Source organism: Oncorhynchus keta, chromosome 1, assembly GCF_023373465.1.
Source record: "Oncorhynchus keta strain PuntledgeMale-10-30-2019 chromosome 1, Oket_V2, whole genome shotgun sequence".
NCBI classification, from domain to species: domain Eukaryota; kingdom Metazoa; phylum Chordata; class Actinopteri; order Salmoniformes; family Salmonidae; genus Oncorhynchus; species Oncorhynchus keta.
In genome coordinates, this window is record NC_068421.1 from 49413607 (window position 1) to 49990322 (window position 576716).

The window sequence follows — 576716 nt, forward strand, 5'->3', positions numbered from 1 at the left end:
CTCACGTCCAACTAGGAGAGGTAGGCTACTGAATTCTGTTTGAATAATGCAAAAAAAGATGTACTTTTAATACAAATAGGTAGGTCAAAGTATACAAAGAAGAAAGGAGTGTTCCCAAATGATCTGTAATAACCAAATAAGCTGCCTGCATGCCCGACCCCCACCAGTCTAGTCAATAAGTCAACTCTCCCAATACAATTTACTTCCCAATTCACACCTTTCATTTTTTTTAACTCCCCCACACCCCCTGCCAGGTTATGTCCCCCCACTTCTAAAGACAAAGTGGCGCCTCCACTATCTAGTATGTTTAATCTGTATGTGAGAAGTTCAATAGCATTAAAAGCATTCACTTATGGTAATGTATTTCAACATAACAACCTCTAAAACAGTGTCTCCAAAAGCAATTATATAATGCCCTAAAAAAATGTGGCTAAAAGCAAATAGAGTCAGCTGCATCGAGTCTTAATAGCTCATGAATTCAAATAATTAACTTCAATGGTTATGAATGGATCAAAAAGACTAGTGATTCACAAGACTGCAGAGGCAGTCAAAATGTCAGTTGGTGACTTTTGTCTTTCGACCACAGGATATTTACAGCCACACTGGACTGTGGCCAGTGACCACCGCCCATTGCTCTCCCTTCCCCCACTTCCTGTGGAGACAGCAACTGCAGCACCAAATGGTCATGATACACTTTTTCTTCTGACCCATAGCAATTCACAGTACTTGCTATTTCACCCTAATTTCTCAACTTTGCAATCCCTTGAGAGCTTTCCTATAGCCTAATACAGGAAGTCCATCTGTCTCCTTATAAAAATGCTGGGATATTTTACAAAAACTAGCTATGACTCAAACAGACAGTGAAAAGGTTTTCGTGACAGGCCAGCTCATATGACTGTATTTAGGAACCATCTCCCCAGCCAGCATATAACGTTCTGAGAACCATATGTTTCTTACAGCTTGGTGAGAGTGTGGTTGTCTTGTGGTTATTTTACATACAACCTTCCCAACTTTCTGGAAATGGTGCAGGATAGTTGCTTGGCTTTGGATCATTCTCAGCATATTTAAGGACTTGACATTTGACACTGACTTGACATTTAATTGTTTTATTGGAAATGTTCTAGGATCGTTCTCCAAATAGCTTCACCTTGGGAATGTTCTCAAATGGTTCCCAGAATGTTAAGGAAAAACATTCTTCGGTTATCCAAATGGCTACACCTTGGGAATGTTCTCAAAGTAGCCACCATTTGCCTTGATGACAGCTTTGCCCAGTCTTGGCATTTTCTCAACCAGATTCATGAGGTAGTCACCTAGAATGCTTTTCCAACAGTCTTGAAGGAGTTCTAACATATGCTGAGCACTTGTTGGCTGCTTTTCCTTCACTCTGCAGTCCAACTCATCCCAAACCATCTCAATTGGGTTGAGGTCAGGTGATTGTCGAGACCAGGTCATATGATGCAGCACTTCATCACTCTTATTCTTGGTCAAATAGCCCTTACACAGCCTGGAGGTGGGTTTTGGGTTGTTGTCCTGTTGAAAAAGAAATGATAGTGGGACTAAGCGTAAACCAGATGGGATGGCGTATCGCTGCAGAATGCTGTGTTAGCCATGCTGGTTAACAGTGCCTTGAATTCAAAACAAATCAAATACAGTGTCACCAGCAAAGCACCCCCACACCATCACACCTCCTTCATGCTTCACGGTGGGAACCACACATGCGGAGATCATTCGTTCACCTACTCTGCGTCTCACAAAGACATGGTGGTTGGAACCAAAAATCTCAAATTTGGACTCATCAGACCAAGGACAGATTTCCACGGTCAGTCTAATGTCCATTGCTCGTGTTTCTTCTTATTAAAAAAAAGAAAGTCTCTTCTTATTATTGGTGTCCTTTATTAGTGTTTTCTTTGCAGCAATTCAACTATGAAGGCCTGATTCACGCAGTCTCCTTTGAACAGTTGATGTTGAAATGTGTCTGTTACTTGAAACTTTTTTGGGCTGCAATCTGAGGTGCAATTAATGAATTACCTCTGCAGCAGAGGTAACTCTGGATCTAATTTGCAATCTTTCCAGCTTCAGTTTGAAATGATTGTGTTCCTCTTGCTGTGGTTAGTTACTCTGAACAACAGTGTCCTGACGATTGAGTGCATTTTCTATGCCAGGTGAATAAGCTCATTGTTATGGATGTATCCAAATAAATAACTTTCACTTGAAAACAACTTAAACAAATGCAAATGCAGCTACTTTGCTGTTATTCTTGCTGCACTTTTTTTTGTTTGAATGTGACTAAGTTAGCCGTGGTTGGCTTGATAGCAAGCGAGGGATAAGAGCGTTGCCAGCCAGTATGGCAGTGGAACATTTAGAATGAACGACTGGGTTGCGTCCATAGATACAGAACAAAAATACTGAACGACTGGGCCGCGTCTCTAGCAACCCTAGATTTGTGTCGGTCGGTACTATATATTTTGGAAGGATGAAATGGTATGAATAAATTAATCAAAATAAAGTTGAATGAAAATACATCAATCCTTATTTGAATGTGTTGGTAACCCGTTGTATAGTGATAATGCCCTCTAAGCCGTGTTTGGAGGATACATTGGCACGGTTTGCCTGCCCTCGATGAACAACACGTGCCAATATATCCTCCAAACACCGGCTTCTCTGGCATTATCACTTAATTTTTGTATATGCATGCAGCCTCCTCAGTCTTACAGAGACTGGACTCTGTTTATCACGTTGATTATGCATCCTTGTGCTTTATTACAAATGCCAAGTCACTCACCCACTATTGCACCTTGTAACAAATGGTGGGTTGGACCTCACTTTATATGCACAGAAAGCTACATTTGTATGTGTTCTACAAAGACTACAAAGACCTTTTGGGTAAACTCCCTCTTTACCCCTGTAGTCTAGTCTCCTTCACCACCAGCAATTACCATACCCGGTCTGCTAGGTGGTTGCTACTTAAAGTCCCCAGGACATTTACAGTATTAGGCAAGACTGCTTTCTCATCTTGTGCACCAGAGGCATGCAATAGTCTACAATCCATGCTTCATCTAGATACGTTAGTATCATGGAATTAATAAAACAATTTGATAGGAGACTGTTACAGGGGAGTGTAAATGCTCTTCTTAGGCTGGATCATGTATTGTTGTTTGTTTTAATTATGTATTGTATTGATTGTTGATGCCTTCTTGGCCAGGTCTCCCTTGAAAATGAGACTATGGGTCTCAATAGGCTTTTCATGGTTAAATTTAAAATGAAAAGAGAACAGAAGATCATAGGTTTGCATCTCACTAATACAATGTCACAATAAAAACGGTTTGCATGATTAATGCCTAAGCAAATACATTTACCATGGGTCCTACGGTTTTGGTGCTTGGGGTATTTTATTTTTTACACAAAATAAAGGAAGTTATTCAAAAACTTCCAAATAACCTTTACATTTACATTAAAAAGATGAGAGATGCCTGAAAATTTCATCATAGGTACACTTCAACTATGACAGACAAAATGAGAAAAAAAAATCCAGAAAATCACATTGTAGGATTTTTTATGAATTTATTTGCAAATTATGGTGGAAAATACGTATTTGGTCAATAACAAAAGTTTATCTCAATACTTTGTTATATACCATTTGTTGGCAATGACAGAGGTCAAACGTTTTCTGTAAGTCTTCACAAGGTTTTCACACACTGTTGCTGGTATTTTGGCCCATTCCTCCCATGCAGATCTCCTCTAGAGCAGTGATGTTTTGGGGCTGTTGCTGGGCAACACAGACTTTCAACTCCCTCCAAAGAGTTTCTATGGGGTTGAGATCTGGAGACTGGCTAGGCCACTCCAGGACCTTGAAATGCTTCTTACGAAGCCACTCCGTTGCCCGGGCGGTGTGTTTGGGATCATTGTCATTCTGAAAGACTCAGCCACGTTTCATCTTCAATGCCCTTGCTGATGGAAGGAGGTTTTCACTCTAAATCTCACGATACATGGCCCCATTCATTCTTTCTTTTACACGGATCAGTCATCCTGGTCCCTTTGTAGAAAAACAGCCCCATGATGTTTCCAACCCCATGCTTCACAGTAGATATGGTGTTCTTTGGATGCAACTCAGCACTCTTTGTCCTCCAAACACGACGAGTTGAGTTTTTACCAAAAAGGTATATTTTGGATTCATCTGGCCATATGACATTCTCCCAATCTTCTTCTGGATCATCCAAATGCTATCTTGCAAACTTCTGACGGGCCTGGACATGTACTGGCTTAAGCAGGGGGATACATCTGGCACTGCAGCATTTGAGTCCCTGGCGGCGTAGTGTGTTACTGATGGTAGGCTTTGTTACTTTGGTCCCAGCTCTCTGCAGGTCATTCACTAGGTCCCCCCGTGTGGTTCTGGGATTTTTGCTCACCGTTCTTGTGATCATTTTGACCCCACGGGGTGAGATCTTGCGTGGAGCCCCAGATCGAGGGAGATTATCAGTGCTCTTGTATGTCTTTCATTTCCTAATAATTGCTCCCACAGTTGATTTCTTCAAACCAAGTTGCTTACCTATTGCAGATTCAGTCTTGCCAGCCTGGTGCAGGTCTACAATTTTGTTTCTGGTACTTTGACAGCGCTTTGTTCTTGGCCATAGTGGAGTTTGGAGTGTGACTGTTTAAGGTTGTGGACAGGTGTCTTTTATACTGATAACAAGTTCAAACAGGTGCCATTAATACAGGTAATGAGCTTCCGGCGCCGACTGAGATGGCCGCCTCGCTTCGCGTTCCTAGGAAACTATGCAGTTTTTTGGTTTTTTTACGTGTTATTTCTTACATTAGTACCCCAGGTCATCTTAGGTTTCATTACATACAGTCGAGAAGAACTACTGAATATAAGATCAGCGTCAACTCACCATCAGTACGACCAAGAATATGTTTTCCGCGACGCGGATCCTGTGTTCTGCCTTACAAACAGGACAACGGAATGGATCGCATGCAGCGACCCAAGGAAACGACTCCGAAAAAGAGGGAAATGAGGCGGTGTTCTGGTCAGACTCCGAAAAAGGGCACATCGTGCACCACTTCCCAGCATTCTTCTTGCCAATGTCCAGTCTCTTGACAACAAGGTTGACGAAATCCGAGCAAGGGTGGCATTCCAGAGGGACATCAGAGACTGCAACGTTCTCTGCTTCACGGAAACATGGCTTACTGGGAAGACGCTATCCGATGCGGTGCAGCCAACGGGTTTCTCCACGTATCGCGCCGACAGAAACAAACATCTCTCTGGTAAGAAGAGTGGCGGGGGCGTATGCCTCATGACTAACGGGACATGGTGTGATGAAGAAAACATACAGGAACTCAAATCCTTCTGTTCATCTGATTTAGAATTCCTCACAATCAAATGTAGAGCGCATTATCTTCCAAGAGAATTCTCTTCGATTATAATCACAGCCGTATATATCCCCCCCCCCAAGCAGACACATCGATGGCTCTGAACGAACTTTATTTAACTCTTTGCAAACTGGAAACCATTTATCCGGAGGCTACATTCATTGTAGCTGGGGATTTTAACAAAGCTAATCTGAAAACAAGACTCCGTAAATTTTATCAGCATATCGATTGCGCAACCAGGGGTGGTAAAACCTTGGATCATTGTCACTCTAACTTCCGCGACGCATATAAGGCCCTGCCCCGCCCCCCTTTCGGGAAAGCTGACCACGACTCCATTTTGTTGATCCCTGCCTACAGGCAGAAGCTAAAACAAGAGGCTCCCACGCTGAGGTCTGTCCAACGCTGGTCAGACCAAGCTGACTCTACACTCCAAGACTGCTTCCATCACGTGGACTGGGACATGTTTCGTATTGCGTCAGATGAAAATATTGACGAATACGCTGATTCGGTGTGCGAGTTCATTAGAACGTGCGTCGAAGATGTCGTTCCCATAGCAACGATAAAAACATTCCCTAACCAGAAACCGTGGATTGATGGCAGCATTCGCGTGAAACTGAAAGCGCGAACCACTGCTTTTAATCAGGGCAAGGTGTCTGGTAACATGTCCGAATATAAACAATGCTGCTATTCCCTCCGCAAGGCTATTAAACAAGCTAAGCGTCAGTACAGAGACAAAGTGGAATCTCAATTCAATGGCTCAGACACAAGAGGCATGTGGCAGGGTCTACAGTCAATCACGGACTACAAGAAGAAACCCAGCCCAGTCACGGACCAGGATGTCTTGCTCCCAGGCAGACTAAATAACTTTTTTTCCCTCTTTGAGGACAATACAGTGCCACTGACACGGCCTGCAACGAAAACATGCGGTCTCTCCTTCACTGCAGCCGAGGTGAGTAAGACATTTAAACGTGTTAACCCTCGCAAGGCTGCAGGCCCAGACGGCATCCCCAGCCGCGCCCTCAGAGCATGCGCAGACCAGCTGGCCGGTGTGTTTACGGACATATTCAATCAATCCCTATACCAGTCTGCTGTTCCCACATGCTTCAAGAGGGCCACCATTGTTCCTGTTCCCAAGAAAGCTAAGGTAACTGAGCTAAACGACTACCGCCCCGTAGCACTCACTACCACCCTACCTGACACCCTAGACCCACTCCAATTTGCTTACCGCCCAAATAGGTCCACAGACGATGCAATCTCAACCACACTGCACACTGCCCTAACCCACCTGGACAAGAGGAATACCTATGTGAGAATGCTGTTCATCGACTACAGCTCGGCATTCAACACCATAGTACCCTCCAAGCTCGTCATCAAGCTCGAGACCCTGGGTCTCGACCCCGCCCTGTGCAACTGGGTACTGAACTTCCTGACGGGCCGCCCCCAGGTGGTGAGGGTAGGCAACAACATCTCCTCCCCGCTGATCCTCAACACGGGGGCCCCACAAGGGTGCGTTCTGAGCCCTCTCCTGTACTCCCTGTTCACCCACGACTGCGTGGCCACGCACGCCTCCAACTCAATCATCAAGTTTGCGGACGACACAACAGTGGTAGGCTTGATTACCAACAACGACGAGACGGCCTACAGGGAGGAGGTGAGGGCCCTCGGAGTGTGGTGTCACATCGATGGAACAGTAGTGGAGAGGGTAGCAAGTTTTAAGTTCCTCGGCATACACATCACAGACAAACTGAATTGGTCCACTCACACTGACAGCGTCGTGAAGAAGGCGCAGCAGCGCCTCTTCAACCTCAGGAGGCTGAAGAAATTTGGCTTGTCAGCAAAAGCACTCACAAACTTCTACAGATGCACAATCGAGAGCATCCTGGCGGGCTGTATCACCGCCTGGTATGGCAACTGCTCCGCCCTCAACCGTAAGGCTCTCCAGAGGGTAGTGAGGACTGCACAACGCATCACCGGGGGCAAACTACCTGCCCTCCAGGACACCTACACCACCCGATGTTACAGGAAGGCCATAAAGATCATCAAGAACATCAACCACCCGAACCACTGCCTGTTCACCCCGCTATCATCCAGAAGGCGAGGTCAGTACAGGTGCATCAAAGCTGGGACCGAGAGACTGAAAAACAGCTTCTATCTCAAGGCCATCAGACTGTTAAACAGCCACCACTAACATTGAGTGGCTGCTGCCAACACACTGTCATTGACACTGACCCAACTCCAGCCACTTTAATAATGGGAATTGATGGGAAATGATGTAAATATATCACTAACCACTTTAAACAATGCTACCTTATATAATGTTACTTACCCTACATTATTCATCTCATATGCATACGTATATACTGTACTCTACATCATCGACTGCATCCTTATGTAATACATGTATCACTAGCCACTTTAACTATGTCACTTTGTTTACTTTGTCTACACACTCATCTCATATGTATATACTGTACTCGATACCATCTACTGTATGCTGCTCTGTACCATCACTCATTCATATATCCTTATGTACATATTCCTTATCCCCTTACACTGTGTATAAGACAGTAGTTTTGGAATTGTTAGTTAGATTACTTGTTGGTTATCACTGCATTGTCGGAACTAGAAGCACAAGCATTTCGCTACACTCGGATTAACATCTGCTAACCATGTGTATGTGACAAATAAAATTTGATTTGATTTGATTGAGTGGAGGACAGAGGAGCCTCTTAAAGAAGAAGTTACAGGTCTGTGAGAGCCAGAAATCTTGCTTGTTTGTAGGTGACCAAATACTTATTTTCCACCATAATTTGCAAATAAATTCATAAAAGAATGATGATTTTCTGGATGTTTTTCTTCTCATTTTGTCTGTCATAGTTGAAGTGTACCAATGATGAAAATTACAGGCCTCTCTCATACTTGTAAGTGGGAGAACTTGCACAATTGGTGGCTGACTAAATACTTTTTTGCCCCACTGTAGTTCTTAGAGTTAAGAAAACTTTCATAACATTTAATGTTATTATTTCATTATCTTCAAATAACCTAAAATATCCATTCTCAAAGTGTTAATCGCCCAGTGCAGTCGAAAACATGATTTTCCTGTTTTATATAAACTCACTAGCCAGTTTATGAAGTACACCACCCCATTCACCAAAATGGATCGCTCCTAGAGACAGTGAGTCATGTGGCCGTGGCTTGTTATATAAAGTAAGCAGGCAGGCAGGCATCCAGTTACTGTTCGATTGAACGTTAGAGCGGGCAAAACGAGTAAACTAAGTGACTCAGAGCGGGATAATCGTCGGCGTCAGGCACACCGAATGTAGTATCTCAGAAACAGCAGCCCTCCTGAGCTTTTCACACACACACACGACAGCATCTAAGGTTTACAGAGAATGGTGCGACAAACAAAACATCCAGTCAGTGGCAGTCCTGTCGGTGAAAACAGCTCATTGATGAAAGAGGTCGAAGGAGAATAGCAAGATACCTGCACGCTAACAATAATGGTGTGGTAATGGTAATAATTATGGTGTGAATAATGGCAGCTCGGAACGCACAACTTGTCGATCCTTGTCACGGATGTGCTATTGCAGCAGACGTCCCCCCCCAGGTTCCACTACTATCAGCTAAAAATAATAATAAGCGACTCCAGTGGACACACGATGACCAACACTGGACAATTGAGAAGTGGAAAAACATTGCCTGGAACATGACAGCGAGTTCAGTTTACTTAAGTGGCCTGCGCAGTCCCCAGACCTCAACCCAATAGAATATCTTTGGGCTGAGATGGAACGGGCTGTTCGCAGCATGACTGTACCGCCGTCAGATCTGCAGCAACTGCGTTATGCCGTCATTTCAGCATGGACCAACATCCCTGCGGAACGTTTCCGACACCTTGTGGAATGCCCCAAATAATTCAGGTTGTTCTGAAGGCAAAAGGGGGTCCAATCCTGTACTAGATGGGTGTACCTAATGAAATATATTTCCACACTATGAGGTTGGAATAATACTGTAAAATTGTAAAGATTATGACAATGCCCTTATAATTTGGTGTAACGTGCTGACCAGAACTTCAGGTGCATCCGCGTGCGCCATCATGCTCATGCTGATTTTGTCTTCCCACACCAGACGAGATCAGGAGACGCAGGTTGAAATATAAAAACGAACTCTGAACCAACTATATTCATTTGGGGACAGGTTGAAAAGCATTAAACATTTAAGGCAATTTAGCTAGCTAGCTTGCTGTTGCAAGTTCATTTGTCCTGGGATATAAACATTGGGTTGTTATTTTACCTGAAATGTACAAGGTCCTCTATTCTGACAATTAAACCACAGATAAAAGGGTCAACCTAGTTAGTTTCTAGTAATCTCTCCTCCTTCCGGCTTCTTCTTCTTTGGACTTTATATGGCATTTGGCAACCAACTTTAAGGTGCATTACCACCACCAACTGGACTGGAGTGTGAACCTCACTTCATCTTTCAATCACCCACGTGGGTATATGCTAAAAAAAACAATGAGGAGATGGGAGAGGCAGGAGTTGCAACGTTTCAAACGTCACAAGCATCACAAATAGAACCAAGTTCTATTTTAGCAGTGTGGGCGCAATGATTGAATAACATGTATGTGTACATTTATTTTTGCAACGCGAGTGGTGTGGCCAGCATGTAAGAGCGGTTTGAAAAGACGACCTGAAATTTCAGCCTGTTTTGATGGGATGGCATTTTGGCCTGCCTGGTGACATGACCAGGTGGTAAATTAGACAAAAAGAGTTCCAAAGCTCTCTGCCAATAACAGATTGTTTTTCAGTTTTCCCTTCCCACTCAGACCACTCCTAGACAGTTGTAACTAAATTGTTGTTTGAGAAATTGCTCTTTGCTAAAAAGCTATTTGTTTCTTTTGACAATTTTAATGAAAAACAATCACAATAAGGTACTTAAAGATACAATCTGCAACTTCTTGGATGAGCTGGCCAAATGCAGTTAGAAAGGTGAGTTATAGATCTGCCATTATCATTTAAAGCAAGTCTAAGAAGTGGTAGATTTGTTCTGTGAGCGCTATTTCTATGCTTCCCGTTCTTAAGTTTAGGTTTTGCGTATTTTACTTTTCGGTTTTGTACACCAGCTCAAAGCAGCTGAAAATACTGTATTACAGGTTATGGAAAATATATTTCATGGTTTAGATGGTAGTATAATTCTCTATTCACGATTACTGCTTGTTTTGTTACATAAACTGAAATCAGGCTAACTTTTAGCGACCAGGAAATGGTGGAGCGATTTATGCATATTGCACCTTTAATTGTTACTCAGAAATTATATAATTGAGATAAAAACAACTGCATTGGAGCTTTAAATAAAACCTCCCAGGAAAACTTAAGGAACCAGAGTAAAACATTCTCAGAACTCCCTAAAACCTAAAAATAAAGTTAGGTTGTAGGGAGACTAAATGTTCACTTCTGTTCTCATAATGTAAAACAATTTATAAAATCAGTTTTACCAGTCAGGAAACGTATCGCTTCGTTCCCACAACCAATGTGAAACCAAAAACACATGTTCCCACAACTTCCAACGAACTAAATGTGCTAGCTGTGTCTTCACATAAGGAACAGAGGAGGCACTGTAATGACACATGACAGCAAACACTCCACACTCTAGCAATCTGGATGTCCGGCTGACAGGAAAACAAAGAGGGTGCTTGCAGTAGAGGATTAGGAAACAAGGCTTATAATAGAGCTGGGAGAGGTTGATGGGGATATGTTGAGGATATTGTGAAACGGGATATAATGAAAATAAAGATTAGTTTTCATATGGGCGTAGTGGGGAGTTTTGATAATTGCTCAGTGGAGTGGGTTCTTATGAAACATGGGGATATATTGTAATTTTCATTACATTTATATTCTTGTTCAGTGTTTTGGGCCTTACACATTTGATATCTATTTTTCCTACAGCACCAGTCATATTCTAGTAACGGTCAGGGCACAGTTCATCCCAGGCATTTGATTGGATAGGAACAACTGAGGAACTGTGTTGCACCAACATGATAGAAAACAAAATACCATGGTAATAGCTCTATAAGACTTTGTTAGTATACAATAAACTGTATAGTCCATCAATATTGACCATGTGAGTCATAAAAATGAACATGCTCATATGATTTTGGCCTACGCAAATAATATTCACAATTTCAAGGAGGAAATAGCATGGGCACTCAGAGAAGGCCAATAGTTTTTTGAAAATATTTTAAACATGTACAATACATGACCAAAAGTATGTGGACACCTGCTCATCGAACATCTCATTCCAAAATTATGGGCATTAATATGGACTTGGTCCCCCCCCTTTGCTGCTATAACAGCCTCCACATTTCTGGCAAGGCTTTCCACTAGATGTTGGAACATTTCTGCGGGGGCTTCCATTCAACCACAAGAGCATTAGTGAGGTTGGGCACTGATGTTGGGTGATTAGGCCTGGCTCGCAGTTGGCGTTCCAATTCATCCCAGATGTTCGATGGGGTTGAGGTCAGGGCTCTGTGCAGGCCAGTCAAGTTCTTCCACTCCAATCTAAAGCCATTTCTGTATGCACCACACTTTGTGCTTAAACAGGAAAGGGCCTTCCGAAACTGTTGCCACAAAGTTGGAAGCACAGAATCATCTAGAATGTCATTGTATGCTTACTTTAAGACTTCCCTTCTCTGGATCTAAGAGGCCTAGCCCGAACCATGAAAGACACCACGCCATTGGGGCGGCAGGGTAGCCTAGGGGTTAGAGCATTGGGCTATTAACCGAAAGGTTGCAAGTTCAAATCCCCAAGCTGACAAGGTACAAAATCTGTCGTTCTGCCCCTGAACAGGCAGTTAACCCACTATTCCTAGGTCGTCATTGAAAATAAGAATTTGTTCTTAACTGACTTGCCTAGTTAAATAAAGGTAAAAAAAATAAAAAATAATATTGATGGTGTGGAAAGGCACCCATGCAGGTGCCCACAAAGTTGTCAAAGCCACTAGTAAGGGGTTCTAAAAGACAGCCACCATGGATGCCCACTAGGTTTCCCTCAAAAAACAAACGAAAAGAAAAACACCCAACAACTTAGGACAGGAAGTAAAAATAACATGGAGCAAAACGAACAGGGAAAACTCAGGCTTCTTTCAAACTTAAATAGGCTGCGCTTCAACTCTCAGCTCAGCTGCCGTGAAGCGTAGCTTTCCCCACATCTCTCAAGCTCAAATGGAGCACTGGGCCAGCTTCTCTTAAATATCACCTGGGCCAGCACAGGTGAAAAACCTTCAGACCAACGAGATGACAAGCCAGAACAGGTGCAACAAATACTCACCAGCGAAGTGAAACCAATCGGTGCACCTCATGTGCCACCTCGAAATACAAATAGAAAAAACAAAACCTGTTACAATATGACCCTAAAGGGTCTGGCATGTAGTAGTCAATGACATTTCAGATTTATATATGTGTCACGCCCTGACCTTAGAGAGCTTTTTATACTCTATGTTGGTTAGGTCGGGGTGTGACTAGGGTGGGACATCTAGGTGATTATATTTCTATGTTGGCCTGGTATGGTTCCTAATCAGCTCCAATCAGTTCCCAATCAGCTGTTTATCGTTGTCTCTGATTGGGGATCATATTTAGGCAGCCATTTCCCCTTTGTGGGATCTTGACTATGTATGCTATGTAGACTATGACAGCCAGAAAGCTTGCTTGTTTGTAGGTGACCAAATACTTATTTTCCACTATAATTTGCAAATAAATTCAATAAAAATCCTACAATGTGATTTTCTAGATTTTTTTTTCTCATTTTGTCTGTCATAGTTGAAGTGTACCTAAGATGAAAATTACAGGCCTCTCATCCTTTTTAAGTGGGAGAACTTGCACAATTGGTGGCTGACTAAATACTTTTTTGCCCCACTGTATAGGACAATTTTTTTGAAATTCTGAAACAACATAGTTTGACATTTGTTCACTTTGAAATATAACAGCCTCATTTCAATATTATTAAAAATAGTTTAAAACGAAATGTGTCATACTTGCTTCCGGCATAGTAAAACGGTCTGAGCCTTTGCAACGCTTTGAGGGGATTTCTCATTTCCCAAATTTCCAGAGCATGAATGCTCAAGATTCTCTGCAGTAAAATATTGGACAGCATTATGGCAATTCCTAGTACAATTAGAATACCTTTCCCGAATACATTGATCTAGAATGAGAATAAGGGGTTGGCTGACGTTGTAAAGGGTCCTCCTCACTATAATCACTTGAAGGCTTGCGTGGTGTTTTAGTTTGCCATTTCCCCTCACCACCAATACTTAGTGGATTGCAGGGCGTTTTAGCCTTTTGCTTCTTAGTGGCATTGGCACAGGTTTTCTGGCACTTCAGAGCAGATTTTAGTCGAGGCTTGGGAAGGCCAAAAAAACAGCAATATGCAAGTGTAAAATAACATCCAGCATTTTTCTACACACAAACACAATATAAACACAATATAATTTCTAACTAACTCGAAACCAAAATTTTAAATGGAGAGTTTCATACTTGCATCTGCCACAGGAAAATGTTCTGATGCAATGATTCTGTGAGGGGGAAATCGCTCAATTAAGAAGAGAGAAGGAGCCTTGAGCCCTCCTGCTCCAAGGTTAATCCATGTGAGAGACCAAGATGATTATCTGCAATAAAAGATTGGACATGTCAATTGTTTTTACAATAATTCATTTCTCAAATACAATGATCCAGAATAAGGAGATCGAAGGGTGTTCCTCACCAGCATTAGGCTACTTGGTGGCTTGTGCTGCATTTGAGCCTTTTTAGCCTAAATCATTGGGTACAGTGCAAGAAAAAAGTCTGAGTAATCTTAATAAATGGGGGCATTAATTCATGTTCACATTTATAACATAATATACATAGGCATTTTATCATTAAGACATTTAGAAAAAAGTCTGTAGGGTGAAAATCCCCCAAAATATTTTGCTCAGAGCATTATTTAAATCACCTCCCCTGTCAAATATCTTCATTTTCTCTATGCCACAAAATCTAAAAGGTAGAAATGTCATGTTTTGATCACTAAAATGTACCGCCACTGGATAATCCCTGTCATTTCACCTAATGTAACTTTTATGTTCACTAATTTCCTGCAGAGAAGGAGAGATTTTGACCTACATAACACAGCCCACATGGACATTTAATCACGTAGATAACATGGGTGGTGGAGCACGTAATAATGTCATTTATTTGGCCAGCCGGGGTTTGTCCTTGTTCCATCACGCTGTAGTGACTCCTGTGGCGGGCCAGGCGCATGCACACTGGTGTTTCCTCCGACACATTGGTGCGGCTGGCTACTGGGTTAAGCGTGCATTGTGTCAAGAAGCAGCTTGGCGGGATTGTGTTTTGGAGGACATACGGCTCTCGACCTTTGCCTCTCCCGAGGCCTTACGGGAGTTGTAGCGATGGGACAAGACAATTGAATATAACGAAAAGGGGGTAAAAAGAAAAATTGTGGATGGGTATAATTTGTATGTTTAAAATGTATAATAGTAACTTCGTGTAATTTTGTATACATTTATTGAAAATTGCCCGATGTACTTGGGCCGATTCTGGGCAGTCACTCATTTTGAACATAGGCCGAACCCGAAACCCGATTCCAGGCCGATTCAATCAGTTCTGGCTACGCTATGAAACCACACACTATCGCAGAGATACGCAAATGATATGGTGAAAACAAGGTGTGGGGAGGCAAAGGCACATCAATACCTTTTGTCAGTTAACACTGTTAATCAAAAAATGTATGCTGTTGCTAGTAAATCAAGAGGAAAATGACTGAACGACTCAGAAAACTCCCCAGCTTAAGCTCTCCAAATGGACATTAGCGGTGAGGGCCGAAATGCCCATGCATTGACTTTTGTTGCTATACATGTTGGGGGATGCTATTCACGAGGACATATTGTTGTGTTTCACGATTCCCGAGCATGAAATGTCACAGGCTATGTTCAGTGTGCTGCGTATCTATATTGACGGAAAACAGATTCCATGGGATTGAATGGTGGGCGTTTTGCACAGATGGGTCTCCATCTATGGCGGGAAAGCGGGCAGGCCTCTGCATGTGAATGTGTCTCCCTCTGCCATATGGACTCTTTGTATGATACATGAAGAGAAACTGGCGTCAAAAGAGCTCGCACAGAACTCGAAGACATACTGCAGTAGGGTAACTTTGATCGTAAACTACATCAAATCACATCCATTGTGCGCACGCCTGTTCGCAAAACTATGTGGAGATATGGGATCAGAGCATGACAATGTTCTCTTTCACACCAAGGCTTGGTGGTTATTGAGGGGGAGTGTTGTAAAGATTGTTTCTCATTGAGAGAGGAACTGTTTTCATTCAAAATGGACGTTAAAAAACAGACTTGGTTGACTTTGTGTAATGAAAAGAAAATGTTTCTCATTGCCGATGTAATAGACATATTTGTGAAACTGAACGAACGCAACACAAGCACGCAGGGGAAATACACAAACATTCTACAGATGAGTGACCGAATCAGGGGATTCAGAGGGAATTATTATTATTATTATTGGAAATAGTCTTTCAAAAGCTAACCATGCCCCCTTCCCTTGGTTGTGCATGTTTCTAACAGAAAACAGCATCAAGCATCAAGTGAGTGTCCCACACGGGTGATGATCGCTCTCCTCCAACGCTTGGAAGAGCACTTTTGGACCTACTTCCCAATCTCTTTGACTGTGATCCTGGCCCAGTTGACATGCCGGTAAGTGAAATTGAACAGCTGATCGAGCTGCCATGTGACCGAATGCATTCACGGGGCACTACGGATAAGAGATGTAATAATGTTTCCCTGAACAAAGGGGGTGGGTGGGGGGGATCAAAATCAAAAGTAAAAGTCTGTATCTGGCCTCATTAAGTACTGCAGTGCATCTCCTCCTCATGGACTGTGCCCGATTTGCCAGTTCTTGCTGTGAGATGTTACCCCACTCTTCCACCAAGGCACCAGCAAGTTCACAGATATTTCTGGGGGGGGAATGGCCCTAGCCCTCACCCTCCGATCCAACAGGTCCTAGACGTGATCAATGGGATTGAGATCCGGGGCTCTTCGCTGGCCATGGCAGAACACTGACATTCCTGTCTTACAAGAAATCACACACAGAATGAGCAGTATGGCTGGTGTCATTGTCATGCTAGAGGGTCATGTCAGGATGAGCCTGCAGGAAGGGTACCACATGAGGGAGGAGGATGTCTTCCCTGTAATGCACAGCGCTGAGATTGCCTGCAATGACAACAAGCTCAGTCCGATGATGCTGTGACACACTGCCCCAGACCATGACGTACCCTCCACCTCCAAATCGATCCCGCTCCAGAGTACAGGCCTCGGTGTAAAGTCAGTCACGTGTACTTTCTGTTTAGGGCCACATAGCATTCTAGTATGCTCACTTGTTTTGTAAATTCTTTCCAATGTGTCAAGTAATTATCTTTTTCGCTTTCTCATGATTTGGTTGGGTCTAATTATGTTGCTGTCCTGGGGCTCTGTTTTTGTGAACAGAGCCCCAGGACCTGCTTGTTATGGAAGGTTTGGAAATCACTTCCTTTTAGGTGGTTGTAGAATTTAACGTCTCTTTTCTGGATTTTGATCATTAGCGGGTATCGGCCTAATTCTAGTCTGCATTCATTATTTGGTATTTTACGTTGTACACAGAGGATATTTTTTGCAGAAAACTGCATGCAGTCTCAATTAGGTGTTTTGCCCATTATGTGAATTCTTGGTTGGTGAGCGGACCCCAGACTTCACACCCATTAAGGGCAATGGGTTCTGTAACTGATTCAAGTTTTTTTGCCAGATCCTAGTTGTTATGTCAAATTTTATGTTCCTTTTGATTGCATAGAAGGCCCTTCTTGCCTTCTCTGTCAGCACGTTCACAGCTTTGTGGAAGTTACCTGTGGCGCTGATGTTTAGGCCGAGGTATGTAAAGTTTGTGTGCTGTAGGGCAACGGTGTCTAGATGGAATTTGTATTCGTGGTCCTGGCAACTGGACCTTTTTTGGAACACCATTATTAAAAAAAATCTTACTGAGATTTACTGTCAGGGCCCAAGTCTGACAGAATCTGTGCAGAAGATCTAGGTGCTGCTGTAAGCCCTCCTTGGTTGGGGAGAGAAGCCCCAGATCATTAGCAAACAGTATACATTTGACTTCAGATTCTAGTCGGGTGAAGCCAGGTGCTGTAGACTGTTCTAGTGCCCTCGCCAATTCGTTGATATATATGTTGAACAGGGTGGGGCTTAAGCTGCATCCCTGTCTCACCTCCTGGCCCGGTGGAAAGAAATGTGTGTTTTTTGCCAATTTTAACTGCACACTTGTTGTATATTTGTCCACCAACACCACTTTCCAAAAATGTGTATAGCAGGCCCTCATTCCAAATTGAGTCAAACTTTTTTGAAATCAACAAAGAATGAGAAGACTGTCTTTGTTTTGGTTTGTTTGTTTTTCAATTAGGGCGTGCAGGGTGAATATGTGGTCTGCCGTACAGTAATTTGGTAAAAAGGCAATTTGACATTTGCTCAGAACATTGTTTTCACAGAGGAAATGTATGAGACTGCTGTTAATGATAATGCAGGGGATTTCCCCAAGGCTCCAAATATCGGGAAATATGCCAGAGCTGAGGATGATGTTAAAGAGTTTAAGTATAGCCAATTGGAATTTATGGTCTCTAAATTTTACAATTTCTTTTAGGATACCATCAACCCCACAGGCATTTTTGGGTTGGGAAGGTTGTATTTTGTCCTGTAGTTCATTCAATGTAATTGGAGAATCCAGTGTGTTCTGGTACTCTTTAATAGTTGATTCTTAGATTTGTATTTGATCATGTATATGTTTTTGTTGTTTGTTCTTTGTTATAGAGGCAAAAAGATTGGAGAAGTGGTTTATCCACATATCTCTGTTTTGGATATATAACTCTTCGTGTTGTTTGTTTAGAGTTTTCCAATTTTCCCAGAAGTGGTTAGATTCTATGGATTTTTCAATTACATTGAGCTTATTTCTGACGTGCTGTTCCTTCTTTTTCGGAAGTGTATTTTTGTATTGTTTTAGTGATTCACCATAGTATAGGCTCAGGTTTTCTGGGTCTCTATGTTTTTGGTTGGATAGGTTTCTCAATTTCTTTCTTAGGTTTTTGCATTTTTCACCAAACCATTTGTTGCTAATTTTCTTAGGTTGTCTGCTTGAATTTTTTTGATTTGATAGGGAGGCTGAGAGGTCAAATATATTGAACTCTCTGACTTCCGACATCAGTGCGTTCAAGACAACAAGGAACTTGGAAATAAACGTGCCCCGACTGGTAAAAATAGTTTTGGATGGTCATCCAACTCGGAATCTCGGGCCTCTTTCTAGAGCGCCGACTTTCCGACCTGAAGATCACTGACGTCATGATTTGACCTCGTATTTTTCTGGGTTCCCAGTTGTCTTGAAAGCACCATCAGTGCTCTTGTCTGCTTTAAAACCAAAAATCAATCCAAGTTGGATGTGACAGCAGAGATGAGGTGCGCGCTGTCGACCACGCCCCCTGGCTTTGAGAAGCTCAGAGGTGACTGTTAATTACAGAATTGTTTTCACATGGCTGGGGTTGCGAGAATTTTCAGATATCAAAAATAAGTTTGGGAACCCCCATGGTATACAGTATAATCAACAAAAGCTAGAGTCATTTGCTGGTATTTCCTGATTCACGAGGGGGATAGAAGACCATTGTGTCTTCATCCCTGGGGATCTTGGGAAAAGCCCAGACATGTCAGGGACCACTGGACATGCTGCATCATAGTCCCATTATATTTGATTCATCTTTAAATAAGGCAATTAAATGAATCAATTAGATACACCACTAATGACAAAATAAGTGCTATTCTAGTACCAGTCGGGTGTAGTGGAAACACTAACCAACCCACATGCCTCCAGGCGAGGGGGGTTCGAGCCTCGCTTGGCCACTGCCAGTGCCCTTTCTTTCTGTGGCTTTCTTGATCTGTCTCCCTCTGTCCTGACTATCCAGTCAAAATGTATCCGAAAAAAGTAGATGACTTGTTTCCTAAATTTAGGGAATATCCTGTGCTTTCGGAAGCATACATCATTTTGCAGGACTGGTTCAAAGTTTTGTGAATAAAATGGTAGGTCTTACTGTGATCTATATTTACACCATAATATACAGTGGCAATAAAAAGTATGTGAACCATTTAGAATTACCTGGATTTCTGCATAAATTGGTCATCAAATTTGATCTAATATTCATCTAAGTCACAACAATAGACAAACACAGTGTGCTCCCAAGCGCCCAAGTATAAAGTCTCAAATTAGTATGATATATTACACAAAGACGTGCTCAAGATCATGTTCAGAATTGGAAGGACTTTGATCATTTTGACTTTTGATCGAATGTTACGTACTAAAAAAGCAAGATTGAAAACAATTCATTCAACATTTCCAGAACATTCCAGGCCTGATTTCTGATGGACAGATCCTCAGTTTACTGACCTGTCTTGATAGTAACTGTGAATGAATGCTTTTAACATTGAATAACTCCAATGTGTGGATAAACTTCTAGTAATGTCATAAAAACAGCTGGAAGAACATACAAAATGTCCTTGAGAGAAATCTACTGATCTGGCCTAATGGAGAACCGTTTAGTGGGTCATGGCCGTCCACACTGCAACCTGTTGCTGTCTCAATGCCATCACAGATGACATAAAGATAGGGATTATCTAAAGGGAGGTGAGTATAATTATATAATATAGTTTTAAGAACACATTTGAACAGATACTATAATATAGAATTTTCCTTTCTTGGGCGGTACAGTTTTTTGTCTTGTAAATGTTCCTAATAATGCTGTTGTTTGTGTACAGTGGGGCAAAAAAGTATTTCGTCAGCCACCAATTGTGCAAGTTCTCCCACTTAAAAAGATGAGAGAGGCCTGTAATTTTCATCATATGTACACTTCAACTATGACAGACAAAATGAGAAAAAAAATCCTGAAAATCACATTGTAGGATTTTTAATGAACTTATTTGCAAATTATGGTGGAAAATAAGTATTTGGTCAATAACAAAAGTTTATCTCAATACTTTGTTATATACCCTTTGTTGGCAATGACAGAGGTCAAACATTTTCTGTAAGTCTTCACAAGGTTTTCACACGCTGTTGCTGGTATTTTGGCCCATTCCTCCATGCAGATCTCCTCTAGAGCAGTGATGTTTTGGGGCTGTTGCTGGGCAACACAGACTTTCAACTCCCTCCAAAGAGTTTCTATGGGGTTGAGATCTGGAGACTGGCTAGGCCACTCCAGGACCTTGAAATGCTTCTTACGAAGCCACTCCTTCGTTGCCCGGGCGGTGTGTTTGGGATCATTGTCATTCTGAAAGACTCAGCCACGTTTCATCTTCAATGCCCTTGCTGATGGAAGGAGGTTTTCACTCAAAATCTCACGATGCATGGCCCCATTCATTCTTTCCTTTACACGGACCAGTCGTCCTGGTACCTTTGCAGAAAAACAGCCCCAAAGCATGATGTTTCCACCCCCATGCTTCACAGTAGGTATGGTGTTCTTTGGATGCAACTCAGCATTCTTTGTCCTCCAAACACGACGAGTTGAGTTTTTACCAAAAAAAAATATTTTTTACCAAAAAGTTATATTTTGGTTTCATCTGACCATATGACATTCTCCCAATCTTCTTCTGGATCATCCAAATGCTCTCTAGCAAACTTCAGACGGGCCTGGACATGTACTGGCTTAAGCAGGGGGACACGTCTGGCACTGCAGGATTTGAGTCCCTGGCGGCGTAGGTGTGTTACTGATGGTAGGCTTTGTTACTTTGGTCCCAGCTCTCTGCAGGTCATTCACTAGGTCCCCCCGTGTGGTTCTGGGATTTTTGCTCACCGTTCTTGTGATCATTTTGACCCCACGGGGTGAGCTCTTGCGTGGAGCCCCAGATCGAGGGAGATTATCAGTGGTCTTGTATGTCTTCCATTTCCTAATAATTGCTCCCACAGTTGATTTCTTCAAACCAAGCTGCTTACCTATTGCAGATTCAGTCTTCCCAGCCTGGTGCAGGTCTACAATTTTGTTTCTGGTGTCCTTTGACAGCTCTTTGGTCTTGGCCATAGTGGAGTTTGGAGTGTGACTGTTTGAGGTTGTGGACAGGTGTCTTTTATACTGATAACAAGTTCAAACAGGTGCCCTCAATACAGGTAACGAGTGGAGGACAGAGGAGCCTCTTAAAGAAGAAGTTACAGGTCTGTGAGAGCCAAAAATCTTGCTTGTTTGTAGGTGACCAAATACTTATTTTCCACCATAATTTGCAAATAAATGTATGTAACAATGTAATGTAAAAATCCTACAATGTGATTTTCTGGATTTTTTTTTCTCATTTTGTCTGTCATAGTTGAAGTGTACCTATGATGAAAATTACAGGCCTCTCTCATATTTTTAAGTGGGAGAACTTGCACAATTGGTGGCTGACTAAATACTTTTTTGCCCCACTGTATGTGCTATTATAGTGTGCCGTTTGTTCACAAGTCTTATGAGCGGGAGTACCCTGAAATGTGATGCAGCCAGTCATGTATAGAACAGAACTATCAATGTGGAGTCACAGTTTCACATGGGTTTTCAAATCAAATCACACAGTTTCATGTGATATTGGTGGTATCCAGGGCAAAGCGTCAGAGGCTCGTGAAGATTAGGTCACGTCTGTCTAACTAGTATCACACTATTTAAGTCCCATCTGCTCAATCTGTTTTAATGTATGTGGTTCTAGGCATTTATGTAATTTGTCTTATTGTGGAATATTTAAGAAACTGTCTTGTGTTTCCAGATATCTAGGAAATATGACCTATAATTATTTACAATATGAGTGAATTACTTTTCCTTAAAAAAAAGAAGCCGCTTTTATGTGTTGGAATGAAGTGGGCATACCCCAACAACAGAACGATGACGGCGTATACTGGTCATTAAAAATATGAACGTGAGTAGACCACTGATTGGCCAGCTCATCCTCTTCAGGAGAATGACTTCATCTTCAGGAGAATGACTTCATCTATGAGGAAATAGCAAGCATTTTGTGAACGGTTTGTTTTGAGATACAAGTTTGAGCTGGGATTTTTGAAGTGTTTTTTTTCTCTCCAATTTATGCTTTGACCACAAATACGAGTATAGGATGTGCCAACAACATTATTAACAGAATATTAACTTTTAAAAGTGTCAGCTTGGGTGGCAGCTAGCCTAGTGGTTCAGCCAGTAACCGAAAGGTTGCGGGATTGAATCCACAAGCTGACGAGGTAAAAGTCTGTTGTTCTGCCCATGAACAAGGCAGTTAACCCATTGTTCCCCGGTAGGCCGTCATTGTAAATAACAATTTGTTCTTAAATTACTTGCCTAGTTAAATAAATACAAATCATTTCACTAGAAAGTTCATTTAATGTTGTCTTTGACTCAGTGCTCTTGAATATTTAAAAAAATCCCGGACAAATACATTTTCTGATTCTATTTCTAATTCTAGGCCTTTGGATAGCAAGCTGGCAGCATTTCACATTACAACCTGCAATAAAGTTCTAGTGTCACTTGCCAGACAGGCTTATACCTGTCCTTGAACTAGTGTCGAAGACACTAGGCTAGGCTGAGATACAAGAGTTTAAAGGTAACACATTACCTACAGGTAGCAAATTCAACATTGAGAGAGATTACAGAAGAGAGGTAATTTATTTTCCCAGAAATTGCATTAAACTAACAGTTTAACATTAAACATTTAACATCTAACATTAAACTAACTATGATTTGTTGACCACTAGCTGAATCCAGTGTTTTAGTGCTGGGCTGGAGAAAAGGATTGTCCAGTCCAGACAAGATCACAAAATGTTTTCATGAAGTGCTGTCGCTTGACTCTGTTACAACACTGCCCTCTGTTGTTGAGATTTAGATTTTTTTCTCCCTACTGAACACAATCCTGTTGTCTGTTTTGATGTTGATGACCCTACTGAAATTTCATATAGATTCATCTTTAGACTTCATTACATTTTGGGGGTCTATTCTTCAAATGTATTTGATTTTGAGGAATAGGCCTATTTACTATTTGTACAAGCCATATATCCATTAATTTGCACCACTTCATTGCGTTCCATACAGTCGTAGCTGTTTGTTTTATTGTTGAATGAGATTACATGTTTTGAACTATACTGAACTAAAATATAAACACAACATGTAAAGTGTTTGTCCCATTTTTAATGAGCTGAAATAAAAGATACCAGAAATGTTCCATGCGTACAATTTTTTTTTTCTTCTGTCGAATTTTGTACACAAATTTGTTTACATCCCTCTTAGTGAGCATTTCTCCTTTGCCAAGATAATCCATATACCTGACAGGTGTGGCATATCAAGAAGATGATTAAACATCATGATCATTACACAGGTGCACCTTGTGCTGGGGACAATTAAAGGCCACTCTAAAATGTGCAGTTGTCACACAACACAATGCCACCGATATCTCAAGTTGAGGGAGCCTGCAATTGGCATGCTGACTACAGGAATGTCCAACAGAGCTGTTGCCAGATAATTGAATGTTAATTTCTCGACCATAAGCCGCCTCCAACGTCATTTTGGCGAATTTGGCAGTACATCCAATCGGCTTCAAAACTGCAGACCGAGTGTAATCACGCCAGACCAGGACCTCCACATCCGGCTTCTTCACCTGCGTGATTGTCTGAGGAGGGTGCTGAGGAGTATTTCTGTATGAAATAACAGTCTTTTGTGGGGAAAATTGGCTGGACCTGGCTCCCAAGTGGGTGGGCCTATGCCCTCCCAGGCCCACCCATGGCTGCGCTCCTACCCAGTCATGTGAAATCCATAGATTAGGACCTAATGAATTTCTACCAATCGACTGATTTCCTTCTATGAACTGTAACTGTAACTCTGTAAAATCTTTAAAATTATTGCATGTTGCTTTTATATTTTTGTTCAGTGTACCTTCATGTATTTCCTGCTGACCATTGCTCCTCTCTCTTTTCTCTCTGTGGGCATAGATCCACTTCTGTACTCTGAACTCCCACAAGGTGGACATGCAGAAGCTGTTGGGTGGTCAGATCGGCCTGGAGGAGTTCATCTATTCCCATGTTAAGGGGGGAGGCCACCAAGACAGGACGCCCTCGGGCTGACCATCACTGGCAACGGAGCAGGATATGCTTTCATTAAAGTAAAGACGTACATTTGCAAAAATGACGAGGAAAAACAAACAATTTAATCAATTTTAGAATAAGGCTGTAACGTAACAAAATGTGGAAAAAGTCAAGGGGTCTGAATAGTTTCTGAAGGCACTGTAGATGTGAAAGCCAGAAGGAGGGACTAGAGCAGCGTTCCCCAAACTCGGTCCTCAGGACCCAAGGGGTGCACGTTTAGTTTTTTTGCCCTAACACTACACCGCTGATTCAAATGATCTTATAAAAATATAGAATTTTAAAAGTGTCAAAATTATTGGCATTCGTTTTCAATACTCCGTCACCCTCTCCTTGCGAGGGTAATGGCACTGAGCCAGCTTTTTTCTAAAATGTTTTATGAGAATGGAAAACACATTGGGAGGGATCTTAGGGCATTCCTCCATCAGTCTGCGCTTATGGACTACCCTCTTCAGTTCAAACCACATGTTTTCAATGGGGTTCAAGGACAGACTCTGAGATGGTCATTGCCACATTTTTATTTTATGGTCAATTTACGTTTTCTTTGTGGATTTTGTTGTATGGTTGGGGTTATTGTCTTGCTAGAAGATTCACTTGTGGCCAACTTTCAGCCTCCTGGCATAGGCAACCAGGTTTTTGGCTAAAACATCCTGGTACTTGGTAGAGTTCATGATGAGGTTAACCTTAACAAGGTCCCCAGGACCAGTGGAAGCAAAACAGTCCCATAACATCAAAGATCCACCACTATATTTTATAGTAGGTATGATGTTCTTTCCTGCAAAGGCAACCTTTTTGTGACGCCAAACCCGCCACTAGTTTGCGTGGCCAAATCGCTCAATTTTGTGTCATCTGACCAGCCCAAGTGCCGATGCCATTTAGCAAACTCCAGGAGTTTGCATTTGTTGGTTGCTCTCATTAAAGGATTTTTTTTCTGGCAACCCTTCCAAAGACCCTATTGGCATCAAACTGTAGATTTGGAGAGCTGGTGGGCCGAAGATGCGACCAAGTTTTGTAATTCTCCAACTTTGGCCCTTGGATTTTTATTTTCCTCCAGAACCATCTTCCTCGCTGTGCGTGGGGACAAGATACATGTAAAATCCCGTTGTCGAGTGTATTTTTTACCTCGTTTCTATACTAGAGTAAAAAAGGAAGCCATGGAAGGCCACAAACAGTTCCTTAAACTGAGATTAATAGAAAAAGGTAAAATGTTACAGCAGATTTCATTTTGGTTTTATTTCTAAGCATCTTTAAGGGTGCCAATCATTTTGACACCTATCATTTTTAGAAGAAGAAAATATTACAAAATCTAATTGTATTAGTATATAAGAATAGCATTTCCCCATTTTTATAGCTCAGTATTTGTATAATTGTATTTTTTTTTCTCATCTATATCAAGGGTGACAATAATTTGAGGGGACTGTGTTCCTTCCCTTGCATTTTAATCTTTCCTGTATTACTGGTAGTTACTGTTTCATTACATATTTTTACACTTCCTGATTAGGGAGCGATGAGTACTGTTAGGACCTCTTGATTTTACAGCATGATGATAAAAAAGCAGTTGTCTGACTCTGAAGCTATAACCTCTAATTGAACAGACCCACCCACGCACAACACATCATTTCAATGTGGATAATATTTGGTTGAAAGGTTTAGCAAAGAGATTACAACCTATATTCACCCACTCAAAAAGAGTCAAAGGTTAGTTTAACTTCCAATGTTTTATCACTATGCTTTCAACCAAGTGATCAATACTGTTTGAGAATCTTTGCAGATTATTACAGCCACAGACCTGCAACATCCTGCTATTTTGTGCATGCACGACTTGAATGATTACATGAGAATACATTTATAGTTACAGTCCCCAGCTAGCACATTTGATTCCTTGGAAGTTGTTGGAACGCATGTTTCTGGTTTCACATTGGTTGTGGGGACGTTGCCATAAGTAGCCTGACCTGTAAAACTTGAAACATTATGAGAACAGAAGTGTACTTTTTTATTTTTAGGTTGCAGAAAGGTTCTGAGAACGTTTTAGTCTGGTTCCTTGAACGTTTTCCTGGGAGGTTTTATTAACGCTCTGAGAACAAATTATAGGTTATTTGAAAGTAATAAAATAACACCCTGAGAACGTTTTCTGAATGTTAGTAAAGTTGTGGTTTTTATGGACCATTCCTTAATACTGTAACGGTTCTCTTGGGGTGAAGTAGAGGCGGACCAAAATGCAGCGTGGTGGTTATTCATGTTCTTTAATTTATAAAGAAACTACACATGAGATAACTAACAAAAACAACAAACGTGAGAAAACCTAAAACAGTCCCATCTGGTGCAAACACAAAGACAGGAACAATCACCCACAAACACAGTGAAACCCAGGCTACCTAAATATGGTTCCCAATCAGAGACAATGACTAACACCTGCCTCTGATTGAGAACCATATCAGGCCAGACATAGAAATAGACAAACAAGACATCCAACATAGAATGCACACTAAGATCACACCATGACCAACCAAAACATAGAAACATACAAAGCAAACTATGGTCAGGGTGTGACAGTACCCCCAAGGTGCGGACTCCGGCCGCAAAACCTGAACCTATTGGGAAGGGTCTGGGTGGGCATCCGTTCGCGGTGGCGGCTCTGGTGCTGGACGTGGCCCCCACTTCACCGTAGTCTTAGTCCCCCACCTTGTCCGCTTCCGTGGACTCCTAGCCACGGCGACCCTACTTAATGACACTGGACTGAGGGGCAGCTCGGGACAGAGGGGCAGCTGCTCGGGACAGAGGGGCAGTGTATGTTTTTGCCTCAGCTATTTTGGCATGCACTGCCCTGAAAAGAACACATGAACTGTAGCCGATCAATTCTGGCAAAGAGTGCAATTGCCTGGGCTCACCATCCATGCACAAGAAGGAGAGGAGCAAAACATTGATTGTGTGACTTGCGCATTCACAAGTAACCTCATAGCATTTTAGAAAGTGTTGAGCATTTACATTGTAACTGACGACATGGCTTGCCTTACAACAATATACAGTACAGTATGTCCCTATATAGTCCATGAGCCAGACCCCCAAATTTCAGGCTCACTTGCAGGGTTGCCAGGTCCAGCTAAAATTTGTAGCCCAATGACTACTCAAAAGCCCAAAAGGACTGAAAACGAACCCATTTTCTTTTTCATAGCAAGAGAGGAGTTGCCATATTTATACAATAAACCATTTTCCCATAACCTTATTGAGCCAATTAAGGAATATTGTAACGACTTTAGAAGCAAAGTTATTTTTCCTCAATTAAATTGCAAGCTACGACATGATGTAATTAAGGAATTTGAATATGTCGCAAGAGAAACGATCATTTGCCCTTATTAAAGTTTTCCATCAATGGATGTCGATTGAACTAATTTGAACGTTACGATTAAGCATTAAGGCACAAGGGGGTGTGGTATATGGCCAATATACACCACGGCTAAGGGCTGTTATTAAGTATGATGCAACACGGAGTGCTTGGATACAGCCATTAGCCATGGTATATTGGCCATATACCCCAACCCTCCGAGGTGCCTTATTGATATTATAAATTGGTTACCAACGTAATTAGAACAGTAAAAATACTTTTGTCATACCTGTTGTATATGGCCTGATATACTATGGCTTTCAGCCAATCAGCCTTCAGGACTCTAACCAGGTTTATAATTGTAAATTGTAACGTGTGCGCTGGGAGTCGGGAAGCAAGTTCAGGGAGTGAATCATATAAATACATGAAAACATAATACAAAACAAGAAACAGAACAACACATAGACATCAAACAGAAACAATGACGCCTGGGGAAGGAACCAAAGTGATATATAGAGGGAAGGTAATCAGGGAAGTGATGGAGTCCAGGTGAGTCTAATGACGGCGCAGAGGCCCCTAACGATGGTGACAGGTGTGCGCCATAACGAGCAGCCTGGTGACCTAGAGGCCGGAGAGGGAGGACACATGACATAAATAAATCCCCTTTGCACTATAGATAAATCTGACAGGAGAGTGATGAGAGTTGGACAGAGGATCTCAATCTCTGAGAAAGATATTTTCTGGCAATTGTGCTGTTATTATGTGCAAGATGTTAAGACTCCAAACCATTGTAAATGGCCCATTTGCGAGATTGACTCATTTCAATAGGCATAGGCTACAGACTAAAATCAGATTTTATGATTGCAATTCAACTTTGCCATTGCTTGCTTGGATAAAGGCAGGTAGCCTATAGACCCTGATAGGCCTACATCTCATTTCAGTCTACAGTAGCCTAGCCAAGATGTAGGTAAGATGTAAATGAACTGTATATGAACTGAATATGCTTGTCAACAGCCAGTATTTATTTTTAATCGGCAATTGCGATAGAGCTTTGATAACTTCCAATTTAATTAACTAAACATGTTCATTAATAATTGCATAATAACAACAACAATAAACTGAAGTTATAGGATAGTTATTAAATTGGTTTGCCAGTTCCAGGTAGGCTACAGTGATATATTTATTGTATCAAATGGTAGCCTACAATGGCATAAAAATGAATAGGCTACTTGATGGTCAACAAAGGTAAATGTAGGCCTATCATTCTCCACATTTAATTTCCCCATAAAAAGAAGCACGCGAGGGAGTTTCATAACTTCAATTGCAAATTCACACTCGGGCAGCCCCCGGTTACCAAATAACTGATCATGCATAAAGGGACGAAATTATTAGTGTGAGGCACTTGGGCTAATAACAACTTACTCCACAACACACACACAGTATTACTTTCTTTGCTACAGTATACATATCTCCCTGGCATATTACATCATTTATGCAGCAGCATACAATACATTTCTGGACACACAGTTGTGCTGTGCTCAACTGAACAGGAAGGTGGCGCTGCGGGCCTTGTGGGCAAATTTTGTTATGAAACTTTGTCATCGAAGTCTGGCATTCTCTGGATTTATGGGGCTTTCAAGACAACTGGGAACAAGGTTGAATTATGATGTCAGTGATCTTCTGGTTGGAGCTCTAGAAAGAGGCTTGAGATCCTGACTTGAAATTCTGAGTTGGATGACCGTTCAAAACGTATTTTCCCATCAGAGCTATTTTTTTCAGTTCCCAGTTGTCTTGAACTCACTGAAGTCTGAGATTGACAGCATGGCCAATGTATACAACCTTTTCTGGCCCATGTGTGTGAAATGTTTATCCTTTTAAACTTGGAAAAAATACCCTTAAACCCAGACTTGGACCACACACCCTCTCCACAGAATAGCAGGGGAAGCAAAATAGTGATTGCTTTGCAATCCTTGCAGTGAGCCACTTATTCCTTCCAAACCACTCATTGTTGAATTTGTGGTTTCTAACTTGTTGTGTAATGTTTATGTCCAATGACCGATGAGCACCGATAAGTTTTATCTATAATTTATCTTCAGGATTGAAAATGAATTGCCAATAGATTGTCGACATGATTCATGATGATAACTGCTTGTCTAGCTTCCTTGGCGTTCACGTCACCAACAAGCTAACATGGTCCAAGCACACCAAGACAGTTGTGAAAAGGGCACGACAAAACCTATTCCCCCTCAGGAGACAGAAAAGATTTGGCATGGGTCCTCAGATCCTCAAAAGGTTCTACAGCTGCACCATTGAGAGCATCCTGACGGGTTGCATCACTGCCTGGTGTGGCAACCGCAAGGCACTACAGAGTGTACTGAGTACGGCCCAGTACATCACCGTGGCCAAGCTTCCTGCCATCCTCTGACACCAGGCGGTGTAAAAAAATCAAATGGCTACCCATACTATTTGCATTGCCCCCCCTTCTACACTGCTGCTACTCTCTGTTATCTATGCATACTCACTTTAATAACTCTACCTACATGTACATATTACCTTGACACCGGTCCCCCTGCACATTGACTCTGTACCGATACCCCCTGTATATGGCCCCGCTATTGTTATTTACTGCTAAAACATGCAACAAATCATTTGACCAAGAAGTGAATATAAATCATTACTACATAGAATTGCAGGACATTTGTTTAAAACAGCCATACAAATCAAGCTTTTGATATGGTGTATTCATGCATCTCAATAAACAATAACCTAAATGCATTCCCATTTCCAATTGCCTACCCTGACATACCAAGCTAGAACAGGCCCTGCATCTCAACCAATAGCCGATGTAGGCTAAATATCCCAAGTAGGGCTACAGCAACTTCCGGAGAGGGTCTGGCTCCTTGGGAATCTCCTTCCTGATCAGTATGACAGCTGCGTGGTCCCATGGTGTTTATACTTGCGTACTATTGTTTGTACAGATGAACGTGGAAATTGCTCCCAAGGATGAACCAGACTTGTGGAAGTCTATAATTTTTTCTGAGTTCTTGGCTGATTTCTTTTGATTTTCCCATGATGTCAAGCAAAGAGGCACTGTATTTGAAGGTAGGCCTTGCAATACATCCACAGATACACCTCCAATTGTTTCAATTGATGTCAGTATGCACACATGACTGTAAGTCGCTTTGGATAAAAGCATCTGCTAAATGGCATATATTATTATTATTATTATTAGTTAGCCTATCAGAAGCTTTTAAAGCCATGACATCATTTTCTGGAGTTTTCCAAGCTGTTTAAAGGCACAGTGTCACGCCCTGGTCAAAGTATTTTGTGTTTTTCTTCATGTATTTGGTCAGGCCAGGGTGTGACATGGGTTTTTGTATGTGGTGTGTAGCTTAGTGGGATTGTAGCTTAGTGGGGTGTTCTAGGAGAGTCTATGGCTGTCTGAAGTGGTTCTCAATCAGAGGCAGGTGTTTATCGTTGTCTCTGATTGGGAACCATATTTAGGCAGCCATATTCTTTGGTTGTATTGTGGGTGATTGTACTGAGTGTCTTGATGTCCTTGTGCTGTGTTAGTTGACACAAGTATAGGCTGTTTTCGTTTATTGGTTTGTAGTGTTTGTGTTTATTCGTGTTTACGTTGTGTGATTAAACATGGATCGCAATATACACGCTGCAGTTTGGTCTGACTCTCCTTCACCACATGAAAACCATGACACACAGTCAACTTAGTGTCCGTAAACTTCTGACCCAATTGTGATACAGTGAGTTATAAGTGAAATAATCTCTGTAAACAATTGTTGGAAAAAATACTTGTGTCATGCACAAAGTAGATGTCCTAACCGACTTACCAAAACTATAGTTTGTTAACAAGAAATGTATGTAGTGGTTGAAAAACAAGTTTTAGTGACTCCAACCTAAGTGTATGTAAATTTATGACTTCAACTGTATGTAAAATAGAGTCCAATTTGATGATTTAAAGTGTTATATTTGTATATCTTTTGTTTGTGTGTTAATTAATTTGTATAAAATGTTCTTTGACACTTAAAGTGATACTACCACAAACAAGTTCCCCATACAACCACCAGTTAGTGCCACAATGGTGCTCATTTGGGGAAGAAATGTAATGATGTATTGGGTGAATGTTGTGCGATATTAAAGCCTTACTGCCTAGATCCACCAGCCGGACGACAGGTCCGGAACGACGACTGAAAGAAATTGTATAATATCTGTACATTATAGGAACACCTGAAATTACAAACGTACAATGATTCATGTTTTGCTTTAGTTTTGAGATTACGAATCAGTGGTAGACACCTTGCAAGTGCATAAAGAGGTCAACTGTACAAAAGTCACATGCCTGTTTGTTGAAACTATACTTTCAGTTCCTGTTGATACTATGTTCCAGTCTTACTTCTCCTGGCACATCATAACAATAAGAGGAAGAAGGATTGGGAAATGAACTGCCAATAAGGATATAGCTGAACTCCGCCTAGCAGAGACATCTTTGTATTAGCAACTGATAATTATGAACTTATGAGCTTATATTAAAGTTAAAGGACATCACCCTGGGCAGGGTAAACCTCAGTAGGGGATAAAAAGGTTAAACCCCATCTTGAGAACTGAGTGTGTTACTTGCAAATTACTGTAAGTGTATACTCTGGGTTGCATTCCGGATTGCAATCGTTATTAAACAAACTAACCTCTGATCAAATAAGTTTCCTGTGGTCTCTTGTATGGCAAAAATCCCTAGCACGATCCACAACCAGGACATCCCATGGCCATTCATGTGGTGGTCTGCAGCTTGCAGAAATCATACCAGGTTAAACCACCAGAGGAGGACTGTAATGATGATCCACAAAACAGGACACCACATGGTCACTCTTGTGGTGGATTGTAACTTGCAAAATCCTTCCAAGAATGAACCCAGCAGAGTGGGACTGACACGACGGTACTGTTGAGGAACCAGATGAGTCAGGTCAGCTTTGCAGTGGATGACTTTGGCCAGACCCCAAAGGGGTGAAACTGGTGGGGGGTTGACAGTTCACATCCTGTTGCAAATCAAACACGTTCACACAGGAACGTGCATTTGTCTACACAGACGTTTTCCCGCCGAAACTCTTACGGGTTCTAAAGCGAATCCTGGAGCAATATTTCTAACATAGAACGTGGGGAATGATCAGAGAAGATCTAAAGAATAATGATGTAATTGCGGTTGTTATTTTATTATGTCATTAAGAAGGAAATACTGTAACTTGAAAAGTATATACACTATAACTACGAAGTCTCCATCCTCTACGTTGTGTATGAAATAACGAAAAACAATGAGAGTGTTTTTGTTGAGAGGGATGTGATCTTAGGGAATTGTTTCTATAACTTTGTACAAGTGAGTAGTCACTGCCCCCTTGAGTGAGGTCTGAGAGTGTGTCAGACTGACAAACCTCCCCTTTTGAAGAACTGTATAAAATGAGGGGTTTAAGAATGAACATATCAGACCAGAGAGGCATGTAGCTGCAGCTCACGTCCAAAGTGGTTTGAACTCTGAAATCTCAACACGAGGTAGAGACGATAACGTCACCTCCCGGACAATCACTGATACGGCTGATTAGCTGTCCTAAGTAAAGCATCTAGAAAAGTGAACTTAAGTGGGAACATTCGACCTCTTTTCTCAAATCACTGTAGTACGCTACTCTCATCACCCAATGGGAACCATCAACACGGCTGGCTAGCCTATCTTCAAAGAGGCAGTTTCAGGAGCGAATGGAAGGGAAATCAACCCTGTAGTTCTGTTCAGGACTACACGACGAACCAAGACATTTACACGTAAATACATTCATGATTTCTTACACGAAACGGGCAGCGGTTCGTTTGCAAAGTATATGGTTAATGTGAGAGTAGTTTCTAAAGGTCCAAAAGTATGTCTCTGTCCCTCTCTCTCTCTCGTCCTCCCCATCTTTTTTCGTAACAAGCTGCAATATTGTGTCAGTCAGCTAGGGATCTGTTTGTAATATATTACGTGTGTATGTTTATCCTGTGTTATCATTTTGTTAGCTAGTAAATAAATAATTATACCAATTTGTGTAGTACTGAATCTTAAGTAAGGCTGAGGTTTTTGCAAATGCAGGAGGTTATGACTGTTCAGAATTATGATATGATACAAGGTTATGTATGATTAATGAGTTGACTGTTTATAGATGTAATAGGTAAAGACATTTCAAGTTTAATTCAGGAGATGTAATTCTTTAAAGAACCGCTCTCGTGGTGCCCCAAATTCCTCATGAGGTAATTGTTACATGATTAATTTAATCGGGTAACAATTACACATAATTAGTTGATTAGATAAATAACAGTCATGAGATTAATGAAAGTAATGTCATGACACTAGTGAGGACGACGAGCATGCAAATGAGCTTCCCAATCAAATCAAATTTTATTGGTCACACTGAGACATTTTCTCACAGTTTGTGCAGAAATTCTTTGGTTGTGCAAACACACAGTTTTATAAGTTGTCTGGGTGGCTGGTCTCAGACAAACCCGAAGGTGAAGAAGACGGATGAGGAGGTCCTGGGCTGGCATGGTTACACGTGTACTGCGGTCGTGAGGACGTACTGCCAAATTCTCTAAAATGATGTTGGAGGCAGCTTATGGTAGGGAAACTAGCATTCAATTCTCTGACCACAGCTCTGGTGGACATTCCTGCAGTCAGCATGCCAATTCCACGCTCCCGTGAAATCTGTGGCATTGTAATGTGAAAAAACGGCACATTTTAGAGTAGCCTTATATTCCCCTAACACAAGGTACACCTGTGTAATGACCATGCTGTTTAATCAGCTTCTTGATATACCTCACCTGTCAAGAAGATAGATTATCTTGGCAAAGGAAAAATGTTCACTAATAGGGATGTAAAAAAACATGTGCACATAATTTGAGAGAAATAAGACTTTTAATAAGAACATTTCTGGTATCTTTTATTTTAGCTCATGAAACATGGGACCAAAATCTACATGCGTTTTATATCGTTCTTCAGTATAATCTAACCAACTTTGAAAGCACCAGCTACCACTCAAAATCACCCATATTGTGGCATGTTTTTGGATTGTAACTTTGGTGATAGAAGCACCAAATTGCCACACACAGCTAGAACAGGGTTTAAACAAATGTAAAGTGCAAACACATGTAAAGTCTTGGCCCCATGTTTCATGAGCTTAAATGAAAGATCCCAGAAATGTTCCATACGCACAAACAGCTTATTTCTCTCAAATTGTTTGCACAATTTTGTTCCCATCCCATAGCCTACATTGCATATGAATTGTGACTGGATCACGACAACCGTGGATGTACGTAGAAAACACCAGATTTTCCTTTATGTCACTCCTGTTGGCTCCCCCATGTGGGGGTTCATTCTCTCTCACACTCAATTTGTGCAAATATGTACAAGTATTTCAGCAGATTTTGTGTGTTTTTGTGTGGCTTAATCCATGTGAAAATACATATATTTTTTGTGCGACTTCATTCATAGGGAAAATCATTTTTTGTAGGGCACTTCAGCACAATCTTTTAAAAGTTATTAGAGCAATGCATGATGGGCAATGGTGTTCTACACTGCCTTTTTTTTGTGTCCCATATTTATTTATATAGAAAAATGTGTTAAAAATACAATATTGTTAATCAACGAGGTTAATTATAATAGTGTAATTATAATAGCCTTACGTTGTTTTTAATTTTTTTTATTCATTCCAATACTATTTTCTATGCTTGTTTTCACTTTGTGATACTGGTGAACTCGTAGTCAGAAAGGCTCTTTTTTCATTTGGGCAACAGTAGGCCTGTAACGTGTACACTGGGAGTACAGGGAGTAAATTTAATAAATAAACGAACATGGAACAAATCAAGAAACAAGAGTAGCGTACAGGCATGAATCATAGGAAAATAATCAATAACGCCAATATATATTGAAGGTAATCAGGCAGGTGATGGAGTCCAGGTGAGTCTGATGAGACGCTGGTGCACGTAACGATGGTGACAGGTGTGAATAATAATTAGAGGGAGTATAAGTGACAAGGCCTACAAGATTTTCTTCATAACACATTTCCTATTTCATGGAGCCTACATTATACACAATTTTCTTCATAAAGAATTCAAGGCTCCACATTTTCATGTACATTACACCATTTCTTTCATAATGCAGTTCTTACAAGGATATGTTGAATTTTATGAAGGTTGCCGGATTGTCAGTTTATTTTGCGGTATCGATGAAGGTATTTGATTGGGGAACGAGGATACATTTTTATGATGTGAAATTATAATACACACAAACGCACACAAACACTTACACACATATACACACACTCACTTTGTTTGTACTCATGTTATAGCCAACTCTTGACTTTTATATGAATTATTTTTAATAAAATATTTGTATCTAGTTGTCATGTATTCACTATCTTTAACTGGTTAAATGTTTGTAGTTTGTGTGGTTGATGATGAAGGAATGATGAACATGGTTAAATAGTCGTACATTTCTGCTTGGTTTAGCTTTTGGTATATCTGGCATTTTTAAACATTCTATATTTCTATTGTAGAAAGCAATTATTAATCAACACACTATATTAAATAAATGTTTACTACCTGTCATAAAGCGGAAATTACTCTCTGTAAATAAATGGTGAGAAATGCTCAGTCGGAAGCCATTCGGCTATGGGTTTCACAGAACCCTATTTATTTCACCTTTATTTAACCGGGAAGGGCTCATTGAGATTTAAAATCTCCTTTTCAAGAGCATCCTGGCCAAGATAGGCAGCACCAAGTCATTATAAAAATTATATAATCATTTATAATAATGATACAAGTTATATCAAGTTATTATATATATTTTTTTCACAACCTATGAGGTATAACAGGTTGGGAAAAGTGCTATAGGAGAGTCTGACATATAACCCCTAACTTGAGTTCAGTCTTCGCAAATGAGAACCAAGAGGGTGCCTAGCTTCGTCCTTCTTGACTAGGAAAGGCCTCGATTCTAGGCCGCAGAAAATCCTACATCCATCTCATTAGATCAGAATTGGACGGATCAAGAGTGATTCATTATACTGGTTTGCATCCTAAAAAACAGGATAGCTGTGTTTTGCTGCATAACACACATTCTTTGTCTACCCATATGATGTGGATCATTGTCAGGTTATTAGATACAGTTGAAGTCAGAAGTTTACATACACTTAGGTTGGAGTCATTAAAACGTGTTTTTCATCCACTCCACACATTTCTTGTAAACAAATTACAGTTTTGGCAAGTCGGTTAGGACATCTACTTTGTGCATGACACAAGTCATTTTTCCAACAATTGTTTACAGACAGATTATATCACTTATATCACTTAACTCACTGTATCACAATTCCAGTGGGTCAGAAGTTTACATACACTAAGTTGACTGTGCCTTTAAACAGCTTGGAAAATTCCAGAAAATGATGTCATGACTTTAGAAGATTCTGATAGGCTAACTGACATCATTTGAGTCAATTGGAGGTGTACCTGTGGATGTATTTCAAGGCCTACCTTCAAACGAGGTGCCTCTTTGCTTGACATCATGGGAAATTAGAAGTCGAAATTAGAAGTCGACCGTTTATGGGAACGACCGATTAATTAGGGTATTTTTGGACACCGATTTGGCCGATTATTTATTTATTATATATATATTTTTTTACACCTTTATTTAACTAGGCAAGTCAGTTAAGAACACATTCTTATTTTCAATGGAACGGTGGGTTAACAGCCTTTTTCAGGGGAAGAACGACAGATTTTTACCTTGTTTTTACATTTACCTTACTAGTCCAATGCTCTAACCACCTGCCTTACATTGCACTCAACGAGGAGCTTGCATGGCAGGCTGACTACCTGTTACGCGAAGGCAGCAGGAAGCCAAGGTAAGTTGCTAGCTAGCATTAAACTTATCTTTAAAAAAAATCAATCTTAACATATTCACTAGTTAACTACACATATAGTTGCATATAATCGATGCGGTGCCTGTTAATTTCTCTTCTAATCACAGCCTACTTTGCCAAATGGGTGATGATTTAGCACTGTCGTTGCACCAAACCTAACCATAAACATCAATGCCTTTCTTTAAAATCAATACACAAGTATATATATTTAAAACCTGCATGTTTAGTTAATATTGCCTGCTAACACAAATGTCTTATAATTAGGAAATTGTGTCACTTCCGTGGAAGGAGTCAGGGTATATGCAGCAGTTTAGGCCGCCTGGCTCGTTGCGAACTGTGTGAAGTCCATTTATTCCTAACAAAGGCCATAATTAATTTGCCAGAATTGTACATAATTATGACATAACATTGAAGGTTGTACAATGTAACAGCAATATTTTAGACTTCCGGTTCCGTATTTCACTGAAAAAATAAACGTTTTGTTTTCGAAATGATAGTTTCCGGATTCGACCATATCAATGACCAAAGGCTCGTATTTCTGTGTGTTATGTTATAATTAAGTCTATGATTTGATATTTGATAGAGCAGCCTGACTGAGCGATGGTAGGCAGCAGCAGGCTCGTAAGCATTCATTCAAACAGCACTTTCGTGCATTTGCCAGCAGCTATTCACAATGCTTCAAGCATTGAGCTTTTTATGACTTCAAGCCTATCAAATCCCGAGATTAGGCTGGTGTAACCGATGTAAAATGGCTAGCTAGTTAGCGAGGTGTGCGCTGAGAGCGTTTCAATCGGTGATGTCACTCGCTCTGAGACTTGGAGTAGTTGTTCCCCTTGCTCTGCAAGGGCCTCACGTTTGTGGAGCGATGGGTAACGATGCTTCAAGGGTGGCTGTTGTCGATGTGTTCCTGGTTCGAGCCCAGGTAGGGGCGAGGAGAGGGACGGAAGCTATATTGTTACACTGGCAATACTAAAGTGCCTATAAGAACATCCAATAGTCCAAGGTTAATGAAATACAAATGGTATAAAGAGAAATAGTTCTAGAATTCCTATAATAACTACAGCCTAAAACGTTTTACCTGGGAATATTGAAGACTCATGTAAAAAAGGAACCACCAGCTTTCATATGTTCTCATGTTCTGAGCAAGGAACTTAAACGTTAGCTTTTTTTACATTTCTTCTCCAACACTTTGTTTTTGCATTATTTAAACCAAATTGAACATGTTTCATTATTTATTTGAGGCTAAATTGATTTTATTGATTTATTATATTAAGGTAAACGAAAAGTGTTCATTCAGTATTGTTGTAATTGTCATTATTACAAATACATTAAAAAAAGTTTTTTAAAAATCGTCTGATTAATCGGTATCGGCTTTTTTTGGTCCTCCAATAATCAGTATCGGCGTTGAAAAACCATAATCGGTCGACGTCTAAAAGAAATCAGCCAAGACCTCAGAAACAAAATTGTAGACCTCCACAAGTCTGGTTCATTCTTGGGAGCAATTTCCAAATGCCTGAAGGTACCACGTTCATGTGTACAAACAATAGTATGCAAGTATAAACACCATGGGACCATGCAGCCGTAATACCACTTAGGAAGGAGATGTGTTATATAATAATAATATGTGTTCTGTTTCCTAGAGATTCACGTACTTTGGAGTTAAAAGTCCAAATGAATCCCAGAACAACAGCAAATGACCTTGTGAAGATGCTGGAGGAAACAGGTACAAAAGTATCTATATCCACAGTAAAATGAGTCCTATATAGACATAACCTGAAAAGCCGCTCAGCAAGGAAGAAGCCACTGCTCCAAAACCCCCATAAAAAAGCCAGACTACGGTTTGCAACTGCACATGGGGACAAAGATTGTAGTTTTTGGAGAAATGTCCTCTGGTCTGATGAAACAAAAATAGAACTGTTTGGCCATAATGACCATTGTTATGATTGGAGGAAAAAGGGGGAGACTTGCAAGCCGAAGAACACCATCCCAACCGTGAAGCAGGGAGTGGCAGCATCATGTTGTGGGTGTGTTTTGCTGCAAGAGGGACTAGTGTACTTCACAAAATAGATGGCGTCATGAGAGAGGAAAATTATGTGGATATATTGAAGCAACATCTCAAGACATCAATCAGGAAGCTAAAGCTTGGTCGCAAATGGGTCTTCCAAATGGGCAATGACCCCAAGCATACTTCCAAAGTTGTGGCAAAATGGCTTAAGGACAACAAAGTCAAGGTATTGGAGGGGTCAGTCCTATAGAAAATTTGTGAGCAGAACTGAAAAAGCGTGTGCGAGCAAAGAGGCCTACAAACCTGACTCAGTTACACCAACTCTGTCAGGAGGAATGGGCCAAAATTCACCCAACTTATTGTGGGAAGCTTGTGGAAGGCTACCCAAAACTTTTGACCCAAGTTAAACAATTTAAAGGCAATGCTACCAAATACTAATTGAGTGTATGTAAACTTCTGACCCACTGGGAATGTGATGAAAGAAATAAAAGCTTAAATAAATCTCTCTACATTTATTCTGACATTTCACATTCTTAAAATAAAGTGGTGATCCTAACTGACCTAAGACAGGGAATTCATATTTCGATTTAATGTCAGGGATTGTGAAAAACTGAGTTTAAATGTATTTGGCTAAGGTGTATGTAAACTTCCGACTTCATCTGTATGTTCATTAACAAAAGAACACCATTGTTGTAATAACACTTCAAACAGGTAGTTTGTCAATGGGTAGAATGTGTTTGTTTTGGGTTCACACTGGTAAGTTAACTCATGTAAATGAAACAGTCACAGAGGATGTTCTACTGAATGTCAGGGCATAGGACTTCCCATTCAGCTTCAGACAACTTGGATGTAAAAAGGCTTGATCACACCTGTAGTGACTAATTCTATCCGTCACGCACATAGTTGCTTATCCATTGTTCTCTAGATATATCAATGTAATTACACCCAGCACAATGTTGAAAAACAAAATGCTTCCCTACACTAGATCACATAACTGGATGAGAGCTGGACGTGATCCCAACGCTTCCACCAATGTAGTGGAAGGGAACGCTTCAACAGGGACTCTAACCAAGGCTCATACGTAGCAAAGTGAGCTCTAACGGCCGTTGCCATGAAAGCCTAGTAGACTTTTGGGCAGAGGCAGTAGTCCTACAATGCTTGTGCATTCAGAAAGTATTCAGACCTCTTGACTTATTACATTACAGCCTTAATCTAAAATTAATCAAATAAACGTTTTTCCTCGTCAATCCACACACAATAACCCGTAATGACAAAGCGAAACCAAGTTTAGAAAGTTTTGCTCATTTATTAAAAATGAAAAACAGAAATATATAAGTATTCAGACCCTTTGCTATGAGACTCGAAATTGAGCTCAGATGTGTCCTGATGCCATGGAAACAGCTTGACTTGATCCACCTGTGGTAAGTTCACTTGATTCGACATGATTTGGAAAGGCACACACCTGTCTATATAAGGTTCCACAGTTGACACTGCATGTCAGAGCAAAAACCAAGCCATGAGGTTGAAGGAATTGTCCCTAGAGCTCTGAGACAGGATTGTGTTGAGGCACAGAACTCTGGAGAAGGGTACCAAAAAATGGCTGCAGCATTGAAGGTCCCCAAGAAAACAGTGACCTCCATCATTCTTAAATGGAAGAAGTTTGGAACGACCAAGACTCTTTCTAGAGCTGGCCACCTGACCAAATAGAACAATAGCGGGAGAATGGCCTTGGTCAGGGAGGTGGCCGAGAACCTGATGGTCACCATGACATGAGTTCCAGAGTTCCTCTGTGGAGATGAGAGAACCTTCCAGAAGGACAACCATCTCTGCAGCACTCCACCAATCAGGCCTTTATGGCCAGATGGAAGCCACTCCTCAGTAAAAGGCGCATGACAGCCCACTTGGAGTTTTCCAAAAGGCACCTAAAGAATCTCAGACCATGAGAAACACGATTCTCTGGTCTGATGAAACCAAGATTGAACTCTTCGGCCTGGTGTCACATCTGAAGGAAAACTGGCACCATACCTACGGTGAAGCATGGTGGTGACAGCATCATGCTGTTGGTTTGTTTTTCAGCGGCAGAGACTGGGAGACTAGTCAGGATCAAGGAAAAGACGAACGGAGCAAAGTACAAAGAGATCCTTTATGAAAACCTCCTCCGGAGTGTTCAGGACCTCAGACTGGAGCGAAGGTTCACCTTCCAACAGGACAACGACCCTAAGCGCAAAGCCAAGACAATGCAGGAGTGGAATTTAATGTCCTTGAGTGGCCCAGAAAAGCCTGGACTTGAACCCGATCGTACATCTCTGGAGAGACCTGAAAATAGCTGTGCAGTGACGCTCCCCATCCAACCTGACAGAGTTTGAGAGGATCTGCATAGAAGAATGGGAGAAACTCCCTAAATACAGGTGTGCCAATCTTGTAGCGTCATACCTAAGAAGACTTAGGTATGATGTGCTTCAACTGGTGCTTTGTTAACAAAGTACTGAATAAAGGGTCTGAATACTTATGTAAATGTGATATTTCAGTTTTTTTTTTTTACTTTGCAAAAAAGTCTTAGAACCAATTTTTGCTTCTTCATTATGGGATATTGTCTGTAGGTTGATGAGGGGGAAAAAACGATTTAATACATTTGAAAATAAGTCTAATGTAACAAAATTGTGGAAAAAGTGAAGGGGTCTGAATACTTTTTGAATGCACTGTATAACATGATTGACACGACTGTAATAATCATCATGAAACGGCCTTGGAAAAGCCATGTGTAAGCCATCATAATTCATTATTTTTGTCTTTTAGATCATAATGAGTATAATTACATGGACAGGGGGGACCTGATCCACGACCAGCACTCCAACTCTGAGATGCTTTATACGGCTGGGGGTCCTGGAGTGCTACAGGGTGTGACTGGGGAGCTAACCGTCATAGATGATGTATGTTTATTAGAACATTACAACACCAAATACCTGAAAACAGAAACATGCACGTCTACTGCTCCACAAGGGTTAAAAAATAATAATAAAGGGTTTATCAAGGGTTTATCATTTCTATATTTATATTTCTATATTTATATCTGGCAATTGTTTTGTTCTCTCGCACCATCGGACGCACAGATGGAAGTCCCCCACACTCCAACCAAACCCACACATAGACACAGACCCAATATCAATGTCTATGTACCCCTGGGACTTCGGAAAACACATTTAATTTCTTGACAAGTTTTACCGGTGAATGAGGACATATTTACTTTATCTCGTCCTGTCACAAGGAACGAGGAAGGAAAGGCAAATGGCTTCATCTTAACTCACGAGGGAAATGCCCTCTTCAGATGAACAAGAGACATGCAGAGATCTGGAGCCATCACCTGATTACATTAAATGGCCTCTTTATCAACTGGTTTCCACTAGCTACCACAGCCACAGAGTCAAAAAGGTTAGGCATGAGATTAGCCGTGTGGTTAAGGTTAGGATTAAGGCTAGGGTTAGGTTTAAAATCACATTTGAAGAAGATACATTTTAGGAATAGGTAGGATTTATTACTCTGTGGCATTGGTAACTCGTGACGACCTTATCAACTTCCTGTTCAGACAGGAAATAAACCCTCAAGCCATGTACTGACTTCCTGTGAGTGATCAGTATCACTCAATTACTCTGTAGGAGTAAACATTGCATATCCAAGATAACAAAAAAAGATGTGCTTTGTAGTTATGAAACATAATTACTGTGAAGGTAACTTGAACTTGTTGCAACGGGCAGCTGTTTTGGAATACATTATAGAGTGTTGCACAGTGTATGTGAGTGTTGTACAAGATCTACCAACGGCCCAGCCTGTCGTGGTACATATGGTTAGTCTGCACCACAGGATCATATGATCGAAGGATGTTCAGCTGCTCTCACTTACAAGAGTAAAACATTCTCCATCCAAAGGTTTAAGGGATCATTCAGCAATTTTATATTTCAATATTTGTTTCCTTATCTTGAAAGCAGTCTATGGACAAGGAGGGACAGCAATCCATACTTTTTCTGGTTTTATAAATGAGCCACTGTCAACAAATGCTATTATTACACTGAAAATAAATATAAACGCAACATGCAACAATTTAAAATATTTTACCTAGTTACATACAGTTCATATAAGGGAATCAGTCAATTGAAATAAATTCATTAGGTCCTAATCTATGGATTTCACATGACTGGGAATACAGATATGCATCTGTTGGTCACAGATACCCACAGAAAACCAGTCAGTATCTGGTGTGACCACCATTTGCCTCATGCAGCTCAACACATCTCCTTCGCATAGAGTTAATCAGGCTATTGATTGTGGCTTGTGGAATGTTGTCCCACTCTTATTCAATGTCTGTGCGAAGTTGCTGGATATTGGTGGGAACTGGAACGCGGTGTCGTACATTTCGATCCAGAGCATCCCAAACGTGCTCAATGGGTGAGTATGTAGGCCATGGAAGAACTGAGATATTTTCAGCTTCCAGGAATTATGTACAGATTCTTGCGATATGGGGCCGTGCATTATCATGCTGAAACATGAGGTGATGGCGGTGGATGAATGTCACAACAATGGGCCTCAGGATCTCATCACATTATCTCTATGCATTCAAATTGCCATCGCTAACATGCAATTGTGTTCGTTGTCCGTAGAATAACCACACCGGCACCGGCACCATGGGGCACTCTGTTCATGATATTGACATCAGCAAACCGACGCCATCTACACGGTACATATAAAACTGGGATTCATCTGTAAAGAGCACACTTCTCCAGCATGCAAGTGGCCCTCAAAGTCAGTTACGACGCCAAACTGCAGTTAGATCAAGACCGTGGTGAGAACGACGAGCACGCAGATGAACTTCCCTGAGATGGTTTCTCACAGTTTGTGCAGAAATTATAAAAACTGTTTTTGCTTTGTCATTATGGGGTATCATTTGTATATTGATGAGGGGAAAAAACGACTTAATACATTTTGTAATAAAAATAATAACGTTACAAAATGTGTCAAGGTGTCTGAATAATTTCTGAATGCATTGTATATGCATATATAAGTTATTGTCCTGCTGAAAGGTGAATTTGTCTCCCAGTATCTGTTGGAAAGCAGACTGAACCAGGTTTCTGTCTGAGCTTAGTTACATTTTTTTATCTTAAAAAAACTCCCTAGTCCTTGTCAATGACAAGCATACCCATAGCATGATGCAGCCACTACTATGCTTAAAAATATAAAGGGTGGTACTCAGGGATGTATTGTGCTTGATTTGCCCCAAACATAACACTTTGTATTCAGGACATTAAGTTAATTTCTTTGCCATATTTTTGCAGTTTTACTTTAGTGCCATATTGCAAACACAATGCATGTTTTGGAATATTTTTTAGTCTGTACAGGCTTCCATCTTTTCACTCTCATTTAGGTTAGTATTGTGGAGCAACCACATTGTTGTTGATCCATCCTCAGTTTTCTCCTATCACAGCCATTAAAACCCCCAAGAGTCCATGTCCAATCTAATGAGCTTAAAAGGAACCCCCCCCCCCTTTTTTTTCAATTTTTCTCAAAATGACATACTCAAATCTGACTGCCTGTAGCTCAGGACCCTCAAGCAAGGATAGGCATATTCTTGGTACCATTTGAAAGTTTGTGGAAATGTGAAATTAATTTAGGAGAACATAACACATTAGATCTGGTATAAGATAATACAAAGAAAAATAATATGTATTGTTTTTGTACCATCATCTTTGAAATGCAATAGAAAGGCCATGTATTATTCCAGCCCAGAAGCAATTTAAACTTTGGCCACTAGATGGCAGCAGTGTATGGGCAACGTTTTAGACTGATCCAATGAACCATTGCATATATGTTCAAAATGTTGTATCAAGACTGCCCAAATGTGCCTAATTGTTTTTTTCATACTTTTTAAAGTTCTTAAATTGTGCACTCCTAAAACAATAGCATGGTATTCTTTCACTGTAATAGCTACTGTAAATTGGACAGTGCAGTTAGATTAACAAGAATTTAAGTTTTCTGCCCATTTCAGATATGTAAATCCTGGGATTTTTTTGTTTTGTTTCCTACAACCTCATGCTAGTCACATTAGCCTACATTAGCTCAACCGTCCCAGACACCGATCGTGTTGAGGTTAATAAAAAATCCCCATAAAAATCTATCAGTTTAAACTCCTGATGTCGCACTTCCGCATCTGCGGTGAAAGGTGACAGAGCTAGAGTGGTGTTTGTCAGACCATGTGACATCCCGAAAAATGTCCTTTTCACATAATTGTCTGTAGCTTCAGAACAATTTGTGCTAATAACTATTATGACCCACCTATGGAAAGATGAGACTCAAAAAGTGCTATCTATCACATTTTTACATGTGTCCAAACTCAGCAAATCTAGCTAGCTAGCAAGCTAATGTTAGCACTAGCTAGATTAGTTACTATCTAGATAGCTAGCCAGCCACTTGCCATAAATCAAAGTGAAAACATTCTGATTTTAATCTCGAGGTTGGACCCCAAATAGGAATATTATTGTCTTACTAGCTAAATAAAAATAGCAAATTGTTAATACTGTAGCTGAAAGCTAAATTGGCTGACGTTAGCTAGCTAGCTACCTTACCAACTGTTCCAATTTTGAAGTAATAACTGGCTAAGTTAGCTAGCTACATTTGAAGTCGGAAGTTTACATACACTTATGTTGGAGTCATTAAAACTCTATTTTCCAACCAGTCCACAAATGTCTTGTTTGCAAACTATAGTTTTGGCATGTCGGTTAGGACATCTACTTTGTGCATGACACAAGTAATTTTTCCAACAATTGTTTACAGACAGATTATTTCACTTACAATTCACTGTATCACAATTCCAGTGGGTCGGAAGTTTACATACACTAAGTTGACTGTGCCTTTAAACTTCACTAGGGTAGAGGGCAGCATTCGGAATTTTGGATGAAAAGCACGCCCAAATTAAACTGCCTGCTACTCAGGCCCAGAACCTAGGATATGCATATAATTGGATAGAAAACACTCTAAAGTTTCCAAAACTGTTAAAACAATGTCTGTGAGTATAACAGAACTGATATGGCAGGCGGAAATACGTGGAAAATCCATCCTGGAAGTACTATTATTTTGATACAAAGACTTAGAACCCAGTTTATACAATCTCTAAGGCTTCCTCTACATGTGGCCAGTCTTTAGGCATTGTTTCAGGCTTTTACTCTGAAAAAAGCGTGTAATTGGGAGCACGCCTTTCTTGTTACTCCTTGTCTATTGACAAAGATTTTGTCTGGTTTAAATATTATTTATTATTTATGACAAAAACAACCTGAGGATTGATTTGAAACATCGTTTGACATGTTTCTACGAACTTTTATTGTACTTTTAAAAACTTTTCGTCTGAATGTTGAGAGCGTGCATTGTGCCTTTGGATTACTGAACTAAACGCACCAACAAAACTGAGGTTTTTGGACATAAAGAGGGACATTATCAAACAAAACAAACATTTATTGTCTAACATGGAGACGTGGGAGTACCACCAGATGAAGATCATCAAAGGTTAGTGATTAATTTAATCGCCATTTCTGACTTTTGTGTTACCTCTCCTTGGTTGGAAAATGGCTGTATGGTTTTCTGTGGCTTGGCGATGACCTAACATAATCGCATGGTGTGCTTTTGCCGAAAATACTTTTCGAAATCTGACACAGCAGCTGGATTAACAAGACAAAGACACATACATCACCGATGTCACACCCTGACCTAACCAAAATAACAAAGAAAACAAAGAATACTAAGGTCAGGGTGTGACATTGGCTAAGGTGTATGTAAACTTCCCACTTCAACTGTAGCTATAGCTTTCAGTGATTGAGTACAATACTAAAACATGACTTTGTAGCTATACAGCTATACATGGAAAACAGATACGTTTTCAAATGTCGGTTTCCATAGGCTGAATGGCGAGAATGTGCTGCCCTGAAGACATTATCATGTAATTTAAAGCAGAGCAAGCTTTGTAATTGTGTGGGTCAATGTTAGGTAACATTTTATTTTGGAGAAAATGTGTCAAAAGTTGTTTTGCTTTAGGATGCCCATAGGCCTCGATCACACTTCGGGAACTATCTGTTGTTCCACGTAGCGAATCTATTATTCAATGCATTTGTATGGGCTAATAGCAGTAAGGCCAAAACATTTTTTTGAATAAAATATTTTTTATCTATATTTTTTTGATACTTCAATGGGTCTTAACATTCAATATCAAGTAGAAATATGATCATTCGTATGATCTTCTTAATACCCAAATCTAACTGCCTGTATCTCAGGACCTGAAGCAAGGATATGCATATTGTTGATACCATTTGAAAGGAAACACATTTGAAAGGAAATATTAAATTAATGTAGGAGAATATTAATGTATATAGGAGAACACATTAGATCGGGTAAAATATAATGCAAACATAAAAACGTGTTTAAAAAATATATATATTTAAAATGCCTTAATGTATTATTGCAGTTTAGGCGCAATTTAGATTTTGGCAACTAGATGGAAGCAGTGTGTGTGCAAAGTTTCAGATTGATCCAGTGAAGCATTTCAACACTGGACAATATTTTGTAAGTCTGTCAAGTTTGCCCAAATGTGTCGAATTGGTCAATTTATACATTTTCAAGTACATAACTATAGAGAACATGCAAAATGATAAGCTTACACACTCCAATGAATGACATGCATGATGGATCATTAGCTTATACACTAACTTTCACACATCTAGATGTGGCGGGGTGGGTATGGAGCCAGACACACATCTGGCCAGGCGGGGTGGGTATGGAGCCAGACCCAGCAGGGGTTCAAACTGTCGAACCCAGTTCCTACATTTGAATATAAAAATGTATTTTATCAAACAAAACTATGCGACATTTTATCTCTGGGACCCTCAGGGTGACAAATCAGAGCAAGATTACTGAATTTAAGTACATTAAATATCTATATATACTGAAGAAAAATATAAACGCAACATGCAACAATTTCATTTTTTTTTACTGTGTTCGAGTTCATATTAGTAAATTGGACAGTTGAAATAAATTCATTAGGCTCTAATCAAGGGATTTCACATGACTGGACAGAGTGCAGCCATGGGTGGGCCTGGGAGGCAATAGGCCCACCCACTTGGCAGCCAGGCCCACTCACTGGGGAGTTAGGCCCAGCCAAGCAGAATGAGTTTTTCCCCACAAAAGGGCATTATTAAAGACAGAAATACTCCTCAGTTTCATCAGATGTCCTGGTGGCTGGTCTCAGATGATCCAGCAGGTAAAGAAGCCGTATGTGGAATTCCTGGGCTGGCGTGGTTACATGTGGTCTGCGGTTGTGAGGCCGTTTGGATGTACTGCCAAATTCTCTAAAACGACAATAGTCTCTATCGGCTTATGGTAGAGAAATTAACATTAAATTACCTGGCAACAGGTCTGGTGGACATTTCTGCAGTCAGCATGCCAAATGCACACTCCCTCAAAACTTGAGACATCTGTAGCATTGTGTGTGTCACAAAACAGCACATTTTAGAGAAAAAAATGCATTTTGTGCGAATGAAACATTTCTTGGATTTTTAAAAATTTCAGCTCATGAAACATGGGACCAACACTTTACATGTTGCGTTTATATTCTTTGTTCAGTGTAGAACCTTAGGAGAACCCTTATGGTTCCAGGTGGAACCCTTTCTACAGAGGGTTCTACATGGAACCCAAAAGGGTGTTACCTGGAACCACAATGGGTTCTTCTATGGGGAAGGCTGAGCCGAAGAACACTTTTGGATCCTTTTTTTCTAAGCCTGTATTGGTGGAACAACCCAAATATGGGCTGTTAATCATTTAAGAGCCTTTGCTTGTCGTTAAAACATTAGCTAATTGGATCGCTGAATATTATGTATTACGTTTCATGGTCAAATTCCCTAATTACACTCTTGAGTGCACTCAGAACATCTCAGAGAGCACCCAGGAAAAACAGATCAGAGTCACATGGCGGCTATATTTGACAGCAAGCTGGCTCACTTTCAGGACATAGTTTATGGCTAAGGTTTCTAAACGATGACTGAAAGATTATCCACAAATAGATATTTGGTCAACTTTCTCAGAACATATTCTGGTCAACTCTTCTGGCCTTCCTCTACTAGGCAGGTGTTTTGAGGATTTTCATTGGGACAATTTTGTTAGATCCCATACAAAACAAAAAAGCACCAATTTAACATGTGTGCAAACTCAGCAAAGTTAGCTAGCTAGCAAGCTAATGTTAGCGCTAGATCTTTTTTTTGCTACAAGCTTTGATAGCTATCTAGCTAGCCAGCCACTTGCCATCATCAAAGTGAAAATATTCAGATTTTCATCTCAAGGTTAGCCACCAATTAGGAGTATTGTGATCTAGCTAGGTAGGTAAAAATAGCATATTGTCAATACTGTAGCGGAAAGTTAAACTGGTTAATGTTAGCTAGCTATCTAGCTAGCTACCTTACCAACTGTTCCAATTTTGAAATAGTAGCTAGCTAAGCTAGCTAGACACTGAACCAATCACTGAAAGCTATAGCTACTAACTCTCAAACATGACTGTGTAGCTATGCCGATCAGCTAGCTAGCTAGATACTTCAATAACTCTTCAAATGTGTGTTTCCATAGGCTGAATGGAGAAAATGTGCTGCCATGAAGACATTAACATGTAAAGTAAAACAGAGCAAGCCTTGAAATTGTGTGGGTCAAGAAAATAATTGTATTCACACAAAATGTCTCAAAAGTCGTTTTGCTCTAGAATGCTCACAGACTTCAAAAGATTCATTTGAATGTCCACCGGTACCAGTTGAAACAATTAATGGAAGAATATATGGAGAATATTTACTGCCAAAAATAAGGGGTTAAATTTGTGCACAACATTTGAGAGAAATTAGCTATGTGTGGGTATGGAACATTTCTGGGATCTTTTATTTCAGCTCATGAAATATGGGACACTTTACATGTTGCGTTTTGTATTTTTCTTCAGTATAGATATCTATGATAGCTAGCTAGCTAGCCAGCCACTTGCCATCATCAAAGTGAAAATATTCAGATTTATTATGGTGTAGCTAGCTAGGTAAAAATAGCAAATTGTCAATACTGTAGCTGAAAGCTAAATTGGCTAACATTACTAGCTACCTTACCAACTGTTCCATTTAGTAGCTAGCTACTTCAATCACTCTTCAAATGTATGTTTCCATTGGCTGAGTGGAGAGAATGTGCTGCCCTGAAGACATTATTATGTAAGTTAAAGCAGAGAAAGTCTTGTAATTGTGTGGGTCAATGCAACAACACTCAAAAACAGGTTTTAACACATACACACAGAGGTATCCTGAAGAGGAGACCTTACAGTTTATCATAACATAATTTATTAAACTGTTAAAAGGTATACGGCCTTGGTTTAACCCTCTTTAGTGTCCTAAAGATAGCAGCATAATTTTTTAAGGAAAGATTGAACTTTTGCTAACAGAGGCAAGGCAACAAAATAGGAAAAATGCCAAGGGGGGGTGAATACTTTCGCAAGCCACTGTATAACTACAAACATAGTTATGCTTTTCTGTTATTACATTTTTATTCAGCTATTTCTTCTATACTACCCACAATGCACTATTTCTCAACGCCATATGGAGAATCTACTCTTTGCTACCAAGTTTGTATGCTAGCTCAGTGGCTAGCTCAAACTGGCTAACATTAGCCACTAGCCATGCTAGCATGTAATTACAATCCAGACTTCCAGGCTGTGGTGCACTACAATCCACCAATCTCGAAGAAGTGTGATGTAAACAAGAAACAGATGGGGCACGTATCCTCATGCTCTTCACAAACTTTGTGGCTGTGGTATATAGTGGGTACCCGTTAGCACGGCAGGATCTGATGCCTTCTTGCCGTGGACTCAAAGCGAAAGAGAATATCATACCTGCTTGATCTAATTGTGTATTACCTCGTCTGTTCTCTTTTTTGTTTTGTCCACTTTTCGGTATGTTCTGGTAGGCTACTGGAGTTTTGTAACTTTTTCCACCTTGGCTAAGTGCTAATGCGCTAGCTGTCTAACATCCCACTATTGGATTTATCTCACTGACTCTCCCTCGGACCGGTGAAGCACCCACCTCTCCATCGCTTTGATAGCTACCTCAGCTTGTTAATCTTTTACATAAACTTTTACCCAGTCGTCAATCTGTAAGTCTCTGCTCTGTCTTTGCTTTTAATCTGTGGTTATGTTGTGCAACAGGGCCTCCCACTCCTCTTTCTATTCAGGTTAGAGCCCGTGAAGGGAGTAGTACAGTTTCAGAAGAAAGTTCTTTGTTTCTGGACATTTTGAGCCTGTAATCGAACCCACAAATGCTGATGCGCCAGATACTCAACTAGTCTAAAGAAAGCCAGTTGTATTGCTTCCTTAATCAGGACAACAGTTTTCAGCTGTGCTAACATAATTGCAAAAGTGTTTTCTAATGATCAATTAGATTTTTAAAATGATAAACTTGAATTAGCTAACACAACGTGCCATTGGAACAGAGGAGTGATGGTTGCTGATAATGGGCCTCTGTACGCCTATGTAGATATTCCATTAAAGATCTGCCGTTTTCAGTTACAATAATCATTTACATTAACACTGTATTTCTGATTAATTTGATGTCATTTTAATGGACAAAAATGTGTTTTTCTTTCAAAAACAAGGACATTTCTAAGTGACCCCAAACTTTTGAACGGTAGTGTATAATATCAGCAGGAAAAATTGAGATGACATGACTTTTTTTCTCTACGCTGACGCCAGCCAGAACATCTGCAGAGGGCTAAAACAAAGCCTTCATGCCAAGTCATGAGTTAGAGAGTGACTCAACATCTTAATCCATACCAGAGACACAAGTTAGCTTTTTTTTCTATGAGCGCCAAGTTAAAAAGACCTATGGCCGTTGGATCCTAATTTATCTACAGTAGCAGTGCTTTTTGGTATTTTTGTACTTTTCCTTGGGACATCTTGTCGCAGTAAGCTATATCAGAGAGAATTGGAGGGCTTATAAAGGCCCAGTACAGTCAAAAACTTGGTTTGCCTGTGTTTTTTATACTATATTTCCACACCATGAGATTGGAATAATATAGTGAAATTGTTAAAATGATGAATGCCTGTTTCATGTTAGAGCTGTTTGAAAAGACTACCTACATTTTGAGCCTGTTTGATGGGATGGAGTTTTGGCCTGCCTGGTGACATCGCCGGGCGGTAAATTGGTTAAAAGGCGAATAAAAAAAGAGTTCCAAACAGCTCATTTTCAGTTTTCCCCTCCCCACTCAGACCACTCACAGATAGTCCTAGCAAAATTCTTACTTGAGAAATTGCTCATAGCTAAGAAGCTATTTTAGTTTTTTTTTTAACAATTTTAATTGAAAACAATCACACTAAGGTACTTAATTGTTACCCAGAAATGATTTGAAATTGAGAAAAAAAAATTCCCTAGGGCCAATACATTTTCCTGACCAAGTGACCTGCAAAGAGAACTCTGGGCCCTAGTTAGGCCTATATTTCGAACCTCGATTTCAGGTTTTCTTACGTTCATTCAGAAATTGACAAGTTTCAGTAGCCGAGTCAATTAGACTTGGAAGTGAAGCAACGCAAGGCGTGTATCTGATAAGTGTGAGAAACCAAAAGTAGACTCATTACTATTTTCCACTCATGAGAGAACTCTCTCTTGCAGCCTTATGAGCTTAGTCTAACTGTAGTACAGAACCCAAAATATAAGCTTTGTAAAAAATGCAATTGTCAACAAAGATTGTATAGCCTCAAAACATGCTTAAAACTATAATTTGGGACTATATTTTGGATTATGGATGGTAAATCCTTGTATTCATAGCGCTGTCTATGAATTTGAGAGTGGTTACATTTATCCAGCCTCATCCCTCAGCTGTTGACCAAATCAGTGTTGGGGTGCCCACTTTGTTGTTTGAACTGCAGATTGACCCTTTAATCAGTACAGAACCCAACCACTGTTGTGCATGCACACAAGCAAGTGATTATTCAAGTACACAGACAATAGTGGAAGTTTGAAGGTTCAATTCATATCTGAAACCAGGAAGTGATAAGAGCTTGTTTGTTTCAGACACAGAGATCACCACAGTTGACATTAATTTGATCCAAAGGGAAGAGTGCCTTCTACAGACCCACCCACAATACATCTCCAGCAACAGGTAAAATGAAAGTAAATATATTGATATTCTTGTCATCTGAGAAGGAGTATATTTCAAGTGTATGAAAAGATCTCTAAATCAGATATTGGTATGCTATAATTCCGTAAAGTCATGTTGTTTGGCCATACCAAGCATTCCAATGTCTCCTTAAATCCCTATAATTGTCAAACAGTAATTTTCCCAGTGAAGGAACTTGAGTCAAAATAATGGGGAATAGACAGGCTACTCACAACCAGTAAATTCATTGTGTATACCTAACAATACTAATGGAAAAACACATGATTTCAAGATGATTCATTGTAATTAAAGTAAATGAAAAACATGTTCGAAAGTCCCTCTTTCATTGCCTAGTATGTCCATTACTGTACCTTGTTTGCCTGAAAAAATAAGGTTATCATATTATTTGTACGTTATCATTTGCTGTCATAGGCTTTTGAATTAATTTCAAATATTCATTTTCTTCATCAAATAAGACTTTTATATTATAAATCAGTGTGGGTTGTTTTAGAAACAGAATGTAAATAACAGTTACTTGAATTGTCAAATGTGTAGAAAGTTATACCTGTTTTGAATCATAAATGTATAAACTAGTTTGTGTGTATTTGTAAAAATGACATCATATAACCTTTACTTGACCAGAACACTAGTAAAGTTGCGTGTGATAGTTTGACTTACAGTATCATTTAATGTCTCATGCATATTGTTATATCACTCTATGGAGATCTGAAAATATTAGGGTTTGTTTTTACAATTGGCAATACAAATGTTAAGTCATTATCAAGTTCTTCTGTGCTTCCTAGAGCAACGACAGCATTGATAAAAGTTGATATTATTCTATGGAAGTTCCTTCGATTCACAGCATAAGTACACATGCTCTGTTACTTAGTGTATTTTAACCTCTTCAACCTATGGGGGCGCTATGTCATTATTGGATAAAAAGACGTGCCAGTTTTAAGCGCAATATTTTGTCACGAAAAGATGCTCGACTATGCATGGAATTGACAGCCTTGGAAAGACAAAACTCTGACGTCTCAAACTGCAAAGATATTATCTGTGAGTGCCCCAGAACTAATGCTACAGGCGAAACCAAGATGACGTTTCATACAGGAAATGCCCGAGATTCTGAAGGCGCTGTGTTCCAATGTCTCCTTATATGGCTGTGAATACGCCAGGAATGAGCCTGCGCTTTCTGTCTATTCCCCGAGGTGTCTGCAGTATTGTGACGTGTTTGTAGGCATATCATTGGAAGATTGACCATAAGAGAATACATTTACCTGGTGTCCCCGCCCGGTGTCCTGTGTGCGTAATCTGTAGGTCCATGCGCGTTCCATTTCTTCAGAAGAGAAAGTAAACTGCCACGACGGATTTTATCGTCGATAGATATGTGAAAAACACCTTGAGGATTGATTCTAAACATCGGTTTGCCATGTTTCTGTCGATATTATGGAGTTAATTTGGAAAAAAGTTCGCGTTTTAATGACTTAATATATATATTTTTTCCTTACCCAAACGTGATGAACAAAACGGAGCGATTAGTCGACATAAATAATATTTTTTGTAAAAACGGAACATTTGCTATCTAACAGTCTCCTCATTGAAAACATCTGAAGATCTTCAAAGGTAAATAATTTTATTTGAATTATTTTCTGTTTTTTGTGGAAAATGTTGCATGGTGAAAGAGAGGCATAATACTATGCTAGGCTATCAATACTGTTACACAAATGCTTGTTTAGCTATGGTTCAAAAGCATATTTTGAAAATCTGAGATGACAGTGTTGTTAACAAAAGGCTAAGCTTCAGAGCAAATAGATTCATTTCATTTGCGATTTTCATGAATAGTTAACATTGTGTTATGCTAATGAGCTTGCGGATAGATTTACACAATCCTGGATACAGGTTCTTTCGTAGCTAAACGTGACGCAGAAAACAGAGCGATTTGTCCTAAACAAATAATCTTTCAGGAAAAACTGAACATTTGCTATCTGAAAGTCTCCTCATTGAAAACATCAGAAGTTCTTCAAAGGTAAATGATTTCATTTGAATGCTTTTCTGGTTGTGAAAATGTTGCCTGCTGAATGCTAACGCTAAATGCTACGCTAAATGCTACGTTAGCTATCAATACTGTTACACAAATGCTTGTTTTGCAATGGTTGAGAAGCATATTTTGAAAATTTGAGATGACAGTGTTGTTAACAAAAGGCTAATCTTGAGAGCAAATAGATTCATTTCATTTCATTTGGGATTTTCATGAATAGTTAACGTTGCGTTATGGTAATGAGCTTGATGCTGTAGTCACGATACCGGATCCGGGATGGCTCGACGCAAGAAGTTAACACCAGCTTAAAAATAAAGTCTAGACACTTTAAAATATATTTATTTAAGTGTTTGGATAAGCGCACCAGTCTCATTTTCAAAAGGGTAGTAAAAACAAAACAGACAAAGCAAACTTTTGGTCTAATCTTAATGTTTTATTTCCCCTTGGAGTAAACACATGCCAATGTTCGAGCACTGTATAAACTCTACATATGCATTGCACATGCTGTGTCATGACACAACATACTCTAAAATTTCTGAACCATATACACAGTCAGACATAAAATATTCCCATCTGTTTTCCTTCTAAAAATAAGACTTGCAAAAGCAAAGATATGCCCTGAGTGTACAAAACATTAAGGACACCGACTCTTTCCATGAGTTGCATCCCTGTGGAACGCTTTCAACACCTTGTAGAGCCCATGCTCCGACAAATCCTTAATGTTTTGAACACTTAGTGTACACATGCACAGTGAACTAACATGCAGCATGATATGTATTGTTTCTGGCATCATCTCACATAAATAATACTGTTTTCACACTTGACTGCCTGGCTTTAGGTTGATCTCACATTGAACTTTGTATTTTATCCTTCAAAGGATTTGTAACACAATGAATGAGGAGTTTATTGGAGTAATGCTCATGATTAACAAATAATGATGCATTCATGTCCATATATTGGGAATATCTCTCCCTGGAAGTGAATCCATGACATTCCACAAAATAAAACACCTCTTTGGCCCATCCCTGCTTCACTGTATGAAAGTCAGCCAGAGTTGAACCCGTGGACAGAATAGGGGGGTCAACTCTAAGAGTCATTAAGCAGATAAGGAGTGTTGAGTCAAAATATGCCCAGGTGAGGGATACTGTCTGAAGGGCAGTCAGCCAACCAACCTGTGGCACTGTTCCATCGGAGGCCAAATACCTCACCAGAGCTGATGACAGTTGTCCTTTGTTATCTTTGGTGATGAATACTGTGCTTGGTTTCTCTGTTAGAGCAGCTGCATACCATCAGGAGAAAGTTAGTACACGCACACACACAAACACACTTTCACATGAAGGTATAAATTCAAGCGCATACTCACATGCACACACATACGCCACGGCCTTGTGGTCTTTGGCATGGAAACTGACGGCTGTGTATTCTTCAGAAACATCCACACACTGCATACATTTCCTTGTTCTCAACTAAACAATGCTTAATACCACCACACACAATCACCCCACTGGCAACAGTATTTAAGTTTTTGTTTATTTATCCTTTATTTAACTAGGCAACTTACAATGACGGTCTACACCGGCCAAACCCGGGCAATGTTGGGCTAATTAAGCACCGCCCTGTGATACAGCCTGGATTCAAACCAGGGTGTCTGTAGTGACGCCTCTAGCACTGAGATGCAGTGCCTTAGACCTCTGCGCCACTCGGGAGCCCCACTATGTGCTTAAGGCACAGGAATAACCAGCTCTGAGCTCCAATGCCATGCGACAGCCCTGCCCATGTTCAGTCTACTTTCAGAACTCTATAAACAGCACATAAAAAAACCCAATATAAATCACAGTCAACACTCTTTAGGAAACAGTACAGCAGGAAGGCTGCCGGCCTAGACAAGGTCTCTCCAGACACACTTAAGCACTGCGCTGACCAGCTCTTCCGTTTTCACGGACATATTCAACCACTTACTAGAGCAATGCACTGTTCTTGCCTGTTTACATAATTGTTCCAGTTCTGAAAAAACAAAATGTGTCCTGTCTGAATGATTACAGACCTGTAGCGATCCTCAGTACTGTCCCATCTCAAAACCATCACCGATAGTTCCCTCGAGCCACTGCAGTTTGCCTACAGAGCTAATAGGTCTGTGGATGACGCTGTCAACATGGGCCTCACTATATCCTCAAACACCACGGTAACCCAAAGACATACGCAAGGATTTTGTTTGTGGACTTTAGCGCTGCGTTCAATACATCATCCCAGAAGTGCTACAAAACAAAACTCTCCCAACTGAACGTGTCCATCTGTCCGTGGGATCACTGACATCCTGACCAACAGGACGCAAAATGTGAAGCTGGGAAAGCTCAGACTCGGAGCGCCGCATGCATGTGTGCTCTCACTTCTACTCCAACACTGAACCTCCAATAAAGCATCTGTCAAACTACTCACGTTTGCAGAGGACACCAGTCTGGTTGGTCTCATCACCGACGGTGATTAGTCCATGCACAGTGGAGAGGTAGACTGGTTAGTGGCCTGGTGCAGTCGCAATAACATGGAACTCAACACAGACAAAACCGTGGAAATGGTGGTTGACTTCAGAAAACACCAAAGCCTGAAAGTTTTCATACACTGACTTTTTCCACACTTTTTTACGGTACAGCCTTAATCTAAAATGGATTAAATTGCCCCCCCCCCATCAATCTACACACAGTACCCCATAATAACAAAGCAAATACAGGTTTTTAGAAATGTTTGCTAATTTTTATAATAATAAAGAAATATTAAATTTACATAAGTATTCAGACCATTTACTCAGTACTTTGTTGAAGCACCTTTGGCAGCGATTACAGCAATTAGACTTCTTGGGTATGACGCTACATGCTTGGCACACCTATATTTGGAGAGTTTCTCTCATTCTTCTCTGTAGATCCTCTCAAGCTCTGTCAGGTCGGATGGGGAGCGTTGCTGCACAGCTATTTTCAGGTATCTCCAAAGATGTTCGTTCGGGGTCAAGTCTGGGCTCTGGCTGGGCCACTCAGAGACTTGTCCCGAAGCCACTACTGCGTTGTCTTGGCTGTCTAGACGTGGCACTAGGCATTCTGGCCAAATAGTGCAATCTTGGTTTCATCAGACCAGAGAGTCTGAGAGTCTAAGTGGCAAACTTCAAGCGGGCTGTCATGTGCCTTTTACTGAGGAGTAGCTTCCATCTGGTCACTCTACCATAAAGGCCTGATTGGTGTAGTGCTGCAGAGAAGGTTGTCCTTCTGGAAGGTTCTCCCATCTCCACAGAGGAACTCTATAGCTCTGTCAGAGTGACCATCAGGTTCTTGGTCACCTCCCTGATTAAGGTCCTTCTCCCCCGATTTCTCAGTTTGGCCGGACGGCCAGCTCCAGAAAGAGTCTTGGTAGTTCCAAACTTCTTCAATTTGTGTTCTGGGGATCTTCAATGCTGCAGACATTTTTGTATCCAACCCAGATCTGTCCCTCAACACAATCCTGTCTCAGAGCTCTACAGACAATTGCTTTGACCTCATGGCTTAGTTTTTGCTTTGACATACACTGTCAACTGTGGGATCTTATATACACAGGTGTGTGCCTTTCCAAATCATGTCCAATCAATTGAATTTCACACAGGTTAACATCAAGTTATAGATACATCATGGGTAATTCTATGGAAACAGGATGCACCTGAACTAATTTACATTTACAATAATTTCTAAAAACCTGTTTTCCCTTTGTCATTATGTGAAGATTTCTGAGGAAAATGTTTTATTTAAGCAATTTTAGAATAAGACTAACGTAACAAAATGTGGAAAAAGTCAAGGGGCATGAATACTTTCCGAATGCACTGTAGCCATACTGATACTATACATTTGTATATATGCTCATTCTCTTATAGCTCTATGCTCACACTGCCTAGTTGTATATAATGTACACTTCCGGCCCAAAGTTTTAGAACACCTCCTCATTCAAGGGTTTTTGTTTACTTTTACAATTTCCTAGATTGTAGAATAATTGTGAAGATATCAAAACAATAACACATTTGGAATCATGTAGTAACAAAAAAAAAAAGTGTTAAACAAATCAAGATATATTTTATATTTGAGATTCTTCAAATGCCACCCGTTGCCTTGATGACAGCCTTGCACATTCTTGGCATTCTCTCAACCAGCTTCATGAGGCCATCATCTGGAATGCTCTTCAATTATAGGTGTTCCTTCCTAAAAGTTCATTTGTGGAATTTCTTTCATTCTTGATGCGTTTGAGCCAATCAGTTGTGTGGTCACAAGTTATGGAGGGGTATATAGAATATAGCCCTATTTGGTAAAAGACCAAGTCTATATTATGGAAAAAACAGCTCAAATAAGCGAAAATAAATAACTAAGACATGAAGGTCAGGCAATACGGAAAATGTCATTAACTTTCAAGTTTCTTCAAGTGCAGTCACAAAAACCATCAAGCGCTATGATGAAACTGGCGCTCATGAGGACCGCCACAGGAATGGAAGACCTAGAGTTACCTCTGCTACAGCGGATAAGTTCATTAGAGTTACCAGCCTCAGAAATTGCAGCCCAAGTAAATGCTTCACATAGTTCAAATCAAATTTCATTGGTCCCATACACATGGCTAGCAGATGTTCATGCAAGTGTAGTGAAATGCTTGTGCTTCTAGTTCCCGACAGTGCAGTAATATCTAACAAGTAATCTAACAATTCCACAACAACTACCTAATACACAATCCAACGGGATGGAATAAGAATATGTACATATAAATATGTCTTGAAGTAACAGACAACATCAACTGTTCAGAGGAGACTGTGTGAATCAGGCCTTCATGGTCAAATTGCTACAAAGAAACCACTACTAAAGGACACCAATAATAAAGAAGAGACTTGCTTGGGCCAAGAAACACAAGTAATTAGACATTAGACCAGTGGAAATGTGTCTTTTGGTCTGGAGTCCAAATTTGAGATTTTTGGTTCCAACCGTCGTGTCTTTGTGAGAAGTGATGTGGGTGAACGGATGATCTCCGCATGTGTATTTCCCAGCTTAAAGCATGGAGGAGGTGGTGTGATGGTGTGGGGGTGCTTTGCTGGTGACACTGTGATTTATTTAGAATTCAAGGCACACTTAACCAGCATGGCTACCACAGCATTCTGCAGCAATATGCCATCCCATCTGGTTTGGGCTTAGTGGGACTATACTTTGTTTTTCAACAGAACACCTCCAGACTGTGTAAGGACTATTTTACCAAGAAGGAAAGTGATGGAGTGCTGCATCAGATGACCTGGTCTCCACAATCCCCCGACCTCAACCCAATTGAGAGGGTTTGGGATGAGTCGGACCGCAGAGTGAAGGAAAAGCAGCCAACAAGTGCTCAGCATATGTAGGAACTCCTTCAAGACTGTTGGAAAAGAAAGAATGCCAAGATTGTGCAAAGCTGTCAAGGCAAAGCTTGACTACTTTGAAGAATCTCAAATATAAAATATATTTTCATTTGTTTAACACTTTAGTTACTACATGATTCCATGTGTTTTTTCATAGTTTTGATGTCTTCACTATTCTACAATGTGGAAAATTGTACAAATAAAGGAAAACCCTTGAATGAGTAGGCGTTCAAAAACTTTTGACCGGTAGTGTATGTAAACTATTTTTAAACTCTGTTGTCTGTATTCTGTTTCTAAAAGTTGTCTATCACTAACAGCACTATATCACCAAGTAAAATAAAGTTGATTCTGAAATAACAACTTCACCGACGAAGATAAACACCAATGCACAACAGGAACCAGTCAAGGCGGTGAAGGTGGAGCCTTCACATTAAATGACTGGGATTTGCCTTCCTATTTGACCGACACACCCCCATCGCCTCCCCCTAGCGGGTCGCTGCCCACGGAGGCACGGGTCAGCCGGCAGACGGTACCAACAAAGGAGGGGTACAGGGTCCTGATGGAGCCCCGGGACCAGTCCCAGCGGGGGTAGAGGCGCTTGAGGACAGCGCGGCGAAACAGGATGTACACCCAGGGGTCCAGGATTTGGTTCCAGGTGGCGAAGCGAATGAAGAGCAGCAGGTAGTGGATCCGGAGTGGGCTCCCCGAAAACACAGTCTTTGTAATAAACACCTGTGGAGTGTAAGGGGAAAGAGGGAGGAATGGGTGGAGGAGAGAGAGGTAGATAGAGAGACAAAGAAAAATAAAGTTATAGGGAAAGAAATAGAAGGACAGAGAGAGAGAAAGACAGAAAAGGATGAGAGATGGATATACAGAGAGAAAAGGACAGAATAAGGAGAGACAAGGAAAGACAAACCATTTACAAACAGACAATGAGAAGGGGGAAAAAATAAAAACAACAGATAGAGGGACAGAGGAAGTGAGAGGAAGAGTGAGAGTTGTCATCAGTCATTTGAACACACAAGTGCAGCAGCTTCGGCCTTCACACAAACACACAAACATACATACACACTCAAACAGATGTCTGAGACCAGGACTCGGTCCACCCAGGGAGTACATTGCTGGGCTAATTTGGGCCAGGCCTCTGAGGCACCTAACGCAATTGTAGGATCTTAATTTGAGCCGGTTTGCTACAGCAGGAAAATAATCCTGCAGCAACAGAACATAGGAATTATGTGTACTACAAATAATGGACATTTTTTTGTATGGGTTGATACATTTTTTGCAAATCAAGTCTGTCATTTTAAAGTGGAAATCAAACTTTAGAATCCTTTTAAAACCTTGAATACACTACAAGTTGACATTTTTTAGCAACAAAAGAGTGATACAATTAAAAATCCTACATCTGTATGTCAAAAATACTAACAGACCCAAAGTGACTTCGTGTCTCAGAACTGCAGCAAACAGCCAGTGAGTCAATGCGGTCGGAGGAGTCATGCCCATACGGGGCACAAGGGCATGCGCCGTAATTTTAAATAAAATATATACACTGCGTTTCAAAATTTTGGGGTCATTCAGAAATTACCTTGTTTTTGAAAGAAAAGCACATTTTTTGCCCATAACATCAAATTGATCAGAAAGAGTGTAGACATTGTTAATGTTGTAAATTACTTTTATAGCTGGAAACGTCTGATTTATCAGCCCATTATCAGCAACCATCCCTCCTGTGTTCCAATGGCATGTGTTAGCTAATCCAAGTGTATCAGTTTAAAAAGGCTATTTGATCATTGGAAAACCTTTTTGCAATTATGTTAGCACAGCTGAAAACTGTTGTCCTGATTAAAGAAGCAATACAACTGGCCTTCTTTAGACTAGTTGAGTATCTGGAGCATCAGCATTTGTGGGTTCGATTACAGGCTCAAAAAGGCTAGAAACAAATAATTTTCTGAAATTCAGTCTATTCTTATTCTGAGAAATGAATGGTGCACAACTGAGCAAGAGTGTCTATTTTGAGAAACAGACAAGTACTCAACTGGCAGATTCATTAAATAGTACCCGTAAAACACCAACATGAATGGCAGTGTAGGGTCTGGGTGTTTCAGCAATGGGGCGGAAGTGAAATGCCCCTTCAGCAGGCGGAAGGTCTCATCAGCTGCAGGATTCCACGCCAACCTTCGAGGACCACCTCTGAGGAGAGAGGTGAGAGGAGAAGCGATGGAGCTGAAGTTCCTAAAAGTTGGCAAACCCCAAAAACCATTGTAGTCCCTTTATGGTGGTTGGGTCTGGCCATGACCTGATCACATCTACCTTTCTTTCCTCCATAACAACTCATTGCGGGCTGATCCGATATGCCAAGAAGGAGACAGCGACCTGATTGAACTGGCACTTCTCTGCTTTCACATACAAATGGTTCTCCAGGAGGCATCCCAGGACTACATGGATGTTGCCGATGTTCTACTCCAAGGTGTCCTAGTAGATCAGGATTTCGGCGATATACACGACCACCTGGCGCCCAAGCATGTCCCGAAACACCTCGTTCACAAATGCCTGAAACACCGATGGAGCATTGGTTAAACCATAAGGCATCACCAAGTACTCGTTGTGCCCAGACACTCTGCTGGTCTCGCCTTGTGCCCTTATAGTACGAACTGGCCATGGCAGACCCAGCAGACTTGGACCAGCTCCGCCACGCTGTCTCCATGCAGGGAGCCACCATTGGGAGGCATGAAGAGTTACTACAGGACCTTTTGGAAGGGCTTCGTTCCCTGACGGAATGCCACGACTAAGGGTTTAAGGATATTATGGAGCAAAATCAGGGAGTTAGTTATTAGACAGCCTGCCACCTCTGAGAACCCCCTAACACCTAGTAACCTTTTCCCTATTAGTGGTGAATGTGAAATTAAATGTGAATTTGCACAGCCTACTCCAGCTCCCCGAGAACCACGCTTACCTCCTCCGGAGCGATACTCTGGGGATCCTGGTACCTGCTGGGGTTCTGTCTCAGTGCTCTCTTATTTTTGAGCCAAAGTCATCTTTGTTTCCTTCGGACCGATAATGTCGGGAAGGGTGCTCTCCTGGGCTACGGCAGTTTGGCAGCAACAATCCAACATTTGTCATCATCTGGAGGATTTCATGGCAGAGGTGAGGAAGGTGTTCGATTATCCAGTATCCGGGAGAGAGGTGGCCCAAAAACGTATTGAATTACCTCAAGACTCCCGTAGTGTGGCAGACTACTCTGTTGACTTTCGCACGTTGGGCGCCGAGAGTGCCTGAATCCTGAGTCTCTTTTCGATACCTTTCTTCACAGATTATCCTAGATGGTAAAAGATGAGCTTGATGCTCGGGAATTACTGGTGGACCTCAATTCCCTCATCGCCCTCACCATTAGACTTGATGGACATCTAAGGGAACACAGGAGCGAGAAGAGGTCTGGCCTAGGTCACACTCATTCATCCACACAGTGGCTCGAAGGAATCCGAAGGCTGTTTTTTAGAGAGGATCCAAAGCCACCCGAGCTCCCTCGAGAATCATCGGCAACAGATGAGCTAGATACTCCCTTTCTGGGATATGTCATCATTGAGGGAAATGTCCAGATGGATCCTGGGAAGGTGAAAGCAGTGGTGGATTGGCTTCAACCTACGTCCAGGGTGCAGTTGCTACGTTTGCTGGATTTTGTTAACTTCTACCGCGGTTTCATTCGGGGTTACAGCAACCTGGCGGCCCCCCTCTCTGCACTCACCTCTCCCAATGTACCGTTCACATGGTCTCCAGCTGTCGACAGAGCCTTTGTGGACCTGAAGCATTGGTTCACCATAGCACCCATCCTCATCCATCCGGATCCGTCATGTCAATTTGTGTTGTGGTAGAGGTTGATGCTTCTGATGTTGGAGTGGGGGCCATCCTGTCCTAGTGATCTGCCTAGGACCAAAAGCTTCATTGCCTTTCCACGATCATTCTCTTGCCTACCCCGTTTGGATTGTTTAATAAATATCAAGACTCAAACCATCGGTGTCTGCATCTGGGTTTTGCCTGGTGCCCTTATACCTCTCAGATGGCGATCAAATTGTTAGCACTCCGCAGGTCCAGCTTGGTAAAACAAACTGGGCCCCGTGCAGCTGTTTAATGGCGGCCGGAACCAACTGGAGGGGGAAGAGACTTCTGTAGTCAGTACACAGAAGAAGACCCCCATCCTTGACCACGAAGATGCAGTGGTGGAAAAAGTAATGAGTAAAAGTAAAGATACCTTAATAGAAAATAACTAAAGTAAAAGTGAAGTTCACCCAGTAAAATACTATTTGAGTAAAAGTCTAAAATTATTTGGTTTTTAAGTATACTAGTAAAAGTAAATGTAAAAAATCTAAAATATACTGAAGATAAAAAGTAAAAGTATAAATTATTTCATATTCTTTATATTAAGCAAAGCAGACCACATTTTCTAGTTTTTTAACACTTCAACACTCTGATATAATTTACAAACGAAGCATGTGTTTAGTGAGTCCGCAAGATCAGAGGCTGTAGGGATGACCAGGGATGTTCTCTTAATAAGTATGTGAATTAGACCACATTTCCTAACCTGCTAAGCATTCAAAATCTAGGACTACTTTTGGGTGTCTGAAAATTTATGGAGTAAAAAGTTCATCATTTTCTTTAGAAATGTAGTGATGTAAACATTGTCAAATACCCCCAAAAACTTACTTAAGTAGTACTTTTACTTAAGGACTTCACACCACTGCGAAAAAGAAGCCAGCCAATGCAGGGGAGTCAGATGGGCGGATGAAACCTTGGAGAGCCTCCTGGATGTGCTCCTTCAAAGGCTTGGTTTCAGCCACCGACGGGGTAGATGCGGCTGCGCAGAGGCGTAGAGTCTGTAAGCAGGTCGATGGCTCAGTCCCAGGGGCAAAGAGGGAGACAGGTGGCGTGAGTCTTGGAGAAAACCTCCCAGAGATCCTGGTAAACCTCTGGGATGTCGGCCTGGAGGAAAACCACAGGATTCTCAACCTACGTGAACCACAAGGTAAGGAAAAGCAGGTCTTCCGGCATCTGGGTACCCAGGCCGTAATCTCCATCCTCGGCCAGGACATGGTGGGGTCGTGGCGTTTAGCCACGGGAGGCCGACTTTGTGTACGGGTGCCTGGATAATGAGGAAGGTGATGCTTTCTTGGTGCTGGGCTCCCACGGTGATGGTGAGTAGTGCTGTGATGTGTGTGACTGTGCCAGATCCCAGTAGTTGGTTATCCAGTGCTTGAACTGAAAACGGAGAGGAGAGCGGGTATGATGTTCAGGGAGGAGGCAAGGGCATGGTCAATAAAATTCCCCGTGGCTCCGGAGTCAAATAAAGCTGTGGAAACAACACGAGGGAGAGACAGCTATTGAAATAGGTACTAAGAAAGGTTTGTTGGAGAGTGAAGATGAATACTCACACCCTGATCTACCCCATGAGACGGATGATCATTGGACCGTCCCTCTGCTTTAGTGACTCTTGGGTTAGAACTTAGTGGACACAGTTGAAGCTGTCCCTCCTGGACACAATAGGGCCATCGCCCAGTTGTCTCCGACAGCATCACTCAGCCGTGGAGATACGCGTAGCCCCTACCTCAATTGGTTCAGGCTCTGACTCAGATCAGTCAACAAAGGAGGGATATAAGCGATGGGAGTGCTGACGCTCCCGAAGGAGGTTATCCAGACAGATGGCCGTTGCGATGAGTGCGTCCATTGAGAGTGTCATCTCGGCATGCCAGCTCTGTCTGCACCTCCTCACTCAAACCTCTTCTGAATAAGGTGCGGAGCACCAGCACATTCCATCCGCTGGATGCTGCCACAGTATGAAAGGTGAGGGCATACTCCGCAGCAGTCTGGTCCTCCTGTCGTGGTTGGAGTAGGCGCTCAGTGTTGGGAGCTCCCGTTTGATGAGCAAAATAGAGGGAGCACTGGGGGAGGAAGGCACAGCATTTGGATGGAGTCCTGTCATATTTGTCTGGAAGGGACAAACGGGCATCGCTGACCTGGGCAGACTGCTGAATGGGCTGGGGTGCTGGGTCAACTCATGGTAGAGGATCCTCCGCTCGTTGGGGGTGACTCCCTTGGGGAAGAATCTAGACGTTGAAGAACTCCGTTCCCAGGTGCGCCAGCTGATCGTGGTGTTGACGAGGTAGGTATCCCCGTTCGCCGACCATCTGGGAGACATCTTGGTTGGCTGCCGTTTCCATTCTGTGAGGCAATATTCTGTAACGTAGATGCAGATGAGTCAGGAAGCAAGTGCAGTTAATTAGTTTAATGATGAAGAACACAAAACAAGAAAATAAAGAAAAGTCCATATTTTGGTTGTGGCATGAATGATTCAGGCATTTGGATGATCAGGTTCGAGATGAGGTGAGTGAAGACAAGGGTGCTATAAAAAATTTAAAAAATCTTTGCCTCAGTCTTGACTCCTGGCACAGGATGTAAACCCAGGGGTCACATATCTGATTGAAGTTGGCTGGAGTGGCGATTTCCTATGAAAAGCCACTTGCTCAGGAGAGATCTGTCCATAACACAGCAAAAATCAGATGTCCAAACGTTTTTGGGTGAAGTTCCCATGTATTGCACATATAAAATTTAAATAGCTCCTAAACACATTCCTGTAGAAAAGGTGCAGAGAGATGCATTCTATAAGCTACGTCTGTGATACGGTAAGAACTGTATGTGCTCTCCTCTCGCCTGTGCTAACCCTTCCTGGTCACCTGTGCTACCTATACACACACACACACACCACACACACACACACAAGACAAAGCAATATAAATAATATACTCAACTAGAAAAAAATACAAATAAAAAAATAGCTTTAAAGATACCATACTTTAGACAAGTTAAACATACCAGGCAGAAGGCTACAGAGGTTAAAGGGCAATCTATAGTACAGGGACAGAGCAAACACCTCACCATTGTTCCTGTAAACAGTCAAGGGATAAGGGTGGAGAAATGCAACCACTCACAGAGAGTCATGGCCACAGACCGACCATCCACTGGACAGGTTTTTTTTTTACAATGCTTTAAAATAAAATAAAAAAATGATTATTCATGTAGGCGTGAACAAAGTGTAAAAATAACTGGGAAAAACAAGCTCACACTTCAGTCTCTGCCCGATCAAGATGAACAAGGCATCTGCGGATCACAATCAATAAGCACATGGACCTTAATGCCCCCCCCAGCAAAAACACAGAGAGAGGCTCCTCCAACCCTTAAATCACAGACTTATTTTAGTATTAATTGGAATGCCATCAGAGGATGGACAGTTTAAAGTAAGACCGGAATGGAGCCCAAGCCTCATTAAACAGTTTGGTGTTCCCACGTGAATTATATTTGATTTTTTCTAGTTTCAGAGAGCACAACAAATCCCTCACCCAATATTTATAAGATGGGGGAGCTGCCATCTTCCAGTTCTGTAGTATTAGCCGTCTAGCTAAAAGAGTTTTATAAGCAACCGTGTCCGACTGGATTCTTGATAGGGGGGTACCCATGGGCAGTACTCCAAAAAGGGCTGTAAGGGGAGACGGATCTATAACAGTGTCATATATAAATCAGAGAAACATTTAAATATTAATTCCCAGAAACCTGACAGTTTATGACAGCCCCAAAACATATGCAACAGTGTGGCTGGTTCCACTTTACATCTGACACAGGTAGGATCAAAATCAGAGAATATTCTTCCAAGTTTGGCCCCCGACCGACCAGTGGATACAGTGAACCACCTTGAATTGAATGAGGCTGTGTCTAGTGCTAAAAGAGGATGAGTGCACCCTGTGCAGCACAGATTCCCAGGCGTCTTCCCAAAGTTCCTCCCCCAAATCCTTTTCCCATCGAGTCTTTAAAGGCACCAAAGAAGGGTTCTGTAAGTCATGAATGATTGCATATACATCTGAAATTGCGCCCCTAGGAAGCTTGTTCAGCTCCAAGATGCTCTCTATAGCTGTATTCGCAGGCCTATTGGGAAATCCAGGTGTGTTAGCCCTGACAAAGTTTCTAGTCTGGAGATAACGGAAAAAGTGGGATTGGGAGAGATTGAACTTTTCCTGCAGCTGAGAAAAAGAGGCAAATGTATCATCAAAGAATAATTGGGCTAGCGAGGAGAGACCTAGTGAGTGCCAAATGCCAAAAGCCCCATCATTCAAAGATGGAGGACATAAAATGTTCTGATTGATTGGGCCTGATAGAGAAAAGCCTCGGAGGTTAAAGGCTAAACGGAACTGATTCCAAATTTTAAGAGACTACTTTACAATTGGGTTGACACACCTTTTGCCTAGGGACACTGGGAGAGATGAGCACAGCACAGAGGAAAGTGCTGCAGGTTTACACGATTCAGACTCCATCTGGACCCAGAGTGGTCTAGGGCCAGTAGGATCAGTCTGCAGCCAGTACAGAACGGCTCTGAAATTTGCAGCCCAGTAGTATGTCTGAAAATTTGGTAGAGCTCAACCCCCCAATAACATAGGCTTCTGTAAATGTTTTCTACCAATCCGTGGTACCTTGCCATCCCAATAAAATGCATGAATGTTTGATCCAGTGAAATAAAAAAAGATTTGAATAAAAATGGGTAAACATTGAAATAAATATAAACATTTGGGCAACACATTCATTTTAATGACATTAATCCTTCCGATAAGAGAAAGGGGTAGCGAATTCCAAAAAGTAAAAGATTGAAACAATCTGTCTGCTAGAGCAACAAAGTTTTCCTGAAACAAATTTGAATATTTCCTTGTCACTTTTACTCCCAAGTAAGTGAATTGATCCCGGACAATCCTAAACTGAGAACTTGCAAAAGAGCACTTTAAAGCAGCCTTGTTTACCGGAAAAAGCTCACTCTTGCCTAGATTCAGCTTGTACCCTGAGATTGATCCAAACTTTTTAAGAACAGATAGGGCACGTGGCAATGAGGTATCGGGGTTGGAGATAAACAAAAGTAGGTCGTCAGCATATAGCGAGACTTTCTGCTCCCAGCCCGCCCTGATTGTGCCTTGAATGGCATCATTAGAGCGTAGTGCAATGGCGAGAGGCTCGATTGCCAAAGCAAACAACAAGGGGGAGAGTGGGCAACTCTGTCTGGATCCGCGGTGCAAGGGAAAATAGTCAGAGGACAAGCTATTAGTCCTTACCGAAGCCATGGGGGGAAAATAAAGAATCTTTATCCACACAATGAATTTGGGGCCAAAGCCAAATCTATAAAGGGCAGCTGTTAGGTAATCCCACTCAACGCGGTCAAACGCTTTTTCGGCATCAAGTGAGACCACTACCTCCGGGTCCTCCGCGCTGGGGAGTACAGTATATTCATAAGGCGCCTAATATTGAAAAATAAATGCCTATTTCTCACTAAGCCAGTCTGGTCAGTGTATTACTTGGTGCAGCAAGCCTTCCATACGGATGGCTAAAAGCTTAGCTAGGATTTTGTAATCACAGTTTAAAAGCGAGATTGGGCGATAGGATCCACATTCCAGGGGGTCTTTGTTTTTCTTTAGTAGTAATGAAATTGAAGCCTGATAAAGACTAGGCGGTAGCTTTGAAGAATTGAGGCACTCTGCAAATAGTCGAGACAAGAATGGGCAAAGCAGACCAGAAAACGTCCTGTAAAATTCGGTTGGAAAACCGTCCGGACCCGGTGATTTACCACTTTTCATTGCGGACACTGCTGTTGCAATCTCCTCAAGTGTAAATTCTTCTTCTAGATAGTCATGGGAGTCTGTAACAATTGAAGGCATATTCAAGCCATTAAAGAAGGAGTCAATCAGCAAGGGGTCTTGAGGGGATTCAGGAGGTGTATAGCGCAGAGTAAAATGGTTTAAATTGATCATTGATCTCTTTATGTATAACTGTGGTGGCACCAGACGGGGTCCTTATTTGTGGGATTAAACGTGAGGCCTCAGATTTACAGATCTGATGCGCAAGGAGTTTACTGGCCTTGTCCATAGACTTTGTATCGAGCTCGCAAGAGTAACTGTTCAGCTTGCCTGGTAGAAAGCTCATCAAATTCAGATTGGAGTAGTTGGTGCTTTTTATGCAGATCAGAGGAAGGATCCGTAGCATACTTCTCATCCAGTGTGGCTATGGACTCGCTCAGGTCCCCAAGTCACTGGGAGCGAACTCTGTTTTGGTTGGCCGTATAAGAAATAATTTGACCACGTAGGTATGCTTTGAGACACTCCCATATGGTAGAGCAGGACATACCTGGTGTTGAATTAGTTTCTAGGAATAAGGTGATTTCACCTTCACCTTGACAAACTCCTTATCTGAGAGTAAAATGGGGTTGAGATGCCATTGATAACACATAGGAGGTCGCTGGGGAAACTCTAGTTCAAGCAATAATGGTGAATGGTCAGAGATAACAATACTCTCGTAAGTACACTGCCGAAGGTTAGGCAGAAGTTTTTTGTCCAAAAAGAAGTAATCAACCCGGGAGTATGTTTGATGAACATGAGAATAAAAGGAATATTGTCTATCTGTAGGATGTAGGAAACGCCAGGCCTCAAACATAGCATATTTCTGAAGGATTGAATAAGTAGGGCACATTTAGATGGGCCTGTATTTGTTTGTGAGGACTTGTCAAGAACTGGGGACATTTTACAGTTGAAATCCCCCCCCCCAAAATCAACAAATGAGAATCTAAATTGGGAATAGTAGACAGAAAGGAAGAAATGAAACTTGTGTCATCCCAATTGGAAGCATAAACAAGAGGGGTAGAAAACAGTTCACCGGTTACTATGACGTATCGTCCCTTAGGATCAGCAATAACCTCAGAAGCTACAAAGGGAGTAGCTTTATCAACCAGAATAGCAGCACCTCTTGATTTACTATGAAAGTTCGAGTGGAACACTTGACCAACCCAGTCCTTACGCATCCTAAAATGCTCACCAGTCCTCAAGTGAGTCTCTTGTAGAAATGCAATATTTGCATTCAAACCCTTTAAGTGTGTCAACACCCTCTTACGCTTCACCGGGTTGTTAACCCCTTTGGTATTCCAAGAAATGTACTTGATCGTATTATTTTGGCCCCTCTGGGCATTCCCGTTATTCAACCCTGTCGTTAGAGCATAGAATGGAAAAGCAATGAGCGCCCAAAACCCCCAGAATAACTTGTCTCAGAGTAATAATGTACGGTGGTAAATGTTTGGAAAAAGTACAGAAAAAAACAGATAAAAAAACTAAAAAGACAGAATGACAACATTAGAACGGAACAATTCAACCTGCCCCCCCCCACCACCTCCCCCCATCCCAGACAATACCCCCAAACGAGGTACAAGCCTAAATAGAACATGTTCTCTTCACACAGTATGTCTGTGAGAGTGCGGTCTTAAACCTAAACCCACAGTCCCGCTCTTTAAAGTTGCGTTTTGTTAGTGGATCAAGCAGCAAAAAGAAAGATTTATGTATTTAAAAAAAAAAAAAAAAAAAAAAAAAAAATAGGCGAATCCCTTGTGCAAACGGAATGACAAAAGCACCACTTGTAGATGTATATAATTGTATTCCCAGTCTTATAACAGGCATTGAGAGGGAAAATAAATTAAATGTATAAAGGCTCTCAGCCAAAAATCTAATTTGAAGTAAGGAAATCGTAGTAAGACAATCAAAAATAGTAATTATAATAGTAGTCTAGTTGAAGCTGAGACAGCTTACAACCAATACCAAAAAACTACGTGTGCGCAACTTTGAACGTTTGCTGGGCATAAAATGACGCTCAAACGTTTAAAATTAAAGTGAGGCCCCAAAAACCGTGTAGCCTCGGGAGGCATTTACTGTTAACTGGGTCAACGCAAACGGATGCAGTAAACAAATAACCAAAAATATTTTGAGTCACCGAGACAATGTGTAAACAAACTAAATAGGTGAGCGAGATAAGGCACGCACACTAGACGATCAAAACATTAGATCACCTTAAATAAGCCTGAATAGTTTCACCAACTATACAAGACTAGCCTGTTATGTCTAAGCATAATTGTACCACAAGTGGGTTACTTACTATCCACAGTACGCAAGCAACAGTTGCTGAACTGTGAGCATATTCAAGACTTCTTGATGTGACGTTGAATGTGAGCCATAGCCTCATCCGGAGATTCAAATGTGTAGTCTTTACCCTCGTGAGATATCTATAAACGGGCCGGGAATTGCAGTCCATACTTCACACTTGGATGGTCCCGAAGTACTCGTTTGGCCTGTCCGAAAGCTGCACGCTGCCTGGAAACAGTGGGGGAGTAGTCCTGGTAGATGGAAAAGCTCTGTCCTTGAAAGCTCAGAGTGGTATTGCGGGCTCGTCGGAGGATCTCCATCTTCTCATGAAAAAAGTGCACTCGAAGAATTATGTCACGGGGCCTCTCCCCATCCCGGGGCTTTGGGCGCAGCGACCGGTGGGCTCGATCAATCAGGGGCTTTTCATCTAAGGCAAGAACATCCTTCAGCAGCCCCGAAAAGAAATCCGTGGTGCGATGCATTTCGGAGGACTCTGGGACCGATACAAGTCTCAGATTATTGCGGCGAGAGAATCCCTCTAGACTCACGCTGCTATCCTTCACCTTTTTCAAATCCGCAGCCCCCGGTTATCATTTCAGCGCCGCCAGGCCAAGCCGCGCCCCCGGTTAAAAGTGTGCGTCCCCGGGCCCTCAGACTCAGGAGAGGGCGGTGATGAGAGCGGGTCTTGTAGACCGGGTTTCCTCAAAGTCATGCTTTTGGCCTTATGTTTGGTCGACATGCTGACATTCGGAAGCAAAGTAGTCTTGTTTTTTACGGAAAGGGATCACCAAATTAATATTTGAAAATAAATACGGTTCCGCTGCAGAATTCACATAAACTTTAAGAATACCACGGGAGCAAACGGAAAACACGTCAGTCGCACATGGCGTCCCCTACCATACCCCTCCATAGTAACATTTGACAAAAATATCTAAAGACACAGAAGCAGCAAACTTTGTGGAAATTAATGTGTGTGTCATAGTCAGCAGACAATGATGGTACATTGCATTCAATTTGAAATCCGCAGCAGGTGAAACAGCGGCACTATTCTCCCCAGGCCCATTTGTTACTGTTTTGTCTTGAAAATGGGGCAGAGGAGCATCCTGCATCGTGGTAAAAAAAAGATCATAGAACCGCAGGGTGTGTACTATCGCATGTGCAATCATGTGCAACGATGTCAGGGGGGTTGTTGTTTAAGTCTATGTTGTAGTAATATCAAAAACGGACATGACAGTTTTACAGCTAAGGATTCCAGCTTAGAAATGACAAACTTTCTCACAAATACTGAGTGATGATTAAAATGTGTTTGAAAGGATATCATGTTCCCCTGACCTACGTGCATTTATACTGTACAGTGCCTTCAGAAAGTATTCACACGCCTTGACATTTTCCACATTTTGTTGTGTTACAGCTTGAATTTAAAATGGATTAAATTGAGATGTATTGTCACTGGCCTACACACAATACCCCATAAAGTCAAAGTGGAATTATGATTTCAGAAATAATAAAAAAAATAAAACAGTGGAAATGTCTCGAGTCAAATAGTATTCAATGCCTTTGTTATGGCAAGCCTAAATAAGTTCAGGAGTACAAATTTGCTTAACAAGTCACATAAGTCGCATGGACTCACTCTGTGTGCAATAATAGTGTTTAACACGGTTTTGAAATGACTACCACATACAATCATCTGTAGGGTCCCTCAGTCGAGCAGTGAATGTCAAACACAGATCAACCACAAAGACCAGGGTGGTTTTCCAATGCCACACAAAGAAGGGCACGTAATGTTATTAATGACAATTTGGATTGTGTATCAATACACCCAGTCACTACAAAGATACAGGCGTCCTTCCTCACTATCACGTTTCAGGGAAGACCCAGATGTAGACAATGTCAAAGTAATACAAGTTTATTACTAGAAGAGGGGGCAGGCAAAACGGCATGTCGATGGCATGCAGAGGTCAGTAATCCATATCAGAGTTCAAAAGGTACAGAACAGCAGGCAGTCTCGGGGTCAGGGCAGGCAGAGGTCCAATAATCCAGTGTGGTGTGACAAGGTACAGAAACGGCAGGCAGGCTCAGGGCAGGCGGAATGGTGAAAACTAGAAAACTGGAACTAGAAACAGACAGGCGCAAGGGAAAACCGCTGGTAGGCTTGACAAATAAACATGAACTGGCAACAGACAAACAGAGAACACAGGTATAAATACAATGGGGAAGATGGGAAACACCTGGAGGGGGGTGGAGACGAGCACAAAGACAGGTGAAACAGATCCGGATGTGACACCAACTCAGTTGCCAGAGAGGAAAGATTCCGCTCAGGGATTAAACCATGAGCCAATGGTGACTTTAAAACAGTGAGAGAGTTTAATGGCTGTGAAAACTTAGGATGGATCAACAACATTGTAGTTACTCCACAATATTAACCTACATGACAGAGTGAAAGAAGGAAGCATGTATAGAATAAAAATATTTAAAAACATTAATCTGTTTGCAATAAGTCACTTAAGTAAAACTACAAAGCATTGTGTTTGGGGCAAATCAAACATGACACATCACTCTTCATAATTTCAAGCAAGGTGGTGGCTGCATCATGTTATGGGTATGCTTGTAGGCTAAAGGATAAGGACTAGGATAAAAATAAATGAAATAGAGCTAAGTAGAGGCAAAATCCAACAAAAAAACCCTGATTCAGTCTGTTTTCCAACAGATACTGGGTTGACAAATTCAACTTTCAGCAGGACAATAACCTAAAACAAGGCCAAATATACACTGGAGTTGTTTATCAAGACATCATTGATTGTTCCTGAGTGGCGTAGTTAGTTTTGACTTAAGTCGGCTTGAAAATCTATAGCAAAACTTGAAAATGGCTGTCTAGCAATGATCAACAACCAATTTAACAGAGCTTGAAGAATTTTTTAAAGAATAAATATTGAACAATCCAGGTCTGCAACGCTCTTAGAGCCTTACCCAGAAGTACTCACAGCAGTAATCGCTGCCAAAGGAGTGTGAATACTTGTGTAAATTAGATATCTGTATTTCATTTTCAATACATTTTCAAACATTTCTAAAAACATGTTTTCACTTTGTCATTAAGGGGTATTGTGTGTAGATGGGTGAGAAAAATCAACAATTTTATTCATTTTGAATTCAGGCTGTAACAAAACAAAATGTTAAATAAATCAAGGTATATTAATACTTTCTGAAGGCCCTGTATGTACTTTTTATTGTGTGTGCATGTGTTGACAGAGTGCCATAGGCTGCCACTTACCAGCAGGGGGCACCAGCAGATGGAAGCGATCATCATGATCCAGATAAGCTGCACCATCATCTCCACCTCGTAGTCGCGGCGCCTCTGCCTAGCGTCCTGGCTGCAGCACACCTTAACCAGGGTCACCACGCTTATTGTATTGAGCAGGAAGGACACGGCGATGGACAGCAGCCCTACCAGTGAGAAAAGCAGGCAAAAGGCCATGTCGCTTGCCTCTGAGCTAATTTTAAAGAAGCACCAGGAGCCCGGTATCTGCATGTGGTAGCTCCCAACACCAACCAGGGGCAGCAGTGAGATGCACCCTGCCCCTGCCCATACCAGCAGCACTATGGACACTGCCCGCGACTTGGTCATCATGCTGGTCGAGCGGGCGAACGGCCAATTGATGCCCACGAAACGCTCCATGGCCATGGTGGCTCCCAGCAGAAGCGGGCACAGGCCGTAGAAGACCATAGACATGCCCATGAAGTTGCAGAAGTGGCAGTGCGGGTCCAGGAGGCGCCAGTTGAACTGGGTGAAGTGGAAGGAGACCACGATGGAGCCGGTGACCAGGAGGCCCATGAAGTCGGTAAACACCAGGCCACAGAGGAAGATGAGGAAGGAGGAGCGCGACCGGCTTTGCGTGCGTAGGAAGGACTTCAGGAGGACCACGAAGGCGATGAGGTTGAAGGTGAGGCCCAGTGCACTAAACACTGATGAGAAGTAGGCGGAAGCAATGGTGTGGGTGTAGTTGAAGGGGGGACTGTTGATGGAAAAGCACAGTGGGGTCGACTCGTTAGAGTGGTTCATGGTGGCTGGAGGAGGTTTGGCTATTCCCAACGCACTTCAGAAGAGAAGGAAGAACTAGTCCATTTTGAAGATTTCCATTGTCTTTTTTCTTCACCCTGACAAATGAGAAGACAGAATTTTGGCTTAGTCAGAAATGTGTAGACAAATTTATGAAATTTCAGTTGACCTCAGAGGACAGAATCATAAACGGTGTACACTTCCATTCAGCAGAGACTATATAATATGTTGTGGCTGAATTGTTGTGGCTGAGTAATTATTCTAAAACTGGAATAATTACACTCGACTGACCTCGAAAACTACTTACAGCTTTCAAACATCTAGTTTCTGATGAAAAACATGGAAACTGTCTGGGAATTGCCAGAGACCTCACGATACGATATCATGATACTTAGGTGCCGAGACGATGTATTGTGATTCTTAAGATTCTACATGTATTTATGATACGATACTGCAATTGTATTGCAATTTGATGTTCCAAACGTATTGCTTACTATATGTCTACTGCAGAGAGACAAGAGAGAGCCTGAGAACATTTGTTTTGGCTTGGGGAGCAAGGGTGGGTAAGGATGGGAGGGAGGGACAAGCTTGGCTTGGGGGTGGGGCAAGGGGGAGTAAAGGTGGGAGGTGGGAATAAGCTTGGCTTGGGTGGGGTAAAGGGGGGAGAACAGGGAGGAGGTGGTGGAGTGGGATGGATTTGGTTCGGGAGAGAGAGAATTAAGGACTTAAATGTATAATAATATATTTTTTACATCTTGTAAACCCATTGTAAAATGAATATGAGTTCTGGACAGATTAGGAAAGGATGTTGAATCATTAGTATTCCTTGTTTGTTATTAGAACTAAGATGTATTGGTGGTTATTGGTGAGAAAGGAGAGGGGCTGTCTGGGGGATTGGGATGGGGTGACTGGGAGGGCATCAAACACTTCTCTGAGGTGTTCGTGGGGCCTACACACATCCCATTTGAGTCTCTCAGAGGATCAACTCACCCCAAGTAGACCCCCACCATCCACTATACTTTACAAAACAACCACAGTACTTAAGTGGCAGTCCTTCTTCAAACGTACAGTCAAAAGTCTGGACACACCTATTCATTCAAGGGTTTTTCTATATTTTTCTTTTTTCTACATTGCAGAATAATAGTGAAGACATCAAAACTATGAAATAACATATGGAATCATGTACTAATATATATATATATATATTAGATTCTTCAAATTAGCCACCCTTTGCCTTGATGACAGCCTTGTACATTTTTGGCATTCTTTCAACCAGCTTCACCTCGAATGCTTTTCCAACCGTCTTGAAGGAGTTCCCACATATGCTGAGCACTTTATGGCTGCTTTTACTTCACTCTGCAGTCCAACTCATCCCAAACCATCTCAATTGGGTTGAGGTCAGGTGATTGTGGAGATCACTCGCCTTCTTGGTCAAATAACCCTTAGGCTGGAGGTGTGGTGGGTCATTGTCCTGTTGAAAAACAAATGCTAGTCCCACTAAGCGCAAACCAGGTGGGATGGCGTGTCACTGCAGAATGCTGTGGTAGCCATGCTGGTTATCATTGACAGTGTTACAAGCAAAGCACATCATCACACGTCCTCTTCCATGCTTCACGGTGGGAACCACACATGTGGAGATCATCCGTTCACCTACTCTGCATCTCACAAAGACATGGTGGTTGGAACCAAAAATCGTACATTTTTACTCGTCAGACCAAAAGGACAGATTTACACCGGTTTAATGTCCATTGCTCGTGTTTCTTGGCCCAAGCAAGTTGCTGAAAATAAATGCAGTTGATAGTGAGAGGACATTTATTTTTTGCAGAGTTTATAAGTTTGTTTTGTTTTTGGAATTTAAAAAAAAGACTTATTTTTTTTTATTTAACCTTTATTTAACCAGGAAGGCCAGTTGAGAACAGGTTCTCGTTTACAACTGCGACCTGGCTAAGTTAAAGCAAAGCAGTGCGACAAAAAACAACACTGAGTTACACATAAACAAACTTAGTCAATAACACAAAAGAAAAGAAAAATCTATGTACAGTGTGTGCAAATGTAGAAGAGTAGGGAGGTAGGCAATAAATAGACCATAGAGGCAAAATAATGACAATTTAGCATTAATACTGGAGTGATAGATGTGCAGCTGATGCTTAAAGTTAGAGAGGGAGATATAAGACTCCAGCTTCCTTGATTTTTGCAATTCATTCCAGTCATTGGCATATTTATATATTATCAGAAAAGGTAAATGATTTGGTAAGAGGAAATGTAAAATAAATCAATGACAGAATTAAAAAGTAATTTTGGACTGACCAGTGTAGATAGTTTCAAATACATGCAACTTAAGTTTACATATCAGAAAATATCGATTTGAAATGTTTTGGTCATCAGAGCAACCTTGAGGGAATCTTATTTGAGTCAGAAAATGATGTTCATATGATAAGGAAGATATACAAAACCTTGTAGAGAGCATATCCAACTGAATGTCTCTTAGAAAAATATATCAACTATTGGAACCAAGATGGAGGGAAAGGTGGAGCATAACTAAAGAAATTACAGTTTAAAAAAATGTAGGCTTAATCCAGTAGAAGATCATGTACATAATGTATTATACAAGAAACAAAACTAAGTAAATTAGTTTTGATCAGTCATGGAAATAAAAGTGCTGAAAACATGTCTAAATTTAGTATTAAAAATAAGATGGAGAACAAGCTATAGGATGAAAAATAGAGGCAGGCATATAGCCGACTACCACTAGCTGACGCTATATATATTTTAAATTGAAATATGTAACTGTATCAATCCCCCCCACTACTGAAAAAAATTCCATAGCCTGGTGGAACCAGCCTGATTGCTACATTTACACTTTTATTAAACAGAGTGATCAGGCTGTTGCCACCTGGCTTATCTTAACATGCGGACACTGTTTAAACAGCAGACCCCTTACAAAAAAAGATTGCCGTTTTGAAACTGCAGTAAAAAAGCAATAACTGCAGTTGACTGTGATACTTTGAATGCAGTAATTGCAGAATAACTGGAGTGTACTGCAGTTGAACATCAGTTATACTGCACTCTATCTACAGTTACACTGCAATAAAAAAAAGGTTATTTTGGAGGCAGTATTTGCAGTCTAATGCAGTTATACTGCACTTTAACTATCATGGTTCCTCCTGGCACCAGGGGGCGGCAGAGACCGCCCTAGAGACTTTTATTGGACTCAGATGTGTCTTATTATTTCATGATTGTTTCCCTATTAAAAGAGTTGCGTTTTCTGTTTTCCTATGTAGCAGAAGCTTGAATTGTTTACCGTGTGCGGTCATTTCCTGAGTGAGTTTGAGAGACGTTTTATTTTTTCCCCAACTGTACTGTGATCCTGCGGCTACGGTTTCTCAGTAAAGTATTGTGTTTATCTTTAACCACGGATTCTACGTCTGGTCTTTTCTCTGCACCTTGGTCCAACCTTACCACGTCACACTAACTGCAGTTATATTGGATTCTGACTGCAATCTTTTTTCATATTGGGATAATCTATCCCAAACCACTAATTCATATGATTAACGGTGTTAGTGTTAAATAACACTATGTAAAAACAAATGTTTAATGTTGCAGTTATAACAAGGTTGGTAGCAACATGTGAAAATAGTTGTCTTGATTTTTATTTTTAGGGTGGATTATCCCTTTAATCAAGCCTTTCTAGACAACTATAATTTATGGTTGATCGAGACTTTAACCCCATGGATTCCATAGTGTGGGAGCTAGTGAACACAAACATAACTGTCATAGCCTATAGTTTCTCTTGGCAGGAAATGCAGCTATGTTATGTTACGTCAAAATGTACTTAATGATGTCCTTAATTAAAACGGACTTTGAGGTCAGTTTGCTAGTCATTCACTATTGCCATCAAAGAAACTGGAAATTACAAAGCCTACCGGTAAAATTAGAGACTATCATGGGGACATACTGGAGGCGCAAATAGTGAATGCTAACAGAATTTGAGGATGGTTGTTATACAACCCCAGGAAACACATATGCACTATCAAATTCTACCCTTTAAACATATTTTGGCTTGGACCTGAAATATCCAAAATGGAAAAAACAGGAAACAGATTCTCCAAATGACATCCTAGAATGCTATCACTGAGGAACATGTTCTAAATGCAATGAAGGTATGAACCCAAATCACTGCGGCCAGAACGTCATATGCTCTAGTAGATCATATATATAAGAAAACGTATCAGAGAAGTTCACCAATCAAATATTGAACACAGAGAGAGAAAGGGTTCAGCTTAATATTAGTGGCTTAGTAGATATTTGGGGTTGCTGAGATGTATAGTAAACAAAATCAATAACTACGAGACCCTTCCAGCTATGGCTTGACCCCCGGTCTTTCTGGGACCAGGATGCAAACCGGTATCAGGTATCGCCTGTATTCCTTGAAGGAATGGCATGCATTATGAGGGAGATGTTGCAACCAGGCTCCAGTCTTCCCTGTCTACCTCCATGATTTGACTACACCGTCACGAGAGTAATTACACTGAAGCACTCAGCCACTATCATAATCCTCATTTCTGTACTCATTCAATTTTGTTTTCCAACTAATGAGAGTCAATTACCACTGGATAAATGCACCAAAAAGAGAGAGGACAGGAAATTAAAGACGACAACTAGTATTACAACAATTATTCATTACAACAGGAATAACAGTGCATGTATGGATTGCATGCCTTAGTTGCAGTCCACCTCTAAATGGCCTAAATTACGAGATTATGCTTTTCCTTTTAAGATCATGAGGTCAGGAAAAGCTTAAATCATGGCGCTATCATCTAATGTAGTCAGTCTCCAATTTCCTTGCAATTTCTAGTAGTTAGGAAAGCAGCATCTTTCCATAATAACAAAAATTGGGTTTGATAATCACATTTTGAATATGAAATCTGATATTATTGTCTGCCAGATGCCCTCTCATCGGTGTTAACAATCGGTCTCTAAATCTACTAGAAAATACTATCAAATGCTCAACAGTTTTAGAGAATAGGCAGCAGGATAAGTAAGCCATCATTGTAAATAAGAATGTGGTCTTAACTGACTTGCCTAGTTAAATAATGGTTAATTTTTTTATTTTTAAGAAAACAAATAAACTGGCAACAGGTGCGCAGTCAACAGTTTTATGACATGTGAATTTAGATTTGAGTTTTATGTAAGAGCTTTCAAATTGTTTAAATGAGAACAGTTTACGGTAATGTATAGTTTTATAAGTCTGGCTGTGGTCAATTTACAGTAGCCTAACCAGTTTAAAATAGCCTATAGGGCGTACTGCATCATTGTCACATGACCTGGGGGTCTGCCCTATATTCCCTCAGCCCAATTTTCACTCAGTACCCACAGAACCAATTTCAATCAAATTGGCACAAATATGTATTGTTACAAGGTAGAAAAATCTGGATTATTTTCAGCATCCATGAATATGTAAGCGTATGGGACCTACTGAATATGTTCAATCATTATGACCATGAACTTTTGTCAATATTACAGCAGAATTGCATTTTCTGAGATTACTCAAGTAAAAACAGTTTAATGCTTTCTCTGAGCAGTTTTTATTTTCAAAGTACAAAAATGATGTTACAATAAACATACATCTGATCTGTTATTGATCATCCTTATTTATTGATTCAAGCAACAGTGAATCAAGTTACCAAAAGATCTGTGTACCTCAAGGATGTGAAAAATATTTTTTACCCCTCCTAAACAGGGTTACAATCTGTTTTTCCTCTCATTTGGCTTGCTAACGCCTGGTTTAGAAGATAGAACTGAGGGAACACAAGGCTGAGTAAAGATGGGGCTGAGGGAACATAGCGTGAGGGAAATACAGAGGAAACGTAGAGCTGAAGGAACATGGGGCTGAGGAAACATACATGCCAGCTAGCATAACGTTCTGAGATCCATACGTTTCTTAGAGCTTGGTGAGAGCGTGGTTGTCCTATGGTTATTTTGCATACTATACTATACTTCCCACAATGTTCTGGGAATTGCTTGCCATGGAACATTCTCAACACATTTAAGAAACTTGACAAAATAATGTTATTTTCTTCGCATTTCATTACTTTAACAGAACGTTTCCTAAAAGTATATTTTTTTCTGTATTTTTCCTCCTGTATTGTATCCAAATATTCAGAATAACCATATCAAAGTAAATTTGGAGTCACGCAATGATATGGCGTGTGTTACAAATGTGCTAGCTGGGATGGTCCCATGGCCAGTTCTACCCTTATTGTTTTAGGCTAAGCTTGGGATTGCTAGACAGTTTGACACAATTAATTCGAAAATACAATTCCATCACGAGGCTGTAAGAACAGCAATACGCAAACAAAACACATCTATAGTACACTCAATTTAAAAAAAGACATAATTTCTTAGTGAAATTGTTTACAATACCATTTCATGTAGACTAGGCACAAGCAGAACAACTTACAGTATTGTCCACTGGAAGAAGATACAGCCCATAGGCTCCGTAAATATGTTAAAGAGACATAACTTTGTGAATATTTGAATAGTCTAGAACTAGAATAGCCTACAATGACCTGTTAATTTCGGTTTAAAAAAAACTAACACGTAACCTACCTTTCCACAGCAGAGCGTCGCTGTCAAACACAAGTCATCAGGCGAAGTTGACGGCACCTCATCTAATCGATTCCTCGAGTCCTTGCCCGCCGACTCGCATTTCTGGGTGTCAAAGATTCGGAATTGACTCCTCGACTCCTAAGATTCAGTATTTTTTGCAACGGAGGAAACTATTTACCTTGTATATTTCAAAAACAAAACTCACAGCAAAGAAAGAGCGAGCTTAGCGATAGATAGAGATGCAGACAGTCGGAACCGTGCATCGGTAATCATAAAATGTAGGCTATAGGAATTTCTTGTCTTGTAATGTAGGGACAATCAATGAGTGGGCTGAGCTATTCTACACACAACAGACCGAAGACCAAACACTAGCGAAGAGGAGCAGGCGAGGGAGAGAGAGGATCAGGGCAGGCAGACAGGCAGTCAGTGCCGTTCGCATAGGCTATATCTTGGTCATCTGTATCTAACAAAGCCTAAAATATACTTTTGGTCAATTTACAAGGCAATCACTATGGTGTACGGTTAAGGTATTATTCGTTGTACCAGTGAATTTAAGTTGAACATCGCCAAATGTACCAGTTTAATTAGGCCTACATTTGCAATAAAATGTGTGTTCTATAGTTTAGGCTATTTAATTCAACCCTAAAGGTTTTGCTCCAACCCCACTTTTAACTAACCTGATTCAGTTTATCATCCAGCTAATTAATTAATCAGATGCCCTAGATTAGGGTTGGAGAACCTAACGAATGGTAGCTCTGCCATGGATGGATCACTAAAATAATCAGTATGATCACACTTCAATTTAAATGCACTGAACAAAAAGATAGTTTGGAAAAACGAACTCATCTTGTGTGAATCGTCCTCTGGAATAACGCATATCCTTGGATAATAATTACCAATCCAACGTCTCTAGTAACACCCATCCAAATAGGGCTATAACCAGTGGTGTAAAGTACTTAAAAATACTTTCAAGCACTACTTATTAAGTCGTTTTTTGGGGTATCTGTACTTTACGTTACTATTTATATTTTTGACAACTTTTACTTCACTACATTCCTTAAAAGTATGTACAGATACCCCCCAAAACTACTTGTGGTCGTTTACACCACTGCACTTGCCTTAATCACGGTGTGTCTCGTATCAATTCCACAGTGTCCCCAAGATAGTGCGTGTGGTTATGATGTCATAATAGTCGTAGGCCTACGTTAGGTAACGGACCTCACGAGAGACACCTGTATATGAAAACATACATAATTGATAGAACCATGCAAAATGCCTCTAAAGTTCCCGGAAGAAAATGGGATTGGCTCTGGCAAACATCCAAATATTCTCAGAGCAACATTTTAAAGTAGGCAGCAGTGAGAGACGCAAAATCGATGATTGAATCGTTGAAAGGTCTTGGAGATAAAGTGAGAATAGAACTATGTGTTTACAGCTGTGAAATGTGACTCACGGAAAGTGATTTTCAGAAAAAAAAGTCCTAAGTGCTTTTTGCTTTACACTCCATTAGACCATAGCTCCATAGAGGCCCAAGTCAAAACAACTTCCCACATATTGGTCACTGATGACCATGAGTATCACAACAAGTGTGAAATATTTTGGTTATAAAACAGATGCACACACTCACAAACACAGTTACGAAACCAATAACTAGCCTACTGATTTTGAAGTGGTAGTGAGATATAGTGTGCTCTCTAAACTACCTAACACCTCCCCAACAAAAAAAAAAAACTTCACAGTCACCAATATCTATTTTTCTGAATGTTCCTTTTCCCCCTCCATAAAACACTGAGCTGCGAAACTATGAAACTTGGCTACAAAAACATCAACTCTGAGATAAAGCCCGTCTAAAAAACAGAAACCAGTCAAAACCCCAACCATCAACTTCATTGCTCTGCATTCAGGTAATTTATTAATGTGAAAATTACAACCTGGCTTCGTAACCACTAGGCTAGTGTGAGATTCAGCTGATGTTTTCTTGGTCAACAGAAATGTTTGGTGTATCCACACCCACAAAGGTAGTCAATTGTCAATTAATTGATTGCAGCTGGTAGTCATTAGATACTGCAGGACAATCACCTTAATTGGCAGCACCTGTCCCTTTATCAACCAGGCTTAGCACCTGTCTCGTTATCAACCAGGCTTAGCACTTGGACAAGGTTGCTGCTGCCCCCTGGGAAAGTTGAGTGTGGGATTGGTAGTGAGCTGAAGTGCATCGTCTTAACTACCTAACCTATTCCACACACTCACTGTACATATTTAGCAGCCACTCTTGTCTAGAGTGGCTTACAGGAGAAATTAGGGTTAAGTACCTTGCTCAAGAGCACATCAAAAGATTTTTCACCTAGTCAGCTCATATGCAAATGAGGTTTTTGGTTACTGTGTGTTAACAACATTGAAATGTTTTACCTATAAAAACCAAGTTACATCATTTTAAATGAACTTGCTTCTCACAGAGAAAGCTAAACATACTAAATATCCTAAACATGTATTCAATGTATTGACAACATTAACATGAGAGAAATGTGAACACTATGGGGATGTTGACCTTAGGATGATAAAAGGGGCAACTACAGAATGAACATGAGCCAAGTGATAACTGAGCAATAGCTTTCAACCAATGGAAGATTAAAACAACATTTTTTAAAAACTAAATCAACCCATTGCATAACTATTGCCTTTTTGAGTGGACTTTGGAAATGGTGCCCTGTGGAAGTCCTTTGTTCAAAACATGTTGAATGCATGCACTGAAACAATCAGAAAACACAAAAACAACATTACGGTACTGAAAATAATCGCTGAATTTTGTATTATTATTTTGGCATCATCAAAGGTAGACTCAGCAGCTAATGGGCAGGTTTGGCTTTGGAAAAATGGGGTCAGTTGTTACAAAGTTGCCTTGATGTTGCTATGCTTCTCACTGAAGCTGGCATTCTACATTTTTCAGCTAGGTAGTAATATTTCTGCCTTGCATAAATGCTATATAAACAAACAATGTAGCTAGCAGAAACTGGGACTTAGGCCTACTAAATGTACCTTTAAATGTGTGGCCAACTGTTCCAATAGAGCCATAGTATGCAAGATTCTTCTTCAGCCAAGTCTTAACACAATTGATTCAAGCTAATCAAATAAATATGATATTCAATCTAGACTGGGGACTTCATCATTAAGAGACAGTTGTCTGCTTCCTGACATAGGTGTATAAGGCTTGGGTGGAAGAAAAGCAACATACAATTGGGTTATGCCTAATATGGCAATTCATATTATTTTTCCAAAATGAGTTATTGTTAACTTAAATCTAAAATCTATGCATGCAAGAAGCCTTGACCTGTTGCACATATATGTCTCTGTCCTCAGTTTGATTGAAGGCCTCAATCTGTACTTTTGCCTTGTAACTGATTGCTTCTGGAAAGAAAAAGAAACAACACATGATCAAGATGAGCTAGCTACCAGTTTAAAGCATTGAAATATCTAATTGTTACAAATAATGAATGTATGGGCTACATTTATGAGAATAATACATGCATTTGCTGACCTTATCAAGCTTGAAGACGATACACTAATTTTTCACTCAAAAAAAGTGTTATTAGTGCACCACAAACATCTTTCCAGGGTGTTGATGCAGCCTCTTCCAACACCACGGGTAGGAGAAGGGTATCCATCTGCAAAAGGGAACTGTTTGCCACTAGGGGCAATAAATATTATTGTTGCCAAAGGTTTGCTGCAGATTCATCACTAGTGGTAAACAATTTGCCACAAACTTGCGGGGACGTTTGGCGCAATAAATTCATTTTTGTAAGGGCAATGAGGGAGGCCCATTAATCTGCAGGAAATACACCAGACTATACAACAGAGAACCATATTGAAAACATTATGTCACTAGTATAAGACATTTTAATGCTGGCAGTTACAGTAATGCTCAACTTCAGTAGTGTTCAGCTGCAACAGTGTTCAGCTCTGCTGTTCCAGTCCGGGAGCGAGAGAATGTGCACAATTAATCTGAACACCATCCATTAGTAGTGACTGTCAGTGGATTAAAACACTCTCTCATGATAAGAGGATGGTGATGCCTTTGAACAAGACAGGGATGGCCTGAGGTACCAGACATTTCATGAAAGAATCTTGATTAACAGGTCGGATTAATTTCTAGGTTGAAGATGAAAAAGTTTCCAAGGCCATATATATCTACTGTACTGTACTTCCTCGGTCTTACTTTGAAGATCACATTGAACTGCCATTTTGTATAGCCATCCTCCAGGGTCAAACATCATACCAAAAATCTAACATTGAGTAATGGATCAGGGCTGCAGGCAATTAGCAAATACACTTGAAACCGTCAAGCTCATTGACATCTTTATGTTGTTTGCACGACACACCTAAAAAGTCTGGTTTCACAACATTGTGTCCAGATATGTCCTCTTAAATGGGCATTACCCAAAGAGGTGTTACACCTAATATCTTCAAAGGGAGAGACTCACGCTACGATTTAAGGCTTTATTGTTTTATCCCGTAAAGAGCAACAGAAACCTTCATCATTGTGATCTGCCTGCCTGCTACTACTAGACCGTGACTGAATGTGGTCACATTATACACATCTAAATGACCTGATGCATACTTTATAGTAGTAAACATTACATCACGAAAACTAGTACAGCCAAAAATGTCTGTTAGAGCAGTAAGCTAAGATGTAAATGGAGTGTAAGATGTTACAACTAAACCGTGGACACATATTGGTCTAACATAGGGGTCTCACCACTGTCCAATCTACCTAGTACTGAGCTGAGTGAGCACAGCACCCATCTTTTATCACTTAAAGTATTTCCTGTTCCCACAACAGGAACGTGCGTATAATGTACAGAAGGTTCTAGCGGCATACACTGCCATTTTGATTTTAATATGGAAATTATGATTTTGACACGTCACAGTAGATTACTCAAAGTGGTTCCAGTGGTTGTAGATGAATCTCCCATTTAGTGGATGATGACAGGCACAAGATCTTGGTGTACCAATACAAAAATTGTTAAATTGTCAGCCACCCAAGTCATAGACTGTTCTCTCTGCTACTGCACGGTAAGCGATACTGGAGCGCCAAGTCTAGGACCAAAAGGCTTCTTAACAGCCTTTAGCCCCAGCCATAAGACTGCTGAACAGTTAATGAATTGGCTATCCGGACTATTGCCATTCAACCGCTTATTTAATTTGTATCTATATTATAGTTTTTTGCACTGACTCTCTTGCACAGGCTTGATGTACAATCACTGGACTCTAACCACACATACAGTGCCTAGCAAAATAATTCATCCCCCTTGGCGTTTCTCCTATTTTGTTGCATTACAACCTGCAATTTCTATTTGGATTTCATTTCATACACAAAATGGTCCAAATTGGTGAAGTGAAATTCAAAACAGAAAAGTGGTGAGTGCATATGTATTCACCCACTTTGCTATGAAGCCCCTAAATAAGATCTGGTGCAACCAATTACCTTCAGAAGTCACATAATTAGTTAAATAAAGTCCACCTGTGTGCAATCTAAGTGTCACATGATCTCAGTATATATATATATATATACCTGTTCTGAAAGGCCCCAGAGTTTGCAACACCATTAAGCAAGAGGCACCACCAAGCAAGTGGCATAATGAAGACCAAGGAGCTCTCCAAACAGGTCAGGGACAAAGTTGTGGAGAAGTACAGATCAGGGTTGGGTTATAAAAAAATATCAGAAACTTTGAATGTCCCACTGAGCACCATTAATTCCATAATAAGGAAATTGAAAGAATATGGCACCATAACAAACCTGCCAAGAGAGGGCAGGCCACCAAAACCAAAACTCACAGACCAGGCAAGGATGGCATTAATCAAAGAGGCAACAAACAGACCAAAGATTACCCTGAAGGAGCTGCAAAGCTCCACAGCGGAGATTGGAGTATCTGTCCATAGGACCACTTTAAGTGGTACACTCCACAGAGCTGGGCTTTACAGAAGAGTGACCAGAAAAAAGCCATTGCTGGGATATGTGAGACGCTAGCTTCCCATCTCACCAACAGCCAGTGAAGTTGCAGGGTGCCAAATTCAAACAACAAATCTGATAATTACAATTCCTCAAACATACAAGTATTACACATCATTTTAAAGATAAAGATCTTGTTAATCCAGCCACAGTGTCTGATTTCAAAAAGTCTTTACGGCGAAAACACACCTTGCGATTATGTTAGGTCAGCGCCTAGCCACAGAAAACCATACAGCCATTTTTCAAAGGAGAGGTGTCACAAAAGACAGAAATATTATTAAAATTAATCACTAACCATTGATGATCTTCACTGGATGGCACTCCCAGGACTCCATGTTAGACAATAAATGTGTGTTTTGTTCGATAAAGTTAATCTTTATGTCCAAAAACCTCATTTGAAATTGGTGCCTTATGTTCAGAAATGCATTGTCTCAAACAAACATCCGGTGAAAGTGCAGAGAGCCACGTCAAATTACAGAAATACTCACCATAAACATTGATCTAAGACACAAGTGTTATACATACGATTATAGATAAACTTCTCCTTAATGCAACCACTGTGTCAGATTTAAAAAAAGTTTAACGGTGAAAGCACCCTATGCAATTATCTTAGGTCAGCGCCTAGCCACAGAAAAGCATACAGCCATTTTCCAACCAAGGAGAGGTTTCACAAAAGACAGAAATAGCGTTAAAATTAATCACTTACCTTTGATGATCTTCATCTGGTGGCACTCCCAGGTCTCCATGTTAGACAAATGTTTGTTTTGTTCGATAAAGTTTATATTTATGTCCAAATACCTCCTTTTTTGTTCGCGCATTTAGTCCAGTAATCCAAAATGAACAAGGCGTGGGCACTAAGTCCAGACGAAAAGTAAAAAAAGTTCAATTACAGTTCGTAGAAACATGTCAAACGATGTATATAATCAATCTTTAGGACGTTTTTGTCATAAATCTTCAATAATGTTTCAACCGGACAATTCCTTTGTCTTTAGAAATTAAAAGGAACGGAGCTCGTGCTCATGGCCGAGCGCGTGACTTAGCTCTTTCTGCCAGACCCCTGATTCAAACAGCTCTTATTCACTCCCCCTTCATAGTAGAAGCCTTAAACAACGTTCTAAAGACTGTTGACATCTAGTGGATATGCAATCACTTGAAAAACCACAAACCTCAGATTTCCCACTTCCTGGTTGGATTTCTTCTCAGGTTTTTGCCTGCCATATGAGTTCTGTTATACTCACAGACATCATTCAAACAGTTTTAGAAACTTCAGGGTGTTTTCTATCCAATACTACTAACAATATGTATATATTAGCATCTGGGACAGAGTAGGATGCAGTTCACTATGGGCACCTTATTCATCCAAGCTACTCAATACTGCCCCCCAGTCCCAAAGAAGTTAAAGAAAAAAATAAGCAAACACATTTGGTGTTTGCCAAAAGGCATGTCCATCAAGGAAAACACAATGTCTGGAACAAACCCAACACCTCTCATCACCCCGAGAACGCCATCCCCACAGTGAAGTATGGTGGTGGCAGCATCATGCTGTGGGAATGTTTTTCATCTGCAGGGACTGGGAAACTGGTCAGAATTGATGGAATGATGGATGGCGCTAAATACAGGGAAATTCTTGAGGGAAACCTGTTTCAGTCTTTCAGAGATTTGAGACTGGGACAGAGGTTCACCATCCAGCAGGACAATGACCCTAAGCATACTGCTAAAGCAACACTCGAGTGGTTTAAGGGGAAACATTTAAATGTCTTGGAATGGCCAAGTCAAATCCCAGACCTCAATCAAATTGAGAATTTGTGGTATGACTTAAAGATTGCTATACACCAGCAGAACCCATCCGAGTTGAAGGAGCTGGAGCAGTTTTGCCTTGATGAATGGGCAAAAATCCCAGTGGCTAGGTGTGCCAAGCTTACATACTCCAAGAGACTTGCAGCTGTAATTGCTGCAAAAGGTGACTCTACAAAGTATTGACTTTTGGGGTGGAAAAGTTATGCATACTCAAGTTCAGTTTTTTTGTGCTCTTTCTTGTTGGTTTCACAATAAAAAAATATTTAGCATCTTCAAAGTGGTAGGCACAAAATCTCTTTTAGTTCCAGGTTGTAAGTCAACAAAATAGGAAAAATGCCAAGGGGGATGAATACTTTCGCAAGCCACTGTACTACACTGACACTCCAGTACACACACACACACACACACACACACACACACACACACACACACACACACACACACACACACACACACACACACACACACACACACACACACACGGGGACACACAAAGTCCACAAATAGTTATTGTTATTGTGTTACTATTTTTCCTTTAGTTCATTTCGCAAATTTTTCTTACTTAATTTTTTAAAACTGCATTGTTGGTTAAGGGCTCATACTGTAAGTAAGCATTTCACAGTACAACCTGTTGTATTTGGCGCATGTGACTAATAACATTTGATTTGATTTGTAAGTGGGCACAGTGGGTCGTTCATGCATGAGATTTGGATTCTGGATAGATACCTCATAGAAGGTCTCCTGGTACTCACCACACAGTTCTGGAGAACACAACACCATGTGATTACGATACATGATGAACTAGTAGGAAAACCTCCCAATGACCACTCTCGTCAATCTCACTGCGTGATTAACAGTCTCTCCCAGTGGGAGCGAAACAGCTGCAGTCAGCGTTGGACTGGCAATTGGGCAAATGCCAGATGGGCTGGTCCATTTTTGGTCCAGTGGGACTGTCAAAAAAAAATTGCCCCCAAAATCAGACAACCACATATCACAGTCAAATATGCAGGATTTTCATACACATCTAAAAGCTAGGAATTAAAAATGGGAGAACAGTAATATTTTACACACACATAAGTCATTTCTGATGAAAACAACAAGTGCTGTTCCACCCTCCTTATGAAATCATGGCGTTTGAGGGAAAACAAACAAAGGGCAGTATCTCTTCCGCCAGTTCCACAGACTGCTGTTTAAAATGTACTATGTTTTAAAGACGTCAAAAACTCCCTGTAGCATTTCCTAATCGCATGCTGTCTTTCACATCTGTACAATTCAGCATTGACATGACAGTTACACTATTTGCAACAAAAGCAACAATAATAGTCACATGACCTGTTCTAAAATGCCAGTCTTATGCCAGATCCAGATCAGACATCAATATCAGGCTCTTAATAAAAACAAGGCCATCTCTCCAAAGCACTGGGTTGAGTGGCACCTGGAACTCCACCCTCCTGTCCCTCAAGCAGGTCTGCCGGTCGATATGAACAAACAGACAGGTTCCGCTTGGTTTCCCTCCAAATCGGCCCATTTCCCAGCTAATTGCATCAAGGTTCTGGTGCCAAAGCCCACAAGCTGGTATGCCAACCCCTCACCCCCTTCCTTGGGAGCCGGCTGGATACTTGAGGCACAAAAACAATATCTGGTAGGAGGCATAGGTTAGAGGTGAGGGGTCAAAGTTTAAGTGAGATGTGTCCAGACATGAGTGGAGGAATAATAGAGTACGCTTTGTTAGAGGATCTCATTATTAGATCATACCGCACACATTTTTTTCTTTAACCTTTATTCAACCAAAAAAAGCCCATTGAAACCCAGAGTCTATTTTTCAAGGGAGACCTGGCCAAGAAGGCAGCAACAATCAATACAATACATAATTAAAACAAACAACAATACATGATCCAGCCTAAGAAAAGCATTTACACTCCCCTGTAACAGAGTCTCCCATCAATATTTTAAATTCATTCAGTGGCACTAACATATCTAGATGAAGCATGGATTGTAAAACACACGTACCTGCACACACGCACACAAGCAGGCACGCGCACGCACGCACACACACACACACACACACACACACACACACACACACACACACACACACACACACACACACACACACACACACACACACACACACACACACACACACACACACGTTATGTTCTTCTATCCTCATGGGGACCTAAAATGTATTTCCATTCATAATACTATTTTCCCTAACCCATAACCATAACCTTAACCCTAACCCTAATTTTAACCCACAAGCCTAAGCCAAATCCAAACTCCTAACCACTAACCCCTTATCCTAACCTTTGTTGTAACCCTAACCCTAAACCTAACCCATAAACTGAAAATAGCCTTTGGCCTCATGCGGATGTGGGAAATGTCCCCACGAGGGAGATGCAACCAGTCAGGGTGCTCTCAATGGTGCAGCTGTATAACTTTTTGAGGATCTGAGAACCCATGCCAAGTCTTTTCAGTCTCCTGAGGAAGAATAGGCGTTGTCGTGCCCTCTTCATGATTGTCTTGGTGTTGTTGGACGATGTCGGTGATGTGGACACAAAGGAACTTGAAGCTCTCGACATGCTCCACTACATCCTTGTCGATGAGAATGGGGGCATGGCTCAGCCCTCCTTTTCCACGATCATCTCTTGATCACGTTGAGTAAGAGGTTGTTGTCCCTTGGCACCACACTGCCAGGTCTCTGACCTCCTCCCAATAGACTGTCTCATCGTTGTCGGTGATCAGGCCTATAGTACCATCGTTGTGACGTCGGTAAACTTAATGATGGTGTTGGAGTCGTGCTTGGCCACGCAGCCGTGGGTGAACAGGGAGTGCAGGAAGGGACTAATCACGCACTCAGTCCATTACCTGAATCATTTGGAGTTAATGCCTAACCTTAAGATTTCAGAGTTAATCCCCAAACTTAACCCTAACCTTAAAAATTCGGAGTTAATGCTCAAACTGAACCTTTAAGCACTTCTAAATGTGACTTTTGCAACACCATCAAAAATTTGACGTTAGAGAAACTTGTATGACGTGACACTGTGAGAACTAGTTTTAACCAACAGAACCAGCTCGCTGGGCGCCGATGTCATGGATGTCGATTACGGCAGCCCCAGCCACACCGTTCTGATTCAGAGGGGTTGGGTTACATGCAGAAGACACATTTCAGTTGAATGTATTCAGTTGTGCAACTGACTAGGTATCCCCGTTCCCTCCCTTCCCATTGAGAAGCTTTGACGCCACCGGTCAGCCATATTTCCACTCCCCAGAAAGAGAAGTTCTCCATAGGAAATAATGGAATTCTACAGTATTTCAATTAAATGTTTCAAGGACAAATAGTATTTTTGGGTTGTAGTTGGGACAGTAATATTAGTTATCTCCAAATGTATGTACTTTAAGGAAATTATACTTTTAGGGAAATGTTTTTATAAATTTTGTTCCAAAATATTTTTTACAATGGTGGGGAAGTGGTAAGATGGAGGCACAGTGGCTTCAACACAGCGTCCACTAGCAGGCATCTAGTGTATATATAAACTATTGGACTAATTACTCTCGGTCTCCTTGAGACAGCAATGTGCAGCATTCCTCTCTTGAAAAATGCATGAAAGAGGAGTTACCAAAATGTCTGCACAGGCTCACTACATTTGAACCCATCTATGGGAGACATGTTCAAATAGAACCGAAGAGGGCAATTATTCAAGGTGAGAGGCACGAGTCATCATCTGTCACACCGTGACGAGTGTGCATTTCAATTTGGAGCCCACTAGAAACACATGGCTTACCAATATCGTTTTCAGACCAAGACGACCCATATGTCTGAGACCCTTCAAAGACACCACTGAACCTTTATTTTTCTAATGGGCGTACAGCTACAAATCCTTTTAATCTCTCTGCAGTTCTAACAATGGAAAGGCAATAAACTATAAACAAATCTCTTTAATGTAGGAAATAATGTATCAAGTTCGGGCTTGAGATGGATCCAGAAGTACAGTTAAAGCGATAAGCATGTCCCCATGGGGTTGTGTGAACGCATCGACAGAAGAGGTTGTTAGCCCCTTATTGTCGTGGAGAAAATACTTGACGAGTTTCATTCCAAAATGCTATATATCCATTTTCAGAAATGTTGGTAAATTAGTTCAATTGTTTAAAGAAATTATGAAAGTGTTTTATGGTGTGTTTTTTCACTATCTAATCAAGCATGGGGTTGTTCAATGAGAAACGGTTTCATGTCAGAGAGACAACTAATCATGTTTTTTTTTGTAAAATGCTATATATGTTTAATAAAGAAATCTACAAATGATATATTTGTGACATAAATATTTAATAATAATTTTAAAAATCAATGCAGTAATATGATTTTTGACATCTTAGTTATTTAGCAGATGCTCTTATCCAGAAAGGAAAGGGAAGAGGAGCGACTTACAGTAAGTACATTAATCTTAAGATAGCAAGCTAGGTGAGGTATCCACATATCACAGTCAAATATACAGGATACAAACATTACAGCGAAACAATTTCATACACATCTAAAATCAAGTAATAAAAAATCTGAAAACAGTAGTATTTTACACACACGTAAAGCAATCCCATAAGCAATCTTTTCTGATGAAAAAAAGCCGGGCCAAAGAAAACAAACAAACAAAAACAGTAAGACCGGACCCATTGGTAGAATCTGCATATATGTTTTATGAGAGGCTGGAGGATTGCGTGAGCAGTTGAAGCTTCTCAACTAGGCTATTTTTGTATCTGGTGGATGGAGTCTTTAATGCATAATGCAGCTGTTCCTGCTGCTCGATTTGAGTTCCTGCACTAGTATTAAAGTATACCCTTCGATAGGACTACTTCTACAGTGCCTTGCGAAAGTATTCGGCCCCCTTGAACTTTGCGACCTTTTGCCACATTTCAGGCTTCAAACATAAAGATTTAAAACTGTATTTTTTTGTGAAGAATCAACAACACGTGGGACACAATCATTAAGTGGAACGACATTTATTGGATATTTCAAACTTTTTTAACAAATCAAAAACTGAAAAATTGGGCGTGCAAAATTATTCAGCCCCCTTAAGTTAATACTTTGTAGCGCCACCTTTTGCTGCGATTAAGTCGCTTGGGGTATGTCTCTATCAGCTTTGCACATCGAGAGACTGAACATTTTTCCCATTCCTCCTTGCAAAACAGCTCGAGCTCAGTGAGGTTGGATGGAGAGCATTTGTGAACAGCAGTTTTCAGTTCTTTCCACAGATTCTCGATTGGATTCAGGTCTGGACTTTGACTTGGCCATTCTAACACCTGGATATGTTTATTTTTGAACCATTCCATTGTAGATTTTGCTTTATGTTTTGGATCATTGTCTTGTTGGAAGACAAATCTCCGTCACAGTCTCAGGTCTTTTGCAGACTCCATCAGGTTTTCTTCCAGAATGGTCCTGTATTTGGCTCCATCCATCTTCCCATCAATTTTAACCATCTTCCCTGTCCCTGCTGAAGAAAAGCAGGCCCAAACCATGATGCTGCCACCACCATGTTTGACAGTGGGGATGGTGTGTTTAGGGTGATGAGCTGTGTTGCTTTTACGCCAAACATAACGTTTTGCATTGTTGCCAAAAAGTTCAATTTTGGTTTCATCTGACCAGAGCACCTTCTTCCACATGTTTGGTGTGTCTCCCAGGTGGCTTGTGGCAAACTTTATACAACACTTTTTATGGATATCTTTAAGAAATGGCTTTCTTCTTGGCACTCTTCCATAAAGGCCAGATTTGTGCAATATACGACTGATTGTTGTCCTATGGACAGAGTCTCCCACCTCAGCTGTAGATCTCTGCAGTTCATCCAGAGTGATCATGGGCCTCTTGGCTGCATCTCTGATCAGTCTTCTCCTTGTATGAGCTGAAAGTTTAGAGGGACGGCCAGGTCTTGGTAGATTTTCAGTGGTCTGATACTCCTTCCATTTCAATATTATCGCTTGCACAGTGCTCCTTGGGATGTTTAAAGCTTGGGAAATATTTTTGTATCCAAATCCGGCTTTAAACTTCTTCACAACAGTATCTCGGACCTGCCTGGTGTGTTCCTTGTTCTTCATGATGCTCTCTGCGCTTTTAACGGACCTCTGAGACTATCATAGTGCAGGTGCATTTATACGGAGACTTGATTACACACAGGTGGATTGTATTTATCATCATTAGTCATTTAGGTCAACATTGGATCATTCAGAGATCCTCACTGAACTTCTGGAGAGAGTTTGCTGCACTGAAAGTAAAGGGGCTGAATAATTTTACACGCCCAATTTTTCAGTTTTTGATTTGTTAAAAAAGTTTGAAATATCCAATAAATGTCATTCCACTTCTTGATTGTGTCCCACTTGTTGTTGATTCTTCACAAAAAAATACAGTTTTAAATCTTTATGTTTGAAGCCTGAAATGTGGCAAAAGGTCGCAAAGTTCAAGGGGGCCGAATACTTTCGCAAGGCACTGTATATGCTTTCACTTAATAATGTTTCTGCTTTAGAAATGAGATTCACTTTCTGCCCCAGAATTATCCTGGTTGAGATTGAATTGTGTTCAAATGGTATTGCTCATATTTATGTGGTGGACGGTGATGACATGTCATACTATCCAGGTCTGTTCCCAGACAATTTGAGCTTCTACTTTTAAAAATGCTCAAGTCTCTCACCGTTACCACTTGTTATAGACCCCCTGGAGCCCCCAGCTGTGCCCTGGACACCATATGTGAACTGATCACCCCCCATCTATCTACAGAGTTCGTACTGTTAGGTGACCTAAACTGGGACTTGCTTAACACCCTGGCCATCCTACAATCTAATATAGATGCCCTCAATCTCACACAAATGATCAAGGAACCTACCAGGTACATCCCAAAATCTGTAACCACGGGCACCCTCTTAGATATCATCCTGACCAACTTGCCCTCTAAATACACCTCTGTTGTCTTCAACCAGGATCTCAGCGATCACTGCCTCATTGCCTGCGTGCGTAATGGGTCCGCGGTCAAACGACCACCCCTCATCACTGTCAAACGCTCCCTAAAACACTTCAGCGAGCAGGCCTTTCTAACCAACCTTGCCTGGGTATCCTGGAAGGATATTGACCTCATCCGGTCAGTAGATGCCTGGTTGCTCTTCAAAAGTACTTTCCTCTCCATCTTAGATAAGCATGCCCCATTCAAAACATGTAGAACTAAGAACAGATATAGCCCTTGGTTCACCCCAGACTTGACTGCCCTTGACCAGCACAAAAACATCCTGTGGCGTTCTGCATTAGCATGGAATAGCCCCCGCAATATGCAACTCTTCAGGGAAGTCAGAAACCAATATACTCAGTCAGTTTGGAAAGCTAAGACTAGCTTTTTAAAACAGAAATGTGCTTCTTGTAGCACTAATTCCCAAAGGTTTTGGGACACTGTAAAGTCCATGTAGAGTAAGAGCACCTTCTCCCAGCTGCCCACTGCACTGAGGATAGGAAACACTGTCATCACCAATAAATCTACGATAATCGATCATTTCAATTATCAGCTGAAATTGTTGCAACCCCTATTACTAGCCTATTCAACCTCCCTTTTGTATCGTCTGAGATCCCCAAAGATTGGAAAGCTGCCGTGGTCATCCCCCTTTTCACAGGGAGAGACACCTTAGACCCAAACTGTTATAGACCTATATCCATCCTGCCCTGCCTTTCTAAATGCTACGAAAGCCATGTTCATAAACAGATCACCGACCATTTCGATTCCCACCTTCTCCACTATGCAATCTGGTTTCCGAGCTGGTCATGGGTGCACCTCAGCCACGCTCAAGGTCCTAAACGATTTCATAACCACCATCAATAAAAGACAGTACTGTGCAGCTGTCTTCATCAACCTGGCCAAGGCTTTCGACTCTGTCAATCACTGCATTCTCATTGGCAGACTCAATAGCCTTGGCTTCTCAAATGACTGGTTCACCAACTACTTCTCTGATAGAGTTCAGTGTGTCATATCTGAGGGCCTGTTGTCCGGACTTCGGGCAGTCGCTATGGGGGTGCCACAGGGCTCAATTCTCAGGCCGACTCTTTTCTCTGTATATATCAATGATGTCGCTCTTGTTGCTGGTGATTCTCTGATCCACCTCTACGCAGACAACACCATTCTGTATACATCTAGCCCTTCTTTGGACACTGTGCTAACAAACCTACAAACAAGCTTCAACTCCATACAACACTCGTTCTGTGGCCTCCAACTGCTTTTAAATGCTAGTAAAACTAAGTGCATGCTCTTCAACCGATTGCTGCCCGCACCCTCCCGCCCGACTAGCATCACTACCCTGGACGGTTCTGACCTAGAATATGTGGACAACTACAAGTACCTAGGTGTCTGATTAGACTGTAAGCTCTCCTTCCAGACTCACATTAAGCATCTCCAGTCCAAAATTAAATCTAGAATCGGCTTCCTATCTCTCAACAGAGCCTCCTTCCCTCATGCTGCCAAACATACCCTCGTAAAACTCACTAACCTACCGATCCTTGACTTCGGCGATGTCATTTACAAAATAGCCCCCAACACTCTACTCAGCAAACTGGATGTAGTCTATCACAGTGCCATCCGTTTTATCACCAAAGCCCCATATACTACCCACCACTGCGACCTTGTTTGGTGTAAGTGTGCCACAAAGAAAAGCACAAAGCAGTCAAAGGACACTTGCATGGCCGTTTACATAGTTAGAAACAGTGCAGCCTAGCAAGAAGGACGGAGAACGCTGGTCAGTAGTAATAGTGGAATGACACAATGTGTACAGTATGTGTTGTACTTAAACCACATGAAATGTAATCTGATGAGAACCAGTCCAATCAAGTGGCTTCAGTAAGAAGGTCTGAAATGGAGATACTCTTGTAATGATACATGCACCATTTATACTTCTTCATATTTGGATCATGTGGAACCATTCAAGCAAACAGGGTAGTGTTTTTTTACTGCTCAATGGTGATTCAGGTACTTCATTTAAAAAAAGGTTTGGCTTTACTTGTCTCATCGCGCTCTAGCAACTCCTTGTGGCGGGCCGGGTACCTGCAGGCTGAGCCCGGTCGCCTGTTCAACAGGGTTTCCTCCGACATATTGGTGCGGCTGGCTTGCGGGCTAAGCTGGCGGGTGTTAAGGAGCGCAGTTAGGCGGATAATGTTTCGGAGGACGCATGACTCCACCTTTGCCTCTCCCATGCCCGTTGTGAAGTTGCAGCGATGAGACAAGATCGAGAATAAAGGGGTCAAATATGATTTATTTTTAAATCATCCCAGCAGGAATTCCTCTCACAAACGTCTTCTTCTCCCCACACATAATCAAAGCCTAAACAACATGATTAAATAGAACACAACTATTTTTGCTTAACGACAAATTAACGGACAAATACTTTCTATCTGATTACACATGACGATTTTGAAACAACCTTTAAAAAATGGCTAAATGTGTAGAATAGCATTAGATTAGATATACAACTGCAAATGTTTCTCTCTGCCCCATGGCAAAATGTGTAGAATTGCAGGAAGATAGCTGTTTTCTTAAAAAATATATGTTTCCCCAGGGGGGCCACTGGAGGTAGGTGCCCCGAGGCCCAAGATGTGGTGATCCTTCCCTGCCCTGCCCTGTAAGCCTGATAATGCAAACAGTGCACTGTATGGCAGTCAGACTTAACCACTTTAACAATCAAATACAGTTACTATTAATCTGACACAGCAAGAGCAGGAGAGGGAAAGAGAGGTGGAAGCAGGGGGAGAAATCGGAAAGGAGAGAGTGTACACCAAAGGCCCTATTGGACTTAGAAATTGTACTCCTGTCATACGCACGCCTTCCCTACGCAATTCTCCGTGGATGGTTTTCAGAATTAACCTTATGCAAGTGCATAAAGGGCTTTGCAGGCGTGGGTCCCTTGCGCTCATTGAATCAATTTTATTAAGCCGCTGAAAACACTCCCACTTGCTGGCCAACAGATTTCCTCGAGGAGTTTTCATTCAATAGGGTCTAAAGCCATCCCTTTAAGTTTGGTGTACATTTAAATAGAATTTTCTAGACAGACTGGGGTCACTTTGAAATGTCCTTGTTTTTGAAAGAAATGCAAAAAATGTGTCCATTAAAATAACATACAATTGATCAGTAATACAGTGTAGACATTGTTAATGTTTACATTTACATTTACATTTAAGTCATTTAGCAGACGCTCTTATCCAGAGAGACTTACAAATTGGTGCATTCACCTTATGACATCCAGTGGAACAGCCACTTTACAATAGTGCATCTAAATCTTTTAAGGGGGTGAGAAGGATTACTTTATGCTATCCTAGGTATTCCTTAAAGAGGTGGGGTTTCAGGTGTCTCCGGAAGGTGGTGATTGACTCCGCTGTCCTGGCGTCGTGAGGGAGTTTGTTCCACCATTGGGGAGCCAGAGCAGCGAACAGTTTTGACTGGGCTGAGCGGGAACTGTACTTCCTCAGTGGTAGGGAGGCGAGCAGGCCAGAGGTGGATGAACGCAGTGCCCTTGTTTGGGTGTAGGGCCTGATCAGAGCCTGGAGGTACTGAGGTGCCGTTCCCCTCACAGCTCCGTAGGCAAGCACCATGGTCTTGTAGCGGATGTGAGCTTCAACTGGAAGCCAGTGGAGAGAGCGGAGGAGCGGGGTGACGTGAGAGAACTTGGGAAGGTTGAACACCAGACGGGCTGCGGCGTTCTGGATGAGTTGTAGGGGTTTAATGGCACAGGCAGGGAGCCCAGCCAACAGCGAGTTGCAGTAATCCAGACGGGAGATGACAAGTGCCTGGATTAGGACCTGCGCCGCTTCCTGTGTGAGGCAGGGTCGTACTCTGCGGATTAATGTTGTAAATGACTATTGTAGCTGGAAACGGCAGATTTTTTAATGGAAAAATCTGCATAGGCGTACAGAGGTCCATTATCAGCAACGATCACCCCTGTGTTCCAATGAAACGTTGTGTTAGCTATTTCAAGTTTATCATTTTAAAAGGCTAATTGATCTTTAGAAAACCCTTTTGCAATTATGTCAGCACAGCTGAAAACAGTTGTTCTGATTAAAGAAGCAATAAAACTGGCCTTCTTTAGACTAGTTGAGTATCTGGAGCATAAGCATTTGTGCGTTCGATTGCAGGCTCAAAATGGCCAGGAACAAAGAACTTTCTTCTGAAACTCCTCAGTCTATTCTTGTTCTGAGAAATGTAGGCTATTTATTCCATGCCAGAAATTGCCAAAAAACTGAAGATCTTGTACAAGGCTGTGTACTACTCCCTTCACTGTCTCTAACCAGAATAGAAAGAAGAGTGGGGGGCCCTGGTGCACAACTGTGCAGGAGGTTAAGTACATTAGAGTGTCTACTTTGAGAAACAGATGCCCCACAAGTCCTCAACTGGCAGCTTCAATAAATAGTACCCGCAAAACACCCGTCTCAACGTCACCAGTGAAGAGGAGACTCTGGGATGCTGGCCTTCTAGGCAGAGTTGCAAAGAAAAAGTCAGACTGGCCAATAAAAAACAAAGATTAAGATGGGCAAAAGAACACAGACACTGGATAGAGGAACTCGGCCTAGAAAGCCAGCATTCTGGAGTCGCCTCTTCACTGTTGGTGTTGAGACAATAGTCATTTGCAACAGTAACAATGTCTACGCTGTATTTCTGATCAATTTGATGTTATTTTAATGGACACATTTTTTTTTCTTCATTTCATTTCTAAGTGACCCAAAAGATTTTAATGGTAGTGTACGTGAGAGCGGTTCAGAATAGTATGAATCAATGCTAGAAAGCCATGCAAATACACGCACATTCGTCTACTTCAGCACTGGTAGATAAAAAAACCAACTCTGATCTTGTATATTATTTAGGGTTCGGAAAGTATTCATGAATAGTACTAACAACAACTTTTGAAGGGCTTTCTTTTTGCACTAAACTTACGGGTTTATCAGAAATGCAGTGGTTTGATTCATCCTGAAAGTTGCGATATTAAATTGTTCAATCCAGGTGACAAAAAAGGGGTTGAACAGTAGCCCTATAAATATACCCTAATAATCCTCACTGGTCATGGGATTATGATGACAACGGTCCAGTCTTTGTGAACTGTGCTGCGTTCCATAATGATTCAAATAGGCTTGTGAAACATTAGACTAATGTGATCCACTATTGCTAGCAATCCTCAGGAGCAACCACATAAACTTGACAGAGGAAAGCAACTGGGCACACGCTGGTTCAATCAATGTGGTTTCCGCTTAATTTCAATGAAATGACGTTGAACAATGTGGAATAGACGTTGAATTGATGTCTGTGTCCAGTAAGAAGAAAGATAAACTAACGATGTAACGGAATGACGCAAATTTTAAGGCAACTAAAACTAAAGTGGCAGTAATAAATGTATGTGGGTATGACTGACGGTGGCTACCAATACTGTCCGATATTGAACATGATACAAATTGCTACAAAAGAATACAGTGAATAATCCAGGCATATAATGAAAACATTCTAGAAATCATAAATCAACTCTGTTGATTTGGTGTTGCGCATGGCTACAGAAGTATAGCTTGTGTCTCCAAATGTCATCCCTGTTACAAGGCCAGAATTTCATGAACTTCACTGTGGAAAGGTGATATGTTGATATGCTTCAGTTTGCTGCCATGTGTCTGGTTTCACATTTGTCTCCAGCGATCATGAGGTAAAATAGATCTGAAACCATTGCCATTTTGATTGACAATCCCCTTATCCAAACGGCTTACTAATTAACCTAGTTATTATCAATTGCCCCACTTGGCACAGAAGTAATTTCCATGCCTAGTTTTGATTTATATTTGGAGTTGTCGTTCAATGTGAAATCAACAAAAAATGTCACTATGTCATCAGATTTAGGTTAAAAGTTAGGCAAAAAAAGGACAAAATCCCCTTACTTTGATGACTTTTTCAAATCTAATCAGTTTTCCACATTTGATTCAACATCATCCTGTATATTATTTGGGCTGAAATTATATGGAAACAACGTTTGATTCAAACCACTTTTTGGCCAGTCTGTCTTATCAATTGGTAAATTGCAGTGCATGTGGGGGAATGGTGTTCGGAATTTAAAAAAAAAAAGTTTTTCCACTTAGAACCTAAGTAAACTCACCCCATTCTGTACAAATGTGCGTTACCGCGACATTCAAACGAGGCTACAAAGAAAACTAATGGGACTGTAGTGACTGTGGTGACTTCAAAATCGGGGGTGTGAGCAAGATTTCTATTCAAGCGTTGATCGACATGGTAATGGCTCTATAGTATTGGAGAAAAGTTTTTTAAAACGGTTACATCACGCATAAAGCAACTATTTCTGTCTTACAATCTCTCTCCGCCAGGTGTAGCACTATTCTCATCCTTTAAAAACAAGAAATGGACAGTGACGGGGGTAAGGGGAGGATACCTCGTCATTTTTTTGCGTCATCATTGCATACGATCATCATTCTCAAAGCCACTGTTTACTTCTTAGATCACTTTAGCACCGCCCTAAAAAGCCGATTCAAATTCGACACAAACCTTCAAATAGGTATGTAATGACACATTATATAAACTCTTTATAGTGTTTTATTTACATTTAGAGGCGGTAAGGTGATAAGTTGGACAGATCAAGTGAAAAAAAGCAATTTTTCCACACATCTCTCCATCTCACTATCCCGCATTAGTTCCGCTTCCCCACCCGCCATTTTTAAAAAGACCGACAGGGCTCATTGCCTGCTTGAATTATGCAGAAACGGGCAGAGTTTAGGTCATGTAATTGATTATGTTGGAAAGGAGAGAAATTGTGCTTTACAATGGTATTGACATTACAGTTTATCTGGAAGTATTACGTTTGGGGGGCGCTAAAATAAGGGCAATTGTCACGGACCAAGGCGATGTACGAGTTTACGTTACAGGTTGCTCAACCTTCATAGTTTCACCGCGCGTAAAGGTGGTGTAATTATGAAGGAAATAATGTTGAAAATAAGGCGTATCTGTAGACACACCTTCATTTATTTGATCTCCACCCCAAACGAACAGCGAGTGAATAACATGCCATTCTCATGCTTAAATTCAAGGTCAGAATACGCGTAGAGAGAAAAGTGCATTAAATAAGAATAGAATTTACGTTCCATTTACAAGCGCTTAACTCGGGACAGAATTCCTCCCTATGAGAGTGAAAGAGCGCCTCAGTCTATTGAGAGGTGTTGGGCGGAGAAATCGGGAAGGAGAGAGTGTAGCCTCAGAGAGTTAGCCAGAAGAAACAATTACAGAAGCAGCGAGGTAGAGAAACAGAAAGAGGGGGAACGATAGAGAGAGGGAGTTACCAATGGCCCCCTCTCTCTAACATGATCCAACTTTAATGTGAGCCATCAGTCAGTGGCGTCGCTGAGCCTGGACACAGACAGAGGAAGACGGGATGAGGGAGGAGAGAAGAGGTGGAGGGAGGAAGAGACAGATTGATGCAGCAAGCAGCAGGGGGGCATAAACAGTACCCGTTTGGAGAAGATGCTGATTTATATGGTTCCCCTTGACTGCTGGGAGACACTCAGACACACTCAGCGCTCAGCAAGCCCCTCAAAGGTTTCCATAATGAAGGATGCAGATAATTTAGATACGTAGCCATACATTCGATGAGTTTGACTGCAGACTACCCATTTCTAACAATGCAACGCACTGTACAACAATGTCCTTAAATGTGCGCGTTATATGTGTAATTTCATCCAAACCACGTCTTAAATCTTTGCAGACTAACACAATCGAATCTAATTTGACCATCTGTCTTGTAAGAAGAAATGGACTAAATATCTTAAGGATTACAACAGTACCGCTGTGAAACAGAGCACACGCCGTCGCTCTACTACTACATCATCAATGTTCATCAATGATTTAATTGAACGGAAATGACACTTTAGTCAGTATGTCAGAACGATAACCTCTATTCTACAAAGTATCCAGGAGATGGCAGCATAGCCATGTGGATGTGAGAGAGAGAGAGAGCTCTTATCACGTTGAAGACCGCTGCTGAGTCTCGGTTTACTGATGTTACTGATGCATGAGAAATCTACTGAGAGATACAGGGTACCTGGGTACCTCTATGTCCCGCGGTGTAAGCTCGCAACTTTTAAAGGAGGAACCGCTGTATCTAATCGCTTGCTTCAGATATATATTAAACATGTGGAAACCACATAACTATGCACACAGATTATCAAGTTATCAAACAAGTGCCCTCTTAACATTAAGTGATTGCAAGCCACAATACAGATGAGCTCATTTTAAGCACATCATCCAATTGCCATATGTTTTATTTCAGGATTGTCTCTCCACAGCCTCAGTTTACGAAAGTAATATGCTTCAGTGTCTCTGTTAGACAACATGCACATTATGAGACATGTACATTAATCACATGTAGCCTATGGAAGCCTATGGAATTAAAGTTAACAACCCATCCTCATCTTAAAGACAGTCACACTCTCTATCAAATTGACAGCCACCAGAGGTGATCTTTTCATATGCCTGAGCTATAGATTTTTTTTCTCTCACTTTACCACCATTGACCACCACCACTTTGCGGATATGAGATGAGTATTGAGCACCAGTGGCAGAGGGAGGTCCTGTAAAAATCCTTTCCTTTGTTCAATATCTAAATCAAGTCAGTAACATTTTGTCAATAACAGGTAGTCATACATAAATATCTAATGGCAAGTTATGATTTGTTTTACAATAATGATTTTGTGCTGCCACATAGGCCTGATACAGAGAAAAAACCCATAGTGCAGCATCTAAAAGCCTTTGTGAATGGATAACCTCCAAAAAGTGGAAAGACACGAGGCCTTTCCCGGTTATTACTTTTCCCAGGCCTGATTGGATTGATTTGTCATTTGCAACAGAGAGCTCGGCCACGGGACTGTGGATAATCCAATTTATCGCTTTTTCATTTATTACACATTTTTTCTGGCTTTTGGGTCCAGTGTCACATCGATTCTTTGATCGCTTGCTTAGCTGGCTCCTAATGAGCTTCCGTTTGAACCACTGCATAATTACCATCCTACTTCCCTAGCTCTGTTGTCTCTGGGCATGCCATTGACATCAGTTGAAGAAGACAATTCCAAACATAATACTTGAAGTGGTGTGTCATAATAGCTGCATTATTCTCTTCTAAGAGATAAATCCTTAACCTAATAATGTAACAAAAATGTTGGATATCAAAACCTCTGTTTAGGGGACCTGCGTGGTTCTTGTACCAGCTCCGAACAACATTTCTGCTTACAAATCGATCTGTGCACACCGTAGATCGAAATGGCTTGCGTTGAGCGGCAGCCCTGGTTCTCGCAGACACAGAGAGATTATACATAAAGATCTGCGGGGCACACATAGAGGTCCTATTAAAGCCTAACACACATATATATAAAAGTATTAAACAATTATTTGAATATACAGAGGGGCAAAAAGGTATTTAGTCAGTCACCAATTGTGCAAGTTCTCCCACTTAAAAATATGAGAGAGGCCTGTAATCTTCATCATAGGTAGTACACTTCAACTATGACAGACAAAATTAGAAAAAAAATCCAGAAAATCACATTGTAGGATTTTTAATGAATTTATTTGCAAATTATGGTGGAAAATAAGTATTTGGTCACCTACAAACAAGCAAGATTTCTACCTCTCACAGACCTGTAACTTCTTCTTTAAGAGGCTCCTCTGTCCTCTCCTCGTTACCTGTATTAATGGTACCTGTTTGAACTTGTAATCAGTATAAAAGACACCTGTCCACAACCTCAAACAGTCACACTCAAAACTCCACTATGGCCAAGACCAAAGAGCTGTCAAAGGATACCAGAAACAAAATTGTAGACCTTCACCAGGCTGGGAAGACTGAATCTGCAATAGGTAAGCAGCTTGGTTTGAAGAAATCAACTGTGGGAGCAATTATTAGGAAATGGAAGACATACAAGACCACTGATAATCTCCTTCGATCTGGGGCTCCACGCAAGATCTCACCCCGTGGGGTCAAAATGATCAGAATAACGGTGAGCAAAAATCCCAGAACCACACGGGGGGACCTAGTGAATGACCTGCAGAGAGCTGGGACCAAAGTAACAAAGCCTACCATCAGTAACACACTACGCCGCCAGGGACTCAAATCCTGCAGTGCCAGACGTGTCCCCCTGCTTAAGCCAGTACATGTCCAGGCCCTTCTGAAGTTTGCTAGAGAGCATTTGGATGATCCAAAAAAAGATTGGGATAATGTCATATGGTCAGATGAAACCAAAATATAAATTTTTGGTAAAACTCAACTCGTTGTGTTTGGAGGACAAAGAATGCTGAGTTGCATCCAAAGAACACCATATCTACTGTGAAGCATGGGGGTGGAAACATCATGCTTTGGGGCTGTTTTTCTGCAAAGGGACCAGGACGACTGATCCGTGTAAAGGAAAGAATGAATGGGGCCATGTATCGTGAGATTTTGAGTGAAAACCTCCTTCCATCAGCAAGGGCATTGAAGATGAAACGTGGCTGGGTCTTCCAGCATGACAATGATCCCAAACACACTGCCCGGGCAATGAAGGAGTGGCTTCGTAAGAAGCATTTCAAGGTCCTGGAGTGGCCTAGCCAGTCTCCAGATCTCAACCCCATAGAAAATCTTTGGAGGGAGTTGAAAGTCTGTGTTGCCCAGCAACAGCCCCAAAACATCACTGCCAAAATAACAGCAACAGTGTATGAAAACCTTGTGAAGTCTTACAGAAAACGTTTGACCTCTGTCATTGCCAACAAAGGGTATATAACAAAGTATTGAGATAAACTTTTGTTATTGACCAAATACTTATTTTCCAGCATAATTTGCTAATAAATTCATAAAAAAATCCTACAATGTGATTTTCTGGATTTTTTTCCTTCTCATTTTTTCTGTCATAGTTGAACTCTACCTATGATGAAAATTACAGGCTTCTCTCATCTTTTTAAGTGGGAGAACTTGCACAATTGGTGGCTGACTAAATACTTTTTTGCCCCACTGTATGTAGAATTTGGCCTTTACTACTATAGCCCATAGAAACATATTGAATAACACATTCATAAATGGCAAAAAAGCCATATCTAGGAGATATAACAAAGCGCAGGAAATATATATATAGTGTAGTATATATATACACTACAGGTCAAAAGTTGTAGAACACCTACTCATTCAAGGGTTTTTCTTTATTTTTACTATTTACTACATTGCAGAATGAAAGTGAAGACATCAAAACTATGAAATAACACATACAGAATCATGTAGTAACCAATAAAGTGTTTAACAAATCAAAATATATTATATATTTGAGATTCTTTAAATAGCCACCCTTTGCCTTGACAGCTTTACACACTCTCTCGCATTCTCTCAACCTGCTTCATGAGGTCACCTGGAGTGCATTTCAATTAACAGGTGTTAAGAACAGCTCAAATAAGCAAGGAGAAATGACAGTCCATCATTACTTTAAGACATGAAGGTCAGTCAATACGGAACATTTCAAGAACTTTGAAAGTTTCTTCAAGTGCAGTCGCAAAAACCATCAAACGCCATGATGAAACTGGCTCTCATGAGGACCGCCACAGATATGGAAGACCCGGAGTTACCACTGCGGCAGAGGATAAGTTCATTAGAGTTACCAGCCTCAGAAATTGCAACCCAAATAAATGCTTCACAGAGTTCAAGTATCAAGACACATTTCAAAATCAACTGTTCAGAGGAGAATCAGGCGAATTGCTGCAAAGAAACCATGACTCAGTCGCAGAATGGTGAACTTCCTAAATGACTGAGAGTTTGACTGTGTGATATTAGATTGCTTCTTGTGTAAATATTTTCTATCTGGATTTTAATGACTTAAAAGAAGAGACTTGATTGGGCCAAGAAACACGAGCAATGGACATCAGACTAGTGAAAATGAATCCTTTGGTCTGGAGTCAAAATTTGATATTTTTGGTTCTAACTTCCGTGTCTTTCTGAGACGCGGTGTGTGTGAATGGATGATCTCTGCATGTGTATTTCCCATCGTAAAGCATGGAATAGGAGGTGTTATGGTGTGGGGGTGTTTTGCTGTTGACACTGTCTGCGATTTATTTAGCGTTTCAAGGCACACTTAACCAGCATGTCTACCACAGCATTCTGCAGCAATACGCTATCCCATCTAGTTTGGGCTTAGTGGGACTATCATTTGTTTTTCAACAGGACAATGACCCAATACACCTCCAGGCTGTGTAAGGGCTATTTTACCAAGAAGGCGAGTGATCGAGTGCTACATCAGATGACCTGGCATCCACAATCCCCCAACCTCAACCAAATGTAGATGGTTTGGGATAAATTGGACCGTAGAGTGAAGGAAAAGCAGCCAACAAGTGCTCAGTATATGTAGGAACTCCTTCAAGACGGTTGGAAAAGCATTCCAGGTGAAGTTGGTTGAGAAAATACCAAAAGTTTGCAAAGCTGTCATCAAGGCAAAGGGTGGCTATTTGAAGATAGGGTGTACATGCACAACCTCCAAACTTCCATTCACTTGTATGTGCTACCTTCAGACAAGTCCCGGAGCGTAGAGCAAAATGGAGAACGCTGTGTTCATGTTCTTTCGGACGCTACAGACGTTTTCGTGAGAAGACCAATTCTTGGGATGTCTCATTGTCAGACAAACAACGCTGTAGCTTGGCCACCTTCCACCACAGGCCGACAGAGGCGGATGCGGTGGATTGCATCGCAGTCCATGGAAAAAAAAACTCCAGCTTAAACTGACGGATTTTGATTGGGATTGTTTTTATTATGTGACTTAGATTGAGGCATGGGTGCGTCAATAGACTGTTAAGGACTTTAAAGTACTTAGTATTCTAATTCCTAATTCTGTGAGTATACCTCTTCTGCCTGTGTGACTTAGGATGTGAAATATGACACTTTAAGCTGGGATTTCCCTCCTACCATTTAATTCGCTCTTCGGACTGTCCATCAACTCCTGGCTGAACCCTAAGTCACAGCCACTGACAAAGCACATGCCTGCAATCCTTATGCCGTATTCACCTGCTAGTCGGAACTAGGACACTCGAACTGGTTGAACACAACACGTGTATAACTACAACAATTCGGAGTTCCAACTAGCGCGTGATCGTGGCATTACATCATAGCGCAGCAGGAGAGAGTGGTTTCGTCACTCTCGCACATTCACTTTATCAAAGTAATGTAAAATAATTCACACATTTAAAATTTTAAAAACACTTTCTATTTGTCATATATGTACATATTAATATGAGATGAAAGGCAAGTTCCTATCGAGTTCAGGAAGCCAAGTCAGAGATGTTTTGATCAAGAAAGATCTTTAGAAAATCTGCCCATTTTTTATGTCACTAAACATTAAAATATGTATTTTAGTTTATAGTTTATAATTCGATTGTGCTATAATAAAGAAAGCATATGTCATTTCAAGCTGGATTCATACAGATTTGTTGAATAGGAAATACAGTACATCATATAAAATATTTGTACTGTGTACTTGAGATTGAGTCCTCAAAAGTGACCAAATCTCACCTATTTAAAAAAAAACGTTTCTTGGAGTATGCAGCATTACTAGTTATTGGTCATGCCCCTCATGATATTTTTGGGGGGTTTTACACATACTCCAGCATCTTATTTATTTAACTAGGCAAGTCAGTTAAGAACAAATTCTTATTTACAATGACATACAAGGAATTTGGATTTGATCTAGCAACCTTTTGGTTGCTGGCCCAACACTCTAACCACTAGGCTACCTGCCACCCCAGGCATAACAAGCAATACAGATAAACATGTCTTATTACAAGCAGCTTAACCATAGGCCTGTTGCAACTTAAAGGCCTATGCTATTTCCTGTATGAATCATAAAGCAGTTAAAGGTCAAATGCAGGCGTTTTTATCACGTCAAACCATTTCTGGTTAACAATTTGTCAGTGCTTAAAATGTACTTTTTGGTCCACCAGGCACTCCAATTTTACCAAATCTACCTGCCACTCCAATTTTTCACCAGCCAAAATATATATATTTTTGCTGCTAAATGTATTATTAGTAAGAAGTAACTAATGTGGTATATTGAATCATTTAATTTCTTGTGACAAGTTTTTTAAACCAAAATAACACAGAAGCGACAAAAATGTTCACCTGCTCCTTTAAGGGAGGGAGGTTACCGTGGTTCTAGTGCGACTCGAGTCATGTTTGTACCTGTGAGATTGAGTCTGACTAGTAGAAGTGTTGTCTTCTCTCAGTTGAAACTCAAATACAGAAAAACAACCTAGATTGTGAACAAAACACTGTACACTGAAGAAAAATATAAATGCAACATGCAACAATTTCAAAGATTTTACTGAGTTGCAATATATAGAATGAAATCAGTCAATTGAAATAAATTCATTAGGCCCCAATCTATGGATTTCAGGGGTGCAACTGGGCAGGGGTGCATATACCCAGGCCCACCCACTAGGGGGACAGGCCCACCCACCGGGGGGCCAGGCCCAGCCAATCGGGATGAGTTTTTCCCCACAAAAGTGCTTTATTACAGATATAAATAATATTCAGCACCTCCTCCCCCTCCTCAGATAATCCCGCAGGTGAAGAAGCCGGATGTGGAGGTCCTGGGCTGGTGTGGTTACATGTGGTCTGTGGTTGTGAGGCCAGTTGGATGTACTGCCAAATTCTCTAAAATGATGTTGGAGGTGGCTTATGGTAGAGAAATTAATATGAAATTATCTGGAAACAGCTCAGGTGGACATCCCTGCAGTCAGCATGCCAATTGCACATCTGTGGCATTGTGTTGTGTGACAAAACTGCATATTTTGGAGTGGCCCTTTATTGTGTATATTTCACTCAGCTCTTCACATGCGTACAGCCCCCAGCCAGGCAGTGTTGCAGCGCGAGGTTATAGGATTCGTAGTTTTTTGACTTTGTGTGATTTAATTGACCAGATATGAAACAAAATTACTGAAAAACTTTGAAAGCAGCTACTGCAGCACTTATTTTACTATAAATGTGATCATACTTTTATGATCAGACTATTTTTATTCACAAATGCGATTGAAATTCTCGCACTGTGGCGCACTGACCACCTGCCAAGGTGGCTGGTGAAATAGACATCTACCCACCAATGCCAAAATCTACCTGCAGGTGACATGTTCATTTTTGGCCCTGGTAACAATCAAGTACCTTACTTTGATTGGTTTCAATTCAAATGGCCAAAAAGAAGAAGAAATGCTTCTTCTCAAGCAATACTTTTTATAGGACTGTTTGGGAGTGGTCTGAGTGTGGGTCCTAATTGGAGGAGCCTAATGGGAGGGACATGTAACCTGAAAATTAGCTGGCAGAGAGGAGGAACAACTCTATTTCTTATTGATCTCATAACCATAACCGCCTGGTGATGTTACCAGGCAGTACAAAACCCGACCCTTGCAAAACAAGTTGAAATTTCTGGCGGCCTTTTCGAACAGCTCTTATACTAAAAGTGCTTTTTACAGTACTATTCCAACATAGTGTGTACATTTATTTAAACCACAAGAAAATCACGTTTTTTTACTGCACTGCCCCTTTAAACATTTCAGTCTTGACCTGAACACTTTCCTTTTTCATACTTCATAAGGTTATAAGGTTATAAGGTTATGCCATGTGTGTAAATGCTGTCATCGTAACATGTTAAAATAAATAGCTCTTATGTCTGCCATAATATATGCCATTTAGCAGACGCTTTTATCCAAAGCGACTTACAGTCATGTGTGCATACATTCTACGTATGGGTGGTCCCGGGAATCAAACCCACTACCCTGGCGTTACAAGCGCCATGCTCTACCAACTGAGCTACAGAAGGACCATGCCATCATCTGTTCGATGTTGTATGAACTTGTTAACTCGCTGACACACCGATCACGTGCTGATATATTGGCTTTGGGCAGAGCAGATGTGCAGTGAGGCTGGCTGAAGGACAGGTAGCAGAACAAATAGCAGCAGGTGAAGGTTTAGCCCCACCTTCACATCGACCCGTCTTAGTGGCATTTATCAAGTTCTTGACAAGGCTTGATATGTTTGTATGAGCAAATATGAGAAAACACAAAACCCTTTACAGGACAATTAAGCGTAATGTGTTTTCATGGATCCGTATGGAGACTAATGGTGTTTTCATGACCATTAAGTGGTCAATTTTCACTTAACAAGTGGGGGTTTCAAGTGTAGTGGTTGTTCACATTGTTAATCTACAGCATATGGTTTTGCAGATGTTGTGCAAGCAATGGTACAAGCCCAAAGTGGTTCTCAGTGAAATGGAGTAGGGTTTACAGGCATTTTAACACATCTCAAGAGATATCAAAATGAGAGGTTATATTTCAGCTACTTGGGACATTGGATGTTTCACGGAGATAGGTTGATGTCCGGATTAGTGCAGAGGCATGATGTGTTCACAAAAAGATACAAATCCAGCTTCATTCATCCGATTTTGTCTCGTCACAAGCTGCCATTGGGGACCCACAGCCATGACTTGCATAAAAGTGTCGGAAGAAACAAAACCATGGGGGTGTCTTAAGCAATCATAAAAATGATTTTTACAATGATTACAAACACAGCACGGCATAAAGGAACACTGATTATTGATACGATAGCAGGTCTGCATAGAAAACAAAGAGTGTGCTTTTATGTACCGTGCTCTGTGTCACCTGTAGATTGAGTCTCTCCTTTCAAGCACTATAATTAAGTATTAGTATTTAGTAATTATTTATTAAAATGTGTACCATTACCATACTCAGAATGCCTTACGGGACTGCACTTAAACCTGGTTTAAAAAGGTTGGGCAATATTTTGGATGAATAAAACGACAAGAGTACACTCTCAGACAACATTTCTTTAATACAAAGTCAACATATCTACATACACAGTGGGTTTTAAACCAATCATTGTTTCAGTTAGAAGTAACAGTTTGAAAGCGATAGCACTTGGCCCTCACAAAAAGAAAAACTATTTTGCTTGAGTTTGGGTTCTTTATCTTTTTGTATGTATACGTTCTATTATTTTGGAGTCATTTTTCTATTTCGTTCATTTCCCCCCCTCTGTGGAACATTGCAGTAATTTGGCTGCTGTTGTCAAAAGTCTGGCATCTTTACATGAAGTCAAAGAGTAACACGTCGCACGAGCTTCCAAAGACGTCCACTGTCTTGGTTTTTGGCATAACCAAAACCAGTCTTTGAATTCAGTCACAAAAAAAAGTCCTCATTTCAAGATTTAGTTCATATGAAATGGTTAGATTCCCACTGTTCTTTTCTCCTGGTCTTTGCATCACACGGCTCCTCCTCATCTAGTCCTGATTCATTCTGCATCCCGTAACAAAACATGACAACAACAACAAAAAAGGAACACAGTATGGTTCTATACAAGTCTTATGTGAGCAAAACATATTACATCATTTCATGAATCAGGGGGCAGCGGTAGTGTAGTTCTCTGCCCCCAATGGCTGTGACCTCGCACTATGGCCAGTTGCTAAATAGCAAAATGATCTCCTCTTTCTCCCTTTGACTGCCAATGGACTGTCTACTTCTTGGCTTTTTAGGCAGTTGGGAAAACTAGCACTTCTCCTTTTTTTGGGGGGAGCTTTTGTTTAGGAAAGGAATAGTCCTTTGGTTGCCATCATTTGCCATGTCTGGAGAAGGAAGCAGTGTTCACTTTGCAAGAAGCCTGTGCTGAGGTAAATGTTATGGGTCCTCACTGACCTGTCTCATAACAGAGTTAGCTGTGGGTGGCTAGTAGGGGATATTGCTAACATGGCATATAATGACAAATAAATTGGGGACTTAAGAACAGGGAACAGTGGAATACAAATGTTACAAAGGGAGAAAGCACGCTTTTACAAACACCAGGAACTTTGCAATGAGTCGAACCTTATAGTTGCAGTTCAGTCTTTGATTTGAAGGTAAGATAGCATCGAGGGTCAAATGATACAAATACATATAATCTATATATTTGTTTATTTACAGGTATTATATTCGGGATCATAGTTGATATCTAACAAAGGGATAATCATGTTGTGTCTGAAAAGAAAGACAAAATTAAAAGGAGGGACGAAAGGGACTTCTGATAAAGAGGGAGATCATAGTCTGTACATGGTCAAAAAGTACAGTACCTTTTAGTCTGGCAAATTCATAAAAAATGTGTAATAATGTAGTTTGCCTCTAATTGAATGCTTTGTATACTATTTCAATCTACTATCTATGAAAATAATACTCAAACGAATACTAATAACTACTGTTAATGATAATAATAATTTCAACGATAATTAAAAATGCCATCTCCTTATCGGCACAGGTCTACCAAGTGGTAGGAATTTAAAAAGGGGTTGTAGGAGCGGCGCTCGGCTCGACAATTCCCCTCATTGTTCCCAGAGAAACAAACAATATTTCCCAAGGTTAAGGTTATGGTTACAAAAAAATATATATATACAAAAATCCATCATAATTTTACATGAGTAATTGAAAATTTATGGGTAAAAGAAAAACAACTAAATTCATACTAAGAGTTTGGGTATATTTTTATATTCTGTATTTAAATATATATGTATGTGTGAATGTGCGATATATAAGTATATATGCACACATCCACACAAACACATGTTATACTTAACATTTCTACAGTGAAAAAATAGAATGTATTTTAACATAATATGAACAAATAAGCATTTATTTCTTACTGCTAATTAAAAAATGTGATACAATATCTCTGTTAAAAAACAAAAACTAAAATAAAAGTCAGCTATGTAAAGTAAAATAACAATAGTCATCATAATACAACATTAATGTTTCCATAATGTTACAATAACAATAAGGCTTTTTTGGAAATAAGAAAGACTACACACAGTTCCTTTCATCACTCTGTTAGTGTACATACCAATCGAAAACCCTTCATAGAAGCCAATGTAAAAGTATACTCCTGGGTATACCAAAGCACTGACCTCTGATAAAAAAAAATGAAATTGGGGGCTTTGAGGGCTTGTTTTTATCAGACACATGTACATAGTGAGTAGAATCGGCCCTGCTATCGTTTAGGTTTTCAAGTTTGGTGATGTGCAATTCATTTGTATCGTGGCTATACCTTTCACCTCACGACATCCCAATCAAACATGGCCACCTCTTCCGCAGTCAACTTCAGTGGCCTTTGGCCTATAGGTGGAAGGGAAAGACTGGAACCTTTCTCTGGGGTTATCAACTCAGTTCCTCACAACATTGAACTAGTTTAGAGGACTAGTTTCTTCGCTAAGCTTGGGACTAAAATGTCTAGTGAGAGATGGAGGAGGAGGATGGGGGGGGCAATAACATGTGGATGCGCTTTCCATGACCAGACCTGGCACCTCCATTGTCATCCCAAAGAGTTACACCTACAGCATACAGGAGAATAAGCAGCATGTTTGGTATCGACAGAAAACCCCAGAAACACAAGTAATTGTAAGACGACGTAACAAGTGATTACAATGGGTTGTTGGTCACTGTACACGTTTGCGGAGAGCCCAGTTGCCGCCATTCACCATTCATTCCCCGACCTCATGTGGTGATTTCACTCGTTGTAGCCTAAAGGCCGCCTGAGCTCACCATTCAAAATGGTGGACACTGCACCAGTAACTCATGGCACAACTAGTCCTGAACGAAGAGTGATCGTAAAAAGTAATGGGACATGTTTGTCATTTCTCTGGTCTTGCAAGGGCGGTCATTTGCCCAGTGTCCTTGGTGACCGAGGCTATGAGAGATATACCAGTGGTTACTGTATAAACATGTGGGGTTTGTTCTCAACAGCACAACAAAAAAAAAAAAACGGTCCACAAGTCAAGTGCTAGAGAAACTGACGCAGTAAATTGATTGAATTGGCATTTGACAAAGTCCACCTATGGTTGTCACTTTAAGACACCGTCCTCACTTTCACCCAGACTATTCTTTACTGCAGAGGCTCCTCTTATCCCAAAGAGTTGAAGGGATATAGGGATGCCCTTTGTGGGTATGATGGACACTTGAAGAGTTGTGAGTTTGGAGTTTGAAAGGTCATACCAGAACTATGGGCAGTAGAAGTTCTCTTGCTAGAAAGAGATGAGAGTGGTAGGGGGTACCGAATGGGGGTTGACTTCTCTTGCCAGTACCTTAGCGTTAACTCGGTGTGTTAGTCTCATCACCGGTGTCCGACGTTTTGGGGGACAATCATCTGTGTTCACAGGCAACCACAGTTAGGCCATCAAAAGTGTTAATAAACAATTAGGAACTCTGAACCTCTGCCCTAAAATGTTAAAAAAATAAGACAGCTTCCCTCATCCAAGCTACATCCAGTCCACCCTTTTCTCAGTTTTTCAATTCTTTAGCTTTTTTTTTTTACCACAGTCACGTTCACCTAGTCACTTTTCCTTCATTTTTCTGTTATCTTTGTATTGTTTGTACGTAGTTGTTTTTTTTAAATAGATGTCCACAAAATGTTTACAATGTCAACCGCCACATCTGAACACTTGAGGTAAGGTTAGCAGTCTGACACTTTTGATTATTCCCACCCCACAGCTTGAGCCGCCACTTTTGGTTCCTTTCTCCCGAGTGAGGGCGTCAGTTGGTTTTGCTGATGGAATCGTTTACACTTTCCTCACCGGCATCAAAGTCCATTAGGTCCAATTGGAATTGCACTATTGTTTGTGTTTTAAATGGATTTCTTTACAACAACAAAACATTGACAATTAGTTTGCTTTCCTGTTGGTTGAATTTTGTTTTCTGTTTGTTGTTGTTGTTTTTTGTTGTTATTGTTGTTGTTGTTGTTGTTGTCGCCATTTCAAATTTCAAGCACGTTTCTATGGCTCAGGAGACTGTTGAGGGGGACAACGGTTCGGGGGACGAGATGGCTTTTTACGTTGCATAGTGATCAAAGCTTCCTAGGTACTCCAGACCCGCCTGGTAGGAAAACTGATATTCATCCTGCATAGACAAAAGACAACATATGAAACATTAATATCACATGGTGACAGCAGCAGAAAAGAGAATCCTACACTGTTCAATGCAATACTACAAAGCCAGCAGCTCTAAGACTTACAGAGAGTACCAATGCTTACGCAATTCCGATGCGTATTCTTAGCACCCGTGGCCAAACTATATATTTTTTTAAACACAAGGACCACAACATCCACAAAGGCCTGTGGGTCTAGAGTGGAAACGTCAAAACTCTTTTTTCCTTCTTCACCGAGGTGGCACTTAAAATGTATTCAAATTCATGACGTCAAAATTAGCAAAAAAAAATTGTTCTCTTCCTGTGACTTTTGGAATTTTTCGATGCTCCCTGACTGTCTATCTTTCATTTTGATAACTGTTAGCAAGCTGGGCAGAGTGAGGAGACTATAACTCTAGGTCCATTATCACTTCTACCCAGTTTCAATTTAGCTTTTAGTCATGGAAATGTCGATTGAGATCGTTTTTCATGAAACCTTTTTGAAATAGCCGTCTTTGTATCAAAGATAATTGTGTAGTCTAATTGTGTAGTCTAGAGCGATTTTCTAGGTTAGCTAGCCAGCTATTGTCGTTCTTTTAACGCAACGTAACGTAATCAACACTGCTAGCTAGCCAGCTAGCCCCCGAATAGTAGCACTGTAGAAACTATTACACTCAACGGAACGACTTGATTAGTGTAGTGTCAACAACGCAGCTACTGCCAGCTAGCCTACTTCAGCAGTACTGTATCATTTTAATCATTTTAGTCAATAAGATTCTTGCTACGTAAGCTTAACTTTCTGAACATTCGAGACGTGTAGTCCACTTGTCATTCCAATCTCCTTGCATTAGCGTAGCCTCTTCTGTAGCCTGTCAACTATGTGTCTGTCTATCCCTGTTCTCTCCTCTCTGCACAGACCACACAAACGCTCCACACCGCGTGGCCGCGGCCACCTAATCTGGTGGTCCCAGCGCGTACGACCCACGTGGAGTTCCAGGTCTCCGGTAGCCTCTGGAACTGCCGATCTGCGGCCAACAAGGCAGAGTTCATCTCAGCCTATGCCTCCCTCCAGTCCCTCGACTTCTTGGCACTGACGGAAACATGGATCACCACAGATAACACTGCTACTCCTACTGCTCTCTCCTCGTCCGCCCACGTGTTCTCGCACACCCCGAGAGCTTCTGGTCAGCGGGGTGGTGGCACCGGGATCCTCATCTCTCCCAAGTGGTCATTCTCTCTTTCTCCCCTTACCCATCTGTCTATCGCCTCCTTTGAATTCAATGCTGTCACAGTTACCAGCCCTTTCAAGCTTAACATCCTTATCATTTATCGCCCTCCAGGTTCCCTTGGAGAGTTCATCAATGAGCTTGATGCCTTGATAAGCTCCTTTCCTGAGGACGGCTCACCTCTCACAGTTCTGGGCGACTTTAACCTCCCCACGTCTACCTTTGACTCATTCCTCTCTGCCTCCTTCTTTCCACTCCTCTCCTCTTTTGACCTCACCCTCTCACCTTCCCCCCCTACTCACAAGGCAGGCAATACGCTTGACCTCATCTTTACTAGATGCTGTTCTTCCACTAACCTCATTGCAACTCCCCTCCAAGTCTCCGACCACTACCTTGTATCCTTTTCCCTCTCGCTCTCATCCAACACTTCCCACACTGCCCCTACTCAGATGGTATCGCGCCGTCCCAACCTTCGCTCTCTCTCCCCCGCTACTCTCTCCTCTTCCATCCTATCATCTCTTCCCTCTGCTCAAACCTTCTCCAACCTATCTCCTGATTCTGCCTCCTCAACCCTCCTCTCCTCCCTTTCTGCATCCTTTGACTCTCTATGTCCCCTATGCTCCAGGCCGGCTCGGTCCTCCCCTCCCGCTCCGTGGCTCGACGACTCATTGCGAGCTCACAGAACAGGGCTCCGGGCAGCCGAGCGGAAATGGAGGAAAACTCGCCTCCCTGCGGACCTGGCATCCTTTCACTCCCTCCTCTCTACATTTTCCTCCTCTGTCTCTGCTGCTAAAGCCACTTTCTACCATTCTAAATTCCAAGCATCTGCCTCTAACCCTAGGAAGCTCTTTGCCACCTTCTCCTCCCTCCTGAATCCTCCTCACACTCCCCCCTCCTCCCTCTCTGCAGATGACTTCGTCAACCATTTTGAAAAGAAGGTTGACGACATCCGATCCTCGTTTGCTAAGTCAAACGACACCGCTGGTTCTGCTCACACTGCCCTACCCTATGCTCTGACCTCTTTCTCCCCTCTCTCTCCAGATGAAATCTCGCGTCTTGTGACGGCCGGCCGCCCAACAACCTGCCCGCTTGACCCTATCCCCTCCTCTCTTCTCCAGACCATTTCCGGAGACCTTCTCCCTTACCTCACCTCGCTCATCAACTCATCCCTGACCGCTGGCTACGTCCCTTCCGTCTTCAAGAGAGCGAGAGTTGCACCCCTTCTGAAAAAACCTACACTCGATCCCTCCGATGTCAACAACTACAGACCAGTATCCCTTCTCTCTTTTCTCTCCAAAACTCTTGAGCGTGCCGTCCTTGGCCAGCTCTACCGCTATCTCTCTCAGAATGACCTTCTTGATCCAAATCAGTCAGGTTTCAAGACTAGTCATTCAACTGAGACTGCTCTTCTCTGTATCACGGAGGCGCTCCGCACTGCTAAAGCTAACTCTCTCTCCTCTGCTCTCATCCTTCTAGACCTATCGGCTGCCTTCGATACTGTGAACCATCAGATCCTCCTCTCCACCCTCTCCGAGTTGGGCATCTCCGGCGCGGCCCACGCTTGGATTGCGTCCTAGCTGACAGGTCGCTCCTACCAGGTGGCGTGGCGAGAATCTGTCTCCTCACCACGCGCTCTCACCACTGGTGTCCCCCAGGGCTCTGTTCTAGGCCCTCTCTTATTCTCGCTATACACCAAGTCACTTGGCTCTGTCATAACCTCACATGGTCTCTCCTATCATTGCTATGCAGACGACACACAATTAATCTTCTCCTTTCCCCCTTCTGATGACCAGGTGGCGAATCGCATCTCTGCATGTCTGGCAGACATATCAGTGTGGATGACGGATCACCACCTCAAGCTGAACCTCAGCAAGACGGAGCTCCTCTTCCTCCCGGGGAAGGACTGCCCGTTCCATGATCTCGCCATCACGGTTGACAACTCCATTGTGTCCTCCTCCCAGAGCGCTAAGAACCTTGGCGTGATCCTGGACAACACCCTGTCGTTCTCAACTAACATCAAGGCGGTGTCCCGTTCCTGTAGGTTCATGCTCTACAACATCCGCAGAGTACGACCCTGCCTCACACAGGAAGCGGCGCAGGACCTAATCCAGGCACTTGTCATCTCCCGTCTTGATTACTGCAACTCGCTGTTGGCTGGGCTCCCTGCCTGTGCCATTAAACCCCTACAACTCATCCAGAACGCCGCAGCCCGTCTGGTGTTCAACCTTCCCAAGTTCTCTCACGTCACCCCGCTCCTCCGCTCTCTCCACTGGCTTCCAGTTGAAGCTCGCATCCGCTACAAGACCATGGTGCTTGCCTACGGAGCTGTGAGGGGAACGGCACCTCAGTACCTCCAGGCTCTGATCAGGCCCTACACCCAAACAAGGGCACTGCGTTCATCCACCTCTGGCCTGCTCGCCTCCCTACCACTGAGGAAGTACAGTTCCCGCTCAGCCCAGTCAAAACTGTTCGCTGCTCTGGCCCCCCAATGGTGGAACAAACCCCCTCACGACGCCAGGACAGCGGAGTCAATCACCACCTTCCGGAGACACCTGAAACCCCACCTCTTCAAGGAATACCTAGGATAGGGTAAGTAATCCTTCTCAACCCCCCACCTATAAAGATTTAGATGCACTATTGTAAAGTGGCTGTTCCACTGGATGTCATAAGGTGTATGCACCAATTTGTAAGTCGCTCTGGACAAGAGCGTCTGCTAAATTACTTAAATGTAAAATGTAAATGTAAATAAAATAAAAAATGACCACCCACAGGTCGGATTGAATAGGCTCACCCTAGGGCCTTGAGCTTCACACATGTGGTCTAGAGTGACCTCTCACCTCTGTCTGCACCATGGCCGGCCTCTGTGTCCGCAGCATCTTGACCGTTTGGAAGATGTCCACCACGCCCTCGTAGCGCATCCTCTCTAGCACGATGCTTAGCGTGATGAAAACACCAGTCCGGCCAACTCCCGCGCTGGGAAAAACAACAACACACACACACAACAGATGAAGTCCAACTCTACACCAAGAGCTCTATCTTGCGTGCATTTAAAAAAAAGTTGTCTAAAGTGTATTGGCTGGTTTAAAGCTAGAGTCCTTTATTGAAACAATACCAAACCACCTCTGTTTTGGTAAAAAAAGCTGAGGGATGGGCCTGGAGAAATATAACCACTCTCAGAGAGAGCCATGGATGCAAGGACTGACCATCCATGATATTAAAATTGTAGGTTGAACCATGTTTTGAGGCTCGTTTACATTTACATAATTTAGAAACATTGGAGTAAAACACGCTCTTATTTTGGATTCTGACGGAGTACGACAGTCTGAACTAAGCCCATGAGGCATGTATAAGTTATATTCTTCAAGAATCAAATCGGTATATATCATTCATTTATATGTCAAAATAAAAATGTGTGCAGCGACGTCGACTTAAAAAGTATGAATGAATGGAGAATCTCCATTGAACATTATTCTTAGTCTAGAACGAGGTTTATTCATCCACGTCCAGGAAACCAGGCCTAAATATGGGTCTAGGGAAATCAAGTTCTAGTAACAGCTATTATGTGTCCATTTGGTTCATTCTATGTTCTTTCTTCTGTCCCTGGATACCAGTCATCATCTGCCGTCGCTAGACAGTTTAACGCCTGGTTTTAAAAAGATCATGTGAGAGATAATCTTGACGTGAGGAACGTACACGTTCCACTTTGATGCCCGCCCGCCCGCACAACACACATGCACGTACACAATCTCAAAAGCATTCGTGCACACACACACACACACACACACACACCCGCATATGAGCACGCACGCACACGCACACATACATGCACACATGCTTGTACACAATCTTGAACACACGCAAATGCATACACGTACAGTTGAAGTCAGAGGTTTACATACACTTAGGTTGGAGTCATTAAAACTTGTTTTCAACCACTCCACGAATTTCTTGTTAACAGACTATAGTTTTGGCAAGTCGGTTAGGACATCTACTTTGTGCATAACACAAGTAATTTTACCAAAAATTGTTTACAGCTAGATTATTTCACTGGTATCACAATTCCAGTGGGTCAGAAGTCTACATACACTAAGTTGACTGTGCCTTTACACAGCTTGGAAAATTCCAGAAAATTATGTCATGGCTTTAGAAGCTTCTGATAGGCTAGTTAACATCATATGAGTCAATTGGATGTGTACATGTGGATGTAATTCAAGGCCTACCTTCAAACTCACTTTCTCTTCGCTTGACATCATGTGAAAATCTAAAGAAATCAGCCAAGACCTCAGAAAACAAATTGTAGACCTCCACAAGTCTGGTTCATCCTTGGGAGCAATTTCCAAACGCCTGAAGGTACCACGTCTGTGCAAACAATAGTACGCAAGCACAAACACCATGGGACCACGTTGCCGTTATACCGCTCAGGAAGGAGACGAGTTCTGTCTCCTAGAGATTAAAGTACTTTGGTGCAAAAAGTGCAAATTAATCCCAGAACAACAGCAAAGGACCATGTGAAGATGCTAGAGGAAACAGGAACACAAGTATCCATATCCACAGTAAAACGAGTCCTATATCGACATAACCTGAAAGGCCTCTCAGCAAGGAAGAAACCACTGCTCCAAAACCGCCATAAAAAAGCCACACTACAGTTTGCAACTGCACATGGGGACAAAGATCGTACTTTTTGGAGAAATGTCCTCTGGTCTGATGAAACAAAAATAGAACTGTTTGGACGTAATGACCATCGTTATGTTTGGAGGAAAAAGGGGGAGGCTTGCGAGCTGAAGAACACCATCCCAACCATGATGCACGGGGGTGGCAGCATCATGTTGTGGGGGTGCTTTGCGGCAGGAGGGACTGGTGCACTTCACAAAATAGATGGCGTCATGAGGTAGGAAAATGATGTGGATATATTGAAGCAACATCTCAAGACATCAGTCATGAAGTTAAAGCTTGGTCGTAAATGGGTCTTAAGGACAACAATGTCAAGGTATTGGAGTGGCCATCACAAAGCCCTGACCTCAATCCTATAGAAAATGTTTAGGCAGAACTGAAAAAGAGTGTGTGCGCAAGGAGACCTACAAACCTGACTCAGTTACACCAGCTCTGTCAGGAGGAATGTGACAGAATTCACCCAACTTACTGTGGGAAGCTTGTGGAAAGCTACCCTAAACACTTGGCCCAATTTAAACATTTTAAAGGCAATGCTAACAAATACTAATTGATTGTATGTAAACTTCTGACCCACTGGGAATGTGATGAAAGAAAGAAAAGCTGAAATAAATAATTCTCTCTACTATTATTCTGACATTTCACATTCTTAAAATAAAGTGGTGATCCTAAGTGACCTAAGACAGGGAATTTTTTTACTAGGATTAAATGTCAGGAATTGTGAAAAACTGAGTTTAAATGTATTTGACTAAGGTGTATGTAAACTTCCGACTTCAACTGTATGAGCGCGCGTGCGCACACACACACACACACACACACACACACACACACACACACACACACACACACACACACACACACACACACACACACACACACACACACACACACACACACACACACACATTGAATCATTAAGCCCCCATTGCAAACCTTTCCCTGCAACAGTCCCCAGAAATAGGGCGAGTCTTAACTCTGATCCTGAAATACTTGAGGGCTGTCTCCGTAAGCTACTTTGGTGTGAAATGACTTCCACTTCACCAATGGAACAATAATTGATTTGACAACAGATTTATTTTTCTCTCTTACCCGCCCCATGACAGTTTCTGAAAGGTTACAACGTTTTTACCAAAGATAACTTTCACCATTTTCTACCTCGAAAACTTCCGACAGTAGATTGACTGAACAAGACACCAGCGACAACCCCCCCCACCCCCCACCCCCCAAAAGAACCTCAGCTGTGGACTATGTCACCACAAACCCCCTACTGTTTACCCCCTTCTGTCCTTTCAACCCCCCTTTCCCTCCTCCATTCCTACACACTAACCCCATCCTCTCCTGGTGTGTGAAGAAAGCTCTTCCTGGGGAGCTGGTCACAGCTTGTCATATGGCTCTTAAAGTCCATCAAACCCTTTTAAATAGATAGACTTCCAAATCTAACCGCCGTGGAAAGCAGCATTGAATGAGAGGATTTACACTCCCATTCACAGAAAGTAATCAGGCAATTAATGACAAAAACCATGTGGCTCTATTTAGACAGGAATTGGGGAGGCATTAGAATAGAGAGAAAAAGAGAGGGAGAGAGAGTTGTTTGTTTATTTGGATCCCCATTAGCTTTTGCAGAGGCAGCAGTTATTCTTCCTGGGGTTCACAAAAAACATAAAACATGACAAGTCAAAAAATAAATCATAATAATACAAACAATACAACTAAATACTGTGCATAATGTGTGTGTGTGCCTGGGTGTGCATGTGTTTGTGTATGTGTCCCCTCAAAGTCCCCGCCGTTCCATGACATGTTGTTTAATCTTTTTTTTTTTCAAGTTAATTTTGCTGTTTACCATAGTAAGTGGAGATGGAAGGAAGTTCCATGTAATCATGGCTCTGGGGACTTGGGGACTGTGAAGAAACCCTTGGTGGCATGTCTTCTTGGGTAATGTAAGGGTGTCTGACCTGAATGTTATTTGATTATGCAGACAAGCTGGAATTTTCATCAAAGTAATACTTCTCGTAATAACTAGAAGAGAAGCAGTTATTCTCTCATCAATCCACAACCGGGAGAGACGTTGTTGATGTTAGTTCTGTGTGTGCAGTTAAGGGCAAGGCGTGCTGCTCTGTTTTGAGCCGGGTGCAACTTTGCTAGGTCTTTCTTTGCTGCACTTGACCATATTACCGGACAATAAATCAAGATGGGACAAGACCAGAGCCTGAACAACTAGGGTAGTTGATTTTTTGTGTAAAAAAAAAACGCTAAGGGGTTGGGTTAAATGCGGAAGACACATTTCCGTTGAATGCATTCAGTTGTGCGACTGACTAGGTATCCCCCCTTTTCCTTTCCTTCACAACAACTTTAGCAATATGACTTGACCATGACAATTGACCATCCAGCTTCCTCAACTTGCTCAATGGTCACACCCTTTATACACAACTCCAGTTGAGGTTTAGGTCATAGAGAATGTGCTCAACCAAATGAAATACTTTTAGTTTTAGATGTATTTAAGACCCGTTTATTATTAATCACCCATTCGGATACTGACTGTAACTCTCAGTGAGCTTTCAGTGAGCTCACTGGCTTTGGGTGCTGATTTGTGAAATCATCCACATAAATAGTAATTCTAGCTTTGTGTAAGGGCAAATCATTTCTAAAAAGAGTAACGGCATAAGGCAACTGCCCTGAGGGACACTGCACGGTACATATCTGATGTTAGAGAAGCTTCCACTGAAGAACACTCTCTGGGTTCTACTGATTTGGAAGATTGATTAAAGTTAAGGGGAAAATGCAACCCATTGAGAAAATATATGGAGGGATAAAAGATAAAGGAAGAAAGAGGGGGATAGAAAGGAAGAAAGTGAGGGAAAGAAAATAATTATGTACCATTTTTTGATATGACACAGTGTGAGTAGTTGGTATTTGGTATTTTAGTATGATCCCCATTAGTTGTTGCAAAAGCAGCATCTACTCTTCCTGGGGTCCACACAAAACATGAAACATAATACAGAACATCAATAGACAAGAACAGTTCAAAGACAGAACTAAATATATACATTTAAAAAAAGGCACAGGTAGCCTACACAATGCTCACACACAAACTATCTAGGTCTAATAAGGGAAGGCGAGGTGTTGCTTTCTGTTTTTTAAATGTTTTACTTTATATGGCTAAGGGGCAGCAATTCCACGTTTGGAGGAAAAGTGTGCCCAAAGTAAACTGCCTGCTACTCAGTCCCAGTTGCGAATATATGCATATTATTGGTAGATTGTTAGAAAACACTCTGACTTTTCTAAAACTGTTACAGTGATGTCTGAGTATAACAGAACTCATATGGCAGGCAAAAACCTGAGAAAAATCCAACCAGGAAGTGGGAAATCTGAGGTTTGTAGTTTTTGAACTCTTGGCCTATCGAATACACAGTGTCTATGGGGTCACTTCCACTAGATGTCAACAGTCTTTAGAAACTTGTTTGAGGCTTCTACTATAAAGGGCTCTTTGAGTCAGTGGTCTGGCAGAGTGCCGGGCTGGTCACGCGCATTCACATGAGAGGTAGCTCGCGTTCCCATTGCTTTTCTGAAGACAAAGGAATTCTCTGGTGGAAACATTATTGAAGACTTATGTTTAAAAACATCCTAAAGTTTGATTCTATACATCATTTGACATGTTTCTACGGACTGTAACGGAACTTCTGAACTTTTGCCTGAAGTTTAGATTGTGTACTGAACGCGCAAACCAAAAGGAGTTATTTGGACATAAATGATGGACTTTATGGAAAAAATCTAACATTTATTGTGGAACTGGGATTCCTGGGAGTGCATTCTGATGAAGATCATCAAAGGTAAGTTAATATTTATAATGCTATTTCGGACTTATGTTGACTCCAAAATGGCGGATATCTTTTGGGGTTGTTTTGGTCTCTGATCGCTGTACTCAGATTATTGCATGGTTTGCTTTTTCTGTAAAGTTTTTTAAAAATCTGACACAGCGGTTGCATTAAGGAGAAGTATATCTTTAAATCTGTGAATAACACTTGTATCTTTTGTTTATTATGAGTATTTATGGAAATATATGTGGCTCTGTGCAAATTCACAGGATGTTTTGGAGGCAAAGCCAAATGTAAACTGAGGTTTTTGGATATAAATATGTACTTGATTGAACAAAACATACATGTATTGTGTAACATGTTGTCCCGGGAGTGTCATCTGATGAAGAATATCAATGGTTAGTGATTAATTTTATCTCTATTTATGCTTTTCGTGACTCCTCTCTTTGGTTGAAAATCGCTGTATGCTTTCTGTGACTAGGTGCTGACCTAACATAATGATATATTCTGCTTTCGCCGAAAAGCTTTTTTGAAATCGGACAATGTGGTTGGATTAACTTCTTGAGTGTAGGGGGCAGGATTTTCATTTTTGGCTTAAAAAAACGTACCAATTTGAAACGGCCTATTTCTCAGGCCCAGAAACTAGAATAAAATAGGATATGCATATAATTGTCAGATTAGGATAGAAAACACTCTAAAGTATAACAGAACTTATATTGCAGGCGAAAACCTGAGGAAAATCAAACAAGGAAGTGCTGTTTTTCCTGAAAGCTCTCTGTTCCATTGGATGCCGTGACTCCATTTAAAGGGATATCAACCAGATTCCCTTTCCTTTGGCTTCCTCAAGGTGTCAAGAGTCTTTAGACATAGTATCAGGCTTTTATTTTGAAAAATGAGCGAGAAAGATAACATTGCGTGGATAGCTGGGTGTTCGCAGAGTTTTTCTTGCGCAACAGAGTGGGGCAGCCATTGTCTCTCCCTTTCCTATTGAAAAAGCGACAGTCCCAGTTGATATATTATCGATTATATATTTTAAAAACAACCTGAGGATTGATTATAAAAAACGTTTGACATGTTTCTGTGGACATTACGGATACTACTTGGAATTTTCGTCTGCGATGTCGTGACCGCTCGAGCCTGTGGATTTCTGAACATAACGCACCAAACAAATGGAGCTATTTTGGATATTAAAATAATCTTTATGGAACAAAATGAACATTTATTGTGTAACTGGGAGTCTCGTGAGTGCAAACATCCGAAGATCATCAAAGGTAAGCGATTTAATCTATTGCTTTTCTGACATTCGTGACCAAACTACTTGGCTGCTAGTGTTTGTAATATTTTGTCTACTGAGAGATGTTCTTACATAAACGCTTGTTATGCTTTTGCAGAAAAGCTGTATTGACATCTGACATGCCAGGTGGATTAACAACAAGCTAAGCTGTGATGTGCTATATTGCACTTGTGATTTCATGAAAATTAAATATTTTTAGTAATTTAATTTGAATTTAGCGCGCTGCAATTCAGCTGGTGTTGATGAAAATGATCCCGCTAAAGGGATGGGTGCGTCAAGAAGTTAAGGAGAATTTTATATTTAAAATGGTGCCTAATACTTGTATGTTTGAGAAAATTGAATTATGAGATTTTTGTTGATTGAATTTGGCGCCCTGCAATTTCATTGGCTGTTGGCGAGGGGTTCCGCTAGCGGAACAGGTTTGCTGTTTACTTGAGCAATATGAGATGGAAGGACGTTCCATGCAATTAGGGCTGTACATAATACTGTATGCGTTCTTGAATTTGTTCTGGATATGGGGACTGGGAAAATACCCCTGGTGGTATGTCTGGTGGGATAAGTGTGTGTGTCAGAGCTGTGTGTAAGTTGACTATGCAAACAATTTGGAATTTTAAACACATTAATGTTTCTTATAAAAAAGTTTACAATCTAAAGTAACACGAAGTAATTTAGACTCCTCAACTTGTTCAACAGCCACACCATTTATTACCAGAATCAGCTGAGGTCTAGAACTTAAGGAATGACTTGTACCAAATACAATGCTCTTAGTTTTAGAGATGTTCAGGACCAGTTTATTACTGGCCGCCCATTCCAAAACAGACTGCAACTCTTTGTTATGGGTTTCAGTGTCTTCATTAGCTGTGGTTGCCAATGCATATATGGTTGAATCATCAGCATAAATGGACACACATGCTTTGTTTAATGCCAGTGGAAGGTCATTGGCAAAAATAGAAAAGAGTAGAGGGCCTAGAGAGCTGCCCAGTGGTACACCACACGTTACATGTTTGACATTAGAGAAGCTTCCATTAAAGAAAACCCTTTTAGTCATATTAGATAGATAGCTCTGAATCCACAATATGGCAGAGGTTAAAAACCAGGTCAATAATATCAAAGGGTGCACTGAAATCTAACAGTACAGCTCCCACAATCTTCTAATTATGAATTTCTTTCAACCAATCATCAGTCATTTGTGTCAGTGCAGTACATGTTGAGTGCCTTTATAAGCTTGCTGAAAGTAAGTTGTTTGCTTTTTATTACAGAGAAATAGCATTGTATTCGGTCAAACACAATTTTTTCCAACAGTTTGCTAAGAGCTGGCAGCAAGCTTATAGGTCTGCTGTTAGAACCAGTAAAGGCCCCTTTACCACTCTTGGGTAGTGGAATTACTTTAGCTTCCCTCCAGGCCTGAGGACAAAGACTTTCCTCGGATTAAAAATATGACAGATAGGACTGGCTATAGAGTCATCTACCATCCTCAGTAGCTTTCCATCTAAGTTGTCAATGCCAGGAGGTTTGTCATTATTGATCGATTACAATTATTTTTCCACCTCTCCCACACTAACTTTACAAGATTTAAACTTGCAATGCTTTTCTTTATTTGTCATCATTATTTGTTTTTTATGCATGAATACAATTGCTCCCTGTTCGCTGTTGGCATTTCCTGCCTAAGTTTGCCCACTTTGCCAATTAAATAATCATGAAAATAATTGGCATCATCAAATGGTTTTGTGATGAATAAGCCATCTGATTCAATGAAAGATGGAGTTGCAATTGTCTTTCTGCCCATAATTTAAAGTAAAGTACTCCAAAGTTTTATATAATTGATCTTGGCTTCATAAAACAGTTTCTTCTTCTTTTTGTTCAGTTTAGTCACATCATTTCTCAATTTGCAGTAAGTAAGCCAGTCTGATGTGCAGCCAGAATTATTAGCCACTCCTTTTGCCCCATCTCTTTCAACCATACAGTTTCTTAACAGTTATAACAGTCAGTTTCTTAACAGGTGCATGTTTATCAATAATTGGAAGAAGCAAATTCATAAATTCATCAAGTGCAGCGTCTGCATCAGACCAACAAATATTTTTAACATCATCCACAGAGTCACAGCAAAATCTTTTGTATGATCTCTTATACACTATTTTAGGCCCAGCTGTTGGAACTTTGGCTTTCCTGGATATAGCCACTATATTGTGATCACTGCATCCAATGGGTACGGATACAGCTTTAGAACAAAGTTCTCCAGTATTAGTAAACATGTGATCAATACATGTGGATGATCTTGTTCCTGTAATGTTTGTAAACACTCTGGTAAATTGATTAATAACCTGAACCAGATTACAGGCACATTACAGGCTTGATGAAAACCAGTCAAGATTCAGGTCCCCAAGAAAGTACACCTCCCTGTTTACATCACATACTGTACACTATCAAGCATTTCACAGATATCACTTAGATACTGACTGTTAGCACTTGGTGGCCTATAGCAACACCCCAAAAGAAAAGGATTTAGATGTGCCAAGTGAACCTGCAACCACAACACTTCAATAATACTTGACATAAGATCTTCTCTAAGCATTACAGGGATATGGCTCTGAATATATACTGCAACACCTCCCCCATAAGCATTTCCGTCTCTTCTATTGATGTTATATCCTTGTTTTGCTACTGCTGTATAATCAAACAAATGATCTAAGTGAGTCTCAGAAATGGCTAATATATGATTCTTATCTGATGTTAGCAAGTTATTGATTTCATGAACCTTATTTCTAAGGCTACATATATTAATATGGGATATTTTCAGCGCTTTCCTGGGTAGCTTATCAGAGAAAAACAAAACACTGAAAAGAGCAGACAAAGCAAGAGAAAAAAATATACATTCAGCAGTGAATAAATCAATTGGTGTGTGCGTGTGCAGCGGGGTTAAAGCTACAAACTCATAGGAGTGGCTCTTTTATCCCTTCCAGGCTTCTGGAGGGTGGACAATAAGCCTGTTATAGCAGATGTATAGCAGATGTAAGCAATGTCCCCACCCGCTCTGGCATCTTTCATGGCTGGGATCAGTTCTTTCCTCTTCTGACGCAGCTTCAGGATAGTCATCGTTGAGGAAGATATAAGTTCCTCTCAAGTTCTTGGCTCTTTCCAGAACAGCTACCTTGTCCTTGAACTTCAGGAACTTGACCACTATTGGCCTGGGCCCGTTACCTGGGCGGTGGTGGGGTTTCCAGTCCTGTTGGTGCGCTCCACCTCAATCTTCCTGTGGTCCATCTTCAATTTCTCAACGATCCGCCCAGGTCTCATGTGGAGATTCTGCAATTCCGTTCACAACCATGTTGTTCCGCCTTGATTGTCCCTCGAGATAGTCTGATTTATCTGTCGTTGTTAACATGGGTTCACACACACAACTGATGTCCTCTCTAAATGACTTACGGATTGCTGTCATCTTGCCGTTCTCCTGTTTCAACTCATCGAGCTGACACTGGGAGAACTGCAAACTGTTCTTCAGGTCCTGGACCTCTCTGGTCAGGTCGTCCATTATTTTAGTAGTAGAATCCACAAGTATTTGAACAAAACACTTGAAGCTATTTCTTGTTGTTGTAACAATTGCTTGTAGGTCGCTTTTTGTTTGTTTAAAAGATCCTTCACGTGTGATAGAGACACACCACTGTCCTCAACGCTACTCCACCTGGCTTTGGTTTTTGTCATGGTAGCTAGCAACGCATGTTAGGCTGTTACTCCTCGCAGTTCCAGACAGAGCAGGTCACTGGGAAAATTGAAATCAACAAACAGCAGGGATCTAGACAGCCACACACCCGGGACAATCCGAGGTCCCAGCCACATTGCGAGCTGCGTTGCGAGCTGCGTTCAAGAAAACCCTGCTAGCTTGATATGCAGCTAGCTTGATAGCTAGCTGCGACGCCAAATGGCTCCTCAGACCCATCCTTGGTCGGCATAATCACTGGAAAGAGACAAGCAGTCCCAGCAACTGATGCCAACTGCATTGCAGGATCCAAACTAAGAAGCTAGCTAGCTACCAAGAACGTTCCAATACACTTTCAAACAACACACTTCTGTGTTCAACAGGGAGTGACGTGAAAATTGAGAGGACAATAGAATAACAAAGGAGGGAACCTACACAGTCCAGACAGACAGACACTCCAGGCAGACAGACAGTAGCTGAGCCCAGTTCTCAGTGTTGGGCTTCCGGAGCTTTCCGAGAAGAGCAACGGTGGGAGGGGGCATCCCTGTCTCGTTCCTACTTCCCAGCATGCATTGGGTCAGAACTGAGATGATTTCCGAGGTGTTAGAGTAGTTCTGCAATAACACTCCCGGGCCTGTGCTCAAAATGCCAGGCGAAGACAACGCTCTCACTGCATGCGTCCCGAATGGCACCATAGGGCTATGGTCAAAAGAAGTTCACTATATAGGGAATAGGGTGCCATTTGGGACGTCACCACTGAGCCCTCGCCTTCCTGAGCCGCTGCATTAGCTGTGCCTCCTCCACCAGGCTGCTGGGCTAAATCCTTTCATCGAGGGAGGATAACTCAGCTTTATTGCAGGTCCTAAGACACAGCCCTCTCTCTTAAAGGGTATATGCAATGTCTGGCGGTGATATCATATTTTACCCATGGGAGCATGGTGGTGAAAGTCTGGTGACATAATAATGATGTCCATATTGGTAGATCTAGTGTTATAGGGAGATCTCATGTTCGCCTGGTCCTAGATCTGTTTATGCAACCACAGGAGTTGGCTAAACAGTGCAAACAGATCTGGGACCAGGCTAGTGTTTGGTGGCTTTGTGAAGGAAAAACGATGCAAAGAGGTAGTTTTTATTTTCAACCAACACGTTGTTTCAATACAATGTGATGACACTTTGCAAGTTAGCAGTGTGCAGGGACTTCTTTTTTTTAACCATAAACATACTAAGTAACATATTTCAGTGGTACCCCGGAGGTGGTAGCCACACAAATATTTTTTGAATATGCTTGCCAAACTAATGACAAAGGTTACCTTGGAAGACAGAAAACACAATGTGATAAAAATGTATCACACGGGGAATCGTAAAATAAAAATGGACAAATTATTTCATGTGCCTCCCATTTACAAATGCCAGGCTGGCGCTCCGTGTGATCAATTATGAATGAGCTGAGCCTTAGGCGTTGTAATGCCAGCCCACTGCAGTGGCAGTAAGGAGAGAGAGAGAGAGAAACATGCATCATGTCTGTGGAGGACATTAAGACTAGCACCACGGGAAGCTGGTTGTAATCCCCTTAACAACACAAGGTATCAGCCCGGGAGTCGGACACCCACACACCTACAGACTCAGGATACTGTGTTATGTGCTGACATTGTCAGGTACAAATAATGGTGTGGTTCTGATTTATAAAGAACAACACTGACACATGTCTCACACCTACACGCAGGCCCATGTGCGCATGGAGACACACGCAGACACGCGCACACAAACACACACAGGGCTGTTACCTGCAGTGGACAGAGATGGGTCCGTCCTGGCCAAACTGCTCCTTGGTTTTGTGCACCTGGCCTATGAAGTCTATGAAGCCCTCCCCTGACTTGGGCACCCCCTGCTCCGGCCAATCAGTGAACTGGAACTGCCGCACTGTCCTGGACTGCCCATCCTGAGAAAGGGAACGAGAAGAAGAATGGATGGATGGAAAGGGTAAGAGACAAGGAAGAGAGGGATGGAGTGAGGGAGACAGAGGAGGATTGAGAAAACGAGAAAGAGAGGAGGATGTAAAGGGAGAGAAGGGATTGGTCAGTAAAAACCAAGATCCTTCACTTTACACTTTACGTGCCACAGACTCTCTCATTGTCCACAATGATGACCACATACCAAGCAAAATAAACAGATTCAGGAACAGAAACAATAACTGTTTCACCACACTCCCCAGATAGAAACTTTATCTGGGGTCAGCGAACCGCCAAGTCCCAACGTTGTCCCTATCTGTGTCTAGTAGACAGCTCAATAACAACAACAGGTCCAGTTCAACTTCACCCTCATACAACACCACAATGTCCTGTCTCCCCTGACGTCCACCTGACAGTCTATCAGTTCTCTTTTTCTCTCTAACTATTCGCTCTCTCTCTAACTATTCGCTCTCTCTCTAACTATTCTCTCTAAGTATTCTCTCTAACTATTATCTCTCTCTCCTCTCTAACTATTCTCTCTAACTATTCGCTCTCTCTCTAACTATTCGCTCTCTCTCTAACTATTCGCTCTCTCTCTCTAACTATTATCTCTCTCTCCTCTCTAACTATTCTCTCTAACTATTCGCTCTCTCTCTAACTATTCTCTCTTACTATTATCTCTCTATCCTCTCTAACTATTCTCTCTCTCCTCTCTAACTATTCGCTCTCTCTCTAACTATTCTCTCTAACTATTATCTCTCTCTCCTCTCTAACTATTCTCTCTAACTATTCGCTCTCTCTCTAACTATTCGCTCTCTCTCTAACTATTCTCTCTAACTATTATCTCTCTCTCCTCTCTAACTATTCTCTAACTATTCGCTCTCTCTCTAACTATTCTCTCTAACTATTATCTCTCTCTCCTCTCTAACTATTCTCTAACTATTCGCTCTCTCTCTAACTATTCTCTCTTACTATTATCTCTCTCTCCTCTAACTATTATCTCTCTCTCCTCTCTACCTATTCTCTCTCTCTCCTCTCTAACTATTCTCTCTCTCTCCTCTCTAACTATTCTCTCTCTCTCTCCCTCTCCTCTCTAACTATTCTCTCTCTCTCTCCCTCTCCTCTCTAACTATTCACTCTCTCTCTCCCTCTCCTCTCTAACTATTCTCTCTAACTATTCTCTCTAAATATTCTCTCTAACTATTATCTCTCTCTCCTCTCTAACTATTCTCTCTAACTATTCGCTTTCTCTCTAACTATTCGCTCTCTCTCTAACTATTCGCTCTCTCTCTCCCTCTCCTCTCTAACTATTCTCTCTAACTATTCTCTCTAACTATTATCTCTCTCTCCTCTCTACCTATTCTCTCTCTCTCCTCTCTAACTATTCTCTCTCTCTCCTCTCTAACTATTCTCTCTCTCTCTCTCCCTCTCCTCTCTAAATATTCTCTCTCTCTCTCCCTCTCCTCTAACTATTCTCTCTAAATATTCTCTCTCTCTCTGCCTCTCTGCCTCTCTACCTCTCTGGCTCTCTGGCTCTCTGCCTCTCTGCCTCTCTGCCTCTCTGCCTCTCTGCCTCTCTGCCCTTCTCTCATTTTAGCCTGTCATTTCTTCGGTGGAATAAGTCCCGGTTAGAGGAAATCAATAGGGCATTTGGCGTGACAAGCATCTTCTTCTAAACATTGTGTTAAACGGGGTAATCGCGGATGGAGGACTGATGGACGGAGGGACCTGACATGCAAAAAAATGGCATGCAGCCAGGAAGGGAGGAAGACCAATTTAGGGTGGCCACCCAGATCGGTGCGGACTGGACTTATACTAATCGAGAAAATTGCTTTATTTGAATCTCTGCCGAAGGGTAGTCAATTATGGTGGGATCTTAATTTCAGTAGTCGACTGGAAGAGAAAGGAAACGGTCTCTGAATTTGAATTTGGCAACTGAGGCTGAGGACACAATACAGAACCAAAGGCTCCTTATACTCCTCAAACATTCCCTAGTCCTTAGACCTGTCTTCTTCCTTGATGACCACTGATCATTGGACAGAGTTGATTGGGTTCCACAATGCTGCTTATACCTATCAAGTGATTTCAGGTCCATTGTCAGGAAAGGAGACAAGGAAAAAAGGAAAGGAGAGGAGGCTTGCTGTATGTTTAATTGGAACCCAGCCCTTCTACACTGAACGAAAATATAAACGCAACATGTAAAGTGTTGGTCCCATGTTTCATGAGCTGAAATAAAAGATTCCCAAAATTTTCCATATGCACAAAAAGCTTATTTATTTCAATTTTGTGGACAAATGTGTTTACATCCATGTTAATGAGCATTTTTCCTTTGCCAAGATAATCCATCCACATGACAGGTGTTGTATATCAAAATGCCGATTAAACAGCATGATCATTACACAGGTGCACCTTGTGCTGGGGACAATAAAAGGTCACTCTAAAATGTGCAGTTTTGTCAATTTGGCAGTAGGTCCAAACAGCCTCACAACCACAGACCACGTGTTTGGGTTTGTGTGGGCGAGCGGTTTACTGATGTCAACATTGTGAACAGAGTGCCCCATGGTGGCGGTGTGGTTATGGAATGGGAAGACATAAGCTATAGACAAAGAACACAATTGCATTTTAGTGATGGCAATTTGAACGCACAAAGATACCGTGATGAGATCCTGAGGCCCCATTGACATGCCACTCATTTTCCACCATCACCTCATGTTTCAGTATGATAATGCACAGACCTATGTCGCAAGGCTCTACACAATTCCTGGAATTTGAAAATGTCCCATGGCCTGCATAATCACCAGAGATGTCACCCATTGGGAATGTTTGGGATGCTCTTGATCGACATTTACGACAGCGTGTTCCAGCTCCCGCCAATTTCCAGCAACTTCGCACAGCCACTGAAGAGAACATTCCACATTCCATAATCAGCAGCCTGATTAACTCTATGCGAAGGAGAAGTGCCGGGCTGCATGAGGCAAATGGTGGACTGGTTTTATGATCTACGCCCCTATCTTTTTTTGAAGGCGTTGTATCTGTGACCAACAAATGCATATCTGTATTCCCAGTCATGTGAAATCCATAGATTAGGGCCTAATGTATTTATTTCAGTTGACTGATTTCCTTCTATGATCTGTAACTCAGTCAAATCTTTGAAATTGTTGCATGTTGCATTTATATTTTTGTTCAGTATAAATGGAGTCCCAAGCAAAAGGCCAAAACATCCTAATACTCTCCAAAACGCTCCCTAGTCCCCTAGCCTTGTCTCATTTCCTTGACGACTAATTCTTCAGACTCATCCGTGTCAAGAGTGTCTTTCATTTGACTGTCACAAGCCACTGTTTTCTCTTATCTCTCGCTTACCATTCTGTCGCCTTTCTGAACCTTTGTTTTTTTCCTTTAAACCTCATTTGAAAAACGTTTTGCCTCCCCGCGCGGATTAAAAGCGAAGGAGGAGAAAAAAACAACAACAACAACACAATTAATGAAGCGCGTAGAGACAAATCTAAATAAATACATTTAACACACAACCTCAGGGTCTGCGCACTGTGTCAAATTGTGTGATTAAATACGTGACTGCCTCGCTAGCAGAGACAACTGAAGTGTGGAGTCTCTGCTATTGCACGCGCACGCACACACACACACACACACACACACACACACACACACACACACACACACACACGCACACACACACACGCACACACACACACGCACACACACACACGCACACACACACACGCACACACACACACACACACACACCCCTACGCCTTTCCACACAGGCATACCAACCACCTCCCATAACCTCCTCCTCTCTCCCACCCACCCACCTCTCTCGCTACTTTCCTCGTCCGTCTCCCTCTTCCAGTCATCTCTGATTAGAGGTCCCTTTCATTTCTTAGGGAGACCTTACGCGTGCGGCCCAACCTGATTACTGGAGTGGGCCGCTTTGATGATTCAATCACAATTAACACAGCCTAGAATCACCGCTGCAGCTGCTGCTCCAGTCCACCTTTCCCAGGCACTCCTTACTCTGTGTGCGTGTGTGTGTGTGTGTGTGTGTGTGTGTGTGTGTGTGTGTGTGTGTGTGTGTGTGTGTGTGTGTGTGTGGTAGGGGAAGGTATAGTTTGTATGTGTGGTACCTTGAGCACCAGCTTAAGCAGCATTTATGTCTAATCTACCCAGTGGGAGACGCAGGGGGCTGAGTGCTAGGCCAGTGTGTAAAGTGTTTTTTTTTTCCCCAGACCAACATGAGTGCTCCTAACTAGCCGCCATGCTGGCTCAAGCAGCAATCCAACATGTCCGCCAGTCCCAGGTGGGCTAGTGTTCTGCAGTACAGTTACCGCTACATTGGACACAAAATGGTAGCCTATACTGTGGAATGGGCCTTTGTGCTTAAACAGATCACTGACAATCATATTATCATAGAAATGGTTGTGGTCTCATGCTTTTCCTTGAAATGGGCGGATGGCACACACATATATGAAAAGGACAAAAAGGGCACTGTATGCTCCTTCGTCAGGTCAAAACTCTCTCTGGATCTAAATATTGTTGCTAATAGGGGCAATCTGGGATCTTCTCCAACCCAATCCCTCAGGTGTTTACCAAAACAGTGGCGGAGTGGCCCCTTTGTTGTTGTTTGAACTACAGATTGCTCCTTTAAAGGTGGTATGAGGAGCAATCATACTAGCATACTCATGACACATACCCTATCAGCACTGTCATGTGACGGAGGAAAATAGCCTCAATCAGTTTGCTTTCTCAAGCCTCACTGATGATACAGGTGAAAGGTTGAACGGAACATAGACTAGGCATGCAGACTGAGTAGAACAGCCTCAATTCGTCGGGGCATGGACTTTACAAGGTGTCGAAAGCATTCGGGATGCTGGCCCATGTTGACTCCAATGCCTCCCGCATTTGTGTCAAGTAGGCTGGATGTCCTTTGGGCGGTGGACCATTCTTGACACACACGGGAAACTATTGAAACTACTTTTGTCTTGCCCATTCCCCCTCTGAACGGCACACATACACCATCCTTGTCTCAATTGTTTCAAGGCTTAAAAATCCTTCTTAAAGCCGTCTCCTCCCCTTCATCTACACTGGTTGAAGTGGATATGAAAAAGTGTCATCAATAAGGGATCACAGCTTCCACCAGGATTCACCTGGTCAGTCTATGTCATGGAAAGAGCAGGTGTTCTTAATGTTTTGTATACTCAGTGTATAGGACAGTAGCGTTTCTAGACATAGTATCAATGGGAGGGAGGCATGAATAGAAATAGAATGTGTCATCCCTAAGGACACACACACACACACACACACACACACACACACACACACACACACACACACACACACACACACACACACACACACACACACACACACACACACACACACACACACACACACACATACCCTGGCGTCGGTGACTTTGAACTCTCGGAGGATGTACTGGGGCATGTTGTACTCAGCCATGGGGTCCACCACAAAGTACTGATACCTGGCCGAGCGCTCAGCGGGCCAGTACTGATGACATTTTTCCTGTGAACAGAGAGAGAGAGACACACACACATATGAGGAGGGGGCATAGGATAAATAGATCTGAGATGAGCGTGAATACATAGACTACAGTCAGTGCAGGTTAGGCATGTGCTCTGTTTGTCATTGGGGTAATAGTACAGACTGCACTACAGAGGATAACTGAATGATGGACAGAGAGAAGAATGCTTGAGTGGGTCTTTGTGACTGAGTGAGTGAGATAAAGTGTCTCCTACCCTGCCCATCTCTCGGAGTTTGGTGAGCATGACTACGATGGTAGAGTTGTTCTCCCACAGCATCCTCCAGAAGTCTTCTGTGGTCTCTGCCAACGGGCCCTGCGTGGCGATGTAAGCCTTCTGTTGCCTGGCAACACACACACACACACACATCAGACATGTAGTGTGGTGAGTCAGACAGACAGAGAGACAGTCACAGTTGCATGCACGCAAACACACACACCCCTCCCCGTCTTCCTCTCTCTTTCCGACCCCACACCCATTCCACCTACCTGTATCCGTCGATGAAGCTGGAGTTGATGTAGTCGGATCCCTCGAGGCCTCTGATTGGCTGCAGGCAGACGCGGGTGGTCTCGTAGGGCATGATGTTCACCAGACGGTTCTTGAACTTGTTGCAGGGCAGGTTGGCACTGATGAACCTGGACGTGTGGGCCTTGGAATTGGCCAGGCGCTGTAGAGGAGGAAGAGTCGGAGGATTGGACGGAGGGGTGAAGGGAGGAATGGCGAGAGGGAGCGGCGGAGGGATGAGGGAAGATGGGTGAGAAGAGAGGGAAGGAGGGAGAGGGACATGTAGAGGGCGGGAGAGGGGTAGGGGGAAGAGGGGAGAGAAGAGAGGGAAGGAGGGAGAGGGGTAGGGGGAGATAGGAATGAATGTCATATGGAACGAGAGTCAAAAGGATAGAAAGTGGTAGAGAGAGAAGCAGAGATGGAAGGAGAGCGAGAGATGGAAGACTGCAGAGTAATAAAGAACTGTGAGATGTTATCTGAGCAAGACAGAGCTGAGCCATAGACGATCGCTGAAGCACCTTAAAAATGCAGACATATCTATTTGATGAATGATTTCATAATGTATGGCTGGATGGAGCAATCAAAGAACATGGTCTTTAATCTACTCCCCATTTCCTTTTCATATCCCTGTGTACTTTGCAATGTGAAGTCTTGTGTGAGGTGCTATGAGGTAAAATTGTACGACTTGAAGCACCACTATGTACTACTGTAACAAGCTAGCATCAAACAGAAACTGGAGAGAGGGGTTTCTGTGAGGCAGTAAACCCGTCTGCAAAAAGTGGGTCACTTAAGTCTTTGATAATGGGAGTCTGGTATATGCTCTGCACACAGTCGTGCACACAGTCACACCGAATACATTCGAGCAGGCCCGTGCACACACACACACAGTGTCATGATCCAAATTGGGACCTGTACAGACAAATGACCATCAAAGGGACCATCACGGCAGTTTGTGGGTCAGTCTGTCTGACAATATCATCCCTCACACACACACACACACCTCATCCCCCTCTTCTCCCTATTCACTCCTTTGACCTTGATGTCTGCTGTGTGTAAGCTATACTTTTTCTGACAGCCTCTCTCTATCCCTTCTCAATCTTTCTCTCGACCTAACTTTCGCTACTCCTTCCTCCCTCCCTAAAATGTCTCTCACCCAGTCCCCCAATGTAATTGTTTCTCTCGCCCTCTCCCCCTCTCTTTCTCCCTCACCCACCTCGTCTCTCTCCATCCCTCTTTCGGTGCCAAAAGCCCAGACTGTCATTGCCACTTGGATTTGGGTCACCCCCCCTGTCCCCATCCCCTCCTCTCTTCCCTTTGATCCCCCTCTAACAGAGGCAACTGGAATGAGACTGGCTGGTAAGGCTGAAGACGCCCAGATCTGTTACTACACCAAACTCCGGGGGGAGAGTTTCGATTGGAAAACCAACCAATCTGGCAACCCCCCCCTAATCAATCTACACACAATACCCCATAATGACAAATAAAGGTTAACGTTTTTTTTTGCAAATTTATAAAAAATAAAAAACATAAATTCCTTATTTAAAAAATGTTCAGACCCTTTGCTATGAGACTTGAAATTGAGCTTTCCATTGATCATCCTTGCAATGTTACAGCTTGATTGGAGTCCACCTGTGGTAAATTCAATTGATTGGACATGATTTAGAAAAGCACACACCTGTCTATATAAGGTCCCATAGTGCATGTCAGAGCAAAAACCAAACCATGAGGTCAAAGGAATTGTCCGTAGAGTAGCCAGTCAGAAGCCACTCCTTAGTAAAAGGCACATGACAGCACGCTTGGAGTTTGCCAAAAGGCGCCTAAAAAACTGACCATGAGAAATAATATTCTCTGGTCTGATGAAACCAAGATTGAACTACAGGTGTGCCAAGCTTTTACCGTCATACCCAAGAAGACTTGAGGCTGTAATTGCTGCCAAAGGTGCTTCAACAAAGTACTGAGTAAAGAGTCTGAATACCTATGTAAATGTCATATTTCAGTTTTTATTTTTTAATACATTTTCACAAATAAAATTAAAAACATTTTTTTGCTTTGGCATTATGGGATATTGTGTGTAGATTGATGAGGGGAAAAACTATCTAATCCATTTTAGAATAAGGCCGTAATGTATCAAAATGTGGAACAATTCAAGGGGTCTGAATACTTTCTGAATGCACTGTATACTAAATAATATGTGACATTTGTTTTGATTTAGAATGGACCATTATCATGCAACTGTGTCTAAACAGGGTTAGGAGAAAATACATGTCATCTATGCACTTAAATAGGGAATGGAGGATGCTTTTCCTGTGGTTCATTTTCATGCCAGTCAGGTAGGCTATACTCCTGTTGTAAAGAGAAGCAATGTGCTTAATATTAGGGAAGTTGAGAAATAAATATTGTAGGCATAGCATATAGAAAGCTGATGGGACCCTCCTATTTTTAATAGAGGCCATCAAAACTCTGTTTTCTCACTCATTGCATAGAAATGTTGTGCAACATGTGCTCATGAGCTCTCATGAAGTGTTTGATTTTCGATTACATTTGCATCGATGCCAGGATTATTAGAGGGACAATAGAGTGCTGAGTACCAGGCAGTTAGCAAGTTTGGTAGGCTACTAATGACTATCAGCAGCATCAGAGCTTGGAGAAGCCTAATTACCGTGACTAAATGGTCACATTGAATTTGACCACGAGTCATGACTCGTGACCGCATGCATGTGTGGCGGTAATATGGTCACCATACCAGCCCTACGTGCAACCCTTTTGGGTCCCAAGGACCGAGTTTGGGAAACGCTGACTAAACTGTCGCAGCAACTCCTTTCTAAGACGCAGTAACGTCTCTCTGTTCATTAGTGAGAGGAACCCCCTGCTTGCCCTCGCCGTGCGTCATCATTAACTATTAATGACATCCTTTCACTAACGCTCTCGCGCCACGACCGCCGTTATTAATCCGACGCGACTGCATTACCTCTCAGTACCATTATCGCTATTACAGACGGGGCTGTAGCTGTTAGAGATTATATCGTGGTATACTGTAGCAAATGTCTCAGATGAAACCGTCCTCATTATTGTTTCTTTGCGCGGCGAGATGATAAATGGCACTGGGAATATTACAAATGATTCTGAGGCGAGATAGGGGCATGTACATGTGCAATTCAAGGTCAAGTGTGTCGTTGTGCAAAGGGGGAACAACAAAGTTCGGATAGCACTGGATCGTCGGTCTCTCGCTTAATGTTTGGGCACATTCCATGCACTTCCACGTTCGGATAATGGGTTCTCATCGTAGCAGTTATTTGTTAAGTTTAAATACATCGTTTTATGCCTTTACAGAATAATCCTTCCTTTGGAGTCTATACGCTGATTACAAAGCTGCTCTATCTGGAGGATAGTACTTGAAATCCTTCAGAAATGGATTCACACCAAAGACAAAAGAGCAGACAGTTTAACTGTTCAATTTCTAGCTTTTTAAAAGACAATGCTATTGAGTGGTGTGAGCAAACAGTGACTGAATGATGGAGGTTAAGGCTCACACGAAGGAGGTGTAATAAACTGTCTATAAACATTTGTACCTCCAGCAATTGGGTGTGATATCGACATGCCCATTCTAATGCGCCGTTATAAAAATATATACAAGTCAATATATATTTAAAATGTTTCCAAGACCATTTCAATTAATTTCAAATGTTAGTGTTTTACCTCTGGCTCAAAGATATCATGGATGTGACAGAGTATTGAGAGCAACTGAAGATAAAAAACGTAGTAGTAGGCCTCAACCGAAATAAACTTTCCCCAGCCTCTCTCTCAGGGTCACCGCAGCCTACGTACCTACATGTCTATGGCCTACCTTAAACTCAGGCTCCAACCCACTCTACCAAACAAACGCCCTCCAGTTCGTACCTTCCCCAGCCTCCCCAGCCCCAGTTTCCCTACACCCTATCGGCATCCCCTACCTTAAACTCCAGCTCCATGCCGGTGACATGCTCGCCCGTCTCCACCTGGGCCAGCTTCTGGATGTAGGAGTACAGGCTCCTGGCCGCCACCTCCGTGTTGCCGCACGCCACCGCCTCCAGCAGTGCATCGTGGATGAAGCTGTACTGGTCCTCCGTCTGCACCATGTAGTTCCGCTGCGAGCGCATGAGCGTCACGTGGCCGTAGATGTCCACCGTCTTCTCGTGCTTGATGCGCTCCAGCATGGCGTCGATCACGATGAAACAGCCCGTCCGCCCAACGCCCGCACTGGGGGAGGAGGGAGAGGGGATTGGAAAGGGGGTGGGGGGGAAGAGATGAGAGAGAACATTAGAGATTGTTCTTGAGAAATCACATAAGACGGACAGATAGAATTTCATCACAGATGAGAGATTTGAGTGATCGGGATTTCCCGTTTGTCGTTCGTGGCTTTTGACAATGTCTGCTTGACCCGGTCATGCTAATACATCTACATTGCAGCGGTCATCTTGCCGACACCAATAGAGTGGGTTTGAATGGGAATTTGAAAGCGACGGATGGAGGGACGCAAAAGGGGTCAGGGAGGAGGTGGTGAAGGAGAGAGTGACGATAGGTGAACAAAACAGAGGGTTGGAGAGAGAGAGAGAGGGGGCGGACCAGGAGAAAGACGCGGGAACAAAGAGGAAGAGAAGGGGACGAAAGAGGACGTGAAGGAGAGACATAGTTGATAAGGAACGAGTGTCTGTGTGAGTTGTGTGTCTGTGTCTGTGTGTGTGTGTGTGTGTGTGTGTGTGTGTGTGTGTGTGTGTGTGTGTGTGTGTGTGTGTGTGTGTGTGTGTGTGAGTGACTCAGAGCCCTGCAGTCTAGTGTTAACACACTAGAGAGCTATGACTTTCACTTTACTCACCACTACTACCGCTATACCAGCACTGCGTGACTGGATCTACGCACTGAACCGTACAAACACACACACAAGCACACGCACATACACACACACACACACACTAATGTGTATCGTGTGTATTGTAAAGTGTATTGCTCACGCTGTTGAACAGTTCTCCTGACTTGGGAGGGCAACTGTACAGGTTCCCACTGACATGGTAGGTTCCCACCGACAACTCGCTTGGTTGAACCCTTGTTTGTTGTCATGGCAGTAAACTATTTAGTACATTGAATTCAGAGCATACATACTGTGAGTGAGGATATCTTTCTAATAAATATGAATAATTGATCTACTACCATGCTGCGTGAACAAAGATACTGTAAGTATGGATCGAATCCTAACGGCACACTTAAAATCAGTAATCTACGGATGTCAGTGGAAAATTTAGGGTTACGATTTGGCCTCTGTATTCTGAGGAATAAGGAGCTGTTTTCCTCAAGTGCCCGGGTCCATAGTTCATTGGAAGACAGTGAGGAAACCTTAACACACCTCATTCAACGAACCTAGTTGAATCCTTATGCAGTCTCGCTAACCAAGTTGAATCTCATCCTAGTTTGGTCCGAAAGCTGGATCGAATCTCCGAGCTGACAAGGTAAAAATCTGTCATTCTGCCCCTGAGCAAGGCAGTTAACCCACTGATCCCCAGGCGCCGATGACGTGGATGTTGATTAAGGCACCCCCCCCCGCAACTCTCTGATTCAGAGGGGTTGGGTTAAATGCGGAAGACACATTTCAGTTGAATGCATTCAGTTGTACAACTGACTCTGAAGTATCAAATCAAATCAAATTGTATTTGTCACATACACATGGTTAGCAGATGTTAATGCGAGTGTAGTGAAATGGTTGTGCTTCTAGTTCCGACAATGCAGTAATAACCAATGAGTAATCTAACCTAACAATTTCACAACAACTACCTTATACACACACACGTGTAAAGGGATGAAGAGTATGTACATAAAAATATATGAATGAGTGATGGTACAGAACGGCATAGATGCAGTAGATGGTGTCGAATACAGTATATACATATGAGATGAGTAATGTAGGGTATGTAAACATATAAAAGTGGCATTGTTTAAAGTGGCTAGTGATACATGTATTACATAAAGATGGCAAGATGCAGAAGATGGTAGAGTACAGTATATACATATGAGATGAGTAATGTAGGCTATGTAAACATTATATTAAGTGGCATTGTTTAAAGTGGCTAGTGATACATTTTTTTGCATATATTCTTCCATTATTAAAGTGGCTGGAGTTGAGTCAGTATGTTGGCAGCAGCAACTCAATGTTAGTGATGGCTGTTTAACAGTCTGATGGCCTTGAGATAGAAGCTGCTTTTCAGTCTCTCGGTCCCCGCTTTGATGCACCTGTACTGACCTCGCCTTCTGGATGATAGCGGGGTGAACAGGCAGTGGCTCGGGTGGTTGTTGTCCTTGATGATCTGAATGGCCTTCCTGTGACATCGGGTGGTGTAGTTTTAATAATAATATATAATATATAATAATAATAATAAGTTTAATAATTAGTTTTCCTGGAGGGCAGGTAGTTTGCCCCCGGTGATGCGTTGTGCAGACCTCACTACCCCCTGGAGAGCCTTACGGTTGTGGGTGGAGCAGTTGCCGTACCAGGCAGTGATACAGCCTGACAGGATACTCTCGATTGTGCATCTGTAAAAGCTTGTGAGTGCTTTTGGTGACAAGCCAAATTTCTTCAGCCTCCTGAGGTTGAAGAGGCGCTGCTGCACCTTCTTCACCACACTGTCTGTGTGGGTGGACAAATTCAGTTTGTCCGTGATGTGTACACCGAGGAACTTAAAACTTACTATCCTCTCCACTACTGTCCTGTCGATGTGGATAGGGGGGTGCTCCCTCTGCTGTTTCCTGAAGTCCACGATCATCTACTTTGTTTTGTTGACGTTGAGTGTAAGGTTATTTTCCTGACACCACACTCCGTGGGCCCTCACCTCCTCCCTGTAGGCCATCTCGTCATTGTTGGTAATCAAGCTTAGCACTGTAGGGTCGTCTGCAAACTTGATGATTGAGTTGAAGGCGTGCATGGCCACGCAGTCGTGGGTGAACAGGGTGTACAGGAGAGGGCTCAGAACGCACCCTTGTGGGGCCCCAGTGTTGAGGATGGGGTGGAGATGATGGAGATGATGTTACCTACCCTCACCACCTGGGGGCGGCCCGTCAGGAAGTCCAGTACCCAGTTGCACAGGGCGGGGTCGAGACCCAGGGTCTCGAGCTTGATGACGAGTTTGGAGTGTACTATGGTGTTAAATGCTGAGCTGTAGTCGATGAACAGCATTCTCACGTAGGTATTCCTCTTGTCCATATGGGTTAGGGCAGTGTGCAGTGTGGTTGCGATTGCGTCGTCTGTGGAACTATTGGGATGGTAAGCAAATTGGAGTGGGTCTAGGGTGTCAGGTATGGTGGAGGTGATATGGTCCTTGACTTGTCTCTCAAAGCACTTCATGATGACGGAAGTGAGTGCTACGGGGCGGTAGTCGTTTAGCTCAGTTACCTTAGCTTTCTTGGGAACAGGAACAATGGTGGCCCTCTTGAAGCATGTGGGAACAGCAGACTGGGATAATTGATTGAATATGTCCGTAAACACACCAGCCAGCATGCTCTGAGGACGTGGCTGGTGATGCCGTCTGGGCCTGCAGCCTTGCGAGGGTTAACACATTTCAATGTTTTACTCACGTTGGCTGCAGTGAAGGAGAGTCTGCAGGTTTTGGTAGCGGGTCGTGTCAGTGGCACTGTATTCTCCTCAAAGCGAGCAAAGAAGTTGTTTAGTCTGTCTGGGAGCAAGACATCCTGGTCCGCGACAGGGCTGGTTTTCTTTTTGTAATCCGTGATTGACTGTAGACCCTACAACATACCTCTTGTGTCTGAGTCGTTGAATTGCGACTCTACTTTGTCTCTATACTGACGCTTAGCTTGTTTTATTGCCTTGCGGAGGGAATAGCTACACTGTTTGTATTCGGTCATGTTTTGTGTCACCTTGCCCTGGTTAAAAGCAGTGGTTCGCGCTTTCAGTTTCACACGAATGCTGCCATCAATCCACGGTTTCTGGTTTGGGAATGTTTTAATAATTGCTGTGGGTACGACATAGCTGATGCACTTGCTAATAAACTCGCTCACCGAATCAGCGTGTTCGTCAATGTTGTTGTTTGACGCAATGCGGAACATATCCCAATCCACGTGATCGAAGCATTCTTGAAGCGTGGAATTAGATTGGTCGGACCAACGTTGAATAGACCTGAGCGCGGGAGCTTCCTGTTTTTGTCTCTGTCTATAGGCAAGGAGCAACAAAATGGAGTCGTGGTCAGCTTTTCCGAAAGGAGGGCGGGGGAAGGCCTTATATGCGTCGCAGAAGTTAGAATAACAATGATCCAGGGATTTACCAGCCCTGGTAGCACAATCGATATGCTAATAGAATTTAGGCAGTAGTAGTTGAATGGGGTGAAACAAAAACCTGCACCAAACAGTGTGTGGTCAGTCAGAAGTATTATTTTCATATACTATATACCCTGCTGTGAAATCTGAACACTATCTGTAGCTGTGGAGTGTGTGAGTGTGTGAGTGTGTGTGTGTGTACCAACCTGCAATGGGCGATGATGGGGCCTGCATCAGGGGGGTTACAGGTCTTGACTCTGCGTAGGAAAGCCAGGAAGGGGGTGGGGTACTCGGGGACACCGTGGTCAGGCCACGCTGTGAACTGGAACTGACGTACCTCCCGCTTCTCACTGGAACCATTCTGGAGGGGCAGAAGAGAGATGCGGGTTAATTCAACATGTGTTTGTTTGTGTGTGTGTGTGTGTGTGTTTGTGTGTGGGTAGGATGGGGGGTAATATAACGTGTGTGTGTGGGGAGGGGGGTAATTCCTTTTGTGTGTTGAGGGGAGGGTAATTCCACTTGTGGGTGTGCGTTAGTGTGGGGGATGGGTTAATTTAACATGTGGGTGTGTGTGGGGGTTAATTCAACGTGTGTGTATGTGGGGCGGGTAATTCAACTTGTGTGTGTGTGTGTGTGTGGGGGGTAATTCAATGTGTGCGTGTGAGTGAAACAGCTCTGATTTCAAGCCCCATGTCTATTTGGCTGTACATTTGTGGCTCGATGCAAACCCATTACAAGACTGGTTAAACTAGCAAGGTGCCTCCTATTCTTATATAGGACCTAGCATGTCACTATCTTAGCTGGTATTCATGTTTCTACCTCTTCCCCTGTCTGTGTGCCAACCACAATAAACAGAGGACACGCCAGATACATAAAGACTGCGGTAATAAGGGCGCACTGGAAAGCCGTCTAACGCATAAAAAAAATGATCCAACAGCAAAAGAAACTAAAAAGAAAATGAGAAAAAACACCTCACATTGCCCTGCCCTCTAGTTTTCCCTTTCCCTTTCTTCCTGGAAGCTCTTTAAAGCTATCGTTTGCATTTCAATGCAGCGTTTTCTGCTATCCTCACAGACTTTCCTGCTGAATAAATGAATAAATAAATGCATTAATTAAAAGCAAACTGACCTAGTTTGAGGGGATTTGTCTATTCTTTGTCTATTTATTTCCTGGCCATTCCACTGGTTTTGTGTTTTCTGCTGTGGATGTGCTTCTTTCTTTGCAGGGAGGGATAACTAGCTGGCTGGTGCCCAGATTATTTTAAAGAATTTATCACTCGTCAGGAGGGTTCTGTGTCACTGCACATTATGCACACATATTACGCCTGTGTGTGGAGGGTGTGTGTGTGTGTGTGTTACAGACTCTCTACAAAGCAAATACCGTAACCAGAGTTCAGTTAAATCCAAGAACAGAACAATGAGACACCATACCAGAAATAAGGAGAGTAAGAGAGGGAATGAGGGGAGAGAGAGAGAGACAGAGAGAGAAAGAGAGAGAGAGAGAGAGAGAGAGAGAGAGAGAGAGAGAGAGAGAGAGAGAGAGAGAGAGAGAGAGAGAGAGAAAGATAGAGAGAGAGAGGTGGGGGGATAAGAGACAGCTGGGGAAGAAGAGAGAACATGGAGAGATGTGTGAGGGATAGAGGGAGGGTAAGACAGAGATGGAATAGCAGCGTGTGGAGAAAACAGAGGAAAGAAAAACGGGGGGGGGGGGGAGTATAGAGAGCACAGAGGGATCTGGGATCTAGAGGGACGGGTCGACAAGCTGCCGTAAACCAACAGATGTGTACAACAAGCCTGAAAAATTCTAACCAGCCCAAAAGCACCAGTGTTACTAGCTAGCCTTAGCTAGCTACTCTACTTAGCTCCAGTATAAAGCAACAGAATGCGTTAGCATACGTGTTAGCCACGTAGCACTGAACCTAACTAGCCCAAAAGCACCTGTGTTACCAGCTAGCTAGTTCCCCTAAGCTCCAGCACATAGCAGTCTGTTAACATAGCATTAGCGTTTAGCGTAGGCACTGTGCTCCATTTAACAGAACCAAAACACACCGCCACAGACATCTTAAAGGGCCCACTTATTGCAGTCGTAACTTTTAAAGATACATTTCCTTTTTTAGCTCTACTCTTTTATGTCGGCTTGACCGCCAAGAGTCGCGGAAGGGTGGGATATAGCCAATTATGCATGTAGCATTTTTTTCCACTCACTAAGCTAAGTGCTTCTATTTGGCAGACGGGCATTAAAAGATGATTGGACAGCAAACAAGAGAGGAAGAGGAAAGAGGTCTGGGAAGAAGGAAAGAAAGTAAATAGTTTGGGAGAAGGAGAGAGAGAGGGAGCGAGAGAAAGAGCGAGAGAGACACTAAAATAAGATAGGGGGCAGAGAGAGAGAGAGAGAGAGAGAGATTGAGAAAGAGAGAAACAGAGAGACAATTTCCTTCTCCTTTCCATCCTTCACCTATTCCACACCATTTTGCTTGTTTATTTGCTTGTTGGATGCAGCAGGAGGATGTTGTGTTGTGTGCCGGCGCCGGCCCCGAGAAATACACTGCTGGTGAGTTTGACCCGCAAAGCCAATACAATACAAGGAGGCAGACAGACAGGCTCCTGAAGGGCTTGCTCTCCCCAGGGCCCACCATGCAAGGCCCTGCATACAGCAGCATATTACAGCTCATATCACATTCAGGACAATTCTTATTCCTTTCCTCACATTATTTCCACATTGGTTTCTCCTCAGATTGCCTCACAAGGCATACAAACAAAGCCTCCTGCAGAAACAATAAGACGGAGGGGAGAAACACGGGGAGGGTTCCGCCAAGCCTACGAGAAAGGCAGAGCCATAGTGCTTTGAACTACTACCGTACCTGGTATTTTCAGTTCTATAGGGGACCTAGGGAGTAGTATGGATATAAACCATCTGGACTGGAGTGGTATAGTGTGCAATGTGGATACGTAGGAGTGGAGTGTAGAATGTAGGGAGTCCGATTTAAAATGCAGGGCCGTTTGAATTGTGTTGTGTAGTGAGGTATGTTTTGCCCGTGTGTACAGTAGTCTGCAGTGTGACTCGCAGCACAACATCGTGTGAAATTTGTTTCAGTATGGGTGGAGTAAAGTTGTGTACTCACTCGTACCTTGTGCAGGGAGAAGGTGCGGACGCAGAAGGTGGCCAGCTCTATGGTGTCCAGTAGAGTCACCTGGGTCATCCCATAGGTCTCTGTTCCTCGACTGGGCCAGTACTGGTCACACTTGATCTGAGGAGAAAGGAGACGAGGTGGGTAAGTGCACAGACACTCCCAAACACGCAACAAAGGCAAACTATGGGATTCATTCACACATATACACTCACACAAAAATGCAAACATGCACGCATACACACCCAAATGCAAAAAAATGCCCGCTCCACACCCAAAATCACACAGTCAACCCCAATCCTTCACCAGCTGTCCTAAAAAGAAAAATGCTCACAGAACACACCAGGGCCCGGTTTCCCAATAGAACATAAGCTTATTGTGTTTTAACGATGCATCATTCCTATAACGGCCGAAGAACTCACATGCACTTCCCAAAACACCACATAGGGAGACATTTCTTAAAGTTCGTAGTCGGAGCTTGTGTCGATACAAATAGGATCGAAAGAAAGGCAGCACTGCTCTCAGATCAGATTTCTCCATTCACATCTTACTGTAACATTCAGATTATTCCACAATGCTGATGACATCACTTCCTAGAGATAGGCTATCACTTATGGTACCAGTCAGACGTTTGGACACACCTACTCACAAGGGTTTTTCTTTATTTTTTACTATTTTCTACATTGTGGAATGATAGGGAAGATCTCAAAACTATGAAATAACACATATGGAATCATGTAGTAACCAACAAAGTGTTAAACCAATCTAAATATATTTTATATTTCAGATTCTTCAAATCAGCCACCCTTTGCCTCGATGACAGCTTTGCACACTCTTGGCATTCTCTCAACCACCTTCATGAGGTAGTCCCCTGGAATGCATTTCAATTAACGGGTGTGCCTTGTTAAAAGTACATTTGTGGAATTTCTTTCCTTCTTAATGCATTTGAGCAAATCAGTTGTGTTATGTCAAGGTAGGGGTGGTATATTGAAGAATCTAAAATAAAAAACTAATTTGATTTCTTTAACTATTTTTTGGTTTCTACATAATTCCATATGTGTTATTTCATAGTTTTGATGTCTTCACTATTATTCTACAATGTACAGTCGTGGCCAAAAGTTTTGAGAACGACACAAAAATACATTTTCACGAAGTTTGCTACTTCAGTGTCTTTAGATATTTTTGTCAGATGTTACTATGGAATACTGAAGTATAATTACAAGCATTTCATAAGTGGCAAAGGCTTTTATTGACAATTACATGAAGTTGATGCAAAGAGTCAATATTTGCAGTGTTGACCCTTCTTTTTCAAGACCTCTGCAATCCGCCCTGGCATGCTGTCAATTAACTTCTGGGCCACTGATGGCAGCCCATTCTTACATAATCAATGCTTGGAGTTTGTGGGTTTTCGTTTGTTCACCCGCCTCTTGAGGATTGACCACAAGTTCTCAATGGGATTAAGGTCTGGGGAGTTTCCTGGCCATGGACACAAAATATCAATGTTTTGTTCACCGAGCCACTGAGTTATCACTTTTGCCTTATGGCAAGGTGCTCCATCATGCTGGAAAAGGCTTTGTTCGTCACCAAACTGTTCCTGGATGGTTGGGAGAAGTTGCTCTTGGAGGATGTGTTGGTACCATTCTTTATTCATGGCTGTGTTCTTAGGCAAAATTATGAGTGAGCCCACTCCCTTGGCTGAGAAGCAACCCTACACATGAATGGTCTCAGGATGCTTTACTGTTGGCATGACACAGGACTGATGGTAGCGCTCACCTTGTCTTCTCTGGACAAGCTTTTTTCCGGATGCCCCAAACAATCAGAAAGGGGATTCATCAGAGAAAATGACTTTACCCCAGTCCTCAGCAGTCCAATCCCTGTACCTTTTGCAGAATATCAGTCTGCCCCTGATGTTTTTCCTGGAGGGAAGTGGCTTCTTTGCTGCCCTTCTTGACACCAGGCCGTCCTCCAAAACTCTTCACCTCACTGTGCGTGCAAATGCACTCACACCTGCCTGCTGCCATTCCTGAGCAAGCTCTGTACTGGTGGTGCCCCAATCCCGCAGCTGAATCAACTTTAGGAGATGGTCCTGGCGCTTGCTGGACTTTCTTGGGTGCCCTGAAGCCTTCTTCACTACAATTGAACCGTTCTCCTTGAAGTTCTTGATGATCCGATAAATGGTTGCTTATTCTAATGCTTACCCTATAATAATAGACTCATCTTATATTTGGTACATTATTTCTCACATGTTGTTACACATCATGAAATACACTGAGTATACCAAACATTAGGAACACCTTCGGGCCCTGGGATGCCTTTACATTTTCTACACGCCAGGAAAATAAACAGAGAGAACCGGGGGAATCAAAGGAAAAAATACGTGTCAAATCAACTCATTCCCTGTAGGCTTCACCTACAATCATCAAACCCCTCCCCGTCCCTTCATCTTCCCGTCCCCCTGCCTCCCCCTAGCAACAACCACCAATCAATCACGGGTGGGTATGTTTCCCTTTCAGCAGAGATACACGCAGTGTGTCCAAGATAGCTCCCCCACCACTCCCCCTCCTCCACCCCAACACTCAGTCACCCTATCCTTCCTTTTCATCCTAACCTAATGAAGATTCATTTAATACGCGCCCCCCCCAGGCCCTGATGCGATGTGACAACTAGTCCAGGAAACGCATCGTTCTAACACTCTCATTGCGTTCACAGTCAATGCTTGCCGCCTGCTAACCCTGACGGTATCTGACAGGGGTGGAACACACACGACGGAGGGATAGGTAAATGGATAAAAGGGGCAGAGATGGAGGAGGATAACAGAGAACGAGGTAAGATACCTGAGGAAAAGAAACTTGCCATTCTTCGTCATTTTTGGAAGACGATTCACAATTCCTAGGCTGATTATGGCTTGCTTATAGACAAGAACATTGCACCAACCACAAAGGATTATCTGTTCCTGTTTTTCTGTAAAGTCTGTTTTGGTCAGAGAACAAGCCTAACACTGATCCAGGGGGAACACCAGATTCAATTCTATAGTTATTTACCCGTGATTTTTCTTCCAGTCTGGTCATCATGACCACAGTGGCTGCCCTCTGTTCCCACACCATCCTCCAGAAATCTCCGAACGTCTCGGGCAAAGGACCCTGCGTTGCGATGTAGGCATTCTGCTTCCTGTAACCGTCTATGTAGTTGGCGTTGATATAGTCGCTGCCTATGATACCTGGAAATTGAGAGAAGAGAGTAATAGAGTTGAAGAAGGGACAATTTCTAGAATGGTTGGTTGTTAATACGCCAAGTGGCCAACTATAACGGCTCAGGCAATTTTCCGACCTCACTGTGTTCTTATTGTTCTTATTGCTGTGTTCTTAGGTCACTGTGTCCTCTCTCTTTCCACCTTTCTGCCTCTCAATTTCTTTCTTTCACTTTCGTCTTCTCCCCCCCCTCTCTCTCGCTCTCTTTCTGTATGTTTTATTTATGTATTTCTCTGGCCTGGTGTTGTGGTCGTGATTTAGTGTTGATGCTGGAGTGTGCAGTAAGGAGCGCGGGGCCTGGGGAGTAAATCAGTGCTCAGAGCGGTCCTCTCTCCTCCATCGCTCTACAGCCGTCACCACGGCCTGTCACACACACAGGCCCCACTAAATCTCAGCTAAAATAGCCCTCCTGTAAGCAGGCTGGGCGAGTGTTTGTGTCAGAATAAGCCCTGCAGTGTGTCTAATTGTGTGTCGCTGACATATGTATGAGATCGAGCACACAGCTATGCGATCTCCATAGTCAAACATTGGCTGTAGCATGGCCTGACTGAAGAACTCAGTGACTTTTAACGTGGCACCGCCATAGGATGCCACCTTCCCAACAAGTCAGTTCATAAAATTTCTACGCTGCTAAAGCTGCCCCGGTCAACTGTAAGTGCTGTTGTTGCGAAGTGGAAATGTCTAGGAGCAACAACGGCTCAACTGCGAAGTGGTAGGCCATATAAACTCACAGAATGGGACCACCGAGTGCAGAAGCGCGTAGCGTCTAAAAATCGTCTATCCTCGGTTGCAACACTCACTACCGAGTTCCAAACTGCCACTGGAAGCAAAGTCAGCACAATAACTGTTCATCAGGAGCTTCATGAAATGGGTTTCCATGGCTGACAAGCTGCACACAAGCCTAAGATCACCATGTGCAATGCCAAGCATCGGCAGGAGTGGTGTAAATCTCGGTGCCATTGGACTCTGGAGCAGTGGAAATGCGTTCTCTGGAGTGATGAATGATGCTTCACCATCTGGCAGCCCGATGGACGAATCTGGGTTTGGCGGATGCCAGGAGAACGCTACCTGCTGGAATGCAGTGCCAACTGTAATGTTTGGTGGAGGAGGAATAATGGTCTGGAGCTGTTTTTCATGGTTCGGGCTAGGCCCATTAGTTCCAATGAAGGGAAATCTTAACGCTACAGCATACAATTATATTTTAGACAATTCTGTGCTTCCAACTTTGTGGCGACAGTTTGGGGAAGGTCCTTTCCTGTTTCAGCATGACAATGCCCCCATGCACAAAGCAAGCGCCATAGAGAAATGGTTTGTCAAGATCGGTCTGGAAGAACTGACCTCAACCCCATCGAACACCTTTAGGATGAATTGGAATGCCGAATGCGAGCCAGGTCTAATCAGCCAATATCATTGCCCAACCTCACTAATGCTCTTGTGGTTGAATGGAAGCAAGTCCCCGCAGCAATGTTCCAACATCTAGTGGAAAGCCTTCCCAGAAGAGTGGAGGCTGTTATAGCAGCAAAGGGGGGAACAACTCCATATTAATGATTTTGGAATGAGATGTTCGACAAGCAGGCTTCCACATACTTTTGGTCATGTAGTGTAGGTCTATCTTTGTGTGTGTGTGTGAAATAGTTAAATGTAGCTCATCGTTCCTCTCTGCCAAAAATAGCCATAGTCTATGTGTGTATGCTCTTGAGACCCTGTCAGCTTAATATGTCCCAATGTCCAAAGCCTTTGACGCCATACACATGTCACCCACCACAATACATTCTTTAGGCAAATGCATATATAATATATGGGAGCTCTGAGAATACCATTCGTTTAATCTCCAACGTATCCTCCGATCATTTTATCTATCTTTAACCAGGCAATCTGTAACCTCAATGACCCTACTAATTGTATTTACAGTTATCTAGACTAGAATCTACTCTTCTATCAACTAATAAAATATGGTTGAATGTCACACGCCTTCCTTTATCAGAAGTATAACATACTAGTTATAACTCTTAAACTCAAGCGACAAACAATGAAACACTCGACTGGGCTAATTTAAGAGTAGGGAGATGCGACAAAGAGCGCGGCGACAACCGTGGGGTGGGGGAGAGAAAGAGAGAGAAAAGGCAAACGTCATTAAAAAGGATTCCACGTCGCACAATGCGATTGTGGCGCATTGGCGTTAGTCATAGCTAAGTGAACAGCAAATGGCTGCATACATGAATTGTTCTACTGCTGTGACTAATGGCAAAATCACTGCACTGTAAAATGGAAATTTCAGACTTGATTAATTTATGTATTTATGGACGCTTTGCCAGGGATGATTTTGTCATGTGTGCTGTCGCACTCTTAAATTGGGCTTATTGCAAACTGTCAAAATCAAGTCTAAATGGATAAGTTGCAGAAAAAGGTGGAGAGAGGTTGAGAGCTCGGCAGGGTTGAAGGGTGGCGAGTTCACCTGGCTATGACGAACGCTAGGAGACTTTCACTGTTGAAGGGTGAGCTCCTCTGGCAATGTTCTCAACTATGCACCAATGGTCATTTCATAAGATCAAATAAGATATATATGAGACCAAACAGTATTGGGCAGTCAGTCTACCTCAAACCTTGGACTGCAAGACATAATAGACCAACACATAGTATTGAAGTTGCAATAGGTGGGGTAAAAAGTTCATAAAAGTGTCTAGTCTTACCTTCGATGGGTGCAAGGATGACGCGGGAGTGGTCGTAGGCGATGACATTGGCATAGCGGTTTTTGGGCTTGTTCACCTCCAGGTTGGAATGTTCCCATGTAAATTGCTGGCCCGGATCGATGGACTGTGGGACAGGATAGAACACACACACACACACACACACACACACAATATGACACCCTCAGAAAGGAGACGAAGGAAAGATACAGAGAGGGAAGGCACAGAAAGGAACACAACAATACAGAGAGCGAGAGAGCGAGAGAGCGAGAGAGAGCGAGAGAGAGAGATAGAGAGAGATAGAGAGAGAGAGAGAGAGAGAGAGAGAGAGAGAGGGAAAGCAAGAAAAAAATGAAAAAAATAAACAAGGGAACAACAGCCTCATTAGCAGTTGCTCCGTGCCCACTTCAAACATAAACGTCTGCGCAGGTGGCTTCGTCATCTCTTTATTGTAGACAGTGCACAATGGCAATGGAAATATTGATCAAGGTGGCAGCTCTTCTCTTAGGGAGAAAAAGAGAGAGGGGGAATAAACCAGGTTCCTGGGCCCCGACACTGCTGGCAAGACAAATGCTGCCCGCGCTTGGAATACGAGATTTCCGGATAAATATTCTATTCCCTTGTCAGGGTAATTTAGTATTCCATTATGATTCGGCGCTCGCTCGCGGGCCCTGGCGCTAGCTTGAAGGATGTTTTCGGTTAGGGCCTGGCGCAGGGAACAGAGATTGAGGCTAAATAAAGTCCAAATAGGAGCCTGATGTAACAGTTTACCCGCAATCATCACAGTGAAATAACAGACAGCCAGCTCGGCACAAGGAGAACCTGCTGCCCATTGTCCCCATCTCTCTCTCTCTCTCTCTCTCTCTCTCTCTCTCTCTCATCCCATCCTTCTCCTTCTCTTTTTCTCTTGTCTGGTCTCCCCTGAGGCTGACTGGGATTATTTTGTGTGTAGTAGTGCTCTCTTGAAGGCGTGAGTGTATGTGTGTTTGTATAATAGGGTAGGGCGAGTGTGGTTTCGACTTTAACAGTCCTCTCCCTCCTCCACTTCCCCTATAATGACAAAAAGGTGTAGCCAAGGGGATGAGTATGAGTGACAGCTCCCATAAAAAGGGGGTGGGCCTTTCTTGAATGGGGCATGTTGTTGCTGACACCTGATGGATTAGTTACTGCCACCTCCTCAGTACATTCCATAGCTTTAGGCGATGATGGACCCTTCGAAAAAGTTTCCTCCCCGTCCCTGTTTCCGGAAACTCCACCAGCCACCCCTGCTATGTAGACTCTCTGAAGATGTGCCGCGCCTCTCCATCCAGGTCCTGTACTGCCTTCCTGATCATTAACCGAGCTTCCCTTCCTCACCCCTCTCCTATCTACGCTTTCTTCCCTCTCTCCTCCTCTCCTCCCACCTCCATCCCGCCACACTAGAAAAACCAATCACTCAGAGCCCCAAAGAGTCCGGGCTTGGCAAGCCAAGACGCCCAGATGAGCAGCCATTCATCAAGAAAATAACAAAATGAAAATTACACTTCTCCATTTAATTTGGTCATTTATTTTTCTGGGGGAGCGAGATGGAGAGGGGAGAGGGGGAGAGAGAGAGAGAGAGAGAGAGAGCGAGAGAGAGAGGAGTGCACTGCAAGTAGCATTCCTTTCGGAGCCAAGTAATTAAGAACTTTGCGTTGTACCAAAGTGTTTCCGAAGTGGCAACAAGTCACTCTTTTCCAAACCCTCACCGATGACTCGATACCCTCCTCCTTCTCTGCCTCGCCCATGTGAAGGGAAGTCGATTTGGTACACGGTCCAACCCAGATGTATAAATAATAGATAAGAAGAAGATGTACTGTATGGCTGCAAGCAGTCATTATCCCAACAGCCACCACCATCCACCACCGGCTTAACTGTGGTTCTACTGTTGGCATCCAGTACTACAGTACCCACAACTCTCCCTGGTGCAGCTCTGATGCTCTGAGGGAGGATATTGCTGTATGCAAACGAGGGCTGATTCAGCGATCCTGATTTCTAATCAGCGGCGGGGTTCATTTATAACCTCCCTGGCTGCACTCGGGGCTTCGACAGCTCGGCTTCATGCTCGCCCGATGCCAGTGTATGTGTGTGTGTGTGTGTGTGTGTGTGTGTGTGTGTGTGTGTGTGTGTGTGTGTGTGTGTGTGTGTGTGTGTGTGTGTGTGTGTGTGTGTGTGTGTGTGTGTGTGTGTGTGTGTGTGTGTAGATCCACCATGCTACAGCTTAGAATCTTAAGGGTGGTTGACTGGTGTGGGACTAGATGCATTATGACGGAATAAGTGCTCAGTTATTTTTGGTAGGATTATGAAATTGCATTGGGGGAAGGGTTGTCTGGAAACCCAACATTTAAGTATAGAATGTAATTTGTGTTGATTCATTATTTTGCGCCCAATTGAAGAGGATGTGGTGGAGCTTTGATTATACTGTATATTACAACGCCAACTTTGATTAGATAGCATGCCACTACAATGTTAATACAGTCAGTTCACTAAAACCTTGGAATCCCAGTAATCTCATTCTACCCTGGTCAGGGGTGAAGTTTCTCCTAGGAACAGATCAAGGATTAGCTTCCTCTCCCCAAATCCTAACCTTAACCATTAGTGTGGAAAACGCAAAACTGACCCAAGATCAGCATCTAGACGCAACTTCCCCCTACACCATCCTACCTCACCAGAGACCCAACTTTAACCCTTAACCCCTGATCCCAGCCCACTCACCTCATATTCCTGGGAGAGCTTCAGGTTGTCGTTGGCTTTGAGAAGCTCTGTGTGTTCAGCCAGCTCTGCGATAGGGATGGGTGGATGATTCATCATACCTGTTCACCACACAGATGAAGAGAGAGAGAACCGAGGGGGGAAGGAGGGATGGAAATAAAATGCATCAGTACATCTGTCATGGCATTTGAAGTGAGAGGCTAAAACCCTCAAAAAGTTAAGAGAATGACAGGACAAGGGTTTGGGGGGAATGGGGGTTGTGGATAATGCGGTTCTGCTAGCTGCAGAGGAGACAGAGGGGGAGGGGGGGTGGGGGGGGTGAGTGACAAAGCCTTTAAGTGACAAGGGAAGGAGGGAATACTAGGGAACATTCTGGAATTCAAACACACAGTCCGTATGGAGTTGATGGGTGATGTTAGGGAATACAGTTGAGACCAGGCCGGAGCTCAAATTTTTATTCTGCACACTCACTACTATTCCCCTTCGTAATGGCGCACAAGTTATAGGGCCGCAAATGAAGGACAACCAATGGGTGATAGCTATGGTGAGAAAGAACCCCCCGACCAATTACCGCTCAAGTCTACAGAGAGACGCGGCTTTTAATAGCTTGGCAACAGAGACAAGGCAACAAACCTCGGTTTTTGATGGGGGAAATAATAAAGGAGAAATAACACCCCTTGAGTTTAGCCTTTGGAGCCAATATGATGCAATGTTGACATAAATTGTTCATCACTCCTCAGTGCACAAAAACAAAAGGAATTATAGTTTCTATGCTAGGGTAAGAGGGAAAAAAACTAGAGCTTTCTCTTAACCGGTTCACTGTGACAAGGAAGAGCTATTAACAATAGCATAAAAGCTGCCTGTGAAAATCATTTTTCACATCCAGAGGCACGAATATTTAATATGGGAATTAACTCAAATCGTAAATAACGTCACCTCATTTTCGAGTGGCATTTCACACAAAATAACAACACTCATTTCCCATTAGCCAGGAAAACTAAGGCCTCAGTTTTTTTGTTTTCTGAAAAATATATTTAGATTAAAACAAGCAGTCAAAATGTTGCCACAATGAAGTACCTCTACATCTGTAAACTAATCTGGCTTCTGTCTACCTAGTTCAGGGGTTAGGGGTTAGGGGACAGTTGACGAGCCCTGGCCTGGGGTTTGGGTTGGATGAGATGGACGAGGGGGAGGGGGACAAGAGGGGAAGGTTATAGTGACAGTGGTGAGTGACGCGATGACGCAGCGAGCTGCTCCACTCCAGTCAGCCAAGGCCAAGCAAGCATGACGCTAGGATCAGTCACAGACACCCTTTTATGGCTTTCAGCCGGGCCATCCAAAAAAGCATCCAAAACCCTGGGCCCTTAAGATGGAGGCCTCTCCCCAGTCTCCACACCACCCAAAATGTTAGAACCTGCGCAGTCGGTTAAAGGCAATTTTTGCATGGTCTCTGTAAGCACTCGTCCACCACTACCGCCTTCCCAGCAGCCCTAGAAATATAATCATATTCAAACCAGCCGGGTCAGTACTGGGGATATTTTAGCGACTTTTTCTCTATAGCTCTCCAAGTGCACCAGGCAATGTGCTGTAACGTTATTGGCGAGGCTGTGTGTGTACACTGGAGCTAATCCATTTAGGAGCATAATGCTGGGCATGTAATGGAATACGGTGGAGTCATATATTGTTGGCCTTTCCCTGGACATATCCCCGGCACGGAACTTAACGCTAGTCATATTTTTAAAAGGAGCTTAAGCCCACTTTGTTGCTTTCTGCAAATGGAGGTCAAAAGTTGTCTAAATCTTGATGACGTCCTTGGCGTGCAAAATCGGTGTAATCAGATTAAGCATCCTAAATTTATCCCATTTGCGTGGCGCTTAGCGTCCTCCCGAATGTCGACGGGGATCACAAATGTTTTGTTTTGTCGGGGAGGGGACACTCGACCCTCCCTGGCGTCACTCCCAATTAGTGATGGTAATTTTTTTAAATGAAGGGAACAATGTTACGCCGACAATTACATGGGGATTAGCAAAGATTATAGGGATATAACAGGGATATAGGAGACACAGGGACTAATGGAGGTTGAGGCACTGAACACCACAGTTCTAGTTGATGACTGGACATGCTGTGTTGTATTAGAGGACTGGTTCAAAGGTGGATCACACTAGATCGTCTAAAGACCCACTGATTGAATTAGGCCCACTGATTGAATTAGGCCCACTGATTGAATAAGGCCCCCTGATTGAATAAGGCCCACTGATTGAATAAGGCCCACTGATTGAATAAGGCCCACTGATTGAATAAGGCCCACTGATTGAATAAGGCCCACTGATTGAATAAGGCCCACTGATTGAATAAGGCCCACTGATTGAATAAGGCCCACTGATTGAATAAGGCCCACTGATTGAATAAGGCCCACTGATTGAATAAGGCCCACTGATTGAATTAGGCCCACTGATTGAATTAGGCCCACTGATTGAATAAGGCCCACTGATTGAATAAGGCCCACTGATTGAATAAGGCCCACTGATTGAATAAGGCCCACTGATTGAATAAGGCCCACTGATTGAATAAGGCCCACTGATTGAATAAGGCCCACTGATTGAATAAGGCCCACTGATTGAATAAGGCCCACTGATTGAATAAGGCCCACTGATTGAATAAGGCCCACTGATTGAATAAGGCCCACTGATTGAAGTTATTATTGTATTATTATCAGTGAAATGAAAAAAGTGCCTGTACTCATTTTAGGGGCCGGTGCTAAAATGTCATTTTAACGGTGCTGGTGTTCATATTTTAGAGCATAAGAGATGTAGTTGAAACGTCACGGTCCCAGCACCGGCCAAATTCAAGCATGGACTTTTACACAGTTCAATAGCATGTCTTCATTTTGTCAATAAGTGAACCAATCTGACGATCCTTTGTGTGAGGCCAAATAAAACGACCTTCTCAATACCCCTCTAAGAATGGTTCTGTTCAATGATTTATTATCTTAAGTTGAATTAATAGACAAAACCTTGCATGGGAAGAGCAGTATTAGCAAGCCCCCTGATGTAGTTGTATTAGGACAAGTTCCTAAATTTGTTTGCTCACACATCAGTTTTTGACTGAGCTAACATTGCATTCTACTTTCCTATGACACCGGCTGGAAACTTGTTGTTATTAATCATTGCCGGATGGTGCATTTATTAACAAGGAATGCGGGTTAGAAATTGGAAGAAATCGACTTGGGCTGTCCATTTGTTATCCCACAAACTCAACGGGAAAAGGTATCAGGAGCTATAAGGCGAAAAGAACGGACGCAAACGAGGACGCCGCCTACCCTTATTTTCTCCTTTGGGGAAAAAAATAAAGAGAGCGGTTTGTTAGCGGCAAGATCAAAAGCAGAGTGCGCTTAGTGTTTCAGTGGCAGACAGCATTGTACTCAAACACTTAGTACCTCAGTGCCTATCTACAGCCAATCGTACTGCCTCAGATGTACTATATATGCAGGACAGTTGCTACAGCCTGCGGAGGCTACGGTTTAAGTGTTTGGTTTGGAAAAAAGGAACTGTAACCTGGGATTTACAAAAGAACGTAAGCCCACTGGCATATGTGAAACTAGTATTAACTGTGTTTATTTCAACTTAAAGGAAATGGATATGAATTGGTCTGACGTTTGCTTCATTAATTTAACAAAAGCACGGACGAGTAAATAATAGCTGTCTAGTATAATTTTACTGGCGTTCATTTGGGCTCTTAGTCTGTTTAAAACAAGCAATACATCTAAACGTTTTTTTTAAATAAAAATGAATACAACCCACAATGCACTGCACTCCGAGTTGGTGCTTATGGAGACAGTCTATTTTCATCTCGAATCCTGCCTAACTCGACAAAATATTCTCTGTATCAACACAGACAGTGGGACTGCATCTGAAATGGCACCTATTGGTACCCTGTTCATTATTGTACAATGTTTAACCAGGGCTCAGATAAAAAAGGTGAAATAGTACAAATTTAAGCACCCCCCCCCCAAATCATTATTATTATTATTGGGCCTGCCAAAGACAAACGAGTCGATCACATGTAAAGTCTTTCAAGGACAAGTTGTTGTCCACCCCCTACCCCCCACCTCCTCCTCCTCCTCCTCTACCCCACCCCCCTCTTCTCCCACAGTAGTCCCTCCGTTTGTTTCTCAGCAATTAACAGCAGCGATCAATGGGCACGGAGAAACACAACTAGTGTCTGATTAAACATTTCCAATCTCCGATCTGCAGTCGATATGCCTGGGAAAAAAATATTCCTTTTGATAGCCCCAGCCCACTGGCCTGTTTATATATGTTTATTTATATATAAAAAGAGAAGACACTCTCAGCGTGCCTCGCCGTTGAAGGGGGCAAAAAAGATTTTCCTTCCCCCCCCCTGCGAGAGGGAGACGATCAAATGTCGAACCATCGTTTGCCAGGGTCTTTAATTAATTCCGCTCGTTATCTCGTAGACTGCAGAAAGACCCAGTCAGTTTAGATTGGAATTGAAGCAGTGGTGGGGGTGGAGGGAGGGGAGCAAAAGGGGAGTGAGAGAGAGAAGACAAGAAGTCCTGCAAAAAACCCCATCTTTACATCAGCAGAAGTGAACGCAGAGGTTACGTGTAGTGGATTAATGCACAGCCAAACAGCTTTGTGTGAATAACGCAACTGAAAATCCAACCAAAGTCAAAAACAGCTGGGTTACGAAAGAAAAAAAAAAAAGAAAATTAGTGCTGAAATTGCAACGTGTGGGAAATAAACGTTGTAAATGGGGGCAATGCTAGAAAATCAAAAATAATGCGAGAGGACAAACACAGGAGCTAAATGCGTAGGGACTAACTTTCATAGTCAAAATCGGCATCACTTAGAGGACTGCTCAGACCAGAATCTGTGAAGAATAGCAAACATAAAAAAGGAAGGAAAACTTGTTAAAAAAAATGCTGAAATGCAAAGGCAACTTAAAAATCCTAAAAATTGACAAAATTATAAAAGGCGAAGAAACACACATACAGAGATGCAAATGATCTCAATCCTTCACTTATTCACAAATGTTTAACTATGTTATTAATCACTATTCTTTGGGTTATTTTTGTACAGATCCTCCCCTGTCCCAGAATTATTGAGGTCCTTCACAGGGAGTGTTAGATTTGAAGCCAGCCTGTCAGACAGGCAGGGGAAAAGTAGGCCACACATTCAGCAGCATACCTTGACCCTCCTCCCACCCACTGGCAAAATCAGTGCCGCGGTGGCAGCGCAAGCTGTTTGTTTGGCACAGGCGTCCATCACTCCTGCCCAATTGAAACTCCTCTATCAAGCTGCCTGGCCATAGTGTGGGTCAGAAATGGATTTTGTTTCTCGTACATAAACAGAGGTAAGAAAATTGCCATCATAAAAGAGAGCGAGAGAAAGAAATAAAGGAAGGAAGAAAGAAAGAAAGAAAGGGAAACGGCTTATATATCTTCTGAAAAATGAATGGTGAAAAGACCCTTTGTTCAGAAGTCTGAGCTGGTGCAAAAGGAAGCAGTTCTGACAGTACAGCGTCTGGCAAGAAGATCCATGAAGGTAAAAGCTGCGTCACAGCCACACCCTCTTAGGTCTCTGTCTGTCTTTCTACTCGGGCAGAAAGAGGGCCAACTTAGGCCGTGCTCCTCACACCTGTCTGTTTGGTCAAGATGAGGTCACTGAAGCTCGGCACTGCAGCTGCTTACTGCTCGGGACTCGAAAGGAGTGCAAATTCAGTTTCAGGGCCACAAAAGCATTTTCTTTTGAAAACACTCACGGACCGCCACCACACGGTAGCCCAATGAAGCGTAGATGCATACTCTAGAATACAAGTACAAATGCTGCAGCAAATACAAATACTGTACAGGGCAAGGGCACTTGGTGGTGAAACGATTGAGTACGTGAACTCCGTTTTAGCGTTGCATATTGTGGCCTTACTGTAGCCCTCAAACTACATTGTAAGGAGAACAGCGAACACTTGCAATTTGAGTAAATCATCACTGTTATAACAAAACATCTCCGCCAAAAAGCTTTCAGGGAATGGAAAAACTGCCGTATTGGACCATTTATGAAGACGCATAGCAACACTTTATTTCCAGCAGCTACAGGTTTTCTTCCGACAGAGACAAAACATACTTCTGGTCATATGCACAAGAGAAAGGAAGGAAACGAAACAGAGGATGTGCACAAAAAGGTAGTGACCAAAAGGTTTACAGGTCATCTCAATGGAAGTCCTCAGAGCACACGGTTTCCGGTCCTCAAAGTGTGACCGTAGAAACCTGTACCACACTTCAGAGATGAGTGGCTGGGTGTACCCAAAGGGCTAACTCCTAACTACGATTCATCCTTCTGTACCATTCCGTAAGTCATCCGGCCAGGCTTCTCTGAGTTGAGAATATGACTCAATTGGCAATTTCCACGAAGAGAGACTGGGCGTAACGAGAAGCAGGTCAGGAAATCAGCAGACGAGTGCAGAAAGATGGGGACGAAGACGTGCAACATCCCCTTTCTCTGATTTCACTGTGACAATAACTAATTAAACGGGGGGGACAAACGTAATGTATCATTCCGGCGGTGTGTGCGCGTGCCACCTGATTTCGACGACTTGTGGGAAGACAGTGTAGCTGAACACAAAGACGAGGCGTTCCCGATGCAAGCGTGGGGTTGGTGGTGCACGGTGGAAAGTATTCACACCCCTTGAATTCTTCCACATTTTGTTGTGTCACAGCGTGAAATGATTCAATTTAGATTTTTGTGTCACTGATCCACATACACAACACCCCATAATATCAAAGTGGAATTATGTTTTTAGAAATGTTTACAAAATGATTTTTTTTTTTAAACGACTGTCTTGAGTCAGTAAGTATTCAACCCCTTTGTTACGGCAAGCCTAATTAAATTTGTGAGTAAAAATGTGCTTAACAAGTCACACAATAAGTTGTGTGGACTCTTTGTGCAGTAATGTGATTTTTTAAAATGACTACCTCATCTCTGTTCCCCACACATCCAATTATCTGTAGGGTCCCTCAGTCGAGCAGTGGATTTCAAGCACAGATTCAACCACAAAGACCAGGGAGGTTTTCCGTCGGCTCATAAAGAAGACAGTGAATACCCCTTTGAGCATGGTGAAGTGATTAATTACACTTAGGATGGTCTATCAATACACCCAGTCACTACAAAGATACAGGAACACTTCCTAACTCAGTTGCCGGAGTGGAAGGAAACCGCTCAGGGATTTCACCAATGGTGACTTTAAAACAGTTAGAGTTTAATGGCTGTGATAGGAGATAACTGAGGATGGATCAACAACATTTTAGTTACTCCACAATATTAACATAGATGACAGAGTGAAAAGAAGGAAGCATGTACAGAATAAAAATATTCCAAAATATGCACTGAAGTGATACTCCCAAACATTTGGCAAAGAAATTAACTTTTTGTTCTGAATACAAAGCGTTATGTTTGGGGCAAATCCAACACAACACATCACTGAGACTAGGGAGTTATTTGGGATAAAAAATGAATGGAATAGAGCAAAGCACAGGCAACATCCTAGAGGAAAACTTGGTTCAGACTGCTTTCCAACAAACAATGGGAGACAAATTCCCCTTTTAAGCAGGTAATTCACCAATTGCCTAAAACACAAGGCCAAATCTACACTGGAGCTGCTTACCAAGACAACATTGAACGTTCCTGAGTGGCCTAGTTACAGTTTTGACTTAAGTCGACTTGAAAATCTATGGCAAGACTTGAACAGAGAGCGAGAGATGAACAGAGGAAACAAGGGAGTAAGGAGAAAAGACAAGGATTTTTAAAAGAACAATGTGCAAATATTGAACAATCCAGGTGTGCAAAGTTCTTAGAGACTTACCCAGAAAGTCTCTGACAGCTGCAATCGCTGCCAAAGTATGTATTGACTTAGGGAGTTGAATACTTATCTAATCAAGTTATATTAGTGTTTTATTTTCCATTCATTTTTTTAAATGTTCAAATTCTTCTTCCACTTTGACAAAACAGAGTATTTCGTGTAGATCGTTGACACAAAAAAAGGCAATTGAATCAATTTTAATCCCACTTTGCAACACAACAAAATGTGGAAAAAGTCGAGGGGCGTGAATACTTTCTGTATGTGTCTGTGTAAGTGTGTGGATGCATAAGTGAGCAGAGCACGGTATTCTCCTGTAGGCCTGGTAGAGGAAGTCAGCCTCCGACCAGAGGGCTTGGCAGGAAGTGAGATGATTAAAGCCGAGACCTCTGAGAGTTGGATTTGGAGATGTGGGAAAGTGGCCCTCAGAGAGAGAGAGAGAGAGAGAGAGAGAGAGAGAGAGAGAGAGAGAGAGAGAGATCAAAAGCACAGAAAGGAACCAGAAAATGCCGACAGATGACAGGGGACAGAAAAATATGAAAAGAAGGAAAAATGTGGGAAAGAATGGAGACAGAGATAGGAAGAGAGCGAGAGAGAGGTTAATAGCTGTAGGAGGCACAAAATGAGGAAAAGAAAAAGAGAGAGAGAGATAACTAATAGCTATAGACGGGGAGGAGTGGGTTTGGAGGGGGAGATGACAGATATCAACTAAGTTGTGCTTCATTAGCCAGGCGAGTCTGGAGACAGACCCGGAGTACAAACCTAAAGATAAGGACGAGAGGGCGCCAGCGCAGCACGAACACACGCAAATACACACGCCTAGACTATAGTCTAGTTTAGCATCTGACATATCATCTAAAACATATTTCATGCTAACCCAAGGCAGCGGCCACTGCGCAGGCATGGGCTTGGTGACATATGCTCCTTTGGGTTGGACTGGAGGGCCCTCCAAGTGTAGTAGAGTACGCTCGTTTGAACAATGGCCACTATTAGCTAATGGGGATGTTCGAAAATGTTCTCCGCCCAGCTTAATTGCGCTAAAATGTCTGTTTAAATTAACATCTCACCGAGTGAAGAGATAATGACATTGAATTCAATGGAACGACAGTAATAGGCAAAAGGAGAAGAGGATTCACTTAATAATACGTAGAATGTGTGTGTGTGTGTGTGTGTGTGATAGAGAGAGCCACCGTAATAAGGTTTTTCATTATTCTTTAAGGAGCGGTGGAGGAGGAGGAGGAGGAGGAGGAGGAGGAGAGGAGAGACGCGGAGGAGGGAATGTACTGGAAGGAAAGCAGACACAAATACGACCAAAGGCCATCATGCTCATTTTCTCTGCTATTACAGGACAGGTGGTGAGGGTGCGAGCCCTACATCTGAGAGTGTGTGATAAAGGAGAGGGGTTCAAGCTACTGGAACCTCTGTCTGTCTGTCTGTCTGTCTGTCTGTCTGTCTGTCTGTCTGTCTGTCTGTCTGTCTGTCTGTCTGTCTGTCTGTCTGTCTGTCTGTCTGTCTGTCTGTCTGTCTGTCTGTCTGTCTGTCTGTCTGTCTGTCTGCCTGCCTGTCTGTGTCTGTCTGTCTGTCTGCCTGCCTGCCTGCCTGTGCCTGCCTGCCTGCCTGCCTGTCTGTCTGTCTGTCTGTCTGTCTGTCTGTCTGTCTGTCTGTCTGTGTGTCGGGAGTCCAATGATATTTCGCTCTGTCCTCCAATGTACAAATAGGGTGGGGGTTACAAGTATAGGCTGCCTGCACCAAATCCCAAGTTCACCATGCAGCACAGGAGATTAGGTCCTTTGAAATGTGAGCCTTTTGATGGACTCAAGATTGGCGACAGAAGACTGATGACTGATAGACAAGGAGAGGGGGAGCGAGAGATGAACAGAGGAAACAAGGGAGTAAGGAGAAAAGACAAGGATGGCAGAATGTGTGACAAGGTCACAGGGTGTAGACAGACAACGAGGCCAGACAGAAGCCATGGGGAAATGTCAGCCAAGGCTTTAGACGGAGGAGCCCGGAGAAAATGAGAGCAGGATCAAGTGTTCTTGTCTTTTAACGGAGACGGCTTTTCCAGCCAAGATGATGAACAACATAATACTTGAGGACAGTGATGGTGGAAGGACAGAAAAGTGGACTAAAAGTACAGGACGAGGTTTTGAGAAAGGTGCTCTACTACAAAAACAATCTCTAATCTTTATAATTTTAGAGATCCAAGGTGTTATGGTTATTGTGAATGGTTGGTTTGTAGTAGTATGTATGGGTAGATGGAGAAACACAGATTAAGTATTAGCACAAAACACAGCATTGGTCTACATTCAAAACATTTCAAATATAGTTTAATTGAGCTGATGGGACTGAAAGTCTGAAATCCACCATGGTTTTTAGTGATACATGAGCCATTCACATTTTTTTTTCACATGATAATTGTGTGAGGTCACTTGGGTGTATGCATGAACATGTTTGTATGTGCATAAGCTGGTGAGAGTATGGATGTCTTTATGTTCCATGTGTATGTCAATGTGTGAGGGGTGTTTGATTGTTCGTGTACGAGGGTGTGCATTTTCCTAAAAAAGTATGTATGTACAAGTGTTGAGTGTTTGTGGTGGGTGTTTGCATACACTACCGTTCAAAAGTTTGGGGTCACTTAGAAATGTCCTTGTTTTTGAAGGTAAAGCAAATGTTTCGTCCATAAAAATAACATCAAATTGAACAGAAATACAGTGTAGACATTGTTAATATTGTAAATGACTATTGTAGCTGAGAACGGCAGATTTTCAATGGAATATCTACAGTACATAGGTGCACAGAGGCCCAAGTTCAGCAACCATCACACCTGTGTTCCAATGTCACGTTGTGTTAGCTAATCCAAGTGTATCATTTTAAAAGGCTTATTGATCATTAGAAAACCATTTTGCAATTATGTCAGCACAGCTGAAAAAGGTTGTCCTGATTAAAGAAGCAATAAAACTTGCCTTCTTTAGACTAGTTGTGTATTTGGAGCATCAGCATTTGTGGGTTCGATTACAGGCTCAAAATGGCCAGAAACCAAGAACTTTCTTCTCAAACTCGTCAGTCTATTCTTGTTCTGAGAAATGAAGGCTATTCCATGCCAGAAATTGCCAAGAAACTGAAGATCTCGTACAGCGCTGTGTACAACTCCCTTCACAGAATAGCGCAAACTGGCCTTAACCAGAATAGAAAGAGGATTGGGAGGTCCCGGTGCACAACTGAGCAAGAGGACAAGTACATTAGATTATCTAGTTTGAGAAACAGACGCCTCACAAGTCCTCAACTGGCAGCTTCCTTAAATAGTACCCATCAAACCACCAGTCTCAACATCAACAGTGAAGAGGCGACTCCGGGATGCTGGCCTTCTATGCAGAGTTGCAAAGAAAAAGCCATATGTCAGACTGGTCAATAAAAATAAAAGAACACAGACACCGGACAGAGGAAGATTGGAAAAAAAAGTGTAATGAAAAGACAAATCTAAGTTTGAGGTGTTCGGATCACAAAGAAGAACACTCGTGAGACGCAGAAAAAATTAAAAGATGCTGGAGGAGTGCTTAATGCCATCTGTCAAGCATTGTGGAGGCAATGTGATGGTCTGGGGGTGCTTTGGTGGTGGTAAAGTGGGAGATTTGTGCAGGGTAAAAGGGATCTTGAAGAAGGAAGGCTATCACTCCATGGCCATGCCATGCCTTGTGGACAGTGCTTAATTGGAGCCAATATCCTCCTACAACAGGACAATGACCCAAAGCACAGCTCCAAACTATGCAATAACTATTTAGGGAAGAAGCTGTCAGCTGGTATTCTGTCTATAATGGAGTGGCCAGCACATTCACCGAATCTCAACCCTATTGAGCTGTTGTGGGAGCAGCTTGACCGTATGGTATGTAAGATGTGCCCATCAAGCCAATCCAATTTGTGGGAGGTGCATCAGGAAGCATGCGGTGAAATCTCTTCAGATTACCTCAACAAATTGACAACTAGAATGCCAAAAGGTCTGAAAGGCAGTATTTGCTACAAATGGAGGATTCTTTGACGAAAGCAAAGTTTTGAGGGGCACAATTATTATTTCAATTAAAAATCGTTATTTATAACCTTGGCAACGTCTTGACTATATTTCCTGTTAATTTTGCAACTCATTTCATGTATGTTTACCATGGTAAACGAGGACATTTCTAAGTGAGCCCAAACTTTCGAACGGCCGTGTACATGTGCGCGCATTCACTTATAGGTCCCTACAATGCTGCTAAATTGCTCTGTGTTTGTATGTGTCCCATCCCCCACACCGTACCTGGGGTTTGGAAGTTGATGCGTCTCATTTCCACGGGGTCTGTTGGATGGTGGGGTGTGATCTCTGCGTTGTTCAGCAGACATTTTGTTCTGGGCTCTGACTCCTTTCGTTTACGGCTTTGAAGGGGTGGGGGGGAACACAGACGCACACTGTCAAGACCCAACCGAAACAAAATGTCCACCCTCCACACACACAAAAAAAAGCTCACTGTGCTGCTACGACAACTTTAGTGCTGAATGTCGAAATAACCCTCCATGAAACAAGTCCGAGAGTAAATATCTAGTGAGCCAGCTTCTCTTTCCCTGACATTTTTTTCACCCCGACTAATTAAAAACATATTTTATGCTGAGACAGGTTATTTTCTCGACCGAAATAACACACAGCAATAAAGTACGGCTAAGCCTTACCTGTCAGGTTTGCTGCTTCCGGAGAAAGCAATGGGAGTTTCAAATAAATATATAAAGAGGGGAAAAACACAACACAAGGAGAGAGAGGGGGGAGAAGAGAGAAATCAATAGAGAGCATTTTAAAATTCACAGGGGCAGCCGCCTCGCAGTGCTAGCTAGATAAAGCTCATCAGCATTTGGAGGAGCCGGTCTGGGTCGTGTGTGTGTGTTACCGTGTGTGTGTGTGTGTGTGTGTGTGTGTGTGTGTGTGTGTGTGTGTGTTTATGACTGTGTGTGTGTCTTGGTGAGGGGGGTGGGGGGTGTCAGGACCAAGGGCAGGTAGAAACACTAGCCACCAGGGAGAGAGAGGGAAAGCAGGAGAGAGGAGAGAGGAGAGAGAGAGAGATTCGAGGAGAGATGTTACTCTCCCTTACCACCAGCATGCAGAGGTACAAGCCAAGGTCAGACTAATTGTCAGGGAGCATATGAAAGTTAGGCCCTGTTTCTCCTACTCAAACTTTGGCCGGCCTATTCTACATACATAACTGCACACAGTTACAGTATACTACCGGGGCTTGTGGTCTCTTAGACAGTGTGTTGCCTACAACTGTTAAACCAGAATCAGATACAGTACTTTAACTGCTTGCTTGCTCCAGCCCCTCAAAAACACATGTAAATACTTTAGATTTCAGTTACTTTGAGGTTAAAACAAGGCTTTAGATATCTCCCCATCAAGTAAAGGTATCGCCATCAATATGTTTCTGGTTCCAATTAACACAGAGCATTAGCTCTTTCCCTAACTCTTCTACGTCTTCTTTTCCCCACAGTCCCTCCTTTTTGTCCCCCCCATACGGAACAAACGCCACCCCCTCGGACTCCCCTGTAGCCTACACCCCACCCCCCCCAGAGTCTCCTACAACGTAACTCACTTCTTGTAGAGGAGGATGGCGATGACGATGCAGATGATGAAGACCACGGCCAGCACGGGCCCCACCACCCAGATGAGGCCGTCTCCGCCCGTCTCGATGGGCAGAGGATCCACTTCCATCTCTGGGGTCACCACTGGATCCGTGTATGGGCTGGCCGCAAACATTTTCTACACAGAGCGAGAGTAGAGAGAGATAGACATAGGGCTCAATGCAATTAACAGGCAACAAATAGACAGACATAAAATATAGACAAGGGCTCAATGGAATTAAACTGAGAAGTAGTGTAGCTAGGAATAACATGAATACCTTTCATTAACTCACTCACACATCTGGGATGATCAGTCAGTTATCTCTATACTGTATATGGATATTGTATATGGATCTGTGTGTGCGTGTGCGTGTGCGTGTGTGTGTGTGTGTGCGTGCAAGCGTATTTGTGTCTGAGTGTGCATGTGCACGTGTATCCACATTGCGCCTCTCATCTCCATCTCTAGTCCTCACCCCAGCCGTGGTGTTGAGCTCGGCCAGCAGGAAAAAGACGTACTCCTGCCCGGGCTCCAGAGGTTTGTTCTCACAGCTGCTGTGGCGGTGCTCTGTGCCCAGGGTGAACGTGGTGGGGAGCTGCTTGAAGCAGGCTGTGATGTAGGGCTTCTTGCCGTCAGCCTGGCTCAGCTGGCGCCTGGTGCGACGCTTCGGGGTGATGTCCCTCAGCAGCTGGAGGAGACAGGGAGAGAGTGGTGAGGGGGAATGAGGTATGGTAGGGGGTTGAGGAGGGTGTGAGATGTCTAAGGGACTTCGTCTTAGTTGGTTGGTTTGTCCGTCTGATTTGTCTCTCTGTCAAATGTATCTGTCTGTCCATCTCTCTGCATATTAATTGCTTCATCTCTATTTGATGAAGTGGACTGAGGATGTTCCTGCGTGCTCTCTTAAAACATCGAAAAGGGAAAGAGTTGGCAGACCCACAGTATCCATGCAAAGTACAGTCCGTCCGTCTATCTCTCTGTCTGTCCGTCCATCTGTCTGTCTGTATCTTTTCCTCCACCGACCTGTCTACTCATCAGTTTATCATTCCTATTGCTCCGTCCGTCCACTTATCTGATCAATCAGTGTGTGAGTGAAGAGGAGAACGTCAATGGAGATTGTATGTGTACAAATGTAAATGTCCGCTGAAAACGTCCTAAATAGTGTTTTTGCGGGTCGATTACCTCCGTACACTCTGGCCCCAAAGTCAATAGGGTGCTTGTTGGCATGGTGCCCTGACAGACCAAGCCACTCCATTCCTTTGCAACAAGAAAATGAAGGAGTCCTCTGAAGAGGTGGAATATTGGTCATTCCAAATCCAAGAGCTCACCGCTGATCCAAAGCCGCGGGAGATCCAAAGCCGCGGGAAGATTCCAACCCCCGAAACAATCTTCCCGCGGCCATTCGCTGATCACAGCTCAAGATCACCCCTAACAACCGAAGAAGGGTGGGAGCAGGGAGGTAATCCCCTTCTCTCCAGGCAGGATGGTTGAACCACACGCGAGGGTGCAACATGACATTTTACAGACATTTCTTAGTGATAAAGAAAGTTTTTAGTGATAAAAAAAGAAGTTGAGTCACCTGGGAAGAGCACTGTGGTTGAAACACAATTCCATTGTGGACTTTGAGCAACGCTGGGATGTGCGTAATTCCTCGGTTCTTACCTCTTCCAAGTCCATCTCGTCTGGGTTCTTGTGATGTCGGGCTGTTCCCGAGCCCTTCTTTAGTGGTACCACCACCACATAGAAATTCCTGCGAGGCACACAGACATCAGTACCGTCGACATACAACATCTTCAGAGAGCCATAACACTAACTTACACTAATAGGGACGAATGGGCTAGGTTGTATGTATTTAACCTGAAATGTATGTGTGTGTGTATGTGTATGTATGTGTGTGTGTGTATGTGTGTGTATGTATGTGTGTATGTGTATGTGTGTGTGTGTGTGTGTGTGTGTGTGTGTGTGTGTGTGTGTGTGTGTGTGTGTGTGTGTGTTTGTATGTATGTATGTATGAGAGAGAGTGATAGAGATAGAGAGAGAGAGTGATAGAGAGATAGAGAGAGAGAGAGTGATAGAGAGAGAGTGATAGAGAGAGAGAGTGATAGAGAGAGAGTGATAGAGAGATAGAGAGAGAGAGTGATAGAGAGATAGAGAGAGAGAGTGATAGAGAAAGAGATATATAGTAAGTCAGAGGAAAAGGAATGTGAGCGGGAGAGGATAATGGAACACTGGAGTGAGAATGGAGATGAGAGAGCAAGACAGAAGGTTGGCAACAGCGAGGGCAAGAAAGCAAGGTGTAATGTGTGCTCTGTGGAAGAGTGTGTGAGTTTGAGGAAGCGAGAAGAAGAAAAAAGAGAGGAGCGCAAGCAAGTGGGACGAACCGGCAAAAGAGCGCAAAGAAGAAAGCAAGATAGAAAGGAGGATGAACCAACAAGAGAAAGAACAATGAAAGAAAGAACCACGTCAGACAAACCCATGAACCCATATACCGAAAACCTAGGTGTCAACTTCTCTCACTTGATGTCCTTGCTTTCCACCGGGGTGAAGCCCATGGTCAGAATGTTGTCCGGCTCCGAGTAGAGGTCCAGCTTGGGCTTCTTGACCAGGATGGGCGGTGCTGTCCTAGCGACCACACGGTGGCGAGGTCCACCCTCTGTTTTCTCCTGACACGTGACCCGGAACTCATAGGTGGTGTTGGGCCGCAGGCTGGTGACCAGCGCCTTGGTCAGCCGGGCGTCCACGTCCATCTTCTGGCGGTTGTACTCAATCTGGACAGGGGGCAGATGGACAGATGGACAAACGGAGACACACCAAACAAAATACACATTAGGGAAGCCTGAGCTCCGGGGTAAAACTGCTGGGTAAAAGCATGGACGATGTAAAGTTAGTTTGAAGGAGATATTCTTTGGGAATAGTGTGTTCCAAGACGGCATGTGTATGCCTGGCTGTCTATAGACGTCTCTCTGTGAGGGTTGATTGACTCTAGAATTTGGTCTATGCAAGATTGCATCGTTTGAACTATGACTTAAATCAAAATTGCAGTCGGTGGCATAATTAGTCACAAATGAATTCAGAGTCCTGTAGACGTGTGCGTCGTTTTTGTCTGATTGTCTATCGCTCGCTCACCGTGCACCGGAATGGGAACCGCCTCTCAGCAAACTTCCACGTTAGCAACACCGTTGTCTTGGTGACCCACTTCACTGTGAAGTTCTTCGGGACGTCTGTCGTGAGAGAGAAGAGTAAAAAAATAAAGAAAAACGAACAAAACAAAAACAGAGAGGTTGTGTTTAGTTTGGAGAGCTGAGGAAGGAGGAAAGGAGAGAGTGAGAGAGTGTGAAAGAGAAAAAAAGGGAGCGTAGGTCATTTTCCCAGCTGGGGTTCCTCTGGGTTGGAGTAGTGAGCGGGCGGTGAGCTGTGCTGTGATAGGCTGTGAAGGGGGCAACGCTATTGGTTAGACACACAGCATGGGAGACTCATGGACAAGTACGGACCCATGGAGCACGGACGTGCCCGCTGGCCTGCCTCCCGGGCAGTGCCAACCCCTCTCTGACCACTACATCTTTCTACTAGTAACTATCCCCCTTTGCCCGCTCCCTTCCCATTGAAAACCAGGAGTCGTTGACCCTTGTGGTTCTGGCGCCAACCATCTCTGCACTCTGAGCATGGATTGGCACTGCCCACGATGTGCTGCCTGGCGGGCACAAAGACAGACCCAAACACAGCATGCCGACAGTCGTTAGCAGTGCATCGGGGGGATGCCATGCCACAAACCTTACCATAGTGGGAGAGGGGGGACAGAGTAGGAGAGGGGGACTCAAAACAAACTGAAAACCAACGGAAATAAGGAACCAAAGTCTTGTACTTGATAACGGAAATGTACTAAAACTCTTGACTGAAACAAACTCTTGACTGAGTTCCTACCTTTGTTTCGTTTCTTTGCAAATTGGGGGTGTGTGTGTGAGGCTGCATTAGCTGTGTAAGTGTGCGTGGCTGCAAAGGGCTGAAAGGAGACTGCAAGGTGTCTGACCAACCGGCACTTACCTTGGAACGCCGCGTCTCCTCCCCTTTTTCAAACTGACTGACTGTAACTTACTGACTGGTTTTACCTTTGGGTTAGTGAAGTGAGTGTCCCCCGCAAACTTTTTAAGGATCTAGGATTTTTTTTTTGTCGTGGAGAAGAAGTGAAGGTGGTTGGAGGGGGAGGGGGAAGTTGGTTTCATTTTTGTGTTGTTGCTTGTTGTTTTCAATTTTGTGTTTTTCCCACCCGGGTTGGGAGAGAAACAGGCAAGCCATACCTGTCTCAAACGCCACAGTCCGATACTGGATCGGCGGGCTGTAGGGCCCTGGACCTACACTCGTGTGCGCTCGTATTTTCACGTCGTACGCTGAGTTGGGTTTTAGGCTGTTGAGCACGTAGCTGGACTGGATGGCGGGCAGGCTGAGTTCCCGGGGTGCGCCCCCAACGCCCGTCTCCTGGTACGCCAGCGTGTACTCCGTGATGTCCCCGTTGCGCTCCGCCAGCACCGGGGGCGACCATGCCAATTCTACTGAGCAGCAGGTCACGTTGGAGCTCTCGCTGATTTGGGGGTAACCTTGGGGTGTTTGTTCAGGCACATGCAGTTCGGCCGTAGCCTCCTCCCCAAAGCCCCCTCGGCTCTTAGCCTGGACTTTGAAGAGGTAGGTGGCGCCGCGGTGGACACTAGCCACCGTGTACTGCCTCTCCTGGGGGGTGAACTCCAGAGTAGCCAGGGGGGACACGTCCTTGCGGCCAAACTGAAGCCGGTAACCCTGCAGCTCCATGCCAGGGATCATAACATCGGGTGCGTCCCAGCGCACCACGGCCGACGTCTCTGAATCGTGAGCCACTGACAGATAGGGCGGCCCGGGCACTGTTGAGGAAAGGAAACAACATTTTTATCCATTTATATTTTAACTCTAGGAGGTCAAACAGGATTTGTTTTGAAGAGCGAGAATGGTGTGTGGTTTGTACATCTAGGTACGTCAAGAACAAATAATAGACTGTGCTGTAACATTGTGGACAAGATTAAGGCTGCTCGGGAGGACAATGGTGTATGTTTGGTGTGGGATAAACGTGTTTTCTTCATTATCGAATGGAATGTGCCTTTTAGTGGGGCAAATTATATTTTTTTCTTTCAGCAGATGAAAGGTTATGCAAGAACAAGAGTCAGTAGAAACCACCGAAACCGATTTTGTCTGGGACTACTTTACACTTTCAACGGCATAATGTTGGGCCGGTAGACCGACAGTACTCTATTTGGGTTGGTGCCGATTCCATTTGAACTCAGTCAATTCCGATAATGACATGCAATTCAACTGCAGCTTCAAAGGTCCTCTCAACAGAAACAATGAGCCATTTCTCCTATTCACAAATTGATATTCAATACATTCCAGCATTGACGAGTAGAAGCGTGTGCAAATGGGAATTGGAACTCAAAGTGACTGTGATGTGGCCTTGTCACAGATCTGTTTGTGCTTGGCCAACTGCGTTGTCACTGTCAAGCCTTGGCAGAAACAGACCGGCACACCCAGGCTAATTGTGATGTGACTCTCTGACCAAAAAAAAAGTATTCTCAAAGTTTCAGTGTAAAAACTAAGAGATAATCAACTCTAGACATGAGGCTTTAGACTGGATGAGCCACAGACCGGATGATGCAGTAGTCTAGACGTTCTTCTTCAGTGACCCAGATTCGGGGTTGTGGATGGCTCCCCTCTCTGTGTTTCTCCCCGTTCGTTAGAGGTCCCATCAGTGTGATCGAGCCAGTGTCAACACGGAGGCTTTGTCTCAGAAGTGAGCGGCGCTTAGTGAGAGATGAGCGCTGTGAAATTGCACTCCAGTCCCGTCTTAGCGCAGGCGATCCCACACCAGACTTGTCATCTAACGTTGTCTATGAAAATACATGAGGCGAAAGATGTGATCTTTCACTTGATACACCTGACTCCCAAAAACGCTATCCCCGAAATACTACTACGCGGGCTTAATCATAAACATACACGCACAGGCTCCAACACACACACACACACATTAGGTGCAAAAGTTCAATTTGTGTACATGTGTGTTAGGCTACTCTGCAATGCAAGTACTTCTGCCATTTACGTGCGCACATGCTTATGTGTGTGTGGGTTGTGTATGCACCGCGCCTCGTGATTTAGCCCAACTCAGCAGACAGTTCCTGCCCTTACATCATCCCTGCTGCACACAGGGCAATTTGGCCTCTCTCCCAGGCCAGGGCCCAATATGGAGAAGCCAAACATTTGTCTGGAGCCATCACTCCCTCCCTCACACTGGCTGGAACAATATCTACCTCAATGCTTTGTGTGTGTGTTTCAGTGTGTGTGGATTTCTGCCGACACTGTATGTGTGCACTCTTGTACACACACTCTTAGCCACTGTGTAGCACGCACACAGGCTCCCGTACCAATTGACAACTCACATCTACCCCACTTCCCCATATACCCATCCACTTTGTTCCTTCTTGTTAATGGGCCTGTTCTGGGCAGGGGCAAATTGAGTTGGAACAATAATGGAAAAACAGCAGTCTCCAAACAGCGGCGAGATGAATACTTCTATTACTCCCCGCTAACAAACTATAACTTCAGCCCTGCAACCAGCCTGCCTTGTTTAAACTTGACTCCCCTCACATTCACTGCTTAGTAAGCCCCAATGAGAACATCCGAGATAATGGGCCTGAGATGTGTGTCTGTGTGTGTGTGTTTACAGGGTAGGCTCAGGACTACTGTAAATGAAGAGGAAAGGGTAGGTGGGGTTAACTGAGAAAGCAGGTTGATGCTAAGGGGAAACTGGAGGATGGAGGGAGGAAGAGGAGGAAGGGGTGAGAATGAGAGTCGTCCTCATGGTGAAGGCGACATGGGACTGGGAGCAATCTGCCGCAAAGAGGGGACAACGAGGGAGGAGTGGGGAGGGGGGGCGGACACTTTGATTTACCCCCCTCTCTCCACCTCCCCCTCTCCTTCCTTCCATCCCTCTCTTTCTCCTTCCATCACTCCATTCCTCTCCACTTGGCCTCCCTCAATCCCTCCCAGTGGAGCTAGAGGCACGTTTTCCATCAGGGCTGGCTTTAATGGCCGCTGTTGACACACAGTCATCTTGATTGAGTAGTGGATTGGGTTTCCTACTCATTTTCTCTTCACACACACACACACACACACACACACACACACACACACACACACACACACACACACACACACACACACACACACACACACACACACACACACACACACACACAAACGTAAAACATAAATGGGTGCATGCACACACAAAGTAATACGTGTGTCTGTGTATAAGAGCGTGTGTATGTGCCGTGTGAAGGTGAAAGTTTTAAAAAATTGCAGCATTCTTACATGCTGACCAGACCACTTGCAAGTGTGCATATAGATTTTGTCCACCCACACCAGACGCGATCAGGACACGCAGGTTGAAATATCAAAACGAACTCTGAAACAACTATATTAATTTGGTGACAGGTCGAAAAGCATGAAACATTTATGCTAATTTAGCGAGCTAGCTTGCTGTTGCTCGTTCATTTGTCCTGGGATATAAACATTGGGTTGTCATTTTACCTGAAATGCACAAGGTCCTCTACTCTGACAATTAATCCACAGATAAAAGGGGAAAAGTTTGAACCTCCTTCAGGCTTCTTCTTCTTCTTTGGACTTTATATGGCAGTTGCCCACCAACTTTAAGGTGCATTACCACCACCAACTGGACTGGAGTGTGAACCTCAGTTCATCTTTCAATCACCCATGTGGGTATATGCTCCTAAAAACCAACGAGGAGATGGGAGAGGCAGGACTTGCAGCGCATCAAGCGTCACAAATAGAACCAAGTTCTATTTTAGCACCTGGCTACGCAGACACTCGTTGACGTGCGCGAGCAGTGTGGGTGCAATGATTGAATAACATGTACGTGTACAGTTATTTTTGCAACGCTCGCGTCGCGCGGTCAGCATGGTAGTGCTTAACCTGCGGCTACAACTTCCAGAGAGATATATCAGGGGTCGTGGGCCCTCCTCACTCTACTGTACACTAAGGCACTCCAAATGTGCTCCGCTGCATTTTTTGCATCCAATTGATATCAGGCGTCGAAGGTGGCACGAGCTGACCAGCGTTGGAGGGCAAACATAATTGAAAATGCTTCCCCACATATACCTAATTTAGCTGTGGTGATGAAAAATCGCCTTGGCCACGCTTGGAGATTCAGCTATTTTGACAGCAAAGGTCTTCTGTAATCCCTCCCATCTTAATTTTCCTCTCTTCTTTTTTTTGACTATGCTTGACACTGACCCCCAAAATGTAAAGTCTCCCCTCAAACAATGCTGACATTTCACCAACGTTCATTTAAGAACCCATTAGGCTACCAGAATGCACCACTAAGTGGGTGGGTCAGTGGCCCACCAGAGACAGTTGACAAGAATCATTACATTCATTTAACATCTATTTTAAGACAGAAAAGACAGAAGAAATCAAGATAGTTGAAGGAAAGCCATAAATATGCAGTGCTACAAGCTCTGGTTTGCTGCAATCACCACACGTTGTGCTAAGTAGCCAATTAGGAGAAGGAATAGCCAGGCGGTCTGTGAGGGCTAGTGGCATCCAGACGGTTTCTTCCCAGTGTATTCCGGGGCCTGTCCAGGCATCCCGGGATTAAAATAAACTCCCCGCTCCGCTCAGCGTTATATAGCGCCAACATGCAATCTGCTCACCTCACGGGAGAATGGAGATGGGATGGGAGGATGAAGAGGAGGAGGGGGAAGATGGAGGGATGAAGACGAATGACAAATTCTGACTATTAGAGTGGGAGGAGAAGTGGCCTGGAATGTTAATGGACTTAATGGAACAGAGTAATGTCCTTCTGTATACAGTATATTATTTTAAAGTGTAGTACAGTATGGAGATATTTTAGTATTCCTTATTTTACTGTTATGAATAGTTAGGGACAGTTCAAAATGTGTGTGTGGGTGGGTCCAAAATAGGGGGCGTTGTCTAACTTTATGTTTTGCTTTGAGGAGTGTTGTGTGTTATTTTTATTGGCTTACAGGGGAGGGTAGTGCGTTTTTCTCCCCTGGTTTACATTCACTCTTTTGCAGGTTTTACTATATAATTTGTTTACACCTAGCCAAACGTCCTCATCAACATTCTTGCGCTATACTGTAGACACCACAAAGACTCGGGCAAGTGTGCTAGTCCAGTTTCACTTTGATTACGCCTTCACATCATGGTTCACCAGCAGCCCCACACATCTAAAGAATAAGCTACCAGCCAAAACAAGCTTGTAAGAATTGTACTTAACTCCCCCCTCATACTCATCTGGAGGTTGAGCATTTTAAGCAGCTTGGTTGGCTATCTGTAGAAAAACCTAGTACTATTAATTCAACTTGGTATGGTCCAGATAATTATCATGGACTCATCCCCCAGGTACAGTACCTACCCAACTATTTTTCATTTGTTAGAGATGTCCACCAGCATCAAATAGGAGCCAGAGACTCTAAAATTCGCAGGTTTTAAATATAAGAGTCTATCTGGTACGAACACATTTTAAAAAATATAATCGGTGCTGTTGACTGGAACAAACTACCACAGCAACTCAAAGCCATACCAAAAATCATGTCAAAAGCTGGCTAATGTGTGCAGGATAAACCTTTTTTTGGCCTGTATCTCTGTAATGTGTATCTACGTCATTGTATATGTGTTTACCTGTTTGTAAAAAATTGGGCCCACAATGGAAATAAGTCCCCGATTTTTTACTCACAAATAAAATCAATCAATCAAACCAAACTATGCAGTGGCCATTTGATGAATGGAATGAGACATCTGTTACAAAACACTAAAAAGTTGAATGACATTCAGAGATTGTCAAGCAAAGCCTTTAATACTGGCTAGACCTACAATGTCGGGAGGGATTGTATTTTCTGTTTGTCGAGATTGACATAGTCTATTTATTGCTGAAATCACAAACCATGATATTGAAGCGCCCAAAGTTGGTATGCTTTGTATATTGGTTGTGGTGCATTGGCACAGAAACCTGTTGGAGGACAATTTGTTGCATATACAGTGCCTTGCGAAAGTATTCGGCCCCCTTGAACTTTGCGACCTTTTGCCACATTTCAGGCTTCAAACATAAAGATATAAAACTGTATTTTTTGTGAAGAATCAACAACAAGTGGGACACAATCATGAAGTGGAACGACATTTATTGGATATTTCAAACTTTTTTAACAAATCAAAAACTGAAAAAATTGGGCGTGCAAAATTATTCAGCCCCCTTAAGTTAATACTTTGTAGCGCCACCTTTTGCTGCGATTACAGCTGTAAGTCGCTTGGGGTATGTCTCTATCAGTTTTGCACATCGAGAGACTGAATTTTTTTCCCCATTCCTCCCTGCAAAACAGCTCGAGCTCAGTGAGGTTGGATGGCCATTCTAACACCTGGATATGTTTATTTTTAAACCATTCCATTGTAGATTTTGCTTTATGTTTTGGATCATTGTCTTGTTGGAAGACAAATCTCCGTCCCAGTCTCAGGTCTTTTGCAGACTCCATCAGGTTTTCTTCCAGAATGGTCCTGTATTTGGCTCCATCCATCTTCCCATCAATTTTAACCATCTTCCCTGTCCCTGCTGAAGAAAAGCAGGCCCAAACCATGATGCTGCCACCACCATGTTTGACAGTGGGGATGTTGTGTTCAGGGTGATGAGCTGTGTTGCTTTTACGCCAAACATAACGTTTTGCATTGTTGCCAAAAAGTTCAATTTTGGTTTCATCTGACCAGAGCACCTTCTTCCACATGTTTGGTGTGTCTCCCAGGTGGCTGGTGGCAAACTTTAAACGACACTTTTTATGGATATCTTTAAGAAATGGCTTTCTTCTTGCCACTCTTCCATAAAGGCCAGATTTGTGCAATATACGACTATGGCTATCCTATGGACAGAGTCTCCCACCTCAGCTGTAGATCTCTGCAGTTCATCCAGAGTGATCATGGGCCTCTTGGCTGCATCTCTGATCAGTCTTCTCATTGTATGAGCTGAAAGTTTAGAGGGACGGCCAGGTCTTGGTAGATTTGCAGTGGTCTGATACTCCTTCCATTTCAATATTATCGCTTGCACAGTGCTCCTTGGGATGTTTAAAGCTTGGGAAATCTTTTTGTATCCAAATCCGGCTTTAAACTTCTTCACAACAGTATGTCGGACCTGCCTGGTGTGTTCCTTGTTCTTCATGATGCTCTCTGTGCTTTTAACGGACCTCTGAGACTATCACAGTGCAGGTGCATTTATACGGAGACTTGATTACACACAGGTGGATTGTATTTATCACCATTAGTCATTTAGGTCAACATTGGATCATTCAGAGATCCTCACTGAACTTCTGGAGAGAGTTTGCTGCACTGAAATAATTTTGCATGCCCAATTTTTCAGTTTTTGATTTGTGAAAAAAGTTTGAAATATCCAATAAATGTCGTTCCACTTCATGATTGTGTCCCACTTGTTGTTGATTCTTCACAAAAAAATACAGTTTTATATCTTTATGTTTGAAGCCTGAAATGTGGCAAAAGGTCGCAAAGTTCAAGGGGCCGAATACTTTCGCAAGGCACTGTATTTTATATAATTATAAATATGGCATTTAAATTACTCTTAGCTGATCATTGTCTGCAGCCAGCTCTGATCGTAGTGTAGGCCTACTGAGACCCGGCAAGGAGAATGAGCTTGTACGCGGTAGTCGGACCCCTCAACCTTCTGGCCCGTAGCACTGTGCTTCATCAAATGTGCAGCAAAAGCATGCTGAATTGGAAAAGTCGATTTCCACGTTTATAAACACAGGGTCGCTACAGTTATTGTTACTTGTTGTCGTAAACATTGTTTTTAGTTTATTCTATGAGGGAGGAGGGTGTGCATTTTTTTTTTTTTTACAGTACAAGGGGTCATGCGAAAATATATTTTATGTTGGGGGTGGGGGTGCATTTTTTTTTTTCATGAGACCTTGAGTTGGACCAGCCCCCCCCCACCCATACATTTCAAACTGGCCCTTGTTCTGAATAGCCAGGGACTGGAGTATTCTAAACTCTGTTGTATGTAATTGCTGGCTTTTTTGCGAATCGCACAAAACCATTAATTTCAATTTGATGTACATGTCTGGCCCTTTCTTTCAAAGTAATTCAACTTACATCAACCATGAAGGCCTTAGAGCCCGAAGGCGATTTGAATAGACAAGGTGACGTCACACACCACCAAGTTCCATAAATCTAGCTGTTATTACTTGGTAAATTAACACAAAGTAAGCATAAGTAATGTTTGCCTGGCTACCAAGATGCCCAAAGACGTTAGTTTCTTCTCCGCAATGAGTCTGGGTACCTCCCCAACTCTTCAAACAATGCAAACACATTCGGGCCGCCTGATTAGTCCAGAAACTGATGGGTTGGGCCAGAGCCTGAACACACGTGGGTAAAGCGGTGGTTTGAAAAGTCGTCATTGGCTTTGATACACTGATTGGTGAGAGACGATCCAATCGCTGATAACTTTGTTTTGTACAATGCCCCCCGTGCCCCTCCTCAACACAATTGACTTCAATGATGGCAGAATAAAGTATGTTGCCGAAAGACAGAGCAGCGGAATAATTTAGTGTGAGTCATCAGGCTAAACTAACGCATGAAGACTGCTTCAAACCTCGACTCCAACACCTACACAAAAGTCGCTGGCTGTTACATGAAGTCATTGATCTTGACTTGATCAACCAAAACCCCTTTGAGTTGGATGGAATTATTCTATCCTTGATTTTCACAATGTTTGTATTGATGGAGTTTGAGGCATTATCTATTGAACCAAGAATTAAGAGTTTGACATAGTCCTACTTTCATCTACTTACCCTTTCTTTATTTTGCTGTCACAAGAGTCTACAGTCGTGGCCAAAAGTTTTGAGAATGACACAAATATTAATTTCCACAAAGTTTGCTGCTTCAGTGTCTTTGGATATTTTTGTCAGATGTTACTATGGATTACTGAAGTATAATTACAAACATTTCATACGTGTCAAAGGATTTTATTGACAATTGCATGAAGTTGATGCAAAGAGTCAATATTTGCAGTGCTGACCCTTCTTTTTCAACACCTCTGCAATCCGCCCTGGCATGCTGTCAATTAACTTCTGGGCCACATATGGTGATGGTAGCCCATTTTTGCATTTTTGCATTGCATCAATGCTTGGAGTTCTTGTCAGAATTTGTGTGTTTTTGTTTGTCCACCCACCTCTTGAGGATTGACCACAAGTTCTCAATGGGATTAAGGGGGATTTTCCTGGCCATGGACCCAAAATATCGATGTTTTGTTCCCCGAGCCACTTTTGCCATATGGCAAGGTGCTCCATCATGCTGGAAAAGAAAAGGCACTGTTCGTCACCAAACTGTTCCTGGATAGTTGGGAGAAGTTGCTCTCGGAGAATGTGTTGGTACCATTCTTTATTCATGGCTGTGTTCTTAGGCAGAATTGTGAGTGAGCCCACTCTCTTGGCTGAGCCCACACATGAATGGTCTCAGGATGCTTTACTGTTGGCATGACACAGGACTGATGGTAGAGCTCACCTGGTCTTCTCCAGACAAGGTTTTTCCGGATGCCCCAAACAATCGGAAACGGGATTCACCAGAGAAAATGACTTTACCCCAGTCCTCAGCAGTCCAATCCCTGTACCTTTTGCAGAATATCAGCCTGTCTGTGATGTTTTTTTTCTGGAGAGAAGGGGCTTCTTTGCTGCCCTTCTTGACACCAGGCCATCCTCCAAAATCTTCACCTCACCGTGCGTGCAGATGCACTCACACCTGCTTGCTGCCATTCCTGAGCAAGCTCTGTACTGATGGTGCCCCGATCCCGCAGCTGAATCAACTTTAGGAGACGGTCCTGGCGCTTGCTGGACTTTCTTGGGAGCCTTGAAGCCTTCTTCACTACAATTGAACCGCTCTCCATTAAGTTCTTGATGATCCGATAAATGGTTGATTTAGGTGCAATCTTACTGGCAGCAATATCCTTGCCTGTGAAGCACTTTTTGTGCAAAGCAATGATGACGGCACGTGTTTCCTTGCAGGTAACCATGATTGACAGAGGAAGAACAATGATTCTAAGCACCACCCTTCTTTTGAAGCTTCCAATCTGTTATTCGAACTCAATCAGCATCAATTCGGCCTCCAGCCTTGTCCTCATCAACCCTCTCACCTGTGTTAACGAGAGAATCACTGACATGATGTCAGCTGGTCCTTTTGTGGCAGGGATGAAATGCAGTGGAAATGTTTTTTTTTTTTTTTTTTTTGCAATTCATTTGCATATTCTGGAGTATATGCAAATTGCCATCATACAAACTGAGGCAGCAGACTTTGTGAAAATGTATATTTGTGTCATTCTCAAAACTTTTGGCCATGACTGTAGTTGCCCTTCTGAAAGATTAAAACCAGTCTCTTTTCCTGTGTGTGTGCACTCACTCTTTTCACATGCATTTGCATTCCACACTTAACATGCACCAGTGTGTGTGTGTGTGTATGTTTGCAAACCAGTGTTTCCCAACCTCTGTCCTCGGGGCCCCAACGGGTGCACACTTTGGTTTTTGCCCACCACACAGCTGTTTCAAATGATCAAAGCTTGATGATTAATTGATTATTTGAATCAGCTGTGTCATACTAAGGCAAAAACTAAAACGAGCACCCCTTGGTGTCCTGAGGACCGAGTTTGGGAAACCATGGTGTAAACATTTGCAAGGGCCCTCCCTCCCATCTGTGCCTTTGCTTCATCAAAGTACAAGGCAGGGGCTTAACTTGTCTGACAGCACAATGTCTCCCTGAAATGGGCCTGAGAAAACCATGAAAACCGTCTGGACCACGATTTGACTAAGCCCCATGGCCGACGAGCTGGTAGCTCCACTGTCACATGAAAAAGGAATAGGAAGCCTCTTTTACCTCCTAAGGGACTGAAGCTTCTCTTCTTTTCTTTTTTGTTCTTCCTCACGCTAATTTATTTATTTGGGGCCGCGTAAGCCCTTTTTCCGCTCTTCAGTAATAAAAAGGGAAAGCAGGATGGCTTTGAGGGATGGATGGATGGATGGAGTGAGTGATCAGTCAGCGCGGAACGACAAGGGAGGGAGGAGAGGAGTGACAGTACCAAGGCCCTTTGCCGCCTGTCACACTACCTGACACCTGCGATAGGCACACCTGTCAAGATCAGGACCTATCATATGAGGCCTATGTGTGTTTGTGTGAGAGTGTGTGTGGGTGTGTGTCTGCTTTTCGAGTGTGTGTATAATGAGTGTCTGAAGGCCGTGAAGCGAACTGGCGTGGATGCATACACAAAGGAGCCTCATATCTTAGCCCTGACGGCCCCATATTTGCTCAAAGAGGGCTTTCACAGCTCTCCAGTCTTGCAGGTATAGGCCGTGTTCACAGTAGCTAAGCCTTCTGGGTTCTAAATAGGATCATCTCTGTCTTTCAAAATGTCTAGTTTTTTTTCCAATAAACCCACAACCGTTTCATCGAGAAATATTTGAATGGCAATTTTCTTTCCAATATACGGAAGGTAGCTTAAAGCCTACAGGTGTAATGAATTATGATGCAGTACTAATGCATTGCAATATATGTCATGAGCAGGAAAAAGTACCCAATTGTCATACTTGAGTAGAAGTAAAGATACCTTAATAGAAAATGAAAGTGAAAGTCACCCGGTAAAACACTACTTGAGTAAAAGTAAAACATTATTTGGTTTTAAATATACTTAAGTATCAAAAGTAAATATAATTGCAAAAATATACTTAAGTATCAGAAGATAAAGTAAAACTCTAAATTATTTCACATTCCTTATATTAAGCAAACCAGACGGCACAAATGTGGTACTATATAGGCTGATATATAAACTGTATGAAAGACTGACCTGCTCCTTTGGTAACCACCAGTTTGGGTTTGCTGCGTGCTCCATCTCCCTTGGTGGTGTACGCAGCTACTGTGATGGAGTAGGTGGTGTCCGGCTGGAGCCCTCCGATGACCATTTCCTGGAGGAAACAGGAAGTAGACAAACAATATATCAGAACTCTGGTGAAAACACATGACCATCACCTACTCCGCAGCCAACCACCTTCTCTTACTATTTTATCATGTTCTGCTGATTTTGACCTCTAAGGTGGATAGAATGCTTTCTGTCCTCCATTTTGTTTGCAGGTTGAATCCTGCTAATCCTACCACTCCTAAACATCCTACAACTCTCCAAAGCTACAAGATGCATATGATAAGGAGGAGGCAAAAGGATATACATTATCTGAGGTATTAGCCAAGTAACGCTCACAATCAAAAAATGGATGCACCATGGCTGGTGCACGCAGTTTTCCTTCAGCCATTATTTTCTCTGGTGCTCTTGAGAGAGAAGAATCTTCGATCAATGCTGATGAATCTTTCAGTAGAGGGGCCTAGCTAGCTAAATGCATGCAGGATGTTTTTAGACTGGTCAGCTGAGAGATGGAGAGGTCAGTGGCGGTGAAGAGAGGACGTTATGTACTGTTTTCACACCAAAGATGGCGTCGTCAATATCATGTATATCATGCAAGTGTTTATGAAACTGGGGAATGGGGCCAAACGTTAAGACTCAAATCATGTCAGAAAGGAATTGTTGATAAACACAAGGGTCAATCGGGTGAGTTTGAGGAGGTATGATGATGAGGCAGCCATTTTAGATTTCAAGTCTCTGATGATACATTATATCATTCATGTTAAGATTCACTTAAAAATAACTGTCTAAACAATGTGACCACTGATTAACGGATGATTTTTAAAAATTATTTCACACTCAACCATAGGCATGGCACCAGCAAAGTAAAAGAAAAACAGAAAAATCACAACACAAAACACACCATCACGACACGGCACGACACACACCACGACAACACACAGTAGCACGTAGTAGCGTTAAGCAGTCCAGGCACAGGGAGAAGCAGCACCCAGATATTGCATCAGCCACCGTCTCATCATCCGCACAGCTAATTAGCATTATGAATTCTGCCTTTACTCTCTCTAGGACATCAATACTGGAGATAGGTAGCACCGGATAGGCTATGCTAACTTGAGAGAGCCTGTTTATAGTATATAGTGTTAGGGGGTTACTGATAAAGCACCATAATATCGCAGCTCTAGTGAATAGGATGATGTAAGTCCGGCCGGACATACACATGTGGACATGGCTGGGGTGATGCAATACCCAGTGCTTTTTAACCTCTCAACTACACCGTAGCACTCTGGCGACTCCATATATACTCACGTATTCGGCTGTATCGTCCGTTTCCCACTAACCCCCCCCCCCCATATAGAGGAGAGTGCAGGAAAGAGAGCGATTTTTAAAAGAGAGAGAAAGAGGGAAGAAAGAGGAATGTGAGAGGAACTCAAAAGAGAAGGGGAATGTGAGAGGGGAGCATGTTGTGAGGAGGTAGAGAAAAGGGCGAGGGCACAGACATGTCACAACAGGTCAGACCAGAGAGGGAGAGAGAAAAGCTAGTCTGTTTTAAGGAGAGCAGTGGAGACTAGGGAATAGGTGTGAACTGAAGTTTATGGGGGCTGTTTACAGTGTTTTTTTTTCATGAGGTTACTCTATCTACTATAATAACAGTGCATTACCGGCAAGCTGGATGACTCAAACAATAAATACAAAAGGTTACTAAAACATCCAAACTTTGGCTGAACCATTAACAATTTGTCAACAGCCTGTCACAATAAGGTTATTTTAATTCAAACATTTGTTCATACAGGTTATGCTCATTAAGACAAAGTCGATTTTACAAGAAAGACCTGTGAAAGAAGAGACCACACGTTGTGAAGGTTGCTTGAAAACGTTGTGGAATAGACTTCTGGGGATAAATATTCAGTTTGTTTGTGTACTTTCGCTTTGTTTGTCCTGGTGGTGCAGAGCTGTAATTTACTGTATGATGACACAGCACACCGACAAAAACTTTGTGTATTTCCTACACTGTTTTGTTGACAGAGGCTTTGTAAAAAAACAACCATTGTGCCGGCTTCCATTATAATTCTAGCTTTCAGCGGGGGACAATTTTTCTCTAAAATGCTTTCATGCCAATTTTGGTTTTCCAGCCTCAAGAATACTATAATCAGCCATTTTGTGCCGAGTTGCTATGCTCGATACGAGCCGTGCAATCACACTTTTCAAGAAGAGGACCACTGAGGTTCTCTTAAAGGGGAGTCTATACAGCCCTAATAAAAGGAGGGGAAGAGAAAGAAGGAAGGTGCGATTATTTGTTGAGGGCAGAGGAGAGGAATATTGCAGAAACATGAAATTATAAACTAAAAGGTGAGAGCGCACGTATTGTACATATCGTAGCACACATTGTAAGAGTAATGTGTAGCATTTACACTTCCACAAAACTTCAAACAAGACCACAGGTTCATCTTCAGTTTGTTGTACCCGTGACAATTTTTCTTTCAAATTGCACTGTCAAACAGAATTGAACTAATCTTTACATAGGCTCTCATGTCACTCCATAAGAGTGTGTCATTCCAATAGGACAGCTTGATACAATGACATGGTTATTTAGGGGACCAAAAGGGGTTGGATCATACCTGGGCATCGGCTAGCATGACATCCTTGATGAGAGGAAGGCCACGCGATTCTCCGTTCTCCACGCGCACATAGTGCACCTGGTAACCACGGATCTGGCCGTGCTGTCGCCCCGGCAACAGGGAGCGCCACATGACCTTGAGCGCCGTGGAGTTGAGCACCTCCACCTCGACCCGCCGAGGAGGAGCCCCTGGAACTGTGGGTAAAAAAGAAGAAGATAGGGCCAATGTTAAAACACCGCGACAGCATAGTACACTCATACAGTATGAACAGGTTATCGATCAGGCGTAAGCACACGTACACACAAAAACTACAAGAGCTATTCCCTTGAGAGACAGATAGACTAGAAACTTAAACTCTGCAGTCTGCACACATAACCCCCCACCAGACTGTAGGGGCAAACCTTTCAAGCACACAAAACTGTACTAAACAACTCTCTCCCTCACAACCTGACCTCCCAATACGTGTCTACTCGGTGTCGCCGGTCTCCGGTTAAACCCCTATCTCTCCGACATAATGGAAAGCCTTTATGTGAGGCCTTGGCGTCCTGCCTTTTACTGTGCTCCGCACTGGCCTCCAGAGACAAATTGGCTCCTACGCACGGTTAATAAAAGTGTGGCCCAATTGCACCAGTGTATTGTGAGGGATGGCGAGCCATCACTTGGCTGAGTTACTGTCAGCCTCCCATCAGTGGAATTGGCTGTGCTGTGACATGGCCAGCCATACGAGGTGTGGCATGCTCATAACTGTTAAGAGGCTAAACACTAGGCTGTTAGACACCATAGAGGAAGAATGAGATGAGATGGGGCGGCTATATCATAAATTTAAAGTAGGAGGGGAGGGAAAATGGTTTAACAACAAATGTTGGATTTCCAAAGGATATTGTGATGTTGCTGGGGGTGGTCTGGTTTTTATTAAGATGCTTATGTCTGGGGGTCCTTGATTTGAACCACTGAGCTATGCTATTGGCAGTGTGAATTTATTCTATGTTTAGGGATATGGGTGTCATAAGTGAAGCTTGGGTGAGGTCATTTTACGGGGTGCTACTGCTACATCCCTGTAACCATACGGTAGTAGAGGTATTGCCCATTGTCTGAGAAGCAGATTTTTGTGTAGCTATGTCGACAGCCCAGCTATTGTATGTGCCTCACAACAAGTGTACAGATTGCGGGTGAAATAAGCTCAATTACCATCCTCGTCGGTGCGGCAGAGCAGGGGTTCGCTCTCTGGGCCCGGCCCGATTTCGGTGAAGGCGGCCAAGGTGACGCGGTACTGGGTCCACTTCTCCAGCTTCTGCAGCAGCACCTGCCCGTCCCTGGGCGGCACGGCCGGCTCCTCCATGGGTTCTCCGGCACCGCCGCCTCCACCCTCTACGAAGGCTCCCACCACCTGGTAGCGCACTAGGTACCCCGCTAGGGCGCCATTCTGGCTCTCCACAGGCGGGGGGCGCCAACTTACCAGTAGGGTGGTGGAGCTGGAGCTGCTGCACTTAATGTCTTGAGGGGGGGCTGAGGGCTCTGGTCAGGTGGGAGGATAGGGAGGAAGGGGGGAGGAGGAGGCGGAGGAGGAGGAGGGGAGGAAGGGGGAAAGGGGTGAAAAACAAAAAACAAAAAGATGGGAGAGATAAAGAAAATGATAAAAGGAAAAACCCAACTCAAAAGGAGACTTGAACTGACAAGAATGTTAACACAAAACAGAAACACTGACTCGTCAGGCAAATGTAAACGTAAGATGTGTAAGGAGGACCGGACGACACAGCGTGCGTAAGAATGAAGCAAAATGGACGCCTCTGGTGAGATACTGGGCCAGTTCTTTTGATAGCTGGGACTATGTCACGGACTCACAGAATTATATTTCCAGACATGTGCACAGTGGTCTGTAACACCAAGGGGTCTGTCAGGGTCTGTCAGTTATCAGCCCGTGTGTGATACCACGAGAGCTATCTGATGTTAGCCTGTCCAGGCCTGCACTGCGCGCTACACACTCACACTATCGATTAAAGGATAAAAACCAGAGCCCCTCTCTTTTTGGCAGATTTACACTCCTCCTTAAACTGAAAGATGTTGTGCTTCCAGTATGGGAGTTAGAGGAAGGGGGAGAAGTAGCAGAGTGAGTCTTTTTATTAATATTATTATTATTATTATTATATAAAAGCTATTCAACACAGTGGCTGGGTTTTTTGTATGGAGCGCTCTTCCAAAACATATTAAAAACGACACATCTGTGAACTTCCAAATCAAAATGGAAGCCTATACGTTCTAATCTGCACAGAGCTCTTAGAACTCGTGCTCACCGAGGGAGTGTGCAAGGAGTGATAAAATGTTTCACTTCTCAACCCGCACCAGGCATTAGACGGATACGAGGACATAGATGAGACCCTTTCTATCCAAGTCAAGATTCCCCTTTTTCTACCAACACTCCTCCTTGTGACTATAATATAACATTCTTCACATCATTTGTGACAAGCCCAGTTCATTTTATACTATCTAATTCATCTGGAATAGTGGTGGACCAAGCTAAATGAAAAACATGAATTCATAGAAAAAGCCATTCCACATTGTGCAAATCTTGGACAAAAATGGAAATGAAATCCACAGGAAGAAAAAAAAATACAGTATGTTTTCATTCCAAACAAGCAAAAGCAAAACACAAATTGACACGAGCTACTGGAAAATGAATTTGATCTGTAACCGAGGTGACTCAAAAGAAAAACGTTAGGGTCCGAAATGTCAAATCATAACAAACATGAAAAAAAACAGGCTATTGGGCAGAAAACGGAAAATAAGAACATTAAAACTTCAAAACACAAGTACAGTCTGCATTATACGTACCTGGCTTCCTTCAAATACTAACTTTTGAAGACCTTCTTACCACCAGCACCTGACTACAGATTGCGCTCACCCTGAGCCAGTGAGCTTACAACCCTCTCCTTCCACAGAGTGTGTCCAAATAGAGACACGTCTTATCAAATTCAAACCCAGACAACTGTGCTTTGTAAGTCGGTCAAATTGGCCTGTTGAGATGTCGTTTTGGGCTGTTTTGGGTTGCTAAGAGGGAGAGAGTTGGCTCTGTGCTGTAGTCAGGACTGCATTATACTCTTGTATAACTTGGGCCGGAGGGAGGGTCCACAAGACTGAGGGATGGGAGCAGTTGGGGGAAAACCTACACCCACTGGATTCTGGGTGTCTGCATTTGACCTTGGGGGGAAAGGACACAGTTCCTTTTTTTTTATCTTAACCGTTTGCTCAGAGAATCCCATTTCATAGCTTCCCCACTTTTACCGACGGGGAGTAGCCTGCCGCTAACTCTTAAACAATAAAAAATAAAAAAAATAAAAAGAACACAGGCAGCACCGGCACCGAGACGGATGCCTTGTGCTGCTGCATTCATTAAGGTTACTGCTGCGGTACCAACCGCACTGCCACTCTTGCTAACAGTGCAGCCCGGAGAAGACAGAAGGTATTTACAATCAGTGGACAGCCTCAGTCAAAAGTTATAAGAACGGACTGTTCTGGAACAGCCACAGTTTAGAACCTTTTCTGTGTCCAATGTGCTTATTTACTTACGGTTTTAACGGATTTGAGCCTTTCAGCTTCTTCTCTCTCCATTCTTCCCCACAATAGATTGTATTTAGCAAACTCTCAGTGTCAAGAATGATCGCTCGGTGCTCAATCATGTGAAGAGAGAAACTGTGGAATCTGTCAGGGCTTGAGCTATGGCGCCATGCAGACCCCTCACACCAGATAAACTTAAGACAGGCAAGGGGCACAGCCATGGGGTAAGCCTCGGCTCCCACAAAGCCCAGTGGTGGAGATTATGGACGTTAGAACTATGACAGCAACAAAAGATGGAACTCTGGTAATGATTCACTTTCAGTAGGTCTTTTGAAGCATCTTTTGAAAGCCTGCATGAATGCTATGTGATTTGACATACAGTATCATTAGTCATGTCTGTGGAGATATCGTAACCATATTCTAAGTCTGTTATGATGTGAACGGAAGCTTAGAGGGAGATGTGTTCTGGGTTGTTTTCTAGTGCTGGTAGAGGCTTTATAAATGACTGCAAACATGTACCTCCTTCAATAGCCCTGCTCGCAACACAAGCTGGTCCACAAGTTATTTGTCTGCGGCTAGTCACAAATCAAATTCACATTCAGTCAGGAGTGTATGTACAAGATGCGTGCGTTGTGTTTTCATTTTCACCGTCAATGTCGAATGTCAGAGAGGTATTTGTCATCATTACGGAATTAATCCGACTCCATGCCAAATGGCCGCTTTTGTACAAATATTCCAATAAATCTAAAAACCTTCAGCAATTACAGTAAGTGGTGGGCTAAACTGCTTGTTTGGCTAAATACAGGGATTTAGAATCAGCCATTTTAATTTGAGCGATAACACTCCACTGGGTGCTGGCAGCTTCAAGGTATAATCTAAATGTGTAACAAAGCCTGACAATCCAGAGGTCTCACTATAGCTCATCGGCAAAGCGTGAAACTAATTCAGACGCTATGAAATGGGATTCTTATCTGACATCCTAGGGCCCTTTACTCTCCCCTCTGCAAAAATCACGTAACACCCACCCCGGGGACCTGCCTGCCCCCATTACCGTTCCTCTCGGGCCGGGTAACGTTGAGGGAGATAGGGGAAGCTCCCGGTCCCGGTGTGTGGACCCTCCGCGGCCGCGTCTGAACGGTTGTCTCATAGGTATCTCAACCTCGTCTGACTGGGACAGCGTATCCCAAGGGGCCTTGCGTCTGAATGGGGGCCATTGCTGCCCACAGGACCAGTGTAGGAACATTTAACTCAATGGTGCCACATACATTTCTTTATTTCCTAGCCCAAAATAATTGGACTCAGATACACTTTAATTGATCTTCTTGGAGCCAGATATTGCAGATCTGAGATCAAATAAGTGACTTCTTGAAGCTAGGGTGTAGGTGAGGAGTCGGGCAAGAACTCCTTGGCTGTGGGTTTTCACTGGTCCTTAGTGGCAGAGCAGCCCCCATGACAATGGCCCCTGGTCACGCCACACTGACTGAAGACAAACTCCACACTCTGAGGACATTTGTACTGTACCAGAGAAGATCGACAGAAAGGAAACACAGAGAAGATTGCCTTTTGTCTTTCACTTCACTTGGTTGGAAAAGAGGTCCAGTCTGCCGAGTAACGCAAGGGTATTTTGCCGGCTCAAATCTAGAATAAATCTTAAATGTTCTTGGGTAGTATTTTATTTTGTGTCTCCCGTCCTAATGGTCTTTCCCTAACATGTCATTAGTGTTTAAACACATCTGAGAGTGTGAGTAGCAGGCCCAGGCAAGCCGCTGGTAAACAAGGTTTCCTCTTTTCCTCATTATACTGTAGCCTGCAAATGTGTGTGTGTGTGTGTGTGTGTGTGTGGCTTATGTATAGCGAGCAATCTCATGCTGCTCCAATGAGGTGTGTGTTTATAATGACAGTGTCTGGCAGTGCCGCACTAAGGTAATTGGATTCTTAGAAGGGGGAGGAGGATGGAGATATGTATGAGGGCCAGCAGTCTAGGGCGGGGCGGTCATGTGTCTTAAAGCAGTCTCCCAGAATCCCTTGGTTTGTTTTAAGGGTGGAACTATGTGATGATTGGCTTTGCTTTTTGCGATGGACACAGCATACTCTTTACTTTACTTGATGTACTTCTCCGCTCTTTTGCTGCCAAAGTAGAATACATTTGTTTTCTAGAAAGCCAGCACTTTAGGGTGTGTGTGTGTGTGTGTGTAGGGGGGCACTGGGAGTGTGTGTTTTTGTGCTACACGTCGCACTCTAATAGTACACTCACTTTTGCTGAGGTTTTTGCCACGAGGCAGGGAGTTTCAACTAACTCCACTCTTCACTGCACTGAAGATACTTGCCCTGAGCTAAACATGTCACAAGGACCTTTATCAACTCAGACTGAGCTGTCTGGAAGAGACATATACTCTCTATTCCCAAAATGTATGAGTAGCCAAACCACAGACATGTTGTATTAATATTTAACCATTTCACATATGGAGTCTCCTAACCTATTTGTGTCTCTTATTTTGGGACGAGTATAATGGAAATAGACTTCTAAGTTGAGTGGCTAAGTGGCAGGGGTAATCAAAGGGGTAATGGGGGTCATTGCTATGGGCTACGGCAGACTGGACCACCTGTGCCAAACAAACACTTACCTCAAAGGCATCCACAAGATCATGTTTTGTTTTGATGTTTTTGTGTTGTGGTGTGAGACACAGTTTTGTTTTGACTGTCTGAGTTCGTAACCTTTCTGACCTCTTTGATGTGAAGCCACTGGCTTTTTCTGACACCTACTTCCGAAGGGGTGGCTGGCTGTACACGAGCAGCCATTGACTAAGAGAAGTGACTGATGTCCCTGGACTCTAAGGACAGAGCTCAACGGGTTGAAAAAGGGGAGACCCTCAGCACAAGCAGGGAGCTGAAATAGACCCCAGGAGATACTTACTCTAATTAAACGGATAAGGTTTGGAAATGTTATCACTTAGTGGTGCATGTTGTAGCTGGTGTGGTGGCTGCAGTTGACTTCACATTAGAACCCATTCGCCAGCAAAAATGTGGCAAGCTGCTTCCTGATGTAATGTATGCTTAAAAAAAAAAATCTAACTAAAAAGTTATTCAATTGAAGGAAGGAAACAAAGTAAGCAAGGTGATGTCAAGCCATTCCAAGGAGAGATTTTGTTTCCATTTCAGACAAGGGTAATGTGACAGAGACAGCAATGGAGGGAGAGACAGATACAGAGAGAGAGAAAGAGAGGAGGGAGAGAGAGAATGGAATGGTATCAAACACATGGAAACCATGCGTTTGTTGTGTTCAATACCATTCCATTTATTCTGTTCCAGCCATTACTATGAGCCTGTCCTCCACAATTAAGGTGCCACCAGCCACCTGTGACATACATACATATACAGGCGGAAATACCCACACACATACTTGAAGACACAGAGACAGAGATGGAGTTGACTGTGCATATATAGGTAGGGTCATGCCTGGTGTAGCCGTTGATCAAGGATGCAGTTACAGAATCTCAACAGCACCCCCAGGGGATAGGAGGGAGTATTGCATGCAACTGGTGCCCTATAAGTGATTCAGCAGCACTGTCTGCGTAGCTATCCAAACCACAACCAACATAAATGTGAAGTGGTTCTCCCAAAGCCCTTATACCCCCAACAAGGGGCACGGCTAACAAGTTGCACTGGTAAAAACAGAAAATGTGTTAAAGGAGGTCTCCTCCCACTACCATGGCTTTCCGATGGCCAACCCCAGTCAAAGTTCTTCATTGTAAACCCCTTAGGAATCGGAAAGAGGACAAAACAGCTCCAATCTATTCTCAAATTAAACATCCATGTACATTACCGAAATGATAATGGAATTGTGTGGGCTATGATTACATGGATGCTGTATATGGTTAATACACTCATTTGATCTAGGCTATGGAATCCACATATATTTGAGCAATGCTCATTGATCTGTACAATGTATCTATATTAACTTACTACCCAGCAGAAATGTCCAAATTGCACAAAGGCTGCCCTGATCCATCCACAATGTAAGCAAATCCAGATACATTGTCTGAGTTCTTTGGAGATAAAGCCTTTAACCTCAACACATAGCTCATATATACGTCTTTGAATACAGTATGTAACCCCTAAGGAAGTCTGGAGACTTACAGGAGATTGTACATGTAATATCCTAACAACTCCACATTCCTCAACCAGCAATGCATATTTGTATTCCATCTTCTGCACCTACTGGGTACCATGATGTCACTTGTTTGGGACTATTTTTAGCAAGCAGTGTTTCAATTATTTAGATGTGTTCCTGGCATCTGGAGAAAAAAATGTACAGGCCACTCCTGAGTTGACCGGCTGGAATTCATTTGCAAGGTAGGGCTGTTGAGGAACAGTAAAGGCTTGTGATTGGATGGTTTTGCTGCCTGTCTTCAGATTCCTACACCCACCCGTCTACACCCACCCTCTCCCCTGTCTACTGACGGTTCAGCAGAAAGCCATGGCAGTCACTGGAGAGTTAGACATTTTTTATGTCTCAGTCACATGGGTTAAAGTGCACTTGCTGTTGACAAAGGAAAACCAACTGCAAAACCAAAGCAACTGTAAAACGATGTCTGTCCACATTGACCGGTTTGTTTGACAATGTAGGATAAACTGCATCATAGTTAGCACCATGACATATAGTTTAAACCCAGGTTAGAAAATAATCAAATCAAAAGGTAAAAAGCGGTTAAAAGCCATAAACAACTGTGAATACAGTACTCACAACCTTTTGCATTACCGAACACAACCCTATCCTCCAGAAGAACAGCATATCGCACAGAGTGTGTGTCATGTTCATGAGGCAAACGTAAAGATATTGTCGTCACGTTGAAGTCTTTGGGAGAAAACATCATTGGTCATTCACAAAGCATTAAATCACATGTTTTCAAAAGATGACCTGCATAGTATTGAATCAAGAAAGACATTGCAAAACTGAATCAGCTTTGAACCCTGAGTATGGCCTCATAAAACAAATTCACAGTTCAAAGGTGATGAGAACTTCGATATCAAGGCAATACCAGATACGCTTCCTTTAATTCCATGGTTCTAGCCTGGAGCCAGGAAGAGAGTTCATGTCCTCACAAAATATCTGCATGATTAAAGGTCCCCAGAAGACACACATTGTTAACCGCTGCACCACAGAATCCTACCACCCGCCCACACCCCACACAGAGTACATGGAAAAGAGAGCAAAAGGGCTACATACTGGCTTGCAAGGTTTTCTGGGATATTTCGTTGGTGAAGGCTCCAATGCCTTTGTTGGAAATGGCAGCCAGAGAGAAGTAGTACTCTGTGTTTGCTCGCAGACCCTCCACGACGTATGAGGCAGTGGGGACAAAGGTTTTGGTCACCTGTTGGTGGAGAACAGAGGGAGTGAGGCATGCTTTTGACGAAAATTAAATATCACTTCAGTTTACTGTACCTTTGCTCAGATAGGGTGTTCAAGAGTACTTAAAGGCAAAAGCTTGGTCAACAATATTCCCATAGCTTTAAACAATGAACAATAATATCTTACCTGGCTGCCAAAACTGCCCTCTTTGTACCGAAGCTCAAAGTTGATGATTCCCTCCTTCTCAAAGGCAGGTTCCCAGGTCAACTCGATGCTTGTGTCGGACACAGCGCCAACCTGGAACTTTGTTGGCTGTCCGGGGACTAAGATAGTCAAAGATACATTTAATTAGTGACAGTGATCATTGCAATGAAACTTCTTTCCTTTCTACAGTACAGGATCGTAATGGATCACTTGTGGTATGCATTCATCCCTAGTGAGAGCACACAGACATGTTGATAGGAAGGGTTGAACCCAGAACCCTAACCTCCTTGCAGCACTTTGACGTGGATGGGGTCAGAGAAGGGCCCATCGCCCACCGATGTAAAGGCCAGGACACGGATGGTGTAGGTCTCAGACGCCACCAGGCTCTGGATGGTGGTGATGATGCTATCCTGGACATTATGGATCTGCCATAGGCTCATGGGCTGGGACGGGTCCATGGTGTAGTACACCCGGTACCCTTTGATCTGCCCGTTGGGTTCTTCAGGTTCGTCCCAGCGGACCATCATGGTGTTCTGGGAGATGATCCGGGCCTGGATGTTGCGGGGCGGACTGGCCGGCGCTTGTTCCCCAGTACGTGTCTCCACCGGCTCACTGGGGGGGCCCTGGCCGATCGTGTTGAAGGCCGAAACACGGATCTCATACTCTGTGTTGGGGTAAAGGCCTCCGATGCTGTATCGCGTGGTGGTGATGCCGTCCATGGTCTCAAACTTGCTGTCAGGAGACTTGGCGCGGTACTGGATGATGTAATAGGACACAGGGTCCGGGTTGCCCGAGTCCCAGGTGATGGTGACACTGGTGGCCGTGGTCTCGGTCACCATGGGGATGCCTGGGGGCTTGGGCAGGGCTGTGGGGGTCAGGTGGGGAGGGAGGGGTGAAGAGGAACTTTTAGATGCAAACATAGAATTATCATAAAAATGACACCTCAACACATCTCCATGCTGGTTTTGCCCGACCATAGCAGTAGTAGTAGTAGCCTAGATGAATCCCTGTGCCCCCTCTTACACTTGACTGTGATCTGCGCGACCGCCTCGATGATGCCCAGACTGCTCATGGCCACACATGTGTAGTTGGCCGACTCTCGCACGCTGTTGAGTTCCAGAACGTTCCGGCCCACCGGCATCTCGTCCTCCGGAGTCAGGTCCTCTGAGTTGAGCATCCATTTGACATAGGGCATGGGCGACCCTACCGCCACACAGGTGATGTTCACACTGCCACCTGGCATGATCTCGTGACTGGTGGGCGGGATGGAGAAGCGAGGGGGCACGCGCCGGACTGGGAGTGGGAAGGAGGGAGGGAGGAGGTGAAGGGAGGGAGTCAAAAAAGAGAGAGAAAAAGAGGTAACAAGACCGGCCGATGAACATTGACCCTTTCAACGGCATCCGTTACATCAACAGAGATCAACACGGTGCATGACAACTAAATCAACTAAATCTAGTACGTTTTTCTAGGACATACTTTCCAAAGTAACAAAAAAATACTAAACTAACAAGAACTGCTTCAACAACAATATAGATTGACATTAAAGCAACGATTCATAGCAACAAGGTTCCATTTACCAAAATTTGACCCATCACGGCACAATTAAAGACACAAAAATCTATTATGAGTTTCTCATCTTTGAAAACTGAACTACTGACAGAATATGCATCTATAACGTGGAGTTAACACCCATGAAGACAGAGTATAATATTTGAGGGAGTACTGTATGATCGATGCCATACAGTAAACAGGAACTTCCTGTCCTCACAGCCACTCACAGCAAACCAGGAAGTTGGCCATTATAGGCCCTCCCACGACAAAGGAAGAATAAAGGAAGATCTCAATTGCTTACTCCTCTCGTCCTCTCTCCTTGTCTCCCTCTCAAAACTCATAGGATGAGAAAGCCAGAGCTCTCTCCACGCTGACCTTCTCCTCCAATGGGTTTTGAGATGGAGACAAGGAAAGAGGAGAGAGGATGCGAGGAGTATGCAATTGAGATCTTCCCTAAGACATTTCTCCCATTGTATTTATTCTGTGGTTCGAGTTGGGGCCTCATGCACCTGATTGATAAACAGGCTCGTGCTCTTAGTCCTAATGGTACCTGCTAGCTATGGCTAATGATGAGAAACTTTAATCAGATTTTTGTGTTTTAGGGTAGATCCACTGGACAAAGCCTTTTTAAGATCTGACACGGTTCCATTGATAGATGCAACTATCAGTCCCACAGACAGCATGCATAATAGACTGAGGTAAAACCAAGGATTAAATGATAAGTAACAAAACCAGATATAAAATTGAGATAAAATGCATCGAGGAATATAACTTAAGGTTCGCTAGCATGCCCAGACAAAGACGATTGGAGAGGAAAAGAGAAATATCAGATATAGGATAAAGCGCGCGCAAGGAATAGAGACAGAGAGAGAGAGACAAAAAGAGAGAAGGGAGGGGTGGGAGGAGGGAGGGGGGGAAACCCACTTCAATGCTGTGTAAGCTCCTCTTTTTTTTTTTTTTTTTGCCAATGTGACCTAATGTGACAGTTGGCACATTGTCACATCGCAGTCCTGGCAGAAGTAACACAAAATAAGTATAGAGAAGAACAGGTAGTGTGTTTATAAGAGGACATAAAGAGATAGCTGTAGTAGTTGTAGCTAGAGCGGAACTATCACAGATAGTAAAAGAAGTCGAGAAACAAACCGACAGAAGGTAGAGGAAGAACTGGAGAAAGGTACAGTACAATGGACGTCTAGGATGGGAGAGAATTGGCTGTGGGTTGAATGGTCAGAGGACGTTGATCATGGGATTGAGAGAGGGGAGAGGGTTGAGTTGGGTAATAGTTTGGGTTTATGTGAGCATGCATAGTATATCTACATGCGTACGATGTTTGTGATATGTGTGATGTAATGCTATGTGTATGCATGTGACTATTTGTGTGCATGACAGACACACTGTGTATGAGGCTTTGGGACTCAGGTCGAGAGAGAGAGACGTAAAAAAAAAAAAATTATGTGAATATGTAAGGGGTGAGACTCAGACTTTGAGACAGACAGACAGAGAGGACAAGGAGACGGGACACGAGGCAGAACGGAACAGACCCAAGCAGCAAGGCAGCAGACTGAAGGGACAGACAGACAAGACACTGATGGGCACAAGGACGTACTGTACGCAGAGGGAGGGGAGAGGGTAGAGGAAGGTAGGAGGGGAGAGGGGCGGAAGTGGGATAGAGTAAGGAGACTGTGATTCTGGCCAAAGTAAACAAAAACATTGCTCAAAGTGGGTTCAAGGTCTCACACACTGGGGCTTCAAATCAGAGATTCAACTGCCCCCCCCCATCCCCCAGCTTGTTGCCAACAAAACCAGGGGTGCACTAAGGTTAGGGGGGGAAGATGGGACATAGAGGAAAAATGGCATTTCAAACACACCGTGTCGATCCAAATGGGATTCATTCAATAGTAATATTGGATAGCCTTGGTTGTTTTTCCACGAGGGAGAGCACCAATCAGCTTACAGCATACTCCTTCTAAAATGATTTACCCGTTTGTGTACACTACCGAGTGTGCATATCAATAAAGTAACTCTGGGCTGGGATCTATTATACATAAACCAAGCTTGTGCACAAAGAGACATCCAAGAAATGTTCATCTCTACTACTTTTTAAAAACTAGAATCTGAACTACAGAATACAACCAAAATTGATTGGTCACAGAATCATGGAGGCGTATCGCCTTTGACTGTATGTGTAAAATGACTAATAAAGCATTTATTCACATGACTTGTTCTGATTGAGTTGAAGATGAATGGTGACCTTCTATGGTCCCCATTGGCCGATAATCATATTATCTTATACACCCACACCACTGCTCTCCTGGAGTACCTTACAAAATACCTCTAATTCACTGACAATGTCAATTGTTCCAGTTACTACCTCAGAATGTCACAATCCAACCTTGAGGCTCTATTCCGATGAAGTAGACGTAAGTTAGCTTGTGGTTCCTACACATTTCCTTTTAAGATAACATTATGTAAAATACATTTGTGTTTACTTTTAGTATAATGGTAACTCAAATTGCATCATGTCAAAAAGACACCAAATAAACCATAACACCTTTGAACTTTGTATACACATTTGAGATAAACACAATTATATCCAAAATTGGCTCCTATTTCCAAAAAACGAAAAGAACGTAGGCACCATATTCAACAGGAAGTGACAATCACAATGCTAGTAAAACGGTGGCATGACATAATTTATTTCAGAACAGGTCATGACTGAATCAACCCTCCATTTATATCAACGAATATAACTTCGTTAATAGGCAGGAGAGTGTAGTTTCAACATCTTTCAGATGTTACAACAATCAGACATGTCAGAACAAGGTCATATCTCTTAGCATTTTTGTCATGATCCCTGTCCTGTCCTGTTATGGTAGGTATGATGTCACTTTTATGGCAGCCATTTTGTAGCGCACTTCGAGTAAAGTATTCAACCAAAAAGGCCATAGCCTTATTCTAATCCCTCCCCAAAAAGTGCTTATTGAAGAACAAAGGTGAAAGGGCAACCCATTCCTCACACGGACATGCATGGTTGTGACTATGGCATGAGTAACAGACAACAGTCAGGCATCCTTCCCTCCACCAGGTCCGACCCAAGAGAACCAGTACAGTCCAACCATGTCAACCAAGCCCATCCAAGCATGCCATTCCCAATCTAGCATGGTGTGGGGACACATACACACAAAATCAAAGAAAGGAAATCCAACTTAAAATCCACAAAACCAGTCTTAATAGCATACACAATATCACAGTATGCATGTGTGTTCCTCAAGGCTCTGTATCAAGACCATTGAATGTTTTGGAACTTGTGTTTTTTTTTTTTGGGGGGGGTTGTAGGCAAATAGAGGACTTATGGACACTTTTATATTTGACTTACATAGATCAAATTCCAAACACTTGAATATCAAAGAAGTCTAATTTTAAGGGAAGTCCAATCAGGATGATTTGTATGGACATTCGAATAAGAGAATACCCGTATTGGTTTTGACGGTGCTGTTCTCTCCCTTGGGGTGAGGGTCAGCCAATGAACCGGGAGCGTTGGTGGTTGAGTGAATGAGGCTTTAACAGAGGAAAAATGTCTAACCCTTCACCTTTGGCTACCTGCACTTCGAAGGCCCTACTGTTTTCTGTAATATAAATCTCCCCCCTGGAAAAAAAGGTATACCAACCTCCATTAAAATCTTTCAAGCATGCGTCAAAGGAGCAGTCATCTAACCTCTAACCCTATGCATGTATGTAGCCTCTGATGAATTCTGATCAATTCTACCCTTGGAATGTCTCCAGAATATCTGTTTAAACAGAGCATCATTAGTTGACAATAAACGCAGCTTCGTTAAATCCTATTCATCTTGAGATGGGTAGGGTGACCGTGGCAGAGGAATTGGGAGCTGGGCCCCCAGTATGCCGTTACTGGTCGACATTTGTATCTCTAGCCAATGCCTCACCCACTACCGTTACCTTGATATAGTACTGTATACGAGATAATTAAGGGATAGAGTGGAGTACATGTATTTATCATTTCACCTGGCTCTGTGAGATCGGCCGAGCAGACAAGATGTGGTGAGTGCCGCTCTTTCTTTGCGATGCTACCCTTTAGAAACGCAAACCCAGCTTAAAAAGAATCCCAATTGCATTGACACGTCTCCTCATTCACAAAGACCAGGAGCCCAACCGGCCGATATAGAATGGAGAGAATAATAGACCACTCATTTTGACTCAGTAACAAGTATATAATCCTATTTAAAGCCCCAATGTGGAGAGAAAGACAACTCAAAGGTCATACAGTGGACGAAGGTGGAGAAGCAGTCAAGAGAGAACGCCAGAGTACTGCGGTAACTCCAAGTTGGCGGTACGTGGAAGGAGTTCAGTGCCAAAACAGAGGTCAGAAGAAGGCGGACATTATCGGCCATTTTGGTGAGGCAGTCTGTCCTGCCCCAAAATGAAGGAGTTAAGCCAAAATAATGTGCAGCCTTTAGTGTCACCTTGAAGCTGAGATTACACCCTCTTGGTGCCTGAGGACACAGGCATGATATGGAGATCCTTTGGTTACACTCGTGGAGTGAGGCCGAGCACATTTACATAGAAACCACAGGGGCCGCCCATATTAACACACCTTGGCTGTGGCAATGCTAAATAGTCTCTATGGGTGGCTCATCAAAATGGATATTATCACATAAGGAATACTGACAGAAATCCTGGCTGGATATCTGATAATAGCAAACAGTAGGCTCAGAAGATTGTATAGTGCCTCGTTTTTCCATCGTCTTACAGGTAGACAAGCAGCCAAACGATACTGCAGATATGTCTCAGCTTTGTGGTGAATTAGTCAGATTGGAAAATGTATAAAAATTTGGTCCAGATTGAGAGTAAATTGATCCCTGTTTTGTGACCCCCCCCAAAATATGCATTTCTTAATTCATACAGGGCTCCAAGGATACAGATATGTGCGGTTTTGAGGGGGCCTGTCATCTCCAGGACTCCTTCAAACAAACATCTACTTAGCAATGGCTGGCTTCCACTTTGGCCAGCGAGAAAATAAGGTGTAATCTAGCTTTCTTTCCCAACAGTTACACACAAATGCACAGCAGGACATGCAAGCGCATTCAAAACAAGGCAGGCATCATAGTAGGGGTGCAAACATTCACATGCATTCATCACAGCACAGTCTTCCTGCATCAATGACAATGTGGATAAAGTCTTTATTATATTTCTCCAGACACTAATTACAGACCTACTACAATAATATATATATATCAATATAGGTCTGCAAAAAAAATCTACCGAAATGTAATCGTTGCCCCAAGTCTCCTGGGCTCACTTGTTAAGTTTCCTTCGTTGGGATCATGTCATGTTTTAAGGACTCTATTGTGGGGGGACAATAATGGGAGGATATCAAGTCTGCGGTATGCAAGGCTTCAATTGGTACATTTGCTAATAGAGTGTCTTTTTTATCATTAATTGGTGCAAGGTACAGTGGGAGCCGACAAACCCCCTCATTTGTGTCGGCGACGAGTGAGGGCTCAAAAGAGATGATTATGTACATTTGCCTAATGAACTGTCTCGCTGAACGGCGTTAAGACGGAGGATTTCAAAGGGGACATTGGCTTAGTTGAGTCTAAAGTGAGACACGGGCAAGGAGACACAAAAGAGACCACACATGTTGAGAGCAGCAGCAGAGCAGTGTGTGGGTCCACTATTGTGAGACGTCATTAACCCTCAACTGCAACTTGGTGGCTCCACTGCCCATATTGGGGTTAGGATATGTTACAGTGTGCCATTAAAGTAGTACAGGACCAGGTCCACGGGCGAATATAACTACAAAACTAAGAACTAAAGCCAATAACCAAGTCCATGGAGACACGGCAGGGGGCGATGTGTTTCATTATTTATTCTTCCGCTTTTGCGTTGGCGAGGGTACAGGCAAAGGGGTGAACCTGTGTCCCTCTTAGGCAGCCTACATGCTCGTCCCACATGGGCACTCATGCCCAGGGGAGAGTGCAGCTCTCCACTCGGCGTCAATTTTAAAAAGGGACTATTTTTTCGCAGGTTGGGAACGCAACACGGCTCTGGACATGCTTTCGCAGACCCAGAGCAGGGCCACTTTTACCAATATACAGAGCTCATATTCTTGGACCTAATCCTCAGGAGATCCATAAAGAGAGAGAAATAAAAGAGAGAGAAATTATCATAGCTCTCAGAGGATTTAGATACGGGAAGTCGTGAGCAAGTCTGCGATCTTTTCTGCCTGAATGAGTGATTTCTGCCTGATAGAACAAACCTGTTGAACCTCATGTAATTCCGTCGCCCAACAACCTGGCTTTTGCCAAAAATCTATGTCACGTATTCACAAGCGCTCTGGAGCCGTGCAAGTTTACTGCAGTGGGTGACATGAGATTTAATACAGATCTGGCTCTGATTCAGCTCAATATCTGCTGCTCCAAAACTAGCACACACCAACAGTAACACATTATGCTGAAAACTCCTTCGAAAGCTGATGGAACGCTAGATTCAAGACACTCAATTTAGAAGCAGTGAACGAATGGTGCTCGCATTGGTCCGCAATTCATTTGGGGCCCTTCTCCTCACCATTAGACCGGGGTTTAAAGCAAACGCATCAACAACAAACAAAAAAACGCTCCGTAATTTGTTTTTGTCCAATTTGAGAACCTTCGTTACCCGCCCGAAAATCAATCCAGACATGCAGTGTCGAAAAGGCAACTGAATTAATAACAACGCAGAGTTTGATTGAGTCTGCCGACTGCTGAAGGACAACGACAGTCAGCCAACGGACCAATCGTGTCTGATTGCCGCCATTGGAAAATAAAAAAATACCCCTGCACCCGTGCAGGAGTCATTATATTGATATTGATCTTCTTGATACTGTAAAATGCAAAATCTCCACTCAACCCAATCTAGACCAATCAGGGTTGATGAATTCATAATGGATTACTTTAAACACGATGACAGGAACACTGGCTGTATACACACATATTATTTGATCTAGCATTAAAATTTGTGTAGGGACTCAAGAAGCAGCAGCTTTACTGAGGTAAAAAACTAACAACCACAAACAAAAGAACCACGAATAACATACATTTTAATAAGGAAAGGAAAGTTTTAAAAAACAGAACAAAACTAAGGGACAAACACGACACTAACACCACTATACAAAAGGACTAACTAAAAGAAGAAGCCAACTAAGGTCTCAATTAGGTAAACAGTGGGTGGGTAACAGAAGAAGTAGAGAGAAACAAATTGACAAAAAAAAACCACAGGAAAGAATGCAGAATGAAAAGAAAATGCCCAAAGGAATTCTGTTCAGGCATGCAAGCGTAGTTACATTCTCCCATCATGCATCAGGCCCTGTTATTTCCAAGTGCTGGGTTTCCATGAGAAACACGTGCAAGAAAGCTTTCAGAGCAGAAGCAATACCAAAGGATGCAAACGAGAAAAGGCCCCACAATGCAAACTTAAAAGTAAGGAAACAAAACCCGAACTAAGCGGGTTTCTTTGAATCATTTCTTCTTTTGACTAGAGAATAAAGAAAATTGCCCTTCATAAGTATTTAGCATTTTTGATACAAATTGTTTAGGATTTCATCAAATTAGTAATGAATCGAGCTTTGTAATAGATAAATATAGTGTTCAACATGTTTTTTTTAATGTGGGTAAAAAAAGTAAAAAAGAAAAAACACACCAACCTTCTCGAAGCTCTGAGGGATGTAAAGGGGTTGATGCAGAACACAATGACATGAGGAGAAGAGAAAAATAGGGGAAACACAGAGAGAGTAAAAAAAGCCACCTCAAGGCGTTTAGCTGCAGCTACATTTCTAGTTTTAGGTTTTCCCTCGGCTCTCTGTCTCTGCTATCAGTGACATCCGTCTTTAAGAAACTTGCCTGGCCCCTTAAATAAGCTTTAACCCAAAACAATCAGATTCACCCCAGTGGCCGCGCTGTCGTCTGTTAGGAAAAATGGGCCGCCACTGGAGTAAAATCAAGCGTATCATCATTATCAAAATTCACAAGCTCCTTAGCCACCTAGAGAGCTCCCATGATGGCCGAATTTGCTTTCATTAGAGAACGAAACAAAATAAAGAGAAAATTAAAAAAACAACCCAAAGTAAAAAAGAAAATAACCAATAGAAGGACACAGTTTGAGCTCAAATTAGCAGCTACAGTATTAAGACATTTACTTCAACCGGGTGGTTATGAGCAAGCCAAAAAGTGACATTTTGACAATGGCTTGATTTTTGGATGGCCTGTGGCTACAGTCTTATAATCAAGTACTGTATACTACTGCAGGGTAATGTCCATTTGAGGTTTGATCCCTACTGGAGCTGCTAATTTTAAGTGCAATTTGATTTGTGAACAAAACATACTAGTCAACATCAAATTTTAGAATTGAATGACAAATTAAAACCAAAAAGAGACAATCGACACAATCTAGGCATAACTTGTGCCACTGGATACAGACCATGTGTAGACACCATCCTGGGGATTGCACCAGTTACTGGAACTAAACTTGGTCTAAACTTGGTCTGAGGACATGATATATATTTTGACTACAGAACTCTTTGCATTCAGATTCTAAGATTACAAAATGCGGCCAATTGTTTTCTGTTTCTTACGTCGATGGGGCTCTTCGCTTAGATTGCCTTTTACTCTGTCACACAGGACATAAGCGTGGAGGTCAACTGCTTGACTCGGAGTGCCACAGCATCACGTAGTCTATATGTGAACGGGAACTGGAGGTGGAGCTCTACTAGAGGAACGGCATTATTGCACTAGGATTTTTAACTCCCTGGTAAGCAGCTCCTTCCGAGGGCATGATAATGACGGCAATAATGAAAAGGCAGCTCCCTGACCCATTTTATCATGTAAGAGGCGTGAATTATTTAGCGGGAACAAAGTTATTTGGTACACAGCGGGTACAAACTGAGCAGATATGTGAGGCATCTTAAAAAAAAAATTTTTTTTTTGTTTAAATATGCACAAACTAAATAATACATGCCTAAAAATGCATCTGCCTCAATTTATTAAAGCTGCCTCACAGGGGATTCATTATCGTTTAGCATTAGTGGTAGGGAGTCACTTTTGTCTTCATCGCCTGCTTTGTAATAAAATGAAACATTTACTCAGATGGATTGTTCTTCATATTTTCAAAATGTCAGAATATAGCAGCTAAATGACATATTTTAAGACAAAACCCCAAAATAGTAATGTCGTAATACTAGCAATGGATGTTTCTACTCTAGTGGTGCTGTAGGCATTGCCTTAGTTTATTGTACAGCAGTTCAAACCTTTTTTCCCAATCTGAAAGGAAGAATGGGGTTAAAAATGTTGATTGGTTTGCAGTAGGCTTTGCCACCCAATCAAAATCAGACTTACCGTCATATTCCTGTGACTTAAAATCGATTCAGAAACATTCCTTGGACACTCACTTTAAGATCATTAACTTAGAGAATGACATGGGCGTTTTACAGTAAACAGATTTAAAAGCCTATTACAACTATCGCCCACTTACTTGAATAATTACTGACCACATACGTTGTCATCATAAAAGCCTACATTTTGTATATCTGCCTCTTTAGGGTATTTGTGGCTTTCAGAAAGGGAGCATATCAAGATTAAAAGACACAAATTTGAATTGAGCACTATAACAGGGAGGTTTAGATGGTGGGATACAGTTCAACACTCTTCACTGCAAGTTAAATGAGCATTTATGAGGAACAATACTAGTATCAATGCCACAAGGATTATGTAAAAAAAAATCAGATTTTTCCTTGCAAATACTGTATGATACACAATAGTGCCCCATTCAAGGTTAAGAAATTGTATTGTCCCCCTTGGTCACAATTTCTTAAAATGTGACTTCCTAGTGCACTTAGACTGAGCTGCCTTCTGGCAGCCATTTCCGTCAAAGTAGTAGAAGGTGTTCTGGCCTCCGGCACCTTGTTGCACCCTACCTCGCACATATAGGTTAGCAGGGGATGAGTAGCGCACGCCTTCCACGTTAGACGCCACGCACTCGTACTTCCCCTGGTCCGTCTCCTCGCTGTTCTCAATCTGCAGGGCACCTGGGAAAGACAAACACCCGACAAAGACAAAGAGAGAGAAAGAGAGAGAGAGAAGAAGATGGAGGAGGAGAAAATTATTAGTAAATCCATAATGGCAGGAGATTCAGAAACCTTCTTAATGGGAAGTAATCCCTCGTAAATTTCTCAAGCCCGTTTGGTTGAAAATGGCTCTCTCCTTAACACTAATGCATACTGCCTTCCACTAGCCTCACTAACCCACAAAAAAATGAAATAATTAAATTGGTGAACTGAATAAGTCAAACTAAATTTGCTGTTAAATGTGTACGGAAAAGATCCTTGTACATGTTTTTCTCCTCAAACACCCATGAGTGCCAGTGGTGCCAATGGCGTGATAGACAAGACGTAGACGCTGAGAGGTTGCGATTGAATGGGGATGGACAGATCACCCTTCACATAGCACTCACTGAGGGAGTGTGTGTGTGTATGTGTGTGTGTGTGTGGGGGGCATGGGCAGATCTCCAGACATACGATTCATCAGTTCATGTCCAAAATGAGCAACTCTGAAGCACTCTAATTAGTGCAGCATATCCATCCCCACTGCAGCACCACAGAGTGAATAATTGCTAACAGTGAGATATTAATTGTGTATGTCCGCATCAGTGGCTACAGGGACACCTTCTTCAACCTTAGAACTTGCCAGGTAGAGATGACAAACAAACCCCAGGTTCATGTTCAAGTCTCCATGTGCAAGTCTCAATATGGGCTACAGACGAGTAAGACCAGCACTAGCTAACAAAGTAAACAGTGTGGAGAATGAAGTAGATCGAAGACAGGAGGCGAAACAATGGGTGTCAGATCATTCCTCGTTAACGCTCGATGACGGCTGCTCCTGATGATATCATTAGGACTTCGGTCTGGCTCGGCCTGCTGACAGATTGCCGCCCCTGCCGCCCTGACAAACAGCACTGTCGCTCGTTAGCGTTTAGCTAAGGCATGTCAATATGCCACTGTGCCTGTGCTCCTTTGTCAGATACACTACCACTTCAAAAAATAAGTAATTCAGATATACCACTGCAGAAAGCTAACATGTTAAGAGCCCCCTAACACTGGGGTCTAAATAGGTCCCTATAATTAAGCAATAATGCCCGAGGATGCGTGGTACATGGCCAATATACCATGGCCAAGGGCTGTTCTTAAGCACGACGCAACGCGGAGTGCCCGGATACAGCCCTTAGTCGTGGTATATTGACCATATACCACAAACCCCCGAGGTGCCTTATTGCTATTATAAACTGGCTACCAAAGTAATTAGAGCAGTAAAAATATATGTTTTGTCATACCCATGTCAGCCAATCAGTATTTAGGGCTCGAAACACCCAGTTTATAACAAACCATATACAGTGCATTCGGAAAGTATTCAGACCCCTTCACCTTTTCCTCATTTGTTACATTACAGCCTTGTTCTAAAATGGATTGAATACTTTTTCCCCCTCATCGATTTACACACAATACCCCATAATGACAAAACAAAATCAGGTTTTTAATATCATAAAAAACAGAAATACCTTATTAACATCACTATTCAGGCCCTTTGATATGAGGCCCAAATTTGAGCTCAGGTGCATCCTGTATCCATTGATCATCCTTGAGATGTTTCTACAACTTGGAGTCCACCTGTGGTAAATTCAATTGATTGGACATGATTTAGAAAGGCACACGCCTGTCTATATAAGGTCCCAGAGTTGACAGTGCACGTCAGAGCAAAAAATAAGCCATGAGGTCTAAGAAAGGCACAGATCTGGGTGAAGGGTACCAAAAAAATGTCTGCAGCAGTGAAGGTCCCCATGAACAGAGTGGAAGAAGTTTGAAACCACTAAGCATCTTACTAGAGCTAGCTGCCCGGCCAAATTGAGAAATCGGGGGAGAAGGGCCTTGGTCAGGGAGGTGACCATAAACCCGATGGTCACACTGACAGAGCTCTAGAGTTCCCCTGTGGCGATGAGAGACCCTTCCAGAAGGCCAACCACCTCTGTAGCACTCCACCAATCAGGCCTTTATGGTAGAGTGGCCAGACGGAAGCAACTCCTCAGTAAAAGGGACATGACAGCCCTTTTGGAGTTAGCCAAAAGGCACCTAAAGGACTCTCAGACCATGAGAAACAAGATCTGATCTGATGAAACCAAGATTGAACTCTTTGGCCTGAATGCCAAGCGTCACGTCTGAAGGAAACCTGGCACCATCCCTATGGTGAAGCATGGTGGTGGCAGCATCATGCTGTGGGGATCTTTTTCAGTGGCAGGGACTGGGAGACTAGTCAGGAACGAGGGAAAGATGAACAGAGCAAAGTACAGAGAGGTCCTTGATGAAAACCTGCTCCAGAGTGCTCAGGACCTCAGACTGAGGCAAATATTCACCTTCCAACAGGACAACGACCCTAAGCACACAAACAAGACAACACAGGAGTGGCTTAGGGACAAGTCTCTGAATGTGCTTGAATGGCCCAGCCAGAGCCTGGACTTGAACCCGATCTAACATCTCTGGAGAGAACGAAAAATAGCTGTGCAGCGACACTCCCCATCCAACCTGATAGAGCTTGAGAGGATATGCAGGAAAGAATGGGGGAAAACCCCCCAAATACAGGTGTGCCAAGATTGTAGCGTCATATCCAAGAAGACTCAAGACTGTAATCGCTGCCAAAGGTGCTTTAACAAAGTACTGAGTACAGGGTCTGAATATTTATGTTAATGTGATATCTCAATTTTCGAAAAATGTATAAATTAGCAAAATATTCTAAACTGTTTTTGCTTTGTCATTATGAGGTATGGTGTGTAGATTGATGACGATTGAATCAATTTTAGAATAAGGTTGTGGAAAAAGTCAAGGGGTCTGAATACTTTCCAAATGCGCTGTGTTATGTTACTATCTTTACTCTGACTGCCTGCCTCAATTTCCATGTACAGTATGATCTCTAGCTAAGAGTCTGTGCAAAATAGAGAGACATAGACTCTGAAACTCGACCCATTTAGAATTCTCTTATTTTCTCTCTTTTTTTCCCTATTTTCTCTCTTTCAGATCATCCCGTCCCCAATGGGGAGTCCTATCTGGCATGGTGAACACAGACGGCAAACTGAAACCGTCTACCTGCAAGAACGCAGGTGGTGTTTTTGCTGTGTGTGTGGGGGACCTGATTTGGATCTGTTTGATGTGCGGTTGGCACAGCGAGTGCCAGAGTCACGGCAGGTGGGCTGGAGCGTGTTCAGAGAGGCCTCCTCAGTTGGACGGCAGGGAGGCCAGTGAATAAGAACCATGTGAAGTCTGACTCTGGGCAGAGACAGTTCCAGAAATTCCTGTTGGCCGAGCTGAATTCTGAAATCTTTAAGCTGATTGAAGGCCCGGCGACAGACATTTTAACGCCTCCATAAAGTGCTGGGGATAAATAAACAAAAAGTCCTGGGTGTTTACGAAGAGAGCAAGCCCTTCTCTCCCTTCCTGTGACCATAGATCTTCGGTTGGCCCCTCTTGCCATGGGCATGCCTTAACACCATGACACGGGCTATTATTTACCTGTTTCTATATTTATTGGAGTTCCTGAACCAAAAACGAATAGAACTAAACGCAGTTTCTAACCAATACCTACAGATGTCAACTGAAACATTTATTCTGAACCTTTTCCTAGCAGACGCAAACAATCAATTACACTCATGTCAGGCGCCTAGGTTTCCGTCCAATTGGCGACAGATTTTCAAGCAAACATTCTCCCATCACATAAAACCAAGATGCACATTTTCGCACCAGAGATGTGTTCCATCAAATTGACTTGTGCGCGATGACGTAGTGCACATAAAAATAAACTCCTGCAGTTAAATTGCAATGTACCGAACAAAAAAAAATGTACCGAACAAAAAAAATGTACCGAACAAAAAAAATGTACCGAACAAAAAAAGTTGAATGGGTTCCCGTCGCATTTTCAACTCTAACGATGGTTTTGTCACAAAAATGTTGCGTGTTATATAGCGAATGTGCCCACTCTGTTATTGCCAAGTGCGCTCTAGCTAACAGCTCGCATATACAGTGCAGGTATAGCCTACATCAGGGTTCCCCAAATGGAGGCCCGTGGGCCGAATCTAGTTGATGATCCCTGGGCTACATGAAGAGATTATTATGGTAGTCATAGTGGGAGGATTACAAAACATGTCATCGCATAACTCGAAATGTATATAAACATTTATGCATGAAAGCGCTTATGATGCCATTTCTCCCATAATTAACTTTACAGACACAAAAAGATCCCACCTTGTGTAGCATATTTGATTTTGAGGACATTTGGAAAGTTTACAGACAGATTTGCACTTTCCATCAGTTCTGTCGTGTTTTATCCAACATGTAGTTTACTTGCATAAAAAGTTGGATGGAAACCTGATTATTGATTGTTTGTGTAAAACCGCACTGATTCAAAGTGAGAGAATCTCAAGATGACTACATAAACAGCCGAGCCAAATGAATTATACACTAATTAAAACCAACGAGAGGCTCCTGTGGATTGAGCTTTTCAATCAAGGAGCGACTTTGAGTGAGTGTTTGTGTGGTATCTGTGCGTCGCTCTTTTAGGTAACTCCTTTCTAAGAGCCATCAGCTGGTTCTAGGGTACCCACTGAGTTCATTACATAATTGCAGCCATTCTTTCAAAGCACATCTCAGGAGTACAGAGAGTTCTTAAGCTGGGAAGAGCAGGCAAAAAAAATCACCATTTTATTCTATTTCAAGTCGCTTTCTCCCTCGATCTGTCAGTCTCTTTATCGTCAAATCGCTTCCTGGAACAGAGCTGGCAATGTAATTAATGGTTTCTGGTAGCATTGGTGCTACAGATTTCATATCCTTTATTTAGTATCCCTTTCTGTTGTGTATGTCTGCTCGAATTGTGTCTGCCTGTGTCATAGAATGTAATTCTTGTATACAATGGCTATAATTTCTGTTCAAACTCATTTGCATTAATTAATTCACTGCGCTCAAGACTCTCTCTCTCTCTCTCTCTCTATGCCTCCCCCATTCATCTAATACATAGCTAATTCTGTATTTTTGACCAAGCAGTCCCTGGCCAACTGAGGGTACCATCTTTAAAGACAACAGGCCCTAAAGCTCTTTTAACATGCTGGAATCCAAAACAGAATGTCTTTGATGTTCCTTCTCTTGAAACCACCCCACCGCCTCCTCGGAATCCTCTCCACCAACTCACCCCCTCTCTCCTTTCCCCTTCTCTTTCAATTTTTTGTATGACTATTTTCCATGTATTTTGCATAATTCCACTCCTAGTTCCCTGGCAGCACCCAGACAGCCTGTAGCTTTCCAGAACGTGCACGGCCATTGGCGTTGCTTGTCATTTTGTTTGTGTCTTTAAAAAAAAAACAGCACGAAAATAACACCGAAAGAATTATCTTGCGCCAGCAAGTGGCCATGTGCACAAAGCTCCACACGGCCACACAATGGGGGCTTACAGATAGAAACCCGCCGTATGTCTTTAAGATAAACAGCAATTTACAGCAACACTAGCACAATGGCCCTCGAAACACGTCAATAGGACATTTGGCACGCCACGACCCCTCTCCAGCTGTGAAGTCTTATCACAAGCACAACAAAAACGACAACAATAAAGGCTTCTATTTTATTTTATCTCGTTAGGGAAAAGGACGTGTGGTATGGCAAGCACATCTAATGGGCCATGTTTATGGCTGATTAGTCAGTGAATAGTGAATAGTCCATCACAGCTGGACTAGTTATCATTGAGCTAGCTAGTTCTCAACGAGGCAGCTAATCAAAACTAGAGGCAATGAGATATCCACAACTATGGTGATATCGATACTACTACATCGCCCTTGGGGCTAGAGAGAAAAGAGGGAGGCTCCTATTCCCAAATAACCCCAAATAGCCAGGCTCATCCACAAGGACGTACCTTTCAAGACAGCTCTATCTCAACTCCCCTCTCTCAACTCCCAACAGACAACCACCTCACCCCTACCATATCATCATCACCAGAGAAGATGTTGTCAATGGGGGTCTTAGGCAGCCATGACAGCTCTAGCTCCCCTGGTTAACAGCAGATGTAGGCTGATCTGATGCAGTGTCGAGGAAGGCAGGTGTGATAATGAGAGGCCTGCCAAGGCGTGCGCCACACAAATACACGCCAGGCTATTAGGAGGTGGCGATGACGAAGGAGAGAGAGATGGGGGGGGAAGAGAAAGAGAGGGAGGGTAAGGTAGGGGAGGGGTCTGGCACAGACAGATGATTAATTCCAGAAAGTGCCCGCGGCCACAGGCTGCCCACCCCATTGCCTCCGTGCGCAGGCTTGGCCATGTGTACCCACCCAGTCCCATTTGTGTAATTCAATTAGTGCGAGCTGGCAGGCCCTGATTGATTTGTTTAGGAGATCAACAAGATGGCTGGCTGTGGTTTATCAGCCACTGCAGAACTTGTCCAGGCCTGAGAGTGGCGCAGGAGAGAGAATCTGTATTTTTCATCTCTCCTTGCATGCGTTCTCCTTTTTTTTCTTCTTCAATTCTTCTCATCTCCCTTCTCACTCTCCACTGGTACTCTTCACCTCTTCTTTTTTCCTCTTTTCAACTCCCTTCTCTCTCATCTGCTTTTCTCGCATAATCCTCTCTGCATTTGTTTAAAGCCACACCTTTGAACACAACAACCAATTCACACCATTGGGAGAAAAAAACAGGTTCCCAACTGTGTTTAAGAACAGTGACAACGGTGCTTTCCCAAATCAAAGGGTGCTGGAGAGAGAGAGAGAGAGAGAGAGACAGAGCAGTCTGTTTGAGAAAACAGGAGCAGGGAAAGGTGACAGCTCTGTCCAAATCTGTTGTCCCCCCTCTCTCACTGTCACTGGGACCACGCTCAATCGCCACTTCAGGGTCATTAGATGTGAGGACCCCGAGACATGACTCCATTGTTTTCACCATCCATCTGGCGTTTTGTAACGCTCTCATCACACCTGTAATGAACTGCAGGTAGGGAGTCCACTGCTTTTCTTCAGGCCAGCTATGGCACTCTTGCATGACAATAGTGCTAACAGTAGTTTGGTCACAGTTTCAGGGCGCACACAGGGGTAAATAACAAGAAACAAGTGGCCGCTATGTATCACAGCATCTGTTGTGACTTACAAGGACACTGGTGTCTGTGGAGCTAGCATCCAGAGATCCCAACTTCATACATCTCAAAACAGGTGGTACAGTCAATCCCCCTTCCCACCCTTGCCACTCTCTTTGGTTCTGCCTAGTTCCCACCATCCCTTTTGCTTTGATGCATCCACAAACCACCCGTGTCCCTATAAATCATCTGGGATAGGGGGACAGACACCCGCTCCCTCTATCCCTCTGCCATCGCCAACCCAGTTCAGGTCTCTGGGACTGGCTGCAGCGGAGCTTCCAGTAGAGCTCCGATGGTGAGGGAACTGTCCGTTGTGGATCGTTAATCTCATTATGCAAATGAAAAAGTTCATCATTCACGCTCGCTTTTGTTCCCCACGCCTTTTTATGCCAGACATTATGAATATGGTTGTTCGCTGGTTTACAGGCACGGCTCTGCTTGCTGGTTCAAGGATTTCTCCTTCATGTACTGGGGTGTTGTTGGATTTGGTATGGTAATGTATGGTAATAAATGTATGTATGGTAATAAAAAGATAGGTAAAGATCTTTAACTGATGAATACTAGTATCACTCCTCAAACAAAAAGATGAACTAGTTGATCATAATAACACCCATCTCTGCCTGCCACTATTGGCCCAATCCCCCAAAAATACGAGGTGAAATACTGACAGAGAAATGAGATGTTTACCTACCTGCTTACCCCTGTAAAGGAAGCCATTTTATTTCAAACACAGTTAAGATCACTTTAAAACAATAGAGTACAAAGATCAACCTTTGGGAGGCAGTGCGTCAAGTGTGGCCCAGCTGGATGATCAAGAATGGCAGAGGGTATAGGAATAATTCAATGTGGACTTTGACCTTCCATATCAGTCACCGCAGCCATGGTAGCAATAATTTCCCACAATGTCCTGTGTTCCATTCAACCGTCACATCCTCTCCCTTATAGCCTATCATTTGGTTTGGACAATGCATCTCGTATGCTGTTTAATGCAGTGGCCACAGCCATTTTAGAAATGCCCAGTGCCTATTCCCGTACTCCACTTCATGTTCCTAAGCCGCGCCGCGCCGCGCCGCACTGCAGCAGGGGATGGAAATCAAACGTAATTTATGCGAGTTACTCCAACATTCCGGGAGCGTCTCCTGCCAGGACTCATAAGGAGGCGGCAGCGGGGCGGAACATTAACATACGTAATGTGGTCATCGCCCGGGCTGCCACTGCAACGGGAGAGGATATCAGGGCTGAGGGGTGGGGGTACAGTTTACCCAGCATTCATTAGCCTGGTAAGATCAACAAATACTTCCCAAAAACCCACCCTGCCATCTCCAAACGTTTGAAATGTCAGAGGCAAAAGCAAACAAACCACCCCTAATAACCCCCCAACTCCAACACCAGATTGAAATTGCATCGGTAGTTCTCACATTGAAGGGGTTAGCAAACACAGAACACACACAGACACACATTCAATACGCTAAGGATGGAATGAAACACAACAAGGGAAAAACACAGACACACACACACATAGACAAAGACACAAAGGACAAAATATGAATGTTAGCTGGACATATAAAAAGGCTTGATTTCTTTGGAGAAGGAGCTCACTCAGTTTAGTCACTTCATTTGAATAGGGGTGGTTAAGTCTGGTTAGATTAGAGGTTAAGGTTCAGTTTTGTTGTTAGTTAAAGTCTTACCTCGGATGGGGGTACCCTCTGGAAGAAGAGATACAAAACGAAGAAGACAACAGTTTAGTTCAAGATTAACATTAGTAGGAGCCAGGAGTTATTTGTTTGGTGAATCGACCAGTTCCTTGCTAATTGGCCGTAATTATCTTTGTGTTTAAGAGTATCTTGACAAGCGAAATTTCAAATTCATTGGGACTGGAAAGACCTCCCACTGCTGGTCTCACAAAGGAACAGGGAGTTAGTATGGCGGGCACACTCTCGTCCCTTATCTCCTCCTCTCCCTCTCTTCTCCTCAGCCATATTAAGGGGGGAACACAATGCAGTGCCTGGGTTTAGAGAGAAGCTTGGGGTCTTGGCGTGTGTGTTTTATCATTGCCACTATTCCCACTGATAAGGCAAGTCGAATTAGGATTGGCCTTAAGTCGACATGCCTGCTAAGATCACGTAAAGCCTTTTCCCAGCTAAATGACCTTGGGGTGGGAAGCCAAACAGTTGACAGCTCTGTTACTCCTACCAGACTACCCACACTCTGTAGAAGAGAGGCTGGGCAGAGGATAGGAACTGTAATGAACATTGGGTTTGGCACCTAATTGGGAGGGTAGCGTGGCTCTCCTGGGGTTCTGAGCTGCTACCTAACGTACTGTAGGTCCCCCTGGAACAGAGACGTGAGTGGGAAAAGAGAGCCAACCTAACTCCAGTCTTTCTTCCTTACTCTCTTACTATTCTTTTTAGTCTCTGCCATTGTCCAATTTTTACTTGTGCTATCTCTTTTTTTCCTTGCTCTTTTTCCTCTCGCACTTTTGCTTTCCCTTTCTCTTCAATGCTCTTCCCCTCTTTTTCGTGCCACTCTTGCTCCCTCTTTCTCCTGTATTTCTATCTCCCTCCCTCTCTGGATGAGTCAAAACAGCAGACTGACAGTGTTCTGCCCTGGGCTACCCCCTGAGAGTGCCACCAGGGCGGCGCCAGCCCAGCGGAGGTGCCCTATTTAGCGCCCAGGCCTGCGGCACACCGCACAGGGGTCATAGGTTAATGCAGCCTGTTGTGGCTGACACTACAGCCATGGCCTGTGTGCCAGTGTGACTATTGGGAGCTAGAATCACAGACACAAAAACTATCCTCTGTCTTTCAGAGCTGGTCACTACAGAGAAGCTAAGTGTGAGGCGAGACTATGCAGTAAGGAAGCCACCGCAATGTTGGAACCACAGACATGATTTATAACGGCTTCTGTTTCAGGGCTACTGTTCCTGCTCTGGGTACAGAGTGCTCCTTTGTTCTTCCAGCAGTGGGGAGGTTTGAGTGTTGAGCTTGGATGTTTTGCATGGTTTTCGATTCTCCGTGGATGTTCCAGTCCCAGAAATATATAATTTGCAGGTTCTTCGAAAATCTGGCAAAACATTTAATCCTTTTAAAATGCTCATATAAGAGATATCCAACAACACAGACAAGGGATACAGGGTTTGGGTATGTTAAGTTGTTAGAGTTAGAGTTTAAGGGTAGCAGGAAGCTTGTGGATTTATTTGTTCTCCAGTGAAGTCAGAACTTTAGTTAGGAGTAAGACGTTACGAGTTCAGGTTTGGTTAGGTGAGGGTTAGGTTGGTTAAGGTTAGGTTTGGTTAGGTTAGGTTAAGGTTAATAAAGTATGTTTGTAAAGCAAGGATTGTCAACTGTGGATCCTGAGTCAAAAAAAGAGGGGATAGGAAGATTTAAAGCGATTTGGTCTGAAAGAAACATCAAAACCTACAATGTAATGATCATTTTCACAAAACATATCTGAAAGTAAAGAAAAGGGAGCAGAAAGGAAACAGGGAAATAAAAAAAGACTAACTATAGGATGTATCCTTCTCTCAGAGCCTAAGTGAAGGAATGACTTGTTAATCTCTGAAAATTAGGAAAAATCTCAAATGTCAGTGCTCAAGAGACTAACTATGCATTTACAATGCCAACGCATATGTAAATTAAAAACACTGAAGGGCTCTGGTTGAGCTTGACCTCTAAGGACGATGAAAATCAGTCTGTGTGCGTGGCACCAATCCAGATCCACCTGTATTATTACAGTAAATACACGCAAGTCATAAACTCTGATTTTAAGCTCTGGTGAACTGTGGCTAGATCGGCTTAAGGTGAGAGTGACTTAAATCTACCTTAACGGCCAATGACCTTCTGCGCAATCGCCAGCAGTGGCATCATTGACTCTGCATAACGCCTCCAACCGTGTGTGTAAAATGCTACATGTGGAGCAAAAAAAAAAGAAGGATTGTTGTGGATGTGGCTAGGTGGAGTGGAAAAAGGTGTGAAAAAAGTGGGCTGGTTGGCCAAGTGCCAGGGTTTGACCCCCCCCGGATGTCTGGATGACCTTTTCGTGTCCATGGAGACCCCTCTAGGCTCCTGGCACCCTGGATGTTACAACACCTGGTCGCCACCACATCTGTACATCTGTCTGACTGAATCATGCCAGCTCCTACTGTTCTATCCCTGCCCCTGGATGATGTTCTGTGATGTTTAGTGCATCTGTGCTTGCCCACCATTCGTATCTATGATGTGTGTATGCACATTAGTATTTCAGAATTTGTATGTGAGTGTGTGTGTTTGTGTGTGTGTGTGTAGAAATAAAGCACACAGCAGGCTTGTAGCGCCGAACCGTCCAGTATCTTAGGGCCAAACCTGTCATATGGCAAAACATTGCTTCAAAGAGACTGAATAGAGACCTCATTCTTTAAGAATATGTACGCATCCCACGTTACTCTCGCTCCCTCTGTCCCTCCCTCGCTTCTCTCTCGCTAATCTGCCCGGCCTGACAAGGCCAGCCAGGGCCTGGGGTCAGGAGCCATGGGGACGGGAGAGAAATGTCAGGCCTCCTTCACACCTCCAGAGGAACTCACCTCGGGGATTCTGCATGCAAATATCACAGCTCTGCCAGCACAGCAGTCAGCACTGTCTCCAGAGGCTCAACACTACACGAGCTGCGTCCAAATGCAGCTCATGTTTTTTTATCTGGCTATAAAATCGCCATCTTTGTACGTGGTAAACACAGTGGCATGTGATACTAGGATGGTAGTGTGTGTTTGTGAGGGACAGGGGTAAGAGTAAGCTGCTGAACGCTCAGTACCCCCCACCCCCAACCCACATTGGGGGACCCATCAATCTCAGAATCGCCCCTGGGTCAAGTCTGCCTGCAGGTAAATCAAGTGGCTACAGCAACAGCCAACCAGCAACCAGATCACGCAAAGGCAAAAAAAAGACAGCCCCTATTCAGGAAGTTTAACCACCATGGGAACTTTTCTAGCTTTCTTCCTCGGCTTTTAAAAATGCATGTCTCCAAGGGCACTGTCGGCAGTGTCAGGAGTGCTGTACACATACCTGGATACGTTCCCATATATCACTGACGAAGAGATGCCTGGCACCAAAACGAAAAGTTAATGAATGCCTCGGCTTTAAACAAACGGAGAGAGGCATGGCGTACTCGGCGGAGAAAAAAAAGCACCAACCTCCGAACTTCACTGAACAAAGATGGAATCCGAAACGCATCTCTCACACCTCAAGAGAGAAACAATATTGAAGTATTTCTTCTACCTTGAGCGTTTGAAGCGTCTGCTCTGTTCCTTTTGAAAAGGGGAATTAAAGATGAGAGTTCAGCTGCTTGACTGGAAATGATCGCAGCTGAGGGGGTTTGGGTGCGCAGGCCTTTGCTCATCAGCATAAATTCAGCTTGCTGGTGGACTGGGGTCTGCAGTAGCAACAGCAAGCCGTCTTCAACAGAGTCGGGCCCCAAAGCTATCATCGCTAGAACAGGCCTTTATACCAGACAACTAGGCATGAATTTGAAACGCCCTTTAATTTGCCCCAAAATAGAATAGAGTTATATAAAACGCAGGCCTCTGATAAAATCAGTAGAGTAGAAATGTGGTAAATAACCAACCCAAAAAAAGGGCTACGAAGCTTTAAAAGACAGTGGGGGAGTACTGGGCAGCAGCAACAGTATTTCTTGAGAAAATATTTGGCACAGAAGGGAAGGTCGAGCTGGCCACAGCGTGGGGGCTGGAAGGTTCCGCCACACAACGCTCCTGCAACGCCCCCAAAACCTGGAAATAACTCCAATTCACCCCGTCACCACTACACTTTCCAAGCCTTTTTAGACAGGTTCACTGAAGCCCTCGACTGTGTGCTTTCTCATGTGTGTGTGTGTGTGTGTGTGTGTGTGTGTGTGTGTGTGTGTGTGTGTGTGTGTGTGTGTGTGTGTGTGTGTGTGTGTGTGTGTGTGTGTGTGTGTGTGTGTGTGTGTGTGTGTGGGACAAATGTAATATTAAGATTTTTAGGTCATCTTAATATTTTTATACTCGTACACTCATCTCATTGTCCTACACCTCAATAATCGAGTCAAACTTCTACGCCAGAGCATTTGAAACTGCCTACATAGAACCATATGACAGAGGAGGTGAGAGTAGCTTGGCCAACATAGTACTGTTTTTAAGTAGAGGGTGAGAAGTGTGTGCGACACACAAACACCCCACCCAGGTTCCTGTCCTTGTTTCACCTTTCTACTCAAATCTGGGAGCCAAAGACGGTTCACATTAGTGGGAGGGAATAGAGAAAATGTTTTTTTTTTAATGTTAAAAAAAAGGGAGGGTAGGAAAAGGACAGAGGGAAGAAGATGGGGAGGAAGAAGGTGGGGGAGAGGACATGGGGCATGCATTTTAAAAGTAGTTAAAATGCCATCTGCTTCGGGGACAGTGGGGGGCTTGTGGACTTAGACACTTACCAAAGGCTTCTGGAAATTATAAGGGGAACAGAAAAACAAACAGATAGAAGGAAAAACAGAACAATTTATTTTACGGTTTGGTTTTACTCCGGGAGTAGTACCAGATAGAGTTCTGGAATGACACTGTTTAGGTGGGTTTTTTATTACCCGAGAAGGCAAATATTACACGACATTTTTCACACAAAATGTCATATTCACACAGGCGTTCAGGTAGTGAAGATGTTATCATTGAGTAAATGTAGCACTTCTTTACTTGTGTGTAAAACTGCCGTACTTAAAATTTAAAATGTTAAAATTGTATTTAATTACACTTTATTTCATTCTTCTGGCTTTATTACCGTTACTTGACAAAATGTAATTTGCCAAATGCCTTATTCATTGTAAAATGCCAGGAGGTAAAACATCTGTGATGCATATCAGGGACAGAATATTAACCAATGTATTTGTATGTATTTATAAAATTGGAAGTACATTTTGACATTTTAGACACTTTAATTATCGAATAGAGTTCAACTTCAGGTTAGAGAATTAGTTATATGGTTGAATTAGTTATGTTGCTGTCCCGTTTTGTTATTGTTATTGTTATTGTTTAGTTGTGAGAACTGTTGTGGGTCAGCTGAAGGTCAAATGGAGGTTGTTGAAGTCTGCATGATGTGTGTTCAGAGTGACACGTCATCGTTTCAACAGACAGACAAGACACAACACACACAGAGATACAGCGAGGCAATCCGCTCTGGGTGCAAAAAGCAGACGTGCAGAGAAAAGTAAAGACATTGTGAAACAGAGAGACAAGTGAGAGACGCAAACACGGGGTAGAGGTGTACAATATCAGACAGCTCACGAGACGAAAATACTGTACCAACCCACCGCACCCACCTTTCTCTGAAACTCTTTGAGCCTCACTATGAGCAAAAAGGTGCAAACACACAAACATCTCAGGATGTCAAGCCTAATCATGTTTCAGTATGCATGGTTGTCCGTACAATCGAAAAATGAATGTGCCTCCTAAGGTTAGAGCCCAGGGAGAGCTCTGATTGTGTGCTAAAATGACCCTAAACATTAACATAAATTAAGGGGAAAACATTTGCTTCCTAGGAATCCCCTACAGTGGATTGCTGTCCTCAGATAGGGAAGTCAAGAGCATTTTGCACACAACCTCGGCACTCCAAAGCACTCTGAGAGCTCCTGATACCCCCACAGGGTAAACCCTGTCCACTAACACCAGGACACGGAGCACTCGGAAAGTTGTACAACATCATCTAAGTGAGCTAACACTTTCTTTTGACACCATGGGATTTCTTGTGGTGAAATTGAAGTGTATATTTTCAGCTACAACTTCTGGCGGGCCAAAGGTCATAGAAAACAGGCATTTGTTGTTTGCTACATTTCCAAGAGTCAAAGGTCCATAAAAACTGCAATTTTCTATTTCGGTCATATCTAGCCAGCCTTGAATGTGGATACAAATCAAGTGTTTTTGTGCGTAGTTCGCAGGGATCATAAATAGGGCAAGAACTCGATTGCAACAGACTCTTTATTTAGTGTTGTTCACCCTTTTACATTAGCAGCTGCAAATCAAATGGGATGCATTGGATTTTTCTGATGACAAATCATCGACCCACAATATCTACCCCCTGTTGCCTGGGGCCTCTCTTGGGCTGTCATTTAATTAGGTATGTAATTATACTTTTTATTTACTGGGTCTCTCAATAAAGTTGAATCAACGGCGGCACCTCTTACAGTATTGTGGGGGTAACAAGCCTCTCTTTCTCTCTCTGTGACACATTTCTGAGTCCTCGTGAATCCTTTTTGAGTGAGTCCTGCCCTCGATCAGAGGTATTGAACAGTATCAAGCCCAAAATCACCCTGCCAGTGATCACGTATCAATCATAACATTTCAGGGCTAAGCTATAGCGCTCACAAACTGAATCGTGTGCGCTCACTTTTTTTGTACCATTTCAAAATCCTTCAAAATCAATCGGGGCAGCTGAAGGTGTAGCTAAGCAACAGGACACAGAAAGTCAAGCAAAAAGTGCATCACTTCCTTACCTGAGCGCAACTGTTTGATTCGCCCGTTACTTGCGTTGGGGTCTATAGGCAGGAAGTCCTTGAACCAGGTGATTTCTGGATCAGGGTTGCCGCTGGCAGCACAAAGCATGGTGGCCGTCCGTGTGCGCTCCACCACTTTGAGCTGGGGACCCATGTCTATGTTGGGGAATCCTGTCGGGAGCAAGTCCTCTGTAGAGGGGACAAAGGAAAGAGACATGGTTATGTATACCGGTGAAATTAATTGACTAGCTACATCGCTACTGCAGTAGCACGACTCCACAGTGAGTCTAAGCAAGAGTACCTAAATGGCTATCGTTCATCAACACTCTTAGGTAGTTGGTTAAAGCAATACATGTCCTGCTTTAATGTGACTAATTCAAATGGAGGCTGTGTTCCGTGAGAGTCACCAGAGTGATCACTGTACTCATTCTAACACAGCTTTATCCACATACCTCTACTTACACTTAGGGAAGAAAATAGCATGAAGGATATAAAAAATAAAATACTTCCTTAAATATCATATTGTATAACCTGATGACAGATCAACACCCTAACTGTATCCTCTAATATGCTTTATCACAGGACTAAAGGACAGTGACCATTCAGTCACCGAATATCCTGATCTGAACAACGGCAGACAGCTACACCTCTAAAGTTTGGGATTACGCTCGGCGCAGAGACAGATCAACTCCGATAAACCAACAGAGCATATTGGGATCATAATTGATAAACCCACAAAACTACACTCCTCTGAGGCCCAAGAAGTCCCGGCCTTACTCACCGGGGGACGGGAGACACTGGAACCCGACTCCCGAGGAGGGAAAAAGCAATCCTGACCGGCAAATGTTTTGTAATCCCAGAAACAGCCTCCTACTTCCTCATTCTAAATGGGTATATTGGGCTGAGCCAATCTAAGGAGGCGCGGCAACCCACACAAACACAGCTGACCAATTAGAATACAGAATACCCAGCCTGAATTTCAAGTACCTGTGAGTGAGTATTCAAACAAATATAAACAACAGCTTGTGCCCGTTGTGTACCACCAAGCCCACCCCAACCACACTCCAAGACACAACAACACTCACGGCTACGATTAGAGAAGTGCCTTGTCTATCACCACTGGTCTTTCCATAAACAAACACTAGTAATGCTAGTCAAAGCGCACTTTCGAACAGGGAGGGAACACATACAGCACTAGACGGCTAATTAGCCATTCAGTTGTTTTACACTGTGGCAATTTAGCAATTACTGTAGTACTTGGTCATGCACGCTGAACCAATTTAGCGCTATCAAGCAACGAGGGGCTAGTTAAGAGGTTTACAACTAGCAGTGCATTTCATGCTAAGTGTTATTAGAATGGGGAATCTCCCATTGTTGCTAGTCTTCTGGACATGGGCTCTGGAGCGTCTTCATTCCTGACCTCTACTCAGAAGAGCTGAGTCGTGACTCACGGTTGGGCATTGAGAACCTGGGACTACCCCCTGCAGTGTAATATGCATCAGACGCCTCCGGCAACTGAGCCAGCTGTGAAGGAAAAACAGGGTCAACCTTACAGCAGAGGTCATCTCTTATCTTCAGAGTAAGGACAATGACCTCACATGAACTGCCAGACATCATGACGGGCATGTCAACTCCTGGAGACCGCTTGATTGAGGAAATAAGGCCAGTCAGTTTAGTTTGAGTCACGGAGAAGAGTGGTACAAGCAGGGGTAAGCAGCTATCCCGGGTGAATAAGAGAGAGAGAGAGATTATCCGAGAGGAAGAGAGAGAACGAGAGTAAAAAAGTGAGGTTGGAGAGAAAGAGAGCGAAGATGAGTGAGAAACAGACAGAGAGAGAAAGCATGAGCGAGAGGCCTCTAAAGTAGGCCCCCTCACAGACTTCCAAGCATGGGTACTGACACCAGCAGAGAAGACTAAATATTTCAGTATTTGGTTCAAAAGAATGAGAGGCATTTGTGCTGTTTTAGGCTCCATGCCGAATCCTCCCCATTGATTATTAACGAATGCTGATGTATGATCTCTTTGTACTGCGGTTCCCCTGAGGGCTGAACGCTGCAACGAGCCTGTATTTCATCCCACACTTGAAGATGGGACAGAGCTGTGTGAGTCTCCCTTACTCTCTCGCTCTCTACAAGTCCCTCTGTGACATCAATGTACTATGTGTTAGACGCGTTAAGAGTTGTGGGACTACGCTACCCCCTCCGGTTATACTGGCAGGACAGACCTGTGTTTTCCCCCACAAGAGGCAGGCTATGCTGTCCCACTTCTCCAGGAGGCTCTCGGAGATGTCTGACGTTGAGCATCCATCCACGCTTTACAACACATTGAGTTCGCCTCAACGGCCTGGAAGTGGGAGAGCGACTCATCGAACCACATCTAGTAGTAAATGAAGCCACGAGAACATACGACGAGTAATTTGGTTTTGAGTATAATTCAATTGGGCGGGTGACACAGGGATATCAGTGCAGAGATGTCGGAGCGAACGGAGCGAACGAGCAGTCGGACAACAAAAAGTACCGGGGTGGAGGAATCACAGAGCAATTACACTATCATTACCCGCTGTTCCCAGTTTCGGGGACAGCAGCCGAAAAATCTCCCTCCTTGGTAAATACCATGCGGAAGCTATTAGCTACCCCGGGATTGTTGGTGGATACAATCTCCCCTGCCGATAGAACCTGCCATGCAAGAATAAATAAATCACTGTTTTAAAAAAATGAATGTTAGTTCAGGGTCAGCCAGCCTGAGAGAGGGAAAGGAAAAGACAGAGAGAGAGAGAGAGAGAGAGAGAGAGAGAGAGAGAGAGAGAGAGAGAGAGAGAGAGAGAGAGAGAGAGAGAGAGAGGGAGAGCAGACAATGACGAGAGTTGATTGTACCCAGAGTTTCCCTGGGGGCGTCCTAGGACTGGCATCGATTATATTTGTGTATGACTGGTGCTCTCCGCAATGGCAACTCTCCGGAACAGATCAAATCAGCCCTGCTGCGACCCGATCGGTCAGTTGCACAAAGCCATTGTTTAATTCGCCAGAAGGGTGTCCGAACGCTCATCGCTCATCATCATGCGTTTGTCAGCCACGCGGCGACTGGATTTTTTACACAGGTAGCAAGTACACCCCCGCCCGGGTCAGCTCCGCAGTCCTGCCATGCCTGTTTTTGTTTTAGGGCTACGGCTAATGCACTAACCCCCACACGTATCCTTAATTGGAGAGATTTCAAACGAACCTTATCCATTAGACTAAAAACATCTCCGATCACTCAGCGGTTACATTGGCTTTCGCAGGAGAGCGGGGACGTTGAAAGCATACTTTACCCAGCATGCAAACCGGTTGTCGCCCCCATATTTGTAGAGGGCTTTTGTTTACTGTCGCTTTTAGAAAACACGTGTCCCATTGATGCTTGAAATTGGCAGTGCCTTGCAATTACGTGTTGGTGCTCTTGCAGAGGAATTGGTATCTGGGCAGCTTAGTCTGACCCCGGCCATCCTCGGAGGCTGTGCGTCTGAAAATGGTGTCATTATGACGATCGCAATGTTGGATTACATATGTTATCTACGCCATCCAGCAGCTGGCTGAGGACCCGCAAAGTGGCGGCGCAAAGCAGGGATGGCGCTCATTATCCGTAATTGTCTTTAATTGTGCTGCGCTCTTGAATGTTATTACGCAAGAGACAGGTGCAAAGCCTTTAATCTGATAGGTAAAAGCTTAGCAGCCGCATGACCACACAACATCTGTGGACTCGCGCCTGCTGTCACGTCCCGCTTCTCGGCTTCTGCCAGCTACGGCCCACACAAGACGGTCATCTTGAGATGGAGTTTTTACACCCATCATTTACACACAAATCATTCCACTTCTCCTGACCTGGACTTGTGAATCAGAGCGGACAGGGTGTAAAATGCAACTTGATAGAGTAGCTATTGAAGCAAACAATGTCACCCTTTCTGATAGGCAGGCATCAAAGCTCCATCCCGAAAGGGGTTGGGGGAAAAAAACAACACTTTCCCAGCGTAAGCCAGGGGACTGCAGCGAATGTCATCAGTGAACCTCCCTCCCCCGCACTTATTACTCATATTATTATTTTCACTTACCGAAATGATTTAATTTCATCAGTGGCATAATCAGGTTAACTGATTACCCCTCGCCACAGCCAGCAATGGGGCTTTAGAAAAGGCTGTACATTAATATCACAGAGAGACTGTGGAGGGAGAGAGGGTAGAGAGGGAGAGGGAGGGATGAGTGCTGGGGCTGCAGAGACACACACACACACAGAGAGAGAGAGAGAGAGAGGGAGAGAGAGAGAGAGGGGTCCACTTGCAAAACAAGATTTCATCAAATGGGACAAACACTCTGCATGCAGAGTTCTGGAAGATTCTCCGACATGTCCAGAGGAAAACTACAAACGATGCATGCAGTGCAGAATTAGGCCAATATCCACAAATAATAAAAACTCAAAAAAGAGCAATTCAGGTTTGGAAACATCTAAAATACAGTGACCCCCTCTCATATCATTACCAAGCCCTGCAATGCCAAGAGCTGAGCAAAGAAAAGAGTCCCCTCACCAAGCTGGTCCTGAGTTCACAAACCTGTTCTACTCAGGACCAGAAATTCCAATCAATCAGGATAAACCAAATTACAACACAGTCAAAAAAAAACTATATTGCTTATTGAGAAACACAAACACAAGCACAATGCAGTGCTATCTGGCCCTAAATCGACACTACACCGTGGCTAAATATTTGACCATGTTTACTAATCAAAACCTTAGAAAAAACCTTGACAAAGTACAGGCTCAGTGAGCACAGCCTTGCCATTGAGAAGGGTAGACACAGGAAAACCTGGCTCCCTGTAGAGGAAAGGCTGCGCAACCACTGCACAACAGCAGAACCTGAGACGGAGCGGCATTTCCTGACAAAATATCAAAAATATTAAACAATTAGAGAGTGTAATTTTCCCAAATTTGAAACCCTTATTCAAGGTTTCAAAGACCTCCCTGATGAGGATAGGCTACCCGTCCTGTTGGGGGAGGATGCAGAGAGCTGTGGGTTGGCAGCGCACTACATTACTGCCTGCCATAAGATGAGGGACAGTGTCTGACAGACCAGTCAACCTGCACATGTCCTCTACTGTGTGCTTATTGTTATTGTTGAATGTATGGTTATTATTGTTGTTACTGTTGTCCCGTTGACAATTTTGATTGTCATTTTAATTTATTTTTACTTTGTAAATATCCAAAATAAGCTTTGGCAATATGTACAGTGCCTTGCGAAAGTATTCGGCCCCCTTGAACTTTGCGACCTTTTGCCACATTTCAGGCTTCAAACATAAAGATATAATCATTAGTTATCATCATTTAGGTCAACATTGGATCATTCAGAGATCCTCACTGAACTTCTGGAGAGAGCTTGCTGCACTGAAAGTAAAGGGGCTGAATAATTTTGCACGCCCAATTTTTCAGTTTTGGATTTGTTAAGAAAGTTTGAAATATCCAATAAATGTCGTTCCACTTCATGATTGTGTCCCACTTGTTGTTGATTCTTCACAAAAAAATACAGTTTTATATCTTTGTTTGAAGCCTGAAATGTGGCAAAAGGTCGCAAATTTCAAGGGGGCCGAATACTTTCGCAAGGCACTGTACATTGTTACGTCATGCCAATAAAGCAAATTTAATTTAATTGAAAATTGAGAGAGAGAGAGAGAGAGAGAGAGAGAGAGAGAAAGACAGATTTAACATTTAACTATTCTGCAGCCCCAGCTGTTCAGACTTACTAACTAGCTCCAACTGTTTACGGGTGGTAACCATAGCAACAAGGCCACTGAAGCAGGCTAGGGAGAAGGGTCCATCTGCAGACTGCATTTACTACATGCCGCTCCCACTACATGCTGGGCTCACTCTGCGTCACTTACTACATGCCGTGCCCACTGCCATTGAAGCTGCTAACTAGCTAGGACACCGGCGCACAGTCCTTTACACTTGATTATTGTTGTTACTGGTTGTCCCGTTGACAATCTTGATTACTATTGTTGTTATTTTCATTATATTGCAAATTAATAACCTCATTTCCAAAGTACGCTCTGGCAATATGTACTTTGTTACATAATGCCAATAAATAAATTTGAATTTCATGTAATTCAATTTAGAGAGCGAGAAAGAAAGGGAAAGGGAAAGGGGGATACTTAGTCAGTTGTACAACTGAATGACTTCAACTGAAATGTGTCTTCCGCATTTAACCCTACCCCTCTGAATCAGAGAAGTGGGGGGGGGGGCTCCCTTAATCGACATCCACGTCTTCGGCGGCCGGGGAAGAGTGGAGAGAGAGAGAGAGAGCGAGAGAGAGCGAGAGAGGGTCGGCTGGTGAGGCTGAAGATTGTTTGTGGGGGAACGGTAGGGGGATGGCAGAAGCGGGCACAGTGGGAAGCCAGGTCTTTCAGGGGGTCCTGGGAAGCGCCGTTTTTTTGGCTGCGCCTGTGTCAGCATGGACCGCCACAAGGGGAGAGGGGAGGGAAGCAGCGTAGGAAAACTAATCACGGCCTCTTCGTCGTGCTCCCCTTTGGACTCTACAATCTCAGGTAGATAATGGGTATTATGCAGCATGTGTTCAACCTCTCCTCTCCTCTCACTGCATTTTCACAGTCTGCATGCTCTGAGAGGTGACCGGCGCCTATTGGTATTCTTCACACTTACCGCGGGACCAAGAGAGGAATTTACATCCAAATCTCAAAATGGAGGGGAGAAAAAGGTTTGGAGCCGCTCCAGATTGTAGTTAGAACAAGTTTTTGTCGGGTCAGCTTCTTAAACATAGCGGTCGCAGGGGCCCTGTGCCACAGTGTATCTGTTTTAGGAGAGCGGTTTACACTTCCATTCTGATTGACGGACTGTGGCCTCAGCAGCTTTTCAGCTCTTGTGCTCGTCAATTCAAACAGTCCCCTCACTGTGAAGAAAGCTTTCCTCTGGCGTATGAAGCGGTGCTGTGAGTGCTCCACAGACACTGTCCAGATCCCTGTAAACCCAGAATACAACCTTATTAGGCCGCACTTGTAAAGCTATCATCACAACTGGCCAAACTGTAAGTAGCCTTTGCCACAAGCAAAGTGTGTTCCAACCACTGTAACGGCAGCCCAGTAGCAGGTTTTTTTTTTCCCGAGAGCCACGTCCAATAACAACCACAGCTATAGCCTCTGGGGCTACACATTTGTCACGTCTGAAGCCTAAATGTGGACTTGTTTCAGTGAATGCTATTGGGTGCCCGAGAAGTGAGAATCCAGGAAAACAGGGTGGACTGAAGTGACAAAGGTCTTCACATTTCCCTACTCTCATCGCACTTCCTCTTCCTCCCAACACCATCAATTGAGCTGAACTTTAAACCCCATACAGCACTTTGAGATACAGAACTACAGCCTGACCACCAGCACTGACAGCCAAAAGCCTTTATGTCAAAGGCTCTCAGGGCCAGAGGCTATGTTCAGCAGCTTCCGCACTTCACAGCTGAGTCCAACACAGGCTAACGTAGGCCGCCGCCTTTCCCTACCTCAGCAAAAGACAAGAGAGAAGTAATTGCCCGGGACAGCTCCGAACCATCTCTTGCCTGCGAGGTGGCAGTACCAAATTTGAGAGAGGAAAAAAAAGCTCTACTCTGTTTCAGCCAGTGAACTAGTGAAGCATTGCCCAGCGTGCCAGCTCACCCGGGTTCCCGGGTGGCCCAGGGTTAGACAGGGGAACTCCAGGGGAGACAGGAGATGAGGCCGGGCCATTAGAAGAAATGCCTGTCCTCTGATAGACACGACGTCGACCAGTCAAGTTGCATTCGGCAGGGGGCACCTCACGGCATGGGCTTTCACCTGCATGACACACCTGCAGGTTCGCCAATTAAACAACTTCCTTTCGATTAGTAGGCCAAAGACACAGAACTATTTACTGCAATATTGGCCTTATTACCTATATCTGTGTTTCAAGGGGTAGGATTTCAGTTCAATTGTTGACACCCCCCAGTCAATAACGAATGCTTTAAACAGTGTGAAACGCACCAAAGGAATTCCAAACAATGCCTGTTGGTTCTCCGTACAACAATGCAAGCTTGGAGGCCCACGGCCAGCGAGGCTGCATGAGAAGACTTCATTCACCTGAAAGAGAGAGGCCTTTTCAGAGAGCCCTCTCTATGCCCATTCTGCAGCCGGAGCCGAAACCACCATGATTTGACCTTAGAGCTCCCCGCTGAACCTCTCCAGGGACAGCAGAAGACAGCAGGGGCCATCGCCTTGCAGAGGCCTGTATCCCCGATCAACCCAACTGTATACAGCGCAATCAGCTGAAACGGTTTTGAAACCCAAAATGAGTCAAATGATAATTGTGAAGTATTGGGGGTGACATTGGCCACATTTCCCTGTAGGGCCATTGGCTTTGTGCAATTAAGCATCTAATAACAGGGTGGGAGGCAATAGGGGTGTCATGGGGAGGGCGGTTGGAGCGGTTGAATAAATACATTGTTTGAAAACATGACAAGCGTGAGAGGATGTGCCCAGAATGACAAAAAGCCAGAGGGAAAGAGAGGACATTCCCTTTGCGATAGTGAAAGGACACAAGAGATATTTATGTGGCTGCCCCTTCCTTTAAAAGCAAAGAAGCCAGGAATCAATTTCAACATCATTTCCTGGGAAGACCGGTCCTCGACGGAAGAATTGGCCACAGTGGTTTAACTTTCACTCAGTCAACAGCGCACATGCCAGAAACAACAAAAAATAGGACAAGACCATTAAAAACAAACCCTCCTTAACTCCCACACTTACAGTAAATGACCCAATATAACTTGTTCGGAGCCGTTCGGTTCAGAAACGACCAGAAAACCCAACAGAAGTCCACATTGCTTTTAATTACCACCATCCACACCGTGCTCATTTAGCATCCAGCGGCTCTGTAAGAAAAGACGCTGCTGTTCCGTTCAGTCCGCTCATCTCCTGATGCGGATGAGCGTTGGTTAGTGTCGGACAAGTATCTCAGTGCGAAGTTGATGAAGAGGGAGCAGAGGGAGCGGGGAGAAAAGGCAAACAGTGCACTCAGGGAACAGATGTTCATTTTGCATGGTCCAGTGCCAACGGCATTGCCTGGCGGAGGGAGCGGGTGCCAGCCGAGGAGGAGGAGGAGGAAGAGGCGGCGGGCAGGGCTAGAGCAACAGTGAGTTGCGTGCGGCATGCCCTTTAAGGCAGGAGGATGCAGAGGCTTCTTTAAATATTAAACAGCTGCTACTATGAAGCCAGTCAGGCTGAGTCAGCGCTCCCGAACAGAAGCTCTGTAATCAAGGAAAAGCTGTCCGGATAGCATCTCCATTCCTTTCTCCTTTACTCTCTTTTCTCTTACTCACTCCGTCTCTCTTTTGTGTTTCTTTCTCCCTTTTTCTCATCCTATGTTCCTTCCAGAGATATAGTGTCTGGAACAGCGGATATAGTATATTTCAATGGCAGAGCAAGTAGGATACAGTGTATTTCATGGCAGAGCAAGTAGGATTTAGTATATTTCATGGCAGAGCAAGTAGGATACAGTGTATTTCATGGCAGAGCAAGTAGGATTTAGTATATTTCATGGCAGAGCAAGTAGGATACAGTGTATTTCATGGCAGAGCAAGTAGGATTTAGTATATTTCATGGCAGAGCAAGTAGGATACAGTGTATTTCATGGCAGAGCAAGTAGGATATTGTATATTTCATGGCAGAGCAGGTAGGAATAAGCGCTACCTGTGGCTTGTTGTATTGTGCAATAATGCAGTTGTTATGTAAGCCTTTATGGGAATTCTCAGAGCGGGGTAAATGAGAGCGAAATACTGAGATTATCAAGGAGATATCGAAACCCGTCCCTTCTCCCACTCCCCTCCACACATCCTGTGTAGCGAAACGGCGTCCTGTGCGGGAACTGAAGGCCTATCAGTTCTGCCAGAACGTGGCAGTTGGTGTGACCTCTGTGTCAATCACCTGGGTAGTGACTCGTGTTTATTCTTGAGGACGGTGGCCCATGCTGCCTCCACCAGCTCCTCTTTATTCATTCACAACCATCAAGGCCACTGTCATTGTTGGCAGCTCAATGGTGAGACATTTCGGCCTGCCAGCGGTCTGTGGACCGACTAAGGTCCACTGTCACCCAGGAGCCAGTGTCCGAATCAACTCCCTCCTACCCACGGTTCTGGCACACTACTCAAATATCGGCAACACTGTCACGCACGTTGGTTGTAACGACCTTCGGTTTAGGTGATCTAAGGAACTGAGGGAAGACTACAAAATCATTTGAAACACCCTCGTTAGCACAGGGAAGAAAATAATTATGTCTGACCCTCTCCCGTGCTATCGAAGGGGTTCGAGAATGTTTCAGTTGCCTCGTGGCCCTAAATGAGTACCTAAAAGAACTTTGCAACAACAATGTCTCCTTTGGTGACAGGTTTGACTTGCTATGGGTGCAACCAGCACTCTTTTAAAGAGACAGTTCTGAACCTAACCACAGGGGCTCAGGATTTATATCCAGCAACATTGCAAACTGTTTTAACCTCAATAGGGTAGGGGACACTATTTTCACCTCCGGATGAAAAGCGTGCCCAAAGTAAACTGCCTGCTACTCAGGCCCAGAAGCTAGGATATGCATATAATTAGTAGATTTGGATAGAAAAACACTCCAAAGTTTCTAAAACTGTTAAAATCATGTCTGTGAGTATAACAGAACTGAAATAGCAGGTGAAAACCTGAGAAAAATGCTTGTAGTTTTCCATTGACTGCCTATACAGATTCCATTGACTTAGGACTCAAATTGCACTTCCTATGGCTTCCACTAGATGTCAACAGTCTTTAGAAATTGTTTCAGGCTTGTATTCTGAAAAATGAGGGAGTAAGACCACTCTGAATGAGTGGACACTGCAGTGTCCCAGAGGTTTTTCATGCGTGCGACCAAGAGCGTGCCTTTCTTGTTTTCCTTTTATATTGACAAAGCTTTTGTCCGGTTGAAATATTATTGATTATTATGACTAAAAACAACCTGCGGATTGATTTTAAACATCGTTTGACATGTTTCTATGAACTTTACTGATACTTTTAGGATTTTTCGTCTGCCTGTTGTGACTGCCTTTGAGCCTGTGGATTACTGAACAAAACGAGCGAACAAAACTGAGGTTTTTGGATATAAAGAGGGACTTTATTGAACAAAACAAACATTTATTTAGTCTTCTGAGTGCAACCATATGAAGATCATCAAAGGTAAGTGATTAATTTTATCGCTATTTCTGACTTGTGTAACTCCTCTACTTGGCTGGTTCTCAGATAATTGCATGGTATGCTTTGGCCGTAAAGCCTTTTTGAAGTCTGACACTGTGGTTGGATTAACAAGAAGTTCATCTTTAAACTGATGTTTAACTTTTATGTTTTATGAATATTTATAATGAGTATTTCTGTTATGGAATTTGGCGCTCTGCAATTTCACTGGATGTTGGCCAGGTGGGACGCTACCATCCTACACCCCCTAGAGAGGTTAAAGCCTGACGGCCTGGGTCTATTAGTGCTCCAGTCCTCCCTGTCATAATCATCAAAAGGGGACATGAAAGGCATATAACCTCTATTAGACACTGTAGTGCAGTCAATGTAAGTAACCTCATTTATGTTCCTCTAACTACCCTGAATACATCTGTTAATCTGACAGCTATTGTCAGCAGTAATCATTTGCCTATGGACCTGAATTGCACTGTTAGCACTGTCTGTTTGCCCTAGTAGGAAACCCACCGTGGACTCAAATGTAAATATCACTGTCATGTCTACCTCTGAAAAGCTTCCCAGGAAAGCACCAAAAACAAACAAGCAACCCTGAAAAGGGCTAAAAATAGCCTACATTAACATATGCAACCTGAGAAACAAGGTTTATGAAATCAATAACTTACTAACATCAGATAACATTCATATACAGGCTGTATCTCAAACTCAGATCGTTCATTTGATGATACAGTGGTAGCAACACACGGTTATAACATCTATAGAAGAGACAGGAATGCCAATGGGGAGGTGTTGCTGTATCTATTCGGAATCACGTTCCTGTAATGCTTAGAGAGAATCTCATGCCAAATGCTGCTGAAGTATAATATGGCAACAGGTTTGTCTGCCTCACCTAAAGCCTATTGTTGTGGGAAGTTTCTAGAGAGCCAGTATCTGGATTATATGTGTTAAATGGTTGATATAATGTGAAATAATTTGAATAAAGACCAATAAACTGTACTAGGATGATACTAAAAAGATTTGGAGTACCTCAAATTACATTTTGGGCCAAAATGTGAACTCGGCTCCATCCTTCATTGAATCAGATGGCTAAGTAAGAACCACTGCATCCCTTAACAAAGAGCTGCAGTGTAACGGTTTTCATTTGGTGGAAGGAGAAGAGGACCAAAGTGCAGCGTGGTACATATCCACAATACTTTTACTCCAGAATGAGTACACGAACAAAAACAACAAAACGATAAACGAACAGTCATAGTGGGAACGCAGGCTACCTAAGTATGGTTCTCAGTCAGAGACAACGGTAGACAGCTGCCTCTGATTGGGAACCATACCAGGCCAAAAGCGGAAATACAAAACATAGAACAAAAACATAGAATGCCCACCCCAACTCACGCCCTGACCAAACTAAAACAGAGACATAAAAAAGGAACTAGGGTCAGGACGTGACATGAAGTCAGTTTTAGAATGGGTGGCTAGTAATAAGCTAGTCCTAAATATATAAAAACTAAAAGCATTATATTTGGGACAAATCATTTACTAAACCCTCATCTAAATCTAGTAATGAATCATGTGGAAAATGAGCAAGTGGAGGAGACTAACCTGCTTGGTGTAACCGTAGATTGTAAACTGGTTATTAAGATGGGGAGAGGTCTGTCCGTGATAAAGCGCTGCTTTGCTTTCTTGACATCACAATCAACCAGACAAGTCCTACAGGACCTAGTTTTATCCCACCTGGACTACCGCCCAGTTATATTGTCAAGTGGTGTAAAGAAGGACATAGGCAAATTACAGTTGTCCTACAACAGAGCAGCACAGCTGGCCCTTAAATATGCACCGAGGGCTAATATCACGAACACGCATGTCAATCTCTCCTGTCTCAATAGTAGAGGAGAGATTGACCGCATCGCTGCTTGTCTTTGTGAGAGGTATTGATGTGTTGCGTTGTTTCTGCTTGGGCCACAGGAAGTAGTGGCTGCCTTGGCAGCAGCTAATGGGGAGCCTAATACAGAAAAAGCACAGTTAATGTGCTGGGCCCTCCGAGGGGCCGTCATTGAGCCCCGTTTCCATGGGAACCGCCCTTATCCGCCACTTTCCTTTTCCTTTCAGAGCAGGTTGAGTGTAACAGTACAGTCTATCCGCTTGGTCACCTCCAGATAAGGTTAGGGGGAAAAATGAGATGATGGGCAAAGAGGGAGACACTCGGCTTAAGAAGGGTTAAAAAAGAAGAAGAAGAGAGCACTGAACAGAAGAGAGGAAAAACAGAAGGTCTGATCTCAACTCAGAGAGTCATAGGGGCAATCAAACAATTGAGCACTTATCCCCTTGTAAAACCAATCCCGGAGACACTGATCTTTCAATTTAGCCCGGATCGTCGAGTTGCAGCCGACACAGGATCCATTTAGCCAAACTTTACACCAAGTAATAAACCAATCAGGTCCACTGAGTTGGCCAAACCATTCTCTATCTTTTTTTTTATCCCAGCCCCGTCCCCACAGGAGGCTTTTTGCCTCTCGCAAGGCCGTCATTGTAAACAACAATTTATCCTTAATTGACTTGCCTGGTTAAATAAAGGTAAATTCCAGTCTCCCAGGCACTTTCTGGGGGGGGGCTGGAGAGAGATGAAGCTGGAGGGTGTCAGGCTTGGCGTACAAATTCAGCCCAGGCAAGGCACTCAGTGAGGATGAGAGGGGGAGGATGGGGTTGGGTGAGAGATGGACAGAGGGATGTTTTCTCTGCTGAGCAGTGAGAGATGACTTAAAAACTTAAAACGCCACCTCATTAACCTCAAAAAAACCAACACATCCCGTAACACAAGAGAAAACTTTCAAAATACTAGTATTACTCTGAACGCACAACAACACTACATCGCTCTATCACAATACAAATGGGGACGTAAACATAGGGAAATGCCATTTCCCGTTTGGAGAACACTCTCGGTTGATAGTGTCGTGTGCGCAAATGTAGCCACGCGCGGCAAAGCCCCGTAGCAGATTGTGCTAGATCTTAACCGTGCTAAACACATGTATTATGCAGCAGTGGCGCAGCTGTGAGAGAGAGGGAGGGAGGTGAGGCAGTGGGAATGGGAGTTGGCTTGGAGATAATACAGTTGGGCACATACAGTTGGGCGGGTGTTAATGCCGGCTCACTGCAGACTTAATCACATGAGGTCTGCTAGGGTTTACTCTCGTTTTCTCTGGTTATTCCCCCCACCCCTCTCGTTCGTCCGTCAGTTAGTCGGTTTCTCTATGTCTGTCTCCCCGTCTTTCTTTCATCTTGAACGCTTTATCACTGCTCTCTGTTTGTCTGTCTCTCTCTCTGCTCTCTCGCTCTGCTCTCTCCCTCTCTCTGCTCTCTCGCTCTGCTCTCTCCCTCTCTCTGCTCTCTCGCTCTGCTCTCTCCCTCTCTCTGCTCTCTCGCTCTGCTCTCTCCCTCTCTCTGCTCTCTCGCTCTGCTCTCTCCCTCTCTCTGCTCTCTCGCTCTGCTCTCTCCCTCTCTCTGCTTGCTCTGCTCTCTCCCTCTCTCTGCTTGCTCTGCTCTCTCTCCCTCTCTCTGCTTGCTCTGCTCTGTCTCTGCTCTGCTTTTCTCTCGCTCTGCTCTCTCCCTCTCTCTGCTCTCTCGCTCTGCTCTCTCCCTCTCTCTGCTTGCTCTGCTCTCTCTCCCTCTCTCTGCTTGCTCTGCTCTCTCTCCCTCTCTCTGCTCTCTCTCCCTCTCTCTGCTTGCTCTGCTCTCTCTCCCTCTCTCTGCTTGCTCTGCTCTGCCTCTCTCTCTCTCCCTCTCTCTGCTTGCTCTGCCTCTCTCTCTCTCCCTCTCTCTGCTTGCTCTGCCTCTCTCTCTCTCTCTCTCTGCTTGCTCTCTCTCTCTCTCTCTCTGCTCTCTCTCCCTCTCTCTGCTCTCTCTCCCTCTCTCTGCTCTCTCTCCCTCTCTCTCTCTCTCTCTCTCTCATGTGGACTTGGCGGAGAGCTAAAGGTGAGATCAGCAGGTGGATCAGAGGAGGGGTAGATCTACACCATATTTGACAGTGTCTTATTAAGACTCAATGCCCACCTGCTCCACGCACACAAGCACACGCGCAGACCTGAACACACACACGCGCGCGCGCAGAGCCACACACACACACACACACACACACACACACACACACACACACACACACACACACACACACACACACACACACACACACACACACACACACACACACACACACACACACCTCTCCTTTTTGCACCCTCTGTTTTTCCATCCCTTTACCTCCCCCTTTCTCTTCTTCGTCTCCTCTTCATCTTTCCCGTATCTCTTTCTACACCTTCTGAATATGTCACTTGGAAACAGGAGACACTTTTATTTCCATGACAGAATTCAAAAGTCATTTTGGACAGACTAATGGAGATGGTTTCAAAGACATGCCACTTAAAAGTTACATGTCACAAAATGTTGATTTGAGATATTTTGGTCATCAGAGCAACCTTGAGGGAATCTTATTTGAGTCAGAAAAGGATGTTCATATAATAAGGAAGATATACAAAACCTTGTAGAGAGCATATCCAACTGACTATCTATTAGAAAAATATATCAACTATTGGAACCAAGACTTCAAAATAACTGATGTTGGCAGTTTTATTTAATTAGGCAAGTCAGTTAAGAACAAATTCTTATTTATGATGACGGCCTACCCTGGCCAAATCCGGACAGCGCTGGGCCAATTGTGCGCCTCCCTATGGGACTCCCAATCACGGCCGGATGTAATACAGCCTGGAATTGAGCCAGGATGTCTGTAGTGACACTTCAAGCACTGAGATGCAGTGCCTTTGACCACTGCGCCACTCGGGAGCCCGAAGTTGGAGCATAACTAACGAAATGACAGTTTACAAAAATGTACGCTTAATCCAGTATCAACTAATGTATAGAATGTATTATAATAGAGGAGACAAAATTCACAAATTTTACAGCACAATGGCAGAGTCATGTTTTAAGTGTAAAACAAATAATGACTCAATAATCCGTGCTTTCTGGGAATGCTATAAAGTCCTGAAGCTGTGGGCGGAGCTAGAATGTTGTCCGCCAGAAGCATTACAATGTAAACATCCTTTTAATCCGTCTGTCTGTATATTTCCAGACCCGATGGGTTGGACGATTCTCTTCTCATCACTCATCTTGAAACCATTTATACTAAAAACGTGGAAATCAATCAATTCGCCATCATTTAACACAATGGACAAATCAAATGATTTATTATTTAAATATTGAAAGTGTGTTGGCTATGGAGAGAAACAAAATGGTAAAGTTTCAGGCCACGTGTTGGAAAGTGAGGCGGGTGCTGGAGATGGGGGCGTGCGTTAGGGTTAGGGTATGTATGATGTTGCTGTTTGTATGTGTATGTTTTCGTGTTTATTGTTTTTTAAATCAATAAAATCGTAGAAAAAAAACTAATGTCACTTCCTCCTCCTTTCTCTACTTCTCTACTCTTACGACATGCTTTCCGCCACATTTGATTCACAGCTATTAATAACAAGCATGAGAGTGATACGAAACGAAGACTATCACTGAAACAATTCGCTTTTCATGTAAGTAATGATATAACAACTACACAAGTGTAGATCATTGAAGTGGGAACTGTACATTTAATAAAACATATGATCACTCTCTCTTTCCCTCACCCCAGTTGAGAGGTCAATTGTAAAACTTGTCTCGTTGTTAAATCTGTCCCAGCCAATCGGGCGTTTCCTTTTCACTGGTGGCCTTATTTAACTGGCCAATTAGGCTCCTGATTCAGGCTGTTGTTGGGGTGTGGTGACCTCTGCCCCGCCCAGCACGACACAATTACCCATGAGCCACAGAAGCACAACGGAGTCGGAGAGCAGCCAAGGAGCCGGCCAAACCAAGATAATGGAGAGATGCATCATGCATGAAAACACATACTGTATACACGCACACGCACACACGCACACACACACACTGTGACATGCATGGACGCACTCACATGCACCACACACATATGTACCGCACACAAACACACTCATAAATTCAGAGTCACGGATGGAGAGTTTACTGAAGGAGAACAGGAACAGGGGATCAATGGACAGGGGGAAGGAGCGGGAGACTTTAGCAGAGGAGAAAGGTCACACACACACAGACACACTCACACAAACACTCAAATACAATTTGATTTGATTTTAATTTGATTTGATCTCTATTAAGAGAGGGGTCCTGGGTATTGCTCACGTGTTCAGCCGGCCAATAGAGAAGGACTTGCTGACTGTACATGAAGCACTATTTAACCCTGCTTCTCTGTGTCTCTATGGCTACTCCAATGGGACACCTAATAGGGAACAGCAGGAAAAAAGATAGTGAATCTGCTTCCCAAATGGCACCCTAATCCCTATATAGTGCAGTGCACTATATTGGGAATTGGGTGCCATTTGGGACGTATGGAATATGCAGTGGGCAGGTGGGTGGTTGGGGTCTGGGAGTCAATACCCATCCATTCATATGTATCCCTATAGCACTTAGTGTCTTCCCTGCCTGTCCCGAACCCACCCATTGTCACCTTCCTGGCTAGCTACAAGTGTCTCCCTGACACCTTCCCACACACACAGCTACGTAGGATCACATGCACACTCACGTATCGTTTTTTGTTTGTTTGTTTATTCGCCAGGGACAACGTACAACAAAACATACGTCTCAGAGTCGGAGAACGGAAGTGTCCGTTGCACCAGTTTTAGCTGACAATCTCATTCATATCTGCAGTCCCAGGAACATCTAAACATGAAAGCATTTCAAAAACAGAGATCAGGACGTTCAGACGTATACAGGCACACACGGACACACACACGATACACGCGCATGTACACGCAAGCACCCACACATGTGTTTTTTTTACTATACCTGTGGGGATCAAACTATTTATTCCCATTCTAAATCCTATTTCAACCCTAACCCTTAAACCAAACTCTAACCTAAACCCCGAACCCTAATTCTAACCCTAACCCGTGGTGGTTGAAGATATCCCTCTAGGGGTGTGGGGGCTGTGCTTTGGCAAAGTGGGTGGGGTTATATCCTTCCTGTTTGGCCCTGTCCGGGGGTGTCCTCCTGACCCCTCCTGTCTCAGCCTCCAGTATTTATGCTGCAGTAGTTTATGTGTCGGGGGGCTAGGGTCAGTTTGTTATATCTGGAGTACTTCTCCTGTCCTATTCGGTGTCCTGTGTGAATTTAAGTGTGCTCTCTCTAATTCTCTCTTTCTCTCTCTCGGAGGACCTGAGCCCTAGGACCATGCCTCAGGACTACCTGGCATGATGACATGCTGTCCCCAGTCCACCTTGGCCGTGCTGCTGCTCCAGTTTCAACTGTTCTGCCTTATTACTATTCGACCATGCTGGTCATTTATGAACATTTGAACATCTTGGCCATGTTCTGTTATAATCTCCACCCGGCACAGCCAGAAGAGGACTGGCCACCCCACATAGCCTGATTCCTCTCTTCTTCCTAGGTTTTGGCCTTTCTAGGCAGCTTTTCCTAGCCACCGTGCTTCTACACCTGCATTCCTTGCTGTTTGGAGTTTTAGGCTGGGTTTCTGTACAGCACTTTGAGATATCAGCTGATGTACGAAGGGCTATATAAATACATTTGATTTGATTTGATTTGCTGTGAACCCTAATTTCAACTCTAAACCTAACCCCCAAAATAACATTGTTCCTTGTGGGGACTGGCGAAATGTCCCCACTTGTCCAAATTGGACTTGTTCTACTCTCCCTGCGAAGATGTCTGATCCAACCACACAAGGGTAGGAAAACCAACACAAAAAAAACCCACACACTATTTCTCAGGCCTGTGTTGTGAAGCGTCCCTCCGGCTCCCTAATGCATGATAATGCACTTTTTCTTTCCAGCTGCACTCGGGCTTTCCGGAGGAATACAGCGGGAACGATCATCAGCCACGCTCCGTTACTCCAAATCATTCACGGCACGGCTTTAAGAACACATCGCTCGCTAATACCCTGCCACCCCTGGGGCTGGCCGTCAACCACTGCAGCTACTGCACTGAAATGCCTCGACTGGTGTGAGAGAGAGAGAGAGAGAGAGAGAGAGAGAGAGAGAGAGAGAGAGAGAGAGAGAGAGAGAGAGAGAGAGAGAGAGAGAGAGAGAGAGAGAGATCTTAAGAAATACAGAGAGACAAGGGGAGAAGGAAGAGAAGGAGAGAAGAGGATAAGGAGACAGAGGGAGGGCAATGCGAGAGGACGTCCTAAGGCTTGGCCTGGAGCCAAAAGCCCCCCCCCTCCCTCTCCGCTCTCTCTTTTATTTTAATCTGAGAAATTGGTGCCCAGCAGCGTTTGGGGCTGAGGCTATTTGGGGGGTTGATTGGGTCCTGTTTGTGGCCCACCGTGGCTTTGCTTTGCTCACAGCAAACTATCAGTGGAGGGCTGGGCAGCAGTGGTGAAGTTGGAGGTTTGTCTGGAAACCACATTCTTCTCTCCGCCACGATTTAGAGCACGGGATGATTCCTAGGATAGCACACAAGGGCAGCGGTTAGGGGGCGGGGTTATACCTGATGCAGAGCTCTGCATTCTACACGGCACCCTATTTCCTATGTAGTGCCCTGTAGGGATCTGGTCAAAAGTATTGCATTACATTGTGAATAGGATGCCGTTTGGGACGTAGCCAGGCTTTTTCGTTTCAAACTATGACGGGAGGCAAAGGAAGCCCACTTTAATTTGCCAGGCGAGAGGATGTCAACACAATTTGCCCCGAGGTTTGAGTTGAGCCAGAGGTGATATTAAAATAGCCGTGTGGACACGGGGGTTGTAATAAAAGTGGGACGCCAAAACCCCAGTGTGCGCATGCATGTCGGTGCATGTGTCTGTGCATAACTGTGCGTGTTGGCCGGAATCCAATTAAATCGGCATGGGCAGTGAGTTGCCGAAACAAACACCGCTTCCCTGGTCACCCAGAAAAGCAGCCAATTAGCAGGCTGCCTGATCAAACGAGCCTGGTGGCCTCGCCCCGCCCGTGCTACACCACTCTACTCACTAACGAGCTCACTCAGCTAGTAGTGTCACCGAGAGAGGGGGGGGGGGTGAAAATGAATGACAGATGGGAGAGAGACACAGAGGGAGAAATACAACTGGAAGAAAGAGGTAGAGTGAAGAGTGAAGATCCATTAGAGTGAAAAAGGCCAGGGAACCTGGGAAAATAGGCAACTTTATATAGTCTCAAAATCCCAGCATCTTATGCCAGGAGAGAGTAGGGGGGCAGAAAAGAGAGGGAGAAAGTGAGCATGGCAGAGAAGAGAGGCCTTGGTCAGGGCTACGGTGGAGTTTATCCAGGCACGCTACAGGAGGAGGGGAGAGGTTGGGATTAGTTCCACCTTGGGAGGCAATGAGGATGAAAAAGGTGGGGAAGTGGGAGGAGGAGGAGGATGAGAGAGAGAGAGAGACGGAGAACGAGTGTGTGTTTCTCCCTCCGTGTGTGTGTGTGTGTGACAAAGTGCCAGGCCGGGCCAAAGCCAGGGTTAACAGGGAGGGAAAGAAAGAATGTGAAAGAGGGAGAGAGAGAGAGAGAGAGAGAGAGAGAGAGAGAGAGAGAGAGAGAGAGAGAGAGAGAGAGAGAGAGAGAGAGAGAGAGAGGAGAGAGAGAGGGAGAGAGCAGAGCGAGAGAGAGCAGAGAGAGAGCAGAGCGAGAGAGAGAGAGAGAGAGCAGAGCGAGAGAGAGAGAGCAGAGCGAGAGAGAGAGAGCAGAGAGAGAGAGAGCAGAGCGAGAGAGAGTGAGAGAGAGAGAGCAGAGCGAGAGAGAGAGAGCAGAGAGAGAGAGAGAGCAGAGAGAGAGAGAGAGCAGAGAGAGAGAGCAGAGCGAGAGAGAGCAGAGCGAGAGAGAGAGAGAGCAGAGCAGAGCGAGAGAGAGAGAGCAGAGCGAGAGAGAGAGAGAGAGAGAGCAGAGCGAGAGAGAGAGAGAGAGAGCAGAGCGAAGAGAGAGAGAGAGAGAGAGAGAGAGCAGAGAGAGAGAGAGAGAGAGAGCAGAGCGAGAGAGAGCAGCAGAGCGAGAGAGAGAGAGAGAGAGAGAGAGAGAGAGCAGAGAGAGAGAGAGAGAGAGAGAGAGCAGAGAGAGAGAGCAGAGAGAGAGAGAGAGAGAGAGCAGAGCGAGAGAGAGAGAGAGAGCAGAGCGAGAGAGAGAAATGGAGTGGCGGCACAACAGAGGGTGAGAAGCAGTGAGCAAAACTACAGCGGAAGGAAATACAGAACGCAGATGGGGAAAGGAAGAGAAGGAGGGAGAGAGAGAGAGAAATGAAAAGGAAACAGAGAGAAGGATACAGAAAGGAAAGAAATTGCAGGTGTCTAAAGTCTTCCCAAGGACTCCCGGAGGACTGGGTGCAGAAGGCAGATGGCCCTGTTTCTTAGGCATTCAGCTCACTGTTCTACTGTAGGGCAGCGGCCAGGAGGTGCCACAAGCTTAAACGCACCTCTGCCAGACTCGGGACAGCACAGGAACACAGCTAGAGACAGGGCACTGCTTCTCGATACTAATGTTGAAATGGAAATAGATTTCGATTTCGGATGTTGGAAAAGGTCCTGAAAAAAGTCGACTACATGACTTCCTCTGCGGACACAAAAAGAATGCTACTGCCCAGCACGGGCCGCAAACTCACGACGCTCGGAGTCGAAGAGCGCTAGTCACACCCCTGTGCTCCAGCAGTTCACAGAGCTCTTAACTAGCCGTGAGAATACTAAGAATCCTGATGATGCCTAATGGTATTGGAACATCATGTTTGTTTTTGTTGTCGTTTTAAGCCTTTCCCAAACCATAGCCCTAAACTTAACCACTCGGAATGAATGCCTAAACTGTTAACCTTTGAATTGTTTAGCCCTGTAATGACGCGGAATTAACCCTGTAATGATGCGGAATTAGTATGTCAGAAATAGATGTTCAATGTCGAATTTCGAAGGGAAACTATGAGATTTTTTTTAAATAGAAGAGCACAAGAGGAGTGTAGATATGTGTGTGTGTGTGTGTGTGTGTATGTGAGGAGGGTGTGTTTGTGTGTGTTTGTTCACTAGCACCATGTCCCTTGCTTCATGTCCTACATCTCCAAGTCTTTGTCCAACATCCCCTGACCCCTGACCTCTATAACCCATTGTTCTCTCGCTCCTATTCACTGTTACCCCTTTTCTCTTACACAGTATACAGTGTACTCTATCCTCTGTCCCTTATACCTTGTCCATTCTCTCTCTCCCCTAAGCTTTTGTCCAACTTCCCCTTGTCCCACTATTGTCTCTCATCCTCCACTTACCTCTCCCCCGTCCCCTCTCTCTCACCCAGTCCCAGCCTGCTAGGCTGATAAACCTGTACGAGACAGTGCCTCGGCACAGATGGAGAGGGGGCTTATACTCTCTCCTCCACCCCCAACAGCCTCCACCCTACAGCCCCACCCACCCCCTTCCACCCTCCAGCCCTATGCCTGGAAAGAGAGAGCCCTGTCTCTGCCTGCCTGAGGGGCCTGTGTTGTGTGGGTGTGGGACGGTGCACGGCCGCCTGGGCCCTGCTCCAAAGCCTGGATTTCCATGTGAGACTGTGGCTGCCGACAATAACCCCGTATCCTGGTCCAGTCAGCACAGGAGAGGAGCTTCACGACTGCACCACCACAAGCTACTGCCAGCTCCACGGCTCAGCCCAAGCCCCAGTCACAGCCACAACCGGGGCAGATGGCAACAGTGGAGGAGACAGAGAGAGGGGAGAGGGAGGGAGAATGAAAGAGAGAGAGAGACAGCGAGAGAAAGAGAGCGATAGAGAGTGAGGGAGTGGGCATGTGTGTATGTGTATGTGTGAGAGAGAGAGAGAGAGAGAGAGAGAGAGAGAGCGAAAGAGAGAGAGAGAGAGAGAGAGAGAGAGAAAGAGAGAGAGAGATGAAGAGAGAGAGAAATAGAGAGAGAGAGCGAGAGAATGGAGCGAGAATGGCGAGCGAACAGACAGTAAAGCTCTTGTCCCTGTCCAAGTGTGACGTAAAGCCAATATAGTAGTGCCAGAATGGACAAACAGGATGAGCCACAACATGGGAGGCAGTGAGGCCGCAAAGCATGACGGGACAACAAGAGTGACTGGGACATTAATATCGGCCCAAGTACTACCTTGAACATTCATCAACCTAAATCAAATCTAATCTCATTTTATATGTCACATGCACAGAATATAACAGTAATTTCACTTTACTGTGAAATGCTTACTTATAAACCCTTAACCAACATACAACAGCAACAACAAAAACTCAATAAACCGGACATACTGTTTTGCACCAATCACAAGGGCAAGCTCCATTTGAAAGAAGATATGGTTGATAAGCAGTTTTTTTTGGCACAGACTGTGGCCAATATAAGGGCCACGGTTCCTGTTTCCTGTGTGCATCTGTAGATGCTCTACAGACTATCTACTAACCCTAGCCCTAGCCCTTAACTCTAACCATTATTCTAAACTTAACCGTAACCTTAGAAAGCAGTTAGCTCTCACTGTTACAGAAGGGGAATTGGAATTATACAAATCAAGTGTGGTTTCTTTACCAATCACCAATCCCTCCCCATCTCAATCCCCTCCCTTCCCATCAGTGTACACAGCAGAGAGAGAGGGGGAAAAAAGACTTGATCCTGTGCTAGTCAGTTGGCATACTTGTCTCAGGGGCCTCCTGCAGCATGAGTGTTCTATTTACACCACCTCATGTCCGTGTCCCACATGGCACCCTATTCCCTATATAGTGCACTAGTTTTGACCAGGGCCCATTTTCTTTAAATATATGTTTACATTTTTACCCCCTTTTTCTCCCCAATTTCGTGGTATCCAATTGTTAGTAATTACTATTATTATGACTATTACTATTGCTCTCGTCAAAATAAGGGCACTATAAAGGGACTTGTGTGCCATTTGGGATTACAACCCGTCTCACACATCTGTCTGCTACCTCCCTCTAAGATCCTGTGTGTCCCTGTGTGACCAATCACCAGCCTTTCTTCAGGCCCTCTCTCTAGACCAATCAGAGGGATTTCTTCAGACCCTCTATCCAGGCAAAGATCCCTGTTATAGCACCCCGTCTGCTGCTATTGGGATACAGAGGCTGAACATTCCTCTCTGAATGGAGAGGTGATTAGTTGCAATGCAGAATGACGCTTGACAGATATCACCCACAATAGACCAGGAAGTGCACCTAGTGACTGACGTAGGATCAGCTTTCCTCATGTCCTAGTAGGTTTTAGCCATACAGGGATAAAACATTTAAAACAACATAGGGTTGGTTACAAGCGACAAAATAATTGATACACGGAATAAGCTAACACTATCTAGGCAGGAAGCTATCTGAGAATATTGGTGCTGTCAAACACGATTGCAACAAGGAGATAATATTATCAGACTATTGGACCATGGGTCCCATTGGTCCATGGTCAATGACCTCATCATTAGTCGCCGCCGAGTGACTCACCTCTGATGATGGACAGCTTGGCATTGACGTTGACCTCGCCCTCGCTGTTCTCCGCCACGCACTCGTAGATATTCTCATCCCGCGGCGCTCGTAGAGGCTGGATCCGAAGCACGGCTCCGGCGCCCTCATCGAACTCTATAGTCTTTGTCAGAGAGAATTTTGCAATGTTAGAGCTATCTGTTGTTGAGATAAAGACAACCTAGCTATACTTCTAGAATAAGGCTCAACAACTCCTAGGGACCCCTTCATTTCACATATACAGTACCAGTCAAAAGTATGGACTTTTGGGTTTTCTTTATTTTTACTATTTTCTACATTGTAGAATACTAGCTAAGACGTCAAAACTATGAAATAAGACATATGTAATGTATTTTAGATTTTATATTCTTCAAAGTAGCCACCCTTTCCTTTGCACACTCTTGGAATTCTCTCAACCAGCTTCATGAGTTCTGAAATATGATATGGTCTGATTAACAATATTGGCAGGCCAATCTTACAGCAAAATATGCTGTGATAATGTACTAGGCCTACTGCCCAAACCTCATTCCTACAAAACTCTTTATGTGAGGTTAATGTAAAAAAAAATCTGAGCAGTAGATCTCAGCTTGCTTTTTGACTGCGAAAGTGAACTTGACTCAGAAAAGGTTGATGACCACTGCTTTAAGACATGAAGGTCAGGCAACGCGGAACATTTGAAAGAACTTTGAAAGTTTCTTCAAGTGCAGTCGCAAAAACCATGAAGCGCTATGATGATACTAGATCTCATGAGGACCGCCACAGGAAAGGAAGACCCAGAGTTACCTCTGCTACAGAGGATACGTTCATTAGAGTTACCAGCCTCAGAAATTGCAGCCCAAATAAATGCTTCACAGAATTCAAGTAACAGACACATCTCAACATCAACTGTTCAGAGGAGACTGCATGAATCAGGCCTTCATGGTCAAATTTCTGGAAAGAAATAATAAGAAGAGACTTGATTGGAACAAGAAACATGAGTAATGGACATTCGACTGGTGGAAATCTGTCCGTTGGTCTGATGAGTCTAAATTTGAAATATGTGGTTCCAACCACTATGTCTTTGTGAGATGCAGAGTAGGTGAACGGATGATCTCTGCATGTGTGGTTCCCACCGTGAAGCATGGAGGAGGACGTGTGATGATGTGGGGGTGCTTTGCTGGTGGCACTGTCAGTGATTTATTTAAAATTCAAGGCACACTTAACCAGCATGGCTACCACAGCATTCTGCAGAGATACGCCATCCCATCTGGCTTGCGCTTAGTGGGACTATAATCTGTTTTTCAACCGGACAATGACCCAACACACCTCCAGGATGTGTAAGGGCTATTTGACCAAGAAGGAGAGTGATGGAGTGCTGCATCAGATGACCTGGTCTCCACAGTCACCCAGCCTCAACCCAATTGAGATGGTTTGGGATGAGTTGGAACGCAGAGTGAAGGAAAAGCAGCCAACAAGGGCTCAGCATATGTGGGAACTCCTTCAAGACTAGTGGAAAAGCATTCCACTTTTTTGGTTACTACTTGATTCCATATGTGTTATTTCATAGTTGTGATGTCTTAACTATTATTCTACAATGTAGAAAGTAGTAAAACATGAAGAAAAACCCTTGAATGAGAAGGTGTGTCCAAACTTTTGACTGGTACTGTATATATATATATTTTTGCTGCAAAGCTTCAAAATATGAGCCAGGACACCCCTATGCTAGTCCAGAGTGTGCTCATATCAGAGTGTGCTCATATTGTACTTTTACGTTGCACTATTTTGTACTCATATGTTGCACTCTACCTGTAATTTCATCATTATATAAGGAAGAGGACAAACACATTGGATCGATACGGGTGGCCGTGTAGAGTGACGTGCTGCTGTGCTTTTTGTCAGACGAAGGAAAGGTTCAGCGTCGAGCCGTGATGAATCTCAAGGCCGCAACGCTAATGAGGAACAGTAACTGTGACTGAGTGCACATCCGAGTCAATATCAAAGCAGAAAGCTGCTGGAGGGGGAACGCAACGATTTCTATCCTGCTTCGTAAAATGACTGTTTTAAAACAAAGGAAATAGCCAAGAGTTCAATCGCTGGCTAAATAACCTTGGGTTTGGGTTTGTCTGTAGTACGCGGCGGGAGGAGAACGCTAAATGCTAAACAGCACGGGTTGGACTGATTTTGCCCTCCATGATGATATTTCACTGGCTTCTTTATCCATTTTCTTCATGCTCCTCTTTGTGCCAGGGTTCCATCTTCTCCCCTTCTTCTCTCCTTCCCAGCGCGCTGGCAGCGCGCGTGTGTGTGTTCTTCCCAGAGCTGGCTGAGTTGCAATGACACTTCTCTCATTCCCCTTTCTCTTCTTCTTCATTGTGCTCCTCTTCAGGCCAGGGTTCCATCTTCTCCCCTTCTTCTCTCCTTCCCAGCGCGCTGGCAGCGCGCGTGTGTGTGTTCTTCCCAGAGCTGGCTGAGTTGCAATGACACTTCTCTCATTCCCCTTTCTCTTCTTCTTCATTGTGCTCCTCTTCAGGCCAGGGTTCCATCTTCTCCCCTTCTTCTCTCATTCCCCTTTCTCTTCTTCCTCATTGTGCTCCTCTTCAGGCCAGGGTTCCATCTTCTCCCCTTCTTCTCTCATTCCCCTTTCTCTTCTTCCTCATTGTGCTCCTCTTCAGGCCAGGGTTCCATCTTCTCCCCTTCTTCTCTCATTCCCCTTTCTCTTCTTCCTCATTGTGCTCCTCTTCAGGCCAGGGTTCCCTCTTCTCCCCTTCTTCTCTCCATTCCCCTTTCTCTTCTTCCTCATTGTGCTCCTCTTCAGGCCAGGGTTCCATCTTCTCCCCTTCTTCTCTCATTCCCCTTTCTCTTCTTCCTCATTGTGCTCCTCTTCAGGCCAGGGTTCCATCTTCTCCCCTTCTTCTCTCCATTCCCCTTTCTCTTCTTCTTCATTGTGCTCCTCTTCAGGCCAGGGTTCCATCTTCTCCCCTTCTTCTCTCCATTCCCCTTTCTCTTCTTCCTCATTGTGCTCCTCTTCAGGCCAGGGTTCCATCTTCTCCCCTTCTTCTCTCCATTCCCAGTGAGCTGGCAGCATTGTTAATGTGAGCGTGTGTGTGTTCACTGAGAGAGGGTGTGCATGTGTATGTTTGTGTATGCGCGCGTGTGTGTGTGTGTGTACATTGTTGGCGCGAGGAGCGACAAACAAACATCAGAAATAATGCACCGCGTGCTTAGAGGAATGTAGACCTGCAGCCGCCATTACTAGCCCCGAACGTTTCATTCAGCTAGCCATTCAAGTGTAAGAGGACAAGTAGAGTGTATTGGCACTGTGCAAAGTCATGTCACTCGACATGCGCCGGTGTCTTATAATTGATGCCTGGTTAAATGCAAACTGTCTGTCATGACAACTGATTTTGGGGTAGTCTGTGTGTGCTAGTTCAAGGACAGTGGAGGGAAATGATCCACCGAGCTCACCTTGGTGGAAACAGAAGAGTGATACATCCGTGTCAAATGAATCAATAGACCCGCTGCTCAGTTGGTAAGAGCACTCGCAACGCCAGGGTCGAGGGTTCAATTCCCGCCGGGGCCGCATATACCAAAATGTATGCACTCACTGTTGCTTTGGATAAAAACTTGGTATAGATTATGTGTCTTCATATAGGGGGTGTGGGGTTATTCATATTTCCACACTATCTCCACAGCAGTATGGGGCAGTGTAAGGTTACAAGCCTTTAATGTCTCACCTCAATGCGTTGGGAGTTGACCTTCTTCCCCTTCTTGTTCCAGCTCACCCGAGGCTTGGGGTCTCCCGTCGCCTGGCACACGAACGAGACCACGCCCCCGGATACACCGATCTGGTCAACGGGAACTTTAGTGAACCTTGGTGGCGCTGGAGACAGAGACAGAGAGAGACAGAGAGAGAGAGAGAGAGAGAGAGAGAGAGAGAGAGAGAGAAGAAGAGAGCATTAGAACAGATTTAAGAGAACAAAGTGATGCAACAACAAGCTCCAGTGGAGATAACCCAATTCATTACGGGGCCAGTTGTAGCTGCAAATGAAGGTAATTACATTTTGAAAAGCTTGTGTGCACACACTTTCATTGTATGAGAAGATAATAAAGTCTTGAGTGGCCTTTGGAATTCCTAAATTTCGTCCGCTGTATAATGTCACGGTTAGACACACCCACTCTGTGTGCTGCAGAGAGAGCCTATGGAAAACGTCAGCCTGCAGATTGGAGAGGCGAAGGGAATCATGGGGCTTGGATGTATAGAGAGCTGGTGGAAGGAAGGGTAGCGAGCGGCCGTGCATCAACACAGAGGTAATTACACTACAGACAATGCACACCCTGACACGCTGACGCCAACATGAATAATTTAACGGAGCAATGAATAATAAAGCGCCCACAGAGAAGCTTCTGTCTTGATTTTATGCCCCCCCCCCCGCCCCATACATAAACGCACAGACGAACACACACGTCACCCCCTACTCACAGAGAGCCCATCCAAAACCCACACACGTCCCTCACTGGCTGAGCCAGACGCACACACGCAAACGCCAACTGAAGAAAGGGATGGCGGGATAAGAGGATGACGAACATCCATGCCAGGAAGGCCGAGTGCGTTCGTTGTTGGGCATTCGGCTGTGGGGGCTGACAGGGGCTTTAGGCAAAATACGAGAAGTCAGAGAACTCGTTTGTTCTGCATTTACAAATGAACTTAACACCTTGCTTCCCAGGTTTTAGAAGCTTTTTTTCCCCACCTAACATCCCTCACCTTCACTGAAAAACTTGAATCAACAATAACACGTTCGCTACCTTCCTAATAATCTCTGATATTACCAGACTTGCTTGGGAGGACGGCGCTACTTTTTGAGTTTCTTCGCTGTTTTTCTGGTAGGTTGGGGGTCAGCTCTCACAACAACAAGCCGGGTAGAGGAAGCTCTCTGGGGGAACTTGTTAACTCCGGGGCGTAGGGATGATGAAACGTGCGGAGCGCGTTCATGTGGATTAATAATTAACGGACCGTGGGCAGGCAGGCCCCCTCTCTCTTTACTCTTTCTCCTCTCCCTGGGCCCCTATAAACACACACGAAGGAGAGCTCTGCTTCATTTGATTAGGGACAGGAGAGAGAGAGCTGGAGAGAAATAGGGAGGAGGGAGAGGGAGGGAAGGGGTAGTTGGGGGCTGGCTGGCTGGGAGGGAGGGAGAAAGAGAGACAAAAGGTGGATGAGTGGGTGGGGTAGAAAATGAAAATAGAGGCAGCAAGGGGTAGAGAGAAAGGGAGAGGGAGAAAGAGAGAGACGGTGGTTGAGGGAAGGGACTGAAAGAGAGGTCTCGAGATCGAGACAAAGAGAGAGAGAGACTGCCCGAGGACAGCAGAAGCGTAGCACAGGAAGTTCAACATACTCCAAAAGCAATCCCTATCACACATACCTCCACGCTCCCTTCACAGACCTGTACATGAGTCGGGAAGAGTCCAATCGACACCGGGCGAAACGTGACCCCATCGGTCTTTGCTGTGGGGTGACCAGTCTCTCTTGAGGTTCCCTACAATATTCCCAGGCCGGAATCCCAAATGGTCCCCTATACCTGAAATAGTGCACTACCTTTTGACCAGAACCTTACGGGCCCTGGTCAAAAGTAGTGCGCTAAGTTCTAAATAGGGTACCAGACGTAACAGGGTACCATTCAAGATGCAGCTCCAGCGATGGGAGGCCGGCCTAGGTGTCCTCTATGCGTGATGCGCGTCGCGGCTCAACAACAAACAATACAAATGACGTGATGGCGAGAGATGAAACGAGGCTCGGCGCAGGCTGATGACCCGTGGCAGCCAGCCAACGACGCCACAGAGAACATTACCGACAAGCGAGCCACAAGCCTTCTCCTATGGTACAGTAACACTGTCCACTGATGAAAGGAGCAAGAGATAAGATTGTGACATTTTCTTCCTTAGAAAAGAAGCAGAGGGGATTCACCTTTTCCCGGGCTATCTTGTCGGCCGGCGTCTTGACGAATTGATCCCTGTGACTGTCGAATGAGCAGACACGAAAATATTGACCGCAGAATCTTACTGGATCTCAGTGATTGTATCTTCCTTTGGCAAAAGCTACAGGTGGGTGGCTTGCAGCTGCATTTTGCGTAGCATCCCTCCACTATGCTCACCTTAGAGAGTATGACTCCTGGGCCCGTATGAAAAAAAGAGAAGATCTTGGATCAGCGTTTTAAGCCTTTTAAATCATAATACATGTGACTAAATAAACAGGGGTAATTGATCCGCTTTTTGAATAGAAGATATAGAGATATCTACATGGGCGAGCTGGGAGTGGCCTCTGTACTGGCCCGCTCCGGTTGGGTCCACAGGCCCAGTGTCCATTTGACCAGCCGATCAATCACAAGCTTTCCCCTGATCTCTGCCGTTAGATAATACTGTTGGATTCTGGCTTGAAATATACTTATTCATGTCACCATATTAGAACATATGAATTACTTTCTATGTATAGGAAAAGGATATGTTAGGGGTCAATGGGAACCTTGTGGTTCCAAAGTCACTGTGTGTGAGACAAGGGGATGTATGGAATGTTCATGGCCGTTCAAACATGTTATTGCAGAATATTGATATTTCTAAGGAAGAAGGAAGGAGGCGAATTGCAACAGTCTAGTTTCAGTTCCTAGTAGCCAAGTTTCCCGTTTCAGTTTCAGTTCCTGGCAGGCTAGTTGCTGTAGAACTATAGCAAGGAGGTGTGTGGAACTCAACTAGAGATAAGGTCAACAGTTGAAGGACCATGACAATACCAGTAAGAGGAACAGACTGAGTTCCTGCCTAGCAACAAACAAGGATTGTCTGTCTTAGACATGCAGGAGGTGACTCCGCCCAGTCGAAAGGCACCAACGTGTGCTTGTGTGACCTGTATGTTGTGCTTGCAGCTGAGGTACCCAGTGGGTTGAATACACCTGAGTTTGAGTTTTTGCTCTGCTTGTTCAGAACCGAACAATACCAAAGGCACTCATGAGGTTCTCTCTCTCCTGGGTTAAACTCACAGCAGAAGCTTTCAGAGGGTGAATGAAGAAAAGGGGTTGAAAAGAGATGAGGAACAGGGAGGAGAAGAGCAAAGGAGAGAGAGAAGAGACATCAAAGAGAGGGATGGGAAAAGTAGAAACGGAAAGCACGAGAGATGGAGGAAAAGGCAGCGAAACCTTCAGTGGCCAGTGAGCTACCAGAGCAGACGTGGAGCTCCTACATGCGTCACTCCAGGCCTCGGGCACCATTTTATACCCAGCTGAGAACAGAGGATCTGACAGAAGATTGGCCATTATGACAAGTAGGTAGGTAGTGTGTGTGTGTGTGTGTGTGTGTGTGTGTGTGTGTGTGTGTGTGTGTGTGTGTGTGTGTGTGTGTGTGTGTGTGTGTGTGTGTGTGTGTGTGTGTGTGTGTGTGTGTGTGTGTGTGTGTGTGTGTGTGTGTGTGTGTGTGTGTTTGTGTGTATGTGTGTGTGTATGTGTGTGTGAGCAAATGCATGCCCATGGGTGCATGCCCATGTCTGTACGTCTCTAAATACAATGCAATGTGTGTGTGTGTGTGTGTGTGCGAGTGAGCAAATGCATGCCCATGAGTGCATGCTCCCGTCTGTACGTCTCTAATTACAATGCTGTGCGTGTGTGTGTGTGTGTGTGTGTGTGTGTGTGTGTGTGTGTGTGTGTGTGTGTGTGTGTGTGTGTGTGTGTGTGTGTGTGTGTGTGTGTGTGTGTGTGTGTGTGTGTGTGTGTGTGTGTGTGTGTGTGTGTGTGTGTGTTTGGATGACATCCGAGATCAGCATAATTAACCTTTAAACATTTTCAATTGCCTCCTGCCTCAGGCATACCGCTGGTGGTTATTGTTGAAATCAACCCTTTATTCAGCGTCTGAACACCACTGTCACGCAGGCAGTAATTGCATGATAGAAATTGGCTATTGAAAATAAATTGCTTTCTCATTCCACCATAATAAGCAACATCACCGCAAACTAAACAATATGATACTGAAATTTCAACCAAAAAACACAAACACATTATGATCTAGGTATAGCCTGGATGTTATCTCGGCAATTTGACTGTAATGCCTGGAAAAAGTCCATAAAAGTCCACAATAACAAACTGGTGTATCACTGACAAGTGGGCTATTGGGTTCAATAAGTATCATTAGATGAATCATATTGGGACTTTCGTTACTCCTGTGTCTCATTCCACCTCAGCAAGAGCTGTCCCTCATTATCTCCCTCTATCACGGGCCTCTTTCAAATAGAGAAACGTACAGCTTTACACTGATAAAGCAAACAGGACCCAGTTTATCTGCCCAAGCAGGAGACGACATCGGGACAGAAATAACCTGAAATGTGGGTAGTGAGCTATCTTCACAGGGACATAGAATGGAATCTTTATTGAGCCAACTGCCACTGCTAGCGGGGAAGGCTAACCCATACTGTGTAAAGCAGACACTTGTTTTGCTAATGTAGCATCCCTCTACTGACTGGTAGGTTCTGCTCACCCAGATAAGAGAAATGACACCGCCTCCTTTCAAATAGCCTTTCGCTCCATGTGAGTGCGAATTCCATTTGCAGTACCTCCAGATTGCCATTTAGTAGGTAAATCAGGCAATGGTAGGGTTTGGTTAAATGCGTAACACTGTAATCGATGAGAAGCTTTTGGAGAATAAATAGGACCCATTATGATGTGGCTTAGGAAAGAAGAGGCCAAAATTGTACCTCATCTACCCATTGAATGATTTGTAAAAAAAGGGGTGATGGGTAGAAGCCACTTGTCTTTCATCTTGATCAAAATAGGCACCTTTTACAGCCGATAACACCTTTTACAGGCTTATTTGGTGGTGAAAGGAACATTTGGACATATTAGAGGTACTATTCACCAACTAATTTGACCTTCTTCTCTAATATCCCAGAGGCCAATAACAGTGGAGGAAGGTTAGAGTGATTTTTGTGTCATTTTTTGTTGTAAATGCTGCTGGCTTAGAGAACAAAAGAAACTGCTATATTTTAGGGCCACATAAGCTTTACAACCCACACAACCAAACATGCACACCATAATTACTCATGTGTACAAATTGGATTAGCCCTGTCAGCATTTTCTGACAGGACACCATCCTTTTTCATTGCTGGATGGTAATACATTTAGTCAGTAATGAAGAAGAAATGTCGTAGGGAAGAAATACGAGTTTTCAAGTAACCACCACATCGTTCCTAACCTACTTAAGCATAGATATTAGCGGCTCAGCTGTGTGAGGTAGGCCCACATCCACAGATCTCAGCATGCTAGCTAGCCACTTGTTACAGAATCCTGACAGGCTAGGGCCTGGCTTAAGACCTACCCCCCCTCAACCCCCCAACACCCTCCAGGCCTCAACACATCAAGCCCCCATCAACCAGGAACCAATTTTCACCGGCTGCCCAGGCAAGATCTATCGCTATGGAAACTGGCCTCTGTTTCTATACCCCTTGCCTCTCTTGCTCTTTTGTCTTGGGTTCCTGTCTCTCGCACACTCTTGCTCCTGGCTAGGGCTAATCAACTGCTGTGAGGAAGAGGTTGAACCAGGAAGCAGAAGAACGAACGAAGCAGGAGCATGGGCGTATGGGAAAAGAGGTGGTTGGTTGGGCTTCCCGGCCGCCTGCTCTGATACCCCACTGCGGAGTTACATCGGTGGTGTAAACGGTCATGGGAACCACTAAGACGGGAGGTATGACGTACGAGGACATCCCAGTTCCCCATTCTAGCTGTAGCGATGCTGGAGGACGTATGGCTCTTGATCCTCCACTCATTGACTGGTGTCGGTCCCATGTTAGACCGTTGCTGTTAACAGATAATGGCTTCCACCGAGTCCCATCAATAAACAATTGGCAGCCCGTGCTAATCCTGTGCCACGCAGTGGAGTTTCCGAGGGCTCATTTGGCATCTCTCACCGCCCGATGTACGGTAATCCTCGCCTTGCCTGGCGAATCTAACAACTTAATGAAACAATTGCTTTTTCAATTAAGGCAGGGGAAGAGGGGTTCATTGGGATTTGCTCTCGGGGCCGGGTGGTGGATCGAGTCACCTTGGATACAGTCATTCACAAACTGAGCGTGCTGACTGGATTATCAGACCAAACATCCGAGTGGGCCATCTTCTTATTCTCACTCCAGTCCAACTGGGCCAGGGGGTTGGAGCTACGGAGGCTCAGGAGGCCCAGACTGAGGAACCGCAAGATAATAATGATCCTTTTTATCTTCACGTCTTCACATTGTCTCCTTCCGCGAAGTATCATAAAGTGAATGCGGGCCGTCTACACTGCAAATGAGGTTGCACAGTACACAGTAGGCAGGCCAACAAAAAAACTTACTGTGGGAAGGAAATGCGAGTTCTCAGAGTGTTTAATGCCCAGTGGTCTCCCAACCACACAACTGTCGAAGAAGCTGAACTGGAAAGTGGTGCGCTCATAATAGCTCCAAATTGGTCCCATTGAAACCATTGTTTAGTGCACAGACTAAAAGAAAACAGCTAAGTATACCATACCTCGTTGGAAATAAATCAGTTCAATTCCGGGGAGGGGACAGAAAATTAAGTTTAAGAGCGCAGGCCATTTCAAAATGGCTATGCGATCGGGGGAGTTAGTGCAATAGGCACAATTTTGTGTCATTCTGAGTCTCTTCAGGCAATTGACACTTGGTGACTCCACCTGAATGAAAATAACACCTGCAATTGCTGAGAGCCAAAGACGGCTCAGGGCCACATCTTGGGTCAAAACGTGTAACGCAAGACACAGAAAATGGGTCTGCCTGAAAGGAGAAAGAGATAAATCCACTCCATCTTCTCACTGAAGAATAACTTTAGTGGGGGAGAAGGAAAAATACAAAGACACAGCCTTTTGTTCATGACACAGGGTAATGGTAATTGGAAACGTTCTGGTTTTTATGAAAAAGATCACTGTCTTTGCTCAATTCAACAAGGCATGAGAACAATCACGAGGTCATTACTTAGTACACTTTTTTTTTTAAAGTCAGTCTACATTTTGACAGCCGTACTCATATTCAACCTGAATACCCAACGTCAGCACATGAAACCAATCAAGCGCTCACCCGGGAAAAGCCATGAGCAAAACAAATGTTGTTGACAACATCATGAATGGTAGAAATGTAAAGTCCCATATTTTGGAAAACTACTGCATGTCCATCCAGAAGAATTGGCTCTTATTTAAATCACATGGGGGTCTAGTATAAAATTAAATTATATTATTCCATTTGTAAGAACCTTTGAAGATGTAACCTTGAGGAGAGTGCTCATCAAAGTGTTTGACACATTACAATTTCATGCACTTCAATCACCTGCATTGGCTTGTCAAACTTGACTTGAACAACATCACTCAAACTAATAGACCAAATAACCTAAATAAACGAATGCGAATGCGAAGATCGCATTGAAAAGACAGGTCTAGACGCACAAAAGTTGCATTGTGTTCCGATCTGGCTGACCACTTCAGGTGGTGGTCAGGGACGTGGATTTCTCCTCAGTCTGGACGCAATCAGCCCTTGTGAAAATGAAATTGTTTCAGCAAACTTCCTGCAAGTTTATGGCAGATTTGCTGCAAACTAAAGAGCGTGCCGCAAAATGTTGCCAGAAGTTTGCAAATGTTTGTCACGAGTGGAGAATATGCGGCAAACCTTTGGCAACAATCATATTTATTGCCACTAGTGGAAAACAATTCACCAGAGGTTTTTTCTGGCAAACAATTTTCTCAAGATTATATTTGAATCTGTGGCAAACCTGTGGCAACAATATGTATTATCCACTAGTGGCAAACAGTTTACTAGAAGCCGTATCTGGTGAACACATGAGTTCCTAGACCAGTAACCGTTGACAACTAATCAGGGAGGATTTAAAGAACCTGTTGGAAAATGGACACCAAGCTAGCTATCTACCAAAGTTGTCCTGTGAGTATCTAACTTATTAATTAAACTTCCTAATAAACATTCAAATGGTGTTAGCTAATTGATTTCCAGTTAGAAATGTCATGTTTTATGGGATAGAGTGAAACACATTTTGTTGATACCAGTTTCAATCTGTCAGCCCCACTGACTGGCTAGCGTTTGGCTATCATATATTTTGCACAATTAATGTGATAGTTAGCTAGATAATTAATGATTTGCCTAAACACATTTCTTTAGGTGAAGACGTTGGGGTCTTTCAATACGAACATGCATGTTAATATGCCTCGGTCAATTTTCAGTAGCATGTTAGCTAGCACCACAGCTAAGGTAGCAACAATAGGAGCTGACTTGACATCAAAGCAAGACGTCAATTTTGCAGATGGATGCCCTTCCCCAACCCTGAGGCTATCTTAGCAGGAGGCTGCATCAACACCCTGGAAATATATTTGTGGTGCACTCACTCATAACACTTTTTTTTTTGATAAATGATACTTCAAGGCTGATAAGGTAAGTAAACTGATGTATTACTTTCGTAAATGTAGCTCATACAGTCATTCGTTGTAATAATGACATATTTCATTTCTTTCAACTAGTAGCTAGCACATCTTGATCATGTGTTGTCCCTTCTCTCTTTCTAGAAACAATCAGTTACAAGGCAAAAAGACCGATTGAGGCGTTCAATCAAACTGAGGACAGAGACATATGTGTGCACCAGGTCAAGGCTTACTGCATGCATAGCTTTGAGATGTAAGTTGACAATAATAAATGCTGGAAAAATAATATGAATTGCAAAAGTAGGCATTTATGTTGCTTTTCTTCCACCCAAGCCGTATACACCTGAGTCAGGAAGGAGAGACAACTAGTAGACAACTGTCTTTTAATGATGAAGTCCCCAGTCTAGGTTGAATATCATGATTAGTTGATTAGTTTGAACAATTGTGTTAAGGCTAGGCTGGAGAGAAATATTGTACACGGTGGCTCTAGGAACAGTTGGCCACACATTTAAAAGGTAACCAATTGAAGTTTAAAAGATTGTAAAAATTGTGATTAAATATCACAAAATTGGGGAGAAAATGGGGTAAAAAGTATTTTTTTAAAGCCATGAGGTAGAAGAAATTGTCCATAGAGCTCCGAGTCAGGATTGTGTCGAGGCACAGATCTGGGGAAGGGTACAAAGGTCATTAAAGGAACATAGTGGTCTCCATCATTCTTAAATGGAATAAGTTTGGAACCACCAAGACTCCTTCTAGAGCTGGCCGCCTGGCCAAACTGAGCAATTAGGGGAGAATGGCCTTGGTCAGGGAACTGACCAAGAACTAGAGGTCGACTGATTATGATTTTTCAACGCCGATACCGATACCGATTATTGGAGGACAAAAAAAGATGATACAGATTAATCGGACAATTTTTATAATGTATTTGTAATAATGACAATTACAACAATACTGAATGAACACTTATTTTAACTTATTTTAATCTATTTAGCCTCAAATAAATAATGAAACATGTTCAATTTGGTTTAAATAATGAAAAAACAAAGTGTTGGAGAAGAAAGTAAAAGTGCAATATGTGCCATGTAAGAAAGCTAACATTTAAGTTCCTTGCTCAGAACATGAGAACATATGAAAGCTGGTGGTGGCTTTTAACATGAGTCTTCAATATTCCCAGGTAAGAAGTTTTAGGTTGTAGTTATTATAGGAATTATAGGACTATTTCTCTCTATACCATTTGTATTTCATATACCTTTGGATGTTCTTATAAGCACTTTAGTATTGCCAGTGTAACAGTATAGTATAGTATAGTAACAGCTTCCGTCCCTCTCCTCGCTCCTACCTGGGCTCGAACCAGGAACACATCGACAACAGCCACCCTCGAAGCAGCGTTACCCATGCAGAGCAAGGGGAACAACTACTCCAAGTATCAGAGCGAGTGACGTTTGAAATGCTATTAGCGCGCACCCCGCTAACTAGCTAGCCATTTCACATCACATCGTTACACCAGCCTAATCTCAGGAGTTTATAGGCTTGAAGTCATAAACAGCAGAGCTGCTGGCAAAACACACGAAAGTGCTGTTTGAATGAATGCTTATGAGCCTGCTGGTGCCCACCATCGCTCAGTCAGACTGCTCTATCAAATCATAGACTTAATTATAACATAATAACACACAGAAATACGAGCCTTAGGTCATTAATATGGTCGAATCCGGAAACTATCATCTCAAAAACAAAACATTTATTCTTTCAGTGAAATACGGAACCGTTCCGTATTTTATCTAACGGCTGGCATCCATCAGTCTAAATATTCCTGTTACATTGCACAACCTTAAATATTATGTCATAATTACGTAAAATTCTGGCAAATTAGTTTGCAATGAGCCAGGCTGCCCAAACTGTTGCATAAACCCTAAATAAGCGTGCAATGAATGCAAGAGAAGTGACACAATTTCACCTGGTTAATATTGCCTGCTAACCTGGATTTCTTTTCGCTAAATAAGATTAAAAATATATACTTTTGTGTATTGATTTTAAGAAAGGCGTTTATGTTTATGGTTATGTACACATTGGAGCAACGACAGTCCTTTTTCGCGAATGAGCAGTGCATCGATTATATGCAATGCAGGACATGCTAGATAAACTAGTAATATCATCAACCATGTGGTGTTATAACTAGTGATTATGATTGATTAAGTTTAATGCTAGCTAGCAACTTACCTTGGCTTCTTACTGCATTCGCGTAACAGGCGGCCTCCTCGTGAGGCAGGTGGCTAGAGCGTTGGACTCGTTAACCGTAAGGTTGCAAGATTGAATCCCTGAGCTGACAAGGTAAAAATCTGTCATTCTGCCCCTGAACAAGGCAGTCAACCCACCGTTCCTAGGCCGTCATTGAAAATAAGAATGTGTTTAATCTAAAGATTAAAAAAGGTCTACAAAATAAATAAAAATACAAATAAAATAAATAAAAAAATCGGCAAAATTGGCGTCCAGAATTTCCGATTGTTATGAAAACTTGAAATCGGCCCTAATTAATCAGCCATTCCGATTAATCGGTCGACCTCAACCAAGAACCCGACCTCGGACTGGGGCAAAGGTTCACCTTTCAACAGGACAATGACCCTAAGCTCAAAGCCAAGACTAGGGAATCCAGGCACAATGTGGACATGCTAGACACATTTAAATGTAGGTGTAGACGCACGACGTGTTCTGAATTCCATGATCAGAACTCCATGATCAGAATTCAAAAGCTGCACGAAATGTCAAGTCTCGACACGGCCTTGGAAAAAGGGCAGAGTAAGCTTCAGTGCTCATAAGGCGAAGCAACAGAATTGACAAGAACACATGTGTGTGCTGCAATACATGATGTACCACATAAAAACATTAGAAGTCAACATCACTAAATTCTGATAGTTACTAACAGTGTGGCCTGTGAATGGTTAAACAACTATTTAACTCAAAACTATATGAGGAATAGGGTTGAGAGTGAGAAAACCAGAAAATGACTCTCTCCTGCCTAAGGGGCCTGAAATATTTCACTTGGCAACTTCAAAGGAAAATAAATCATTGAACCCCCCACTCCCATCACTTTGGGCTCTAGTCAATTACAATTAGGCGGTCCAGCCAGAACACTAGGCTAGCACAGCCACTCTTAAGTAGATTGCACAGAGGACAGGGGGCATAAATAAACGTTGCAAATAAACATCACAGTTTTCAATTGTCCTTGCTTGTTGCACACAGAAACTTGTACCCTCCCAAAAAATAGATATGCTGTCTAGAAAATACTTTTCCACCACATCAGTTAAGTTGGTGGTCATGGAGCACTAACATTGTGCTAATATCCATATGTTTATGTATATAATACTGTATATATACATTCCAAGAACATGTTAACATTGGTTGGAGTAGAGGGCCTCATTTATTGCTCAATATTGTTGGGGAATTGACGAGCCGTCCAGAGTAGAAGGGGAAGAGGCGCTTTTTATGGCGGAGGGAGGCGGAGTAACTGACCGCAGAAGAACAAATAGGACTGTGCAGACAGTTGTTATTTCTGGACGACAGCGCTGTCGCCCGTGGTGTCTGGCAGTCGGGCGGTTTTTGGACGAGACAGACGGAAGGATAATGGTGGCCCTGGGTGCTGTGGTTAGACACACTGACACACCCTGGACGGAGGGACAGGGCCTTTAAATAGTGTGTGTGTGTGTGTGTGTGTGTGTGTGTGTGTGTGTGTGTGTGTGTGTGTGTGTGTGTGTGTGTGTGTGTGTGTGTGTGTGTGTGTGTGTGTGTGTGTGTGTGTGTGTGTGTGTGTAGGAATTGAGAAATGTGGGAATCAGGACACCGACATTTGGCCCCTTTTGGAAAGGAAGAGGGTAGTCCCACCCTGCAGGGGTCAGATCTGAGGAAACACACGCGCACAAACACAGACACAAACAGAACAAAAAACAAACATCGACCAAACATGCATCCATTTCTCTGAATTTGAAGGGCAAAAACAAGGAGCAGAGCTTGTGATTGGTCAATCGAGGGGAGTGACCGCTTGTTTTGCTAGGTGACCCTACAATCTCCTCTAGTACACAGGCAATTTAGAAGATGAGGGACCGCTATGCTCTTTTCCCAACAAGGCTGTTAGCAGAGGGTTACACACACACACACACACACACACACACACACACACACACACACACACACACACACACACACACACACACACACACACACACACACACACACACACACACACACACACACACACACACAGTGATATAAACCAATGCTTTATTACAGCGGGGTAGCTAGATTTATTCAACAGCCTTTTTTCCCTTTTTGATTAAAAACATCTCCTCCTCGTTGTGATTTATGAGAGTGAAAGGAGTAGCGAGAGAGGGAGAGAGAAAGGGAAAGGGAGGGGGGAGAATGACATCATGCTTTTAGCACAGGCCCCCTTTGATGAGGTGACTTCCAAGAGAGTGGGAGGTGTTGATGGAAAGAGAGAGAGAGGGGGGGGGGGTAGGAGGTGTTGATGGTGAGAGCGAGAGAGAGCGAGAGAGAGAGAGAGAGAGAGATTGAGAGAGAGAGAGAGAGAGAGAGAGAGAGAGAGAGAGAGAGAGAGAGAGATAGAGAGAGAGAGACAGACAGACGGGAGTGAGGGAGGGAGGGAGGAGAGACTAATGTGAGGCTCTTCGTCCCCCTACGATGAGCAGGTGGGAGGAAATAAAGTTGGATGACTGCACCCCTGGGCCACTGGTGTGTGCGCGTGTGTGTCTGTGAGCGCATATACACGTGTGTGTGTGTGTGTGTGTGTGTGCATGTGTGTGCGACTGTGTGCGTGCATGTGTCAGGCTTCATCACACATAAAGCCCACAGGTGCATCGAAACAAAAAGGGTTGGGAGGAGAGAGGTAGAGAGATGGAGGGAGCGACAGACAGATTGCTTAAACGAGGCAGGGGGGAGAAGAACAGGAATGAGACAAAACAAAAAAGAGGGGGAGGGTGGGGGTAGCTCTGTCAATCAGTGGGAGAGGAGCGGTGGCTGGATCCAATCTCATCCAGCAATCAGAGGAGGGAGAGAGACGTGGAGATGGATGGACTGTGTGTGTCTAAGTTTTTTATGTCCACCTCAGTGTGCATATTGATGTGTATGAGAAAGCGTGTACCTGAATGTGAATGTGCGTGTGTGTGTGTGTGTTCGTGTGTGCCTGTTTACTGCTAACAGGACCACGAGGGGGGCCGGTGAGCCTGGTGGTTGGGGGAATTGTGGGAAGAGTGATTAGAGGTTGGGGGTTGAGGGAGGCTGTGTGTGTGTGTGTGTGTGTGTGTGTGTGTGTGTGTGTGTGTGTGTGTGTGTGTGTGTGTGTGTGTGTGTGTGTGTGTGTGTGTGTGTGTGTGTGTGTGTGTGTGTGTGTGTGTGTGTGTGTGTGTGCGCTGCCTGCTAAGAGACTGCCGTGCATTATTAGGAGGGTTGAATACAAAAGCTCTGCTGATGGAGAAGGAGGAGGCTGAGAGAGACAGAGAGATTGACAAAAAGAGCTATCATATCCGCTGCCGGAACCTGATGAAATGGGGCAGAATCTCGATACTGACAAATTGCAAACAGAAGAAAGAGATGCAGGGACGTTTGTGTGTGTTTGTGCATGTACAGTTGAAGTCGGAAGTTTACATACACCTTAGCAATATACATTTAAACTCAAGTTTTTCACAATGCGTGACATTTAATCCTAGGACAGATTCCCTGTCTTAGTTCAGTTAGGATCACCACTTTATTTTAAGAATGTGAAATGTCAGAGTAACAGAAGAGAGAAGGATTATTTCAGCTTTTATTTCTTTCATCACATTCCCAGTGGGTCAGAAGTTTATATACACTCAATTAGTATTTGGTAGCATTGCCTTTAAATGATTTAACTTGAGTCAAACGTTTCGGGTAGCCTTCCACAAGCTTCCCACAATAACTTTGAAAGTATGCTTGGGGTCATTGTCCATTTGGAAGACCCATTTGCGACCAAGCTTTAACTTCCTGACTGATGTCTTGAGATGTTGCTTCAATATATCCACATAATTTTCCTACCTCATGATGCCATCTATTTTGTGAAGTGCATCAGTTACTCCTGCAGCAAAGCACCCCCACAATGGTGCCACCCCGGTGCTTCATGGTTGGGATGGTGTTCTTCGGCTTGCAAGCTTCCCCCTTTTTCCTCCAAACATAATGATGGTCATTATGGCCAAACAGTTCTATTTTTGTTTCATCAGACCAGAGGACATTTCTCCAAAAAGTATGATCTTTGTCCCCAGTTGCAAACCGTAGTCTGGCTTTTTTATGGCGGTTTTGGTGCAGTGGCTTCTTCCTTGCTGAGCGGCCTTTCAGGTTATGTCGATATAGGACTCGTTTTACTGTGGATATAGATACATTTGTACTTGTTTCCTCCAGCATCTTCAAGAGGTAATTTGCTGTTGTTCTGGGATTGATTTGCACTTTTTGCACAAAAGTACGTTAATCTCAAGGAGACAGACCGCGTCTCCTTCCTGAGCGGTTATGACGGCTGCGTGGTCCCATGGTGTTTATACTTGCATACTATTGTTTGTACAGATGAACATGGTACCATCAGGCGTTTGGAAATTGCTCCCAAGGATGAACCAGACTTGTGGAGGTCTATAATTGTTTTCTGAGGTATTGGCTGATTTATTTTGATTTTCCCATGATGTCAAGCAAATATGCATTGAGTTGGAAGATAGGTCTCAAAATACATCCACAGGTACACCTCCAATTGACTCAAATGATGTCAATTAGCCTATCAGAAGCTTCTAAAGCCTTGACATCATTTTCTGGAATTTCCCAAGCTGTTTAACGGCACAGTCAACTTAGGTTATGTAAACTTATGACCCACTGGAATTGTGATACAGTGAAGTATAAGTGAAATAATCTGTCTGGAAACAATAGTTGGAAAAATGACTTGTCATGCACAATGTAGATGTCCTAACCGACTTGCCAAAACTATAATTTGTTAACAAGAAATGTGTGGAGTGGTTGAAAAACTAGTTTTAATGATTTCAACCTAAGTGTATGTAAACTTCTGACTTCAACTGTATGTGTGTGAGGGAGAGATACGGTGTGTGTGTGTGTTTGTGTATGTGTGCGTGTAACAGTATAGCTTCCGTCCCTCTCCTCGCCTCTACCTGGGCTCGAACCAGGGACCCTCTGCACACATCGACAACAGCCACCCTCGAAGCGCCACAAAAGCAGCAGCCCTTGCGGAGCAAGGGGAACAACTACTACGCTATTAGCACGCACCACCGCTAACTAGCTAGCCATTTCACATCGGTTACATGCGCATGATCCTCTCTCCCAGCTATTTAAACGGCGCACAATGAGTGAATGAGAGGGGGAAAGAGGTGAGGAGGAGAGAACAGGCAACAATAGATCACGCTGTGGAACAGACAGGTAGATAGACGGGGACTGATTCCAGACAAGAGGAGTGATAGATATACATCAGCCTATGGCGTGAGTGTGCCATCAGTCTCTACTCCAGACACTGGCCAAAGAACAGAACAAACAGACACAAATAGCAAAGGACCAATTGTAAACATATAGTCGGACAACTCTCTATACGCTGTATGCGCCATATGCATTCTATCATGCACTGTGTTACCTACCATGCACGCACGCTCAACCATACACACACAAAACACAAGCAACAACAACAAAAAGACAGAGTATATTGGGGAAAGAAAAGGAGATGGAAGAGGAGAGGGAGGAAAAGGACCAGAATGTGACACATTGTCACGCAGTCACACACACACACACACACACACACACACACACACACACACACACACACACACACACACACACACACACACACACACACACACACACACACACCAGACCCTACCAGCCGTACACTGACTCAACTGGATTTAAAAAGTGAGAAAGTGTCTCTCTTCTCCCTCATTCTCTCCCTCCATCTCTCCCTCTTTTATTTCTCTCTGCACTCCCTTTGTTTTGTTTTCCTAACGCGTCTCTAAATCCATTTTAGCAGAGAAATGGTGCAGAACAAATCCGAACGGGGAGTTTCGGGATAAGAGAGCCGACGATATTGAAAATCGGAGGAGCGATGGGGTACGTCACAAATGGCACCTTATTCCCTATGTAGTACAGTGCTTTTGACCAGGGCCCATAGTGAATTGGGTGCCATTTGGGACAAAGCCATTGTAAGGTGAGAGATGGGACGACATACCGGTAGTGTCACGCTGGTATCAATGATTCGGGAGACAGACGCAGGAATGCGTACATTTTTTTTATTAAGGCCCAAATTACGGTGTGCCGTGTAAAGGCACGGGGACGAAAACCAAACAAACAAGTAACAAAACACAAGGTAGAAACCCAAAACAAAAGAGCGGGGAGTACCTCGAATAAATAACACTAGCGCACAATGATTATCACATGGGACGAGACCCGTAATCATCTGCACAATCCACAAGGGCACGAAAGCCCAAAACACACAGCACAGGTACTCACACGCACCAACGGACATAGTAACAATAATGGTAAACAAAAAGGCACATACATACAAATACAATCAGTGGGAATAGGGGCCAGGTGTGCGCAATGAAAGTTCCAGAGGGATCCGTGACAGATGGACAGATAGACAGACACACAACAACTCCGTGTATGTCACGTGTATCTGACGTACAACATGTCATTAATAAAAGTGAATAACATATTAAATAGGTCACAAAGTAAAACTCAAACTCGGAACGTAGGTGATATCCAGTAAAAACCCTGAAAGTGCATTTGATTTGAAAAACAATGTGACATTCATATGATTTTTACACTATAGTGCTGACCAAAACCAAACTGTGAAGTTCCACATATTGTATATCCACATGGTCCTTTTCAGCCCGGTTCCAGCAACGATGCATAATCAGGCCGGCTCAGTACAGCATGGTTTAGAATGGCTCGGTTCGGCTCATCAGTGTGAATACCCCTCAAGACATACAATATACATATTCTCTCACACACACACAAACTATACCTTTCCCACGCACGCACACACACACGCACGCACGCACACACGCACACACACACACACAAATATTATAGTAGTACTCACATAGGGCATGGGAGCCAGTGAACAGCAAACAGAGCAACAGAGCGCAGAGGGGCAGCAGGGCCGGCAGAGAAAGGCAGGGTGGACCGCCGGCGGCCATCTTGTTCCGGGGGGGCGACTTTTTACCTGGCTGGAGAGCCGAGGCCCCACAAGGAGGAGGCTGGGGTCTTCACACAGGATGTCGTGGCACTCTGCAGGGAGGAGGAGAGGAAGAGAGGAGATGATGAGCTAGGATGTCGCCAATTGAGCATTCAAGCGTTTTAAAAGGAAGTCTGCTTCAAAGCCTGAGGTGATGTCAAACACACACACATCCCAGTCACATACAACACATGAATCTTAACTTTTTTCAACAATGGACACATTCCAAACCTCTACCGCCTCTCTGTCAGTAAATGCACAGTGTTGAGCATACATTATCATACATGTTCCTATCAGCTGTGTTGCTAGCGAGACAACACAAGGCTCATATGCACTTATTTATGACAAGACACACACCACCGTCACATAGATTGAGAGAGGCAAGGAAGCAGGAAACCATCTCCAGAGCTGTTCTCCCCCTATCCTAATAAACTGTTTTTCACATCTCATAATTAGCTGGGGCATTTATCTCTCGATCTTGTCATTATTTGCTTATCGGCACATTGTGTAATTATGGGGGTACCCGCCGATATTTCAGACAGCGTGTCTTTGTTTTAGTCAAATTACCATTAATCCCTGGATGTGTCCCGAAGTGCACCCTATACTCTTCGTAGTGCGCTACTTTCAACGGGCGACTTACGAGTCCTGGTCAAAAGAAGTGCACTATAAGGGTAATAGGATGCCATTTGGCACGGATCCCCTGTGTGCGCGCGGCGGTGGCGCCCAGCAAGTGGGCCCTCGTTGATATGTCTGCCACGTTTAATGCCCGAGCGCAGTTACACACTTTAATTAAAAGAGGAGGAATTAAGAGAACACGGAGGGGAAGAGAGAGGAGAGAGATGAGTGATTTTTCAGGATCCATGACATGAATGGAGAGGAGTCTGAATACCTGGTATTATGAATACCTGTGTATGTGTATGTGTGTGTGTTTGTGTTTGTGTTTGTGTGTGTGTGTGTGTGTGTGTGTGTGTGTGTGTGTGTGTGTGTGTGTGTGTGTGTGTGTGTGTGTGTGTGTGTGTGTGTGTGTGTGTGTGTGTGTGTGTGTGCGTGTGTGTACACTGAGATGCTGTGCTTGGTAGACAGAATGGGGCTTGGTAACAACTGCCATTTCGTAGCTGCGTTCCAGGTCACTGGCAGATTCTAAAAGTTCCAGACTAGTTCTGAGGGGTTCTAAAATGTTTGGAGACATCAAAATAACCACTACCACTGGGTTGACCACCTCTTCCAATTACCCATTAGTGTAGTCATTCGTGTGGTCAATCCTCGACTGCTGTGTGACCGCAAAACATTCACTGTCCATCAGATGCCATTAAAAATCCTCAGTGTTCCACTTCCAATGGGACAAGCCTGAGGTCTCTTTTCTTTAAGCCACGTGAACATAGCTAGAGGGAGGATTGTTTTGCAGCACACACCTCCAGTCAGGCAGGCCGCAGCTATACTTGCAGTGTAACCCGGCACCCCAGACGCCACGCCACACCGCCTGCCAAGTCTTCACCCGCCTAGCCGCAGGGCCCATCCCTCCACACACATACACACATGGAGATACCCACGCACACAGACAGACACACGAGCAAGCGGGCACACCCGCATACACACACACTTCGAGACTCATACACACACACACACACACACACACACACACACACACACACACACACACACACACACACACACACACACACACACACACACACACACACACACACACACACACACACACACACACACACACACACACACAAACACACACACACGTACACACACGTACACACAACGTAAGCACACACACACTCCGGGGAGGAGTCGAGTCGGCAGAGCTCCTTCGCTCCAACAATGGGCCCTTTGTGGTTCTCCGCGCCAAAGACTGGGGGCCCGTCAGAACCTGAGCTCATCGCTCTACACACACACACACAGACACTCTCAGTGCACGCTTCTAGCACTCTTCCTCCCTCTCCTCTTTCGTATTTGTGTTGAGAAACAGTCTTGTGTTGTTGTTTTTTTCTTCAGGGCGGGCAGGTGATGTCAGTTAGAGATAGAGAGATGTAATGAGAGGGGGGTGGCGGGGGGGGGGTTATGGATGTGTGGAGGGGGATGGTTTTCTGTGTCAGGCTTATTGTTCTAGATGTAAACGGTGGGGTTGGGAGGGGGGGGGGGCGTGGAGGAATCGCACCGTGTTTCTGGATCTCTCCAGCAGGAGGCTAAGCCTCGCCTGTCTGAAGCCCATGGGAAGTAAACATTGTGTGGGGTAGTGATTCATTGCGCTCCCCCTGAGCTGGCTCTCTGCCTCCAGGCTCAGGTTACAATGCAAAATGGCCTACTGTTGTGGTGAAGTACCATCAACCTGAGCATCCTGATCACATACACAGGCTCACACGAGAACGCATGTGCAGACACGAGAACAAACGTGCAGACACGAGAACAAACGTGCAGACACGAGAACAAACGTGCAGACACGAGAACGCATGTGCACACATGACGACAAACAGACACACACACACACACAAACAGACACACACTTCAAATGCGAGACGGATAATAGAGCGATAATATCTCAAAAACGACATGGACAATACCTAGAAATATAGATGCCACCATTCCACAATGACCAGCTATGTGTGTAGACTTGCAGCTGTCCATAGAGACACGAGAATCACACTCACACAGTCATGGTCGGGTGGTTGAAGCACAGCAGCGCAGCACTTCCCTGGCTACTAGCACCTCGCCGGGAGAAGAGGAGAGGAGGAGCTCTACTAAGCGTGGCCGCGGCCTCCGCCATGCAGATGGAGGCGAGATGAACAGTGCTTCACAGTCAAACGATGCTCACACCCATCGATCGGTAAAACCTCGCCCGCAAACGGCTTCGTCGAAGGGCAGGTGGAGTGGAAACCGTCAGTCGCTAGCTAGCGGCTAACGCTCACGTTTCACTTTGTTTCAGATTTATCCTTGAGCAGCTCCAGGAATGTTTTTCTTGTGTTAGGACGGTATCGGCAACTCGTTTCACAATCTACGCCTGTATTATGTTTTATTGGGATAGGAGCGCAGATTGCTAGCTAGTTGACATATTTGGCCTACTATGAGCGCTAATCGCTAACACTAACATTGCACTGACTTCAACTGTCCGATACGTATATGTTTTCACTGGCTACACAATAGCCTAACTCTGACATGGAACGAGTCCAAATGGCCAGGCGTCTGAGAACCGTTAACATGCTAAATGCAAGATATCCAGGGTCCTGCATTAAAATGCTTTATCTTGGCCAGGTCGCAGTTGTAAACGAGAACTTGTTCTCAACTGGCCTACCTGGTTAAATAAAGGTGAAATGAAATGACATTTAAAGAATGAATTATCGAGCTTTGTAACCATCTCCAGAAGGCTCTTGTCTCCGTTTTCCACGCTGACGGACTAGAATCTATGACATACAGTAATAATGAAATCCAGAAACACACACATAGACTCAACAGGTGATCAATACAGACCGCTACTCCCCACATATTTCAGATATGTATCTTTCTCCACTGAACCAAGTTCCACTCTCCCTGTCTCCTCAATGCCTCTCATTCCTTCACACCACCTTGATGGTCGCTGTGTTTCTGGGCTTTCTCCCGCAGTCAGTAGCAATCAGGGATGCTCTCTCTGACACGCAAAGCCTCCTAATCCAGCACTTCACCATGCATTATTGATGCTAACATGTTGGACTCGGTCTGGAGACGAGAATTATGGGTAAAGACGAGAAGGGGAGGGACCAAGTCAAAGCCGGCAGGGAGAGAGCAGGAGCCAAAGCACAGCGTGGAAATACACTCAAGCATGTGCACTTACACATACACAAATGGAGATGCGCACGCGCACACACGCGCACACGCACACACACACACACACACACACACACACACACACACACACACACACACACACACACACACACACACCCACTGTGAAAAGATGTGAAATAACACTAATGAGAAAAAACAACAACTCTCCGCCCGAGGGGCCAGAAAAACATGTCTCTCCAAGACGAGCGGATCTTGCATCAGGTTACCGTGCACAGCACACACATACACACACCCGCACACACACATGCACACACACATGCACACACACACACAGCCTTTACTTTTCATGCGTACGGCTCTAAATAACACATTTCTTAGGCCTTTTGTCCTGAATAAAGTGCAATGTTGGTGCTAGGTTTAGCTCCCCCATGTAAAATGCTGTTCCAGCGCAGCATCCATATCATATCCATGATCCCCCCCTTGCGCAACAGGATGCTAGCTTAGCTGGGCTGGTTCAAAGTGACACCGCCGCGTGATTATGAAACAGCACAGGGGCTGTTGATCCTCCAGGGACTACTGCAGGCAGGGCAACGGGGTGGGGTGTGGGTGTGTGGTGCGCAGAACAACCACCCTTCTTAGACCGGGACAGTGCGGGCAAAGATAAGGGTAGCAGGGAGAGAGAGAGAGAGAGAGAGAGAGAGAGAGAGAGAGAGAGAGAGAGAGAGAGAGAGAGAGAGAGAGAGAGAGAGAGAAAGAATTGGGTAACAATGAGTGTAGTTGTGTGTATGTTGTTCACTTGAGCAGAAGATGGACCTGCCATGATGGGGACTCTGAGAGGCTCTGAGATGGGTCTACACCAGCAACTCACTCTGTGGAGGCCAAGATAATGCTAGTGTGTGTGTGTGTGTGTGTGTGTGTGTGTGTGTGTGTGTGTGTGTGTGTGTGTGTGTGTGTGTGTGTGTGTGTGTGTGTGTGTGTGTGTGTGTGTGTGTGTGTGTGTGTGTGTGTGTGTGTGTGTGTGTGTGTGTGTGTGTGTGTGTGTGTGTGTGTGTGTGTGTTTGGTTGAGTGGTGGTGGCGTCTTGGGTGAGCTTACTGTATGGTCAGGACGGGGGTAGTAGTAGACGAGGAGCAGTGTGTGGGGGGTCTGAGAAAAATACTTGATTGTGTGTTCAGACCTTTGAATGGGACAGACAAGAAGAACTCAAGAGTCGAGACTAGACTACCACATGAATGCCACTCTATCAAGGCAAACACTTGTATCCAGGGAGAGACAACAACAGCTCATTCCCATTGTCATCCAGAGAAAGGGGTTAAGTGAAGTGATGCAAATATACGCAATGAGGCACGGAGGAAGACCTTGTTGATTGGAACCAAACGGGACGTAATGTCCGACAGGGCCACTTAACAAGACAGTATCGAGAGCTATATAGGTTCATCTAATGAATAGCACAAACTGATGTCTGATTTTGTCTGATTAAAAAACAAAAGGATGTCTATTTAATGATTTTTTGAAACAGTTCATAGGCTCTTCGCAATCATCTGGAGACAAAATAACCAACTGAAGCTGGTTTGATGCTTTTTAAACTTCTCTGACTATACGGATGATTCTCAGCAGGTGTAACACTTCACTCTTTTTTAAAGTCCAGTGTCCGCCCACCCCTATGTATGTTAACAATGAAAAGGTGTTGTAAAGAGTGCATACGACCGCTCACTCCAAAAATTGCCTTTTGAGTGTGTGAAGCCTTTACGCGCCACCGCGCACTTAATTCCTAGCATTTAACTCAGGAGTCTTTATTTGATTCATGCAGACCATAGCATAGATCGTCTTTTGCTGTCGTAAACCCCCCCCCCCCAAAAAAAAATCTGTTTTGAAGACTAGAAACGCTACACTTCCCGCTGGGAACAGACGTCAATTTCGACGCCTATTCCACGTTGGTTTCGGCGTAATTCCATTGGAAGTGATGCGCGGAACAACGTGGATTCAACAAATTGTGTGCCCAGTGAGTCATCAAAGCTCTCCTCTCTCTCTGTTACTCCTCTCTTTTTCTCCTCCTGTCGTAACTCAGTTGCTCTCCATCCATCATTTTTGACTGACTACTTCCTCGTACTGTGCACTGGGCAGTGTTCATAAACACAGTGTACCCCTTCAAAACAGGCCAGTATTTGCATTTTGGTCATTGAGCAGATGCTCTTATCCAGAGCGACGTACGGTCAGTATCATAATAAGAAGCACAAGGATAGGTGTGTTTCATATGCGCCGCGCGTGTGTGGCTCAGCTAAAAATCCCATCAGGCTCACCCCCCTCTGTTTTCCCTATTCCCTCTCTCCCTCCCTCATAAGCATGCATACTTAAGAAGTGTGCTTTCATTGCCGATGTTAAGTGGGAATTCTATTCATGTGCATGGATCATTGTAAACGCCAGTGCCTGTGTGTCTGTCTACCCCCCCTTCCTTCCCTCCCTCCTTCCTCACTGTCTCCTACTCCCCCCATCCCCCATCACAGCTAAACCTGCACATTAAGAAGGCCCTTCTCAGACTATAAACCCTCGATGCTCCACACACCACCCAGCGTCGCCAATTCCAGTACAGAGAGCAAAACAACCACGACGTGGATTGACAGAAATTGATATGATACCTTCGCGGAAATGTCTCCTACAAGCCCACTGTCTTGTTGTGTCTTAGTGCCGACACTACAGCTATAGAGTTGTATTGGTTCGTATCCTTGTGCTGTGCTGTAGCGTCAGCCACTGGCTATAACGTGTGACCAATCTGCCGCACAGTAGCCATTGACAAGACACAGCCTCCATTGGAACCCTGGGTGGACGAAGGTCCTTCACGTATGTAGGGTGCTATAGACGGACTCTAGTGACCTCATTAAAAGATACCCAATAACCTTGCCTGACAACAACCCTCTTTCCCGGAGGAGATTTCCCATGAGCCTTTGCTCTTATGTCAGGTCTCTCCAAAGAAGTGGCATTCAGACGGCAGGGAGCACTGGTTGACACCTCAGCGCCACCGCCGAGCCAACCTCCAAGCAGCTCCTGGGGCCTTGGGCTTTCATCGGGAGTTAGGGCTTTTCTGCTTTGATTTTGCCTGTTGCTACAGCCAGACGAAGGAGGTTCACTGTTGCTGAGACTATAAAAACACTTCCCCTCAGAGTGAAAGAGGACACAAAATGGCTGACAGTTGCTCGTAGTTCCAAATGTTTAAACCTGCATTTTGATATGCCAGCAGGTGGATATACGACTAATTTCTTTCATATCGGGCTTTGCTTATAAATGACTAAAAACGCAGGTGTCACGTTCTGACCTTACTTCTGTTATTATATCTTTATTTTAGTATGGTCAGGGCGTGAGTTGGGTGAGCAGTCTATGTTGGTTTTTCTATGTTGGTTTTTGAGTTCGGCCTAGTATGGTTCTCAATCGGACGCAGCTGTCAATTGTTGTCCCTGATTGAGAATCATACTTAGGTACCCTGGGTTTCACATTTGGGTTGTGGGTGTTTGCCTTCCGTGTGAGTGTTTGTACCACACGGGGACGGTTTAGTTCATTTCACGTGTATTGTTTTGTATTTCGTAGTGTTCAGAAGAGGAGGACGAGGTTCGTTACAGCAGGCATATATGACACGGAGTTGTTATATTCCTGAGTAAAGTGGTAGAACTGCTTTTGCTGCCCTCTTAACTTAACCTCAGTGAGGTTGAGCACACGAGAGTGACAGCGTGGAATTGGGCAGAGCTAACCCCTAAATCTAGGCATTATTACTGCCCACTTTGTCTACGACAGAGGGCACACTATCTGTCTCTCTGACTGACCCTGCTATGACAGGCTGGTTTGGCAGCAGAGAGAGGGAGAGGGAGGAGAGGAAATAGAGAGGGGGGGGGGGATAGGGAGAGAGAGAGGGTGAGACACCGACACCAAGAGAAAATCCTTACTTCACCTATTCTGCTTTCTCCTCACCAGTCTCCCTACCCTACAAGCATCACAAAGGGCAAAGGTCACCATCCAGCTCTTACAAGCATCACCTGGGCGGGCAGCAGAATGAGGAAGGTCACATTATAGATGGGTAGCATTTAATTATGACACACTGCAGCGGTCTTGGCAGGAGGCAGGGGGTACAGAGACACATTAGTCCTTAACAAAAGGGGTAACGTCAAGCACTGGCAACCTGCCAAGACTGACAGACAGACATCAGAATGACTCTCAAAGTGATAGCCGCCCAGAGAGAAAACGAGACTTAGAGGGCAACAGGACTGTTAGCGATGGAGGTGGAGATGGAGGGAAGGAGATGGAAGGAGAGAAGGAAGACACAACAAGATTATGGTAAGCAGGTGAGACAGAGGGGAAATTGGCCTGAGAGAGAAACCCCATCTGTGTGCTCCAAAGTTTCCTGGGGGGCTCACGGGACCTTCCTTGATTTGAAAAATGTCAGTGATTGTATATACTTCTCTATAACGACACACAAATCCGTGATGCTTTAGTCTAGAAAGAATCTGTAAAATGCCAGAGAACGACACTACGCTGATTGGGGATATCTTTGTCTCTGACATTCAGAAGCTGAGCTACAACATTCTAAAGTCGCCAATTCAAAGAAATTGGACTTTGCTTCGGAAGTAATCTTTTACAATGTGTGGCTGTCGCTATCAAAGGATCTATTCACTTTTTGTAAAAGAGGGATATCGGGTCCTTATCCATTATTATTATTATTATCATCATCATCATCATCATTAAATAGCCTGCCCAAAAGATGTCATGAGTTTTGTTAAGTTAAGGATCCAACCCCTTTCTTCAATTTTCGCCTAAAATGACATACTCAAATCTAACTGCCTGTAACTCAGGACCTGAAGCAAGAATGTGTATATTCTTGATTCCACTTGAAAGGAAACACTTTGAAGTTTGTGGAAATGTAAAAGGAATGTAGGAGAATATAACACATTAGATCTGGTAAAAGATCATACAAACCAAAAACATGCTTTTTTTTGGTTCCATCATGTTTCAAATGCAAGAGAAAGATCATAATGTAATTATTCCAGCCCAGGCGCAATTTAGATTTTGGCCACTAAGATGGCAGCAGTGTACGTGCAACGTTTTAGACTGATCAAATGAACCATTGCATATCTGTTCAAAATGTTGTATCGAGACTGACCAAATGTGCCTATTTGGATTATTAATACATTGTCAAGTTCATAATGGTGCACTCTCCTCATGGCATTCTTTCACTGTAATGCAGTTAGATTAACAATAATTTAAGCTTCCAGCCCATTTCAGACATGTCTATGTCCTGGGATTTTCTTGTTTGTTACTTACAACCTCATGCTAATCACATTAGCCTACATTAGCTAAATCGTGCCGCAGGGTGGGACCCGATCACATAGAGGTTAAACTATGTAGAACTGAAGGAAATGAGCTTCAAAACAACTACATTTTTTGTAGGTGCTCTATCCCAATACGTACAGTATGTGTCGGTGTGTGTGTGGGTGTGTATGTGCATACATTTTTTTAGTATGTGATCGTCTGTGTGTGTGTGTGTATGTTTGTGATTTATCCTATCACAGGGACACAAATGCAGTGCCAGTCACTATAACTGACAGTTACAGCAGCATCCCTGCATTCCTGGTTCATTAGTATTCCAGCCCAGCTTTGGCCCTCTTTATTCACCGCTAGGTATAGCCGGGTCCTGGGACGGCAGTGTGTCAGCCGGGCCCAACCCGAGTGGGGACGTATCGAGCTATGTGTCTAGTCCAGGTGTCAAGGCCACCCATCCATTTACAAGCAGAACCGAGGAAAGCAAAAACATTGCGAATTGTACGGTCTATCAGTGAATACAGATGCATGTGTCATTACTATTAAAGTCATTGTGGGTTCAAATAGTATTTGAAATCTTTCGAGCACTTTTTTTCCCTCCAGGCTGCCAGGAGTGCCAGATGGGCGGGCATTTGCAGTTATGGGACTATTCTATTGGTCCATTAGTCAGGCAAGCTCAATCATACACAGACGGAATAAGTTCAAATAGTATTTGAGTCCAGGTCTGTCTTTGTACACCACTGAATCCACTAAAGGATTATATTTTCCTGAATGAGGCCAGGGTTCTATGAGAGAGAGTGTAATGTGAGTGTAAATGTTTACTGTTTTTTTTATTACACTTTTGTATATTATCTACTTCACTTGCTTTGGCATTGTTAACATATGTTTCCCATGCCAATAAAGCCCCTTGAATTTAATTGAATTGAGAGAGAGAACTATATAAATACTAGTTAATCAAGGACATCCATCTCTTCGAAGTTCAAAATGAATTGAAAGAAATAAACCTGCTAATTTGTCAGCAATTTGGTGTCAAATCATCAGCGATTTGCTTGAGCACCACTTAGTAACCTAGCCTGGGGAAGATTATCAAGGAGGTCTTTTACACAGCAGAAACTCATGTTAGAGTAACACAGCAAATATGTGTTAGGATAAAAAAAAATACAATTTCATGTACTGTATGTCTTATGAGGTAAGGCCAACGTCAATTTCCCATCTGTGTGTGGACAATACATTGTTCCTACTCTATGCTGTAATACTTTATTCTATTCTATTCTACTCTACTCTGCAGCATCAATATTTTGGGATTGTACAAAAGCCGCTCGCCCATATCCATTCAATGCTTGTGCATGCTAGCGGCAGAGAGATTTGAAACTGAGAGACTCAACACATGCGCTTGAATACTTTCTAGAGGGTCGTTCTGAAAGTAGCGCCCACCAGCCAAAGGTGGTTCCCGGAAGAGGGCGTGCTTACGTCACAAATGTGCCGATGCGTGCACCACGTCACTGCTCTCTCTCACGCTCTACTCTGTGTGCGCGTCTTGCTAGCTGCCACTCAAATGGCGAGGGGCTGAAGCTCATTGGCTGAAACTCAAATTGATAAGGGGCATGGCCCAAGTGGGGTGACATGTAGGGAAAATGGTGCCGCACAGCTTTCAAACTAGGGATGATTCTGTGGATAATTCAGGTAAAACTGTGATTCCGGTCATAGATTATGCATGTACGAACAACACATCTAGCCAACAAGTGGAAGGTAAAAAAAAAAAAAACACTTACTATTGGCCAAAGTAACCGGAGCAGTGTCTTCAACACTCATGAGGAAGGCCTGGACCAACGTCAATTGGAGCGTGACAAATTCTTCAGTACTAGTTAGGCTATTCCCAGGAAGTAATTGCTTGTTGATTCTCTCCGTTTCAAATCTCTCTTGCATTTGCACGCAATGGCTTGGTTTGGCCTGATAATAGCGTGATAGGGAGACAGCGTGATAACAGACACTGGCTATTAACAGCAGCAACTGTTATGGCAATGCATAGTGCTCAGAGTTGTATACAGACAGACAACACAGACTACATCCCAAATGGAATGGTACCACGTTCCCTATATGGCGCACTACTTTCCGACCAGGGCCCATAGGGCTCTGGTTAAAAGTAGTGCACTATATAAGGAATGGGGGGCCATTTGGGACTCACACACAGCCTAATTCGAGGTGTCAGTTGAAGGGTACTTAGAGTGTGTGTGTGTGTGGGGGGGGGGTAGTCCTTGTGTCTCCTGCCTCCAGCGAGGCTCTATAAAAGAGCAGAGACAGATGGTCAGGTTAGGCTGGTGGCTGCCTGTCACCTTCTTCTCCTCTATTTCCTCCCACCATTCCGGGAAAACAACTGGCCTGGGCCTCCCCTTCGTCCGCAGCTGCAGTCAAACCAAGAGGAACCTTGACTTGTAGCATTTAGCTGACGATATATATCCCTGGATATCTTCTCTTTCGAAATGGTTGATGAAATCTAAAATGGCTGACAACGGAGAGTCAGGGATATACAGAGTAGGGCGATTTCTGGAAAGTTCTGATTCTGAAGTAGCGTTGGTAGAGCGAGTGCGAGGGAGTCGCATGACCCGAGTGTAACTTGGGCCAGGGTTTCAGGGGTTCAGCGGCCATGGCATGGCCTGGGTTAATGAATTCCTACATAACAAGGGAGGGAGAGATGTGGGGAAACACAGGCTATGTTGTCCAGTGTTCCTCCTCCTCTGTCGTAAAGGGCGGTGGTGCCGAGGCTGGCTGGAGAGGCAGACACAAGGTTATTGTTGGAGCCCAGGGCCACGTGTGTAAGGAGCCATGAAGACCGCCAGTGTTCCCCACAATGTCGCCCAGGGTCGAAAACCAAACACTGTCACAAATATGTGCACGCGCACACACACAGGCACATATGCACATGGACACATACACAGTAGTGAAGTCATAAAACCATGCAGGCATGAACATGCCCACACACACACCCACGTGCATACCTGCACATGCACACCAATTAGTGTAGGCGTACACACACACACACACACACACACACACACACACACACACACACACACACACACACACACACACACACACACACACACACACACACACACACACACACTCAAAGTCACAGTTCATTCTCTTCTCCCCTGAGACCCACCCTCCACCTTCCCAAACCACCCCTCAGCCTCAAACCTCCCTGGTTTCTCTGTAGCCAACTGAGAGGTTTCAGTGAGGGGTCAGAGTTGAAGGGTCAAGCAGCTGGTAAAGCTCTTAAATGGTTATTTCTTTATACTACACAGCATTCCTTCACAGCATGGGCCAACACATTCCATTCCTGTCTCGTTTAGGCCCAAAGGACAGGGCTTGGAAAGGATTTGGATTTGTTTGGGGGGGAATATCGGAAGACACAGGTGAGGTGCGGTAATAGCACTGCTTTTAGAAAAAGGATTTCGGAACCCCATGCCTTGCTCATAAACAAGCTCACTGGCGTTGCCACTTTGCACTTTGCCAATACTGCGATAGCCAGCCTTTCTGCTGAGAAAGTGAGATTGTTGCTGCGCCATGGTGAGAGCTGTAATGCACCAGACTATTGTCAGAGAGGGACAGAAAAAGAGAGAGGGAGAGAAAGAGGAGCAGAGAAAAAGAGAAAGGGAGAGAGGACGACCCACAGGGCAAAAACTGGTTGAATCCATGTTTTTTCCACGTCATTTCAACCCAAAAAATGTAATGTGGTGACGTTGAATCAATGTGGAAAACTGATTCGATTTTTTAAAAGTTATCAACGTATGGGAATTTACGTATTTTTTTTCACCCAACGTTTAACCTAAATCCAATGACAAGGTGAAATGTGTTGTTGATTTTATGTTAATTTCACATTAGTTGACAACTCAACCAAATGTAAATCAAATGTAAACCAAATGTAAATCGACTGTGCCTAGTGGGGAGCGAGACAGAGCAATTGAGGAGGCTTCTAAAATCCCTTTATTCTAACACTAATTAATTTGAACTAAAGACAGATGTATGCGTCAACCGATTAGAGGTCGACCGATTAATTAATTTGGGCCGATTTCAAGTTTTCATAACAATCGGAAATCGGTAATTTTGGACGCCGATTTTGCAGATTTTTTTTACACCTTTATTTAATCTTTATTTAACTAGGCAAGTCAGTTAAGAACACATTCTTATTTTCAATTATGGCCTAGGAACGGTGGGGTTAACTGCCGTGTTCAGGGGCAGAACGACAGATTTTTACCTTGTCAACTCAGGGATTCAATCTTGCAACCTTACGGTTAACTAGTCCAACGCTCTAGCCACCTGCCTCATTAGGAGCCTGCCTGTTACGCGAATGCAGTAAGAAGCCAAGGTAATTTGCTAGCTAGCATTAAACTTAAAATCAATCATAATCACTAGTTGTAACTACACATGGTTGATGATATTACTAGTTTATCTAGCATGTCCTGTATTGCATATAATCAATGCAGTGCGCATTCGTGAAAAAGGACTGTCGTTGCTCCAACGTGTACATAACCATAAAACACCAATGCCTTTCTTAAAATCAATACACAGAAGTATATATTTTTAAACCTGCATATTTAGCTAAAATAAATCCAGGTTAGCAGACAATATTAACCAGGTGAAATTGTGTCACTTCTCTTGCGTTCATTGCACGCAGAGTCAGGGTATGGCCCATTGCGAACTTATTTGCCAGAATTTTATGTAATTATGACATAACATTGAAGGTTGTGCAATGTAACAGGAACATTTAGACTGATGGATGCCACCTATTAGATAAAATACGGAACGGTTCCGTATTTGACTGACAGAATAAACTTCTTGAGATGATAGTTTCCGGATTCGACCATATTAATGACCTAAGGCTCATATGTCTGTGTGTTATCATGTTATAACTAAGTCTATGATTTGATAGAGTAGTCTGACTGAGCGATGGTAGGCACCAGCAGGCTCGTAAGCATTCATTCAAACAGCACTTTCGTGCGTTTTGCCAGCAGCTCTGCTGTTTATGACTTCAAGCCTCCCGAGATTAGGCTGGTGTAACGATGTGATGTGAAATGGCTAGCTAGTTAGCGGGGTGTGCGCTAATAACGTTTCAACCGTCACTCGCTCTGAGACTTGGAGTAGTTGTTCCCCTTGCTCTGCATGGGTAACGCTGCTTCGAGGGTGGCTGTTGTCGTTGTGTTCCTGGTTCGAGCCCAGGTAGGAGCGAGGAGAGGGACGGAAGCTATACTGTTACACTGGCAGTACTAAAGTGCCTATAAGAACATCCAAAGGTATATGAAATACAAATGTTATAGAGAGAAATAGTCCCATAATTCCTATAATAACTACAACCTAAAACTTCTTACCTGGGAATATTGAAGACTCATGTTAAAAGGAACCACCAGCTTTCATATGTTCTCATGTTCTGAGCAAGGAACTTAAACGTTAGCCTTCTTACATGGCACATATTGCACTTTTACTTTCTTCTCCAACACTTTGTTTTTGCATTATTTAAACCAAATTGAACATGTTTCATTATTTATTTGAGGCTAAATTGATTTTATTGATGTATTATATTAAGTTAAAATAAGTGTTCATTCAGTATTGTTGTAATTGTCATTATTACAAATACATTTTAAAAATCGTCCGATTAATTGGTATCAGCTTTTTTTTGTCCTCCAATTATCGGTATCGGCGTTGGAAAATCATAATCGGTCGACCTATAGTGTATGCTACATGATTTTGGCCCCAATTTAGCTGTCCAATACAAGTTTTTAGATCGGAGAAGCAATCTGAGGGCTACCGATTTCGTTTTTGAGCAAACCTAGACGTCCTGATGTTTGATTTTACCGGCACAAAATCTGCAATGCTCATGTAGTGTGAGATGTGCAACAACAAGTTTAGAGAACGGAGGTCAGCAATAACCAATGAGAGCTCACCAGAGAAGAAGCCAGTAAGATGACAACGTTGTTCTGCATCAACCCAGAATGCATAGACTCTCGAGCAGGAGCGATGACTACCACTAGTATGCGTTTGTACTCGCCTTTAACCAAAGCCAAAGTGTCAAATTGTTACAGCTCTGAAGTTCACAAGCAATGTTTTTCAATTCAAAATGTTGGCTAGATATTTCAACGTGAATGTCTGACAGAAAACATTTGAGGCTGCTTTGAACCACAGCTCGTTGCAGTCACTTTCAAATGTAATCACGTCGTCACATCATTGTTTTCACGAGACAGCGTGGTATCAAGAATCCTCACGACCAGGTGAAGAATCTTCTAGTGTGTCCTAGACAAGGTCTATATTCTTTAGTGTACGTACCACTACGCTGGCAAGACAAAAAAAAACGACAGAAAATAGTATTTTTAATGTGAGAGGATCAGCGATGTTAGAATTTTGTAGTGTGCACCCGGCTTAAAGCACATTACAAAGAACACGCACGGATAGAGAGATGGAAAATGAGGGACATAAAAGAGAGAGCTCCCTTCCTCATCACTAGGGCAACCTGACATGTCTTCCTAGCCAGCTTGTGTGCGCACACACTCACACACAGACACACACGCACACATGCTCTATCCCTCTCACACACAACCATCGCCATAAAACTCCCCAGGCCCCAAAAAGTGAGAGAAAAAAAATGGAGGTGCTTTCCTGCAGGTGTCCAGGTAAGAGAGACAGGGCAGTGCTGAAGGAGCATTACTCTAATCCTTCTCTATTAGCCATGCTCAATTGACCCTGCCTCGTTCATATTCCTGGAATGACCCACAGAACTCACACAGAGAGAGACAGAGACTGGGGGCTGTTTGCCTCTGCCACACCGGGGGAATAAAGCGGAAAAGAAAAACAATAGAGAGAAAGAAAGTGCAGTAGATAAGAAAGAAAGAGGGGTGAGCAAAAGAGAGAACGAGCGAGATAAAGTCAGAGATTGGAAGAGAGAGAGAGAGAGAGCGATATAGCCCACATCTGTCCTTTGTCCTCTACCACTCGGTGTAACCACATCCAGGTCAATCAGATGGATCGATGCCACACACGAACACACACACACACACACACACACACACAGTCTTGCTGGGGGGCACAAGCTAGACTTATTACCGACGGATCCATTTTTCATTACTGTTACCATTGTCCCAGCCGACCAAGGTCTGAATGCCAGTTGCTATCGGCTACACTTAAATAATGGAGGGAAAAGTGCCTCATCACGACCATGATTTAGGAATGCACCTATATTTATCTGCAATATCACAACAGGATGCTTTTAAGTGAGCATAAATGAAGAACTAGCTCAAGAGCTAATATTTCAAGGAGTTCACTTTATGGGTAGACCATAGTAATAACGAAAGCAGAAAGCATCTCGCCTCATCTGGTGAAGTCTGTTCCACTAAAGTGAATTGTGCCAGCTCTGCCACAGCCTCAGTCTGACCTCTGCCTAGTTAGTACTCAGCCAGTTTCAAACCAAAACGAGTGGACTGCCTTCAATGAAAATCATACGGGATTCAAATCCCTTAAATTAAAAAGCACTCAGTGGGGTGAAACTTGTTGTTAGGGTAGGACCACCTGGGATGCAGGAGGTAAAAGGATTGACTCAAGGTATTCACCGGAATGAAAAACAAAATGGGGGCTCTAATGTTGGAAACGGGGGTTTAACCAATTCAGCCGTTCTTTATTTTCTGCGCGAGGGAGACTCGCTCGAGGTGAATGCTTGTTTTCAGTGCTACCCATTGTCAGTTGTACTGAAGGAAAAAACGCTTTCGACACCTCCGGGGTCTGAAATACCAGGTCAGAATCCAAGTTCTAATCACACTTGGCCTGCACTGCACTACAGTCACGATTCTCTTCTAGTGTTTATGGAAGTGTGTTTGTGTGTGAGAGAGAGAGAGAGAGAGAGAGAGAGAGAGAGAGAGAGAGAGAGAGAGAGAGAGAGAGAGAGAGAGAGACATAGGAGGGGGAGAAGGGCATCATTAAACTACCTTGGAAGTAGGTCAAAAAGGAACCACAGTATTTGACTATGAATTGTGTTGACTGATAGCCCTGTCTTATGGCAGGGTTCCACAACTGGTGGCTCATGGGCAGTTTTATCCCCCCCCCCAGTTTAAACATTTTCATTGTTGGATATAAAAGACTGTAGAACACCAGGAAATCAGCTCCAAGTGATTTTAATTTTGGAAATCTGTACCCAAGTATTCCCATGCAGGACAGAGAGACACGTGATCGTATACAAATGTAAGGTTTGATTGTTTTAGTCAAATATTACAATTGTTTGGCCTTCATGCGGTCAATTTGCAGTCTACTAATTATTTCTACTTATGTTCCAGCCCCCCGACCATCCGCTCTAGACAAAAGAAATCGACCCTCGGCTGAATCTAGTTGATGATCCCTGTCCTATGGTGTCGATTCTTTCCCGTCCTCTTTGTTTGAGGAAGTACATTTGTTGGGGGGGAGAAAAAATGTGCATGTGTGTGTGTGTGTGGTTAAACGAGTGTGGCCTGCCCCTCCAGTGTGCCTCAAGCTGTTCAGCTGTCGTCAAGCGAGCTCAGCAAGATGCAGGCAGCTCCATATGGCACGCACAGCCCTTCCATCTCTAGAGACACGCGCAGTCTGTGTATGAGTATGTATGTGTTATTCTGTGTGTTTGTTACGTTGCGTGTATTCACACTGGGAGGTAGTCTGAAAAGACAGCCATGACCTGGAGCCCTGTATATCTGAGGCCTGGTTGGGCTAAAGGCGTCTGCAAACTAGATTCGGTTTGCTCCTGGCAGAACTCTGCCAGGTGAAGGGAACGTCTGTGCCTCGTAAACTCCCTTAATAGACCTTCTCTTGAAAAAACAAGGAAAAAGTGGCAATAGTACTGTTTGTTCCTCTTGAGATGATGTAGCCAGTATACACCTCTGCAAAATAGTCTAAATTAATCTAAGATTACTTAAGAAATCTGTAACTCATTTAGACATTTATTTTTACCTTACTCATGCAATTTTACATCTAACTAAGATGTCAGGTGTTGTATTTCTCAAATGAAAAAAATGTGCATGAAAACGAGTCTTCTCTCGTTAAATGACAACAAACACTTAATTGAATCCCTACTGTTGACCCATCACCGACGAAGGCTACCAAACTGTGTCTTGCCTCAACAACAAAAATAATTGTGTGCACACGAACAGCCGAAAAAACCCTTGTCAAAGACCAAAACGAAGAAAAAAAACGTCACAAAATGGCGTCATAATACCATGCACAAACTGTTTTGAACTGTTTCTGAGGGGAAGCACGTGGACACATTAAAGATGCACTATGCATAAATCGCTCTGCCATTTTTTGGGTCCTTAAATTCTAATAGTTCGCCTAATTTCAGTTTATGTGACAAAACAAGCATAGTGTAGAGAATCAATGTACCATCTAAACCGCTGTAAAAATGTATTTTTGATAACAAAATATATTGTCTTTTCAGCTGTTTGTAGTTGGTGTAAAAAAAACTAAAATAAAATACGCAAAAATGAAACTTAATAACGTGAAGCATAAAAATTGCTCACATAGAACAGATCTACCGCTTCTTAAACGTCCTTTCAATGAGAGTGACAGACCTATAACTCACATTTCTATGTGAATTTGGTCGGGTTGCCCCAAAAAGTTACATATTGCAGCTTTAAGGGGTATTTCCTTACCCCGCGTCAGCTTGTGTCTGCCTGTGTCCACTGCGGTGACAGAAGGGGAGATGAGAATGAAAGAGGCTGTTGCCAAAAGCAAAGGCACCCCTGCCAAAACGGGCTCTCTGGAATTTTACAGGCTTGCCTATTTCTAGAGCAGAGGGCCCGAGCCACCGAGTACATCGCCTGCCAGCCAGAGAGAGCTATTTGGGTATATGTGTGAGAGATATGGCTGTGGATGATTATCATGTATTATTCTGAATGAAGACTAGGGCTACATCTGCAATGGCACTCTATTCAGTATGTAGTGCACTCCTTTTTGACAAGGATCCATAAGGCTCTGATTAAAAGTAGAGCACTATATAGGGAATAGGGTGTATTTCATACACACTCGGGGTATTGCTGTCCTGTTGTCTTTGAATCCTCCATATCGTTGAGGATGCAGACATATTCCTTTGTCCAGTTACACTCCTACCTCATTTCGACTCTCCTCGCAATCTTATATTGTTTTCACTATACTGCTGTCTGTCAAAGGGATAGTTGGGGATTTTTATCAATGAGTAAGATGAACTTGTGGATACCATATTTATGTCTCGGCGTCCAGTATGAAGGAAGTTGGAGCAAGTTTAGTGAGCAAATTCTAACTAGCGTTAGCGCAATGACTAGGAGTCTACAGGAACAGTTAGCATGCTAACTGTTCCCATAGACTTCCAGTCATTGTGCTGAAACTAGTCAGCAATTGCGCAAATGATAGAAAGCAACTCCCTTTAAACTGAAAGCACAGGCAAAAATGGTATCCACAAGTTCATCTGAAGATAAAGAGCCTCAATGCCAAAATCCCCAACTATCCCTTATGAGAACATGCCTTCAACCGGCCTACTTGGTTATAGGCCTATACGGCAGAGAAAATACATCATATCAAGCTTGAAATGTCATAAAAGGTGAAGGATGACAAATAAACAAGACATAAACAAGCTGGTTTCATAGAAAACTGGGTTGGCCTTCACCTAGTGACACAGAGGTTAGCTTCCTGAAGCTAATCTTGTATTTTGTTTCCCTCAGGCTGTGTCTACCACCTCCTAGAAACCCTCTCTACTCCCATGGGGCTGGGAGCTCTGTGTGTGTGTGTGTGTGTGTGTGTGTGAGAGAGAGAGAGAGAGAGAGAGAGAGAGAGAGAGAGAGAATTGAGCCCACCATGCTAACAGCTAGCTTCAATCCATTACTACAGTAGGGGGCTAAAGTGGCTAGTGAGCTGTTTTGGTTAATGTAGCTCTTATGTCTAGTGGCATTATTTGACCATTCTGTGAGGTTATAAAAGCAGCACAAATTACAACATTCTCAAGCACTGTGTAATTAAAACTGTATGCAAGGGCAATGTGCGAGCCTGAGTAGAGCAAAAGTGTGTGGGCACGAGAGTGATAGAGTGAAACAAGTGCTAGGAGCTAACAAAGCTACCACAAACCTCTATTAATTCTGAGCTGCAGAAGAATTCCTGTATGTGTGAGTATTAGGGCTGTCCCCCGACAAAAGACAAAATCACGGTCTACCCAGAGTCGTCTGTTCTTTCGACTAATCGCTTGGTTGAAATGTTAAAATGTGTATTTTTCAACATCCTGTGTTTTAATCAAATCAACTCCATGCACTGATCTTGTCTGACGCTGTAAGCAAACTGTTTGATGAAGTAATTAAGGTACACAAACGACTAGAGGGAGTCCAACCGCTATTGATTTCATTGTGCCGGGCCTGGCTCGGGGGTTTCTGCGATGTGTTAAAAAAAAAAGGGGGGGGTGACTGCGTGACTAGCATCCGTTGTCTCTCTCTCCTCTCTGCTGCAGCGACCACCACAGAACATCAGCAGTGTTTTGTCGTGTTGCAGAAGCATAATTACAGCCATTTCTAACTGAAAAGCTCTGTTGCCAAACTTCTGAAAAAAACGTACCCTGTTCCCTCAACCCTTGCTCTCTTTACGTGACACATGTACGCACCGCATGCACCTGACCAATAGGGCCTGACCTATAGCCTATCACAATCACATCGATAAATGGGTTCGAACAAACTCTGAACACAGTTACACGTGTGCAGCGAAATGGATGCGGAGGGCGTGACAAATTCACAGGGGAGCGTGTACCCCGCTTGCGCATGAGGTAAAGGGGAAGTGAGCTGTGTGGAAGAGATTTGGCTAATTGTGGAAAATACGTGAGATCAAGAAAAAATAAGTTAAGGAGGAAGCTCGGCGTGCATATTATGTGTGCCAAAAAGGCGCAGTTCGATTACAATATAATTTTTCAGACCAATGATAAGTGGGGAGGCAGGTAGACGAGTGGTTGGAACGCTGGACTAATAACCGAAAGGTTGCAAAATTGAATCACCGAGTTGACAAGGCGAAACAAAATCTACCGTTCTGCCCCTGAAAAAGCCACTGTTCCTAGACGTCATTGATAATAAGAATTTGTTATTAACTGACTTGCCTAGTTAAATAAAGGTTCAATAGAAAATAAATGAAGTACTAGAGTCTGTTGTAATGTTATTGGAAAACAAACTATTTAATGCCTTTATTACAGCAAAGACTTGGGGGGAAAAGTCGCATTCATTCGTGAATACAATTTCTGAAATAGAACAGTTCAGGCCGATTTATTGTTTACGCCAATTATTCAATGGACGCTTTGTTATTTCATTTTAAAACCAAACTGCTTGATTGCATTCCTTATCATGAATGACTCGTATGCTGTGCGATGACATGAACAAATAAATGATCGATTGATACAGTAGGCTGTATAGGTATTGAAGCATAGGCCTCTTGTAAGTTACGGTATTAAGACTGAACAGGATACTTACTCTCTTAGGCCTACAGCTCCATCCATGGTGGTTATACAAGACTGCTATACAAAGGCTACTAATGATAACGGCATTACTCATTATTATAATTATGATCATTATTATAATAGTAATAATAACAATAAGAAGGAAATCAAGGAAAAGGGGAGGGTGACTATTATTATTATAAATATATTTTTCTGACAATTTCGAACGGTGTAAACAACATATACACATGATATAAATAGTTATATTTATATATAGAATATATATATATAATTATATTTATTATATATATATAAATAATGCCAGAGAGGCTGGTCTAACAAAGAAAAGTATAAAGCCTTTATTATAATATAGCAAATATTAAAAACAGCTGCATGTTTTAAATTGTTGCGTGAGACTTGGTGCTCACAGAATCAGTAGGCTATTGAACGAACAGTCAAACAGGCAACAGAAGCCGGATCTGCTCATTTTATGTTTTATGTAGATATATATATATATATATATATATATATATATATATATATGGAGGATTTATATAGCCAGGCACATTTAAGTTGGGTTGTTGATTGTTGTTGAGGGGGGGTTCCTCTCTCCTCACTTTCCTTAAGACAATAAAGGCACGGTTCTGTTTTCTCCTCACTTTCCTTAAGACAATAAAGGCACGGTTCTGTTTTCTCCTCACTTTCCTTAAGACAATAAAGGCACGGTTCTGTTTTCTCCTCACTTTCCTCAAGACAATAAAGGCACGGTTCTGTTTTCTCCTCACTTTCCTCAAGACAATAAAGGCACGGTTCTGTTTTCTCCTCACTCCGCTGCTGCCTCCGCCGCATATTGTTCTCAACACCAATAGGCTGTCGCTACAAGGCACATAGCAACATGGCCTAGGAAGAGAGAGACGTGGACAGCGGCCGCTATCCAACGCGGGAGAAAGCGCCTTTGTTTTCACTTTATTCTTGTTTTTATTTGTGTTACGCCACTGTTCTTACATAATATAACCGCGTACAATTTATACTTTCACATGCGGTTTTAGTAGCACGTCTCAGACTGACGGACTGTGCCATCCCTCCGGCCTCCACAATGCACACTCGGGCCTCCACCATGTCCACTCAGTCCACTCAGACAGGCGCAAATCAGACAGATGTCTTGTACACTATGATTTGTATTTTATTTATATAAAAAAATGTAAAAAACGTTTTGCTACTGCTCGACTAAGACATCTCGGTCGAGCAACAGCCTATCGACCAAACAATCGACCAGTCGACTAAATGGGGTCAGCCCAAGTAAGTACAGAGTGAGTGAAAGAAGTGTGTGTTCACCAAGGCGGGGGTAGGTCAATGAGGGAGTGTGTGTGTGTGTGTGTGTGTGTGTGTGTGTGTGTCAGACGGGGGTAGGGAGGGAGGCTGGAGTGCAGCTGGCTGCCGTCTCCCTCCCGTGGAAATGTGAACCAGCTGTGCCATTCTGGGGCTCGATCTGCTCCAGGAGATAACACAGAGCCTTTTGTACCCCTGCTCCGTCCCCTCTGACATTCTCCCCCTCTGCCTCATTCCTCATCCCCTGTGTTCTCTCTCACTCTCTCTCTCCTTATCTCTTCCACTTTCCCTCCCTCTTTACCTCATTCCATGCTCTCTCTATCTCTCTCTCTCTCTCTCATACCCTGCTTTCTTTCTTTCTTTCTTTCTTTCTCTCTCTCTCTGTTTATTTCTCTCTCATGCCTTGATTTCTCTCTCTCTTTCTCTCTTCCCTTCTCCTTATCTCCCTCCCCTTTACCTCATTCCCTCTCCCTCCCTTTACCCCTTTCATTCCTTGCTCTTTCTTTCTTTCTTTCTTTCTTTCTTTCTCTCTTTCTTTCTTTCTTTCTTTCTTTCTTTCTTTCTTTCTTTCTTTCTCTCTGTCTCTCTGTCTCTCTGTCTCTCTCATACTCTGCTTTCTTTCTCTGTCTTTCTCTCTTCCCTTATCTCCTCCACTCAACCTCCCTCCACCTCTCACTCTCCAGTCACTCATTCGTCATTCCCCTCCTCCCTCCCTCTCTCACTCCCCTGCCAATCAGGCACAGTAGACAAGGGCAGCTCAGTGAGAGGGCTAACTCTCACACCCTCACACACAAACGCTATCGGGAAGGCGAACACACATACAGACGGACACCCAAACAAACTTCAAATGGACACACGCACACGAAAAATAAACAGGGCCGTCAACAGAACATTGCAGCACTCGACAATTGCACCGAGGGGATAGTGTTTCGGGTAATCGCAGGTCGCAAATGAGAAAATGACAGTGTGGTCATTGTTTTGCTTGGTCGTATTGGGAGTATGTAAAGATCAAATACAGCATGACATTTACGCGTATTATTAATTAATTAATCCCAATTGAATTATTCAGATAGAGAGAGAGAGAGAGAGAGAGAGAGAGAGAGAGAGAGAGAGAGAGAGAGAGAGAGAGAGTCCCTACTGAGGCACATGACACCAGAGGACAGCTTTGTCTCTTAGGAAATCACATACATCTTACCTCTGGGGTGTATAATGCACACATATGGGCGAGTGCACACACACATACATGCGGTGAGTGAAAACCTACCAACCTCACTCACTCTTTTCATCAGCCCTGTCCGTTGTACCAAAACTCAATACTGTGTCTATCTTGCCTACACTGCCCTCCTCCGCATTCCTTCGCCAAAATAAATGACCCTGTTTAGGATGGAACAACAAACCCCTGTTAAGCCAGTGTGTGGGAGAGGGATATTACAGACATGCCATTGACAAAAAGACAGCCGACGATACAAAGTACCACATAACTACATTACCCACAATTACTCATCATCTCCACTGTACTTACTGGTTAAGCCAGGCTAGTTTATTACCCAGGGACAATTCAGCACTTAAAGGCGGCGCTAAGCTACCTAAGCCACAGCAATAACACTGCTAACATAGCTGCCATGGAAGCATTAATATTACATCAACACACACACACACACACACACACTGACGCCAAATCCCACACCAAATCTGAAAAGATTTGGCGTGGTCCCTCAGATCCTCAAAAAGTTCTATAGCTGCACCAACAAGAGCATCTTGACTGGCTGCACCACCGCTTGGTATGGCAACTGCTTGGCATCTGCCGTAAGGTGCTACAGAGGGTAGTGTGTGAAGCTCAGTACATCACTGGGGCCGAGCTCCCTGCCATCCAGGACCTCTATATCAGAGGAAGGCCCTAAAAATGGTCAAAGACTACAGCCACCCAAGTCATAGACTGTTCTTCCGCACGGCAAGTGGTACCAGACGTCAATTCTGGGACCAAAAGGCTCCCGAACAGTTTCTACTCCCAATCCATAAAATAATCTACTGGCTACCCAAACTATTTGTGTTGACCACCTTTTTTTCTAGGGCACTGGCTGTCTTGCACTGGCTCTATGCACACTCACTGGACTCTACCCACAGACTCACACACTCACACATAAACACACTTTCACAGTCTTTTACACTCTTCACATGAGCTGCTGCTATTCTATTTATTGTGTATCCTGATTGCCTAGTCACTTTAACCCCTACCTACATGGACATTTTACCTCAACTACCTCGTAGCCCTGCACATTGACTCTGTACTCCTTGCATATAGCCTCGTTATTGTTATTATATTCTGTTATTTTTGACACCTGCGTACACACACTGCAGAGTCTCTCTGAATAGACGGAGTGGCGTCATTGACTGGTCATCCCCCGTAGTTAGCGGCAGCTACTTAACCTTGGCAAAGCCGTTTACATGAAACTTTTAAACGAAGGGGGTTAACGTGAGGAGAGAGAGACGTTTACTGTAGCTGCAGGTGAATTGATTGCACAACGTACACATCTGCACGGTTGCACATCGGACTCTCCCGATCTCTCCTCTGTTCCTGGAAACAGGGACAAGGAGGACACACAGACAAGGAGAAACACTGAGAGGAGGCATACACACACACACACACACACACACACACACACACACACACAGACACACACTGTTAAAGCTCTCGTCCTCCACAAGCCCGTTTATAACCTTCAATTAACCTCTGTCCTAGAGAGAGAGATGTGTGTGTCCCTGCTGAAGTGTGTGTGCGTCAGCTTATGGGTGTGTGCCGAAATGTGTCTGTTATTTGTGCGTATGAATGTGTTGAGCACCAAAATCAATTTTACTAAACCCCTTCAATCAATTGTAGGCAAAGCCCTATTCACATTCACCACACATTTCCCCCCCAGGACACGGATAATGAATATAAACCAAAGCTTGTTCAATCTAAATAAATAACTACTTTAACGAACATAGTCAAACTAAACAAGTTTTAATTCTTACATTTTCGCAAGGGTTTTATATGTTATTTAAAATCGCCAGGAATGACTTGTGTTTTATCTTAGTAACTTAACACAGAGATAAAACAGCACGTGACACACACAAAATTAGTACTTTGTTTTGCATTGTGCCTATGAACGCCCCTGAGCTGTGTGTTATTCACAATATATCACGGGTTCTCATGCCTTATTGTTTGGATATATAAAAAATAAAAATAAATATATATATATATATATATATATATTATATATATAGTCACATATAGGTGCAGAGAAATGTGTTGTTTTACAGGGTTAGCCGTAGAAGTGCAGCATTCCTAGTGCAAATTAGGTTTAAGTGCCTTTGTCGATTTTCACATAGACGCCGAACCAGCAACCGTTCGGTTACTGGCCCAACGCTCTAACCGCTAGGCTACCTGCCGCCTAATACCGAACAGCCAGTGTGGGGATTAGTTCGGTGGAAAAGTTATATATTACATAGAACTCAATACATTTAACAAAAGTAACGTGTTAATTTACAACACATTTATTTTGTAACGCGTTACAGCCAACACTGCTAACATCTAATATCTATTATGACCCTGCTAGCGGGTTCTTCTCTTCATTGCGGGCAGACAGTGGGTGACAAAGCGGGGAGATTTGTGACGCCATGAGAGACTCGTGAGCGTGGCTGACTCTGGGTGGTGTTGGGACCGGACGCATGGCGCTGCATTGGTGGTGATTTATTGGGATGTGAGCCAGAAGAAGCTACTCAAGCCTCCTTTGGAAGGCACTGGGTGAAAGGATGAGCCTGGATCTATGCTGAACAAAAATATAAACGCAACATGTAAAGTGTTGGACCTACGTTTCCCATACGCACAAAAAGCTTATTTCGCTCCAATGTTGTGACCATGTGCGACCACGCCAGCCCAGGACCTCCACATCTGGCTTCTTCACCTGCGGGATTATCTGAAACCAGTATTTATGTCTGTAATAAAGCCTGACTGTCTGATCCTGGCTACCCAGGCCCACCCATGGCTGCGCCCCTGCCCAGGCATGTGACATCAGTAGATTAGGGCCTTGTGAATTTATTTCAATTGACTGATTTCCTTATATGAACTGTGGCTTGTTCTATTTTGCAGTCATATTTCTGGTCAGCATACTGTTAACTTGGGTCGTGGGGGTGAGTGAACTACCTGCTGTGTTGCTGGTGCTGTGTGTGTAACTGTGCCGTGATACATCTGAGGGCAGGAACAGATGTTGCTTGGAGCGCGCGTAGGGGAACACATGCGCAGACAAACATATTGGCACTCACTCACCCGCCCGTGTGTGGAGAACACGAACTCAAAGCGGCACGCACGCTGAGATATGTGCAAAGACACACTCACACACAAACACGAACGCCCACCCACAGTCACACACTTTCACTAAAAAGAGCAACTTCCCAGTTCCCAATAAACCTTGGCCTCTTGTCTTATCTGCCCATAGTCTTCCTACGTGTGACGAGGCCATCTCACACAAACACCCAACCCCACCACCACCACCAACAACCTGCATTTGCAAGTCAAGTAACCCCACTTCACATTCACTGGAGACAGCCTAGAGCAGATAGCGTCTGCCCTGTGGCGAGCGGCAGCGCTGATTGATAAGAAGCTAAATGAATAGGCATAAACTGGGGACGGCTTACTGCCTGTTACAAGTTGCTGGGCTAGGTAGACATGGGAATAGGGCATAGGTGTGCACAAGAGGGGGCGTCGTGAGAGACTTGAACGGACCACGAAGACCTTAACGTTGGCTGTCTGATGTTTGTCTAATGTTTGCTTTATGTTAACGTCCTCTGCATCTTAAAACATGACTGACGCCCTGCTCTCGATGTGGGCGGCTCATATTGCCACTGACAACTACCCGGATGAGAGACTTAGAGCCAAGGGGGCTCGGGTGAACAGAGAAGTAGCGGCAGCAAATCCCCGAACCGGGAGCGGCGACCATCTTGGAAAAGGGAAGCTGCTGTTCAGAGTATAGTGCTGTGAATTTTGTGGGGCAGAAACCTCTCTTTCTACACTTGTCCTGGGGGAATCTTATTTTGGGATCCCCCTTAACATAGCAGTTAAGAGGGGTATAATGACGACAATAGGCAGACAGAAGGGTGCCAGATGAAAAAGGAGGAGGATGAAAAAAACGTGAGGAAAAAGCAAATGGAGATTTGAAAAACCCAAATTCCTCCTGTTGCTGCTTGTGTTTTACCCTTTCCCTTGTCACCCGGAGCTCGGGTGCTAAAAATAGCTAGCGAAGCAACGAGCACCTAGGAAAAAACACTCCCAGCCCCATCACTGGGGATAGAAACCAGGGTTGTTACTAAGGCCCTGAGTCAATATGAGTGAGGCGGCACAAACAAATGAACAGAATCAATATAAAGACCTGGGCCTGGTTACTATTTTCTCAAGAGCTTTCTCAATGAAGGAGAAGGTCATTTGACCTATTGGAAACATTACACAGAGGTCTGGATAGACATAGAACCCCCCCCCCCCAAAAAAAAATGTTCTTCAACAGTTGTTACACGTCTATGCCTAAGAGATAGGGAATCGATGGACAATGTGTATTAATTCGGGCCGACTTCAAGTTTTCGTAAGAATTTTTGGACGCCGATTATCTCCGATTACATTGCACTCCACGAGGAGTCTACGTGGCAGGCTGACTACCTGCAGCAAGGAGCAAAGGTCAGTTGCTAGCTAGCATTAAACTTATCTCATAAAAAACCATCAATCTTAACGTAATCACTAGTTAACTACACATGGTTGATGAAACTAATAGTTTGACTAGCTTGTCTGGCGTTGCGTATAATCAATGCGGTGCCAGTTAATTTATCATTGAATCACAGCCTTCTTTGCCAAATGGGTGATGATTTAACCAATGCACCAATGTACCTAACCATTGTAACGGGTGCGTGCTGGTGGCAGGGAAGTCAGGCGCAGGAGAGTGAACTTGGTACGAACGGAGCAGTTTAAAGGAATAATACAAAAAACTCGCAAAAACAAAATATACAAAATAAAATAAGACGGTGCAAAACCCGTCGCACACCAGAACATAACTAGCACCAAACATACACCAAACATACACCAAACAATCACCGACAAGGACATGAGGGGAAACATGTCCTTGTCAAGACAAGACAAAACCAATGGAAAATGAAAAAAATGGATCAGCGATGGCTAGAAGGTCGACGTCGACCGCCGAACACCACCCAAACAAGGAGAGGGACCGACTTCGGCGGGAGTCGTGACAACCATAAACATCCATGCCTTTCTTAAAATCAATAGACAAGTATATATTTTTTAAACCTGCATATTTAGCTAAAGATATATTCATGTTAGCAGGCAATATTAACTAGGTTAATTGTGTCACTTCTCTTGCGTTGTGTGCAAGCAGAGTTATATGGGTATATGCAGCAGTTTGGGCCGCCTGGCTCGTTGCGGACTGTGTGAAGACGATTTATTCCTAACAAATACCATAATTAATTTGCCAGAATTTTACATAATTATGACATAACTTTGAAGGTTGTGCAACGTAACAGCAATATTTAGATTTAGGGATGCCACCCACACGTTCAATAAAATATGTAACGAAAGAATAAACAGAACGAAAGAATAAACGTTTTGTTTTCTAAATGATAGTTTCCGGATTTGACCATATTAATGACCTAAGGCTCTGTGTGTTTATTATATTATAATTAAGTCTATGATTTAATAGAGCAGTCTGACTAAGCGGTGGTAGGCAGCAGCAGGCTCGTAAAGCATTCATTCAAACAGCACTTTCCTGCATTTGCCAGCAGCTCTTCGCAATTCTTGAAGCACAGCGCTGTTTATGACTTCAAGCCTATCAACTCCCGAGATTAGGATGGCAATACTATAGTGCCTATAAGAACATCCAATAGTCAAAGGTAAATAACATACTGTACAAATGGTAGAGAGAAATAGTCCTATAATTCCTATAATAACTTAAATTTAAAACTGGGAATATTGAAGACTCATGTTAAAAGGAACCACCAGCTTTCATATGTTCTCATGTTCTGAGCAAGGAACTTAAACTCTAGCTTTTTTACATGGCACATATTGCACTTTTACCTCAAAAACTGTGTTTTTGCGTTATTTAAACCAAATTAAACATGTTTCATTATTTATTTATTTTTTACCTTTATTTAACTAGGCAAGTCAGTTAAGAACATATTCTTATTTTCAATGACGGCCTGGGAACAGTGGGTTAACTGTCTGTTCAGGGGCAGAACGACAGATTTGTACCTTGTCAGCTCGGGGGTTTGAACTCGCAACCTTACTAGTCCAACGCTCTAACCACTAGGCTACGCTGCCGCCCCAGGCTAAATAGGCTAAATAGGCTAGATTTTATTTATGTATTATATAAAGTTAAAATAAAAGTTTTCATTCAGTTTTGTTGTAATTGTCATTATTACAAATATATATATAAAAATCGGCCTATTAGTCAGTATCGGCTTTTCTGGTCCTCCAATAATCGGTATTGGCATAAAAAAAATCATAATCGGTCGACCACCAGTCTTGACAGTTCATGTGGTAAACTGAGGTCTCATAGATTAAAGCAAAAGACCGGAGGTAGTGAAGAAGAGAGAGAGAAAGAGTGTCCTGTTGTGTGCGAGTGTACGTGTGTTTGTTTGGGTATAGCATGAGCAAGAAAAAAAGATCAACAGAGGAGAATTCAAAGAAGTGCATCTAAGCCCTCGCTTGGGACAAAATAGTCTGCTCAATGACATATATTATATGAAGATGGTAGACGCCACTCCCTGCAGCAGCCCCATACCCCATCAAACCTTTCCCTACATGCCAGTAGTAAGAACACCCCATCCCCCCTCACATTCCTCCACTCAACGAGGGGGCCTGATGACTTCCTGTCCAGCCTTCACTGACTGACACACACACACACACATACAAGTGGAAAACGAGTACCAGGCCAACATCAGGATTTCTGGAAGAGAGGTGTGTGTGTGTGTGTGTTTTATTAGTTGAGTTTTATTTACAGAGTGGGGAGAGGGGTGTAGTTAGCTACGTTACAGTACTATTACTCTGATTGAGGGGGGGTTTGCTCTGAGATGGCTCTGAACAGAGACATCACTGCATGTGCGGTAGCCTACGTAAGGTGTTTGTGTGTGTCCGTGTGTATAAGTGTCCGTGTGTATCCGGTGAGTGTATGAAGTGTGTGTGCAAATACAGTGTAGGAGCACGTAGCATGCTTTGCGTATCAATTTATCTGGGTGTATCAAGCGTGCATGGGTGCTCTACTGTATTGCCTGCCAGCCCAGGTGTCTGCATGCCTGCAAATGTATACACATGTACATCCCTCCCTGTTTCCCTGCCACAGCCAGTCACTGCTCAGACACAGAGAAGGCATGTGCTGAATTGTAATCTGGTGTGAAAAATTGGCTCTGTGCGTGTGTGTCTAGCACGTGTGTGTCTTGCATGTTTCTGCGTGTGTCTAGCGCGTGTGCCAACAGTGGGGCAAAAAAGTATTTAGTCAGCCACCAATTGTGCAAGTTCTCCCACTTAAAAAGATGAGAGGCCTGTAATTTTCATCATAGGTACCCTTCAACTATGACAGACAAAATTATTTTTTTAAATCCAGAAAATCACATTGTAGGATTTTTAATGAATTTATTTGCAAATTATGGTGGAAAATAAGTATTTGGTCACCTACAAACAAGCAAGATTTCTGGCTCTCACAGACCTGTAACTTCTTCTTTAAGAGGCTCCCCTGTCCTCCCCTTGTTACCTGTATTAATGGCACCTGTTTGAACTTGTTATCAGTTTAAAAGACACCTGTCCACAACCTCAAACAGTCACACTCCAAACTCCACTATGGCCAAGACCAAAGAGCTGTCAAAGGACAACAGAAACAAAATTGCAGACCTGCACCAGGCTGGGATGACTGAATCTGCAATAGGTAAGCAGCTTGGTTTGAAGAAATCAACTGTGGGAGCAATTATTAGGAAATGGAAGACATACAAGACCACTGATAATCTCCCTCGATCTGGCGCTCCACGCAAGATCCCACCCCGTGGGGTCAAAATGATCACAAGAACAGTGAGCAAAAACCCCAGAACCACACGGGGGGACCTAGTGAATGACCTGCAGAGAGCTGGGACCTAACAAAGCCTACCATCAGTAACACACTACGCCGCCAGGGATTCAAATCCTGCAGTGCCAAACGTGTCCCCCTGCTTAAGCCAGTACATGTCCAGGCCCATCTGAAGTTTGCTAGAGAGCATTTGGATGATCCAGAAGAAGATTGGGAGAATGTCATATGGTCAGATGAAACCAAAATAGAACTTTTGGTAAAAACTCAACTCGTCGTGTTTGGAGGACAAAGAATGCTGAGTTGCATCCAAAGAACACCATACCTACTGTGAAGCATGGGGTGAAAACATCATGCTTTGGGGCTGTTTTTCTGCAAAGGGACCAGGACGACTGATCCGTGTAAAGGAAAGAATGAATGGGGCCATGTATCAAGGGCATTGAAGACCAGCATGACAATGATCCCAAACACACCGCCCGGGCAACGAAGGAGTGGCTTCGTAAGAAGCATTTCAAGGTCCTGGAGTGGCCTAGCCAGTCTCCAGATCTCAACCCCATAGAAAATCTTTGGAGGGAGTTGAAAGTCCGTGTTACCCAGCAACAGCCCCTAAACATCACTGCTCTAGAGGAGATCTGCATGGAGGAATGGGCCAAAATAACCAGCAACAGTGTGTGAAAACCTTGTGAAGACTTACAGAAAACGGTTGACTCTGTCATTGCCAACAAAGGGTATATAACAAAGTATTGAGATAAACTTTTGTTATTGACCAAATGCTTATTTTCCACCATAATTTGCAAATAAATTCATAAAACATCCTACAATGTGATTTTCTGGATTTTCACTTTGGCTCCGGGCAGCCGAGGCGGAAATGGAGGAAAACTCGCCTCCCTGCGGACCTGGCATCCTTTCACTCCCTCCTCTCTACATTTTCCTCCTCTGTCTCTGCTGCTAAAGCCACTTTCTACCACTCTAAATTCCAAGCATCTGCCTCTAACCCTAGGAAGCTCTTTGCCACCTTCTCCTCCCTCCTGAATCCTCCCCCTCCCTCCTCCCTCTCTGCAGATGACTTCGTCAACCATTTTGAAAAGAAGGTGATGACATCCGATCCTCGTTTGCTAAGTCAAACGACACTGCTGGTTCTGCCCACACTGCCCTACCCTATGCTCTGACCTCTTTCTCCCCTCTCTCTCCAGATGAAATCTCGCGTCTTGTGACGGCCGGGCCCAACAACCTGCCCGCTTGACCCTATCCCCTCCTCTCTTCTCCAGACCATTTCCGGAGACCTTCTCCCTTACCTCACCTCGCTCATCAACTCATCCCTGACCGCTGGCTACGTCCCTCCCGTCTTCAAGAGAGCGAGAGTTGCACCCCTTCTGAAAAAACCTACACTCGATCCCTCCGATGTCAACAACTACAGACCAGTATCCCTTCTCTCTTTTCTCTCCAAAACTCTTGAGCGTGCCGTCCTTGGCCAGCTCTACCGCTATCTCTCTCAGAATGACCTTCTTGATCCAAATCAGTCAGGTTTCAAGACTAGTCATTCAACTGAGACTGCTCTTCTCTGTATCACGGAGGCGCTCCGCACTGCTAAAGCTAACTCTCTCTCCTCTGCTCTCATCCTTCTAGACCTATCGGCTGCCTTCGATACTGTGAACCATCAGATCCTCCTCTCCACCCTCTCCGAGTTGGGCATCTCCGGCGCGGCCCACCTTGGATTGCGTCCTACCTGACAGGTCGCTCCTACCAGGTGGCGTGGCGAAATCTGTCTCCTCACCACGCGCTCTCACCACTGGTGTCCCCCAGGGCTCTGTTCTAGGCCCTCTCTTATTCTCGCTATACACCAAGTCACTTGGCTCTGTCATAACCTCACATGGTCTCTCCTATCATTGCTATGCAGACGACACACAATTAATCTTCTCCTTTCCCCCTTCTGATGACCAGAATCGCATCTCTGCATGTCTGGCAGACATATCAGTGTGGATGACGGATCACCACCTCAAGCTGAACCTCAGCAAACGGAGCTCCTCTTCCTCCCGGGGAAGGACTGCCCGTTCCATGATCTCGCCATCACGGTTGACAACTCCATTGTGTCCTCCTCCCAGAGCGCTAAGAACCTTGGCGTGATCCTGGACAACACCCTGACGTTCTCAACTAACATCAAGGCGGTGTCCCGTTCCTGTAGGTTCATGCTCTACAACATCCGCAGAGACCCTGCCTCTCACAGGAAGCGGCGCAGGTCCTAATCCAGGCACTTGTCATCTCCCGTCTTGATTACTGCAACTCGCTGTTGGCTGGGCTCCCTGCCTGTGCCATTAAACCCCTACAACTCATCCAGAACGCCGCAGCCCGTCTGGTGTTCAACCTTCCCAAACGTCACCCCGCTCCTCCGCTCTCTCCACTGGCTTCCAGTTATAACAAGACCATGGTGCTCGTAGCTGTTGTACCTCCAGGCTCTGATCAGGCCCTACACCCAAACAAGGGCACTGCGTTCAACTTTGCTCGCCTCCCTACCACTTAGTTGCTCAGCCCAGTCAAAACTGTTCGCTGCTTGGCCCCCAATTGGAACAAACTCCCTCACGACGCCAGGACAGCAGTCAATCACCACCTTCCGGAGACACCTGAAACCCCACCTCTTCAAGGAATACCTAGGATAGGGTAAGTAGGGTAAGTAATCCTTCTCACCCCCCTTCTCACCCCCAACAAGATTTAGATGCAAGTGGCTGTTCCACTGGTTGTCATAAGGTGTATGCACCATAGTCGCTCTTAAGAGCGTCTGCTAAATGACTTAAATGTAAATGTAAATGTAGTTGACGTGTACCTATGATGAAAATTACAGGCCCCTCATCTTTTTAAGTGGGAGAACTTGCACAATTGGTGTCTGACTAAATACTTTTTTTGTCACGCCCTGGTCGAAGTATTTTTGTGTTTATCTTCATTTATTTGGTCAGGCCAGGGTGTGACATGGGTTTTTGTATGTGGTGTGTATGTAGTGGGATTGTAGCTTAGTGGGGTGTTCTAGGTAGGTCTATGGCTGTCTGAAGTGGTTCTCAATCAGAGGCAGGTGTTTATCGTTGTCTCTGATTGGGAACCATATTTAGGCAGCCATATTCTTTGGTTGTGTTGTGGGTGATTGTCCTTAGTGTCCTGATGTCCTTGTTCTGTGTTAGTTGACACAAGTATAGGCTGTTTTCCGTTACGTTTATTGTTTTGTAGTGTTTTGTATTGATTCGTGTTACGTTTGTCTGATTAAACATGGATCGCAATATACACGCTGCAGTTTGGTCCGACTCTCCTTCACCACTAGAAAACCGTTACATTTTTGCCCCACTGTATGTGTGAGTGTTGCCTCCTCTTCCCCACATTGTCTGGAGGTTAATCCTAGCAGAAGGATTTGACTGAGAGCCAGCCAAGAGACCAAGTAGAGGACACACACACACACCACTTTCATCCTCGACACACAAGCTAAACACAAGAGAGTTGGTAAGGGCTCCTCTCTCTGTCTCTTTCTGTATGGATGAAAAATGCATAAGGGCTCGCTGGCTATTTACATGAAGCCACTAGCCATTCCACCTCACTTTACATCTGAGGTGAAGAGGAAGCGGTCGCATGAAAAGCAGACGAGCTGAGAGATGCTCCACTCAGAACCAAACCTGGCCTGCGGGGGGAATATGATTGCAGTCCATCATCTTTCAGTCATTAAAATGCCTCCCTGTTCCTTAAATTGACTGTTCAACCTTAGGAATCTGCCCTCGTTTGCTTTGGCCTAACCTCGTATTCAAATGTCCAAATGTTCCTGGACTGGAGAGTGATTTAATTTGTCCGCGCCGGCTTCCTCGTCCATTTAGTTATCGTTAATCAGCTCAGAGAGGACAAAATGGCACCTATCGCCATTACTCATCGACAGAGCTAACAAGGACACAAAAGTCAAGGCAGGAGAAAGCCAGGGGTATCAAACGAGAGAGAAAAAGAGAGTGGATGGTGGTATTTCGCTTGTAACGGCTACTGAGCTCCTTTGATCAGTATAAAAACAAAGATGACGTTCTGGACTGTTCGACTGCTGTTAATTAAGCAGGCTAGGTGTTGGATTATTCAGGATGAATGATAAGATATGGAGTGAGTGAGGCGCTGGGAGCCGTGCTTTGAATCACAAAGTTTCACCGGGCACTGTGGACATAGAATGTTTTTTAAAACGCTTTGGATGTGTCTTTTTGTGGTTGTGTGTGCGTGCGTGTGTGTGCGTGTGTGCAGATCTCAATCTAGGATTTACCTGTACTCAGATATCAGCAAGAACCAGGTAGGGGGTGTTGTGTAATAGTGTATAATAGTTTGATTAAAACATGTACGTGCTTTGCAAGAAGAACAACTTGCCTAATAATGCTTTTTACATGGACACATCTGAAATCAGGCTACCTGGTGGCACTCTGATAAACGCAGAGACAATCGGCAATCGAAATGAACGTTCTCCCGCATGACAATGTTCTTTGTCTGGAAAGCATATTTCATTCTGAGTTTGGTCATATCGAGTTTGTATGTGAAAACTACTTCTAAGATGCACACATGCAGACAGTTGTTGGGGTTTACCTGCCTTGTTTAAGGGCAGAACGGCAGGTTTTCCACCTCGCCGGCTTGGGGATTCAAACCAGCGACTTTGTGATTACTGGCCCAACGCTAGGCTCCCTGCCGAGCATTGAAAGCCATAGGCCTTGCTAGACAAATCAACATCCACTTCCCAGCTTCTTGATGTCTGTATGCTTTTCCAGCCTGCAAAAGAAACGGCAAAAGCACTTCTCCTTAAACGCTCTAACTTTCAGGGGAACAAGGAAACCCATTGACGGCGGCAGGCTTCATGCCGTTAAGGTGAACATTATTTTGGTTACTGTGATTGAATTTCACTCGTGTTACTATTTTCTACTTGAGCGCCATCCAAGAAACCGGGGAGGAGGAGACCCAGAGAAGGGATTGAGCAAGAGCAAAGCTCAGAGGAGGAATGCAGAAGGAAAACAGAGAGCTGAAAAGAAGAAAAACAAGAAGGGAGAGAAGGGAGAGAGGAAATCAATACCTTCTCTTGAGGAGAGGCCTATAATCCGTTTACCTTTATTGCACTGATCAACAGCATCTACATAGAAGATGCGATCCCTGTCTCTTTAAGAGCCAACATATGATCTCAACTTGTAAGCGACGTGAGGCGGGGGGAGACAAGTGAATTAATAGCGTTTTTTTTTGGGGGGGGGGGGTGACATCAGCTTTGTAATCAGCAATATTTTGGTTTGCATTATGGTTTGCATATTATCACAAACAAGGTACTAGGGTCGTAAATTGATGTTGGCTTCAGCTGTAAACTAGCAAGTAAAGTTAGCCTGCGAACCTGGAAGCTACCGGTATCTTCTTGCATTGTAAGGTGCTCTAACCTGTACTGGACATTGTTTTGGGAACAGTAATTAACAGTTTCAACATTTCTACATGCCGTGCATTAATCAAGTGTGTTAACTTCTGTGCAGCATAATGTGATGCAGCCCAGACTCCCAGTAAGTTCAGTGGTTCCTCATGGCAGGCTAGAGCTAGCAATGAGTGAGTAGAGCAGGCCCGGTGCCCTCGCGCTATAAGGGGACATTGGCTGCGCTGATAGACAGACATGATCCTCACTCAATCAGTAGACGACGTGAGACACATTTGACAGAAGCACTGAACTTTAATTTTTTTAAAATCTAGTACCGAACCGTTTTTCATCTTCGAGTATTGAAAAAGTCTACGGTCACATACTCCAGCTCTGAATCACAGAGTCTTGTAACAACAAATGTCTCTGTTTCTCAACGCCCACCAGAAACCATGACATTGGACAGCGGTGTAAGACCTTGATGCAGCAGCTGGACGATGGGAAGAAACAACAACACAGCCACATGAAGGGGCGTGGAGGGGTGAAGGGGGGAATGTTTCGCAAATGGCATGCCGGAACATTTGTGGAATGCTGTGGAGCACCACAAGACTTTGAGAAACTGCCACTCGAGGCCAACTGAAAGGGGAAGGGTGTTGACTGGATACACTAACAGTCTAACAAGGTTAACTCCGGAAAATTGCTAGCATGCTGTCGAGCTTTCAATATTCTTAGCTTAATCATTGGCTTGCCACTGAGGACTGTTTGTCCCAATGTCTTATAAAAGGGACTATCTTCCCTAGGACACGTGCAACCTATATAGCGACGTTACCAAACTGATCTAATTGAACTCACTTTCCCCCGAAGGGCCTGGCTTTTTCGACAGCTTACAGCAAAGTTTCCTGTTGGTCAGAACATTGGTTTTCCGTGAAATGCGAGTTGACGTATGACGGACAAAACTGACAGAGTTTGGTGACAGTTGCTGCCCGTACCATATCACAGGACGTCTAGTACATATTGATACGGACAATGGGGATGAGTAAACTACGTTACCCAACATGCCTCCCCCCGTGAATGCTGGGAGTGATTTGACAACTCCAGAGGGGAGCTCTGTGGCAGTAAAGTGCTTGGCTGACAAAATCACTGGTGAGGAGAAGTCAGGCTCATGTCAGGAAGCATCATCCAACTCCTCCTAGTTGAGAGTTTCACAGAGTGATGAGTGGATGAGTTGGTGGTTCTGCTTCAGACAAAAGCAAAGCAGCTGAAAAGAGGGAGAGGATGGTGGGGTTAATCTGGTAGCCTACCACCAACTACAGTTGAAGTCAGAAGTACACCTTAGCCAAATACATTTTAACTCCGTTTTCATCATTCCTGACATTCCTGGTCTGATGAAACAAAAATAGAACTGGTTGGCCATAATGACCATCGTTATGTTTGGAGGAAAAAGGGGGAGGCTTGCAAGCCAAAGAACATCATCCCAACCGTAAAGCAAGGGGGTGGCAGCATCCTGTTGTGGGGGTGTTTTGCTGCAGGAGGAACTGGTGCACTTCACAAAATAGATGGCATCATGAGGGAGGAAAATGATATGGATATATTGAAGCAACATCTCAAAGCATCAGTCAGGAAGTTAAAGTTTGGTTCAAATGGGTCTTCCAAATGGACAATGACCCCAAGCATATTTCCAAAGTTGTGGCAAAATGGCTTAAACAAAGTCAAGGTATTGGAGTGGCCATCACAAAGCCCTGAACTTAATCCTATAGAAAATGTGTGGGCAGAACTGAAAAAGCGGCTGCGAGCAAGGAGACCTACAAACCCGACTCAGTTACACCAGCTCTGTCAGGAGGAATGGGCCAAAATTCACCCAATTTATTGTGGGAAGCTTGTGGAAGGCTACCCGAAACGTTTGACCCAAGTTAAAAAATGTAAAGGCAATGCTACCAAATACTAATTGAGTGTATGTAAACTGATGACCCACTGGGAATGTGATGAAAGAAAGAAAAGCTGAAATAAATCATTCTCTCTACTATTATTCTGACATTTCACATTCTTACTGACCAAAGACAGGGAATTTGTACTAGGATTAATTGTCAGGAATAATGAAAAACAGAGTTTAAATGTATTTGGCTAAGGTTTATGTAAACTTCCGACTTCAACTGTAACAGCGTTTTTTAAGCATCAAACATATCACAAAAAGGAGCTTGTGTCTGTGTCACTTGAAAAATGTAACTTGCGCATTTGAAAATAGAAAAACATTGAAAAATGAAAATGGTTCTGGCCTTTCATCATTATTTGTCGTGACCCTGAAACATCAATTGCTTTTGATGTTATTCATTTGTATGCACTAAGGAACAAAAATACACCGGGTAGATTCCCCACTGAATCCACAAGCAAATAATACCTTCCATTGAAAATACACTGAGGAGCGCCTGTCATTCTTATCAGAAAGCTCACAGTAATTCCCATTGGTAGAGCCTAGGAATAGGCCACAACCTCAGCAGAGATCACGCCAAGACATAAGAAGGTAGCAGTCGCAATCGACGTGCAATAAGCAGCTAAGGAGAAACACACACACACACACACACACACACACACACACACACACACACACACACACACACACACACACACACACACACACACACACACACACACACACACACACACACACACACACACACACACACACACACACACACACAGCAGGCAGTTGGAATGAATTAGGCCCGAGAGTTGCGAGATAGACATGTCATTAAACGGTGCAATGGAAGCGATTACAGGCTCCCTTTTTACATTGCATTGTTTCCTTCCTTGACGGCTACGGTTAAGCTGACGGAATGGCTCCTTCCTTCTGCTATGTGGGGGATACTCCATTGTCCTTCCAATGCACCTGTTCAGTAAACCCGCTACTAATAGCCGTATGTGCCGTGCCCACCGGCAAAGCGGAGCATCATTAAAATCTGATTGGACCACATCAAAGGTGAGGTCTAGCTCTCTCCCCTTCTCTCTCTCTCTCTCTCTCTCTCTTCATTCGCTCCTTTTGTCTCCACCTCTTCTCTCTCTGCTTCAATCACTCGACTGGTCTCTCTCTCTTTCTAATGGCCGCTCTCTGTTTCCTTCCTCCTCTCTCACTCCCCCTCTCTCACTCCCCCTCTCCACTTCTCCTTGACAGAGCTGGCAGCTTCAGTCTCTAAAGGATTCTGTGCTTCCACACCCTCCCTCCTCTTCCTCCTCCTTTCTCTCCATCTCTCGCTCCACACAGAACAAGTGGAAAAAGAATATGGCTGCACACTGCACAGCACATCTCTGGTTCCTACTCTCCCTCCATCCTTCATCCCTCCCTCCTGCCCCCCCCCCCCCCCCAGTGTGCAGAGCCCACGCAGCTCAGGCATAACAGGTCAAGTGCACGCAATCGCTTCAGCTAACGACCTGCACCAACTGAGATCAAGTGAGATCATACTCTCTAAGTAAAAATATCTCATGGTTCTGGCCTCGATTCAAAGGAAAAGAAGAACAAACTAGTTTTAACAAAGGGTCCTGGTTGGGTCTTTGTGGTGAGCTTGTGAAACAATAATTCCGGGTGTTTTGATGTGCACATGTAGGATACATATGATTCACTGTGCATACAACTGTGAGAATGTTACAAAGGCCCAGTGCTATGGGTCTTTTTTTGTCTCTTGGTGCTAAATGATTGAACACTACTGGTCCAATTTCAACCTCTATTATCAATAAGTAAGGGTGACATTAGTGGGGGCCAATGTCACCTTTGGAGTAGTCCACAAGTGCGGACAGCCTTGTCACATGCTATAAGCTGGAGGGGGCTGATGGATAGCTAGCCCAAACACTGGCTCGACTCCCTGACCCCTAGAGATGAATAGGACACAATTCTCCATTGTTCACAACTCCACTGCTCTGTGGAGTAGAGGAGAGAAGGAAAGAAGGGGGTAACTCCGTGCGAATACACACACCGCATACACAGGAGCATATGCACACAGAGAAAAACACACACACAGTGTATTGGTATTGTGATGAAAGGACACACTGTTCATTCAACTGCAGATACAGTTGAAGTTGGAAGTTTACATACACCTTAGACAAATATATTTAAACTCTGTTTTTCATAATTCCTGACATTTAATCCAAGTAAAAACTCCCTGTTTTAGGTCAGTTAGGATCACCACTTTATTTTAGGAATGTGAAATGTCAGAATAAAAGTAGAGAGAATGATTTATTTCAGCTTTTATTTATTTCATCACATTCCCAGTGGGTCAGCAGTTTACAAACACTCAATTAGTATTTGGTAGCATTGCCTTTAACATTTTTAACTTGGGTCAAGTGTTTCGGGTACTCATCCACAAGCTTCCCACAATAAGTTGGGTGAATTTTGGCCCATTCCTCCTGACAGAGCTGGTGTAACTGAGTCAGGTTTGTAGACCTCCTTGCTCGCATACGCTTTTTCAGTTCTGCCCACAAATTGAGGTTAGGGCTTTGTGATGGCCACTCCAATACCTTGACTTTGTTGTCCTTAAGCCATTTTGCCACAACTTTGGAAGTATGGTTGGGGTCATTGTCCATTTGGAAAACCAATTTGCGACCAAGCTTTAACTTCCTGACTGATGTCTTTAGATGTTGCTTCAATATATCCATATCATTTTCCTACCTCATGATGCCATCTATTTTGTGAAGTGCACCAATTCCTCCTGCAGCAAAGCACCCCCACAACATGATGCTGCCACCCCGTGCTTCACGGTTGGGATGGTGTTCTTTGGCTTGCAAGCCACCCCCTTTTTCCTCCAAACATAATTTTTAGTTTTTAATTTGACCTTTATTTAACCAGGCAAGTCAGTTAAGAACATATTCTTATTTTCAATGACAGCCTGGGAACAGTGGGTTAACTGCCTGTTCAGGGGCAGAACGACAGATTTGTACCATGTCAGCTCGGGGGTTTGAACTCGCAACCTTGCGGTTGCTAGTCCAACGCTCTAACCACTAGGCTACGCTGCCGCCCAACAGTTCTATTTTTGTTTAATCTGACCAGAGGACATTTCTCCAAAAAGTACAATCTTTGTCCCATGTGCCGTTGCTAACCATAGTCTGGCTTTTTTATGGTGGTTTTGGAGCAGTGGCTTCTTCCTTGCTGAGCGGCCTTTCAGGTTATGTCGATATAGGACTCGTTTTTACTGTGGATATAGATATTTTTGTACCTGTTTCCTCCAGCATCTTCACAATGTCCTTTGCTGTTGTTCTGGGATTGATTTGCACTTTTCGCACCAAAGTTCGTTCATCTCTAGCAGACAGAATGCGTCTCCTTCCTGAGCGGTATGATGGCTGCGTTGTCCCATGGTGTTTATACTTGCGTACTATTGTTTGTACAGATGAACGTGGTACCTTCAGGCATTTGGAAATTGCTCCAAAGGAAGAACCAGACTTGTGTAGGTCTACAATACTTTTTTCTGAGGTCTTGGCTGATTTCTTTTGATTTCCCATGATGTCAAACAAAAAGGCAACGAGTTTGAAGTTAGGCCTTGAAATACGCCCACAGGTATAACTCCAATTGACCCAAATTATGTCAATTAGCCTATCAGAAGCTTCTAAAGCCATGACATAATTTTATGGAAATCTCCAAGCTGTTTAAAGGCACAGTCAACTTAGTGTAACTTCTGACCCACTGGAATTGTGATTCAGTGAATTATTAGTGAAATAATCTGTCTGTAAACAATTGTTGGAAAAATGACTTGTGTCATGCACAAAGTAGATATCCTAACCGACTTGCCAAAACTATACTTTGTTAACACGAAATTTGTGGAGTGGTTGAAAAATGAGTTTTAATGACTTCAACCCAAGTGCATGTAAACTTCTGACTTCAACTGTATATAGTTATGCAAACTCACACACAATCCGGGCATCTTTAGAACTACATTGACAAGCATCTTGGTGCTAATCTTACACTACTACACACAGGTCAGGAGTAAGCAAGGGTTTTAAAACGTGTTTTTCCACATAATTAAAGATTTGATTTAAACAAGTTTTTCTTAATTCTTAATCCCGTTGAGATCAAAGTCATTAGTGCTTTTGAAGTTAATTACAACATGTGGCTTCTTAAAAATATGGCCTGAGAGTGTGGCTTTGATGATGGCAGATCTGGTGTGGCCACAGGGCTTATGTTCACCAGCTTTCTCCAATCCCATGTAGTCTAGTCATAGTCATTGAAGCCAATGGGCACAAACCACAACTGAGGCCCTACACACCAACCACGCTCAAATCTCCACATTACTCATAAACCCCAGGGGTCAAAGCGACTTAACTATGACTCCACACACTGCAATGTGCCTCCAGAATTCCAGCTTGTTGGCGGAGGCAGCCGTAGCCAAGCTCTATCATAGCATTGACCCTTTTTTAAAATGTTTTTTGTTTAAGTCATCACATATGCTGCTACTGTTTACTATCTGTCACTCAATTCTTAGTTATATGTACATATCTACCTCAATTACCTTGTACCCCTGCACATTGACTGGGTGCTGGTACCGCTTGTACATAGCCAAGTTGTCGTTTCTCGTTGTGTCTCTATTATTACCCGGTTGACTTGTTTTCTTACTCTCTGCATTGTTGGGAAGGGCCCATAAGTAAGCATTTTACTGTTAGTCCACGCCAGTTGTCTACGAAACATGTGACAAATAAAATCTGATTCCATTTGAGATACAGTTGAAGTCGGAAGTTTACATACTTTTTTAAATGTTTTTATTTCACCTTTATTTAACCAGGTAGGCTAGTTGAGAACAAGTTCTCATTTGCAACTGTGACCTGGCCAAGATAAAGCATAGCAGTGTGAACAGACAACAACACAGAGTTACACATGGAGTAAACAATTAACAAGTCAATAACACAGTAGAAAAAAGAGAGTCTATATACATTGTGTGCAAAAGGCATGAGGAGGTAGGTGAATAATACAATTTTGCAGATTAACACTGGAGTGATAAATGATCAGATGGTCATGTACAGGTAGAGATATTGATGTGCAAAAGAGCAGAAAAGTAAATAAATAAAAAAACAGTATAAAAACAGTATGGGAATGAGGTAGGTGAAAATGGGTGGGCTATTTACCTATAGACTATGTACAGCTGCAGCGATCGGTTAGCTGCTCGGATAGCTGATGTTTGAAGTTGGTGAGGGAGATAAAAGTCTCCAACTTCAGCGATTTTTGCAATTCGTTCCAGTCACAGGCAGCAGAGTACTGGAACGAAAGGCGGCCAAATGAGGTGTTGGCTTTAGGGATGATCAGTGAGATACACCTGCTGGAGCGCGTGCTACGGATGGGTGTTGCCATCGTGACCAGTGAACTGAGATAAGGCGGAGCTTTACCTAGCATGGACTTGTAGATGACCTGGAGCCAGTGGGTCTGGCGACGAATATGTAGTGAGGGCCAGCCGACTAGAGCATACAAGTCGCAGTGGTGGGTGGTATAAGGTGCTTTAGTGACAAAACGGATGGCACTGTGATAGACTGCATCCAGTTTGCTGAGTAGAGTGTTGGAAGCCATTTTGTAGATGACATCGCCGAAGTCGAGGATCGGTAGGATAGTCGCTTAGGTTGGAGCCATTAAAACTCGTTTTTCAACCACTCCACAAATTTTGTGTTACCAAACTATGGTTTTGGCAAGTCGGTTAGGAAATCTACTTTGTGCATGACACTAGTAATTTTTCCAACAATTGTTTACAGGCAGATTATTTCACTTATAATTCACTGTATCACAATTCCAGTGAATTAAAAGTTTACATACACTAAGTTGACTGTGCCGTTAAACAGCTTATAAAAACTCCAGAAAATTATGTAATGGCATTAGAAGCTTCTGTTAGGCTAATTGACATACTTTGAGTCAATTGGAGGTGTACCTGTAGATATATTTCAAGACCTACCTTCAAACTCAGTGCCTCTTTGCTTGACATCATGGGAAAATCTAAAGAAATCAGCCAGGACCACCTCAAGTATGGTTCATCCTTGGGAGCAATTTCCAAACACCTGAAGGTATAATCTCAAGACATCAGTCAGGAAGTTAAAGCTTGATCACAAATGGGTCTTCCAAATGGGCAATGACCACAAGCATGCTTCCAAAATTGTGGCAAAATGGCTTAAGGACAACAAAGTCAAGGTATTGGAGTGGCCATCACAAAGCCCTGACCTCAATCCTATAGAAAATGTGTGAGCATAACTGAAAAAGCGGGTGCAAGCAAGGAGGCCTACAAACCGGACTCGGTTACACCATCTCTGTCAGGAGGAATGGGCCAAAATTCACCCAATGTATTGTGGGAAGCTTGTGGAAGGCTACTCGAAATGTTGGACCCAAGTTAAACCATATAAAGGCAATGCTACCAAATACTAATTGAGTGTATGTAAACTTCTAACCCACTGGGAATATGATGAAAGAAATAAAAGCTGAAATAAATCATTCTCTCTACTATTAATCTGACATTTCACATTCTTAAAATAAAGTGGTAATCCTAACTGACCTACGACAGGGAACCTTTACTAGGATTAAATGCAAGGAATTATGAAAAACTGATTTTAAATGTATTTGTCTAAGGAATATGTAAACTTCTGACTCCAACTGTAGGTAACGTTTTCAAAAAATCCCTAAACTAAACCATTTTTTTTTACAAAATTAAAATCACAGTGTAGTTATCACAAAACTACAACTAACAGGTTCCGATCATCATTATAAATGATTTTATTTTATCATTTTATACAAATACCTAATGTGACAATGCTGTAACGTAGCTCCAAGGCCGGCAGACGGCTATCGAGTTCTTTCATTTTACAGTCTGGAGGCATAGTATGCAGCCAGCTATACAATCGTATCCCCTGTCGCCCGGTTTTTATATAAATCACTCTCCATACAGGCTGCAAAGGCATTGATTCCTCCTTAACTTGATTTAATGGCGAAAAGGCAAAAAGGGGGGGGGGGAATATGGGTACATTCTTTATGAAACACCCTTTTCCACCACCATGCTAGAGTGACTAATTCCTAAGAATGCTAGTGCCAGATGTTGCATATTGTGTTCAGACAATCAGGTTGCAGCAGTCTGTTGTTTACCCCTGGCTGAACGCACGGCGCAACATCAGAAATTATGATGGTAAAAAAATGGTGTTTCAGTATTCTCCCGCCTTCTTGCCATTAAATCGAATTACGGAGGAAATGACCGCCTTTGCAGGCTGAATGGAGAATGTTTTATGTATGAACTGCTCCACCAAGGATACGTGTGTATAGCTAGCTGCATACAATGCCTTCGGACGGTAAGATGAAACGTCTCAATATCGCCATCTGACGGCCTTTGGGGCTAACTGTAACGTTAGTAGGAAGAGATATGCATCTTTCAAATGCCACGGATATGAAGCGCTCTGCACGTCATCATCGTTAAGAGTTGGGGGCAAAAAGGCAGAAAGGGAGACAGGGAAGAGACGGCAGCAAAGTATAGTAATACTTCGAGAAGTTAAATGAGAAGGTGGTGAAATGCAAGCTTTACAGTGGCAGGACTCATAAACGCCAGTGCTGAAAGGGAGGCACCGCAAGACCCAACCTGTTGCTCGCAGCAGTGTGATAAGGGTCGAGTGAGAACATCACAGCGCTGATTACAGAGATGATTGCAATTGCTATGCAGCCATGGTAGACGATGTCAGCTTCAAGGCGCTAATGGCATATGTACAAGATGCCATGTTGGAAAAAACTGTGACCACCCAGATGGAGATATTGTGGGACATGAAGTCCCATGTACTGACAACAGAGAACATGGAGGAGAGGCACACAGCAGAGAACCTACCACCGTTGCTGAGAGGCCAGGACTGCAGTAGACTGAAATGACATTTCCCCCTAGTGGTCATACGCAGCACCATATGTGAATTGTGAAATCACTTCATTATATGATTTCTTCTTGTCATTTAAATGACAGTTTAAATGTTTTTTTGTTGTTGTTTTTTATCTCTATTTAACTAGGCAAGTCAGTTAAGAACAAATTCTTATGTACAAAGACAGCCTAGGAACAGTGGGTTGACTGCCTTGTCAGCTCAGGGATTTGAACTTTTAACCTTCTGGTTACTAGCCCAACGCTCTAACCACTAGGCTACCCTGCCTTCCCAATGTTAGCAGCATTTTTACATTTGTCAAATCCCTAGATAACAGTAGACCACGCGCACACACATCTGCAATTGCATTTCCCCATCCGAATAAAGCTAGTATCATACACACACAAACACACTTCACCTTGAGTTACAGCCCTGCTCTCAATACAGCTACAGTATACCCTTCTAGAAAAAAACATTGGTTATGAGTCGCAGGTTGTGTACGTAGGAAAAAAAGAAAATCAATAGGTTTGCAATGAAATTCCCTCTTTGAAGTCGGTGACGCACTTGAATGGGATAAAATAGCTGACTTCAAAAGAGGCCGTAGGTTTCCTCAAGGTTCCTTCTAGCCTCGACCTGTTTAAATATAGTCCAGCTACGTTGATATTTTGTAGGGGGGTGCAGGGAGAGGTTTTTAATATATTTGTCATGAGAGCTGAAAAATGTTTAATTTTTTTTTTTTAATCTCATAATCTCTCAGACTGGTCCAAACCGGTCCATAACTGTTTGACTGTTCCCTCAACTCTAATTTTGTCCAAAATGCCAATGTCAGAAGACAGATGAATCTCCCCGTCAACTTGAATAACTAAATGGCCATCCTACCTCGCGTCCCTTCTCTGTTGTCTTTAATATTCAGTTAGCATTCATTAGTGTTGAACAAAGGTGAAGGCCAGTGATTGATCACTTTTACAGCCAGTACACCCAACAAGACCCGACTGTGATTTTACAATGGAGGGGCCCACCTCTTTATTCGTTTCCGGGTAGAAGCGCCTGAGGACTGATTATTCCCACCACACAGCTACAGCTGGAGGTTAGGCAGATACACTGGCTCTGTGTGTGTGTATGCTAGCTAACAACACGCTAACATGAAAGATATGGTTGTGTATCTCAAGAATAGCTAGTCAAAACAAAGCTACAGGCAAATGTAGAGTTCCATCGTGCGGCAAAAGGAAACACTGATAGAGGTTGGCAGTGGCCAGAAAACACAAACAAACACAAGAAAATGAATTCAAGTCTACACTTACATACAGTGGGGCAAAAAAAGTATTTAGTCAGCCACCAATTGTGCAACTTCTCCCACTTAAAAAGATGAGAGAGGCCTGTAATTTTCATCATAGGTACACTTCAACTATGACAGACAAAATGAGAAAAAAAATCCAATTTATTTGCAAATTATGGTGGAAAATAAGTATCTAGTCAATAACAAAAGTTTATCTCAATACTTTGTTATATACCCTTTGTTGGCAATGACAGAGGTCAAACATTTTCTGTACACCCTCTTTACTTTACAAACTACACCCTGTAGCATGCTAGCTACAACCCACCACACAGAGATACATGGACAGATAGATTAATAATCTGCTTGGCAGATGGTACGGTTATATTCAGGCACTCCCCCTCTGGCATTGCCACTATAATATGGCCCTGGAAGGGGCACTGTCACAGCAGTTGGCAAGTGAAGCGGCAGGCGGCCATCTTGGGCAGAATGGGGTTAAAAGCATCCTGACATGAGGAGAGAGAGTTTGGCTCTGGTTGGTGGAGCTGAAGCCAGCCAGTCTCTATTTATCTCTCTCTTCACCCATATGGAACCGCAAAGGAAGAATGGACAGGGATCAAATTCATTAGCCCACCTTTATCTCAATGCTAATGACAGCTAGCCCCTCGCCTGTCTCTCCATCTCCCTTCTGCTTCTCCGACAGGCTCTCTGTCTGTCTGTCTGCCTGTCACTCTCTCGCTCTCTTTCTCCATCTTTGTCCCCCTCTCCATCCATCTTTTCACCCCAGGGCAGCTCCCATGCTCCACCTGTTACCCCCCTCAGACCTGCTTTTGTTTCTCCTCGTGTTCTCCCTCTCCATCTCCACCTCCGCCCAATCGCAACTACAGTTGGGGGCTGCGCGATGACACGTCATGTGGGGACCCCCCACACACACACACACGTAGCCCACCATGGATGGAGAGGGCCAGCCTATGTGCCAGCCTATGTGCTCAGTCATAGACGGTCCGGTAACGAAGGGCGTCCTTCCAAAACGTCCCATTTCTCTGACCGGGTTATCCATCAAGTTCAAACTGCCTGATGCGTGCGCGTGCGTTCATGTAACAGCACTTCCACAACTCCCTCTTCCTGCTTAACACACCTCTCATATCTAGCCTCCATATTCCTTCCTAGCATGTAAAGCACCAGTCTAAAGTTCAAGGCAAAGGGTGGCTACTGTTAATATTTTAAAATATAATATAATTAAAACACTTTTTTGGGGGTCACTACATGATTCCATATGTGTTAATTCATAGTTTGGATGTCCTCACTATTATTATACAATGTAGAAAATAGTACAAATAAAGGAAAACCCTTGAATGAGTTGCCGTGTCCAAACTTTTGACTGGTACTGTATATGAGAAGGCCTCTACATCTCCCCATGCAGCGCACACTGTGAGAGCTCGCTGCCTCGCCAAGGTACACAGCAGGCCTTAATCCACCAATGCCTGCTCCGCACACCCTTTATTGGTTGACGCTATCCCCTCGCATCAACCGGCAAATAGACAGCGCGAGATAGCGGCCCCATTTATTTCCTTGTAGGCTTTCCCTTCCTGTTCTCCCTCCTTTGTTCATCCAATTCCCATCCCTGCAGATAAATCGGCAGTCTTTCTTTCTTAGAGCACCGCTGCTCAATGGCAAAAGGCCAGGTCAATGCAGAACGCTGAGACAACGCTCAGGTAACGCTCTAGCAACGTCGGAAGCCCACAAATTACAGGTGTACGGCGAGGTATCATTCGTCTTATTCTCTAATCTTGACACTGGGGAAAAAGAGGGAGCGCGACAGGGGCCCTCAATCAGCTACTCTAGCTGCCACAAATCCCCGCTTTTGTAACAAACAAAAAGTGTAAAGCGGTTTACCGTGGGAGACAATCTCTCCAATTAAAAAAAAAAGAGAAATGTTTTTTCCCCCAAATGTATTTCAGCGTGTGTAATAATAAATAAATAAATAAATAAGAAGGCTGTATAGATACACCTCCCTCTGGTCCCAGTAATCTCCAAAGCGCCGTATCTCTCTGATTGCCAGGATTATCTCCACTGACACTGAGACACAAGAGTTAATTTATGTATTTTCCCCATCATTCTTCCATTCTCAATTACGTTTAGCTACCGCTAGAGATTGGCTACTGTTCAAAATTTGGGGATGAGGTAAGAAAAAAATTAAGAAAAAAAATACAGTTTTATTGTATCATACAGGGGGGCTTGGTGTTGCTACCTTTCATATGTGCGTGTGTGTGTGTGTGTGTGTGTGTGTGCGTGTGTGTGTGTGTGTGTGTGCGTGTGTGTAGCCAGAGGTTGTGGACAACCCGAGGCACACACACGGATAGCAGCAGTGCTCTAAACAAGAAAATAAGGAGCACAACTATGCCTTCATCCCACCTGACAGGGTAACGGTTGGGTCCAAACAGCCAAGCATTTACCACAACAAATGTCTGGGAAAAAACAGTCTGTTAGCTGTCCTCCTGAATACAGCGGGGGCCGCCCGGTATTTACATAGAAATGTCATACGTCGAGCTGCCTGCGAGGGCGTCTCGCCTGCGAAAGGTGTACTTGCTTCCAGAGAGATGCGCATGACAAAACACGTTCCTTTCTTCTCGTCGGCAAGAGACAAGCCTGTGATTCGCAGCAAAGGCGAGGGAAACAAAATGCATCTCGACTCGCTCTTTTACACGCACCACTGGTGCAGTGTCATTTGTGTATACAGGCTAGAGCACATGCCTTTTGAAAACCAGGCGCGCGCTGCCACGCTATTAGAAGGAGCTCGTTCTCCCAGTTGTAATTACAGTCTTTTGATTGGAGCTTTGACGGGAAAGGGGGATTATAAATACAAAATAAATGGTTTCAGTGTGTAGGTCTGAAAAGAGACGGAAATGAGAATTACGAGAAATCGTGAGGAGGCGTTTTAGGCACACAACAACAGCCACTGTATTTGCAACAAACAAAAAAAACAGCGTCTGCATACAAATCGAGTCAAACTCGATAGGATACCAGAAGGACTGTACGCCTTCCGGGTACTTCCAATTGGACTTGTTTGAGGCTGACATAGGGGGCTCCCTGACTGCTATGCTATTCGTCACAACCAGACGAATATCCCCCGTGTACTGAGATGAACAAATGACTTGACAGAAACGTTCTTACTCCTGTTTAACCCATCCTTGAGTGATGCGCTGTAACAGCCGTGAGATGCAAACTCACCCCCCCTCTCCTCCTTTCCCTAGCCCCCGCTCTCCCAGAGGCCCATGTTTTCATGCTTGCACTACACACAATTACTTGCATCCATCAGTGATCTGCCAACTCCTATTGGTCGTTCCCTCCTTTTCGCTATAACAACACCCCCTTTCCCTCACTCGCTCAACCCCCCTTCCCCCAAAGTTCCCCCATTGCCATTCCGTTTCCCCTACCAGATGTCCGCCAGTTTTGGGGGAGAACGACAACAAAAGAGGGGCTTTTGAATGCGCCTGGACCTACCCATCCTGCCCTGAGCTTTCTGTTTGGACACAAAAGCCAGAGGATTAACAGCTTTTCGCACATGAAGACCCCCATCTCCCTCGCTCTCGCTCTTTTTCCCTCCCCTACCACTTCTCCCCTCTGGGCTTTTTTAGCTTCTAAAGACTCAACGCCCAACCCCCTCCCCCCGTACACACCCCCCTTTAACCCCTATCTTTACCACCCCTCCTCCAGCTTGGGCAGGCTGTTACTACTACCTGACCCAATCTTCCACTACTGTTGCCAGTTTCTGTCTAAGTATAGCTGTAGCCCCACTCCCAAGCCTGAAGCGCTATTGGCATCACACTCTTCGAAAGAATGCTAGAATGGAGCTCTCTGGGGCATGTAAACACAGCAACATTCCCACTTTCTATAGCACTGAAATGCTAAAGCAGAGGGGAAACAAAGATTTACTATGTTTGGTATGCATTTCGAATGTCACATGTTGGCATTCTAGCAAACCTCGTACATTGCTAATAGAAATGTTAAACGTAATGTGTAATTCAAGTGCCACGTTGTGCATTAACAGAGCGTGTGCTTTTTGTTTGTGACTGAGGAGAAAGTCTGTGACACTTGTCATCTTAGCAACATTCATTCGTCTTAGCAACATTCTGCCTCAGCAAGTTTGCTGCCTCAGGTTTGTATGATGGCAATTTGCATATACTCCAGAATGTTATGAAGAGTGATCAGATATAATAATAATAATAATATATGCCATTTAGCAGACGCTTTTATCCAAAGCGACTTACAGTCATGTGTGCATACATTCTACGTATGGGTGGTCCTGGGAATCAAACCCACTACCCTGGCGTTACAAGCGCCATGCTCTACCAACTGAGCTACAGAAGGACCACAGATGAATTGCAATTAGTTGCAAAGTTAATTGAAAAGTCCCTCTTTGCCATGCAAATGAACTGAATCCCTCAAAAACATTTCCACTGCATTTCATCCCTGCCACAAAAGGACCAGCTGACATCATGTCAGTGATTCTCTCGTTAACACAGGTGTGAGTGTTGACGAGGACAAGGCTGGAGATCACTCTGTCATGCTGATTGATTTCGATTAACAGACTGGAAGCTTCAAAAGGAGGGTGGTGCATGGAATCATTGTTCGTCCTCTGTCAACCATAGTTACCTGCAAGGAAACACGTGCCGTCATCATTGCTTTGCACAAAAAGGGCATCACAGGCAAGGATATTTCTGCCAGTAAGATTGCACATAAATAACCATTTATCGGATAACCAAGAACTTCAAGGAGAGCAGTTCAATTGTTGTGAAGAAGGCTTCAGGGCTCCCAAGAAAGTCCAGCAAGCGCCAGGACCGTCTCCTAAAGTTGATTCAGCTGCGGGATCGTGGATACCACCAATACAGAGCTTGCTGAGGAATGGCAGCAGGCAGGTGTGAGTGCATCTGCACGCACAGTGAGGCGAAGACTTTTGGAGGACAGGATTGGTGTCAAGAACGGCAGCAAAGAAGCCATTTCTCTCCAGGGAAAACATCAGGGACAGACTGATATTCTGCAAAAGGTACAGAGATTGGACTGCTGAGGACTGGGGTAAAGTCATTTTCTCTGATGAATCCCCTTTCCGATTGTTTGTGGCATCCGGAAAAAAGCTTGTCCAGAGAAGACAAGGTGAGCGCTACCATCAGTTTACCAACAGCTACCATCAGTTTACCAACAGCAAAGCATCCTGAGACCATTCATGTGTGGGGTTGCTTCTCAGCCAAGGGAGTTGGCTCACTAACAATTTTGCCTAAGAACACAGCCATGAATAAAGAATGGTACCAACACATCCTCCAAGAGCAACTTCTCCCAACCATCCAGGAACAGTTTGGTGACGAACAGTGCCTTTTCCAGCATGATGGAGCACCTTGCCATAAGGCAAAAGTGATAACTCAGTGGCTCGGGGAACAAAACATTGATATTTTGGGTCCATGGCCAGGAAACTCCCCAGGCCTTAATCACATTGAGAACTTGTGGTCAATCCTCAATTGTCGGGAGGACAAACGAAAACCCACTAATTCAGACAAAGTCCAAGCATTGATTATGCAAGAATGGGCTGCCATCAGTGTGGCCCAGAGGTTAATTGACAGCATGCCAGGGTGAATTGCAGAGGTCTTGAAAAAGAAGGGTCAACACTGCAAATATTGACTCTTTTCATCATCTTCATGTAATTGTCAATAAAAGCCTTTGACACCTATGAAATGCTTGTAATTATACTTCAGTATTCCATAGCAACGTCTGACCAAAATCTCAAGACACTGAAGCAGCAAACTTTGTGGATATTAATATTTGTGTCATTCTCAAAACGTTTGGCCACGACTGTATATGTGTGTCCTTGCTCCTGCATATGTCTTTTGCTCGTTCAGAAAAGTATCTCAATTTACCTTGAATTCCTTTACTTCAACATGTTGGGGTGATCAACAGCATTGATTGAGAATGCACTGGGGGATGGGGATCCCCTTCGATACTACACCCCACCAGCACACAACTCCGACAGTCTGTCGGTGGGTCTGAGGAATACTTACAATACTTCATGTAGGCCTACATTTACGACAACTCCTTATAAGACAAACTAAGACTTCACAAATCCCCCTGACAATGGCTCAATGGGACAGCCATCCAGTGTGGGCCCTAAGTGGAGAATAAATGGGCCAATCCCAACCTGCCAACATGACCCCCTCAGGCGTATGAATGGGGTGTCAGTGGCTCTCCACAACCTCCTAGGGGTCATAACTCTAGGTGGGGTGCATTTTTCCTGACATAACCAGGTTTGTGAGGACGCCCCAAGGCGAAGGCTCCATCAATCTGGGAACACCAGCTGGTAGTCATACTTAACAAGCTGGAGAGCGGCCCAGTGACGGAATCAGAGGGGGCATGAGAGACAGAAAGAGCCCAATCGCCTGGCTTATCCCAGGCGGGGTGTTAATTACAACCTCTCCATGAAACACCAGTTCACATTAACTCCATAACCATAAAGACTGAGGATTGGAACAGGAGGGGTGTGTGGGGAATAGCCGGCATAGGAGTCAAACAAGGGGGTACCCTTGACCCCTCCCCAAAGTAAATAATGCACTATCAACACATCATCATCAAAGGAACTGGAGCAAATCATTGGGGCAAACCCCCCGTATCTGGGGACGAGGGATGTGTATGCCCTGGCAGTGTGTCTATGAAGTCCCTTTAGAGCCCCCAGATAGACAAGAGGAAGTTCTGGTGCCAAAGCAAGGTCAGAGCTTGAGCTTTATCTGTCTGTGGGCAGATTTCGGAAAAGCCAGCATGAGACAGAGAAGAGACTTGAGCCTCCCGTCCTAGCTCAGGCGTACAACCGAGTGTGATATGGATCAATCCTGTCGAGTTCGCCACCACTATTCCTGTCTGTCTTATCTGGTCTCGGGCTCTGACCCTACGGCACACCCTAAAGCGAGCACTGCTTGTTTTGGGCCAACCGCGCTCAGGGGAGACTTGTGTGTAAATATCATTTTGGGAATCTCGGGGTTAGGGCAAATTCTCACCTCCAACAGGGGCCTGTTGCAGAGGCCAATCTACTGATTTGGACTCCGGTGAACACGTCTGGTCAAAGCGGTCAATAATTCCACGGCCCTAATCGCTTATCCCCTGTGGCCACAGTGCAGGTGTGAGGTGGAAAGCTACAAGCAGTAACTGGAGCCTGGAAGATAGTCCGATTTATTTCGACCCTCCTTTGGGCAGTTTTAATGGAGGCTACTCCGTCTACGATTCACCACTGAGATCTTGATGAAGGGTTAAGTCACAAACCAGTCAAAGCCCTCATTATTATTTTGTTTTGCTCCTTTGTACCCCAGTATTTCTACTTGCACATTCCTCTTCTTCACATCTACCACTCCCGTGTTTAATTGCTAAATTGAAATGATTTCGCCACTATGGCCGATTTATTGCCTCACCTCCCTAATCTTACCTCACTTGCACTCACTGTATATGTAAAAAAAAATATATTGTGTTATTGACTGTACGTTTGTTTATCCCGTGTGTAACTCTGTGGTGTTGTTTGTGTCGCACTGCTTTGCTTTATCTTGCCCAGGTCGCAGTTGTAAATGAGAACTTGTTCTCAACTAGCCTACCTGGTTAAATAAAAGTTAAATAAATCAAATAAAAAATCTACAGCGCAAGTCGTGATCCACCCTTTCCATTAACTGACTACGTAAAAGGTCTCCTCCCTTAGCGACGATTGAAACCACTAAGTCCGGGTATCAAAGGGAAAAGGGCTACCGTTCAAAGACACAATGCCTCCTCCATTCACCGCCAGACAAATTGCACCCAACATCAGTTGAAGTGCACCGATTTAGCACTCAGGACAAATTAAGAGGAATAAACACAATTAGTAGGCCGAGTAAAGACGGCAGGTGCTGCACACACGTCTCTCTATCCCGCTCTCTCTCTCTCTCTCGCTGATAACACAATAGAGTCCGCTGGTGCAGCTGCTATTAATGCTGCCTGTCACCATAGCGTCCAAAGCTGAAAAGCAACAGGGCTAATTGGAAAACATGTTACCAAAAATGTTCTTATTTAATTTCAAACGCAATCAACATGGCACTGCGTGGTAAAGACTCACCCAATAGAAGAAAAACAACAAACAAAACAATTAGGCCTAGTACTACATGAAATTGTTAATAATACAAAGTTTCTTTTGAATTTGGTTTGACAAAGCGACATGAAGGTCCTGCAATCTAACGTATAAAGAACCATTGCCTTGTGTGAGCTCCTAAACAGGCCTCAAAGTGGGAGGCAGAAAGTCAAACAACCGAAAACTTAATTTTGTGCCCCTCAGTGTAATTACTATTTACTCTGACAGTGGGCCTGAAGACTAGAGTCTGGAATCACCTCCTTTTGATCCTTTCAAAAATGGAGAAAAAGCACCGTGCAGATAAGTGGGAAATAAGAAAACAGCTCGGAAAGTAATAATTGCAAGGAAATGAATTTCACAACCCTAGGGAGGACACCTACAAAGACCTTTTTATAAAAATCATATCCGGGGCACAATTCAATTAACTTTTCCCCTTCCGAGTGAGAAGAAGAAGAAGAAAAAAAAAATCCCCCAACGCTTCGGGGAAATCAAAAGTTTGTTCAATAAACAGAGTTTTCAGATTAAATGTTTTCATCACCGAGCAACTTTTATTCATTTACAGCTCCTTACGGGCTTGTCAGTCATAAATGCATTGATTTGTGGTTTATCCGAAGGCAGATACAGAGTCTGTGACATCCTTTGGTCACAGTTAACTGCCTCTGCCTGCCTGGCAGCATTCCTCTTGCCTTTTCCTCTTCTTTGTTTCCTAGCATCTGACAGTGATCAGTGGTGATAAATTGTTCAATTAAAGTGACATTAAGGATGCTGGACACAGTTGGCTCGTGTCTCTTTGTATGCAAGGTGTTGTCCAATTACTCTAAAGGATGGCACTTTTTCTCCCTTCTGACAATCAACATGTGGATCTCATCATTACAAAGTGGTTTATTTATTCTATCCAACAACAAGATGTAATATTTAACTGCAAGCAGATTTCACAATTTAAAAAGCCTGGAAGAAAACAATAAATCCAATGTTTTTCTGTTGACATAGACCTCAATATACGTATTTTGTGAAGCTATTATATATATATATATATACGCTGCATTAGAGGGTGGTGTAAATATGTCATATATAATATGACAACAATATAGTCCAAACGTAAGTATTTCATTGTTATTTCTATGTATCAGTCACACTGATTCATTGTCTTTCCTTATTTGGGTTTCAATTAAGTGAGAGTTTGTTCAAAAGGAACTAAATGTTGCCTCTGGAAAGATTTTAGAATTGCTTAGATGCTAAATCAAGACCAATTGTGATTCAAATTCGATTCGTCCTACATAAAATAGGATAATTCAGCACTGCCTGTGGGCAACCGAACCGTGTCCAAAACTTTCCAGCACAGCATGCGTCATCAAAAGTTCACCGCGTCCTCACTGATATATTGAACTGATGTTAATAGGAGAGTGAAACAGAAGCTATGGCTCAAATTCAATCTTTTTCTGAGCTATAATTTAGGTATAGGCCTAGATCTTTTATGCCCAATGATTTCATGACAATCGCCCTCAGATCACGCTTCAATGGCGGCTCCTACAATTGAGCTCATCTCAAAAGGAACACATCATCAACATAATAACAGTCTTGAGATAGGCCGTCCTTGGGAACGAAGTGAAAAGCGCATATCCCCTGGGCACAAGCCTTCACCAATTGCCGCGCCGTTTTTATACGGTTGTTTGCAACACGAAAACATAGTGGAGACCACATTTAACGAGATTACTGTAGACTACATACGAGTCTCTAAACCAAAAATAGTCATCAAGGAATTCAACTTCATTTGTCTAAATACATTTGAACGGCTTGGCTACATACTGCAACATTGTAGATTTATTTACTCAACGTCTTGCTGACTAAGTAAAAATATAATAAAACACTAATGACTTTCTTAGTTATGGTTGAAAATATGAATTACTTAAGAAAATAAAAAAGTACGTTTTGCTATAATAATACAGTTATAATGTAACTTTGTCATACTGGTGTGAAATAAGTGTTTTTTAAACTGTTTTCGTTTTGTGAAGTTGAACAAAGGCATCTGCGGGAAGAAGGGTACGTTGAAGACTAACGTTACTGTGAGAAAACGTTTACAGCCTATGGATAGGTACTTTGAATCAATCAAACAACTATTGTTTTCGTTCTCATTTCTCTCTCTAAAAAAACGCAAGAAAGCCAGAAAGGAAATAGTAAGACCTTACTTTAGTGGCGTGAGAAGAGTCTTTTTTTTTTTTTAAACCGCCCCCCTCCGAGAGGTTAGTTTATGGGGGGCAGATGAGAGATACTTGAAAATTCCTTTTCCCCTGCAAAAAAAAAAGCTTATGTCGCGTCCATGAAATAACGAAGTGGAGAATAATCATACATTTCAATTGGGCAAAAGCGTTGAGTCACTTTGATACGGGGAAAACCACCGCTACAATCATTCTCTTTCTTGCAAGTCTGTCTTCCGTCTTCATATCAGTCTCCTTCAGTAAGTAGATCGCCTCAATAGAACAGAAGTATATGATCCCAAATGCGAGCCGTGCGATGATTTCCATGCGTATCTGTTTGCTGCTGTGGTTTATCTCCACGTCCCAGGTTTTGGGATTTTTCCTAAATCTACCTCATTCGACTGGCGGTGGGAAGACCCGTGTCGAGTGCCCCCATAGTCGGTTTACCCCCCCGCCACACACACTCACTCACACACACACACACACACACACAACGTACAGCCTCCTCTCTACGCTCACGTGACCGCTCGCTGGTGAATGACATTACAGAGTGGAAACAGATGAGGATTTGGGGGTCGAACGTTATTTGAAACCTTCACGGTCGACCCTTTTGAGAAAAAACTGGGCCAGGAGAGAGGGAGGGTTGCGGAAGGGTAGCGGTGTATGTGTACAACGTGGACATAGTGATCTTAAATTAGCCCGTTTTCTTACATGTGTTCTCAAACAGTCAGATGTGGTATTTTACACTACGATAGATAGGCAGGACAGTAGGCTGCATTTGGACCTGATTTGCGCAATTTGCGCGCGTGCGTCTGCCCATTCCGTTCAATCTGAACAGCATAGTGTTCCGCAAAGAATAAACATGAATTATTTGCGCATTCATTTGATCAAACATGTAATTAACCTACCATTGCTTGTGGTTAAATAACCGAATGTTATAAATTAAATGTAAATGTTGACAAAATTGTTGTTAAACAATAGGCCTACACGATTGAAATCTGACGTAAAAATTCATAGTTCATAGGTTCATAAAATATGATACACATTAAGAAAAGTGGGTTTGCCAAGGGTTTTTTGCAGTTTAGAAAAGGGTTCTTCCCTCTTTTAGTGATAATTCAAATGTAAGTGGCTGATTAGAACATTTTTGGGGCGTGGTTTGATCACAGCTCTGTTTCTTCAACAGTGAGTAAATGTCATTCCAGTGGATTTAACCTGTTGTGTTATATGACATTGCATTGTGAATATGACCAATGGCCGTTAATGGCGTCTTGTGAAAGACTCACGTTTGGCCTTCTGTCAATTCAAATCAAATCAAATGTATTTATATAGCCCTTCTTACATCAGCTGAAATCTCAAAGTGCTGTTGTCTACATCAGTTCTCAAATTTTGTCCTCGGGCAGCCACAGCCATTTCAGGGCTAGCACATTTGATTCAACTTGGCAATTAACACAATCATAACGTCTATGGAAATGAAACGATTATAATATGGCGCACCAAAATAAATAAACAAACCTGTATGGTTCTTCAAAAGGGTCTACAAAAGAACCCTCCAGATTGAAGAAGGTTATTTATAGAACCATTCTCCATAAAGGTTATATAAAGAACCATAAGAACATTTGTTCTATATAGCCACAAAAAGGGTTGTAACCATAGCAGACCCTTTTTTTGTTGTTGTTGTTGCTATGTGGAACTTTTTATTAATGGTTCTTTGTGGAACCTTTTTTAATAGCACCTTAAAGTTTCATTTTGGAACCTTATAAACATGGTTCTTTATAGAACATTCCAATAAAAGGTTCTATATAGCACCATAAAAGATCCGCTATGGTTACAAGCCAAAAAACACTTATTTGGCACTATATAGACATTTTGTGTGTACCTAGGTTAGTAAAATAAGGTTAAGTGTAAATCAATACATTCTATGATTTCACTTTTAGTTTACTTTAATTGCCTATATTCCTTCCTTAAAAAACAATAGGTGACATCTTTGCACAAGTGCAAACGTCATAAATCAGTCCCATTAGCCTATTTCGAAACCAAAGATCAAAAAAGTTTACTCTCTCTGAGAGTCGGTTATTAACTGACAGCTTCCTAAAGGCTCTTTAATGGGAGAGTTTATAAACAACAACGTTGTTTAAAGACCAAAACACAATAGTGCTGTATTAGTGCTGTAGTTGCACTTTTCAAATCAGCTTTTACAGATCCCCTGCCTGAATTCCAGTTAGCGTGCACACACGATTGGTTCATCCTCTACAAGTACAAGTTGGTCTCCGTTGTTTGGCCTGAGGCTCTGTTCAAATCGGTTATAATTGACATGAACACTTTCAAATCAAATTATGTCAACACTTCTGTTTATTAGCCTTGAGGCTGTTGCCATCCGCAATGGATATTGGACAAGAAAATAGAACAAGTGCAGGCGTGGCATGCCTTTTGGAGGAACAGCACTAACAAGGCCATTTCTCCAATTTGAGGGTGTATTTGTGCCGTGAACTTTTCAAGGGGCTCAGATCGTAATGGATTAAGTCTTTCAAATATCAATATCTAGTGTACATTCTGTGACAAACCACCCATGCGAGCACCCCCCTTCACTACTCTTTGTTTGAAACCCAATTTGATATGTAACACTGTAAAAGGTAAAACAGGGCTAATCAATTTGAACACTGAATAAAACTTCGGCGTGATTTTTATGTAGATTTTTTTCTCCTCCCCATCCTCCTTATTCGCCTCTGCCTAATTTAATCATTCCGATAAATCTTGGAGCGCTGCACACCGCTTTTCCCCTGGTGGCGTGGGGCTTAACATGGTAAATTTCACTGGGACTAGGGAAATACGGGTTAGTGCATGGAAGGATAAAGGAGCACTTACGGCTTGACATGTGCAATCCATAACAGAGTAATGAGTCGACTACACTGGGAGTTCTTATCCTCTCTCTCTCTCTCTCTCTTCCTCTCTCATTGTTTTCGTTGAGGGTTCACCAAAGCTGTGTAACTGCATGTGATGCATGCCGCTGGAGAAAGTGGAAGAGATATAATTTTGATGTGATGTGTCTCATTACTAAATCATGCACATACAGTGGGGAGAACAAGTATTTGATACACTGCCGATTTTGCAGGTTTTCCCTACTTACAAAGCATGGAGAGGTCTGTAATTTGTATCATAGGTGCACTTCAACTGTGAGAGACGGAATCTATAACAAAAATCCAGAAAATCACATTGTATGATTTTAAAGTAATTAATTTGCATTTTATTGCATGACATAAGTATTTGATACATCAGAAAAGCAGAACTTAATATTTGGTACAGAAACCTTTGTTTGCAATTACAGAGATCATACAGTGCCGTGCGAAAGTATTCGGCCCCCTTTGCGACCTTTTGCCACATTTCAGGCTTCAAACATAAAGATATAAAACTGTATTTTTTTGTGAAGAATCAACAACAATTGGGACACAATCATGAAGTGGAACGACATTTATTGGATATTTCAAACTTTTTTAACAAATCAAAAACTGAAAAATTGGGCGTGCAAAATTACTCAGCCCCTTTACTTTCAGTGCAGAAAACTCTCTCCAGAAGTTCAGTTAGGATCTCTGAATGATCCAATGTTGACCTAAATGACTAATGATGATAAATACAATCCACCTGTGTGTAATCAAGTCTCCGTATAAATGCACCTGCACTGTGATAGTCTCAGAGGTCCGTTAAAAGCGCAGAGAGCATCATGAAGAACAAGGAACACACCAGGCAGGTCCAAGATACTGCTGTGAAGAAGTTTAAAGCCGGATTTGGGTACAAAAATATTTCCCAAGCTTTAAACATCCCAAGGAGCACTGTGCAAGCGATAATATTGAAATGGAAGGAGTATCAGACCACTGCAAATCTACCAAGACCTGGCCGTCCCTCTAATCTTTCAGCTCATACAAGGAGAAGACTGATCAGAGACGCAGCCAAGTGGCCCATGATCACTCTGGATGAACTGCAGAGATCAACAGCTGAGGTGGGAGACTCTGTCCATAGGACAACAATCAGTCGTATATTGCACAAATCTGGCCTTTTTGGAAGAGTGGCAAGAAGAAAGCCATTTCTTAAAGATATCCATAAAAAGTGTCGTTTAAAGTTTGCCACAAGCCACCTGGGAGACACACCAAACATGTGGAAGAAGGTGCTCTGGTCAGATGAAACCAAAATGGAACTTTTTGGCAACAATGCAAAACGTTTTGTTTAGCGTAAAAGCAACACAGCTCATCACCCTGAACACACCATCCCCACTGTCAAACATGGTGGTGGCAGCATCATGGTTTGGGCCTGCTTTTCTTCAGCAGGGACAGGGAAGATAAAATTGATGGGAAGATGGATGGAGCCAAATACAGGACCATTCTGGAAGAAAACCTGATGGAGTCTGCAAAAGACCTGAGACTGGGACGGAGATTTGTCTTCCAACAAGACAATGATCCAAAACATAAAGCAAAATCTACAATGGAATGGTTCAAAAATAAACATATCCAGGTGTTAGAATGGCCAAGTCAAAGTCCAGACCTGAATCCAATTGAGAATCTGTGGAAAGAACTGAAAACTGCTGTTCACAAATGCTCTCCATCCAACCTCACTGAGCTCGAGCTGTTTTGCAAGGAGGAATGGGAAAACATTTCAGTCGATGTGCAAAAGGCTCTGATGCACTGTTCATCCAACCACTGATCAGCCCAGTCAAAACTGTTCGCTGCTCTGGCCCCCAATGGTGGAACAAACTCCCTCACGACGCCAGGACAGCAGAGTCAATCACCACCTTCCGGAGACACCTGTAATCTTTAAGCAAACCTAGGATAGGAAAAGTAATCCTTCTCACCCCCCTTTAAAAGATTTAGATGCACTATTGTAAAGTGGCTGTTCCACTGGATGTCAAAGTATTAACTCTGGATAAGGGGCTGACTTAAATGTAAAATGTAAATGCAAAACTGATAGAGGGCACGTACTTAAGGGGGCTGAAGGGGCACGCCCAATTTTCAGTTTTTGATTTGTTAAAAAAGTTTGAAATATCCAATAAATGTCGTTCCACTTCATGATTGTGTCCCACTTGTTGTTGATTCTTCACAAAAAAATACAGTTTTATATCTTTATGCTTGATGCCTGAAATGTGGCAAAAGGTCGCAAAGTTCAAGGGGGCCAAATTCTTTCGCAAGGCACTGTACGTTTCCTGTAGTTTTTGACCAGGTTTGCACACACTGCAGCAGGGATTTTGGCCCACTCCTCCATACAGACCTTCTCCAGATCCTTCAGGTTTCGGGGCAGTCGCTGGGCAATACGGACTTTCAGCTCCCTCCAAAGATGTTCTATTGGGTTCAGGTCTGGAGACTGGCTAGGCCACTCCAGGACCTTGAGATGCTTCTTACGGAGCCACCCTTTAGTTGCCCTGGCTGTGTGTTTCGGGTCGTTGTCATGCTGGAAGACCCAGCCACGACCCATCTTCAATGCTCTTACTGGGGGAAGGAGGTTGTTGGCCAAGATCTCGTGATACATGGCCCCATCCATCCTCCCCTCAATACGGTGCAGTCATCCTGTCCCATTTGCAGAAAAGCATCCCCAAAGAATGATGTTTTCACCTCCATGCTTCACGGTTGGGATGGTGTTCCTAGGGTTGTACTCATCCTTCTTCTTCCTCCCAACATGGCGAGTGGAGTTTAGACCAAAAATCTCTATTTTTGTCTCATCAGACCACATGACCATCTCCCATTCCTCCTCTGGATCATCCAGATGGTCATTGGCAAACCTCAGACGGGCCTGGACATGCACTGGCTTGAGCAGGGGGACCTTGCGTGCACTGCAGGATTTTAATCCATGACGGCGTAGTGTGTTACTAATGGTTTTCTTTGAGACTGTGGTCCCAGCTCTCTTCAGGTCATTGACCAGGTCCTGCCGTGTAGTGCTGGGCTGATCCCTCACCTTCCTCATAATCATTGATGCCCCAGGTGAGATCTTGCATGGAGCCCCAGACCGAGGGTGATTGACCGTCATCTTGAACTTCTTCCATTTTCTAATAATGGCGCCAACAGTTGTTGCCTTCTCACCAAGCTGCTGGCCTATTGTCCTGTAGCCCATCCCAGCCTTGTTCAGGTCTACAATTGTATCCCTGATGTCCTTACACAGCTCTCTGGTCTTGGCCATTGTGGAGAGGTTGAAGTCTGTTTGATTGAGTGTGTGGAAAGGTGTCTTTTATACAGGTAACGAGTTCAAACAGGTGCAGTTAATACAGGTAATGAGTGGAGAACAGGAGGGCTTCTTAAAGAAAAACTAACAGGTCTGTGAGAGACGGAATTCTTACTGGTTGGTTGGTGATCAAATACTTATGTCATGCAATAAAATGGGGGAATTGGTTTTGTCATAAAATTACAGACCTCTACATGCTTTGTAAGTAGGAAAACCTGCAAAATCGGCAGTGTATCAAATACTTGTTCTCCCCACTGTACAAGTGATGGAACAATGCTTGAAAAGTGTTGATTGCTTGAAATATTTGGAAAATCTTTGGGAAAGCATATTGATTGTAATAAAATAAAAAAATTAACTATAAGCTTGGGTTACTATACAGATCTAATCATTGTTTTACTGTATCCATTAGAAAGACCTTAGTAACCCATTTGCTGCTTTCTGTCCTAGACTATGGTGACATCATCCATTAAAAAAATCAATTCCTAGATGCCATTATAAGACACGTCATTGCAGACTGTATGTCACTAAATTGTCTGTCACTCCCAAACAGAAGATAACTGCGTATTGGTAACAATGTCTTTTTTTTTTTAAATGTACCAACTTACATTTCCCTGTATATAATAAGGAACAACTAACTTTACAATACACTATTCCTTTCGACAATGGCAGCAATTACAAATGCAAAACGTACATCCTGACAGGAATAATGATGATATGTGTAAATATGTATGTAGATATTATAGGTACTTAGTTTTATTAGTTGTATTAGTAGTTTTTAACAGTAGTTTTTATTAGTTGTAGGCCTATTAGTAGTTGTACATCATCTTTTTTTATGCTGTTAATGTATGTTTTAGTTTACTATTATCATTATTATTTAATTGTTTTTTTTTGTATTAGACAGTAGTTGCCATATTATTCTTCTTACAAAGTATTGTTTTTTCGTTTTGTTTTTCTTCCGAGCCTGTGAAGACAATATAATCCCCAAACGATCATATTTTAACAAGTTACTTCATACAGCATGGGTCAGATTGAGCCTAGTCTTGGACTAAAACGCGTTTTCAAAGGAGATTCTCTGGGAATCTGTGTTTGGGAAATTGGCACTGTATGGATTATACAGTACTATAAATATGTGGTCCCTATATGCTTTCAAGCTTAGGGGGTCAGGGTTGACATTCCAATCCAAAATAGTCACCACGTGTTACTCAAGGTCCACGGCTGAGAAGACCTGTTGCAATTATTTTTTACATGTAACCTTTATTTAACTGGGCAAGTCAGTTAAAAACAAATTCTTATTGACAATGACGGCCTACCCCGGCCAAACCCTAACACGGATGACGCTGGGCCAATTGTGATTGGACTCCCAATCACGGCCTGTTGTGATTGGGATCACACCAGGGTCTCTAGTGACGCCTCTAGCACTGAAATGCAATGCCTTAGACCACTGCACCACTCGGGGGAAAGTAGCTCAGATTCTCTCCTGTTCTGTTTTCAGGTGACAACACATGTGCAGGAAAATGAAAGATGCTCTACAGTTCCCTTCCTCCTCTGTTCCTCTGTGTCACCCAGAGGGGTGGCAGCGGCAGCTGGCAACTTCAGTTATTTAGAGTTCCTCATATGGCACTATTTACTCCCACTGTGATGGAGAGTTTGTCAGGTAGGTCTAGGAGAAGAAGAAGAAGAAGGCCCCAGGTACAAAACACATTTATTTCCATCCAAACGTCCCCTAGGGGCTCCCTCTCCCCGACACTTAACACTCAAATATATTCTCATCTTTTTAGAGGAATTCGCACCATTTTCAGCTTAGTGGATGGACACAGAGAGCTGAGGACTGTAGCTTTGTGAGGGAGCAGTACTGGGGCTGCTGCTGATGGCTCGATTGGTTTCCACATACACACACACACACACACAAACACACACACAGGCACGCCAGTGGCGCTCAGTGCAATTCAAGATTAGGGAGGGCGCTTTTTTTGTGTGCATGAATTTGCCCTACAAAACTAAAGTTTATAACGTAGGTGCACAGGTGATACCGTCTAGCTGATCTGGGGTGTAACCTTTTGTCCAAACAGTTGCAGAATGTGAAAGGACAAATTCAGGTAGGTCCCTCCCCATTTCGATGCATTTGCTTCTGTTTAAGAAACATTTAGCCACCGAATCGGTAGAATCAATACACCCCTGATCACCCACACACAGTTCACAGCTACATACAGCATCATCACTTTGCTCATTGTATAATTCATTCTCACATCTACGAGTTCTCCGACCTCTGACCTTTTCCCTTCGCTTGTGGACTTTAGTGCACAGCATAACAGCTGTGACCAGGTGCTAAAACCTGTCCTAGCCAAACCTTCATACCATAACTGCTAAAAACGGGCCTCAAAGGGTGCACGTTTTGGGTCTTGCCCTAGCACGACACAGCTGATTCAAAAAATCAACTAATTATCAACCTTGGATAATTTAAATTAGCTGTGTAGTGTTAGGGAAAAATACAAAATGTTCACGAGTTTGGGAAATGCTGCGCTAACCGCTACACATCCTACATCGTTGTCACTATATATATCAACATTATATTCAACAAACTAGAACTAACACGTTAGTAAACCCACAATCCAATCAATGTGTACAATCATGCAGTACAGTGTACAACAAGCAGTTTAGCAATTACACCGGCGGGCCCCAGTGGCAATAAATTAATAAAACTGAAAGCTTACCTTGAGTTGGAAGAGTTGCAGTGTTGAATAGCCTTAGCCAGCTAGCTAACATAGCATTCCTATCTGTTTGAGTCAGGTTGTCGAGCAAGTTAAATTAGCCGCATTAGCTAAGTAAGTGAAAGGTAAACTAAGAAGAGAAAATCTAGATTGAATTATTCAATTCAATTTAAGGGCTTTATTGACAGGGCTAGCATTGCCAAAGCAAGTGAAATAGATAACAAACAAAAGTGAAATTAACAATAAAAACATTAACAGTAAACAAACTCTCAAAAATTCCAAAAGACATTTCAAATGTCATATGTGCAAATAGTTCAAGTTCACAAGGGAAAATAAATAAACATAAATATGGGTTCTATTTACAATGGTGTTTGTTCTTCACTGGTTGCAACAGGCCACACATCTCGCTGCTGTGATGGCACACTGTGATATTTCACCCAGTAGATATGAGAGTTTATCAAAATTGGGTTTGTAATAATATGGTCATGCATTTGGCAGGAGGATAGGAAGTGCAGCTCAGTTTCCACCTCATTTTGTGGGCAGTGTGCACATAGCCTGTCTTTTCTTGTGTAACAACGGCACTGGAGAAGAAGGCTAACGTTTTACGTGTCCCCAACCGATTGTGCTTTTTTGTTTGTTTATTTGAGTTGTTTGTAACTTGTTTTTTAAACTTATTTTGTACATAATGTTGCTCCTATCGTCTCTTGTGACGAAAATAACTTCTGGACATCAGGACTGTGATTACTCACCACGGACTGGTAGAATCCTTTTTTCCCTTTAACAAGTCTGACGAGCCCGACGCGAATGATATACTGCTTTCTCGGGAACAGGCCCAGATCCGTGTGATTTGCGTGAAGAATAGGCAGAGGAAAGGGAGCCAGAGGGCGGGCTGCCTTCTGAGAATTCGTAGGCGATCGAATAAACCTCCACTTCCTTCCATCCTGCTAGCAAACGTGCTATCTTTGGAGAATAAAATAGATGACCGATGCAGAAGATTAAAAAACCAACGGGACATTCAAAACTGTAATATCTTATGCTTCACGGAGTCATAGCTGAATGACGACACTATCAACATACAGCTGGCTGGTTCTACGCTGTACTGGCAGGATAGAACAGCGGCGTCTGGTAAGACAAGGGGCGGCGGACTATGTATTTTTGTAAATAACAGCTGGTGCACGATATCTAAGGAAGTCTCAAGCTATTGCTCGCCTGAGGTAGAGTATCTCATGATAAGCTGTAGACCACACTACCTACCTAGAGATTTTTCATCTGTATTTTTCGTAGCTGTTTACATACCACCACAGACTGAGGCACTAAGATATCATTGAATGAGCTATATTCCGCCATAAGCAAATAAGAAAATGCTCACCCAGAGTTGACGCTCCTAGCAGCCGGGGACTTTAATGCAGGGAAACTTTTATCTGTTTTACCAAATTTCTATCAGCATGTTAAACGTGCAACCAGAGGGAAAAATACTCTGGACCACCTTTACTCCACATACAAAGCTCTGCCTCGTACTCCATTTGGCAGACGGATTACCAGGACGTGCACTGCGTGCATGCGCTGACCAACTGGCAAGTGTCTTCACTGACATTTTCAACCTCTCCCTGTCCAAGTCTGTAATACCAATATGTTTTAAGCAGACCACCATAGTGCCTGTACCCAAGAACTCTAAGGTAACCTGCCTAAATGACCACCGACCCGTAGCACTCACGTCTGAAGCCATGAAGTGCTTTGAAAGGCTGGTCATGACTCACATCAACACCATTATCCCAGAAACCCTAGACCCACTCCAATTCGCATACCGCCCCAACAGATCCACAGATGATGCAATCTCTATTGCACTCCACACAGCCTTTTCCCACCTGGACAAAATAAACACCTATGTGAGAATGCTATTCATTGACTACAGCTCAGCGTTCAACACCATAGTGCCCTCAAAGCACATCAATAAGCTACGGACCCTGGGACAAAACACATCGCAACTGGATCTTGGATTTCCTTATGGGCCGCCCCCAGATGGTAAGGGTAGGTAACAACACATCCGCCACACTGATCCTCAACACAGGGGTCCCTCAGGGGTGCGTGCTCAGTCCCCTCCTGTACTCCCTGTTCACTCATGACTGCACGGCTAGGCACGACTCCAACACCATCATTAAGTTTGCCGATGACACAACAGTGGTAGGCCTGATTACTGACAATGACGAGATAGCTTATAGGGAGAAGGTCAGAGACCTGGCTGTGATCAAGACAAAGGAGATGATTGTGGACGACAGGAAAAAGAGGACAGAGAACGCCTCCATTCTCATCAACTGGGCTGTAGTGGAGCATGTTGAGGGCTTCAAGTTCCTAGGTTGTCCACATCACCAACAAACGAACATGGTCCAAGCACACCTAGACAGTCGTAAAGAGGGCACGACAAAACCAATTCCCCCTCAGGAGACTAAAAAGATTTAGCATGGGTCCTCAGATCCTCAAAAGGTTCTACAACTGCACCATTGAGAGCATCATGACTGGTTGCATCACTGCCTGGTATGGCAACTGCCCGGCCTCCGACCGCAAGGCACTACAGATGGTAGTGCAAACGGCCCAGTACATCACTGGGGCCAAGCTACCTGCCATCCAGGGCATCTATACCAGTTGGTGTCAGAAGGAGGCCCTAAAAATTGTCAACGACTCCAGCCACCCTAGTCATAGACTGTTCTCTCTGCTACCGCATTGCAAAGTGGTACTGGAGTGCCAAGTCTAGGCCCAAGAGGTTTCTAAACAGCTTCTACCCTCAAGCCATAAGACTCCTGAACATCTAATCAAATGGCTACCCAGACTATTTGCATTGCCGCCCCCCCTCTTTTACACCGCTGCTACTCTCTGTTGCTATTATCTATGCATAGTCACTTTAATAACTCTACCTACATGTACATATTACTTCAACTAACCAGTGCCCCCGCACATTGACTTTGTACCGGTACCCCCCTGTATAAAGTCTCGCTATTGTTATTTTACTGCTGCTCTTTAATTACTTGTTACTTTTATTTCTTATTATCCATATATTTTTCCACTGCATTGTTGGTTAGCGGCTCATAAGTAAGCATTTCACTGTAAGGTATTGTTGTTGTATTTGGCACACATGACTAATAACATTTGATTTGATTTAATTTGATTTGAAATCCAGGTCTGCCTACGGTGGCCTTTCTCAATCGCAAGGTTATGCTCACTGAATCTGTTTGGGTCAGTCACAGTGGTCAGGTATTCTGCCACTGTGTACTGCTGTTAGGGGCGAAATAGCATTCATGATTTTTTTGTTAATTCTTTCCAATGTGTCAAGTAAGTATCGTTTTGTTTTCTCATGATTTTGTTGGGTCTAATTTTGTTGCTGTCCTAGGGCTCTGTGGGGTCTGCTTGTGTTTGTGAACAGAGCCCAAGGACCAGCTTGCTTAGGGGACTCTTCTCCAGGTTCATCTCTATGTAGGTGATGACTTTGTTATGGTTTGTGAATCGCTTCCTTTTTGGTTGTTGTAGAATTTAAAGGCTATTTTCTGGATTTTGAAAATTAGCGGGTTTCGGCCTTATTCTGCTCTGCGTTCACTATTTTATGTTTTACGTTGCACACGGAGGATATTTTTGCCGAATTCTGCATGCAGAGTCTCAATTTGGTGTTTGTCACATTTTGGGCAATGGGTTCTATAACGGATCCAAGTATTTTTAGCCAGATCCTAATTGGTATGTCAAATTTTATGTTCCTTTTGATGGCATAGAAGGCCCTTTGTGGAAGTTACCTGTGGCGCTGATGTTTACGCCGAGGTATGTATTGTTTTTTGTGTGCTCTAGGGAAACGGTGTCTAGATGGAATTTGTATTTGTGGTCCTGGCAACTTTCTCTCTCTCTCTCTCTCTCTCTCTCTCTCATTCTCTCTCTGTTGCTTCTCCTTAATTTGTTTAAAAGGGTTCAACTACTGTCTTTCTCTCGCTTTGCATCAACTACTCACCACATTTTATGCACTGCAGTGCTAGCTGTAGCTTATGCCTTCAGTACTAGATTCATTCTCGGACCCTTTGATTGGATGTGTAAGATGTTAGTTCATACCGTAAGAGCTCTGATAGGTTGTCCTCTGAAAGTCGTCACAATTACTGTGTAAGTCTACGGTGTTGAGAACCTTGAGCTTCCTAGGCTTTGTATTGAAGTCAATGTACCCAGAGGAGGACGGAAAATACTGGTCCTCCGGCTATACCATGGTGCTACCCTAGAGGCTACTGTAGACCTTCATTGCAAAACAGTGTGTTTTATTCAGTTATTTAGTGACAGGAATATATTTAGTATAGTTGTATATAAACAGGATAACTTCTTTATTGTTTCACAATTTTTGTCTTTTTCAGATATTCGCTGAGTAGGATGGTCCTCCCCTTCCTCCTCTGGGGAGCCTCCACTGATGCACACACACACGCACACACCCAAAGGGACAGAGGGAGAGAGAGAGAGGAGACAGGCCGAGCCAGGAGCAGGAAGAGAGGCAGACTGACAGCTATTAGAGCAGAACGATGCTTCTCTTATCTCCACGGCGATAGAGATCTACAAAGGCCTCGGCTAGAGATTATGAATTCATTACCTCGATACACAAGCAGCGGAATGGGTGGGGGTGTGGAGCGATGAAGGGAGGGGGGTCATTTGTGCTAGATTTTCTATTAATATTGACTGTGGGCCTGTGACTGGGCATTTGATTTGGAGATAGAGGTGTATTGTGAGTCGAGATCAGTTCTGACCTCTTTGTGTTAGTGCAGAACTGTCCAAACCTGTTCCTGGAGAGCTACCGTCCTGTAGTTTTTCACTCCAACCCTAAATTAGCGCACCATTTTCTTATAATTAGCTGGTTGATCAGCTGCATCAGGGTTGTTACAACTGGAGCTAGAGCGAACACTCTCTAACACTCATCAGTGGAACAAGGAGTGTGGTCTATGTGGAGGAAATGGGTCCCTCCCACCAGGAAATATGAGTGGTTGAAAATAATGGACAGACATATTACTAGACAGCACAGAGGAAGCTATTAACTGTGTGCATTTCTGAAATCAAACACATTTACCTCTATCTTTCTTGTTCTGTCTCTCTCCCTCTCCCTCTCTCTATTTTTCTCTCTCAATGACTCATCCTCGTTCTCACTGCCTATCTCAGTCCTTTCTTCACCTCAGCTTTTGTTGAACTCAACTGCCATTTGCCAGTGTGTGAATACCATGGAGAAATCCACAAGTGGAGAGAAAGAGTGAGAGGAAAAAAGAGAGAGAGCGAGAGAGAGAGAGAGAGAGAGAGAGAGAGAGAGAGAGAGAGAGCAAGAGGAAGGTGTGTAAGTGAGGGAGAGGCAGAGAGAGAGAGAGAGAAAGAGAGAGAGAGAGAGAGAGGGAGAGAGAGAGAGGAAGACGAGTAAGTGAGTGAGAGAGAGAACAGTCAGCTTTCCACACCTCTATGAGAGGAGAACTGTTTTGTGAGTGATGAGTGAAGCCAGGGGCTGTTTCTCTCCAGACCTTTGGCTAACTGGCTGGCTGGTTGGCTGTGTCTTTCTTATTTGGTGCAGGGGGAATATTGGACTGAGGGAGCCACGGCACTCTGTTTACACATGGGTTCACGAGGTCAGCACAACGCCGCTGCTGCAGAGCAAATACAGCACTGCTCACCACTGACACTGACTGAGGCATTATGGGGGATTCTACTCTCACACTGACAGACTAGAGTGGGGTCAGCCTGTGCATGGTTAGACCTGCCCGTTCGGGTTCTTGCACTGTGTACCCACATGAAAAGATACTACAGTTTACTCTAGAACACTACAGTACTTACTATAGAATTATGTAGTAAACTGTAGTATACTGTAGAATACTTTACTTCACATTGTAGTATACCTCGACCAAATCCCCCACTGCTATGTTAAAGATAATAAAACAAAACACTATATTAAATACTACAGTAATGTCTGCAAAACCACTACAGTAAATACTACAATATACTACAGTCCACAAAAATGCTACAGTAATTACTATAGTATATAACTACAGTAATTTTTACTACATGATTTAGACTATAGTGAACTGTAAAAACTACAGTATAGTACAGTCATGTCCGCAAAAAAAACAGTAAATACTACAGTAAAGTCTACTATAGTATTTAACGATAGTATACTATAGTATTTTTCATGTGGGTATGTGAGAATGAGACAGGTTTGAATGTAAATATAAACTGTTTAACCGTGCACATGCATGTACACTCATAAACAGTGAAAACATATCCCGAAACACCAAGACAAGTACGACACCAACACAAGGACATAGCTAGAGCTTGGAGACAACACCAATGGAAAGAGCTCGATGACAACAACATGGCTGCCTCAGAGAGCATGGCTCTACCGAGCAGTGTTTACACTGTGGCCCGACCCAGGCAGAGAATGGATTCAGCCAACACAGCACTGTGCTCTCAACCAGGGCTAATTGAGGCTGGCAAGTCTGAGCCGCAGACCATTCTCTCTGCCTGTCTCAGGATTAGTAGGCCGGGCCCTCGAGCAACGCACAACTGGTCAGGCTTTGTTAATAAAATGCTAAATGATAGCATCTCCAAACTAGATTTTACCGTATAGGCTATAACCGCCACTGCCAACCATTTCTCTTTGTTTGTCCGTCAACTCGGGAAAAGATGTATGAAAGTGTACTGCGGTGGCCTGAGAAAGTCGTTTTTTTTTGTGCAGTGGTAAAGTTTAAGGTGGTTTGAATTCCAGGGACTCGTGCTAATGTGAGGTTAGGAGCCGTACAAAATGGTTGTCATTTGTGAAATTAACAGTTGGGTTGAATTGAATAACCGTTATGAATCCTGGCTGGTTCCCAAAATGGGATACGCACAACACAAAGCCCTTAACGAACAGACAAACAAACAAACTCATGTAACGCCTTGGAATGATTACAAATATTCCCCAAACAATACGAATGATCCTCTTTTAAAATGCGCCACACTGCTTAAGCTGGATCTGCATTACTGGTGGGGGGGGGACATCTAAAAAAGAAAATACGCCTTTTGATTCCCAAATAGCATGAAATGATATACGCCGGAGGAATCAAATTCATTACCTCAAGACTTGAGGTTAATTTACATTTCTTTAAACACAGCTGTAAATAATTGGAGCGTTCATAACTGAATAATGCTCGTTTATTTCCAGGGTTGCACAGGGCAGCTGGCCTGGCACATTGGGGTGGTTAGGTTAGGGTGTGGTTAGGGTGTTGGACTAGTAACCGAAAGTGTTGCAAGTTCAAATCCCCGAGCTGACAAGGTATCTGTCGTTCTGCCCCTGAACAGGCAGTTAACCCACTGTTCCTAGGCTGTCATTGAAAATAAGAATTTGTTATTAACTGACTTGCCTAGTTAAATAAAGGTAAAAAATGTAATAAAAAAAAAAACAGACTATCAGACGAGGCTGCCGCTAAAACAGAGCTGTCCGACCCAATGCTAGTAGTAAAGATGAACAGGCTAGAGCCCTCATGAGCACTGCTCTTTCACTTCTATCCATACTAAAGCCCACCCAATGGTAGGTAGTACTCCTTGTTCATTCAGGTGCATAGCCCTTAAAGAATTGCCCATTCGAGCCTAATCTAAGCACTAAGCAGTTAACCCCCACAATCACAATAAAATGACACCTATATAAAAGCTAATACCACAGCTTGTGAAGGCCCCAACACCTTGTCAAGAAGATAAACAAATGATCCGAAAGATTTTAGGCAAAGTTAAGCATCCTGTCCATTCTTTGAATAGTCAGCACGTTAGGACATTTTTGGACGGCTGTTATTCTTAATCTTCATTTCAAATGCCCTCATTGCAAAGAACACACGCACACACTTTCTCACCCAGCCCCCACACACACAGATATCACCCCCCACACACACACACACACACACTCCTCCTCCTCCCTTTCCCCAACCACACACACTCGAGCCCCCTGGCCTCACCCACTGCCTCCCTCCCTCTGCTCCCAGTCTCTCCCACATTGAGTGCTGCTGCTGCTCCGGAGGGTCCAGATGTGGCACTTCTCTGTTCTCCACTTTCACAGTTAAACGAAAGCAGGTCATCAAGGGCCAAAGTATCATCTCCCTCAACATGCTGAATGCGGCTATTAATACTCCTGCTTGTGAGCGTTAAGACAGTGTTGGAGAATAGCCTGCTAGTGCTGACACCAAGAAACAATCTGTCTGTCTAGTTGCTAACTGTACGGTAGTGCTGACATCCCTAACAAAGTGCGGACGTCCATTTTCTTCTGTGTCCCATAAGAGTAGGCTTCTATCTTTGTTTTTGCAAGCGTAACATGCAAATAAATCCACCAAAACTATGTTAAATTGAAGATTAGTGCGGAATTGTAATTTCAATCAATATACAGTGGATAAAGTATGTTATATGTGTAAGTTGATGTCAATGAGATTTGTCAATATTTAAAAACACAGGTAGCTAAAATATTGCCCAGACGGAAGCAGTGCATATCGATAGTAAAAAGTTAATGCCCTCCAACCTAAACGATGGGTAAATGTAAGATCACGTGCGTAAATAGAAGATTTCCATCAGTGTTGAAAGTAGGAAGATAATGACATTTGTCAGTAGTCAAAAACCGAGGTAATACCCAGAAGGAAGCAGTGAATACTGGAGAGTTGGTGTCTGCCAACCTAGGGATATGAAACCCTGAGAGGAATGTGCAGGCAGGTAGACTGGACTACAGAGGGTAAACAACGCTCCTCAACATTAACCTGCTCTGACAGTTGGATGATGGTTCTCTCTCTTTTTGACACAGCTGTCAATACAGATGGATGGCCTGCGCAGACGGGGGAGACATTTACCTGAGTGGTGGCACTCTGACCTCTTACTACAGACACACACATCACACACATCACACATCACCCCCCCCCACACTCCAGTGGAAATCATTGGACTGGTGGTTGACTAGTAGAGGTTGTTACTACTACTACTACTACTACTACTACTACTACTACCAATCTGCTAATAATATCACAGCAAATACTCAAATATTTAAAAAATGTAATAGTGTAGTAGTAGTACTTCTAGTAGGTTGAGAAGTAATGATTGTTGGGGTTTTGGCATTTCTAATTGTATAGTACCACTACAGTAATACTGGTAGACATAGGCCTAATAGGAATCTCAGCTGTAAAGTTGGAGAGTGTTTACGCAATGTTTTTGAGGTAGAAAGTGCAATTGATTCTTATGGGGCCGAGAGAAATTCGAGCTGGAACAGAATTAGGCCACTATAACTGCCGTTTCTTCCCCCTCCCTCCAAGATGGATGAGGCCCGGGGCCATGCAAAGTTTAGAGCCACTTACCTCTCGTTTGTTTTCAAAAGCCCTTTAGCTTCATATCTTCAGTTGTTTCAGTGGCGTTGTCTTCTCCTTTTTGCTCAAGTGTACCTTTAACCAGAGAGGGAGAAATGAAAGAGAAATGTTAATGAAAGGGACTGCCAAATGAACGGCCTCTTTGAGTGGAGAAACTTAGCGCCTAGATGATTTTCACTTTATTTCCCCTGCCCTTCGGTGTTTGAATCGCAGGGCTCGAACGAGGCAAGGCTGATTGCTGGAGAACATTGCTGGAGTGTGAATCTACATTAAATTCCACTTGCATTTAAAAAAATATATATCTTCCATAATGAGGGCCTGGCCAGAGTGTGTGTATACGTGCGTGTACGTGCGTGTACGTGTCCATGTGTGTGCACATAGCCTGTATGTATGCGCGCGCGTGTGTACATTTGACTATGCATGCGTGCTTGGCAAGTTCATCTCTCTCTCTCTCTCTCTCTCTCTCTCTCTCTCTCCTATGTCACACACACACACCTCCACTCAATATTCTGTCAATACTCTCAGTAAGCCTGGAGCCATAGGCACCACAGTCTTGTGTGTGTGTGTTGTGGATGCTTCGCTCACCTTGGGGGAGATCCTCTTTATCTCATCATTAAAAAAGGCCCCAGGATCACTCTTATAAGACATTACAATGAATACTGTAGTAATATGATGTTGAAAAGGTGTATATTATATATGCCAGCCTGACACCTTGTGTGTTCCAGGGCAGCCGCGGTTGCATTATGACTGAGCAACACTGAGCGGAAAGGACTTTCTCCTCCCTCGATTTCTCTTACACCGCCCTTTGTCCCCTCCCTCCCTCATTCTCTTCCTTGTTCTCTCAGCTCAGTTCATAGACAGGCCCCCCAGCAACCCCATTGTTACCACGACAACCAGCCAGCAGGGAGACATGAATCCTCATCCTGACGGGCCGCTTGAATTCTAGCCCGGCCAATCATAACAGCTAAAAGGGGTTGTGCCTAGTCCCCAGTGGAGCTGGGCTGGGGCACAGAGAGGAGGACGCAGAGGGGGGTATGTACAGTGTGTGTGTGTGTGTGTGTGTGTGTGTGTGTGTGTGTGTGTGTGTGTGTGTGTGTGTGTGTGTGTGTGTGTGTGAGAGAGAGAGAGAGAGAGATAAAGAGAGCAAGAGAGAGACAAATAGAGAGAGAATGAGAGAGTATCCGTGTGTGAAAGAGTGTGTGTCTGTGTGTGTATATGTGTCTGTGTACACATGTGTGCATGGAGGGGGTATGGCAATCTGGGCTCCAGTGTGTCTTCCCCTTCGCAGCTAATCTGCTGCCAAGAGGAGCGCAAAGGGAATTTGTTTAATGTACGGCATTTCTTCTCTGCACACGGTGTTGCACTACTGCTACCCCCCTCTCTTATGTTACAGGCTAACAATGCACAAAGGCTAACGCTAGGCTAACGCTATGGCTGAAACACTGCTGTATCCTCACATTTTGGTATGAAACGAGGGCGAGGCCGCATCTCCACCCATGAGGAATGAGCTTCTCCGGTTTGTTTTCTCATGACCCTGCAACATATTGGCATGAAGTTTAGTCACCGCTGAGACAGATGGCCAAGCATCATGGTGCACAGTAAATTGGGAGATGGTGGAACGCGGATGAAAAGACATCTCAGTAGAGCCTGCATCCTGTGATTTTCTCACTCTGTTTTTCTTTCTCCAGTACTGTGACAGGATTGGTGTAGTGAGGCAAAGGCGTTTGAGTCCTTTTGTAGCTCAGTTGGTAGAGCATGGCGCTTGTAACACCAGTGTAGTGGGCTTGATTCCCGGGACGACTCATATGTAAAATGTGTCTGCTGAATGGCATCTATTATATAATTATATACAATGAGTGTACAAAACATTAAGAACACAGTCCTAATATTCAGTTGCCCTCAGAACCGCCTCAATTCGTCAGGGCATGGACTCTACAAGGTGTCGAAAGTGTGCCACGGGGATGTTGGCCCATGTCGACTCCAATGCTTCCCACAGTTGTGTCAAGTTGGTTGGATGTTCTTCGGGTGATGGAACATTCTTGATACACACGGGAGACTGTTGAAAAACCCAGCAGTGTTGCAGCTCTTGACACGAAGGCACTTGTGTCTTGCCCATTCACCCTCTGAATGGCACACACACACAATCAATGTCTCAATTGTCTTCAGGCTTAAAAATCCTTCTTTAACCCGTCTCCTCCCCTTCATCGATACTGATTGAAGTGGCTTTAACAAGTGATATCAATAAGGGATCATAGCTTTCACCTGGATTCACCTGGTCAGTCTATGTCATGGAAAGAGCAGGTGTCCAGAATATCTTGTACACTGTGTATATTATCAGATTTAGCACATGGGCCAAAATACAAACACCACAAATGTCTGACCTATTCAAGGAATGTGTCTCTGTCAACAAGTGTTGTACTTGTAAAGTAAAAAACCCACCTTTACTAGTGGGTTGAATATATTGGACGAATGAAATAGCACCACCAGCTTAAGCCTCGGTGTCTGCATTCTGCACTGTATTTGGTGTTTGGGTGGGTGTATGCCCCCTGTCTCTCCAAATGAGGTTCCTCCACCACACACACACACACACACACACACCGAAAGTCTTTGACTGGAAAAGGACATAACCATAGCAACCTCCGTCCCCCCACTCCCCGGTCTCACCACACCTGTCACCTTGTGTGACCCTGTCGTCCCCCCGACCCTCCCCCCTCTCCAACCCCCCCCCCCCTCACTTCTTCAATGTTCTGAGGGCATAAAGTGATTGTTGTGACCCACAGCAATTAAACCTGGGCCTCTGCCACGGAGCCGGGGGGTTAGGGAAGGGGGTAGGAGGTGGGGGGGAAAGCTCACCTAAGCTCCTCTAATATATTGGACAGATAGAGGATCTGTGCTCTTGGCAGTCGTCCACTGTCTACCGGCGGGCGGAAGGTCAGTCACTCACTCATCCCCTTTCTCTTTTTATTTCGATATATAGGTGAAATGCCGTTATCGAAAATAAATAGAAACAACACCCTATGAATGCAAACAGTAAACATTACATGGCTTAGGAGATACATCAGCGGTGTAATCCTGTTTAGTAAAATGAGATGAAAAAGAGAAAAACCATTTCATGCAGATTGTAGATGATAATTCAATGGCATTGGAAGAATGGAGCGCTGAGGAGTCCGCCAAGGCTTTCGGGCATGAGATGATGAACTACAGGGCTTTCAGAAAGTACAGCATTCACACCCCTTGACTTTTTGCACATTTTGTCGTGTTGTAGCCTGAATTTGAAGTGGATTACATTGAGATTTTAAGTCACTGGTTTACACACAATACCCCATAATGTCAAAGTGGAATTCTGTGTTTAGAATTGTGTAAAATGTAGAAAGAAATGATCATCTAAAATGTCTTGTGTCAATAAGAATTGAGTAAATCAAAAAAATAATGTAACGAGTAAAAATGTACAAGTCACAAAATACGTTTCATGGACTCACTCTGTGTGCAATAAGTGTTTAATGTGATTTTTGAATGACTACCTCATCTCTCTACCCCACACCTACCATTCATTATCTGTAAGGTCCCTCAGTCGAGCAGGGAATATCAAACGATTCAACCAGAAACAACAGGGAGGTTTTCCAATGCCTCGCAAAGAAGGGCACCTAACGGTAGAAAAACAGACACTGAATACCCCTTTGAGCATGGTGAAGTTATTAATTACACTTTGGATGGTGTATCAATACACCCAGTCACTAAAAAGATACAGGTGTCTTTTCTTACTCAGTTGTCAGAGAGGAAGGAAACCGTTCAGGGATTTCACCATGGTGACTTTAAAACAGTTACAGAGTTTAATGGCTGTGATAGGAGAAAACTGAGGATGGATTAACAACATTGTAGTTAGTCCACAATACTAACCAACATGACAGAGTGAAAAGAAGGAAGCCTGTAGAGAACAAAATTATTCCAAAAACATGCATCCTGATTGCAGGAAGACACTAAAGTAAAACTGCAAAAGGTGTGGCAAAGAAATGAACTTCATGTCCTGAATACAAATCCAATACAACACACCACTGAGTACCACCCTTCATATTTCCAAGCGTGGTGGTGGCTGCGTCATGTCATGGGTATACTTGTCACCAGCAAGGACTGGGGGGGGGGGGATAAATGGAATAGTGCTAAACACAGGCAAAATCCTAGAGGGAAACCTGGTTCAGTCTGCTTTCCAACAGACACTGGGAGACAAATTCACCTTTCACCAGGACAATAACCTGAAACACAGGGCCAAATATGCACCGGATTAAATGTTCCTGAGTGGCCTAGTTACAGTTTTGACTTAAATTGGCTTGAAAATCTATGGCAAGACTTGAAAATGGCTTTTTAGCAATGATCAACAACCAATTTAACAGTTTTTTTTTAAAATGTGGAACTATTGTACAATCCCGGTGTGCAAAGTGTTTAGAGAGTCACCCAAAAAGACTCTCAGCTGTAGTCACTGCCAAAGGGGATCCTAACATGTGTGAACATTTATGTGAATGAGATATTTCTGGTTTAATTACATTTAAATAAATACATATGCATTTCTAAAAAAACGTGTTTCCACTTTGTCATTTGGGGTGTCGTGTGCAGATGGATGCAAACAAAAATCTATTCCATCCATTTTGAATTCAGGCTGTAACATAATAAGTCAATGGGTATGAATACCTTCTGAAGGCACTGTATCTTACAGTTGACCAAGAATGAAAAGTCTGTTTTTGTCCTTTAAATGGGGAGCTACGTCCAAAATAACACTCTAGCAAGTCCGTCACACAGGTTCCCGAAAAGTGATTAACATGTATAATCTGTTACACTTTACAATGAGGCTATATTTTTTATATTTAAAAAAAAAAAAAAATTAATTCACCTTTATTTAACCAGGTAGGCTAGTTGAGAACAAGTTCTCATTTACAACTGCGACCTGGCCAAGATAAAGCATAGCAGTGTGAACAGACAGCAACACAGAGTTACACATGGAGTAAACAATAAAGAAGTCAATAACACAGTAGATTTTTTTTCCTTTTTTTTTTTACATTTCCAAAAAAAAAAAAAAAAGAGTCTATATACATTGTGTGCAAAAGGCATGAGGAGGTAGACAAATAATTACAATTTAGCAGATTAACACTTGAGTGATAAATGATTAGATGGTCATGTGCAGGTAGAGATACTAACGTGCAAAAGAGCAGAAAAGTAAATAAATAAAAACAGTATGGGGATGAGGTAGGTAAATTGGGTGGGCTATTTACCGATGGACTATGTACAGCTGCAGCGATCGGTTAGCTGCTCAGGTAGCAGATGTTTAAAGTTGGTGAGGGAGATAAAAGTCTCCAACTTCAACGATTTTTGCAATTCGTTCCAGTCACAGGCAGCAGAGAACTGGAAGGAAAGGTGGCCAAATGAGGTATTGGCTTTAGGGACAATCAGTGAGATACACCTGCTGGAGCGCGTGCTACGGGTGGGAGTTGCCATCGTGACCAGTGAACTGAGATAAGGCGGAGCTTTACCTAGCATGGACTTGGAGATGACCTGGAGCCAGTGGGTCTGGCAACGAATATGTAGCAAGGGCCAGCCGACTAGAGCATACAGGTTGCAGTGGTGGGTGGTATAAAGTGCTTTAGTGACAAAACGGATGGCACTGTGATAAACTGCATCCAGTTTGCTGAGTAGAGTATTGGAAGCCATTTTGTAGATGACATCGCCGAAGTCGAGGATCGGTAGGATAGTCAGTTTTACTAGGGTAAGTTTGGCGGCGTGAGTGAAGGAGGCTTTGTTGCGAAATAGAAAGCCGATTCTAGATTTGATTTTGGATTGGAGATGTTTGATATGAGTCTGGAAGGAGAGTTTACAGTCTAGATATCAATAAGCATTAGTTGATGTGACCTTATTGTAAAGTCGTACCATACTATCATTTGTTTATCATAAATTATTTCCCAGACACTCGTGGGTATTTTGCAACCAGTCAGGAAGGCTGTTAGGAAGGAACGTGTTGAATTACCTCATGACTTATTTAAATGATGCCATGGCTTCGTCTGAAATGCCACCTGTTGTTCAAAGTGGTAGCTCTGTTTCAGGATCCATCCAGCACCCATGCACTAAAACAAATAGCTGGGCCATCAGTTGGGGTCAGGTTCAATGTCATTTCAATAATATGTATTTCTTTGTATGTGATGCAACTCAAACAGCAGCCCAAACAGCGTTGCCTTGAACTCTCCTGATCACTCAAAAAATTAGACACACACACACACACACACAATCCTCCACCCCACCGCCTCCATATCCTCATATACAGATTGCCCTTCTAGCGAATCCCATTATAAGCAACAGAAGGCCTGAACAATCACACAGCCCTGTATGTTTTTCTGTGGAACATCTCCCACAGACTGACGAGCCACTCCACGGCAGCCACTCTGATTCAAGTTTCATCGGGGGGTCTGTTTCGCGCCGATAAACGCAACAGTGCCCATTATGTTAGCTGGCTCTCAGCGAATTCCCAAACAATAATTACTGCTGTGTCTGTCTGTCTGCCGTAGTTGGCCTCAGCATTTCCCCTTCTCCTGTAGATGCTTCTGGGGAGTGGGGGGAATTGGGGTGGGGGTGGCGTTTCAATTAGAGGACCTGCCCGTCTAAAGCCTCGGCTGTTTTCCCCCCTGTTCACTAAATCACAATCACAACGCCAGACAGACTGGAGTTAGATATTCCTAATATCACAATAATTAATGTTATTGGATCTGGTGGTGATGTATATCACAATGCTAAAATATCCCTGAAGTAGCCTCCTACCTAGGAGGAGTCTGCTCCCCTGAATGACTGTGTTAACTGGGGTTTGTATAAATCATAAAACAATTTCAAACACCTTTGTAAGCCTTCAAATGTCATCAAACTCAACTTTTTTTTTTTTTCAGTGATGAAGACATTGATGTCTCATGGTGGGGTATGCAAAATGGATCAACTTTGATCACCTCAATCTCCTGAATGTTTTGGTATTCAGGTCCAAAAAGTCTGACCACTTCTACCATAGGCAAACACGTATGGAAGGTTTCCTTCAAATCAAAATGGGATGCAGTCAGAAAGTGATTGAAATCATATGGAACGATCTGTCGAGTAAATCTGCTGATGCCCTTCAGTGAGAGGCTGGTGACATTGGATTGGAAGCATTATTTGGTCACAGATGTGTCCCTCGGCCAGGGGGACTGGACACAGCAGAGGATTAATTACTATAAATCATCTCTCTCTCTCTCTGACACGCACACACACACACACACACACACACACACACACACACACACACACACACACACACACACACACACACACACACACACACACACACACACACACACACACACACACACACACACACACACACACTTACTCGCACATGTTTATGACTGCTCAGACTGTTGGGTCCAGCTTGCGGCATTCTCTTTATCCATCCAACCATCTCCATCTATCTCTCTCCATTTACGTCATCTCTCTCCCTTCCTCTTTTTCTCTCATATTGTGGAAGAAGTGTTGTATGGCTGTACTGTAGCCTATGTTAAAGGTATCCCATATTTCTCTGAGGAAAGCCAAGATATCACTACGTCTTCACATCGGCCCATAAATCTCAAGATTAGCTGTTTGGTAAAAACAATGGCGCCCATCAAATGGGATCGAGGGGACCAAGAAACAAGCCTGTAAATTTGCCCTGTGGATGAAATTGGGACATAAGTCACTCATATTTAATAGATGCTTGCAGATATTGACAGTTAGTTGAACATTCCAAAAAACCTCTATCTAAGACCAGTGGAAAGTCCCATTTCCAAACGTTATTTGTCATCTTCTCACACGTGACGACTCGGCAAATAATTAAATGAATAAACAAATCGCTTTGGAGAAATATAATCAGTGCTTAGTACGCCCGTCGTCATTGAGGGAGGGGGTAGGGCTGGTGTGGCATGGCAATTGGCAGCAGGGGGTAGTGGGTGGGTTCTGGGAAGGGGAGGGGCGGGGCGGGGCGGGGTGGGGTGGCGATGGGAGGGGGGTGAAGTAGTTTATTATTACTATTATCTACTGTTGCCGTATTTGTGTGGCATGGAATTCCGAAGCTTCCGAGAGCTTTGACCTCCCCAGCCCTGGACCAGGGCTTTGCAAAGCCTGGATCATCCCCTCTAATCCGCACTCATTAAGGATGAGCTGCATGATAGCGCACCACCACCCTCCACACCCATCCACACTCTAACCAGCCTCCCCACTGTGGATAAGTGGCGGCTTTTATGGCAAATGTTATAAATTACCGCAGGCCATTGCATGTGCGCAACTGCTGGCTCAGTAAATAAAGCACCCACACACATCAGCATTAATAGGGACTATAGTGATTGGAGTGACAAACTGTGTGTGTGTTTGGGGGGGGGGGGGTGGATGTTTGGTCGATCAAGGGAAGTTTACTGTAAGTTGTGCACTGCACTGTACTCACAGGAAATCAGTTGTTTTAAGAGATGAGAAGTTGAGACTTAGAGTTCTAGGTTCATTGGGTTGAGACAGCTTGCAGTAAGTATGCAGTAGGCCAATCTGACACTCGGGATGTCCATTTTTACCCACTTAAAATGTGCTTCCTTCTATAAATACTTTAGGTAGGTCCATAAGAGGAGCAGGTATTATATTGGCCAAAACATGGAACGTAAAATATTTTTGGGGATGTTATATTAGAGATATTGGATTTCATATACATTCCAAATGGCCTCTCCTCTCCGCCAAGCCTACACATGAAGCCCTGGGGGGAACAACAGCTGGGAGTTTAGATAAATGACATCTACACTATCCTCCAAAGATGTGATCTCGGTTCCAGAGAAGCAAATTAAAAATGTAAACCCATTTAGCAAGGTGGCCCAGAGTAACTTCAAGCAGTGTGGTCGGGAGGGGAGGGATGCGCGATATTCCATCACCGTAGTGTCACGCCGACCCTCTGAGTAATGACACCAGTCGCCAGACTCGCCGCTACTCAGCGAGAGGCCCATCCACAAGAGGAAAATGTGCCACAATATACTCCAGCCGTAATTGATCTTAGTGCCATCTTTATTTTTAAACCCCCTTTCCTTTCCGTCGTCTTCTTGAAATGTCTGGCGAATTTCAATAAAGTGCCACCACTGGGCATATTACTCGGACAGAAACGAGGCAGTGCTCCTGACTTAATTGTTCTCCTGTCTGCCTGGAGGAGAGAGGAGATTTTAGACGGTCCCTTTGGAGAGTGCCATGTTTAAAAATGCACAGCCTCACCGAGATAGTATTAAAAGCACAAGGACAAGGGGTAAAATGAAGATAGAAGGGATAGAAGGAAGAAGGGGATCGGTCATGAAGAGGAGAGGCGAGAAGGATCGGAGGACCAAAATGCGGCGTGGTAGGTGTTCATCATTAATTTTAATAAAGAAAACACTGAACACTGAAACACTATACAAAAACAATAAACCAAATAACAACCGTGAAGCTAATGCGAACTGCGCTGAAACAAGCCATCAACATAGACAATCACCCACAAACAAACAGTGCAACCCAGGCTACCTAAGTATGATTCTCAATCAGAGACAACTAATGACACCTGCCTCTGATTGAGAACCATACTAGGCCGAAACATAGAAATCCCCAAATCATAGAAAATCAAACATAGACTGCCCACCCCAACTCACGCCCTGACCATACTAAATAATGAATACAAAACAAAGGAAATAAAGGTCAGAACGTGACAGAAGTTCTGGCAAACAATTCTGGGAAACTTGTGGTGAACATTCTACTGTTTGCTGTAAATTTGCTGCAAAATCATTAATGAATATGCAAATTGGAGTCTATAAGTATTCAACCCATTTGTCATGGCAAGCCTAAATAAGTTAACAAACTACATAATAAGTTGCATGGACTCATTCTGTGTTCAATAATAGTGGTTAACATGATTTTTTTTAACCTCCTCTCTGTACCCCATAAATACAATTATCTGTAGGGATCCTCAGTAGAGCAGTGAATTTCAAACACAGATTCAACCACAAAGACCAAGGAGGTTTTTCAATGCATTGCAAAGAAGGACACAGATTAGTACATGTGATTTTAAAAAAAATGAATCTCCCTTTGAGCATGGTGAAGTATTAATTAGGCTTTGGATGGTGTATCAATATACCCAGTCACTGCAAAGATAAAGGCTTCCTTCTTACCTCCTTTGCTGGAGAGGAAGGGAACTGCTCAGGGATTTCACTAATAGGCCAATGGTGATATTAAAACAGTTACAGAGTTTAATGGTTGTGATATGAGAAAACTGAGAATGGATCAACACCTTTGAAATTACTCCAAAATACAAACCTAAATGACAGAGTGAAAAGAAGAAAGCCTGTGCATCCTGTTCACTACAAAGTAATACTGCCAGAAATGTGGTAAAGAAATGTAGTTTTTGTCCTGAATATGAAGTGTTATGTTTGGGGAAAATCCAACACAACACATCACTGAGTACCATTCTTCATATTTTCAAGCATTATGGTGACTACCTCATGTTATGGGTATGTGTGCTTGTCATTGGCAAGGACTAGGGAGTTTTTAGGATAAAAAGAAACGGAATACAGCTACGCACAGGCAAAATCCTAAAGAAAACCCTGCTTCAGTCTTCTTTACAACAGACAGGACAACAGGACAATAACCTCAAACACAAGTACAAATCTACATTGGAGTTGCTTAGCCAAGGTGACATTGAATGTTCCTGAGTGGCCTAGTTACAGTTTTGACTTAAATCGGCTTGCAAATCTATGGCAAGAGTTAAACATGGCTTTATAGATATGATCAACAATTGACTTGACAGAGGTTGAAGAATTAAAAAAATAATAATGGGCAAATATTGTTCAATCCAGGTGTGCAAAGCTCTTAGACACTTAGCCAAAAAAACACAGCTGTAATCGCTGCCAAAGGTGTTCCTAACATGTATTGTCTCAATGGGGTGATAACTTACATAATCAAGATATATTAGTTTTATCATTGACCTAAAATGACAGATCAATCCATTTTAATCCCACTTTGTAACACAACAAAATGTGGAAAAAGTCAAGGGGTGTGAATACTTTCTACAGGCACTGAAGCTACTTAAACCAAATCATATATAACTTTAACTTAACCTGCCTCTCACAGCGAAAAAACCCAAATCATACTAAATTGACTAAATATACTAAACAACATATATTCAATGTCTTAACAGATAAATATACATCCAATACAGTTTTCTTAGTGATCTTATAATGAAAACGTTATGCCAAGTGCCACAATAAAAACCTTGAAATCATCAGCATGTAAATTAGAGAAAGAGAATGAACAACATTTATGTATTTAAAACCACAAAAACAAATCAACCCCAATTCAGGACTATAGCCTTTTTGAGCGAACTTTGGAGATGGCGGCCAAGGCTGGCCCTAGCCTTTTGGGGGCCGTAAGAGAGATATAGTTTAGGGGCTCTCCACCTCGCTGCAAAACATTTTAGTGGCCCAGAGGCGGATGCTGTGGATTGAGACACATACAATGCAAAAAATATCTCTAGCTTAAACGAGCAGATTTTTTTTTTTTTTTTTTGGGGGGGGTGGCGGTTAATTATGCTAATTCGATTCACGTGGGAGCTCGTTAAAGCAATTAAACTTCTAATTGTTACAAAGAAATAATGAATTGACTACAGTTATAAGAATAAAACATGCCTTTGCTTACCTTATCAAGCTTGAAGATGATACACTGTTATGAGTGAGTGTACCACAAGCATCAGGGTGTTGATGTATCCTTCCAACACCATGGGTGGGGAGGGGAAGGGTATTTTACTTTGCCTAGTTTTTCTTTGATGACAAGTTAGCGCATATTGTTGCTACCTTAGCTGTTGAGCTGGCTAACATGCTACTGAACAGTGATGGTAGCATACTGACATGCACATAGGTATTAAGTCAGCAACATCTTCACCTAAAAATATAGGTGTTTAAAATATCAAGCAAATCATTGATTAGCCAGCTAGCTATCACTTTAAATGTGCAAAAACACAGGTAGAAACTGAAATATCCCCGCACTCAACTGGCGGACCGCGGTCTAAATCCAGACCCTCAACTCACCTCCTCCCTGTAGGCTGTCTTGTCAGTCTTGGTAATCAGGCCTACTACTGTTGTGTCGTCTGCAAACTTGATGATTGAGTTGGAGGGGTGCGTGGCCAGGGAGTACAGGAGGTGGCCCAGCACACACCCATGTGGGGCCCTGTGTTGAGGATCAGTGAAGTGGAGGTGTTGTTTCCTACCTTCACCACCTAGGGGGCGGCCCGTCAGGAAGTCCAAGACTAATGTGTTGACCAGACTTTCTCAAATAGTACTTGAGTAACCCTGTGATATAGCAACAAAATGTGTTTCACTCTATCCCATAAAACATTACTTTGGTAGGTAGCTAGATCACTTGGTTTCCATTTGCAACTGATTTTCTGGTCTTGGAACTCATGTGTTCACCAGAAACAACTTCTGGTAAACTGTTTTCTACAAGCAATAAATATTGTTGCCACAGATTCAAATAGAATCTCAAGATAATATTTACCAGAAAAAAACTGTGGCGTTCTGTTTGCCACTAGTGGTAATAAATATTATTGTTGCCAAAAGTTTGTTGCAAATTCATCACTACTGGCAAACATTTGAAACTTCTGGCAACATTTTGTGGCACACTATTTAGTTTTCAGCAACTTTGCAACAAACTTGCGGGAAGTTTGCAGTAACAAATTCATTTTGGTAATGGTTTCCAGATGAAGAAAGAAAAAGCTAATTAATCTGGAACTCATTACAAAAACGTATTCCGTTCATTACCTCAGTGTTATAAATAAATGAGATGGGGAGGGTTGCAGAAGTTTAATAGAGCCAACCTGACAATGAACCCAGAAAAAGTGTTTTGTCGCTTGAATTTCATTACCAGTTTTATTCATCCTCTCTACTCTACCGATAAATAAGAATGCCTTCAATTTGTAGCTTCGTCCGAGCAATGTTGCAACATCTCCCTAGACTTGCTTTTCATCAGCTTTTTTCTCACCCCTGTTAACAATGACCACATCCCAGAAGAGTAAAATGTACTATTAACGTGCTTTTAGAAGTCATTAGTATTGTTTTTTTATTGGAGGACAGCCCAAAATACTATATACAGTACCAGTCAAATGTTTGGACACACCTACTCATTTAAGGGTTTTTCTTTATTTTTGATATTTTCCACATTGCAGAATAATAGTGAAGACACATGGAATCATGTAGTAACCAAAAAAGTGTTAAACACTTTGCATTGATAACAGCTTTGCAAGCTCTTGGCATTCTCTCAACCAGCTTCATGAAGGAGTTCCCACATATGCTGAGCACTTGCTGGCTGCTTTTCCTTCACTATGCGGTTCAACTCATCCCAAACCATCTCAATTAGGATGAGGTTGGGGGAATGTGGAGGTCAAGCCATCTCATGCAGCACTCCATCACTCTCCTTCTTGGTCAAACATCCCTTACACAGGCTGAGGTGTGTCTTGGGTCATTGTCCTGTTGAAAGACAAATGATAGTCCTCCTAAGCTCAAACCAGATGGGATGGCGTGTCGCTGCAGAATTTTGTGGTAGCATGCTGCTTAAGTATTCATCTAATTCTAAATAAATCCATCACACCTCCTCCTCCATGCGTCACAGTGGGAACCACACATTCGGAGATCATCCGTTCACCTACTCCGCATCTCACAAAGACACAATGGTTGGAACCAAAAATATCAAATTTGGACTCATCAGACCAAAGGACAGATTTCCACCGGTCTAATATCGATTGATCGTTTCTTGGCCCAAGCAATAACTTCTTCTCATTGGTGTCCTTTAGGAGTGGTTTCTTTGCAGCAATTCGACCATGAAGGCGTGATTCACGCAGTCTCCTCTGAACAGTTGATGTTGAGATGTGTCTGTTAATTCAAACATTAATTTGGGGTGCAATCTGAGGTGCAGTTAACTCTAATGAACAGTTGATGTTGAGATGTGTTTGTTACTTGAAACATTAATTTGGGGTGCAATCTGAGGCTGGTAACTCTAATGAACGTATCCTCTGCAGCAGAGGTAACTCTGCGTCTTCCTTTCCTGCGGCGGTCCTCATGAGAGCCAGTTTCATGATAGCGCTTGATGGTTTTTGCAACTGCACTTGAAGAAACGTTCAATGTTCTTGAAATTTGCAGGATTGACTGACCTTCATGTCTTAAAGTAAAGTAAGTAGCACACGCTCCAGCAGGTATATCTCTCTTGTCACCCCCAAAACCAATTCTTTCTTTGGCCGCCTCTCCTTCCAGTTCTCTGCTGCCAATGACTGGAACGAACTACAAAAATCTCTGAAACTGGAAACACTTATCTCCCTCACTAGCTTTAAGCACCAACTGTCAGAGCAGCTCACAGATTTCTGCACCTGTACATAGCCCACCTATAATTTAGCCCAAACAACTACCTCTTTCCCAACTGTATTTAATTAATTAATTTATTTTGCTCCTCCTCCTCCTCCCCCATTATTTTTATCTCTACTTTGCACATTCTTCCATTGCAAAACTACCATTCCAGTGTTTTACTTGATATATTGTATTTACTTTGCTACCATGGCCTTTTTTGCCTTTACCTCCCTTCTCACCTCATTTGCTCACATTGTATATAGACTTGTTTAGACTGTATGTTTGTTTTACTCCATGTGTAACTCTGTGTCGTTGTATCTGTCGAACTGCTTTGCTTTATCTTGGCCAGGTCGCAATTTTAAATGAGAACTTGTTCTCAACTTGCCTACCTGGTTAAATAAAGGTGAAATAAATAAATACAATTTTCTCTCTGCTTATTTGAGCTGTTCTTGCTATAATATGAACTTGGTCTTTTACCAAATAGGGCTATATTCTGTATACCACTCCTACCTTGTCACAACACAACTGATTAGCTCAAACGCATTAAGAAGGTAAGAAATTCCACAAATTAACTTAACAAAGCACACCTGTTAATTGAAATGCATTCCAGGTGACTACCTTATGAAGTCGTTTGAGAGAATGCCAAGAGTATGCAAAGATGTCATCAAGGCAAAGGGTGGCTACTTTAAATAATCTCAAATATAAAATATATTTTGATTTGTTTAAACCCTTTTTTGGTTATTACATGATTCCATATGTGTTATTTCTTAGTTCTGATGTCTTCACTATTATTCTACAATGTAGAAAATAGTAAAAAATAAATAAAAACCCTGGAATGAGTAGGTGTGTCCAAACATTTGACTGGTACTGTATGTATATATATAGGAGAGTGGTCTGAAAAACCCTTGCAGTAAATAAAAGGAGTGGTTTCAGTTCACTTCAATGACTGAATAGTTACACAACCATGTGTCTTTGTCTGTTTACAACTCACAGAATGCACCTCTCTAGGTGTGGGCGTGAGGGGGGCCGGGGATGAGAGTGAAGGGTGACAACCCTCACCTTATTCTCTGAGAGATTGTGATAGATGTCCTCCGGTGAGTTTCTAGAAGGAGGCTTCATTTTCTTTCTTTCTCTCTACTGAAACGTTGCCTGGATTAACCCAATCAAAAGATAAATCAGACCTGGAACACCAAAGGCAGTGATGGTGGCCTCTTAAACTGACTCCACCAGGCAAGAGGATTGAGATGGAGAGCGGGGAGACGGTGGGTAGACATGGTTCCCACACCCTTTAGGATTTCCTCGACTGCCAAAAGCTTGAGAGGTTAGGGGAAATGAGCTGTTCCCAGTTTACCCGAGATGGAGTGTGGATTTCTACAGGAAAGATTCATTACCATGACGACAAGGGAGGAATAGTTTACTGTGACTGCCAAACAATAGACAGGTGCGTTGGTGAGATTGAGGGATTCAAATAAAGTGGGAATAAACGTAATGCTAGTACCAATGTGATCTAACCACTGTTATCCGAGAAATTTGCCTTCGAAGTGAAGGTAACTGAGTAGGAGCATGATAAAATGCCTCAATAACCACCGGTATTTGTCAAAGATCTCGAACTGGAATGACAATTCTAGTTAGATAGTCCTAACTAGAACTGTTGTGATAGTTGGGAGCCTTGAGGGAGGACAGTTGATGTCTCAACCCCGATATAAGTGGACAGGCCCAAAATATACCCAGACAGCCCCAGCCTATACTACACTTCTCCTGACCTAGTCGACTTTGTCCTTGCTCACTCCATTATAGCCTGCACCAGTCAGACTGCCACAAGCCCTATACAGTAGAAGCCCCAAACTTACATCCAGCAAACTCATCCCGTCGTACATTGCAGCCCAGCCCAGTTTACTGTACATGACACTCTGCCAGCTCTGGCCTACGCCAGCCTACTCACCCTAACTCCGGTGTGGTCGCTGTGTCCTCACTTTACTGACCATCAGGGCACGAGACACCGTTAAAGGGCAATCCCAGCCTCTCACCAGGGATTTAACGCGATTGCCCCAAAACTAGGGGAAAATGAGCTTTTCCCCGTGCCCTGTTTGCCCGGGCCCTATAATAGTGCATGCATCTGGGTAGTAACGCTGCGCTGCACTTTCTTTTTAAGCTACCCTGGGCCACATGGTCGAAGGGGATAGGGGACGAGGGCGAGGGATTTTCTTTTTTTCCGGGTGGGAGAAAATTAGATACACGGCCTTAATCTGCGGTGGAACAAACACATAAATAAAACATGTCAAGGAATTACTTCTCCATCTGTCTGCCTTAAACGCTGATGCATCTAATCGTTTGATATCTAAGCTTGGTGAAAGAGAGAGAAAAAAGAAAAAACAATGGTGCCCATCCATGAGAAAAAAATACCGGGGGTTGAGAGAGAACAGAGGCCTCCCTGACTGTTCTGTAGTGATACAGTTGAACATGGAGCACTGTCAAAGGCTGGTGTTGCAGTAACAGGGTCATTGATAGGATATAGTGATCTTTGGCTCACCTGATGACTTCTATACCCCAGCGCTCAGCTTGAGGCCAAACTCCAAGCATTCTTTTCTCTCTCTTTTCTTCCTATCCCTAAACTGATTCGATGATGCAGCGAGGTGGAAACCTATACTGCTTCGCCACGGTCACTTAATTGTACGGGGAACATCATTTTTCAACCACAGCACAACTCTTCCCCATCCCCAAGGGGTGCTTTTCTTTAAGAGTAATCATTATGTGTTTTAGACTGAGCCGCTAGGCAGAATGAAAATGCAACTAGGACCAACAAACCGAGGCACAAACAGAGGCACACCCCAGGAGTATGGCGCACGACGGAGCAAAAAAACAGAAGGAACAAACCCTGTGGAGAAATGGAGCGAGCGGCTCACTTTGATCGCCTAAAGTCCCTTGCGATTTATCGATCCCGGAATCCCGTCTCAAGCTTCGCTTTTCCCCGCGCTCACGCTCGCAGTGCTACTGGAAGATATGCATTTCTCAGTGTTCAGTCTGAATGCACTTAAACAGAATTGAAGAGGAAAAAGGCACAAACCGCGTTAAGGAGTCAGCCGGGAGTCAGCTCATAGCCGTTTATCGTCACATTCATAATGATGTCGACAACTTTCCCAAAAAGGGACATTCTGATGATTTGTTTACTGAACCATGCTACTTTGTCGTCGAGTCAAGCCCACTTATTCTGTATTCCACTTCCTTCTTCAAATTTGCTCCCTGTCAAAACGTGTAATATATGGCCCCGCTCGTCATTGACACCTGAGAAAAAATATCGTTTCACTGTCCGTTACAGTGCAGCCGCCGTCTCATTTGTGACAAATTCAGGGATGTCACCCGATAACACCTTGACAAATGGCTTCCCTCCCCCTCCTCCAATAACCAATACGTCTCTCTCTGTCTGGCTGTCTGGCTCCAATATTAGATGGTATTATGTGATATTATATCACGACACAGCTGAGCACATTAACCAGACTGGGTCTGAATAGCTATGGAGGAAGCATTGGTGGGAAATGGTTTTGCGCGAGGAGCAGGGCCCTGGTCGAATACCTTTCAAATGCATCCTTCCTTCCTTCCTTCCTCCCTTCCTTGAGATAATCACAAGGTTTCTTTCTACCCCATTGTTCTCACCAATCTTACTGTGTTAGATCAGTGATTTTCTTAAGGAAAGTAAGGGAAGAAGGAAGGGTGCATTTTAATGTTATATATATATATATATATATATAAAAAGGAAAAGCTGCATGGGCCTCAATGGGGAAGAAGAACCCGAGGCTGGAATCCCCAGTCCCCACAGAACTAGTTATCACCTGTCAGTGGCTGGTGCACTGGGATGGGTAATATGCACATAGAATGAGTCCCTCTGAGGCTCAGAGAGAGAGAGAGAGAGACGTATGCACACAGGCACTGTGCAAGCTGGCTCTCCCTGCAACCCGTCAAAACACTTGGGTTAGTTTGCCTTCTTGCAACCCGTCATCACATCATCACAGTGGGGTAATATAAACACACGTTGTACGAGAGGAAGAGTGCACGGCGTACACGCTTGAGCAAGGAGAGATATAATCTGTCTCACAGTTGGATCACAGGCAGAGAGAGAGAGCAGTGTCTGCAGGAAAAAGGGAAGTGTCCAGAATTTCCTCGACTAGAGTTACACGTGTGTTGCGGTTGTAACGTTTCTTTGTCCTGGTTTGATGTCCTTTGTTGTAGAAGTATTTTGGTTCGCTGTGGCTAAGAAAGGCCACCTACGAAGATAAATATAGTAGCATACAGTGTGTGAAGAGGCATACATAGAAGTCCTGTGTGGATGTGTGCATTTTTGGTACGGTAGCTTGCCTTGACCTGAGCACCTGTGTGTTGTGCTGCTGTCAGCCGTTAGTGAAGAGAGGGCATCATTCTCTCGCACATCGTGCCTGTCTGTCCCCGAGGAGCGGCCCGAAATAGTCTTGCGTCACCGACCAATGGGGCGCCATGAAGCCTCTTCTCCCAGAACAGGCGCCAACGAGCCGAGGTGGGTGGTGGTGGGAGCCACGGAGGGCAGCAACAGGGCCCAGATAAGAGGATTATACCACTATTATGTACCCCAGGGGGTTTTAGCCAGTGAAGAGAAACAGTGTTTAGAAGGGCAGGACCTCAGCCTCCACGGCCTCTACCAGTGACAGTGTAATAGACGGAAATGGAAGCTGGTGACACAGCGTGAGGAAGGCAGGGGAGGCATCAGGGTCGCGGCCAACGTGCTTCACATCCACACAAGCCCCCGGACTGTGTTTTAACACCCCCCCCCCCTGTAAGGGGAGTGCATCACGCGGAGGGCTTCTCGTGTCTCTTCTCTCCCCTCCTGGGAAGAGTGAAATGGTCTGGTTGAGATGGAGGAGACGATTCCTACTATGGGCCTTAAGATGGGATTTTATTCATACCCCTTGACTTATTCAAAATGTTGTTGTGTTACAGTATGAATTTAAAATGGATTAAATTGAGATTTTGTGCCACTGACCTACACAAGATACACCATAATGTATAGATTTAGCAGCGAGGCCAAGAGGTGATATTTCTGTTAAAATGTCTGAAAATGCGCTACAGTTCTTTTGCAACATAAGTGTATGACATTTAGGCTAATTGTGCCATTAACCCAAAACTATATCCAGTCACAGGGCATTGCAATGGGATCCCCATGCAAATGTTTGAAGAATATTTTTTTTTAAATAATGATAATTAGTTTAGCCCCCTCTTGAAATGTCGGTTCACTTATATTGATTAGGGTTTTTTCCCATTTGGAGTGGGACCTAGGAGCAATTGGAAGAGTTCAGACTGTACATTCATTCCAGGTTGCCCACTATTAAGTTCACTCTCAAATCCAGTGAGGAGAAAACGGACTTCAGACCACTGTGTTCCACAAGACAGACTTTTCCTGGACTTTTCAAGTCCCCACCCGTTTACTCTTAGACACAGTCTACTTTATAGCTCACAGAAGAATGTGTAATACCGACGATACATTTGAAAAACAAGCAACCACCTCGTGTGTGATCACTTTGTCTCCAAGGGTCATGATGAGAAGTTGTCAGGTTAGTCTGTTTTTAGAGTGCGTAATTTTATACGAGATCCCGTTATTGAGCCCTATACCTGCAGCTCCTAACGATCAACGTGCTGTATTTGTGTCTACCTATTCCCCTTTCTCGAGCTCAACGTTCGTTTAAAAAAGCAGTGGCTTGTTCTGCTTACAGACCCCTCTGTGGGCCGGCCACTTCAGAATATTCCTCAATCCGCTTTTAAACGTGCTTAGAGACCTACGGGCCGGTGAATATGTGACCCCTCAGTATTTCCTATCTACCCTCCCGTCAGGCAATTTTCCCTGCTATAATTGTGTAAACTGTAACGCAACGATCAAGGGAGATTTCTTTATTTTACTACCCCTCATACGGGAAAGAAAATGTATGTGAGGGTTAAAATATCTTGTAAAACCCCATTTGTGGTCTATTTACTGAAGTGTCCATGTGGTTATTATTATGTTGGGAAGTCGAAGAGAGATTTGAAGGTACACATTAAAGAGGACCACAGCGATATCAGAACTGGTGACGAGAGGCCCCCTGTAGTCAGACACGTTAAAGCGGCGGGTCATGACGTGTGACAACTCAGATTTTAGGGCATAGAAATCGTGCAGATCACCAAAGAATCGATAGACGGAGGCATATTATTATTGATGCCGTACAAAGGCCTGAAGGAAGAACTTCCGTTAGGCTGCTTCCTGTGAACAACAGGTGCGCTATTCTCTATTAAAAAAGTGTAATAATTAAGGTCTTTTGTCGAAAAACAGTAGAAAACGTATGTCAATGAACGTAAACAATGCATGGACATAATGAATGCAAACACGGATTGTAAAATGATGAATGTGAGTAATGATTAAAAGAAAATTATTGTAAATAATGAATGTGCATAATGAATGTAAATAATGAATGTGCATAATGAATGTACATACTGAATGTGCATAATGAATGTACATGATGAATGCAAAATAATGATTGTAAAATAATGCATGTAAAATAGTGATTGTAAATAATGACTGTACTGAACAAGTAGTCCTGCCGATCACTGAGCATTGAGCATTTGCATCGGGCTCGCTCTTTAACGTCAGATAGGATTTGCTCTGTGATCTTATGGCGATGCCTGCCGAGGGATACCCGAGATAATAATAATTGTAGATAATGACTGTGAAAAAAAACGAAAGAAGCAGCACTACAATGTGACATTATCTATAAACATGGGTGAATGCCTTTGGTTCTCTAAAGGCTGACCAAGGCTGTGGCCAAAACGGGTCAGTTTCCTCCTGCAAAAAAACTATATAACTTCAAAAATATTCCAGTGAGATGTTTTTTTTTCTTCTTCTTTTGTTTCTTTCATTGTGCCAGTACAAGCAACATGGAAACAGCATTTAAAAACCCAACCAGGTGCCTTAACGGGAACATTCACTCAAAAACTATCTTTTGGTATGTTGAAACAGTCCCAAAATGTTTTGCATGTCAACAGCTAAGTTTTCAAGATATTGGACTTTCAAGAAGAAACGTGTCATTTGGCCACATCATCATGATGATGAAAAATGCCATACACCTAATTCAGTTGCCGAGTCCAGGAGAGTTGTCGACGGAGCACTTGCTTTGTTACCAACCAATAAGGAGCTCTTACAAAGACCTTAGAGTGTCAGGAAATGACTGTCAATCAAGCTGAGAGCTCACAGAACAGTGTGTTTGTGTGTCAAACTGCACACACACACACACACACACACACACACACACACACACACACACACACACACACACACACACACACACACACACACACACACACACACACACACACACACACACACACACACACACACACACACACACACACACACACACACACACACACACCCCTACAGGGCTCCACAGCTGTGCCCTGGCAGCAGAGTAGAAGAAAGCTCTTTCATGGGGAGTCAGGAAATTCCCCCGCTGGCGCTGTAGCAACAGCCGATGAAGAGGGCTGCCACAGAGGCCACTCCATAGAGTAAAATACCAGCCATCCAGGGTTTACCTGCCTGGGCCGTTCCACTCCATTCAACAGCAGAGGGGGACACTTTCAGGACCTTCGTAACTCGCAGCACTTACAGCCAAAGCATTCATGTCTGGGAACAGTTCTCCAAGGCCCCCCCCCCCCTCCTTTTCTTCTCCCACAAACTTCCCATAAAATAAATAGCTTTTTCCTCTCCCACATCACAGGATAACTGGGTGAATAGCAAATAGGAGTCCTGGCCTGGCCCAGTCAAGGTTATGAAGACCTGGAACGTAAACATTTTTATTTAGTGGATTGTGATAAAGCATGCTAAAAGTTAAAGATGAAAAGATCCATGTTGGAAAACGAGCATATGGCAGGTGAGATGCAACCCCTGCAGCCTCGACGGGACACTCGTGTCTGGGAGTAAGTGCCGCCGATCGACAGAGAAAGAAACACAGATAAGGCCAAGTGGAAATACAGCCCGAGAAATGTACCAAGGGAAAATATATGACCTCTGCCCTCTGGGTGGCTCTTCGGCTCTCTTTCCTTTCGCTCTCTCTCTATCAGCCACACACATGGGACATGGTTGTGCGCATCCACACCGACAATCTCATGCTCTCTTATGCAGTAATACACACTCATGCTCAGTCAGTAAGACACACACACACACCAATCCACACAGGCAATCTCTCGCTCTCTCATGCACATACAATCCCTCCCACCCACACGCACAAGCGCTCACTGTCCAACAGTCAATATTTTCTGAACGATGGCCTCCCTTGGGCACTGCAGGCAATCTGGAGCGGTATAAGGCCCTGCACAATGAAAGAGCCTGTGATTGCATTCGACCGTGCCTTAAAAAGATGTCATACATCATACGGAGCAACAGATCAAATGGCCATTCAGAGTGAATTAATCAATGGAGTGCCATTCATGGGCACACTACCATTTGTCTCAATATTATAAATAAGGACGGTTCCGTACCACCCGTTTTTCAATAAAAAAAGCACAAATGTAAATAACCCTGAGACAACGACGCGTGGTGCCAGGCTGCTGAATGTGCTCGCCAGGCATTAGACCATGCTCAACGGCTATGGGCGGTGGGCTTTTATCCCACCATTGCGAGATGGAGTGACCTTGACTCAGGTGTCGTGTTTACGAGCCTTTCTTCTGTTAATAGCATAACTAGTGTTCATCGCATGCCACGTGTCCCGTCCCTCTCTCCCCAATTTAACTGGCTCAATTGTGGAGAATCTGGCCACGTAGATTCCCAGTCACTGCAGGAACAAGTAGTCCTGCCGAGCATTGAACATTTGCATCGGGCTCGCTCTTTAATGTCAGATAGGATATGCTCTGTGATCTTATGGCGATGCCTGCTGAGGGATACCGGAGATAAATCACAGATTGCGTAGGCCCCCCACTTCCAACCCGCATTTCAATCAAATTAGGTCGACAATCTGGTTAAAGCCACAGAAACACACAGAAAGATCAATGAAAAGGACAAGCAATTTCACCCCTGGAGAGAGTCTCGCAAATACTGAAGAAAAAAAAAAAAACGCTTCAAAGACCTGGTCTCTAAGTGGGTAACGGCGCACACCTCCTTGGATGGAGGGCTACAGCAGCACGGTACCTTCTTTTGATCAAGCATATGAAATGGTCTTGTTGGTCTCCTTTGTGTCTTTTTCTGTCTCGCAAAATTGCACATAAACTAAACGGAGGACCAGGCCACACATGAAGGGGACCTAAATTCAATTCACTTTTGAGTGTCTAGCTTTTGTTTGTAGCCTATTTGTTAGCATTAGCAAAATGCTTGTTCTGTCGCACTACGTTAGCATAGCACACGTCGCTGACTTCGCATTTGAGCAGTTCAAAAGACTGTGGAAAGACGGCTGTTATTCCACTGAGAATACTATGTCTGGATCCATACTCTGTCTGCTGACTGGACGTTGAACAGGCAGTCTTCAGTCTCAGGACACACTGGCCCAAGGCATCGGACATCAGCATGTCAGTCTGTTTCATCATGGAGTGATGCATCGGTAATGAGTAACCATCTGTAGTAAACACAGTAAATGAAAGGTTGGGTCAATATGGTGCCATAATGCCTAGCCTAAGGGCCATGATGCCTTACCGTGGCCCTGACTCTCAATGAGGAGATGATGTCTCTAGAGCCCCCTCTAGGTGTTCTCTCTCTCTTTTCTTTCACTTGTTTAACATGCATATGCACGTGAACACACACACACACCCGCCAATGTGTGTGTCTTCGTGAACTAAACTGAACACACACACCCGCACACACACAGTCACAGTCACATGCAAGTTATGAGTACACCCCTTCATCAGCCATCTGCCGTATCACCCTCCCCAGCATCATCAACAAAGGATGTACTTGGTCTTTTCATTCCCATGCCAAGAACAACCGACAATCTACCACCAAGGTTACCTGAATGGCAACTCCGATAGCTACTGAGCAGCTCGACGGAGAGGTGGAGAGGGGAAGAAAGGAGGAGGAGTTGACATTACTTCAGAAGTGTCTCTCTCTTTCCCTCTCTCTGCCACTCTGTGGCCGTTTCTCTCACACACACACACACACACACACACACACACACACACACACACACACACACACACACACACACACACACACACACACACACACACACACACACACACACACACACACACACACACACACACACACACACACACACACTTCTCTCTCTATCTCTCCCCTAAGAACAGGGGGAGAGCTAATGCTGTCTCTGAATTATTAATCGTCAGACAACAAGGAGTCGGAATCTCTGGGAATTATCTGACGGAAGGTCAAACCAGGAGCTCAGCGTAGCCAGAAACCAAACCCTGGCTCCTTTCATCCGTCCATCCTTCCACTCTCCTTTTCCTTGGCTGCCTAGAGGAGAGAGAGAGAGAGAGAGAGAGAGAGAGAGAGAGAGAGAGAGAGAGAGAGAGAGAGAGAGAGAGAGAGAGAGAGAGAGAGAGAGAGAGAGAGAGAGAGAGAGAGAGAGAGAGAGAGAGAGAGAGAGAGCAGGAGAGAGAGAGAGAGAGAGAGAGAGAGAGAGAGAGAGAGAGCAGAGAGAGAGAGAGAGAAAGCGAGGAGAGCGGAGGCACCTCGGGCATCTAACTGCAGCAAAGTGCCCTGATCGCCCAAGTACACAGCTGTGAACGGGAAGCAAAAACAAAACCGGGGAAACACATCTAAATCCTGTAGTGTTGTTGAATCCTTAATAGCAGAGAAAATGCAGTGCATGATGCCGCATCACGGTCACATTGTATCTGCGTGGGAGTTGAATACAGAGTATGAGAAAGACCTGTTTGTCAGAGATGTTTTTGTCGATCAGGGGGAAATATTTTACAAGGCCCAAATGGCTCTAGTCCCCTATGGGCCCTGGTCAAAAGTAGTATATTATACAGAGATGCCATAAGGGACGCAGCTGCACTCCCTGTAAGGGAAGGAAATCGTGACGTTTTAGTAGAGTCGAGGGGTAGATACTGTACGTGTCAGAAGTGTGGACAAGTTGGAGGCGTGTCGGTGTCTCACATTGCGTCTACTGCTACAGGAGGAAAGCTAACAGCCGCGGGTCGGTCATTTTAAATTAAAAAGAGGGAGGTCGGAACTTAAACACACCGTAGTCGCCAACATGACTTCGATCTCTCTCGGTTCAGTCGGTGATCAAATACAGACACTGGGCTGTTGGGCTGGAAAGTTCCATTTAACCCTTCACCCCTCCGTCACTCGAAATGAGACGGCCCACATCCATCACACAGATGCGGACAGGGCAGTGGATGGGGGGCGGGAATGGTCTCGACCCCACTCAATGGCTGGACACGCACCGGCCTCATGAAGCAACCTTTTAAACATGGCGGACCATCCACCGAACTAGACATAAAGGCCTATAGGCCTTAAGCCGGAACTTTACATTGGATAGTTGTATGGATGTGTGGTTGTGAACAGGAGAGGGAGAGAGGTAGAGAATGATAGGGAGGGATTCCCCAGAGGTCTTCCTTGTCAATACTCAGGCCTGGTCTCTTGGATTCCAGGGGTAGCCAGAGAGCAGCCATCCATCAGGCTTCAACTCACATAACATGAGGCGGAGGGAAAAACAGAATGATTTATGTCCCTCTGTAGCCTGGTCAGTCTCTCTCTCTCTCTCTCTCTCTCTCTCTCTCTCTCTCTCTCGCTCTCTCTCTCTCTTTCTCTCACACACACACAGCATACACACACAGACACAAACACACACACCACAAGTTATGAACTGCGTAAGCTTATAACGTGGCAAAGACAAATAGCCCGGCTCAACTTCTTCCCTGGCTAACCTCGACACATTGAGGGTATTATACTGTAGTAAGAACAGCCACGGAGCCACCGGTACAACTGCGTAAGTCTGCCATTACACATGTTAGAGGAGGTTGGAACTGGAACAACTGCTAGCTAGCATACACAGTATATCTGGCTTAGTGAACTTCTGAACGATTTAAAAGTGGCGATGTTTGCCTATTTGCCATCTGAAAAATCCAATTGTATTAACATAAAAGCCCGTAAAAGACTTTACAACAGAACTGAAGTCATTTTATGAACGAGGAGACCCGTTTTATGCCAACAAAAACATAGTCCAAAACTAGGAAACCACATATTCAACGCATGACAACACATTATGTATTAAACACAATACACATTATGTATTCGAATACAAAGCACTGTCCTGCAGCCTAATTCCAGAAAGATGATCATTTCACCATCGAGCCACAGAACCAAAACCAACAACATTCCAGCACTTCAGCTGCGCATCTGCAGAAGCCGTACTACAGCATGTGATCCGTCTCTTCCTGTATTGAGTCATTACTTACTAATGTTTACATGGATGTTGGACAGAGATCCGGGCTGATCATTGCGCACGCACGCACGCACGCACACACACGCACACACGCACACGCACACACACACGCACACACACACACACACACACACACACACACACACACACACACACACACACACACACACACACACACACACACACACACACACACACACACACACACACACACACACACACATTTAATGAATGAAGCCCTAATGGTCATGCACTCAGTCTATCAGTTTATCTGATTAGCAGAATGGGGCATTGGATAGTCGATCATGGATAAAGTCAAACCGTATTGCATGTTATTGGCTGTATAAGAGTACTAATGTCGGTACCACCTCAAACGATGTTAACGGGGGCTTTCCTAGAACCCACACTCTTTATCCAACCACAGATCAATGCAGCGTATAGTGAGTGGCTAAGGTGCATTAATAGTGTGGAGGCAGGGTTGACGGGTGTAGAGGTGGAGGTCAGGCTGAGTGAAGGGCAGTCATCCATTGAAACGACACCACAAAATAGAAGATAATTGACAAGTGCATTGGAGGGGGGATTATGACCTGTGAGTTTTTCTGAATAGGGAGCCAATATGTAAAACAGTAGCATCAAGACATGATCGATGAATGATTCTCACCGATGGTGGTGTTAATCACAGCTGATCAATTGGGAGTTTTGAGTGGAGGGGACTGTCACTGAAAAATGTGTGACTTTTGTCCACAGTGTGATAGGGTTTCGTCCACCATCTCATCAAAAGGTGATGGGACTCAAAAGGTGATGGGCCAAAGTCCCTCACGGAAAACGTGCATTGGTTGGCGTATGAAGTTCCTTTACGGAACTCTGTTGAAGTGTTCCATCCGAATTCTATCCGAATTCATCCCAGATCTGACATGATAGGATAGGTTGAAACAAGGGTTCCACTCCTATATCCCACGCTATCGACACATAGAGCTATACAGCAGCAATCCTTTGCCTATGGACCTGAATTGCACTGTTAGCACTGAGACTATTTGCCCTAGTAGGAAACCCGCTGTGGGCATACGTACCCCACAAGACATGCCACCATGGGTCTCTTCACAGTCCAAAAAAAAAGAGGCCGGGAAAATCAGTGATGGCCACAAGTACAGTAGGTGAGGAAGAAAGAATGAAAGAAAGACAGACAGAAGGGACGAACAAACAAATGAATGAATGAATAAACCATTAAACCGTTAACCAAAGTACCATTTTTTCCCCCAAACTGGGCTACAGCGGTGAGTACTGGTTTAGGACACTTGGCTGTAGTCTCAGTGGACGCTATTGGCCTGGCCTGCCCATCAGTCAGACTGATGCATGGTTCCAGGGGGCACAAATGAAACCTGTCACAACAAGGGTAATGATGTCAGACGCACTATATCTCACTGTAGAGTGTAGAACAGAGCTGGAGTGTCGCTCGGCAACGCCAGGTCCCCGCTGACCTTGAGGTGGGGTTTGGAGGAGGGACAGGGGGTGGGTGAGGGGTGGTTGGTGAGGTAACCTGAAACTTTGTCCACAAAGGGGTACTTAAAAGGCGAAGCAATCCTTTTCTCCCTTTTCTCTGCACGTATGTGGCGATTATACAGGCTCATCATCCATTATCATTCACATCATCCCTCCCTTTTTGTCCTTGCCACCCTGTTTTCCTCCCTAACAACCTCTCTCTCTCTTCATTTCACGTCGCAAGAAATATGTATTTCTCTAATGGATTGAAAGTCTTGGGAAGAACCAACAGTCATTGAAAGATTGTCATGACTGAAATTCTGAAGGACAATCTCTATATGCCAAGTGCGTGAGTATGCGCGTGTGTGTGTGTGTGTGCGTGTGCGTGTGCGGGAGAGAGAGAGAGAGAGAGAGAGAGAGAGAGAGGGAGGAGGAGGAGGACGTGCATGGGTCAGCTCTTCTCAAATGCCCTCTTCATTACCAGCTATTAGCCAAAGACAGAGGGAGGAAGAGAGGAAAGGGAGCGAGAGAGAGTCCAACTCTAAAACAGCCATAGTGCAGGAGGATGGGTTAGTCCATAAAGACACATTACACATTTTCCTGTCTCAGCCAGAACTTAGAGGCCATTAAAGCAGCCACTTCCAACAATTAACATCACTCTAAACCACTCTATAGTATTCTCGAAGAAGTAGTCCTCGTGCAGTATGTACTGTACAGTAGCCACATACACTCCACACTTTCATGAAGAAATAACATGAGAAGGATTCCGTCATTGCACATCACAATGATTGAGAATTACAGGCCTATATTGCATTTCAAGCACCTTTCGAGAAGCTCAAGGGCACTGTACAACAACAAAAAAAAGAGGAGAAAAAAAGCAAGGCACTTGAAGTTGGTCGCCAATACCAATAACGCACAGTAGCTACGGAGTGATTAACAAGTTCTACTATACAGTAGGCTATCTCCTTATGCCGAGCATTAGCCCGCCATAAATAGTTAAGGCCCACACAAGCATGGCTGATTTATGGTGTTTGCACCTGATCAGGAGGAGGATGAGAGGAGAATGGATTGCCTCCCAAGCCTTTTACACACAGCCATAAATTAGAGCAAAATTTGTCAAAAGGGAAAGAAAGGAAAGACACAGTAAGACGGTATCACAACATCATACCCAATACACTGTCAGGATACAGCTGTTGTTGGGGGCAGGGTATCACAACATCATACACAATACACTGTCAGGATACAGCTGTTGTTGGGGGTAGGGTATCACAACATCATACACAATACACTGTCAGGATACAGCTGTTGTTGTGGGTAGGGTATCACAACATCATACCCAATACACTGTCAGGATACAGCTGTTGTTGTGGGTAGGGTATCACAACATCATACCCAATACACTGTCAGGATACAGCTGTTGTTGTGGGTAGGGTATCACAACATCATACCCAATACACTGTCAGGATACAGCTGTTGTTGTGGGTAGGGTATCACAACATCATACCCAATACACTGTCAGGATACAGCTGTTGTTGGGGGTAGGGGGGGGGGGCATATGTTCCTGACAATGTTCAGGCTATAGACATTCATGAGAGGAGAGAGGAAATGAGTAGCTACTTGACTCGCTAGTGCGGTGCCCTATGTACATAGTAGTGTACACTTGAATTGAAGTAGGCCTAGAATACATGTGAAACGGAAAGGTTCTCTTTTAACCATACCATCATTTACTGGTATATATTTACAGGCAACAAAAAAAAGGCCCAGAGGTCGACAAGAAGAGAACATCAATATGAAAAGCATTCAGAAATAACAAGTAGGACCAAAACAAGGCAAGTCAGCCTTTTGAAAAGAGGATAACAATTCATTATGGTAGATATCAATTCATTTGATTGATGTTCGGGACTTTGAGAAAGGCCCGTTGGTCTAATAGCTTAGTGTCTCGACTAAAAGGCACCAAGACCTATAGAAAATAAATACATAGAAAAAAGGACCTTTGATCACTCTCTCTCCAGCGAGTCGTCATTTCAACCATTTTACTGACGGGAATGAAGGTTTGACCTGCATATCAATTTGCTAACATACTTTATGCTAATCCTGAGTGTGCTGTAGAGGGTGAAGAGAAAAAGATGATGTCCTCATGTCAGTGAATGCAGTGCACAGAGTGCAAGGATACATATATAGCGATCTAACCAACAAGATCTCATTGTTTCCATTTCGAAAATTCGATGTGTTATGGGTGAATGTCTATATTTGATGCATTCATCCCACTTGCTTCCAGGGTTGAAACAGAAACGACTCAACGGGTTGAGTTTCGGTATTAATTCCCGAGTGATTAAGGTTGGTGCAATGGTTTTCGGGGGGAAAGGCTTAAAACAAGATCATGAAGAAAAAAAATGACACGCTATTACCATCAGGTATCATCAATATTATTGTGGCTTGCTAGGGCACTGCGAACCGCGAGTATGCTCCGATCGCTGGGCAGTCATTTTCGGTGAGCACAGAGGAAGGCATACACCGACGTCCTCGGGACCTTTTTCTCAAACGTCCAAAATCACAGTGTTGTTTCTAGTGTTCCCCTTTCCCTTTCCTTTGCCAAAACTCCCTCCACACACACACTTGTGCGATACCAGAGAATTACAACCCCGCACATCTATGTCATTCCAGTGAAGGCAATTAAAGCAGAGTCGGTCCAGGTAAATATTAAACAGGCTGTCTGGTGTTGATCATTGCTTTGAATACCAAAAGATGCAAACAAAGGTGGCCATTAATGCACTATATCGAGAGGGTTAAAATGCCAAGGCTTAGCAGGAACTAGTGGAGACGAGGGCCACTCAGAGTAGGACACGAGGGACATGAAAAATTCATAGCAGGTGACGATCCGCATTAGATTGGGTTGGCATTTAATATAGTCACACATACAGTGGGGCAAAAAAAAGTATTTAGTCAGCCACCAATTGTGCAAGTTCTCGCACTTAAAAAGATGAGAGAGGCCTGTAATTGTCATCATAGGTACACTTCAACTATGACAGACAAATCACATTGTCGGATTTTTAATGAATTTATTTGCAAATTATGGTGGAAAATAAGTATTTGGTCACCTACAAACAAGCAAGATTTCTGGCTCTCACAGACCTGTAACTTCTTCTTTAAGAGGCTCCTCTGTCCTCCACTCTTTACCTGTATTAATGGCACCGGTTTGAACTTGTTATCAGTATAAAAGACACCTGTCCACAACCTCAAACAGTCACACTCCAAACTCCACTATGGCCAAGACCAAAGAGCTGTCAAAGGACACCAGAAACAAAATTGTAGACTTGCACCAAGCTGGGAAGACTGAATTTGCAATAGTAAAGCAGCTTGGTTTGAAGACCTAGTGAATGACCTGCAGAGAGCTGGGACCAAAGTAACAAAGCCTACCATCAGCAAGGGCATTGAAGATGAAACGTGGCTGGGTCTTTCAGCATTACAATGATCCCAAACACACTGCCCGGGCAACGAAGGAGTGGCTTCGTAAGAAGCATTTCAAGGTCCTGGAGTGGCCTAGCCAGTCTCCAGATCTCAACCCTATAGAAAATCTTTGGAGGGAGTTGAAAGTTTGTGTTGCCCAGCAACAGCCCCAAAACATCACTGCTCTAGAGGAGATCTGCATGGAGGAATGGGCCAAAATACCAGCAACAGTGTGTGAAAACCTCGTGAAGACAGAAAACGTTTGACCTCTGTCATTGCTATTTGTTATTGACCAAATACTTATTTTCCACCATAATTTGCAAATAAATCAATTGAAAATCCTACAATGTGATTTTCAGGATTTTTTTTCTCATTTTGTCCGTCATAGTTGAAGTGTACCTAGGATGAAAATTACAGGCTTCTCTCATCTTTTTGAGTGGGAGAACTTACACAATTGGTGGCTGACTAAATACCTTTTTGCCCCACTGTAATTGCACTTCTAGTCTAACTCTGAAACTCCGATAGTAAACACACAGCAGGAAGCACATTTGAGAGAGTTTCTCAAACCGGCGGCTAGGATACGTCTATCATATGTCATACATTGTTTTTCCATCAAATGGGTATCATGACTCACTTAAAAATCCATCCTGTGTGCTGAAGTAAAATGTATTATAGGTAAGAACTACTAACCTTCGCTTTGGTTTAATTAAATTAGACTATGGGTAACAAATCTCCAATTACGAGACCATAAGGATTTCAACGTCAGCTTCATTTCAAAACAAATAATGGTACTGGTTAATTTATGCAGATTGGCCTATATATTTTCCAGAGCTGACTTCCTAGGAAAGTCTCTAAACAATACCTGACCTCAGACCCTATCTGTCTTCATTTCCCTCTTTAAAAAGAAACTCCAGAATGCTTTAGAAATCGAGTGGAAGAGATGACAAGCAGAGAGGCGAGCCAGGAGAGAATTCAAGAGGGAAAATGCAAATAGATGAAGGGAAAGAGAGAGACTTAGAGAGAAGAAAGGGAGAGAGCAGAGGAATCAGTGGGGAATGGAATGGAGTTGAGCAGCAGAGGAGAAAACGAGAGAGAATGAGAGACAGAGAGACAGAGAGAGAGAGAGAGAGAACGTGAGAGAGAGAGGAAAATGAGAAACAGAGGAGAGAATTTACTTGAAATGACATGAAACAGGCTCAGCAATCGAGGCTCTCGAGTGGATAATGAGGCCTTTCTTCTCCTGTCAATTAAAAAAGGCACTCGCTGACTTCACAGAGGTACACAGAGGTTGGGGGGTTAGTGGAGGGGGTGAACTCCCTGCTCTCACTCTCTCTCCCTCCCTCCAGTGGCACTGCTGAGTCACCAAGAGGTTGCAGCTGGACCGAGACATGAGGTGTTCTCCTTCTCTCATCGCTCCCTCTTAAAACATTTAAACATACTGAAAAAGCAGCCACGCCAAGTTCTCCAGGACTGTCCAGTAATAAGCAAGCTAGCAAAAAGTCAAACCATACCCCATATCTCCCCAGCCCATCTCTGTGAATACGATGAACAGGGCAGTGTTGAGAAATCGACAGTCCGATTTGGTTTGTCAAGGCTATAGTCTGTTACATACCAAAGCAATGGCGATAGAGGGGGAATTGGCAGTGTTTGTGAGTTTTTTCTTCTTCTCTTTTTTTAAGCCCTGTGAAACTCCCCCCTGGTTAACTCATCTACCTCACTGCCACAGTAACACGCACCTCCAAGGACATGAATTAAACAGAGAGGCAGCAGCGACTTCCTGCTGGAAAGCCGCCCGACAGCACTTAGCTGGGGGTCATAAACAACCGGCGCTTTGTCACTTCCTCCCTTGCCCCAACAAAGCAACAGCAGAAATAAATAACCTTTAAGTAGACTTCATCCTTCCACCGAGCATCCTTCCTACCTTCTGTCTCTATCCTACCTCTGATTGGAGGTGGGTAACCAACAAGCAACTGACCGAAAACAAGCAACCTGGCAGCTAGAATAACTACGAAAAACTTGAACATGGAGGCAGGAAGCCTGGCAAATCATAAAGCTTGAACACAGAGGCAAGAGGCAGAGGTAAGACGCTGGATATGGAGAGAGAGAGGTTTGATGAGCGCAGGTTATGTGTGGGAAAGAGGGCCCGAACCTCTCTAGGAGTTATCATTGGGTTCAAATATGCTAAGCTCCCTGCGTCTGAAAACATGTTGGGACCTCTGGCTGCTCTCCGGCTTTCAATCATCTCTCCGCCTGTTCCTCCTCTGCAAACCGCACCTGGGAATCCTCCCTCCCTTTCTCCCCTTCTTTCTCCAGGATTATGAAAGTAAAAAACAACCAGGCACATTCCCAACATTCCATAGATTACACAGACTCATCCATCCGCAGCAGAGGACAAGCACATTGCACATGCATAGCTTCTTGCTCTTGTATCTGAGGCCCAGTAGCCCACCCATAGATAAGAGCCAGACATTTTTGAACCATGCACTAAGCACCGTTAGCTAACCTAATGAGCCTTGGCACCCATCTCCTCCTCATGAAACTCTATCTTCACTTTGGAAATTAGTAAACAAGCGAAAGGCAGCCTCTTCTCCCCTTCGTTTAACTCAACATGCCTATCAAATCAAATCAAACCAAATCAGAGGAGAAGCCAAGCTAACACTAGCAGTCAGGGCGGCTATTGAACTCGCTGGCTGTAGAAAACACAGGTTTGTTAATCAAGCGCAGGCAAAACAATTACGAGAATCCTTTAATCAATGGGACTGGACAAACAATAAATCCTGCGTGGCTTCAGCAAAGTGAGGCAAGGGGGACATTTTTCAACTCTTAATTAAACGCAATACTCTTGATAGACTATCATGTGCTAATAACTACACCGCAGTGCCATTTAGCCCCTCAGATTGGGTTTGTGAGACGCTACAAGGCTGAGCGGAGACAGAGGCCTGAATTCACAAACATAATGGCTCGCAAAAAAAGAGAACGACAAAAACTAACATGCCTACTGAAGCAACATTTAGGCGCGTCGCCTAAGCCTATCCTTTGTGCTGGTGTTTGTAGCTTGTTAGGCTAGTCAAATAGGCTAGTCTGTTCATTCTCTTAGATGCAACCCAGAGCGTTGAAATTCCAATTCCAATTCCAACTCCTCCCCAGTTGGATCCAGAATCTGGATTCACTCGCATGCATGGATCGAAGCCTAATAGGACACTTGGAATCACATCTCCGGGAGGGTGAGTCTAAGAAATGGCTTGGGAATCAGGTAGACAAATCCATTTGGATTCACGAGGCTTTGTTTGAGCCGGTAATAGGAGAATATATAGACTGAGAGAACAGAGGGGAGGGAGTGAATGGCACGAGCATTGAATAATATAATGTATAATGTGTATGCTGTTGTAGGTAGCTCTTCACCAGCGATGGAAAGGCGAGAAGGGGAGGCAAAGATAATTATACAGCAAGGTAGGCTGGACATGTTTCAACCAGGTACAATGGCAGACATATATCCACATTGATCAATAATTGTTGATGCCTCTTACAAAGGCCCAGTCCCCCTTTCTCTCTCTCTCTCTCTCTCTCTCTCTCTCTCTCTCTCTCTCTCTCTCTCTCTCTCTCTCTCTCTCTCTCTCTCTCTCTTTTTTTTTTATCTATCCCTTTCTCTGTCCCTCACTCCCAGTTCCCCGGGCCCATTGTTGCATGCAAACGGAAGCTTGCACAGCACTCTCGGCTAAATAATTGACGAGGCCCACATGGTCACGCACACAGCGGAGTAAGTGGTTTATTCTTGGGGAGATCAATGTGGGGGCTATGAGGATTTTATTGTACCTGCAGGTGAAATGTACAGGGTCACAGATCCCCCCCACCCCCAGTCTTAATTCTGCTGCCATAGCCTTGGTCCTCCCTTGAACTCTGTTGCCCCACAAAACATACACAACACACACAGACCATTGTAGTATCACTTGAATAAAATATAAAGGCATTGAAGACAAAAATATAAATAATTCATAGATAATACACCGATAAATAAATGATGTTGACGAACTAAGAGAGTAAACAACTATCGATGGCGTCTTCCTGCCGTTGTCTCAAAGAGCTATCATCATGGGTAACCCCTCGCTGGGAACAGACGTTGTCTGCAGCAACCAGCGACTGGGTTGTCACGGCAAAGAAGCATCGGGGAGCAGGTGAAATGTCGAGGTGACCTTCAAGAGGTAAAGACCGGAGGGGCCATGTGGCGCTAGCCTCGTTAACAGCATAACCCAGACAGAGACTTCTTCCTCAATGCCTCGGCCAATGATAGAGCTCTCAATTGTCTATGCTCCTGAATAAAGGTGTCCTGCCAGGGAGAGTTTGTTGTCCAATCTGTATGGAGCTGATTGGAGACGGGGGAACCTGCCCGTGCAGGGAGGATGAGATATCAATCACAGCATGGTTTCTCATCCGCCACCATTCATAGTCTATCTTGACATTCACTTCGTGACTGTTGCTTCATGTTGATCTAATTAAATGTCTTGTGTAATACGTTGTGTTGTACGTTCTGTGTATATGTCAGGGGAGAACAACTGCCCCCTCTCATTGACAGGCTGACAACGGTACTGCAGGCATTGTTAGCAGAAAACTGGATCCCTCATTATAGTGTATGGGAAAATGGCAATCTTTGTGGTCAATCTTCGTGTACATTTTTTGTAAATAAAAAATCGAAGACATTCATGGTACAAAAAATTGCTTCTATTACACCAGATATATGCCGTTGAACTGTTTATTTTAAAATTGCACACAGAAGAGGTTTACTTGCTAATGGCAGCCTGCCGTACACCGGTCGACCTTCAACTTGACCCAGCAAACCGGGAACATTGCCCAAATATCTACTAAGATTCCCATGAACTTCTTGTTAGGATTTTTTAATAACATCCCAAAATCATTAAAAGAATGATTATACATTTATTTATTTGAAAAAATATGAAATATCCTTGGAATGCTCTCATAACACACACTAAAATGTTGTACACAACATCTGTAACAGTCACAACATTCCCAATAAGTTCTCATTAAGGTTTCCAGGTAATGTTATAATACAATGTACCAGTAATGTTTTCCCAACAAACTCAAATTGGTTCTGTGAATGTTCCCAGAACATTTGTTAGGTCGCGGTAAATGTTCTCATAACACAATAACTGTCCAGTCATGCTGATGATTCTACATTGTTTGTATAAAGCATTCAATTAACGTTGCAAGAACATTCCAGAACACATCTAGGCTGTTCTTTTAAAGGTTCCCAGAATGTTTCATTAGTTTGTGGGAACAGTCTGGTGGGAACATTGTGGGGACATCACAAAGTATATGGCCCCACTACAAGGTGATATAGACACACAGTATTTTATTAATAGGACATTTGAACAGTGTTTAATCTAACAAACACAACCACATTTTCTACACGTTAACAATCTTCACATGTGGGTTCTGAACATACAATGGTTGGTTTCCAAGCCAGATCTTTCATCCTCTGGCAGTATGGTCAATCAGGAATTACATGCTTCCTTTTTAGCCTTAGACATAACTAACACAGGGAAATACTGGTTATTCCCCATCGTTTCACGAATCCTCTTTATATTCTGCGTACTTCTGGGACCACATTTAGAAGGTATTCAAGACTATGAGTGCCGAACTAGGATCACTTTCTCTTTTCAGATCTTGAAATATATGACAGGGGAGACCATGTCAAGCTTCACAAAGTGGGAATTATATTGGGTGCGTTTCAAAAAAGAGAGTTCAACAGTCATTTTTACACTATTATTTATTGTTTAGAGTTAATAAATTCTGCATTTCTGACTGGATGTATAAATCTGTATGAAACAAAGAGTTATCTGTCAGTGGAGTGTATCTGAGCCTCAATTTCACAATTTGTATTTTTCTTCAAAAGAAACATGGTAAAAGAAGCCTGCAATCTTCAGATCTGTAACTAGATCATCAGCCCTCTGTGCCACCAGTGGATAGCTATGGCCTTGCAAGCGTTTTTCGGTCTAATATGGTCGGTCGGGACACAGAACCATTTCAGAGTTATAAGAACATTCCCATCCTCTTCATACAGTGCATTCGGAAAGTATTCAGACCCCTTGACGTTATGTTGCAGCCTGATTCTAAAATGGAATACATACACATGTTTTCCTCATCAATCTACAGACAATACCCCATAATGACAAAGTGAAAACAGGTTTTCAGAAATGTTTGCAAATGTATTCAAAATAAAAAACTTAAATATCACATTTAGATAAGTATTCAGACCCTTTGCTAAGACACTCAAAATTGAGCTCAGGTGCATCCTGTCTCCATTGATCATCCTTGAGATGTTTCTACAACTTGATTTGGACATGATTTGGAAAGGCACACACCTGTCTATATAAGGTCCTACAGTTGACAGTGCATGTCAGAGAAAAACCCAAGCCATAAGGTCGAAGAAATTGTCTGTAGAGCTCCGAGATAGGATTATGTCGAGGCACAGATCTGGGGAAGGCTACCAAAAAAATTCTGCTGCATTGAAGGTCCCCAAGAACACAGTAACCTCTATTATTCTTAAATGGAAGAAGTTTGTAACCACCAAGACTCTTCCTAGAGTTGGCCGCATGGCTAAACTGAGCAATCGTGGGAGAAGGGCCTTCGTCAAGGAGGTGACCTAGAACCCGATGGTCACTTTGACAGGGATCCAAATCAAATTGTATTGGTCACATACACATATTTAGTAAACGTTAATGCGGGTGTAGCAAAACGCTCCCTCTGTGGAGATTGGACAACCTTCCAGAAGCACAAACATCTCTGCAGTACTCCACCAATCAGGCCTTTATAGTAGAGTGGCCAGACGGAAGCCACTCCTCAGTAAAAGGCAGATGACAGCCCGCTTGGAGTTTGACAAAAGACACCGAAAGTACTCTCAGACCATGAGAAACAAGATTCTCTGGTCTGATGAAACCAAGATTGAACTCTTTGGCCTGAATGCCAAGCGTCATGTCTGGAGGAAACCTGGCACCATCCCTATGGTGAAGTACGGTGGTTGCAGCATCATACTGTAGGGATGTTTTTCAGTGGCAGGGACTGGGAGACTAGTCAGGATCAAGGGAAAGATGAATGGGAGCAAAGTACAGAGAGATCCTTGACAAAAACCTGCTCCAGAGAGCTCAGGACCTCAGACAGGAGCAAAGGTTTATTTCGATTTTTTTCACTTTATTTAACCAGGTTGGCCAGCTGAGAACAATTCTCATTTACAACTGCGACCTGGCCAAAGCAGTGGGACAAAAACAACACAGAGTTACAGATAAACAAATGTACAATCAATAACACATATTAAAAGAAAAATAGAAAAATCTATGTACATTGTGTGCATATGTAGAAGAGTAGGGCGGTAGGCAATAAATACGCCCTCGAGGCAAAAATAATTACAATTGACCATTAGTCCCGGAGTGATAGATGTGCAGATGATGATGTACCAGTAGAGATACTGGGGTGCAAAAGAGCAAGAGGGTAAGTAATACTATGGGGATGAGATAGCCAGGTGTGCTATTTACAGATTGGCTGCTGGAGTGCGTGCTACGAGTGGGTGTTGCTATGGTGACCAGTGAGCTGAAATTAGGCAGGGCTTTACCTAGCAAAGACTTATAGATGGGGCCTCCTGGGTGGCGCAGTGGTCTAAGGCACTGCATCACAGTGCTAGCTGTGCCACCAGAGATTCTGGGTCCAAGCCCAGGCCCTGTCGCAGCCGGCCGCGACCGGGAGGCCCTTGGGGTGGCGCACAATCGGCCCAGCGTCGTCCGGGTTGGAGAGGGCTTGGCCGGCAGGGATATCCTTGTCTTATCGCGCACTAGCGATTCCTGTGTCGGGCCGGGCGCAGTGCACACTGACCAGGGCGCCAGGTGTACGGTGTTTCGTCCGACACATTGGTGCGGCTGGCTACCGGGTTGGATGTGCATTGTGTCAAGAAGCATTGGTTGGTTGGGTTGTGTTTCGGAGGACACATGGCTCTCAACCTTTGCCTCTCCCGAGGCCGTACGGGAGTTTCAGCGTTGAGACAAGACTGTAACTACTACCAAATGGATACCACGAAATTGGGGAGAAAAAAAGGGTAAAGAAAGAAAAAAAGACTTGTAGATGACCTGGAGCCAGTGTGTTTGGTGACAGATATGTAGTGATGGCCAGCCAACAAGAGCATACCGGTCGCAGTGGTGGGTAGTATATGGGGCTTTGGTGATAAAACGGATGACACTACATCCAGTTTGCTGAGTAGAGTGTTGGGGGCTATTTTGTAAATGACATCGCCGAAGTCAAGGATCGGTAGGAATGTCAGGGTTTGTTTGGCTGCATGAGTGAAATAGGAAGCCGATTCTAGATTTAATTTTGGATTGTAAAAGCTTAATGTGAGTCTGGAAGGAGAGTTTACAGTCTGAACTCAAGATCATCAATGGAATATTATGTTAAATGTGAGTCTGGAAGGAGAGTTTACAGTCTAAACTCATGATCATCAATGGAATATTATGTTAAACCTAAAACATTTGTAGTTGTCCACATATTCTAGGTCAGAACCGTCCAGAGTAGTGAGTCGGGTTAGTCGGGCGGAGGGTGCGGGCAGCAATCGGTTGAAGAACATGCCCTTACTTTTACTAGCATTTAAAAGCAATTGGAGGCTACGGAAGGAGTGTTGTATGGCGTTGAAGCTTGTTTGGAGGTTTGTTAGCACGGTGTCCAAACAAGGGCCCGATGTATACAGAATGGTGTCGTCTGCGTAGAGATGCATCAGAGAATCACCAGCAGCAAGAGCGAGATCACTGATATATACAGAGAAAAGAGTCGGCCCGAGAATAGACTGAACTCTATCTGGGAAGTAGTTGGTGAACCAAGCGGCGCAGTCATTTAAGAAGCCAAGACTATTGAGTCTGCCGATAAGAATGTGGTTGTTGACAAAGTCAAAAGACTTGGCCAGGTGGATGAAGAGGGTTGCACAGTACTTATGACATTGTTTAGGACCTTGAGTGTGGCTGAGGTGCACCCATGACCAGCTCGGAAACCAGATTGCATAGATGAGAAGGTACGGTGGGATTCAAAATGGTCGGTGATCTGTTTATTAAAATGACTTTCGAAGAGTTTAGAAAGGCAGGGCAGGATGGATATTGGTCTATAACAGTTTGTGTCTAGAGTGTCTCCTCCTTTGAAGAGGGGGATGACCGCGGTAGCTTTCCAATCTTTGGGGATCTCGGGCGATACGAAAGAGAAGTTGAATAGGCTAGTATTAAGGGTTGCAACAATTTCTGTGGATATATTTTAGAAAGAGAGGGACCAGATTGTCTAGCCCAGCTGATTTGTAGGGATCTAGATTTTGCAGGTTCACCTTCCAACAGGACTACGACCCTAAGCACACAGCCAAGACAATGCAGGAGTGGCTTGGGGACAAGTCCCTGAATGTCCTTGAGTGGCCCAACCAGAGCGCTGACAAATTATTTTTTATAATTTCATATTCAAACATTTAAATTGCACAACAATTCCATGTGACCCTGATAACTATAATGTGTAGACTTTCCACTGTACCGTTTATGTCATCCTATCATTGATGAGAATGTCTCAGATGACAACCGAACTGACATCATATTCATTAAGTACCAACGCATATGTTCAGCTGGTTGGATTACCAAACTATGGTTCATTTTCCCCCACCTTCGTGATGTTCCCAGAATCTCTGTTTAACAAAGGCCTTCAAGAGTCCCTCTGTAGAGTCAAGAGAGAGGGAAGGGAGAAATGTATTTATGGGGGGGGGTCATAAACCTTACCCACAGGCCAACTTCATGACACAGTCATCTGTACCTGATGTTGCAAACTGTCAGTGCTTCAAAGATGAAACGTCCAAGAGAAAGTGCCTAAAGGGCAATTACGATTTCTACTCTCATTTGAATGTCTCTAAGCACGCCATCTATCATGTTGGCTCAAACAGGTTTGTTGAGTACACACCAACACAGAAGGATAAAACATAATAAAAATAGAAATCCATTCCCTTGTTTTCAGCTTGTCCATCATACTCTTCGACTTCAAAATCACACATTACTAATGCTTGTGTGTAAAAGGGCTATTTCCAAGTAAAAGCAGTGGAGTACCAGAATTCAAGGCACACGTGATGCGGTCTCAACACCACTGAAATGATGCCATGATTACTTCTATTATGTGTTTCCAAACATATATTTACCGGTGTGTCTTATATGCCCTGTAATTGGATTTCCCTCTATTAGCTTAATTCCGTAATATATAATAACTGTATCTCTGTGTAGTTATTACAATAATGTGTTGATTTTTCTTTTGAACCTTTATTTAACTAGGCAGTTAAGAACAAATTATTATTTACAATGACTGCCTTGTGAGGCAAACACTCCCCTAACGATGCTGAGCCAATAGTGCGCTCCCGGACAATTGTGACACAGCCTGGGATCGAACCCGTGTCTGTAGTGACGCCTCTAGCATGGCGACGCAGTGCCGTAGACCGCTGCGCCACTCAGGAGGCCTAAGTGTTACTGAGATGGCAACACGGTGAGAAATTACTTGAATTGAGCAGACGTTTCTCTAAACATACGTAATGATACTTAATAAAAAAATACATTTGAGTAGATTTGAAGTCAACAGTAGGCTGTATATTAATGAGTAACATACAGTAGGAGAGAAAAAGTATAGTGCACAACACCTATAACTTAGGCTATATCTATCTATTCCTGGATGGATATCTGGAGGCGACACACCATAACCTCCAATAGAGGCTGAGCCTGTAGCTCAGAAAATACAAAGGAAATCAGCACTTGATGCTTTCTTCAGCATTCACAGCAGCATCTCTTGCTACCTCTCTCCCCCCTCTTTTCCTCCCTCCATCCCTTCCCTCTCTCCTTATTAGTTGATCAGAAACCAAGCCAGACTTTACCATGAGTGCCACCTCCTTTCTTGCATCCCCCAAGAACATGTACAGCGCATCGATCGTTCCCCTTTAAACCGAGAAGCATCCAGCTGTGTGCTGACGTCACGTGGTCTACCAACCGCCAAGCATATGCGTGTGAGTCTCAGATGGTATTTTTGCGTCACAAACGGCATGTGCGAGCGCAACCTGTCGACCTTTATTGGTCTTGTGTATCGCCTGAGTCAGTTGCTTTGTTCCAGGGAGTCAGTGTGCAACTCACATACCAATTGGCGCACTAGTTATGGTCCGTGGCGGTATGTTATCCACCGTTGCTTATGTAGCTAGCTAGTACACTCTAACTAGTACACACTAGCTAGCAAGTACATTCTAGCTAGTACACACTAGCTAACTAGTACACAATAGTGTGTACCAAGCTTCTAATTGTAAATGTAATTTCACCACCTGTGCTGTTGGTGGCGGTAACGCACCAGCCTCTCTGGCACCATTCGGCATCCTGTCTCATCTCCTGTGTCTCACAGCGTCTGTGGAGTGCGGAGAAAGTATCTGCTGGAGCAAGACCCTATTGCTTTAACTAGGGACACAACGTTGAGACAACGGATCACTCCGCGTAGTCCCCTTCCATTTGGTTGCCACTGGAGACACCCTCAAGGTGTTTCTCCCAGAAACCTCAGAGACGTGGAGAGGAGAGTGAGCTTGATCTCTCTCCCCAGATCCGAGAAGACGTCCCTGGCTTTCCACATGCAGTGCACCCCTGTCCTCATCCTTGCTTTTTCCTGAAATCCCCACTTGTTCAGGAAGTGCATACCCATCAAACCCATTAAATTGTCACGAGTAAAATGAGGCCAGAATGTTCATGGATGGAAACTTAGTGGTGAATCATTATTTTCTTCACTCGCTCTAGTTCCAGAGGCAATGAATATCATAAAAGGTCTAGCAAGTCTTCAGTGATGATGGTGGACCACTAGATCTATTCAGCTAAAAGCGAGGGATTTTTGTCACCTTCCCTGAGTATTCATGGGATGGATTTGCATATACAGTTGAGGACCATATGCTTCCTGATAAGAACTACTGTATGAACCACCATTTGGCAGCGGCAGAGAACTAACGTCACCAGTCGTGGGTTTCTCTCACATTCTCTGACTTCTGATTTCGTTTAAATGACGAATTCACGGCGAGTTGCGAGGGGGCTCGGAGTATAGAGTCTGTGGATGTAGGAGGGATATTTATACTTTTACATTTTCCTACTCAGAAATTCGAATTCCGCTGGCAGCGTGAAAACATGACCTCAAATGTTTATCTTGACGTGACAACTAACAAGCTCTCGCCGGATAATTAGATGGCCGCCGCCGAGTGTATGTGTGTGCGACAAAGCTCTCGATAACATTTGACATTATTATATATTTCTTGCTATGCGCCATGCCTTTATGGTCCTTTAAAAGCCTCGCCAGCCGCATCCATTTCCATTTGGACTGCATTAACGAACGCGGCGGCCACGCTCATGTACTGTATGGTGGTGAAGTAATGAGACTGCAGAATGTGACTCATCTCAGTAACTGTGGATTGGAACCGGTGTACGTTTGTGAGCACATGCATGTCGATGCACGTTAATGTGTGTGTGTGTGTGTGTGTATAAACCGACCAGCAGCAGTATACCTCCCATCTGGCAACAGCCCTCTTACGCCAGTGAACATGATTGAAGTGAAGGTCTGGCATTGTAAATTAAAGTTGCTCAACCACCCTGAACCCTCCCCCAGTTGCATACATACAGGTCTGCTTGATTGATTGATGAGACGTGCTACATTTTAGTCATTCAGCAAATGCTCTTAGCCAGAGCAATTAAGGTTAAGTGCCTTGCTCAAGGGCACAACAACTGATTTTTCACCTAGTCGGCGCAGAGATTTGAACCAGTGACATTGCGGTTGCTGGCCCAAAGCTCATAACCGCTAGGCTACCTTCCGCCCTAAAGCCTGCATGCCTAAAGCTTCTTAACATCCTACAGCCTCTTCGGTCTGACCATAGGCCCCTAACCAAACATGGTACAACAGTAGATTGCTGATCGGCTCTGGGCGTGTTACAGCACACATCCGGCAACACAGGTATTTGACTGTGTGTGAACAAACACATTTTACGAGTGGATGCTTCATAAACCACGTACAGGCCATTAACTCCGGGGAAGTCCCCCTTAATATGGATGTCAAGTGACAGGCCTGACTAAAGACATTGTGGAGGAGACTCTGAATCTGTTTAGTCCTCACCTGGTAAGATAACGTCTCTATAGAAGAGATGAAACACTGAATCATTTCTCAAATCTTTGAGCTAAAATGTAACGAATAGACATTCACCTCTCAGAAATGTCTGGTGGCACTGGTGGAGGGAGGGGGATATAATATCTATTGGGGCCAACATTAGAGCTGGAAGGAGAAACAGAGGATGTCATGGATTATTTCCATGTAGTTCCATGTAATATTACATAATAAAGAATGGGGTGTGGTCTAGACCTATATTAGAAATGGCATTATTTATGGTGTGATGGTTTTCAGTATTTGACTGGCATTTACACGGCATCATTTAGAACAAAACGTTTGGCTAATGTTATATTACAACCGGATGTCTTAACTGTTCTTCGAAGAAGAGGAGGAAGGCGAAAAGGAGAGGAATGGAGGAAGGAGAGGGCGGGAGGAGAGAGGTAAGAGGAAAGGGATGGAGGGAGGATTCTGAAACAAGATATGCTGAAAAGTATATAGACTTTTCCAATGGGCAAGCCCCCAATTATACCCACACATGTTCGAATTAAACATTTTTGTTCAGATAATATTAAACAGTTCCAAACCAATCCAGGTTCAAATGTTTGAGTAGCCCCCATTCAGACTACTGAGACTCAGACTGGGTTATTTTCAGTTTGAGCGTGAGCAAGGGGCGTGGTCGTGCTTTCTGTGGAAATCTTAGGTGAGATGCCACCTGCACGTCTCGGATGCTTACCGGCATCCAGGAGAGAGGAGTCAGTCCACATTTCTCACGTGATGATGCGTAATGGAGAACTGTAATACACAGCAACATCATATACATTTGATTACATTACATTGGAAACCCGTAAGCCATTTCCTAGGCATCATAAAAAAGCTATAACTACGTTACCGGGGTAGGACAGCGGAAAACCCCCCCGAATAAACCCATTTTCTTTTAACAGCCTTGGCCCTGGCAATATACGGTTCCTCGCGAGCTTTTATGATGTGCCTCGCTAAAGCTTATAACACACACCCATTCCGATCAAGCCAGGAGATTTCGTCTACAAGGCAGGATGCGCAAATTCATAAAATAATAGGATTAGCCTATAATGATGTATTAATCACAATCAAATTACATTGGATCAGTTTGAAAAAAGGTTACATTTTAGGTCGTGTTTCCCTCTTCCGCCTTTTCAATGAAAGTGTTTCATTGGGGGAAACTGAGTGATTGTATAGGCTATAACAATTGAACATTTTATTATCCTATTTGGGAAACAAGGAAATGTGTTTTTCAATAGCACTTTTTGCAAGGTTCTTTATGATATGTGCCTATATTGGTAACCAATCAATGGCACTTAAAATCTCCATCCTTCGGGGACAAGTCCACATACTGGTAATGCGTCTGTGAAGCCGATTGCAGTGTGTGCGTAACTGGTGCCAATAGTAAAACACCATATACTTCAGGATAAATAATGTTTAGGCTAATCTCCATATAGAGAACTAACAAATATAATTCCTAAACGTCATTTCAAAAGGCTAAATAAGTAATTATGTAGAGTATACATAAAAGGCAAAAAAAAATATGCAACCTAAAATAGAGAGTAGTTTAACAGTCCCTCTACAAGTAAAATCTCTCCAGCAGTCAAGGCGGTCGAAATAGGATAATGACATTAAACAAGGGTGTCACCTGCACTCTAAAACTCAGACAATCACCAGACATCACACTGCTCCTGACTCCACCTTTCAATGAATGGGTTTGGGAGCGCACCTAGAAAAAACGCACCACAACTAAAAATCATTGTCAAGAAAAATAACCCCGCTATTGAATGCGCAAACATGGATCAGAGTCAGATTCCCGACGATACAGACCTATGTCAATGCATGTTCAAAATCTGCATTAGGCTACCCCAACAATAGATCAAATTGACGTTACATGTCTGATGCCATTGAATTCTCGAAACGTATCAGGTACCGTGCCATTTATGATCAATACGATTGTATAATGTGATATCAATAGGCTACATGCATATCAGTGAAATCAACTGCAACGCATTCGTATCTCATGGTTGGCATCATTAACCGTGGAGATATGCACCTGCAACAGTGAGCATTCATTAACATGTTAGTCATTTAGCAGACGCTATTATGCAGAGCGACTTACATGAGCAATTAGCGTTAAGTTCCTTGTTCAAGGACACATCGACAGATTTTTCACCTAGTCGGCTCGAGGAATCGAACCACTAGACTACCTGCCGCTTCTACCTGCCGCAGCACCTCCCTCCCCCCTCCTCCCTCCCATTGAAGATGATTCAGAAATGCGTTATTAAGACTAGCCACCTCTGAAGCGTACAGGCTTTATAATGTAACAAATGGTTGTGCGTGAAATGCATGCCCAGTTTCACTCCAGTTAGGATATTGTCAATTCCTCCTGGTGTGGTTTAAGTAAGACAGAGTGAATAAACTTGTAATGACCAAATGCCGTCAAAACGAGGGTCACATAGCCGACGCTGTATTCTTTATAACTGCTCTTTTGGATACGGCTATAACGTTTGCCGCCACCAGTACTGACACTCTGTACAAGAATAGGAGAGGATGGCATCGGGCACATTTTGGCTACGGAGTAGGGCTACAACATCACCTAACCTTTGCTATAGCCTATCAGCGTCAGCTCTACCCCGCCGAGTTCCGCGGCACTGGTACGCTTCTTGCAGTATTCTTCAGAGCTGTTTTTTTGGGTACCACTACCAGCCTTGCATCCCCCTCCTAGGCTACTCAATCAGCATTTACAAGTATGTACACAGACAGGCACTATCGGGCGCAGACTGCCCTTCACGCATTCCACAGTGGAGAACCAGTTGAAATAGCTTAAATATTTTCTCATTTCAAGAAGCACCTTCAAGCATGCGGATTACAACTCCGTTAGAAAAAAGACAACTGTTCCTACCGTTATCAATGATGGAGTTCCTCTCTTTCTTATTGTGCATATACAAAACACACACACATTTTGTTCAAATAAACAAATAAACAATAATCCCGTATGCGAGCGTCCTGCGGCAGATCCAGAGAATCGGTTCAGGTTCTAGCGGTGAGTAAGTGTTTAAAATCCCCCTGATAGCGCAGGTTGCTCGGACGCATGTGGAATCGCAGGACTGTACCCTCAACCGCGCTTGGATAAACCACAGCTCTATGCGTTTGGCTGGAGGGTGATGTCATAGCGCCCCCCTACTTCTCCTCTCTCGCCCCCCTCCCTTTTCACCCACCCCTCTACTCGCAGCTGTCCCCCTCCTTTCTCTTCCCATCCCGTGCGCGCTTTTCACCCCATCCCTTGCTTTTCCTCCACATAACGTGATGAAGTCATGGCGTTGCGCACGCCTTGCTAGCGGTGCAGTCCAGTAGCATCCGCAGCCTCCTTTCCCGGGATTAGATGGAAGAAAAAGTGGCATAAAACAGGCCAATGCGTGAGGGAGGATTTGATGGGTACCTCCCCTCGTGATCATGAAGTTAGCGCGGTTTAAAGGAAAAGTGCATACTCCTGAAAAAGATAGACGGTATAAAATAGTTAAAAGGGCTAGAATAAAGTAATCATACATTAATCGCAGGATTTGCTGTGAGTAATCTAGATTAGTCACAAATTTAGAATTAGCTCAAATTGAGCGGTAATTTAATAGTTTAAAAAAGCATACAAGAATATTGAAGTTTAGATTTTGTCCAAGCATTTAGCAAAATCAGGCAAATTGATAAAGCACACTTTAACCTCAATGTCAACAATTTCACATTGTTGTTTTTAGCTGTATAAATTATGTATTTTGGATGTTTCAGTCGAGTTTAAATCCTTTTAGGCCATGCGATTAATCAAGATAAAATAAACTGTGCACTAAAAATCACAAAATGTTCACTTAAATTAACTGACTCATTCAAAATCATCTCTTTCTGTAAAAGTACCTGTTTACATTCATTACAGTAGCAAACATATTCACACATTATTAAATACATTAAAATCCCATTTAGGCCTTTGAATTAAATCTAACAAAAACCAGTGGACAGCTAAAAATAACAAGTAGCTAAAAATAAAAAGTTAATACAAAAAGTAACCTAACATATATTTAAAAAAATGTGTGTGGTTTATATGTACATGTAAATACACTCATACAAAAGTGAGTTAGCTACTTAGTGTAACGGCGTTCTTTGTTTGTCAAAAGAGAGTCGGACCGAAATGCAGCGTGGTGGTTACTCATGACTTTAATAGAAAAAGTGAAACATGAAATAACGATACAAAATACAAAACAACAAACGGAACGTGAATCCTAATTACAGCCTATCTGGTGAAACTACACAGAGACAGGAACAATCACCCACGAAATACAATGCGAAACCAGGCTACCTAAATACGGTTCCCAATCAGAGACAACGAGAATCACCTGACTCTGATTGAGAACCGCCTCAGGCAGCCAAGCCTATACAACACCCCTTATCAGCCGCGATCCCAAATACTACAAACCCCAATACGAACAATACAATAACCCCATGTCACACCCTGGCCTGAACAAATAATTAAAGAAAACACAAAATACTAAGACCAAGGCGTGACACTTAGCTTGGCTACACTCATGTAGATGAAAATAATCTCACTCGTTTTTCATTCGGTCAAAACAATGACATTTTTATTTAATAAATGTAGAATTTATTTTTACCCCTTTTTCTCCCCAATTGGTAGTTTACAGTCTTGTCCCATCACTGCATCTCCCGTACGGACTCGGGAGAGGCGAAGGTCCTCCGAAACACAACCAAAATGCTCGGCCCACCACAGGAGTTGCTAGTGCGCGATTGGACAAGAAAATCCCTGCCGGCCAAACCATCCCCTAACCCGGACGACACTGGGCCAATTGTGAAACTGCAATTCACATGTAAGGTGAAGACATGTTATTTTCCTCACATGACAAAAGGTTAACATGCAATCTCTAAATTTAAAGGTCCTGCAAAGTGAAAATTCTGTTTTTCATCAAATTGGATGATATTTGGATGAAACCAGTTCAAAGTAGGGTGACCCAAGTTTGAAAAATAACTAGCTGGTACATTGATAAAGTTTTATGGTAAAGTCGCGGGTCCCCTTCCACCGAGTCAATAACTTGGATTCAGGAGGCAAGCATTACCAAGGATTTGCTACCGGCTTTCTGCAACATCACATAAAGCAGGAAATATAATACAATGGTAGCGTCTTATCGTCTTAACTAATTGAAATATGTACCACCTTAAAACCCATCATCGTATTCTACAAGAACCAATATCACTCCCTAAACACACAACCTTATTTCAACAATCCTTGCATAGCTTTTCATAATTCACAGATAAAATTGGTCCACATGGAAAACTAAAGGCACTGAAACCGTAAATGACTTGGTAGCAGGAAATACATTTACTTCCATGACAGAATTAAAAAGCAATTTTGAACTGACCAATGTAGATAGTTTCAAATACATGCAACTTAAATACATGCAACTTAAAAGTTAAATATCACAAAATTTCGATTTCAAATCTTTTGGACATCAGAGCAACCTTGAGGGAATCTTACTTGAGTCAGAAAAGTATGTTCATATAATAGGAAAAACATACAAAACCTTGCAGAGAGCATTTCCAACTGACGTAGCAAAAAATTGGAAGCAAGACATAAAAATAATTGATTTTGGCACAAGATGGAGGGAAAGTTGGAGCATAACTAACAAAATTATAGTTAATGAAAATGTATGCTTAATCCCATATAAAATAATGTTACTCTATAGAATGTATTATATAAGAGACAAAATTCACAAATTCTACAGCATAATGGCAGAGTAATCCCTTAGTGTAAAATTAATAATGACTCAATAAGTCCAAAAGTTATGGATGGCGCTAAAAAGTTGGCTGTCAGAAGTATTACAAAGTAAATGTACTTTTAATCAGTCTGTCTGCATATTTCAAGACATGGCGAATGGGGGTGTAGTGAGATACCCAATGGGCTGGACGATTCTCTTCTCATCACTCATCTTGAAAAAACATATACTAAAAACTTAGAACTCAATCCACCATCATTAGCACAAAGGAAAAATCAAATTATTTATTATTTAGATATTGAAATGGCATGAGCGACTGAGAAAAACAAATTGGTATAATTTAAGGCCAAGTGACGAACAATAATGCTGGCACTAGGAATGGGGGTTTGAGCATGCGAGTCTTGGCAAATAAGATGTAGTAGTTGTTTGTGGGCATCTGTCAGTGGTTTGTGTGTATACATTTGTATTCGGAGTTTAAAAAAAAGAATAAAGCAAATATCCTTATCTATACAGTACCTTTCAAAAGTCTGAAGTCCTGAGCTCTGTTGAGCAAGTTTTCATCAAGGATCTCTTCGTACTTTTCTTCGTTCATCTTTCCCTCGATCCTGACTAGTCTCCCAGTCCCTGCCGCTGAAAAACATCCCCACAGCATGCTGCCACCATCATGTTTCACCGTAGGGATGGTGCCAGGTTTCTTCCAGACATGACACTTGGCATTCAGACCAAATAGTTACATCTTGGTTTAATCAGACCAGCGAATCTTGTTTCTCATGGTCTGAGAGTCTTTTAGGTGCCTTTTTGTCAAAGTCCAAGCGGGCTGTCATGTGCCTTTTACTGAGGAGTGGCTTCCTTCTGGCCACTCTACCATAAAGGCCTGATAGGTGGAGTGCCTCAGAGATTTTTGTCCTCATATCTCCACAGACGAACTCTGGAGCTTTCGACCTCATGGCTTGTCAACTGTGGGACCTTATATCGACAGGTGTGTGCCTTTCCAATTCATGTCCAATCAATTGAATTTACCGCAGGTGGACTCCAATTAAGTTGTAGAAACATCTCAAGGATGATCAATGAAAACCGGATGCACCTGATCTCAATTTCAAGTCTCAAAACAAAGGGTCTGAATACTTATGTAAACTTGTATTGCATTTTTTTTGTTTAACTTTTATTTAACTAGACAAGTCAGTTAACCTGTTAATCCTACCCCCTACTTTTTCGAACATTCTGTTAAAAATTGCGCAACATTTCAGCGCCCTGCTACTCATGCCAGGAATATAGTATATGCAGATGATTAGTATGTGTGGATAGAAAACACTCAGACATTTATAAAACTGGTTAAATCACGGCTGTGACTATAACAGAACGTGCGTTTCATCGAAAAGCGCAGGAAAATCTGATCACTGAAAATGGAAATATATATCCATGCGCGACTTGAACACATTGATAAAGGTGAACCACATTTAATGGGGCTGAGGTTGCAATACCTACAGCTTCCACACGTTGTCTAGAGTCTTGTCATTTGCCTAGGCTTTGTTTCTTGGTCAAACAGACGCAAGGCAATGCATTTCTTCCGGTCTCCGACCGGATATTTTGGTTGAGAAATACTCAGACATTTTTTCCAGACGGACAGCTAAAGAATATACTTCGCCTCGTGATCAATTTGATCGCTTATTAACATTTAATAATACCTAAAGTTGCATTACAAAAGTATTTCGAAGTGTTTTGTGAAAGTTTATTGTCAACTTTTTTTATTAAAAAAAATGACGTTACGTTATAAGACGCTATTTTTTTCCGTTTATCACACAGTCTTCATAGATCGATATCTAGGCTATATATGGACCGATTTAATCGAAAAAAAGACCCAATAGTGATTATGGGACATCTAGAAGTGCCAACAAAGAAGATGGTCAAAGGTAATGAATGTTTTATATTTTATTTGTGCGGTTTGTGTAGCGACGACTATGCTAATTATTTTGTTTACGTCCCCTGCGGGTCTTTTGGGGTGTTACATGCTATCAGATAATAGCTTCTCATGCTTTCGCCGAAAAGCATTTTAAAAATCTGACTTGTTGCCTGGATTCACAACGAGTGTAGCTTTAATTCAATACCCTGCATGTGTATTTTAATGAACGTTTGAGTTTTAACTAGTACTATTAGCATTTAGCGTAGCGCATTTGCATTTCCAGATGTCTAGATGGGACGCCTGCGTGCCAGGTAGGACCAAGAGTTTAAGAACAAATTCTTATTTAAGGAGAGGTATATCTATGATTCCATGTGTATAACTTGTATTATCATCTACATTTATGATGAGTATTTCTGTTGAATCGATGTGGCTATGCAAAAATCACTGGATGTTTTTGGAACTAGTGAACGTAACGCGCCAATGTAAACTCAGATTTTTTTTATATAAATATGAACTTTATCAAACAAAACATACACGTATTGTGTAACATTAAGTCCTATGAGTGTCATCTGATGAAGATCATCAAAGGTTAGTGATTAATTTTATCTCTATTTGTGATTTTTGTGACTCCTCTCTTTGGCTGGAAAAATGGCTGTGTTTTTCTGTGGCTTGGTGGTGACCTAACATAATCAGTTGTGGTGCTTTCGCTGTAAAGCATATTTGAAATCGGACACTGTGGTGGGATTAACAACAAGATTACCTTTAAAATGGTATAAGATACATGTATGTTTGAGGAATTTTAATTATGAGATTTCTGTTGTTTTGAATTTGGCACCCTGCACTTTCACTGGCTGTTGTCATATCATCCCGTTAATGGGATTGCAGCCCTAAGGAGTTTAAATAACGTATTTCTGCTTGAAATTTTAATAAATGTTTTGTTTCAATTCTATGAAACCTGTTTTCACTTTGTCATTATGGGGTGTTGTGGGTAGATTGATGACCATTTAAAAAATGTTAAATTCATTTTAGAATAAGGCTTTAACGTGACAAAATTGTGAAAAGGGGTAGGGGTCTGAATACTTTCAGAATGCACTATATATGTATATATTCACACAAAAGCATGTGTACACTTCTTCAAAATAGTGGATTTGGCTCGTTCAGGAACACCGGTTTCTGACAGGTGTATAAAATCGAGCACACAACCATGCAATCTCCATAGACACAATGGCAGTAGAATGACTTTCAACGTGGCACCGTCATAGGATGCCACCTTTCTAACAAGTCAGCTTGTAAAGTTTCTGTCCTGCTAGAGCTGCACTGGTCAACTGTAAGTGCTGTTCTCTGGAGTGATGAATTGCGATTCACCATCTTGCAGTCCGACGGACAAATTTGGGTTTGGCAGGTGCCAGGAACACGCTACCTGTCCCAATGCATAATAGTGCCAACTGTAAAGTTTGGTGTAGGAGGAATAATGGTCTGGGGCTGTTTTTCATGGTTCGGGCTAGGCCTATTAGTACCAGTGAAGGGAAATCTTAATGCTACAGTATACATTGACATTCTAGACAATTCTGTGCTTCCAACTTTGTGGCAACAGTTTGGGGAAGGCTCTTTCCTGTTTCAGCATGACAATGTTGAAAGGTTTGGCAACATCGGTGTGGAAAAACTTGACTGGTCTGCACAGAGCCCTGAACTCAACCCCATCGAACACCTTTGGGATGTATTGGAAAGCAGACTGCGAGCAATTCCTAATCGCCCAACATCAGTGCCGACCTCACAAATTCTGTTGTTGCCGAATGGAAGCAGGGCCCAGCAGCAGTGTTCCAACATCTAGTGGAAAGTCTTCCCAGAAGAGTGGAGGCTGTTATAGCAGCAAAAGAGGGACCAACTCCATATTACTGGCCATGATTTTGAAATGAGGTGTTCAATAAGTGGGTCTCCACATACTTTTGTTCATGTGGTGTGTATAAAAAATAAATAAACCATCATTAAATGTGCCAGCCTGGTCTCAGAGACTAGACGTAACATAGTAAAAGTAAGTCCGGTACACAAATTAGTGGGATATGTTACATTTGGTATGGTTACATAAGAGAGAATGTTACTTAAGGCAAAAACTAATGTACATTAGGGTGTTTGGTCGGGTGGATGGGCGGATGTATAACGCTAACGTCTAGCAACTACTTACACATTTTTAGCTACCTTGCAACTACTTAGGATGTTAGCTAACCCTTCCCCTAACCCTTTAACCTAACTTTTAACCTTATCCTTAACCCCTAACCCCTAACATTACCCACCTAACTAATGTTAGCGTTAGCCACCTATAAAAACAAAGATCAAATCAAATAAAATGTTATTAGTCAGATGCGCCGAATACAACAGGTGTGGATCTTACAGTGAAATGCTCACTTACGAGCCCATAACCAACAATGCAGTGAAAAAAATATGGATAAGAATAAGAAATTAAAGTAACAATAAAAGTACCGGTACAAGTACGAGTCAATGTGCGGGGGCACCGGTTAGTTGAGGTAATATGTACATGTAAGTAGAGTTATTTAAGTGACTATGCACAGATGATAACAACAGAGAGTAGCAGGGGCGTAAAAGGGGGGTGGGCAATGGAAATAGTCTGGATAGCCATTTGATTAGATGTTCAGGAGTCTTATGGCTAGGGGGGTAGAAGCTGTTTCGAAGCCTCTTGGACCTAAACCTGGCGTTCTGGTACCGCTTGCCGTGCTGTAGCAGAGAGAACAGTCTATGACTAGGGTGGCTGGAGTCTTTTACAATTTTTAGGGCCTTCCTCTGACACCGCCTAGTATAGAGGTCCTGGATGGCAGGAAGCTTGGCCCTGGTGATGTACTGGGCCATACGCACTACCCTCTGTAGTGCCTTGCGGTCCCAGGCCGAGCAGTTGCCATACCAGCCAGTGATGCGACAAGTTAGGATACTCTCGATGGTGCAGCTGTAAAACCTTTTGCGGATCTGAGGACCCAATAGAGTCACACCCTCCATATATATAACCTTCCAGTAATTAATTGGGTAAAAAAATACAAGCATTAGCCATCCCCACCTAGCTAACGCTAACCACAACGAATTGGAATTTGTAACATACAGCATCATGAGTTTTGCAAATTCATAACACATTGTAAGAATTGCAATTTGTAACATATCATACGAAATGGATGATGGACACCCACAAATGAATACAGTGTCCCGGATTTACATTTACTATGTCTACTCCTGAGTCTAGGATGCATGTGCGCGTATGGCTTTCTTTGTTTACAAACCATAAGCTAGCTACTAGTAGATAGCTCAAACAGAACGTACAACCAAATGTACTGGCAACCTTTCATCTGTGGTGTGACTGTTAGCTAGCAAGCTACTTACCAGCATGCCAGCAAACGCACACTATGTTTTGATTGGATGCCATAATGTAACATTTTCAGAAGAATGAAGGCATCCGACAGCTGTGGCTGCTTTTAATTTCCCTACTCAAGCATTTCGCTCCACACGCAATAACATCTGCCAGATATGTGTATGCGACCAATAAAATCAATTTGATTTGATTTTGGGTGGGCAGGCTGCGCCTGAAAATTTGAATAATGTCGCGCACGTGCAGTGCGCATTTCGAGTGAAGTTGATTTTATCAATTGGGGAGAACATTCGATGGGTCTTGCCAGGAAAGCTAATCCTGAAGATGGATGCTGTACCGTCATTGACAGTGGATCGTACAAGTGCTGACCATAATGCAACTTTCAGAGTTTGATGAGTCTGAAAAAGTATCCAACATTTTTTTTTGGGGGGGGGGGATCGTGGGCTAACGTTACATAAATGCAAATGTCGCTGTGTACTGCTTTGATTTGTGAACACACCTGTAACACACTTACGTGATAGTCACCGTTCTTCCATCCCCATTGAGTATTAGAACTGCTAGCACACAACAGGCAAAAAGGAATGCTCTCCACAAAATGAGTTGCGGTGTGTGTGTGTAACGGATGTGAAACGGCTAGCTTAGTTAGCGGTGCGCGCTAAATAGCGTTTCAATCGGTTACGTCACTTGCTCTGAGACCTTGAAGTAGTAGTTCCCCTTGCTCTGCAAGGGCCACGGCTTTTGTGGAGCGATAGGTAACGATGCTTCGAGGGTGACTGTTGTTGATGTGTGCAGAAGGTCCCTGGTTCGCGCCCGGGTATGGGCGAGGGGACGGTTTAAAATTATTCTGTGACATGTGTGTATAGTATTTGTAGTTAACCTCTGAAAATCACATTTTGCCATTCCATTGTGTGGGTCATTTTCTTACAGTTGATTTAGCATGTGTCATAAGGGTTAATTATGATGATTAGCCCCAATGTTCCATCTCCTTTTGTCTTTCCACTATCATCAAGCTGTAATGATATACATTTTCGAAAATTCAACATCTCCTGCACATTTTCCCAGACAACCACCGCAGCAGGAATGGTGTGATACAGCTTTCCCAAGGCAAAGAAGGGAGAGGTATGCTGTGAAAGCCTGTGAACACAGACCCAACGTACCTATAAGTCATAGATATTCATTTAAAATCTGCATCAACTGAGCATTTCAGCTACAAACATTGAAAAGTTTCACAAAAAAAGTGCACGACCAAAAATGGCATATTTCAAATTGTGTACTTCAGAAACACCAGTAAAATCAACTCTTTGACAGCATCACACCTCAGAACAGTAAATAAAGGGAAATTAAATTCACTACCCGTTTAAAACATTTCCCTTTTCAAAAAGATGACATGCTTCGTAGACAGGCTCCTGTATCTCCTCTACAATGAGGTCACCCTGGACTGAGGTCCGTATTTGGGGAAGCTGTGCGAGCTGTCCATCCCAGGACCCCTGTCTGCCCAGTTTGAGAGGAAGAGGCCATAGCTGGATTTTGTCTCCCACTTCAATCTTGGGGGTGACTGAAGCCTGCTTGATTTGAAGCAGGGTACATGGGTCCCCCACCTTTCCCGCTCCCCTACCCATCAATCTCTGTAGTTGGTTGCATTTCTTAAAGCCTAACTAACTCACTTTTACGTGATCTCATATTACATTTCGTTACGTTGTATTATTTTATTCAAGCATGCGGATGGGAGATGATTGTTACAAATTGTATGAATCAATGGGTCCTGCGTACTGATCGATATTGGGCTTATGGCTCTATGTCAAATTATGTCTCACCATTAATTATTTCTTTATTTCTCATGAGTGTTCACGTTGATCAATACTTTGGCTATGCTGGCCAATATAAAATAAATAATCTGATCAATACGCTGTTTTCATGTACATTCCCTTATGTCTAACATGACTGAACACTTCCCTCTGCAACTGGTTCCTCTACTTCCTAGGTAGGCCTGATTACCGATGACGATGAGACAGCCTATAGGGAGGAGGTCAGAGACCTGGCAGTGTGGTGCCAGGACAGCAAGACAAAGGAGCTGATCGTGGACTACAGGAAAAGGAGAGCCGAGCACGCCCCCATTCACATCGACGGGGCTGTAGTGGAGCAGGTCGAGAGCTTCACGTTCCTCAGCGTCCACATCACAAAGGATCTATCATGGTCCACACACACCAACACAGTCGTGAAGAGGGCACGACCATGCCTCTCCCACCTCATGAGACTGAAAAGATTTGGCATGGGCCTTATGACTGGCTGCATCGCCGCTTGACATGGCAACTGCTTGGCAACTGACATCCGATCTCAAGGCACTATAGAGGGTGATGGTACGGCCTAGTACATCACTGGGTCTGAGATCCCTGCCATCCAGGACCTCTATACCAGGCAGTGTCAAAGAAAGGCCCTAAAATTGTCAAAAACTTCAGCCACGCAAGTCATATACTGTACTTACTCTCTGCTTGGTATCAATCCAAGTCTGGAACTAACAGGACCCTGAAAAGCTTCTACCCCCAAGACTGCTAAATGGGTAGTGAAATGGTTAACCAGATAGCTACCCGGACCATCTTCATTGACCCTTTTTGAACTCATCACATACGCTGCTGCTACTGTTTATTTTTTTATATTTATTTATTTCACCTTTATTTAAGCAGGTAGGCAAGTTGAGAACAAGTTCTCATTTACAATTGCGACCTGGCCAAGATAAAGCAAAGCAGTTCGACAGATACGACAGAGTTACACATGGAGTAAAACAAACATACAGTCAATAATACAGTATAAACAAGTCTATATACAATGTGAGCAAATGAGGTGAGAAGGGAGGTAAAGGCAAAAAAGGCCATGGTGGCAAAGTAAATACAATATAGCAAGTAAAACACTGGAATGGTAGTTTTGCAATGGAAGAATGTGCAAAGTAGAGATAAAAATAATGGGGTGCAAAGGAGCAAAATAAATAAATACATTTAATACAGTTGGGAAAGAGGTAGTTGTTTGGGCTAAATTATAGGTGGGCTATGTACAGGTGCAGTAATCTGTGAGCTGCTCTGACAGTTGGTGCTTAAAGCTAGTGAGGGAGAAGTGTTTCCAGTTTCAGAGATTTTTGTAGTTCGTTCCAGTCATTGGCAGCAGAGAACTGGAAGGAGAGGCGGCCAAAGAAAGAATTGGTTTTGGGGGTGACTAGAGAGATATACCTGCTGGAGCGTGTGCTACAGGTGGGATATGCTATGGTGACCAGCGAGCTGAGATAAGGGGGGACTTTACCTAGCAGGGTCTTGTAGATGACATGGAGCCAGTGGGTTTGGCGACGAGTATGAAGCGAGGGCCAGCCAGCGAGGGCCAGCCAACGAGAGCGTACAGGTCGCAATGGTGGGTAGTATATGGGGCTTTGGTGACAAAACGGATTGCACTGTGATAGACTGCATCCAATTTGTTGAGTAGGGTATTGGAGGCTATTTTGTAAATGACATATTATATATTATCTCCCCTGTTGCCAACTCATTTTATTCATAGATATATGCACGTATCTAGCTCAATTACCTCTGTCACGTTCTTTCAAAATCGAACCCAGAAGCAGACCAGGACAAGGAGAGTAGGAAGAAGGTGAGTATTTATTTACAAGTGAATGTGAATGGGTAGATAGATCCAGGTGGCGTAGCGGGCAGCGGTGGTGAGTTGATGGGAGTAAATAGGTGGATCCAATGGGGTAGCGGAATCCGACGACGACCAGGCGGGAATGGGGTAACTGATCCGGGTGAGTAACTGAAGACAGAACAAACGGAAGTAAGTTTAAGGCAAGCAAGACGTAAAAAAACAACAAAACTAATTCTATCCAACTTGAGGCTGATACTATGGCACAACATACTGTTCATGGCTAACGATCCAGCAGGGAATGGATGTCAGGTCCGGGCTTATGAAGAGGAGAGATGAAGATCAGGACCAGGTGAGCAGATAGCTGATGGGATACAGGTGCGGGTAATCAGAACTCCCAACTGGCTACATTGCCCGGCAACCAGACAGGGTGCGTTCCAGGACGCCGGAAAAAACACTCCAGGACAGAACACAGGCAAAAAACAGACTCAAGAAACGGGATTCGTGACAACCTCGTTCCCCTGCACATTGACTCGGTATTGGTACATATATAGCCAAGTTGTCACACCCTGACCTTAGAGATCCTTTTTATGTCTCTATTTTGGTTTGGTTAGGGCGTGATTTGGGGTGGGCATTCTATGTTTTGTGTTCTATGTTTTCTATTTCTTTGTGTTTGGCCGTGAATGGTTCTCAATCAGGGACAGCTGTCTATCGTTGTCTCTGATTGGGAACCATACTTAGGCACCCTTTTTTCCCTACCTGTGGGTGTGGGAAGTTGACTTTGTTTAGAGCACTTTGCTTTTGAGTTTCACGGTTTATTTTCGTAGTGTTTAGTTTGGCATCATTTTGATGAAAATAAAGAAAATGTACGTTCACCATGCTGCACCTTGGTCCTCTCCTTTGAACAGCCGAGACACAAGTTATCATTACTCATTGTGTATTTATTATTTGTTATTACTTGTCTAAAGTGACTCAGTCTTTACTAATTCTTGTTAAGAAGTGTATCAGTGATGTGTATTCTGTAATTAGTTACAAAACAATAGCAATACAATTGTGTATTGGTGCTATTCTTCTGATATCTAACAGTCCATGATTAGCTCTGTTGACCATGAGAGCATTTTGCAGAGAAAATGGGTTGAGGCATACTATTTAGGCTTGGAATGACATGTGGACCATTGTTTACCTAGTCATCAATGACATGTGGCCCATTGTTTACTTTGTTACCTGGCAATGACCAAAGAGCTGTCAGTCATGAACATAAGCTCCCTGTCCACTCGCCCTGTTCTTTCAGGCTTCCTGATAATTAGAGATGAGAGTAAAGGTACAATTTCTTCAATTCTGAGCATTTTTATAGCGTACAAATATTATGGGTGATGTTTTGGTCAATCAAAGTCAGTTTTTACTTGGGGAAATAGGATGACTGTGTGGGACATTTAATACACGTGAAAATATGGTTTCACATGTGAAATTTAAGCTCAACATGTGAAAACAGCCATTTCACATGTGAAATCTCCCCCATCTTTCAAACAGACACCTAACATACCATCATTTTTTATGTCGACTACAAAGGATTCTGTGTACGGGCCGATGTAGCAAGGCCTAGACCTCAAAGCCATTGTTGTGAATCATACTGTGATGCCAATGAAGGCTGTTTGGTGAATCAAGCTTGCATCATGAGACCAGGTTCAAGATTGACTTTAAAATTGGATGTTTATCCATGTCCTCCTGAGGATGTTTGCCTTCAAAACCGGCCACTAGGGGCAACAGTGAGTGCTATTATCATAACACCTTAACACCGATGGTTGCGTGTTTTAGACTATACCATACTTTAACCCTTCACTTCACCATTCAGAATGAGTACTTAGAAATTTGACGTTTGGAGAAAAGTGCAAAAACGTCTAATTCTGCATTGAGAGTGTGAGAGCTTGTTGCAAGCATCGCGAAACCTTGCCTTACCTTCAGGCATGCAACAGTTCCCAAAGCTAACGCGTAAGCTTTAGCTCAGAGGGCTAACAATCACGTGGCACCCAAGAGACTTGAGTTTATACCCAGTTGGACACTCCAGTGCATTCCCTTTCCCAACAATCCCTTTTTAATTGCACTACTCTCCATGATAAGAGTGAGAAGTGTGAGGTTAAGACTGAAGTGGTATGAGCCTTCATTAAGCCTACTGCAATGCTCTCTCACCATCGGAGCTATAGAGGTGTGACCATCTCATCTGCCCACAGATGAGGCTGGGGCTCAAGCCTAGAATACCAGCACCCTCCTCCCATTTCCTCGCCTTTCCCTCCCGCCCTCCAGACGCACCCTTCTATTCCTGGCTTCTAACCTTGCCCTGACCCCTCTCTCCATCTTGCTCTCCATCCCTCCTTCCCTCCCTCTTTCACTTTACACAACTAGCTGCGTGTGGGAAGTAGCCAGTGTCAATCAAGGGGGGCCATGGACAGATGAGAGGTTTAATTAGTGGAGGGAAGGAATGTTTCACCTCTCAGTGAATGGGAGTGCAGAGCGGTCAATCAGGGGTGACAGAAGGCAGGGAGACCTGGACGGGCACTGATTGGCCATACGTGTTATATCGCCTTAACTAGATGTTACATGCTTTTGATTGGGATGTTAGCACAGCTTTAATATGGAGTCACTCAGATGAGATAGCCATCAAATGTCCTATCTAGCCAGACTGTCATGTTTATGTGCAGTGCTGGAGGCCACAGGGTGTTTGTGCAACCAACTGGGCTTTCCTGTGCACCACAAGACTGTATTAGCCCTCTGAGCTTAGGTTTCAGACAAAGTCAGTCATCGCGAGTGTGGTTCTGAATCACATTACCACGTTTCATAAGCACACAATAAGGGTTGGCGTTCACATGAATGACAGATGCAATAATAAGGATATTTGTGGGGCATGGTTAGCTTTACATCAATTCCTATATTTCAATTCACTTCCTGACTACAACAATTTTATAACGACTCCTAACCAAAAAAAAATGCCTACTGTACAAATGAGTTCCCGAGATTGGTGATGGATGAAGGAAGTCAAATCCAATGATGTGTAAATTGTCATTCGTTACCACTCACTGATCTATTTAATCGACTACAGTTACAATCAAAGGTGCATCATTAATTAAGCTGTACGATGAAATCTCATTAGATTGCGCAAGACTTCAGAATCAAAATAAATATCCCTACTTCAGAGGAATTAGCTGCCACACTATCATCATTCACACCGTCCAAAATAATACATTGAAACACACACAGGAAATCTATGCATTACTGAATAATAATTGGCCAGTGAATGACAGAATATGTAATGAGACCAAACATACTTTCAGCCGGTTTCAAGAGAAATATCCATCATCTTTATGGCTCTGTCGTGCAAACAGTTTCTTTGATGATTTGATGTGAAACAGATTATGGAAACAACGAAGGATTCTCAGATGGGGAGAAATGAATGTGGGATTCTAGATCCATTTGAGATATTTGGAGAATTAATTTGACTACCCAAGTTTCCCACTGGGCAGAAGCAGCGGAGTCTTCAATATTTCATCATCTTTGTTTCAAAGGGTTAACAGAAGTTAACTGAATGAACCTATTCCCTTTATAGTGCATTACTTCTGACCAGGGCCTATAGGGATCTGGTCAAAAGTAGTGCACTATGTAGGGTATAAAGTGCCACTTGGGACAGTTGCCATAGAGTCATTATATTAAAGAATTAACAGACAGGCTCTTTGGGTAAGATCACTGACTGATCGCATTAGCCGTGGCGATTGCACTGCGATGATAACGGTTGTTTTCATAACACGCAGTTTACCATCATTTGAAGTTCTCAAAGGAAATCCGCGAGCATCGCGTCTGTCATCATGCTACTTAAATCTAGACAATTACATGTGAATGAATGAGCCACTCACAACAAATCAACACCATCAAGACACACAGAATGGTGTCTGAATCACATTGTGTTTTGGGTACATATAGTCCAGTTTCGTGTATTCATGGATGCCAAGGGAAGCCAGGCTTCCCCAAATATCTGACCAATAAAAATAAATAAAATTTAAATAATTGATCTTTTGTCTCTCTCCGTGTTCTCATCATTTTCTGTTTATTTGCAAGTGGCTGAATCTCACTGGTGAAATCATCCGAATGAGGGAAACTGCGCCCCCATTCTCAGTATGTGGAGCCCATGTATCTGATGCTGTCTGGACCAAAATAGTAAAACATGTTTCTGCCTTAGCATTTGATTGATTGATGCCAGCAAGCATTTGGCAACACTTGATAAAAAAATGATAGAAATAATTAGCCAATCAGCATTAAGCTGAACTCAGCTGTGGGTTGCCCTGGTGCAGCAAAATGCCCCCCAAGGTAGACCAGTTTGGATTTAGCTTCAGACCAATCAAATCACTTCTTAAGCAAAACATAATTTTCAGAAAAACGTGTCTGATTCTGCTTGTGTTGATGTCCTGAGCTCTGTCACACAGTACACTTTTAGTTTTTGTTGTCGTAGGCTACATAGCTGAAACGCTTGCTAGCCTAATTTCCTCGCATTGGCAACAATGAACCAGCTAAGTTAGCTAGCGTGAGCCTACTAGACTACCTTTTTTACTTAAAATTGTCTCAGGCCAGTGGCACAACATATTAATTGAGTCATTTAGTGATCTGTTTCACTTGTCTTTGTGATGGTTCCCACCTCCCTCCAGGTATCGCCCAACCTTCCCCCATTATCCCCTGTGTATTTATACCTGTCTATTCTGTTTGTCTGTTGCCAGTTCGTCTTGTTTGTCAAGCTTTCCAGCATTTGTCCTGTCAGCATCTGTCTTTTCCCAGCCTCTCTTTTTCTCGTCCTCCTGGTTTTTGACCCTTGCCTGTCCTGACCCTGAGCCTACCCGCTTGACCACTCTGCCTGACCCTGACCCTGAGCCTGCCTGCCATCCTGTACCTTTGCCTCTGTTGCTGTAATAAACATAGTTTCTTTGACACGGTCTGCATCTGGGTCTTACATTATCCTGATAAATGTATGCTTAGATCATAATCATTGGCCAGTACAGATAATTAGGATTAAACCACAAGTCCAAATCCCCATCTCCATCCATGGCTTATGAAAGGGCCGATTTAGCAAGCTAGCAACATAGTCCGTTTTGCCAACATGAAAGAGAGGAGGATGGCATTGGGGTTCAACTGTTCTCTAAGTAGGGCACACAGAATCACTAGCATGCACAGCCACATGATATTTAGCAACATTGATTGGACTAAATTGTTTTTGTTATCTTTAAGTTAGTTGTCAGTGTACTAAACTAAGTATAGCCTTGTTGATTTGATGATGTTTAAATGTTTAAGGTGAAATGGTGTTGGAATTAGCGAACTGTTGTGTTTTTGCTGACTTGCGCTAAATCTGTGGTTCTAAATCCGTAGTTGTTTAGTAAACTGCTAAACGTTGAACTTGCTTGAACATGCAGCAGGTGATAAAATGGTTTGTTTTATGCAATATTTATTTTGTGGACTTCACCTTTATTCCGCCACTATGTGACATGTCTTTTTGCTGTCACAGCCTTATTGTATATCACGGTGGCGTATGAACATATGGGTTATGGGAGCAAACAAAGCAATTACCACAACATTGGTTGTAATATGGCATTCTTACTGGCTTGGCTTCCTCGGTGATTGTACCCACGCACTGCTACTGATGTAGTCGGAGTGTGCTTGATTAGGAGAGAAAAGTGAAAAGGGCAAAGACATTGGAGCAACTCGAAATGATGAGCTATGCTCTAGCTAGCGTTGAGTGTGGGAGAAGTACTGTGCTGTAACTGGTGACAAATGACCAATAGCAGCTGTGGTACAGTGCTGCCGTTGTAAGCGGAAGCCATTGAGAAGCACCTGGCTCATCAGGTTAAGGAGTTCACGGTCGGAAGCTCGTGCTTTTTATTACAATCCTTCTTTTTTTTGTTGTCTATCTCTCCTTCTCTCACTGACAGACAACAACTCTCGTTTAATATAATTCCATTCCATGAGTCTATTTTCTCTCTTCCCTTTCTCTCTTTCCTTCTATTTCTGCTCTCCACCTACCACCTATAGCAACAGCCTGACATGACATTTCAGGTGGGCGAAGGTGCTAAAAAGCCCCTTCGAAAAATAGAAGATGATTTCTACTTGCTTGGCCTCTACGGTCTAAGTGTAACTGCTTCATAAGCAAACAAATAGAATAATCGCTATTCATTAATAGTGCAAACACTAGATGACTGGAGACATTAGTTTGGGTGGTGTGTATTTTAGGAACCATCCATTTTCTATTGCAAGATAATTAATAGTACAAACAGAAAAAAAAATCCCAAATGGTGGCTTGTTGAATTAATACTCGGACCAGGTAAGAAACAAAGCCAACTGGGTTTGTTTTCTAGGTGCGAGTTAGGGAACAACTGCTTTACACATTTTCCACCTTAATAGAAAATGTGAGTTTATGCTAGTGTTAGAATGATGAAGAATTTTTCTTTGACATCAACCCATTTTACCTCAACCTTTGCTTGCCCTCTTTCCCACCACCACTACCCAGGTACTGTAGCTTCGTTCCTCTCACCGAGGTGGTGTGATATCATTTGACTATAACCTTGGCGAGGTAGAGCACCTCCAACAATAACACCGCCCTGTCACTACTGCAAAACATCACCTCTCCTAGGGAGAAACAACCAAAGGATGAGGCACTGTGAGTCCTTGCTTGCATGTAGCTACTAGTTAGCTCCCTGCCCTGTTAATTGTATTACTTTTGGGCCGAAGCCACTCTCACTGAGGTATTTTACTTTCTTAATGTTTCGTGACATCTGTTTTCCTCCCTCTCTACCTCTCTCTGTTTCCCTCACCTTTTTTTCCTTCGTTCCTTATCGGTGGTTGACATCTCCGTGCCACCTTGCCCACCCCGAGGGCAGCGAGACGAAAATAGCACCCAATGATGAGCCAATTAATGAGACTCTACAGAAACCAGAAACAACGTGTCGTAAGAAGAACTTTAGAGAGAGAATACCCAGGGTAGTGTTCAACACAATTCCAACCAAAGTAAATACAACAAACACAAAGTATACGGACTGAGATTTGGTAAAAGTGTGCGGTATAGTAACAGCCTGAGAGTGTGCAGTATGTTGATAACAAACCAAACCTATTCCATGACAGAAAAGAGAAACAGTGTCTACAGAGTGGGGAGCATCAGTCAGCGGTAGCTCTATAGCCTCACAATGAGACAGGTCAGTTAGCACTGTAGCAAGCAGCTGTTCACAGTTTGTCTCGTGCTAACAGGGCACACTGAGTGTCCAAAACATTAGGAGCACCTGCTCTTTCCACGACAGACTGACCAGGTAAAAGTTATGATTCTTTATTGATGTCAATAATACGCCACTTCAATCAGTGTAGCTGAAGGCAAGGAGACGGGTTAAAGAAGTTTTTTTTATGCCTTGAGACAATTGAGACATGGTTTGTGTATGTGTGCCATTCAGAGGGTGAATGGGCAAGACAAAAGTAGTAGGTGCCATGCTCACCGGTTTGAGTGTTTCAAAGAACTGCAAAGCTGCTGGGTTTTTCACGCTCAACAGTGTCTGTATCAGTGTGTGTATCAAGAATGGTCCACCCCACCAAACGATATCCATCCAACTTGAACTGTGGATACCATCCATCCAACTTGAACTGTGGAAATCATTGGAGTTAACATAGACCAGCTTCCCTCTGGAATGCTTTCGACACCTTTTAAGAGTCCATGCCCTGATGAATTGGGGCTGTTCTGAGGGAAAAGGGGGTGCAACTCAATGTTAGGAAGGCGTTTTGTACACGCAGTGAAGATCTTAGGTTAGATGATAAGTGGGGGGGTAGACATGCTCTTTTTTTAGGGACTGAAAACAGACTGCTGCTGGTGATATGTTTGTGTGTGTGTGTGTGTGTGTGTGTGTGTGTGTGTGTGTGTGTGTTTTGCCTTGCAGCTGGTGATAGAGAGAGACTGGAGTATGCTGATATGTCAGCCTCTCACTAGGACTAGGTTGACGATAATATCTAGAGACGGTTGGGTATTTACTCCCAGGCAGAAAATACTCTCCTACTGTATATCCCCTACAAGTGAACATACTGATTAAATGTCAATATGTAATTGAAAATGGGCTTGCTGTTGTTCTGTTTGTGAATCTCATGAGGTGGTACATAATAAGCTCTAAAGCCCAGGGAATTTAGAATGGAAAAATAGTTTACACACCCTCTCCCCGTCACACTCACACAAGAGTTAGACACTGACACGCACATAGGCATGCACACACACACACAAACAAACACACACACACACACCCCTGAGGATCTGCATGTTGTTTTGTAGGGAAAGTCTAGCTGCTTCAGAGGTCCATTAACCACGGTGTTGGATGTTTATGTGAAGTAAGCTTTGTTTCAGATTCTCCCTCTCGGTCCTCTTGTTGTGTCCGCCCGTCTCTTTTTGTCTCTGCCTCTATGTACTTTCCACTGTCTCTTGTGGTTTCCTCATCATCCGTATCTCTAGGACTCAAACTTAACAACATATACTTGGGGACATTTGGCAACAGGTTTACACCCTCATACTCGGATACATCCATATTATCCATATGCACGCTGTAGCCAGGCACGCTGACGTAAAGAACAGGTGTACACAGGAGTACACACACAGACACACACAGATCTGTGCCTGCCCCCCCCCAAACGGATCCAGCAGACTTTATTACATAGCTGCCATGTTGCTGCCATGTTGCTGCCAATTGAAAGTGGCAGCGGAGTTCGTCACAGAATCCTAATTACGGGAGGTAATTGGCGGCTGGTTCAGCCTGGGTGTGTGGGATAGAGATAGCTGTGTGAGCATGTCTGGCTCACCCCGTGGTGAGGTCAGTCAGCATGTGTCGGGAGCGAGCATGTCTGCTTGACCAGGCAGCTGTGGTCAAATGCTGCCTGTCTTGCGTCATAAGTGGCCAACAGATTTGATCAAATCTCAATGCTATGCAAATACTGTGAAATAGTGGATGGAGGTGGATTCATCTGTCATAATATAATGTATCCATGCCAGAAACGGTTGATATCATGAGAACAGTATCTGTGCAATCTATGTTCAATGTAATTGGAGTACACAATCATGATATAACATGCTTTCGACCAAACCCACTCTGGCTCCAGAGTGGTGCAGTGGTCTAAGGCACTGCATCTCAGCGCAAGCAGTGTCACTATAGTTCCTGGTTCAAATCCAGGCTGTGTCACATCCAGCTGTGATTGGGAGACCCATAGGGCAGCACACACTTACCCCAGGTTTGACTGGGGTATGCTGTCATTATAGATAATAATTTGTTTTTAACTGACTTGCCTTGTCAGATAAATTTAAAAAGCTTGGTTGCCATTTAGAAGGTTTGCCAGAGCGCAACTCCTCCATCCTTTATTCTGTGCCAAGTTCTCTAAATATACACTCTCTCTCCGCAGAGAATGAAAACATGGGATCGTGACCCTGAGGTTCATCCAAAGATAAAATGTATTCTAGATGCCAGAGGGGTATGCAGCAGGTGCAAAGTTTGAAGGGAAACATGTTAACCAGACTGCAAAGAGAAATCTATTGCCTCTCAATATTTGGTCAGTTCAATCGTCTCACATGGAAATGAAAGTAAATGGTGCCCATTGTTTCCTGCCTGGTGTGTTATTTAAAACGTGTGGTGCATTACATTCACCCCCGCCCTCCACAGTTCCTCGTTCCCCCGACTCCTCATATAGAACACGAACAGTTAATTTGCTGTGAACAGGAAATCAATGGATGAGGAAAGATGGCTTCCTTCCCTGCGAGGGAGATAGATCAGGTGGTGGTGGGACGTTTCTGGGAATCAATGGCAGAGAGAGAGAATTGCTACACGAATGGGGTTGTAGCTGGGACTCAGATCACAAGAAAATGGATTAAAATTTCAGCAGCAGAGGGAGAGAGAGTAAATGGGTGAGCTCTCGTAGTGGGCACACACAGGACATTTGACATCAAGAGACTGTGTTCTCCAAAGATTTCAGGGCTATAGGCTGATGTTGCAGCCATTGCGTAGCAGCCCAAACTTGGTTTGTTCCTCAGGGATTTGGTGGAGATAGACAGAGGATGGGTAGCTTTTTGGAAACTGAGAAAACTGAGGATGTGTGGGACTGTTTGCTTGTTTTTCAACCAATTGACTTCTCTAAATTGTCTTTGTGAGTTGGTACGAGCCTAAGTGTAGAACAGAAACTCGCTTTGCAACGGGTCCTCCAACAGTTAGACCGCCTCGGCACAACCAAAGCTAAACCTGAGGGTGTGTCAGAGGTGACATGACCTCTGGAAGTTAAGGTCACGTAGACAGGAAGCAGTTAAAATGACATCCAGGAAGAAGATGCCACCAAGGAATTACCTTCAGAACAACGGAAGAAAAATCCTGGAAAGAACAACATCCTGACTCTCTTTGAGAGTTAGAAATTTCTGTCACGTCGGTAGACTTTCTCTGCCTCTCTCTCAGATGTCAGAGCCTGCAATGAAGTCTTTTATCCTGGGTGACGCTAAGGTGCATTATCATACTGCTCTTATTCAGCAGAGCACAGGAGATAGGGAGCTGGAAGTGAAGTTGGGCAACCAGTGGGTGGAAGTGTGTCTCGTTAGGGATGGGATCCAATATGGTGGCTGGGGTGAAGGTTGATGGTGTCAATGTACCCAAATTAGGCATAAGGTTTGTGGCTCTAGATGGGAGAAAACTGCTTTTACAGGGGTGCATTCACCAGAAACCAAACATAACTAAATAGGCATGGAAACACCTTGAATTTGTCCAATAAAAACTCTCTGGAAAACGTTTTGCTACAGTGTGCATTAAAGAATAGACCCCAGGTATTTGCAAAATACAAAACGCTCCAGATGACGAAGGGTTCACCCCCCCATCCCATTTGCACCGCAGGTCTTCTCTGCCCCCGAAATGACGCTCCTGACTAGAGGCGTAGTCATTATCTGTGTAAACCATTAGGTAACATCGTAATGAAACAATTAATATGAATAATAAATGGTAACTAACATACACGTTGTTGTCAGCTATTTTCAAGATCGAGCACTTTCAGTACAGAACAAAAAACTGTTCGATGATGCATTTTCCAAAATATACTTTCTGAGTGTAGAACTCCTTTAATGTGTTACTTTCATCTTTCAGAAGTGTTTCAATCTCCACTTGGTGTCTTCAGACTCGGTGATCACAACCAACCAATCAGGCTTTGAAGAAAGAAAAGCATGGTGGTGGTTTTAAATTGGCCCTTGAAAAGATTGCCAAAAGATTGCCAATTGTGATGCAAAGCAACTATTTAGCACCCCACCATTCTCTATACAGCGGGTGGGTGTGGGTTTCCACTTGCCATTGTGAACCCTGAATATCATTTCAGGCTTAGGTGGAGACACAAGTTTGCTGTGAATGTGTTTGGACCATCAACGCACTCTATTTTACACCTCACTAGCTTTCGATGAACTCATAAAATGACCTCACCGAGTCTTTCCCATGCAGTAAACCTGGTATTGCCAACCCTCCCCATTCTTCCCTCTGAATCGTATATAAATTCATGACTTATTTTCTCCGCCTCCATTACTTTCAAAAGGCCCGATTCCGACTTGAGTTAAGCGCACGTCAATGGAACGTTATTTCCATTTATGGGGTGGCAGTGTAGCCAAGTGGCTAGAGTGTTGGACTAGCAACCAGAAGGTTGCAAGTTCAAATCCCCGAGCTAACAGGGCACAAATCTGTCATTCTACCTCTGAAGTTGACCCACTGTTCCTAGGCCGTCATTTAAAATAAGAGTTTGTTCTTAACTGACTTGCTTCGTTAAATAAAGGTACAATCATTGCACATTTCTCTCTATATGTTTTCTGACCGAGAACTTAAAGCATTCACGAAAAGAAGGTGTGGCAGTGTGTCTACAAAATTGTATTCTATAGACAGAAGAGTATAAAATGTATGAAATAAGTGTGAATTCTATCATAAGGATTGACATACCACTTTTCAGGACGATATTAAGTTAAATGCACTCTTTGTGATAACGCCTAGAATTCTTGGTTGATTGGCACCTGCAACCCCCGTTCATAGATGATGAGGATGAGGAGGAATGAAAAGGACGGGGGAAAAAGATGCTGCTGACAATGTTGACGGAGGTATAGAATGGTTAACAATAACAACACAAATATGTTGATTGAATGTATAGAATTGTAATTACCTGCTCTATTTATTTGATCATTTACTTGTTGCCTGGAATGTCCTTGGGCGAGGAAGCTAAAGAATTAGTCACAAGTTTCTTTCAAGTCCAACAGGCTTCCAGGTGGGTTGCTGCGAGGCGTTTTGATCATATTTATTTCCACTATCGACTGAGTGAATAGGGTTGCTTTAACAGTGAAGGTCATATGAATAAGGTACAATTTACAGTATCTATACAGTCTTCAATACCATAAAAAAACAGCTTTGCTTGCTTGGGAAGGTAAAGTAAGGTCATACTCACGCACATCATCAACCAGGCAGGCACAAGAGTCCTATAGCATTTGGTGTTTGCCAAAGAAGTACCTCAATGCGACCGCTGTTGCTTTTTAAGGTTCACTTTTTAAGGTTCACTCAAGCACGCTTCTCAACATCAATATCCATGTTCAAGTGAGCTTTGATGTTTAAGCAAGCTTCTAGACGAGTAACAACAACCACCAAAAGACCAAGCTATCCAGTGCAGGTGTGAGAGGGGGTTTCTGAACCACCGTCACAGCAGAACAAATAGTGCATTGTCTCGAAACAACGTCTTTGTCAAACCTGTCTATTCCTGGCTTCTCTGTTCTTTTATTTCGCATTGTAACATGTCAAACAGATGTTTCGGGAAGATATACAACCTGGCGCCATGCTCCAGCGACACTCAGAGAATGACAATCCTTTGCTGTAAAGGTGTGCCTTCGTGGGAATATTTAATTAAGGTTGTAACAAATGTCATGTTGCGGAGGATTAGATTTTTTTTTCTTCAGAAAATGGCCCGCGGGATATCTCTGAGAAGGAAATCCTTGGAATAACAATAGCTATGAGAAATGTTTTTTTTGTGTCTCTCTGGGTCTCAGTAGCTGTCAATAATCTCTCTTAATTTGATAAATTAAACTGTCTAATGGGACACACGTAAAGAGATATTGAGGAAACTATGATTTATAAGATTTATTGTAATAAGAAGGCATCTTCTCTCCATTATTATCTACAATTGACGATTGCCCCAAAAAATCTTTCTCCAACTGAATAAAGTGAGCTTTCTGACAGTTATTGTATGCTATCAACAAAACCAAGCTACAGCCTCATGCAGTTTTTATCTCCTCTGGCATACAACCAATATCATGTCCCCTGACAACTAAATGTCAATATTGATTCAATCCCACGTCTGGAGAATTTCACTGCTTTAGAGGTGACACTAGCTCCACAATGAAGACTATTGGTGGTCGCACGTTACCATTCATTGGTTCATAAATGCTATTATGACAATCGTCAATCCTTATGAGCTTTAATCTCCCAAAAGAAACACACACAGTGACCGTAAACCAGACATTAAACTGGACACTCTTTTCCTACGATACCAATTCAAACACAGTCAGCGTTCGTCACATAGGCACATGGCGGCGGCCATTTTGTATTTGTTGCAGTGGTGCTCGAGTGAATTTTTTATTCCAGCCAGCGTGGCTATGGGTAATTACAGCACCTTTGTTACCCAGCGCCATCCTCTGACAGGGTTCTAATGGATTCCGCGCTCCACAAACACCTGTCAGCGCCCGCGTGAGGGGAGCGTCTGTGTTTCCTTTTACATTTCAGTCATTATTTCATTACTCATTCTGTGCTTACATTCTGTCTCGCCTCGGGTCATTCGGGCCCCCTCTCTTTCTTTGGGTGAGCGGGGGAACGAGCGAGTGTGACATGAAAAATTAATGAACACTCCTTGGCTGTTATTAAAATTGAGACAGCGAGTTATGCAGAGAGAGGGAGGGAGAGAGGGAGGAGGGAGAGTGAATGAAAGAGTAAGAGTTTTCATGTTGTGTGAGATGAACACTTTGAAGCGTTTGCTTATAGTTGAGTTGATCTTGCCACAGAGTCTGAAGAGCATAGCTACAAGCTGAATAGGTTGTCAATGAAATGAACACAGGAGAACCAAATAACCTGACACTTCACAACCATTATCTGTGGTTGGAAGAGGAGGATTGATAAGAAAATTGTGATCCATTCTACAGGACCAACCTACTGTCGCCATCAAGTCCGTTTGCCAGGCATTTCATGTGTAATGATCATGAAGTAACCAAGATGATGGCTATCAGCTAGCCCAGCAACTGAAATTGAACTTGTGGAACTTAAAGAGTAAAGATGGTCAATTACTTTGGCAGTCTAGTTGTGGTTGTCGGTTTACTGTTTACTGTTTTTCACAGACATCAACAAGAAAGTGAATTCATCAACGACAACAAGTGTGTGATACTAACCATTGAATCAGCAATTTGTTGAAAGCCCCAAAGACGTAACGATATATAATAGCTACACTAGTAGCAAGCAATCTGTGAATAACCAACCAATGCCAAACTTAACGATAGGCCATTTGCTTGTAATGGCAACAACATGGGTTATATTTTCTATCAAGACTTTTGAAATTCTACCCTGTTTCTATGGTGATACGAGTGGGCTCTCAAATGAAGAGGCTATTTCAGCTCAGTTAAGACCTGCTCTTTACAAATGGAGTGTCACTCATACTTAACATTTAGATCCTGCCTGTGATCCATTTGCTACTTGTGGCTGGTATTATCGCAAAAATAACATTTACATCTACAGAATATAGAGGTACATGTGCTGGTAATTCATTCTTGGGGAGTATTATTTGGCATGAACGAGAATGACGGATCACTCTATGGACCTTTCTATATGTCCCCTGTTGGCGCTTGGACCATGTCAATCCCAGGACAGAGCGGGTGTGTGTGTGGGGGGGGGGCACAGACAGCAACTTAAAGGGGAGGAATTTAACATTCATATATATTCACCGTCGTTTATTCTAGGACTTTAGGAAACCTATTCCATGTTTACTTTGGTTGATGTATATCACAACAGCGTGACTGCTTGGACGGTAATTAGGATTTTGCACCACGTTTCTCAGAAGCAACCTAGAAGCAAGATGTAACTTGATTAGAATGTTGATAGCATTTCTATCTTGAATATGTATTATCAAGCATTGTGAACTGAAACATCCCGTTTGAAAACAGACTAAATGAATTACACTAAAATAGGCTCGATAAGGGGCCTTTGTTCAGTCCAATGCCAATGCCCCGACCTAGTCACACAAACTACACTCACACTGTAAGTATGCCATGTATACGCTGTATACGCAGTATGCGCTGTATCCTCTTGACCCACTACCATGCATTGCATTAGAACTAGGGGCGAGACTGTACTACCACAGTACTGTCTCCCGAGAAGAACATCCTCATATTCAGCTTTGGACAAAAGAAAGAGAAGAAGGTCACAGTAGAAAGTAAATGTTTACTGCTGCTGTCTCAGCCTCCTCCCCTCATCCCCTCCTCACCCCTCCCTCCCCCACTTTGTTCTGCACTCTTTCTCACCTTGAAGGCATAATCGGCTCCTCTAATCCATTCCCCTACGTTTAAGTGCTGCTTCTTCCTCCATCCGGGCCATATTGCTAGCGCTGGCTGTCGAACACACAGTCTTCCCAGTCTTTCAGAAAGCCTTCCCGGTCGCACAGAGGTGATTGAGCGGCGATCCTCATAGCTCGTCTGACGATGCGTGCTCTATTAGAACGACTTCTTAAAATAGGTGGAGAGTGTTTTTTTTTATCTGTTTCGTCATGGATGTCACCATACAATACTGGGGTATTCTCGTGCCACCTTTCCCTATAGGAAATAAGCTATTTCCAGTCACCAGTCAGATGGAATAACATTGTACTGTATCTTTCTCGACATTAAGTGTATGTTACATATTTGTTCAATGTATGAATTCACACGAATAAAGGCAATTGTTATAAATCAAGTTCCTTATACAACAGGTTAAGTAACGAGAGATAGGAGGCAGCGTTGGAGTTATTTATAATAGTTGCAGTATTAAAAACTTTTTTTTTTGTTAAGTACAGTGGGTGGAAGTGTTTGCACGCACTCGTCTTGGAATATGAACAAGGAAGGCAATTGCAAAGCCAAGAAAACATCCTACATTCCACATAACATGTTTGTTTTTTTTGCGAGACTAACACAGAGACAGATACTGTTCACTGGAGCCTATCTTCGTGGAGCTATCAAAATAACCATTAGGTCAAGAGGACCGAACAGCGCAGACCGAACAGCGCAGACCGAACAGCGCAGACCGAACAGTGAAAATCCCCAATTTTCAAGATCACCAACGAAACATCCATTCCATCGGGACTGACTCAGCTAGCTCAAAACACGTGGGGCTTTGAGCATTCTGCATCTCGTCTCTCACAGACACAGGTGAATCATCCAAGATGGCTGCTCTGTATGTGTCCGGGGCAACTATCTTTGAACAGACGTGATTATTTCAGTTGGAACACCAAAGCAAGACACCCGCTTGCCATTTCACACAGTCTCTTTTCAACGTTCAAACCTTCCTTCATTGGAACTTCAAAATTGGAGTTTTAAAGCCTCTGTGTGAGTCCTGCCGCCCACACTTGAGTAGCGGAGCCACGGGGTCCTTCTCGTTCGCCGATGCTGGTGTATGCCAGAGACCGGTGGGCGTTCATGCCTTTACCTCTGTCTGAACGGCCTCTACATCTAATCACTGTTTTATAATTGGCGGTTAGAGTGATCATCAAAGAGATAAAGTCAAACAACCTAAATGACTACTCTCCCAGCAACAATACAGGGTCCGGCTCTCTTTTTCATTCAGGCTGAAGGGTAGACATCATTTGCTGAAAATAAAGTAAGGGGGCCTTTTTTGATGTTGCAGAATGGAGCCGAAATGCATGGTGAGACAGAATCCGCATCACAGCCACCCTCTCTGAATCTTCCTCTTTTCTCTCCCCTCATTAATTCTACAACATGTCGAGCTTGTCGTAACCTTTGAGAGTCGCTGAGTTGTCGGGAACAATCAGCGTGGCTGCTAACTCTTTATACAGCTCAGACTAATCTTACCTTAATCTACCTGTTTCCCTGGCCTAAAATAAGAGCAAGGCTAGCTCCCACAGGGAGAAATCGCTGACTCACTCTCTGGACCTTTTAGTAAGATACTGCAGGACTTACTAGGCATCAGACCAGGCCTGGAATAATCAAATAGGATAGATTAATTTATGATCTAGATTTAAAGGTAAACTGTTAGCTGTGGGTCATCTTTATCCCATATGACTCCAAAACCCCTAAACTCTGCTGAAAACGTCATTGAAATCTTCAAATGTCTGCGCTATTTCTCACTACACAGCTTCGCATTTCAACCATTTTGTAACAATGTTTCAGTTGGAGAAATGCTACTGAGTTGTCTGAAATGGGTTAACTTGCCTTTCATTGCAGGAACACTTTATAGTCCATTTGAGGCCTATTCTCCAAGGCCCAGTGAAGCCAAGCCAGTGATGTGATGTGATGACGCACTCCCTGTGCTGTCACATTCTTTGTTTTGTGCATACTTACAGTGCATTCGGAAAGCATTCAGATCTCTAGACTTTTTACACAAATGTATAAATTGTTGTTTTTTTCCTCATCAATTGACACACATTTTTGAAAATATCACCGTGTCAGCCATCACAGCCTCGAGTTGTCTTGGGTATGACACTAAAAGCTTGGCACACCTGCATTTGGGGAGTCTCTCTTTCTTCTCTGCAGATCCTCTCAAGCTCTCTCAGGTTGGATGGTCTCTCCAGAGATGTTCGATTGGGTTCAAGTCTGGACTCTGGCTGGGCCAATCAAGGACATTCAGAGACTTGTCCCGAAGCCACTCCCGCCTTGTCTTGGCTGTGTGCTTAGGGTCATTGTCCTGTTGGAAGGTGAATCTTCCTGAGCGGTCTGGAGTAGGTACTTTGCTTCGTTCATATTTCCCTCGCTTGGCATTCAGGCCAAAGAGTTCAATCTTGGTTTCATCAGACCAACAAATATTTTTTCTCATGGTCTGAGAGTCCTATAGTTGCCTTTTGGCAAACTCCATAAAGGCCTGATTGGTGGAGTGCTGCAGAGATGGTTGTCTTTCTGGGAGGTTCATTAATCTCCACAGAGGAACTCTGGAGCTATGTCAGAGTGACCATCGGGTTCTTGGTCACCTCCCAGACCAAGGCCCTTCTCCCCTGATTGCTCAGGTTTGCCGGGCGGCCAGCTCTAGGAAGTCTTGGTGCTTCCAAACTTCTTCCATTTAAGAATGATGGGGGCCACTGTGTTCTTGGGGACCTTCAATACTGCACACATTTTTTGATACCCTTCCCTAGATCTGTGACTTGACACAATCCTGTCTCGAAGATCTATGGACAATTCCTTCAACCTCATGGCTTGGTTTTGCTCTGACATGCACATATATAGGTGTGTGCCTTTCCATGTCATGTCCAATCAATTAAATTTAACATAGGTGGACTCCAATCAAGTTGTATAAACATCTCAAGGATGATCAATGGAAACAGGATGCACTTGAGCTTAATTCCGAGTCTCATAGCAAAGGGTCTGAATACTTACATTGGCAAGAAAAAGTATGTGAACCCTTTGGAATTACCTGGTTTTCTGCATAAATTGGTCATCAAATTTGATCTGATCTTCATCTAAGTCACAACAATAGACAAACATAGTGTGCTTAAATTAATAACACACAAATTATTTTATTTTTCTTGTCTCTATTAAAACATTCACAGTGTAGTTAGGAAAAAGTATGTGAACCCCATAGGCTCATGACTTCTCCAAAAGCTAATTGGAGTCAGGAGTCAGCTAACCTGGAGTCGAGATTGGAGATGTTGGTTAGAGCTTGCCCTAAAAAACACTTACAAAATTTGAGTTTGCTATTCACAAGTAGTATTGCCTGGTGTGAACCATGCCTCGAACAAAAGAGATCTCAAATGACCCAAGATTAAGAATTGTTGACTTGCATAAAGCTGGAAAGGGTTACAAAAGTATCTCTAAAAGCCTTGATGTTCATCAGTCCACGGTAAGACAAATTGTCTATAAATGGAGAATGTTCAGCACTGTTGCTACTCTCCCTAGAAGTGGCCGTCCTGCAAAGATGACTGCAAGAGCACAGTGCAGAATGCTCAATGAGATTAAGAAGAATCCTAGAGTGTCAGATAAAGATTTACAGATATATCTGAAACATGCTAACATCTCTGTTGACGAGTCTACGATAGGTAAAAGACTAAACAAGAATGGTGTTCATGGGAGGACACAACAGAAGAAGCCACTGCTATCAAACAAAACATTGCTGCACGTCTGAAGTTTGCAAAAGTGCACCTGGATGTTCCACAGGGCTACTGGCGAAATATTCTGTTGAGTTGTTTGGAAGGAACACAACACTATAAGCGGAGAAAAAAAGGCACAGCACAGCACACCAACATCAAAATCTCATCCCAACTGTAAAGTATGGTGGAGGGAGCATCATGGTTTGGGGCTGCTTTGCTGCCTCAGAAAAATGAATTCCCAAGTTTATCAAGACATTGTGCAGTAGCGTGCAGGAGAATGTTAGGCTGTACTCCAATTGAAGCTCAACAGAAGTAGGGTAATGCAACAGGACAATGACCCAAAACACAGAAGTAAATCAACAGAATGGCTTCAACAGAAGAAAATACGCATAACCTCAACCTGAGTCCCAAACTCAACCCGATTTGAGATGCTGTGGCATGACCTCAAGAGAGCATGTCACACCAGACATTCCAGGAATATTGCTGAACTGAAATAGTTTTGTAAATAGGAATGGTCCAAAATTCCTCCTGACCGTTGCGCAGGCCTGATCCGCTCTACAGAAAACGCTTGGTTGAGGTTATTGCTGACATAGGAGGGTCAACCAATTATTAAATCCAAGGGTTCACATACCTTTCCCACCCTGCACTGTGAATGTTTATACGGTGTGTTCAATTAAAACATTAAAACGTATAATTGTTTGTGTGTTTTTAGTTTAAGCAGACTGTCTATTTGTTTGTCAAATTTTATGACCAATTTATGCAGAAATCCAGGTATTTCCAAAGGGTTCACATACATTGTCTTGCCACTGTATGTAAATCTAAGAACCTGTTTTCACTTTTTCATTATGGGGTATTGTGTGTAGATTGATGATAAAAAAAATGTTTGAATACATTTTTGTATAAGGCTGTACCGTAACAAAATGTGGAAAAAGTCAATGTGTCTGAATACTTTCCGAATGCACTGTATATCTGTCATCATCCAGCACGCTCTACAAGGACAATAAAACCTCATCTGACCTGGAGACATTCATCTCAAGGTGAAACGCTGTCTTCAAACACCTGTGTCAGTGGTGGATCATCGCTAGAGCAATTCAAATGTCCACCTCTCCCAGTTCCATCATTACTTGAACATTGGTCCTCTTCTCCCTCCCCCTCCTCTTTGTCTCTGGATATTACAGGAGGGCATCCACTCGGCACCTTATCTATCACCGCACGTCAGCCATTTTCAATGTAGTCTGTTTGGCCATATCCCGTCTGCTGATTTAAGGCGGACCTCGGGCCCTCCCTAGCCGTGTCTCCTCTTGCCTCCTGACAGTTCCACTATCAACCCACCGGGACCTTCCCTTTTTACATGATGGATCACGGCATCCTCACAGCATCCGCATGCACAGCCCCAGCATGCAATGCAAACATGCATCCGTCACACGTGAGGTGATGATAGTCGGGTTGAGAAGAAACCCATTCTGGAAAATGTACAGTACAAGGTTGAGGTGGGAAGGGCAGGGGGAGGGAGGAATGTACAGTGTGCGTTTGGTGTGAATTGGCTAAATTGGCTGTGACGTCATGTACTTCTCCTGGTTCCATATTTGACAGTTAGAGCAGGGGTGTGATTAAGGGTTTAAATAATTGCCCTTGAAAGCCGCCAAGTGTTTGCCATTCGATCGCAGAGCCGCGCTGTTTGTTGAAGCGTGTAAAGATCCTGCAACACCCGAAGTCGGTTGCATTAAGTTAATAATTCATCTTCGCTTTAATCGAGATCTCTCAACATTTGGGGAATGCAGCTACGTGACGCAGTCAACAAAGAAATGCCCAGGTCGGCAGAAGTAGGAAATCACTTCAAAGGGGCCAGACTGCTGCTGAAGAAGTTCATGCACCACTAGACTCAATTATAACCCACTCGTCCAATGCCTACCCATTGAGAAAAGGAACAAAATGGTGTTTACGTTGCTTCCGTCAAGCAAACAGTGTTTAAAGGACGATACTTATTTATTCATTGTTCTGTCGCCAACTCCCGTGTGCACCTTGGTAATTTAAAAAGTGTCTGCGAGTTACTCCTCGCTTTTGATTGAGTTGATAGAATTCAAAGTGCAAAGTTAATGCACAAGCTGAAGTTACTCATCCTTGGCCAAAGGATTTAACAGTGACTATGCGAGTTGAAAGAGTGATTGGGATTGTTTCACTGTCATCCTGCGTACACTGTTCTCAAGAAATACCCTCTTGCACACTGAACATGTTTAATCTACTGTTGGAGGAAGGCCTTTTAGCCATTACGGCGCTTGCAAATATGTTCCTTAATATTAATAGAGACAAGCTCTTTGGCTATATCACCTTGAAAAGACCTGGGGATTACAGTAGGTGTGCAAATGACAGGTGCCCCTGATATTCTGGTATCCGTCTGTATCATACTGATATTAGGAGCACTTTGTGGATGATACGTACTCCGCTTGGTTTATTTGGTCAGCGACCTTGTAAACAGACGGCATTCAGGCAGACATCGAAAACACAATTATCACTCAGCATAGCAAACCTGTGTGGGAAATGTTACCATTGAGCCATTCGTTTTATGACATTAAGTAAAAGAGGATCTGAGCAGTGAGAACTTAAAAGGTGACTGGTTTCTTGCAACAGGCTAGAAGATGAAAGGAGGGAAGGTTAATAGAGGTAGGAGAGGAGGAGAGAGACGGAGAGATCGGTGGATGATGAAAAGGGATGGGGGCTGGATGGGTGAGAGACGGGGGCAAGACTGAAGTCAGAACACGAGACCGACTGGGGACGTAGGAGGGGGTTAATGGTCAGCGACTTAAAAACAGTAAACAGCACAACATAGCTAGGCTTACACTCTGTATCTTTGAGCTAGCATTGCCAATAGTTGTTGTATTGTTTTGTTGTCTCTGTATCCCAAGCATTAATCCTGTATTAGCAGGTCCACTAATTATCCCACATGTCCTCTTTTAATCCTGGTAATTATAATGACCCGTCTCTTCAGAATCTCTTATCTTTACTCTGTTCTCTGTCGGAGACACTCAACCTGCCAACATAACGATTGTGTTACTGCAGGGCCATTTAAGAGTAATAATCGTCATAACAATTAGAAAGCCTCTCAGACAGTCTAGCCATGACAATATTTTACAGCGCCAATTATTTTCTCTCTCCATGACTCAAGTGTCATGCTGTAATTCCTTTTGGGGTGTTGTCAACGGAATAATAATAACAAAAAAATGAACAGCCCCAAAAAAATAAAAATAAAAGGGGATGAAAAAAAATGAAACACCACAGGGTGGTTTAGCATTCGACATGGCAGATGATTAAAATGTTGAGGATTACAAACATGGAAATTGAGCTTAAACACAAGCACTGAAAGCACTATGGAGAGCTTCCTAACAGTACTCACGCCGGCGAGGGTGACTGACATGGACATAACTGTTGAGAGGGTCATTTCAAGTTTGAGAACTGAGGTCATTGATCACTGACGCCAGAGACCCAGAGTCGCCAAGGTCCTTTTCATCACTGGTAATGATGCATCAGTAGGGCCAGTTTTGATGTCGACCATTTTGAGTGCAAAATACATTCTTCTTCCATTGATGTGTCCTTAAGATCATTCACAAAGAATGCACAGAACCTTCAAAAACAGCCATACTACAGTTACTATTTTAAAAACAAACTACACATCCCTCCTCCTACACTTTTTTCCCACCATTCTTCTTGCTCCAACTGATTAATCTGCTGAAAACCCCTACATTTTAATTGCTGTGAGGTGTGAAAAAGCAGCACAATTAAATGCCAAATCAAGGAATAAAAAGCTGCTGTCATAAATGCAAGTTGTTAATTTAGCATACATTTGAGCACTTTTCACATTCCCCAATTTACATAAACAGTTCTGCCTACACCATATAACTGCTAAGACAAATATGGCACACTTCTCCTGTCTGCACAAATCATCATAATTGTGTTACTTTTTAATAGAACCAGTCGATTCCGTGTCATTTTTTATAGGGATCATCAAATAACTCACCAACAGAGCATGAAGTACATTAAATAGGAGTGTATGAATAGGAAGGGTTGGCCAGAGTAAGGCAGAGAGAAGCAGATCAATTGAGGTGGATTATTAGCTTTCTCAAGAAACATTGTCAGAGGCAATGAGGATTTGAAGTACTCCACAAACTGGCTGATTGCATTATAGACATCCTGCACAGCTGGCAGCTGCTTCCTGACAATATGATGATTAAAAAACAAACACTTGGTTCTTCTCAAACCAGTCAATTAAGGGGAGAATCATTGAATGATACTGATTCAGCACAGATGCCTCAGCCAGCTCACCTGCACATAAACTGGTGTTCTGGAAAAATACATTTATGACAAACATGTCTGATGGCAATTAATGCTAAGTCACTGATGGAAGCAGTGTTTTCCCTACCGTAGTTCGCAAACCAGGCCAAAGACCCCTCAGAGACACCAATACTCCTTAGCCGGCCCACAAGAATGGAATGGTCTACTGTATCAAATGCTTTGGCCAAGTCAATAAAAATAGCAGCACAATATTGCTTAGAATCAAGGGCAATGGTGACATCATTGAGTGCACTTCTTTCTCATTTGCCTGAACGAGAGCCAGTCAGCCTGAGTATGCGTGTGCCGAGCCTTTTGTCAAATGCAATTCTTGAGGTGGAGTAACTCTGCAAGATCACGGTCGAACCAGGGGCTGAGCCTGTTTTTCATTCTCATTGTCTTTTCGGGGGCGTGTTTGTTAACAATACCACTGAAAATATTTTAAAAAGAAGGTCTTTGATAGAGGGGATCAAAGCTCTAATCGCTACCGAAAGTGCTTCAACAAAGTACTGAGTAAAGGGTCTGAATACTTAAGTAAATATGATATATCTGTATTTTTATTGTCTAAAAAACAGTTTTTACTCTGTCATTATCGGTTATTGTGTGTAGACTGATGGGGAAGAAAAGCAATTTCATACATTTTAGAATAATGCCGTAACGTAACAAAATGTGGAAAAAGTCAAGTGGTCTGAATACTTTCTGAATGCACCGTACGTGGTCAAATAAATCCTGGTAAATCGCTAACAGTCACAGCGTTGGGTGACATGGATTATGTGCAATTGCAGCAATTACAGTACGTTACAGTAGAAAATGATGGATTTTGTCTTCTGTAACCTTGTTCTTTAGCTAATGTATACCATGGGTAAAATAACAAAAATATTTTTTTCAAAATAGGATTAAAAAAGACATTACTAATTCCTATGTGTGAGAAGGGCAGATCAAATCTCTCTAATGTACGCGCACACGCGCACACACACGTGCAGACACACTCTCTCTGCTCCCATTGAGAAGGATGATAAAGAAGTCTAATTGGGCTCCAGAGCCAGCTCCCACGTTTTCATGGTCAATCAAGCGATCTTGATCCTGCAGAGACAGCAGAGAGGGGTCGTGCAGCAGCACCGGTGGATGGAGAGAGGAGAACCCACATCAAGCCAAGTGAAAATCTGAGAGAGAGAGAGAGAGAGAGAGAGAGAGAGAGAGAGAGAGAGAGAGAGAGAGAGAGAGAGAGAGAGAGAGAGAGCAGCTACACAGCCACAGAGTTGGAATTAGTGTAGCAAATCAAATGTTTGTTAATAGTGAGTGGTTAATAGCAAAACGCCATTGATAACTATACTGAACAAAAATATAAATGCAGCATGTAAAGTGTTGGTCCCATATTCCATGAGTTGAAATAAAAAATCCCCAAAATGTTCCATACGTGCAAAAATATAAATTCTCTCAAATGTTTTTCACAAATGTATTTAACGTTAATTTCTCTACCATAAGCCTCCTCCAAGGTCGTTTTAGAGGATTTAGCAGTACGTCTAACCCGGCCTCACAAACGCAAACCACATGTAACCACACCAGCCCATGACCTCCACATCCGGCTTCTTCCCCTGCGGGATTGTCTGAGACCAGCCACTCTGACAGCTGAGGAAACTGTGGGTTTGCACAACAGAAGAATTTCTGCACACACTATCAGAAACATCTCAGTGAAGCTCATCTGTGTGCTCGCCATCCTCACCAGGGTCTTGACCTGACTGCAGTTTGGCGTCATAACCGAATTCAGTGGGAAAATGCTCACCTTCGATGGCCACTGTTATGCTGGAGAAGTGTGCTCTTCACGGATGAATCCCGGTTTCAACTTTACTAAATAGATGGCAGATGGTATGCCGTCGTGTGGGCGAGCGGTTCGCTGATGTTGTGCCCCATGGGTGGTGGGATTACGGTATGGGCAGGCATAAGCTAGGGACAATGAACACAATTGCATTTTATCAATGGCAATTTGAATACAAAGAGATACCGTGATGAAATCCTGAGGCCTATTGTCGTACCATTCATCCATCGCCTCATATCACCTCATATTTCAGCATGTCGCAAGGATCTCTACACAGTTCACAGTAAACTGAAAATATCCCAGTTCTAACATGGCCTGCATACTCACCAGACATGTCACCCATTGAGCATGTTTGGGATGCTCTTGATCGACGTGTACGACAGCGTGTTTCAGTTCCTGCCAACATCCAGCAATTTCGCACAGACATTAAAGAGGAGTGAGATAACATTCCACAGGCCACAATCAACAGCCTGATCAACTCTATGCGAAGGCGATGTGTTGCACTGCATGAAGCAAATGGTTGTCACAACACATACTGACTGGTATTCTCATCCACTCCCTTACTTTTAAAAAAGTCATATGTGGCCAACAGATGCATATCTGTTTTCCCAGTCATGTGAAATACAGAGATTAAGGAAATCAATTGACCGATTTCCTCATACGAACTGTAACTCAGTAAAATCTTTGAAATTGTTGTATGTCACGTTTTCAGTGCATTCAGAAAGTATTCAGACCCCAGACCTTGACGTTTTTACAACCATTTCCAGGTCTCTCAAGAGATGTTCATTCGGGTTCAAGTCCGGGTTCTGGCAGTGCCACTCAAGGACATTCAGAGACTTGTCCCGAAGCCACTCCTGCGTTGTCTTGGCTGTGTGTTATGGTCATTGTCCTGTTGGAAGGTGAACCTTCACCCCAGTCTGTGGTCCTGAGCACTCTGGAGCAGGTTTTCATCAATAATCACTCTGTACTCTTTGGCCTGAATGCCAAGCTTCATGTCTGGAGAAACCTGCCACCATCCCAACGGGGAAGCATGGTGGTGGCAGCATCATGCTGTGGGGATGTTTTTCAGTGGCAGGGACTGGGAGACTAGTCAGGATTGAGGGAAAGATAAACGGAGCAAAGTACAGAGAGATCCTTGACGAAAACCTGCTCCAGAGTGCTCAGGACCTCAGACTGGGGCGAAGGTTCACCTTCCAACAGGACAATGAGTCTAAGCACAAAGCCAAAGAAATGGCTTTGGGACAGGTCTCTGAATGTCCTTGAGTGGCCCATCCAGAGCCCAAACATCTCTGTGCAGTGACGCTCCCCATCCAACCTGACAGAACTTGAGAGGATCTGCAGAGAAGAATGGGAGAAACTCCCCAAATACAGGTGTGCTAAGCTTGTTGTGTCACACCCAAGAAGAATCGAGCCCATAATCACTGCCAATGGTGCGTCAACAAAATACTTAGTAAACGGTTTGAATTCTTATGTAGATGTGATATTTCAGTGTTTAATTTGTAATACTTTTTTTTTAATTCAAAAAACCTGTTTTGCTTTGTCATATGGGGTATTATGTGTAAATTGAAAAATTACTATGTAATATATTTTAGAATAAGGCTGTAACATATCAAAATGTGATAAAAGTCAAGGGGTCTGAATAATTTCCGAATGCACTGTAGATGTGACCATTTGGGGATCTGATAGTATTTCTGACTTGCTTAAAGCACCACCACTAATGATCTGTGGAGCTTCTCAAAGTAATGTTTTCTTCACCTCAGACAACAATCAAACAAATACTGTTTTTACATCCATTGAGAATGACAAAAATTACTCAATGTATTTGAAAAATCTTTCCATCCCTTTCGATAACCACTCAGCGTGAAACTGACAAATGTCATGCTCTGATCCAGTGGAAACTTCATAAAATAGGCCTACTTGATTACTTTTTTTATCCCTTGTGCATAAAGCCCACGTCTTCTTCTGTCCCGAGCTCACTGGTGCAGGAAACTCTGAGATCCCAGAATATTTTATATAATGTTGCAAGGAGCTTCAGGCCAGACCCAAGTTAATAGTTCATACAATTTTTCAAGTGTGCTGCAGACAGGCCATGCGTAGCCAATGTGATTCATAGGATATTTATTTTTATCAGGATATTTTCTACCTGCAGGCTGCAATGTTGTCATTTATTGGATTTATAGGCTATTTTGACATACTTGGCAATGACAATAGAAGATACTTTTTAGGTTTGTATAATTTTCATTTAGATTTGGATGGAATTTTGATGAATCACATGACAATGAATTTGAATAGGAAGATCGTATTATGAATCTAATGAAACTGTTCCACAAAAATGTGCGTATGCAGATCAGTAGAAATGGTAAGCTAAATTGGCATTCCACAAGTTTGCGGACTCCTCGTGTAGCTTTTACTGGCAAATTCAGGAGAGTAACGGCAGAATCTGTGAAGCCAGCAAGAGGATGGTCGGGACAGGTAAGGTATTTTTTCTTCTGGTTATCTTGATCTCTGGCTCCCTCTTCAGTCATGTGTGTCTTATTTAACACGACAGTGAGCTTAAAGCATCAGAAAAGCTCAGTGCATATATAGTTGATTTTATTAAAACACAAAGGGTGTGTCTACATATGGACAAATACACTAACAATTTTGAACAATCAATTGATCGAAAGAACAGACGACATTCGGTCGACCAAGATTTGTTTTAGTCGGGGACAGGCGAATTAAGGACAGTCCAGTCAAGATAAAACTCTATAAGATTGATAGTTGACAATGTAACCCAAACGATCTCACATTTTCTTATACAGTATGTCTCAAGCCAAACAGATGCAATGGAATAGTTACATTTCTCGCCCTTTATTCATCATAAACTGTCAATAAATTGCCCAAAAAAGCTGTTTGCGTGCCTCAAGTGTTTTGCATTTCATTGGTTAATTCTTGTCCAACATTCATTGAAGTTGAACCTACACATCGCATTGGCGAAATGTTTGCAACCACACTACAACTTCACTTCAGCAACCAACAGTCAACCCAAGTCACTTTAACCGTGAATCCATACTAGCCGACTCCCCTTGAGCTAATTATTGATTTCCAACTGAGACTTCTTATTATGACAAACTTTAATTACTCTCTCGCAGATTCCTCTCCATAAGAACACTCCTTGCCCACCCAGAATTTATAAATACACCATGCACAGTTTAAAAAAAAAGAAGCCATGGCAGCAGAGACACATTCTGAAGTGACTCACCAAGGTGTAACAATGCCTGTGTTCCAAATGGCATCATATGCACTACTTTTGACCAGAGCCCTATGGGAATAGGACGCCATTTGGGACGCGGGCCAATGGCTTCTGCCAGTGAAACAGATGTTCCCTGTTACGTAAAAGATATGCACCCCCGATGGGCTGGGGAAGGAGGAGAGTGGTTCTCCCCTGTGACTGCTACATATGAAAGCTCTTTGAACATGCGGGTGAAGGTCCCTGTTGTGAGAGAGAGAGAGAAGGATAGAGAGATAAGGACAGAGAGAAAGGAAAACAACTAAGAGAGTGAGAAAGAGGTGCTGGTGGAAGGAGGAGTAGATGAGAAGGTGAAGAGGGAAATGGAGGGAGCTTGGATGGGCTGAAGGACAGTACAGCCAGGACAGGTGGATATACACTGAGTATACCAAACATTAGGAACGCCTTCCTGATATTGAGTTGCACCCCCCTTCACATCAACCATTTGCCATGAGGGAAAAAAAGACCAGAGAATATGAGGAGGACACAGCCCTTAGCCCATCTCTCCCTCTATATACACTGAGTGTACAAAACTAATATTGAGTTGCACCCCCTTTTGCCCTCAGAACACTCTCAATTCGTCGGGGCATGAACTCTACAAGGTGTCGAAAGCTGCTGGGTTTTTCATGCTGAACAGTTGCACTGTTAAGGAGTTGGTAGAGCATGGCGCTTGTAACGCCAGGGTAGTGGGTTCGATTCCCGGGACCACCCATACGTAGAATGTATGCACACATGACTGTAAGTCGCTTTGGATAAAAGCGTCTGCTAAATGGCATATATTATTATTATTATTATTATGAAGGCAAAAATCAAATCAAATCAAATTTATTTATATAGCCCTTCGTACATCAGCTGATATCTCAAAGTGCTGTACAGAAACCCAGCCTAAAACCCCAAACAGCAAGCAATGCAGGTGTAGAAGCACGAAAACCTAGGAAGAAACCTAGAGAGGAACCAGGCTATGTGGGGTGGCCAGTCCTCTTCTGGCTGTGCCGGGTGGAGATTATAACAGAACATGGCCAAAAAGGGGTGCAACTCAATATTAGGAAGGTGTTCTTAATGTTTTGTACTCTCAGTGTATATAGAGGGAGAAATGGGGACAACAAGGTTTCGAGGGCTAAAGGCTGTGTCATCATGTTCTCTGGTCTTCTTTCCCTCATAGCAAATGGTTGGGAAACAAACTGTCATCTACTGACTCGTTTCAGATATTTGACCGTAGAAGGAAAGTCAAGTCAGAAAGTAAGACAAGGAGTAGCAGCCATTTTAGACTACTGAGGACATGGCCGTAGACAGACAATCCCATAGTCCTCTGCTCTGGGCTTTGGACATTTTGGAGCAGCAGCTGGGATGGGCTGACAGATGTGAACTGTTCTGTCTCCAGAAGACCCCAGCTGTTCATCCCTCTCTCCTTTTCTCTCTCTTTCTCTCTCTCTCCCCATCCCAAATTAAAAGTGTGTTTCAGAAGTCCTGGGAATTGGGTTGTTGAGGATGTGGCACGTTTTTCAAACTTTACAACATTTTAATTTGAGTTCAAACAAAGAGTCAGCCGGCCCTGGCCTGCATTCGCAACACATGAATAAACAAAAAAGTAGTCAAACATCAGTTAGAAGTGGTACGGTATAAGCGTTCATATCAACTCACATCTCCTTATAAAGGCCCATTAGGCTAACTGTGCAAATGCTTGTACAGAAAATATAGTACAAATGCACAATGCATTACACACAGGTGGTTCATCTAGTGTTAGATCTAATTGAAGTTGATGCTGAGTTACAGTTACAGTCAGTCAAATGTGGAGTTGATGGCAGCGCTATGGAGAGGCCTTGTGTTGATGCCCTGGCATGTGCCCGTCTTGCTCTTGGGCATGGTGGGCAAATCTGGGTACCATGCTGGGGCAAGGCAGGGTGCTGTCTAGGTGTCTGGCCCATCCAGAGTGATGGGTCCATTAGAGGAAAAAGAGAGGGGGAAAGAGAGGGAGAAGGAGGAGAAGAATTTGGGAGGGATTGACATGCCAAAGTAGTCAATCATGCTAGGCAACACACTCACTCTTCCTCACTTGCTCTCCATCTCGCTCTCCTTCTCCATCCCTCTCTCCTCATCTTTCACCACTTGTATATCTCTCGTCCTCTCTCCTATCTCTTACCCTCTCTTGATCTCTCCATCTCGACTACAGAGTGATATTTATCTACAGCCTCACTGCCCCCCCCCCACCTTTTCCCTACTATAGCCCCAGAACATGTGACCCTGCCACACCTCACCTAGTTCCTTCCACCTCATTCTGTCTCCACCCCCTCCATCCATTATGTTTGTCTCTCTGATGTCTGGTACACACGGGTAACAAGATTACAGCCATCCATCTGTCACGGGCCGTTCAAATGATCTGTGCGTGTTCATGCCCGGAAATCAATCTATTATCCCAGAAACCCTAGACCCACTCCAATTTGCATACCGCCCCAACAGATCCACAGATGATCCAATCTATTGCACTCCGCGCTGCTTTGAACAGTTACATTTACAACAGTTGATTCTTACAAAACCTACGTGAGAAGGCTATTCATTGACTACAGCTCTGCGTTCAACACCATACTGCCCTCAAAGCACATCAATAAGCTAAGGATCCTGGGACTACACACCTCCCTCTGCCACTGGATCCTGGACTTCCTGACGGGCTGACCCCAGGTGGTAAGGGTAGGTAACAACATATCCGCCACGCTGATCCTCAACACAGGGGCCCCTCAGGGGTGCGTGCTCAGTCCCCTCCCGTACTCCCTGTTCACTCATGACTGCACGGCCATGCACGACTCCAACACCATCATTAAGATTGCCGAAGACACAACAGTGGTAGGCCTGATCACCGACAACGACGAGATAGTTTATAGGGAGGAGATTAGAGACCTGGCTGTGTGGTGCCAGATCAACAACCTCTCCATCAACATCATCAAGACAAAGGAGATGATTGTGGACTACAGGAAAAAGAGGACCGAGCACTCCCCCATTCTCATCGACGGGGCTGCAGTGTAGCAGGTTGAGAGCTTCAAGTTCCTTGGTGTTCACATTACCAACAAAATAACATGGTCCAAGCACACCAAGACAGTCATGAAGAGGGCACGACAAAACCTATTCCCCCTCAGGAGACTGAAAAGATTTGGTATGCGTCCTCAGATCCTCAAAAGATTCTACAGCTGCACCATCGAGAGCATCCTGACTGGTTGCATCACTGCCTGGTATCGCAACTGCTCAGCCTCCAACCGCAAGGCACTATAGAGGGTAGTGCGAACAGCCAGAACATCACTGGGGCCAAGCTTCCTGCCATCCAGGACCTCTATACCAGGCGGTGTCAGAGGAAGGTCCTAAAAATTGTCAAAGACCCAAGCCACCCTAGTCATAGACTGTTCTCTTTGCTACTGCACGGCAAGTGGTACCAGAGTGCCAAGTCTAGGTCCAAGAGGCTTCTAAACTGCTTCTACCCCCAAGCCGTAAGACTCCTGAACATCTCATCAACTATTTTATTTATTATTATTATTTTTACCTTTATTAAACTATGCAAGTCAGTTAAGAACAAATCCTCATTTACAATGACAGCCTAGGAACAGTGGGTTAACTGCCTTGTTCAGGAGCAGAACGACAGATTTTTACCTTGTCAGCTCTGTGATTCGATCTAGCAACCATTTCGAGCTCGCATATGAACTCACCTGTCAGCCGTTACCCTTAACGAGCCTGCAATAAAGAAGCACACCTTCAGAGTAGACGCTAATGACACTGACGAATGAAATAAATACTAAAAAGGAACCTTGAATCTCCTTTTTGGGTGCGGACCACCTACACAATTTTGGAATTCTATTACATTTTGGTCAACACACCTGTACTGAGCGTAGTGGTCACACGTACTTTCATCCCCATAGAGGGCATGCCACATCACAACAACGCTCAGTGAGATTGAACGCAGCCCAAATGGAGCCCCGCAGTGGGTGTTCAAGAGCTAAAAAGTCTCCCATTGATCAGCCCAACCTCGGAGACTTATAAATTGATGCTAATCCAGTTGAAGTTGACGTGCTGTGCAGTCGGGCAGTTTTTGTTAGCGAAAGTGATTGGTATATTGGAGGTTATTGACTTTTCCAATCAGTTTGGAATTTACTGTAGATGAGTAAAATGATGCCCAGGGGAAATCCTGATGATTTGTATGGGCCAAGTCTACTGCTACTGTTGCCAGCTCAGGCGGTCTTGGGGTGTTTGAGGTTGTTTTCACACTTGTTCCCTTTTAGCCAATTTTTGTGAACTCGGTTGGCTTAATGTTTTGTGCAGGGGGAACACTCCAAAGGAGACCCCGAAGTGAACCGAACTGAGACCATCTTGAAGTCCATGGTCTGGTTCTTACTTTTAAGGCGATGTAAACACTAAGCTCTCCAGGTTTGCTTGTCATTATTCCTCCACCACACACTAGACTACTTCAATACCGTTTCCCCTGTCATTACCCTTCAAATTGGTGCCATAAAAGAGAGAAGATGATGTACATGTTCTCGGTAAAAACATGTGCTGTTTTTGGATATTGATTGGTGACTTTCAAGGATGTACAGACATTACAAAATATGTGCTGAGTTTTGTACTGACACGATGTTCAGATTATTTGTTTGTAATATATGATCTGTAGGCTAAGTGCTTCATAAACTGTTTATAAAATTGTGGGGTTTGAATAGGGTGAGAAGACAACAACATATTTGGTGAAACAATGCTAAGTCTTAAAGGGGCAGTAGCCTACATAAGGTGTACAATTTTCAGTATTATTTAATCTGCAGAAATTATTTTGATATTTTATTATGTTACCAATAATATTTACATGTATAACATGTATAATATTTACATGATTATAATTATTATGTCTCATATTTTAAGTAAATGCAATCTATTAGCTTCCAAAATGTAAGTAGGTATATCTAGCTGTCCGATAACACATTCTGATGGAATGGCTTGTCCTGCACTTTGTAAAAACCATTGTGCATTGAGTGAATGTTGGAAAAAGATCTTGGTTCCTTTCTAAACATAGGAATGTGAATGAAAAGAGGACTTGGACCACAAAATAGGTGAATTGAACTGGCAAAAACAGTTGTGTCCTCATTCAAATTCAATGGCAGCTTGAAAATAAGTTCTTTAGCTATTCTTTCACCCTAGAGTTCACATTAACCTTTTCACACATAACAAACAAACAGGTGTGATCATTCTACAGTGGTCCCTGCAGCCAATGCTCAAACCGGTGTGATTAGAACGCTTATTTTGGGCGTCCAGTTTCCATTGACGCAACAGTCAGCGTTTGAGCTCGCCACACTGGTTTTTCACAGAAACATGTTCCACAAACACAGTCCTTAAAAAAGGATGTCCTGAATGTGATCCGTTTATTTTTGGATGCAATGTTCAGACGTTCACTGAAGTAGCTACAGCATTCAACATAATCCAAACCCGGAAAATGTTGGCTACATTAGTCCTTGCGCAAACATAACACAAGCTGTCATATTTAGAGAACTCTCGGCTGACATAAACCACAATATGAATGAGCTAATAGCAATGACTATTTATAATTCATCACATCATGAGTGAGCTCAACATTGATCCAAATAATTGAGTGAAACACGTTCTAGAAATCTAACGTCATCCAACAATGGGTAGTTTGCGTGCGCCGCCATATTCCTTTTTCCGCGTCTACCAAAGATAATAAGAGGAGACAAGATGAGTTTGGTCTGTCTGCAGTATGCATGTTAAAGGGGGTGTGTCGTATATGGAATCATTCACTTCCTTTAATACACTCCCGGAAGTTTATTGAAAGATAAGTGAACCATTTCTTCACCTCCATTATAACATCTTTGGCCTGACAGACGTTTACGTGACACACAGAATGCATTTTATATCATGTCAACCATTTGCCAGCTGGCAAATAGCTTAGCATCATCTTGTTATAATCAGTACAACCTTCAAAAAAGTATTTTACACACATCATAGGTGTCCATTGCAATCTACGCAATAATCGGAATGCATTGTTTGTCAACAGTACTTGAAAAACGTGAATAAAACTGCAAAACACCAGTCTCAACGTGAACAGTGAAGAGGTGACTCCGGGATGCTGGCCTTCAGAGTTGCAAAGACAAAGCCATATCTCAGACTGGGCAAAATAAAAATAAAAAATGGGCAAAATAACACAGACACTGGACAGAGGAACTCTGCCTAGAAGGCCAGCATCCCGGAGTCAGTCTATATACCTCTCACTGTAGACTGACGGTTAGCTTGAGACTGGTGTTTTGCAGCTACTATTTAATGAAGCTGCCAGTTGAGGACTTATGAGTAATCTGTTTCTCAAACTAGACACTCTAATGTACTTGTCTACTTGCTCTAATGTACTTGTCTACCTGTGCACCGGGGCCTCCCACTCCTCTTTTTATTGTAGTTAGAGCCAGTTTGCGCTGCTCTGTGAAGGGAGTAGTAGACAGCATTGTGCGAGATCATCAGTTTCTTGGCAATTTCTCGCATGGAATAAATAGCCTTCATTTCACAGAACAAGAATAGACTGAAGAGTTTCAGGAGAAAGTTATTTGTTTCTGGCCATTTTGAGCCTGTAATCGAACCCACAAATGCTGATGCTCCAGATACCAGATACTCAACTAGTCTAAAGAAGGCCAGTTTTTAGCTTCTTTAGTCAGCACACCATTTTCAGCTGTGCTAACATATTTGCAAAAGGGTTTTCTAATGATCAATTGGCCCAAAATGTGCTTTTCTTTAAAAAACAAGGACATTTCTAAGTGACCCCCCAAAATAGGACAAGTGTTACCAAAGCTTATGAATAGAAGTGGTGATACAGAGGTGTATGTGCACTACTCTGGGAAGTACTTGTAAAAGAGTGCTCTGGCATCAATACAACTGAACTTTCTGACGTCAAAAACCAACCAAAGGGACACAGCTGTACTCCAAGAGAGGGGACACTTGGGAGTAGTTTCTTAAAATGGGACAATGTGTTATCCTCAAGAATATTTATAATATTCTGACTTGAATTACCCTTAGGCTTGTTTTCAATACAGCATGTCTTGGCTCCCGGTTTCTTTATCTTTCCGGCGTTAGATTTGTCCCATGAATAACTTATGCAAAAAAAAAGCACTTCCATGTGCCTTTCAAATTCCAGTTTGATCAAATCTGTGGCGTCATTTCCATTTGTCTGGCTAGCAGATGCACAGTGGTCAAGAAAGCAACCCTGAAAGTGTTGAAAGGTTTCAGTTATGTATAAAGGAAATTCAATGTGGCCCCCTGCTTTGCTCCCCTAAAAGTACCAGAAACCCAGATGAATAACGCCCAGACGTCTCGAATCCAACACAGCCAAGCCATGCAGAGAGAAAAAGCCTCCTTTTCATTTAGCAGAAATATAGGCTTGTCGTCCTCCTTTTCTCCCAAGTCTTTCATTCGAAGGCTGGCTTTGTGGAGTCCATCAGCTGCCACAAAAGCCATGGGGTCCCGCTGTCCCTGTTTGGCCCCCTCAAACTTGGCTGGGCGAAACACCCCCAAGTCTGACTTAATACCAATATATAGACATGTCTGTCGCACTGCAGCGGGGGAAGTTTAACACTTTTAGCTACTATTTGACAGCGACGCCTGCCTGGGGACTAGAAATCCCAGTTCAAATCCTGAGACTTTTTGCCTGCAATGTAAGTCTTAAGACACTGATGTGCTATACCAGAGCTTTTTTCCTCCGCAGAGGTCGAGCCACAGTGCAAAATGCCACCGCAGGCCTTTTTTATTTATTGCACTTTGGGCGCACTTTGAAAAAGTTGCCTTTAGAGACCAACCCTATATATCAATTAAATAGGATTTCGGAAATCATACAACACACTCCGATGATACTTCAAAACATTCTCGCAGCTCGTCCAGTGATCCTCCTCATCTCGCATGTTAGTTGCAATCCATGTAATTTGCACAGACAGGCGATCAAAACAACCCCAAATTATGTGGTGGGATGATTCTAACCAACGTAGCTTTTTGAGTAGGAAATAATGAATTCATCATCAGTGGTGAGGGCAAACATCTGATTCCCCCCACAGTGTGGGGAGACTGAATAGGAGCTGCAGAGGATAGGCACACTTCAGTGTTATTAGAGAGAAGAGTTTATGATGTAGAGAGGGAGTGGTAGACGGGGGGAGAGAGAAAGTTGCTGGTGTAAACAGCATCAGTGGGCATAGCTTTAGCAGCCATGCTTCCTACCTCAACTCTGCCTTGCAAACACACACGTGACGGCCCAATTGACAACATACCAACCAGTCGCACCACTGAAAAGGATCTACTGTAGTTGCGAGAGAGTTGACCTGAGAGAAACGGAAGTGTACATAGATGGAGGGAAATGAAAAGGTAAGGGGATGTATGGATGGATTTTCTGAATGAGTGAATGGATGGGAGAATGAGCAAACGGATCATTGAGTGATATACAGTTGAGGTCGAGAGAAATGGGAGGGTGCGTGGATTGAGGGAGGGATGGAAAGATGATAAAATGACTCTTACATTGACTCTGGGGACCTGGGGACAAACTCCTGTACAGATGTGTCGATTTGGGAGACATCTGGCAGTCAGGCATATAAGTGTATACTGTGGAGTGAGGTTAGGGATTAGGGGCCCTACATGTCTGTTTCCCTTTTTTCTTCACTATGCACTGTAAAGGGGTTATTGTGAATTTGACAGTAGCTTACAGGCAGCTCCGTGGCAAGTACAATTCTGTATTTCATATTACAGTACACCTACTGTAATATAAATATGGTATCAAAGCAAGTACTGTGTTATGACACACAGTATAATACAGTAAAATTGACTGTATTATGCTGTAAAAATAAATAAAATAAATGCTACCGTAATCAGATTGAATGGATGAATTGATGAAATTCATTGAGGGGAGGGGTTTGCATAAGACTTAAGGTTTAAGACTTGCTGCCACTCCAATCTGTCCCCTAAACAATTGATAGGGCACTGTAATCACATAGGAGTTGAATTAGTACAGCATTCTCACTCACAGGTGCAACAAATATAGCCTCTTAAAAGGCACGCCTCAAAATATGATGATGAGCCAAAACAATACCATGCACCCACTAGTGTTCAAAGGGTTTATGGCGCTACAAAGATACGGTAAAAGATACGGTATGGTACTGGAATTACAGTACCATTCGAAATACTGCAAGTCTTTCCCCGCCCACAACATTTGCCCACAACGCACCATCATTTACAATATGCTTCAGTAAAACACATTTTACTGTTATTAATACCCCAAATTACCATATCATTTATTGTTTTCCATTGCAGTGTGTGAACAGAATTCCTCCGCCTGGATGTTACAGACTTTATAATTTGCTATTTGTTACTGCTCTTATCATTGCAGTGTGTACTAGCTTAGCTTTGTTTATCTACGTAATTCCACCTTGTTGTTATTATTGTGTTATTGCCAATATTTTTGTCCACAATAACAAGTAACATCCTTCCCACATCGATTCCCTGTCTGCTGTGTGTGTAAATAAAGTTTCCATGTGTGTGTAAATAAAGTTTCCATGTGTGTGTGAATAAAGTTTCCATGTGTGTGTGAATAAAGTTTCCATGTGTGTGTGAATAAAGTTTCCATGTGTGTGTGAATAAAGTTTCCATGTGTGTGTAAATAAGGTTTCCATGTGTGTGTAAATAAAGTTTCCATGTGTGTGTAAATAAAGTTTCCATGTGTGTGTAACTCCTGTGAGGCTGCTTTATTCCCCTAGTACTGGGGACGGTGTCAGTGGGTCACAGACCAGCAAACGCGTAGAGCCGGGTCGCTCTCTTTCACTATGTGTTTTGCAATGTAATTGATATGTAGGCAGATGACAAACTTTGAGTCGAACCCAGACCTCTCATATGAAATCAAAATCAACAAATACAGAAAGTGATGCCACAAAACCTCCAATGGGGTAGAAAAATATTTGTCCCATTTTGAAATGCATCTAATCCCACTGTTAATGAAAACGGTACTAGCAGCTTCACCTACAGTATTCCTCTATACTCTCCAAAATCCTGAGCTGGAACAGAATAGCCTGTTTTGCGCACTGACTGTAGCCTGAGAGTGACACAAAATGAAACCGACAGGCACTATTTCCAAAGATCAACTCCGATCAATCACTCAAACTCAGATTTTCAGTTTTACAATTTCTTGTCACGGTGACTCTATCCAGACTGAGTTCCCACCATTTCTGAACACGACACCTTTCTGGCTTTCTCTCTCCTCTCTCACATTTGGGAGAACATTCGATTATGTAGAACACTGTAGCGTTAGCCGTCCAGGAGAGCCCCTTATTGGTATTTACCTAGTCGCAGGGAATTGGAGGGGTTTCTGTGGTGAGCCTGCCTGCTCTGATATCCGTCAGAGGCCCTACAACCGGCTGTAAAAAAAAATCCTCTGGGAGCCGTCAGATGGGGGGAACCAAAGTTTTTATGTCAGGAGGATATAAATATTTCCTTTGTGTTTATTGTCCTTAATGCCAGCGCCGTGACATATGTTGGGATGTATTTTCTCCGTAGCGGTCTGACTCAGGCTACACTGTGGCTCTATTGGGACTGCTTTCTGGTCCACTGAAGGGGGACTGACAAGACATGACTGGTTTGTATGGTGTGTGGGAAGGGGAGAGTAGAAGGTGACAGCAACTCCCATGACTTCTATTTAGAACTGCAATGCCTTCAGAAAGTATTCACACCCTTGACTTTTTCCACATTTTGTTGTGTTACAGCCTGAATGTAAAATGGATTAAAAATAAAACATTTTGTCACTGGCCTGTGAATTTTTTTGTGCAAATTATTGAAAATTTGTAACCTGAAATGTCTTCAGTCAATAAGTATTCAACGCCTTTGTTATGGCAAGCCTTCATAAGTTCAGGATTAAAGATGAACACGTCACAATAATAGCGTTTAACGTGATTTTTTTGAATGTCTATCTCATCTCTGTACCCAAACGCATACAATTATCTGTAAGGTCCCCCAGTCAAGTAATGAATTTCAAACACATATTCAGCCACAAAGACCAAGGAGTGCCTCGCAAAGAAGGGCACCTATTGGTAGATGGGTAAAAATACTAAAAGTAGACATTGAATATCCCTTTGAGCACGGTGAAGGTATTAATTACACTTTGGAGGGTGTATCTGTGGAGAGGTGCGTACTGGCAGCAGAGAAGTCAGGCGCAGGAGAGCGGAAACTGATTTACAACGGTGTTGTTTAATATCCATAAACCACCGTCAACAGAACAATACAATAAATGGGTCAAACAGAACCCGGTAAATACCAGCATACCGTTGCACAAGCACTACAAGAAACAATTACCGACAAGGACATGGGGGGGGGAACAGAGGGTTAAATACACAACATGTAATTGATGGAATTGCAACCAGGTGTGATGGAAGACAAGACAAAACCAATGGAAAATGAAAAGTGGATCAGCGATGGCTAGAAGGTCGGTGACTTCGACCGCCGAAACGCCGCCCGAACAAGGAGCGGGACAAACTTCGGCAGAAGTCGTGACAGTCACAATATCCAGTCACTATAAAGAAGTCCTTCCTAACTCAGTTGTCGGAGAGGAAAGAAACCTCTCAGGGATTTCATCATGAGGCCAATAAAACACAGTGTTTAATGGCTGTGATAGGAGAACACTGAGGATGGATCAACAACATTGTAGTTACTCCACAATACTAACCTAATTGACAGATTGAAAAGAAGGAATCCTGTACAGAATACAAATATTCTAAAACATGCATCCTGTTTGCAACAAGACACTGAAGTAATACTGCAAAAAATGTGGCAAAGCAATTTACTTTTTGTCCTAAATACAAAGTGATATGTTTGGGCCAAATCCAATAAAACACATCACTGAGTACCACCCTCCATATTTTCAAGCATAGTGGTGGCTGCATCATGCTATTGGTTTTCTTGTAATCGTTAAGGACTGGGGAGTTTTTCAGGATAAAAAATAAACGGAATGGAGCTAAGCTAAGCACTGGCAAAATCCTAGAGGAAAACCTGGTGCAGTCTGTTTTCTACCAGACACTGTTAGAAAAATTCACAATAACCAAACACAAGGTAAAATCTACCAAGACTGAATATAGTGAATGCTCGTGGCCGAGTTACAGTTTTGACTATGAAATTCTATGTCAAAACCTGAAAATGGTTGTCTAGCAATTGTCAACAACCAATTTGACAGAGCTTGAAGAATTCTGAAAATAATAATGGGCAAGTGTTGTACAGTCTAGGTGTGGAAAGCTCTTAGAGACTTACCCAGAAATACTCAGTAATTACCCAGTAATTGCTGCAAAAGGTGCTTCTACAAAGCATTGACTCAGGGGTGTGAATACTTATATAAATCAGATATTTATGTATTTCATTTTCAATACATTTGCAAACTTTTCTAAAAACATGTTTTCACTTTGTCGTTGTGGGGTATTGTGTGTAGATGGGTGAGAAAAACATCAATTGAATCCATTTTGAATTCAGGCTTTAACACAACAACATGTGGAATAAGTCAATGGGTATGTGTACTTTCTGAAGGCACCAGTTGTAGCTATTCTAATGTAGACCAATTAGTGTTGATGTCAGTGTCATTGTCATCACTCCTCCTCCATCTCCATCTTCATAATCACTTTTATATTCCGCATAACCTTGCTATTATTGTGCATATCCTTATTCCCACTCTGTGGCATCCTGTTGTTCTTTTGGATATTCATACATTATAATCCCCATATTTGTTCTGACCTCCCACACCACCACTCACCACTGATACTGTGGCTTGGTGAGTAAACAAACATGCTCGGCTGCACAGGATTCTGGGCCAGTGCTGTCAGGGCCTGAGTAAATATGATATGACCTGACCCCCGGGACCTTGGCAGTGCCCATTGGCATTGCTACCTGCTGTGCCCTCTCACCCCAGACGCCTCTGCCCGGGGCAGAGTGAGCTGTGAGCTATCAGCGTGTGGCGCCAGTAGGTTGGCCCACCGCCGCTTTGACAGACAGGGTGTCAGATTGGCCCCTAGACACAGTTGCCAGGGCCCAGTGCTTCACTCTGGATTATCTTTCTCCTGAGCATCTATTGTCTACGGCTGCTGCCGGTTGCCGTATTCAGTAGTGTGTTTACACACTGGTGGGCTGCCTGCGGTTGATTCTTTTTGGGTTGTGGCTAGAGAGGGGGGAGTCATTGAAAGTCCCAAAAGCTTTAGGTATGGTCGTCGCACAAACAAAGAGGTAACCACTTAAATACCATATCAGGACAAAACAACATGTTCCATTTCTGTATTTACAGGTAACCATTGTTAATTAAAACAGACTGCAAAATAAATACACATGACATAAAAAATGTAGAATTTTGAGGGCATAGCATTTGGCACAAACTGAAAAGTGCACGCCGTAGGACTAAGCCGATGTCAAAAAATCTAGTTTGGGTGGCAAAAAGTACCACAACACTTGGACTGCTCAACAGCAGAGACTAAAAAAAAATCACATCACTGCCCAAAAATAGAAACGCCCTTTCGCCCTTCCTGGGCAATTGACCATATTGATCCGGCCTAGCAATAACGCCACAGGTAAACATAACCAAAAAACAGGAAGTCTGTTTTTAGCACGACGTGAGCACCTCTAATTGTGATAAAGGGGGCGTCCGACATGTCCCAGAAGTGCATGGAGCGCTACGGGAGAACGTTACGAGAGAGGAGCTGACATGGCAGCGTTGTGTGTGCCAGGCATCTCTCCCTATGCCACGGCCCCGTAGACTGTGATTTATGGCAGGCCCAGGAGGCTGACACTCATCTTCCGTGGAGGAAGGGAGGAAAGGAACAGGAAGCTCTTTATTTTCAGCTCATCAAGCTCAGGAGTGATGGCTACCTGCTGTATGGCTGTATATTGTAGTGCAGTGGAAGTGGGGTGGGCGGGGGAGGTGGCATGAAAAAAAGAGGCCCCAGTTTAAAAACAGTGGACTTTCTGTCTGGTTTGTACGACGTCGTTCAAAGCAACTGGTACTGTTTTCGCTATCATAATTTCATGCAGTGTTCGGTTCTCTTAGGGTTAGAAAATAGTCTTTGAAGTCTTTCCACCAAAATCAATGGATTTTCCCAAATAAATTCTCTCTCTTATATGATTCCTTATTGCGCATTAAAGTCTATACTGGTCAATGGCGAGAACAGGAGCATTCCAGTCCCTTCCTCATGTCGTCACTCCAAACTGGTTCTTTCTGAAGACAGAGCTATCTATTCCAGGGAGAGGTGTAGCGGACATCCCAAAGAGCACCTGCAATTGTGCTGAATTAGAAATCGATAGCGCTGTTCTATATTAATTACCCGCCCAAGGCAGCAGGGGAGGCGGGAATGGAAAAACGACGAGCACGGTTGGTTGGGGCCCTTCACTCTGTGTGTGAGTGTGTGTGTGTGTGTGTGTGTGTGTGTGTGTGTGTGTGTGTGTGTGTGTGTGTGTGTGTGTGTGTGTGTGTGTGTGTGTGTGTGTGTGTGTGTGTGTGTGTGTGTGTGTGCGTGTGTGCATTTGTGCATGGGTGCGCGCGCGTGTGTGTGTGTGTGTGTCTTGCAATCTGTACCCTAAACACCAAACTCATTATGGCTCCAATCAATGAACAGGCCTAACGGATGACTGATCTGTGTTCTGTTTTAGAGACACATTCTTCTCTCTTTCTTACCTCCCTTGTCCCTCCATCGTGGCTGACTGTGGGTTATAGTAAGGTTCTCTAAGGCAGAGCTGAACTGCCATGTGACACAGTGACATGCCACTGCCTGACAACTCTGTCTTCTCTACTCTTTGGGGTGATATGATCTGTCACTCAAACTGAAAGGGACGGTTTGAATATGTCTTTATTCTAGGCATTATACAATTGAAAAGGATGTATTAGATCACAGAATGCCCTTGCCATCATTGGGGCCCATTTTGACAGAGCAAATAAAAATAGAATGTGTCAAACAAGATTATAATACTCCTTAGAATTAGTCCTTAGATTTCTTTCAATGCATCTTATTCTGTGTGGTCCATTTCAAATGTAACACTATAGAAGAGGTACAAATCAGACATAACTTTCCATTTTAAGCTGAGGCTTTGTGGTGTAACAATGTGTGAAAAGGTTCATCAGGCTAGCGAGCTAACCACATTTACACTATATGTGCAAAACTATGTGGACACCGCTTTAAATGATTGGATTTGGCTATATCAGCCGCACCCATTGCTGATGTGTGTATAAAATTGACCACACAGTCATACATTCTCCATAGAGAAACATCGGCTGTAGAATGGCCTTACTGAAGAGCTCAGTGAAATTCAACATGGCACCGTCATAGGATGACACCTTTCCAACAAGTCAGTTCGTCAAATTTCTGCCCTGCTGGAGCTGCACCGGTCATCTGTAAGTGCTGTTATGTGAAGTGGAAACGTATAGGAGCAACAACGGCTCAGCCGCAAAGTGGTAGGCCACACAAGCTCAAAGAACGGGACCACCAAGTGCTGAAGTGCGTAAAAATCGTCTGTCCTTGGTTGCAACACTCACTACCTAGTTTCAAACTGCCTCTGGAAGCAACGTCAGCACAAGAACTGTAACAGCAGAAAAGCTATTAGTCAAGAGATTCATGAAATGGGTTTCCATGGCCGAGCAGCCGCACACAAGCCTAAGATCACCATATGCAATGCGAAGCGTTGGCTGGAGTAGTGTAAAACTTGCCGCCATTGGACTCTGGAGCAGTGAAAACGTGTCCTCTTGAGTGATGAATCACGCTTCAACATCTGGCAGTCCGATGGTCAAATCTGGGTTTGGCGGATGCCAGGAGAATGCTACCTGCCCCAATAAATAGTGCCAACTGTAAAGTTTGGTGGAGGAGGAATAATAGTTTGGGGCTGTTTTTCATGGTTCGGACTAGGCCCTTTTCATTCCAGTGAAGGGAAATCTTGACGGTACAGCCTACAATGACGTTTTAGATGATTCTGTGTTTCCAACTTTGTGGCTACAGTTTGGGGAAGATGGATTAGATGGTTTAATTTTTTTTATTGTACAATAAACAGATATGGCATATTAACCTATACGGTCCACATAATGATAATACAAGCTTCTTTGAAAAAATATAGAACAATTTATCTACTCTACAAGCAACATTATAGACTATTATTATGGTGGGGGATTTTAATACGGTTTTAAGTTTTGTAAGTTTCACAAAAATAAAGATGTGGACCTCAGAGCACGCTGCGCCTTGGTCCGTCTCTCCACACAGCCGTGACACACAGAATATGTTAGAGGAAAAACAAAAAGAAATGGACAAACTTATTGAAGAAAGATCCAGTATAATATATTATAAAAAATAAAGCGAACTGGATGGAATATGGGGGAAAATGCACCAAATTCTTTTTCAATCTTCAACATAGAAATGCTACCATTTTGAAAGGGAATATGTTTTATTTTCAGTCTCCTCCATCTCCAGTAACTGAAGTTAATTGTATGGATTTTTTCCCTATTAATAACTTATTAATAATCATTTTCCCTATTAATAACTTCTTGATGCAATTAAAGTCTCTAAGGCTGGGAAGACTCCAGGGCTGGAGTTTTGATATACTCAGAGGACCATTGTTAGCATGTTTTAACCACTCCTATGTAAATGGTAGATTATCAGACATGCAACAAGAAGGTCTGATTTCATTATTACTGAAACAGGATCCAAGTGGTATATATAAAGATGAAATCCATAAAAAAATTGGAGGCCTCTTGTGATGCAAAAAATTCTAGCTAAATGCTTGGCGCATAGAATTAAAAAAGGTATTGTCAGATGTTATTCATCCTTATCAGACAGGTTTTTAACATAGACGATACATTGGATAATATAAGACAAGTACTGGAAACAATAGAATACTATGAAATATCAGGGAAACCAGGCCTGGTTTTCATAGCTGATTTTGAAAAGGCTTTTGATGAAGTACGGCTGGAGTTTATATATAAATGCCTTGAATATTTCAATTTTGGAGAATCTCTTATAAAATGGGTTAAAGTTATGTATAGTAATCCTAGGTGTAAAATAGTAAATAATGGCTACATCTCAGAAAGTTTGTCAAGAGGAGTAAAACAAGGCTGTCCAATATTGGCATATCTATTTATTATTGCCATCGAAATGTTAGCTGCTAAAATTAGATCCAACAATAATATTAAGGAATTAGAAATCCGTGGCTTAAAAACAAAGGTGTGTCACGCCTTGGTCATTGTATTTTGTATTTTCGTTATATATTTGATCAGGCCAGGGTGTGACATGGGTTTATGTTATATTGTATGTTCGTATTGGGGTTTGTAGTATTTGGGATCGCGGCTGATTAGGGGTGTTGTATAGGCTTGGCTGCCTGAGGCGGTTCTCAATCAGTCAGGTGATTCTCGTTGTCTCTGATTGGGAACCATATTTAGGTAGCCTGGGTTTCGCTGTGTATTTCGTGGGTGATTGTTCCTGTCTCTGTGTAGTTTCACCAGATAGGCTGTAATTAGGTTTCACGTTCCGTTTGTTGTTTTGTATTTTGTATCGTTATTTCATGTGTCACTTTTTCTATTAAAGTCATGAGTAACCACTACGCTGCATTTCGGTCCGACTCTTTCGACAAACGAAGAACGCCGTTACAAGGTGTCATTGTACACTGATGATTCATGTTTTCTTTTAAAACCACAATTAGAATCCATCCACAGCCTCATAGAAGATCTAGATACTTTTGCGAACCTCTCTGGATTAAAACCAAATTATGATAATATTATGTATTGGATCACAAAAAAATTCAACTTTTACATTACCATGTAGTTTACCAATAAAATGGTCTCACTCCAATGAATTTTTATAGAAAGTTTGCAAATATAGATAAGATCAGCAGATGAACTATTTAGTAATGTCACAGTTTACCTACTTGCTTATGGTTTCGCCTACACCTCATGACATGCGTTTTAAATTATATGAACAAAAAATATTCAATTTTATTTGGAATGGCAAGCCAGACAAAATTAAAAAGGCCTATTTATATAACGAATATGAATTCGGAGGGCAGAAATGATTTAATATTAAAGCATTAGACCCCTCACTAAAGGCATCAGTCATACAAAAGTTATACTTATATCTGAAATGGTGCTCTCGTAAACTAGTAAAAATGTCTCACCCCATGTTCAAGAATGGCCGTTTTCCTTTTACTCAGATTACAACTGCTCACTTTTGGTTATTTCAAAACTAAATAATCTCGAATAATCTCCAACATATATATTTTTTAAACAAGCCTTAGAAAGTTGGTTGTAATTTCAGTTTAAACCACCTGAAAAGACAGAACAAATAATACAACAAATATTGTGTTTTGACTCAAATATACTAATTGATCATTTTTTTAAAATCTATAAAAAAGGTATCATTTTTGTAAATGATATCATAAATAAGACTGGTGGAATTGTGTCACACATGTAGCTAACACAGACATAGGGAAGTGTCTGCTCTACCAAATATTACAACCAACTAATGGCAGCATTACCACATTTCCACAAAAATGGAAGAGGCAAGTAGAAGGGGGACAAAGTAAGGAACTTGTCTGTCGGCCCTGCAGAAATGGTTAAAGAAAATTGTGATAAATAACTACCTATACGAATTTCATTTAGGGACCAAAGAATGGACAGCTGTGCCGTATAAATTGCAAAGCAGTTGGGATGAGATTTTCGATGTACCGATTCCATGGCACATGGTTTGTAATTGAAACGCAAAACAACGCCGGAGTCAAAACATTGCATTTTTGTATTTAAATGATTATACAAAATTCATGCAACCAATAGAATGTTATATATATATGGGGATACAATCTTCCCAGCTCAGATTTTGCTTTGAGGAGGCAGAGTCATTAGATTTTTTTGTTTTGGTACTGTCCATATGTAGCTCGTTTTTGGCCACAGGTCCAGGAATGGCTGAAGAATTGCAACATTTGCCTAGAACTAACGCTGCAGATGGCACTACTGGGTGATTTGAAAAGTCATAGTCAATCAATCAATAATATAATTATTATTTTAGCAAAAATGTTATCTTTAATTTACAATCTGTCGAAGCTATGAGAATAGAAAAGTTCAGTACATTTTGTGAAGCATTACAGCACAATTGGAAAATATATGGCAAATAGAAATCCAAAATGGGTGGTATTAATTCTTAAGGATCAGTGTCCCGTTAGCGGGACATTTACATTTACATTTACATTTAAGTCATTTAGCAGACGCTCTTATCCAGAGCGACTTACAAATTGGTGCATTCACCTTATGACATCCAGTGGAACAGCCACTTTACAATAGTGCATCTAAATCTTTTAAGAGGGGGGGGGTGAGAAGGATTACTTTATCCTATCCTAGGTATTCCTTAAAGAGGTGGGGTTTCAGGTGTCTCCGGAAGGTGGTGATTGACTCCGCTGTCCTGGCGTCGTGAGGGAGTTTGTTCCACCATTGGGGGGCCAGAGCAGCGAACAGTTTTGACTGGGCTGAGCGGGAACTGTACTTCCTCAGTGGTAGGGAGGCGAGCAGGCCAGAGGTGGATGAACGCAGTGCCCTTGTTTGGGTGTAGGGCCTGATCAGAGCCTGGAGGTACTGAGGTGCCGTTCCCCTCACAGCTCCGTAGGCAAGCACCATGGTCTTGTAGCGGATGCGAGCTTCAACTGGAAGCCAGTGGAGAGAGCGGAGGAGCGGGGTGACGTGAGAGAACTTGGGAAGGTTGAACACCAGACGGGCTGCGGCGTTCTGGATGAGTTGTAGGGGTTTAATGGCACAGGCAGGGAGCCCAGCCAACAGCGAGTTGCAGTAATCCAGACGGGAGATGACAAGTGCCTGGATTAGGACCTGCGCCGCTTCCTGTGTGAGGCAGGGTCGTACTCTGCGGATGTTGTAGAGCATGAACCTACAGGAACGGGCCACCGCCTTGATGTTAGTTGAGAACGACAGGGTGTTGTCCAGGATCACGCCAAGGTTCTTAGCGCTCTGGGAGGAGGACACAATGGAGTTGTCAACCGTGATGGCGAGATCATGGAACGGGCAGTCCTTCCCCGGGAGGAAGAGCAGCTCCGTCTTGCCGAGGTTCAGCTTGAGGTGGTGATCCGTCATCCACACTGATATGTCTGCCAGACATGCAGAGATGCGATTCGCCACCTGGGGGAAGGGGGAAAGGAGAAGATTAATTGTGTGTCGTCTGCATAGCAATGATAGGAGAGACCATGTGAGGTTATGACAGACCCAAGTGACTTGGTGTATAGCGAGAATAGGAGAGGGCCTAGAACAGAGCCCTGGGGGACACCAGTGGTGAGAGCGCGTGGTGAGGAGACAGATTCTCGCCACGCCACCTGGTAGGAGCGACCTGTCAGGTAGGACGCAATCCAAGCGTGGGCCGCGCCGGAGATGCCCAACTCGGAGAGGGTGGAGAGGAGGATCTGATGGTTCACAGTATCCAAGGCAGCCGATAGGTCTAGAAGGATGAGAGCAGAGGAGAGAGAGTTAGCTTTAGCAGTGCGGAGCGCCTCCGTGATGCAGAGAAGAGCAGTCTCAGTTGAATGACTAGTCTTGAAACCTGACTGATTTGGATCAAGAAGGTCATTCTGAGAGAGATAGCGGTAGAGCTGGCCAAGGACGGCACGTTCAAGAGTTTTGGAGAGAAAAGAAAGAAGGGATACTGGTCTGTAGTTGTTGACATCGGAGGGATCGAGTGTAGGTTTTTTCAGAAGGGGTGCAACTCTCGCTCTCTTGAGGACGGAAGGGACGTAGCCAGCGGTCAGGGATGAGTTGATGAGCGAGGTGAGGTAAGGGAGAAGGTCTCCGGAAATGGTCTGGAGAAGAGAGGAGGGGATAGGGTCAAGCGGGCAGGTTGTTGGGCGGCCGGCCGTCACAAGACGCGAGATTTCATCTGGAGAGAGAGGGGAGAAAGAGGTCAGAGCACAGGGTAGGGCAGTGTGAGCAGAACCAGCGGTGTCGTTTGACTTAGCAAACGAGGATCGGATGTCGTCGACCTTCTTTTCAAAATGGTTGACGAAGTCATCTGCAGAGAGGGAGGAGGGGGGGGGGAGGGGGAGGAGGATTCAGGAGGGAGGAGAAGGTGGCAAAGAGCTTCCTAGGGTTAGAGGCAGATGCTTGGAATTTAGAGTGGTAGAAAGTGGCTTTAGCAGCAGAGACAGAGGAGGAAAATGTAGAGAGGAGGGAGTGAAAGGATGCCAGGTCCGCAGGGAGGCGAGTTTTCCTCCATTTCCGCTCGGCTGCCCGGAGCCCTGTTCTGTGAGCTCGCAATGAGTCGTCGAGCCACGGAGCGGGAGGGGAGGACCGAGCCGGCCTGGAGGATAGGGGACATAGAGAGTCAAAGGATGCAGAAAGGGAGGAGAGGAGGGTTGAGGAGGCAGAATCAGGAGATAGGTTGGAGAAGGTTTGAGCAGAGGGAAGAGATGATAGGATGGAAGAGGAGAGAGTAGCGGGGGAGAGAGAGCGAAGGTTGGGACGGCGCGATACCATCCAAGTAGGGGCAGTGTGGGAAGTGTTGGATGAGAGCGAGAGGGAAAAGGATACAAGGTAGTGGTCGGAGACTTGGAGGGGAGTTGCAATGGGGTTAGTGGAAGAACAGCATCTAGTAAAGATGAGGTCGAGCGTATTGCCTGCCTTGTGAGTAGGGGGAAGGTGAGAGGGTGAGGTCAAAGAGGAGAGGAGTGGAAAGAAGGAGGCAGAGAGGAATGAGTCAAAGGTAGACGTGGGGAGGTTAAAGTCGCCCAGAACTGTGAGAGGTGAGCCGTCCTCAGGAAAGGAGCTTATCAAGGCATCAAGCTCATTGATGAACTCTCCGAGGGGACCTGGAGGGCGATAAATGATAAGGATGTTAAGCTTGAAAGGGCTGGTAACTGTGACAGCATGGAATTCAAAGGAGGCGATAGACAGATGGGTAAGGGGAGAAAGAGAGAATGACCACTTGGGAGAGATGAGGATCCCGGTGCCACCACCCCACTGACCAGAAGCTCCCGGGGTGTGCGAGAACACGTGGGCGGACGAGGAGAGAGCAGTAGGAGTAGCAGTGTTATCTGTGGTGATCCATGTTTCCTTCAGTGCCAAGAAGTCGAGGGACTGGAGGGAGGCATAGGCTGAGATGAACTCTGCCTTGTTGGCCGCAGATCGGCAGTTCCAGAGGCTACCGGAGACCTGGAACTCCACTTGGGTCGTGCGCGCTGGGACCACCAGATTAGGGTGGCCGCGGCCACGCGGTGTGGAGCGTTTGTATGGTCTGTGCAGAGAGGAGAAAACAGGGATAGACAGACACATAGTTGACAGGCTACAGAAGAGGCTACGCTAATGCAAGGAGATTGGAATGACAAGTGGACTACACGTCTCGAATGTTCAGAAAGTTAAGCTTACGTAGCAAGAATCTTATTGACTAAAATGAGATGTCGCCACAAGTAGATGTCGCCACAAAACCTCTGCAGCCCACCTCCACTGGTCGGACTTCTGTGTTCCAGCCATGATGCCGTGCTTCGGCAGCTAGATCAGCATAGCGCAGATGTTTTCGCTCATAAGCCTCATCTACTGAGTTTTCCCAGGGTACTGTGAGCTCAATGATGAAGACCTTATTGAGTGAACGGGACCAGAGCACCATGTCAGGTCTTAGGGTGGTGGTTGCGATCTCCGGAGGAAACACAAGTTGCCGGCCAATGTCAGCTAGCATTTTCCAGTCGCGGGCCAAGCGCAGCTGGTCTCGCTCTAATGGTGTAGAGCCGCTCTTCGGTGGTTTCGGTACTAAAACTGTTTGTTTTTGAAGTTACAAGTCTGAAACCTTGAACATTGCATTCAAGGAGATCATTTTCAATATGACCTTTTTCTTGCGTTTCTAAGAGGATGGTCTCTCAAATAAATAAAAAATCTGGTTGGCTTATCTTTGTATTTTCTCCTACCATATCTATTGTATTACATTCTCCTACATTATACAAACTTCAAAGTGGTTTCAAAGAATCACAGCTATAACCATTGCTAAAAGTGATTCTAATATGTGTTGACTCAGGGGGTTGAATACTTATTTATTATTACTGTTTTATTTTTCATTAATCTTTCAAGCATGTTAGAATTTGTCTTCCACTGACATTACATAGTATGTTGTATAGATTGTTGAAAAAAATATGTTACATCCATTTTAATCCCAATTTGTAACACAGCAAAATGTGAATACTGTCACGCCCTGACCTTAGAGAGCTTATTATGTCTCCATTTTGGTTTGGTCAGGGTGTGATTTGGGTGGGCAGTCTATGTTCATTTTCTATGTTTTCTATTTCTTTGTGTTTGGCCGGGTGTGGTTCTCAACCAGAGGCAGCCGTCTATCGTTGTCTCTGATTGAGAATCATACTTAAGGCAGCTTTTTTCCCACTTGTGTTTTGTGGGTAGTTGTTTTCCGTTTTGTGTCTGCACCAGGCAGAACTGTTTCATTTTGTTCCATTTTGTCCCAGTGTTCAGTTTAAATAAATGATCGTGAACACGTACCACGCTGCGCTTTGGTCCACTCCTTCTTCATGCAACAACGAGCGTCACAAATACTTTCTGAAAGTACTGTAAAATGGACTGATCCACTCTTCGTAGGTTTTTTACTCATCTATGTTTTGGCATTAACATGATTCAACTAAACAGTTCGTTAAGAGCACACAAATCAGCAAATCAATGGTGCCCGAGAGTCATCTCTAGTTTTTCCAATAATGAATAGCAAATGTCAAAGCAGCACGTTGCCATTATAAAGAAATCACCATCTCTTTCATGGGAGTTTGGAAATAGTATGCTTAATCATAGTACTCATACACACTACACACATCAATGGAATACAAGGTTTGTGACTCCTGTGTGTCCCTGTACACTTCAGAAAGTAGTCTATACTTTTAGCTGGATCCTATTCCAATGTGAAGGGCCAAATTGCCTTCCTGGAGCGAGCAAGAGAACGTGATCGTGTAATTTTATTGAATGGAAAAGTGTTCTTATATGTTTACATCAAATACCCTAAATACCCTGTAATGATATAGCATATGTGATGAATGATGAACAAGGACAATCAACGGCTGCAGTGTAGCTCTTTGGATAACGACACATATCATGGAATAGGCTACGAAAGGCTGTGAAAGTTCAAAAGACAAAAGAGTGACACGTGGAATTAGTTTTATTTGGATGGATGGTTGACATGACAGAATGGTAAACAGTTATCTAAAAGGTGGGTGAAAGTTACACAGGGGGCCCTGAAATGATTGACACTTGATAAAGATTAGCCAAAATGACTATATCAAATAAATAATTCAAATACTGAGCTACATGTACCCTGCATTTGGAAATTATTCAGACCCCTTGATTTTTTCCATTTTTTTTTTAGGTTACAGCCTTATTCTAAAATGTTCACTCATCAATCTACACACAATGTCCTACAATGACAAAGCAAAAACAGGTTTTTAGAAATGTTTGCAAATGTATTACAAATAAAAAACAGAAATACCTTATTTACATAAGTATTCAGAAGCTTTGCTATGAGCTGGCCGCGCGGCCTAACTGAGCAATTGGGGGAGAAGGACATTAGTCAGGGAGATAAACCAAGAACCCGCCGGTCACACAGACAGAGCTCCAGAGGTCCTCTGTGGAGATGGGAGAACCTTCCAGAAGGACAACCATCTGTGCAGCACTTCAACAATCAGGCCTTTATGGTAGAGTGGTCAGATGGAAGCCACTCTTCAGTAAAAGGCACATGACTCCGCTTGGAGTTTGCCAAAAGGCACCTAAAGGACTCTGACCATGAGAAACAAGATTCTCTGGTCTGATGAAACCAAGATTGAACTCTATGACCTGAATGCCAAGCTTCATGTCTGGATCAAACCTGACACAATCCCTACGGTGAAGCATGGTGGTGGCAGCATCATGCTGTGGGGATGTTTTTCAGTGGCAGGGAGTGGGAGACTAGTCAGGATCGAGGGAAAGATGAATGGAGCAAAGTACAGAGATCCTTGATGAAAACCCACTGAAGGTCGCTCAGGACTTCAGACTGGGGCAAAGGGTTACCTTCCAACAGGATGACAACCATAAGCACACAGCAGAAGTGACTTCGGGACAAGTTTCTGAAAGTCCTTGAGAGGCCCAGCCAAAGCCCGGACATGAACCCGATCTAGCATCTCTGGAGAGACCTGAAATTAGCTGTGCAGCGATGCTCCCGTCCAACCTGACAGAGCTTGAGAGGATCTGCAGTTAAGAATGGGAGAAACCCCCAAATACAGGTGTGCCAAGCTCATACCCAAGAAGACTTGAGGCTGTAATCGCTGCCAAAGGTGCTTCAAGAAAGTACTGAGTAAAGGGTCTGAAAACATATGATAATGTGATATTTCAGGTTTTGTATTTTTCTAAATTTGCAAAACATTGTAAAACAATTGAAACTATTTTAGAATAAGGCTGTAACGTAACAAAATGTGGAACAATTGAAGGGGTCTGAATACTTTCCGAATGCACTGTACCTCTGTGGCATTTCACCAATGCATTCTCTTCTCACCCTCCCCCCACCCTGACACACCATAATTAACATCCAAATTAGCATCTCAGACACAGAGACGAATATTCCTTTCTCTTTCTTCTCTTTTACACTGGCTCTCATCTCCGGCATATGATCTTTTCCATGACAATGAGTTGGGTGAAAATATGTGGCAGACACAAACACAACATTCAGTTTGATGATCTGCTGCAGCTCAATTCAGTTGGCCATCTGGCAATTCTGGCAAATGACTGAAGGGCCGGACCATATTGTTTTGCACTATTTCTCTGTTATAATTTTCTATATTGAGTATTTGGCTGACCGTTGGGCAAAGGCCGGCCCCCCTACCTAAATGGGCCAGCACGGATCTCTGATTGGCTGAGCTGACGTGGCACAAATTCACTTTCAAAGTCAAACTTATATAATCAAAAGAGTGAGACCGAGAGTGAGTGCGACACCGCGAAGTTCTGGTTCTGCTGGTCAGAGTGTTGTGTCTGTGTCCGTGAGAAAGGGCAGACCCTCTGCTGTGGTGCAGTCGACGTACAGAGGGAAGAAAACAGAAAGACACTCTCGCGCACACTGACACAGATCATGTAGTCTACTACTGCCAGTTCGGCCTAATATTTTGTCTGTATATTGTATAATAAAAAGCCAGCTCATGCTTTATATTGTCTGTATATTATATGAAATATTTGTCATAACTACTGTAGTAGGCTAACTAGGGATGGGGATTCGGTGGGAACATTTGCCAAATCGTCTAACAAGTCATTAGACTTTTATAACACACGGCTAGGCAATAGCCATCTACTAGAAATGTAAACTCTGCTTTTAATAAACACAAGCCATCAGGTATTACAATTAGGGGACTGGCTGTGTATTTTTATTGTTTTATCAGCTGAAAGGCCTGGCAATGTTTGATAGAAAGATACACACTTGAAATGCACACATTTGTAATATGTAGTTTGGATGTTATAAGATATTATATAAGCCATTGGTCATCATATCGAGCTAAAATATCAATAAACTGGCAGTACATGTATCAGTGTGTGTGTGTCGCTCTGTCTCTCTCTCTCCGTTTTCTCCCTACATCCACTATACCTGACTGCTGCAACAGCAGCTGAGATGTTTGTGCTGCTAAGCCTAGCATCACTGTGACCAGAAGACCAGGGGACAACACTGTCTGCGCCGGGCCGAGCAACCTGCTATGTTATATGTGATAGTAATGAACCCTTACGATAGGTGGGACATGTATGATAGCCAGGAACTTATATTTGAAATAGTTATGAGGAATTATAAGGAATTAGACATTTATTCAGTCATCTGTATTTTTTTTACCTAATAAATGTGTTTATTCATTCACAACTAGGATGTTACTGTGCCCGGCACAGGCAGTGTGGTCCTCTGGTCTTTCCGGGTACTGGTGCTGTGAAATACCAGGGCTGAATTTTTGTCCCAGTCCGCCCTAGCATCCCATTAAATATTCAATGGATTTTGGCTCTGATTATGGTTTGGAAGAATGGGAGTATGCACCATGTGGACGCGGTATGGGCACGCACATTGATTGCAAATGCAGCAAATGCATCTTTTTTTTTAAACAACTTTTTTTATGACCTTCTTCTCATTTGTTATAAAGTAGCTCGCTTCTATTTTCTGCAACAAAAAAATTACCCCACTGGGGTTGGAGCTATGCAGTATGCACCATTCTGTCGACACACATTTTCTAAACATGTTCAATGTTTTTTGAATGGTCGGACTGGCAGACACTTGAAGTGTTCCTATGTAAGTACTGTGGTCCGAGGGGCTGTGTCCCATTTAGTAATGCTATGGCATACACTTTGTTATGCAAGTGCTGAGGATTAGTTACTGCGTAGGTTATGGAGAGGGCCAACGCTATGTAGAGTAGTGCATGCAGGCAAAGCATTTTACAACCATGTTAGCTTGTAGTGATGACGAGGTTCATATGTTTCATAGTTTCACATGAAAGTATTTCAATGGAATGATGAGTAGGTGCCTACATTTATTTGCACCGCCTTGTTGCACAATGCATCGTTGGACACACGCATGTTTTGTCATCGACGAGTGACGTCCCCAGGATTTTTGCTTTAGATTCCATCTCTCACGGTTGAAGTGTACCTATGATAAAAATTACAGACCTCTACATGCTTTGTAAGTAGGAAAACCTGCAAAATCGGCAGTGTATCAAATACTTCTCCCCACTGTGTATACTTCAAAATCTAATAGCAAAATTATCCTTGGTATGACCTTCTTAAAACAATTCCACATAGCTTAGTAGTCCTCCCTCCTTCCCTGGCTTACACAGGGTTTAGACTCTAATGGGTTAAATAGGCTATGTCTATATATACTTACAGGCACCATAATGGCTCCCTGTTGGCATATCATATTAAAACAACGCAGACTATGGAGGGTTTTACGCACATCCAACCTTTTCTCAGTAGCTGGACAAAGATCCAATATAAAGAGAAAGGAAGAATGTCCACCAGTGGAGGCTCCTCAGAGGAGGAAGGGGAGGACCGGGTCTTCCTCATAGAATCTCTTAAAAATAGTGACATTTTTAGATACAACTATACTAAATATATTCCCGTCACCAAATAATTGATTGGTTTACAGTAGTTTACAGTAGTAGGTTTACAGTAGGTTTACAGTAGCCTCAACAGTAGCCTCAACAGCATTCTGTAGCTGTAACAAAGTCAAGAAGCAGGTGCAGGTGAATTGCTTAATGGAACGAGACAACATAACAGAAGCATCTTTGCATAAACACAGGATCAATACTGACTGGGGAAGGAAGCTAAGGGATGGAGTCCAGGTGTGCCTCATGATGACGTACATGTGCGTGTCATGATTGATGCTAGGTGTGCGTAATGATTGATCCCAGGACCGCTGGTTTGTATACCGGAGACGTCGAACGGGAGTAGAAGTTAAAGTAGCACCATGGTGTAGGCAGAGGACAGTCCTCCTCTGGGTACATTGACTTAAAATCTAATCAAATCAAGTTTTATTTACATAGCACATTTCAGACATTACATTTACATTTACATTACATTTAAGTCATTTAGCAGATGCTCTTATCCAGAGCGACTTACAAATTGGTGCATTCACCTTATGACATCCAGTGGAACAGCCACTTTACAATAGTGCATCTAAATCTTTTAGGGGGGGGGGGGTGAGAAGGATTACTTATCCTATCCTAGGTATTCCTTAAAGAGGTGGGGTTTCAGGTGTCTCCGGAAGGTGGTGATTGACTCCGCTGTCCTGGCGTCGTGAGGGAGTTTGTTCCACCATTGGGGGGCCAGAGCAGCGAACAGTTTTGACTGGGCTGAGCGGGAACTGTACTTCCTCAGTGGTAGGGAGGCGAGCAGGCCAGAGGTGGATGAACGCAGTGCCCTTGTTTGGGTGTAGGGCCTGATCAGAGCCTGGAGGTACTGAGGTGCCGTTCCCCTCACAGCTCCGTAGGCAAGCACCATGGTCTTGTAGCGGATGCGAGCTAGGGATAGGGTCAAGCGGGCAGGTTGTTGGGCGGCCGGCCGTCACAAGACGCGAGATTTCATCTGGAGAGAGAGGGGAGAAAGAGGTCAGAGCACAGGGTAGGGCAGTGTGAGCAGAACCAGCGGTGTCGTTTGACTTAGCAAACGAGGATCGGATGTCGTCGACCTTCTTTTCAAAATGGTTGACGAAGTCATCTGCAGAGAGGGAGGAGGGGGAGGGGAGGAGGATTCAGGAGGGAGGAGAAGGTGGCAAAGAGCTTCCTAGGGTTAGAGGCAGATGCTTGGAATTTAGAGTGGTAGAAAGTGGCTTTAGCAGCAGAGACAGAGGAGGAAAATGTAGAGAGGAGGGAGTGAAAGGATGCCAGGTCCGCAGGGAGGCGAGTTTTCCTCCATTTCCGCTCGGCTGCCCGGAGCCCTGTTCTGTGAGCTCGCAATGAGTCGTCGAGCCACGGAGCGGGAGGGGAGGACCGAGCCGGCCTGGAGGATAGGGGACATAGAGAGTCAAAGGATGCAGAAAGGGAGGAGAGGAGGGTTGAGGAGGCAGAATCAGGAGATAGGTTGGAGAAGGTTTGAGCAGAGGGAAGAGATGATAGGATGGAAGAGGAGAGAGTAGCGGGGGAGAGAGAGCGAAGGTTGGCGCGATACCATCCGAGTAGGGGCAGTGTGGGAAGTGTTGGATGAGAGCGAGAGGGAAAAGGATACAAGGTAGTGGTCGGAGACTTGGAGGGGAGTTGCAATGAGGTTAGTGGAAGAACAGCATCTAGTAAAGATGAGGTCGAGCATATTGCCTGCCTTGTGAGTAGGGGGGGAAGGTGAGAGGGTGAGGTCAAAAGAGGAGAGGAGTGGAAAGAAGGAGGCAGAGAGGAATGAGTCAAAGGTAGACGTGGGGAGGTTAAAGTCGCCCAGCACTGTGAGAGGTGAGCCGTCCTCAGGAAAGGAGCTTATCAAGGCATCAAGCTCATTGATGAACTCTCCGAGGGAACCTGGAGGGCGATAAATGATAAGGATGTTAAGCTTGAAAGGGCTGGTAACTGTGACAGCATGGAATTCAAAGGAGGCGATAGACAGATGGGTAAGGGGAGAAAGAGAGAATGACCACTTGGGAGAGATGAGGATCCCGGTGCCACCACCCCGCTGACCAGAAGCTCTCGGGGTGTGCGAGAACACGTGGGCGGACGAGGAGAGAGCAGTAGGAGTAGCAGTGTTATCTGTGGTGATCCATGTTTCCGTCAGTGCCAAGAAGTCGAGGGACTGGAGGGAGGCATAGGCTGAGATGAACTCTGCCTTGTTGGCCGCAGATCGGCAGTTCCAGAGGCTACCGGAGACCTGGAACTCCACGTGGGTCGTGCTCGCTGGGACCACCAGATTAGGGTGGCCGCGGCCACGCGGTGTGGAGCGTTTGTATGGTCTGTGCAGAGAGGAGAGAAAAGGGATAGACAGACACATAGTTGACAGGCTACAGAAGAGGCTAGGAGAAGGAGATTGGAATGACAAGTGGACTACACGTCTCGAATGTTCAGAAAGTTAAGCTTACGTAGCAAGAATCTTATTGACTAAAATGATTCAAATGATACAGTACTGCTGAAGTAGGCTAGCTGGCAGTGGCTGCGTTGTTGACACTACACTAATCAAGTCATTCCGTTGAGTGTAATAGTTTCTACAGTGCAGCTATTCGGGGGCTAGCTGGCTAGCTAGCAGTGTTGATTACGTTACGTTGCGTTAAAAGAACGACAATAGCTGGCTAGCTAACCTAGAAAATCGCTCTAGACTATACAATTATCTTTGATACAAGGACGGCTATGTAGCTAGCTATGTAGCTAGCTACGATCAAGCAAATCAAACCGTTGTGCTGTAATGAAATGAAATGAAAATGAAAATGTGATACTACCTGTGGAGCGAAGCGGAATGCAACCGGGTTGTTGAGTGTTGTTGAGTGGGAAGTTAATTCGGTAGACGTTGGCTAGCTGTTAGCTGTTAGCTGTTAGCTAGCTAGCAGTGTCTCCTACGTTAAGGACGACAAATAGCTGGCTAGCTAACCTCGGTAAATTAAGATAATCACTATAAGACTACACACTCTAAACTACACAATTATCTTGGATACGAAGACAGCAAAGACAACTATGTAGCTAGCTAACACTACACTAATCAAGTCGTTCAGTTGAGTGTAATAGTTTCTACGGTGCTGCTATACGGTGGACGTTAGCTATGTGGCTAGCTGCTGGGCAGTAGACTACGTTAGGACGACGAAATACGATAATTACGCAATTATCTTTGATACAAAGACGGCTATGTAGCTAGCTAAGAAGAAATTGCTAAGATTAGACAAATCAAACCGTTGTACTATAATGAAATGTAATGAAAAGTAATGAAAAGTAATACTACCTGCGGACCGAAGTGCGAATGCGACCGCTCGCTCCAACCCGGAAGTAGACATGAATGCAACACAATGCACTTGACAGGACAAAACTAATAAACAATGATATTAAAAACAGAAATATTTACTACACAACAAACATAAGAGGATGAAAAAACTAAAGAATAATAATTTAAAACTGAAAGACTAAAAAAATCACCCAAAGGAAAAGCAAGGCTAAAAATATGTGTTTTGAGATCTCTTTTAAACATGTCCACAGTTTTGGCCCCCCTCAGGTTCTCTGGCAGGTGAGTATTCTGCCAGAGGCAAAGGGCATAGTCATTAAAAGATGCCTCTCCATGTATCGTGGTGCTAGGCTTTGGGATAGTTAAAAGGCCAGTGCCAGAGGACCTGAAGGACCTACTGGGTACATAACTTAAAAGCATGTCTGATATGTATTGGGGTGCACAATCGCGGATTGGCTTGAAAACCAATAGAAGAATCTTAAAATGAATTCTTAAACTCACAGGCAGAGACTTTAAAACCGGTGTAATGTGTGCTCTCCATCTAGTCTTGGTCAATACTCGTGCTGCAGCATTCTGTATGTTTTGCAGTAGACCAATGGCTTTCTTGGGTAGACCAGACAGGAGAGCGTTACAGTAGTCAAACCTGCTTGAGCATTGAGTCTCTCTGTATCAGCCTGAGATAGAAACGGCCGCACCGTGGCAATGTTCCTCAAGTGGTAAAAAGCTGTTTTGTCACATTCCCAACGTGTGATTCCTAACGTGTTATATCTTTATTACTGTGAATTGCCGTAAATTAAAATGTTGGACCTGATTCTCTTTCTGTCCTTTGGCTCCAATAATAAGTACCTCGGTTTTTAGCTCTAGGAAGTTGTGAGCCATCCAAGTATTTAAATCACTAATACAGTCTAATAATTTATCCGTGGAGCTAAACTCCACTGGTGACACAGAAATGTGAAGTTGTGTATCGTCTGTGAAAATCAATTCTTTCTGATAACGCTGCCAAGGGGTAACATATATAAACTGAACAATACCGGACCCAAAATTGAACCTTGTGGAACGCCACATGTGATATCTACTTTCATCATGTTCAACAGTGTCGAACGCAGCACTTACATCCAAGAGTACAAGGACACAGAGCTATTTGGCATCTGTGTTGGCTCTAAGATAATTTACCACTTTAACTAAGGCTGTCTCTTTGCTGTGGTGGGCTTGAAAACCAGATTGGAATTTTTCTAAAATACTGTTTGTACTTAAAAATTAATTTAGCTGTTTGAAAACCAATTTATCCAGAATTTTGGTAAAGAATAGAAGGTTGGAGATTGGCTGAAAGTTGCTAGAATCTAGAAAGAATCTAGATTACTTTTCTTCAGAAGGGGTTTCACCATAGCAGTTTTTAGTGCAGTGGGGAAAGTGGCTGTGAACAGGGAGTGATTAACAATAGCTTGCACTTCTTCAGATATGCAATTAAAACCTGTGTTGAAGAAGGTGGTGGGAATAGGATCGAGAAGGCAAGTAGAAGGCTTAAGTTTTATATCACTTTCCCGAGCACGTCTGTTTCAACCAGGGAAAATAACTCCATAGTGCCTTCTCATCAGGTCTTGCTTGACTGATACCCAGCCTAATGTTTTTCTGTCTTATCTCTGAAATGTGCCGCATAGTAATCACATTTAGATGTGGGGGAAAGTTCATATAGGTTTGCGGGGGTAGGATTTATCAGGCCATCAATGGTCGAGAAAGGCACTCTCAAATTATTCCGATTATTAGTGATCAAGTCAGAAAGACCATTGTCACGTTCTGACCTTTATTTCCTTTGTTTTGTCATTATTCAGTAAGGTCAGGGCGTGAGTTGGGGTGGGCAGTCTGTTTGTTTTTCTATGATTTGGGGATTTCTATGTTTCGGCCTAGTATGGTTCTCAATCAGAGGCAGGTGTCATTAGTTGTCTCTGATTGAGAATCATACTTAGGTAGCCTGGGTTTCACTTTTGAGTTGTGGGTGTTTGTTTCCATGTCTGTGTTTTTCACCACATGGTACTGTTTTGGGTTTCGGTCATTCCACGTTTGTTTTTTTGTATTCAGTTGTTCATGTGTACTATTTCATGTTAAAAGAACCATGGACACTTACCACGCTGCATATTGGTCCTCCGATCCTTTTCGCCTCTCCTCTTCGGAAGAAGAGGAAATCCCTTACAACCATCCCGTCTGGAATTTCTAATTAATATAATAAAAATAATATATGCCATTTAGCAGACGCTTTTATCCAAAGCGACTTACAGTCATGTGTGCATACATTCTACGTATGGGTGGTCCCGGGAATCGAACCCACTACCCTGGCGTTACAAGCGCCATGCTCTACCAACTGTGCTACAGAAGGACCAACCATAATTGCCTTGTTATATATGCCAAGTTGCTCTCTCAGAATATTATAATGGACCTGTAACTTTGACTTTCTACACTTCCGCTCTGCCTTTCTGCAATTGCTCTTTAATTTATTAGTTTCCTCACTCATCCATGGGGCTTTCTGTTTGCATGTGGCCTTTTTCATGTTTACTGGAGCTATGGCATTAATGGTTGACCATAATTTGATATTAACTTTATGAACTAAATCCTCAAAAGATGAAGGCAGCAGAGGTGATGTTTTATTCTTCATGCACTCAATAAGATCTTTAGCAACATCCAAGGTAATATAGCGTTTCTTATTGTGTTCAGTATTAACCTGTGCTATAGGCAACAAGGTAGTAAAAAAATACATTTACATTTACATTTAAGTCATTTAACAGACACTCTTATCCAGAGCGACTTACAAATTGGTGCATTCACCTTATGACATCCAGTGGAACAGCCACTTTACAATAGTGCATCTAAATCTTTTAGGGGGGGTGAGAAGGATTACTTATCCTATCCTAGGTATTCCTTAAAGAGGTGGGGTTTCAGGTGTCTCACAGTGGTGATCAGATAAAGCAACACCCACAATAGAGGATATGCTAATAGAAAGCCCCTTGGTAATAACCAGGTCCAGAGTATGGCCGCGGTTATAGGTCGGCCCGTTAACATGTTGGATAAAGTCCATAGATCTCCAAAGATTCACAAATTCAATGGCCTTGGAGTCAACCTCTTTGTCAATATGTATAAAATAACCCAATATGAAAAAATAACCCAACACAATGATTTTTATCATAGTTCTCAAGGCCAATAGGCAATAGTTCAGAGAAATCCATAAAGAAAGTTGGGCAGTGCTTTTGGCGGCCTATACAGGGTTATGGCCAGCACTGGTGGCTGATATTTTAACAGTATAGCATGATACTCAAAAGATCCAAAGTCGTCAAATGAAATGTCCTTACAGCTGAGAGCATTAGTAAAAAATAAAGGCTGTTCCACCACCCTTTTTATGATGGAGTATGAAAAGCTGTAGTCTGGGGGGGGGGGAAGCTTCGATAAGAGCAGCACTACAGTCTGAAGACAGCCATTTCAGTGAGAAACATGCAATCAACTGTTCACTCAGCCATGAGAAAATTCACAAGGAAGGTTTTTACCAGTGATTGCTCTAATATTTTAAGTGCCATAATTCAATGAGTGTGGGCCACTCTGCCCCTGGGCCATCTGCCTCGAGGTAACCAATGGAATAATAAGAAAGTCTCCAATCTATCAGAATGGAAGGATATGACAGTTTGTATAAACTCACTAGAATGCGGAGTAGGGGGAACATAAATTAGATTACTCACAATAACCATTGTGCCATTTCTAAAGGGAGTTGATACAGTGCCTTCGAAAAGTATTCAGACCCCTGGACTTTTTCCACATTTTGTTACATTACAGCCTTAAAACCTCTTAAGTGTCCACCCTTTAAAAAAAAAAAAAAAATCACCTAAAATGACCCACCCAAGTCTAACTGCCTGTAGCTCAGGCTCTGAAACAAGGATATGCATGTTCTTTGTACCATTTGAAAGGAAACACTTTGAGGTTTGTGGAAATGTGAAAGGAATGTAGGAGAATATAACACACTAGATCTGGTAAAAGATAATACAAAGGAAAAAAACTTTCCTTTGTATTGTTTTTGTACAATCATATTTGAAATGCAACAGAAAGGCCATAATATATTATTCCAGCCCAGGTGCAGTGTATGTGCAAAGTTTTAGACTGCTCCAATGAATCATTGTATTTCTGTTCAAAATGTTGTATCAATACTGCCCAAATGTGCCTAATTTGTTTATTAATAACTTTTCATGTTGAAAATTGTGCGCTCTCCTCAAACAATAGCATGGTATTCTTTCACTGTAATAGCTACTGTAAATTGGACAGTGCAGTTAGATTAACATGAATTTAAGCTTTCTGCCAATATCAGATATGTCTATGTCCTAGGAAATTTTCTTGTTACGTACAACCTCATGCTAATCGCATTAGCCTACATTAGCTTAACCGTCCCGTGGACGGGACACCGATCCTGAAGAAGTTTTAAATAAAAATCCTCAACAATCTACACACATTTCTCAATAATGACAAAGTGAAAACATGTTTTTCAAAATTTTGTCAAATTTATTGCAAATTAAAAACAGAAATACCTTATTTAAATAAGTATTCAGCCCCTTTGCTATGAGACTCGAAATTGAGCTCAGGTGAATCGTGTTCCCATTGATCATCCTTGATGTTTCTACAACTTGATTGGAGTCCACCTGTGGCATCTTCTAATGATTGGACATGATTTGGAAAGGCACACACCTGTGTATATAAGATCCCACAGTTGACAGTGGGACAGGGCAAAAACCAAGCCATGAGGTCGAAGGAATTATGCGTAGAGCTCTGAGACAGGTTTGTGCTGAGGCACAGCTCTGGGGAAGGGTACCAAAAAATGCATTGAAGGTCCCCAAGAGCACAGTGGCCTCCATCATTCTTAAATGGAAGATGTTTGGAACCACCAAGACTCTTCCTGGAGCTGGCCGCCCAGCCAAACTGAGCAATCGGGGGAGAAGGGCCTTGGTAAGGGAGGTGACCAAGAACCACTCCAACAATCAGACCTTTACGGTAGAGTGGCCAGATGTAAGCCATTCCTCAGTAAAAGGCACATGACAGCCCGCTTGGAGTTTGTCAAAAGGCACCTAAATACTCTCAGACCATGAGAAAGACGATTCTCTGTTCTGATGAAACCAAGATTGAACTCCTTGCCATGAATGCCAAGCGTAACGTCTGGAGGAAGCCTCGCACCATCCCTACGGCGAAGCATGGTGGTGGCAGCATCATGCTGTTGGGATGTTTTGCAGGGGCAGGGACTGGGAGAATAGTCAGGATCGAGGGAAAGAGGAATGAAGCAAAGTACAGAGAATCCCTGATGAAAACCTGCTCCAGAGTGCTCGGGGCCTCAGACTGGGGGCGAAGGGTCACCTTCCAACAGGACAAAGACCCTACGCACACAGCCAAGACAACACAGGAATGGCTTCGGTACAAGTCTCTGATTGTCCTTGAGTGGCCCAGCCAGAGCTTGGGCTTGAACCTGATCAAACATCTCTGGAGAGACCTTTAAATAGCTGTGCAGCAATGCTCCCCATGTGCCAAGTTTGTAGCATCATACCCAAGAAGAATCGATGGTGTAATCGCTGCCAAAGGTGCTTCAAGAAAGTACTGAGTAAAGGGTCTGAGAACTTATGTAAATGTGATATTTAATTGTTTTCTATTTGTTTATGTAAATTAGCAAACATTTCTAAAAACCTGTTTTTGCTTTGTCATTATGAGGTATTGTGTGTAGATTGATGAGAGGAAAAAAATATTTCATCCATTTTATAATAAGGCTGTAATGTAACAAAATGTGCAAAAGTCAAGGGGTCTGAATACTTTTAGGAGGCACTGTATGCTTCCCAAGTCCTCTGTTGCTTATTCTGACAGGGAGGACAGGAGCACTACAAGACCCTTTTCGTCAGCCTCTAAAACAGTTTGCGATGCTGTTGGAAATAATCCTGGAACCCCTGCAGTTAGGTTGAATCCAGTCTCTTTTAAAAAGTTCTGGTTGCTCCCACAACAAAAAAATCGAAGTTGGCACAGAAGGTGACATTCCTATCATTGCAAAGTTTCTTCATGTACTCGTTTAGGGCAACGAGTGAAGGTAATTAAAACCTTCGTGGGTGACCATGGTGTCAATATTGGATTAGTTGGCCAGAACCATGTGTAGGAAGGAGTTGATGTCATAGACACGGGCTCCTGGTTGACAGTGGACCTTGGTCAATCCACAGACCGTAGGCAGATCCAAATCTCTCCCCATTGAGCTGCCCACAATGATGGTGGCCATGATGGATTCCGATTGGGAAGGAAGAGGGGGAGCGGGATGGGACTGAGACTGAGAGCTGGGATGGAGACTTCGAGCAAGGATAGCCTGACTCTTCGCAACAGCGGATGGAGTCGGAAACCCCACGAAGGTGTAAGTTGGCCCAAGATCCTTCTGTCTTGAGTCAGCGACCTGCTCAACTGTGTTGGCCGTGGGGAAGGGTGCCACTAGGCGGCTGCAGGCCGGTGGCATACTCCCAGGATCCATATTGAGTCCCGGAGATGGTAGGTCCTTCTCAAGCGTGCCAAAGCTTTTTGATAGCTGGATCCGGTCTTCTCGGATAGATGAATGGTGGCCAGACTACCTTCCTGAGAATACCATTGAGAATGCACAGGGCAAAGTTATATTTATAAGAAAATGTGCTTCCTTTCCGAGTTTCTGCGCTGCTGGGATGGTGTATATAAAACTAGGCTACACTGCATTACACATTGCAATGGACAGGCTATCCCATCATGAGCTCTGGCCAAAAATAATAATATCTGTGTGCGCAAACTAGGCCTATTGATGTCCTGTTGAGTTTGAGAGGGAGAGCGTGAAGATGAGGAGGACCGGAGGTAAGCTCACTTAATTTATTATGTGGGTCGAATTTGAGTCACAGAAGTGTATTTTACCATATCACAGCGAGATGCTGAACTCAAGAGCGAGCGGCATGATTTTCCATGTTTGAAGCGGGCCTGTATAGGTCTATTTTACTCGGCAAGACAGCTGTGCATGGCTGCATCTCGATGTAGAAGGTTGTGGGCTATGTTTTGGTTATTTGGATCTCCGTTCACCTTTTTGTTTACTGCGTTTGTTTACTCTTAATGTAACTAGCCTAAATATACTGTAGATTGTCATGCCTTTATCGATCTGGTATTTTGTTTACTACTTGGAACCGCTGTTTTGTTCTGTTCACGTTGGTTCGCACTTGCAGTTGTGGCGGTATTCTAAGCCAAACTGCAATTCGGTATTTTTGTTTGCATGCATGAATAACTAGGCTACGACTTTCAGCATTCAGTGAGCAGTATTTGGGTAAGACAGCTGTGTGTACGGTTGCATTCACATGGGCTGTTTTTAATAGCCTACAGTACATTCATTACCAAAATGGCCTACAGTTCCTTCAGAAAGTATTCACACCCCTTTACTTTCCCCATATTTTGTTGTGTTACAAAATTCAAAAAAGGTTTTCGGCGAAAGCATACCAAGCGTTTATGTTAGGACATCTCTCTCAGTAGACAAAACATTACAAACAGCTAGCAGCCAAGTAGATTGGTCACGAAAGTCAGAAAAGCAATTAAATGAATCGCTTACCTTCGATGATCTTCAGATGTTTTCACTCACGAGACTCCCAGTTACACCATAAATGTTCCTTTTGTTCCATAAAGATGATTTTTATATCCAAAATACCTCCATTTGGTTGGCGCGTTATGTTCAGAAATCCACAGGCTTGAGCGGTCATGACATCGCAGGTGAAAATTCCAAATAGTATCCGTAAAGTTCGTAGAAGCATGTCAAACGTTTTTTATAATCAATCCTCGGGTTGTTTTTACAATATATAATCGATAATACTTCAACCGGGACTGTAGCTTCTTCAATAGGAGAGAGAGAGAAAAGGTCTGCTCCAAGCTGTTGCGCACGCAAAACGCTGCTGGCACCCAGCCATACAATGATGCAATGTGATCCTTTTCGCTCATTTTTCAAAATAAAAGCCTGAAATTATGTCTAAAGCCTGTTAATACCATGGGGAAGCCATAGGAAAAGGAATCTGGTTGATATCCCTTTAAATGGAGCAAAGGCAGACAATGGAACAGAGAGCTTTCAGGAAAAACAGCACTGGATTTTCCTCAGGTTTTCGCCTGCAATATCAGTTCTGTTATACTGACATACAATATTTTGACAGTTTTGGAAACTTTAGAGTGTTTTCTATACTAATCTGACAATTATATGCATATTCTAGATTCTGGGCCTGAGAAATAGGCAGTTTCATTTGGGTACGTTTTTCATCCAAACATCAAAATACTGCCCCCTAGTCTCAAGAGGTTTTAAGTGCCTTCAAATGTAAGTTCCTTTGATTTAAGTGCCTTTTAAAGTTGATGATGTGTTTGTTACTGACAAGAAGCACATGGCTGAGCTCTTTAATCACCATTTCATTAAGTCAGGATTGCTATTTGACTCAGCCATGCCTCCATGCCCGTCCAACATTTCCTCATCTCCCACCCCTTCAAATGCAACTATCCCCGATGCTTCTCCCTCTTTTCCCCTGCCCCGCTACAAAGTTTCTCCCTGCAGGCAGTCACTGAGTCCGAGGTGCTAGAGGTGCTCCTGAAACTTGACCCCCAAAAAACATCTGGGTCAGATGGTTTAGACCCTTTCTTCTTTAAGGTTGCTGCTCCTATCATCGCCAAGCCTTTCTTTTTCTATTTCTATTTTGCCCTGTTTATAAAAATCTTGTCAATAATCATCTGAATGGCTTTATTGATGTCTATAGTATTCTCTCTGGAATGCAATCTGGTTTCCGCTCAGGTTATGGATGTGACACTACAACCGTAAAGGTCCTCAATGATGTCACCATTGCACTTTACATTTACATTTACATTTACATTTAAGTCATTTAGCAGACGCTCTTATCCAGAGCGACTTACAAATTGGTGCATTCACCTTATGACATCCAGTGGAACAGCCACTTTACAATAGTGCATCTAAATCTTTTAAGGGGGGGGTGAGAAGGATTACTTTATCCTATCCTAGGTATTCCTTAAAGAGGTGGGGTTTCAGGTGTCTCCGGAAGGTGGTGATTGACTCCGCTGTCCTGGCGTCGTGAGGGAGTGTGTTCCACCATTGGGGAGCCAGAGCAGCGAACAGTTTTGACTGGGCTGAGCGGGAACTGTACTTCCACAGTGGTAGGGAGGCGAGCAGGCCAGAGGTGGATGAACACAGTGCCCTTGTTTGGGTGTAGGGCCTGATCAGAGCCTGGAGGTACTGAGGTGCCGTTCCCCTCACAGCTCTGTAGGCAAGCACCATGGTCTTGTAGCGGATGCGAGCTTCAACTGGAAGCCAGTGGAGAGAGTGGAGGAGCGGGGTGACGTGAGAGAACTTGGGAAGGTTGAACACCAGACGGGCTGCGGCGTTCTGGATGAGTTGTAGGGGTTTAATGGCACAGGCAGGGAGCCCAGCCAACAGCGAGTTGCAGTAATCCAGACGGGAGATGACAAGTGCCTGGATTAGGACCTGCGCCGCTTCCTGTGTGAGGCAGGGTCGTACTCTGCGGATGTTGTAGAGCATGAACCTACAGGAACGGGCCACCGCCTTGATGTTAGTTGAGAACGACACTTGATTCTATTGGTGCCTCTGAGGGGTCTTTGGCCTGGTTTGCTGCAGGCTAAAGTTAAATCTAGACTTGGTTTCCTCTATCGTAATCGCACCTCTTTCACCCCAGCTGCCAAACTAACCCTGATTCAGATGACCATCCTACCCATGCTTGATTACGGAGACATAATTTATAGATCAGCAGGTAAGGGTGCTCTCGAGTGGCTAGATGTTCTTTACCATTCAACCATCAGATTTGCCATCACTGCACTCTATACTCCTCTGTAAACTGGTCATCTCTGTATACCCGTCACAATACCCACTTGTTGATGCTTAATTATAAAACCCTCTTAGTCAACACTCCCCCCTATCTGAGATATCTACTGCAGCCCTCATCCTCCACATACAACACCCGTTCTGCCAGTCACATTCACTTAAAGTTCCCCAAAGCACACACATCCTTGGGTCGCTCGTCTTTTCAGTTCGCTGCAGCTAGCGACTGGAACGAGCTGCAACAAACACTCACACTGGACAGTTTTATCTCAATCTCTTAATTCAAAGACTCAATCATGGACACTCTTACTGACAGGTGTGGCTGCTTTGCATGATGCATTGTTGTCTCTACCTTCTTGCCCGTTGTGCTGTTGTCTGTGCCCAATAATGTTTGTACCATGTTGTGTTGTTACCGTGTTGTTATCATGTTGTGTTGCTACCATTCTGTGTTGTCATGTGTTGCTGCCTTGCTATGTTGTTGTCTTAGGTCTCTCTTTATGTAGTGTTGTGTTGTCTCTCTTTTCGTGATGTGGGTTTTGTCCTACATTTATATGTTTTTTTTATTATAGTTTTTAAAATTTAATCCCAGGCCCGTCCCCGCAGGAGGTCTTTTGCCTTTTGGAAGGCCGTCAATTGTAAATAATAATTTGTTCTTAACTGACTTGCCTTGTTAAATAAAGGTTACACAAAATAAATACAATTTTGAACGGGGTATGGTAGTAAATCCCACGCGCACTGGTTTGTGTCAAGAATTGCAATGCTGCTGGGTTTTTCATGCTCAACAGTTTCCTGTGTGTTTCAAGTATAGTCCACCACCCAAAGGACATCTAGCCAACTTGACACATTTGTGGGAAGCATTGGAGTGAACATGGACCAGCTTCCCTGTGGAACGCTCTCGACACCTTGTAGAGGGGGTGTAACTCAATAATAGGAAGGTGTTCCTAATGTTTGGTGTACTCAGTGTATAAGTGACTATTTAAGTTGTGCACTCATTCTACGAGAATCCAATTTTGTTTGTTTGGGGGATGTCTGTAGCTGTGAACTGGGGTAGTTTGTTTCACGTTGCCCTGGGCTTTTGCCGCGAGAGGGCGGAGTTAGCCATTTGAGAGAGTGGTGAATGTGCTGTTAATGACGCAAATCCGGGGGACACAGGCGAACATAACGAACATACCACTGTTCATGATTCCACTCGTTCACAAATTGGCAGGCGCGATTAGAACTCAATCAGATCAAGAATATAAGGATTCTGAGCTTTGATCAACGCTGGGATCAATACTTAGATGTTGACCAGTAATGCAAAATCAGTTTTGTAGCATAATGAGAATTATTAAATATTAAAACCTCCAAAGCATTATGGCAACAAACCTCAAAGTTACTTCCCTTCATACATTTTGAGGAATAAACTTGACTAAATAAATCGTTGGAATATTAAACTTCAGTCTTGTAACCTCATATTCAGGATAATCGGCACACTGTCACATATACTGAAACTAAGATTTACCATGGTTGATATTTTCAAGGTGCACAGTGCACAGTGTTAGTTAGGTTAAGTTTACATACATTGATTTTACAATGCCTTATTATTATTACCAACAAAACATGAAGGTTTGGGCACCATACTCAAGAGAAACTGCTGGAGAAGGACAGGAAAATTATTGTTTCCATCCAAAGAGTAGCTGTCCATTATTTCCCAGAAGCCAAACGGAGAAGAAGAAGGCCCAAGAGGTCCTTCTGTAGCTCAGTTGGTAGAGCATGGCGCTTGTAACGCCAGGGTAGTGGGTTCGATTCCCGGGACCACCCATACGTAGAATGTATGCACACATGACTGTAAGTCGCTTTGGATAAAAGCGTCTGCTAAATGGCATATATATATATATATAACACGGAAGAGAACAACGGAGGCTGAGCTCCAACATTATCAGCAACAAAAGCGGTGTCACAATGGAGAAGATGTCCAAAGACCTTCAGAAGTGGAGAGACTTTGTTGCTGCCCTATGCGACCACTGGCAGTATGGGGATAAGTGAGTAATTACATAACTAGCTACTTACCATAGTATTGTGAGATGACAATGAGTGATGATAACCACACCACCTTATCTTAGACGGTGAGTTTTTTGAACTTATACATTAGTGATATATATCTTAAACCCATGGAATGTTGAGGAATATAACTTAGAAATGCCTCATGAGCTTAGTTCAACTGTCGTACCCCATCAGATCCCAAAATATGAGCTTGTTTTACTCCAACGTTCGTAAACAATGCTAATGTAAACAAACCACTCTACAGCCTCAAAACATGGTTAAAACTATCCATTTTGTTTAAACGAAGGACTCTCACTTTAAGTCATACTGTACATAATCATAGTATTCCCTCTCTCACTGTCCTTGATAGGTCTGCTCTTTTCTCTAAAATCACCAGCTTTGTCAGCGAAGTAGGGAGGCATGTTCTGCCGTTGTGTGACCATATGGGTGCTATTAGAGAGTGAACACATAGGGCTGCTACATTAAACAAAGCCCAACAGTGTCCTTTGTCACGGGTGCTTACAGGCCTGGTGCAGAAGGCCTTCCTTGGCAGAAAGCTCCATCAGGGAGGTTGAGCCCAGATGGGGAGCAGTGGAGTGCAGTCAGAGGGCAAGCTGGCAGAGGCCCTTACCCATGCAAAATACACACACAAAAAAAGTGCCTGCACACACACTGCAGGGAAACATTAACCCACACACAGGCATGCTCATGCATGCACACGTGCACGTCACACACACACAAACATATGCATGCACGCTTATATGCAGGATTGGGTAGGTTACTTTCTAAATGTAATCCGTGACGGTCGCTAGTTACCTGTCCATAAATGGTAATCAGTAACGTAACATTTGGATTAACCAAACTCAGTAATGTATCTGATTACATTCAGTTACTTTTAGATCACTTTCCCCTTAAGAGGCATTAGAAGAACACACAAATGTATGTTACCAATTGAATGATATCTATTACAGGATAAATCAATGTTAAAGTTTACATAGCTGACTATAATATGGATGTAAAATGTTACTTTATGGGTTGGTTATGTGGCCTTCTTCTAACCCATCGCTTTCTACTACGTATCATTCTGTGATTAAGTTATATCTTTACGTAAATAACCAAAGTCTATCAGAATTCCAGTCTTTCCAATAAATCTTATACCCCTTGTTCTTCAAGAATGGGACTTGAAAATCAAATCAAATGTTATTTGTCATGTTTAGCAGATGTTGTTGCGGGTGTAGTGAAATGCTTGTGTTTCTAGCTCCAACAGTGCAGTAATATCTAACAATACACACAATCTAAAGTAAAGGAATGGAATTAAGAATATATAAATATTTGGACGAGCAATGTCAGAGCGGAATAGACTAAGATACAGTAGAACAGGATAGAATACTGTGTATACATTTGAGATGAGTAATGCAAAATATGTAAACATTATTAAAGTACTAGTGTTCCATTGTTAAAGTGGCCAGTGACTTCAAGTCAGCAGCCTCTAATGTGCTAGTGATGGCTATTTAAAAGCCCGAGACATGTAACCACTCTCAGATGAATAGACAGAGCTATGGATGCAAGGACTGACCATCAAAATTATTGTTTTAACTTCTTCGGGACCGGTGTCCCTTCCATTGGATGGTTGAGCTAATGTAGGCTAATGCGATTAGCACGAGGTTGTAAGTAACAAGAACATTTCCCAGGACATAGACATATCTGATATTGGCAGAAAGCTTAAATTCTTGTTAATCTAACTGCACTGTCCAATTTATAGTAGCTATTACAGTGAAATAATACCACGCTATTGTTTGAGGAGAGTGCACAATATTGAACATGAAAAGTCATTAATGAACAAATTCGGCACATTTGGGCAGTCTTGATAAAAAAAATTGAACAGAAATGCAGTGGTTCATTGGATCAGTTTAAACTTTGCACATACACTGATGCAATCTCGTGGCCAATATCTAAATTGCACCTGGGCTGGAATTATACATTATGGCCTTTCTCTTGCATTTCAAAGATGATGGTACAAAAACAACTTTAGAACGTTTTTTGTTTTTTTGTATTATCTTTTTCTAGATCTATTGTGTTATATTCTACCACATTCCATTGACATTTCCATAAAGTTCCAGGTGTTTCCTTTGAAATGGTACCATATGTATATCCTTGATTCATGGTCTGAGCTACAGGCAGTTAGATTTAGGTATGTCATTTTATATATATATATATATATATAGTTGAAGTCAGAAGTTTACATTTCAACTCAGTTTTCACAATTCCTGACATTTAATCCTAGTAAAAATCCTTGTCATAGGTCAGTTAGGATCACCACTTTATTTTATTAAGAATGTGAAATGTCAGAATACTAGTAGAGAGAATGATTTATTTCAGCTTTTATTTCTTTCATCACATTCCCAGTGGGTCAAAAGTTTACATACACTCAATTAGTATTTGGTAGCATTGCCTTTAAATTGTTTAACTTGGATCAAACGTTTCGGGTAGCATTCCACAAGGGGTAGACGTTTCGGTTAGCCTTCCACTACATTGTAGAATAATAGTGAAGACATCACAACTGTGAAAAAACACATATGGAATCATGTAGTAAACAAATCAAAATAGATTTTAGATTCTTCAAAGTAGCCACCCTTTCCCTTTGATGACAGTTTTTCACACTCTAGCCATTCTCTCAATTTATATGTCCAAATATGGATGTTGCAACTACATTACTGCCCTTTTAAGTCTATCACGCTCTCCGAAGCCGATGTAAGTAAGACCTTCAAACACGTCAACATTCACAAGGCCGCAGGGCCAGACGGATTACCAGGACATGTACTCCGAGCATACGCTGACCAACTGGCAAGTGTCTTCACCGTCATTTTCAACCTCTCCCTGTCTGAGTCTAACACCAACATGTTTCAAGCAGACCACCATAGTCCCTGTGCCCAAGAAAACAAAGGTAACCTGCCTAAATGACTACTGACCCGTAGCACACATGTCTGTAGCCATGAAATGCTTCGAAAGGCTTGTTATGGCTCACATCAACACCATTGTCCCAGGAACCCTAGACCCACTCCAATTTGCATACCGCACCAACAGATCCACAGATGATGCAATCTCTATTGAACTCCACACTGCCCTTTCACACCTGGGCAAAAGGAACACCTATGTGAGAATGCTATTCATTGACTACAGCTCAGCGTTCAACACCATTGTGCCCTAAAAGCTAATTTCTTAGCTAAGGACTATGGGACTAAACACCTCCCTCTGCAACTGGACTATAGACTAGGATCTGCACAATGCAGCTGTTGCAAGAGCGCATTTTCACTGGCTGTCCAATGGTTTCAAAAACAATGATTGATCGGCAGCTAAAACTTCTTGAATTCAACCATTATGGGGTTCAAATAAACATTTAGATTTGCAAACAGTCATCCACAACAACCACAATCCGTAAGGCGCAAATAGCCAAATGAGAGAGCAGCTGTGTGATTCACATCAATGTGTTATGTAGATACCAACAATAAGTGATATCCGTATCACCGTAGACGACACGACTGTTGTCATCCTTACCTCCAAGCGTTTAGTCAAGTTGGATAATCTTTGGATGCCAACAGCAGTCGCACCATTGGAAGACATAGCTTGGACTGCAGCCTACAAAAGCCTATTCCTGCTCTTTTCCCGCGATCCATCAAACACATTTTTGGCGTGTCATCATTGTGGTCTCTGACTTCTGGTCATTCTCACTCAGGTGGAACAAACTTAAACGTACACCTCTTTTCAATTCTGCTTCAAATGTCATTGAGAGACAAGTGTTTTATTTTTTTATTTTTTTTTGCAAACATTCTTTTTGAATTTAAAAGTAATCCTCGAAGTAATCATCTACTTTTTCTAAAGAATCTGTAATCTGATCACAATATTACTGCTGCTAACGTAACGGATTACAGTTACCGTTTTTTTGTAATCTGTTACTCCCCAATCCTGCTTATACGGGGACCCACAACCTCACATATTCAGACGCTATTGGGGAGAGAGGACAGAGCATGACAATGGGAGGTGAACGACGACAGTGGGTGAGTGAGCAAAGGAGAAGGAGTCAAAGAAAAAATCATATGCAAAGACTCAACCAGAAAGCGAGAGCGAGAGATGAAATATAACATATGTGAGCAGACATAACACAGTATCTTGGAGCGAGCTGTACTCCTACACCTGGACGCGAGCCCATGATGCCAGATGCAGAGGAGAGCCAGCCACACACACACACACACACACACACACACACACACACACACACACACACACACACACACACACACACACACACACACACACACACACACACACACACACACACACACACACACACACACACACACACACACACACACACACACACAGAGAGAGAGAGGGACAGAGACACAGGCAAACATCTCTGTGACTACATATGGCCATGCAGCCCAAACAGCCTGCCGCGCTGCTGCTGTCCGCCTCGCTTCCTCTTTAGTTCATACAGTATAAATCAGTGGCATTATGGCCTGCTCAGAGACTAGGAGAACTGCCAATGATAACAATTGACATTAAAACCAATTAAAAGCCATTGGAAATAATCAAACCACTCATTTGACAATTTTGTGTTGTTTTGATTGATTAGACATATTCTGCTTAGCTTTGACAAGAGTGCATTACGTTTTGGATGACATTGTAACATTTTGTATAGGGTTTTATAATAAACTAAGTATGTACAGTACCAGTCAAAAGTTTGTACACACCTACTCATTCAAGGGGTTTTCTTTATTTTTACAATTTCTACAATAGTGAAGTCATCCAAACTATGAAATAACACATATGGAATCATTTCGTAACCTAAAAAGTGTTAAACAAATCAAAATAAGTTTTGTATTTGAGATTGTTCAAAGTAGTCACCCTTTGCCTTGATGTCAGCTTTGCACTCTTGACATTCTCTCAACCAGCATCATAAGGTATTCACTTGGAATGCATTTCAATTAACAGGTGTGCCTTTTTAAAAGTTAATTTGTGGAATTTCTTTCCTTCTAAATGCATTTGAGCCAATCAGTTGTATAGTGACAAGGTAGGGGTGGAATACAGAAGATAGCTCTATTTGGTAAAATACCAAGTATGGCAAGAACAGCTCAAATAAGCAGGTCCATCATTACTTTAAGACATGAAGTTCGGTCAATGCAGAACATTTCAAGAACTTTGAAGCGCTATGATGAAACTGGCTCTCATAAGGACTGCCACAGGAAATGACCCAGAGTTACCTCTAATGAACTTATCCTCTGCAGCAGAGTTAACTGCACCTTCAGCTTGCTGCCCAAATAAATGCTTCACTGAGTTCAAGTAAGAGACATCTCAAAATCAACTGTTTAGAAGAGTATGCGTGAATCAGGCATTCATGGTCACATTGCTGCAAAGAAACCACTACTAAAGGACACCAATAATAATAAGAGACTTGCTTGGGCCAATAAACACGAGTAATGGACATTAAACCGGTGAAAATCTACCCTTTGGTCTGATAAGTCCAAATTTGAGAATTTTGGTTCCAACCGTCTTTGTCTTTGTGAGACACTAGGTGAATGGATGATCTCCGCAAGTGAGGTTCCCACCGTGAAGCATGGAGGAGGTGTGATGGTGTGGGGGTGCTTTGCTGGTGACACTGTCAGTGATTTATTTAGAATTCAAGGCACACTTAACCAGCATGGCTACCATAGCATTTGTTTTTCAACAGGACAATGACCCAAAACACACTTCCAGGCTGTGTAAGGGCTGTTTGACCCATAAAGAGAGTGATGGAGGGCTGCATCAGATGACCTGGCCTCCACAATCACCCGACCTCATCCCAATTGAGATGGTTTGGGATGAGTTGGACTGAAGAGTGAAGGAAAAGCAGCCAACAAGTACTCAGCACTTGACTGTTGGAAAAGCATTACAGGTGAAGCTGGTTGAGAGAATGTGCAAAGCTGTCATCAAGGCAAAGAGTGGCTACTTTTAAGAATCTCAAATATAAAATATTTGTTAAACACTTTTTTGGTTACTACATGATTCCATATGTTTAATTTAATAGTTTTAATGTATTCACTATTATTCTACAATGTAGAAAATAATAAAAAATAAGGAAAAACCCTTGAATGAGTAGGTGTCCAAAATTCTGACTGGTACTGTATGCCATTACTTGATTCATACGTTCAGGATATACAGTAACTGAGCATTAGTGTTTCGATATAGCCTATGCATAGTTAACCGTCTTCTGTTTGCTCATGTCTACTTTCTGGTTGTTGTCAAGTCCAGTTATGTATCTCCCAAACTTCCTGCCCTGTGTATTCCATCCGATACTGACCCACAAAACCCAAAAGCCTGGGAATGACTAATTAAGGATGTGTTTCATTTGGAATGCAACTAGGATAACCGAGGGGGTGCAGTAAGCAAATTAGTGCCTTCTTTTAATCATCCCTGTACTCGTATTAGTGGTAGTCTTTGATCATTGCGCTGGAGAGAGAAGTCCACGCGTGTATTTTGATATGTTTCCTGACACAGGTCCTTGTATTGTTGCTGTTCTATTCAGAATAATGCGGAATATTCAATGTGGCATCATGTGTATGCTGATGTGTGTGTGTATAGTAAACATATATGTTGGACTGTTATTGTTGAGTGATGTTTGTCAGATATGAAGGGAATAAATTATATTCTATGCTATGACACAGAAAGAGTTATCATTATCATCATCATTCAATTCAAATACAGTAGCTTCCTCTAGAAGAATAGAGAGGTCATTCTATTTTCTTTGGCATTTCTGGGTATTTATTTCTGGATACATGTCCTCCTACAAAGCAAATTTGCCAGTGTTCATATCCTGCTGTATGCGGTTTTGGTGCTGATGTGGTGTTACTTAATATATAATAATAATAATATATGCCATTTAGCAGACGCTTTTATCCAAAGCGACTTACAGTGCTTTGTGTGTGCATACATTCTACGTATGGGTGGTCCCGGGGATCGAACCCACTACCCTGGCGTTACAAGCGCCATGCTCTACCAACTGAGCTACAGAAGGACCACTTTGTGTTACCATCAATGATCCCAGCTGGTGTTGCTTTAAAAAATATATACAGAGGTTCAATCAGGGTGTCAAATTGACCCGTGTTACCTACAGTGGCGCAGCGCAAGGTCAGGCAAGGCAAAAAATTCCAATAGGAATTGCACATCACTTTGCAAGCCAGTATTAATGTGACTTGCAGGCTTGATTTTGCCTGAAAACCATGAGTTTCAGGCCACCGTATTAGGGTAAAACTAAGGCCTCATGAATTATCTGTTGTTTTGTGTTAAAGAATACGCCACCCCAATAAAAGGAAAGGAGATATTTAGTTATAGTGTAGGATCAAAAGTATGAACGTACGAACATACTCCATCTCTGGTCTTTTAATGTCTAATGCTTTGTATGAGTCATCTGTGATCTTCAATCACCCCAAAAGTCTTGATGAGACTTTCTGTAAGCATTTGTAATGAATGAATCCAAAAAGTGGAGCTCCCAAAGGATGTGACACAAGAGGGCGCAAATTGACCTTCTCCCATTGGCCATACACTTCTATTGACCTCTGACCTATCCGTATGACTGGTCAGGATCCATTAATGACCCTTCTCATCCCAACTGTATTTTGAGAGGTTCTCCAGGCACGTTGACCTTTAAGAGAAGGGTCACAGGGTCACGTAGGTTCAGACCATTTGCACCGCAGTAAGAGCAGGATGTAATCAGTAGGACCAAAATTCTAATATAGACCTATTAATTTATTCATATATTTAATTTGCATTCATTATTACTCACTCTCTCTCTCTCTCTATCCACTTTTTCCTTTGGTTAGCTGTGAACAAAGGTCACAAAAGAAGAAAAAGGTGAGAGAATAAGAAAAGGGAAGAGGGAGAGAAAAGAGGAGGGAACTGAATCTAATTTGTCAACCTATTCAGACAGCTGCGGCTGAGATGAGAGTTTTAACATAAAACATCTCGACGACTTCTCTTTAGTTGGAACGCTCTCCTCTTGACATGTACAGTCACACGTCGGTGACAATGATCATGAGGGTGTGCGATAGCTCTAACGTTGGTGTGTCACTGCCACATCCAGATGTGCTTCCTCTCAGCACAACAGTATGAAACACAAACATTTGGCCAGCTGGGCTATGGGACGAAGTGTTGATCACAAAGTGTTGTTACTTTAAATGCTTGTTGCCCTCCAGAAAATAACATTATATACAATTGCTTTCGGTTTTGGGCTCTTAACATTATGTTGCCAAAGCGTTGTTGCAGGGCCACTAGAAAGTCACTTATTACTACATACAGTAGTGTTAATAATTTTGTATAAATACGGAGTTACAATTTGTGATGTTTAGCTGGATATAGGACTAATTTGTGTGCTTTGATTATGGTGCTTCTCAGCATGGATTCTTTCTACAGACTAACCTGTGATTGGTCAAAGTTCACACTGAATTGAATGAAGGTGCGGATAATGCACAGCACTGTAGCCACAGCGGAGTTGGAAAGATGTGTTTTGTCATTACCGATACTTTTGTGTTTTGTTCAAATGACCGGTGAGGAAACCTATTTAGAAGACAACTCAGCTGTAGTCATATTAGACAGTTGAAAAGAGTTGCGTCACCTCACAAATAATCCATGTTGTGTCATAGGTGGACTCAAGGACTACTGATGCGTTCAGGTAGACAGTGAGCAAATGCACTCTACTGGTTAAGAATTACTGGAACCCTAATATTGAGTCTACGTTGGGTTTTAGAAGCTTGCCAAATCTTCCTGTGTAGATCCACATAAAGCCAATGGCATGCTTCAAACGGCCTGCCTTGAGCTGCTTTTGTCAATGTAATTTAATGTACAGTGGGAGGGAGGAGTCCTTGTGTACATATCAAGAGTGTGGAGTGTGGAGGCATGTTCATGCAGAGTTTGTTTGCGATGAGTGTGTGGTCATGTGGTGTGTATATGATTAGGTTGTTACATGTGTATGCGTATCTGCGTGGGCGTGTGTGTGTGCGTGCGCCATTAGCAAGCTTCCCAAATCTGCCTTCTAGGCACAACTCAGTGTTAGAGAGAGAGAGAGAGAGAGAGAGAGAGAGAGACAGAGAAGGAGGGATTATGGTCGGTGGCAGCAGGCGACCAAGCAGCAGAGGTGGCTGCCTGCTTAGCATCCAAGTAGAGGAGATGTAAAGTGACGATGTCCCCCGTGGTGTAAATATGTTAATTCCAAATGAGTTTGCTGGCGGAGAGGAGCCCGCTGTATGGCGAAGGGAATGGAAGAGATGCTGATGCACCCGCTCGCCCCCTGATTCATTCTTTAGTTATCTAGCCGCTCGGCTTAAAGCTGCCCCAGCCAGGCCCCTGTCTTTCTTCGTCTTCCTCTACTTCTTGCTGCCATATGCAAATGAGGCCTTGGATGAGAGGGAAAAACTCAAACAAAACAATTCCCAGGATCGCTGGATGGGCTGAGTTTTCGTTGGTCTCTGGTGAGAGTCAACCAGGGGAGGACGACTGCCCCTTCTCATTGAAGCCCCAAAGTTCAGGGCCGACAGCGGTAATACCGGAATTGTTCACAGAAAACAGGATCCTCCATTATAATGAATGGGACAATGGCAATCTTCGTGTGAAGAAAAAATTCATTTGGAGACCATCAATGGCATCAACAATTGCTTCCATTACACCAGATGAATGTCCTTGAACCGATTATTTTAAAATCGCACACAGAATATAAGGATAATTTAGTAGCTATTGGCAGCCTGCAGTACTCCGGTCAGCCTTCAACTTGACACACTCAATGAGAGGGGGCTGCACTGAGTTAGCCTGCAAAATCACTTCCTGGAGTAGCTCAAACGGCACATGCTATGTCTCCATAAAGCTTCCACGAGACGCCATCTTAGCCCAACTTCCAACTTGCCAATTCACCCTTTCGAATGGCACACATACACAGCCCATGTCTCAATTGTCTCAAGGCTTAAAGATCTTTATTTTTATATGTTTTAAATTTATTTCACCTTTATTTAACCAGGTAGGCTAGTTGAGAACAAGTTCTCATTTGCAACTGCGACCTGGCCAAGATAAAGCATAGCAGTGTGAACAGACAACACAGAGTTACACATGGAGTAAACAGTTAACAAGTCAATAACACAGTAGGAAAAAAAAGGGGAGTCTATATACATTGTGTGCAAAAGGCATGAGGAGGTAGGCGGATAATTACAATTTTGCAGATTAACACTGGAGTGATAAATGATCAGATGGTCATGTACAGGTAGAGATATTGGTGTGCAAAAGAGCAGAAAAGTAAATAAATAAAAACAGTATGGGGATGAGGTAGGTAAAAATGGGTGGGCTATTTACCGATAGACTATGTACAGCTGCAGCGATCGGTTAGCTGCTCAGATAGCAGATGTTTGAAGTTGGTGAGGGAGATAAAGGTCTCCAACTTCAGCGATTTTTGCAATTCGTTCCAGTCACAGGCAGCAGAGAACTGGAACGAAACGCGGCCAAATGAGGTGTTGGCTTTAGGGATGATCAGTGAGATACACCTGCTCGAGCGCGTGCTACGGATGGGTTTGACACACTGAACTCTGTCTGCAAAGTAATTGGTGAACCAGGCAAGGCAGTCATCCGAAAAACCGAGGCTACTGAGTCTGCCAATAAGAATATGATGATTGACCGAGTCGAAAGCCTTGGCAAGGTCGATGAAGACGGCTGCACAGTACTGTCTTTTATCGATGGCGGTTATGATATCGTTTAGTACGTTGAGCGTGGCTGAGGTGCACCCGTGACCGGCTCGGAAACCAGATTGCACAGCGGAGAAGGTACAATGGGATTCGAGATGGTCAGTGACCTGTTTGTTGACTTGGCTTTCGAAGACGTTAGATAGGCAGGGCAGGATGGATATAGGCCTGTAACAGTTTGGGTCCAGGGTGTCTCCCCCTTTGAAGAGGGGGATGACTGCGGCAGCTTTCCAATCCTTGGGGATCTCAGACGATATGAAAGAGAGGTTGAACAGGCTGGTAATAGGGGTTGTGACAATGGCGGCGGATAGTTTCAGAAATAGAGGGTCCAGATTGTCAAGCCCAGCTGATTTGTACGGGTCCAGCTTTTGCAGCTCTTTCAGAACATCTGCTATCTGGATTTGGGTAAAGGAGAACCTGGAGAGGCTTGGGCGATTGGGGGGGGGGGCGGAGCTGTTGGCCGAGGTTGGAGTAGCCAGGCGGAAGGCATGGCCAGCCGTTGAGAAATGCTTGTTGAAGTTTTCGATAATCATGGATTTATCGGTGGTGACCGTGTTACCTAGCCTCAGTGCAGTGGGCAGCTGGGAGGAGGTGCCCTTGTTCTCCATGGACTTCACAGTGTCCCAGAACCTTTTGGAGTTGGAGCTACAGGATGCAAACTTCTGCCTGAAGAAGCTGGCCTTAGCTTTCCTGACTGACTGCGTGTATTGGTTTAGCCCTCGAGAGTCTAAGACCTGTCTAAGACCCCTTAAGTTATCAAAACAATATTGGATGAATTATTGGATGAAACGTTGCATTTGTTGTTAGCCGACGTGAAACGCATTGAATAACAGATTCGCTACATGGAACAACAGATAGGTCTCCCAAAAAAATTCTGAAGGAAGTGTCTGTCCTATACTTGAGAGATTTAAAGAAAGATCAGGAAACTATGTCGTTTTTGTATCCCCTTATTTTAGGCACTAAACTATCTCTATATACAGTACCAGTCAACATTTTGGACACACCTACTCATTCAAGGGTTTTTCTTTATTTTTAATATTTTATACATTGTAGAATAATAGTGAAGACATCACAACTATGAAATAGAACATATGGAAGAATCATGTAGTAACCAATAAACCGTTCAAAAACACAAAAAATACTTTATATTTTACATTCTTTAAAGTAGCCAGCCTTTGCCTTGATGACAGCTTTGCATACTCTTTGCATTCTCTCAACCAACTTCACGAGGTCACATGGAATGCATTTCAATTAACAGGTGCGCCTGTTTCCTTTTTAATGCTTTTGAGCCAATCATTTTTGTTGTGACAAGGTAGCGGTGGTACACAGCTCAAATAAGCAAGGAGAAACAACAGTCCATCATTAATTTAAGACATGAAGGTCGCTCAATACGGAAAATGTCATGAAATTTGAAAGTTTCTTCAAGTGCAATCGAAAAAAACATCAAGCAATATGATGAAACTGACTGTATCCTCTTAAGTTTGTTAGAGTTAACTGCACCTCAGATTGCAGGCCAAACAAATGCTTCACAGAGTTTAAGTAACAGACACATCTCAACATCAACTGTTCAGAGGAGACTGCTCAAATCAGGCCTTCATGGTCGAATTGCTGCAAAGAAAACACTACTAATTGACACCAACAAGAAGAAGAGACTTGCTTGGGCCAAGAAGCACGAGCAATGGACAATCTGTCTTTTGGTCTGATGAGTCCAAATTTGAGATTTTTGGTTCCAACCTCTGTGTCTTTGTGAGACGCAGAGTAGGTGAACGGATGATCTCTGCATGTGTGGTTCCCACCGTGAAGCATGGAGGAGGAGGTATGATGGTGTGGGGGTGCTTTGCTGGTGACACTGTCAGTGATATATTTAGAATTCAAGGCACACTTAACCAGCATGGCTACCAAAGCATTCTGCAGCGATACGCCGTCCCAGGTTTGCGGTTAGGCTGTGTAAGGGCTGTTTGACAAAGAAGGAGATTGATAGAGAGATTGATAGAGTGCAACATGAAATGACCTGGCCTCCACAATCACCTGACCTCAACCCAATTGAGATGGTTTGGGATGAGTTGGACGGCAGAGTGAAGGAAAAGCAGTCAGCATATGTGGGAACTGCATCAAGACAGTTGGAAAAGCATTCCTCGTAAAGTTGGTTGAGAGAACGAAAAGAGTGTGCAAAGCTGTCATCAAGGCAAACGGTGGCTACTTTGAAGAATCTAAAATCCAAAATATTTTTTTGCTAATACATGATTCCAGTAAAAAGAAAGAAAAACCCTTGAATGAATAGGTGTGTCAAACCTTTGCCTGGCACTGTATACTTCCATGATTTAATTTCTTCTGGGCGTCCTAGATCAAAACGGAGGATGGCCAAACTGTTTGGACGCTACAATCGTTTTAGTGAAAAGGCAGATTCTTTTTTTATTTTATTTATGTTAATTAGATTTCCGTGGGGCGTAGAAATTGTAGGATAAGGGTTCATCTGTCCTCGTCTACACTGATTGAAGTGGATTTAACCAGTGACATCAATAAGGGTTCACAGCCTTTACCTGGATTCACCTGGTCAGTCTACGTCATGGAAAGAGCAGGTGTCCAGGTGTCCTTAATGTTTTTCCATACTCATGGTACAGCTAATGTGTAGAGCCATAACTTTTACTTCAGAGTCAGAAATTACATAAATGACTCCTGGAGGTGTACATCTGTACCTCAGAGAACCCAAACCGCTGGTCAAGGGGTCATGCTGCGTGTGTGTTGGTCAGGGACCTCCATTGGTTTAATTGTCAACATATTTGTGCTCTCTCTATTTCCCGCTCACTCTTGCTCTCTCCTCTCCCACTTTCTCTTGATTTCCCTCTCTAGCATTCCCCTCGCTCACTTTCACTCGCCCTCTGTCTCTGTAGCTTCCCTTCCATAACTTTCTCTCTCCTCTCCCTCTCTTGCTGTCCCCTCCCTTTCTTCTCTCTGCCTCTCCCCGATGGCATCATCGTAAACCTGGCCCCATGTCCAGTGACTATGGTTCAAGATGGCTGCTGTCCAGGGCACTTCTGAGCGCGGCGTCGGGCTGCCGATGATGAACGGGGATGCATTGGGCTTCTGACATCCCTTCTGTTCCGCCAAGCGTGTCCCCCTTATATACACTACACCCCTGCACTGCGCCACTGCTAGCCAAGCTTTAAACATGAGGCAGATTGAGAAGGGACACGGATAAACACACACAAAAAGTCAGACACACACGCGCGCACACACACACCATGCACCACTGTACCCGCCTCAATGCCACTGCATGCATTTGTCTGCGGGGCAGGATCGCATGTTCCTACCCAGTGTAGTAGAATATTCATGGCGCTCCCTCTCTCCAATCTGCATGTGGATTAAACCAGTCCCTCCATTTGTGTATCATCAGATCAAACTCATGTACAGCAGGCGGACATGAAACAGTCATCCGGAAGGCATTATGTAAGGCACAAATGTACTCCATACTACACTGCCTGTTCAGGGCAGGGATGCGGTGAGGTTGGGCTTCAGGTCTGCATCGTAAATGACACCCTATTCCCTACACACTGCAACACTTTTGAGAAGAGCCCTATGAGCCCTGGTCAAAACTAGTGCACAATATAGGGAATAGGGTGCCATTTTTGGGACGCAACCCTTGTGTCTGTCTACTACCCCTCAATCTTACTTAAGATCACTTCCTATGACGATTCCATTTAGAAAACTAAGCAATTGGTTCACATGAAGGGGTTGGTTTGGTTTGTGTCGATGCCTTTGCTAACTGGCATTTCACACTGAAATGAGAAGCCTATTCTATAACCCCTTATTAATATAGAATAAGCTGTTAGGGTGGCACACTTGACGTGAGCGTACTAACGTGGGGTTGTGTGAGTACATTAATGTCAAGAGGAAATATATGCTCATGCATGTTGAGTGTTGTGTAATTTTATAATAGCATTCTGGTGAGTACGTTTAATATGTAAAAGCTTTGTTGAACCAACGTTAGATAAACTCAGAACAACCAAAACCAAAGGCTATGAATGATGTGCATATGCATGTAAAACATTAAGAAACGCTGTCTGAGAATATACAGTCTCATTGTGAAAACATTTATTGTGATGTCCTACTCATTATAAAATGTATCCTTGTTACACAATGCTGCAGCTCGATTGTATTACAGAGCTGACAGACCAATACGTCAGTGAATTCTAGACTAAAATAGATGACATTTGTTTGGCTAACCAATCACTCAAATGCCTACCTTACGTTGAAAATGACAACTTATTTTATAGAAGCTTGATCCTCAGAATGAATGACACATACGGATGTCTGTTTTGCTGAAACTATTCATAGGGATCTGCTTTATCATTGGCCCTAATTTGCCCAATTTGGCCCCTGTGTGTTCCCCTATGCGTGCCCTGCTATGTTTGAGTGCTAGGCATGATGGGCGCTGTGCTGAGGGGCCGTTGACTCCGGTCAGAGCCTACTTATTGGACGCTCTCAGCTCTTCTGTCAGGCAACCGCTGTCTGCTTGTGCAGGGTCCATGTCAGGAGAGTGTGAATCAGTGCAGCACTGATACACCCACAAGACTCACAGCTGGAAACAGGCCACTGGCATTCGATCTGCTTCTCGATTTGTCCTCTCAAATGCAGTAGCCGTATGCCTTGTGTTGTTGTCGGAGATGGTGCAAGGTTGTTTGCGACGACATCACGAGGTAACGTGTCTAATAATGTCTACGTCCCAAATGGAAACCTATTCCCTACATAGTGCACAATTATTTTTTGACCAGAACCAACCCTATATGGGTCCTGGTCAAAAGGAGTGCACTATATAGAGAATAGGGTGCCATTTGGGACACGGTCAATGGGCCAATAAATCATTCTATGTACTCTCAAAATAACATTAGAAGAAGAACATTGGAGGCTCTCTGAAAAGAACATTAGGAATAATGACGGCATTCTGAGATCCTATTTTTTCGATCAGTACGCATATTCGGTCCATCAAATAGGGCTATCTATACCTCGGAATAACTGGACTTGGACTAATTGTATGCTCCTTCTTCTCAAATCTCTCTGGATAATATTGAGCTGCTGTTACAATCCCACTTGCGGGGCTCCCAATAATGACATATTTTCACCTGTGTCGGTCTAAAACACGACATTACTTTGAGCTTAGGTAGGGGGGGGGAAAAAGACAAGGACATTTGAGCCGAACCCTCTGTGTATTAAATCCCTTGCCGTGTAACACAATCTTCGGTCTGATCCTCTTAATGTACAATTTCAATGACTATCATTCTTTTGGGAAGAGCGTTCCGTCTTCAATCGCTGGCAGAATCATTCAATCTAATTATAGACAAGGATAAGACTGTGTGTGTGTGTGTGTGTGTGTGTGTGTGTGTGTGTGTGTGTGTGTGTGTGTGTGTGTGTGTGTGTGTGTGTGTGTGTGTGTGTGTGTGTGTGTGTGTGTGTGTGTGTGTGTGTGTGTGTGTGTGTGTGTGTGTGTGTACCCCGTACTGTTCCAAGTGAGAGATGATAAGTGCGAAGCCTAGATAACCTGAGGAATTATTGTGTTTCTCCTGGGAGGTCTTTGCTCATAAATAAGATGGCCGATAGCCTTTGTGTGGCGCAGGGGCCGCCTCAAAATATTTTTTTACTTGAGTTAGGTTCCATTGTACTTTGATAACAGCCACCCATGCTAATAGGCAGCAATTGAATATTCAATTAATTGAACAAGAACGATTTAATGGATAATATATCATTTACGTTGGAGATGTATAAACATACGCATTGCTGATTGGACTGTAAGTCACATCGGTGTTTACCTTTATTTGAACGCTAATGTTGGCATTTAGCTGCTTGTCATCACATTGGTTTGTTTACCTAATGGAGACCGACGTCTATTAAGGGCGAGGTGGGACTGGGAGATCACGTCGCATCTCATTAAAGCCACATTAGATTGCTCACGGTAGACGACCCTACTGATTCATCAGATCTCTGCCACTGACTGGTAATGATTGCTCCTTTAGCTTAGCAACGGTATGGCTAATAGATGTGTTTGCACGTCTCTTACCAGACACTTGTTGTTTTCTGAGGTGCATGCCTTTTGTGTATGCTACTCAACTCAACAGCGTGAGATGTAGTGCACTTCTGCAACTCTCTGACCGGCACTTCGTTGGGAGGAATGGAATCGTTACCTTTAACATTATGTAACAACCTCCTCGTCATTGCTATTTTAAAATGATCAGCACTGTGGAGCAAAATGATGTGTTGTAAATGTTCTTTTCAGACACAGAAATGTATTTTGCTTTCTGGAGCAGATTTAAGGGTTAACGACCTTGCTGTCGTTAATGGCAGCACATGGCAGCACATGGCATGGCATACCCACCAGATTATCAAACAGAACCAAACAGAATGGGTCTTAGAGTCAAGTGTGATGGGAGAGAGACATGGAATACCATCCATAGTAATCTAAAGAGCTGTGTTGTATCCCCTCGTCATGGGGTTCATCCTTATTAATTTGGGTGATTATAATCTGATGACAGAGCAGTCCCTGTAGGAACACTAATTAGTTCCACTGCAGGAGCCCAAGCTGATCCCAACCGTGACCTGATATTTGCCTGTGTGCGTTGGGCTGAAAGATGGCCGCAGGGCTGGTTTTAATTGCAGCGCCATTGGAACGTGTCATAACCTCACCAGACCCCACGATCAAAGGACTGCGTGCAGAGACACTTCGTGGACATACCTCAGAGGGGCATTACCTCAGATGAGGGTGATAACGGCGAAGACAGGCAGGCGAAACAGCAAATCACAATCAGAGATAGATAAGCCTACAGGTTCCAGCACTGGGGTGACATCACCACTTAGCAACCAGATAAGAGAGAAGTGTGTGTGTGTGTGTGTGTGTGTGCAACAAAATTGTTTTACCAATTTCACTTCAGATTTTGACGTTTCTCCGTACGTCAAATTTCTAAGTGTCTTTGACACGCTGAGCTGACTCCTGCTCAGAAAGTGTTCCCTTTCTCTAAACATAACATTCCAAAGTTAAAGGTTAAGGTTTTGGATAGGGTTACGTCATTAAGATTTGGCATTAATTCCGGATGGAATGGTTAAATGAACATGTGACCTTCGGATCCAGAGTCAAGGGATTACCACTGATTGTCTACCACTGGGATTGAACATGTGACCTTCGGATCCAGAGTCAAGGGATTACCACTGAGTGTCTACCACTGGGATTGAACATGTGACCTTCGGATCCGGAGTCAAGGGATTACCACTGAGTGTCTACCACTGGGATTGAACATGTGACCTTCGGATCCAGAGTCAAGGGATTACCACTGAGTGTCTACCACTGGGATTGAACATGTGACCTTCGGATCCAGAGTCAAGGGATTACCACTGAGTGTCTACCACTGGGATTGAACACATGTTCAGATCTGGATTTACGCCCACCAGCCAACCCCGTCCACAGCGCCATGCCCATCCGCCACCCCAGTGCACAACGCCCTAGCAAAACCCAAGCCTACTTGATGGTAATAGCGCTCACTGTTGCCCCTAGTGGCTGGTTTTGAAGGCATTGAAGGCATTTCTCGACATCCTCAGGATATGGACAGACGTCTAATTACCAAGTCAATCTTCAGCTATGTGCCTGGTGTGTGTGCCTGTGTGTGTGTGCCCGTCTGTGTGTGTGCGTGTGTGTGCCCTTGTGTGTGTGCGAACATCTTCCCAAAGATATGGAGCAGCAGTGAATTATTGAGGAGGTGGTAACGAAGCCGGGGCATGGGCCAGGTGTGGGGTTTCATAGGCACATTGAGGGGCAGGCACTGGCTGGCAGAGATGGGATGGGATTAGCGGGTATTAGGTGAGGGTCGCCAACACTAGGTGTCTGGCAAAAATTGTCTCAATCCACATCAACCCAGTATTGTCACACACACACAAACACACACACTGCACCAAGAATCCTAGAAAGAATAATTGGGAGTAAAGTTTCTCATGGGGTTCCATTTCAGAAAGGTCTATGTGGGAGGAACCTATGTAACAGTAGGGGATCTTAAACTCAAGGAAGGGTGCTACTATGATGGAGGCACTTTGAAAGAAGTGGGTCCACACGCATTCCTTGGTGGTTACACTGAGTGTTGGAGCTAGCGCTGGTGCTAAACCCAGACTGTGTCAAGTGATTACTCCAGACGCTGAATTAATATCGAAGGCAAGCTTACTGTACATAGTCACTGGTGGCCAAGATTGAGTAAATGCTACTTTAGGGACGCGCAGCACTAAGAGGCGCCATGGCAACAGACAGATGCCGGGGAAGGAGAGGATTTCGGAGTGCATTTCGTTAAGGACTAAAGAAAAGTTAACTTACAGGAGCCACAGGAGTGCTAATAATAAGATTATCCTCTCTGTTCATTAACTCAATCAAATCCCATACCAGTCAAATCACAGGTGTCCATTTTGAAAGGAGAGAAAAGCGAAAATTCAAACAGAAGCTGATTGGCAAAGCCAATGCAAGATACAAAGAGTAGAACAAACAGCTGAGCCAAGAGGAGGAGGAGGAAGGAGGAAGAGGAAGAGTACAGTATTTCCAAAATGATATATACATACATTTTTCACATTTATGTTTTTTCATCAGAAATGATTGTTTATGGGTACTGTCATGCGTGTGTAAAATATTACTGTTCTCAGATTTTAAATTCATAGATTTCAGATGTTTATGTTTCGCAAAACGCTATCCATTGTTTAGGTGGAATGGAATGTCCGAATCCTATGTATACACTGTTCAAAAAAATAAAGGGAACACTAAAATAACACATCATAGATCTGAATGAAATATTCTTATTAAATACTTTTTTCTTTACATAGTTGAATGTGTTGACAACAAAATCACACACAAATTATCAATGGAAATCGAATTTATCAACCCATGGAGGTCTGGATGTGGAAAACCACACTACAGGCTGATCCAACTTTGATGTAATGTCCTTAACTCTTGAAGCTATGGGGGCGCTATTTCATTATTGGATAAAAAACGTGCCCATTTAAGCACAATATTTTGTCACAAAAAGATGCTTGACTATGCATATAATTGACAGCTTTGGAAAGAAAACACTCGGACGTTTCCAAAACTGCAAAGAAAGATTCTGTGAGTGCCACAGAACTGATGGTACAGGCGAAACCAAGATGAAACTTCAAACAGGAAATGAGCAGAAGATTTGAGGCTCTGTTTTCCAGTCTCCTTATATGGCTGTGAATGTGCCCTGAACGAACCTACGCTTTCTGCCATTTGCCCAAGGTGTCTGCAGCATTGTGACGTATTTGTAGGCATATCATTGGAAGATTGGCCATAAGAGACTACATTTACCAGGTGTATGCCCGGTGTCCTTTGTCGAAATTGCTGCGTAATCTCCAAGCTGCACGCATTCATCCATGTGATTCAGGGGAGAGAGGAGACTTCCACGAACGATATATCATCGAAGAGATATGTGAAAACACCTTGAGGATTGATTCTAAACAACGTTTACCATGTTTCAGTTGATATTATGGAGTTAATTTGGAAAAAAGTTAGGCGTTTTGATGACTAAACTAAACTAAACTAAACTAAACTCGTTTTGTTTTGGTAGCCAAACGTGACGCACAAAACGGAGCGATTTCTCCTAAACAAATAATCTTTCAGGAAAAACTGAACATTTGCTATCTAACTGAGAGTCTCCTCATTGAAAACATCCGAAGTTCTTCAAAGGTAAATTATTTTATTTCAATGCTTTTCTGTTTTTTGTGAAAATGTTGCCTGCTGAATGCTAAAGCTAAATGCTACGCTAGCTATCAATAATGTTACACAAATGCTTGTTTTGCTATGGTTGAGAAGCATATTTTGAAAATCTGAGATGACAGTGTTGTTAACAAAAGGCTAAGTTTGAGAGCTAGCACATTTATTTCATTTCATTTGCGATTTTCATGAATAGTGAACGTTGTGTTATGCTAATGAGCTTGCAAATAGAATTACACTCCTGGATACGGTATGGTAATGGGCTTGAGGCTGTAGTCACGATCCCGGATCCGGGATGGCTCGACGCAAGAAGTTAAAACAAGTCAAAATTAGGCTCAGTAGTGTGTGTGGCCTCCACGTGCCTGTATGACCTCCCTACAACGCCTGGGCATGCTCCTGATGAGGTGGCGGATGGTCTCCTGAGGGATCTCCTCCCAGACCTGGACTAAAGCATCTGCCAACTCCTGGACAGTCTGTGGTGCAACGTGGCGTTGGTGGATGGAGCGAGACATGATGTCCCAGATGTGCTCAATTGGATTCAGGTCTGGGGAACGGGCGGGACATTCCATAGCATCAATGCCGGAACTGCTGATACACTCCGGCCACATGAGCTCTAGCATTGTCTTGCATTAGGAGGAACCCAGGGCCAAGCGCACCAGCATATGGTCTCACAAGGGGTCTGAGGATCTCATCTCGGTACCTAATGGCAGTCAGGCTACCTCTGGCGAGCACATGGAGGGCTGTGCGGCCCCCCAAAGAAATGCCACCCCACATCATGACTGACCTACCGCCAAACCGGTCATGCTGGAGGATGTTGCAGGCAGCAGAACGTTCTCCACGGTGTCTCCAGACTCTGTCACGTCTGTCACGTGCTCAGTGTGAACCTGCTTTCATCTGTGAAGAGCACAGGGCGCCAGTGGCAAATTTGCCAATCTTGGTGTTCTCTGACAAATGCCAAACGTCCTGCACGGTGTTGGGCTGTAAAGCACAACCCCCACCTGTGGACATCGGGCCCTCATACCACCCTCACGGAGTCTGTTTCTGACCATTTGTGGCCTGCTGGAAGTCATTTTGCAAGGCTCTGGCAGTGCTCTTCCTTGCACAAAGGCGGAGCTGGCGGTCCTGCTGCTGGGTTGTTGCCCTCCTCCACGTCTCCTGATATACTGGCCTGTCTCCTGGTAGCGCCTCCATGCTCTGGACACTACACTGACAGACACAGCAAACCTTCTTGCCACAGCTCGCATTGATGTTCCATCCTGGATGAGCTGCACTACCTGAGCCACTTGTGTGGGTGGTAGACTCCATCTCATGCTACCACTAGAGTGAAAGCACCGCCAGCATTCGAAAGTGACCAAAACATCAGCCAGGAAGCATAGGAACTGAGAAGTGGTCTGTGGTCCCCACCTGCAGAACCACTCCTTGGTGTCTTGCTAATTGCCTATAATTTCCACCTGTTGTCTATTCCACTTGCACAACAGCATGTGAAATGCATTGTCAATCAGTGTTGCTTCCTAAGTGGAAAGTTTGATTTCACAGAAGTGTGATTGACTTGGAGTTACATTGTTTCGTTTAACCTCTTGCTCCTACCTGGCACGCAGGCGTCCCATCTAGAGATCTGGAAATGCAAATGCGCTACGCTAAATGCTAATAGTACTAGTTAAAACTCAAACGTTCATTAAAATACACATGCAGGGTATTGAATTAAAGCTACACTCGTTGTGAATCCAGGCAACGAGTCAGATTTTTAAAATGCTTTTCGGCGAAAGCATGAGAAGCTATTATCTGATAGCATGTAACACCCCAAAAGACCCGCAGGGGATGTAAACAAAATAATTAGCATAGTCGGCGCTACACAAACCGCACAAATAAAATATAAAACATTAATTACCTTTCCAATCTTCTTTGTTGGCACTCCTAGATGTCCCATAATCACTATTGAGTCTTTTTTTCGATTAAATCGGTCCATATATAGCCTAGATATCGATCTATGAAGACTGTGTGATAAACAAAAAAAAATAGCGTCTTATAACGTAACGTCATTTTTTTAAATTAAAAAAGTCGATGATAAACTTTCACAAAACACTTTGAAATACTTTTGTAATGCAACTTTAGGTATTAGTAAACGTTAATAAGCGATCAAATTAATCACGAGACGAAGTGTTTTCTATAGGGGTCCGTCTGGAAATAATGTCCGTGTATTTCTCAACCAAAATATCCGGTCGGAGACCTGAAGAAAAAGCCTGTCTCTTGTTCGTTTGTCCAAGAAACAAGGAATTGGCAAATGACAAGACTGTTGACATCGTGTGGAAGCTGTAGGTACTGCTACCTCAGCCCCATTTAATGTCGTTCGCCCATAACAATGGGTTGAAGTGGCGGATGGATATATTTTTCCACTTTCAGTGATCAGATTTTCCTGCACTTTTCGATGAAACGCACGTTCTGTTATAGTCACAGCCGTGATTTAACCAGTTTTATAAACGTCTGAGTGTTTTATATCCACACATACTAATTATATGCATATACTATATTCCTGGCCTGAGTAACAGGGCGCTGAAATGTTGCGCGATTTTTAACCGAATGTTCGAAAAAGTAGGGGGTAGGAGTAACAGGTTAAAACCTCTAGTGACTCCCCTTCCTGCATGAGGTAGCGTAATCATCGACTGACACTAATTAGCATAACGCAACGGACATAAATATTCCTATTCATGAAAATCACAAGTGAAATATATTGAGACACAGCTTAGCCTTTTGTTAATCACCCTGTCATCTCAGATTTTCAAAATATGCTTTACAGCCAAAGCTCGACAAGCATTTGTGTAAGTTTATCGATAGCTTAGCATAGCATTTTGTCCAGCTAGCAGCAGGTAACTTGGTCACGGAAATCAGAAAAGCAATCAAATTAAATTGTTCACCTTTGATGAGATTCAGATGTTTTCACTCATGAGACTCCCAGTCAGATAGCCAATGTTCCTTTTTTCCAAAAATATTATTTTTGTAGACGAAATAGCTCCGTTTGTTCTTCACATTTGGCTGAGAAATCGCCCGCACGAAAACGCTGAACAATATTCCAAATTAGCTCCATAATATCGACAGAAACATGGCAAACGTTGTTTATAATCAATCCTCAAGGTGTTTTTCAAATATCTATTCGATAATATATCCACCGGGACAATTGATTTGTCAGTAGGACTGATTGGAATATTGGCTACCTCTGTATTTTACGCGAGAATCACTCTGGGAGCCATCAGGTGACCAGTTGCGCAATTTAGCCGCTTACGGGTATTCTTCAACATAAATGCGAAAAACTACATCACAGAAAAAGTAATCTGGTTGATAGGCCATTCACTGCTCAATAGGGACGCATTGGAACGCAGCACTTTTAAAACATGAGGCACTTCCGGATTGGATTTTTCTCAGGCTTTTGCCTGCAATATCAGTTCTGTTATACTCACAGACAATATTTTTACAGTTTTGGAAACTTTAGAGTTTTCTATCCTAAGGCGTCATTTATATGCATATTCTAGCATCTTGTCCATATCCCGTTTACTACGGGAACGTTATCTTTCCAAAAATGAAAATACTGCCCCCTAGTCACAAAAGGTTTTAAGTGTTCCCTTTATTATTTTGAGCAGTGAACATTTACACCTGGATCTCGCCGCTAGCTAGCTGCGTGATTATTGGCTTACGTCGATCCCGGAGCAAACATCAATTATTCCGGAGCTAGCAAGCTGAAGAGTTCCATCAGCCACTCCTGGGCTACAATCACCTATCCGGACCCGTTTTACGGCCAAAGCGGAGCCCCAATGGGCCTTCACGACTGGACTAGTGACGTTATCTGCCCGAGGGAGTTATCCAACTAGTCCCTCCGTCGCGACGTTACCTGAACGCACATCTGCGGCCCGCTAATCGTTAGCTGTCTTATCGGCTGCTCTCTGAATAGGTCTATCAGACAATTTTTCTTGGGTCACTATAACTATATCTATTTTGCCAATTGGATTGATCCCCTCTACCACACGGAACTCCACTAATCTACCGACGGAAACGCACGAGGTGGCTAAAAACAGACCACCATCCTATGCTAGCTTGCTACCGATGGCCCGGCTAGCTGTCTGAATTGTCTGAATCGCTGTGACCCCAACCAACCTCACTACTCACTGGACCCTTATGATCACTCGACTAAGCATGCCTCTCCATAATGCAATATGCCTTGTCCATTGCTGTTCTGGTTAGTCTTTATTGGCTTATTTCACTGTAGACCCTCTAGCCACCAAAAATTCAGACATTTTCATCCCTAACTACAAAATTTTCAGACAATATAGAACGGCCACAGGGGGCGGTGTTGCAATCTACTGCAAAGATAGCCTTCAGAGTTCTGTCCTACTATCCAGGTCTGTATCCAAATTTGAACTTATACTTTTAAAAATTCACCTCTCTAAAAACAAGTCTATCACCGTTGCTGCCTGCTATACACCACCCTCTGCCCCCAGCTGTGCTCTGGACACCATATGTGAACTGATTGCCCCCCATCTATCTTCAGAGCTCGTGCTGCTAGGCGACCTAAACTGGAACATGCTTAACCAGCCATCCTACAATCTAAGCTTGATGCCCTCAATCTCACACAAATTATCAATGAACCTACCAGGTACCACGCCAAAGCTGTAAACACAAGCACCCTCATAGATATCATCCTCACCAACTTGCCCTCTAAATACACCTATGCTGTTTTCAACCAAGATCTCAGCGATCACTGCCTCATTGCCTGCATTTGCAACCTGACCGGGGTATCCTGGAAGGATATGATTTTTTTTTTTTTTTTTTTTTTTTTTAACCAGGCAAGTCAGTTAAGAACATATTCTTATTTTCAATGACGGCCTGGGAACAGTGGGTTCAGGGGTAGAAGGACAGATTTGTACCTTGTCAGCTCGGGGGTTTGAACTCGCAACCTTCCGGTTGCGAGTCCGGTTACGAGTCCAACGCTCTAACCACTAGGCTAGGCTGCCGCACCTAAGTTATTTTTTTTAAATGCCTTCCTCACCATCTTAAATAAGCATGCCCCATTCAAGAAATTTAGAACCAGGAACAGATATAGCCCTTGATTCTCTCCAGACCTGACTGCCCTTAACCAACACAAAAACATCCTATGGCGTTCTGCATTAGCATCGAACAGCCCCTGTGATATGCAACTTTTCAGGGAAGCTAGAAACCAATATACACAGGCAGTTAGAAAAGCCAAGGCTAGCTTTTTCAAGCAGAAATTTGCTTCCTGCAACACAACTCAAAAAAGGTCTGGGACACTGTAAAGTTAATGGGGAATAAGAACACCTCCCAGCGGACCACTGCACTGAAGATAGGAAACACTATCACCACTATAATTGAGAATTTCAACAAGTATTTTTCTACTGCTGGCCATGCTATCCACCTGGCTACCCCTACCCCAGCCAACAGCACTGCACCCCCCACAGAAACTCGCCCAAGCCTTCCCCATTTCTCCTTCTCCCAAATTCAGTCAGCTGATGTTCTGAGAGCTGCAAAATCTGGACTCCGACAAATCAGCCGGGCTAGACAATCTGGACCCTTTCTTTTTAAAATGATCTGCCGAAATTGTTGCAACCCCTATTACTAGCCTGTTCAACCTCTCTTTCGTGTCGTCTGAGATTCCCAAAGATTGGAAAGCAGCTACGGTCATCCCCGACTTCAAAGGGGGTGGCACTCTTGACCCAAACTGCTACAGACCTATATCTATCCTACCCTACCTTTCTAAGGTCTTCAAAGGCCAAGTCAACAGATTACCGACCATTTTGAATCCCACCATACCTTCTCCGCTATGCAATCTGGTTTCAGAACTGGTCATGGGTGCACCTCAGCCACGCTCAAGGTCCTAAACTGTATCTTAACCTCCATCGATAAGAAACAATACTGTGCAGCCGTATTCATTGACCTGGCCAAGGATTTCTACTCTGTCAATCACCACATCCTCATCGGCAGACTCAACAGCCTTGGTTTCTCAAATGATTGCCTCGCCTGGTTCACCAACTACTTCTCTGACATTGTTCAGTGTGTCAAATCGGAGGGTCTGTTGTCCGGGCCTCTGGCAGTCTCTATGGGGGTCCCACAGGGTTAAATTATTTCACCGACTCTCTTCTCTGTCTACATCATGATGTCACTCTTGCTGCTGGTGTGTCTCTGATCCACCTCTACGCAGACGACACCATTCTGTTTACTTCTGTTCCTTCTTTGGACACTGTGTTAACAACCCTCCAGGCGAGCTTCAATGCCATACAACTCTCCTGCCGTGGCCTCCAATTGCTCTTAAATACAAGTAAAACTAAATGCATGCTCTTCAACCGATCACTGCCTGCACCTGCCCGCCTGTCCAACATCACTACTCTGGACAGCTCTGACTTAGAATATGTGGACAACTACAAATACCTAGATGTCTGGTTAGACTGTAAACTCTCCTTCCAGACTCACATCAAACATCTCCAATCCAAAGTTAAATCTAGAATTGTCTTCCTATTTCGCAACAAAGCATCCTTCACTCATGCTACCCTTGTAAAACTGACCATCCTACCAATCCTCGACTTCGGCGATGTTATTTACAAAATAGCCTCCAATACCCTACTCAATAAATTAGATGCAGTCTATCACCATCTGTTTTGTCACCAAAGCCCCATATACTACCCACCACTGTGACCTGTACGCTCTCGTTGGCTGGCCCTCGCTTCATACTCGTCGCCAAACCCACAGACTCCAGGTCATCTACAAGACCCTGCTAGGTAAAGTCCCCCTTATCTCAGCTTGCTGGTCACCATAGCAGCACCCACCTGTAGCACGCGCTCCATCAGGTATATCTCTCTGGTCACCCCCAAAACCAATTCTTCCTTTGGCCGCCTCTCCTTCCAGTTCTCTGCTGCCAATGACTGGAATGAACTACAAAAATCTCTGAAACTGGAAACACTTATCTCCCTCACTAGCTTTAAGCACCAGCTGTCAGAGCAGCTCACAGATTACTGCACCTGTACATAGCCCATCTATAATTTAGCCCAAACAACTACCTCTTTCCCTACTGTATTTATTTACTTATTTATTTTGCTCCTTTGCACCCCATTATTTTATTTCTTTACCTCCCTTATCTCACCTAATTTGCTCACATTGTATATATACTTAATTTATCTACTGTATTATTGACTGTATGTTTGTTTCACTGCGTGTTGTTGTATGTGTCGAACTGCGTTGCTTTATCTTGGCCAGGTCGCAGTTGTAAATGAGACCTTGTTCTCAACTTGCCTACCTGGTTAAATAAAGGTGACAAGAAATACATAAATAACTATATTTGACTGTGATATCTGGTTGTGTCACCTAGCTATTTTAAGATGAATGCACTTCCTGTAAATCTCTGGATAAGAGCATCTGCTAAATCACTAAAATGTCTTATAATCTCATATTACTCTATTGATATTATTATTTTTATTACTGTCACAAATGTATAATTTGTACAGTTCTTTATAAAAAATGTTATTTGGTATCGATCACGACACCATTAAATCATATATGAAGGCTCAATAGCGCATTTGAAGCCAACGAAGTCAGTTAAGATGGTATTTCATGTGGTAGAATTATGTATACATAACATGCGCAGCTTGTTCTACTCCAGGAAGTGATGTTGCAGGCTAGATCCGTGTTGCCCCCTCTTATTGAGTATCTCAAGTTGAAGGCCGACTGGGGTACTGCAGGCTGCCATTAGCTACTAAATTATCCTTCTGTCTTCTGTGTTAACGGTTCAAGGACATACTGGTGTCATAAAATCAATCAATCAATCAATCAATCAATCAATCAATCAAATTTTATTTATATAGCCCTTCGTACATCAGCTGATATCTCAAAGTGCTGTACAGAAACCCAGCCTAAATGACTTAAATGTAATGTAAATGTAAAACCCCAAACAGCAAGCAATGCAGGTGTAGAAGCACGGTGGCTAGGAAAAACTCCCTAGAAAGGCCAAAACCTAGGAAGAAACCTAGAGAGGAACCAGGCTATGTGGGGTGGCCAGTCCTCTTCTGGCTGTGCCGGGTGGAGATTATAACAGAACATGGCCAAGATGTTTAAATGTTCAAGAATGACCAGCATGGTCAAATAATAGTAAGGCAGAACAGTTGAAACTGGAGCAGCAGCATGGCCAGGTGGACTGGGGACAGCAAGGAGTCATCATGTCAGGTAGTCCTGGGGCATGGTCCTAGGGCTCAGGTCAGTTGAAACTGGAGCAGCAGCATGGCCAGGTGGACTGGGGACAGCGAGGAGCCATCATGTCAGGTAGTCCTGGGGCATGGTCCTAGGGCTCAGGTCCTCCGAGAGAGAGAAAGAAAGGAGAGAATTAGAGAACGCACACTTAGATTCACACAGGACACCGAATAGGACAGGAGAAGTACTCCAGATATAACAAACTGACCCTAGCCCCCCGACACAAACTACTGCAGCATAAATACTGGAGGCTGAGACAGGAGGGTTCAGGAGACACTGTGGCCCCATTCGAGGACACCCCGGACAGGGCCAAACAGGAAGGATATAACCCCACCCACTTTGCCAAAGCACAGCCCGCACACCACTCGAGGGATATCTTCAACCACCAACTTACCAACTTGAGACAAGGCTGAGTATAGCCCACAAAGATCTCCGCCACGGCACAACCCAAGGGGGGCGCCAACCCAGACAGGATGACCACAACAGTGAATCAACCCACTCAGGTGATGCACCCCCTGCAGGGATGGCATGAGAGAGCCCCAGTAAGCCAGTGACTCAGCCCCTGTAATAGGGTTAGAGGCAGAGAATCCCAGTGGAAAGAGGGAGACTGGCCAGGCAGAGACAGCAAGGGCGGTTCGTTGCTCCAGAGCCTTTCCGTTCACCTTCCCACTCCTGGGCCAGACTACACTCAATCATATGACCCACTGAAGAGATGAGTCTTCAGTAAAGACTTAAAGGTTGAGACCGAGTTTGCGTCTCTGACATGGGTAGGCAGACCGTTCCATAAAAACGGAGCTCTATAGGAGAAAGCCCTGCCTCCAGCTGTTTGCTTAGAAATTCTAGGGACAATTAGGAGGCCTGCGTCTTGTGACCGTAGCGTACGTGTAGGTATGTACGGCAGGACCAAATCAGAGAGATAGGTAGGAGCAAGCCCATGTAATGCTTTGTAGGTTAGCAGTAAAACCTTGAAATCAGCCCTTGCTTTGACAGGAAGCCAGTGTAGAGAGGCTAGCACTGGAGTAATATGATCAAATTTTTTGGTTCTAGTCAGGATTCTAGCAGCCGTATTTAGCACTAACTGAAGTTTATTTAGTGCTTTATCCGGGGAGCCGGAAAGTAGAGCATTGCAGTAGTCTAACCTAGAAGTGACAAAAGCATGGATTAATTTTTTCATCACTTTTGGACAGAAAGTTTCTGATTTTTGCAATATTACGTAGATGGAAAAAGCTGTCCTTGAAATGGTCTTGATATGTTCTTCAAAAGAGAGATCAGGGTCCAGAGTAACGCCGAGGTCCTTCACAGTTTTATTTGAGACGACTGTACAACCATTAAGATTAATTGTCAGATTCAACAGAAGATCTCTTTGTTTCTTGGGACCTAGAACAAGCATCTCTGTTTTGTCCGAGTTTAATAGTAGAACGTTTGCAGCCATCCACTTCCTTATGTCTGAAACACATGCTTCTAGCGAGGGCAATTTTGGGGCTTCACCATGTTTCATTGAAATGTACAGCTGTGTGTCATCCGCATAGCAGTGAAAGTTAACATTATGTTTTCGAATAACATCCCCAAGAGGTAAAATGTATAGTGAAAACAATAGTGGTCCTAAAACAGAACCTTGAGGAACACCGAAATTTACAGTTGATTTGTCAGAGGACAAACCATTCACAGAGACAAACTGATATCTTTCCGACAGATAAGATCTAAACCAGGCCAGAACATGTCCGTGTAGACCAGGCCAGAACATGTCAGCACTAAGGTCTAGGAGCACGAGGACAGATGCAGAGACCTCAAGCTCATTTGGGATTTCTAAAAATTGCAAATGAAATGAAATAAAATCTCTCCAAAACAATTACATTGTTTACATTACAATACATTAGCATTTGCTGTTAGCAACAGCCATTTTCAAATAAAAAATTTTTTGAGAGGAATGGAAGACTCTGTTACATAGCAGATGTCCAGTTTTTCCTGAAAGATGCTTGTTAGGACACAACGTTCCGTTTGTTACTATGCATTTTACCGAAACTAACCGAAAATTCAGTCACCTAAGGAACTTTTTTATTACTCCATAATGCCACTTTTAGGTGTTTTGAGTTTGGTACACATCCAATGATATGCCTACAAATACGTCACAATGCTGCAGTGGATGGAAAACGTGCCTCCAGAAATCCTGTTGATTTCCTGGTCACTCAAACATCTTGGTTTTGCCTGTAGATTTTGAGCCAGTGTTTATTATGTTCAAGCATAGGAGGGCCAAGCACAGGAAGCAGCTCTTTCAGTAGTTTAGTTGGAATAGGGTCCAGTATGCAGCTTGAAGGTTTAGAGGCCATGATTATTTTCATCATTGTGTCAAGAGATATAGTACTAAAACACTTGAGCGTCTCTCTTGATCCTAGGTCCTGGCAGAGTTGTGCAGACTCAGGACAACTGAGGTTTGGAGGAATACGCAGGTTTAAAGAATAGTCTGTAATTTGCTTTCTAATAATCATAATCTTTTCCTCAAAGAAGTTCATGAATTTATCACTGCTAAAGTGAAAGTCATCCTCTCTTAGGGAATGCTGCTTTTTAGTTAGCTTTGCGACAGTATCAAATAGGAATTTCGGATTGTTCTTATTTTCCTCAATTAAGTTAGAAAAATAGGATGATCGAGCAGCAGTAAGGGCTCTTCGGTACTGCACGCTACCGTCTTTCCAAGCTAGTCGGAAGACTTCCAGTTTGGTGTGGCGCCATTTCCGTTCCAATTTTCTGGAAGCCTGCTTCAGAGCTCGGGTATTTTCTGTGTACCAGGGAGCTAGTTTCTTATGAGAAATGTTTTTAGTTTTTAGAGGGGCAACTGCATCTAGGGTATTGCGCAAGGTTAAATCGAGATCCTCAGTTAGGTGGTTAACTGATTTTTGTCCTCTGGCGTCCTTGGGTAGGCAGAGGGAGTCTGGAAGGGCATCAAGGAATCTTTGGGTTGTCTGTGAATTTATAGCACGACTTTTGATGGTCCTTGGTTGGGGTCTAAGCAGATTATTTGTTGCAATTGCAAACGTAATAAAATGGTGGTCCGATAGTCCAGGATTATGAGGAAAAACATTAAGATCGACAACATTTATTCCATGGGACAAAACTAGGTCCAGTGTATGACTGTGACAGTGAGTGGGTCCAGAGACATGTTGGACAAAACCCACTGAGTCGATGATGGCTCCGAAAGCCTTTTGGAGTGGGTCTGTGGACTTTTCCATGTGAATATTAAAGTCACCAAAGATTAGAATATTATCTGCTATGACTACAAGGTCCGATAGGAATTCAGGGAACTCAGTGAGAAACGCTGTATATGGCCCAGGAGGCCTGTAAACAGTAGCTATAAAAAGTGATTGAGTCGGCTGCATAGATTTCATGACTAGAAGCTCAAAAGACGAAAACGTAATTTTTTTTTTTGTAAATTGAAATTTGCTATCGTAAATGTTAGCAACACCTCCGCCTTTGCGGGATGCACGGGGGATATGGTCACTAGTGTAGCCAGGAGGTGAGGCCTCATTTAAAACAGTAAATTCATCAGGCTTAAGCCATGTTTCAGTCAGGCCAATCACATCAAGATTATGATCAGTGATTAGTTCATTGACTATAATTGCCTTTGAAGTAAGGGATCTAACATTAAGTAGCCCTATTTTGAGATGTGAGTTATCATGATCTCTTTCAGTAATGACAGGAATGGAGGTGGTCTTTATCCTAGTGAGATTGCTAAGGCAAACACCGCCATGTTTAGATTTGCCCAACCTAGGTCGAGGCACAGACACGGTCTCAATGGTGATAGCTGAGCTGACTACACTGACTGTGCTAGTGGCAGACTCCACTATGCTGGCAGGCTGGCTAACAGCCTGCTGCCTGGCCTGCACCCTATTTCATTGTGGAGCAAGAGGAGTTAGAGCCCTGTCTATGATGGTAGATAAGATGAGAGCACCCCTCCAGCTAGGATGGAGTCCGTCACTCCTCAGCAGGTCAGGCTTGGTCCTGTTTGTGGGCGAGTCCCAGAAAGAGGGCCAGTTATCTACAAATTCTATCTTTTGGGAGGGGCAGAAAACAGTTTTCAACCAGCGATTGAGTTGTGAGACTCTGCTGTAGAGCTCATCACGCTCATCAAAAAGACATTTTTGGTACCATGGTTGTCTTCGTAAAATGTTTTTATTTACCCGAAGATTGACCACAAAGCCATTTCCCCATTCACTATAATGGGGATTTTGTTTTCTGCAAACAATACCTCCTGTAATGCAGTTGGCCTTAAACTATCTTCAATGAGAGGGGGCAGCCATTCTCCCCTGTCTGTAGCCCCTGAATGGTTAACTACAAAGACAGAGTCAGCAGTGAGAGGACCACTTTCCCAGAAGGCAACATGAAACGGAGAGGAGGAATATTTATCCCGAGAGCCCGCTAGGGAACTAGCCCGCTGCTGGCAGCTGGCAAAGTCAAATGGCTCACCTGAAGAGTTGGTTCACAAGTTCAACGAGCCTTTCCCTCTTGAAATAGTCGCACTCTAATGACATGAAAAAAAAACATGCTAGTCTTTTGTTCGGGATTCTAACAGGAGTTTGACGACGGCCGTTTTTGGCCACTGTCGTACTCAATGGCTTAAGTGCATGTAGAAATCAAACAAATAGGACATGAATTCAGTCCACTGCCCTCTATTATGAGATATGTACCAATCAGGGTTGGGTAGGTTACTTTCTAAATGTAATCTGTTACAGTCACTAGTTACCTGTCCAAAATTGTAATCAGTAACATCACTTTCGGATTACCCAAACTCAGTAGCGTAATCTGATTACATTCAATTTTTTTTTTTTTGATTACATTGCCCTTAAGAGGCGTTAGAAGAAGACAACAATGTATGTTACCAATTGAACAACATCTATTGCAGGATAAATCAATGTTAAAGTTCATATAGCTGGCAAAATATGGATGTTAAATTTTAACTGAAAGGTTGCTGGATTGAATCCCCGAGCTGACAAGGTAAAAATCAGTCGTTCTGCCCCTGAGCAAGGCAGTGAACCCACTGTTCCTTGGGCACCGAAGACGTGGATGTAGATTAAGGCAGCCCCCCGCACCTCTCTGATTCCAAGGAGTTTGGTTAAATGCAGAAGACACATTTCAGTTGAAGGCATTCAGTTGTACTGAACTGACCATATATCTCTTTCCATACTTTAAGACATAAGGGCCAGTCAATCTAGAAAATGTCAAGAACTTTGAAAGTTTCTTCAAGTGCATCAAACACTATATTGAAACTAGTTCTCATGAGGACCGCCACAAGAAAGGAAGACACAAAATTACCTCTGCTACAGAGGATAAGTTCATTAGAGTTACCTGCCTCAGACATTGCAGCCCAAATAAACAGTAACAGACACATCAACTCAGGCCTTCGTGGTCGAATTGCTGCAAATGAACCACTACTAAAGGACACCAATACGAAGTAGAAACTTGCTTGGGCCAATAAACACGAGCAATGGACATTAGACCGGTGGAAATCTGTCCTTTGGTCTGATGAGTCCAAATTTGAGATTTGTTGTTCCAACCACTGTGTCTTTGTGAGATGCAGAGTAGGTGAACGGATGATCTCCACATGTGTGGTTCCCACCGTGAAGCATGGAGGAGGAGGTGGGATGTTGTGGGGGTGGTTTGCTGGTGACACTGTCAGTGATTTAGGATTCAAGGCACACTTACCCAGCATGGCTACCACAGCATTCTTCAGCGATATGCCATCCCATCTGGTTTGCACTTAGTTGGACTATCATTTGACTTTCAACAGGACAATGACCCAAACACACCTCCAGGCTGCGTAAGGGCTATTTGACCAAGGAGAGTGATGTGGAGTGCTGCATCAGATGACCTGGTTTCCACAATCACCCAACCTGAACCCAATTGAGATGGTTTGGGATGAGTTGGACCGCAGAGTGAAGGAAAAGCAGCCAACAATGCTGATTTGAAAGTCATTGAGAAAACAGAGAAGTGTCAAATAATTTTAATAATAATATAGTTTTTCAAAAGTATCTGTAATATGATTACAATTGTTTTTCTGGTAACGTAGCGGATTACAGTTACCATTTTTTGGTAACTGCCACGCCCTGATCTGTTTCACCTGACCTTGTGCATGTCTCCATCCCCTCCAGGTGTTGCTTAATATCCCCGGTGTATTTATCCCTGTGTTTCCTGTGTCTCTGTGCCAGTTTGTCTTTCTTGTCAACCAGCATTCAACCAGTCTTTCTTGTCAACCAGCACTTTCTTGTCAACCAGTATTTATCCCTGTGTTTCCTGTGTCTCTGTGCCAGTTTGTCTTTCTTATCAACCAGCATTTTTGTGTCTCAGCTCCGGCTTTTCCCAGTCTCTCTTTTCTCACCCTTCTGGTTTTGACCCTTGCCTGTCCTGACTCTGAGCTCGCCTGCTTGACCACTCTGCCGGGCCCCTGACCTCGAGCCTGCGTATCGTCTTGTACCGTTTGGACTCTGACCTGGTTACTGAACTCTCACCTGTACCAGACCTGCCTTTTGCCTACCCCTTTTGTTATAATACATATCGGAGCTCAACCATCTGCCTCCTGTGTCTGCATTTGGTTCTCGCCTTTGCCCTTATATTAACAGATTACATGTAACTTGTTACTCCCCAACCCTGTGTACCATAAGCAAAGATATGCCACCATTAAATATTATGCCAGCAGTACAAGTACAGTACAAGATTAGTTCATGTTAATTCATGTAACGATATTGTAGTGTTACCGATTAGCTGATTGATAAACGCTAATTCCTTCCATCCATGTGTTTTCACAAATTCTAAAACCATCGTACAAGTTCCATCAGTCTGTTCCAAGAGACTGCTTAAAGGCCCACATAAACCAGATCCCCTGTAATTCAATCTGAACTCTGATTCAAAGTGATATCTTTAGTCAGCCCTATTGAAATACCCGTAAATCCCCACATGCGCCATTCTCCCTGTTGCAGTGAAGTGCAGTCAGGTTAGGCAGAGTAGGTAGTGCTACCCCTGTGATAATCTAATCACAAAAGCTGTCAGTGAAACACACATAAGAAGTACAATTATATAAAAAATTGCCTTTTTTTTTTGTTCTCTAATGTTTTTTCTCAATGATTCTGTTTGTTTTAATGCTGAAAATCCAAACAATTGCTAAAACTGAGTCAAAACCTCAGGAAAGGAGCCAGGATATTCATGACTTCCATTCCTCCTATTCAAATCCATTCATATCGTTGAAGTGTGTGCGACCGTTCCTGACTCCAGTCACAATAGACAGGATCAGTACAGGCGTCGTTGCTTTGCCTACTGTAGCTTTAAGTGGCATCCATCGTTGCATTGAGCCAATTTCATTTTTTTGCACATACGTAATTGCTTAAACATGTTGTGGGTATTGGGTATTGCCTGGGGTTAGCTCTGCATATTTGGGTATGTCTACAGAAACCGAGTGTATAAAACATTAAGTACACCTGCCCTTTCCATGACCTAGACTGATCAGGTGAATCCTGGTGAACACTATGATCCCTTATTGATGTCACTCATTAAATCCACTTCAATTCAGTGTAGATGAAGGGGAGGAGACAGGTTAAAGAAGGATTTTTAAGACATGAGACAATTGTGACATGCATTGAAGTATATGTTCCATTCAGAGGGTGAATGGGCAAGACACAATATTTTAGTACCTTTGAACAGGGTGTGTGGTAGCAGGTGCCAGGCGCACCAGTTTGTGTCAGGACCTGCAACGCTGCTGGGTTTTTCATGCTCAACAGTTTCCCGTGTGTCTCAAGAATGGTCCACCACCCAAAGGACACCCAGCCAACTTGACACAACTGTAGGAAGCATTGGGGTCAAAAAGGGGACACATTCCTGGGCAACTCAGATTAGGAAGGTGTTCCTAAAGTTTTGTACACTCAGTGTAGTTTGGCGCTCGCAAACCTTGAACTGAACAAAGCTAGTTAGCGAGAAACAATAAACTGACAAATGTACCGAGTTGGAATAATGTAATGCAGCGTTTGGAGGGTTTGAAGAGTGAAACGTCAACTATAATGAAAGTTAAGCCCAGACAGGGAGCATACAGGAGCTGTACAAGATGTGACTGACAGGCGAACAGTGAGTACCAGTTGTCTGAAACGTCATTACAAATTCATACTTTTTAACCTGGATTTTTACACATCTTGGACACCTTTTGCTATGTGGATGTTACGGAAAGGGCTTCTCCCGCCACTAAATGCATTCCCGAGCCTTGGCTTCCACAAAATGGATGTGACTAACACGATTCTATGTGTGTGGTGCATGGGGGTACACTTATGCAGGAGGATTCTGTTCTCCGACTGGCTGAATGCTCTGAAGGACCGATGAATGGACCTAATTTACAATGTAGGCCTAAATGCATTGTCCTTTGCAATTTGCTTGTTAGGCTATTGTTAAATTAACATGAGAATATTACTATGTGTGTGTGTGTGTGTGTGTGTGTGTGTGTGTGTGTGTGTGTGTGTGTGTGTGTGTGTGTGTGTGTGTGTGTGTGTGTGTGTGCCACACACGGTGCATTGGAAGACATGTAAATCCATTGTGAATGTATTTGCAGTAGATGAAATGTGTCCATATATTGGTCTTTTAATGCCACCTATCAGTTGTAACTGTGGATTCTACATCGGTCTATGGCTGAGCTGAGTTGTTGGAGCTGTCTGTTGTATGGGGAACATGGTTTATTTCAAAGGTTCATTTCTGAGTAAATCTGGCTTTGATAATAACCAGTACTTACCCAACCATCAACATCACCACACGTCACTGCTCTGATGTAACTAACTCAAGTTCATTTATTTAGATAGAGATGATTCGGGCTATTGCATTTGGAAGACTGGGGTGGACAGTCTAAATCAGTGACACTTACATAGCAGCCAAGGGGCCGTAGCTAACCTGATGTTACTTTTCCCGAACTCGCCTGTAACTTTGTAAACAAAACATACACAGAACTCTTATTTCTTATAAAATATTGACGAAGCAATCCAAATACATGATGGGATCACAACCAACTGCCAGCAGTAGATATCATTAAAAAAAGTTAATATTATGCAGATTAATTGTTTGGCATATGGTAATTAGTTGATCCTCTCCTAATCATCATAGTCAATGTACAGCAGGCAACATTTATCTGTCTCTGTTGAGACTTCTAAAATGGTCTTTTTCCGTCCGTTTGCGACCTCTCGTTGGTTTAAAACGGTAAAAGAATTGCCTACTTGAATCTGATAGAAGATCAGCACTCCAGAGGTTCTCCTTAGTGGCTCTCAGTGGAGCGTTGTTGTTGTTGCTGTTCTGGGACAGACCTCTATTCTCCCATCTTCCCCACACAGCTCACAGTCTCTCTTAGCTATATAATGGAGCACCTAGTAGGTAGGCTGAGTCTGGGAGATGTGAAGCGTGTGGCAGGGTGGCAAGGCCACACACATTAGTACAGTTAAAGTTTGATGTGCTAATGTGTTCTGGTGCCAACGTCAACACCACTGCAAGCTTGCTGGGAGGGATAAGGATGTAAGGCGGGAGGGAGGGAGGGAGGGAGGGAGGGAGGGAGGGAGAGGGAGGGAGGGAGGGAGGGAGGGAGGGAGGGAGGGGTAAAGTGAGGGTTGATTCATTCACCAATAAACTGATGGCCTTGTGAGTCAGATATTTTTCTCGAAAATGAGAGCAGATGAAGGTGGAGATTGTGATGAGGCACACACACTGTATAACAAATATGTTTTAAGGGCCCTTTCCTCCAGTACTAGAGTGTGGTAGAGTACATCATTAGCCAGGGAGGAAAACGTCTATTCGTCTGAGAGACAACAGCTGTATGCTCCATGAGTCTATATTTAGAACAATTAAAAACAGTGAAAAACAGCCATCGATGTAAACCTTCACAAACAACAGATTTACAGCCTTTCCAGCAGTCTGCAGTCTGCAGTCTGCAGTCTGCCTGAGATTTCAATTTGCCGGATGGTAATGTGCAAATGAACATTGGTTGGAATTTAAACACTTTGCATGACATTGGTACAGTGAGAGCTGCCACGTTCCATGGAATTCGTACTCATGGTTATCCCCATATTGTTCTCTGAGTTAATGGAAAAGACCGTATCAAAGTACTGAACTAATTAATAGGGCTATACACAGTGCGTGCACAAACACGCGCATGCAAGCGCACACAACACACCACACACAGTTCCTTAATACTCAGTCCTTCTGGTAACCTCTGTGCACAGATGTGCCGTGGATGCCAACGCCCTGACTTAAGAGCAAACACATTTTGTCACCAAGTCTTTTAATTTTGGCACTCACAAACAGTGTTGATTAGAATTAATAATTTTATGACAATTAGAAATGTACGACCCAGTAGAAGTGTTGGCGTTAATTGGAATCTCTTCACTTGCAGTGTAATTTGCCCCGAAGGTCTGATCTGGTGGAGACCGGCATAAGTTGGAGGAGAAGAAGGGGAGATGTTGTATTAGCGTTTGTTACAGGTTGCACATTACCCAACTTAGAGAGGCTCTAATAACCTAAGGAAACAGGATTACACTCATAAAGTGGGTACCACAATATACAGTAACCATCATAAAGAGTGACAAAATTAAGAATGGGCCAGAGAGGTTATTGGCGTGATAGGGAATATTTAAACTTTTGAATGCCTTAATGTTTCCATGCATTATAGCAGTATTGATAGTTGTCACGACTCTTGATCGAAACGTGTATGTGATGACGAGCATCATTGCCACTCAAAACCTTGTCATATACATGTGATACGGGAGTGTCCATCATGGGATGCTAGTCTCTACTACAGTATGTTTGCTCTATCTCCCCCCACCTGCTTAGTATCTCCCACTCCTGCTTAGTTGATGTAGGGAAGAGAAGGGGAGGAAGGAGTATGGCCCATCTCTCTCTCTGTACCCCCCCCCATGTCTTCTAGACTCTTAGAAAAAAAGGTTAATTGGGGTTCTATATAAAAACCTTTTGGTTCTTTGGTCAAAATGTAAGAACCTTTTTCAAAAAAAGGTTAAATCCTCTAGACATACAGCCTTAGGGGTTCTATAATTAAAATGTCTTGATCATCACTGTCCACCAACTGCCATTTTTATCCAGCATGATAAAGATGATGGTTGACTCAAGATGACGGTTGGAAATACCAAAAAGCACGCGATTTGTTATTAAGGTAAGAAAGTTGCTATTTTTATTCAAATATATGAATCCATAATCATATGATAAACTATAAGCTGGATAATAGTACATAAGGTTGTTTTAGAGTTTGAACTTTGTAGGCTACCGTTTGTTTGTTGACTAGCTAATGTTAGCTACCTAGCCTGGGTAAAAGGAACTTTCAATTAGCCACTTTGCAAGCTAGCTAGCTAACCCGTTTTACAAATAAAGGTACATTTGTATTATTGACTATACCAAAAACAGCTACAGACTCAGCCTGACATTGGCGATTACATTTTTTTAAATTCATGTTTTTAATATCAGTATAGATTCAGAGGCAGGGGATCCCTCGTACTGCTAATGCTGATGACAACTGCATGTAAGTTGGTCTTTAAGCATGATAATGATTATACAGTGCATTCAGAAAATATTCGGACACCTAGATTTTTTCCACATTTTGTTACCTTACAGCCTTTATCTAAAATGGATTAAATAGTTTTTTTCCCCCTGGTCAAACTACACACAATAACCCATAATGACATAGCAAAAACAGCTTTTAGAAGTTTTTGCAAATGTATTCAAACCAAAAAACTGAAATATCATATTTACGTAAGTATTCAGACCCTTTACTCAGTACTTTGTTGAAGCACCTTTGGCAGCGATTACAACCTCGAATATTCTTGTGTATGACGCTACAAGCTTGGCACACCTGTTTTTGGGGAGTTTCTCCCAATCTTCTCTGCAGATCCTCTTATGCTCTGTCAGGTTGGACGGGGAGCGTCACTGCACATTTTCAGGTCTCTCCAGAGATGTTCGATCGGGTTCAAGTTCAAGCTCTGGCTGGGCCACTCAAGGACATTCAGAGACCACTCCTGCATTGTCTTGGCTGTGTACTTAGGGTTGTTGTCCCATTGGAAGGTGAACCATCGCCCCAGTCTGAGGTCCTTAGAACTCTGGAGCAGGTTTTCATCAAGGATCTCTCTGTACTTTGCTCCATTCATCTTTCCCTTGACCCTGACTCGTCTCCCAGTCCTTGCCGCTGAAAAACATCCCCACAGAATGATACTGCCACCACCATCCTTCACCATAGCTGGTGCCAGTTTCCTCCAGATGTGAAGCTTGGCATTCAGGCCGAAGAGTTCAATCTTCAATCAAAGAGTTCAATTTTGGTTTCATCAGACCAGAGAATATTGTTTCTCATGGACTGAGTCCTTTAGGTGCCTTTTGGCAAACTCCAAGTGGGCTGTCATGTGCCTTTTACTGAGGAGTGGCTTTTGTCTGGCCACTGTACCATAAAGGCCTGATTGGTAGAGTGCTGCAGAGATGGTTGTCCTTCTGAAAGGTTCTCCCATTTCCACAGAGGAACTCTGGAGCTCTGTCAGAGTAACCATCGGGTTCTTCGTCACCTCCCTGACCAAGGCAGTTCTCGTCCGATTGCTCAGTTTGGCCGGACGGCCAGTTCTAGGAAAAGTATTGGTGGTCCCTAAATACTTCCTTTTAAGAATGATGGTGGCCACTGTGTTCTTGGGGTCCTTCAGTGCTGCAGAAATGTTTTAGTTACCCTTTCCCAGATCTGTGCCTCGACATAATCCTGTCTCTGAGCTTTTTCTTGAAAATTCCTTTGACTCCATGGCTTGGTTTTTGCTCTACCATGCACAGTCAACTGTGGGACCTTTCATAGACAGGTGTGTGCTTTTCCAAATCACGTCCAATCAATTGAATATACCACAGGTGGACTCCAATCAAGTTGTAGATGATCAATGGAAACAGGATGCACCCGAACAACATTTTTAGTCCCATATCAAAAGGTCTGAATACTTATGTAAATAAGCTATTTGTTTTTTATTTGTAATTTGCTAAAATTTCTAAAACCCTGTTTTCACTTTATCATTATAGAGTATTGTTTGTAGATTGATGAGGATTTTTGTTTCATTTAATTAATTTTAGAATAAGGCTGTAACGTAACAAAATGTGGAAAAGATCAAGGGGTCTGAATACTTTCGGAATGCACTGCATGTTCTGTATAGTATTTTGTCTATAAGATTGACTCATGCTTTGGCTACTTTTTTCTTCTTCCCAGCCAGACAATAACCTTTACTGTACTATTCCATGAAGAAGCCATAAACCCTCTTAAGGTTGCTACCTAGATTGATGTGGGCCGTTGTTCAAACAAAGAGCCCTTCTGGCCAACAGTGCACATTTCCAAACGTTGCAAACTATGCTTGTATTACCTAAACTGTTTTTTTTGGAGTGTGACTGTAAGGACAATAAAATGCTGGTATTATTTTGTGCATTATCTAATTATTTATTTTATTATGTTCTTAGCTAGTAAGCCCACTATTACTATTTTATTAATAGTAGCCATGATTCATAAATGGCAACATACAGGGTTCTATATGGAACCAATTTGGTCCTGTGAGGAAAAACTCATAGGGTTCTATATTGGGTTAAGTGAAGAAGAACCCCTAGGGTTCTGGTCAAACAAAAGGTTTCTATATATAACTTTATATAGGTTATATATATTCTATATATAACTTTATATAGGTCGTTATCTATAAAGCGTAGAGCGTTCAATTTGCCTGCTGGGGGGAAAGGAGACCCCATCTCTGCTAAAAACCCTTGACGACTGCATGCCGTTTTCAAGGGATCGTTAAATAAATGTTACCTATTTGGTTGTAATATCCTCACCTCTTGAAGAGCATAGTCAGAACTAACAATGTCTGATTATTCTATGCAAAACAATTGCGCACATATTTAGCCCTATCGTAAGGAGTTATACAGAAAGTAACTGAATGCTTTTCATGATCAGTAAACATCAATTGATCATGGCATTTCAGATATGAGGGTAGCCTCACGATATCTCTAATTTAATTGGATATTTGAGTGATATAAATATGAAAGTGAACTATACAGTACCTGACAAGTACGAGTGGTTTAGATTAATTTACCATCCTTTGTGGGCTCTGCCTGTCAAGCAGCAGAATGGTGCATTTGCCGATGTCCTAGTAATGATAATGTCACATTCCAAGCTACTGATAGAAACTTTGTACAGTTGGCTAAACATAACGTGCTTTTTGCCCCGACCAATTTAGGCCTACCTAGAGAAGTTAGCTAAGAACCCCTTTTGAAAAAGGTTTGTAAGAGTGTTTAACTACGATTGCTGACAGACATGATAGGCTACATTGATTGATGGACTATGTTAAATTGGCTAGCAAGCTAGCTAATAACAGATCACATCAATATGGGTAGTTAACAAGCTGACTTCCAGGGAATTAACTAGATGGCTATATCCAAATGTTGTTTGATTTGCTTGCCCTCTATAGTGGTGATGAGAGTAGTCCGACGGACTACATTACCACAAGGACTTGCTAATTTCAAGCAAATTCCAAAAGCCTAATCTCTGATGAAGCAAGCTAAATGACATGCTGTCTGCTTAGCCAGATAGCCTTTCCATCTGGCATGTAGCTACCCTCATGTATCTGAAAAATACATGATCAATTGATGTTTACTGATCATTATACGCTTTCAGTTACTTGCTGTATAACTCTGATAGAGCAAAACGTGGAGTAACCGTAAACGTCTTGTTCTGACCATGCTCTTTAAGAGGTGATGATATTCAAACCAAATAGTTAACATATATTTAACAAACGCTTAAAAATGGCACGTAGTTGTCAATGGGTTTTAGCAGAGCTGGGGTTCTCCTCAAATTGAATGCCCTGCATCTTATTCTGCCGTTTTACTGATAACGAGTTATATGAAGAAAGCAATAGAATCATTTTTTTTCCCTCTGAGTGTAGCTCTGTTTCTCCCCCTCTCTGTCTCTCTAGCTCTCTCGCCCTCTCTCTCTCTCTATGGGAACAGAGAATGTTTGTTTTAAAGGCACTCAAGACCAGTGGCGGTCAGTGCCGTTTAAGATGAGGGAGGACAATTGTTTTTTTAATGAACATGAACATTTCAGAATATTGGATGACTGTCATTCATATTCCATTCACCAAGTTCAATCAATGTAACATTGATAGGTTTAGGCCATTACGTGAAACACTATATCCATCATGAAGTTGCTACAACGTAGCCTATGAATGACAGTTTACAATGTAGGTGCAAACTGGTCGAGACAAATTTGAGGTTACAGACTGACACATGGACAGACAGCGACACATTCAGTACTGCCTATTATTGCCTGCATCTAGCTGATATAGGGTGTAATTGTGACGATCGTGTGAAGTAGTAGACCTCTGGTGCAGCGTGGTCAGTGTTCATGATCTTTAATACTCAGAACACCAAACAAAAACAACAAAAGGAAAAACGAACGTCACGTTCTGCCGGCTTCACAGAGCTAACAAAAAACAAGATCCCACAACATAGGTGGGAAAACAGGCGACCTAAGTATGATTCCCAATCAGAGATAACGATAGACAGCCGTCTCTGAGAGCCACACTTGGCCAAAACCAAAGAAATACAAAACATAGAATGCACACCCCACATCACCAAATAGAGAAATACAACGGCTCTCTAAGGTCAGGGCGTGACAGTAATCATTAGTCCAACAGTTGTAAACAATAGTTTCTATTGGACAAATTCAGGCATGTTTATCCCCGTTTTGTTCGGGGATACACCCCTGATCACAGATAAACATAGTTCACTTTCATAGTAGCCACGTTGTATTCCTTCTTGAATCTATGCACTCTCCTCCTCTCACCTTCTCCCTTCACTTGTGGACTTGAATGCACAACACATCAGCTGCATGTGAAAAACCTTTACAAGCCAAACCATATCATACCACCGCTACACACAGCCTACATCATTGTCACTATATTAGCTAAAGTTATGTCATAGTCAACATAGCTAATAGAAGTAACGTGGTAGTAAACCCGCTACAATCATGCAGTAACTTTACAGTGTACAGTTAGTAAGCAGTTTGGCAAATACATAGGCGGGCCACAGTGGCAATAAATTGATAGAACCAAAAGAGTTCCAGTGTTGTGTTGGATAATCATAGCCACTTAGCTAACATAGCATCCCTCTGTTTGAGCAGGGTGTGTCACGTTCTTTCAAAATCGAACCCAGAAGCAGACCAGGACAAGGAGAGTAGGAAGAAGGTGAGTATTGATTTACAAGTGAATGTGAATGGGTAGGTATATCCAGGTGGCGTAGCGGGCAGCGGTGGTGAGTTGATGGGAGTAAATAGGTGGATCCAATGGGGTAGCGGAATCCGACGACGACCAGGCGGGAATGGGGTAAATGATCCGGGTGAGTAACTGAAGACAGAACAAACGGAGGTAAGTTTAAGGCAAGCAATACGTAAAAAAACAACAAAACAAATTCTATCCAACTTGAGGCTGATACTATGGCACAACATACTGTTCATGGCTAACGATCCGGCAGGGAATGGATGTCAGGTCCGGGCTTATGAAGAGGAGAGATGAAGATCAGGACCAGGTGAGCAGATAGCTGATGGGATACAGGTGCGGGTAATCAGAACTCCCAACTGGCTACATTGCCCGGCAACCAGACAGGGTGCGTTCCAGGACGCCGGAAAAAACACTCCAGGACAGAACACAGGCAAAAAACAGACTCAGGAAACGGGATTCATGACAGGGTGATGGATTAGGCTAAACTAGACCAGCTGCATTTGCTAGGTAAGTGAAACTGAAAAAAAATTACAATCTCTATCTTTCTCTTGGTTCTCCTTCCTTTTGGAAAAATGCATTTGTTAAAAACTCTTGTCTTTCTCTCTCTTTGAGTCAACTACTCACCACATTTTATGCACTGCAGTGCTAGCTAGCTGTGGCTTATGCTTTCAGTACTAGATTAATTCTATGATCCTTTGATTGGGTGGACAACATGTCAGTTTATGCTGTAAGAGCTCTGATAGGTTGGAGGACGTTCTGCGGAAGTTGTCATAATTACTGTGTAAGTCTATGGGAATGGGGTGAGAACCATGAGCCTCCTAGGTTTTGTATTGAAGTCATTGTACCCAGAGGAGGACAGAAGCTACCCTACAGAGTGCTGTTGAAGCTACTGTAGACCTTCATTGCAAAATGTTGTCTTCTAATAAATTATTTGGTAACGTGAATATATTTAGTATAGTTTTATCTAAAAAGTAACTTTTAAAAATGTTTTACAATTGTTATTTTTATTAAATTCACCGAGGAGGATGATCCTCCCCTTCCTCCTCTGAGGAGCCTCCACTGCTCCAGACTCTGACAGGTAGCAGAATGGATGCGCCAGACATGGCTGCAGGGAGATGTTTAGGGGTGTGGGTAATGGATTATTATTATATTTCTTTTTTCATCAGGGTGTGTGTGTGCACCCTCAGCACCCCTACTTCCCAAGGCTATGGGCGCTTGCTCTCGTCCACCGGCCCCCACCACTGTTCCTGTGAGGCCCTTAGCAACGACACCAAAAACCTGAAAAAAATGGGGGAAATCTCAAACCTGTGATTTTTTTCTTAGTTTATCTGTTTCAATAGTACACCTACTACTAACCTACTGCACTTAACTAGCATCCACCTCGATGCTCATTTGACATTCAACACATTATCACCACAATTGCAATTGGGAAATGTGAAGACGACAAATTCAAATGTCAAGTTAGAACATGTTGACATGTATCTGATATCCGCGCTTCTTTAAAGTTGCTGTAATCCGCCACTAAGGATTTAGAGACTTACTTCCTCTACATTCTCCCATCGGCACAGAAAAGGTAATGAAGACTCATCTTCTATTTGGAATGCAAAGTTTCCAATATAGTCTAACTTAATTGTTCCTTTACCCAGAGAGACGTCATAGAAGGGAGAGAGAGTGGGAGAGATTAGTGGCAGACCAAGATGGACAGAAATGGCCACCAGAGCAGTTGCTCTCTCAGCTGTATAAGACTGATATATTCTCAGGAAAAAAAGGTATAGGTACAGTGTACATAGTGTATTTTCTTATAGGTTTCATGGTGCATGCATCTAAAAGTGGATAGTTTTAAGATAGGTCTCTATATATACAATATGAGGTCTTTAACCTAGCATTGTAGCTGTGTGGGATAATATAATCAAAATGTTTGCCTTGGGCTTAGTTGAGCCAAGTAAAATCAAATAAAAATACACTGATAGTTAGTCCTGCAGGACTAAAAATAGTTTCAAATGTTTTTTTCTCACAGAAGTAGTGCACTGGGCCTTTACTTCTCCGGTATTAGCAGACCAATACAGCCATCTGGTATTAGCAGACCAATACAGCCATCTGGTATTAGCAGACCAATACAGCCATCTGTGTGTGTGTGTGTGTGTGTGTGTGTGTGTGTGTGCGTCCAGTGATGCCAGGAAAAGTGGGTATACTCAAATTTTGCGAAGGAAAGGTGCCCTGCGTGAAAAATCCTATGAGAAACTCTGAATGACCTGAAATGACAAATCCCTTTCGTATTGGTATTTCACAGTAAGGCCAACCCAAACTGAGTTAAACATCCCAAAATGGTTGCCAATTTCACAGGTTGAAATTGAACCAATATGCAGGCAGCTTTTTTTATCGCCAGTTCAAAAACTGCTTATAACAAGAGAGCAACATAAAAGGTCAAATAGGATTCCTCCCGTGTTTTGGTCGGAATGCTTAATGAATTATGGCTTTTTTCTGAATTGGCATAAAATAAATACGATTCGGGTTGGCAACTATTGTTGCTTTGCTTCGTTGCAGCTGCGGTTGAGTGTGTTTGTCTAGCAATTACATCTGTGTATTTCTCAAACAGTTTGTGTCTGAAGCATATTATTTCATGTTAGCGCTATTCAATGGTTCTTTGTTTTGTACCTCAACTGTCTGTCAAAAGAATCAAACCTGCAATCGTTTCCATTTAATATTGCTAGTCCTTGTGGTAGAATCAAACAGGCACAGTCTGCCCATCTTTAATCGGTGTAGGTCTACTAGGTGAAGCCCGCCAACTCAAACACCGTAGCTGTTCAAAGATAAAATAAAAACCTGTTTAGTTTAGTCTTCAAGACTGACAATCTGTCATTAATGGCTTACATAGGGCACTAAGCTTTAGCAGGTGAAAGGGGATAGAGTGAATTGAGTGAGAGAGCACCCTTCCAAGAAGAGATTACCCGCTAGGCACAGACATCAGTTCAACATCTAGGTTTGATCACTATCCTTCCATTTGACTGAGTTGTCAACTAACGTGAATTCGGTGTGAAATCAACAACTTATTTGAGCAAATTTGGTTAAAAAGCCAGTAGGACTTATTCCTTTCCACTTGGATACAACATTGAGAAATGTTTCTTAATTTTTAGTTGAAAGGGTGTGGAAACAACGTACATTTCTACCAACTTGTGCAAATATGGTTAAAAAAAAAAAGATGTCGCAGCAATCTTTGATACTGCATTGCATTCCTGTGACGCACCAAAGTAATCAAGTTAGGTATAAAGACATTTGGCAGGCGACGGTCTGCAAAATGATAAAGCAGCTGTAAAGCTGTACATAAAAAGATGCTTGTCCAAGATGTTGCTTGGGAATGAATTGAATCATGCGGATACATTATCCCATAATAGATCAATCACACACGCACATTACTCAGCACGAGTGTGGCGGTTATGTCCAGTCGACAAAGGGAGAGTGGGGTAAGTTGAGTCCTTTTTGGACTTTCAGCATCACCACATCAAGGGAAATTGAGTATTCTTTCTAACAAATATATTTACATATATATATATATATGTGTATGTATGTGTATGTGTATGTGTATGTGTATGTATATGTATATATATTTTAAATAATAATAAAGTGGTAAAACCTACCCTGGGTAAGTTTAGCATAGGGACAAGGTAAGTTGAGCCACCTTGGGGTAAGTGGGTGATGGGGTCCTGTCACAGTGGGTGAATGGTCGGTAAAAGTTACATTCATGGAATGGATGTGTGTATATGTTGTATATCTTAAATGTACACCCACATTCAGATAAAGATCTCTCTGTTCAATATCACTTACCCTTCCATTTCTTGACCAGTTGTCTGGGACATGGATGTTGTTTCGATGTGCCAATTCGTAAGCAAGTTCTCTGCATTTGAAGCTACTAAGACCATGACACTGGTCCGTGATTATTGATATGCTGAGCAAGTTCAGGCTCCGTGTCCTTAGATAAGACATGTTGTGGCTCTGCTACTCTAGCATAGCCTCTCTTTCGCACACAGATACACGTTTGTCTCCTTTTTTGTCAATGTACCTCATTCAGTCGTTTTTTTTTTCATCTCTTGCTTTCTGTTGCTCGAACGGACCTCTATCCCTTATCTCACTTCCTTGGCTGCTCTCTCTCAGGGGGGGCTAGACTCCTGCTTGTTTCACATTTGTATACACGAGGCATGACAATGTCTGCTTTGTAACAATAAAAATGGACTATCTTGAGTTCATATGCATGACACTGCACAAAACGGACTAAATGCAATCATCATTTGTATAGGGTATGGTGGCAATTAGTTCAACTTACTCCATGGCCATTGGCTCAAATAAAACCAGGGCAAACCTGAATATTATCCACAATGATACACTTTCATGCTAAGTTTAAGAGCTCATATTGTATCTTGTAGAGACCCCAACTGATGTATAAAACAATCTTAAAACGATCCACTTTGTTTAGATACAAGCACCATGAAACCTATAACATAATTCATGTGACCCGGGGAAAATCTTGTTTTTTGACCTAACTTGCACACCACTTTTTCCATGTGGTTCCTTCCTTCACAGACGCCATGAAATGATGACCTCTTTCAAAAAGAAATTGGTCAAATGATTCATTTCTGTGTATAGTTTCCTAGAAACAAGGGGTGGCTCAACCAACCCTTAAGCCCAACTTACCTCACTCTCCCCTACCGAAGTAGATTATGCATGCACATCCGTACACACTGTCGCCTGACACCTTTAGATACATCGTTAAAGAGGAGACGTGACCGCAAGTTATCTATTAAGTCAGATGCTTTTTTTAACATGTGTACATTCGTTGATCGTCCTATTGAATACTCCGGCAACTGTGTATGAGTAAGACCTCTTTATGATGTTTTGTCTTGCAACGATGTATAACTGAGACCAACATTATTTCTTATCCTGTATGTCTCAAGGTAGTATTTTAGCTCAGAAATCCCCTTGACAAGGAGCGAGTCTCCATTAGGGCCTTTTCAGTCCTCCGGTGTGCGAGGCTACCACTTCATCTGCCGCCAATGTATGGATCTCTCAAAGCACAGAGAGCCAGGAAGAACAGAGAGGATAAAAGAGAAAGAGTCCACTCTCTCTCCTTCTTTTCCAGCCTCTTTGGAATGGCCCTGCCAAACACACCGAGCGTTCATCGGGCTGTATGCAACAATCTCCCAGCCTTTGTTCTCTTGTGTCACTCATCTTTCTCTTTCTCTGCCCGTTCTCCCTATTTCATTCCATCCATCCCTTTCCCACTGATGCCTGTAAGGGGTGGAGACAGAAACCTCAGTCGGTGCTGAGGCGTTTCCCCTGGAGGCAACAGGTCTCGTTGTTTGAAGAGGGAGAAATATACCACGGGGGAGTGCTCTATAAACGTTCTGTGTGTGTGTGTGGAGTATGTGTGTGTGGAGTATGTGTGTGTGTGTGGAGTATGTGTGTGTGTGTGGAGTATGTGTGTGTGTGTGGAGTATGTGTGTGTGTGTGTGGAGTATGTGTGTGTGTGTGTGCCTCCGCCATTGTATTCGTCTCTGTTGCTGCGTTTCTACTACGCTGCTGTGCGGCACTGTGTGTGGTGACTGGCAATCCCACAAAGGATTACCATGGCGGGCAAATTATAGACCCTCTGCCACAACATCGTAATTGTGACAGTGCAACATTGCTTTTGTTAACGACTGTACGCAAAGGCGAGCGGAAAAGGCTACAGCAGTTTGAAGCAGTTGAAGGAATACTTTTGTCTGACTTTCTTCTGAAAAAGGCCTAAGTGAACTGAAATCAGGTATGGCCACACCTGGTAAGCAATTGTAATCAGCATCAGTCATGCATCATGATGCACATAGTTTAACTCTATTTATTTATTTATTTATTTATTTATTTATGTATTTGCTTATCTGGATCCCCCATTAGCTTTTGCCGAAACAGCAGCTACTCTTCCTAGGGTCCACAACAACAAAAAACACAAGATATGTCAAGTACCAAACACTGGTGGACAAGTACAGTCACACAAATGTTTTATGCAACGATATACAAACAACACAACACCAAAATAATGTGTGTCTATGTGTGCGTGTGTTTGTGAGTGTCCCCTCACAGCCCCCGTCTTTTTCCATGAGACGTTGTTTAATCGGGGGGGGGGTGTAATTTAGCTGTTTGCTTGAATAATTGGAGATGGAAGGGAGTCTCCATGCGATCATGGACTTGAGGACTGCGGAGAGAACCCTGGTGGCATGTATTGTGGGATATGTATAGGTTTCTGAGCTGAATGTTATTTGATTATGCTGTGACGACCCTCCCACTCTGTCTGCCGTATTCTCTCTTTGTTCTTGTTTCCTTATTAGGATGCCGGTGGGCGGAGTTGGGAGGGTCGTCAGCTACATGGGAAACACCTGGGCCAGGTGTCTCCCAGGATAAATAGACCTCTTCCACATTCATGGAAGAGACTCTCCATGCAGACACCTTTTGTAGATTGTGTTGTGGTTCTTGGTGGCCTTTTGTTTGTTTGCTTTGGCACCTTTCATCACCCTGCATTATCACATTCATGCATGCAAAACACTCACTTACACTACTGATTACTGATTACACACACCATTGTATATTATACTTAGTTGCTTTAGTTAATAAATATATATTTTGCTACTCCTTGTCTCCACGTTGTCTCCCTTTGTTACGGGCTTTGAGCCGGTTCGTGACAATGCAGACAATGTGGAATTTTCATCGCAGTAATATTTCTCATAAAAACGAGAACAGAAGCAGTTATTCTCTCTCATCAATCCACAACCAGGAAAGACTGGCATGCACGTTGTTGATGTCAGTTCTGTATCTGCAGTCAAGGGCAAGGCGTGCTGCTCTGTTTTGAGCCAGCTGCAGCTTTGCTATTTTCTTTCTTTGCCGCACTTAACCGTATTACCAGACAGTAATCAAGACGGGACAAGACCATAACCTGAACAACTATAGTGCAATTTATATTTTTGGGTCAAAAACGCAGGACATCTTTTTATCATAGCAAAGCCTCCGCAATTCCAACATGAACTCTAATGCAAAGACTGATTCAATTGTACAGTTCCGCTCCTATGTCAGGACAACCGTCTGACGTTAAAACATACCAAAACTAACACATTCTGAAACGTTCTTGAGTTGCTTTTGTTTTCTAACACTGAGAATGTATATAAACTCTCTGCAAAATAAAGCTTTGACCTTGGTTCATGTTTGGTCTATCCTGAGTTAAGGGCTCGACACGGTTTGGGCTGGAGGGCAATGTGGTGTGGACTCCTGCTCCAATGCGTTTTAACACTGAGTACTGCCTCCGGATAGACATTAGCTATAAAAAAGCCCAGCTCTCTCCTCTTCCCTCACCTGGCTTAGAGGTGTAACCAAAGAGAGTATGAGTGAATGCCCACAGATTGTAATAAGAGAAAGCGAGTGTGTGCGTGTGTGTAAAGGTGCACGTGTGTATGCATGTGTGTCAAGGACATTGTGTTGAAGTGCATTGGACCAAAGAGGCCTTTTCTACCCTCAAGGTGAGAGTTAAGATCAGGTTTAACGGCTACAGGAAAATATAAATGAGTGGGAGTAAGTCAATGTACGATGTGTGTGTAGCGCTGTACAAAGCAAACAACCCTTATAATGTAAAGCATAACGTGTCAGGGAGATGGGATGAAACTCTAGCAGGACATGTATAGTAGGCTAACCAATACTGTGCACACAATGTGCGACCGCTATGAGGGGAATGAACTCGAGATCAGGAAGTCAGGACGACATGTTACACTGCACAGTAAGCTGTTTCCTCAGGCTTTTCTGAATGTTAATATATTGGGATGAATAAACCACCGAATCCATCTCGGCCCATTCATTTGTCACACAAGTCGTTTTTATGCAGGAAATGGCGTTGCCAAGCTATTGCAATGGCGTTCATCCGAAAAAGTTTTTTTTTTAGGCAACGTTTGTGTCTGGGCGAGATGCACGCACTTTAACTATACGAAAAGCCTGCATTAGGTGGAGACAGTGGGTTATTTTTAACGGGAGCTTTAGAGGGAATTTGTGGAAAGGGATAATAAGGAGGCGACTGGACAAGAGACCAAAGGATGGGCGCAAGTTAAAAACACATTAAAAAGTACAGTCCCGTGTCCTCCAAATAGCTTAGTACCTAGGTACAAAATGTCGCCCGAACCAGAGTGATCCCAACATTTGGAAATGGCTTCCCACAAAAATTGTGAAAGTGATATGGTAACTCAAGCTAAATAGGTTGGGATCCTGGCACCTAATCCTGCCTCATGAGATCAGTGATCACCAAGGAAAGACGAAAGGTGTCCATGTTACGGTTTGGATGAGGTTCTAATCAAGATTGGTTTTCCAAAAACAAATTGGCATAAAATGTCATTTACAAGCTGTAGTGAGTGCCACACCCTGTCTCTGTCCACACACCTCAGCAGTCCATCTCGGTCGCCCAGCCAAGCAGGTCTAATAAAAGCTTCCATTGATTGTACTGCACAGCTGAGGATGCTGGGTGTTGCGTTCCCTTGTTTACCTAGGTGATTGGACAGCAGATAGGCCCTTATCTTCCCCTTCCTTTCCCATGCAGATAAGAAGAGGAGGGAGGGAGGGATAAAAGTCTGGAAAGTGGAGATGCAAGGGGGGTTGAAGGTGGAGAAGGGTATAGTCGGAGGGTAGTCGATACTCAGACGCAGAGCACTACAAACCGCTGTGCGCTCCCGACCCAATCAATAAGTAGATATTTCAAGTTAAGTTCTAAACTCTGGGGGGGGGGAACACAAGAAAAGGGTGGAATAGAGAGAGATCGAGAGCCGACCCACAAAGACGTGACAGCGGCGCCTTTTCTGTATGCACAACGTGTAAAGCTATATATATAGAGATATATATATATATATATATATATATATATATATATAGATATAGATATAGATATATATAGAGATATAGATATATATATAGAGATATAGATATATATATAGAGATAGAGATATAAAGATATATATATATATATATAGAGAGAGATAGATAGATATATAGATATAGATAGATATATAGATATATATATATATATAGAGAGATAGATATAGATATAAAGAGATATATATATATATATAGATATAGAGAGAAATATATAGATATAGAGAGAGAGAGAGGACTCTATTTTATTTCACATCAATAGCTGGCAGCCAACAGCTTGACAGAAACATGAGAGACAAGACAACTTTTAAATAGAGGTCTGACCTCACTATCTTGTCGGGCTAGTTCAAGGGCTATTCAGCCGATTTACGTTATTTTCAAAGACTAAAACACACATGTAGTGTAACAAACTTTTTGTTCGTTTTACTAGCTGTCATGATATTGTGCCTTCAGTTACTGTATGGAATAAAACTTACTGGATACCCATTGACTTCCAGTCATTGTGCCAACGCTAGTTAGCATTGGCTTGCAAAACGTCCTCATGATGGACACGGAGACATAAAAATGGTATCTACAATTTCATCTGACTCTGAGGAAGTAGATAAAGGGCCTCAATTCCAAAACCCCAAAGTATCCCTTCAAGAAATCAACACTTTTGCAGTACTTTTTCACAACCCTATTTCACCTTACATTCCTATTACTAACAACTCAAATGAGAACTTCCAATCATTTTTTTTCAACTTTATGTATCATTTGGAAATTACAGAGCTCTACCAGACAGTTGAGAAGTCAAAAGAGGGTCATATTAGCAATGCCATAGCATATTTACTCATCTCAAAAATATAACATAAATTACTTTAGGTCAATCTGCTTCAATGGCTTTCATAAGTAGGTGAGCATTGTTAAATGAGGGCTGATGTCAAATTTAAACAAATTATGGTAAGTGTGTGTGTGTATAAACATGAATATTCAATTACATTGAAAGGAATGTATTTTTCAGGTAGAGCAATATCCCCCAATTGAAATTCAAATTATCCAGGTTCTTCCATAAATGTGTCCCGCATGTTCAGACTACATTTTGAGATAATAAATGACAAAGACCAGTTTTGTATTACTACTATATAAATTATTCAGAAAATTGATTAATTGACCCCATGGGGCATGAAGTGTGGTTTAACCCATTTATGTTTCATAATATACTGTCGTGTTGGCAACAATTCATGTTTTTACATGTTTTTCACCAAAATAAGTTTTTTTTTCAATTTAAAAATAATATTCTACCCTATTATTTGTCCACCTTACTTTTGAGTGATTTAATAACCACCATCTTGAGAACATTTTTTACAAAATTATTTAATTTGAATTATTTTTTAAACATTTGAACAATGTGTTTAAATATTTGTACTCTTCAAGGTCTCTACTAACAGGAAGGGTACAACAGTGATCCCTCAACAACTGCCTTTTATAGAAATATCTTTTTCTGATTTTGAGTTTTATTACAGCCCTCAGAGTGGGCCAAGTTACGAGTACCATAACACTGAACTGCAGCAACCCAAAATGATACAACTTATGTAAATTGATGCAGGAGGGCTGGGGGAGTTGACCAATCAAGTTCAAGTGAAGATTTGTTTCATATCCACTTCTAAATACACTGTCAAAACATGCTCTACGAGCAGGTTGAGAATAGGGTTAAAGTGTTCAGTTCAATTTAACCAAGCGCCTCTATGGTACACTGTGTCGTCTCAGAGGATCTGAGGGGAAAACCTGGGAAGTTGTTGCTTCATAAGAAACCTGGTGACATTTGTGACAAGTTGCAAAATTGCCACACCCCGCCTCCTCTCCCCCCAATGTCCTGTACCACTGTCCCAACTACTGCTGCATGCAGCCCTGCCTTACCCCAGACCTCTCAGTGGTGGGCTCCTGCTGAGCTTGTGTATCGACTGCTCCACGCCGTCTGAGTGCCTTGCTCTCCCCTAGATGCCGGGGAGCCAGGCACCTGTCTGGCAGTGTGCACATGATTCGAGATGACAGGTTAAGTGGGTAACCTCTCCTCTGGGCCCCCGCTAATACAAAGAACCTGCCGAAATCTCAAAAAGTCCTCATGCTTTCTGCATGAGGGGAGGAAGGCTGGCGGCTGGCTGGTGCCCTGGTGCTGATGTAGCGGGGGTGGAGGAGAAGGGTATGGGGGAGGAGGTTGGACGCGTCAGGGGGAAAGGGGAGATGGTGGAGATGGGGTGGTGACGAGAGTTGTCGGGGGCACCTGCCCTTATTGATTACTCTCGATATTGCATTGACACACACCACACACTCCAGACATGACACACTCTCCTCGCACACAGATGAGGCAGCTCTCACAACACCACATTCCAGATATCCCCATCCCCTCTAATGGTTGATCTGAGGTTGAACCACTTTTTTTCTTCCTCTTCTTCCTTCGTGGCAATGGGTCGGCTGTTTCTCCTTTATTAACGATCGTGTGGTGGTTTAATTCCGAGGAGCATTTTACGGCGTCTTGAGGGGTCTTTTGAAGTCTTGGCGGAGCACGGAGGGTCAAACAGAAAAGCAAACACATAGATGAAGCAGTTGTCTGGGTCTCTCCTGGACGGCGTGACAGGCCGGATGCGGGGAGATTCCATCACTCTGACAGACAGCTTCTGCAGGAGAAGAGTTAATTGCTGTGGGACTGGAGTGCCTTCACCATCTATCAAAGAAAGCTCCATCCAGGGCTGGGAAAGGGGATGGGGGGACGGAGGGCTGGGGAGTAGGAGGGGGTGGGGGAAGAAAAGTCTGATTCTCTGACATTACGGTCAAATAACCTTAAAAAGCGAAGGCAGTTGTGTTGCAGTCTGAGTGAGGAGATGCAGTACCTCTGACACTCTGACCGCTAAATGCCTCAAATCACTGATGTATCTTGGTCAAATCAGGATTTTAACAGCCACGATTTAACAATCTTTGATGATTGTTGAAAGACAAAAGCAGAAAATGTGTGCTGTGCCCTAGAAACTCATTTCACCCTGCAGAAACTAATGTGACCCTACAGAAACTAATGTGACCCTGTAAAGACATTTGTTATTATTAAGAAGCTTAAACATTGTCAAATTCCTGTAGAAGTAATATTGTGTTAATTCACTGTAAAAAAAAAAAAAAAAAAAAAAAAAAGCACTGTTTATCTGTTGAGATGTATTGCATTGGAAATTATACACTGTCATGTTGAGAATGACCTCATGCAAGAGGTCAGTCAGTTATGTGATAGCTATCACGGAACACCTAACACTATTAAAAGTGACATTTTTGTAATTGAACCCAAGCCTTATATAAAGTTGCCAAAACAAAGATGGACTGGAGTTGTCTGAGTGATTTAAGGGTGCAACACGAGCAATCACTCGGAACGAGCCAGATATACACTCTCTCTCTCGGGCTTACTAAACACACATACGAGGTGCATACTGTTACGAGGAGACTTTGATGGATGGTTGTGAGGGAAATAAAACAAGTTGTAGGAAAGGTGAGATTAAACAACTTCCATTCGTGGGTAATTCACGTCAATGTTTAAAGGGCCATATTTCATCGTTTTATGAGTGCATGCCGACAGCAGGAAATCCAGGTAATCACATCTAAGCTGTGCATAAAATCTCCCGAGATGCGGATTGTTTGTTATTATAAGAGGCTTGACACTTGGATGAAGAGAATTAAACCCTCCCACTTGCAGTATGTTATCGCACACAAGCTAATGATGCATCCCCAGCATTCTACCATTGGGTGGAACGGAGAATGTGACAATGCACACGTTCGTGACAAATGTATGTACACCCACATGAAAGTAATGTGGATAGGCATGAAGTTGAACCTTCTGGTTGTAATGGGGTGAGGTCAAATCTGAGGTAACATTTCTCGATATTGGTGTCTAGTTTTTCCCACCACGTTAACAGTGGGTTTTCAATTGCTTTTCAAAGGAAGGCTGCCTTTGAAACTCCAACATGTATTATTTCTCAAACACAAAGGGAGTTTCCGTAATCTACAATTGAAGAGCTAGCCAATCATAAGGGGATTGTGCTTGTATCTCAGTGGTCCTGTACACTCTGATGTCCACAAAGTTCAACCCTCTCTCCTCCATGAAGACAGAGGCTCTTCTGTTGGCCACGACTCATTCTCCTGCTGCAGGAAGGACAAAACCGAGGATCGCGATTTAATGGATTTTTTATTCCCACCACAAAAGAGATACGAGGAACCGACAAAATAAACAGACAATAAATAGACCCAACTCGGAGCATTAGTCTTCTCAAAGAGAACGTATCTTTCTGACAGTCAGTAAAATAAATAAGAAAAGCAGTAGGGGTTGAGAGTGAATTATTTTGAAGGGGGTGTCTTTATGCCAAAGATTGTGACTGTAAGACAACATACAACATCGAAACAACAACCCAGACACTGAGTGATAATGTGTTCATAGGGAACAAAACAAAGAAACACAAAATGGCACCCAAGCATACAGTACACACTGTGAGGGAGAGAGGATGGAGGAAGAGCGGAAAAAGAGGAATACAGGCTGTTTTGAGATCTGAGAAGGGGGAGGGTTGCCAGTGTGTGAATTTGAGAGAGAGAGAGAGAGAGAGAGAGAGAGAGAGAGAGAGAGAGAGAGAGAGAGAGAGAGAGAGAGAGAGAGAGAGAGAGAGAGAGAGAGAGAGAGAGAGAGAGAGAGAGAGAGAGAGAGAGAGAGAGAGAGAGAGAGAGAGAGAGAGGGTGGTGGCAGAGCTCGCCTCTCTCATTGAGGATGGGAGACAGTCCCCCCGTTGTCACAGAAGCAGGAGCCTTGGTCTCCCATTTATCTCAACAGACACTTGACAGGACCGCCCAGGAATAATCCTTAGCCATCCCTCTCAGAACAACACAGCACGCAGGGGACAGGTGTTATGGTAGACGGCAATGAAGGTGTGGAAGAGATGCAGATGTTTTGAGTAACAGATTTGCTTTATAGCAGGAAGTTACTTTGAAGTTACCCTCCCCTCGTCTATGTCTATTTCAACCAGAAATCACGACTGCGTTTAAAAACTAGCATGAACCCTGATATTATAGTTAATGTACGTTTAAGTGTGCACAAATGACTGAACCCAGACTATTACAATCTGTAGTATACACAGACATTATGTGGCGACGTGCTCCTAGCTCTGTGAAACTAAAACCCTATGCGCTCTGCTTTTTATCTTACAACTTCTTCTTTTTTAATATAAATGCAAATTATTTGGTCATTTTGTGTATTTACCCATGCAGCAATTATCACTTTGTGCCACTGCGAAAGAGGTATTTGTTAAGTCTTTTATGAATTCATGTCTTTAGAATTTGCACACTCAAAATATACAGTAGCCTACTTAGCACGATCCCCTTCGCTGGGAAAAATCAAGTCAGACTGTAAATATTTAGGTCCATGTGTGCGCTTCATGCAATTACACTGTGGGCTATATTTGTCCAACACAGTTATATCAACTCACCATGGAACGTGCTCGTTCCCCCACACTTCTTTGTCAATGCTCAAGTCATCCTGCCACTGAAACATGCTAGCGTGTGACATACCGTAATTTATCCTTGAGTGGAGGTCTAACAACGAGGGCTTTCAAGTGAACGTCAAACTTGTCAAGATATCAATGGAGTCATTCGCTGCACAGGATGCCCAAATAGCTCCCCCAACCTAACTAGCAATGCAATTATTTGACGTCGTGCTGTGCTGAGAGAGGGGTGCTTTGTGGTTTTAAAACACAGAAATGCCTTTCTGGGGAGTCTTTCCTAGCCACCGTGCTTCTACATCCGCATTGCTTGCTGTTTGGGTTTTTTAGGCTGGGTTTCTGTATAGCACTTTGGGACATCGGCTGAGTGTGTGTCAGTCACCAGGGGTCTCATTTATAACCGTTGTGTCAATTTCACAAAACATTTGTGTGTGTGTGTGTGTGTGTGTGTGTGTGTGTGTGTGTGTGTGTGTGTGTGTGTGTGTGTGTGTGTGTGTGTGTGTGTGTGTGTGTGTGTGTGTGTGTGTGTGTGTGTGTGTGTGTGTGTGTCAGTCAACAGGGGCCCTGTTTTTACCGTAGAGTAATTTTCACACAGAATCTCGGAAAAGTCAGTGCACGTACACAAATATCAAGATTCATAAACTTTGCGCACGCCATACATAAGCATGTTTCTGTTATAAATCAGAGCTGTCTTAAAACTGTAAAGGCATTATAACTCCGCCTGAGAAAGGCCAACCCTTCAGCTTTTATTGTGACATAACACCCTTCAATTGCTCTATAATTTGGAACTATTGGAATTAGGCCGTGGCAGTTTCCATAAAGAGAGAACACTGGCAATTTTGATCACATCTCTGTAGAGATTATGTTTTTTGCAGTGACTTTTTCAAACTAATCATGCATGCTGCCTATGGCGAGGGCCAAACACTGTCCGCACACTCTGCATAATTGATTGTATATTCAAAACTATTTAAAAGTAAACGCTACAGCCCACACTAATTGTTGTTCTATATATTGTTTATCAACAAATTATTGTTGGCTCTGAGATTAAATAGGCTATGATGTCACGCTCCTATCGCACAGCAATACTGTAGGAAACCCACACCGTCAAATGTTATATATAATTACCGGTGTTTGGGAGCCCCTAGTGGCTGTGGCCCTAAGCGACCGCTTATGTTGTTTATGCCTTGAGCCGGCCCTGCTACCGTTTTTTTACTGTGTTGGCAAAGTGTTTTAATCGTTTGTTTTAATCTTTCGTTGTAATTTATTCTGTATTTGCCAAAGGAGCTGTGACAGTTTTCTGAAAGAGAAAATAATGACAAATTGTTGTGGACCTGTCTGTAGAACGTTTGACTACCTTTTGCATCAACTTTTCACCCAACCTATGGAAATATTCTGTACTGCAAGCGAATTATGAAAAACATTGTCTAGGCTACAAAAAAAAATAAAAAATAAAAAATAAATAGGTTACATGCAGTTGGTTGTAGCACACAGGTGTTGGTGGCATCTTAAATTGGGGAAGACGGGCTCATGATAATGGCGGGAGTGGAATTGTGGGATGGCATCAAATGGTTTCCATGTGTTTGATGCCATTACATTTGCCTCATTCCAGCCGTTATTATGAGCCGTCCTCCCCTCAGCAGCCTCCACGCTTCAAAATAAAAGATCAACTGTCTTGATGTCCACCTTTTAAAATCGACTGTATGCTATAAACCGTGCTGCCAATGAGATCGCATAAAGCAAAACTTGAAATATACTGATCAAAAAATATAAAAGCAACATGCAACAATTTCAATGATTTGACTGAGTTACAGTTCATATAAGGAAATCAGTCAATTGACATGAATAAATTAGGCCCTAATCTATGGATTTCACATGACTGGACAGGAGATTAGCTATGAGTGGGCCTGGGAGGACGTAAGACCACTTACTGGGGAGCCAGGCCCACCCAATCAGAATGAGTTTTCCCTCTAAAGGGCTTTATTGCAGACAGAAAAACTCCTCAGTTTCATCAGCTGTCTGGGTGCCTGGTCTCAGATGATCCCGCAGGTAAAGAAGCTGGATGTGGAGGTCTTGGGCTGGTGTGGTTACACGCGGTCTGCGGATGTGAGGCCGGTTGGACTTACTGCCAAACTCTCTAAAATGATGTTGGATGCAGCTTATGGTAGAGAAATGAACATTACATTCTTAGGGGGTAGATCAGCTTTAATATTGCATATAGATTGTAGCTTCCATCAATGTCTTTGTCTGCATTATTTCCAATCCCACATATATATACAGTGCCAGTCAAACATGTTGGACACGCCTGTTCAATCAAGGGTTTTTCTTTATTGGTATTATTAAGGATTTGAGCTTTCTCCAGCTCTCCCGTTTACACTTTTTCTCAGAGGATAGTTGAGGCATCGGCCTCTTTGAAAGGGTCCCAAATGCCACTGTTCGCTATATACTGTGCTACTTTTGAGCAGCGGGAATAGGGAATAGGGCTCCATTTGGGACGCGTCCTTTGTCTTTCCCCCAGTTGACTGGGGCTGTCTACAAGTCAGCAGGGGGCTTCACTCTCTGGCTTCACTCTCTGATGCCTGTCATGTCGTCTATATGTCACTCAGTCCTCTACAGTAGCTACACACACACTTGCATGCAAATATATAGGCCCTACGCACATATCAGACAATTGCACACACACACAACATTGTAATCAAATTCGCCTAAAAGCAGCAGACAACTCGAACACACAGCTACCAATCTGGGGACTTGATTGTAGCAATCAGACACGGTACGGCATCCTTAACCGATTTAGACATCATTTAGTTGAAGGACACACTGATTAGATCAAAATAAAGTCATTCCATTATATCCAGCTCACTAAATATATTTGCTTTTTATAGCATGCGCAAACAGGGGCAGAAAAAATAAAACGCTGGCTTAGTTAATCACTCTGTTTAACTTGTGATGAGATGAGTTTGCCTCCTCGTTGCGATTCCATTAGAAACCGATTCAACCTACTAGGATGGCTGGGAGCCAGGAGGTACTGTTGAGGCGTCTCCAGTCATAATTGAATCACTCCAGACATTGAGGAAAAGGGGATAGAATCATGTGGGTTCATCTTATTTGATGTTAATTAATAGATCTTCCCCCTTATCTGGAGATCTGATGAAACATATTTTAGTTTATGAAGTCTAGTCGAATTAATGCTAATTCCATTTCGAGGGACCTGAGCCCCCCCCCCCCCCCCCATGCCCCCTTTCCTCGGCTGCTGTAGGGGGAAGATAAGCTGCAGACTCCTGCAACATCCATATATCTGGGCCCATCACTGCTCTGCTGATGTAGACACTAAATAAACTGGTACCTTTTAACAGATGTAATCAGGAAAGGTGTAGCTGACCCGATGAGGGAGATTAGCTGGGGTCTATCTAGCAAGGTGGTTCGCTTTCAGAACGAGGCGAGATAAATGTTTTGCGTTTCCCGTACTACTACACATCTCTCTCTCTCTCTCTCTCTCTCTCTCTCTCTCAATTCAAAGGGCTTTATTGGCATGGGCAACATATATTTACATTGCCAAAGCAAGTGAAATAGATAACAAGCAAAAGTGAAATAAGCAATCAAAAATGAGCAGTAAACTTTACACTCACATACGTTCCAAATGAATAGAGATATTTCAAATGTCATTCTATGTCTATAAAAGTATAAAAGGGAAAACTAATACATATGGGTTGCATTTACAATGGTGTTTGTTCAGGTTACAAATATTGCTGCTGTGATGGCACACTGTGGTATTTCACCTCATTTTGTGGGCAGTGTGCACATAGCCGGTATTCTACCCAGAGCCAGGTCTGCCTATGGAGGCCTCTGTTAAGGGATTTTAAAAAAAAATCAATAATGACTAATTATGTATACATTTCAATCAGGACTGACTAATCCGAATACTATTATGTTACTGTATATGTATGAATTTTCTTTTTATCCTAGTACTGAATATAATGTGTGTAATTATAATCATGAAGTAGAACAATGACTGTCTGTTCCTTGGTAGAAATGAATTAACTTATCGCCAGACTGGCTAGAATGCTTATCTACACCTTGGCTTGGGTCAAAAATGATCTAAATTAGGAGAGACAATGTGGGAAGGCTTGAGAACTATACAGCCTTTGTACCAGGGTGAAGAAGAGACGGGACAGTTCGAAAACTAATGACGTCATTTTCAGTTTATAACCTTTGGTAAACTGTATCATGTTCAGTACTCTTGAGAATAAATGCTGCTGGTTGATTTTGAGACTGGTCTCTGTCCATTTTATGCAAATAAGAGTCTTACAAATTCTTAGGAATTGACAGAGTGTTTAATTTGAATTGGGTATTAAAACATATAGGAATTTAATTCCTGTAACAGCCTCTCAGTGAGTTTTTACATATTCAAAGCTTTCTTTCATTTTGGGTCAGTCACAGTGGTCAGGTATTCTGCTACTGTGTATTCTCTGTTTAGGGCCAAATAGCATTCCAGTTTGCTGTTGTTCAGTTATTTATTTCCAATGTGTCAAGTAATTATCTTTTAGTTTTTTCATGATTTGGTTGGGCCCAATTGTGTTGCCGTCCAGGGGCTCTGTTTGTGAACAGCACCAGTTCGCTTAGGGAACTCTTCTCTTGGTTAATCTCTCCGTAGGTGATGTCTTAGGAAATTGCTTCCTTTTAGGTGGTTGTAGTGGTTGTAATTTAATTTATCCAGATTGTTCGAAATAGGCGGGTTCGTCAGGCTGACGCGCTCCTTGACCTCACTTGGGGGAGTGACTTGTCACAGTGCAAAGTTTACGTAAAACAATTCTCTCATAGCATCTCAAATCACACCCCTCTCAAAAAAAAAACGTTCATCAGTTTTGATATGCACAACGCATAGTGTGGAAACGTCGTACATGTAGTGGGTATACTTTCCAAGTTACCGTTATAACATTTTGAGTTACAAAATACCAAACAAAATTACATTAGTGTTCTATAGATCGCCTCTGACCATCCCCCACGCTCTTGGTTAATAATGTTGTTCCAGTAGTTGCTTTTGAACGTGTTAGAGTTTTAGCGAGGAAAAAGGTATGTTGAGACAAAGCACATTCCTTTGGTGAATTTGGAGAGGGAGACCTGAATCGTCTCCCCTAGATTTACAACAGGACGTTAGTTGTTAATCCCGTCTAGTTGTTAATCCTGTCTAGAGGGGGTCTGGTTGAAGTTATTCATTGCAAACCTGATCTGACCTTTTTAGATTCTCGTGAACAGTCATCTGTGTAGTAATATTATTTGTATCTCAGAAATCCATTAGCATGGCTAGTTATAGCCTAATGTTAGTTAGCTAACATTGAACCTAGTTGGTTAGCTTTAGCTACCTGTAGATTCACGCATGTAGCATGATAGTATGGGTTGGGGTTATGGTTAATTGTTTACCAAGCTAGTTAGCAAGCTAGATGTCTAAACAAAATACTCCACTATGGGTGGGGCTAAGGCTTAAGATTGTGTGAACAATGAATGGGTGTAGACAAAGAAGAGCTCTCCAGTAGGTGTACCAAAACATTCAATGGCCATTTTTTCAAAGTGGGGCACAAGGCGAGACCCAGATGCAGACACGGGAGGCAGGTGGTTTGAGTCTTGATATTTATGAAACAATCCAAAAGGGGTAGGCAAAAGAATGGTCGTGGACAGGCAAAAGGTCAAAACCAGTTCAGAGTCCAGGAAGTACAGAGTGGCAGGATTACTTTCCCATTGTTCCACAACTGCAGTGTATGATATATAATTTTCTCGCTTTGAGTTTCTACTTCTTACCAATGTAAAAAAAAAAAAAAAAAAAATTTAAAAACACAATTTCAAATGTTGGTTGGTACATAGGACCAAATTGAGGTGGTGGGTCACAATTGAGTGAAAAGCTTTTTTGAAATAAACAGAGCATGAGAAGACTGCCTTTGTTTGGTGTGTTTGTTTGCCAATAAGGGTGTGCAGGGTGAATACATAGTCTGTCGTACGGTGATTTGGTTAAAGCGAATTTGCCATTTTACCTTGGGAGAGAGAAAAAAAAATAACGAGTCTGCTGGGTTGAGATCCCGCTAACGGGATGATATGACAACAGCCAGTGAAAGTGCAGGGCCCCTAATTAAAATTCCTCAAACATACAAGTATTTTACACCATTTCAAAGATACACTTCTTGTTAATCCCACCACAGTGTTCCTTCCTGGTTGGATTTTTTTCTCAGGTTTTTGCCTGCCATATGAGTTCTGTTATACTCACAGACATCATTCAAACAGTTTTAGAAACTTCAGAGTGTTTTATTGTCCAAATCTACTAATAAGATGCATACATTAGCAACTGGGCCTGAGTAGCAGGCAGTTTACTCTGGGCACCTTATTCATCCAAGCTACTCAATACTGCCCCCAACCATAACAAGTTAATGATAATGCAGAAGAATTTCCCAAGGTTGCTGTTGACAGATATGGCACCTTAGTTATTGTAACGTCTGCTTCCAACTCACACCCTCAAACACGTAGATCCCCTGAACTCCGCTCACTTTCCAGATCCCAATTACCTGAATTCTAAGACGTTTTTGGGTTGGAGGGTTTGTATTTTGCCCTGTAGTTCATTAAATGTAATTGGAGAATCCAGTGGGTTCTGGAAGTCTTTAATAGATCATTCTAAGATTTGTAATTGATCATATATATATATGTTTGTTCTTTGTTGGAGAGCCAAAACGTTTGGAGAAGTAGTTTATCCACACATCTCCATTTTGGAAAGATATATCTTTGTGCTGTTCCAGTGTGTTCCAATTTTCCCAGAAGTGGTTAGATGGATGGATGGATTCTTCAAATACTTTGAGCTGATTTCTGATGTGCTGTTCCTTCTTTTTCCGTAGTGTACTTCTGGATTGTGTTAGTGAGTCACCATAGTGAAGGCTCAGGTTTTCTGGGTCTCTATGTTTGTGTTAGGATAGGTTTCTTAATTTCTTTATTTGGTTTTTCCATTCTTCATCAAACCATTTGTCACTGTTGTTTCTTAGGATGTCTGCTTAACATTTGTCGATTTGATAGGGAAGCTGAAAGGTCAAATATACTGTTTAGGCTTTCTACTGCCAAGTTTACACCTTCACTATTATTCTCTGTCTGTCGCTCTCTCTTTATCTGTCAACACAAATCCGAGGGGATAGTTGTGTGCGCAGAAGGCCGGGTGACACCTGGCTTTGGTGAGATCAGATAGGCAAAGGAGGAAGGACATCACAAGCTTCTGTGATGTCTCTCCAGACGCTAGATCAGTCCGTTTTCTGCCCCAAGATAGAAACTGACACAAAACAGAAGCCTTTACAGTACACCATACACCTAATTCAACCCCAATCAAGCACAAAAACAGTTTTTTTGTCAGTAACTTGGTGAAACAGTAGCATAGCACAATACATTCCTTAGCCACTGAGGATATTAATGTAATCATGATTGACACACTATGATTTGTAAATCTATGATTGACAACTGCACGAGTTTGTGTTTAACTTTGTTTTACCCATGCCGGAGTGGAGCATTAGTTGTGTTGTTTGAGACAGACATATCATTTACCACTAAAGTCCTGCAAGCACTTAATAATCCCCAACAAACCTGGCATTTGGCTTGATGGAGGGGTGATTCGCCGCCACTAATTGGTTGGTAAACATTTGAGCAGCAGCCATTCACAAAGGCTGCTGTCTTTGACCCCCCCCTCTTGGTTTTCCACAAACCTAGCTCTTTAATGTACTTAATCGTGGGACTAAAATGTTAATTGGATTTCATTATGTATAATTTATGTCGTTTCAGCTGAGGGAATCTTTAATATGGAGCTAATTTGAATGGCATAATGCAGGCCTAGCCACTGATTGCGCTGCTGCTCTTTGAGCTGATCTGTCAATTAGGCATGGTGATGACAGACAGGTCCTGTTCTCACAACGGCCTCCTCTCTTTGAGCCTCTTATTCACACTGCATGTTAATAACTTAATATCGCAATGTTATTTGGAGAAATATTCTATCTATGTTATAGGCCTAGGACAAGCTTGGACATTGTCGTTGTCGGATAGCGAACGTGGAATGGCTATAAGGGTCCATCAGTGACGTCACCCACTCTGAGACCTAGAAGTAATGATTTATCAAGCATTGCAAGGGCCATGCCTTTTTTTGTGGTGTGACAGGTAAGTGCAGAGTGTTGTTGGGAACAGAACATTGTTGGGTCGATGTAACGGCGTTCGTATGTTGAAGGAGAGTCGGACCAAAATGCAGCGTGGTGGTTACTCATGTTCTTTAATGAAGAATATAGGGATACATGAAATAACTAAATAAATACAAAACAACAAACGGAAGGTGAAAAACCTAATTACAGCCTATCTGGTGAACACTACACAGAGACAGGAACAATCACCCACAAAATACACAGTGGAACCCAGGCTACCTAAATATGGTTCCCAATCAGAGACAACGAAAATCACCTGACTCTGATTGAGAACCGCCTCAGGCAGCCAAGCCTATGCTAGACACACCCCTAATCAGCCACAATCCCAATGCCTACAAAAACCCCAATACGACAACACAATAAACCCATGTCACACCCTGGCCTGAACAAATAATTAAAGAAAACACAAAATACTAAGACCAAGGCGTGACAGTCGAGCCCAGTGACGGACGGACGTAATCTAATCTCTTACAGTAGAACTGGACAACCATTTTTTTAATATTATTATGTTGTGCCTCCAATATCTTTGTAGAAATTGCCCAGTCTTCAGAGAGTTCTGGCAGATTTCAAAGTATACTATTAGTTATTTTAAAACGTTTTAAAGACAAATGGTTTGAGCTGTATCGCAGCCAAGGTGACATGGGTAGAATTAAGTCATCTCGACTGGCGAAAGCACCCTAGCAACTGACATGAAGTGATAAGGGATGTTAGGGATGATGCGAATTTTCGCAGCGTTTTGTAAAAAAACGCACAACATTTCAATGTCCTGCTACTCATGCCAGGAATATAGTATATGCATATGATGTGTAGGATGTAGGATGTGTGTATGTAAAACACTCTGAAGTCTCTAAAACTGGTTAAATCATGTCTGTGGCTATAACAGAACGTGTTTAGGAGTAAAAATCCCAGGGAAAACTTCACCAAAAACACAAAAATAATATTCATCTGCCAGTCAATGTCTAAGGCGATAGAAAATAGATGAGGTTCCATTTACAATGCCTACAGCTTCCACATGATGTCACCAGTACTGGCATTTCATTGCTGGTTTATCCTTGGTGGTTTATCCTTGGTGGGATGACGTATAGGCACTTCCTGTCTTGGGGTGCACCGGAGGAAGTTATGAAAGTGAAAAAATGGACGATGCTGCTATTGAATACAGATCGCCGGCGTGATCAATTTGATCGATTATTAACGTTTATTAATACCTAAAGTTGGTTTACAAAAGTAGTTTGTAAACTTTTTTAATTTTAAAAAGTGACGTTGCGTCTTGTAAAGGTGAATTTTCCTGGATCAGACCGGCCTTTTTAAATGGACATTTTGGGTATACAATGACGGATTTAATCGGGAAAAAGACCCAATTGTGATGTTTATGGGACATATAGGAGTGCCAACAAAGAAGCTCGTCAAAGGTAATGAATGTTTTATATTTTGTTATATTTTGCGTTTTGTGTAGCGCCGGCTACCGCTAAATCTTTTGTTTAGAGGTCTCGTTCAGGTATTTCGGGGGTGCATGCTATCAGATAATAGCTTCTCATGCTTTCGTCGAAAAGCATTTTACAAATCTGACATGTTGGCTAGATTCACAACGAGTGTAGCTTTAATTGAGTACCTTGCATGTGTGTTTTAATGAAAGTTTGAGTTTTATCGAGGACTACAGGTGGCGCTCTGAAATGTCCGCTGATTTTGGTTCCTGTACAGGGACCAAAATTCCACATCATGCCTAACAGGTTAAAGCTAGGTCAAATAGCTGAGATGTTCAAGTTCAGCGATAAATAAGGGGACGTTTCAATTAAACCTGAAGCAGGCAACAATTTGCCTGAGACAACGGAACACAACTTTTAAAGGGGTTCGTACCAATTGATAGTGTCTGTTACTTTTGAATGTAGTTGTATGATTCATCTGACACATTCATACTTTTATTTGTGTCACAAATGTAATAATTGGTCAACGCTTGTCCTTGTGGTAAAAACGATGTGGGTAAAACAAAGCGCGAATTAGAAGTACGTGTCTCGGAGCATCGTAGCACCATTAGGTGTAAAAACGTGACTTACTCAGTTGCGGCCCAGTTCTTGGCGGCAGGCCACTCGATTTCGTCTCTGCCTAATATTTGCATCGAACATGTCACCCTCCCTAGGAGAGGGGGCGACCTTGATAATTTATTGTTAAAACGAGAGGCTGCCTGGATCTTTAACTTAAAGACCCTTGCTCCCTTTGGTCTCAACGTAGACTTTGATCTAAAGCCATTCTTGTGATTATTGTGACTTTGCCATTGTAATTGTTTGTAAGCTTGTGTCGTCTAAAAGGTATTTATGATCGTATGCTATCCATTTGTTGTTTGCATGCTGTTCTTTGTATGCCATTTTAATATTTGATAATTAACCAATGATATTAGGCCACTCCTGGCCATGATTACAGACACCTGTGTCTTTTGACACTACATAAACGAGTCATCCCGCAGTGTTTGTGATCATACCCTGATGAAGACAGCTTGGCTGTCGAAACGTTGGTAATTCAATTTTTGCATCTGAGCTCCTAGAGTGTGCGGCTCTTTTATTTTCAAAAAAGGTCAACTGGACCACCTATGAAAGCATTAGTAGGATGAGAATACATTTACGAATCATAACTTATTCACCACACATTTTAATTTGATCTAAAGTATGAGCTTTGGTAGATGACATAGTTGACATACCTGGAGTTATATCGCCCCCAAACAAAAATGTTATTATCTGTGCATACTCACTAATAACTCTACCTACAGTACATGTACATATTACTTCAGTTACCTCTCCTTACCTGTGCCCCCGCACACTGATTCTGTCCCGGTACCCCCTGTATATAGACTCTGTATATAGACTATTGTCTTACTGCTATTATCTTATCTTACTGCTGGTCTGTAAAATGTTACTTTTATTTCATACTTTTATTTAGGTATTTTCTTAAAACTGCATTGTCGGTTAAGGTGTTGTAAGTGAGCATTTCACTGTTGTTTTCGGCGCGTGTGACAAATAACATTTGATTTGAATCAATCAAACATTTTTTTTGAATTGATTGAAAATATTATTATTTTCCACCTCTTCAAAAAGCTGTATCACCTCAATCATGAGGAGCCATTTTCAAATGCACACAGCGGGCTGAGATAATGGAGAAGTGTGTGATATATGATTGGTGTTCTTAATGGAATGATCCACTCAAAGAATATATTTTGGTCTTTTTTTTGTTTGTTAGTCCACTGTTTAATGTTTTGCATGTCAGCAGTCAAGTTTCCAAGATGTTGGACAAATTATCATATGATGCAAAACACATCTTCATGATGATGTGGCAAGTTATACTTTTCTTCTTAAATCATACACTATCTTGAAAAATGGACATGCAAAAAATGTGAGACTTTATCAACACTAATGAACAAAATACCAAAAGTTAGTTTTTGAGTGGATTATTCCTTTAAACCCTTTACACTCGTGGAAATTAGCCTATGGATAGGGCTAAATTGAAATGTTTCTTTCAGAAGAAATATTAAAAGCATACGCACGGTAGCAATTGAAAGTGAACAGTTTGGAGATTATGGGAACATTAGTAGACGAAAGTTGACGACACAACACCTGACAAAAGACTGAATCCAAACATTATACTGTTGATTTTATGTGCATTTTACATGTAGTGTACTTTTCGCTGCGTTTGTTGATTACAAAATCTTCAAATAATCTGGATACATTCAGTAACATGATGAGAATATTTCTGGAAAATGTGGGGTACTGTAGGTGCAACATCAGACAAAAAAAAGTGTTTGAATAAGAAAACTAACTGATGTCTCCAGGTGGCCACACACCTACACCAAAGTTTGCAAAGTTAATTTCAATGCGCTTTTATCACTCAAAGTAGAGTCATTTTTTGAGCTGTCCTAACAGTGTTGTTAAGGAACTAGAGCAAGCACACTTGTAGTTGCAAGCACACAACCCTGCATCCCTGCCATCACACAATTACTGTTGTTTGCACAATCCAAAAACGGCCCATTAAAATCACAATCTTGGTTAGGTGGGCATAAATTGAAAGCTGGTTCTAATTGCCTCACATGACTAGCAACGTTCTAAAATCCGGTCTTACAGTGTTAGGCTTTCATAAGGTAATTCAGAGAAACAGACCGTCATTGTGTCGAGCATAGAAAGGAGTCGGAAATGCATTCAGGTGCGTGTTCAGCAGCACATTTCCTTCACAATAGACAAACATAGGCTCGTTCTGTTTCCAACAACCCAGGGTATGACACCATGTCATCTCGTAACTGTCAATCTAAAATAGTGATCATAGACGTTGACATTGTATATGACATGAGTTTTATGATATGGGGCGGCAGGGTAGCCTAGTGGTTAAAGCGTTGGGCTAGTAACCGAAAGGTTGCAAGTTCATATCCCCGAGCTGACAAGGTACAAATCTGTCGTTCTGCCCCTGAACAGGCAGTCATTGAAAATAAGAATCTGTTCTTAACTGATTTGATTTGCCTAGTTAAATAAAGGTAAAATAAACTAAAATATGGAACTGTGAAGTGTACATTTGGACTCGTAAGTGTTTGGCTTGCTTGAATGACGTCAAAGCAGTAGTTATTGTTATCCCCAATGTCTCATCTTTCAAAATATATCTGGCTTAATTAACAGCATTTCCCTCGCTCAGACAACAACAAAAATGCAAAAGTTGCCCAATTTAACGGAAGGGGCGGGGGGGTCCATAGTCAAAATCCATACAGCACAGCGAAGAGCAGACACTGTGCTCTGACGTGATTTATAGCCTGCTACTGTACATCCACTGCGTTCCAATTTAGGCGCTGATCAGCGCCATTTTCAATGGGTACGAGTGTAAAGGGCTGCACTGCGGTTAGACAAGAACATTCCTGCGTAATGCTGTACCTCCTGCATTTGAATATATGACTGGATATTTAAAGTGAACTCCTGTGCCAGTGTTCATGTATCACAATGCCATTTGTCTGTCATACTCTACGATGACTCCGATAGAGTGGACGATCTTCTTACATGGAATTTGGGTTCTCTGAAACGGAGCATCCCACATAAAAAAAATACTTACTATGGAATTCTGTTGTAAATTTGAGTATACTGTAGAATACTATACAACACGCTGTAGTATCCCTCGATCACGTGTAGTACTTATTATAGAATGTTGTAGTATGCTGTAGAATATTACACTAAATACACTACAGTCCACAAAAACACCACGCTTTATGAACTACATTAAGTACTACAGTATTTAATTTGCATTTTACCCTGCCCATTCCCCTCCCCCATAAGTAAGAAAGCTACATGCCAAACATAGACCATACATTGTGTCCCTTACAGGTTATAGAAAAGAGCAGAAGCTCTCATCTATCTGTTCAGACCCCCAGTCCTACCTTCCTACAGGTTCCTACAGGTTCCTACAGGTTATGAAGAAGTTTTTCTCCAGTATGATTCCTCAAGGAAAAAGCCTCCATTTCTATGTCAAAGTTAATAATAAAAGAAAAGCACTATTGTAAATACTACAGTAATGTCCTCAAAAAATATGACAGTTTACTGCCGTCTGCAAAAACACTATATTAATTATTATTAGCATATGCTACAGTTTTGTTTTACTACAGTATTTATGGTAGCTGTAAATTCTACAGTAGACTAAAGACTACAGCAGACTTGAGTCTACTACAGTGAATACTACAGTAAAGTCTGCAAAAACACTGAAGTGAATACCATAGTATGTATGCTACAGTATTGATTTCATGTGGTGTAATTTATAGAAGGGGATTTCAATTGAATCAATGGCTTTACATTGTTCTACGACACCGGAAGGTTGATTGATACACACAATATTAACCCGGAGTAAATGAATGTGGCTTTAAGAACGAGGTTGAAGACCACCAGCTGATCGTAATCTGTATACACAACTAATAGATGTGGCCGTTGTAATTAATTGAAGAAACGATCAACGTGTTTGATATGTCTCAAATATCTCTTTGTACTGTAGACATCATCAAATCACTTCCAGGTCACAGTGCTGTGGTTATAAACACTTACATTATTTATGACATGCAGTACAATTTTCAATGTTCTACCCTACATAGCTAGTCCACTAAAGGGCCTCTTCTTGTTACAGATACATGTGGTACAGTATGTGAGCACGGGAATACTAAAGGCATGACAAAATGAGTTTCCCATAAGAGTTTAAAATCTTTGAATGAGACCCAGGACTTATTATCTCATACAGTATGTGCTTTCAACTGTGCAGTCTGTCTATGTACAGAGAGAGGGCGAGAAAGAGAGAGAAGAGCGAGGGGGAGGGGGGGGTAAAGCGAGACAGAGAGAGCCAGAGAGAGAGAGAGAGAGAGAGAGAGAATGAGAAAAATAAAGCCATGGCAACCTACAAGAGAGACAACCAGAAAAATATATAGACTGTAGTTGGGGCTCCAACACTCTCCCCAGTCCCCTCCCTCTCTTCAAAGGGCCCTGGTGCTATAAAAATATATCCACATTGGTGGGGAGTGCCGGCAGAAATGTTTGTTGTTCTGCTCTTTGGCTTGACACACAGCAGCTTGGCGTCGGGGAGGGCCTGGATGGAGGGATGGCTGGACACGCCTGAACACGTTGATCAATGGGGGCCTCTGGTCCCTCTGAAATCAGCTTCTTTGGAACACTGGAGCCACTGAGCCGTGATACTGGCTGCACTAGACTAGAGGGATGAGGGTTGGAGGGATGGTGCAGTCAGTACAAATGGGACGGGATGGGATGAAAAAGTGGGCCTGGATGGTGCACTGGTGGTTGGCAAACCTGATCTGGAAGTGTAATAATGCATACAGTTGGAGGTTTGCCATTCCAGTCCTACTCTGACTGTTCGAGAAGACATGGTGCGATATCAATGCAACTCATGTTCCAAATGACACACTCAAACATTTTTTATCAAGTCTGCAGATACAAAATCCTCTAATCCAACACTGAACTGTCATGGTTCTGACAGACAAATCTAAATAAGCACTATTCAGCTCTTCCTGGACATAATATGCACTGTACTTTACAGATATCTGTCCATCCCAGCCATCAGTATTACCTCTGTTCTTTGACCACCCTCTTCCTCTCTTTCAGGTTCAACGGAAGGGCTCGTACGATACGCTGTTATAGCCCCCATAAGGAAGAAGAGAGGAGTGAGCACTTAGTACCCACTAACTAGTGCCCTGCATGGCCCTCCCTGATTCCATTAGGGTGTTAGCTGAGGGTCTGTATGCTCCTGAAGAAGCCTAGGTAACTAATGCCTGTACCCTCAGGCCATAAGAGTACTGAGTAGCAAGATAAAAAAAAAAATAAGACCAAGAAACACTACTAAGAAGTCGTGAACCTTGGGGTGCTTTCCCCAGCTACTGTGGCGTGGGCTCTGAGAAGTCGCCACAGAGTGATAGTGCTCAAGCAGAATAGAAACAGACCAGAGATCCCAGCCTGTTTTTTTTTTATTATTATTTTTTTTACATCAAAGTAATGTTGTCCCTTGGGACTTGCATACACGACTAAGATTTCCAGAGCATCAGTTAGTGTGTGTATTGCATAGAGATAAACCATCCCTCCAAGATGTATTGCATGTTGCTCCAACATGTGTTATTCAATATATTGTGTAAGACCTGAGATTAAGACCCATAAAGGAAAGACTGTATAGGACGTGAATCACCGTTTAAAAGTAGTTGCTATGATATGGAGGAAAATATGTCCAAACCCATTGTCTATATGTGTTGTGTGTGTCCTCTGCTGCTTCTGACCGGCAAATACTCACATCGGGAAATACAGTATATAAGGGCCTTCAAATTGCTGCCTATATCAACCAACCTGACAAGTTGCTCCATATGTTCCACTCAACAGATAATTATATGCAGTGGACAAGGGAGATAAGAGCAGGAGAGAGTGAAAGATAGAAGAACCCCAAGCCCCCGCCACGGACCTACACATAGAGGACCCACGCCGAGAGGACCTACATCCAGACCACAGACCACATCCACACCCCCACCAATCAACACCCCCCCCAAGTCAACTATGCCCACACCTCATGTAGGCCCCCTCAGATCAGACCTATGCCCCTCCTACCCACCCCATGCCCCCATTCCCGCATAGAGGGCCTCAACATGCCCTCTAGGTTACAGAGAGCTGGTAGTCCCATCCACTAAACTACCAAGTGTGAAACAGGTAAGGGACTCGGGGGGTATGCTAATTTGATATAGAGAAGACCAAACTCACTCTATTAAAATAATCAAAACAGGAACATTTTACATTTGGCTAGAAATTCAAAAGGAAATGACCTTAACAGAGAAAAATGTCCTCCTGTGTGCTACCTACAGTTGAAGTCGGAAGTTTACATACACCTTAGCCAAGTAAATTTAAACTCAGTTTTTCACAATTCCTGACATTTAAACCTAGTAAGAATCCCGTGTCTTAGGTCAGTTAGGATTACCACTTTATTTTAAGAATGTGAAATGTCAGAATAATAGTAGAGAGAATGATTTATTTCAGCTTTTATTTATTTTGTCACACTACCAGTGGGTCAGAAGTTTACATACAATCAATTAGTGATTAGCAGCATTGTCTTTAAAATGTTTAACTTAGGTCAAACGTTTCGGGTAGCCTTACACAAGCTTCCCACAATAAGTTGGGTGAATTTTGGCCCATTCCTCCTGACAGAGCTGGTGTAACTGAGTCAGGTTTGTAGGCCTCCTTGCTCACACACGCTTTGTCAGTTCTGCCCAAAAATGTTCTATAGGATTGAGGTCAGGGCTTTGTGATGGCCACCCCAGTACCTTGACTTTGTTGTCCTTAAGCCATTTTGCCACAACTTCAGAAGTATGTATGGGGTCAATGTTCATTTGGGAGACCCATTTGCGACCAAGCTTTAACTTCCTGACTGATGTCTTGAGATGTTGCTTCAACATCATTTTCCTCCCACATGATGCCATCTATTTTGTAAAGTGTACCAGGCCCTCCTGCAGCAAAGCACCCCCACAACATGATGCTGCTACCCCCGTGCTTCACGGTTAGGATGGTGTTCTTCGGCTTGCAATCATCCCCTTTTTTCTCCAGACACAACGATGGTCACTATGGCCAACAGTTCTATTTGTTTCATCAGGCCAGAGGACATTTCTCCAAAAAGTATTATCTTTGTCCCCATGTCCAGTTACAAACCGTAGTCTGGGTTTTTTTATGGCGGTTTTGGAGCAGTGGCTTCTTCCTTGCTGAGCGACCTTTCAGGTTATGTTGATATAGAACTCGTTTTACTGTGTATATAGATACATTTGTACCTATTTCTTCCAACATCTTCACAAGGTCCTTTGCTGCTGTTCTGGGATTGATTCACACCAAAGTACGTTCATCTCTAGGAGACAGAACGCATCTCCTTCCTGAGCGGTATGACAGCTGGTCCAAGGGTGATTATACTTGCGTACTATTGTTTGTACAGATGAACGTGGTACCTTCAGATGTTTGGAAATTGCTCCCAAGGATGAACCAGACTTGTGGAGGTCTAAAACATCATTGTTATCATTTTCCCATGATGTCAAGCAAAGAGTCACTGAGCTTGAAGACAGGCCTTGAAATACATTGTCAGGGGCGTCGTAAAAAGTGGACCAAGGTGCAGCGTGGTGAGCGGACATATTCCTTTTATTTATAGAAATGTAGCCAACAAAACAAGAAAACAAGGAAACGACGGTAAAGCTTCACAGGGCTATGATGCCTCTAACAAAGTTAACTACCCACACTGACAGGAGGTAAGCACGGGGAGTTGGCTCAGGCCTATAACCCAACTCTGCCAATCTCCCCGTGTGCCACCCAAAAATGTTTTCGGAGGGCTGCCTCTTGGGCTTCCTTGCTAGCCGTGTTCCCTCGTAACGATGGGCCCCTTTACCAGCTGCCTCCGCCTTCCTGGCTGCTTTCACCTGTTCCCATGGAAGGCGATCCCTTCCGGCCAGGATCTCCTCCAATGTCCAGTATCCTTTGCCATCCAGGATGTCATCCCATATCCAGTCCTCCTTTTTACCACGCTGCTTGGTCCTTTTGTGGTGGGTAGTTCTGTCACGGGTGTCGTAAGAAGTGGACCAAGGTGCAGCGTATCTGAGCGTACATATTCCTTTTATTTATAGAAATGTATCCAAGGAAACGACCGCGAAGCTTAACAGCGCTATGATGCCTCTAACAAAGTTAACTACCCACACTGAAAGGAGGGGAAAAGGGCTACCTAAGTATGATTCCCAATCAGAGACAATGATAGACAGCTGTCCCTGATTGAGAACTATACCAGGTCAAAACATAGAAATAAAGAAACATAGAAAACAAAACATAGAACGCCCACCCCACATCACAGCCTGACCTAACCAAATAGAGAAATAAAACGTCTCTCTAAGGTCAGGGCGTGACATACATCCACAGGTACACCTCCAATTGACTGAAATTGACTGTCAATTAGCCTATCAGAAGCTTCTAAAGCCATAACATCATTTTCTGGAATTTTCCAAGCTGTTTAAAGGCAGTCAACTTAGTGTATGTAAACCTCTGACCCACTGGAATTGTGATACAGTGAATTATAAGTTAAGTAATTTGTCTGTAAACAATTGTTGGAAAAAATACTTGTGTCATGCACAAAGTAGATGTCCTAACCGACTTGCCAAAACCATAGTTTGTTAAAACTATAGTTTGTTAACAAGAAATGTGTGGAGTGGTTGAAAAATGAGTTTTAATGACGCCAACCTAAGTGTATGTAAATGTTCGACTGCAACTGTATGTAGAGCCTCAGTGAGCATAGCCTGGCTTTTGAGAAAGGCCGCCGTAGGCAGACCTGGTTCTCAAGAAAAGACAGGCTATGTGCACACTGCCCATAAAATGAGGTGGAAACGGAACTGCACTTCCTAATCTCCTGCCAAATGTATGACCTTATTAGAGATAATACTTTCCCTCATATTACACAAATCCAAAGAATTTTAAAACAAACCCAATTTTGATAAACTCCCATATCTACTGGGTGAAATACCACAGTGTGCCATCATAGCAGCAAGATTTGTGACCTGTTGCTACAAGAAAAGGGCAACCAGTGAAGAACAAAACACCATTTTAAATACAACCCATATTTATGTTTATTTCTTTTCCCTTTTGTAGTTTAATTAATCACACATCGTTACAACACTGTATATAGACATACTATGACATTTGAAATGTCTTTATTCTGGAACTTCTGTGAGTGTAATGTTTACTGTTCATTGTTATTGTTTATTTCACTTTAGTTTATTATCTACTTCACTTGCTTTGGCAATGTTAACATATGTTTCCTATGCCAATAAAGCCCTTGAATTTAATTGAATTGAGAGAGAAAGTTAAGAGATAGAAAGAAAATGAGAGAGAGGGAGAGAGAAAGATAGAAACAGAGAGTGACAGAGAAATCGAGAGAGAGAGAGAGAGAGAAGTGAAAGGAATGAATCCACGTAGGTCTGACATGCAAAGCCACATGTTGCCACAGAAAGTGATCAGCTTCAGTCTGTTTTCAAGCCAGTCAAAGGTCATATCAACAGGTACTGTTTTAAAACAAGGAACACCATGGAAACATGAACTTCACAGTTGTGCAATGCGAAACAATGACACTGTAGCCCTGTAGTGTGGAGATAGTATTGTATTTTGAAATAATATATTTTACAGTATAGCAGGGGTATTTCAAATCCAAGCCTGGAGGTCCGGGGTAATGCTGGTTTTCAGTTCTACCCAATAATTAATTGCACCCCCCTGATGTCCCAGGTCGAAATCAGTCCCTAATTAGAAAAGAGGACAGGTAATCAGCGGTGGAACTAGGTTCGAGGTCCAGATTTGAATTGACCTGTAGTATAAAATTATATTTTCTTCTGTTAACACGGGTTCATTCAGATTGTTCATCATGCCCGCTGAAAAGCAGCCCCATAGCTCATTTGTTGAAAGTTTTTCAGGTATGTTCAGTGACTTGAGAAAGTATTCCTTGACATATTCTACATGTTGTGTTACAGACTGCGTTCAAAATGTACTAAATACATCTACACACAATATCCCATTATGACAAAGTGAAAACATGTTTTTAGACATTTTTGCTGATTTATTGAACATTAAATGCAGAAATATCTCATTTACATACTGTTAATATTCACGCCCCTGAGTCAATACCTTGTAAAAACACATTTGACTGTGATTACAGCTTTGAGTCGTCGTGGTTATGTCTGTATCAGCTTTGCACATCTGGATATGGAGATATTCTCCCATTATTTTTTGTAGATTTTCTCAAACTCTGTTAAGTTAGATGTGGAGTGGCACTGAACAGCAATCTTAAAGTTTTCCACATATTTTTCAATGGGATTTTTCAATGGGACTCAAGGGCTTTGACATTCTTGTTCTGAAGCCATTCCAGAATGGCTTTGGCTTTATACTTGGGTTCATTGTCCTGTTGGAACGTAAAATCTTTGCCCCCAGTCTAAGGCATTTTGCACTCAAGAAGCAGGTTCTCATCAAGGATTTGCCTGTATTTGTCTTCATTCATTGTTCCCTCTATCCTTACCAGTCTCCCAGTCCCTGCCACTGAAAATCATCCTCATAGCAGGATCCTGTCACCACCATGATTCACGGTAAGGAGGGTGTTAGATGGTTTATGAGCTGTGCCTGGCTTTGTCCAGACTTTGCATTCAGGCCAAGAGTTCAATGTTTGTCTCATCAGACCACACAATCTTTTGCCTTATCTCAGAGTCTTTCATGGGCCTTTTTGCAAACTCAAATCTAATCAAATCAAATTGAATTGGTCACATGCAGATGTTACTGCAGTGTAGCGAAATGCTTGTGTTTCTAGTTCCAACAGTGCAGTAATATCTAACAATTCACAATAATATACACAATACACACAAACCTAAAAGTAAAAGAATGGAATTAAGGAATATTATAATATTAGGATGAGCAATGTTGGAGTGGCATAGACTAAAATACAGTAGAATAGAACACAGTATATACATATGAGATGAGTAAAGCAAAAATATGTAAACATTATTACAGTGACTAGTGTTCCATTAGGCAGCAGCCTCTAAGGTGCAGGGTTACGTAACTGGGTGGTTGCTGCCGTGTGGCTATTTAACATTCTGATAGTCTTGTGATAGAAGCTGTTTTTCAGTCTCTCGGTCCCAGCTTTGACGCACCTGTACTGACCTCGCCTTCTGGATGATAGCAGGGTGAACAGATAGTGGCTCGGGTGGTTATTGTCCTTGATTGTCTTTTTGGCCTTCCTGTTACAGTGGTTCTTCCTTTAACTTCTTCGAGATATGCAATTTTTGGATAAAAAACGTTCCCGTTTTAAACAAGATATTTTGTCACGAAAAGATGCTCGTCTATGCATGTCGAGCATAGTCAGCTTTGGAAAGAAAAAACTCTGACGTTTTCAAAACTGCAAAGATATTATCTGTGAGTGCCCCAGAACTAATGCTACAGGTGAAACCAAGATGAAGTTTCATACAGGAAATGCCCCAGATTCTGAAAGCGCTGTGTTCCAATGTCTCCTTATATGGCTGTGAATGTGTCGGGAATGAGCCTGCCCTTTGTGTCGTTTCTCCAAGGCGTCTGCAGCATTGTGACGTATTTGTAGGCATATCATTGGAAGATTGACCATAAGAGACTACATTTACCAGGTGTCCGCCCGGTGTCCTGTGTCGAAATTATTGCGTAATCTTTAGGTCCATGCGCCGTTCCATTTCTTCAGAAGAGAAAGTCAACTGCCACGATGGATTTATCGTCGATTGATACAGTGCCTTGCGAAAGTATTCGGCCCCCTTGAACTTTGCGACCTTTTGCCACATTTCAGGCTTCAAACATAAAGATATAAAACTGTATTTTTTTTGTGAAATCAACAACAACTGGGACACAATCATGAAGTGGAACGACATTTATTGGATATTTCAAACTTTTTTAACAAATCAAAATCTGAAAAATTGGGCGTGCAAAATTATTCAGCCCCCTTAAGTTAATACTTTGTAGTATTAACTTAAAACAGAAATAAATCATTCTAAATAACAAACCGGCTTTATTTACAAATTAGTAAGAATGTCTCACCCCATCTTCAAAAATGGACGTTTTCCCTATATTCAGATTACAATCCTGGTAAAGATTACAATCCTGGCATATTGTTATTTTTCAAAAAAGTTACATTCCCAGTAGTTACCAAAAACGGCATTTTGTGGGGCTCTCAATGTACTTTCTGACGTTTAGCAACAGTATGATGTTGACCTAAAAATAATATTTTCATATAATGTCTCCTAGATGTACGTGTGGTGTCAGTTGACACAAGGAACGTCCCAAGTCACTTCAGGACGTTGAAATGAGGGGGCCCCTGGATGTCTAATGACATTATAAGACATGTCATTTAATCTACCCTGAACATATACACAGTATCCTGTCGGCAGGTGTCTACGGACGAAATATGCAAGAAACAATTTATTTGTATTTTTTTACATAAACTGTATCACAATAGATTCGGAAACAAAATCCCAGCAATAAGCTCACAAAATAACAAGTCTGTGAAAACATGGACACTGCACTCCAGTCAAGAACTGTAAAACTGCTTAGAGCTAAAGTTATTAAATATGTTATGTTTATTCAGGTCAGCCGTTCCATCCTCATCCACTGTCTCTTCGTCAACCCACTCCTGGAAGTCACAATAATACAAATGGGTAATTATTTCCAGTAAACAAATGATCAAAATGCCGGGTTAACGTTGACTCCCTACCACATTCCTTTTGTACTAGCACAATCATTTAGCTATACTGACCAACAGGATTAAAGTGAATTTAAAAAAAGTGTTCTGTTTAATCACACCTTTCTCTTGAGCCCGAGCTGGTGCATGTTTGAGTGCGTCTGCAAATTTGTCATCTACCTCTTGGTAGGTAGCTTGGGGTGTGCTTTCAGGGTCGCTCCTATGTTGTGAATTTTTTGGTAAATGGTACATTCCATGTCATATCAGTACTTTCCCACCTATGCTGGCTGAGATAGAGGTTGGGTCTTGTCCCTCTCCTCCCTCATAGGCAGTTTTGGCCATGAGATCTCTCTCCTTCACATTTCCTTGGTCCTCCCGCTGCGATCTGAACAGGTGGTAGGATTTCACATTTAGTTTTAAACAACCTTGTTACTGATTTCAGTCATTTACAATTGTTATAAATACACATTTGACTTACCATCACTTGATCAATAATACTATCTACTAAATAATAATAAATAATGATCTAAACTTGTGCATTTACTTACTTGTGACAGCATCATAGACTGATAGCTCATTAAAGGCCCTCTTCCCCTTCCTGCCCTTCAAGGAGTAGCCTGTCCATAGCTCCTCTTTACAAATTGTTCTCATCATTCGTCTGATTCCTGAGCCCAGGTCCTGGCCACAGCAGAGGGTCAGGTATCAGATCTGATTAAAAATATATAATAATTCCCACTAATTTGTGTGTTCCTCAGCTAAAACAGCTGGCCATACAGTTCTGATTGATAGTAATGAGAAATAATGTATCATGTAATCATGGGCTAAAACTTGTGTAAACAGGCTGAGGGCTGATAGTTTATTTTTATTAAGTTAAGTTAAGTGTTAATTGGGAAATCAATTCAGCAAAAAACTGTCAACTGCGTTTATTTTCAGCAAACTTAACATGTGCAAATATTTGTATGACCATAACAAGATTCAACAACTGAGACAAACTTAACAAGTTCCACAAACATGTGACTAACAGAAATGGAATAATGTGTCCATGAACAAACGGGGGGGGTCAAAATCATTGATTTCCGGGCTCTTTGCTCCGGGCTCTTTGCTGGCCAAGGCAGAACACTGACATTCATTCCTGTCTTGCAGGAAATCACCCACAGAATGAGCAGTATGGCTGGTGGCATTGTCATGCTGGAGGGTCATGTCAGGATGAGCCTGCAAGAAGGGTACCACATGAGGGAGGAGGAAGTCTTCCCTGTAACACACAGCAATGACAACAAGCTCAGTCCGATGATGCTATGGCACACCATGATGGACCCTACACCTCCAAATCGATCCAGCTGCAGATGTAACGCTCATTCCTTCGATGGTAAACGCGAATCCGACCATCACCCCTGGTGAGACAAATCCGTGACTCGTCAGTGAAGAGCACTTTTTGCCAGTCCTGTCTGGTCCAGCGACGGTGGGTTTGTGCCCATAGGCGACGTTGTTGCCGGTGATATCTGGTGAGGACCTGCCTTACAACAGGCCTACAAGTCCTTAGTCCAGCCTCTCTCAGCCTATTGCGGACAGTCTGAGCACTGATGGAGGGATTGTGTGTTCCTGGTGTAACTCGGGCAGTTGTTGTTGACATCCTGTACCTGTCCCGCAGGTTTGATGTCAGGATGTACCGATCCTGTACAGGTGTTGTTACACGTAGTCTGCCAATGCGGGAATGATCAACTGTTCATCCTGTCTCCCTGTAGCACTGTCTTAGGCGTCTCACAGTACGGACATTACCATTTATTTCCCTGGCCACATCTGCAGTCCTCATGCCTCCTTGCAGCATGCCTAAGGCATGTTCACACAGATGAGCAGGGACCCTGGGCATCTTTCTTTTGGTGTTTTTCAGAGTCAGTAGTGTCCTAAGTTTTCATAACTGTGACCTTAATTGCCTACCGTCTGTAAGCTGTTAGTGTCCTAATGACAGTTCCACAGGTGCATGTTCATTAAATGTTTATGGTTAATTGAACAAGCATGATAAACAGTGTTTAAACCCTTTACAATGAAGATCTGTAAAGTTATTTGGATTTTTATGAATTATCTTTGAAAGACAGGGTCCTGAAAAAGGGACGTTTCTTTTTTTGCTGAGTTTATGACAACTGAATTTCATTGACTGAGATATTTGGCTCTTGATAAACAGCTAACTTGTTTTGCCAATTGCTGTTCAAATACGTGATATACATAGATTTACATTTGTTTTTATAAACAAATACATTTTAAAGCCCATCCCTACCATTCTCTTTCAAAAATGCAAATCTTTAAGTGTTTCACAGATATCCTTCAGTTCCTCATATGCAGGGTTTTGCAGCATTTCAAGTTGCCCCAAGGACTCCTTTGGCTGCTGGGCCTCTATAGCCTCCATAACTTGGTTCAGAGCAGTCTTGAACTCTGTACAGATCATCTCCAGTTTCATTATTATCCTCATCTCCACTGTTTGAAGATCTGCAAAAAAATAAAGACTCTGTTTAGCTGCAAGCGGCGTGACGATACAAGACGTGAGTACCAGGCAGGACATGTAATGAAGGCCATGTGAAATACCTCGATCAAAATATCCAACCTTCATAGATATTAGTATTATTAATAACCATATAGCTGCTGACAGCCATACAATTTGGAATTGATGTTGATAATACAAGAGAAGCAACATTTTGTAACATGTAGGCGAGCATACTATACCTGTAATGTATCCAGCAGGCATCTCGGAAGACACAGGCTCATCAAACAGGGATGGCAGGTCTTGGTCTAAAATATAAGTACATTTACGATTTCGAGATCAATATCTTGATGGCTAAAGAAACTTGATTCTAATGCTCTGTCTTGGCCAGCTTCTTCCTGGCTGACTAAAAAATGAAGACATACTTTGCGCAAATTTCGAAACTGGCACAGCACCGAAAGGGAAGGGACTTCAGTCAGGAGTGCAGTGAGAAGGTTAATGAATTCTACGCATACTTTAATGGCTTTCAATAATGCTTTTAGTTTGATGGCAAAAACATACAGATATTTACAAGCATGGCATCGCACTTGTGTTTTACCCCAGAAGAATATGCTGATTTCGCTACTGTTGTCAGTAGAGGTTTCACACATACACACCGCAAGAATATGGAAAGTTCGTTATGCACAAAGCAGAAATAAGACTTTAAATAATCTAATATGCAAATCAAATCAAATAAAAATCAAATCAAATCAAATTTTATTTGTCACATACACATGGTTAGCAGATGTTAAATGCGAGTGTAGCGAAATGCTTGTGCTTCTAGTTCCGACAATGCAGTGATAACCAACAAGTAATCTAACTAACAATTCCAAAACTACTGTCTTATACACAGTGTAAGGGATAAGGAATATGTACATAAGGATATATGAATGAGTGATGGTACAGAGCAGCATACAGTAGATGGTATCATGAACAGTACAGTATATACATATGAGATGAGTGTGTAGACAAAGTAACAAAGTGGCATAGTTAAAGTGGCTAGTGATACATGTGTTACATAAGGATGCAGTCGATGATGTAGAGTACAGTATATACATATGCATATGAGATGAATAATGTAGGGTAAGTAACATTATATAAGGTAGCATTGTTTAAAGTGGCTAGTGATATATTTACATAATTCCCATCAATTCCCATTATTAAAATGGCTGGAGTTGGGTCAGTGTCAGTGACAGTGTGTTGCAGGCCACTCACACTGTTAGTGGTGGCTGTTTAACAGTCTGATGGCCTTGAGATAGAAGCTGTTTTTCAGTCTCTCGGTCCCAGCTTTGATGCACCTGTACTGACCTCGCCTTCTGGATGATAGCGGGGTGAACAGGCAGTGGTTCGGGTGGTTGATGTCCTTGATGATCTTTATGGCCTTCCTGTAACAACGGGTGGTGTAGGTGTCCTGGAGGGCAGGTAGTTTGCCCCGGTGATGCGTTGTGCAGTCCTCACTACCCTCTGGAGAGCCTTACGGTTGAGGGCGGAGCAGTTGCCGTACCAGGCGGTGATACAGCCCGCCAGGATGCTCTCGATTGTGCATCTGTAGAAGTTTGTGAGTGCTTTTCCTGACAAGCCGAATTTCTTCAGCCTCCTGAGGTTGAATAGGCGCTGCTGCCCTTCACACACGCTGTCAGTGTGAGTGGACCAATTCAGTTTGTCTGTGATGTGTATGCCGAGGAACTTAAAACTAGCTACCCTCTCCACTACTGTTCCATCGATGTGGATAGGGGTGTTCCCTCTGCTGTTTCCTGAAGTCCACAATCATCTCCTTAGTTTTGTTGACGTTGAGTGTGAGGTTATTTTCCTGACACCACACTCCGAGGGCCCTCACCTCCTCCCTGTAGGCCGTCTCGTCGTTGTTGGTAATCAAGCCTACCACTGTTGTGTCGTCCGCAAACTTGATGATTGAGTTGGGGCGTGCGTGGCCACGCAGTCGTGGGTGAACAGGGAGTACAGGAGAGGGCTCAGAACGCACTGTGGGGCCCCCGTGTTGAGGATCAGCGGGGAGGAGATGTTCTTGCCTACCCTCACCACCTGGGGGCGGCCCGTCAGGAAGTCCAGTACCCAGTTGCACAGGGCGGGGTCGAGACCCAGGGTCTCGAGCTTGATGCGAGCTTGGAGGGTACTATGGTGTTGAATGCCGAGCTGTAGACGATGAACAGCATTCTCACATAGGTATTCCTCTTGTCCAGGTGGGTTAGGGCAGTGTGCAGTGTGGTTGAGATTGCATCGTCTGTGGACCTATTTGGGCGTTAAGCAAATTGGAGTGGGTCTAGGGTGTCAGGTAGGGTGGAGGTGATATGGTCCTTGACTAGTCTCTCAAAGCACTTCATGATGACGGAAGTGAGTGCTACGGGCGGTAGTCGTTTAGCTCAGTTACCTTAGCAAACATTTGATGGTAATTGTATTCTATTGAGTGGCTTTGAAATGTTTTATTTTATTAAATATTTTTAATATTTTATATCTAATTTATTTCTAAATTGGATATATATGTATATATTTTGTGCATTTTGCTATTTTATTATTTGCCTCATGACTCCTGCATGCTTTGTTGACTACGAACTTTTCTTTACCCAACCGTGGGACAGACTGTTTGTTCTCACACTCGGAACTCTCTCTATTGGTTACAGTCTTTTGGCCTCCCATCCCATTCTATCCACCTCTCGCGGGCTTTGTATTCATGTTACCTGATGGAATTGCTGTACAACATGATCTTGTTGCCATCTGATGCACATTCAGATGTCATACATCAGCACTGCAGAGCTCTCCCTGTCCTCTGCCGTGCCTTGACTGTATTACTGCTGATGATATCTGGAAATGTGCCCATCTACTGTTTCTAGCCCCAATTCTGCTCCGGTATGTGCTTCACTGATTTCTGCTGTTGTAAAAGCCTCGGGTTTCTGCACGTTAACACTAGGAGCTTATTACCTAAAATGAATCAATTGAAAGTGTGGGTTCACAACTCAGATCCAGATGTGTTGGTCATTACTGAGACGTGGTTAAGGAAGAGTGTTTTGAATACTGATGTCAACCTTTCTGTTTATAACCTTTTTCGGCAAGACCGATCTTCTAAAGGTGGGAGAGTGGCAATCTTTACCAAGGATCACCTTCAGTGCTCGGTTGTCTCCACCAAGTCTGTCCCCAAACAATTTGATTTGCTGGATTTAAGTAATAAACTTTCAAATAGCTCTTTGCTATCGTCCTCCGTCAGCACCAGCCTGTACCCTACCTGCCCTAAGTTTTCTCCTGGCCCCTTACACTAAGTCTGAATTTGTCCTGCTATGTGACCTAAACTGGGACATGCTGATTTTCAGTTCTCTCTGAAAAATGTAGTTCATTTAATTTGATTGTCATAAGGTTCCATAACTTTGTCCACACAGGGCATCTGAACATACAAAATACACGCGGATGATTTTCATTACATTTTAGGTGTTTTACTTAACTTTTGTACACATGTGGCGTTCCTGGTCAAAAATGACCAGTCATTAGAAATGAATGGGTGAGACTACAAGTAGTGTATAACATTTTGTTCAGGCTCATGCCCATTCATCAAATGGACACACTTCCTCTCCCAGACCCCCACATGCATGTGTGTTTGAGCACATGCACGCACACACACACACACACACACACACACACACACACACACACACACACACACACACACACACACACACACACACACACACACACACACACACACTTGTCACTCATCCCTTCTTGGCTTCCATGGAAACCCCCACAGGAACCTATCCCCAATAGAATCTTTCCCCACGGGAACCACACCTGTTAGCATTCCCACAAACAATCGCAACATTGTTTCAATACTATATAGAACTTTTCTCGCAGCTCTGGTATATTTTCTCTGTATGTGTGTATTATACTGTATGTGAGGCTCTTAATCATATCTTTGATCATGACACTGGTGAGGAGGAGAGAGTCCTTGTTAAACTTTGACACAAAGTAGTTGTAACGGTTTTCTAGGTGTGAAGGAGAGTCGGACCAAAATGCAGCGTGTAGATTGCGATCCATGTTTAATGGACAACGTAAACACGAATTAACACAAACACTACAAAACAAAGAACGTAAATAACGAAATGAAAACCGAAACAGCCTATACTTGTGTCAACTAACACAGCGACAGGAACAAAGACACTAAGGACAATCACCCACGACAAACTCAAAGAATATGGATGCCTAAATATGGTTCCCAATCAGAGACAACGATAAACACCTGCCTCTGATTGAGAACCACTCCAGACAGCCATAGACTTTGCTAGATACCACACTAAGCTACAATCCCAATACCAACACCTAAACCCCAAGACAAAACACACCACAATACAAAAACCCCATGCCACACCCTGGCCTGACCCAATACATAAGGATAAACACAAAATACTTCAACCCGGGCGTGACAGAACCCCCCTAAGGTGCGGACTCCCGAACGCACCTCAAAACAATAGGGAGGGTCCAGGTGGGCGTCTGTCCATGGTGGCGGCTCCGGCACGGGACGTGGAACCCACTCAGTCAATGTCTTAGTCCCCTCTCCTCGCGTCCCTGGATAGTCCACCCTCCCTGCCGACCATGGCCTAGTAGTCCTCACCCAGAACCCCACTGGACTGAGGAGCAGATCGGGACTGAATGACAGCTCGGGACTGAGGCAGCTCGGGAGTGAGGGAAGCTCGGGAGTGAGGGGAAGCTCGGGAGTGAGGGGAAGCTCGGGAGTGAGGGGAAGCTCGGGAGTGAGGGGAAGCTCGGGAGTGAGAGGAAGCTCAGGAGTGAGAGGAAGCTCAGGAGTGAGAGGAAGCTCAGGAGTGAGAGGAAGCTCAGGAGTGAGAGGAAGCTCAGGCAGGTAGATAGATCTACCAGATCCTGGCTGGCTGGTGGTCTCAGCAGATCCTGGCTGACTGGCAGATCCTGGTTGACTGGCGGATCTGGCGGACCCTGGCTGACTGGCGGATCCTGGTCCGACTGGCAGTTCTGGCAGATCTGGAAGAGTCTGGCTGACTGGCAGATCTGGAAGAGTCTGGCTGAATGGCAGATCTGGAAGAGTCTGGTTGACTGGCAGATCTGGAAGAGTCTGGTTGACTGGCAGATCTGGAAGAGTCTGGTTGACTGGCAGATCTGGAAGAGTCTGGTTGACTGGCAGATCTGGAAGAGTCTGGTTGACTGGCAGATCTGGAAGAGTCTGGTTGACTGGCGGATCTGGAAGAGTCTGGTTGACTGGCGGATCTGGAAGAGTCTGGCTGACTGGCAGATCTGGAAGAGTCTGGCTGACTGGCGGATCCTGGCAGACTGAAAAATCTGGCTGCTCCATGCTGACTGGCGGCTCTGGCTGCTCCACGCTGACTGGCGGCTCTGGCTGCTCCATGTAGGCTGACAGCTCTGGCGGCTTCTTACAGACTGGCAGCTCTGGCGGCTCCGTGCAGACTGGCAGCTCCTTGCAGACTGGCAGCTCCTTGCAGGCTGACAGCTCCTTGCAGACTGACAGCTCCATGCAGCCTGGCAGCTCCTTGCAGACTGGCAGCTCCTTGCAGACTGACAGGTCTGTGCAAACTGGCAGCTCCTTGCAGACTGGAAACTCCTTGAAGACTGGCAGCTCTGGCTGCTTCATGCAGACTGACAGCTCTGGCTGCTCCATGCAGACTGACAGCTCTGGCTGCTCCATGCAGACTGACAGCTCTGGCTGCTCCATGCAGACTGACAGCTCTGGCTGCTCCATGCAGACTGACAGCTCTGGCTGCTCCATGCAGACCGACAGCTCTGGCTGCACTGAACAGGCGGGAGACTCCAGCAGCGCTGTAGAGGAGGAAGGCTCTGGCTGCGCTGAACAGGCGGGAGACTCCGGCAGCGCAGGAGAGGAGAAAGGCTCCGGCAGCGCTGAGAGGCGAGGCGCACTGTAGACC

The 576716-nt window shown here is 43.2% G+C and overlaps 2 protein-coding genes across 13 annotated transcripts; both read right to left on the bottom strand.

Moving 5' to 3' along the window:
• Positions 1–58725: 58725 nt before the first annotated feature.
• LOC118386941 (thromboxane A2 receptor-like) lies at positions 58726–84931 on the bottom strand. Of its 2 annotated transcripts, XR_004826315.2 has the most exons (5): positions 84057–84931; positions 76662–77545; positions 66842–67643; positions 66117–66668; positions 62017–62153 (listed from the first exon to the last, which is right to left on the bottom strand). XR_004826315.2 is itself a non-coding variant. In XM_035774976.2 (3 exons), exons 2-3 carry the CDS (start codon positions 77448–77450, stop codon positions 61875–61877), a joined length of 1068 nt encoding a protein of 355 aa, XP_035630869.1. In that variant the 5' UTR covers positions 77451–77545; positions 84057–84929; the 3' UTR covers positions 58726–61874. The 2 variants fall into 2 exon arrangements, 1 of the variants encoding a protein (XP_035630869.1); XM_035774976.2 differs by lacking the exons at positions 66117–66668; positions 66842–67643 and having other exon boundaries at positions 58726–62153; positions 84057–84929.
• A 30771-nt stretch (positions 84932–115702) lies between these two features.
• LOC118386029 (receptor-type tyrosine-protein phosphatase S-like) lies at positions 115703–402383 on the bottom strand. 11 transcript variants are annotated; one of them, XM_052526698.1, is made up of 35 exons: positions 402149–402383; positions 354330–354413; positions 277234–277421; positions 259436–259581; positions 255705–255846; positions 231034–231222; positions 215332–215442; positions 204840–205109; positions 204100–204681; positions 203799–203935; positions 203490–203634; positions 195899–196225; positions 194711–194904; positions 193401–193427; positions 192027–192144; positions 180388–180981; positions 179219–179313; positions 178610–178860; positions 177755–177842; positions 176571–176783; positions 176070–176236; positions 174755–174870; positions 167437–167484; positions 162598–162695; positions 159868–159991; positions 156971–157146; positions 153924–154049; positions 151009–151163; positions 146461–146746; positions 142495–142673; positions 142223–142349; positions 141864–141989; positions 136284–136438; positions 123869–124004; positions 115703–119798 (listed from the first exon to the last, which is right to left on the bottom strand). In XM_052526698.1, exons 3-35 carry the CDS (start codon positions 277328–277330, stop codon positions 119730–119732), a joined length of 5814 nt encoding a protein of 1937 aa, XP_052382658.1. In that variant the 5' UTR covers positions 277331–277421; positions 354330–354413; positions 402149–402383; the 3' UTR covers positions 115703–119729. The 11 variants fall into 11 exon arrangements, with proteins under 11 accessions (XP_052382658.1, XP_052382659.1, XP_052382656.1 ...); XM_052526699.1 differs by lacking the exon at positions 354330–354413; XM_052526696.1 differs by lacking the exons at positions 354330–354413; positions 402149–402383 and adding an exon at positions 336077–336581.
• Between the last annotated feature and the right edge of the window lie 174333 nt (positions 402384–576716).

Coding starts and splice junctions, on each gene's coding strand:
- LOC118386029 (XM_052526699.1), bottom strand. CDS start 277,330: ATGGCCGCCGGCGGTCCACCCTGCCTTTCTCTGCCGGCCCTGCTGCCC. Junction 196,226..203,489: donor CCAGAAAACCTTGCAAGCCA/GTATGTAGCCCT, acceptor CCACCTGACCAG/AGCCCTCAGCCCCCCCTCAA. Junction 142,350..142,494: donor AGCTTCATCGACGGATACAG/GTAGGTGGAATG, acceptor GTGTGTTGCCAG/GCAACAGAAGGCTTACATCG.
- LOC118386941 (XM_035774976.2), bottom strand. CDS start 77,450: ATGAACCACTCTAACGAGTCGACCCCACTGTGCTTTTCCATCAACAGT. Junction 62,154..76,661: donor TCTGCTGGTGCCCCCTGCTG/GTAAGTGGCAGC, acceptor TACACTCCACAG/GTGTTTATTACAAAGACTGT.